A 576716-nucleotide genomic window follows, 5' to 3' on the forward strand; every position below is an offset into this window, starting at 1 on the left:
ATAGGAGGATCCCTGAAGGGGTCAGTCGTCTTTATAGGATCATTGCAGGGAGGATGCCAGAAGGAAGGCTATCCTCTCCTGCCTGGCTATGGTTGCTCACCTCCTATGCCCTCTTCTCCTCCTCTACTCCTACTCACTATACTTTTTACGTTTCCCTATTGTGTCACAGCACATGGCTAAGGGACTTTTTCTACTCTTCTCCAATCAATGTTCGTGGCTTAGCTTGGCTGTGGATAGCTCTGCCCCTCGACCCATCTGGTGCTTCTTTCTTCTGTTTGATCAGGTGGACCAATGGCAGTTAAAAGGTCCTCTTGCTGCATACTCAATGTCTTCTCAGGTCCTCAAACTATTGTACTGAAATAAGAGCAACAAGCTAAATCAAATAGTTGATTCCCTATTCTGTCCACAACTCTTATTAAATTGAAACCTGCATCACTACACTTGCCAAATGAGAAGTAGTTAGGACAGTGATTCTGACTTGAAGTTAAGTGTAGTGCCATACATCATTGACCTTGTACAACTTTCTATTCTAGCATAGTCCATTGTGTATTCCTGCACTTATCTGATACAAATCAATTTATTAAGTTCAAAATTCTACAAAAGTTATCATATATATGTGAGTTCTTCAGACCTTACTCTTTCTTCCTCAGGAAAGCTCATATTGCAGAAAAATGCTATACCTTTTAAAGCACATTAACCATCTTTCTGTTGGTTGCATTAACTGATATAAAATAAGTTTAGATATGATCATTCATCTGATAAAATGTCATATTGTCTGAATGAAAGACAGCCATGTGGTGCTCGGGGACATAGGACGATAATGGAAAAATAAGAGTAAGATTTATAGATAAGCAAAGATTGTGTTGAAGCTGTCCGGGAGGAATACTGCACATTTTGAGTAACAGTTATTTAATTAATCAACTGACAATTTTACATTGCAGTATTTTTGTCCTTAATGCAATTGTATTCTGAAATTATTCATCTCTTCTAGAGATGAGCGAGCGTACTCGGCCACTCCCCTTTTTCGCCCGAGCGCCGTGATTTTCGAGTACTTCCGTACTCGGGTGAAAAAATTCGGGGGGCGCCGTGGGTGAGTGGGGGGTTGCAGCGGGGAGTGGGGGGGAGAGGGAGAGAGAGGGCTCCCCTCTGTTTCCCGCTGCTACCCCCCGCTTCGCCACGCCTCCCCCTGCCCCCCGACGCCCCCCGAATCTTTTCACCCGAGTACGGAAGTACTCGAAAATCGCGGTGCTCAATCGAGTAAGTACTCGAAACGAGTAGGTTCGCTCATCTCTAATCTCTTCTTATTATTTGGTGTGTTAAATCCTTAACTCGCTTAATACCAGTGCTAAGCCGGACATTGGTCAAGGCAGAGTGACCAAAGCAATATAAAAATAAAACCTGTGTGTGTCAAGGTCTAGGAACTTCCCAACAATGTGACCTGGATTTAGTTCGGCTGCTTTCTGTAGTAACCTGAATTACTTTTTGTTTGGATGTAAAGTTTCTAGACTTTTGGGTAGTGTATGTGGTCCAACCCCGATGGTAGGAAGGATGACCGGAACAATAAGTACCCCATCCGTTCTCCACAGGACTCTCATCTCCTGTACGCGTTCAGTGTATTTAGAGATTTTCTCAGTGTATGGCACAACTGGATTTGGATTGCAGAATCTGCAGTATTCCGCGTCCATTGCAAGTATAGAGCATTTGCATGTCCGCTCGTAGTATGCTCTATTATAATGTGGGTTTCCACACAGACAACTTCCATTGAAGTCAATGGAAGCCGTCAGACCTGCGGCATTATGGCTTAGCGACGGAGCGGGCAAAAAAAAAAAATTGAAAAAAAATCTGTACTGCGCTTGTCCGACAGCGAGTCGCCGGGTCCATCCGCAATACAGATTTAAACATTTCCGCGCGGACGCCAGCCACAGTTGGAGCCGAATTCCGTTTTGGGCTCCCACATGTGGAACCTTAACCATCCGTATGAGACTAGTCTTAGTATTGTGAATATTGTGAGAGTTTTTGGATGGATATGTCTATGATGGATGTAGTCTGTCGGGGTGGATTGCTTTGTCTCTGTTGTAGTACAATTTGTGCGTGTTGTTTTCTAGGATTGTCTACGGAGTGTCTACAGAAAAGATGTTTACACTTAAGAGCTTCCAATCTAAAATAGAGAAGGGAGACATAAGGTGAACAGGTGGATTAGTTTTAACTGACACACATGGTGGGGAGCAGATTAACCCCTTAGTGACAAGCTTATTTTTTGCCTAGGGACAAAGTGTTTTTCATTATTGCAATTCAAGAGCCGTAACTTGTTGACATGTCACCTTGTTTTCTTTATGAACAAGTTGTATTTTTTTAATGGTACCACTCTGGGGTACACATAATGTGTTGTATAACTTTTTCTAAATTTTTTTGGGGGGGAGATGGAAAATTCCCCAAACAATTCCATCATTGTTTTTGGGTTTTCTTTTTACAGTGTTCACCATTTAGTAAAAATAACATGTTCATTTTCTTATCTGGTCAGCACGATTACTGCAATACTAAGATTATATAGTTTTTTAAAAAATTTTTAACTAGTTTTGCACAATAAAAATATGTTTTTAAAGAAAAAATGTTGAATCTGCATCACTGCATTTTAATATTCTAAAATCAATAACATTTTTATTTTTCCAGCAAAGGAGTAATGTCAAGTCTTGTTTTGGGGGGGGAATAGTTGTAGTTTTTATTGGTACCAGTTTGAGGTACATGTGACTTTTGAATTGTTTTTTGTTGCATTTTAGGCACGCAAAATAAAAATACCAATTCCGACATTACTTTTTAATTTTTTTTAATGGAATTCACCATGTGCAATAAATAACAAAATATTGTCATTGTTTGGCCCATTACAAATCTAGTGATGTCTATTATGTAATGCTTTTTTGGAAATGATGGGGATATTTTATCAATTTAAAAAGGCTGTTTTGGAGGAAAAATACATATTTTTTTCTTAATCTGGATTTTGCTTCTTTCAATTAAACTTTATTGAGCTTTTTTTATGCTATTTTTTAGTCACCCCGAATGAGACTTGAAGATTTGATTGTTTGATCGTTAGGATAGTACACTGCATTACTTATGTAGTGCATTTTACTAAACCTATGACAGCAGCCTATTAGACTCTATAAGAGGTGAGGCCTAATAGGTTGGCAGACATGGAGACCTTTGCCAGGATTCGAGCTGCCATGGAAGCCTATTGCTACTTCGCGATCGCACTGTGGGGTGCCAATGGGTGACAGAAGGAGTCCCTTTCCTCTGTCATCTGCTTACATGCTGCAGTATGCACATGCAAAAAATAGGACAGTGTTTTGCTATTTGCACAAAAATGCAGTTTTCGTGCAAATTGATTCAACTTTGGCAGTAGGAAATCATACTGTGACAGTAGGAAATCCTATTGTCAAAGCCATTAAATAAGCCCTAGATGCTGGAAAAAAACTACAATAAATAATACATCACCTAGAAGCAGTATCCGGCTCTGACGCGTCTTCTTCCGGGTCCTCGGCACTATTCTTCTTGATGAAGCAGCACAAGCCCCATTGAAAGCAATGGGATAGCCTTGCGCTTCTCTGCCACAGCTGTGGCAGGGGATTCCTTCAGCACTTTTACAGTGTTCATTGATGAGGGAACTCCCCGCAGGGATGAAGGAATCCCCTGCCACAGCAATCATAGCTGTGGCAGAAGAACACAATCTTCTCCTTATGTTTTCAATGGGGGCCGGCACTGCAACAAGATGAAACCTCTGCATGTGACAGGATACAGGGGTTTCACATCCTGTGATCCTGTCCCATTGCTTTCAATGGGGCTGCACTATATGTGCAAATTTTAGGATCATGTGACTGCACAACAAGTGCAAATAAAAACCGTGTCTGCCGCTTCAGTCACGCCCTTTTTATACATGCGTTTTGCATTTCATTTTCACAGACCTATATATCCATGAAAAAAAACGCTCATCTGACGTCTGAGTCCTTAAGGGGTTAACCTGACAGGATTTAAGGTTTCTCTGCTCCTGGTGGTTAGAACAGAAGCCAGGTTATAAGTCGTCAGCCAAAGCACCACCTTATTTTCACAGTTCTTTAATAAGGTCAGTAAAAATGTGAATTGGCCATCACTAAAGGGTTAACCTTTGCTTTGGGGCCCTGTAGCCTTGTGATTCATGGTGGTATAGGTATTGGGCTCTATGATTACTTAAGATGGCTATACACATTAACTAACTGTTGGCTAAACCCTTGTTTTGCAATTATTTCTCCAAACTTCATGAGCTCAGTTTGGGCAAGACTGCACGCTTTTCAATTGGAAGAATAAGCTGCTGTCAGGCCCCTCCCATAGAGACTTATATCCAATGGAAACAAAGGATGGGGCATACTGAAATCAAACATGCTCAATCCTTATTCTCTTGATATTTGTTCTCAGGTGACCCCCATACAGATTAGATATTTGACTACTGCTACTGAAAAACAGTTAAAGGAGATGTCCCGAGGCAGCAAGTGGGTCTATACACTTCTGTATGGCCATAATAATGCACTTTGTAATATACATTGTGCATTAATTATGAGCCATACAGAAGTTATAAAAAGTTTTTTACTTACCTGCTCCGTTGCTAGCGTCCTCGTCTCCATGGTGCCGACTAATTTTTGGCCTCCGATGGCCAAATTAGCCGCGCTTGCGCAGTCCGGGTCTTCAGCAGTCTTCTATGGAGCCGCTCGTGCCAGAGAGCGGCTCCGTGTAGCTCCGCCCCGTCACGTGCCGATTCCAGCCAATCAGGAGGCTGGAATCGGCAGTGGACCGCACAGAAGAGCTGCGGTCCACGAAGACAGAGGATCCCGGCGGCCATCTTCAGCAGGTGAGTATGAAGACGCCGGACCGCCGGGATTCAGGTAAGCGCTGTGCGGGTGGTTTTTTTAACCCCTGCATCGGGGTTGGCTCGCGCAGAACGGGGGGGGGGGTTGAAAAAAAAAAAAACCCGTTTCGGCGCGGGACATCTCCTTTAACTGTTTGAAGACCTTTACTTTAGACTTCTTTCAGATGCCAGACGTCAAAGGTGTCCTGGTGACAGGTTTCTACAAAGAAAAAAGTTCCCTGGAAACAAATTTTAACATGCCTCATAAAAACTGGAAATGTATCAGTAAACAATATTGATAGTTTTCTTGCCATTTTTCATTTTTGTCTTCAGTCCAGCTCTGAATGGAGACAGCTTCATAATCCTTTGTTGAAAACACAAATGATTTTGCAAAAGAAGTAATAGAGCCAAACTAAACATGTCTTAGCTGTTTTGAGCACCTTTCACTTATTGAAATCTCATTTCTTTGACAACATTACTGTACATTGATTTACTTAACACAATATTTTTCCAATATCTTGTCCAAGAAATGTTGGACTCAACAGCCTTCCAGATTAAATCTCCCTGGTGAGTCTATTTTCCCTGTATGTTTAATAGGAAAAAAAATGAAGCTTCTTTTTATAACAAAGATGTAAAATGTTAACTGGTAATCTGCAGGAAAGTAAAAAACAATAAATTATAATATATTTTGCTAATTGTTCAATTTTACCATGACTTAGAGGTAATGAGGTATCACGGCGGAGCTCTAGGCTAAGAGTGCTTTTACACGGGATGATTTACATAGTAACATAGTAACATAGTATGTAAGGCCGGATGAAGACAATGTCCATCTAGTTCAGCCTGTTTATCCTCCTATGTTGTTGATCCAGAGGAAAGCAAAAAACCCCAAGAGGCAGGAGCCAATTAGCCCTTTTGGGGGAAAATTCCTTCCTGACTCCCTAATGGCAATCAGACTAATCCCTGGATCAACCCCTAATAGTTCCTACCTGCCTATATACCCGGATTGACACTTAATCTAAGATTTATATCCTGTAATATCCTTCCTCTCCAGAAAGACATCAAGTCCCCTTTAAAACTCCGCTATGGATTTTGCCATCACCACATCCTCAGGCAGAGAGTTCCACAGTCTCATTGCTCTTACAGTAAAGAACCTTTTTCTGTGTTGGCAATGAAACCTGCTTTCTTCTAGATTTAGCGGATTTGTCGAGCAACATTTCTGTGCTTTTACAAAAAAATGAAAATCGCTGCCTGAATGAATAGAGTTAAAATTTGCTGAGGATCGTTCTGGCCTGTTTGCCTTCATTCACAGTAAGCAAGCAGTTGTGAACATTACAAGATATAAACATTAAATAACTAGAAGAGTTGATGACCCGGGTATCTTCCGACTGCCAGTCTTGGAGTCAGGTAGGAACTTTTCAAAAATGTTGATCCAGGGATTATTCTAACTGCCGTTATGGAGTCGGGAAGGAACTGTTTCCCCCCAAAATAGGGGTTAGTTGGTTTCTACCTCATTGGGTGTTTTTTTGCATTCCTCTGGATCAACAAGGGGGGGGGGGGGGGGAAGCTGAACTGGATGGACATTTGTCTTCTTTCAGCCTAACATACTATGTCACTATGTAACGATATGTTGTTCAGTTTTCTGCATGCAGAAAGTGAACAACGAACGAGAAGTGAATGATTTCTCATTCGTAGTTCAGTCGGTACATGCATTTACACTGAACGATAATTGTTCAGATTTTCGTTGGATCGCAGGAACCTGTGTAAAAGCACATTAAGACCTCATGCTGATGAGAGCGATATTCCCTCTAAGGCTTCTTTTACACGGAGTGATAAATTGTTCGCACGAGTGAACATTGACAGAATTCATGTCATTCATCATTCATCACTCGTTCATCATGCAGGCTGTTTATACAAACTTATAAATCGCAAATTGCTTATTTGGTCATATTCACATAAAATGATCAAATTCTTGTTTGCTGTTTACCTGTTGGCTGTGTTTACAATGAACGATTCTCATTCATATTCACATGATCCAACGATTTTTTTTTAACGATAAGGGCCCTTAGCCTTAGGGCGGTTAGGAAGCAATCTGTTAATAAATGTTTATTCAGATGGTCTGGACAAGTCATTTTGTTCTTACTACAAAACTACACTTTTTTGTGAAATTGTGGCAAAGCGGAAGCATTTTTATGTATTTCACAGTATTTATGTTAAAACGTAACTTTATTGCGCCATCTCAATAAATAATTAAGATATGGTACATGGGGATACTTAGGCAGCATGTGGAATCCAACTGTGTGAGCCTGGCCTGCGTGCCTCCATTAACTGTACTGCCGATGACCGTAGAGGCTTACAGGCAGTCATGCGCAGTACAGGTTTTTTTGTTTGTTTGTATTTCCTGTGCCGTTGCTTAGCAATGATGCGGGTATCGTCAGCCCAAAGTTAATTGCATATGGGCTGCGAGTTGCCTGCCTTCATTGACGTCAATGTAGGCTGTCTATGCAGATTTTGCGGTAAAATAGAGCATGCTGCAATTTCCACTTGCGGAATGCGGAACTCGTATCCACGAGTGTGAATGAAAAATCAAAAATGCACGCATTTCAATGCCCACGTTATACCGCTGATCATCCACGCGGATGGTGATCATTGAATTCGCAATACAAACCCATCTGTGTGAGCTCGGCCTTAAGGCCCCTTTTACGTGCAACGATTATTGCTCAAAATTCGCTTAAAAGCCATATTTGGAGCAATAATCGTTGGGTGTAAGCGTGCCCATCTTTCACTTTTCTGTTGGGTGTAAGCGTGCCCATCTTTCACTTTTCTGCCAAACGCTGATTTTTAGTTCCACATGAAATCCATTGTTCGTCAGAAGAGCTGATAAGACGAACCGCATGGTGTGTTCTGCCTGGGGAGCGCTGATAACATGGTCTCAGCTGTCAGCTCGCCAGGCAGAACAAAGAGAATTTATTAAGAGAACAGGGGGTGATCTGTTCTCTGATTACAGCTCCTGGCAGCTCACAGGCTACTAATAGGTACTAATAGGCATTAGTACCAAGTAGTAGTTTAAAAATGATCATGCAAAATGATCATTTAAAAGCCATGTTTTGAGTGATCATCTTTGTGTGCAAATGGGCCCTTACTGTTAGGCATGTTGACACATTTAATTCAATTTGCATTATTTATTTTTTGCTGTGATTATGCAAAAAATCACTGTAAAGGTGGATTTGCACAGAAGCATTCTGGAAAGTTCCTATTCTGCACATTCACCCAGCATGAGCCCAATTGAGCATTTATGGGATGTGGTGGAGAGGGGCATTTGCTCCTGACATCCTGCACCTACAAATACCCCAGGGCTGTGGGGAGGCTATCCAGAGGCTCATCATCTCCCCAGACGTCTTCAATCCACTAGTGGAATCAATGCCGTGTCAAGTTGCTGCACTTCACAAGGCTAGTGGGGACCTACACTATATTGGTTCCTGTCCCATGACTTTTGGCATGTCAGTGTGATTGTGGCTTAATAAAAGGTGCTCTGATAGTTATCCATTAGAGATGAGCGAACGTACTCGTCCGAGCTTGATATTCGTGCGAATATTAGGGTGTTCGGGATGCTCGTTACTCGTAACGAGTACCACGCGGTGTTCCGGTTACTTTCAGTTTCCTCTCTGAGACGTTAGCGCGCTTTTCTGGCCAATTGAAAGACAGGGAAGGCATAACAACTTCCCCCTGTGACGTTCAAGCCCTATACCACCCCCCTGCTGTGAGTGGCTGGAAAGATCAGATGTCACCCGAGTATAAAAATCGGCCCCTCCCGCGGCTCGCCACACATGCCTTGTGACTTAGCTGAGGGAAAGTGCTGCTGCTGGTGCTGCTGTAGGGAGAGCGTTAGGAGTCAGTGTAGGCTTCAAGAACCCCAATGGCCCTTCTTAGGGCCACATCTACTAGTGTGCAGTACTGTGTTAGCACAGTATTTTTTATTTTTTTTCCAAAATTGGATCTGCAGAGCATTGCGCCCTGCAATAGGGACAGAAGTGGTGGTTAGGCAGGGAGAGTGTTAGCAGTGAGTGTAGGCTTCAAGAACCCCAACGGTCCTTTCTAGGGCCACATCTATCCGTGTGCAGTACTGTCCAGGCTGCTGTTAGCAGTGTTGCATTTTTTTTTTTTTCTCAAAACCGGCTGTGCAGAGCATTGCACCCGGCATTAATACTACAGGGATAGAATTGTGTAGGCAGGGCCAGAAGACATACATTATTCATTGAATAGACGCAGTGTGGGTGTTCCTTGTAAAAAGCAGGGAAAAAATTCTATTTGGCCTGCCTGTGTCAGTCCTAAGGGCTCTGGGTACGTGTGTGCTGCGTGGAGAACGTAAAAAAATCAGACGCAACCAGCTACGGTTGAGTGCAGCCTTGCGCCAATTTCTTTCCTGCCTGGGAAATACCTGCTCTGCCACAGTTAGTAACTCTGCAACAGTAAAGTTCTGTGACACTTTTGCAGGGCCGCAACACAGTTATTAAACTTATTATTCAGTGAATAGACGCAGTGGGCCTATCCTTTTAAACAAAAGGGAAGAAAGTATATTTGCCCTGCCTGTGTCAGTCCTAAGGGCTCTGGGTACGTCTGTGCTGCGTGGAGAATGTAAAAAAATCAGACGCAACCAGCTACGGTTGAGTGCAGCCTTGCGCCAATTTCTTTCCTGCCTGGGAAATACCTGCTCTGCCACAGTTAGTAACTCTGCAACAGTAAAGTTCTGTGACACTTTTGCAGGGCCGCAACACAGTTATTAAACTTATTATTCAGTGAATAGACGCAGTGGGCCTATCCTTTTAAACAAAAGGGAAGAAAGTATATTTGCCCTGCCTGTGTCAGTCCTAAGGGCTCTGGGTACGTCTGTGCTGCGTGGAGAACGTAAAAAAATCAGACGCAACCAGCTACGGTTGAGTGCAGCCTTGCGCCAATTTCTTTCCTGCCTGGGAAATCAAATCACTGGTAATACAACATGCTGAGGGGTAGGGGTAGGCCTAGAGGATGTGGACGCGGCCGAGGACGCGGAGGGCCAAGTGAGGGTGTGGGCACAGGCCGAGCCAGTGCGGTGGCCAGGGGTAGAGGCAGGGCCAGACCGAATAATCCACCAACTGTTTCCCAAAGCGCCCCCACGCGCCATGCCACCCTGCACAGGTCAAGGTGCTCTACGGTGTGGCAGTTTTTCACAGAGACGCCTGACGACCGACGAACAGTGGTGTGCAACCTTTGTCGCGCCAAGATCAGCTGGGGAGGCACCACCAACAGCATGCGCAGGCATATGATGGCCAAGCACCCCACAAGGTGGGACGATGCCCGTTCACCGCCTCCGGTTTGCACCACTGCCTCTCCCCCTGTGCCCCAACCTGCCACTGAGATCCAACCCCCCTCTGAGGACACAGGCACTACCGTCTCCTGGCCTGCACCCACACCCTCACCTCCGCTGTCCTCGGCCCCATCCAGCAATGTCTCTCAGCGCAGCGTCCAGACGTCGCTAGTGCCACAGTTTGAGCGCAAGCGCAAGTACGACGCCACGCACCCGCACGCTCAAGCGTTAAACGTGCACATTGCAAAATTGATCAGCCTAGAGATGCTGCCGTATAGGCTTGTGGAAACGGAGGCTTTCAAAAGCATGATGGCGGCGGCTGCCCCGCGCTACTCGGTTCCCAGTCGCCACTACTTTTCCCGATGTGCCGTCCCAGCCCTGCACGACCACGTCTCCCGCAACATTGTACGCGCCCTCACCAACGCGGTTACTCCCAAGGTCCACTTAACAACGGACACGTGGAAAAGCACAGGCGGGCAGGGCCACTATATCTCCCTGACGGCACATTGGGTGAATTTAGTGGAGGCTGGGACAGAGTCAGAGCCTGGGACCGCTCACGTCCTACCCACCCTCAGAATTGCGGGCCACAGCTCGGTGGTGGTATCTGCGGCGGTGTATGCTTCCTCCACTAAAGCACCTTCCTCCTCCTCCTCCTCCAACGCAACCTCTGTCTCGCAATCAAGATGTGTCAGCAGCAGCACGTCGCCAGCAGTCGGTGTCACGCGGCGTGGCAGCACAGCGGTGGGCAAGCGTCAGCAGGCCGTGCTGAAACTACTCAGCTTAGGAGAGAAGAGGCACACGGCCCACGAACTGCTGCAGGGTCTGACAGAGCAGACCGACCACTGGCTTGCGCCGCTGAGCCTCCAACCGGGCATGGTCGTGTGTGACAACGGCCGTAAGCTGGTGGCGGCTCTGCAGCTCGGCAGCCTCACGCACGTGCCATGCCTGGCCCATGTCTTTAATTTGGTGGTTCAGCGCTTTCTGAAAAGCTACCCCCACTTGTCATACCTGCTCGGAAAGGTGCGCCAGCTCTGCCACATTTCCACAAATCCCACACGCACGCTGCCACCCTGCGGACACTGCAACATAGGTTTAATCTGCCAGTGCACCGACTGCTGTGCGACGTGCCCACACAGTGGAACTCTACGCTCCACATGTTGGCCAGACTCTATGAGCAGCGTAGAGCTATAGTGGAATACCAACTCCAACTTGCGCGGCGCAGTGGGAGTCAGCCTCCTCAATTATTTACAGAAGAGTGGCCCTGGTTGGCAGCCATCTGCCAGGTCCTTGGAAAATTTGAGGAGTCTACCCAGGTGGTGAGCGGCGATGCTGCAATCATTAACGTCACCATTCCTCTGCTATGCATCTTGAGAAGTTCCCTGCAAAGCATAAAGGCAGACGCTTTGCGCTCGGAAACAGAGCCGGGGGAAGACAGTATGTCGCTGGATAGTCAGAGCACCCGCCTGTCTATATCTCAGCGCGTTGAGGAGGAGGAGGAGGAGCATGAGGAGGATGAGGAGGAGGGGGAAGAGACAGCTTGGCCCACTGGTGAGGGTACACATGCTGCTGGGCTGTCATCCTTTCAGCGTGTATGGCCTGAGGAGGAGGAAGAGGAGGAGGAGGAGGATCCTGAAAGTGATCTTCCTAGTGAAGACAGCCATGTGTTGCGTACAGGTACCCTGGCACACATGGCTGACTTCATGTTAGGATGCCTTTCTCGTGACCCTCGCGTTACACGCATTCTGGCCACTACGGATTACTGGGTGTACACACTGCTCGATCCACGGTATAAGGAGAGCCTTTGCACTCTCATTCCCGAAGAGGAAAGGGGTTCGAGAATGATGCTATACCACAGGGCGCTGGTGGACAAACTGATGGTAAACTTCCCATCCCACAGCGCTAGTGGCAGAAGGCGCAGTTCCGAGGGCCAGGTAGCAGGGGAGGCGCAGAGATCAGGCAGCATGTACAGCGCAGGCAGGGGAACATTCTCCAAGGCCTTTGCCAGCTTTATGGCTCCCCAGCAAGACTGTGTCACCGCTCCCCAGTCAAGGCTGAGTCGGCGGGAGCACTGTAAAAGGATGGTGAGGGAGTACGTAGCCGATCGCACGACCGTCCTCCGTGACGCCTCTGCCCCCTACAACTACTGGGTGTCGAAGCTGGACACGTGGCCTGAACTCGCGCTGTATGCCCTGGAGGTGCTTGCTTGTCCTGCGGCTAGCGTCTTGTCAGAGAGTGTGTTTAGTGTGGCTGGGGGAATCATCACGGATAAGCGTACCCACCTGTCAACCGACAGTGCCGACAGGCTTACACTCATCAAGATGAACAAAGCCTGGATTTCCCCAGACTTCTCCTCTCCACCAGCGGACAGCAGCGATACGTAAGCAATACGTAGGCTGCACCCGCGGATGGAAGCTACGTTCTCTCTCACCATCCAAAATGGGGACATTTCTGCTTCATCAATCTGTGTCTAATCTTCCTCCTCCTCCTCCTGCTCCTCCTCCTGAAACCTCACGTAATCACGCTGAACGGGCAATTTTTCTTAGGGCCACAAGGCTCACTCATATAATTTTTCTAAACAATTTTAATATGTTTCAATGCTCTTAAAAGCGTTGATACTTTAACTTGAACAAATTTTTCGTTAAACTGGGCTGCCTCCAAGCCTAGTTACCACTTAAGCCACATTAACCAAAGCGATTAATGGGTTTCACCTGCCCTCTTGGTTGGCCATGGCCAATTTTTGGGATGTACATTAGTACTGTTGATACAGCAATTTTTGTGGGCCCTCGCCTACAGTGTAATCAAATGAATTTTTAGCCCACCTGCATTACAACTGACGTTACATCCGCTGTGTTGGGCAATGCAATGGGATATTTTTGTGTATCGCCGGTGAGTTCCAGGGAGCCACCCATGCTGTAGGTGCACACGGAGTTTAACCTACATCTGTCCACTTGTAAAGAACCCCAGTCTGACTGGGGCATGCAGTGTGGGCCGAAGCCCACCTGCATTAAGCACGACATTACTACCTCAGCTGTGTTGGGCAATGCAATGGGATATTTTTATGTACCGCCGGTGGGTTCCAGGGAGCCACCCATGCTGTAGGTGCACACGGAGTTTAACCTACATCTGTCCACTTGTAAAGAACCCCAGTCTGACTGGGGCATGCAGTGTGGGCCGAAGCCCACCTGTATTAAGCACAACATTACTACCTCAGCTGTGTTGGGCAATGCAATGGGATATTTCTATGTACCGCCGGTGGCTTCCTGGCACCCACCCCTGCTGTGGGTCCACAGGGAATTATAAATGCATCTGTTTCCACTTGTAAAGAACCCCAGTCAGACTGGGGCATGCAGTGTGGGCCGAAGCCCACCTGCATTAAGCACGACATTACTACCTCAGCTGTGTTGGGCAATGCAATGGGATATTTTTATGTACCGCCGGTGGGTTCCAGGGAGCCACCCATGCTGTAGGTGCACACGGAGTTTAACCTACATCTGTCCACTTGTAAAGAACCCCAGTCTGACTGGGGCATGCAGTGTGGGCCGAAGCCCACCTGTATTAAGCACAACATTACTACCTCAGCTGTGTTGGGCAATGCAATGGGATATTTCTATGTACCGCCGGTGGCTTCCTGGCACCCACCCATGCTGTGGGTCCACAGGGAATTATAAATGCATCTGTTTCCACTTGTAAAGAACCCCAGTCTGACTGGGGCATGCAGTGTGGGCCGAAGCCCACCTGCATTAAACATGACATTACTACCTCAGCTGTGATGGGCACTGCAATGGGATATTTTTATGTACCGCCGGTGGGTTCCAGGGAGCCACCCATGCTGTCGGTCCACAGGGACTTCACAATAGGGAGTTGTACCTGCCTTTGTCTATGAATTAAAAACCGCGGTCTGACTGGGGCATGCAGACACCTTGACAGAATGAATAGTGTGTGGCACATAGGTTCCCCATTGCTATGCCCACGTGTGCAGCTCCTGATGGCGGTGGCACAGGATTATATTTCTCATTGCTTCTGTACAGCATTGTGGGCTATCGCCCCGCCCCTTTTAAAGAGGGTCGCTGCCTAGCCGTGCCAACCCTCTGCAGTGTGTGCCTGCGGTTCCTCCTCATGGCAGACGCACTTCTAAATAGACATGAGTGTGGCGTGGCATGAGGGCAGCTGAAGGCTGCGCAGGGACACTTTGGTGTGCGCTGTGGGGGGGAGGGGGGGGCGGTTGGGCAGCATGTAAGCCAGGAGAAGTGGCAGTGGAGTGTCATGCAGGCAGTGATTGTGCTTTGTTGGAGGTAGTGTGGTGCTTAGCTAAGGTATGCCATGCTAATGAGGGCTTTTCAGAAGTAAAAGTTTTTGGGAGGGGGGGGGGGCCACTCTTGCCGCTATTGTGGCTTAATAGTGGGACCTGTGAACTTGAGATGCAGCCCAACATGTAGCCCCTCGCCTGCCCTATCCGTTGCTGTGTCGTTCCCATCACTTTCTTGAATTGCCCAGATTTTCACACATGAAAACCTTAGCGAGCATCGGCGAAATACAAAAATGCTCGGGTCGCCCATTGACTTCAATGGGGTTCGTTACTCGAAACGAACCCTCGAGCATCGCGATAATTTCGTCCCGAGTAACGAGCACCCGAGCATTTTGGTGCTCGCTCATCTCTATTATCCATTAATCAATGCAGAAATCCAGGTAGGCCTAATTCCAAAGGGTTTACTTACTTTTTCTTGTGCCTGTAGATACTGTATGAACATAGTTATTGGCTGAACATATTGTTTAGAAATTGTCTCTTCTCAATGCATTACATTTATAAAACAGGCATATTTTCGCAGCAAAACTTAAAAGTTCTGTGTTTTAAATAAATACTGCATTCGATTCGGGGTAATTTTGCATGTGAAGTGAAATTTTCACAGAATGTTCTGCCAAGATGCAGTCTGAACATCTCTCCATATTAATCACTTTCACCTGTGATACATCCCGCTTATCTCTTCTGAATCAGACAATCTGTCCGCCTTCATAAGCTGTTTTGTAATGCATGCACTCACTTCAATTACCTGCTGTATATGGTCCCAGCTGAGGGCTCGCCTCCTCCAAAGCTCCGCATTAAATCTGCCACAAAGCTCAGCTATTTTTCCTGTTCTCCAGAATTAGACATATAAGTATCCATTATTTTAATTTTACTCTTTCCAAAATTTTTTTTACTTTTAATAATTTTTAAAAACTTTATATTCACTGGAGAACGAATACAGAAACAGAGATCATACACATATATTTGATATAGTTTCATATATTCATTTATGCTACACAAGAAATTGTGGTTGAAAGAATTCTAAGTTAAGGCCGAGTTACATAGGTCAATGAATGACTATTGATCGACCAATGTGTGAGCATCTTTTAAGCGGGCATGAAAATGATCCTTTGCCAGCAGCACATCCCTAAAGATGACTGTGGAACCACCCTGCAAAAACAGTCTGCCAGGAAAACATCCCAATGTGTAAAGGAAAAGTCATGACTCGGTGCTTGCACCAAGGGACCTTACTTTTACCTATGGGTAGATTATTGGCCTGTGTAGTTGTGACATTATTAAAAAAATTATAAATTACAAAAAATGATTCTGTGATAATAATAATAATCAATGTGCTCAAATGACCAAAATGTGTGTACCACGTCGGTTTGATTATGGAGTTAAAAAGGAATTCCACCCTAGAACATCTACGTTATATAAAGCTGTGCGTTTCTTCTTGCGGCATGAAAAACAGCAAAAAAAGGAATGTTAACAATGTGTGAATAAACACCATCCATAAACACTTGTAAAAAAACATAGACAATTTTAAAAAATGCTGGCAAGTTTTTGAACGTGCGTTTGGTAAAAAATACACCACAAACGGTGTGTGAAGGAATTCCTTGTGTAAGATGCTTTTCTATACTGTTAAAAAAAGAGGTACTCCAAAGTATACCAGCCAAATATTTGCCAAAAAGGCACACTGTTGGCATATATTTGACTATTTAAGTCTATGGGTATGTCCCAGCTCCTTGAAAACAACATAATTCACTCACTCTGTTGTAGAGGAAGCTTTAAATAATGGTAGACCGGAATCTTTTCTTGCTCACCAAGAAGAGTTCATGTAGTATCTCATATTTGTATTATATAAAGAAGTGTACCCCCCAATATAAATTCTGAAAAAGTTTTTTTTTTCTGTTTTTTTTTTTTTCGGGGGGGGGGGGAGTTTTGCATATGATATAAGACACTTATAGATAAAAGAGATCTGTACATTGCGGACTAGAGATGAGCGAGCACCCAAATGCTCGGGTCCGCGTTATTCGAGTTGAGCTTTTCGTAAAATTCGAGAGCTCTGCTCGAGTAACGAACCCCATTGACTACAATAGGAGACTCAAGCATATTTGTATGTGGGACGCCGGGTGCTGAGCTTTTTTTTTTCTTGGCTTGTGTTTTCTCCCTCTCCCTCTCTCTCTCCCTTTCTCTCTCTCTCTCTCTCTTTCTCCCTCTCAACCTCTCCCTCTCCCTCTCCTTCTCCCTCTCCCTCTCCCTCTCTCTCCTCAACTCTATTGCAGACCCATACTTTGTATTCCACTACTTTATCTGCAGGAGCTGTCAGATGCTCTGTTCATGAAAGTTTAAAAAGCAATTAAAAAACTAAGCAAAATTGTCTGATTAAGTATATTACAAAATATCTTAAAGGGAACTTGTCACCACATTTTGTTTGAGCCTCAAAAACTATGTTATGGGGAACAGTTAGCGCACTCGCACTGCGTGACTCTTTTCAGCCAGCTGTGTGAGCGCATTAACTTCACGGAAACACAGAGCAAGTACGGAGTGCCAGTGAGTATCACACACAGGTCCCCAGGATTCCTGTACCTTCATATTTGAGCCCCATAACATAATCTATGGCGCTCAAACCAGATGACAGGTTCCCTTTAAAATCATATGTACAACTCAAAACCACGCGCCAACCTCCCCTCCAGAAAAAGTTTAGCTACTCTTTAAGTATACTAGAAGTAACATCAAATATTCATGACCAGCATCCTGTATAAATGTGCGCAGCCTTACTCTTTTGTTTGGTCCCAGAACTCCTTGGTGACTTCTAAAATGCTTTGAATTCACACTAGTGAGTACATTTTCCATATAGAAATGTATGATTGCAAAACTGCACGTTAAAGAATTACAAATTCCGAAAACTGATTCTTCAAGGATCCATCAAAGGTATTTGAGAATATGAGAGACCAAAAGCGCTGATCTCGGCATAGTATGCTGGACTAATAAAAATAATATGATGATGATATATGACTCTCATCTGATTTACTTGTGAGATCTTGGGCACAACTCCAATGCTTCGACTGTAATGCCAGCAGTTTCCAGGTTTACCAGCAGCAAAACGTGAAGGAGGCGAGAAGGTTTTGGTCCAAAAACCTCAAATTCACTAACATAATGTAGAATCTGGCTGGAAATAGCATCACTTGGAGGCGCTGAGCATAAAGCGTTCTGTAGAAAAGAATCAAGATTCCAAACAGCACTTAACCCTTTCCAATCCAATTTGTATCCTGGTTTTCCTAGGGGGCTTACTCTTTTTCTGCTGTTAAACAACGGCGCTATCTGCTGGCTAAAGCCAGTACTGCATGAAGTGACAAGTTGGATAGGCTCCAACAGCAGAGAGGCTGGCAATATACAGTAAGAGAACCCAGACAGACGTTTTCTAACCATGGAGCTGTACAGCCTTAAATCATAATGTCTTCAGACGTCAGACAGTGGATTGGAGAGGGTTAATACCAAACTCTGCATCTCAATGATCATGAGTACAACACATGAGGGGTCTTCATCAACTACCTGCACAAGACCCCATGCGGACTGAAATGTGTTTGTACTGTATTTGTTTAGGCACAATAATACGTTTGGTATAATGATCATCATATTGAAGACTGATTGGCTTTTACGAAAGGTTTTATGCGCAATGCCTCCAAGTCATGTTCTTTCCAGCCAGATTATAAAGTCAGACAGTTGCAGTAATGCCTATTAGGTATCTTCTCATAATCATATGAGATTTCAAAACCACTTTAAGGGCTTCTTCAGATGACCGATTTTGTACATGTGCATGTATTTGCAAAAAATAGTACCAATGGATGTCAATGGGTTTCTTCTCATTAACGTGTTTTAAAAAATAGGACCTACTCTAATTTTCTGTGTATTGCAAAGCAAAGGCCAACATGAAAGTCTACGGGAGGTGCACAAATACAAGTGCAAATGCTCATTAGGCTAAATAGCCTTTTAAATCAAAGTGGGGGTGTTTTGCACGTGAATAGACCCAGCGTACTTAAAAAGTACAGTATTATGCGCCAATATGTGTGCAAATCTACCTCATTCACAGCACAAGTGCTTTATACTGAAGCATGCCAATTGCAAATATGGTTGTCTGAATAAGCCCTAAATCCTGAAAAATAAAAAAATAAGTTCATATTTTTATGTCAAGTACTTTTTGTTCGAGTAGGGACTCCTTGTCACGGCCAGAAAAGCCTCATACATAGCGCAAATACGGTGATCACATGGTATGTCTAGATATATTAACTATTTAGAGAGATATTTAGGATATATATTTATGCTTGACAAAGGCGTTTATTACGCAGAAACGCGTTTCATGTTTTTTTTCTGTATTTTTACCGTTTGCTTGTTTGTAAAAGAGGTGTATTACCTCGATAGTTTTATGCATTAAATCTCTATATCTGGACTGAGCAGGATAAGAGTTATTCTTCGGAGATTGAGGTCACTCCACCTGAAGCGCAGACAAAAGGTTTTTATTCTTTGTGTACAAGAAAAATATGAAGAACTATATCACATGGCAGTAAAGTCAGAAAGCAAGAACTCCATCATTAGCATGACAATAGCCTTTCCGTCTGCCACTTTGCCCTATTCACACCGTAATGGCAGCATTCTCCCAGGTCACTAAGGGATTCCTTCCATGTATTCTTACTTTTTATGTATTTCCGGCCCACATATTATTTTTTGACATTGATTTACTTTATGAAATGACTTTAATGACTGAGGAGTATTAATGTGGAATGTTAAAAAGAACATATTATTTTCGATTCATAACTGTTGTGGAGGTAGAAGTAGGTTTACTTTTATTTTATGACTTATTTTGTGACTTACAAGTGGAATAGAATGCCAGTGAATTGTGAATCTGACACATAAATGACAAGCTTCATACATCTACCATCTCAGTGTCTGTTACGGATATAGAACTAGGTAATTTCTTGTCTAACGTGTAATTTCAGAGTTCTCTGTGTGGGATAAATTATTGTAGCAAAGGGATGATGTCCTGGAAGCTAAGACTGCTTATTTCTAGGCAAGAGATGTTCTACAATTAGAAAGAATTCTCCACCTGCTGGGTGTGGCACCTTCAGTTTTAACATCTTTAGGGCTCTTTCACACGAGCGTATATCAGCCACCGGTCGATATACGCTGCCATCAGAGGGCTTAGTCACACGGGCGTTTTTTTCGCACGATTTTCTTGTGCGCATAACTGATGCGCTCAAAAAATGTGTGATTGAAGCCAGCGTCACGGCGGGAAAAAACGTTGCGTTTATCTGCTCAAAGGGCTCAGTCACAGGGGCGTTTGTACTCTCAAAAAGAGCACTACCCGCTATCCTCTGCCACAGCTGTGGCAGAGGAGAACGATGTTCTCCCATTGAATTCAATGGAGGCGGCAATACAGCCGGCTCCATTGAAAATAATGGGCTGCCGGCAAGCGCTGTATTAATTTTCGGGGAAGGGCTTCAAATATAAGCCCTTCCATGAAAACCATCTTAAAAAATTGTAAAAAATAAAAAAAAAATCAATACTCACCTCTCTGCAGCAGCCGGGACTCAGCCGCGTCTAGCCAACTCTTCTCCTGAACTGCTTTCAGTAGTATTCAGCAGACGGGGATTTAAAATCCCCGCCTGCTGAATGGGATGCCTCTGATTGGCTGAGCACTGTGACCAATCAGAGGCAGCTCTCAGCTATTGAATGATAGCTGAGAGCTGCCTCTGATTGGTCACAGCGCTCAGCCAATCTGAAGCAGCACTCACTCACCCATTCATGAATTCAGGCGGCATGGGCCACAGCGCATGTACACCGAGGCCACCATGCCGTTGCCCCTTCCCTTCACCTCGCCGGATCCCCTACTTTCTCCTCCTCTCTGGCTGTTTGCAATTGGAGGGGGTGGGGGCAGAGCTAAGCTCCCACCCCCTCCCTGCTCTTTGTCAGCAGCCTGCAATGGGAGGGGGCGGGACGGGCAGCGCTTAGCGCTGCCCCGTCCTGCCCTGTTCCATTGCAATCAGCTGGAGGGGAGGAGGGAAGAGGGAGGGAGTTTAGCAGTCACGCCGCTAAACTCCCTCCCATCTGCCTTCTCCGGCCGCTTTCATTAGCTCCCATAGGAGCCCATGTAGCGGCCGACATATTCCGGCCCAAAAGATAGTTCCAGGACTATCTTATGGGCCTGTCGTAAAAACACACGGTGCTATATTGGCTGGCCAGGCGCTTTTACATCGCGGGAACTTGGCCATGTGGTCTGATGCATTGAAATCAAATGCATCAGATCATAGCGCATATGGGCCGACCGTGAATACAGCCTGTCGATATACTTTCGTGTGAAAGAGCCCTTAGGCCGTGGTCAGATGATCGTTTGTTTGCGCATGAATAGGCACGTTGAAAAAATGGCTCTATTTGATCCAATGCTTTCCAATGAAAGCGGTCACGTGTCCGTTTTTTTAGAAGCGCTTAAAATCGCACTTGAAAATTGCACCCATTTGCACAATTTTTTCTACATGCGATGTGCGATTTTTTTTTTTCTGCTCATATACATGCGGGAAAAATCCACTCGTCTGACCAAGCCCTTAGAAGCTCCTTCACACAGTCGTATTCGCATGCATAAAATTTACTTACGTAATACACACTGAATAGAACCCATTGCGCACCAAAGGTCACCATAGACTTCTAAGGGGAGTCTACAAATGCACACTAAATTCATAGTAAGCAGACCATTGCTGAATACTGTTTGGCCATTTACAGAGCCCAATCATCATTCAGATTCCCGCGATCCAGTGAAAACCTGAACGATGATCGGCCCGTGTTAAAGTGCCCTTAATCGACTCTGTAAAATCGGTTAACAATTAATTTTGGCCAGTGGTGCTGCTGTTCATCAGTCAGACAATTATTCTGTGGCACATAAAAATTGACTATCTATTGTACGTGTCATACTCATTCTGTTTTATTCGCAAAAAGCGCAACTTGTAGAACTGCTGCTGATCGATTTTTATGCACCAAAGATCAATTTTCTGATTGATTCTATTTCTTCACAGAGGAGGCAGCATCCTTTTTGAAATGTGTGTATATTTATGGCAAAGCCATATAGTAAAAAGTATTGATTCTAGACAACTAATGAATTATAATTCCTTGTTATCATATCCTTTGTTTTCACATATGTTGCAGCGTTATACATTATTTGCTATTAGTGTTAATCTGTATCTAGTATTGGTTACATTAAAACTAATGCACAGTGAAGAGGATTTCCTGATCCGGGCTAGTTTGGAATATTGATAGGATATGTCATAAATATCAGATTGGTTGTGTTCTGACTATTTAAACCAACACCAGTCCCTAGAATGGAGATGCTCAGTCCTTTGCCGGTAAGGTGGGCTGCACATGTGCAGTCACGCACTATTATAAGGAAGGGTATGGTTTCTCCTTAAGGAGAGCACCTAATAAGGAGACTTTATAAAGCCATCCTTGTTCCTCTGGGAAATTTATGCAAATGGCATTATGAAACAATGCCTCTACAGCGCCACCTATTGCAAGGCAGCATTCCTGCAAGCAAATGTCATACTTTTTAATAAACCTTGCAACATTGACTGTCATTATAAGCCTTATAAGTCTCCTCACTAGGTGCTCTCCTTAAATAGAAACCATACCCTTCCTAGCCCATGTCAAAGGCCTCTCACCCAGCCAAACCAACAAACCTACTGCACACTAATTAGGGACAAAACAGCTGTATATGTATAGTTTATCTTCTCCTTCTGGAAAGGATTCTGGTTTTGGCTTATATTCCCAGTCATTGGTATAAGGCTTGTCAAAAAGTCTGATATTGACTTGCAGATATGCTGCCTTCCAATAGTTGGTGATGTTGAAACGTTGTTCCATCTTCTCATTTGTCTCCATTATAAAATAACAGATAAGAAGACATTTCGACGGTATGCTTCACATTCATTTAATGGAGTATGGCCGCACATGAGCAAGCACCCTTGTGCTCACTGTTTGCAATTTCTTCTTCCATAGATATAGATTGATATGAAGATATCCTGCCATACATATAGATTGATATGAAGATATCATTGTACAATGATCTAGAGAAAATATTTTCTATATAAATGCCAAAAACTCCATCATCTGCTCCATCATATGTTGTCAACTTTAATATTGGCCACTAAAGAGATATATTTTAAGAATTCTTGCAACCACATGATTGCCAACACAACTGTCAGATGACAGAGCTGCTGCATAGAACTAAACTCAGCAAAGCCCTTATTGTTACAAGAGGGTTATAGCAGCCTCAATTTCAAGAGAAAGTTGTTATGCAAAAAAATGAAAAAATGCCCCCAAAGGCCCTTTATTACACACATTGCATAGAGTAATATGCTAAAAAAAACTAATATTAATTAGGTAACATTGCTTCAAAGTGTACATTTTTGGAATGTCAGTCTGTACAAAAAATTCTCTAATACCGCTCATGGTATATTGTAAGTCTATTTATCTACTCATCCACTATAATATTAAACCCACTGACATGTAAGGTGAATAACATTGATTATGTTGTCACAATGGCACATGTGAAAGGATGGGATATATATGAGGTGGTAAGTCAACAGTCAATTATTGAAGTTCATGTATTAAAGAGGAAAAATGGGCAAGTGTAAGAATCTGAGTGACTTTGACATTTCCAAAATGGTAGATCTTGCGGGGGTTCCTGGTATGCACTGGTTACTACTTATCAAAAGTGGTCTAAGGAAGGACAGCTAGCTAACTGGCAACATGGTAACATTGTAACGTAGACCGCCTGTCATTTTCCACTTTTCTGCCCAAGTCCCCAGATTATCCAGATTCATTTACAACTCATTTATACTCTCTGTAAGTAATATCGTTAATAAATATATATTTTTTAAAAAGGCCTAATACTGCCCCCTTTGGTACCTCACTAGTAATGGTAACCCAATCAGAGTATGTACTATTAATGACCACTCTCTGCTTTCTATAACTGAGCCAGTTACTTACCAACTTACATTCTCACCAAGCATTTTCATTTTATATACCAACCAACTATATGGCACAGTATCAAACAAAGCTGAATTGAAGTTGCTTGTGCTTGTCAGATGATCAGACGATCCTCCGTACTGGTGGTTTGTCGAGGGAATCCTGAGTGCCTAGTGTGCCTGCTCTCATGCACCTACTGATCCCAATATCTCCTAACAGTCTGGCCTGAATGACCCAGGTGATGAGCAATTTGTCAGTATGACCATCCAACATTCCAATAATGCGCTCCCTCTTAAACTCTTAACTGGTCAAAATCTCTCTGATTGTGTTGTAGAGGCGTCTAGTGGCCAACAAGCTCTACACAAGCGGAAAAAGAGGTCCACTACACACAAGTAGCCTCCAAGAGCCTTTTCATAGGCCAAAGATGGAACCCCTTTAAGGGTCTTAGGTGGCAAGACCATTCATCTAATCATGACACAACTCTAAGGCAGGGGTCAAATGAGACCAAAATCCTGCACAAATCTCGCAGAATGACCGCACGGAAATACCGTGAAATGCAGCTTCAAAACCCGTGGCCTTTTTGCAAATCTTGTCCACTTTGCTGGCTATCCCAGGATAAAAAGCCGTGGGTGGAATGTCCGTGCAGAAAGTCTGCGTGGACATTCTGTGGCAATTACGCCCTGTGTGAACCCAGCCTAATCATCTGCCTAAGATGTAACTGCCTGCCACGTTGTGCAGAAAAACAACTCCTTCTAGGTTCTTGATTCTTTTTGACAAAGAGTGTACATAAGATCCATCCTGTAATTGAACCCTCTAGGAAATCTGGTTTCTAAAGTCATTATCCAAAATGCTTCCCTACTTAGAAGCACTTGTCTCCAGTTTGCTCCCAGTGTAGGTTTTTTTAACCCTTTCCGCTGTAATAGCTTCCTGTGAGTTTATCCTTCCAGCATGTCTATATATAAAGTGTTCTTAGGAGCACCGGAGAGAATTCTCAGAAAAGGATTGTAAATATTAGAAATGTTCCCCTACTCATTCCCTAAGTGTACACGTAGTACAGCCCATATACTGTAATCAGCATATCATACAATTAATCACCTATATAATGGGAGTAGAACTACATTTCATAAATGAGCATAGGGGCATTGACAATGTGTGGACCAAGAAAGGCATATATCTGATTTGCGCATATATGGCATATACCACATCTTATGCTACCTCATATATGTTAAGCTGTAGTCTTGCACCAAGTACTGCTGTTACCCTGAGAAACATAAAGACTAAGGAAAACAATGTTTCCAACAGTTCAAATTTTCTGGCAGAATGCAAAATTTTGTACTTAGAGTTATGGTAAATATTTACTTTTAATTATGTGTACTATTTTAGGAAAGTCCTTACTATATTGAGTAATAACGTTTGCTCTATTAGTATGTTCGTTAATGTTTTGTTGTGTCTGGTTAAACCTTCCCTAGTTCATGTGTTGGCGATCCTTAGTCTAGTGTACTCATGGCATAGTAAATGTTCTATTATATTTAGGCATTTCCGAGCCTGATGAGGATCAGTACAACCACTCCTGGTGTGTATCAATTCTCCCACTATTTTTAGTCACATGTCTCGGGTGGCAACTATCATCATGTAAGATTGTTTTCCACTAATGGGCTTCTGATATAAACTGCATGCAAAAGTGTTATTTGTTGCCTTACCTTCAGAGAGAATACCTAGGAAGGGAATCTCTTGTTTACTGAAAGATAAACTATCATCATTGTCATTTATATTTTTTATAAAGTCCTCAATATAGACCAGGGATCCCAACAAATCAGCAAGGCATCTAATTATCTCTCATAACAAAAATGATGGGAGGCAAATTGATTGCTAGTGGTATAGAAGAACTTCTCCTACAACTAGGAGATATAGATATTAATGAGCAATGGTGAAAAACATGTGCCTGTAAGTTATAAATAGCAGTAGCCATTAAAATAAAGAAATTAGGTGTTTACACAAAGTGTATGACAATCAGTAGTCACTATATTTGTCTCAGTAATTAATACAATTATTGCTCAGTTAAGCAGGATAGATTTATAAAGCGTTATCACATCACATGTGACCCACCAAAAATGTTTCTGCCATTGTATACCAGACCTAATTTTTATCACTTCTTAGCTATTCTAAGCTAGTGGTTGGAAGTAATTTTCTACACAGATACCTAAATGTTCAGTAAGGAACCCAATGCCCAATATTATGGATCTTAATGGGAACAGAAAGACGCCCTTATAGGTTTTGCATAAAATGTGAAAAACACCAACATTGTGGAAGAAAGGCATGCCCGCCATATCCACATATTATACATTGATCTAGTGCTTCCCAGCAATATTTACAAACAGGAGATTCTTTGTTACATTTTGATCAAATTGTATAAGGCCACTAGCTACTTTGTGGCAACTGGGTCCCAAAACTAATGGATGCAACACTACATGGAGGCCCCTGCTGCCATAAAACAGTGGCCACTAAAGGAAGGACCTAGTTGCCCAACAACACCACTGCTGTCAGACTAAGCTTCCAATGCTCTTGGCCATCCCACCCCACAGACAGGACACAATGGCAGCTGCTATGGAGCACAGCACCATGTGAATAGGCCTCTACAGCTTACCTGTCCATATGCTTGCTGAGAAATAAGTAGGCGATCACCCTTATGCAGTCTCCTGCTAATTAAAACAGCTGGGCCGAATGGGTTGGAGTACTGTAAGAAAGGCAAAACATAAAGGAGGAGACAGACTCTGCAAATAACAAGAGACTGTGCAAAAGAACTGCATTAGGGAAGAGTTGTGCTATGATGCTAGGCTCTGAAATGCGTGTTTTCCTGGGATGCAGTGATGCAGCGTTCAAAGTTCTGCAGGGAAACCTACATTCCCATTGTAAAGTAATTCAAGGCGTAAATATACTATCCTGATAGCACGGTACACCGTAATAGCAAATTGCATTAACCCTTTCCAATCCCATTTGTATTCTGGTTTTCCTAGGGGGCTTACTCTTTTTCTGCAGTTATACAACAGCGCTATATGTTGGCTAGAGCCAGTACTGCATGAGGTGACACGTTGGATAGGCTCTGACAGCAGAGAGCCTGGCAATATACAGTAAGAGAACCCCGACAGATGTCTTCCAACATTGGAGTTGTACAGCCTTAAATCATAATGTCTTCAGAGGTCAGAAAGTGGATTGGAAAGGGTTAAGAGCCAAAAGTGCTAAAAAAAAAAAAAATATATATATATATATATATATATATATATATATATATAGTTTAAAAGAAACCAAAAAACGGTCACATGCCATTCATCGCTCACATGACTGGTTAGCTAATAACTGACTTAAATGACTGCTTCCAGGACTACCCTTTGCATGAAGTGAATGCTTCCAGGATTACTTTTTTGCGCAGCCGGTGGTGCTGATATTTTTAGTCACCACATCATGTTTTCTTCCCCATGCCTTGGATGACGGTATCTATTATTTTTGCTGAATATTTAATGTGGTACAGGAATTGTTCCCGATATTTTACCATCCTGCTCCATTTCTTCTTTTCATACATTATGTTTCAGCTCAGGCCAGCGTCTGATAAATTTTAGAAGACTGTGTAGTTTCCGGCAGTCCGCTCAGACAGTCTTCTCTGTCCTTCATGTGAGGAGACTGACTTATTTATCCTGAACAGCTTGAACTGTAGAATTACATAATGTAGATCTCTAGTTTCAGGTCATCTTCACTGAAAACTGCAAATCATTTAAGTAATAGCCTGCTCATTATCACCAGAACACGTATGTTAGTTAGACAGTACGACCAAGATGAGGTGCATTCTTGCCAACAGTGCAGAATACTTTTATACCCTCAAGGTTTATTGAATATAGAATAGAATATGAATATTGTTAATCCCATATTAAAGTAAATAATCTGGTTCCATTAGCCAGTGATATTTGTACGGTGTTAAATACTTTGGATCAAAAAAGACAAAATATTATAAAAGTATCAATAATACTATTTTCCTATTTGACACAAAAGTATCTAAATAGAACCTATCAGCTTTCTGGACCATCTTTTCTTCTCTTTGTTGAGACGTTTCTCTATTATTCCTCCTAGAATAAATTATCAACTGGATATTACCATTCCACTTGTCAACGGAGTGTATCCCTACACAGTCTGATACTGCCAGCAATCATTCGACAATGACAGAGTATGGAGGGTCAAACATCATAAACGTCCATCAGGAAGAAAAAAGTCTGGTAGTGTGAAGGGTCATTTATATGGGATGATTATTGTGAAAAATTAGATCAAATGAACAAAAATGTGTGATAATCGTTACATCACAATGCAAAACCATTGTTTACTATTCGTTTACTTTTTATTTGTCGCTCGCTTTCGACCAGCATAAAAATCATTGTTGGTACGCTCACTTCTAGCTACATGTAAATGCTCCTCATTCAGCGCTTCACATAGAATATGAAGCGCTGTGCAAGAAGTGAGCGATACTTCAGTGGTGATCTGACTGTCTCTGCATGAGCGCTAACAACTAGCGGTGATGTCACCTGCTCATGCAGTCGTTTAGCTGACAGTCATCCCGTGTAAATTAAGCTTTAGGCAGTAGAACAAAGTGTGATTGTTCTCAGTGATGGCCCATTTACACAGGCCGATTATCATTCAGAGTTGTTCAAGTACTTGTGCTCCCGTGAGTATATGAACGCTAGCCGTCCCGCGTAAATGCATACAGAGACTGAACGACTGGGCGAGAGTTGTTCAGTCATTCAGTTTAGGCATGCAGAAAACTGAATGACTAGCCATTTAGTGTAAATAGCAGTCATTCAGTTCTGAACTGCCTGTTTAGAGTGAATGGAGGCAGGCGGGGAGGGGCAACGCTCCCCAGTCGCCTCGCCTCCATGCTGGTGGCGCTTTCAGCAATGCCAGCGATGTTAGCACTTGTGTAACATCATTTGCCCAACAGCTTTTAATGTGTAAATGGGCCTTAAGAGAAACAAAATAATCTTGTAGATATGGTATCTTTTAATGGCTGAGGGCGGTTTCAGATGGCCAAATGTGCAACTACGCTCATGGGTATGGAGTGTAGTTGCGCATGAATGTTTTTTTTTTTCTTCCCTCGCCGGCCATTCAAACTCCACACCATGGCGGAAGAGTTTGAAAAAAAAATGGGGGTAGATAGGTCCTGATTAGAGATGAGCGAGCATACTCGTCCGAGCTTGATGCTCGTTCGAGTATTAGGGTGCTCGAGATGCTCGTTACTCGAGACGAGTACCATGCGGTACTCGTCTCGATTAAACTAGCACTGACCATTGAATTCAATGGAGCCGGCAATACAGCCGGCTCCATTGAAAGCAATGGGCTGCCGACGAGCGCGGGATGAATTTTCGGGAAGGGCTTAAAAATATAAGCTCTTCCCTGAAATTCATCCAGAAATGTGTAAAAAGTAAAAAAAAAAATATACTCACCTTGTCCCGGCAGACGGAGTTCAGCCGCGGCCGGCCGGCAGTTCTCCTGAACTGCTGTGAGTAGTATTCAGCAGCCGGGGATTTAAAATCCCCGCCTGCTGAATAAGCTGCCTCTGATTGGTCACAGCCTCACCAATCAGAGGCAGCTCTCACTCACCCATTCATGAATTCATGAATGGGTGCCTGAATGCTGCCTCTGATTGGCTCAGCGCAGGGACCAATCAGGGGCAGCTCTCTGTCATTATATTTTTAAGCCCTTCCCGAAAATTCATCCCGCGCTCGCCGGCAGCCCATTGCTTTCAATGGAGCCGGCTGTATTGCCGTCTCCATTGAATTCAATAGGCTAACATCGTTCTTCTCTGCCACAGCTGTTACAGCTGTGACAGAGGAGAACGATCTTTATGCTGACAGTGCAGGGGGGGGGGCTCACTCTTGCCACTATTGTGGCTTAATAGTGAGACCTCGGAGCCCGAAATGCAGCCCTGCATGTTGCTCCTCGCCTGCCCTATCCATTTCTGGGTTTTTTACATGACTTTGGTGATTTGCTAAGATTTTGACAAATGAAAACCTTAGCGGAGCACCAGTCATATACAAAAATGCTCGAGTCGCCCATTGACTTCAATGGGGTTCGTTACTCGAAACGAACTCTCGAGCATCACTGAAAGTTCGACTCGAGTAACGAGCACTCGAGCATTTTGGTGCTCGCTCATCTCTAGTCCTGATATGAGAGTTTTATGGTCCCTAAATTGATGTCATTTAAGAAGTCTGTTGTCCTCTCTATCTGTGCCGCAGATCTCTCAAATCATGGAGTGGGCTATCTGAGGGATCTGGTGCACAACTAAAGGGGGCACTGTGCATCTCTACTAAATGTCACTTCGCAAAGAATGACTGTTGGGTGCGTACATGCCTGACTGTCATCCCACAGACTATCGCTGCTGTGCTTTTACACGGGAGCCATAGTTGATCTGTGAATGGATCTCTTCTGGCCGCCTCCATTCATAGTTAACAGGCAGTTGTTCAAAGACTGAACAACTTGTTTACACAGCTTGATAGTCACTTAGTTTTTAGGTGAGCTACCACTACTTGGATTCTTGCGCGTTAATACTACTAATGCAGGATCTATCTTCCCGCAGAGCATAGAGTTTGAACAGTCCGAAAAAAAAACCAAACCCTGGTTCATGTGCTAATATCACTCTGTAGCGGCAAGCGTATTAGCGCATGCGCTCATGTGTTTTTGCCCTTAGAGACCATAAAACTTTAACATCTTCTTTTGTGGCTAATGATGTATTTACTCATCGGCTCATCCTGTTCTTGTTTTATATGCAAGCTAATCATACCATGTCTATGGTATTGTGCTAATAGAGGAATGGCTCAATGTAGAGGTATAAGAAAAGATGCTCCAGAATTGTGATCTCTTCGGTAATACAATTATCTACTAAAATAGACAAGTCAGGGGAGCTGTCAGGATGTCCTGAAAATCATACAATGTAAAATTAGCATATCGCTAAAGCCATCAGGTAACAGTATACACAGCACATACAATATATCAGCCGGTGAAGTGGATTTCTAGAAATATTACAAACAGTATGTCGCATGTGTCAAATATTTGGTACTTTATGGAAAGGAGTCACAGTGACACTTATTTTATCTTGATTTTTCAATTGAAGGATAGCACTCCATTTTTTATGCAAAGAAATTTGATTTTATTTCTTTTCAGCCTCAGGATGCCCCATAATTCATACTTGTTTGGGCTATGACAGTAATGTAGTGAACTGAGTAGCCTCTCTGCATTGTGGGTATTTTATCTTGGTTATGTCTTTTATAGTGATAGAAATTCTCCATTTAACTCCTCAGCGCACAATCGCTGTACTTCAGATTGTAAAGTCTAAAATTAATATTAAAGTGAGCAATGCCTTAACCCCTTAAGGACCAAGCACAGCTTCAATCCTGGTCATTAATAAAAATGCAGCAAAGGATTAAAGCTCCTGGTCCTAGCAGGAGCAGATCAGGTTCTCTGCTGGTAGTCACAGCCAAGGACCCGAAGAAGGCAGCAGTAGTTTTTAACTGCTTCTGCCTTCTCTTTTGCAGGCTACATAGTGCTCAAGGAGTGCTATGTAGTGATCATGTGACCGCAGGGTGCCCCCTGCCACAGCAGAGCTGCATGGTCGTAGCAGACCCCAATCAGCTCTGTAAGCAATTACTGTCACTACAGCGGGAAGTTTTCCCCTGTAACTGGGGCTCATATGGTGATAGTGGAAAAGTGTGAAATAAAAAAAAAAACAATGTAAATACTCATAAAAATACGTAAAAATATTACAGAATAACATTAAAAATATATATAAAGAAAATGACCCATCGCCAACACCAACCAAAACTGTTGCCATATGCACTCTATAATGCGAGATTATACAAATTATAAATAAAAAAGTCTGAAATAAAATGAGGAACCCATTTCTGTACTTATTTTAGCATAAATTTACTAATTTTAAAAATAAAGAACTATCAATTTAAAAAAATATATTTTTTAACGTTTTACCTCTAATTAAACTAAATAAATGAGAAAAAAAGTCAGTGAAAAAGATATAAAAAATAATACTTTAAATGACAGAAAAAAGGTTATAGTAGCTAAAAACAAACATGGGCCAGTAGAACTATCACATGGATAAAATCCCTAAAAAGTGTCTGGTGCTTAAGGACCAAAGCACCCTGGTGCTTAAGGGGTAATCAAGTTACAAATGATGCTTTCCATTGTGAACCTTTTGTTTCTAGGTCCATACTTCTGTGCTGAGTCATTTCTGTATTGTGTTCTAATATTTATGTCTAATAAAGAGGATGAAATTTAGTACTTTTTAAAATTATGTAATCCGGTATCCAGTCCATATTTTCCTTAATTCATTTTGAAAAAAAAAATAGATAAATATGCTTAAAAACCTGAATTCATTGATTTGGACAACAAACCCATGGGAAATGACTGGTTAATCATATTTTATTAACATGAGCTGTACTGTAAGTGACATTTTAACTATAAATCAATAGTATTACTTATACACAGTTAAGGGAAGAATTGCACATGATTACACTCTTGTCTCTGGAGGCCTTGAAGTTAAATTGAATAAAGTCTGGCTGATGGAAAGCACAAAATGCAAAAACGGTTACGCCAAAACTTGCCGTAAATCATTCATCTTGACATTCTGCTCAGCACAGTAATAATCATGACTAAACAAAGCACAATTTTGACAGTAGTATATGGCAAATATTTTAGAGAACACAACTTTCTTCTCTCTGCATATGTGAAGTTAAAAATTCGTGATGTCAGCATGACTATATATATATATATATATATATATCTATATATATATATATATATATATATATATATATATATTTATATTTATAAATATATATTATTATTATGTTTCCATCACAGCTCATCACTCAACTGCCACTGGGTCCCCTCTCTGTGCTCCCCTCTCTTTATTGGCCTACGCTCATTCGTTTTTTTCTTCCTTTCTCTGGATCAACATTGGAAGGTAATAGACTGAACTGGATGGACGTATGTCCATTTTTGGGCTAATAAGGTAGAGGGAATAATACCTCCACAGTCCCACTTATTGGAAGGCAGCATTCCTTCAAGCCAACATTAGACTCTTTATACAAGCCTTGTAACAATGGCTGGGAATTAAAAGCAAAGCCAGACTCTATGCACGGACAGCTTTTTCAGGGTATTTGCCCTTCATCAGTGTCCAGTAGGAGTCTGGCTTACATACTATGCTACTAATAGTCATTGCTTGCCCTGACCTTTCTGGTCCTCATTTTTGCATATGTGCTTCCAGCCTTGACCTTTACTTATTAAGCTACTACGCTCCTGTACAGCCACCATACGACTGAAAGTATTTGTGTGAACAATGTTTTGAGGACCCCCCTGTTACACAGACCATATTTCACTTGAAAGGGTCAAGTGTGAAAACTGGGGTCGTCCAGGTGGTGCCTCCAGAAGAAGATCAAAGCCAAACTGCTGTGTGGCAAGGAGGATCACCATACGCCTGCTTGACAAGTATCACCCGATAATGACAGTCACTACCTGGCTTCCTGCAGCTTGTCACTTTTAAATTGATTGCACTCACAAGCAGTAGTGTTAGCCTAGGTGCTTGGTTCAATCTTTGACAGCAGCATCGTTCATCTGTTCAGTTTAGTCGGCTATCGTCACTGTCTTTGCAGAGCTGTCAGCCAACACATGTTGGTTACAGCTCTGTTTGTAGAGGGCAGCTGCTGTGATCTTCTCTGTGGTGCATTGTGCCACCTGCACAACACCTCCAGGTGAGTCATGAAAGTACTGCACTCTGTGCGATTTATTATGGTATTCCTACATATAGAGGTTGTTTGACTTTTTTTTTCCACAGTCTGATATTATTTTGTCTGCAGTGACAGCAAGGACTAACGGGGCCCATTATTAAAACTCCCTTGCCTACTGTGTGTGCTTGGCATTCAAATAGTTCTTGAGAATGATCCTATGTCTGTGAGTTTTATATTCAGTACAGTTTATTTTCCTGTTTTGTCTTGTAAGTATCATTATTAAAGATAGGAATTAATTGTTTGACACGAGATAATAATCCATCACAGCTACGTGTGCTATGTGACTAGGACAGCATGAAATCTATATTCGGCTCTGAGAAAGGTTAGATCATTGTGATGTGATGTGAGGAGCTTCAGCCCCTGATAAATCTTGTCTATGACCTATTTTAACCTTGATCTTTATATATGTAGTTATACAGTAGCTAAGATTCAAAAAGGAATCAGGTCAACCAAGTTCAATGTTTTCCAGGTCAACTAGACAAAAGCTCACAATGGGAGTAGTATTGAATTTATATCTAGGCTGGAGATGGAAATGGCAGTCCTTGCAGGAACAAGAACCAACCTGTCTAATTATGACAGAATTTAATGTGTTAATTAGAGATGAGCGAACGCGTTCGTCCGAGCTTGATATTCGTGCGAATATTAGGGTGTTCGGGATGTTCGTTATTCGTAACGAACACCATGCGGTGTTCTGGTTACTTTCACTTCCTTCCCTGAGACGTTAGCGCGCTTTTCTGGCCAATTGAAAGACAGGGAAGGCATTACAACTTCCCCCTGCAACGTTTAAGCCCTATACCACCCCCCTGCTGTGAGTGGCTGGCGAGATCAGGTGTTCGCCTAATATAAAAGTCGGCCCCTCCCGCGGCTCGCCTCAGATGCGGTGTGAGTTAGATGAGGGACAGTGCTGTTTATACCGGAGCTGCTGTAGGGAAAGAATTGGTAGTTAGTGTAGGCTTCAAGACCCCCCAAAGGTCCTTATTAGGGCCACTGATAGCTGTGTGTTGGCTGCTGTTAGCAGTGGCATTTTTTTTTCTCAAAATCGGCTCTGCAGAGCGTTGCACCTGGCATTAGGGACAGAAGTGCTGCATAGGCAGGGAGAGTGTTAGGAGTGAGTGTAGCCTTCAAGAACCTCAACGGTCCTTTCTAGGGCCATATTTATCCGTGTGCAGTACTGTCCAGGCTGCTGTTGGCTGTGCTGCATTTTTTTTGGGCTTCTCAAAATCGCCTCTGCAGAGCATTCCACCCTCCATTGATACTGCAGGGAAAGAATTGTATAGGCAGGGCCACAACACAGTTATTATTCATAGAATATACGCAGTGCTGCCTTTTGGTGGGAAAAAACTGAAAACAAATCTATTTGTCCAGCCTGTGTCCGTCCTTACGGGCGGTGGAGACGTGTGAGCTGCGTGAAGAACAGTGCTAAATCATACGCACCCAGCTACGCTTTACTGCTGGCTTCGCCATTTGCTTTCCTTAATTGGGAAAAAAAATTCCTGCTCTGCCAGAGTTATAATAACTCTGCTACCCTCACGTTCTGTGACACATAAGCAGGGACACAGCACAGTTATTAAACTTCTCATGTTCATTGAATATACGCAGTGCTGCCTTTTGGTGGGAAAAAAACTGAAAACAAATCTATTTGTCCAGCCTCTGTCCGTCCTTACGGGCGGTGGAGACGTGTGAGCTGCGTGAAGAACAGTGCTAAATCATACGCACCCAGCTACGCTTTACTGCTGGCTTCGCCATTTGCTTTCCTTAATTGGGAAAAAAAATACCTGCTCTGCCAGAGTTATAATAACTCTGCTACCCTCACGTTCAGTGACACATTAGCAGGGACACAGCACAGTTATTAAACTTCTCATGTTCATTGAATATACGCAGTGCTGCCTTTTGGTGGGAAAAAACTGAAAACAAATCTATTTGTCCAGCCTCTGTCCGTCCTTACGGGCGGTGGAGACGTGTGAGCTGCGTGAAGAACAGTGCTAAATCATACGCACCCAGCTACGCTTTACTGCTGGCTTCGCCATTTGCTTTCCTTAATTGGGAAAAAAAATTCCTGCTCTGCCAGAGTTATAATAACTCTGCTACCCTCACGTTCTGTGACACATAAGCAGGGACACAGCACAGTTATTAAACTTCTTATGTTCATTGAATATACGCAGTGCTGCCTTTTGGTGGGAAAAAACTGAAAACAAATCTATTTGTCCAGCCTCTGTCCGTCCTTACGGGCGGTGGAGACGTGTGAGCTGCGTGAAGAACAGTGCTAAATCATACGCACCCAGCTACGCTTTACTGCTGGCTTCGCCATTTGCTTTCCTTAATTGGGAAAAAAAATACCTGCTCTGCCAGAGTTATAATAACTCTGCTACCCTCACGTTCTGTGACACATAAGCAGGGACACAGCACAGTTATTAAACTTCTCATGTTCATTGAATATACGCAGTGCTGCCTTTTGGTGGGAAAAAACTGAAAACAAATCTATTTGTCCAGCCTCTGTCCGTCCTTACGGGCGGTGGAGACGTGTGAGCTGCGTGAAGAACAGTGCTAAATCATACGCACCCAGCTACGCTTTACTGCTGGCTTCGCCATTTGCTTTCCTTAATTGGGAAAAAAAATACCTGCTCTGCCAGAGTTATAATAACTCTGCTACCCTCACGTTCTGTGACACATAAGCAGGGACACAGCACAGTTATTAAACTTCTCATGTTCATTGAATATACGCAGTGCTGCCTTTTGGTGGGAAAAAACTGAAAACAAATCTATTTGTCCAGCCTCTGTCCGTCCTAACGCCTGTGGACACGTGTGAGCTGCGTGAAAAACATTGCTAAATCATACGCACCCAGCTACGCTTTACTGCTGGCTTCGCCATTTGCTTTCCTTAATTGGGAAAAAAAATTCCTGCTCTGCCAGAGTTATAATAACTCTGCTACCCTCACGTTCTGTGACACATAAGCAGGGACACAGCACAGTTATTAAACTTCTCATGTTCATTGAATATACGCAGTGCTGCCTTTTGGTGGGAAAAAACTGAAAACAAATCTATTTGTCCAGCCTCTGTCCGTCCTTACGGGCGGTGGAGACGTGTGAGCTGCGTGAAGAACAGTGCTAAATCATACGCACCCAGCTACGCTTTACTGCTGGCTTCGCCATTTGCTTTCCTTAATTGGGAAAAAAAATACCTGCTCTGCCAGAGTTATAATAACTCTGCTACCCTCACGTTCTGTGACACATAAGCAGGGACACAGCACAGTTATTAAACTTAGATTATTCATTCACTAGAGGCAGTGGGGCCTTTCGTTTTCCAAAAAGGGCAAAAATTATATTTGGCCTGCAGTCTTGCGCCAATTTATTTCCTGCCTGTGAAATCAAATCACTGGTAATACAGCATGCTGAGGGGTAGGGGTAGGCCTAGAGGACGTGGACGCGGCCGAGGACGCGGAGGGCCAAGTCAGGGTGTGGGCACAGGCCGAGCTCCTGATCCCGGTGTGTCGCAGCCGACTGCTGCGCGATTAGGAGAGAGGCACGTTTCTGGCGTCCCCACATTCATCGCCCAATTAATGGGTCCACGCGGGAGACGGTTATTAGAAAATGAGCAGTGTGAGCAGGTCCTGTCCTGGATGGCAGAAAGTGCTTCGAGCAACCTATCGTCAACACGCAGTTCTGCGCCGTCCACTGCTGCAAATCCGAATCCTCTGTCTGCTGCTCCTCCTTCCTCCCAGCCTCCTCACTCCACTACAATGACACCTGCTCAGGAGCGGGAACACTCCCAGGAACTGTTCTCGGGCCCCTGCTCAGATTGGGCAGCAGCGGTTCCTCTCCCACCAGAGGAGTTTATAGTCACTGATGCCCAACCATTCGAAAGTTCCCGGGGTCCGGGGGATGAGGCTGGGGACTTCCGCCAACTGTCTCAACAACTTTCTGTGGGTGAGGAGGACGATGACGATCATACACAGTTGTCTTGCAGTGAGGTAGTAGTAAGGGCAGTAAGTCCGAGGGAGCAGCGCACAGAGGATTCGGACGAAGAGCAGCAGGACGATGAGGTGACTGACCCCACCTGGTGTGCAACGCTTACTCAGGAGGACAGGTCTTCAGAGGGGGAGTCAAGGGCATCAGCAGGGCAGGTTGCAAGAGGCAGTGCGGTGGCCAGGGGTAGAGGCAGGGGTAGAGGCAGGGCCAGACCGAATAATCCACCAAGTGTTTCCCAAAGCGCCCCCTCGCGCCATGCCACCCTGCAGAGGCCGAGGTGCTCTAAGGTCTGGCAGTTTTTCACAGAGACGCCTGACGACCGACGAACAGTGGTGTGCAACCTTTGTTGCGCAAAGCTCAGCCGGGGAGCCAACACCAACAGCCTCACCACCACCAGCATGCGCAGACATATGATGGCCAAGCACCCCACAAGGTGGGACGAAGGCCGTTCAGCGCCTCCGGTTTGCACCCCTGCCTCTCCCCCTGTGCCCCAACCTGCCACTGAGATGCAACCCCCCTCTCAGGACACAGGCACTACCGCCTCATGGCCTGCACCCACACCCTCATCTCCGCTGTCCTCGGCCCCATCCAGCAGTGTAGTTCAGCGCACCGTCCAGCCGTCGCTTGCGCAAGTGTTCGAGCGCAAGCGCAAGTACGCCGCCACGCACCCGCACGCTCAAACGTTAACCGTCCGCATCGCAAAATTCATCAGCCTTGAGATGCTGCCGTATAGGGTTGTGGAAACGGAGTCCTTCAAAAGTATCATGGAGGCGGCGGCCCCGCGCTACTCAGTTCCCAGTCGCCACTACTTTTCCCGATGTGCCGTCCCAGCCCTGCACGACCACGTCTCCCGCAACATTGTACGCGCCCTCACCAACGCGGTTACTGCCACGGTCCACTTAACTACGGACACGTGGACAAGCACAGGCGGGCAGGGCCACTACATCTCCCTGACGGCACATTGGGTGAATTTAGTGGAGGCTGGGACAGAGTCAGAGCCTGGGACCGCTCACGTCCTACCCACCCCCAGAATTGCGGGCCCCAGCTCGGTGCTGGTATCTGCGGAGGTGTATGCTTCCTCCACTAAAGCACCCTCCTCCTCCTCCTCCTCCTCCTCTGTCTCGCAATCAAGATGTGTTAGCAGCAGCATGTCGCCAGCAGTCGGTGTCGCGCGGTGTGGCAGCACAGCGGTGGGCAAGCGTCAGCAGGCCGTGCTGAAACTACTCAGCTTAGGCGATAAGAGGCACACGGCCCACGAACTGCTGCAGGGTCTGACACAGCAGACCGACCGCTGGCTTGCGCCGCTGAGCCTCCAACCGGGCATGGTCGTGTGTGACAACGGCCGTAACCTGGTGGCGGCTCTGCAGCTCGGCAGCCTCACGCACGTGCCATGCCTGGCCCACGTCTTTAATTTGGTGGTTCAGCGCTTTCTGAAAAGCTACCCACGCTTGTCAGACCTGCTCGTAAAGGCGCGCCGGCTCTGCGCACATTTCCGCAAGTCCCACACGGACGCTGCCACCCTGCGCACCCTGCAACATCACTTTAAGCTGCCAGTGCACCGACTGCTGTGCGACGTGCCCACACGGTGGAACTCTACGCTCCACATGTTGGCCAGGCTCTATGAACAACGGAGAGCTATAGTCGAATACCAACTCCAACATGGGCGGCGCAGTGGGAGTCAGCCTCCTCAATTCCTTTCAGAAGAGTGGGCCTGGTTGGCAGACATCTGCCATGTCCTTGGTAATTTTGAGGAGTCTACCCAGGTGGTGAGCGGCGATGCTACAATCATTAGCGTCACCATTCCTCTGCTATGCATCTTGAGAAATTCCCTGCAAACCATAAAGGCAGCTGCTTTGCGCTCGGAAACGGGGGCGGGGGAAGACAGTATGCCGCTGGATAGTCAGGGCACCCTCCTGTCTATTTCTCAGCGCGTACAGGAGGAGGAGGAGGAGCATGAGGAGGATGAGGAGGAGGGGGAAGAGACAGCTTGGGCCGCTGCTGACGGTACACCGGCTGATTGCCTGTCATCCTTTCAGCGTGTATGGCCTGAGGAGGAGGAGGAGGAGGAGGAGGAGGAGGATCCTGAAAGTGATCTTCCTAGTGAGGACAGCCATGTGTTGCGTACTGGTACCCTGGCACACATGGCTGACTTCATGTTAGGATGCCTTTCTCGTGACCCTCGCGTTGCACGCATTCTGGCCACGACGGATTACTGGGTGTACACACTGCTCGATCCACGGTATAAGGAGAACCTGCCCACTCTGATTCCCGAAGAGGAAAGGGGTTCGAGAGTGTTGCTATACCACAGGACCCTTGCGGACAAGCTGATGGTAAAATTCCCAGCCGACAGCGCTAGTGGCAGAAGGCGCAGTACCGAGGGCAAGGTAGCAGGGGAGGTGCGGAGATCGAGCAGCATGTACATCCCAGGCAGTGCAACAGTCTTTAAGGGCCTGGCCAGCTTTATGGCTCCCCACCAAGACTGTGTCACCGCTCCCCAGTCACGGCTGAGTCGGCGGGAGCACTGTAAAAGGATGGTGAGGGAGTACGTAGCGGATCGCACGACCATCCTTGGTGACGCCTCTGCCCCCTACAACTACTGGGTGTCGAAGCTGGACACGTGGCCTGAACTCGCGCTGTATGCCCTGGAGGTGCTTGCTTGTCCTGCGGCTAGCGTCTTGTCGGAGAGGGTGTTTAGTGCGGCTGGGGGAATCATCACAGATAAGCGTAGCCGCTTGTCAACCGACAGTGCCGACAGGCTAACACTCATCAAGATGAACAAAGGCTGGATTTCCCCAGACTTCTGTTCTCCACCAGCGGACAGCAGCGATACGTAAGCAATACGTAGGCTGCACCCGCGGATGGAAGCTACGTTCTCTCTCACCATCCAAAACGGGGACATTTCTGCTTCATCAATCTGTGTCTAATATTCCTCCTCCTCCTCCTCCTGCTCCTCCTCCTGAAACCTCACGTAATCACGCTGAACGGGCAATTTTTCTTAGGGCCACAAGGCTCAGTCAAATAATTTTTCAGAACAATTTTTAAAAGTTTCAATGCGCTTAAAAGCATTGGAACTTTAACTTGAACCAATTTTTCGTTACACTGGGCTGCCTCCAGGCCTAGTTACCACTTAAGCCACATTAACCAAAGCGATTAATGTGTTTCACCTGCCCTCTTGGCTGGCCATGGCCAATTTTTGGGATGTACATTAGTACTGTTGATACAGCAATTTTTGTGGGCCCTCGCCTACAGTGTAATCAAATTAATTTTTAGCCCACCTGCATTACAGCTGACGTAACCTCAGCTGTGTTGGGCAATGCAATGGGATATTTCTATGTACCGCCGGTGGCTTCCTGGCACCCACCCAGGCAGTGGGTCCACAGGGAGTTTAACCTACATGTGTCCACTTGTAAAGAACCCCAGTCTGACTGGGGCATGCAGTGTGGGCCGAAGCCCACCTGCATTAAGCACGACATTACTACCTCAGCTGTGTTGGGCAATGCAATGGGATATTTTTGTGTACCGCCGGTGGGTTCCAGGGAGCCACCCATGCTGTAGGTGCACACGGAGTTTTTAATACATCTGTACACTTCTAAAGAACCCCAGTCTGACTGGGGCATGCAGTGTGGGCCGAAGCCCACCTGTATTACGCACAACATTACTACCTCAGCTGTGTTGGGCAATGCAATGGGATATTTCTATGTACCGCCGGTGGCTTCCTGGCACCCACCCAGGCAGTGGGTCCACAGGGAATTATAAATGCATCTGTTTCCACTTATAAAGAAACCCAGTCTGACTGGGGCATGCAGTGTGGGCCGAAACCCACCTGCATTAACCCTTTCCAGTCCACTGTGTGACCTGTGAAGACATTAGGGTTTAAGGCTGTACAGCTCCGTTGTTGGTAGACGTCCGTCGGGGTTCTCTTACTGTATATTGCCAGCCTCTCTGCTGTCGGAGCCTATCCTACGTGTCAGCTCATGCAGTACTGGCTTTAGCCAGCATATAGCGCCGTTGTATAACGGCAGAAAAAGAGTAAGCCCCCTAGGAAAACCATATACAAATTGGATTGGAAAGGGTTAAGCACAACATTACTACCTCAGCTGTGTTGGGCAATGCAATGGGATATTTCTATGTACCGCCGGTGGCTTCCTGGCACCCACCCATGCTGTAGGTGCACACGGAGTTTTTACTACATCTGTACACTTATAAAGAACCCCAGTCAGACTGGGGCATGCAGTGTGGGCCGAAGCCCACCTGCATTAAGCACGACATTACTACCTCAGCTGTGTTGGGCAATGCAATGGGATATTTCTGTGTACCACCGGTGGGTTCCAGGGAGCCACCCATGCTGTGGGTCGACAGGGACTTCACAATAGGGAGTTGTACCTGCCTGTGTCTATGAATTAAAAAGCCCGGTCTGACTGGGGCATGCAGACACCTTGACAGAATGAATAGTGTGTGGCACATAGGTTCCCCATTGCTATGCCCACGTGTGCAGCTCCTGATGGCGGTGGCACAGGATTATATTTCTCATTGCTTCTGTACAGCATTGTGGGCTATCGCCCCGCCCCTATTAAAGAGGGTCGCTACCTAGCCGTGCCAACCCTGTGCAGTGTGTGCCTGCGGTCCCTCGTCGTGGCAGACGCACTTCTAAATAGACATGAGGGTGGTGTGGCATGAGGGCAGCTGAAGGCTGCGCAGGGACAGTTTGGTGTGCACTGTGGGGGGAGGGGGTGCGGTTGGGCAGCATGTAACCCAGGAGAAGTGGCAGTGGAGTGTCATGCAGGCAGTGATTGTGCTTTGTTGGAGGTAGTGTGGTGCTTAGCAAAGGTATGCCATGCTAATGAGGGCTTTTCAGAAGTAAAAGTTTTTGGGAGGGGGGGGCCCCACTCTTGCCGCTATTGTGGCTTAATAGTGGGACCTGTGAACTTGAGATGCAGCCCAACATGTAGCCCCTCGCCTGCCCTATCCGTCACTGTGTCATTCCCATCACTTTCCTGAATTGCCCAGATTTTCACACATGAAAACCTTAGCGAGCATCGGCGAAATACAAAAATGTTCTGGTCGCCCATTGACTTCAATGGGGTTCGTTGTTCGAAACGAACCCTCGAGCATCACGGGAAGTTCGTTACGAATAACGAACACCCGAACATTTTGGTGTTCGCTCATCTCTAGTGTTAATATGTTTAGTTATACCACATAGCAATTATGACCTTGAAGTATTTATTGCTGCAAAACTGATGACTCAACTTCCAGAAAATAATGATAATAGAAGAATTGACTCATTGTATGTGAAACAAGTTCTTAACCCGTTCCCAATGTGTTCTGTATAAGCCTGTCCAATTTAGTAAAATTAAGAAGGTACATATTTTTTTGTCTGCGCTCCAAGGAGAAATCAATCTGAAAATGAATAGCAATAAATTAGCAATATATTGGAAGTGGACTCCCCTAGTTTGGGGAACCCGTCTAAAAGAAAGTTCTCTACACTGACGGCCCAAGCTCACCTTCAAAGATAATCACAAGCAGTGGTCCCCACCAGATGTTAGAAGAGCAGACAGAGCAGAGATGCCCAGGGCCACAGAACCTCGGTCATAGGAAGTGCAAAAAATAAACAATTAGAAAAAAATCCTTTTTATAAATTGTTTTGGAACTAACCATATAGGTGCTTGAAAAAGAAGGCTAGCAGCTTTCGAAACGCGTTGTCTGGCTATATATTCCTTTTGTTTTATAGTTGTCTTGTCTATAATTAGATATTCATATATTTTTATTTTAATAATATTGTGGAAACAATCTATGGAAGCCATCCATCTTCTCATCCCCGTTGTGGCTTTCTATCTGGGAACCTGGATACTGGGGAGACTTGGTGGCATCCAAGTCTTCCCTGTGAAGTTCCATCTCTAAAGGCCCATTTACACCAGCCGATGATCGCTAAACGCTAATCGGCAATTGTTTTTCGGACGCTGTTAGCTGATTGTTAAATTCAAGCTAACCTAAAATCGTCATTCACTCTTATCAGCAGTTCTCCATGGGGAGTGCTGATAGCATTGCTTCCCCATGGAGAACAAAGGATCTGAGCACAGATAATAGCCTCCGGCTATTAACTGCGCTCAGTGAAGGCTTCATTTACACACGTAATTGGTACTTATGTAGCTGAGTAGCTACTTAAAGGGGTTGTCCCGCGCCGAAACGGGTTTTTTTTTTTTTCAACCCCCCCCCCCGTTCGGCGCGAGACAACCCCGATGCAGGGACTGAAAAAAAGAACAGCACAGCGCTTACCTGAATCCCCGCGCTCCGGTGACTTCAATACTTACCGGTTGAAGATGGCCGCCGGGATCCTCTACCTCCGTGGACCGCAGCTCTTCTGTGCGGTCCATTGCCGATTCCAGCCTCCTGATTGGCTGGAATCGGCACGTGACGGGGCGGAGCTACACGGAGCTACACGGAGCCCCATAGAGAACAGGAGAAGACCTGGACTGCGCAAGCGCGTCTAATTTGGCCATTAGGCCATTTTAGACGGCGAAAATTAGACGGCAACCATGGAGACGAGGACGCCAGCAGCGGAGCAGGTAAGTGAAAAACTTTTTATAACTTCTGTATGGCTCATAATTAATGCACAATGTACATTACAAAGTGCATTATTATGGCCATACAGAAGTGTATAGACCCACTTGCTGCCGCGGGACAACCCCTTTAATACTTTATGCAAAATAATTGCTCAAAGCTGTCACTTAAACTATCATTTGAGCGATCTTTGAGCGATCATCTGATGGTGTAAATGGGCCTTAATTACTAATCTATCAAGTATATCCAGCAGTGCAGGAGTTTTTTCTACTTGTTTATTTTTTACAATTTAGTAAAATATCACATTATTATTCCTGAATGGCAAATGTTGTCAGAAAAAAACAAACAATATACATTGCCGGAAAGTGCTTTTTGTCTGCCGCCACTTCAAAGAAAATTGAATAAAAAGCGATGAAAAAGCGGTATGTACATCAAAATAGTATCAATAAAACTACAGGTCACTTTGCAAAAACCAAGTCCTCAAACAACCCCATTGATGGAAGAATAAAGTAGCTTTGGGGGTCAAAAGATAATGACAGAAAGCTTTTTTTTTTTTTTTTTTTTTTTTAAAACAGCTAATTCATTTTTTTAAGTAGTACTACATTAAAAAACGATATCAATTTTGTATCAGTGTAATCATACTGCCCCACAGAATAAAGATCAGATGTCCTTTGTATTGCAGATCATAATACGTTATATGGAACGTTAAATGGTACCATAGAAAAATATGGACAATAGTCAAACAAAACCATTGAAAAATACAACTCAGCCCACAAAAAAACAAGACCTCATGTATTTATATCATCAGAAAAATAGAAAAAGGTTTTTTCCTAAAGTGGAGAGGAAAAAAGGAAAACACAATAGCAAAAAAGGGCTGCATTGGGATAGAGTTAATGTGCCATGTTTATGTTAGTGGGAAAAAGGGTGCATAAAAAACTTAAGAATTTTAAGGGCTCATGTCCACGGGCAAAATAAGAATTAAAATCCGCAGCGGATTTTAACTCTTCTCCCGCGCGCGGATCCGCACCCCATAGGGATGCATTGACCACCCGCGGGTAGATAAATACCCGCGGATCGTCAATAAAAGTGATTTTTTTAAAAATGGAGCATGAAAAAATCTGGACCATGCTCCATTTTCATGCGGGTCTCCCGCGGAGACGGCTCCCGCGGGCTTCTATTGAAGCCTATGGAAGCCGTCCGGATCCGCGGGACACAAAAATCAGATTTTACTCACACGCTCCGGTTCTTCTCTTCGCCGCAGCGCCATCTTCTCTCAGTCGCGGCCGGATCATTTTGCTTCGGCCCGGTGCATGCGCGGGGCACGTCACCGACGTCATCATGCACATCCGCCGAGCCGAAGAAAGAAGATCCGGCCGCGACGAGAGAAGATGACGCCGCAGCGAAGGAAGTATCCGGAGCGTGTGAGAGGTAAGTTTATTCTAATTTATTCTGATTTTCAGCGCTCATGTCCGCGGGGCAGGAGGGACCCGCTGCAGATTCTACATGGAGAATCCGTAGCGGGCCTGATTTTCCCCGTGGACATGAGGCCTAACTCCTAAATCTTTTTGGGACCTGCCCTATCTTATATGGGTTTCAGGCATTGTGTGGCTGTTGGAACAGTAAGCACACTATATACTGGAGTCACAACTTTGAAATTTAGGAAATCAAACAAATACTGAGTATATTAGAAGGTGAGGGAATATGTACTTTTCAGTTAAGAAGTCCCGTTTACAGATAAGTCCTTTCGTAATTTTCAGCATTTTTTTTATGGACTCACCATACAAATCCAATATCATACAATGCTAACAAAACCCACAACAGACTACAATTCATGTCACAACCAGTGGGTGACCACACATAGACTCATATAGCACAGACATCTTCTGACAAAGTAGCACCATGTTTTTATCAAAGCTACTCGTCTTGCATAACATATCTTGTGATATCCTGTAGGAAAAGTAACAAAGTACACATCTGTAAGTGTATTAAAAGTCCTTTTATTTGCTATTATATGTACTCTGATCTCAACAGAACCCGTCCAGATTAGCATTAACACCACCACAGTCTTAAATGAGTATTCACATGATAGACATTTATGGCATATCAATAGATTAAGACTACGAGAAGAGCTTGACACAATGATCTATCTGAAACGTTCATCACAAGATAATCCCATTTGGTGATTACTTTGGAGACTCTTATGGCCCTTTTACACGGGCTGACAGTAAACGACTGCACAAGCGCTTACATCACCGCTAAGGTTGTCAGCGTTTGTGCAGAGTGTTAACACTGATAGATTTCACCACTGGATTGCGGACTTCTCATTGGCTTCTCAGTCAGCACTTCACCTTCTATATGAAGCGCTGAGCTGGGAGCGTTCAGTCAGAATGGCAAGCCGACGATCCAGCGATGGTTTTTAAGTTGACTGACAAGTTAGCCTAAAAACATGTGAACAAAAAGTGAGCAATTTTTGTGGATTTACACTGCACAATGAACACTCAAATTCGTTTGTTTGAATGAATTTTGAGCGATAATCCTCCCATGTAAATGGTCCCTTACTTGCTACTGGAGTGTTTTTCTTATGGGTTGACCTAGTCCTCTGTGTCCAGTGATGACAAAGTTTTAGATGAAAGGGAGAGTATGGGTACATATTCTGTACAGATGGGTTGGGGTTTTAGAAAAATTTACCGTTGATAGAACAAAGCAATTCCAATCTAACACTGATTGGAACCTTCTGAGAACAAGAACATGTTCATTTACCATTTCCTAGCTGAATGTTGATCATGCATGCTTTGTTATACATGCAGCAATCACATATTCATGGTATAGTCTATCGCAGAGGTGTAACGTGAAGCTCCTGGGCCCCAATGCAAATCCTGTAACAGGGCCCCCAACTATAATGCTTTATTCATAGTACTGGGCTCACTATATGGAGAAGAGAGGCCTTATGGGTCCCCTAAGGCTCCTGGGCCCAGGTGCAACTGCATCCCCTGCATCCACTATAGTTATGCCAGTGGTCTATCGATAAGAGAACACCTGTATGGTAGCCCACTATCATGACCAATTAGACGAGCTTGTTCATGATTTCAAAGTTTTGACAGTCCTACTAATTTTCAGCTATTGTGATGAAAATACTAAAATAAAAAAATCTGAAGTAGAATATCTCTATGTGCTCGATTATTTCACGGCACTTCACAGACTCATATTATCTTCCAATTAAGTTTGTTATCTATTGATTTTGGTTGTGGTCGAAATGTTAACAGCAACATCAGTAGATTTTTTTTTGTTAGTGTTAATTGAGTGCACAACAGCTAATAGCTAAACACGATAGCCTTAGAATAAATGTGCCAAGGTAAAAGAATTTAGTACTAGAATTACGCAATATAAAAATCTGGACATTGGACGTTGCTACTTAGGCTGATATGCTCAACGAGTCTTAAGTATTTCTGGAATACATGAATAAACAATCAGAACTGTTTAAGGTTTTAATGATTACCAAGAAACCTTCTTACATCGGTCTGGGTTTTTTCAGCCGTTTAACAACATGATTTTATAAAGTTCATGTAAACAACAGAGTAAGAGGCAATTCTTCCCCCAAATGTGACCACTTGGAAACTGCTCTCCTGTATTCATTAAGATCAATGTCTTGCCAATGTTTGACCTTTGTTTCTTAAAGAGCCAACTAGATATAAAGAATAATGTCCTACCTTCCAACCTGGTTTGTTATTAATGCGTCATGGACTTTGTACAGTTTGCATTTGATCCTGGTGGATCTCGTACCTCGTTCCTTTTGAGGAGGTTCAAAGAAGGGCAACTAAATTAAGAAAGAGGATGGGAGGACTAGAATGCCCAGAGAGGCTATCATAATTGGGATTATTTACCCTGGAAAAAAGACGGTTAAGGGCTGACTAAATAACTATCTATAAATACATGAGGGGACAATACAAGGATCTCTCCCATGATCTGTTTATACCCAGGACTGCGACGGTAACAAGAGGGCATCCTCTACGTCTAGAGGAACAAAGGTTTCATCACCAACATAGAAGGGGGTTCTTTACTGTAAGAACAGTGAAGCTGTGCAACTCTCACGGACTTCTGCCATTGAATTCAATGAATGGCTGAGCGCTGTCTGTGATTGGCTGAGCTGTGAGCAATCACAGACAGCATTCAGCTGTCATTCAATGCTGGTTGAGCGCTGCCTCTGATTGATCACAGTGCTCAGCGAATTAGAGGCAGCACTTTCTGGAGGCGGGGATTTTTCAATACCCGGTCTCAAGACGACAGAAGATGACTGCCAGGGCTTGAGAGAAGAGCTGGGCAGCTCGTTCAGGTGAGTAAAGCTTATATTTCAAGCCCTTCTCCGAAAATCATCACTGGAGTGGTTGCCTGCAACCCCTTGTCTTCAATGGGGTGGTAGCAGCGCCAGCCCAATTGAAAGCAACGGAATAGCATCATGGATCTCTGCCACAGCTGAGGGGAGCGCGATGTACTCCCTATGTTTTCAATGGTGCTGGCGCTGCTGCCGCCGTCCCCATTGAAAGCAATGGGTGATAGCGCAGATTTTTCTTAGCGCTGTGAGGCTTCAATGAAAACATTGCAAGTGAGTATGAAACCAATGAAAATCATTGGTTTCATAATCATACGTTTTCACTTGCCCTCGCATCGCAAAAAAGAAATATCGCTAGTAGGAGCGCTGAGGACGTGGTGATGGCATAATCGATAGAGGAGTTTAAGAGGGGACTAGATGCGTTTCTAGAGCTCTATGATGTTACAGCGTATAGACATTAAATAACCTGCGGGGTTGCTGATCCGGGTCTTGGAGTCAGGTAGGAACTATCAAAATGCTGATTCAGGGATTATTCTGACTGCCATTATGGAGTTGGGAAGGAATTTTTCCCCCCAAATGGGCAAAATTGCCTTCTGCCTTATTGGGGTTTTTTGCCATCCTCTGGATCAACAAGGGGGTTTGGAAACAGGCTAAAGTGGATGGACATTGTCTTCCTTCAGCCCAACATACTATGTTACTATGACATTTAGTGAGCAAATAGGCAGAACAATAGAGCATGTTCTATTTTTTTTTTTTTTTTGCGCAACTAAAATGTGAGTGGAAAATAAGGAAATGTGAATGAACCCATTGAAATCCGTGGATTCTATTATCTGCAAATTGCGCATAGAAATATGCCTGTGTGAAGCCAGCTTTATAGTACAGATTGGCTAGGAAATAAAGTGGGAATAAATAGCTCTAGCAGCAGAGCTGTTCAGCTGGCTACAATGGAGATTAGAAATAGGTTTCAACTAAACTGGTCACTAAATATTGTAATAGTGATTAGATAAATGGTGATTTACTGGTGTAATTTCCTTTTAACAAATGTAGTCTTTGCACCCAAGTACTTCAGCACCAGCTCTATATATCTTCCTATACTCCTCTAAGCTAAGGCTGTAATTAATCCCTCCTATCTTAATAACTGCTAGAACACCCTCAAACAATTAAATAACCATTACAAATTTTGCCCAGATCAACTGAATGCTCTGCTCTTTTACTAAATGACTAATATTTTTCTGAAAATACTCCTAATTTCTATTTTGCATGTCCAATTAGAAGGGAAATACGTTTATGAAATCATCGTTTATGGTTAATTATGCCACATTTAATATTCTTCTGGAAACAGCAAAATATGTTGTAGAAATAATTCAGAGATCGGAATTCTCCAAAAGATTGTTAGACGAAGAAAAAGCATTGATATGCTGAAGTCATGATATCATAAATACTACTGTGTACAGATGGGAATATATAGGGCAAGGTAAACCTAATTTATGGCCCATACAAGGAAACCACTGTTTATGTAGTCATCTACAAATTGATAGATTTGCAGACCAGGGATGTTATTATAATCCATAATGTATCTGTATTTTAAATGAATGGAACGCTAATTAGTGTTTGCATGTTTTATCCATATGGTTAAGAAATAAATATCAGTGTAATTAAAGAAACGTCCGGCACAAACCTAACTTTCCATAGAACTGAATGTGATCTGTGATTATCACCAAAAAAAAAATCCAACAACCTTACATACACTTGCTTAAAGGGGTTGTCCCACTATAACACCCCCCCCCCAAAAAAAAACAAACAAAAAAAAAACAGCTGGCCATGATCTAAAATAACAAAAACAGCAATACTCTCTTTTTTCCAGCTATGAGACTCAACGGCTCAAGTGGCTCTCGCGGTCTGTGTTTACAGCAGAAGTCAGGTGACTGCTGCAGCAAGTCGGAGACCGCAGTATCACTGTCTTGAACTCCTTGTATTATGGCGCCTAGGATGTGAGCTCTGATGTCAAGAGTAAGGATGGTGATGCTGCCACCTCTGATTGGCTGCATCGGTCACCTGACTTCCATTGTAAACACAGATGGGAAGAGTAGTGGGAGCAGTTGTGCTGCTTACCGGGGTAAGAAGAGAGGTGAGTATTACTGATTTTGTTATTTTAGTTCATGGCCAGCTGTTTAAAAGAAAATTACAATGGGACAATCCAGAGGCGTAACTTGAAGCTCCTGGGCTCCAATGCAAAACCTGTAATGGAGCCCCCAACTATAATGCTTTATTCATAGTACTACTGGGCTCTCTATATGTAGAAGAGAGGCCTTATGGGCCCTCTAAGGCTCCTGTGCCCGGGTGCAGCTGCATTCCCTGCATACCCTATAGTTACGCCCTTTGGAAAACCCCTTTAATGTAAATAAGTGACAACATAAAAAAATCTGTGTTACAAAACCTTTCCTAAACTACGGTAAACACTATCCAGGTACCAGTGCCAAAACCAATGGAGGAGAGCAAAGTTAGCTTGAGCACCTAGGCAGCCTGAGGCACCATAGGCAGAAGAAAAGGAATGCTGTAAATGGATAGTCGGCATGTCATAGTGTATCAAATTAATTGCATAATTATATTTACTTTTTTGAATACACAGCTATTATTCAATATGATGCTGTTATTACAACCATGCCTCGTCCAAACATAGCCTGCAAGATTCTAGGGACGTTCAAATGATAGATAGATAGATAGATAGATAGAGAGATAGATAGATAGATATGGATAGATAGATAGATAGATAGATAGATAGATAGATAGATAGATAGATAGATAGATAGATATGAGAGAGATAGATAGATATGGATAGATAGATAGATATGGATAGATAGATAGATAGATATGGATAGATAGATAGATAGATAGATAGATAGATAGATAGATAGATAGATAGATAGATAGATAGATAGATAGATATGAGGTAATAATAATCTTTATTTGGGGGAATACAGAGAGACAAAAGTACAAAAATTACAGAACCACGGTTACATAGTAATCAGTTGATGAAAACAGTAGGGCTGAGGGTCCTGCTCCAACGAGCTTACATACTACAAGTAATGGGGTGATACAGAAGGTAAAATGGCTGGAGATGTGCATTGTATGGCGAGGTGGAGACTGAGGGATGCTATACAAAGACAATGGTCAGACATTTAGCCGTGTGACGGCAGAATCGTTATGACTGCAGGAGTGGTTTAAGACAGCTAGCAGGGATTGCAGTCAGTAGGTCAGGGAGCATGTTATCAGGTGGCATACAGAGGAGTTTGTTTAGGGAATGCGGTATGCCTTCCTGAAGAGGTGCGTTTTTACAGCACGCCTAAAGTTTTTCGAGTCCTGGATTGCCCGGGTAGCCTTTGGTAGTGCGTTCCAGAGGAATGGTGCTGCTCTGGAGAAGTCTTAGAGGCGGGAGTGAGAAGTTCGAATTAGAGGGGTGCGCAGTCTAGTTTCCTTAGCAGATCGGAGAGCTTAGGCTGGGTGATGGATTGAGATGAGGGAGGCAATATAGGGCGGTGCAGTGCCGTGGAGGGCTTTGTGGATGAGAGTGTTGAGTTTAAATTGAATTCTGTATTTAACGGGCAGCCAGTGCAGTGACCGGCACAGGGCAGAGGCGTCTGAGTAGCAGCTGGACAGGAATATGAGCCTGGCTGCCATATTCAGGATAGTTTGGAGAGGGTAGAGTCTGGTGCAGGGGAGGCCGATTAGCAACGAGTTGCAATAATTGAGCCGGGAGTGGATGAGGGCAACAACAAGCGTTTTTACCGTGTCCACAGTGAGAAAAGAGTGGATTCTTGCAATGTTCTTGAGGTGCAGCTGACATGTTCGGGCCAGAGATTGGATGTAGGGGTAAATGAGAGATCGGAGTCGAATTTGACCCCAAGGCAGCGGGCATGCTGTCTGGGAGTTATGGTAGCGCCACACACTGAGATGGAGATGTCAGAATGAGGGTGGTAAGTAGATAGATAGATTGCCTTTAGTATTACTGTATTGTGTATTATTCTGTATGATTGCAACATTCAGAATGATCACACCTTATTTTATTATACAGCTATTGCTCAGCTCTTTATATACGCTTGCTCATGTACGTTATTACTGCTGACCTATATTGTTGTAAGCCTTGTCAACCCTTCAAAAACCTTTTATGCCATTAAAATTAAGCCAAAACATCTATGTAGCGAATCTTAGTTGTGCTTTTTCTCCCTTTTTAAATACTGTCACTACATCAGTCATATGCCAATTCTTTGGCGCTGCGCCTGAGGGCATGCAGTCCTTGAATACTAAGCTGATGCTGAAGGTATAAGATTACATAATTTCATTTTGTCAGGCAAACAGCGGGTAGGAAAATATGTGTGACAAAATGCATGTAACAAGAGACGTACAAATTACCGGACCAATATTGCACTTGTAAACGCGCATTTTTTTAAAATGTGATTCTGTTGAGTTTTGCGAGAAAAATGCATCACATCACTGCACTTGCAATTTTTACATGTGCGAAAAAAGCGCGTAAAACTCACGTTGCTCCAAACGTTAAAAAAAATAAATCGCATTTCATTGCACGAAACTTGCATTGTGATTTATTGATGTAGAACACGTCTTGTGTCTCGAAGGGGTACTATACTTAATTTGTAAGTGTCTCGAAAAACATTGATCACGAAAAATGTAAGAACATTAAAACTAATAATGATAGATATATGAACAATATTGCATTCAATGGAGCATTAAACATTAACCCTTTCCAATCCACTGTCTGACGTCTTCAGACATTCTGATAGAAGGCTGTACAGCTCCGATGCCGGAAGATGTCCGGCGGGGTATTCTTACTATATAATACTGGCCGCTTTGCTGTCAGGGGCCTCTCCAGCATGTCCCATACTGCAATACTGGCTCTGACCAGCAGATGGCGCCATTGTATAATGTCCGAAAAAGAAAACGCCCTAGGAAACCCTAAATCCAAAATTGAATTGCAAAGGGTTAAAGCGTGTTTTACATACTGATTGACCTTGCGCTGTCGTCATATAATGTGTAGGAACATACTTTGTCATTTAAATTCTAAATATTGCAAAACAAAATTTACATTAGTCGATAAGTGCTTGTAGTTTAAGATATGATGGTACTTGATGATGCAACTATCTTCGGTGTAATGAACATTTGATGTTTGAAATTAAACTCTTCAAACTGTATTGTACAAAATGATTTCTTATTCGCTATGTTGCCACACTGACGTATTCTACACCTGAAAGCTAGCCGCCATATCCCAACACAGCCCGCTCAGACATTTTTGTTTTTCTCCCATAGGAAATATTGGGAGATTCTTGAGCAGAATCACCCAAAAATAGGTAATGCTGCAACTTTTCTATCTTGCATACAAATTAATGGAATCTAGGAGAAAACGAATAGTTCTCCCAAAGAAAGGGATAACGTGGAACTAACTCATCTGATGTAGTGAGGTCTTGTGGATAACCGAGGTCCCACTGAGGGCCTTTTGCTGGACACCGGTAAGGGTGCTACGTGGCTGCGAAACACATCAACAGCCTCTTTGACGTTTATCATCAAGAGTTTTTTTACATCTGTGGCTTCTTGGTTGTGGATCTTTGGCCACAGTCCTCAACCTCCATTCTGAAGGCTAGGGTCAGACCCCACAACGAGGTACTAGCTAGCCTAGTGATATTTATGTTGGGGGTCTATCCAGCTTTATTAGGCCCTACCATCCATCGGGGCCTTGTTATCCCCTTTTCACATCTTTGAGGTTTGTTCACCTTTGTACTATGGTTTCTTTTTTACCATAGAACCTAGGTGTATATGTGTTTGTCCCTTTACACCCCATGGTTTTAATTATTTATCAATAAAACTGTTTTAGGTTATTCTTCTGTAGGGATTTTCTGTGAATTATAGTTTTTATATATTGCTTATTAAATCTTCTTTAATTATCTTCACCATGGCAGTGGGTGGTTTTCCTTTTTTATAGTTTAGAAAAATGGAATTAATATATGCTCATTGTAAAAAAATAAATTAAGCAACTAGAATGAGTTGTAGAAAGTGGATGAAACATTATATGTGTGATTGTAAAGATTCATTCAAGAACAGTAATTACAATACCAGAGCAAAAGTGTAATTTATTGTGGAAAGCTGAACACTTGAAAAAAGGCTCTAGTACCCTGTTGTACCGCCTCTAGCTTGGATACAAGAAGTGATACGGGCAGGCATGAAGGCTCTAGTACCCTGTTGTACCACCTCTGGCTTGGATACAAGATGTGATACAAGCATGCATGGAGGCTCTAGTACTATGTTGTACCACCTCTAGCTTGGATACAAGATGTGATACAGGCAGGCATGTAGGCTCTAGTACCCTGTTGTACCACCTCTAGCTTGGATACAAGATGTGATACGGGTGGACATGGATGGTGAGTGTCAAAAGCAATTCACATAAGACCAGATGTCTTTCAGCCAAGTACCTGGAAATGGCTAAGACAGACACAGGGGCCTGTAACAATGCGCCCCCTCTTAAACTCTGTTAAATGGGTGAAATCCTTTGGATTGCATCGTAGAGGCGTCTAGTGGTCAACGAGCTCTACACATGCGGAAAAAGAGGTCCACTACAAACAAGTAGCCCCTGAGAGCCTTTCTATAGGCCAAGGGTACAACCACATGCCATAACTCTAACCATTTGAATATATGCATAGTTTAGGAAAAAAGAAGACAGTCTATAGAATACACTTTGTAAAAAAAAAATAAGCACCTAGGAGGAGCTATCGTTTTTCTGCAAAACATCTATCTTTTCATGATTATTTCATTGGTAATTTTATTAAAGATATACACCAATATATACATCACAATATAGCAATATCCATTTCTTCTGTTCAGTTCTGTGGGGATTGGACTATGGGCTAGTTTAGTCTATTAGTCACTTTAGGCTATTTGGTCTCTTCCGGTTCTCGGAATGCAGACTGGTGGAACACACATGTGACTGCGGGCACTTCTGATCACGTGAACACTTCCAGGCTCATAGTGCGTGATGCCAAGCCATGCCTAACATTGCCTACCACTGCCACCATTGTAGGTAATTATACTAAATTATTCTTATTATAAATATAGCACTCTTTTTATATGTTTAAACTGCTTAATAAAGGGGAACTTTGATGTGGTTCCCCTTGAAATCCATTGCCGAGTAGATCTATTGTACATGTGTTGCTTCTGGCAATTAAATCTTGGATGAGACATCTATACTACCTGCGTCTGCACCAGATTTTGGCTCTACAAGCTCTCTTGGATACAGGGGGTTGTGGTGACTTTGCTTGTCCTCACATACCACCCTGGTGAAGTATATAAATGTACTTATTTTGTATCTTTGATACTTTTCACTCCCTTCTCAGCCCTAAACCACAGTGACGGATCTCAGTGCCGAAGAGCTGGCTGCTTACTTCAAAAAGAAAATTGATGACATCCGTCAGGAAATAACTTCCCAATCCCAGACTAGCCCTGACCCTAGTCTTGTCAGCACTGCATCTAGCTCCTGCTCACTGACTGTACTCAGACCAGTGACAGAGGAAGAAGTCTCCAAATTGCTCTTCTCTGCTCGCCCCACCACCTGCGCTAGCGACCCCCTCCCCTCACACCTCCTCCGTTCCCTCTCCCCAGTGGTCATCTCCCATCTCACCACTATATTCAACCTCTCTCTGACCTCTGGCATCTTTCCCTCTTCCTTCAAACACGCCATCATATCCCCACTGCTAAAGAAGCCGACTCTGGACGCGACTGATGCTGCCAACTACCGACCCATCTCAAACCTCCCCTTCATCTCCAAACTACTAGAACGGCTGGTTTACTCCCGCCTTGTAAGCTACCTATCAGAGCACTCTCTCCTAGACCCCCTACAGTCTGGCTTTCGACCTCAACACTCGACAGAAACTGCCCTTACAAGGGTATCCAATGACCTACTGACAGCCAAATCGAGGGGCGATTACTCCCTACTGATCCTCCTCGACCTCTCCACAGCATTTGACACTGTTGACCACAAACTCCTCCTCAGTATGCTACGCTCCATTGGCCTAAAGGACACTGCCCTCTCCTGGTTCTCTTCCTACCTATCTGACCGCTCTTTCAGTGTCTCCTTTGCTGGCTCTACCTCCCCTCCTCTTCCCCTTGCTGTTGGGGTCCCCCAGGGCTCTGTCCTCAGCCCCCTTCTTTTCTCTCTCTACACAGCCCCTATTGGACAAACCATCAGGAGATTTGGCCTCCAATACCACCTGTATGCTGATGACACCCAGCTATACACCTCTTCCCGTGACATCTCTGCACCTTTACTCCAAAACATCACTAACTGTCTGTCCACTGTCTCTAACACCATGTCCTCTCTCTACCTAAAACTAAACCTCTCTAAAACTGACCTGCTGGTATTTCCACCCTCCACTAACCGACCTCCTCCTGACATCTCCATCTCAGTGTGTGGCGCCAACATAACTCCTAGACAACATGCCCGCTGCCTTGGAGTCATATTTGATTCTGATCTCTCTTTTACCCCCTACATCCAATCTCTGGCCCGAACTTGTCAGCTGCATCTCAAGAACATCGCAAGAATCCGCTCTTTTCTCACTGTGGACATGCTAAAAACGCTTACTGTTGCCCTCATCCACTCCCGGCTTGATTATTGCAACTCGTTGCTGATCGGCCTCCCCTGCACCAGACTCTACCCTCTCCAATCCATCCTGAATGCGGCAGCCAGGCTCATCTTCCTGTCCAGCCGCTACTCAGACGCCTCTGCCCTGTGCCGGTCACTGCACTGGCTGCCCGTTAAATACAGAATTCAATTTAAATTTGCCACCTTCATCCACAAAGCCCTCCACAGTGCAGCGCCCCCCTACATCGCCTCCCTCATCTCAATCCATCGACCAGCCCGGGCTCTCCGCTCTGCTAACAAAACCAGACTGAGCGCCCCTTTAATTCGAACTTCTCATTTCCGCCTCCAAGACTTCTCCAGAGCAGCAGCGGTCCTCTGGAACGCACTACCAAAGGCTACCCGAGCAATCCAGGACTCGCAGAACTTCAGGCGAGCTCTAAAAACGCACCTCTTCAGGGAGGCATACTGAATTCCCTAAACAAACCCCTTTGTACTCCGCCTGATAACATGCTCCCTGACCTACTGACTGCAATCCCTGCTAGCCATCATAAACCGCTCCTGCAGTCATACTGTTTCTGCCGTCACACGGCTAAATGTCTGACCATTGTCTATGTGTATATCACCCCTCACTCTCCACCTCGCCATACCGTGCACATCTCCAGCCCCTTTACCCTCTGTATCACCCCATTACTTGTAGTATGTAAGCTCGTTGGAGCAGGACCCGCACCCCTATTGTTTCCATCAATTGATTACTATGTAACTGTGGTTCTGTAATGTTTGTACTTTTGTCTTTCTGTATCCCCTGTCTATGTAAGCGCTGCGGAATATGTTGGCGCTATACAAATAAAGTTTATTATTATTATTATTGACTGGAGGATCACTCCATGAGTGCTATATATCTTTTTTGTTTTGGACCCATTTTGCACCCATGTAAATACATCCTTAGGAAATCAATTTTTTATAACTTACTAGGTAATTATTAAAAGTGTCATCTCTTCAGGTTCCTAATCTCTTGGCTAGATTAGAGAGAAATTACAAGGAGGATCCATCTGGAGGACCCGTCCTGTCTTTCATCATACAGGAAAACCAATGATTTGAACAGGTTCTTTACAATGTTTCCTCTCCCTTCTGGTCATTCTGCAGGAAAATTGAATAGTTACTGACAAATTTCCTTAAAAATTACAGCTGGTAGCTTGGAGGGGAACACTTTGAGATCAACTTCTTGTCAAGAGACCATTCTAACAAGTATGAATTGTTTGCAGTGAAGAACACCTTTAAAATCTATAGAGGCCCTTGGGAAAATGTGTGGAGCCTCTGTGACATTTTATTGGAAGAAGAGGAATAAGAGTTTTCAACTAACAGAATGTTTCCCCTCTAATATTATCATTCAATACCTTAAAGGGGTGGTCTCGCGAAACCAAGTGGGGTTATACACTTCTGTATGGCCATATTAATGCACTTTGTAATATACATCGTGCATTAAATATGAGCCATACAGAAGTTATTCCACTTACCTGCTCCGTTGCTAGCGTCCTCGTCTCCATGGTTCCGTCTAAATTCGCTGGCAGCTTGCTTTTTTAGACGCGCTTGCGCAGTCCGGTCTTCTCTATTCAGCACGAGCCGCTTCAGTGTGCTCCCCGCTACAGCTCTTCTGCGCATGCGCAGACGAGCTGTCACTGCTCGGGAGCGCGCTGCAGCGGCCATTCTGCACCTTCCTCTGTTAGAGGAAGGTGCAGAAACTGGAGCTGCCCAGCGGAGAAGCCCAGCCCAGCCCAGCAGCCCCGAGAAGCGTCCCAGGTAAGTGATGGGTCGGGGGGGAACTAGCGCTGCGCCGGGGGAACTAGCGCTGCGCCGGGGGGGGGGCTGTCGCTGCGATGGGGGAACTAGCGCTAGGCCGGGGGGGCTGTCGCTGCGATGGGGGGGCTGTCGCTAGGCCGGGGGGGGCTGCCGCTGTGATGGGGGAACTAGCGCTAGGCCGGGGGGGGCTGCCGCTAGGCCGGGGGGGGCTGCCGCTAGGCCGGGGGGGGCTGTCGCTAGGCCGGGGGGGGGCTGCCGCTAGGCCGGGGGAACTAGCGCTGGGCTCCGGAACCTAGCGCTGGGCTCCGGGGCCTTCACCTGGGCTGAGGGTCTAGCGCTGGGGAGCCGGGGGCTAGCGCCTTACCTGCTGCCTGGCGGTGGGCGTCTGGTCGGCGGCTGCGGGGCGTCTGGTCGGCGGCTGCGATGCGTCCGGTTGCCATGGAGACACAGCTGGCGGCGTCTCGGGAGCGCGCACGTCGGGCTGCAGCGAGCGACGGGGAAAGAGCCGGCGGCCATCTTGAGAAAACTTTATAAGTTGCTGAAACGCTGGAACGGTAAGTACAAACCAGCTAGAAATGTCATTTACAGGGGGGCTTAGTAATGTGTACTTAATGGGGGGGACTGGGCAAAAAAAAAATTTAACTGCTTCCTCGAGACATCTCCTTTAATAATACATTGGGTACAGTGCCTACATAATAGTGCCATACAGTGAAGAAAACTGTGCTATATCCTGCCGAAATGTCTAGAAAAAGTAACACAGCCATCGTGTCTAGAAAAAGTGAGTACAGGGAGCTAGTGGCCTTCAAGTGTAGAAGTACAACGGCAATGGCCACTTTTTGCCCGTGCTATAATCCAGACCCATTATTAGTATTTGTTTTGAAAAAACATACCATTAAAGGTATTTAAAACTAATTGATGTATGTTGGTTTCAGATGATACCTGGCAAGAATTTGGCAGACCATATCTCTCAGGTTTGAGAGAAAGACCATGCGTCCCTTCCAATTCCCTCCCAAAAATCTCATCATGCCCTGTAATAGAGGATATTTTAAATAAGGGAGATGGAACAATACCTCTGCAGTGCCGCCTACTGGAAGGCAGCATTCCTGCAAGTCAATGTTAGACTCTTTATATTTTCACACTGGTGCCAATTTCTTAGTAAGCCAATTGAGCCATCAGTATATTTTTGAAGTATAGCAGGAAATCAGAGTACTCAATGGAAACCCATGCAAACATGGAGAGAACATACTAACGCTATGCTGATGCTACCCTTGGGGACAGTTAAACACATGATCTCAGTACTGCAAGGCAGCATTGTTAATCATTGAGTCACTTTTCAGCTAGCAATTATTTTCTTGTTCATAATGAATGAGAGCAATGAAAGTTAGTCATAAAACTTGAACTTCATGAACCTTGATTTAACTTCTTTAGTGAAACTAGATCACCCGTCATCCATTTTCCAAAATTCCAGCTTAAAAGTAATATTTACATCACATACAATATACAGGGAGTCCACTCTATAAAGATCAGGGCTCAAAAAGTTTATCTTTTGGCCCTTTAGAGGGGAGGATACAGAGGCAAGGGAAGGATGGTTTAAGTAGCTCAATAAAACAGTGCTGCATAGAAGATCATCTGGCCAGGGGAACCTAGGAGGGGCAATCGTCCCCAACCTACATCTGCCTGGTGCCTCACACCCCTACAAACTGTCAATCAGTGCCTTGTGCAAATGCAGAGGTCACACATAGCTAAAGTCGACCATAATTTACATATATGAAAGTGCAAATGTCTATGAACATTATCAGAACTGTAAATATAGTAGTGACCATGGGACAGACACATTTTTCTGGACTTCCTGTTGCTAATAACATTGAGGATCTTTACAGGTAGATACTAAATTCAAAATGGCTGCTTATAGGCACCAACAGTTGATATTTAGAAACATGAGTGTTATTTAAGGTTACAACAGTCAGGGCAAAGTATAAGCCTCGGTGTAATGGGTTACTTTTGTTAGGACAGTTAATGAGCAGTTTATGCTATCAATATAAAATTTTAATTATACATATACTCTTCTGTCTTTTGGGGTTTATTTAGATTTAGACCTAGACCACCTTTTAAGGATTGTGGTATGATGACCAATAGTCCTAGGTCATGCCAAGAAAATGCCCCCCACTGCCCAAGACACTGCCACCACTAGCCTATCGAACCCCAATGGCACAGGGAGACTCCTGCAGCCATTCAGTTAATGGTAAGTAATTTACTGTGTTGCAGATATTATTATCACATCTAAACTGCTTGATATTTCTGTCCTTTATGGTGTCCTAGTACACTGTCATCCATGGTGCTGTTGTTTATGTGTGCTACAGAGAGTTAGGGTGGCTTCACACGAACGTGTTTTTATGCGTACATAGGTGCGTACATAAGTGCGCAAGAATGTATGTGCAAAAACACACGTGAATGCAGGTCCGTACATTGTTTTCAATGGAGCCGTGGTTGCTGCCGGCGGCTCTATTGAAAACAATGGTCTGCCGGCAGCCCTGCATTGTTTTTCAGGGAAGGGCTTTACATATAAGCCCTTCCCTGAAAAACACCTCAGCTAATCACAATCAGCTCTTTCAGCAGGCAGGGATTTTAAATCCACACCTACTGATAGATCAGCACTACAGAGCAGGGGACAGCAGGAGAAGATGCAGCTGAGCGCCGGCAGCTGAAGGGAGGTGAGTATGCGGCAGATTTGTTCTTTATCCCGGCGGGGGACACGGCAGCGGCAGAAAGGTAAGTTTATTTTTTATTTTTAGTTTTTTTACACTAAAATGTTTCTTTTTCAGGGAAGAGAAATATGTAGGAATCCGGACACGTGAGTTGAATTTTCTTTGCTTTATTTTCGTTTAAGCTTGCATGATCAGGTACAATCATAGAAGAAAATTCAACTCACGTGTCCGGATTCCTACATATTTCTCTGCTATTGAACAAGCCACAGGACCCGATGGCTGAATGGGCCGGGGGTTGATTTTCTATGCGTGCACAGACTACAAGCACCGCAAGCTCTTCAGAAGGTGAGATACTTTTTACTTTTTCAGGGAAGGGCTTACATGTAAAGCTCTTCCCTGAAAAACAATGCAGGGGTGGTGTCAAACTATTGTTTTCAATGGAGCGCCAGCAGCAACCGAGGCTTTATTGAAGACAATGCGTGCATTGCCTATTGTGCACGCATGTCCTATCTTTGCAAACACACGCCTGTAAAGCACGGACATTTGCACACACCATAGGTAATGCATCGGGGCTAATAGACGCGTGTTTTTATGCGTGCGTATGCATGCGCAAAATACATGCTCGTCTGAAGCCACCCTTAGGGATGAGAATCTGCAGTCTGTGGGAGCCATCATAGCAACTAGTTTCTACCCATCTGCTCAGGGGCAATTAAAATGAGACATACAGCCTGCACAGTAGAAAACTGGGGAAAAATGTAGGATGCACATCATATTATGGCTATAAATAGTGTTGTTTCCTTATGTACACACAAAGCTGCTTATTTTGAAAAGCCATGTGAAAGTGAGGGTTTGCACACTTTTAAAATGATTCTGCTGAGACTGATTATAGAAAATCATCCATGCTTCATCCTGCTGTGTGCAGCTCTCTACATAGTAATCAATATACAAAGCTCCCACCTTGGGAGCAGTGCAGCAGAATGAAGCATAATTTAGACTAGTACTCCTATTTTTGTATTTCATAATCTTAGCAAGCCATATAATATTGCAACAATTTTTTCTCAGTTCTCACATAATACTGTATATACAAATAGGGTTGCCACCTTTTTATCAAAAAATACCAGCCAAGATTTAAAAGAGACATGTCGTAACAAGACGTGTAGTTTGTATGAATAAACTAAAAATTGGTTGCTACCATTCTTATATTGTGGCAGTATTCTCTAAGGTTCCATGTATTAAGGCGTCAGCCACAAAAGCTACCTGTATTCTATCACCAGCTATGACGCCATAATGAAAATGTCCTCATATGGCTCATATGGGGGCACTAGCCACTGACACCAATATATATATATATATATATATATATATATATTTGTGGTAACCAAATAATGGTCGGATATCAGTTCTACAAAATGATAGTTGCCTCCAGTGTTTATGGGTGATATCTTTATTGTTTGGGGTTTTCTATTTTCGTTTTTCATCGCTATCCTGACCCAGGCCACCATGACAGCTTCTTCCAACCGCTACCCATCTCTTTACACTTTTCCTGTCCTGCCAATATTCCTCTCTCAGTACTCCTACATAGTACTAGTGCCCCCCGTAGCCCCACAAAGTAATAGTGTTCACTCTATTGCTCCATTTAATAATAGTACCCCATCTGTGACCCCCACCTCTTAATATTCCCTTTCTGTGAACCCATACATTTTAACAGTGCCTCTGCTGATCCCTATACTCCACACCCCCTGCTTCCAATAGTCCAGCTACTAGTAGAACAATCTGTAGCATGCTTCATAAAGATCATAACCTGATTGCTTCCCCATCTCTTTCTCTTAGAGCTTAGTGTCCTAGAGTGTGGGAGACAGGGGAGCAGTCAGTTTATGTTCTATATAGAGTGTTTGACATCTGGATACAGACACACTATTGTGTGAGCAATAAATATTATTCTACTAGAGGTTTGGAAGAGAGCAGCTTAATGACCTGTTACTGATAATTAATATTAATGCAACTTCCAGCCAAACAGCAGGTTTACCCCTTTCCCTACCAAGGATGTATCTTCTACATGATTGCAGAGAAACACTTTACTAGCCATGTGCAAAATGTCTAAAAACTTCTGACAGTGAAAGGATTAAAGGCCGGACAACATCCCTATATGTAACCTTAATGGCCGTTCAATGTATACGAGTATATAAAGACACCTGCGCTTTCACGATTGGAGCTATATGGAAAATTGACATTTGACCCTGGAGTGCAACATAAAACCAAGTGAGCAATTTTTCTGTGGATCAATTTCCATGGGAATCCATATTAGGGCTTAGTCAGATGAGTGTTTTTGTGCACGCGTGTTAGGAGCGTTAGCGAATCGCATCTATTAGAACCAATGCTTTCCAATGACAGCTGTTACATGTCCATTTTTTTTACAAGCGAATAAAATTCGCACCTGTAAAAGATAGGACATGTGAGTGCAAATGGACCCAGTCACACGATTTTTTCTACAAGTGATGTGTGATTTTTTTCTCGCGGCAATAATACATGAAAAAAAATCGCTCATCCGATCGAGCCCTACGAATGCGAAATACTAAACGACTTTAAAAATGGCATGGTCATCAGTGCTAGACTAATTGGAGAAGTTTTTCATAAACAGCCAACTCTGGGGGTTGTCCTTGGGCAATGGTGTTTACTGAGAATGGTGTGATCAAAGAATAACATAGCGAAAGGGGATCCTGTAGACATAAACAACTCATTGAGGAATAAGGTCAGAGGAGGCTGTCAAGAATCATTCTAATCAACATGCAATGTATAGTCAAGCAAATGCCAGCCATATACAATGCTGCTGCTTTATCTAATGCGTCCAAACGCATAATTTGTCATTTTCTAGCATGGGAGTGAAACTGAAAGGCAAGACTCCAGAGGAAAAAAGAGATCAAAAATTGGATCACTGGAAAAACATTACCTAGTTAGATTAATCCAAATTCCTGTTGCCTCCTGTTAATGAGTCAGAAGTTGGCACAAGCATCATAAAACGATGACTGCTCCATCTAATTTGCGGTAACTGCAAGAAGCTATCCTGCCTGCGTGGGTCAATATTCTTGCAGAATGATTTCAACACTCAGTGGAATCTATGCCACAATGAATGACTGCTCTCCTGAAGGCCAAAGAAGGTCCAATGCACTACTAGAAGGATGTTCTAAGGCCTTGTTCACACAACTGTTGTTTTACACACACGTATGTGTGTACAAAACAGTGAATCTATTAGAGCCATTGGTTCCTAACGGTTTGTTCACATGTCCGTCTTTTTGAAGGCATGCAAATTCGCGCACCTGCACAAGATAGGACATCCATGCTCCGGGAAGGTCCGTGCTGCGCGTACATATTACCTGCAGGGAGTCCCCTCATCACTGAACACTATGACAGCACTGTCACAGTGTTCTGTGACAAGGAGACTCCCCGTGGGGAGTAAAGAATCCCCTGCCACAGCTGTGACAGCTGTGACAGCTGTGGCAGGGGATTGCAATGTTCTCCCACTGCTTTCAATGGGGCTGCCGGCGGCCCTATTGAAAGCAATGGGATGCCAGCAACCCCTGCAATGATTTTCGGGGAACAGCTTTAAATATAAGCCCTTCCCTGAAAATCATCCCTAACGTGTAAAAAAAAACCCCAAAAATATACTCACCTCTCTGGCACTATCAGGGCTCAGTGTGTCTAGCTGCTTGGTCTCTAACACTGCCGTGAATCTCTTTCTGCAGCCGTGGATTTAAAATCCCCGCCTCCTGAAAGGGCTGCGTCTGATTGGCTGAGCCTCAGCCAATCACAGGCAGCGCTTAGCCATTCATTGAATTCAATGAATAGCTGAGCGCTGCCTGTGATTGGCGGAGCACTGTGATCAATCACAGGCAGCGCTCAGCTGTTATTCAATGAATGGATGAGCACTGCCTGTGATTGGCTGAGCGCTCAGCCAATGAGACACAGCCCTTTCAGGAGGGAGGGATTTTAAATTCTCACCTGCGGAAAGAGCTTTAGAGCAGTGCAGTGCCTGTACCAAGCTGCTAGATATGCCAATCCCCCACAGCGCTGGAGAGGCGAGTATATGTTTTCTTTTATTTTTTACATAAGCTAGGGATGATTTTTAGGGAGGGCTTATATTTCAAGCCTTTCTCCGAAAATCACTGCAGTTGGTGCCTACAACCCATTGCTTTCAATGGAGTCGCCGGCAGCAGCGGCAACCCCATTGAGAGCAATGGGCACAGAGCTTCGTTCACGCATTTTTTTGAAAACACGTGCAGCACTGTTTTTTGCGCAATACATGTGTGCAAAACAATGCTCTAGTGAACAAGGCCTAATACAATGGCCATGAAGAGTTTTAGGCAGGTGTTAAAAAATGCTACAAAGTACGAATGCTTTCAAAAATAGAAGTGTTCATAATTTGCTGGTCAATTAATAAAATGAAAAGTAAATGATCAAAGGAGAAATGTAAATCAAATTAATATTTGCAGTAACCACCTTTTTTTCTTCAAAACAGCATTAATTCTTCTAGGTACACTTGCGCAGGATGTTTTTTTTAAAACATCTTGAAGAACTAATCACAGATCTTCTCTGGATGTAGCTTAATTAAATCCTTCCATCTCTTCATGTAATTCCAGACAGACTCTTTGATCTAGAGACCAGAGCTCTTTGGGGCCATATCATCATTTCCAGGACTCTTTGTCCATCTTTATACTGAGGATAGTTCTTAATGACAATGGCTGGATGTTTGGGGTTGTCGCTCTGCTGCTGATTAAATTTGGAGCCAATCAGATGTCTTCTATATTTGAAAACGTTCTTACCTTGCAAGGGTTTTTCCATGCCTGCCTGAACCTTTTTACACCTTTCTCACTATATATATCTACTAGTAATTATTAGGAAATTATAGCACCAGTGTTTCTGGTGGCACATCACACACACATTAGCTTGATTACCACACGAGACAAACACAGCTTGGCTCCTTCCACAGCAGTGACATAACCACAGGTCCTCCAGCCCACCGGATCTCTAGGGTGGAGGTAGGTCAGTGTGTTCTGTCAGGAATGCTGAGTTGTGTCTGACATAATAGCCGTTTAGTTGTATTCTCATTTTGTTATTTTTGTCCTCCCCTTTTTAAGAGCCCTAACTGTGTTTGTTCTTCTGCCGGTCAGACTCTGTGTTTTATATATGTTGTAGGACCTTCAATGATGTCACCAAGGGGCAGAGTGATGACATCGCCAAGGGTGGAGCATAAGAATCACACACACACACACACATACATACATACTCACAGACAAGTGGTCGTTAGCCACCATAACTCATGAACTCCTGGAGCAATTTCAAACAAATTTGGTACATATATAACTCATCCCATGGGGACAAATTTGGTGGGAATAAGACAGCCTCACTACCCCTGGGGGTAGGGGGAGGGGAATGCCAGAATTGCACGATATATACACACACTCATATATTTAAATTCTTTTCGTGTCTAGAAAAAAAATACACGCCTGGTATATATTCAGTTTATAACTAAATACTGATATGCTAACCTCAGATGAATATAACGCAGGTCAATACTCAACAAAACAATAAAAACCCTATAGGACTTGCACCTATCTTGAACTGTGCCCCCCACTGCCCATAGCTCAGCTCATTGCAGTGGTCATGGATGGTCATAAATCACAGAGATAGCAGGGCGCGGCTGGACAACACTAATTCCATAACTCCCATCGAAGAGAATGGTTGTTAGAGAAACATCTTAGCACAGTGAGCTCTTTTGTTTCCACAGCTCCTGAGTTGCAAAAACAGTATAGCTCACTGTGCTACGTTGTTTCCATTACTCCCATTCACTTTCATGGGAGTCACGGAAACAGTGTAGCCCAGCCATGCTTGGCTACTTCTGCCATCTCGAAGATAGTGATGTTCCCAAATATGACTGCAATGGGAACGCCCGTTTTGCATAATTTCTCTTTATTTACATAAAAATTATTTATTTGGATATCTCATTACTAATAGATATTTCAAGTATTACTGAGAACAGCTACAGTCTCCTTATCTGAATGTGAAGCATGAAGTTATGCTTTTAAGTGTTCTTATGTTCAAACATTTTTGTATAGTTATTGCAGCCCTGTCTTAATGGCCTAAACTGTATAAAGTATGTTTATATCCTGCAGAAAAACAATAAATTTACCTAAATGTTTTATTTAAGTTACAGTGCAAACTAAAAGACTAATGTGCTTCTTTTCCTCCCAGAAACCATTAGATAGTATGTGCCAACAAACGTTTCTAAAAATGTAGAACAAATTATTCAGTCTGTTAGCACTTTGTGCCTTCATCTTTACTCACAGCATTCCCCAAGGACGTTGCTACAAAATGACGGATGATCATTCTCTGCACTGGGAACACAAGATTAAACATTATCCTTGAAATGGAGCACCATTTTATAAATGTGCCTTTACTTCTCCACCACACTAAGAAATAAGTGTTTCTTTTTTTCTATGAAAAAACAGATTCTCATGTTAATGCATTACAAAGTTACAAATGGTTTATTTAACGTGATGGAGGTAGGCAATACTATACTGAATGTAGAATAGATAGAAAATAAAAGAAAAGTTAAACAATAAACAAAGTGAATTTATTGTGGAGAGAACTAGTTACAATAGATCATTCATAATCCAAGACGGAATTCATGCTAATCTAGTAGGCTACCCCAACTGGTCTTTAGCCAACCGTATAGTGTTGTGAGCATGCTCCCCAACCTCTGTGTTCTAACACCTTTCTGTCATAGCCAGCATTAACTTTTTTAGCAGTTTGTTCTACAGTAGCTTTCTGTAGGTTTTGACCAGATGGGCTAGCTTTGACTCATACGCATATATATCAATGAGGTTTGAGCACCAGGACTTTGTCACTTAGTTACTGGTTGTCCTTTCCTGACCCACTTTGGTAAACTTAACCTATATCAGGAATATGGCACAAGACCTGCTATTGTATAACATTTCTGGCATTCAATGCTATATTATTGGTGTAACAATGGAAAGCTAAATCAAATTTACCATGTACAGTTGATATGTGATGCTAGCCAATCTAATGAGGCTTCACCTTGAAAACAGTAAAGTATAATAAGTTAAAGGGGTTGTCCCGCGGCAGCAAGTGGGTCTATACACTTCTGTATGGCCATATTAATGCACTTTGTAATGTACATTGTGCATTAATTATGAGCCATACAGAAGTTATCAAAAGTTTTATACTTACCTGCTCCGTTGCTGGCGTCCTCGTCTCCATGGTGCCGACTAATTTTCGGCCTCCGATGGCCAAATTAGCCGCGCTTGCGCAGTCCGGGTCTTCTCCTGTCTTCAATGGGGCCGCTCGTGCAGAATGCCGGCTCCGTGTAGCTCCGCCCCGTCACGTGCCGATTCCAGCCAATCAGGAGGCTGGAATCGGCAATGGACCGCACAGAAGAGCTGCGGTCCACGGAGGAAGAGGATCCCGGCGGCCATCTTCACCGGTAAGTATAGAAGTCACCGGAGCGCGGGGATTAAGGTAAGCGCTGAGCGGTTTTTTTTTACGTCCCTGCATCGGGGTTGTCTCGCGCCGAACGGGGGGGGGGGGGGGGGTTGAAAAAAAAAAAAACCCGTTTCGGCGCGGGACAACCCCTTTAACTCCAATATGAAATTTTTTAACTTCAAGTTCCGTCTAATATAATCCATTTTTTTTTCTTTCCATGTCTTATTGTTGTAAATGTGTAGCTGAAAATACTGTACAACATTTATAGTACATATTGGCGACACAACTTGATCCTTCTGTAGGTGTTCAGCATATTTTGATAAGAAACAAACAGAATGTTGTCATAAGGGACTAACCAAGTTATTCATTCGTACATGTTCTAAATGACCATCAGGACATGCAGTACTATTTATAATTTGTTCCTGGAATATTAATTTCCTGGAATCCAAGAAGAGATGAAGCTACGAAGCTCTCACCGACTCAGATAAAACAAGCACAGTTTGTGGTGCACATACCTTAAATCATCTCCCAAGCATGTTTGTAATACAAACCAAGAATATTTAATTAACCAGTTTTTTTACTCTACTATGTTAAAGGGGCATTCTCCCCACAACAAGTTATACCGTATTCATAGAACTGTTGGAACTCTGACTGTTGGAACATTACTCCACCATTCCATTCACTTCAATGGGACCTCCGGAGAGGGAAAATCTTGTAAAACTACTGGAGATGGCCATGACCTTGAAAACTTTGTTACAGCTATGGATATAAATAATATTGGTATGAAGTTCACATACAATTTGCAGCAGAAGGCAATCAACATCTATTTTAACAGACTCCCATGGTCATATTCAAACTGAGATCTTCTGCAAGTCAATAGCAGCTAACAACCTCTTATACAGGTACAGCTGTTATCCTCCATTAAATAAAAGGGGAATTCCGGTAGGCTAATACTTTCAAGCAAAAAGGAATTACTCAGTTGAGATTGGCTTTAAAAAGGCGTGTGACAATTATATCATAGGTTAAAACCAAGAAGTTACCCATCCAAATATCTGAAGAGAACATATGTAAGAGCAAAGTCAAGGCTTTGTAAAAAATATGGATACCAGAGCAACCTAATAAGATAAATTGGCATGTTTGATGACTGATATTCTAGTCAAGTAATTCAAATTTTGAGGACGTACTTGTTGATTCTCCCCGCTGACCAAAACATTGAGCAAGTGAGAACAAGCCGACCAAATATTACATATAGAAGAAGTCAGAACTGAAAAGACCTCTTGGTCTATAGCCATTTTACAAACTACCAGAATATGCAGTGAAAGTGGTTAATACCTACAATCACAAGAAGTTACATGTGCAGTACCTGTTCCTTTTGTCCTTTTATCACTAAGTTATGTTTTTTTCAAAATCCGCTTGACAACAAAAGTTATAAAATTAGGCAGTTTGTCAACTGTCAAAGCTCTAGAGTCATTTATGTTGCAATGTAGAAGCCCACAAATTTACATCCAGAAAACTATTCAATGGCTCAGGAGGTGAATTTCTAAGCACCGGAAGTCCATAAGGACCAGGGCAGATACCCCAGTGGCAAGGCACATTCATGCAATCTACTAAGGAACATCAATTCCCTTACATTCTAGGATTTATGCCCAATTAAAAGATAATCTCCATCAAAAGCTCTTACAGGTAGAAGTAAATTGGATATTTCATTTAAGCAGCATAAGTCCCATTGTTCTTAATTAAGGTTTCTCAATTGCTGCGTTCATTTGCAAAAAAAAAGTTATGGTAACCTACTTCACATTTGATGACTTAATATAATATATCAACACAAACTACAGATCTTTTAAGTAAAACTATTGAGTAATCAGATGATTTCCTTGGAGATGTTTACTTACAAATAACATAATTAGAGATGAGCGAGCATGCTCGTTTAAGGCTAGTACTCGAGCGAGCTTCTGTCTTCTGGAGTAACTGATTACTCGTCCGAGCAAATGCCTCTATAGTCTCACCCACATCATAAACAATCAATTACACATCCCTAAAATGACATACTGGTGCTGTATACCCCTTCTAATATGAGATTTCATTTTTAGGATTCTAACTATGTGCCAACCTCTTACAATGAGGAAAATCCACTGTTCCTATATTGAAATGACTTTCAATCATCCCCTATATTCCCCTGAAATTTTACAATTACAACCTGAATTCCAAAACTGATGGGATGCTGTGTAAAATGTAAGGAAATGAAAAGAAGAACAAAATGCAATGAATTTGAAATCTCATATAACCATATTTTATTAATGGAACGTAGAACACATATCAGAAGGTGAAAGTGAGAAATTTTTCCATTTAATTTTAAAAAATTAACTCATTTAGAAATTGATGGCAGCCGCACATCTCACAAAATTTGGGGCAGGGCTGGAAAAGTAAGTGGTAGTAATGAAAAACAGCTGGAGGGTCAATTTTCTACAAAGTCACATGACTGTATAAAAAGAGCATGCTAGAGAGTCTCTCAGAAGCAGCGATGGTGAAAGGTTCCCCAATCTGTGAAAATTGTCCCTCCAGTTGTGTTTCATTGGTACCACTTACTTTTCCAGCCTTTTTTTTACCCCTGTCCCAACTTTTTTGTGAGGCGTTGCTGCTATCAATTTCTAAATTAGTTATTTTTTTTTTTTATTAAATGGAAAAATGTCTCACTTTCCCCTTCTGATGTGTGTTCTATGTTCTATTATGAATAAAATATGGTTACATGAGATTTCCAAATCATTGCATTCTTTCTTAATTACATTTTTTTAAAGCTTTACCTGAAAAAAGGGAAAAACAAAATCTCTTACAGCTGCATAGACTGAAAAATACTTACAGTATGACCACTGTAAAGACATGGGGTGAAAAATGAATGTGTTCCAAGATTAGCTGAATGTTAAGAGGTTAACAAGAAGTGCAGTGGAGCTACACAAGAATACAATTTAAGCATATTTCTTAAAGTAACACTGTTAGAAGCTATGCTTCTGGCATTAAACCAATAATAAGCCGTACTATAAACAACCTATTTATAAAATTATTGGCTTTTTTTTTACCACAGAAGGAAACCCCAAGAATGTGGCTGCTGTAAGGACTTTTTTACTTGAACCTCACCACATGGAAAATACAGTCAAAATGTAACCAAATGATGGTATTGTGTGACTAAGATCTGTTCCAATGGCAAGGAAAATGGAAAAAGTACACGCACACAACATAGTTTTGTATGTCTATAAAATATTAAGAATGTCAAACCCTTTATGGTAAGTGCATGTTTTCAAACTGGTATCTGATTGTCCATGTTTATTTTATCGTGAGAAAGAACTGTTATGTCACGACACATCACAGGACTGGAAGTGTTCAGGTAGGCTATAAGATAAGTTACATTATATCATTATATATTTGTATATTATTTTCGGCTTACAGATGTATATTAGGATGGCCCAAACACTCAACTTTCAACTATAAAACAAGACACCCTCTATTTTTTTTCCTTTTAACAAACCTTTATTTGGGGCACAGCTGCAAGTTCTTATGTCTACGACTTTTCACTAATGATGGAGAAAGACAACTGTTGTTTCAAGTCATGGAAGCAAATCGCAAGGCTGTTCCAACACAGATTACCAAGAAGTCTGCTGTCCAGTCCTTAAGCATTGAGGGTGGCTTCAAGCGATCGTGTTTTTGTGCGTGCATACGCGTGCACAAAAACACACTTCTATTAGAACCAATGCATTCCCTATGGCGTGTTCACATGTCTGTGCTTTACAGGCATGTGTCTGCAAAGATAGGATATGCGTGCACCACAGGAAATGCACGCATTGTCTTCAATGGAGCCGCACCTGCTGCCAGCGACTCCATTGAAGATAATGGTCTGCCAGCAGCCCTGAATTGTTTTTCAGGGAAGAGCTGTAAATATAAGTTTTTCCCTGAAAAACAAGAATTTTAGTGTAAAAAGAAATACTTACCTGTCCGATGCTGCCGTGTCCCCACAGAGATTTAGAACACATCTGCCACATGCGGCAGATGTGTTCTTCATCCCTGCTTGGAAAAAGAGTTCCCTGCTGCACCTGCCACATCTGTGACGGATACAGCAAAGGAATTCTTTATCCCTGCGGGGAATAAAGAATTCCCTACCACAGCTGTCACAGATTAAAAACATGGAAAAGTGGTGTTGAAAATTAAAAAAAAATCATACTCACCTTCCTTCAGCTGCCGGGGCTCAGCCGCGTCCTCTCTCTGCTGTTCCTGCTCTGTAATGCAGCTCTTTTAGCAGGCAGAGATTTTAAATCCCTGCCTGCTGAAAGAGCTGCTTCTGATTGCCTGATGTGCTCAACCAATCAGAAGCAGCTGCCGGCATCCTGTAATTGTTTTTCAGGGAAGGGCTTTAAATATAAGCATCTCAGCCAATCACAGGCAGCTCTCGCTAAATGACTGACAGGCGAGAGCTGCTTTTGATTGGCTGAGGCACTTATATTTAAAGCCCTTGCCTGAAAAACAATTACAGGATGCCGGCAGCTGGATTCCCTACTGCAGCTGTCATCTGTGACAGCTGTGGTAGGGAATTCTTTATTCCCCTGCAGGGATAAAGAATTCATTTGCTGCATCTGTCACAGATGTGGCAGGTGCAGCAGGGAATTCTTTTTCCTCTCTGGGATAAAAGAAACACCTGCCGCATGTGGCAGATGTGTTCTTCATACCCGCAGGGACACGGCAGCGGCGGACAGGTAAGTATTTTTTTTTACACTAAAATTCTTGTTTTTCAGGGAAGGGCTTATATGTAAAGCCTTTCCCTGAAAAACAATTCAGGGGTGACGGCAGACCATTGCCTTTAATGGAGCCGCCGGCAGCATCTGCGGGCTCCATTGAAGGCAATATACAGATGTTCATACACGCGAGTTTTTGCACATACAGGGGTGAGCACCTATGTATGCACAAAAACATGCTCGTGTGAAGCCACTCTGACTGAAAAGTATTTGTGCTGTAATTATGACTATTTTCATATATTTGGAGGTATTTTTGTAGGAACAGCACAAATGTGTAGTTTGTGAGGACAAATACCATTGTCAATAAGTAAGTATAGTGTATTTTTGCCAAAGCAAATTGTTAATATTAATGCTGTATCTTGTGCAATCGTAAATCTTGCGTATAAGCGCCATTTCTCATAATATGCATCAATTTTGAGCACTATCCTGCAGTTAGAATTTAAAGCTACAACTTTACCCTAACATTACTATTAGCTGATGTAACAAGTTGGGATGGTGTCTTGCTGTATAGCTGTTACTTTATTTTTCTCTATATCTCTATGGGCCACCCTAATGTATATGCTTTACAGCTCTTCTGCATGAAACAATTATAATCGTTGGATTGTGCGAAACTGGATAATACGTTTTCAGTGTCATCAAGGCCAAGAATTGAACGATGATTAGTTTGCTTATTGTTCATCTTATGTAGGCATAAAAACCTAACAATAACACTCTGCCACACAATTTTTGCAACAGGTAAGCAGATAGGCGGGTGGTAGTAACTTCGGTGTGCTGAATTCAAATATGATATATATTTTTTTCTGCCACGTAAGGTTTTCCAATTATGGAGAATAATGTAATCCAATTGCCATTGTACTTTGTTTTTTGGAAATATGCCTATGCAATTAATCAAGTTGGCTCGCCATTAACCTTGCTAAATAAAAAGAATAACAAAAGTGATTGAGCAACTATTTAACAATTACTGTTACACACCATGTGTGGACTGAACACTATAAAGGTAGGTTTATGTAACATATAGGGTATGTATCCATGTGGCGGAAACGCTGCAAATCATCCACCAGTAAGTTGTAATTAATGAAATGTATTTTTACTGGTCATTGGTTAGACTGGCACTATTTTAAAAAATTTACTAACCATATGGCTAAGCATCAAAGCCCAGAACAACCCAGACAATTTCTGCTATTCTGCGGACAGTTCACAACAAAAACACAGCGAAGGAAAATAACATCCTTGGCAAAGTGGTCCTATCACAAGTATTTCAGAATAAAACTTTGTGACAAAGATAAGAAGTAACACCGCACATCATCTGTGTGCCATGTAACACTCATGTCACACAGTGGCTGACAGGCAAGAGTAGAATGCCATTCACCATTCTGATGGTATGGTGAGAACAAAGAGACCTCCATGCTGACTGTTATTTCTGCATGACAAATACCAAAGATTTCTCCAGTAAACAGAAAGATAAAATCTGGCCTCATGACACCAGATTACCTATTCCTGATACAATGCAAGGGTTGCTGTTGGCCTCTGGCTGAGCAGCATCCCTGGGACTACTACAGTGGTCACTATTACTACTCGGGCCTGTATAGGGGACATTGTTACTACTGGGACCACTTACTACCGTGGCCACTATAGAGGACACTGTTACTACTGCGGCCACTATGGGGGTCACTATTAAAGGGGTTGTCCCGCGGCAGCAAGTGGGTCTATACACTTCTGTATGGCCATATTAATGCACTTTGTAATGTACATTGTGCATTAATTATGAGCCATACAGAAGTTATAAGAACTTTTTCACTTACCTGCTCCGTTGCTAGCGTCCTCGTTTCCATGGAGCCGACTAATTTTCGGTGTCTAATGGCCAAATTAGCCGCGCTTGCGCAGTCCGGGTCTTCTTCTTTTCTCAATGGGGCCGCTCGTGCAGGATGCCGGCTCCGTGTAGCTCCGCCCCGTCACGTGCCGATTCCAGCCAATCAGGAGGCTGGAATCGGCAATGGACCGCACAGAAGCCCTGCGGTCCACCGAGGGAGAAGATCCCGGCGGCCATCTTCAACCGGTAAGTAAGAAGTCACCGGAGCGCGGGGATTCAGGTAAGCGCTGTGCGTTTTTTTTTTAAAGTCCCTGCATCGGGGTTGTCTCGCGCCGAACGGGGGGGGGGGGGAAGTTGAAAAAAAAAAAAAACGTTTCGGCGCGGGACAACCCCTTTAAGTAAGCGCATTTCAGTCGTACAAATACGATATGTATTTCCGTTAAAAAAACAAACACTTATCCCTGTGTTTTTTGCCTGCTCTGGTGCGTTTTTAAATGCACAAACACACTGCACATTTGTGCATGCAAAAAAGAACGTAGACAGGCTCATTGAAATGATGTGCAAATTAGCAGGTTTCCTGCGTACTCACTGTGTAGTTGTGCTCACCCATTCACTTCAATGGCTTATTGCAGTGTGTAATATGCCCTAACAAGGTCATACTGCATATTCTTTCATGCATTTTAAAATCAATGGTTTCTATTCACTGCATATTATGCACACAAGACATCTCAGTCATTAAAGACTGTTACAAAAGGAAGTTCAATCTGAATATGATGGACGTCTTCTACTGGCTCTTGCAGAGGGCACTGGCAAGGTCTGTGCTGCGCGTATTGAATTCCTTCGGGGAGTCCACTTATCACTGAACACTGTGACAGCACTGTCACAGTGTTCAGTGATGATGGGACTCCCTGTGGGGATGAAAACATCCCCTGCCACAGTTGTCACAGCTGTGGCAGAGGATCGTGATGTTCTCCCATTGCTTTCAATGGGGTCAGCTTTGCAGCTGCCCCCATTGAAAGCAATTGGATGCCGGCAGCCCACACAGTGATATTCGGGGAAGGGCTTGAAATATAAGTCCTTCCCTGAAAATCATTCCAAGGTGTAGAAAAAAAACCATTGGTCACAGCACTCAGCCAATCAGAGGCAGCACTCAACTGTCATTAAATTCAATCACAGGCAGCGCTCAGCTGTCAATCAATGAATGGCTGAGCAGTGCTTATGTTTGGCTGAACTCTCAGCCAATCAGATCTGAACTTTCAAAAGGCAGGGATTTTGAAATCCCCCGCCAGAAAAATGTGCTTTAGATCACTGCCAGCATGCAAGAGAGAAGACGCGCCGGAGCCCTGAAAGCGCTGCTAGGTGAGTAATGCTTTTTTTTTCTATACCTAGGGATGATTTTTAGGGAAGGGCTTATATTTCAAGCTCTTCCCTGAATATCACTGCAGGGGTTGCCTGCATCCCATTGCTTTCAATGGGGCCAGCGTCAGCAGCGCTGGCCCCATTGAAAGCAATGGGCACAGAGCTACGGTCATGCACATTTTGATGCGCACAAAAGAAAGCGCTTGTCTGACTGAGTCCTTATGTAGCAACACACTGTCATATATCTTGAAGAAAAAAAGAAGAAAAATCAGGAGGGTGGATACTACTCTTGTTTTTATTACATGTTTTTATTGTTTTATTCCTTTTTTTAATATAAGTGATCCTGCCCGATTTGACAACTCATGCCAACATAAATATAATTTGCATCATTCTTCATGCAGTTTCTTGAATAGTATTTATAGTTGCAATGAAAATGATTCAACCACTATTGCCAATTAGGTTACTTGCCAAATTTACAAACTTTCAGCTGTTTGCAAAAAAACAATTTAAATAGCTCAACACAACTAATATAACATGTTTTCTCCAAATTTAACACAAAATGCCACTTTTAATGCCTACTGCTGTCTCAGAATTCAACCCTTGTATGACAAGCATCTTTAGTAGAGATGAGCGAACACCAAAATGCTCGGGTGTTCGTTATTCGAAACGAACTTCCCGCGATGTTCGAGGGTTCGTTTCGAATAACGAACCCCATTGAAGTCAATGGGCGACCGGAGCATTTTTGTATTTCGCCGATGCTCGCTAAGGTTTTCATGTGTGAAAATCTGGGCAATTCAAGAAAGTGATGGGAACGACACAGCAACGGATAGGACAGGCGAGGGGCTACATGTTGGGCTGCATCTCAAGTTCACAGGTCCCACTATTAAGCCACAATACCGGCAAGAGTGGGCCCCCCCCTCCCAAAAACTTTTACTTCTGAAAAGCCCTCATTAGCAATGGATACCTTAGCTAAGCACCACACTACCTCCAACAAAGCACAATCCCTGCCTGCATGACACTCCGCTGCCACTTCTCCTGGGTTACATGCTGCCCAACCCCCCCGCACGACCCAGTGTCCACAGCGCACACCAAGTTGTCCCTGCGCAGCCTTCAGCTGTCCTCATGCCACGCCACACTCATGTCTATTTATAAGTGCGTCTGCCATGAGGAGGCACCGCAGGCACACACTGCAGAGGGTTGGCACGGCTAGGCAGCGACCCTCTTTAAAAGGGGCCGGGCGATAGCCCACAATGCTGTACAGAAGCAATGAGAAATATAATCCTGTGCCACCGCCATCAGGAGCTGCACACGTGGGCATAGCAATGGGGAACCTATGTGCCACACACTATTCATTCTGTCAAGGTGTCTGCATGCCCCAGTCAGACCGGGCTTTTTAATTCATAGACACAGGCAGGTACAACCCCCTATTGTGAAGTCCCTGTGGACCGACAGCATGGGTGGCTCCCTGGAACCCACCGGCGGTACATAAAAATATCCCATTGCATTGCCCAACACAGCTGAGGTAGTAATGTCGTGCTTAATGCAGGTGGGCTTCGGCCCACACTGCATGCCCCAGTCAGACTGGGGTTCTTTACAAGTGGAAACAGATGCATTTACAAGTCCCTGTGGACCCACAGCATGGGTGGGTGTCAGGAAGCCACCGGCGGTGCATAAAAATATCCCATTGCATTGCCCAACACAGCTGAGGTAGTAATGTCGTGCTTAATGCAGGTGGGCTTCGGCCCACACTGCATGCCCCAGTCAGACTGGGGTTCTTTACAAGTGGACACATGTAGGTTACACTCCGTGTGCACCTACAGCATGGGTGGCTCCCTGGAACCCACCGGCGGTACATAAAAATATCCCATTGCATTGCCCAACACAGCTGAGGTAGTAATGTCGTGCGTAATACAGGCGGGCTTCGGCCCACACTGCATGCCCCAGTCAGACTGGGGTTCTTTACAAGTGGAAACAGATGCATTTATAATTCCCTGTGGACCCACTGCCTGGGTGGGTGCCAGGAAGCCACCGGCGGTACATAAATATATCCCATTGCATTGCCCAACACAGCTGAGGTAACGTCAGCTGTAATGCAGGTGGGCTAAAAATTAATTTGATTACACTGTAGGCGAGGGCCCACAAAAATTGCTGTATCAACAGTACTAATGTACATCCAAAAAATTGGCCATGGCCAGCCAAGAGGGCAGGTGAAACCCATTAATCGCTTTGGTTAATGTGGCTTAAGTGGTAACTAGGCCTGGAGGCAGCCCAGTGTAACGAAAAATTGGTTCAAGTTAAAGTTCCAACGCTTTTAAGCGCATTGAAACTTTTAAAAATTGTTCAGAAAAATTATTTGAGTGAGCCTTGTGGCCCTAAGAAAAATTGCCCGTTCAGCGTGATTACGTGAGGTTTCAGGAGGAGGAGCAGGAGGAGGAGGAGGAGGAATATTAGACACAGATTGATGAAGCAGAAATGTCCCCGTTTTGGATGGTGAAAGAGAACGTAGCTTCCATCCGCGGGTGCAGCCTACGAATTGCTTACGTATCCTTGCTGTCCGCTGGTGGAGAAGAGAAGTCTGGGGAAATCCAGGCTTTGTTCATCTTGATGAGTGTTAGCCTGTCGGCACTGTCGGTTGACAAGCGGGTACGCTTATCTGTGATGATTCCCCCAGCCGCACTAAACACCCTCTCCGACAAGACGCTAGCCGCAGGACAAGCAAGCACCTCCAGGGCATACAGCGCTAGTTCAGGCCACGTGTCCAGCTTCGACACCCAGTAGTTGTAGGTGGCAGAGGCGTCACGGAGGACGGTCGTGCGATCGGCTACGTACTCCCTCACCATCCTTTTACAGTGCTCCCGCCGACTCAGCCTTGACTGGGGAGCGGTGACACAGTCTTGGTGGGGAGCCATAAAGCTGGCCAGGCCCTTAAAGACTGTTGCACTGCCTGGGATGTACATGCTGCTCGATCTCCGCACCTCCCCTGCTACCTTGCCCTCGGTACTGCGCCTTCTGCCACTAGCGCTGTCGGCTGGGAATTTTACCATCAGCTTGTCCGCAAGGGTCCTGTGGTATAGCAACACTCTCGAACCCCTTTCCTCTTCGGGAATGAGAGTGGGCAGGTTCTCCTTATATCGTGGGTCAAGCAGTGTGTACACCCAGTAATCCGTTGTGGCCAGAATGCGTGCAACGCGAGGGTCACGAGAAAGGCATCCTAACATGAAGTCAGCCATGTGTGCCAGGGTACCTGTACGCAACACATGGCTGTCTTCACTAGGAAGATCACTTGCAGGATCCTCCTCCTCCTCCTCCTCCTCCTCAGGCCAGACACGCTGAAAGGATGACAGGCAATCAGCCGGTGTATCGTCAGCAGCGGGCCAAGCTGTCTCTTCCCCCTCCTCCTCATCCTCCTCATGCTCCTCCTCCTCCTCCTGTACGCGCTGAGAAATAGACAGGAGGGTGCCCTGACTATCCAGCGGCATACTGTCTTCCACCGCCCCCGTTTCCGAGCGCAAAGCAGCTGCCTTAATGCTTTGCAGGGAATTTCTCAAGATGCATAGCAGAGGAATGGTGACGCTAATGATTGCAGCATCGCCGCTCACCACCTGGGTAGACTCCTCAAAATTACCAAGGACATGGCAGATGTCTGCCAACCAGGCCCACTCTTCTGAAAAGAATTGAGGAGGCTGACTCCCACTGCGCCGCCCATGTTGGAGTTGGTATTCGACTATAGCTCTACGCTGTTCATAGAGCCTGGCCAACATGTGGAGCGTAGAGTTCCACTGTGTGGGCACGTCGCACAGCAGTCGGTGCACTGGCAGCTTAAAGCGATGTTGCAGGGTGCGCAGGGTGGCAGCGTCCGTGTGGGACTTGCGGAAATGTGCGCAGAGCCGGCGCGCCTTTACGAGCAGGTCTGACAAGCGTGGGTAGCTTTTTAGAAAGCGCTGAACCACCAAATTAAAGACGTGGGCCAGGCATGGCACGTGCGTGAGGCTGCCGAGCTGCAGAGCCGCCACCAGGTTACGGCCGTTGTCACACACGACCATGCCCGGTTGGAGGCTCAGCGGCGCAAGCCAGCGGTCGGTCTGCTGTGTCAGACCCTGCAGCAGTTCGTGGGCCGTGTGCCTCTTATCTCCTAAGCTGAGTAGTTTCAGCACGGCCTGCTGACGCTTGCCCACCGCTGTGCTGCCACACCGCGCGACACCGACTGCTGGCGACATGCTGCTGCTAACACATCTTGATTGCGAGACAGAGGTTGCGGAGGAGGAGGAGGAGGAGGGTGCTTTAGTGGAGGAAGCATACACCTCCGCAGATACCACCACCGAGCTGTGGCCCGCAATTCTGGGGGTGGGTAGGACGTGAGCGGTCCCAGGCTCTGACTCTGTCCCAGCCTCCACTAAATTCACCCAATGTGCCGTCAGGGAGATGTAGTGGCCCTGCCCGCCTGTGCTTGTCCACGTGTCCGTAGTTAAGTGGACCTTGCCACTAACCGCATTGGTGAGGGCGCGTACAATGTTGCGGGAGACGTGGTCGTGCAGGGCTGGGACGGCACATCGGGAAAAGTAGTGGCGACTGGGAACTGAGTAGCGTGGGGCCGCCGCCGCCATCATAGCTTTGAAGGACTCCGTTTCCACAACTCTATACGGCAGCATCTCAAGGCTGATGAATTTTGCTATGCGGACGGTTAACGTTTGAGCGTGCGGGTGCGTGGCGGCGTACTTGCGCTTGCGCTCCAACAGTTGCGCAAGCGACGGCTGGACGGTGCGCTGAACTACACTGGTGGATGGGGCCGAGGACAGCGGAGGTGAGGGTGTGGGTGCAGGCCAGGAGACGGTAGTGCTTGTGTCCTGAGAGGGGGGTTGGATCTCAGTGGCAGGTTGGGGCACAGGGGGAGAGGCAGGGGTGCAAACCGGAGGCGGTGAACGGCCTTCGTCCCACCTTGTGGGGTGCTTGGCCATCATATGTCTGCGCATGCTGGTGGTGGTGAGGCTGTTGGTGTTGGCTCCCCGGCTGAGCTTTGCGCGACAAAGGTTGCACACCACTGTTCGTCGGTCGTCAGGCGTCTCTGTGAAAAACTGCCAGACCTTAGAGCACCTCGGCCTCTGCAGGGTGGCATGGCGCGAGGGGGCGCTTTGGGAAACAGTTGGTGGATTATTCGGTCTGGCCCTGCCTCTACCCCTGGCCACCGCACTGCCTCTTGCAACCTGCCCTGCTGCTGCCCGTGCCTCCCCCTCTGAAGACCTGTCCTGTGTAGGCGTTGCACACCAGGTGGGGTCAGTCACCTCATCGTCCTGCTGCTCTTCCTCCGAATCCTCTGTGCGCTGCTCCCTCGGACTTACTGCCCTTACTACTACCTCACTGCAAGACAACTGTGTCTCATCGTCATCGTCCCCCTCACACACAGAAAGTTGTTGAGACAGTTGGCGGAAGTCCCCAGCCTCTTCCCCCGGACCCCGGGAACTTTCGAATGGTTGGGCATCAGTGACGATAAACTCCTCTGGTGGGAGAGGAACCACTGCTGCCCAATCTGAGCAGGGGCCCGAGAACAGTTCCTGGGAGTGTTCCCGCTCCTGAGCATGTGTCATTGTAGTGGAGTGAGGAGGCTGGGAGGAAGGAGGAGCAGCAGACAGAGGATTCGGATTTGCAGCAGTGGACGGCGCAGAACTGTGGGTGGACGATAGGTTGCTCGAAGCACTTTCTGCCATCCACGACAGGACCTGCTCACACTGCTCATTTTCTAATAACCGTCTCCCGCGTGGACCCATGAATTGTGCGATGACTGTCGGGACGCCAGAAACGTGCCTGTCTACTAATCGCGCAGCAGACGGCTGCGATACACCTAGAACAGGAGTTCGGCCTGTGCCCACACCCTGACTTGGCCCTCCGCGTCCTCGGCCGCGTCCACGTCCTCTAGGCCTACCCCTACCCCTCAGCATGCTGTATTACCAGTGATTTGATTTCACAGGCAGGAAATAAATTGGCGCAAGACTGCAGGCCAAATATAATTTTTTCCCTTTTTTGAAAACGAAACGCCCCACTGCCTCTAGTGAATGAATAATCTAAGTTTAATAACTGTGCTGTGGCCCTGCTAATGTGTCACAGAACTTGAGGGTAGCAGAGTTATTAACTCTGGCAGAGCAGGTATTTTTTTCCCAATTAAGGAAAGTAAACGGCGAAGCCAGCAGTAAACCGTAGCTGGGTGCGTCTGATTTTTTAACGTTGTACACGCAGCTCACACGTGTCCACAGCCCTTAGGATGGACAGAGGCAGGACAAATAGATTTCTTTTCCCTTTTTTTACACCAAAAGGACCCACTGCGTATATTCAATGAACATGAGAAGTTTAATAACTGTGCTGTGGCCCTGCTAATGTGTCACAGAACTTGAGGGTAGCAGAGTTATTAACTCTGGCAGAGCAGGTATTTTTTTCCCAATTAAGGAAAGCAAATGGCGAAGCCAGCAGTAAACCGTAGCTGGGTGCGTCTGATTTTTTAACGTTGTACACGCAGCTCACACGTGTCCACAGCCCTTAGGACGGACAGAGGCAGGACAAATAGATTTCTTTTCCCTTTTTTTACACCAAAAGGACCCACTGCGTATATTCAATGAACATGAGAAGTTTAATAACTGTGCTGTGGCCCTGCTAATGTGTCACAGAACTTGAGGGTAGCAGAGTTATTAACTCTGGCAGAGCAGGTATTTTTTTCCCAATTAAGGAAAGCAAATGGCGAAGCCAGCAGTAAACCGTAGCTGGGTGCGTCTGATTTTTTAACGTTGTACACGCAGCTCACATGTGTCCACAGCCCTTTGGACGGACAGAGGCAGGACAAATAGATTTCTTTTCCCTTTTTTTACACCAAAAGGACCCACTGCGTATATTCAATGAATAAAAACTGTGTTGTGGCCCTGCCTACACAATTCTTTCCCTGTAGTATCAATGGAGGGTGCAATGCTCTGCAGAGGTGATTTTGAGAAAAAAAAAAATATGCAGCACAGCTAACAGCAGCCAGCACAGTACTGCACACGGTTAAATATGGCCCTAGAAAGGACCGTTGAGGTTCTTGAAGGCTACACTCACTCCTAACACTCTCCCTGCCTATCCAACACTTCTGTCCCTAATGCTGGGTGCAACGCTCTGCAGAGGCGATTTTGAGGAAAAAAAAAAAAAAGTCACTGCTAACAGCAGCCAACACACAGGTATTACTGGCCCTAATAAGGACCTTTGGGGTTCTTGAAGCCTACACTAACTGCTATTTCTATCCCTACAGCAGCTCCAGTACTAGCAGCACTGTCCCTCATCTAACTCACAAGGCATCTGAGGCGAGCCGCGGGAGGGGCCGACTTTTATATTCGGGTGACATCTGATCTTCCCAGCCACTCACAGCAGGGGGGTGGTATAGGGCTTGAACGTCGCAGGGGGAAGTTGTAATGCCTTCCCTGTCTTTCAATTGGCCAGAAAAGCGCGCTAACGTCTCAGGGAAGGAAGTGAAAGTAACCCGAATACCGCATGGTGTTCGTTACGAATAACGAACATCCCGAACACCCTAATATTCGCACGAATATCAAGCTCGGACGAATACGTTCGCTCATCTCTAATCTTTAGTAATTAGTAGGGCACCCTTTTACTGTTATGATCTGCTACAAATGTAATGCACAGCCAGACACCAGCCTCTGACAGGGTTCCCGAGAAATCTTAGCCAATTCCTCATGGGAAATCATCTCCAGTTCACTAGTATTCTTGGGTTTGTGTGCTGCAACTGCATTGAAATCAAAGATTTTCTATGGGATTCAAGTTAAGCAACTGTGATGGCTACTCCAGGATTTCTTGTGAAACTGAACCTTGGCAGACTTTGAGGTCTGATTGGGATGAATTAAAAAGAAAATCTTATTTGTATAGCGACAACTTATTCCGCAGCGCCTTCAGGTGATTTATTTATTACCCCCCATCAGCTGGGTTCTCAATTTACCGACCTTGGAAGGATGGAAGATTGAGTCAACCTTGACCTGGCTATCTGAACCATGTGGGGATTGAGCTCATAACCTTCAGGTCATGAGTGAGAGCTTAGGATTGTATTTCTGTGAAACACAAGGCTTTGTCTGTTGGAAGATCCAATGTTGCCCAAGCTTCAGCTTCCTCACAGAAGGCATGACGTTTTCTTCTAGGATTTCCCCATATTTGATTAAATCTACCTTCACTTCACAAACTGCAGATTTCCAGTGCTAAAGGAAACAAAGCAGCCCCAGAGCATTGTGGAGCCTATGGCATGCTTCACTGTAGGCAGGATGTTCTGTTCATTTTTCCTCATACAGACATACTGCTGATCCATAGGCTCAAAAAATTCAAATTTTGCTTCATCACTCCACAGAAAATAATCTGCATCTTTAGTAGCTTATTCATATGGTTTTGAGTATATTGAGAGCAATTTTTCTTGTGCTTTTGGGTCAATAGAAGTGTATGGCTTGGAGTTCGGACATGAAGACCTTTAGAGTTCCGTGTGCACCTTACTGTGCAAATGGAAACCTCAGTGTCTGCTACCACCAAATCTTTCTGCAGGTCTTTCAATAGTTTTGACCACCTGCTTCCTCATGAATCTGGACGCAGATGGTACTTTCATACTTCTGCCACATTCAAGTAGTGTAGCCAGTATTTCTTTAGCTTTGAACTCACAAACTGTACTTCCAACTGTATCTGTAGGAACATTTGGTGTCTTTATTATCTTTTTGCAACCTTTTAGTTGTTTGGGCAAGGCAATATTCTCTTCTCTTAACTTTTTAGATCACTCTCTTGACTTAGCCGTATCTCTAACATGTAATCAAAGTCAGTAAAGCTCCAGCCAGCCATGGTATATGATGTGTTTTATCTCAAGCACACCTCAAGCTCAGACACAAAAAAGTTGCAATGTGGACAAAACCTATCATTTATTTTTTGGATAATGTTAAAAATGGAGCCTGACTGAACTAATTTAGATTGATGCCAAGTTATATATTTTGGATGTATATAAATAAAAAATCCATTTATGGCTCTGTTTTTTTTTTTATTTGTTGCTTTTTTTAACTCCTCGGGGACATGAAATGTACATTGAAGTTGCCAAGGTATTAGCACAAACCATTGTATATTTGCAGCACTCGCGATATGCAGAATTCAGCAGTTAAGCCCATAGTGTGATCAGGGGGAGTTGGATGTAACTGACAGCCTGAATCCAGTTTCAGCTTCTGGGATTAGAGCTGGTTCCAGTCCCAGTGATTTACCCCTATAGGTGTTGCTGTCATTGCAGCAAATGCAAAATAATTCTTCCTTCTATGAAAATGCTTTTATTGTGCAAAAGTAGTAGAATAAATTTGTTATCACTGTAGTTGTACTGACGTGTAGAGTAAGTTTAACATGTAAATTAGGCCGCCTGCACATGGGTGGGTTGGACCCGGTGCCTAGCCAGCGCCTCCAGCATACCTCTCCTGCGTCTTCTCCTCTGCTGCTGATGTGCCAGCTGACACACCAGCGCACATGTGCGGTACAGAAGACGCCACACTGTCGCTATGGCGATGATATGGCTGCCGTGACCATTCTGCAATGATGATTGCAGAATGGCCGTGGGACGGACGGCTTCCATTGACTTCAATGGAAGCCGACCGTGTATAGCCCGCACAAAATTGCAGCATGCTGCGATTTCTCTCCCGCAAACAGAAAATCACACTCAATTTCCACTCATGGGCAGGAAATCGGGTACTGCCATAGCATGCTATGCGCAGTATTTGCTGTAGAATCCGGAGGCGGAATCCCGCTTCGGATTTCGCAATGCAAATCCGCCCGGGCGCAGGAGGCCTAATACAGCATGGTGAACAGCATGTAGGAAATTTACAATCAACTCAGAGATGCTTATTTTGGTACACCTCAGGTCCAAAAACATGCAATAAAATGTGATCAAGAAGGCCTCGGTACCCAAAAATTGTACAAATGAAAGAATATTCTCATCCCACAAAAACAAGCCATCACACAGCTCTGAGGACAGAAAAATAAAAAGGTTATGGCTCCCAGGATATAGCGAAGGAAAATATAGTAAAAAAAGTGTTTTGTGTTTTATTTGTGCAAAGTTAGTAAAACTTGCAAAAAGTACATAAATTGGATATTACTGTAATTGTATTGACCCATGGAATAAAATTAACATTTCATTTACACTAAATAGTAAATGATGTAAAAAAAAATGTAAAAAATGACAATTGCTGTTTTTGATTACTACACATCCGAAAAACAACATAAAAGGAAATCAAAGAGTCAAGTGCAACCCCAAATGGAACGAATGAACAAGCCAAATCATGCTGCAAAAAACAACCCTCTACACAGCTCAAGAGATGAAAAAAGAAAAAGTAATGTCTCTATGAATATAGCAATGCAAGGATAAAAATTCTATGAAAAATGCTTTTATTATGCAAAAGTAGTGAGAAATTTAAAAAAAAAACCCATAAATTTGATATTTGCACAATCAGGTCTTAGTCAGACGGGCGTTTTTTCGCGCGATTTGCGCATGCGTCCGGCGATTTTATAAAACCATTGCTTTGCAATGGTATCGGACACATGAGCGCTTTTTATGCGCTCGTCCGATAAATTATAGAACAGAAATCGCAGATCGCACCTATCTGCGATCTGCAATTCGTGTTCTCTTCTCTATATGCGCTCAATGGGGCCGGAGGCAGCAGCGCCGACCCCATTGAGAGCATATACTAGACAAATCATTCTTCTCTGCCATAGCTGTAACAGCTGTGGCAGAGAAGAACGATGTTTGCCCATTGAATTCAATGGAGCCAGCAATACAGCAGGTTCCACTGAAAGCAATGGGCTGCCGGCGAGCGCTGGATGAATTGTCGGGAAGGGCTTAAATATATAAGCCCTTCCCTGCAATTCATCCAGAAATGTGTAAAAATAAAAAAAAAATATATACCCACCTTGTCCCGGCAGACGGAGTTTTTTTTAATTTTTACATATTTCAGGATGAATTGCAGGGAAGGGCTTATATATTTAAGCCCTTCCCGACAATTCATTGTGAGATCGCCTGCAGTGCATTGCTTTCAATGGAGCCGGCTGTATTGCCGGCTCCATTGAATTCAATGCGCTGGACAGCTCCGGCCCGTTTCTATTGAAACGCGGCTAGGAGCAGTTTTTTCGGGCGATTTTTCGGCCCCGGTCACGCGATTAGCGGATGCGCATCCGTCATGCGATCCGCAAATCGCGCGAAAAAACGCCCGTGTGACTAAGGCCTTATACTGACCCACATAAAAATAGCATATCACTTATACTGCATGAACACAAAATAAAAACAATGGCAGTTGGCATGGAAGGTTTTTTAACAACTTGGCTCCTAAAAACATTATAAAAAGCAATAAAAATTTCTTTGCACCTCAAAATAGTACTAATGAAAATGTCAGCTGATCATATAAAAAACAAGCCCCCAAACAGGGTTGTAGATGGAAATTTTAAAAAGTTATGGTTGGCTGAATATGAGATGAAAAATTATTTTATTAAGGAATCATAGTAAAACATAAACCTAAATAAACTTGGGATCACCATAATCATACTAATCCACAGAATAAAGTTAACATGTCATTTATACAGTGCATCCAATGCCATGAAACTAGTACAATGACGGAATTACTCTTTTTCCATTCCCTCATCCCACCCCCACCCCCACCCCCCAAAAAAAAAATTCAAGCTCTGATGTACTCCGTACAGTCTACATGCATCTCCACATTATAAATTGACATACCAAACAGTATTACTTCTTTTAACCCTAGGAAAAATAACCTACAAGGTACAGTGTCCAAACTTTGGGTCACTTTTGGGGAGTTCTTCTGTATTAGTACCTGTAAATTCAACATGGTATCTCAAAATTATTCCAGCATATCTGCAGTTCTTCTCTTTTGAATGCTGCTTGCGTCCAACGAGCAGTCTATGTTCACATGGGAAATTTCCGTACGCAGGAGAAATAAAGTAGCAAATTAGCTTTTTTTCTTATATACCCTTGTGAAAATAAAAAAATATGGGGCTAAACCTACGTGTTTTTGGAAGAGTTGTAATTTTTCATTTTCATGTCACAATTTTAACAACTACCGCCAAACATCTTTGAAGTGAAAAAGGTTATTACACTTCTTGATGAATTTTTGAAGGGTCTAGTTTCCAAAATAGGAGTCACTTTTTGGGTGGTTCACTGTTTGGGGTATTTCAGGGTCTTGCAAATGTGATGTGGCCTCCAAACATTTTTCTAGTAAAGTCTCCATTCCAAAAGCCAAATAATGCTTCTTCCCTTCTGAGCCCTGCCATGTGCCCAAACTACAGTTTACAACCACATTTGGGGCATTTATAAACTCAGAAGAAATAGAGTAGCAAATGGTGAGGTGCTTTTTGCCCCTCATAAAAAAAAAATTGGGTTCAAACATGCATGAATTGTAATTATTCATTTTCAAAGCTCAATTCTAAAACTCTAACAGGGCTAAAATAAAATCCTTTATGTATTCTCTAAGTTACACAAATGAGGACCTATAAGGGGTGTTTCTTAGGTCTTGGAATTACAAAATCTCTGAAAACCTGAAATGGTGCTGTACTTAGGGCTCCCACAGCACTTTGTTAGCTACTTCATGTGGTGTATACCGGTATGTATGTTTGTGTATACTGTTAATTGTAGTAACTTGTGTGTATTGGCCTCATCTGGGTCAATCAAAGTTCAGTGTCTGGTGTCTTCTCTGTCTAACCTGGGTATGACTGAGCACAATTCACCCTAACCCACTCTGTGTCTTGTCAATCATCCCTCAACTCCTACCGGGATTGCATTCATTTAAATTAAGACGTTGGATCAGATTTTTGATAGCACAAAAACCACAGTTTTCCATAACTGTCTTTGTTCACGTTGACATTCTTGTTTCCGTTACATTTCAACACCGTATCCATCAACATCTCATTTCCGTCTATTTTACTTCACCACATGAAGCGTATCCATCAAAAATGAACAGAAAAACTTCACTGTTGACAGAGCGCGTTACTTTCCATTTAAAGGGTCTGTTTCATCGCAGATGAGTTTTTTCGAAGCATTGTATCATTTCTCCAGTTTATTTGTGAACACCATATACATGGATTCCGATGATAGATTAGTCAATGAGATGATTTTAATAACTATAAATACTAAAAGGAAATGAGCAATAATTCAGACTCCCAAAATGTAAATTACTTTATGTTACAAATGAACAATATCCTTCAATATTACTTTCGCCATAGGTATCTACCTACTGCTTGTGGCATAAAATGGAAACAAGATTACAGTGTTTAATCTTCTTCCTAGTTGGCTGTGACTAAATAATCTCCTGGATGGGTGACTGACTTGTACAAGTAATTAGTCTAGAAGATGGAGCATGCATTTTAATGCCTTCAGCATTGATGAACACTCACAAACCAACATGCTAGACAAGGCTACAATGACTAAAATGGCACTGAAATAACTACTGTATAATTAGGATGTGCAAACAGTTAGTTGATTAGGGGGAAGACATTTATTTCACAGCCCCGATAACAGTCAAGTGAAAAGAACAATTTAGGATATTTCTCAGTTTATACCTTCCTGTCTATTTTAAGGCAACACGCTGCAGATTTTGCCAGCCACTCATTTAGCCAAAATTGCTTGGTAAAATCCATGTTTTGTATTGCAATGCATGAAATCTATTATTAAAATCTGTGACAAGTTTGCAGCAGAATTAACATACTGTTGAGGTGCTAATGCCCTGAATTTCTTCCACTACATGTAGATGGGGTTTCTAAAATATTGCCATATAAATGGCTTTGGATTTTCAGTGCCGAATCCGCATTAAAAATCTGTTGTATGTTGTATAACTTTAATTATTTTAAAATGATTTTCAGGGATGTTGAGTTTTTACACTTCTGCTGGATTGTTATGACCAGAAAGCACTGTGGGAGTTATTAGATCATATAGGATCATAGAAGGTGTTCACCTCCTACTTCTCTAACCACTCTTTCAGCATCTGCTTTGCTGGCTCTATCCCCTCTCCCCTTCCTTTCACTGTTGGGGTTCCCCAGGGTTCGGTCCTCGGTCCCCTCCTCTTCTCTATCTATGCAATTGGACAAACCATCTGCAAATTCGGCCTCCATTATCATCTCTATGCTGACGACACCCAGTTATACACCTCTTCCTGTGACATCTTTGCACCCTTCTTCCAAAATATCACTGACTGTCTGTTTGCTGTCTCTAACACTATGTGCTCCCTTTTTCTCAAACTTAACCTCTCAAAAACTGACCTCATCGTCTTTCCACCCTCAACCAGCTGACCTCCACCCAACATCTCCATAACCCCCCAGACAACATGCCCACTGCCTTGGGGTCACACTGGACTCTGACCTCTTTCTTACCCACCACATCAAATCTCTGTCCCAAACATGCCACCTGCACCTCAGAAATATTGCTAAAATCTGAAAGTTCCTAGCCACTGACACGCTAAAGACACTCGTTGTCGCCCTCATCCACTCCTGACTTGACTATTGCAGCTCGCTATTCATTGGCCTTCCCCGCACTAGACTCTCCCCTCTCCAATCTATACTAAATGCGGCAGCTAGACTCATTTTTCTATCCAGCCGTTTTTCAGACACCTCTGCACTATGCCCGTCATTGCATTAGCTGCCCATCCACTGTAGAATTAAATTTAAACTCCTCACCCACAATGGCACTCCTCCATGGCATTGCTTCTTACCTGTTCGTACCCCACCCAGCCCGCACACTCCGATCAGCTAACACACTCAGACTAAAAACCCCTCTAATACGAACCTCACATGCTTGCCTCCAGGACTTCACCAAAGCAGCACCCATCCTCTGGAACACACTACTCCAAGGCATACGGACAATCCAGATGCACGAAATTTCAGACGCACCCTAAAAACGCACCTCTTCAGGGAGGCATACCAAATGTCTTGACCTAGTCCCTCTGCCCTTTCCCACAGCTCCCCACACCTTCTACCCTGCATATGACCTCTATCCCAGTACCTCTTTACTGCCTCACCCTGTTTTCTTCCTAATAACTGATTTCCACATGTAATTCCCATACCTTGTGTTCCCCAGTGCTTTATCTCCCCCCTCACCTCCTCCGTACCTCCTGTATCGTGCCCACTTCTTCCTTTTAAAATAATTGTATACCACATGTAATCTGTTGTATTTGGCTTCCTTCATGAACAAGAATGTAGAGCCACTCTTCTGGGTCGATCTAGTCCATGCATTATATGGTCATCTTTTCTTTTGAATGGCTGCCATTGAATGCTACATTTCCCCTGTAGAGGCTGATATATAGAGATCCAGTAATAGAACTTGCAAATGAAAATGGAGTCCAAGAGATCTCCAAGTTGTTACTACACTTGCTGGATGATAAACAGATAAACTTGACTTCACTGATAGCAGTCTTCTAGTACTTAGATAACCCCCGGACTTACAGTACAGCCAAACAGTGTAACAACTGGACTGTCAGAAGAATAAGAGGTATGAAGCATGTATCAACACAATAGAAAACACAAATACCATTAAATGACAGGGCCAGAAAGTGATCGCAACCAGATAGCAATCCAGCAAAAGAATTCATACTAGTCATAAGACAACTCTCCAAGTACCCATGACAGGAGAAAGAGAATGCACCCCACAACCCATTGCACTAAACTTCAGCATGATATCTGGCAAATGCACAGTCAGTCATTTAAATGTCCCATGTAAACACACCTTCATAGCTCTCTACCTAACTGAACTCAAATTTCACTAAAACCCCTAAAACTGGTGTATAACTCTCTCTAAGAGCTATAAAAATTCGGTATAACACTGAGAATGTTATACGGGGCTTTTATGGCTCTTAGATAGAGATGAGTGAGTATACTCGCTAAGGCACATTACTCGAGCGAGTAGTGCCTTAGCCAAGTATCTCCTCGCTCGTCTCTAAAGATTCGGGGGCCGGCGGGGGGCGGGGAGCGGTGGGGGAGAGTGGGGAGGAACGGAGGGGAGATCTCTCTCTCCCTCTCTCCCCCCCGCCGCCCCTGCTCCCCGCCACAACTCACCGCTCTCCTGCGCCGGCCCCCGAATCTTTAGAGACAAGCCGCGAGATACTCGGCTAAGGCACTACTCACTCGAGTAATGTGCCTTAGCGAGTATACTCGCTCATCTCTACTCTGAGACAGTGTTATACACCAGTTTTCAGGATTAGTGTTAAGTGACCCAAACTACTAAAACCCTATTGCAGGTAGAATTTGGCTAAAAGCTTGGTTCAGGTCCGTGCTGTACGAAATTTGTTGCAAAGTTTGACCGAAAATAGGATTCTACTAGTTCGTTAGTTCAGTACATTTTTTTGCAGAGTTACACTTTAAAATATTAAGATTTAAATTACATTTAAAACTATAAATTATACTTCAACACTTTGAAACCATCAATGGAATTTATGTCCTTGTGGTTGCATCAGTTGTGCAAGATGCTTTTCCAACATTTACTGCTAATAGGAAATGTATTTATGTCTTAGTGCTGTTACTGGGGTTGTTCATTTTTTGACAAGTCTCATAGACCTTATAGTCAATGGACTGGACAGCCTCAGAGTTGACACGACAGGGTATAGTTGCCAACATTAAAAAAAAAAAAAAAAGTTTTTCTTTCAAATAGAATCAGTGCTTCTAAGCCAATGATATGCATCAAGTTCTTGAAAGTTAGCACAGCACTACATTTGAAATGGCTACTAATTGTGAATATTAACTGAGGACAATAAAATATACTTGAAAGACCATGGAGGATAAAGTGAGAAAAATAAAAAGGGTCGATTCTGAAATGTAAATGACAAGGGAAGTGTGTGAAGTCAGTGAAGGACATTCTGCAGGCAGTGCACATAGTTGTTTGGGTGCCTGCTGTGAAGACCACACAACCGAACTAGTGAACGAGCAAATTATGTCACCGCCAGCTTGTTCACTCTCATGCATCTGTTTAGACAGGCAGATACATCGTTGGCTTGTTCAAATGAGAATCGTTCAGAATCATTCAGTCTTTCACATTCGCTGTATAAGTGAATGAGAAGGACTGAACGTTTGCTGTTTAAACTGAACGAGGCGATGATGGTTTTAATGCCTGCATACAATGAATGATGAATAGAGATGAGCGAGCACCAAAATGCTCGGGTGCTCGTTATTCGGGACGAACTTTTCGCGATGCTCGAGGGTTCGTTTCGAGTAACGAACCCCATTGAAGTCAATGGGCGACCCGAGCATTTTTGTATTTCGCCGATGCTCGCTAAGGTTTCCTTGTGTGAAAATCTGGGCAATTCAAGAAAGTGATGGGAACGACACAGCAACGGATAGGGCAGGCGAGGGGCTACATGTTGGGCTGCATCTCAAGTTCACAGGTCCCACTATTAAGCCACAATAGCGGCAAGAGTGGGCCCCCCCCCCCTCCCAAAAACTTTTACTTCTGAAAAGCCCTCATTAGCATGGCATACCTTAGCTAAGCACCACACTACCTCCAACAAAGCACAATCACTGCCTGCATGACACTCCACTGCCACTTCTCCTGGGTTACATGCTGCCCAACCCCCCCCCCCCCCCCCCACAGCGCACACCAAAGTGTCCCTGCGCAGCCTTCAGCTGCCCTCATGCCACACCACCCTCATGTCTATTTAGAAGTGCGTCTGCCATGACGAGGAACCGCAGGCACACACTGCAGAGGGTTGGCACGGCTAGGCAGCGACCCTCTTTAAAAGGGGCGGGGCGATAGCCCACAATGCTGTACAGAAGCAATGAGAAATAGAATCCTGTGCCACCGCCATCAGGAGCTGCACACGTGGGCATAGCAATGGGGAACCTATGTGCCACACACTATTCATTCTGTCAAGGTGTCTGCATGCCCCAGTCAGACCGCGGTTTTTAATTCATAGACACAGGCAGGTACAACTCCCTATTGTGAAGTCCCTGTGGACCCACAGCATGGGTGGCTCCCTGGAACCCACCGGCAGTACATAAAAATATCCCATTGCATTGCCCAACACAGCTGAGGTAGTAATGTCGTGCTTAATGCAGGTGGGCTTCGGCCCACACTGCATGCCCCAGTCAGACTGGGGTTCTTTACAAGTGGAAACAGATGCATTTATAATTCCCTGTGGACCCACAGCATGGGTGGGTGCCAGGAAGCCACCGGCGGTACATAGAAATATCCCATTGCATTGCCCAACACAGCTGAGGTAGTAATGTCGTGTTTAATACAGGTGGGCTTCGGCCCACACTGCATGCCCCAGTCAGACTGGGGTTCTTTACAAGTGGACAGATGTAGGTTAAACTCCGTGTGCACCTACAGCATGGGTGGCTCCCTGGAACCCACCGGCGGTACATAAAAATATCCCATTGCATTGCCCAACACAGCGGATGTAACGTCAGCTGTAATGCAGGTGGGCTAAAAATTCATTTGATTACACTGTAGGCGAGGGCCCACAAAAATTGCTGTATCAACAGTACTAATGTACATCCAAAAAATTGGCCATGCCCAACCAAGATGGCAGGTGAAACCCATTAATCGCTTTGGTTAATGTGGCTTAAGTGGTAACTAGGCCTGGAGGCAGCCCAGTTTAGCGAAAAATTGGTTCAAGTTAAAGTTTCAACGCTTTTAAGAGCATTGAAACATATAAAAATTGTTTCGAAAAATTATGAGTGAGCCTTGTGGCCCTAAGAAAAATTGCCCATTCAGCGTGATTACGTGAGGTTTCAGGAGGAGGAGCAGGAGGAGGAGGAGGAATATTAGACACAGATTGATGAAGCAGAAATGTCCCCGTTTTGGATGGTGAGAGAGAACGTAGCTTCCATCCGCGGGTGCAGCCTACGTATTGCTTACGTATCGCTGCTGTCCGCTGGTGGAGAAGAGAAGTCTGGGGAAATCCAGGCTTTGTTCATCTTGATGAGTGTAAGCCTGTCGGCACTGTCGTTTGACAGGTGGGTACGCTTATCCGTGATGATTCCCCCAGCCACACTAAACACACTCTCTGACAAGACGCTAGCCGCAGGACAAGCAAGCACCTCCAGGGCATACAGTGCGAGTTCAGGCCACGTGTCCAGCTTTGACACCCAGTAGTTGTAGGGGGCAGAGGCGTCACGGAGGACGGTCGTGCGATCGGCTACGTACTCCCTCACCATCCTTTTACAGTGCTCCCGCCGACTCAGCCTTGACTGGGGAGCGGTGACACAGTCTTGCTGGGGAGCCATAAAGCTGGCAAAGGCCTTGGAGAATGTTCCCCTGCCTGCACTGTACATGCTGCCTGATCTCTGCGCCTCCCCTGCTACCTGGCCCTCGGAACTGCGCCTTCTGCCACTAGCGCTGTCGGATGGGAAGTTTACCATCAGTTTGTCCACCAGCGCCCTGCGGTATAGCAACACTCTCGAACCCCTTTCCTCTTCGGGAATGAGAGTGGGAAGGTTCTCCTTATAGCGTGGGTCGAGCAGTGTGTACACCCAGTAACCCGTAGTGGCCAGAATACGTGTAACGCGAGGGTCACGAGAAAGGCATCCTAACATGAAGTCAGCCATGTGTGCCAGGGTACCTGTACGCAACACATGGCTGTCTTCACTAGGAAGATCACTTTCAGGATCCTCCTCCTCCTCCTCCTCTTCCTCCTCCTCAGGCCATACACGCTGAAAGGATGACAGCCCAGCAGCATGTGTACCCTCACCAGTGGGCCAAGCTGTCTCTTCCCCCTCCTCCTCATCCTCCTCATGCTCCTCCTCCTCCTCCTCAACGCGCTGAGATATAGACAGGCGGGTGCTCTGACTATCCAGCGACATACTGTCTTCCCCCGGCTCTGTTTCCGAGCACAAAGCGTCTGCCTTTATGCTTTGCAGGGAACTTCTCAAGATGCATAGCAGAGGAATGGTGACGCTAATGATTGCAGCATCGCCGCTCACCACCTGGGTAGACTCCTCAAATTTTCCAAGGACCTGGCAGATGGCTGCCAACCAGGGCCACTCTTCTGTAAATAATTGAGGAGGCTGACTCCCACTGCGCCGCGCAAGTTGGAGTTGGTATTCCACTATAGCTCTACGCTGCTCATAGAGTCTGGCCAACATGTGGAGCGTAGAGTTCCACTGTGTGGGCACGTCGCACAGCAGTCGGTGCACTGGCAGATTAAACCTATGTTGCAGTGTCCGCAGGGTGGCAGCGTGCGTGTGGGATTTGCGGAAATGTGCGTAGAGCTGGCGCACCTTTCCGAGCAGGTATGACAAGTGGGGGTAGCTTTTCAGAAAGCGCTGAACCACCAAATTAAAGACATGGGCCAGGCATGGCACGTGCGTGAGGCTGCCGAGCTGCAGAGCCGCCACCAGCTTACGGCCGTTGTCACACACGACCATGCCCGGTTGGAGGCTCAGCGGCGCAAGCCAGTGGTCGGTCTGCTCTGTCAGACCCTGCAGCAGTTCGTGGGCCGTGTGCCTCTTCTCTCCTAAGCTGAGTAGTTTCAGCACGGCCTGCTGACGCTTGCCCACCGCTGTGCTGCCACGCCGCGTGACACCGACTGCTGGCGACGTGCTGCTGACACATCTTGATTGCGAGACAGAGGTTGCGTTGGAGGAGGAGGAGGAGGAAGGTGCTTTAGTGGAGGAAGCATACACCGCCGCAGATACCACCACCGAGCTGTGGCCCGCAATTCTGGGGGTGGGTAGGACGTGAGCGGTCCCAGGCTCTGACTCTGTCCCAGCCTCCACTAAATTCACCCAATGTGCCGTCAGGGAGATATAGTGGCCCTGCCCGCCTGTGCTTGTCCACGTGTCCGTTGTTAAGTGGACCTTGGCAGTAACCGCGTTGGTGAGGGCGCGTACAATGTTGCGGGAGACGTGGTCGTGCAGGGCTGGGACGGCACATCGGGAAAAGTAGTGGCGACTGGGAACCGAGTAGCGCGGGGCAGCCGCCGCCATCATGCTTTTGAAAGCCTCCGTTTCCACAAGCCTATACGGCAGCATCTCTAGGCTGATCAATTTTGCAATGTGCACGTTTAACGCTTGAGCGTGCGGGTGCGTGGCATCATAGTTGCGCTTGCGCTCAAACTGTGGCACTAGCAACGTCTGGACGCTGCGCTGAGAGACATTGCTGGATGGGGCCGAGGACAGCGGAGGTGAGGGTGTGGGTGCAGGCCAGGAGACGGTAGTGCCTGTGTCCTCAGAGGGGGGTTGGATCTCAGTGGCAGGTTGGGGCACAGGGGGAGAGGCAGTGGTGCAAACCGGAGGCGGTGAACGGGCATCGTCCCACCTTGTGGGGTGCTTGGCCATCATATGCCTGCGCATGCTGCTGGTGGTGCCTCCCCAGCTGATCTTGGCGCGACAAAGGTTGCACACCACTGTTCGTCGGTCGTCAGGCGTCTCTGTGAAAAACTGCCACACCGTAGAGCACCTTGAGCTGTGCAGGGTGGCATGGCGCGAGGGGACGCTTTGGGAAACAGTTGGTGGATTATTCGGTCTGGCCCTGCCTCTACCCCTGGCCACCGCACTGGCTCGGCCTGTGCCCACACCCTCACTTGGCCCTCCGCATCCTCGGTCGCGTCCACATCCTCTAGGCCTACCCCTACCCCTCAGCATGCTGTATTACCAGTGATTTGATTTCCCAGGCAGGAAAGAAATTGGCGCAAGGCTGCACTCAACCGTAGCTGGTTGCGTCTGATTTTTGTACGTTGTCCACGCAGCACACACGTACACGGAGACCTTAGGACTGACACAGGCAGGCCAAATATAATTTATTTTCCTTTTTTGCAAAGGGAAGCACCCACTGCGTATATTCAATGAACAAGAAGTTTAATATCTGTGGTGTGGCCCTCAAAAAGTGTCACACAACTATAGTGTAGCAGAGTTATTAACTCTAGCAGAGCAGGTATTTGCCAGTCAGGAAAGACAATGGCGCAAGGCTGCAGTAAACCGTAGCTGGTTGCGTCTGATTTTTGTACGTTGTCCACGCAGCACACACGTACACGGAGACCTTAGGACTGACACAGGCAGGCCAAATATAATTTCTTTTCCTTTTTTGCAAAGGGAAGCACCCACTGCGTATATTCAATGAACAAGAAGTTTAATATCTGTGGTGTGGCCCTCAAAAAGTGTCACACAACTATAGTGTAGCAGAGTTATTAACTCTAGCAGAGCAGGTATTTGCCAGTCAGGAAAGACAATGGCGCAAGGCTGCACTCAACCGTAGCTGGTTGCATCTTATTTTTGTACGTTGTCCACGCAGCACACACGTACACGGAGACCTTAGGACTGACACAGGCAGGCCAAATATAATTTCTTTTCCTTTTTTGCAAAGGGAAGCACGCACTGCGTATATTCAATGAACAAGAAGTTTAATATCTGTGGTGTGGCCCTCAAAAAGTGTCACACAACTATAGTGTAGCAGAGTTATTAACTCTAGCAGAGCAGCTATTTGCCAGTCAGGAAAGACAATGGCGCAAGCCTGCAGTAAACCGTAGCTGGTTGCGTCTGATTTTTGTACGTTGTCCACGCAGCACACACGTACACGGAGACCTTAGGACTGACACAGGCTGGCCAAATATAATTTTTTGTCCTTTTTAGCAAAGGGAAGCACCCACTGGGTATATTCAATGAACAATAACTGTGTTGTGGCCCTGCCTACACAATTCTGTCCCTGTAGTATCAATGGAGGGTGCAATGCTCTGCACAGACGATTTTTAGAAAAAAAAAATATGCAACACTGCTAACAGCAGCCAGCACAGTACTGCACACGCTTAAATTTGGCCCTAGAAAGGACCGTTGAGGTTCTTGAAGGCTACACTCACTCCTAACACTCTCCCTGCCTATACACCACTTCTGTCCCTAATAGCGGGTGCAATGCTCTGCACTGCCGATTTTGAGAAAAAAAAAAAAACACTGCTAGCAGCAGCCTGCACACAGGTAGATGTGGCCCTGAGAAGGACCTTTGGGGTTCTTGAAGCCTACACTGACTCCTAACGCTCTCCCTACAGCAGCACCAGCACGATAGTACTTTCCCTCAGCTAACTCACAAGGCATATGTGGCGAGCCGCGGGAGGGGCCGACTTTTATACTCGGGTGACATCAGATCTCCCCAGCCACTCACAGCAGGGGGGTGGTATAGGGCTTGAACGTCACAGGGGGAAGTTGTAATGCCTTCCCTGTCTTTCAATTGGCCAGAAAAGCGCGCTAACGTCTCAGAGAGGAAACTGAAAGTAACCAGAACACCGCGTGGTGCTCGTTAAGAGTAACGAGCATCCCGAACACCCTAATATTCGCACGAATATCAAGCTCGGACGAGTACGTTCGCTCATCTCTAATGATGAATGAAAAGTGAACAATTTGGCAGTTGGCTTGTGTTTAAACAAAATGAATGTCATTCACTTTTGCTTGTTTGAATGATTATTTGAACGATAATCATTCCATCTAAAAGCATCTTTAGGCTGCATTCACATGAACATATATCGGCTCGGTTTTTACGCCGAGCCGATATACGTCGTCCTCATCTGCAGGGGCCTGACAGAGCCAGGAGCAGGAACTGAGCTCCCGCCCCCTCTCTGCCTCATCTCCACCCCTCTGCACTATTTGCAATGGGGAGAGGCGGGACGGGGCAGGGCTAATTCTCAGAACTTAGCCCCGCCCCATCCCGCCTCCTGCAAATAGTGCAGAGGGGCGGAGAGGATGCAGAGGGCGGGCGGGAGCTCAGTTCCTGCTCCTGGCTCTTCCATCCTCCCCCCCCCCCCCCCCCTGCAGAGAGAGACAACGTATATCGGCTCAGCGTGAAAACCGAGCAGATATACGTTCGCGTGAATGCATCCTTTGGAGTGCAATCACTAGGCAATGATGATGCTACAAGCTAGAAAGAGCAAACCCATCATCAATGATTGTACTAACAGAAACTGCCCTGATACTTAGAATGATTTCTCAAACTACTGTTCCTTTGTCGGTGATTTGCAACACTGTTTAGTGTAAATGCACATTTACATCTCTACTCCAGTTCTTCAATCATTTCATGTCTAGTTCAAGCCTTTTAGCCTTAATAAATATTTATAACATCATGACCCAGCCCGCACTCTCCGCTCCACTAATGAAATAAGATTAAGCGCCCCTTTAACCTGAACCTCTCATTTCCGTCTTCAAGACTTCCAGTCCTCTAGTAGGCGCTAACCCATACTATCCGGGCAATCCCCGACACACAAAACTTCAGGTGTGCTCTAAAAACGCACCTCTTCAGGGAGGCATACCACATCTCCTAAACCAAATCCCTCTGTACTCCGCCTGATAACATGCTCTCTGTCCTACCGACTGCAATCCCTGCCAGCCACAATCAACCGCCCCCTGCAGTCATATCGACTGGGCCACTATATGGCTCAATTTTGACCACTGTCTGTGTATAGCATCCCTCACTCTCCACCTCACCATACCTTGCATATCTCCAGCCCCTTTACCTTCTGTATCACCCCATTACTTGTAGTATTTAAGCTCGTTGGAGCAGGACCCTCACCCCCATAGTCTCCATCAATTGATTACTACATGTAACCGTGGTTTTTGTTTGTTACCCCTGTCTTGTAAGCACTGCGGAATATGTTGGCGCTATATAAATGAAAATTATTATTATTTCTTATTCTCAGGTATTCATCTGGAGGGATCTTCTGCAAACTTATCATTTGTTCTCTTTACTAGTGTTGCTTGTCATGATTGGCCGGGCTGTAAAATCACCCTGATGTTTGCCAAATCAGATCAGGTAGGTCCAACCCGATTTTTGATGAAAATGGCAGGAAAATCAAATTTCTGAAAATGCCTGTTACAGAGATCTGAGTACAGACAACCAGTAGGCGGGATGACTTGATGTCACCAAATGTGTCCTCCATCCTGCATACAGGCAACAGTTTCTTTGAATGCCCCTTCACATGACCTGGTCGTATATAACATACGGTTGTATATGACATTTACATCTAAGCACAGGACAGAGAAGATGCATTATGTTCATATGCCTATTCAAAATGTAGTCTGCACTTAGGGAGAGATACCGTGCACAGGATACAGTGCATTGCTGATGGTGTGAAAGCTTGTATACTAGCATAAAAGTTAAATGGAGTGGAATAAGAGGGACCCGAGTAAGAAGCTGCATGATGTTTGTATGCCAATATAAAACATAGTCTGTTCTTATCGGGAGAGTTATTCTACAGAGGATATTTTGCTGCTGGTGTGAAAGCATGTACACCAGCAGAAAAGTTAAACAGGGTTGAATTAGAGGGATGAGAGAAAGAGGCTGCATCATGTTTATATGCCCATACAAAACATGATCTGTACATTGGGAGATATTCTGCAAAGCATATATTCCTACTGGAATTTACTTTGCGCTTGAATTTCTCACTTTTTTCAAGTTTGCTGTTTCATGTTGCCATTTGCAAGATTTATCCAAAGGCTGGTATCTGACAGCCAGATACAATTGTATACAGTCTCAGGAATCCTCTATGATCTAAACAGTCTGGACTTCAACGGTTTATAAATTAGAAATACTTTGCTGCTGATGTATTTAGCTAACAAAAGATTGCTAAAGGCACCCCGTACATATTAAATTTAAGTAGTCTGATCTTCTTATAATGGTGGGGACACATGACTCTCTAATATCTATAGGAGAACTTCATTTTCTCCCAATGGATTGAGGATATAAGCTGCTGTCAGAGCTGTATGGCTGTGGCTTACCTCCCTAGCCTGACATTCATATATATGGGGGAGCCAGTTATTAGCTGTAAGATGAACAGTCATTCGTCCGACAATTGTTGAAGGTGTTTGAGTACCTCCAGGTTGAATACAATTACGAGGAAAAGGTGATCTTTATGAGTTTCTTCCACTGTCAACAAACATGTTCTCATTTACTATCAACCAATAGACCTTAAAAATGGTGAAAATTGAAACTCAAAATAAAATGCATAACTTTTCCTTATACAATGATTAAGCTATATATACATTATACTGATACATATTGTAACTGTTCCTAATGAGGACTTGCATGACCACATTCTCTGGGTTTTATATGAGAGGGTACCCAAAGGAACAGGAAGTTTCTTCTGGTGGGTGGGCATGACTAGTACAGACTTCTGTTGCTAGGCAAATGTCTGGGGAACCCTTTTGAGGCAGTATGCCAGCCACTGTTGTTGGGGAAGGATGGGTTCAACTCCAGTGATGTTTTTTTCAACAACTTGTTCAGTTTTCGCCTATGCTATGATGGCTGATTCATACAAACAATGTGCAGTTGAGAAATTATGTTTCCTTTTCCACTGCTTAAAGCACTCATAAAAAAAGGGTGAATATGGAGGGTGAGGAAGGGCTGTCATGCCGTTTTTCATTAAAATTGCTTAACACTTAGCGCTGTGTGGGCGTTGTCATAATGGAAGAAGCAGACACTGGTTTGCCCACACAGCGATAAATGGTAAGCAATTTTTGATTAAAAACAGCATGACACCCTTGCCTCGCCCTCCATAATCACCTGATCTCGCTCCCTGTCACTTTTTTCAAGAGTGCTTTTAGCAGTGGAAAAGGAAACAAAATTTCACAGCTGAACATTTTTCCTATGAATTAATGATCACAAAATAGGTGAAAAACTCTAGAACTTGTTGAAAAAAAATACCGGAGTTGAATGCAATTTCCCCCGGCTGGCATACCGCCTCAGAAGGGTTCCACAGACATTGATATAGCAGCAGAAGCCTATAGTAGTAACACCCCGCCCATGAGAAGAGGTTTCTCTTGGATACCACCTCGTATATAGGTTATCCCAGCTATACTTTTGCTTGATGATGACTGCTGTTATTGAAAACAATGTGTTTTCTTGGTTCATATTTTTTCCCGTATCTTGTTCGAACTGACTCTTAGCTAAGTTGCTTTTTACTTAAAGGGGTTCTCTGGCTTTGAATTATTGATGACCTTTTTTTAGGATAGGTCATCAATAGTTCATTGGCAGGTACAGTGTCTGCAAGACCAACTATTGCTATTGCAAAGTGTATTGAGCTGTATACTTTGATAGTAACCCATGCATTTACTATTAGTAACTAGAGATGAGCGAGTATACTCGCTAAGGATAATTACTCAATTGAGCATTGTCCTTAGCGAGTATCTCCCCGCTCGGAAGAAAAGGTTCGGCTGCCGGCGCGGGTGACAGGTGAGTTGCGGCCATGAGCAGGGGGAAGCGGGGGGGGGGGGAGAGAGGGAGAGAGAGATCTCCCCTCCACCCCGCTCTCCCCCGCCGCTCCCCGCCCGCCACCGGCAGCCGAATCTTTGCTCCCGAGTGGGCAGATACTCGCTAAGGGCAAGGTTCGATCAAGCAATTCCCCTTATTGAGTATGCTCGCTCATCTCTATTAGTAACCCATATATTGTGACAGTAACTGATCGGTTGGGGTCCCGAGCTGTAGACCTACGCCAATCAACTATTGATGCACTCTGTTAAGGTCAGGTCATCAATATTTCAAAGTTGGACAATCTTTAAAGTGAGGGGCATTTCTACTCCTGGAATCAATACAGAGGTTTATGGTCACTGTCCGCTGAAATGAATGGGTGATATGCTAAACATATCCATAGGGCCCCATTCATGCAGCATATGTCAAAAAGTTGTCTTTTCGGAATATATCAGACTGGTATACATTGGCATACTTTTTTTTTGTTATGTAGAAAATCATAGTAGACTATGCTGTTCTATATAGAGGCATACAGTAAAAAGGTATACTGTGTGATGTCCACTTTTAACAATGCAACTCCGTTGATGCGATGTGCTGCTGCATGCCTATAGAATGCAAATGTTTCAGCCTTCCATCGGAGGTATACACCAGGAGATCCTTCTGTTTTATACCTCTGACATAGGAATAGACAGACACAGCTCAAGTAAAAATGTAAACAGATAATAATAATGATTCTTAAGTCTAAAGCCCCTTTAACACAGAATGATTATATTTTTCAAAAATTCGTTAAAATAAGCGATAATCGTTCAGTGTAAATAAAGCCAACAATCAAATAACGAATTATAAATTATTCATTTTTCATTCATCGTTCATTTTATGCAGGCATAAAAATCATTGTTGGTGTGTTCACTAATCATTTAGTTTAAAAACCAATAGTTCAGTCGTTAGTATAAAAGTATGGAAAAAACTTTCCCCGTGGTCCAAGGGTTAAAGATTGAAGATATAGACCCCAAGGTCTGTAGGTTTAATCAAACTACAATTTATTAGTGCTACGTGTTTCAATCTTTAACCCTTGGAGCGCGGGGAAAGTTTTTTCCATACTTCTATACTGGTTTCTACTAAGCCCTGGTCACCCAGTGAGCTTGACCTCCCGGGCGCCTCTCCTCAGATGGCTGGATGTAAAAGGGAAAAAGAGGATGATGAACTTTCTTGGACAATAGGTGCTGGTTAGAGATGAGCGAGCACCAAAATGCTCGGGTGCTCGTTACTTGGGACGAACTTTTCGCGATGCTCGAGGGTTCGTTTTGAGTAACGAACCCCATGGAAATCAATGGGTGACCCGAGCATTTTTGTATATTGCCGATGCTCGCTAAGGTTTTCATTTGTGAAAATCTGGGCAATTCAAGAAAGTGATGGGAACGACACAGAAACGGATAGGGCAGGCGAGGGGCTACATGTTGGGCTGCATCGCAAGTTCCCAGGTCCCACTATTAAGCCACAATAGCGGCAAGAGTGGGCCCCCCCCCTCCCAACAACTTTTACTTCTGAAAAGCCCACATTAGCAATGCATACCTTAGCTAAGCACCACACTACCTCCAACAAAGCACAATCACTGCCTGCATGACACTCCGCTGCCACTTCTCCTGGGTTACATGCTGCCTAACCCCCCCCCCCCCACGACCCAGTGTCCACAGCGCACACCAAACTGTCCCTGCCCAGCCTTCAGCTGCCCTCATGCCACACCCCCCTCATGTCTATTTATAAGTGCGTCTGCCAGAGGAAAAGCAGGCACACACTGCAGAGGGTTGGCATGGCTAGGCAGCGACCCCCTTTAAAAGGGGCGGGGCGATAGTCCACAATGCTGTACAGAAGCAATGAGAAATCCAATCCTGTGCCACCTCCATCTGGAGCTGCACACGTGGGCATAGCAATGGGGAACCTATGTGCCACACATTATTCATTCTGTCAAGGTGTCTGCATGCCCCAGTCAGACCGCGTTTTTTTATAAATAGTCACAGGCAGGTACAACTGCGCAATGGGAATTACGTGTGCACCCACAGCATGGGTGGCTCCCTGGAACCCACAGGCTGTACATAAATGTATCCCATTGCAGTGCCCTGGACAGCAGAGCTAACGTCAGATTCAATGCAGGTGGGCTTCGGCCCACACTGCATGCCCCAACCTGACCGGGGTTTTTAATTCATAGACACAGGCAGGTACAACTCCCTATTGTGAAGTCCCTGTGTACCGACAGCATGGGTGGGTGCCAGGAAGCCACCGGCGGTACATAAATATATCCCATTGCATTGCCTATCACAGCTGAGGTAATGTCATGTTTAATGCAGGTGGGCTTCGGCCCACACTGCATGCCCCAGTCAGACTGGGGTTCTTTAGAAGTGGACACATGCAGTTTCAACTCCCTGTGGACCCACAGCATGGGTGGGTGCCAGGAAGCCTCCGGCGGTACATAAATATATCCCATTGCATTGCCCATCACAGCTGAGGTAATGTCATGTTTAATGCAGGTGGGCTTCGGCCCACGCTGCATGCCCCAGTCAGACTGGGGTTCTTTAGAAGTGGACACATGCAGTTACAACTCCCTGTGGACCGACAGCATGGGTGGGTGCCAGGAAGCCACCGGCGGTACATAAATATATCCCATTGCAGTGCCCAACACAGCTGATGTAACGTCAGCTGTAATGCAGGTGGGCTAAAAATTAATTTGATTACACTGTAGGCGAGGGCCCCCAAAAATTGGTGTACCAACAGTACTAATGTACCTGAGAAAAATTGCCCATGCCCAACCAAGAGGGCAGGTGAAACCCATTAATCGCTTTGGTTAAAGGGGTGGTCTCGCGAAACCAAGTGGGGTTATACACTTCCGTATGGCCATATTAATGCACTTTGTAATGTACATTGTGCATTAAATATGAGCCATACAGAAGTTATTCCACTTACCTGCTCCGTTGCTAGCGTCCTCGTCTCCATGGTTCCGTCTAAATTCGCTGGCAGCTTGCTTTTTTAGACGCGCTTGCGCAGTCCGGTCTTCTCCATTCAGCACGAGCCGCTTCAGTGTGCTCCCCGCTACAGCTCTTCTGCGCATGCGCAGACGAGCTGTCACTGCTCGGGAGCGCGCTGAAGCGGCCATTCTGCACCATCCTCTGTTAGAGGAAGGTGCAGAAACTGAAGCTGCCCAGCGGAGAAGCCCAGCCCAGCCCAGCCCAGCCCAGAGAAGCCTCCCAGGTAAGTGATGGATCGGGGGGTCGGGGGGGGGGGGCTGCCGCTGCGCCGGGCGGGCTGTCGCTGCGCCGGGGGGGCTGTCGCTAGGCCGGGGGGGGCTGCCGCTGTGATGGGGGGGCTGTCGCCAGGCCGGGGGGGGCTGCCGCTGCGCCGGGGGGGCTGTCGCTAGGCCGGGGGGGCAGTCGCTAGGCCGGGGGGGGCTGCCGCTGTGATGGGGGGGCTGTCGCTAGGCCGGGGGGGCTGCCGCTAGGCCGGGGGGGCTGTCGCTAGGCCGGGGGGGGCTGCCGCTGTGATGGGGGGGCTGTCGCTAGGCCGGGGGGGGCTGCCGCTAGGCCGGGGGGGCTGTCGCTAGGCCGGGGGGGGCTGCCGCTGTGATGGGGGGCTGTCGCTAGGCCGGGGGGGGCTGCCGCTAGGCCGGGGGGGGCTGTCGCTAGGCCGGGGGGGGCTGCCGCTGTGATGGGGGGGCTGTCGCTAGGCCGGGGGGGGCTGCCGCTGTGATGGGGGGGCTGTCGCTAGGCCGGGGGGGGCTGCCGCTAGGCCGGGGGGGCTGTCGCTAGGCCGGGGGGGGGCTGCCGCTGTGATGGGGGGGCTGTCGCTAGGCCGGGGGGGGCTGCCGCTAGGCCGGGGGGGCTGTCGCTAGGCCGGGGGGGGCTGCCGCTGTGATGGGGGGGCTGTCGCTAGGCCGGGGGGGGCTGCCGCTAGGCCGGGGGGGGCTGCCGCTGTGATGGGGGGGCTGTCGCTAGGCCGGGGGGGGCTGTCGCTAGGCCGGGGGGGGCTGCCGCTAGGCCGGGGGAACTAGCGCTGGGCTCCGGAACCTAGCGCTGGGCTCCGGGGCCTTCACCTGGGCTGAGGGTCTAGCGCTGGGGAGCCGGGGGCTAGCGCCGGTTACCTGCTGTCTGGTCGGCGGCTGCGGGGCGTCTGGTCGGCGGCTGCGATGCGTCCGGTTGCCATGGAGACACAGCTGGCGGCGTCTCGGGAGCGCGCACGTCGGGCTGCAGCGAGCGACGGGGAAAGAGCCGGCGGCCATCTTGAGGAAACTTTTATAAGTTGCTGAAACGCTGGAACGGTAAGTACGAACCAGCTAGAAATGTCATTTACAGGGGGGCTTTGTAATGTACGTTTAATGGGGGGGACTGGGCAAAAAAAAAAATTAACTGCTTCCTCGAGACATCTCCTTTAATGTGGCTTAATTGCTAACTAGGCCTGGAGGCAGCCCAGTTAAAATAAAAATTGGTTGAGGTGAAAGTTTCAACGCTTTAATGAGCATTGAAACGTATAAAAATTGTTTAGAAAAATTATATGACTGAGCCTTGTGGGCCTAAGAAAAATTGCCCGTTCGGCGTGATTATGTGAGGTTTCAGGAGGAGGAGCAGGAGGAGGAGGAGGAATATTATACACAGATTGATGAAGCAAAAAGGTCCCCGTTTTTGATGGTGATAGAGAACGATGCTTCCATCCGCGGGTACAGCCTACGTATTGCTTAGGTATCGCTGCTGTCCGCTGGTGAAGAAGAGAAGTCTGGGGAAATCCAGGCTTTGTTCATCTTGATGAGTGTAAGCCTGTCGGCACTGTCGGTTGACAGGCGGGTACGCTTATCTGTGATTATTCCCCCAGCCGCACTAAACACACTCTCTGACAAGACGCTAGCCGCAGGACAAGCAAGCACCTCCAGGGCATACAGCGCGAGTTCAGGCCACGTGTCCAGCTTCGACACCCAGTAGTTGTAGGGGGCAGAGGCGTCACCGAGGACGGTCGTGCGATCGGCTACGTACTCCCTCACCATCCTTTTACAGTGCTCCCGCCAACTCAGCCTTGACTGGGGAGCGGTGACACAGTCTTGCTGGGGAGCCAGAAAGCTGGCAAAGGCCTTGGAGAATGGTCCCCTGCCTGCGCTGTACATGCTGCCTGATCTCTGCGCCTCCCCTGCTACCTGGCCCTCGGAAATGCGCCTTCGGCCACTAGCGCTGTCGGATGGGGAGTTTACCATCAGTTTGTCCACCAGCGCCCTGTGGTATAGCATCATTCTCGAACCCCTTTCCTCTTCGGGAATGAGAGTGGAAAGGTTCTCCTTATACCGTGGGTCGAGCAGTGTGTACACCCAGTAATCCGTAGTGGCCAGAATGCGTGTAACGCGAGGGTCATGAGAAAGGCATCCTAACATGAAGTCAGCCATGTGTGCCAGGGTACCTGTACGCAACACATGGCTGTCCTCACTAGGAAGATCACTTTCAGGATCCTCCTCCTCCTCCTCTGGCCATACACGCTGAAAGGATGACAGGCAAGCAGCATGTGTACCCTCAGCAGTCGGCCAAGCTGTCTCTTCCCCCTCCTCCTCATGCTCCTCCCCCTCTTCCTCCTCCTCAACGCGCTGAGATATAGACATGAGGGTGCTCTGACTATCCAGCGACATACTGTCTTCCCCCGCCTCCGTTTCCGAGTGCAAAGCGTCTGCCTTTATGCTTTGCAGGGAACTTCTCAAGAGGCATAGCAGAGGAATGGTGACGCTAATGATTGCAGCATCCCCGCTCAGCATCTGGGTAGACTCCTCAAAGTTTCCAAGGACCTGGCAGATGGCTGCCAACCAGGCCCACTCTTCTGTAAATAATTGAGGAGGCTGACTCCCACTACGCCGCCCATGTTGGAGTTGGTATTCCGCAGTAGCTCTACGCTGCTCATAGAGCCTGGCCAACATGTGGAGCATAGATTTCCACTGTGTGGGCACGTCGCATAGCAATCGGTGCACTGGCAGCTGAAACCGATGTTGCAGGGTCCACAGGGTGGCAGCGTCCGTCTTGGAGTTGCGGAAATGTGCGCTGACCCGGCGCACCTTTCCGAGCAGGTATGACAAGTGTGGGTAGCTTTTCAGAAAGCGCTGAACCACCAAATTAAAGACATGGGCCAGGCATGGCACGTGCGTGAGGCTGCCGAGCTGCAGAGCCGCCACCAGGTTACGGCTGTTGTCACACACGACCATGCCCGGTTGGAGGCTCAGCGGCGCAAGCCAGCGGTCGGTCTGCTCTGTCAGACCCTGCAGCAGTTTGTGGGCCGTCTGCCTCTTCTCTCCTAAGCTGAGTAGTTTCAGCACGGCCTGCTGACGCTTGCCCACCGCTGTGCTGCCATGCCGCACGACACCGACTGCTGGCGACGTGCTGCTGCTGACACATCTTGATTGCGAGACAGAGGTTGCATAGGAGGAGGAGGAGGGTGGTTTAGTGGAGGAAGCATACACCGCCGCAGATACCACCACCGAGCTGTGGCCCGCAATTCGGGGGGTGGGTAAGACGTGAGCGGTCCCAGGCTCTGACTCTGTCCCAGCCTCCACTAAATTCACCCAATGTGCCGTCAGGGAGATATAGTGGCCCTGCCCGCCTGTGCTTGTCCACGTGTCCATTGTTAAGTGGACCTTGGCAGTAACCGCGTTGGTGAGGGCACGTACAATGTTGCGGGAGACGTGGTCGTGCAGGGCTGGGACGGCACATCGGGAAAAGTAGTGGCGACTGGGAACCGAGTAGCGCGGGGCCGCGGCCACCATCATGCTTTTGAAAGCCTAAGTTTCCACAAGCCTATACGGCAGCATCTCCAGGCTGATCAATTTGGCAATGTGCACGTTTAACGCTTGAGCGTGCGGGTGCGTGGCGGCATACTTGCGCTCGCGCTCAAACAGTGGTGCTAGCGACGTCTGGACGCTGCGCTGAGAGACATTGCTGGATGGGGCCGAGGACAACGGAGGTGAGGGTGTGGGTGCAGGCCAGGAGACGGTAGTGCCTGTGTCCTCAGAGGGAGGTTGGATCTCAGTGGCAGGTTGGGGCACAGGGGGAGAGGCAGTGGTACAAACCGGAGGCGGTGAACGGCCTTCGTCCCACCGTGTGGGGTGCTTGGCCATCATATGCCTGCGCATGCTGGTGGTGGTGCCTCCCCAGCTGATCTTGGCGCGACAAAGGTTGCACACCACTGTTCGTCGGTCGTCAGGCGTCTCTGTGAAAAACTGCCACACCGTAGAGCACCTTGACCTCTGCAGGGTGGCATGGCGCGAGGGGGCGCTTTGGGAAACAGTTGGTGGATTATTCGGTCTGGCCATGCCTCTACCCCTGGCCACCGCACTGGCTCGGCCTGTGCCCACACCCTGACTTGGGCCTCCGCGTCCTCGCCCGCGTCCACGTCCTCTAGGCCTACCCCTCAGCATGGTGTATTATCAGTAGTGCAGAAGGCCCTGGAGTATGTCAAAGAACTGCAGAGTGTTGCACTGTGAACTGCAATACAGCGGTGATTTCACAGCCCGGACAGAGCCAGGAAAGAATTTTGCGCAAGCCTGCTGTAACACTTAGCTGGCTGCGTATGAATTTGGAGAACTACTACACCCAGCAGAGACCCAGAACACTGAGGACAGTCACAGGCAGCCCAAATAGATTTTTTTCCCCAAATTTTTTTGCAAAGGCCCACTGCCTATATTCAATCAATATGTCTTCTGTCCCTGCCTAAGCGCTTCTGGCCCTGGAGTATGTCAAAGAACTGCAGAGTGTTTTACTGTGAACTGCAATACAGCGGTGATTTCACAGCCCAGACAGAGCCAGGAAAGAATTTTGCGCAAGCCTGCTGTAACACTTAGCTGGCTGCATATGAATTTGGAGAACTACTACACCCAGCAGAGACCCAGAACACTGAGGACAGTCACAGGCAGCCCAAATAGAGTTTTTTCCCCAAATGTTTTTGCAAAAACCCACTGCCTATATTCAATCAATATGTCTTCTGTCCCTGCCTAAGCGCTTCTGGCCCTGGAGTATTACTGCAGGGCGCAATGCTCTGCACGGCCGATATACCAAAAAAAAAAAAATGTGCAACACTGCAAAAAGCAGCCTCCACAGTACTGCACACGTTTAGATGTGGCCCTAAGAAGGACCGTTGGGGTTCTTGAAGCCTAAAATACTCCTGACACTCTCCCTATAGCAGCTCCACCAAGATAGCACTTTCCCTCCTCTATGTCAGAACGCATCTGTGGCGAGACGCGGGAGGGGCCGATTTTTATACTCGGGTGACACCTGATCTCGCCAGCCACTCACTGCAGGGGGGTGGTATAGGGCTTGAATGTTGCAGGGGGAAGTTGTAATGCCTTCCCTGTCTTTCTATTGGCCAGAAAAGCGCGGTAACGTCTCAGAGATTAAAGTGAAAGTAACCCGAACATCGCGTGGTACTCGTTACGAGTAACAAGCATCTCGAACACGCTAACACTCGAATGAGTATCAAGCTCGGACGAGTACGTTCACTCATCTCTAGTGCTGGTGGATCCCCTATCCAGGGTGATCCGCCAAGCACCAGGTGAGTGTGTATATTCTACACCATCTGATTATTATTCTTGGATGAGGCGCTCATTTACTGTCGATTGATTAATAGTTCAGTCGTTGTCATTCACTATACAGTGAATGTGAATGACTGAACGATTTTTTGCTTGAATGAGCCAATAATACATTTGCCTGTATAAACAGGCTGCCCGAGCGAACGAGCAAACTCTGACATACAAGAAAAGTCATACAAGAAAATGCAACATCACTCAACAAAGCAATGCATAATAATAAACATCATGCAGCTCCAACATATTGTGCAGCACTTTAAATACATATTATAGATTTGCTGAAAAGATTTGGCAGCTTTGCCATATGCAATGTTGGCATAGGTTAGGTGACACATATGTCCAAGGAGCTTGTTCACACAAGGTGAATGCTTGGGGCGTTAAGTATGTAAGCCATCCAAAAATGTCTAGTGTTGGGTAATAGCTAGTTCTTGCTATAGAGTTTCCTCATAGTGAATCATGCTTTGCTTTTGAAGAAAAATAATAAAAATGTGGTTTCAATTTAGAAAAGCTGTTTCACATTTTCTTACAATCCGAGCCTGCCTTGGGTATGTTTGAAATAATATAAAATATAGGATATTATATTTTAAGGCTTGAACCTGTCCTCAATCGCCTACAAAGTTATATATCAAAAATATATATGGCTGTGAGGTAAAATGTTACATATCATATAGGTCAAACTGTTTAAGAAACAAAATAAGCAAGTAAGCAACAATCATAATTTCCATAAAAATGTGTCCGCTCCATCCCTCTCAGTCCTAACATTCTTATGCTAGCTGCTTTGCACAATGTCATTTGTTGCTGTATGTCTAATGGCTTATGTCAACATAAGCCATTGAAAAGCCATTGAAAGGGCAAGAAATGTTCTGTGCTACAGTTTATTTAATGCATAAAGTGTCAAGTCAAACTTTGCTACTTTGTACAGTGATTATACTATAAAAGTTTGACTTGACACTTAATCTGTTAAATAAACTGTGGCACAGAACATTTTATTGCCCTTTCAATGGCTTACGTTGTGTTAAAATGAGATAGCTTGTTGAAGCAAGCTATCAGCAATGGGTTATGTTTGGCTACATCTATAAGGGGGATTTCATTCACCATGGGCAATTCAATTTGCTGCCCTAACCCTGGTAAAAGCAGAGTGATTTCATAAAGCACCCTTCGGGGATGCTCAATAAGAAGGAAATGAGCTTTTCTACAGTACTCTTAGTCTGGGGAAGGATTGGCATTGCCAAGCCTGTAGAAGACAACACCTTTATGATGGTAGACAGTGAGGTGCTAGGCAGTAGGCTTAGAGCCAGTTAGCAAGGGATGCTAATAATATATCTAGTTTGAGCTCAGATAAGTAGGATTTATTTTTGCATTTTGGGTTATGACTAGTCTATAAAGAAAATAAAGATGATTGAACTAAATCCACTATGTGTATTGAAAACTTTCTGTGTGCCAACCATGTAACCCAGAGGATGGTGATCCTATCAGCCAACCTGCCCCAAAGTGTCATGATACAGTATAAAGCAGAGACTATGTAGTACAGGGTTATTTAAAAAGGAGCAGATTTGGGGATTTAATTACAAAGTACAAAAGACAGTTACACAATCCACACATCACTAAAAAGAGGAAGGTTCAAAGTTTTTTATGACACAGCAGTAATGGTCTATTTAGACGGGACGAGTGTCAGGCAAACAATGCCTGACACTCATCCCCGCATGTTCTTGCTCCTGTGCTGTCACACAGGAGCAAGTACTGCTGGCTTACTCACAGAGTCGCCAGCAGGGGATTTCTCTCCTCACACTCCCCCGCCCCTCTTCATTGACTAAACATAGCGGTCGTTTAGTATTGAACAGCTGCTATTTACACTGAACGATGAGCGATCAGCTCATCGTCCATCGTCTATGCTGCATAAACGATGGACGATGAGCTGATCGTTCAGTGTATATCTGATCGTTCATGTTAAGTCAATGGAGAGGGGCGGGGGAACACAAGGAGAGAAATATGCTGCAGCCACCCCACTGTCAGCTAAAGCTAAAGACCGCACGGAAATACCGAAAGATTTCCGCAGGAAAAAATGCAAGGCCAGTGGTTGGAGCGGCTTTGCCGCCATGCATTCTGCTGCGGCCATCTCTCTCCATAGAGAGCAGAGAGGGTGCCATGGAAATGGGGAAGGAATTGACATGCCGCGTCTTTGAACTCCATGCGGCATGTCAATTTCAGCACGGCTTGCCCACAATGGATTGGCGTCAGTGTGTGAAAGGGATTTTTGCAAATCTTGTCCACTTTGCTGGCTAATCCTGGGATAAAAAGTCACAGGCGGAGTTTCCATGCAGAAAATCTGCACGGAAATTCCGCAGCAATTACGCCCCGTGAAAACACAGCCTTAAAGGAATCTGTAGTCACTTTACCAGTCTATTGCCACATGCACAACAATATGTCAACATCATATATACGAATAAGTCAAGGACACTTAATTTATGTCCTCTTTGAACAATATTTTCCAGATTAAATACACTATTAATCTCCATAAAAAGTTTAGAAACTTTATCTAATAGGGATCTTGAGTTATAACCCGCATGCTGCATTCACAAGTTTTTTGCTTACTATACAAAACAGTCTCCAAGCTTCTAAACAGAAGGCATATTCCCATCTCATAAACTGGTGGCATATAACTAGGGTATGCCATTCGTTATTTGACCCATGGAACCCCCACTGATTCTTCCACTGACCGTCTCTGTCTAAGGGTTTTGTCTTAAATGCCAAATGTGCCATTTAGATGGAACAATAAATGGAACCATTCGCTTTAATTGGGAAATGGAGCCCCTTTTGGTTTAAAGGGGTTGTGTCGCGCCGAAACTGGTTTTTTTTTTTCAACAGCCCCCCCGTTCGGCACGAGACAACCCCGATGCAGGGGTTAAACAAGAACACCGGACAGCGCTTACCTGAATCCCCGCGCTCCGGTGACTTCTTACTTACCTGCTGAAGATGGCCGCCGGGATCTTCTCCCTCGGTGGACCGCAGGGCTTCTGTGCGGTCCATTGCCGATTCCAGCCTCCTAATTGGCTGGAATCGGCACGTGACGGGGCGGAGCTACAAGGAGTCGCTCTCCGGCACGAGCGGCCCCATTCAGAAAAGAAGAAGACCCGGACTGCGCAAGCGCGTCTAATCTGGCGATTAGACGCTGAAAATTAGACGGCTCCATGGAAACGAGGACGCTAGCAACGGAACAGGTAAGTGAAAAATTTCTGATAACTTCTGTATGGCTCATAATTAATGCACAATGTACATTACAAAGTGCATTAATATGGCCATACAGAAGTGTATAGACCCACTTTGTTTCGCGGGACAACCTCTTTAAGTTTACCAAACTTTTTGTATTTTTAGGAGTATAGTAAATAGAAAATTGTAGTTGACTATGCTGGTTTCTATCCTCCTAAAAAGGTGGAAAGGGATGGTAACCTTAAAAGAAAGATCATAGAAGTCTCTGTTTCACAGTTAGAGCCTATGATTCTGTTCAGGGTTCAATAGTATACTACTTTCAGCATTTCAAATGGAACGCTGAGACGGAGATCGGGCTCGGAGGCAAAAGCGAAATGTGAACTGAGCCTTATTGGTATGCATCTATTGTTTCTAAATGAAATATTCCTAGAGCATGTTTTGTGATATGTTTATCTACATGGTCCATGACAAACCTTTATGTTGTCTTATATGCAAGATTTGTGACTTTTTGCTCCTTAAAATCATAATCTAATTTCCCTTTACAATAGAATATATAGGGCAGAAACTGTGCAGTGAGAGGGGGAGGGTGTTGCTTAAAAGCTTTCATCTTGCATAAACAAGTAAAATATATGTGTGGGAGATAGCGGAGGATGAAGCAATTGTACATGGATAATGATTATGATAAATTCACTTGGAAACACTTCATTCAGAAAGCCTTTCCTTAATCTAAACTATAGAAAATATATTTGCAATCCTGCCCTGTGGGAACATATATGTATTAAATACAGCAGCTGACCTCTTCTTTCAACATTTCATATGAAGCAAATAATTAGCAAGCATCTAATAGAAGCCATAGAAAACATAAAAGACTGACTGCAGAAAAAGACCACACTGTCCATCTCAGTCCATCTAGTCTTCCGGAATATTATGTATTTTAATATGTTGCTTATGCCAGGCATGCTTATATTCACTTACTGCTTATTTTACAATCACATCTGCTGGAGATTGAAACATGGAAATGCCAACTCCTATTTTTGCTAAAAATGAATATGCATGGTTGACCAGGTCTGGCCTTAAGGGATCATACCCACGAGTGTTGCGGGGTACACCCGTGGATTTATGCCACGGGAGTACCATGATACTAAACAAAGAAGTGCCTGCGAGTGATCGCGGATTTCTGGGGTCTCCATTAATGCTATACTAATTGAGACCTCCCATGGCGCAAATAGAACATGCCGTGATTTATTTCTTGCTGAGAAAATCCACGGTAGAATTCCGCATATATGCATTGGCAGGCAAAAAGCTATTAGGTTCAATAGAACCTAATAGCCAAGGAATTCACGCGTGGATTTCGGCTGCGGGAAACGCGGTAGAAATCGTTTGTGGGCATTCACCCTAAGGGTATACGACCTGTGCGGTTGCACAGGATACATCTCCAGTCATTATTGAAGGAGATATGGCCCTGATAACCTCGGCACCTGACTTCAAACTTTCTCACCATCATCATCAAATGGTAAATGAATAGAATACAGCTTGGCTCCCTACTTTATTTGGACTCCATATGATTGTATCATTATCACACCACCCTCCTTGGGGTGTTGATTAATGAAGAAATAACAAGATAGTTGGAAGATTGGGACCCCTTCTTCCTATGACAACAACACATAATTATCCCGGAGGCCCTGTAGTATCTGTTTCAGCATACAGACAACAGGGATGGTCATACTGATTAGTGCGTCATCACAAATTACCATTTTGGGTGCTTCCTCAAAGGAGGCTAGAATGGCACAAACATCTTTGATCGGCAGCCATTCCACATGACCTCCAGAAAGCACCTTCGAATAACATACATCATATGGTACTTTGTGATCACTCTTTGATGCTTGCTTAACCTCTGCAATATATGTAATGTGATTTTGAAAAACATCTGAGGCCCCTGACGCACGCTATGTGTATTTGCAGTTTCCCTGTTTGGGATTCTTTTTGGTTTATATTCCCCAAAAACCAACAACAACTATCTGGTCCACAATCTCTGGGCAGCACGATATATGAGAACAGAAGGCCACAAAGTATAGCTTGTATCTTTGTCAACTGTCCCGGGGTTTTGCAATGTAATTAAATTCCTCTCAGCCCATTGCTATCTGTGTAAGGCCTTTCAATAATATGTAGTGGACAGAGTCACAACTTTGAATGACGTCTGAGGCCGCTGACATGCACTATGTGTATTTGTCGTTTCCTTATTTGGGATTTTTTTTATTTGTATTCACCAAAAAACACTGACAACTGAAGGCCCATTTACACGCAACGATTATCGCTCAAAGTTCATTCAAACGGCTGAAAGTGAGCGATATCGTTATGTGTGAAAAAGAAACTATCGCTCACTTGTTATCGGTTGTTTAAGCTGACTATTCTATCAGCTTAAACAACCTCATTAGCACTCGTTGTTTCAAAAGCAACAGTACGTAGAGCCGTAGTCAACCACTTTTGAGTTTCGGCTCTACAGTATGTTCAAGTTCCAAGTTCCCGATCTGATCTAAAATCAAATCTAATCTAATCTTTTTGGGTCCACAAAGCATAATGTGCTTACAGAAAAAAATATTCTATCTCATTTGGCAAATACCTAAGAGAAAAAAACTGTCCTTGTTGCTCATAGCAACTAATCATAGTATTGTTTTTAATTTTTCTAGAGCTGCCTACGGTACTGTAGGCAACAAGGATTGTTTTTTATTAGATAGGTTTAATAAATGAAGCCTAATTTTTTCAAGTTTCAGTCTTCTTAGATAAAAAGAAAATTGAAAATTCATGATAGCATCTACTGAACCAGATGCAGTTTTCACACATAAAGATGTTGCATCATGTATTGGTCATAATGACTTTTAAAGGGTCACTGGTGAAAACACACTTTTGCCTCCTCACCAGATTGCCTGTTACACTCTAGAGGTCTCCTCTGTATATTGCAGTCACACCCATGCAGTGCAGCTTTCTGTCTGATGCTTATCAGGCACCATATCGATGCTGAGATTTCTGTTTTTACTTTCACTATTCTGAACCATCAATCCAATGATACATCTACACAGCATGACATGAGCAGCTAGAGACTATACCATCTCTACTGCAGGGAAAATACTGCCGTTAAATTCTGTGTTCACCTAAATCAGCTACAAACCATAAGTATACAGAGGATGGGCTGTGATCTCTAGTCTAACTCTGTGACATCAGGAACAGTGATATGAGTGTCTGTGTCCCTTTTGAAGAGCATGTGTGGTACATGCCATGTAGTATTATTATAAAGGACTTATGCTGATTGAGAAACTGACTAGTTTGAGAGCACATAACCCCAAGTAAATCTGAGATGGTCAGAATTGAGATCACATGACCACCTGAGGAAAAAGAGTCTGGAAGCTTCAGGTTGGAATGAATAACTGACCAAGGTAACACTAACTAACTTATATCCTGGAGGACTAGTTACATAATGAATGAAAAAATCACCAGAGTGACACTTTAAGGGCTCCTGTACACTTGTGATCTTCTTGCGCATTTTTTTCACGCAATTGTCAATGGGACTTTCTAATGTTAAAAACGCATCACACAAAAATTCCAAAGCACAAACTTGTGATGCGTTTTAACATTAGAAAGTCCCACTGACAATCCACTTAAAAGAACGCAAGTGGGTGTGAGCCCTTAGGGCTCCTGTAAGTAAAGGGCCATTTAGACACAATGATTATTGCTCAAAATTCGTTATAATGATGAAAAGTGAGCGATGGTTTTACTTTTAAAGACGGACGTTTTAACCTGACAAAAATCATTGGTAAATGGACGTAGCGGCCGGGCGTTTCAGTCGTTAGATTATGGTTGTGTAGTGTTTGCATTAAACGATAAGTGAGCGATAGTTTGTTTGAAAGCTGCGTGCATGATGGATTTTAAGCGGACTGAAAGACAACGATGAATGAATAGGTAACGGTAAGTGCACGATGGGCGCGTTTACACACAACGATTATCACTCAAAAGACGGCTCTTGAGTGACTCTTGAGCGATAATCATTGTGTCTAAATGGGCCTTGAGCTAGTAATCTAAGCCCAGGGGAAAACTGATCGATTATGTAGTTGGGGAGCCACAGTGTGGAGGAACAGTGTACTCCTGGGCTTCTCCAAAGAAGAACTGGACATATGCTGGTTCTGCTATCGGGGTAAGAAGGGCAACCCTTTCCAAGCTAGTCAGCCTCACAGAATTATCCCCAAAATATGTGTCTTCCATGGTAAAGATCTGCGGCAGATTTTGCAGAAGGAATCTACTGAAAATAGGATCTGGGTCCATTTGATGGGTCTGTTGCCTGGTGTTTGGCTGGTATGCTTGGACACTCATAACCCTACAACATGGAACCAATCCCAAAGCAAAGTATTATTTAGCTGTGGTGCACTTCAGGACTGAAACCACTAATGCATCAAACCCAGAATTTGATACTAAATAGAGAAAAACTATGAAGGAAATACTTATATTATTGCACTCGCCTTTTTTGGATTCAGTGCTGGTTTGATTTTTACTAGTATGTGTGAACGTAAAACTAGAAGAGGATGTCCAGACATAAAATGAATGAATAGTATTGCAGAAACCATAAACACACAATTGATAGTACTCAAACCGTAGCCAGAAGTACATACCAGCCCATAATAAATGTATTAGAAAGGGAGTTTTAGTAAAACGAATCATAGCCTGCTTTGAATTTTCATTCCATCGCAAACATTTTGTTTCAATACTTAATCCCACACAAGTGCCATAGCAGCAAAGTTAGATTCTTAGAGGCGAGTTCTAAAAGTACTTATACACAATAGACAAAATTTGGCTGAACTATCCAATTTCAGTGTGATCAGCCAATGATCAAATGTATATGGGGCAATAACTCTACCCTGATGACATGATCAGGGGGAAAAAAAAGATCACACATGTTGGATTTCAACATGCTCAATCCTCTGTTACCATAGAAGCAAAGCCTTTTGTTTCCACGGGACTCCTCCGGCAGCAGCTTATTGCCTTTCATCATAGTGAATGTATATGGTGGAGAAGTGAGAAATAACTCTTGGCAAAATGAGCTTTCAGCCAACAGTTATTTATTGTGTATGGCAGCTTAAAGGGGTTATCCAAACTAATGAAGTTTTCCCCTATGTACAGAATAGGAAAAAACTGGCTGAATTGTGGAGGTCCATCTGCTGGAGCAGAAACAACTGGAATGGCAATGAACATGCCCAACTGCCACTTCATTCATGAAAGGACTTTTGGAACCTTTTAGAATCATGAGGGTTTCATTGGTCGAAAGCATATTGATCAGCTAGTTATTTCTTATTCCATGGCTAGGGGATAACTTCATTTGTTGGGATAACCCCTTTAAGTCACACAGGAATTAATTTCTGCATGTGCAATATGTATTAATATAGTTGTATTTATATGGAAGAGCTCTAGCTATAATACCAGAATGTTTTATTTTTTCTAAAAAAAAATCTTTATTTTGGTTAATATTTATTTGCATTCGATTAACTAGACAGCTGACAAAATGAAGATATTTCTATCCTGTCCCATATTCCCTTAGGCTGTGTAAATCGTTTTTCTGATTTGTAAATAACACTTTTTTTTAACACTAATGTCATAAAACCTGCCTAGAAAACCAAGAAAATAAAGAGAGAAACAGACATTAATGCTTGTTATAAAATGCCAGGCTTATTTGATTTCCTTTTACAATTTGCACAAATGCTTAACCTTTTCTACCTGTCAGCTCAGACATGTGCTTGCTCATCGACCTCCTATATTATCCACAGCAAAGTAATCTGGCTTCAGGGCCTGTCATTGACCTTTCTAGTAATAAGTCAAACAGTATTTAGACAAAGGACAAAAAGGGAGGATGGGCTTCAAAGAAGTGTTGAAGAGGTTACAAGGGTGAATAGGTAATGAAAGACTGAGCAAGCTCTCACAGCATAGCAATTAGTATAGCAGATAACTGACAGGGGGCATTGAAAACAATAGGTGATGAGATAAAGTAATCACATTGTAGCAAAAATGTTGACACAATAGCACCAGAAGTATCATAATAATCCACATTTTTATTCAAAATGTAGTTAATGATACAAATCGACACAAAAATAGAAAAGAAAAAAAAATTGCATACGGGTTTAAGCATCGGAATAACAAATATATTATAAAGCAAACAACATAGACTATAAACTATATACTACAAAATCATGAAAACATTTCATGTCCAATATAATGTAATAATAAACACAATGCTACTGAGATGAGAAAAGTGAAGAAGTAATATTCTAGTTATTATTAGTACATTACAGTACAAGTGTGATTGTTCTCAGTAAGAGAAACTAAGTAATCTTATAGATATGATACCTTTTAATGGCTAACAAAAATACATGATGTTATAGCGAGCTTTCAAACCTCTAAATATTAGAGTGTAAGTCTAATTATTAGGTAAAAATATGATGAATCACTGTGTACTATTAAAGGGGTTTTCTGAGTGACAACTATTTGTGTCCTGTATTCAGGATAGTCATCATTAGTAATCGGCAGGGTGATGAGAAGGAGCTGCTGATGGCTTGGAACTCTAAATATGCTATCTGTAGCTCAGTTGGTTGGCTTGGAGGCGCAGTTCTGTCCCACTAAAGTGAATCAGAGAGCTGCCCTACCAAAATGGACTATTTTGAGAGTTCGGGTCATGGCTCCTTCTCATTAGCTGATTGTTGGGGTCTGGATCCGTTAACTTAAGTCAATCTGCTATTGGTGGCCTATCTTGAGGATATGTCACCAATAGTTTTTGCCTGGAAAACCCCTTTAACTTTGAGATTTTCACATATACTTTTTTAAAGAAATCCTTTGCGCAAAACTGATCTATTATGTTATGCCTAAAGGCCCATTTAGACATAACGCTATCACTCAAAATTCGCTCAAAAGCCACCTTTTGAGCGATAATCGTTGTGTGTAATTGTGGCCATCTTTCAGTTTTCTGCCCAAAGATGGATTTCAGTTCGGCTTGAAATCTGTCATTCAGCAGAACAGCTGATATGATGGACCGCGTCAGCGGGTGGTCCTCTGAATGAATTCAGCTCACAGGCTACTAATTGGTACTAATAGGTATTAGTACCAATTAGTAGATTATGCAAAATGATCGCTCAAGAGCCATCTTTTGAGCGATCATCTTTATGTTTAAATGCATCTTTAGGTAGCACCTGTCTATTTATTTTGTGCTGTTTATATAGTGCAACCAATTCCATGGTAATGTACACAGATTGCCAACCTTCACATCGGTACCTATTCAATTCCTAATGAGGCTGACAAGCTAATCTACCTAAGTATTCACAGAATCTATCTATCTATCTATCTATCTATCTATCTATCTATCTATCTATCTATCTATCTATCTATCTATCTATCTATCTATCTATTCCATACACACACTACAGCCAATTCCATTTGAAGCCAATTACCCTGTCAGAACATTTCTTTTGTGGAAACCCATACAAACATTGGGGAAGAGGACATGCAAACTCCTTTCAGATGTTGACCTTGGTGGGATTTGAGCCCAACATTCCAGTGCTGCTCACAGTGATTTTGTTGTTGAAGCTTTTGGAAATTCTTTTCTCATGTTTTTTCCCCTCTCCAGCAATAATTCACTACATTTTTCATATTGTCATGTGATGTTGACAAATGTATTGCATCTCTAAATATGTCTCCAGTTGTTCCAACACTTTTTATACCACCCACCCATTAGAGTGCAATTCCTAAAAAATGTTGTGGCATTTTAAAATGTCTCAATTGATAAATCTGTCTAAAAACCTCACTCTGCTGAAACTTCATCCCCTTTTGTAGATACTTTTGAAAGTGTCTAGTGAGGCTTCGCATCTGTTCTTTTTGGAGCAAATTAATAGTAACTTTTTCTAAACTGATTTTCAGCATAAAGAAAGTGCAACTTAGGTCAGAATTCTGGTGCAACACCAATAGTAAACGTGCACCAACATCTGGAACGTGTTCCTATAATATATTTTATACAAAGTATTGGGCCCCACACCAATCCTATGCTGTCAGGCAGTGGGGATATGCAAATCAGATGTGTGAGCATTAGGTATGAAGGAGAGTATCACATAGGCATATCCCAGTACAGAAACCATCAGAAAGCCATGAAGTGTATAGTTGCCAGATGGGATATAGTAGTGGGATGTCACCTGAGCAACTAATCAGTACGGGACATTGCAGTGCTTTTGGATCTTCCAATGTCCACTGTTGGCAATGTTAAGGAAAAATGTAAACCATCTGGTGTGTGTGCAATGTAGCCACATTTGGGGAGACTTCATACACTAAAAGAACGTGGACAACGAAGCCTTGTATGAGCTGTGAAGACATCACATATATTGTCTGCCAAAAAAGTCACTTAAGAGGTCTCATAAGCCATTGGAACATCCATTAGCATCAGAACGATCCATAAGGAACTGCATGTGAAGGGTTACCATGGACAAGAGGCTGCATACAAGCCCAACATCACAGCAGTCAATGCAGTGAATGGCGTCTGTGGCATCTTGGATGTGGCGGTGGCCTGGAGTGCGTTTTTAGGCGCCTGCATTTTCCCAACAGTAAAGTGTTTCTGCTGGGAAGGTCTAGGACCATTGGTAATAGTGAATTCCACCCTCAATGCTAATGGGTACAGAGATATTCTAGACAATGGGGTATTATCTACCTTCTGGCAATACTTTGGTACAGCTCTGTGTTTCTACCAGCATGACCAAAAACCATGTCATACACCACACAGTATTGAAGCTTGGTTTCAGAAGCAGAACATCTGCAAATTTCAGCTCAATCCCATCGAGCATGTTTGGGTGAACTAGAATGCCGTATTTGTGCATGCAAAACAGGCCCATCATCCCTTGCAACACTATCTGAAGCTCTCCTTGAGGAATAGTGACATATCCCTCTACATATATGCCTGACAGGTCTTCTCAGTGATAATCGTTCATGTGTTTTTACACAGGAACGAGCCATGCTGATTGAATGGAAGCGGAGCGGGCCGGGGAGTGTTCTAGTCTACCTGCCCCCATTCATGGGAACCAGTGTTCATAAATGAATGATGGGCTATTTAAACAGGCCGATCCATCATTCAGTTTCCTGCATGGATAAATTATTGTTTGTTGTTCAGTTGGGACATTCATTTACACTGAACGATAATCATTCAGATTCCTGATGGATGTAGGAATCTAATGCCTTATCAGCCCATGTAAAAGGGCGCTAAGGTTCCTTTTACATGGAGTGATTTATCATTCGCACGAACGAATGACCGAACGGTGACAGAGTTTGCTTGTGCAACCTGTTTAAGCAGGCAAATCATTCAATCGTTCTGTACTAGTGAATGATTGAATGATTGCTGTTTACACAAAATGATGCGTAAATTAGCAAATACTGATTTTTATGGCTGCATAAAATGGACAATGAATGAGAAGTGAACAAATTCTTGTTCGTCATTCAATCGTTGTCAGTTTCTGGGGAATTTTGAGTGATCATCTGTGTGTGTAAATGCACCTTTACTCCTATGAGGTCAGTAGTCGCAACCTATTTGGGATATTTAGATAGTCAGACCATGGTTGCCAAGTCTTAAGGAATCCCTCTATAGAATCATCTATGATCCAACTATTTTTTAAACAATAATCATTCCGTCTAAAAAGGCCCTAAATCTTTAGCTTGATTCTTAACACAATGTAATATCATGGTGTGCTGTGCAATCAGGTTGGTTTATTTACACTTTGAATTACTTTCAAGGCATTAGACCCCATTTACATTGACAGATGATCGCTCAAAAGTTGCTCAAACGAGAGTTTGATTGACAGTTTTGAGCGATCACCTTTGTATAGTCTATAGTAGCTAAGTAGGTACTTAAGAGCTATAGAGGCAGAGCAGTACACCGCCGCTATCACTCGGCAAACAATACAGCTGTTCTGCATAAGCAAACAGCTGTATTGTTCTCCACGATTACAGCTCACATCCTGCTGTGAACTACCAGCTGGACACAGGCTGTAAGAATTTTACCAGCGCTGCCGACTGTGATAACACCCTGCACTGCTGATAAGAGTTCATTGCTCAATTCAAGAAAACTAGAATTGAACGATGAATGACTCTTGCAAGAAAACTGCACGATGTCCGTGCATTTAGACCCAACGATTTTCACTCAATAGACGGCTTTGAGCGAATTTTGAGCGAGAATCGTTGTGTCTAAATGGGCCCTTATGTTGTGTTAAGATAAGAGAACAATAGTTTTTTAATGGGTTAAGATAAGATAACTTTCTGCATTGTGCTATTATAATCAATGCAAAATTTGCCCCATCTGTACATGGCAATTATATAAGCTACAGTTTCCCAATGTCAATTGATAGCAAACTCCAGGAATTGTTATGGCAATGGGATGAATATTCATTTATTTCCCACTGGTAATGTAGCACCAACATACTCTGTAGCGCTATACAGAAATATTTACTGATCACTTAGTGCATTTACACAGGACCATTATCATTAGAAACATGCAGAAAAAGTTAAAGATTCATGCTCTTGTCGATGGAATGACTAGGACATACATCTCACATGTTGACATGGGAATCACTCTGCGGTTACATAACACTTCTCTTATGCTCTTTACTGCACACTTGATACATGGAAGTCTCCAGTGTAAGAAAAATAGCCAGTCTAGACTGACAGAGATCAATAACCTCTACTTCAGTGGAAGTCTAATCTGCAGAAGAATGAGCAAGCAAGTCGATGCATACATAAGAGGGCCGTAGACATGTGAGATCTGCCAGCCCAAACCCCATCCTTTTTGTACTCTACACATCTGGATAAATGTTCCTGCTAATGTTTTTGAATGATGGAATGGCATTTCTGCAAGTACTTTTCCCAGGGAATGGCCATGTGATGAACTAGATAGGGTCAACTTTAAAAATCATCACGAGTGAAGTAACCTCAGGAGTCTAAAAGCTGCCATGCACAGGAAATTGTTGACAGGACCTATCGATATTAATAAGCATAAGTATAATTTTAAGCTCCGAGGTCTCACTGCAAAATCCGTGACATGGCCATTGTGATGTGTGACATAGAGGCCTTTGAGCTCCCTCATTCATCAGGTCCAAGGTGCAACAGCTACATCTGCATCCTACATAACTATACCCCAGCTATACTCCCCAGGATGCCCTCTGAGCAGCTATTCATCATGTGGTTTGTTCATGCATTGAGCTAATTTTTACAGGAAGCAGACAGCTCTATTTCCACTGCAGTGGCCAGGCTTAGTATTACAGGAAAAGTTCCCAATGAATTGGGAGAGTTCTACAAAACCAAGCCTCGCCACTGCATTGAGAACAAAGCTGTCGGCTTCCTGTAGAAATCAGTTCAGCACATGAGCACACAGGCCAGGTGAACAGGTGATCTGTGGGGGTTCTAGGTGGCCAACCCAGTAAATCATCTATTGATGACCTATCTAGAAGATCAATAGGTTACAACTGGACAACCACTTTAAAGTGTAGGTTGCCTCCAGTACACTCAGCTCAAAATTGTTGTTTTTTTTGGCCCCAGACTCTTCCAGCCCTTATTTTATATTGTATGCATAGCTGCTATTCATGTAGTGACAGCATAAATATATTTTATTTCTCTATTAGAGATGAGAGAGTATACTCACTAAGGCACATTACTCAAGCGAGTAGTGCCTTAGCCGAGTATCTCCCCGCTCGTCTCTAAAGATTCGGGGGCCAACGGGGGGCGGGGAGTGGTGGGGGAGAGCAGGGGGGAACGGAGGGGAGATCTCTCTCTCCCTCTCTGCCCCCCGCTCCCCGCCGCAACTCACCGGTCACCCGTGCCGGCCCCCGAATCTTTAGAGACGAGCAGGGAGATACTCGGCTAAGGCACTACTCGCTCAAGTAATGTGCCTTAGCGAGTATCCTCGCTCATCTCTATTCTCTATCCAATAGCAAAACCCAAGGAATAACCTTCATATGGGATGAAGAATATATTCTAAAACCTGAATCTATTACAATGGGAAATAGAAATCCATCTGCCTTAAACTGTAAAATTAAAATCACAAGCCACCGGCTTCTATTCCTGTTTTGATGCGCTTCTATTAGATGTTGCGTGGTAGTAGAGGAATGTGTCACAGTAATGCAGAGAGCTGTAATGATGTCAACTTGTTATTTACTTTCCAAATCTGAATGACTGAGCAAGGCGAAAGGAGAATCAATCAACCACAATGTGACCTTACAGGCGGAAAAAACAGCACTCCCACCAGCAAGCGATGGGGGAAGGGAAGCACATGTAATCAGGGCAATGTTGCATCATGTACTTATGCTTGCTTTTTAAGGCTTTTCTTCTCTCTTTTTTTTTTTAATTTGTATTCTCCTTTCACGGTAATGTGTAAGGATCAAAGAAAAACGTGCTAACCCGTTAAGAACCAGATCGTATACAAAATCTACTGAAAAATAAGACTTTTTGGGGGCCATTGAATAACAATTTTTAGTGTAATCCGTTCTGCTGAATCACAATTATGGAGATGCTGTAAGTCAACAATTTTCCTATTTGTGTATCTGCAAAAAGACATGGATCATTAATGTCACATGGGTCACCGTGTGCTGTGCCATCCGAGCCATCACGGTGCCTTTTCATGTTGTGTATAGATAGACATGATTGTTGGAATATTTGATTTCTAGCTTCTCATTCTAGCTGATGTTTGTAATGTTTAGACTGGAAATGTTTATGATGTTTTTTGCAATATAGATAATATTGTCATATTTAATAACCACAACAGTCTACTGTATGTAGCGATATATACGTTCAACTGTGTCGAAAACATAACTATATTTTGCAATTTAGAGTCAGTCATTTGTATCAATGTCTTTTAATAGATACATTAAAAGATACGCAGTAAGACGCAATTCTAGAACTACTCGGTAGGCATATTCCCTTCCCCCCATCGAACCCAATTGAGATCTCAATGCTTCGGAACTCTACGTCTTCCCGGTTTATTAATGATCGGCGAAGTTAGAATTGATTGTATGTGGACTTTGTAAATAGACCTTTGTTTTTTTTCCCTCTGCAACTGTATGTTTGGTGTAAACACGAGGTGTGCACATGGAATATACTTTAATAATGCCCATGTGTATGTGTAGGGAAGGAAATCTGTGGGAAAATCCTTGTTATTTTATGACTAGTTCAGGTCAATTGGTGTTTTTTTTCTCTAGGAGGTCACTGGCTCGGTGTCTCAGTTTCTGTGTGTGGATCTTTTTTTCCCCTGCCAGTCTCTCTCCCTCTCTCCTCTCTCTCTTCCCCCCCTCTTCTAGCTGCTGCTGCTGTGTCTGTGGGAGCTTCACTCACACACAAACACAGACTAACTAACTCTGCTAATGAACTAGTTAGCCGTGTATTCTCATAGCCACAGCAGGAAAATAAATAAAAAAATAACCCAGTGACCATATAACTAGACACGGCAGTTCTAATAAAGGCAAAACTTTCCACTGTCTTTGGAGACTTTTGGAGGATTTTTTTTTTTTCAAAATTATTTTCTTAAAGAGAGAATTTTTGGGTTTTAAACTCTGGTGGATTTAAAAGACCAACGTTGATTGATATCTTGGTTTGTGACCCCAGGATCTACACAAGAAGAGTTATCATGCAGAGTTTATAAGAAGAAAGGAAAGTCAATGGACTAGGAGTGTTGTTCCAGTAAGAAGTTGATCCAGCCTGCTTTTCGGAACTACCGAGCTGTCTCTTTTTTAGACCGCATCTAGAGTTAGGTAAGTGAAATTATCCATTCATTTGTGTCAAGTTTATACCCTCTTCCCCTCCCCCAACTTCTATAACCGAAGCTCAAGGTCTTCCTATACGTAAAGTGCCAGCTTGTTATTGTGTTATAACAATATATATATATATATATATATATATATATATATATATATAGCACCAACATATTCCGCAGCGCTTTCTGAAGACTTTAGTCTCTACGCATGCCCTTATCCATGAATATTGCCTGTATTTGTAGAAGACAGAAAAGAACTCATAAGACATAGTAATGACTTGGTTCTGTGATGTGATCATTCTCTTGTGCTTCTTCATTTATAATTTGGTATCCAAAGTCGCAATGGGGGATGGGTTATGCCGATTATGGTAGGGCACTAGCTCATGCATTTATTTTTGTAAGGAGGGTAAAAAACTGTAAAAATGCCAGGTATTCACATTGCAGATGGTGTGTGTATGTGTGGAGTTTCCTCAAGCCCTGGAGTGGGGGGAGGGGAATCCCATTCATGGGCTGTGTGCTAGACAGCGTTTGATCCCTTACGTCAAATGTCAGAATGTTCTACAATAGTCTTTTTTTTTCTAGTTCTGTTGCCTATAGAGTTGTTATGGTTCTGTGCACCGGAAGCACCACCCTCGAATCAGCTCATGTAACCAATTCATAATGCAAATTGGCAGACTGCAATGCATGTTGTTGTCTTGTTATTTGTGTTGTAGTGTGAAGAGTGGAAAAGCCAACTTGTTGCATTTTTGTTGCTCTAAAGTTTGATTTTAGATTTTTTTGCATTGGTGTTTGTTTTTGTCTCCGGATTGTTGGTCTTGCCCATAATAAAGAACAAACTTACAGTCTTTTTACGTCTCATTTTCTGCACTGCTTTTGCCTACATATACATATGAATGTATGCCAAATGGGATACTCTGTTGGCATATGTTTGGTTCCTTATGGATACATTCATCACAGATGCCTGGTTCGTTGCCACCAGATGTGAACATAGCCTAATAGAAACATAGATTCGATTAAAATAACTGTGAAACACATTGGGGGCGTCATATAATATTTTTCTTTATTGTGAATCGGAAAACAGATATATGCCAAATTTAGAAATAGTCCTGATAAATGTCATACTTTTCTTAAAGGAGATGTCCCGAGGCAGCAAGTGGGGTTATACACTTCTGTATGGCCATAATAATGCACTTTGTAATATACATTGTGCATTAATTATGAGCCATACAGAAGTTATAAAAAGTTTTTTACTTACCTGCTCCGTTGCTGGCGTCCTCGTCTCCATGGTGCCGACTAATTTTTGGCCTCCGATGGCCAAATTAGCCGCGCTTGCGCAGTCCGGGTCTTCTGCTGTTCTCTATGGGGCTCCGTGTAGCTCCGTGTAGCTCCGCCCCGTCACGTGCCGATTCCAGCCAATCAGGAGGCTGGAATCGGCAGTGGACCGCACAGAAGAGCTGCGGTCCACGAAGATAGAGGATCCCGGCGGCCATCTTCAGCGGTAAGTATTGAAGTCACCGGACCGCCGGGATTCAGGTAAGCGCTGTGCGGGTGGTTTTTTTAACCCCTGCATCGGGGTTGTCTCGCGCCGAACGGGGGGGGGGTTTAAAAAAAAAAAAACCCGTTTCGGCGCGGGACATCTCCTTTAATGGGGGTGTAAATAAGGGGGGGGGGGGGTTCACCTGTAAATTATTAGGCTTATTCAACAAGAAGGGGGAATGAGGTTGAGGGTTCCGCTTCCTTCACACAAGTGTATGCGCATATGCGTGCGCCTCAGCACAACTTTTTGGCGCATGGAACTAGGCTTTTTTTGTCTGTGTATCGGTGTGTTTTTCTGTACTCTTTGCGCCTAATGAGTCGAATGAGTTCCAGATGTGTTCTTCTTCCAGCGGAATTACGCAGCATATAACGCATCTCATTCTGCATCGCATCGCATTTGCGCGCCCGACGTTGTCTTATATGGGGACCTTTGGTATGCAAATGTGCAGGAAAAGAGAGCATGCTGCCTTTTTTTTTGTACAGCCGAAATATGATGGAAAAATGCGCACATTCGAAAGAACCCATTAAAATCAATGGGTTCCATTCTCTATGCATTGCGCACATAAGCTTTGCGCATACACATATGTTCATGTGAATCTAGCCTATGGGTGGAGAAATCGTTGGTCAAACATTGGTGATATTTATGGCAGAGAGATCAATATAACATGCAAATGATAATGAAGTAGAGTACATACAGGGCGTCAAACAAATCAGGCCTGCCCCTTAGTTGCACCACTGTGCTTCAACAAATAATTTTGGACAATGATATATTATTGTACTAAGTGTTGACACCTCACGTCTTCAGTAGCTAGGCCCCGTTGGTGCATTTCCCCTTTTATGCCATATATTTATCAACAATGGAATGCCATTTTTCGATTGATGGATGGATAGCAAATATATAAGACCAAAAACTGTTCAATGAGGTATCAGATACAAGATATTCCTTGAGCTTGGTGCAACAATTCTCATAATATGCCTCAGTGATGCAGAATTCCAACTGTGGTCAACCCATATTCAAAACTTGACCCACACTTTATTCTGACTATTGTGTTGCTGACTTTTTATTCCAGTTAAAGAGTAACTGTAGTTCTAAGAAACTTTTAATATGTCATAGTGACATATCAAAAGTTTTGATCAGTGGGGGTGCAGGTGCTAAGACCTCCACTGATCACTAAAATAAAGAAGTGTCTACCCAAACGCTGTTTCTCTTCAGCTATCAGCGTACTTTATCGGTGCTTCTTGGCAGCTAAAGATGGATGCAAAGATTTCTATAGAATTCTATGCATCCATCTTCAGCAGCCGAGAGGAGTTGAAACAAAACGATGACAGTCGAAAGGACAGAGCACTTGGGTGATTGCTTCTGCCACTTCATTGCAGTGATCAGTGCTGGTCTTGGTACCTAGACCCCCTGATCAAAACTTTTGACGTGTTGTTCTGAGATTTAAAAAAAATGTTGATGATGCAGTTACTCTTTTTAAATATTGCTTGATTTCCCTCAACAGATGGAAATTAACCATAAAGAATATGTAAATTCCTTCTGAAGAACTCTATTGATGCAACATTAACAGTTAAAGGCCCATTTATACGCAAAGATAATCTTTTAAACGACTGAAAAATTGAAAGATTTTGCAATCTATTTGCATAAAGTGCTAATGGCTATTAACACTTTTTCATCTTTATTTGCATGTAAAAAGGCATCCAGGAGCTGTTTGCAGAGCCCAGCTTGTAATTAATCACATGCCGAGCAGTGCACACAGCAGCATTTTTTTCTTAGTGGTGCTGGCAGATTACAATGTTAACTGCAGGCTCCTGTGGGGATAACAGTGTGCAGTCTTTTGAGAGATACTTTATCTCTTACTATCTGAACGATGGATTTTAAGTTCAATTTAAAATCCTCGTTCAAGCAAAAACTGTACGATGCCTGCGATTACATGTAACGATTATAATCGTTCCTTTTCTGTTGTTTAACTGAATTTTGAGCAATAATCGTTAGGTGTCAATGGCCTTAATGCATTAATGGGATTCTCTCACCATAAATATTTATCACCTATGCACAGGATAGGTGTTAAATGACTGCTCACACCCATACTGACTAGAACAGGGTTCTTAATTTCCTGTTCCTTCTCACCTGCCAGACCACAGTAAGGAGGAGTTTATACGGAGTAATGGTCAATCATGTATACTGCCACACCATACTAACCTATTGTGAGCTATGAAAATTGCCAAGCACAGATGAGAATCCCAGAGCTGAGACCTCCAACTATCATAGCTTTATGGTACATCCTCCAGTTATGTCTAAGATGGGGGAAATTTCTTTCATTATGGTTACATTTATGCAAATAATATGATTGGTTTCACTTACTGTAAGCTTGCATGGTTGTACATAGTTTTAGTATTTAGTTAAAGGGATTATCCAGTTCATGCCCTATCTTCAAGACAGATCACCAATAGTAGATCGGCAGGTGTTCAATATCTGGAACCCTGTCAATCAGCTGTTCGTCAGGCTGGTGCTCTCGTGCACTGTGCTGATTGCTGCATTCAGTTTAATGGGAACTTGACCTGCTATACCAAGCCAGGCCATTGCAGTGAGCCCCACTCATCTACCATTGGTGATCTGTCTTGATAGGCCATCAGTAGTTTACAACTGGATAACCCCTTCAGCTAAATACCAAAACTATGTACAATCATGTAAGCTTACAGTAGGCGATACCAATCATATGGCTGGCAGGGGTCCGTCTGGCGGATTCCTGGCAATCAACTGTAGATGACCTATCCTGAGGAAGGGCCATCAATAGTTTACAACTGGACAACCCCTTTAAATATTTTCCAGTTGCTATTGATCAAACATTATGATTGTAGTATTTAATCAATACTAATAGGGGAAATACATTGACAGAAATGATATTCATAACAATCGGCACAATTATATTGTGTTGTTGACGTTAACCAACAGCTCAGGTATCACCATTTGTGGATGATGTGAACCTGGCAGAAAAGGTTCCAGAATCCATGGTGTAAGCTGTTCCTAATCCTATTAATTCTCTGTTTGGATGTACTTGTAGGTTCTGTATGGCCAACCAGAGACAACACAAACAAAGCAACAGTTTATTCTGGTGACTATTAGTAAATACATAACAATGTCACTTCAGTCTTGTTTAGGAAAGGTTAGCAGTTCAAAGGACTTTACTTCAATCCCCACCTTAGCAATGTGATGATTGGAGTGATCTTACCTTACATCGCGTGGCTAGAGCTAAAGATGCCTTTAAAAGCTCCAGTAGTTGCCCAAATAATTGCTCATGTACACATGACCCCAGACAAGGCACTGAGAGAAAACTTCCTAGTCCTACTCAGCGTCTTGTACAGTCTAAACAGGAGTCGCTCAATCTTTGAAGAATTTAGAAAGAAGGAAAGTCATTTCAAGGTTTTGGTCCAAGTTCTGCATACTTTGCTTTAAATTCTAGGAATATATTTTATTATGTTGACACTTTAATACTCAAAGAAGCACTCCAGGAACTTTTTTGATATACAGCACTCATTAATCAGCAATATTCTAGCAGTGTAATTTTTTTGCATCCCAGCTCAGTTGCATCCGTACATTTTGAACCCTTTCATTATGGGCAGCTGTGCTATAAGATTCCAGTTTGACCAGCAGTCCAGAACTTGCCCTCCTATGTAGACAGGTGGTCTGTCTCGGTGTATGGCTAACTTCCTATAAGCAGTGCTGTCTTAACAGCATTATGGGCTCCTGGGCAAAGCAATGTACTGGGATAAGTGGATGAGCGCGTTAGTAAGTGTCGACCTAGACCAGAGAACCATAAGTCCAAGTCTCTAGGGTCCATTTCCCTTTGGCACTGTCAACGTCTCTTTTTTAATAGTGCCAGGCTACTTTACACTAAAAAGTAACGAGACAATGTACTACACTTCACAAGATGATCCACACATCCATTTGGTGGGAAATATATGATACAAGGTGCATTGAAAGGTTAACATACATAGATTAGTATGGGGAGAAATGCTTGTGGGGCCCCCGGGCAAGTGCCTATCAGGCCCATGCGTTAAGATGGCACTGCCTGTAAGCTACACGATTACATCAGCATCTATTAAATGCCTCCTGGCAGTTCTAAGACCCCTCCCCACCAAGCATAGAATGCCGCTAAAGGCAGGGGCGTAACTATAGGGGGTGCAGGGGATGCGGTTGCACCCGGGCCCAGGAGCCTTAGGGGGCCCATAAGGCCTCTCTTCTCCATATTGGGAGCCCAGTACTATGGAAAAAGCATTATAGTTAGGGGCCCTGTTACAGGTTTTGCACCGGGGACCAGAAGCTTCAACTTACGCCTCTGGCTAAACGTATAATTCTACCCTATTCATGATCCTTATACACTTAACGTTTATCGTACAAAAAATCGTTGAAACAAGCGAAAGTGAATGATGATCGTTCAGTCTAAATGCAGCCAATAACTGAACGGCGAATGAAAATTCTTCACTTTTCATTTGTCGTTCATTTTATGTAGGACTAAAAATCATTGTTCGCTCATTCAATTATCATTCAGATTAACTACCAGTCATATAGTCCTTCTCATTCACTAATACGGTAAATGAGAATGACAGAATGATTTCTTGTTTGAATAAGCCAACAATGTATCTGGCTGTCTAAACAGGCTGCAAGAGTGAACTGTGATGTCATTCGCTCATTCACACGAAAAATCGGTTTGTCTAAACGGACCCTTAGAATCCAGGAGTGCACTGATATAGTGGGTCCATACAATGATTAGCTGCACTTATAAAGGTCCCCTATTTGTGTGTGATGTAAGCAGAATATCCAGTGCATTTCCATGTGATAGAGCTTTACACTGCTCTCCTCTGCCTCCTGCTTGTAACAGCTGACAGGGAGAAGCCTATCAGGAGCAGGAGACAGAGAGAGGAAAGCAGTGTGACGCTGCATGGTATAGGGATACACTGAGGATCTGCAATGTGAGTAATTAGGGAATAAAAGTTATTTGTCATCTATCACTTGCTGCCCTCAGAACTGAGCTAGTGCAGTGTGATAAGACTCCATCCCCTCTGTTTCTGCAGAGCCAGAGGTATAATGGGAAATATAGGCTGCCTTAGGTCAATAATAACTAAGGGTAAGTAGGAGCCAAAATGCAGAAGATCCATACATGGCACATTAAATAAAATAGATATACATAATGCATACACAAGAACCTCTACATTATTCTTTAATAATAGCCTACCTGTTTGCTGTACTGTTTAGGCCAAAAAATGCTGGAGTGCTTCCTTCATATAAATAGTTTTAAATGATGAAGTAAACCACTTCTAGCTGCTTGTGTCTATGGGAAATAGGCAGCCATCGACATTTCTAAATTCTACAGTACCTCTATTATGGGGATTTATTTTGCTAAATTAGGACTAATTTCCTCTGCTCTGATCCTAATAGGACTGAGGGGAACATTTTTCTAAAGGTCCTTTTACCCAGGCCAGTGCTCAGGCACAAATGTTTGTCCCAATATTTGGCTGCCAAGTCATCGGGCAGTCTGAAGATAGTGACAATTAGCAGACAAACTAGCAAACACTTATCTGATGACTGATTTGTTCTTTTATACAGCATGGAAATTGTCATTTATCAGCAGCACATCTCCTCTGGGTAAACAGGGGGCTGTGCTGCCAAGGAATGCACTTTGTAAATGACCCTAACGATTGTTTGCCCCCATACCACCAATCTTCTGTCGAGGTGAAGAGCAGAACCAGCGCTGACAAGACATGCCATTATGTTAATCGCAGCTCATTCATCATGGCAGAGGATTGGCAAATCACATGAGCATGAGCACAATACGCTACGCAGTTCCGTGGGAAAAAGAACGCACTTGGAACTCATTGGGCTAAATAGGCTTTTAAAACACGGCAGTGGGGCGCCCATGTAAACTGGCCCTGTAACCACGAAAAGTACAATCATATATGCAAAAACGAGTGCAGAAGCGCATCATTCAAAGTGCAAAAGTGTTGCACCACAAGATGCCTTTGGACTAAATAATAATAATAATCTTTATTTGTATAGCGCCAACATATTCCGCAGCGCTTACAAAGACAGGGGAATACAGAAAGACAAAAGTACAAACATTACAGAACCACGGTTACATAGTAATCAGTTGATGGAAACAATAGGGGTGAGGGTCCTGCTCCAGCGAGTCTACATACTATAAGTAATGGGGTGATACAGAAGGTAAAGGGGCTGGAGATGTGCATGGTATGGCGAGGTGGACCGTGAGGATTGCTACACACACAGACAATGGTTAGACGTTTAGCCGTGTGACGTTAAAATCCTTATGACTGCAGGGGCAGTTGATGGTGGCTAGCATGGATTTCAGTCAATAAGTCAGGGAGCATGTTATCAGGCAGAGTACAGAGAGGTTTGTTTAGGGAATGCGGTATGCCTCCCTGAACAGGTGCGTTTTTAGAGCATGCCTGAAGTTCTGCGAGTCCTGGATTGCCCGGGTATCCTTTGGTAGTGTGTTCCAGGGGACCGATACTGCTCTGGAGAAGTCTTGGAGGCGGGAATGAGAAGTTCGAGTTAGAGGGGTGCGCAGTCTAGTTTCATTAGCAGAGCGAAGAGCCCGGGCTGGGTGATGGATTGAGATGAGAGAGGCGATATAGGGTGGCGCTACGCTGTGGAGAGCTATGTGGATGAAGGTAATGAGTTTAAATTGAATTCTGTATTTAACGGCAGCCAGTGCAGTGACTGGTGCAGGGAAGGCCAATCAGCAACGAGTTGTAATAATCGAGCCAAGAGTGGATGAGGGTGTTTTTAGCGTGTCTACAGTGAGAAAAGAGCGGATTCTTGCGATGTTCTTGAGGTGCAGCTGACATGTTTGTGCAAGAGATTGAATGTAGGGTGTAAAGGGGAGATCAGAGTCGAATATGACCCCAAGGCAGCGGGCATGTTGTCTAGGAGTTATGGTGGCGCCACACACTGAGATAGAGATGTCAGGATGAGGTCGGTTAGTGGAGGGTGGAAATACCAGTAAGTTAGTTTTAGAGAGGTTTAGTTTTAGGTAGAGAGAGGACATAGTGTTAGAGACAGCGGACAGACAGTCGGTGATGTTTTGGAGGAAAGGTGCAGAGATGTCACGGGAAGAGGTGTATAGCTGGGTGTCATCAGCTTACAGGTGGTATTGGAGGCCAAATGTCCTGATGGTTTGTCCAATAGGGGCTGCGTAGATAGAGAAAAGAAGGGGGCCGAGGACCGAGCCCTGGGGGACCCCAACAGCAAAGGGAAGAGGAGGAGAGTTAGAGCCAGCAAAGGAGATGCTGAAAGAGCGGTAGGAGAGAACTAGGAGAGAGCAGTGTCCTTTAGGCCGATGTAACGAAGCATACTGAGGAGGAGTTTGTGGTCAACAGTGTCAAATGCTGCGGAGAGGTCGAGGAGGATCAGTAGGGAGTAATCGCCCCTCGATTTGGCTGTCGGTAGGTCGTTGGATACCTTTGTAAGGGCAGTTTCTGTCGAGTGTTGGGGTCGGAAGCCAGACTGTAGGGGGTTGATGATTATTCAAAAAATTGTTCAAATGAGCGAAAGTGAACAATATCATTCAGTCTAAACGTGAGCCAATGGCAAAGGACAATTGTTCACTTTTCGATCGTCGTTAATTTTATGCAGGCATAAAAACCATTGTTGGCTCATTCACTTATCATTCAGTTTAAACAGCGCTCGTTCAGTCTTTCACATTCACCAATGTGAAAGACCGAACAATACTGAATGATGCTCCTTTGCACCAGTCAATGGTGTGTCTGCCTGTCTAAACAGACAAAACGAGAGCGAACGAGCTAGCGACGACGTCACGAGAATTGGCTCGTCTAAAAAGAGCCTTGCTTGCATATTCTATACACAAATATCCTAATAATCTTCGCACTGTTATGTCTCCTAATTCTGCAGACAGGGATTTCACAATTCCACAACCTGAGCGGCATTTTTATAACAATGTACTTTTTGCAATGATTCTTCTTGTTTTACATTTGACCATGAGCAATGACGTTTCCAGAAATATTTTGGGTGCTGGGTAGCTGCCCAGTTTGCTCCCAGATAAAACTAAAGTATGTGTTATTAAATTAAATGCACCGAGAAGGAACCTCATTAATCATAGAGATCATCCTGGGAACGGCATAAATGACTATGGCTATATAAAAACTCAGTACTGAAAACCACTCTCCAGAACCTCATTCAAAAGCCTTAATGCTTTCGCCCTAAAGTGCTCCTATAATGATCCTAACATGCTAAACTATGTAGAATTTATACTGATTTCGTAGAAAACCCACAAGAGGCCAATGATCACTGGTTTAAAGGGGCAGTGACAGTCCCCGGTTCTTATTTCCCAAACAGGTGGGCCGCAGACCGGTGTTTCCCACCACGTACGTTGAGGAATGTTCCTTCATTAAGAATATTATTAGCGAATATCTTCCAATTTTATGTCAAGACATTACTCTCAAAGAGATGCGAGGTGAGCGATGCAGATTCTGTAGAACGAAATCTCAGACATTGGCAACTATTTTATCCCTAAGCTTGATTGCACAAAAAGGCAAGCCAACCATAATTGGTCAAGCTATGAGGGCCCTCTAAGGGCGTGACGTATATGCACTGTGCAAAGAGCGCGGTCGCCTGCTATCATGCCCGTATCGGCACCTTCACTATACTTTTTGGTGCTGCCAGTACCGCACACATCGGCGTGGACCGGCAGCACCATGTTTGAGTGGGCGGGCTAGCCTACTTAGTTCCATGTGTCACTGATTTTTTTAATGAGCAATCATGCAGTTTAGTGTCGGATTTCATGGAGAAGGAGGCCTTTGTTGCACAACTGTGCTCCAAAATAGGGCATGTTCTAGTTTTTTGCTCACACGAAATGCGTGCAGAAAAAAAACAGTATAAAGAAACCCATTTAAATTTTAATGGGTTCTGTATGCTGCGTATTCTGCGCACTAGAACCTCATGTTGCTTCATAGCCATGTGAAGTAGCAGTGCCTGCACCTCTGTGTATAGTATTTGCTCCGACATGGGCACACAAAACACTCTTTCACTGCGCAAATATGTTGCGCATGAGCGAGTATTTTTGCGCTTATGCTTGCCTGAGACCGCCCTTACCCAGGCTGATAAATTGTGCAGAATCCTGCATCCAGTGGGTACTATTATGGTTCAGTGTAAATACATGCACCAGCTGAACAAGAAATGGGAATTCATTTGCTTCTTGTTCATCGTTCAGTTTCTACATGCAGGAGACTGAACAATGGATGGGCCCTTGTAAACAGGCAGTCGCTCACTTATGAACCACTGCCTGTTTATTGTGAATGGAGCGGACCTTAGGGAATCAACACCTCTTTACATACAACATCCAATGGAGAATACTAGTTTTGGTCTGTTCATTTCATAGAAAATCAGGGCAAAAAACACGGGCGTATGCACAACTACACTCGCCGCAACCAAAGTTTTTTTTTTTAGGACTATTCAAACTTCATGCTATAGTGTGTGGGAAGTATAATCTATAATGTGAGAAATATAGGGAAAGTCCTATCTTTTATCGCATGTAGTTGTAATGCGCGAGAATCCCGATAGTGAAAACAAAATCTGACCACATAACGGGACAAAATCACACCCATCTGTTTAAGCTCTCAGGCAGAGAAAAAACTGTATTTCTCCAGAACGGAGGCTTTTGGAGGTCAAGTAGAAGTTTTACTCACCTCTGTGGAAGCCCTATTACAGCTTTGTGCTAAGTGGAGCTGTACTACCCTGTGAGACCTGTAAATACATTAAACACATACTTTAAAAAGAAGTTGTCTAGTGTTATGTACAATATGAGGGATCTATAGAAACTACTATAAACTCCAGAATGTATAGTTTTCACACATATTTGGTAGGAGTCATCCGAGCAGAAGGAAAAAAATTGAAAATTGGTCAAGTGCTTAACAAAAATATAAAAAACAATATTAATTCATCTCTTCATCTGATCCCCTGTTCCACTGGTGCCCAGCCCTCTGCTGCAGCAAGCAAGTTATGACATCACCAACACCAGGGATACAGATCTAGCAGCGCTAGTCTGTTAATGAGTTGCAGTTTGCCATGGCTACGCTAATTGTTTAACACCGCTGCCAATTACTATGAATGGCAATGGTCGTGCTATGCAATCATCCGCTACATCTCAGGGCTCTTTCACACAGGCGCTATGATCTTCGGCTGCCCGCATCACAGCCAAAAATTGCATGAACGAGTGGTAGCTGCGACAAAGTTGTGGCTGTATCTCTTGTTTTCACTTCCATTCAGATGGCTGTGACCCGGAATACCATCGGCCATGGGGAGAGAGTTCAGCTCTGCTAAACTCCCTCCCCCTCTCCGCCTGCCAGCAAAGGGAGGGGGCGAGACAGGGTGGGAGCTTAGCAGAGCTAATTGTGCTAAACTCCCTCCCACTCCATCTCCAGCCTATGGGAGCTGCTGGCAAGGGAAGGGAGAGGGACTTTAGCAACAGGAGCTGCTGCTAAACTCCCTCCCCATTCCCTTTTCTGACGGCTTCCAAAGGAATCTATGGGAACGGCCTGCCTATTCCGCCAAAAGATAGTAGAAGTCCTATCTTCTCTGGCCACGCGTAAAAGCGGCCAGACGGAATGTGCACCATATGTGCTGCCTTTTCAAGCTGGCCGATTTTACGCACCGGAACATTGCCCATCTGAACAAATGCATTGAAACCCAATGCTTTAGATAGTCGCAATTTTCGTCCGGCGTTTTATTGCGGCAAAATCGCCACAATAAAGCGCTCGTGTTAAACTAGCCTTAATTTGATTCTACAGCCAATGACCGTCCCACTTTGGCTGGATTGCTGGTAGTTTGCAGATTCCAGTATATTCTCTTGATCTAACAATACAATTTTGATTTGCATATGAATGAGTTCCACAAACGCTCTTTTGTTTCTTCATAATGCATAGAAAAGTTAATACAAATGTTCCCGAAATATATTTTATTTATTAGATCACTTATAATGGAATTCTCGACTCCCCCCCCCCACCCCCCACCCCAATGCACATTGAAGCTCCACATTGTTGACTGGTGTTTGTGAGAGCGGCTTTGTGTTTTTCTTGCAGAACCAGTATAATGCTTAGCTTTGTGTGCTAGAATGGGTTTCATGTCTGTGGTTACTGCCTGTTTTCAATAAATATTGTTATACCGCCTACTGCAGCCACAATCTGTATTTTGGGTCCTTTAGCATTGGCTTCCTGTGTGCTTCTGTTTTTCCGTATTATTTACTAGCAGACAATATTGTATATTCTTTCTAGCAAAATGTAGATTTTAAATAGAACATGTACTTCCTGTCATTATTTTTAGAACATTTTTGCATTCCCTCAGGTCAGTGTAATTCTAAGCACATCCTCCACTACCCGGTAGAAGCAGATGAAGTCCTCTATGCGGGGGCTGCTTTCTGTCCGCGGGTACTCGATTTAAATATTAGAAGCAAAAACTAAAAACAGTTTCCACTGAATGCGACAAAGTTGTGTTTTTGTATTACTGGTCCCGAGGCTTTCTAAGTGTAGAAATGATATGTTGTAATAATAGACGTTTTTTGTTTTTTTCTATTTTTTTCTTACTACAAATGACTAAATTCCATTTTTATATTTTTACAATTTGCTGGCTACAGCTACAAGAGCTTCTCTCTAAGGGCGCTGAGCTGCATAGGGCAATGATTTTGGACTGCGCATGGCAGCGTACTTTATGCGCAGTCTGACTTGTTTCTTTTTTTTTTATTTCCCGCTCTGTCACTTAGTGACGTTGCATATAAACGCTGCACACACACAATTGCAAATGTAGAGCATTTCTATGCATGCCCATGGAGAGCAATAGGGCACTGTCCTGTATAATATGCCGTAGAACAGAACATACTTTGGTTTTATTTTATTAATGTACTATATGCAGTAAAAAACGTGAGTGGGTTAATGAAAACCAATGTACTTTTATTGACTCCATTCGCCACGTATCACGTGCGTGTACATCACATGTGTAATACGCAATGAAATAACACTTGTGTAAGGGTGGTTTCAGATGAGGGTAAACTCAACTACACCTGCCTGTATGGAGCGCAGTTGCACCTGAAAGAGGGGACTGTCCTGTTATGCGGCCGTGATTATCACAGGGGCATAAGGGGAAAAATACACGTCCGTCTGAATCCGCCCTGAGCCTGTCCTTAATGGTTTATATAACCTCAACCCCTCCTTCCCCTACATACGTATGTGATCTCTGCCTTCTCTTCTGCCAGCAGAGCGTAGGGGCTGTGATGAGTACAACGCTGCGAGACTCACAGCATTGTACTGATACGCCCATGTGAATGAGTCCCAAGAGAGAGTTAGGGCTCTTTCACAACGGCATATGCGTTTTTGCGAGTGCTTCAGTGCAACGGATTTGCGCAATGAAAGAAGCTTTTACTGTATGTCTTGCACTGTCAGGGCATCTTCATTTGCCTACAGCGGTTGTAAACATCCTCATTTAAATGTCTAACGAGTTTCAGATGTGTTCTTTTTTCACTGAATTGTGCAGCGTATGGCACATCTGTACACTCATTGCGCTTGTATTTGCACCCCTCCCATGGACTTCAATGGGGGCCTTTTAATGCGCACACAAAAACAGAAGTGTGTATGAGCTCATTGATATCAATAGTTTCTAGTCTGCATATTGCCCTTAGGCCGGATTCACATTGCGGGTATTGGACATGTTTTTTGCATGCGCAGTACGCAGAGAATAGAACTCATTGATGGATTTGTTCCCATTTCCCGATTTTGCACGCTTATTTCGCACGTGCACAAAGAATCAGAACCTGCTCTATCTTGTTTGCACACCAAAGGCCACCATAGAAGTCTGCAGGAGATGAACTAATTCAGGCACAATATGCAAGGGGGATGCATGAGACACAACTTCATGAAAAAACGAACATTTTTTGAAAGCAGGAGATAAAGATGAAAAATAAGAAAATGAAAATTTTTTGGACCCCGGAGGGCTAAACCCTACAGTGTTTCCCCGAAAATAAGACAGTGTCTTATATTAATTTTTGTTCAAAAAGGTTTAACTTTTTTACATGTATAGCTGCCTGGACACTATTTAAATTGACTTTTTTAATTAACTTAGCAGGGCTTAGATTTGGAGTAGGGCTTATATTTCAAACATCCACAAAAAGCCTAAAAAATCATTTTGCATCTTCAAAAATTCTGGAAAATCATGCTATGTCTTATTTTCAGGGTATGTCTTATTTTCAGGGAAACAGGGTATTAACATAGCCCAGGACTCCATAGTCACACAGGGTCAAGTCCCTGCATTACTGTAACTCACGGGTCACTTTATTACTTCCTTTTGAGAGGAAAAAAAATGCAACAGATTGGGATTTTTTTGCAATTCTAACCAGGTTACATGCCACTTCTTTATTCATAGCAAGACGTTAAATTCGCCCACACGTTGCAGCATTACTGGGATTTTACAACAAGTCACGTGGCCCCTTCACCAAGATTGAAGATTGATGTTCTATGTAATAATTATTTTAGAGGAAATGCACATAAACTCCTCCAAGGTTTTTATTGAGTAGAGTAGTTGTAACTAGTTAGTGGTGAACCGGTGTTGGCCATTCACGGTATTGTCTGAGTAACATGATATTTATACTAGGAGGAACATTAATGCTGACTGTAAAACAGTCCATCAAATTCATGTAAGAGACTCAGGTTGTTATTATATAACTCTGAAATAGGTCAGCCTAATTGCCTTTGGTTATTGTGCAATGTTTCCTGCCATTTCATTTGAAGTACAGTACTTTGATATTTATTACCAGTCTATGCACATCACATGCTCTATATAGGGCACAAAGAAAGATTTTCTTCTACAATCTACTAATAGAAGAGCTATTTTGGTTCATTTTACGTTAGGAAAATCTAACAAAATGATGTAGCATTCAGAACTCAAGTGCTTGCGTTTTTTTTTTTCAAATGTACCCAAAGTTTAGTGATCTTATAGTAAAATACTTTCATTTTGGATTGCCCAATTATAATTAAACCACATATTATATACTTGATTGCCCTTGTCCGGTGAGCTGAAAGCCATTAGCATATCAGCTCATGTGTCTAAATGTGATACATTATACGCTATGAGAGCTGCAAGCTTTCTGGTTCAACTAAAGCAGCGTAAGTCATAATTCGATGAGCTAATGGAAATAACAAACATTTTCGGAACTTTTTTAAGCAGTTCTTGCAATGTCATCTTTCATATAAATGGTCTTGACACAAAGGATGACTTTAAAACGAACAACTCGTTATTGGTGCTTTAAAATGTTTTGCAGCAATGACCTAATGTACATTTCCATCAAGGAGTACCTTGTAAACAAGCACAAAGCAAACTACATAGGAAAAGGTAAAAGCAGGTCATGTACGGTCCATTATATAGATCATGTATGAGGAGCTATGGTTTTCAAAAGTCAAACAAAAATTGTAAAATTACTAACAAGGTTTTACCTGGTATTAAAAAATACCTATTATGCCATGTATCCTTATGTTCACAAATGGAAGAGGTCAAAATGTTACTGTGTGAAGTATTTGTTTAGGTGACATCTCTCTAAATGCGGGATCCCACAGCAGAATCCGACCCTGTGCCTGGCCGGTGACCCCACGTACCTGTCCGGACTCTTCATATTCTGCACTGTGGATGTGCCAGCCGTATGCAGCGATTATGCAAATTACGCGACCTTTCAGCAATGATGATTGTGGAAGGGCCGCAGGTTGGACCGCTTCCATTGACTTCAATGGAAGCTGTCCACACGGAACCCATCTAGAAATAGAGCATGTTGCGATTTTTACCTTGAAAGCGGAAAAACGCTACTAATTCCGTGGGCACGAAAAAACTATTTGCTGTGAAACCCGGAGGCGGATGACCGCTCCAGATTCAGCAATGCAAATCAGCCATGTGCATTGGGCCTTAGTTTGTAAGGCAATATCCATGTAAGCATTATGGATTCAGTTTGTAGTGGAAACCACAAACTGCAGCGGATTCAACACCAACATTGGCCCAGGACTTATAATGGGGTCCAACAGGTTCTGTTATGTTGTCTGTTATCATATGTGAGCAAGGGTCCTAACAAACCATCTGATGCAGATGTGAGACACCTCACCATCAACAATCATCTGTATGTCGTAATTAATCAATACAAGATTAGCAGTAGTGATGAGCAAACTTTTGAAAAGTTCCGTTCGTCCAGTTCACAGAACTTTTGCAAAAAGTTTGGTTCGGTCCGAAACTGCAGTTCAAACCGAATGGGATGTCCTTCAAAACTGGTGTTCCTCTTTTAAAAGACCACTGTCTTCATTCAACCCAAATCATTCTGTCTGTGCTCGTGGAATATCCTTCCTTTAGAAATGATCACTAGATTTGCATGAATTCATTTACTATACTCCTCCTGAAATTATCTTTGTGAGTCCTAACTACATATTAGCTGACATGCTCTATATTATTTCATGATTTATTTCCTATAAATTCTATGTTCAGACATATTTTGGGGCCAAAAATATGTACTTTTAGAACCCATCAATCTGAGGTCATAAAAGTATATAAAATTATCTGGCATACACTGTTTCCAAAAATGAGAGTTCCCAAATCCATGTCTTCGAGGAGGAGAGGTATGCTAACTCCCTCTTCAGAAATGAATGAGCGTTTCGAGAGAAGCCCGGTGTGCCTACTCCCAAAGGAATAATTACATCCTTTAAAAAGTGAGCCACTTTAATGAATTGTTGGGTAGCATCCATATTTTATAAATATAATGTAATAATAACAAAGTAACTCCCCCACATGAAGGAAGTGAAGTAAGTTCACACTTCACTGTCTGTTCCAAGACCACATTTCCCCAGTCTGTACCTTCTGTGCTTACTTGTCATTGCAGCTTCGACCAACACAGTTGACCTTGGCATTGAGTGGTTTTTGGGACCATGCAGCTAAATTATTCCCACATGTCCAGAGCACTTTTTTCCTTCAATAAACTGTTTCTTAAGTTACTATTTAACTTAAATGTTATAATTAGTACTGACACTTGAGTTTTTGTGCATCGCCCATTTAATTGTATTATTCAGTATACATTCATAAGGATGAGAGCCTCAATGAACATATTGGCTATAAGTTAGATTAATGTAGGAGACGGATGCCATAGACAAGTCTTTATCTGCTGACAGATACAAGAGGCCACTAGGATATATTTCTCTTCGGCCTTCCCGCTCCATTATTGGATTACAGAAATTATATTAGGACTTGCTATATATGCAAATGTGTAATACAATATGCATAATCAAAACATTACCTATACTTTAACTATTACTAACCAATTAGTAGGTCTTTTACATATGACGATGTGTGTTTTGGAGTTTATGGTATATTATGAAAGTATAGGATTACCAAAGGGACGATATAGTGTTTAAATTTCATATGGCTTTCAGCAGATCAGGTGACAGTTTTTCACGGTAATCCATTGCCTTCTATTGCGCCAGTCAATTTAGTCAATGAACTGTTGTTTTCCATATCTGAAACAAAGTCTTTTGTGAAAAAGTTGACAGGCAATGAATCGTTACCTTTCTGCTGTGCATGGAAACAGAAAACTGCAGAGTGGCGTGAGAAAATTGACAGCATGTGCCAAAAATAAAACCGGCACATGCTATAACTGGGTACTGAATATTTACAATTTTTTGTCTTGCTTTTAGTTTTCTAGATCCTTGTAGTTGCTCGGAAATTCTATTTAGTGTGAAGCATGATCAGCGGTTTCCAAATACATAGCTGTAACAGTTTTTTTTTATCAGTAGGAGCAATAAATGTAATCGAGAGAATAGCCATGGTGAAGTTCTCTTAAAGGGGGTCTGACATTTAAAAAAAAAAACTTTACTCACCTTGCCTGGCCAGGACCGATCGCTAGGCATATCCCCTCCAGCCGGCATCTTCTTCTGTAGCTTGTAGAAGCAGAGCAGGAGCGGTCAAAATGACTGCTTCCGGCTCTGCTCTGTCCGTCAGTCACTTCCGAGGTGAACGGACGGGCCGCCCACAGCAAGCACGTCACAAGCAGTGCTTGCTGTGGGCGGCCCGTCCGTCCTGGCTGAACTCCGAGATTCTGCGCGTGCGCAGTGGAGACGCGGGCCGTCCTGACTCCTGTCAGAGGGCACCTCTCCACTGCGCATGCGCGCGATCCCGGAGCAGCGCGGCTCGTGGAGGAAGAAGAGGAAGAGCAGCGTCTGCTGGGAGATGACCCCCCCCCCCCCCTTCCCGATGTCAACAACAACAGGAGACAAGGTAAGTATGAGGTTTTTATGTTTTAGCAGCCATTAAACCCTGGGTTCCCTGTGTCCATTAGGCAGACCAGGGAACAATGGCTGCTAAAGCATAAAAACATTATTCATGTCAGAACCCCTTTAAGCCTTCTTCTTTCAGTTGAACTTACTGTTCAGGCACCATTGAAAGCATCTGGACTCTTTGAATATAGAGAGGAGAGCACTGTCATGATGAGTTACGGCCTTTTTACATGCAACGATTATCACTCAAAATTCATTGAAACATCCGAAAGTGAGCAATAATCATTAAGGCTAAACGCGGATAGTCGTACACTATTTATTCACTTGTCATTTACTGCTCGCTTTTGGCCCATATAAAAATAGATTAAAAGGCGTTCCTTTTGAATGGAATTACTGCAGTGTTTTGAGTGACTTGCAGACTTGAGGGGAAAGCATTGCATACACAATGAGACTCATGGCAGGAGAAGACAATAGAATCCTGCCAGCCAGATAATCCCTCGCATAAACACACGCCCACCTGAGCAAACAACTGCTAGTGATTTTACTTTAGCTAATGAGGGAAAAATAGATGATTTCAAGCTGTCATCTGTGCGTGTAATTATATGCAAACATGTTGTGAATTTGTTGAGTCGTTCGGACGTTTTAGCAATAATCTTTGCGTGTAAAAGAGCCTTAAAATGCGCCACATCTACAAATGCAGAATTCATGCACTCTGATGGGTGACTGAGTAGTACTATGCTTACGGCACTCTGAGTCTAAGTAGAGTTCATTTAAAAATGCCTATGTCTACTCTGCCCATTACCTTAATCGCTTCCACTCTAAAAGGGGGCACTTTTCGTGTCTGTAATTGTCTAATATATTAGCAAAGCTTCAACAATAATAAACTTCTGTTCTTGCCTATTTCAACAAATTAGAAATAATTTCAAAGCAAAATGATGTATGGGCTGATACCCAGCTAAATATGACAACTTTCTTTCAGCCTAATACTATTCCACTGTCGTAGTAGGCTATAGTTGGATGGCCTTTGACTTGTGTTACATTTCAACAGGTCCTATGAGACACTCACAAGTATGTTCTGCAAGTACATTTATTCATCAGTAGACAGAAATGTCAACATAGACTTCATTCTAAAATAACTAACCATAGTCTGCAGTGGTCATGACAAGTAACCCAGTTTACTTCTAGGATATTTTCTGCTATGTATTCTGGTTTTGACAGCACCATGGAGAGTCAGTGATAAATGATCTCCCAAAGTCCCCGAACCCATGTAATTTAAATATGAAGTGTACACATTATGAAACACTTAACCATTTGAAGAAACTTTATACTTTTATTGTCATCACTCTTTCAATATACTTGTGGCTAGTCTGACTGGTTTCATGAGAAGGTAATTAACTTACCTTAGGTTTAATTCACATGACAGCCTTGTGCACAGAGATCATATGGCAATGCAAAGCTCCCTAGTGTGGAGTGGCATGGCCTCATTGTGCAGACACACAAGCTATGTCAGGTGTTGAAGGTATATTCTCTCCTTGAAGCAATATGTTGCCAAGGTAAGGGGGAGGGGTGAATACTTACTAAATATGGCACACAAATAAGTTGGATTTTTACTAAATCGAACAGAAAAAAAACTTTGTACAGACTTAAAAGGCTGCACTGAAAAAAGTTTTCCAATATTGGGTAAATAAGTCTTTCGGTGTTATTTCCCATATTAGGGCTCTTTCACACGAGTGCATAAACTGCGTGTTTTTATGCCTGGGCGTATATACGCGCCCATGAGTGGCACTGATTTTCAATGCATTTGTTCACACGGGCGAATATATGGTGCGTAAATACGCTGGCAGCATGAAAAATAGAACATTTAACGCAGCCGGCGCATATACGCTCAGCCAAAAGATACTTCTGGAACAATCTTTTGGCCAATATACGCCAGCTGGTCTTATAGACACCTATGGGATTAGCGAAAGAGAAGGCAGGGGGAGGCATTTTTGCAGCGTCCAACGCTGGGAAAAGCTTACAGGTGCCTCTATGTAGGCATTGGAAGGCTTCCCGAGGATTTTGGCAGAGCGAGGGATTTCCAGGGTGTGGCGTATTTTTTACGCTAAAAATATCGCTCACAATCCTGTGAATGGACTAGAAAACGCTGGCCGTGATCGTGGAAAATTGCCCTTTCAGGTGCTTATACAGAGCGAGCATTAAAACATAGAAACGCTGTTGCCTTTTATGCGCTTGTGTGAAAGAGCCGGCTGATATACGCTGTGATCTGATGCTTTGGATTCCAATGCTTCGGATCACATGGCCATATTCCTGCCAATATAGTGCCGGGCATTTTTACGTCGGGCCCAAAAGATAGTCCTAGAACTATCTTTTGGGCCAGAATATGTCGGCTGCTGCGAGCCCATGGCAGCGGCCGGAGGTGGGAGGTAATTTAGCAGTATTGCTGCTAAACTCCCTCCCTCTTCCCTCCTCCCCCCGTGGAGGCTCACCTCTGCTCTCCTCCCCGCTGGCTCTTTACAATGGGAGGAGGGAGGACAGGGTCGGAGCTAAGTGCCGGCCCATCCCACCTACTCCCTTGCTGACTGCGGACAAGGGGTGGGATATGGGCGTAGCTAAGCTCCCGCCCCTTGCCCATAGCCATCAATGGGAGGAGGCGGGACAAATTGTGCTTAGCTCCACCCCCACCCGGCCCCCTCCCATTGCAAAGAACGAGCGGGAAGGAGAGCAGAGGTATGCCTGCGATGGGAAGGGAGAGGAAAGGGGCGACAGCATGGTGACCTTGACGTATATGCGCCGGGACCCATACCGTCTGAATGGGCGCACAAATGTTTGATTTGTGCTCCCATTCACCAGTTTTATCTCTGCTAAAGTAGCATATATCAGCCGGCCGTGAAAACAGAAACTGTTAGAGGCATAGAGTTAAGGCCCATTTAGACACAACGATTATCCTCAAAATTAGCTCGAAAGCCATCTTTTGAGCAATCCACTATGTAATAAATTTTAACTTTTTTTCTGACCTTTGGCATTAATTGTGTTTTCCTGTTTCCCTATGTCTAGAAAGAATGGAAAGTAGCCATTATACCTTACAAACTTTTCTTTTGTGCTCCGGAGAATGAGTTTCACATTTTGCATATCGGGTGGATTTGTATTGCGTAATCCAGAGTGGGCAACCGCCTCCAGATTCTGCAGCAAATATTGCCCATAGCATGCAACGCAGAAGTGCTTCAATACAAAGACAATATTTAGAAATGTGTGGTTTTTCTAGATTTACGATTGTACTGCATACCACTTTCCCGAATTAGTCCCCATATGTGGTCTCCCATCATGCTCTCATTGTACTGTCCTTGATATCGACGTTCAAGGCCATAATATCTTGGCTGAGGCGTTCGCCATGCTCCTCTGAGTATTCTCCCGTGTTCTGTTTAAAGTGATTCAAGTGACCATCAAGGATATGGCGTTTTAGAGACAGCCTGCAACCCATCGACATGACGGAGCCCACAGCAGAATCCGACACTGCGCCCAGCTGGCGTCCGCGCATACCAATATTTTCTTCTTCTTTTCTTCACAGCTGATGGTCCGCACGTCTCGCCGTCGGACATGCAGAGTACAGGTTTTTTCTTCAAACTCCTGCTTATCCTGCGGAATCCACAGCATGTCCGCAATGCCAATTGCAGATGGGCCGCACATTGGACGGCTTCCATTGACTTTAATAGAAGCCATGCGTGTGGAATCCACAGGAAAATGGAGCATGCTGCGATTTTTCATCCACCAATGGTAAACCGCGATTGATTTTTGCTCATGAGCATGAAGAATCGCTTTTGCATTGCATGCTATGGGCAATATTTGCTGCGGAATCTGGAGGCGGTCGCCCACTCTAGATTCTGCAATACAAATCTGCCCGTGTGCATTCACTGTAACAAACAAAAACCAAATAAATATATACACACAAGACAAATAAGGTAGGTTTCAGTAAGGATTTAAATTCCAGTCTCCCATTCTGTATAGTACTCATCTTTACCTTCCAGATCCTTTTTCCTGTTAATACCATTGCTGTGGAATAAGATGCATATTCTTCATGCACGCCGTCCAGAGATGTGACCCTTATTGGTCATTTTCCCACTGTTATACAGTTTGTCCATGCATAAAACATAAGCTCTTATCTATGAACAGGTAACATTCTACCGGTTTGATAGGGCTGCCCAACACATGACAGCCATCAGTAACAGCTAGAGGGGGAAGGCAGTGGTGCTGGGCTGTGCTAGCGAGCATGCAGTACCCTCTTCTGCAGTTACAGTTGTGCCTGCCCATAACGCTAGATGATTTGCTCCTGACTGCCTGACCAGCTCATAAATATTCATGCGGCTGGCACAGGAGCTCCTGACCATGGTCATTACATAAGGCTGTCTGCACATGAACGGATCTGCATTTGCATCTGTGGTTGGCATCAGCACCGCTGATCCACAGCAAATGCAGTTCGTTAGATGCTATGTAAAAGTGCTGCACACTCGCGGAATCGAATTACGATTTCCATGAGCAGAGGAAATTCGCAATATGCTCTATTTTCATGCAGATTCCACATGGACAGCTCCCATTGAAGTCATTGGAAGCCGTCCAACCCATGGCCCTTCCACAATCAACATTGCGGTAAAGTTGCGCCTAGCAACAGCGCAGGAAAAATAAAATGTGAAAAAAAATCTGTACTGCGCATGTCTGTTGGAGAGCCGTCCGGACCATCCACAGCACAGAAAATACAGGTATGCGGGGACGCTGGCCGGGGACAGGGTCAGATTCCACTGCGGGCTCCCGCATGCGTTCGTGTACAGGCAGCCTAAGAGGTAGTCTCAGAATCAGGACAGCAGGGCTCATGTCATCATCCCTGACTGAAGCACAAGCACTAATTTTAGGCTGGTTTCACACAAGTGATAAAATTGTGCGATTTCTGCTCAATGCGAGAGTGAGTGAAAACGCAGAATTTGGAAACCGTTACTTTTCAATGGTTTCCTTCACATTTGCAATGTTTTCGCTCATGCCATGTTGCATTAAAAAAAATCACGGCATGTCCTGTCTTTCTGTGTTTTGCTCTTTTTTATTAACCATGTTTCCTTATCGAACCTCCTTTTTATCACATCGCAACACATGAACTTGCCATTTTCATGCAATGCATTTTAATATTAGAAAGTCCTATTGTCTTTCTCGCGAGAAAATCGTAAGCGGCAGCGATGTTTTTGCGAGAAAAAGAAGCGCTTCTGCTCAAAAACAATGATCCAATTTTGCTGCGATTTTCTCGCGGCGATATCGCGATCACCTGCTTGAAGTTTGTAAAGTCCCAGAATAACCCATAAAACCCTGAAGCGCCATAAATGTTGTCTTCATAATAATATTAGTTATCACACTCTGGAGAAAATAGCTACATAAATAAACTGCATCGGATAGAATGCCCTGAGGATAAATTCACAGTATAGTTAGAAAAAGTTGTGCTAAAACTTTACTTTAGCCTACTTTCACCAAATATGTACATTAATAAAACATGACAGTTTAAATTTCCATGCAATGCTGGATCCAGCGTGACACAGTTTACTATTATTGTTCGATGGCATTTGGTCTTCTATATTACTCATACATGTTATGGATTAATACTGGTGCAGTGAGGCATATCGGCAGAGCTGGAAGCAGATATGAACTGCAACATTATCTCCAACCGCTGTTAGAAACGCATCCAGCCGTGTTGATTGACTTTGCATTTTTTAGAGTTAAGTTTGCAGTATCCTTAAAGCTATACAGAGATTTACTGTTTCTTGTGGTAGAACTCTGGCTTAAAATGTGGCATAAAGTTGGCATACATGGGATACCCTGGCCGATCAGCTGAGTGGGCGCATGCTGTCAGTGCCGCAAAAACACAGAGATCGGAGCGGTAGCAGCAGAAGTCTCTGCGCCAACCTCTATATAGTGACCGGCACTTGTAACTGCAGGCATGGCTCTCATTGAAATCCATGGGAGCAGTGCCTGCAGTTACAAGCGCCAACCACTACATGGGAGGTGGGCACGGAGACCTCTGCTCCAAATACACAGAGGTAAGATCGGAAGCCTCCGCACCAACCTACGTATAGTGGTTGGCACTTGTAAGTGCAGGCACAGCTCCCATTGATTTCAATAAGAGCTGTGCCTGCACTTACAAGCGCTGGCCAGTACATGGGAGGTCGGCACATAGACTTCGGCTCTGATCTGTGTGTATTTTGAGCGGAAGCCTCCGTGCCGACCTCCATGTAGTGACCGGCACTTGTAATTACAGGTATGGCTCTCATTGAAATCGATGGCAGCAGTGCCTGCAGTTACAAGCGCCAACCACTACATGGGAGGCGGGCACGGAGACCTCTGCTCCAAATACACAGAGGTAGGATCGGAAGCCTCCGCACCAACCTCCATATAGTAGCCGGCACTTGTAACTGCAGGCACAGTTCCCATTGATTTCAATGAGAGCTGTGCCCGCAGTTACAAGCACTGGCCACTACACAGAGGTTGGCACAAAGACTTTCACTGCTTCCACTCTGATCTCTGTGTATTTGCGGTGCTGACAGCATCTGCCCGCTCAGCTGATCGGTCGGGGTCCTAAGTGAGGGACCCCAGCCGATCAACTATTGATGACCTATCCTGAGGATAGGGCATCATTAGTATTTCCATGGAAAACCCCTTTAAGATATTGCATTATGGGCAATTCCTTGATGTGTTGCTTAATGACAGAACTGCTTCTGGTTGAAACAGAAGAAATCCAAATATCCATAAATACTTCCAACTCCTTGCAGTTTCTCTTTGATTTTCTCAATGAACTAGAAAATTCCAGGTAGAGGAGCAATTTGCCTAATATCAATATGGAGACATTGCTCAGTGATCAGCTCTTTAGCCTTCCAGCTAGAGCCAGCATGTTTCAGGCCTGGCTGACGCTACATCTCCCTTTCCGCCTATTTTTCTATTCATTCCTAAGTAAATCTGCATTGTGAGAAAATCAACTTTTGCCATTTCATTTTATCTCCGGGCCTCAGTTGAATCTGATGTGACATGTCATTTTGTTTTGGTCTATTCTGTGGGTTATCAGTTCACACACACAACTGGATTGCCATTCTCCATGCTATTTCGTATTCTTTTCAACTCAGAAACTATATAGCTCCTCTTTGTATTGTGTAAATGTAGCTTGTCATGTTGAAGAGTTAAACCGATGGATGGGTCTACACGTTTTGGAGTTCAGTGTACTGCAATACGCACATGACAGGAACCGGCACTATATTTTACAATACGGCAATGTCAGCTTTTTCCATAATCTGGAACTGCAGCGGCATTGAATATTTTAGAAGAAGAAACTTACAGTAAAGGAAAGGTTATTTAAATAAATTAAAATATATTATTTTAGTAACATAACAAATGTGAGATAAGTATCTGCTGCGAGCGTGAAAACGTTTATAGATATGGATGATCATAAATTAGTCATGAATTCTTCGTTAACTAAATCATTAGTCATATGTTACTTGCCAATGTTGCATGTAATCAAATCAGAGGCTCTCGTATGTAATGGTGCTGCTGAAAAAACGTTGATTGCAACAATGGGTATTTTACAATATGTGGTAAATGTCTGAAGGTACCTAAAGAGACCCTATTAATAGGTAGCTAATATTTACAAAAGTATTTAAATGAAGTTTGGTTTATTAAATGTATCCCATTATAGGGGTAGTCCAGTTGTATACTATTTATGGCCTATCCTCATTACAAGTCATCAATAGTAGATGATCCATTGCCCAGGATCCCTAGCACGTACTGTTTCCCCTGATAATAAGACCTACCCCAATAATAAGCCCTACCCTGGTTTTCCAAGGAAGGCTTGAAAAATAAGCCCTCCCACAGAAATAAGCCCTAGCTAACCTACATGAAAAAAAGAACATCAATACTCACCTAGTCTGCAGCGTGCTGGTGCTGTGGAAAGCTGCAATGTCCTCCATGCTGACCTATCAGTTTATTTCTGGTGACGGGGCTTTGAATACCCCGCCTCCAACAAAGTGAGCGCTGTGATAGAATCAAGCGCCAGCCAATCACAGACGGCGCTCGATCATTCACAGCCATTCAGTGAATGACATCACTGAATGGCTGTCATTGGCTCATCAAGCGCTGGCTGTAATTGGCTGGCGCTCGATCCAACCACAGCGCTTGCTTTGCTGGAGGTGTGGTATTCAAAGCCCCATTTACCAGAAAGAAACTGATATGTAAGTCAGAGGTTACTGCAGCTTGCTGCAGGGCCACTAGAGCCCATCACGAGGCACCGAGTCGCCACGGACCAGGTGAGTATAAGCCCCCGAAAATAAGAGACTGTGGCTCTTTTGGGGCAAAAATTAATATAAGACAGTTCCCTGTTTTGGGGAAAGCACGGTAGCTGTTTTATGAGCTGATGTGCTCATACATTGAGCTGATTTACGTTGGAAGCAGACATCTTTGTTCCCACTGTAGTGCCTGGCTTGTTATTCATTTCACTGGGAACTTTACCTGCAATCCCAAGCCTGGCCACTGCAGTAAGAATGGAACTCTGTGTTTCCTGCAGAAATCAATTTAGTGCAAGAGTCCACCAACCTGGCAAACAGCTAATTGGCAGGGATCCTGAGCGACATGCCCCCTTTAATGTACTATTGATGACCTGTCTTGAAGATAGGCCATTAATAGTTTACAACTGGACAGCCCCTTTAAACTTTTATTTCTAGGGGTATAGTTATATGCGGCTGTAATGATAAATATATGGAGGTTTTGGCATGATTTTGTGATTGCCATCAAAACCACAATCATAGTCAAACTCTGGTAAAAACAGCATGTATTTGGTGGGACTCGATTGTCAGTGGGGGTCCTGAAGAAATGTTTCCCCTCTATGGCAAATTAGCCCATAGTGCATGGTTTTTGCTTTCCTCTAGATCAGCTGGAGCTTGTAGGTATACTATGTTGATGGACTTCTGTGTTTTTTCAACCCACTTACTCTATAAGATGTCTGCTAGTATCCGCGCATTCAGTGCTAGTTTTCTGACAAAAAGTATAGAATCTGCTTTGGGGGCTCCATACACAGATGTGAACATAGACTTAGATTGGTCCCATCTCTCAGTAGAGTAAGAGAACATAGGTACTTTCTCTACAGGCACTGCAACATAAAACGAAAACTAAGAAATGCGTAAACGAGTCATTGAGATCATGCAAATCTATTTTTTTCCTAGGATAAGAAATTTGTGGTTGACCAAGTGTTGAGTGCTTCTGAACATAAGAAGAAAGTATATGACTGTATGAGCCTGCACATTAATAAATCCTTAATGTATGCAAGTAAGGTAAAATATCCTTACGACTATAAGTTTTGCTTATTGGATCTTTCATGCAGACCTAAGAATCACCGTTCATCCTCTGCCACTCCTTTAGAGTAAATGGGCATCACGACGATTTTCTGAATAGAAGGCAGAGGCAGAAGGCTTGATTAGAGGTGTAGTTATGTTCCAGGGAAAAAACAAAATGACCCAATTGTTGTTCAGTGTGAATGCATGCCAAGTGAACGATATACGATTGCTCCATCATCGCTGTTTGCATGCTCATTCCAATTTGTCTTGCCATGTAAAAGTACCCTTAGTAACAGGGTTGGATTGACCACAGTACTAGTGGACCTTCTGATGGGCCCAAGCTCTGACAAAATAATGGGAGGTCAAACGTTCAATTCAAAACAGTCCATTTGAAGTCAAACACTTATCACCAGGGTCTATTTCTTACGGGTTGATTCAGAAATAATAGTCTTAATTAATATCTCTTGAGAGTGTGATGAAAACAACAATGTTTACAATGCAATGAAAAGTGAATGTAGTGCATGTACTGTATAGATGAAGGTGGGTCCTGAAAATCTTTTCTTCATGTAGGCCTAAATAACGGCAGCATGATATCCTAATTAGAGATGAGCGATCATACTCGCTAAGGACAATTACTCGATCGAGCATTGTCCTTAGCGAGTACGTGCCCGCTCGGAAGAAAAGATTCGGCTGCCGGCGCGGGTGAGAGGTGAGTTGCGGCAGTGAGCAGAGGGCAGCAGGGGGAAGAGAGGGAGAGAGAAATCTCCCCTCCGTTCCTCCCCGCTTTCCCCGCAGCTCTCCGCCCACCTTTTCTTCCGAGCGGGCAGGTACTCGCTAAGGACAATGCTCGATTGAGTAATTGCCCTTAGCGAGTATGCTCGCTCATCTCTAATCCTAATATTTTGACACCATACGTTGTTTAGTTTCAATGAAATATTGTATTCCAATGACACAATGGCATGCTACAATCAGCACAGACGTGCAGGAAATGGTATGGGGATTGATTGGTTGGTTGATCATAGTCAATACCTACTAAACTATTTAAAAATAATGGATTGTCTATTGTATATATCATACTAAGTCTAGTTATTGATATGTTTCTGCAAAACCATGCTAGTCTTAAGGCCTGTTACGTCTGCCGGGCACACCCGGGCACCAGGAGGCAAGTTGGCGTTCACACAAACACCACAAGCACACACAAAATGCACACTGAATGCAAGGTAGGGCTGCAAACTGGTCTCATGGGCAGACATAATATATCCCGACTCTAAAGGAGACAACCACCACATGAAACCTGCCTGTAAAGGTCCATTTAGACACAACGATTATCGCTCAAAATTCGCTCAAAAGCCATCTTCTGAGTGATAATCGTTGTGTCTAAATGCGGTGCCATCATGTACTGTTCGTGCACTATTTGCTCATCGGTGACTGTTATCAGCCTGGCGTGCTGATTTTTTAAGCGAGCGGCGCTGATAGTATTCTTTCAGCTGGTATCCCTCTGGCAGTTCTAAGCGGGACACCAGCTGAAAACTCCGATAATGCATATACTAAACAGCTGCTTTGTCCTCTGAGCTATCGCGGTGGTATCCCACTCTGCTTGCATTAACTCTTAAGTAGCTAATTAGCTACTTAGAGTTATGCAAAGATGATCGCTCAAAACTGTCACTCAAACTGTCATTTGAGTGATTTTTGAGTGATTATCTTTCAGTGTAAATGGGCCTGAATAGGGCCTTTAGGAATCACTGCTCATTTGCTATACAAACTGTGATTGCCTCATTGGCATATAGTTAGTAGAAAAACCTGAATAAAAAAAAGAAAGAAACATGGAGGCTTTTTAAGGAAAGTGCATTGGGTGATCTTTACTTCAATGTCTATGGTGTCAATAGGCTGTTACCATCTTCGCAGTCACTATAAAAAGTTTCTGCCTTTATAAATATTAGATTTCTTCTGGTCTTGGCATCCACTAAGAAGTACATTACTTATGTCTTCTTGAGGGCTAATAGCTCAACATACACTCTGCGGAATTCCACCGTGCAATTCTGCAGTGTGAAATTACCTGCGGCATGTTCTATCTGCTGCACGCGTACGCGCGGATGGCTTCCATTGTAGTCAATGGAAGCCGCCCGTCATGCTATACTTCCACTGTAGCACAGCGGAAGCATAGCGTGAATAGCCTCCCACCCACCGCTGGCCGCATCATTTGACACCGCTAGCGCGTCATGCGCTGTACTGCGCATGTGCGCTGGCAGTGTCATGCGGGAGCTACGCAGCGGATCTGGAGTTGAGTATGGGGTCTTTGGAGGGGCGCCGTGATGGTCTCCGCTGCGGAGCTCGTCATGGCTGTGGGCATTAGGCCTAAATGTATTAATAGCAAAAAAGAAGTTTCTAGAACTGTTGAATTTTGTGAAATTGGGTGATCAAACTAGGAAAGATATGGAACATAGTAATATTTAATGTATTGTACCTGCATCTTATTTCCAGAAAACACAGGTATGACAGTTTGTTGATGAACTGTCCATTGACCTATCACGTTATATAGTAAATAGCTATTATAAAAACCTTTCAGAAGAACCATTGAGTTTTGTTTAGTATGAAAACACAATTAACAGGTATTCATGCAATAAGTCAGCTAATACAGTAATGATTAAGCCATATGCTAGCTTCAAGTTGTGATATGAGTTGGCTACTGCTACGAATGCTCTAGAGCAATGCTTCTCAATCCATAAGGCAAGACTCGCTGAAGAGGCATCATGCACAGTAGTTGTTGGTAAAGCTCAGCTGGGGACATTAGTTTCACCATGATCACAGGACACAATAATTTGTATGGTTGCACCAGTATGTGGCTTTGCAACATATCTAAGTACCTTTTTTAACGTTCTATCAGTTTTGCTAGACAAAGAAAAGTTAGATTGAGATGCATTTTTAATATTGCCATTTGATCACTAGAGAGCCACCATGTGATCTTGTTGATGAGCCTGTAGAAAAAGATCAAGAAGGCCATCAAGAGATGCAATCATGGAGCATCTCAATGAAATTAGCTGTATAACTCCATATCCGCATGTGTTTATGAGGGTAATAAAATTGAAATAGAAGTATGGGCTCACCTCTCCTGCAGTATCTCGGTAGTTTTAGAAAGATACAATGGGAGCTGGATCCTCAAAGTGCTGTCGGCTAGCGGCTGTAGTTAAATTCCAAAGAAAAAAAGGTGGAGGACAGCTTCAACCATAAAAAAACATTTTCTTCTTTATTAATTATTCCATTAAAAAACATTGTATGCAAAAACGCTGAACACGTTTCGGCCAACTGGCGTTTGTCAGCGAGTTGCAGTTGTTGAGTCGGGAGTGAATGAGGGTGACAACGAGTCTTTAGCGTGCCCATGGTGAGGAACGGACGGATTTTAACAATATTTCTGAGGTGCAAGTGGCATGTTTGAGATTGAATGTGTGGGGTAAAGGAGAGGTCAGAGTCCAGTGTGACCCCAAGGCAGCAGGCATACTGTCTGGGGGTTATGATGGTGCCAGACACTGAAATGGAGATGTAGAGGGGAGGTCAGTTGGAAGGCAAAAGACGAGAAGGGCAGTTTTAGGAGGTTATGTTTGAGAAAAAGGTGATATTTTGGAGGAATGGTTCATAGGTCTCACCGGAAGGTGTGTATAGTTGGGTGTCATCAGCGTAGAGATGGTATTGGAGGCTGAACTTGAGGATGGTTTGTCCAATTGGGGCTGTGTAGCTAGAGAAGAGTAGGGGACCAAGGACCGAACCCTGGGGTCCCCCGACAGTGAGAGGAAGGGAAGAGGATTTAGAGCCAGCGAAGGAGATGCTGAAGGAGCGGTCAGAAAGGTAAGAGGAGAGCCAGGAGAGAGCAGTGTTCTTTAGGCCGACAGAGCAGAGCATAGTGAGAAGAAGGTCATGGTCGATGGTATGAAATGCAGCATAGAGGTCAAGAAGGATTAGTAGGAAGTAGCCGCCTCTCGACTTTGCAATCATCAGGTCATTTGATACTTTTGTGAGGGCCGTTTTGGTCGAGTGTAGAGAGCGGAAACCAGACTCGAGGAGGTCGAGGAGAGAGTTGTCAGAGAGAAAGCATGTAAGGCGGGAATAGAATAGGCATTCTAGTAATTTGGAGATGAAGGGGAGGTTTGAGATGGGTCGGTAGTTGGCAGCATCGGACGGGTCAAGGGTTGGTTTTTTAAGCAGAGGGGATATGATGGACCGTTTAAATGAGGACGGGAAGCTGCCAGAGGTTAGGGAGAGGTTGCAGATGGTGCTGAGGTGAGCAGTGAGAGCTGGGGAAAAGGACTGAAAGAGGTGAGAGGGGGGAGGGTCGTTAGCGCAGGTGGTGGGACGAGCAGCGGAAAGGAGCCTGGAGACGTCTTCCTCTGTCGTTGGTTCTAACACAGAAAGTGAGTGGGTGCTGGATGCAGTGCGGTGGAGACTGAGATTGGGGCTAGCTGTGCAGTTTTTGGAGATTTCCTTTCGAATGTTGATCATTTTTTCTTTGAAATAGGTGACTAGTTCTCCAACACTGAGGGGGGCCTGTTCTTTGGGGCTGAGTAGGGAGTGGAAGGTGTTGAAGAGTCGTTTGGGGTTGTGGAATAGTGATGAGAATATATGTCACCATTACACACTGAATGGGAAACCACTGAACAATAACAAGGGGGCATCCTCTGCGTCTAGAGGAAAGAAGGTTTCTATACCGACAGAGAAGGGGTTTTTTTACTGTAAAAGCAGTGAGACTATGGAACTCTGCCTGATGAGGTGGTGATGCTGAATTTAATAAAAGGCTTTAAGAGGGGCCTGGACGCCTTTCTAATCTGTTAAAATATTACATGATACAAATCACTGATTACTCCACTGGGGTTGGTGAACCTTATGGAGTAATCAGTGATTACTCCATAGGGATCACTGATTACTATTATTACTACTATTATTATTATTACTACTTTAAAGGGATCAATGAGAATGATTATTCTGATTGCCAGATTGGAGTCGAGAAGGTATTTTTTCTCCTAAAATGAGGAAAATTGGCTTCTAGCTCATTGGGGTTTTTTTTTGCCTTCCTTTGGATCAACATTGGGGCTGAACTGGATGGACATTTGTCTTTTTTCAGCCTGACACATTATCTTACAATATTAAGGCCTGCTCTTTTTATAGACATAATTTTTGTGCCCTGAATATAGCACTGCAATGGTCAGTATAAACATATGCTATGATCCAGTATAGCTGCCTCGGGGCTCATTCCCAGGAGTGCTGTTGGAGCGCAGTATAGGCACGCACAGAAAGTGCTTCTATAGGAACCAATGGTTTCCTACAGAAGTGTTCACATGAAGAATGTTAGACGCTCTAAATTCGCGTACCTAGCAAAGATAGGACATGCGACTGTAAGGTCGCATCTAAGCTCCGTGGTGCACGCAAAGATAGGACCTTTGTACTTCATGAAAGACACAAAGACTTAGGCTGCTCTCACACAGGGGTCTGTTTTCAAACACGTTCGACATTGTTTTTTAAAGCTCCTCATCATCGCAATGGGTGATGAGGTGCTTTAAAAATTGTTGAAATGCACTAAAATAGAGCATACAGTATTCCAAAATTGTGGCATTAGAAACGCCATGCTCGAACACTCATCTGAGAAGCCCCATTGAAATCAATGGTGGCATTTTACAGCATTTAACGTGTGGCGTTTGAATGCTGTAAAAAAAAACAGTCTGTTTGAGAGTGGCCTTAGGGTACTTTTACATGGGTCAATAGTAGCCCGAATAACTGCTCAAATGAGCAATTATGGATGATTGTCAGTCTGTGTAAACACGGTACCCAGCAGCATACTGAGCGAGAAGTTGCTCATTAGATGCTAGTCATTCCGTTTCAGCTCACTTAAATGGAATGCCTAGTAACAGACTTCTCGATCAATATGAACAGGCAGTGGTTCATCTATGAGCCACTGCCTGTTTGAAGTGAATGGAGGCAGCTGGCGGTACAGATCTCTGCAACACTCGGTATCCATTCTGTGAACGACTATCGCTTCTGTGTGAAAGCACAGCAGCTATAGTCACCCCATCTAAAACCACCCTTATTGTCTTCTACATGACGGAATTGTTGCCAAGCAGATTGGATTATCAGAGATGTCAAGATATAGTCGATGACAGAATGAAAAACCTGGACTAGGTTCAATATTTATCACTGAGAGCCGCATTCAGGGAATTCATACAAACTTTATTTAAAACCAGCATGGCATGTTTTGAGGCTATAAAACCCCTTTTTTCGGATAACGAGTATATACCTCCCATCTATTTGGATTAAACTATCGTACTGTATTATAGATTTTTTTTATTCCTTCTTCAGTAAATTGATAGTTTTCCTTTTTTGTTCATATGTTTGTTTTTTAACATTGTTTTTCTTTTAATTGATGTGCACGTATAATTGGTTTCCAACTGAAAACGTGAGAGAGGGAGTGTTGTTTGTTATTTAAACTCATTGTATCAGTTTGGAATTTATGGCCATGATTAAGGGCTTACTCCTGAAACACATTGACCAACTTTCTCCTTAAGCCGGGTCTTTGATGTACTCTGCATGTTTTTATATTGCTGCTGCATGCGTCTGTGATTTTATGGACAAATCAATAGAAAAACGGAAGTTTAACCTATGCCTGACCCAGGACTTGATCTCGTTGCTGTGCTTGCCCCCCCCCCCCCCCGATGAATCCAGGTAATAGTCAGCAGATAGCGTAGGCCCTGATTCAGCTTATCTCTGATTGGTCGTGATTAACTTCTTCCTTCAAAAATGTTGACCTGACAATTTCACTAAGGACATGGTGGGAACACCTTTCAAAAGTCCTTTTCCATTAAACTCTTGGTTTAATAAGGCAAAATAACAAGTTTCATTCAAGGGAACCCTAAGAAAAAACTAATACACCCTGTTATGCCTAGTGCAGGGCTTGAGGGGTGGTCCATGACACAAGGGTTCTGTCTTCGCTGTTCTTCGAACCCCAGTATCATGCACTCCCCCTCATTAGGCATAGCATACTGAATACATTTTGCTTGGAGTGTAACTTTAAACCGAGTGCTTCCCTTTTTCCTTACAACCATTTGGGAAAAACTGAGTTTATATATAAGAGTTGAAAAGATTATACTTTCCCCTTAACTACTTTTATCTTGTCCTCTCACTGTCCTCACTGAATAATTCAGAAACTTAGCAGGTATCTTTTCAGTACTGCAGTGACATAAGTGTTATACTGAGAAAAAAAATGCAAAGAACATCTACCTGCTTCTGAGATGTCTTATCTTGATAATTTCCTTGATTCAGCTTCATGAAATTCTAGAAAAGAACAAGAGGCAGCTAAGTAATGTTGCTTACAATATAAAACCATAGTAGTACATTGGGAGAAGGAAATGTATAGGAGGGCAAAGTAGTGTTCTAAAAAACTATTCTATATTTTATTCATGTTAATTAGTTATATGCTAATCAGCCCTAACCTTAAAACCACCTGCCTAATATTGTGTTTGGTTCACCTCATGCTACCAAAACAGTATTGATGTGTCCAGGTATGGATTCCACAAGACCTTTGAAGCTACCCAGTGGTATCCGGCACCAAGAGGTGAGGGTAGCACCAGATGCTAAGTTGCAAGGTGCAGCCCCAATGGACTGAACTTGCTTGCTCAGCACATCCCAATTGATCATCTTAGGCAGAGTGGAGAAGGTCATTTCCAGATAGCACTGGTGGCAGCTTATCTCTAGGAGGAACAAAAAGATTGGGCTTTGAAGTTCAATGTGCCTGATCCTACTTTTCCCCATCATCTGTCAAAGGAGAAACAGGAGACTTCCCATACACATGCAATAGTTGTCTAATTTCTCCAAAATTGGCAGGTTGAAACACCTTTCCTCTAATGTGTATGTTGACCATTGCATGTGCAGGGGTTGTCTCTTTCACATTTTAACCTCCCAGCAACCCAAGCAAACAGCAGACTTTTTGAGGAGCAGTGTTGTCTGGCCAGACATTTCTCCTAAGCAGCCTCTATATGGAAAATGTGGTATTACATGGCAGCCATTCAGATAGCAAGTCAATTCATGAATGGTGATTTTCCCCTCTTTGAGGCCATATGCCCTAATTGAACATTTACACGATGGTTATCTTAATGAGGCAGGCAACTCTTTTTACTGATCATAGATAGATAGGAAGAGCGTCCATTCATATAAAGCTACTGTTCAGCTATATACAGTTATTCTAAACAAGATTCAGATAATGCTCTATTGTTGGGGGGAATGAAATCTACACTTCTGCTTGCTCTGAGATTTTTACAACTGTGTATAAGCCAACCCTTGTGTAGAATTCTGAAAACATGTTATTTTGGGTTTTAAATGACTGTGATATAATCATTGACGGGATTTTAGCTGGTAGTTTTGGAATACTGTAATCCCATAAATGTGTTCCAACATTCTTCCTAGAAAATGTCTTTTTTCCAACATGTTGAAAATGAGCAGAACATCCTACTAATCTAAGACACACTTTGCATCACAGTAATGATGGTCATCGAATAATGGACACCAAGGAAAAAAACATGGGTGGCTTCCATTATCCATGTCAAGAAATATGTATGCTGCCTTTATATCTTGTTAAGATCAATAGAGATAAGGTGCACACATACATATTTATAAAATGTTAATGATCTGGGAAAAGAAATGCTTCCCTATACATACTGGATGTTATGTCCAACTTTCCTTCCACTCTCAAAACACAAACCCATCATACCTGCACACAAAACTAGATAGAATTGCTATAATAAGTATGAGATATTAGTTCAAAGATTGGCCAAGTCCCTTTAGCCCTGCAAGCAAACTTCAAGGGCCCCAGTTGTCTCATGGGTCCCTACTCTAACGAGACAACTACCCTCAGGAAACCTGCTTGCAAACAGGGCTTTCATCCCAATAAGGACGGGCTTGCACTGGAACCTAAAGATCTAACTCACTCAGAGATGGTAAACAATCCACAGCAGGACAGGACACAGTTCACACCAACATACCAGGAATTGCATGCAACCTAGAACAGGATTGCTCACACCACATGTCCAGCTACCTGCACAGACACAGAACACGTTGCTGTTCACACACCCAAACCAGACTCCACTCAGAACTCTCATGCATACAAACATCAAACCATAACTAGCCCAAGTGTTCTCACACCAAGGTGAAAGAGAGTAATCCACCGTGCTGACATACAGGGAACCATGTCAGGAATGACGCATCTGACCATACAAGACATCAGACGTCTGGAGGATGCACCTGTAACAGGGGAAGGAAGAGGAGGTCCGCATTAGATGGAGACAGGGACTACAGGTGTCCAGATCGCCCTCAGGGAAGGAGAGAGAAACACTACAGACCAGCATGCATAACACCCAGTTCTGAGTGGGTACCAGCTTCCTTATGCAGAGGGACTGGTATATATGCAGCAGACCGGTAGAGATTGGCTGGCTGGAGAATTCCACACCTAGCCAGCTCAATTATTCCACACCTGTGAAGGTGTGCTCCTGGAAACCCACAGAACAACAGGTCCCAGGATGCACACCCTGACACTAGTTGCATGTACAACTCTTGATATGGTTAGAGAGAAAATTATCATGCCCTAGCAGGGACAGCAGAGAAAAATAATTGCAGGCAATGTACTCCCACCCTTGCAACAAAAAATAGTCATCACTAATTTGATGTTTAGTAAATACCATTTACAATCCAAATGATATTCGTTCTAATAAATATATTATAACTCAGTACCTTCAAAATTGCATAGACTCTAGATCTCTCCTCTAGCAGCTTTACTAAGTTCAGCCTCACTTACAAGTGGTTGCAATGGATCTTTACCATCTTCTGTCTCTGTGTCTTGAACATCATTGGTCAGTTTTTCTTCTCTAGGAGCTGTGGAATCCTACTCCAAGGACATTCCAGTGTCTAGATCTGCTCAAATTCCCCATTGCTCTGCTGGGCTCACCCTCTAACAGCAACCTCTTTTGTCTCTTTGGCATTCCTCCACTGCTACTCCTCTTGGTCTGTAGCAACTCTCACACAATATCTCGGCTTTTTTCAAAAGTCTCATCACTGTCATATACACTGTGGTGCATCACTACACCCTTCATATGGTGCTTGGGACAGCTAGAAAGTTTGGGCCGATTTGTAGCATTTTCGGTATGGGGCTTAACACAGTGATGTCACTAGCGGCAGGGCTTTATAGAGGCATCTGGGCCGCTAGTAAGAGTGGAGTGGGAAGTGTTTTACCCTCTTACATTACCATGGAGACATATACAGTACTGTGTAAAACTTTTAGGTAGATGTGGATAAAATGCTGCAGAGCAAGAATTTTTTTCTAAAATCGAAAGCATCTGATTGACTCCATATTTATTTTACCCCGGCACAACAACTTCAAACATACAGCCAATGTCATTAAGAAACTTGTAATGCCCACTAAAAATGCTGTACTGAACCTCCCTTTAATTCAATGAGACTTCTCAGGTGAGCGTTTTAGCGAAGTGTTTGTAACACGCACTCAAATGAATGCTGAATGTTCTAGTTTTGTGCATTCAGCACCATTTTGACGCACCATATCACCCACTGCAATGATGGAGTGCGTTAAAAATGCTGTCAAGCTCTATCAAAAATGCTGTTCTAAAACGCTGCATTTAAAAAAGTGTTTTTTAAATAAGTCTGTGTCCATATGGTAGAATCTGACACAGAATCTTCTGTGTGGATCCCGCCTCTAAAACTTTTCTACGGATGTGCACTTAAATTTAACCCTGCAAATTTTTGCACGCCTTGTTGGCTGGTAAGGCTGGGTGAGAGGTCTATTTAATCACAAATAGTCATGAACATATTTGACACTTTTATTGGAGCTTAACCCTTTCCAATCCAATTTGTATCCTGGTTTTCCTAGGGGGCTTACTCTTTTTCTGCCGTTATACAACAGCGCTATCTGCTGGCTAAAGCCAGTACTGCATGAGGTGACACATTAGATAGGCTCCGACAGCAGAGAGGCTGGCAATATACAGTAAGAGAACCCAGACGGACGTCTTCCAAGATCGGAGCTGTACAGCCTTAAATCATAATGTCTTTAGACGTCAGACAGTGGATTGGAAAGGGTTAAAGTTTTAAAAAAATCTTGCAATATATAATTTTTTAACTATGTCTTAATTCGCTTTATGGAGAGTTGTTTGTTTTTCCAAGAGTCCAACTAAACAAAAATTGGAATTTGTATTTATATTTGTTGTATTATTTGCACTTTTTCCACTATGCTGTATGAAATGCCAGCATTACATAACATCATAAAGCTAAGAAAATACAAAAATAAGATGCTGCTTATATTATATTTCATAGGAGTCAGAGCCCAGAAAAGGAGCATGCCAACTCATACTACTAGACACTAAAAACTATTATTTTAATTTAAATGTTGCTGGCTGAAAACTATAAATATGTTGGTAAAAACCAGACACTCATAGTTATTATCCCATGATAACCTTACATAACGAGGGCTTCATTTACTTACAGTGTAACTCAAAGGCTAGTCATTTCTTATTCCTTTCATCCCTATTTTGTAAATTTTGAATTTAAAGAATGACTTCAGTTAACAAGGTGCACTTACTGGAGATGTACTTACCAGAGTATGGGTATCATTTACTGTCTGCGTTCTGGAATTGTTTGCCAGGAACGCTGCACCGGCATCTTGTTCACAGAATACAGACTGTACTCTTTGACACCTTTATTCCGCAGACAGTGCTTTCAGCTATGCAGCAAGGGATTTGAGCACATTGACTGTATATACACATTCTCAGATACTTTTTATGAGGTCGTATATATATATATATATATATATATATATATATATATATATATATATATATCCCAAATATTCAAACAAAATCCAGACCAAGGATGTTACAACAGATCACAAAATTGTGTAGTCAATGAGGCTAAAATCAGACTAGAACACTTAAAGTATAACCACACTTTTATTTTTTGTCTAAAATGGACAGAATAGGCCATTCTAAGCATTTTTGCAATGGGTTCAATCAGCTAGAAGAAGAGGTTGCTGGAGAAATCTACCTTCAGCTAACTGCAAAGCTGAACACGGGACTCCTGTCTGTGCTGTGCCTGCATTGTCATATCTAGTGCAAGCACAGCAGTTATCCATATAACTAATATTTGCTAATTAAAGCTGCTTCATCTTTAATTGGTTTTCATTAGAGATGAGCGAGCATACTCGTCCGAGCTTGATACTCGTTCGAGTATTAGGGTGTTCGAGATGCTCGTTACTCGTAACGAGTACCACGCGGTGTTCGGGTTACTTTCATTTTCTTCCCTGAGAAATTTGCGCGCTTTTCTGGCCAATAGAAAGACAGGGAAGGCATTACAACTTCCCCCTGCAACGTTCCAGCCCTATACCACCCCCCTGCAGTGAGTGGCTGGCGAGATTAGGTGTCACCCGAGTATTAAAATCTGCCCCTCCCGCGGCTCGCCACAGATGCATTCTGACATTAGTTCAGGGAAAGTGGTATCTTGGTGGAGCTGCTATAGGGAGAGTGTTAGGAGTATTTTAGGTTCCAAGAACCCCAACGGTCCTTCTTAAGGCCATAGAAATCGCAGATCGCACCTATGTGCGATCTGCGATTTCTGTTCTCTTCTCTATATGCGATCAATGGGGCCGGCGGCAGCAGCGCCGACCCCATTGAGAACATATAGAAGACAAATCATTCTTCTCTGCCAGGCAGAGAAGAATGATGTTTGCCCATTGAATTCAATGGAGCCAGCAATACAGCAGGTTCCACTGAAAGCAATGGGCTGCCGGCGTGCGCGGGGATGAATTGTCGGGAAGGGCTTAAATATATAAGCCCTTCCCTGCAATTCATCTAGAAATGTGTTACAATAAAAATATATACCGGCGTATAAGGCGACGGGGCGTATAAGACGACCCCCCAACTGTCACCTTATACGCCGGCAATACAGTGGAGCAAAGAATAAAAATCATTACTCACTTCTCCTGGCGTTCTGCGGCGCTCCTGCAGGCTGTCGCTCCCTCCTGGTTCCCGGCAGAGCATTGCTTTCTCTACGAAGGGCTTTAAATCCCCGCCTCCAGAAACACACGTGCCTTCAGCCAATCACAGCCAATGACAATGATGTCATTGAATGGCTGTGATTGGCTGTGTTTCTGGAGGCGGGGATTTCAAGCCCTGCGTCCAGAAAGCAATGCTCTGCCGTGGACCAGGAGGGAGCGACAGCCTGCAGCAGCACCGCAGAACGTCAGAAGAAGTGAGTAATGATTTTTATTCTTTGCTCCACTGTATTGCCGGCGTATAAGGTGACAGTTGGGGGGTCGTCTTATACGCCCCGTCGCCTTATATGCCGGTATATATTTTTATTGTAACACATTTCTGGATGAATTGCAGGGAAGGGCTTATATATTTAAGCCCTTCCCGACAATTCATCCCGCGATCGCCGGCAGCCCATTGCTTTCAGTGGAACCTGCTGTATTGCTGGCTCCATTGAATTCAATATGCAAACATCGTTCTTCTCTGCCCCAGCTGTTACAGCTATGGCAGAGGAGAACGATCTTTACGCTGATAGTGCGGGGGGGGGGGGGGGCACTCTTGCCGCTATTGTGGCTTAATAGTGGGACCTGTGAACTTGAGATGCAGCCCAACATGTAGCCCCTCGCCTGCCCTATCCGTTGCTGTGTCGTTCCCATCACTTTGTTGAATTGCCCAGATTTTCACAAACGAAAACCTTAGTGAGCATCGGCGATATACAAAAATGCTCGGGTCGCCCATTGACTTCAATGGGGTTCATTACTCGAAACGAACCCTCGAGCATTGCGAAAATTTCGTCCCGAGTAACGAGCACCTGAGCATTTTGGTGCTCGCTCATCTCTAGTTTTCATGCATACTTCATCGACAGCTGTTATATAACTTTTCCTGTGCCCCACCAATCTGAAAACCAGTGCTTTTTAATACTCTTCTGTCTTCTCTCGTCTGTTTCCTAGTGCCCCACTTCATAGTGTGCCCAATCCCTGCCAGACCCCATGCACAGTCAGTGTCTTAGTTCATGGCGTCCGGCAAACAGCTGTATTGTAAAGCGGAATCTGCGTGCTGTGTGCGTGAGGCTTCAATCAACTATATTTTTGAGTTAAGAAATAGAAATTAAGGGAAGAATTGTTGGAATATTTTTGTTACTATTTTTCATAAATTTTCTGTGTTTACTGTTTCTTTAAACAAACAACCTTTTTTTTAAGCAAATTATTATATGTGCAATTATTATATGTGCTAGTAACACTATTTTCCATTATAATCATGAAATACCAGTACATGCAAACATGGGCAAGGAAACACAATAATGCAAGAAAATGTAAACACTTCTTCATTTAGTTCTAATCACGCCACTGAGTAATAAGCATTTCTTCTATTTAGTAACTCTTATAGTGCTATTCAGTGATTCTCATAGTAAAAAAACGGATTGTGATTCTGTTCAAAGAATGAGTTTGAGGGTGAAGGATGGGAGCTCTAGTTCATACTTACAAGTGGAATGATAGTAAAAACATAATGTAATAAAAATGTGTATTGAACTTCGGAATGGAAATTATGCCAGTAGAACAGCCATGACCTAACACATGTTCAAGGAGAAACACTCATAGAGGAAAATAAACCCTAGCTAAAGTAAATATGGCTGTGGTCTTGTTAGATCCAGTTTCCATCAATATGTATTACAGTATTTGGTACTTCTGCCCCTAATATGATGTAGTCTAGCTTTTTGATTATCTTATTTAGATATATATGAATGTTTTATGGATAGTGAATAGAGAATACAGCAATTCGATTAACTTTTTCATGACAGTCATCATTTTCAGAACTCAGAAGTGCAGCCTATATAATTCAAGGCAGAATCATTTAAATTGGTACTTTAGGTGCCATGATTGGTCCTGAAAATCAACTTAGACTTGCTAAAAGGTGCTGTTCCTTGGTCATTCCATATTTCGCTAGTCTAGGCTTATTGTTACATTATTTTATTTCTTGGTTAATGCATCAGTCATGTATAATTGAAACAAGGTAGCTTAGTGGCTGGTATTGTAGCTTAGCTCTGGAGTTCTAGGTTTGAACCTATGTACAGGCAACAACTTAAAGGAATTTGCTTGTTCTCCTTTCACTTCTATTGGTTTTTTCCCTCAGACTTTGGTTTCCTTCTACATCTAGAACATCCTTATCAAATTAGCACTAAATTCTTAAGATTAGGAAATTATCTTAAAGAAAATTTCCCGGCTAGAAATGTGGATTGATGTTAGTTAGTGTGTACAGATGAGCGAGCATACTAGCTAAGGACAAGCGAGCATTGTCCTTAGCGGGTACCTGCCTGCTCGGAAGAAATGATTCTGGAGCCGGCGGGGGACGGGGAGTGGCGGGGGAGAGGAGCAGGGGGGAACGGAGGGGAGATCTCTCTCTCCCTCTCCCCCCCCCCCCCCCCGCTCCCCACTGCTCACTCCCGCAACTCACCGCTCACCCGCGCCGTCACCCGAATCTTTTCTTCTGAGCCGGAAGGTACTCGCTAGGGGGAATGCTCGCTCGAGTAATTGTCCTTAGCGAGTATGCTCGCTCATCTTTATTCATTATATATGCAACTACATAGCCTTATTAGAATGCCACTAATATTCTATAATGCTGCGTAACCATTTGATTATTGCTGACAGGTTCAACTTTCAGACAAACTAAAATGGCCAAGTTAGATCATTCTCTGCTAAATGTTGGCACCTACAAAGAGATATTTGTGAAAAAGTTAACAACCATGTTGGATTTTTCTATTTTATGGGAAGTTTTTGCCAATACTTGTTAAGTCATGAGCAAAATAACAAATTTGCACACAATGAATAGAAGCTCATCCAAGATTATAGATAGTATTGCAGATTGTCCTCTAGAAAAAGCAATATCCCCCCAATGAGGGATTTCTGAGTTATTAGAAAGGATAACTTCTTTAGGATCCTCATATCTTAGCCAGAGTAAGTAGTATCTCTTCCTCTGGAAGGTCTGCCCTGTACTATGCAAACAAAAAATGTATTTAAATGTGTAATACTCAATTTCCCCTATGGGGGCACTGCAAATTGAACACCTGAGTCCAGTCTCTAGCTGGAGTCATAAAGAGTTTATTTTAATATCAGGTGAGAAAACTTTCAAAAAAGGAATAAACAGCCATTCTAAAAGAAGTTAAGAAACAGATGGAGCTACCCCAAGAAAGACATTTGTGAATACAATGGTATAACCTTATGGGGTTGTGATGATAGGTCAAGTCTGAGTGCAAGGTACTGGTAGCCCCAGGAATGCTTTGAAAGCAAAGGCGTAACTTGAAGCTCCTGGGCCCCAATGCAAAACCTGGAATGGGGCCCCCAACTATAATGCTTTATTCATAGTACTGGGTTCCCTATATGGAGAAGAGAGGCCTTATGGGCCCCCTAAGGCTCCTGGTCTCGGGTGCAACCGCATCCCCTGCATCCTCTATAGTTACGCCCCTGTTTGAAAGTGAACTGGTGTATCAGTAGAACCAAAGGTAAAGACAGAAAAACTGATTAGAAGTTGCATCCCTTTTGCAATTGATAGGCACATGAGACCAGGATAATAACCCAACTTCTTTTTATTTAACATAGAAACCAGTACATTGACACATTTTGCAGACATGTTCCCTTCCTCAAAACTTCTAGATAGAACACAACTAGAGATGAGCGAGCACCCAAATGCTCGGGTCCACGTTATTTGAGTCGAGCTTTTCGTAAAATTCGAGAGCTCTACTCGAGAATCGAAGCCCATTGACTACAATAGGAGACTCGAGCATCTTTGTATGTGGGACGCCGGGTGCCGACCTTTTTTTTTTTTTTCTTGGTTCGTGTGTTCTCTCTCTCTCTCTCTCTCTCTCTCCTGCCTGCCTGACAAAAAATTTGCCAATGACGCACGGGGAGGGCCAAAAACTGGGACAGGGTCGAACACGATTTGATGCTCGTTCGAGTAACGAGCACCATCGAGTACGCTAATACTCGAACGAGCATCAAGCTCGGCAGAGTATGTTCGCTCAACTCTAAACACAACTCAATGGGAATGAAAAGCACAGTTGCGTCCATAAGGAAAGCGGAGCTGTGAGGTACACGGTTTTTCTGTTTTTACCTTTGGTTATACAGCCATTCTGACAAGGATTTGCAAAGTAAGTACACAAGCCTCATCGGGTCTAAGAGATCTATTTAATAATGTATGCAGTTATATTGTAAAATTTGGTGACAGATAGTCTTTAACACTCAGTTAATGGCACCAGTCTTGCATTAGCAATGAAAGAGGGAACAAACAAATTTAAATCGTCTCTAAAAAATGATATCATAGTCATGTTCTCCCTAGGCTTATTGGTAAACACTGACCTTTATTTAATGCCTTTTACATTTGGTCTATTGAGTAGCAGATGTTGAATTAGTGATAGAAGGAATATTCTTGCTTTTTATGCTGAAAGACTTTCCATATTTCCTGTAAGGCATTTGCTTTCCTTTGGGTTTCAGTAAGGAGCCTGTCATGCAGAAAATGAGAGTACAGAATATAGTGGTTTAGACTCCTCTGCAATATTATCAAAGGAGATACTTGTGTACATTGTCTATTCCATACTTGACTGAGCTCAGGAAACACTTGGGCTTTAACTGGAAATCTTGGATTTGAGCACAAGCTTTTACCATCATTTTAATTGTTTGCTGTATTGGGTTTCATTGCGTAATATGTGGGAAATACTATTACATGGATATTTTATATGCAACTAATTAAAGTTTAGCAGGACAGGAACTAAAAATTCATGCAACCCACAAATTCATCACTGTAATGAAGTCTTAGGCATGTGTGAACCTGATGTGATATTATGTCCTCATTCAATCATTTACTACTCATCTAACTATTGTAAAAAGTACGTCTGTGACTTATTACTACAGTCACTTCATCAATGTTTAAATCATTCTCAATAAATAGTTGCATGCATGCATGAGCCCTATGACATATGCTATTGATATAGAATAATGCCTGTAGTGGAAAATCATTAGCCCTTAATTCCCCATCTACAAGAACATCAGAAATTTTATTTGCCCTTTTTTTTAAAGTATATCTGATTCTGAGAGAGTTCGGCAACAATCAATGTGTCACAGCACGCCGCCATTCCTCCCGTTCACCTGTCACTGGACACCGTCGTGCTCCACGGGTTACGCACCATGTTGTGTCCCCTGCTGCCTCTCTCCTCTCTGCCCAAACGACTCATACGCGCTCTCATGACTTTCTTAACAGGCCAGTGTGTGCTCCCTAAACCTGCCCCACTCCAATTCTGACCTTGCACCTCCTATATTAGGTTATCCACACCCTAGGGTGGATGCTTAATGCCCCTTTTACACAGGTCAAGAATCTCACAATTCTCATTTGCCCAGGCGAACAAGCTAGTGACATCATCACCAGCTCGTCTGCAATCGGGCAGCCTGTTTATGCTTGCTGATACTGAAGGACGAATGAGAAGCGTGCGATTCTTATTCGTTCAGTCATTGGCTGACTTTTAAATGATTTGTTGAACGACAATCATTTCTTTTTAACACGGCTTAAAAGGGTTTTGTCATTTAAAAAAAAACAAAAAAAATAAACAAACAATATTTACCTATTCCTCCCCTGTCTTCTTACCGTATCTTCTCCTCTCTGATCTTCTCCTGTCCCCTGGGTCACCTCACCTCCAGCTGGCCAGATCCTCTTCTTCTTGTTATGATGCATCCATTCTCTGCATTCTTCTTCCGGCAGGCCAGTGTAGGTTATGTCACTAGTGTTGTAACTTTCACTGCCTAGCAAGGAATGCTGGTTTCTTGCCGAGACTGCGTATGTTGACTGTTTCACCATGAGAGTTCATATACTATTGCAGAGAGACAGTACACATGCGCAGTCTCGGCAATGGCTCAGCACTCCCAACTAGGCTACGTCACTAGTGACATAGTGTACATTGCCCTGCAGGAAGAAGACTGCAGAGAATGGATACTTTGTCACCGGACAAAGAAGAATCATCTGGCCTGCAGTGAGGTGACCTGTGAGACTGCAGGAGACAGGAAAAGATGTGGTAAGAAGACTGACAGGGGAGGAATATGTAAGTAAAGAATTTTTGTTTTCTAATGACAGAACTCCTTTAAGCAATTGTTTCATTAATTGTGACAAACACCCTATTAATTGTCTGCTCTGGTTCTGACTCCAGCTTAATTCCTGACAATTCCTGTCCTCCCTGACCTTGGCTCTGTTTACTGCACTTTGTCCTTGTTTACTGCCTGCCCTGACCTTCTGCCTGAACCTGGTTATTGCTACTAAGCTGCGAACCCCTTACCTCTGCTATGTTTTTGCACACGCTCCTGTTCACACTATCAGAAACTGTGCCTCGACCCTGTGCAGCTTCAAAAGCTACACTACTGGGACTATTGGGACTATCTGTGCAAACAATGGCTTGGGGACCATACAGAATCCTGTTTGGAGGGGTTAAGGGTGAAAACCGGAGTTCTGCAGGGGCTGCCTCCTCAGTCAGCGCAAAAGCCAAACTGATGTGCGACTAGTGGGATCTATATCTGCCTGCCCGGCAATATGACCCTCACTGTAGCCTTCATAGAAGTCCAGTGTTCCTAAACTCCTACATTTCCTTCCCATTAGAGATGAGCGAACCTACTCGGCCACGCCCCTTTTTTGCCCAAGCGCTGCGATTTTCGAGTACTTCCGTACTCGGGTGAAAAGATTCGGGGGGCGACGTGGGTGAGTGGGGGGTTGCAGCGGGGAGTGGGGGGGGAGAGGGAGAGAGAGAGGGCTCCCCCCTGTTCCCCGCTGCTACTCCCCCGCCCCGCCACGCCTCCCCCCGCCCCCGGCGCCCCCCGAATCTTTTCACCCGAGTACGGAAGTACTCGAAAATCGCGGTGCTCGATCGAGTAATTACTCGAAACGAGTATATTCGCTCATCTCTACTTCCCATATATCACCAATAGGCACATCTGAGAAACTCTGTGAAAAAACAGAAACTAAGAAGCACGAAAGCAGAGGACAACTTAAGAACATTTTTAATTTGAGCTGAAAATTGCCTATTATCGAAATTTGTAGCATTGTTTTATATCATGTTAACAATATTCTAGGTGTTTATACGTTACTCTAGGATTAAATTCGCTACTTATTTTACGACTTTACTTAGGACAGTAATACTTTTCCCCAAAGTGTCTAGCTCAGCACAATTGTTCCAACAAAGGCAGTCATTAAGTTTTATTTTAATCATTAACTTCATAAAAGAGTTCACCCATCACAGTAGGATCATTTTTTTTTCTTTCAAAAACAAAGTGCATTTTCTAGTTCACAGTTCTTTTTATTGCAATTAGTTGTAATTGACTACGAACACTTTAATGGGTTTTGTTTATGTACCTTGACTTTACAGCAGTATCCCCAGGAGGCCTCTTTAATGGCAAAGATGTTACTATTAATTAGATGTTAAAGTTAAATGAAACTTTTGGCGCTATACGGTTCTTCATGAGATAAACATTCTGATTAGTTAGATATTTTTTACGTAATAATATCAATATTCTAAATACAGAAATTTTATATGCAAAAATAATGACCATTATATTCCAGGCTTAAAGAGATTTTATACTTTTTATAAACATTGCTAAACTAATAAGAGTTCATGTAGTACTTATCCTCATCATAGGCTTTATTCTATCATTTAAGCTGGCCATGCACATTAAAGTAATGTTGGCTTAACTCACTAATTGCACTGGGATCAGCTGACCGTCTAATGTATATAAGGGCTGGCCACCCCCACCCCTCCCAACAACAGATGTTGGGTGAGAAAAGGATTGGGCAGTTGGATTTGAACATGCCCGATCCTTTTGTTTTTGGGGAGATAAGTTGCTGCCAGAGATGTCTGATGGTGGCTTTTTTTCCTTTTCCCCCATTTAGAACATATATAGACTTGGCTAACATTAGAATTAAAGGACCACTTTGGTGATTTTAAAAAAATCTCATTTATTATATAGCTATTAGAGATGAGCGAACGTACTCGTAATGAGTACTTACGCACCCGAGTACCGCCATTTTCGAGTACTTCAGTACTCGGGCGTAAAGATTCGGGGGGTGCCGGGGGGCGGGGAGAGGCGCGGCGGTGCGGGGGGTAGCAGCAGGGAACAGGGGGGAGCCCTCTCTCTCTCCCTCTCCCCCCCACTCCCCACTGCTACCCCCCGTGCCGCCACGGCGCCCCCCGAATCTTTACGCGCGAGTACTGCTGTACTCGAAAATGGCGGTGCTCGGGTGCGTAAGTACTCGTAACGAGTACGTTCGCTCATCACTAATAGCTATCCCTCCAGTATATATAAGTGAGCCAATGTTAACTTGATCAGTTTTTTCTTTCTACAAGCCTCTTTTTCAACATATGATCAAGCAATCTCAGTTCTGACCAGCTCAGATCTACTTGGGGTTTATGGATTCATTTTCTAGTCAGATTCTCAGTTTGTGTGATGCTGCTACATGGATCTCCCACAAACCCTGCTTAGAAGGGGGTACAGGCACTTCAGTCACAGTTACTGATGATGATCACACAGCTCCTACATAGTAAAACAAGACATGCGGCAGCATGTATAGGTGCAAGAAAAATCTTCACATCTTTATTCCTCCATAGTAAACAGGTGCAACATTTTGATTTGTGTCCAGGTCTTTGTCAAGCATAAATCATTTGATCACACAGCTCTTGTCAAATAGATATGATAGAGGAGAGCACAGCTCCTCTATTACTATCTCTATGGGTCTAGACATAAGAGGAACCAGTACCTACTGAAAATCAGACGGGGCTAAAAGGACTTGTTTTCTATTAAAACACAATACCGAATCCCGCTAAGGGAGCCACTAAAGTGTACTTGACTTACTGGTCCTCAAGTCATTGACTTTATGTGTTTATGAGTGGGTATTAAGTTTGTCGTTGTCTACCGGCCCTGTTGATGCACCCCTCAGTCTCCCCCAATTAAGGGAGTCTTCTAGGGTCCGTTTGTGCCTGTATGTGTGTGTGTTTTAATTGAATTTAATAAAGCAACAATTTTAGTAATAGTCTGTGAAGGTGTAGAGTTTTGTAGCTTCATTCATCTCTGTAACATGTCTTCTGAAAGTTGTTTGCATCTATGCATGGCTCTTACTAACCAGTTTTTTTAAAGAATAGATTTGTTAGTGACTAGGCTTTGTGTGCTTTTATTTAATGGGTAAGACACATGTTAAGCCCATACTTCCAATACGATCTATTTAATCAAAACATCATCTGCCAAATAACTTTTGTAGAAGTAATTAACATAAAGGTTCTCTTATTTTTTTTCTCGACACTGTGGATGTTTACTTAATGTGCTTAATAAAAGACATGAATGGTACAACTGTTTGTGTATTATTAGTTTAGTTAAATTGATTTTGTCTCTAATTCTGACTTAAATAACAATCAGACTTTATTTTGTTAGTAAACAGTGCAAAAATCCAAATCATTCTGAAGGGTTAACTTGCTTTTATTGCAAATGTAAAGCATAATCTGTATGATCAGAAATTGGTGTCCCAACTGTAAAGCATCAGCCCTATGATCAGCACTTGGTGTCCCAACTCTATTAGATTATATGATGACATTAGATCACATGGATGTTCTGTTAACCATGATCTTTACTAGCTTTATGTTTCAGAAAGTAGGCTGTAGTTTTCAGAAATATTGTGATTAAGCACCGTTGCCCTCTGAAAATGGTCAGATTTTCCTGTGCCATGCAATTTTCAGAGTCCCGTGCATGCACTCTTCAATACAAGTCTATGGGAGAGCCCATAGATGGGACTTTGAAAGACTCAGATTTTCCAATGCCGCCAGTTTTCACTGGGTGAACACGCTGGATCGCGAGAGTAGGTGAGTATAAATAATACATCCCCCAACAGCAGCATAACTTAGTCTATGATGCTGTGAGCACGTGATAAGTTCTCTTTAAACCCTGTTGAACTGTCATTCTAGAATATAGCAAAATACTGTAGTAACAAAAAGCATAGTCCTTCCAGTTCAGCCTTTAATCCTGCAATGTTGATAAAGAGAAAAAAAAAAACATGAGGTAGAAGCCAATTTTTCCCATTTTACGGAAGAAATTCCTTCCTGACCGAAATCTGGCAATCTGGTGAATTGAGTTGCAAAAATCACTGACCAAAAGATTTTGAGCAAGTAACCATCATGAACCCCAGGAGTCCATTAAGGGCTCAGCTCATGGTAACTCACACGTTTTATGTTTTGATAACTGTAAATTGTAATTTCATCTGACCATATTTTTTCTCGAAAATGGACAACCAAAAATATTGGAATATTTGTTACTACTAAATTATTAGAAAAACTTGCAGCTATCTAAATGTAATTTTAAGTGGTTAAACGTTAAACAAATGGCTTGCATTTTCTTGAGAGGGTATAGAGCTCTTAAGAACCTCTTGGTTACTGTGGCTCTAATGACAGGACACTTAACTTGATGGATTGCACAGTCTTTAGTTTTGTTCATAGCAATAGTTGTAGAAAATCTATGAACGGTTCAGTTCAGCTGGTTCCCTAGTGATTTCCTCTTGCAACGGAGAGACATACGTAGTCATTATCATGTTGGATCTCATCAGATGGAATATTGGTCGCCATAAAAGCTAGAAAATAATTTATTTTATTATTTGGTGTTGAAATGTTGTTAATGGAATGAGGGTTACACGTCAATGGGCAATTTCCGTTGATGACTGTGTAAATACTATTTGTATAATCAGCAGATTCTCACTGTAGAATTCACCAATTATGTAGACTTGTAAAGTCCATTTCTCTAATAGTGTTTCTAATCTCACTTGCTGATGAGTATAGCCCCATGCTTCTGGCAGCACTGATAGCTCCCAAAGTTGTTTTTTAAACCCCATACAACATTACTTACCTTCACTTTCCAAGAAACTTTTTCATTTCCTGCCTGCCTGTATTCCTTCCTTTCAGAGAATTTAATTGTATAGACCTCCAGCTGTATATGTCACTCATTACTAGATTGACATGCAGTACCTACTTGCCTTTATTAAGATGTCCTGTGCACATCTGAGTGTTTAATATAATATAATTCTAATCATGGCAGAATTAGTAATATACAGCAAAAAGAAAGTGTGGTACCATGCATGTTGTATCATATGTCAGGATTCGTAATACAGATCCCCAACTATAAATTCTTAGAAATTTTTGGAATTGCTTTATGCAATTGTAGAACCACCAACATCCTTCGGTACGTCTAATATTACTATTATTCATGGATAGAACATAGATTAGTAATAGTCGTTACACATGACAATTGTGTTGCCTATTTGCAAGACTTTAAATGATGGCAAAGAGATACATTGGTGTTTTGAAATGAAATGCAAATGTGTAGAGTAATAGTTTTAAATTGACAGTGACTATTTCCTTTGTAAGGAGGCTTTTGACTTAAAGATCTTTTACACAACCTGGTGATCAGGCAAGAAAATTCATATAAACATTATTTTGCCCAATCACCGGGCTGTGTAAATGAAGCAGCAGATGATCAGCTGACAAATGAGCAAACAAGTAGAAAACAAAGGATGATGCCCAATACCACTTTCCTATGACATCATCTGACATGGAGATAGTTGGCACTAGAGATGAGCGAACATACTTGCTAAGGCAAATTACTTGAGCGAGTATTGCCATTTTCGAGTACATGCCCGCTTGTGCCAAAAGATTCGGGGCGGCGGCGGGGAGGAATGGGGGGAGATCTCTCTCTCCCCCCACTCCCCCATGCTCACTTCCGCAACTCACCGCTCACCCCCGCCGGCCCCCGAATCTTTTGGCACGAGCGGGTATGTACTCGGAAATGGCAATACTCGCTCAAGTAATTTGCCATAGCGAGTACGCTCGCTCATTTCTAGGTGGCACACAACCGCATAGACACAAGATGGCTGGCTAGTCCCACTGAATTCGGCAGGTTCTGCTGACTTTGCTTTTATATGTATGATCACTGTGAGTCCAGCTGATAGATAACAATTTGCCAAATGGCAACAAAATTCTCACTTGACTTATCAATAATGTTTAATAAATGAGGTTACTGCCCTAAACTCTCTTTCGCTCTGATAAAGACGGAAGAAAAAATAATGAGTATAGACAGTGGGGCTATTGCAGTATATCATTATTTTCACTATCCCTCATTGGAATTAATCATGAAGTATTAATGATTAGACATGTGTTTTTCAGTTGACATTGTCAGAAAAAACCATTCAGTAGGGCAATAAGCAAAGGGTGTATTTGGCAAATTGTTAATAGATTAGCACTTGTATACCCTCAACATTCAGTAGATTGGTCATCATCTTCATAGGTTGTTGAGTCACAGAAATACACAGATGCCGTATCTCTCTTTGAGCAAAACCAATGATGTTACACAGAAACAGAGAAGTGCCTAATTGACTACCATTAACCATCAGAATAAATCATAGAATGGTAGAGTTAGAAGTGGCCTCCGGGGTCATTGGGTTCAACCCCCTGCTCAATACAGGATTCACTAAATCATCCCAGACAGATGGCTGTCCGGCCTCTGTTTGAAGACTCCCATTGAAGGAGAACTCACCACCTCCCATGGTAACCTGTTCCACTCATGGATCACCCCAACTGTCAGAATGTTTTTCCTAAAATCTAAACCTTGTCTCCTCCCTTTAAGGAGAATAAAAAATATAGAATGCTAAATATTATAAAATGAGGAGCATGGTCACATAATCCTAACACTCAAAGTATTTTCTAAGTGGAATTGCTATCCTTTAAATTTGGACATTTGGATAATGCCTTAATAAAGTTGAGTTCTTTTCTATGCCCATGTAGCTCCACACCAGTAGGTATATCCACTCAGGAAGCTAGTGGTTATAAGAAGTTTCAGGTTTCCCCTATTTCATACTAATAAAAGCGAATAGAGCTTTGATAAAGCCTAGTAGAGTATGGGGAGCAAGTTATAGTTTTGCAAGGCTTAATTAAAGGGTGGCTCAGTGCTTAGCACTGTTATGTTACATTTGGAGGGTCCTGTGTTCAAATCCCACTAGGAGTAATATCTGTATGGAGTTTATATGTTCTTCCTGTGTTTTCGTGGGTTTCCTATGGGTACTTCGGTTTCCTCCCACACTCCAAAGACATACAAAGACGTGAAATATATTGTGAGCCCCAATGTGGAGAGAACCCAATGTAACGTGCTACATAATACACATGCGCTATATAAATAAATAAAGATAAATATGGCATGATTCATTAGTAGCATAAACGGTATGCCTCCTTTCATCGCTTGGCACTATTGATAGTTGATCAGGAAACTTTAATACGGAATTCATGTATATAAAAGAGATGGTAACCATGCAGATAAGTGATTTAATATTCTAAATACTAGTTGAAATTCTGTTTCCCAAGGACACTGTTGCTTTTTCAATCATGCTAGTTTTTCATACATGAACTTCATTATGCTTGTAGTCACGTTTTTCTTTTTACTGTATAATGCCACCGGCAGATATTATGGATTCTTGTCTAGTAGCCAGGGCTGTAATTAATATGAAGCTCCAGGTCTTTGTCAATGAAAACATAGTAATTTAGCAATCATGTACAGAGTGTACTCAGACTTAGTTATCACTCTGCTTCATAAATCATGATTCATGAGCACCCAATGAATCAGAAATATCCTCAAAGTGAATTTAGGGTAAATAAAATAGTTATTTCCTTTATCCTTGCATTCTTCTATAATATGAAGCACATGGAGATCACAATAGAATGTGGAATCTAATATGTCACTATTCTGGGCACAAATATAACTGTTGACAGATGAGGTAGGGGCTTACAGCAACTTTCTGGATAAAATTTCCTTTGGACATTTTTTTAACAAAAAACACAAACTAGAAGCCTTCCAACATATTCCTATTTAGTTTTTTACATTTTTTTGGATATCGACTTTAGTTATTAGAGTTTTCCAGGACATTCTTATTGATGACCCTTCCAAGGATAATAAAAAAAACACACATTTCAACACTCTTATACATTTAATATCTGAACAAAATTACATAACTGTAATTTATACTAACCACATAAACATGTAAGGTCCTTAGTAGAGATGAGCGAACGTGTTCGGCCCCGCCCCTTTTCGCCCGAACACCGAACTTTGCGAGGACTTCCGTGCTCGGGCGAAAAAAGTTCGGGGGTCGCCGTGGCAGCGCGGGGGGTTGCGGCAGGGAGTGGGGGGGAGAGGGAGAGAGAGAGGGCTCCCCCCTGTTCCCCGCTGCTGCCGCCCGCGCCGCCGCGCCTCTCCCCGCCCCCCGGCGCCCGCCGAATCTTTACGCACGAACACTGAAGTCCTCGGAAAAGCCGGTGTTCGGGTGCGTAAGTCCTCGTTAAGAACACGTTCGCTCATCTCTAGTCCTTAGAGCATAGTTTGATTAAAACATGTGGGCCCATCCGCCAAGTCCAGATGACCATTGCTTTCAGATGATTATCTAACTCTACCAGACACTTCTCTTTGAGTTCTCCAAATCAATTCAAGGAAAGTAGGATACCAATCTATATAATGTAACTAGCTGATATACCCGGCTTCGCCCGAGTTAATTTGGTACTGGTGTTTATCTGGTGTTCACACGGAAAATCTTATGATGTCGTGGTTACTTTAGAGATACTGAGGAAAAACATATGTTCACCATTTTGCATAGTTCTCTGCGTTACCCAGGAAACACCACGTGGAGGCAACCATGCGACGTTTCCTTTATATAAAATGACATCAGGAAGTGAGAGAATTAGATTACGTACATAAAATTTGGGCGCTAATTCTTTTGCGCTTAGAATTGAATAATCGAGTTGGGACCCATTAGCTTTTCCTATTTATGACATAATCAATGCTTGTGCCAAATTTCATGTTTCTATGACATTGGGAAGTGAGAGATTTAGATTATGTACGTAAAATTTGGACGCTAATTCTGTTGCGCATAGAATTGAATAATCAAGTTGGGACCCATTAGCTTTTCCTATTTATGACATAATCAATGCTCGTGCCAAATTTCCCGTTTCTATGACACCGGAAAGTGAAAAAATTACATTACGCACGTAAAATTTCGACGCCAATTCTTTTGCACTAGAATTGAATAATCGAGTTGGGACCCATTAGCTTTTCCTATTTATAACATAATCAATGCTCGTGCCAAATTTCACGTTTCTATGACACCGGAAAGTGAGAAAATTAGATTCAGTACGTAAAATTTGGATGCTAATTCTTTTGCGCATAGAATTGAATAATGGCGTTGGGACCCATTAGCTTTTCCTATTTATGACATAATCAATGCGCGTGCTAAATTTTAAGTTTCTATGACATTGAGAAGTGAGAGATTTAGATTACGTACGTTAAATTTCGACGCCAATTCTCTTGTGCTAGAATTGAATAATCGAGTTGGGACCCAATTACTTTTCCTATTTTGGAGATAATCTATGCTTGTGCCAAAATTCATGTTTCTATGACATCGGGAAGTTGGAGAACTTTTGGCGAGTCAGTCAGTGAGTCAGTCAAGCAGTCAGTGAGTCAGTCAGTCAGTCAGTGAGTCAGTCAGTCAGTGAGTCAGTCAGTCAGACAGTGAGGGCTTTCGTCTTTATATATATAGATTAATAGACTTGAGACAGATGGATAGATGGAGTGCACAACAAAAGTGGTCATAGCCACTTCTCTATTAGGCCTTAGTCACACGGGCGTTTTTTCGCGCGATTTGCGCATCGCATGACGGATGCGCATGCGCAAATCGCGTGACCGGCACCGAAAAATCGGTCGAAAAAACGCCCGAAAATCTGCTCCTAGCCGCGTTTCATTGGAAACGGGCCGGAGCTGTCCAGCGCATTGCATTCAATGGAGCCGGCAATACAGCCGTCTCCATTGAAAGCAATGCGCTGCGGGCGAGCGCAGGATGAATTGTCGGGAAGGGCTTAAATATATAAGCCCTTCCCTGCAATTCATCCTAAAATGTGTTAAAATAAAAAAAAATTGTATACTCACCTTTCCGCTGCAGCCGGAGTTCTGCTGCGGCCGCTGTCAGTTCTCCTGAACTGCTTCTCCGCACTATTCAGCCGGCGGGGCTTTAAAATCCCCGCCTGCTGAATGAGTTGCCTCTGATTGGTCACAGCCTGACCAATCAGAGGCAGGTTTCACTCACACACCCATTCATGAATTCATGAATGGGTGAGTTACTGCTGCCTCTCATTGGCTCAGCGGGACCAATCAGGGGCAGCTCCCGCTGAGCCAATGAGAGGCAGCAGTCACTCACCCATTCATGAATTCATGAATGGGTGTGTGAGTGAAACCTGCCTCTGATTGGTCAGGCTGTGACCAATCAGAGGCAGATCATTCAGCAGGCGGGGATTTTAAAGCCCCGCCAGCTGAATAGTGCCGAGAAGCAGTTCAGGAGAACTGACAGCGGCCGCGGCAGAACTCCGGCTGCAGCGGAAAGGTGAGTATACAATTTTTTTTTATTTTAACACATTTTAGGATGAATTGCAGGGAAGGGCTTATATATTTAAGCCCTTACCGACAATTCATCCAGCACTCGCCGGCAGCCCATTGCTTTCAATGGAGACGGTTGTATTGCCGGCTCCATTGAATTCAATGGGCAAACATCGTTCTTCTCTGCCACAGCTGTTACAGCTGTGGCAGAGAAGAATGATTTGTCTTCTATATGTTCTCAATGGGGTCGGCGCTGCTGCCGCCGGCCCCATTGAGCGCATATAGAGAAGAGAACAGGAATCGCAGATCGCACATAGGTGTGATCTGCGATTTCTGTTCTATAATTTATCGGACGAGCGCATAAAAAGCGCTCATGTGTCCGATACCATTGCAAAGCAATGGTTTTATAAAATCGCCGGACGCATGCACATGCGCAAATCGCGGCTAAAAACGCCCGTCTGACTAAGGCCTAAATGTAAAAACAATCACAGAAAACGGCCATTACCTACTGGGTAAGGAGTGCATACAAATGCATCCTCCTCTCACCATGCAGGTAGCTGACTAACAAATGAGGTAGCAAATTACACCTGTGCAGGACACCGATAATAACAGCCACTCACATTGCCTCTTGATAGAGTGGGGGGGGGGCTGCCTTGTGTATACTCCCACACAGAGTGGATACAAAGTGCCAGACCATTCTGATGCATGTAGTTCACCATGCAGATCAGCAACCTATTAATGACGCCATAATAATTCAGCGGGTTGCCCTGCATATCCATCAGTGAACCACATTGGTACTGCCACCCTGGGCTCCCCCTGGAGTCTTAATGCCAAACTGCATGTGAATGATAGATAATAAATGCAAGGCATTGGTTGGATGTTGGCCACGATACATGAGCCCACTAACCACTTCACGGTTCCTTGCGTTGTAGTGGGTCCCTACACTAATATAAATGCATCACAGAAGGAGAAATATAGAAAATTAAAAACAATCACAAAAACCGGCCATTACTTACTGAGTGAGGAGTGCATATAGATGTATCCTCTCACTTTGCAGGTAGCTGAAATGAGGGAAGCTACCAAATGAGGGAGCTAAATGTAAATAAATGTAAATGCATTATATTTGAAGCCCTTCCCCCAAAATTAATACAGCGCTTACTGGCAGCCCATTGCTTTCAAAGGAGCCGGCTGTATAGCCGGCTCCATTGAATTCAATGAGCGAACATCGTTCTCCTCTGTCACAGCTGTGGCACAGCTGTGGCAGAGGTAAGCGAGCAGCGCTCATGTGACCGAGCCCTTCGGGTTGATGAACACTGCTAGCAGCGTTTTTTTCAGCCATTACGCTGGCTTCGGTCACGCTATTTTTGGTGTGCATCAGTTTTGCGCACAAAAAATTGTGCGAAAAAATGCCCGTGTGACTAAGCCCTTAGGGTGAAGCGATAATTTACTGAATGCAGTTACAACACTGGACTCATGCACAGTGATATCTTAATAGGGAAATAATAAAATTAGTGATGTCGTATCATAGGAATAATGTGCATAAAAAACGTAGCATTACAAAATAGGCGTAAAATACATAATGGATGTTGCAGTACAAAGTAATACAAAAATGGGTGCTGCATAAGAAGGATAATGCACATAGCAGGGGCTCAACAAGTAACCATTGGACCTATAGCAAAACTTGCAAGAAAACAAAAGTAACTAGCAAACAAAACGGAGTATAACAGGATACTAACAGTGACTAAAAGTATGCCAAAATTGCATATATGAATTTTGAATTTCATTACTGCTACATTTACTATGTATATAAATTTGAGATTCTTAGCACACATTTAGCCCAACTTCTTTAGATGGGACCCTACAATAACAAACTCACATTTCTTTGGGCCTAGGCCTCCAAAATCAGGGTTTATGTAGGATCGTAGCTTCTAATTACGATCACAGTCGCGGCAGGGGATCACGGTGTTCTCTTATTGTTGAAAACAATGGGCGACATCGCAAAAACAAAGAATATGATGCAATTTTTTTTTCACGCAGCATTGCAGGAGTTATAACATTGCAAATGTTTGAAAACCATTGAAAATCATTAGATTTATAATCATGAGTTTTCACTCACTCTCCCATCACAAGAAAATCGCACAATCTTCTCGCCGGTGTGAATGAGCCCTTAGGCAAATGGGAAGCAGTGCACATTCAAGATGGAACCAGTCGTGCCTCCATATGTATAATGCAAAAAAATCAGACATACAAACAAGGATGCCGAGAAACATGTCAACATGAATTTATTCATTTACAACTCAAGAGTATTAGTGTTACATTTATTATTATATACATTTGAAGTTTTAAGTGGACATTTTGTTCAAAATGTGAGTACCCATCTGCCAGCAAGAAGTTGGCCTCTTTAGACTCACTAGCAAAACTTGGAATCAGGCCACATTCAATTTTCTATGCCCCCTTCGATCATCAATACTCATTACAAACTGCGCCTTTCCTCAGTGTGGATGGACCCATAGTAACTGCCATACTTACTACTAGAGATGAGCGAACACACTCGGTAAGGCGATATACTCGATAGAGCACAGCCTTTTTTGAGTACAAAGAAGATTCGGGGGGGGGGGGGCGTAGGGGTGAGCGGGGGGTTGCAGAGGGGATCAGGAGGGAGAGAGAGAGGGATCTCGCTCACTCTCGTCCCCGCTTCCCCTTTGTTGCCCCGCGCCGCCCCCACCCCCGCGGCCCCCCCGAATCTTCAGGGATGAGCCAGCAGGTACTCAAAAAAGGCTGTGCTCTCTCGAGTATATCGCCTTACCGAGTATGCTCGCCCATCTCTACTTACTACCTTGGTGAAAATGTTTTAACTGTCTGCACACTAAATATTTTAATTAATAAAGAACCTTCTCAAAACTGTTTCAAGTCTCATAGAATACCAACTTTCCCAAGAAGCTTAACCCTTACTAATAAAGGTCTGTTGAGCCTCATTAAGGCCCTGTACATCTGAGGGTGTGGTTAGCTGTTTACAAAAAAGTTGTATTCTTCACTAGTAAGAAGCCTGAATCTAAATTTCTTGGATCTGCTACAAAAACCTTTTAATTTCAACTGCATGACTGGCTTCCAAAAACTTCCTTCAAAATTTAAATACGGCGATACTGCCTGGAAAATTCATATGTAGATTTGATGCCTTCTTGGCAGGCAAGGAATGTTACTCTTGGCTAGCCAATGAATAGATTTAGTGGTGCACTTCAGGATTCACCAGGTAGTATGTTATTTGAAAGCCATTAATATGCATTTGAGGGTTCATAAAAACGTATAAACTAGAACAACACATTTTTCTAATTATTATATGTAAAAAACAAATTCTCTCTAGGCATGGCATGCACCATTGTATGAAGGACTTGGTATTTACAAGTAATGCTGTTGTCCCAATTTAGAAAACTAAAACTTGAATTATCCTTTAAAAACATATAAGTAAAAATATTTGCTTTGTTTTAGTGTCCTTCCAATCTTTCCCGTCCCCATCTGTTGCAGGAAGTGGAGCACGGGTGATGTCACACGGGCTAGGGTGACATGCACCCTATCATTAAAAGAAAAAACTATGTTCATCAGGGAGAAAACAAGAGAGTAAAAGATCTAAGACTATTTTACTCTGTTATTCAGTCCTTCTGGGCATAACAAAGTATGTTCTTCATAATTGCACAGTGGCTGTGGTTAGCATTTCAAGGAATCACTTGTACCAAAAATATATTTGCTCCGTAAACATCACAACATATATAAATATGCCTTCAATATATATATATAATGTGTTAGTGGTTTCCCATATCATGTCAAGAAAAGAGGAAATCTAAATCATATTTCACTAAAAAATGAATATTTTTAAGCTGTAGTGCATTTATATTATTCGAGAAGGACTATCTAGAGTAAAACAGCACCTTTTAGGATTAAATGGAAACTAGACACTGCAGTGTAGACTGACCTATATAAATGTAGGTCAGTACTGAAACTGTGAAATTAGCGGTCATGTAACTGTAAGAAAACCAAAAGATCCTTTTACTTCAAAATAGGTTTGAAGCTGCAAAGCGATAGGCAATGTGCTTGTATTACATATGGTTTTTTATGTTGTCAGCTTGTCTGCCATGCAGTATGAAATATAAAGTTTCTAGTTAAACCTTTTTATATAAATGTACGGTGATCACTTCACATGGCAGTACTTTTTCTGTTTTTATTTATTCATCCCCATATTGAAAAAAATTTATATATATTTTTTTACGTTTTCCGGCGACATAGCGCATGCGACAACTTGTATTTTTCAATAATCGCATTTAATGCATAACATAATGTATTAGAAAACTTTTACAAATTACTAAGTAAAAAAAAAAACAACACAATTTTGTTATTTTTAGAGGGGGGGGGGGTGGAGCATTCACATTGCAGGGAAAATGAGATGTGAGTCAATATGATTATGGCAATACCAAATGTTTATATTTTCTAATGTTACACTATTGAAAAAAAGAAACCTTTTGGAAAAGCAATGGCTTTCTGTTGCCATCTACTGATCCCCATGATCTTTTTTTTTCCATCAATGGAAAGTGTGAGTGATTGTTGGGAGTGCCAGCAGGAGGGCTTGTGTTTTGCAGGATGGGTTGTAGTTTCTATCGGTACTACTTTGAGGTTCATACGACTTTCTGATCACTTTTTATTCCATTTTTTTCTGAGACAGGCTGCCCAAAAAGGTGCAATATTGGCTTTGCATTTTTGTTTCTGGTAGAGTTCACATGTGGTATAAATAATTGTAAATGATTTTCCAAAAAAATGACTTTTATGGAAGTTGTGATACTAATTTTTTATGCCACGACTGTGAAAAGGAAGGGTTTATTTAAATTTATTTTAAAGTTTCATAATATTTTAAAGAAATGTATTTATCTTATTTTTTACTTTTTTTTAGTCCCCCACGGGGGACTTGAGCTACCAGTCATCTGATCCAGCGTTTGATACAGGTAGGGCTTAATAAGAAGACATTCATGACAGACTTGGGAACCTTCACATGGCTCTAGGCTGCCATGGATGGTAACTCAGTGGCATGATCTTGTTGTGGGGGACATTTGAGAGACAGAGAAAACTCCTCCCTTGGTCATTGAAGCGCCGCTGTCAGTACTGACAGTAACCTTTAAAAGGTTAAATGGCCAGGATCGGAGTTATTTATGATACTGGCTGTTGTGGCTAAACCGTCCCCATGTACTAACACACAACATCCACCGTACGTGTATGGTTGATGTTGGGAATGGGTTAAAAAACTAATTAAGGTCTCATGAATGCAGAGCTGTGTGCAATAGGATGTGTAGGCGCACAGAAAAATTTCATGTGCCACCACATATTGGCTCATCAAGTGTGTATGTTGGAAATATTCTCCTCTTCATAATGCGATATGCCAATTTTTTTATGCCCTTAGTAATATACAGAGGTGCAGTATGGCCCAAATAGCTTCTAATTTGCCTTGTTATGGCTCCATAGAACACACCTTATGAACCTACCTATGATGAGTGATGCATTGGTTCCTAGGGATAAACTGTATAGCAGTAAGAGTTCATGCACACCTCTGTACTATGTACCCATATCATCTAAATCCATATTATGGGGACTTCACACCACCATATCCCCACAGTGCAATCTATTTGAGCATGAATGAAGGTGGATGAGGTGGATTTGTGCATGTGTCTGTGCATAGTACATAGTACCGTACTTTTTGCAGAAAGCTAGAGCAGGTCTTACTTTTTTTGAGTGCACCATGAAATCAATAGGTTCTATTCTCTGTGTTTTGCATGCGCAGATTTTGCGCAAACACAGACATGTGAAGCCGCCCCTAATGGCGACTTTATAAACTTCCGTGGGTAAATACTGTAGTAATAAAAAATGGTGTTAAAGGGTGGATATTCACCTTAATGAGTTTTTTTATAGTGAGATACTTCCCTATTCCCATCCCAGGTCTAACAGTATGTCGTCGTTCAGTCACTGCAGGCCTTCACAATAAACAACCGTAGTTTAGATTCCTGTGATCCAGTGAGAATGTCAATGATCATTGGGCCATGTAAAAGGGCCCTTACGCAGCTACCTGTGAGGGGGCAATTAAATTACAATGTGCAAAACAGGGACATTTTGCAAAGCTGTATACTCTTTGGACTTCTGTTCTTGCATATCGTGCCGCCCAGAGATTGCAGCCAGGTAGTTGCCTGTATTTCTTTGTGAATATAAGGCCCATTGCACATGGCTGGATTTGCATTGCGGAATTAGGATCGGGGATCAGATTCTGCAGCAAATACCTGCTATAAGCATGCAATGTAAAAGTGGGTTTTCATGCCCACACGTGGAAATCAATCGTGATTTTCCGCTCGTATTTTTCGGCCAGTGTGCATTCGGCCTAAAACATAAAGAAACCCAAACAGGGAAACAGCAAAAGACATAGTGCGTGTCAGCGTCCGCAGACATTGTTCAAAGTCTCAAGTCCAGCCACCACAAATTATTTGCAGGCCTTATACTGTGTTTAGACGTAACGATTATTGTTCAAAAACTCGTTTAAGTGAGTGAAAATGAACGATAGTTGTTCCGGTTAGATGCGGGCCGAAAATCGAATTACAAACGAGAATCGTGCTTTTTTTCCTTAGTCGTTCAATTTCAGCTAGACTAAGAATCATTGTTAGCTTGTGTACTTATTGTTGCGTTTAAACACCACCCACTCAGTGTTTCACATAGGAATGTGAAACACTGAAACAAGAATTGAACTGTTCTCAAAGATGATCTGTCAGAATCTAACAAGTAAAACAAATAAAAAAGAACTATGGACGTGTCGGTAGTGGTGGAGGTGGTAAAGGACATCCCAAGTTGGCACTTCAAGCAGTCCCTACTGAAGCAACAGCTTCGTGTTCTACAGGAGGTGAGGCAAGCCCACTGCCAATCCTTAGAAGTTGTTCTGCCCATGTTACATCCGCAGCACGCAGAATAGCTCGTAGAGTGATGACACAGCATGTCTCAATTACCACCTCCACAGGCAATGTGTACTCAGGGGGATGTGGGAACGGAGGTGCCAGCTCTTGGTGCTCACTGTAACAAAAAGTCTACTCAAAAGGAGAAGTATGAGAAGAGAAAGAGTAGAGGGAAGACAATGAGGTGGTTAACTCAACATGGACAGGCAGGGAGAGTCATTATAGTAGCTCGCAAGGGAGAAGGAAGAGGCGGACATTGAGGAGCAGCACCTTGATAAGGGAGCGAGTCGGTTGCTGCAGAAAAACAGAAATGGCAATGCCACTACCCTCAGCCCATGTGCAACCTAGGCATGCTTTAAAACAACAGGTGATAAAAGAAGAGTGGTCATCTGTAAGATTTGTGATAAGTGCTTAAAGTTCGTCAAGAACTTAAGCAACCTCAAGACAATGTATATAAACAGCAACATGAACTCCCACCACCCGCTGCCTATTTCCCATTGTTTAGTTTCTTCATATGTGATTTTGTCTTATCTGTGTTTGTACCTTGGATATCCGTCCTTTATGGACATAATATTACATTCAGCTCAAACATTACATTCATCAGGTATCTTGGGTCCCTTATGGGAAAACCCCTTTCACCTATTTTAGTATCCTTATACCTCATACCAGGTAATATTAGCCATAGTAAAACAATTACTAGTTTTTATCTTTTGGAACTGTTGTGTTAAACCGGTTATAAATTATGTAAAGTTGGAAGATTCCAAATGTGCTGCATTATACAGCATAATGATAAATGGTGTTCTGTGACCTTGCAATGACTGCAGAGTGAAAATGTGTCTGGCAGTTGAATTGCAAAATGGCTTCCGCTATTTTCTTTTACTGCCAACAGTTTACACTTTAAATAAATGACACTGAGTAAAGTTAAAATATGCTTAACTGCAGTGAAGCATTACAAATATTAATGTATGAAATATATTCTGCCTGTACTGTTGGGAGGTTTTCTCAAACATACTGGTAGTAATTGAGATGGATATTAGGAATCACTTAGATGCGGCTGCCACTTACAGTTTGCCTCTTACTGAAATGGTCTTTAGGAATTTCTGTAGAAAGGTGAGAATTTGTATTTTGATTAATAGTATTTTTGGTAACCATTCCAAATCATTAATTATTTAGCAAACATAGATAAAAGCGGGCTATCAACTTTGATGAATCCCTTTATGTTGAAAGATTTCTCTCAAAATGAATTGAGTCCTTCGGAGAATGTTACCAAAGGGATATTCCCAAGATTGACTTTTATAGTATCCATAGGATAGATGATCAAAGTCTGATTGGTGGAAATCTTACCACTGAGACCCCCACCGCTCCCAAGAACAGGGTCCCATGTTCCCCTCTTTTCGTCAATGCAGTGAGGCGATTGAATGGAGCGATGGTTGCGCATGTGTAGTACAGCTCTTTTCATCTTCAATGGGACTACCAGAGATACCTGAGTTCTTGTATTTGGCTATTTCTGTCAGCCCCATTGAAATGAATGGAGTGCCATTGTACATGCTTGGTCATCGCTCCATTCAATCTCCACAAAATATGCAGGAGGTGCAGTGAGCCTGCAGTGAGGAGGTGAGAGGCATACGAGACCCCTGTTCTTGGGATCAGTTAGAATCTCATTGGTAAGACCATCACCAATCAGACTTTCCTATGGATAGGTGATAAACATCAATCTTAAGAGGAGGAGAAGAGGGTGGAGCAACTTCTGCTAGGGATACAAATTCATTTTTTTTTCCTTTTTGGAAACTAAGGTGCTTCCCATCCATGTTTGCTGCCATACAAGTAGTGTAACTTGCAGAAAATTAAAATTGTTGGAGTCAAGGTACAACTCTTTTTACCAAGAAGATCATTGAAACAAGGGAGTTAACCCAATTCTTATTAATTAGTAAATACAGCCAGTATGAATCATTTCAGGGACACAGCCCCATCTTTAGAAATGGCTGGATAAAGTGCGTCTTCCTCTCTTTCTCTTTGCCTTTTCCTTCAGCTTGTGGATACACTTGTCCCTCTTATAACTGTTCTCATCCATGACCATTTCTAAAGAAGGTTCTGCATCCCTGAAACGGGCTACTTTTACTAATTAATAAAGAAAAAACGGGTTAATTTCCTTGTTTTACTAATATTCTTCATTAAAAGAGTTGCGCCTAGAGTCCACAGATTTAATTTTCTAAAAGTCAATTTAAAGAATATCCCTTAACCCCTTCAGTGGCAGGTTTAGGTAGTCTTCAGCACATTTCAACACTGATTTTTTAGGAGATTTTCCGGGCGTGCCACTAAAGGGGTTAAACTCTGACTAGTAAATGTAGGTCCTTAAAGGGATTTTGGCATTATAAAAAATATAAAATGTAATACTTACCTATTCCTTCCCAGGCAGTCTTCTTATCACATCTTCTTCTCACCCATCTTCTCCTGGCTCCTCTAGTCCCCAGGGTCATATCACCTCCATCCAGCCAGATCCTCTACTTCCTGTGATGGAGCATATGCTGACCTGCGGAAAGCAAAATGACGAGAACGTACGCTATATCACAGGAGATAGAAGAATTGGCCAGCTGGAGGTGACGTGACCTGGGGAACTGGAAGAGCCAGGAGAAGATTGGTGAGGTGTAGATCTTGTAAGAAGACTGCCTGGGGAGGAATAGGTAAATATCTAATTTTTTGTTACTAATGACAGAACCCCTTTAATAAGGGATTGCTCTTTGTTAACTCAGAATGCCTTAATGGGATATTTGAAATATGTGTTCTATATTGGAGCATTTTAAAGTACACTGAATTAAATTCAAAGGGTTGCTATTGTAATTTGTGTCCACTGATTGAACTTGAGTTTCGGTCTTGGTCTCTCTAAATGATTAATGATAAATAATAATTTAGTACATGCTGAACACTACTCAACCTGTAATCACTGATTCATTTTGGCAATATGCTCTTGTGCAGAATTCTCCACAAATTCCTCAAACAGATTAACGTAAAGGAAAAGTGAGACTTTGGTTTGCAACTAGTGATGCCTCTTGGTCTCATCATCTGCATGGTCACCCTTGGGTGCATTTACACATCATTGATTGGCTGCTGATTTTGTCTCAGAATTTGGTCCTGCAGCAAATCAGCGACATGTGAATTCATTCGTAATGGAGTAAACTTTAAATTAATTTGCCAAATTCTATATGGTGTCTTGAAAATGTATTCGCAATGTTATAGCCTTGAATTTATTTTTTTAATTCATTTTACGAATATCCTGACTGCCTCTGCTGCTTCTACTAAATTCAAGTAGTTCTAAATTCAAAGCACTATACTCCCTTAGTTATCAATGCTGCTTTTGACAGCTGTCAGCGGTGAAAGACAGGTGCTGACCGATAGACGACAGAATATTATTGGCTGCCCTCTCATTTGCTCAAAAATACTTATAACTCGAATTCAGCAACTGGGTTTGAATTCCAGCCTGTGTTATGATCCTGTATTATAGGTTCATTCATTGGTCTGCTAATTGTGGTTGGAAATAGACAACAACATAGTTGACAGACACTCCCATAACAGCTCAGCATAGCTCCTGTAATGCAGAGAAAGTTGTATTTTTCTATGCGCTTCCTAGCCTAGTGAATGAACAAAAGAGAACTGAAAAATAAATCAAATCAATATTTGGTGTGACCATCCATTGCCTTTAAAACAGCATCAGTATCAGTTTTTGAAGAAACTCAACAGGGAGGTTGTTCCAAACATCTTGGAGAACGAACTTTGTGAATGTAGCCTGCTTAAATCCTTCAGTCTATTCAGACAAACTGGATGATGTTGAGATAAGGTCTATGTGGGGGCATATCCTCACTTCCAGGACTCCTTGTTCCTCTTTATGCTGAAGATAGTTCTTCATGACATTGACTGTGTTATTGGGGTCATTGTCCTGCTGCAGAAGCATGATGGATAAGTAGTATCTACCTGTATTTCTCAGTACTAAATAGACCATTAATCCCGACTAAATCCCCAACCCCATTTGTTGTCCAAAATGACTATTTTCAGCATTACTAGGTCAATGTGTCTATGCTGCGTGCCATTACTGGTAAAGTCCCGTGACTCCTAGGGTCACGTTACATTGTGGCGTTTTCTTGGCAGACTGTTCTTGCGGGGTGAGTTGCCATTGCCTTCCCAGTCATCTTTTACCTCTCCAGCAAGCTGTGTACTCATTTTACTGACCTTGGAAGGATGGAAGGTTGAGTCAACCTTGAGATGGCTACCTGAACCAAGTGGGGTTAAACCCGCAACCTTCAGGTCGTGAGCGAGAGCTTAGAACTGCATTTCTGCTGCCAAATGAAACTCATGAGTGCCATAATTAAAGAATGACAAAATGTGATATAATTTGAATACAGCACATAACCTGGGTAACTTAAGTTGGCTAAAGGACTCTTGCATTCTATGTGTATGCACCTTAATGGCCATGTCTCCCCATAAGGAGCCTCCAATAGACACAGTAATTGCCCACAAAATTAAAAGGGTGATGTGTTCAATCCATGTTATAATGATTATTCTTGCATAACCATACCCATATCTTCATTTACTTTCTACACTGAAACAATATAAGAGTTTTAATGTACTTGTAATGTCACCTTGACACATCAGTGCTAACAAGTTATTATAGTGAAGTTTCCTCGAAGTCACATGCACAGCATTACTCCTTTGTTTAAACGTCTTTGATATCTCAAGTGAATAGCAGCCTTTATAATGCAATATACTTGTTAATTATCTAGCATGCTGGACATTATGTTCTACCAGCTACAGTTTCTTTTTATTATGCAATGTGATATCCACTGGCAGGTTCATATAAAATTATACTTAATATGCTGATTTCATTAATTAGTCACACACCGGAAAAATAACACTTTGCTAAGGCAGCATTATTAGTTTATGAGAAAATGACCTTTTGTTCTGTAGACATGAACACTCTGCTCGATTTCATTGGCAATCTGCTGCATTTTAGAATATTGTTTATTGCACTCACTATTTATCTGCCCAAACGGGAGCTTTAAAACAACAAATTAAGCTTCTCCTTGAAGGTCAAATCTAGAGCGCCGGCAAAATGGCATTTTTAAAATTTAAAACATAATCTCATTTTGTTATAGAATTTAATTACCCTTTCTGAAGTCATATCTCATTTTATATATTTTTCCTTTTTCCCTTATGCATCATGGTTTTGTTGGTATTATGATGTTCTATAGTGTGGCAGTGACAGCTTGGCTGTATGGGGATTTTCACTATCCGGTAGATTGTTTGCTACATCTGCTCAAGGCTCTAAGTTTAGTGATATCTCTATTGTTACGTTCATGCTGGGCGCAAATACCACGCCCATCACAGATGCCTCTGGTACATCCGACCTGGAGGCTATTATTGTCCTCCAATGCAAAGTCAACTCATATTTTCACAATAAATGTGGGGGACACAAAACAGGTTAAAGAGCGGTAACAGAAAAATGGGAAGGGCATGCTAACCCCAATCAAACTGGCCTGATGGTCCTTGCCTAAAAGTGGGGCAATCGCCATGATAGGGGTGGCCCCACATCAGGAACCTGGGGATTTAGTCCATGCCTAGGTGCTAGATGGAGAACAAATGCAAAGCGGATGGAACAGGAACAAACAGGAGAAATAGAAGAAAATTAAAAAGCCCCAAATAAAAACAGAAAAAGTCACTGGTACTTTAGTGACAGGAGACTGCTGACAAACCATACACCTCAGGCAGGTCAATAACCAGCACCCATGGAGAGGAGGAGCCTGAATAAATACACTTCCACAATGGCTGATTGGTTGGCTAGGAAAACCACCTCCGTATTGACCAATCAGCCCACATACAGCAGGGAGATGTGTTAATGTCAGCGCCCGCCACCAAATAACAAGGCGTATGTGACGATACCGCTGTCACATGGGCTGGGTATGACACCGTGATGTCACCCGCAACCCATCACTGGGTTGCAACAACTATTGTCAATGATGCTGGCTCTACTATGCGGATGGTACAAAAGAGGACAACTATAGTTGGAACACTAGCTGGAAATAGTGACTACAGCGAGTTGTTAGTGTAAGACGACTATTCATAAGCTATTACACAGAGCGATTGTTTTTTATTACGCTGAAGCACACACCTACCTACAAAGTTTATTGGCCAGCTGTTTAAAGACCAACAATTGCCTGTTTACACTAGAGGATAGTTAATCAACCAGTGATTATTTTTAGGCGAGTTGAAATTAAAGGACTAGAAACTAGTAAATGAATTCTCGCTCATCTCCATATTGGTGCCCGTGTTTACACGCTTGAACTATCAAAACTGACCAATGTTTATTGTTCAGAGTAAATGCATGTTGGGTCAATCATATAAGATTACTACTTCACAGCTCATCACATGTTCGTTCCAATTTACCTTACAGTGTACATGGACATTTACTCCATGAGTGCCATTGTTTTTTCACCGACATCTAACATGGAGTCTATATGATTCCTATGGGTATACCTTCCATAGGTGGAGTACCAATGAAAGATTAGACTTACATCATTCTCTACCGGATCCGGGTTCGCTTGCTTAGCTGTTTTAATGTGTTAAACCCGTTTAACCTGTCTGGGGTTATAGATGTCATAAAGAAAATAAGTAATTTTTGAGCCACACAGCTACATTTTAGTTGGGAAGTTAAAGAGCTTACATAGGATTAATAAAACATGCATGCTTTTTGCCAGAAGCAGCACTATACTCCTTTCCATGGAATGTGTCTGGTGTTGTGGTACAGCTCCAGTGAAGTGAATGAGCTGCAATATCACATACTGCCTGCATATAGGTGTGGCACTATTTTTGGAAGGTAGTGGCCAATTTTTTTTGTTTAATCCTGTGTAGAGATGAGCGAGCATACTCGGTAAAGCGATATACTTGAGAGAGCATCGCCTTTTTCGAGTACCTGCTGGCTCGTCCCTGAAGATTCGGGGGGGCGGTGTGGGTCAGCGAGGGTCAGCGCGGAAGAGAGTGAGAGAGATCCCTCTCTCCCTCCCGATCCCCTCCACAACCGCCGCTCACCCCCGCGGCCCCCCTGAATCTTCAGGGACGAGCCATCAGCTACTCGAAAAATGCGACCCTCTCTCGAGTATATCGCCTTACCTAGTATGCTCGCTCATCTCTAATCCTGTGCAATCACTTTAAATTACTTGATTATTGTCAACCCATATACTTTTTATATGCATGTGTATGATAATGCCATCTCTATGCCAAAGCCACAAGGAGCTTTGGTAGCACTCCAGGTATCGTTTATAAAATTATATAAGAATCAGTAAATATAAAGTATAGTAAGAATTGCGCACAGCCTTGGCACATTATGCAACTATTCAGAGAAATTGGACAGCGTACAGTTTTTCTTGTATGTGTGTCATAATGAATGTATTTAGTCTTGGGCTTTTTTCCATCCCATGAAGAAAATAAACATTGTGGCCGGATACATTGTAATTTTCTTTAGACCATTTTATATACAGGAATTACTGATAAAAGCTTAACACTGGATGTCCTTGGTAAGATAAAATAGCTAAACATTCATTTGTCGTAATTTAATAATATTAGATGTAAAGACAAACAGGGACATTTACTAATGGCTGAAAGCCAGAATTCTGGTATTGAAAAGTCGCAAATTTTTGGACAAGTCTTCCTTGCACAAAAATATTGTGATTTTTCTGATTTCTGTAAAGCGGATGGGGCTTGTCAGGAGAAGGCATGCAAGCACCGAATCAACACATTTATTTATAATTTACGCCAGAAATTGGTGTAAATTATGCCAGAAATTTACTCCAGGTTGGATCTGGCATTCATTTCCATTTAGGTGCACAGAGGGTTCCGATATGTGCCTAATACATAAAGAGGCATGTATGTTCATGTATTAGGTGCATTGTGAGCTACAGGAAATGATACATTGGAAATGCCAGGCTTAATATATTTTCCCCATGGCTTGATTGGGGCAGATATTTGAGCAGTATTTTCTTCCTGGATGCAACTGATCTATAGATGCAATCAGCAAACAGCTTAGGTAATGAAAAGGGACAATTTCAACTGCAGTAAAACGATTCTCCATCAGGTGAAATTTAAGAATGAATGAATGCAGTTCACAACCCTAAAATCTCCCCTAACGCCTTTCCTATGCCCCTTCCTTTTGCCAGACATTACTGCCGATAACATATCAAGGCTATGGCATGAGGACAACTTATTTTGATTCAATGACCTTATAGCCTCCCGCTTAGTTGGCTTCCCAAGTTTTTCTGCACTTTCAGAAAATATGCTCTTCCCTTATCTGCCAATCTACAGATCCACCACTTAGACCACTCAATTTATGGTTCTGCACGTTTTCCCTCTTTAACTTTCTTAGAACATCTTTGTCTCTCTGGTCCCCACTCAAAAGGTCTCATATCATATACTCAAAAGAACACCATCTACCTGCCTCCCACACATACATACCTATATGGCCAAGTGAGAGAGATGACTAACATAGTATTATAGCCTGAAAAAAAGACTTGTGCCCAACCAGTTCCACCTATTTTACTGCAATGTTGATCCAGAGAAAGGTAAAAAAAACAATGAGGTAGTTAAGACTTAGTTAATAGTTGTTTATGAATGTACTTATTTTCTGTGAAAGATGTAACTTTTTCCAACTTTGTAACCACTGCATTTTATCTTTCTTTGGTTTCCTCAAATTTTTTATTTTTTCTATTCCCATGTTTTATACTAAAAACAAATACAGTAAAAAAAATTGTTTTAGCCCTCCTGCAGACAACCAGGTCAGATCCCACTGCAAGAATTCTCGCAGCGGGATGCGAGCCATGCCCCTGCAGTGACCCTGTGCTCATCTCCTCCTGGTGTCTCGCTCTGCTTTGCCCCGGCTATCGCACAGCTGCACATGTGCAGAACAGAGCCGGCGCATCACCAGTGACGTTTCTGTGCCTGGCCTCTGCGAGGCTTGCACAGAAATAAGACATGCCGTGATTTGTTTAACGCGTGAGTTTTCACGCAGTCAAATCGCGGCTGTCTGCATAGGATGGCATTACCTAATGCAATCCTATGGCAGCAGGCACGGGCAGAAATTCTGCGGGATATCTTGCCACGGAATTTCCATTCGTGTGCATTTGGCCCATGCCAACCGATGACACTCCGTTATTATCTGGAAAGAAGTTGCCTACGTTTGTAATTTCCACCTGTTCTTGAAAAGCACATTTCCAGAATGATTGTTCGTACCAGTGTCAATGAATATGCAAGGCCCAGTTTTAATAATGAGATAGCTATAATGGACTGAAATGCATATAGATAGATTTGCAAATGATCATTCACTACATGATCATTTGTACAACGGTGGTTTAACCATCAATCTACTTCTATTTCATGTGTATGGTCACTTTTAGGGCCCTTTTACACCAGCTGATAAATCGTTTAGTGTAAATGCATGCCCCAAGTGAATGATGAACAAGAATTTGTTCACCTCTCTTTTGTCATTCAGTTTCTGCATACAGAAAACTGAGTGCCAGATCGGCCTGTGTAAACAGGCAGTTGTTCACTTATGAATGACTGCCTGTTTATTGTGAATGGAATCCTCGGTCCGCTCTGCCCCCATTCGAAGGCAATGCTCATTCCAAGGCAAAAGCAACGGAGTGATTATCACTGGGACGACCTGATGTGCCATGTTAAAGGACCCTTGGAGTTCGATGAAATGCCTGTGGAGTTGTTACTTTTTAGTGTCTGTGCCTGGACCGGGGGAATACTCCTGGTGATTAAACTGCCAAAGATTGAGGTTGACCTGTACACAGATGTGGCACTGGTTTTGGAAGAAAGTAGCCATGGTTTTCTTATCCTCTATAACCCTATAACTGGGTTCATTATTTGTCAGAAGTTGCCCTCTGATCATTCTTGGCTTTTCACTTTTTCTATTGATTGTGATGCTGACATTTAGCCCATTTGAATAACACAAATCTGATGGCAAAAGTTGGAAGAAGAAAGTTGGAATGTAATGCATCTCTGCCAGGTAGCGGTTTCAGAATAAGGCTGGGTTCACACAGGGCAGATTTGTCATGGAAATTGCGTGAGGAATTTCACTGCGGCAAATCCGCATGTGGTCGCTAATCCCGGGATCAGCCAGCCAAGTGGACAAGATTTCTCAGAAATCTCGTCCACACGGGATGGCAAATCCGCTGCGGCTAAGCCGGCAGAAGCCGCTGCTGCGGTGCGGATTTGCCGACCGCAACATGTCTATTATTTTTTCCCGCTGCGGCTAAGCCGGCAGAAGCCGCTGCTGCGGTGCGGATTTGCCGACCGCAACATGTCTATTATTTTTTCCCGCTGCGGCCGCGCTCTCCTCTAATGGAGCGCCAGCCGCCGGTTCTCCCAGCGGAAATGTTGCAGCTTTTCATTGCGGCCAACCCACAAAATTTTCGTCGGGAATCCGCCCTGTGTGGCCGTGGCCTTAGGAATAGATGCTTGTTGGAAATAGAGTTCAATGCTTATCCCAGACATCTCTCAGGTTCCCTGGCTGTGAATTCCCCTGCCTCTAAGTCAAGGTCAGCACTTCATGTTTTTTAATAGCTGTAATAAGATGAATGGTTAGAAGCCTTATTATCTTATTGTAAAGCACTGTATATTACAGTGTGGCATGTGACATTAGTAATGTGCATGCCATGTTGAAAATTCTATTTAGTCATTGCATTTAACTTTTCTTAGATTTCTTTATATATCGAGCAGTCATGTAGGTATTAGTGGAGTACTCTATGATTTAATTGCAATTTAGGTAAATGCATATGGCGCTTATAATGAGGCATTATATTGCAGAATAGTGCCAACTTACTCCACAGCACTTTCAGGTAATTTATTTATTAACCCCCACCAAGCTGGGTACACATTTTACCGATCTTGGAAGGATGGAAGGCCAAGTCAACCTTGAGCCAGCTACCTGAACCACGTAGAGATTGAACTCACAACCTTCAGGTCATGAGCAAGAGTTTAGCACTGCGTTTCTGCTGCCTTAACACTCTGTGCCACGGGAGGCTATTAAAGATGAGCGAGCATTGCCTTTAGCGAGTATCTCCCCCGCTCGAGACTGCAGGTTCGGGTGCCGGCAGCGGGCACGGAGCTGCGGGGTAGAGTGGGGCGGAACGGAGGAGAGATCTCTCGCTCCTCCCTCGCTCCCTCCTGCTGACAGCCGCTACTCGAACCTGCAGTCTCGAGCGGGGAGATACTCGCTAAAGGCAATGCTCGCTCGAGCAATTGCCTTTACCGAGTATACTCGCTCATCTCTAGAGGCTATCTAATGTATAATATGGGGTAAATCCCAACAGAAAGTGCTGAGCAGGGTTACATCGAATGTAAAACCACGCTTTATAGGAAGTTAAAAATTGGAAAACGTTAAAAACACAACTGCAATTTGAATTAGTTTTCAGGGCTTCATCTGATTGTAATGATTGCTGATTTACTGTCAGTCTTCTAAATATTGAAATCTGCAAAATGTCTTATTTGAAAAATATTTGGTGGCAAGTTTCTCCTTGGATTGGGTGCAATGCCTGGCTGTGTATCAAGATGTACCTGCGCCGTTGGTTGGATAACCTCTGCAGATGAAAGTTGCTGGTGTGTTTACTGCACATTTCTGTCATTCCTGTTTCCTGTCTAAGCGCTGGAGGAAGAAGCGTGTTTCCTAAATTAGATCTGTATGGTCTCAAGGAAAGCTCCTTGTACTGTCACTGTGGAGGAGGTAACAGGATGGAGTAGCTTTCGAGATTGCATGCAATGTGATTTTGTATCCATGGTTATAAATATTCTCCTCCAATAAGCTGTAAAATATTTCTACTGCAATGTTTAATTAAAGGGGAAGTAAAGCTGATCTATTATATATGATAGTAATAGTTATAAAATTACAGAACATTTCCCCCTGTTTATTTGTATGCTTTCCTTTAGCTTTTCAATTTTCTGCTAAGCAGATTAAGTAGTAATAATAGATTCTTGTGGTGTATATAACTAGTCTTAAGGTGGCCGTAAACATTAGACCAGGATCAGCCAAACCCTCCAATTTCTTTGGAACTGGCTAACATTTAATATGTATTGCATGTGTTACGGTATACTACCCTTGATACGCCAACCTGGGTGCCCTGGATCTCACCCACAACCCCTGTCCCTGCCTGCTTGCCTCCACTCCTTGCTAACCCCGTGCGGGCAACTGGGCAGCGTTCCATACTCTGACAATAGCAAAGTATAGCAGACAAGATGACTGGGGCAGGAGACCAACAGAGGTAGACTAGCTAGCACACTGAGGGAAACCAATAACTGGCAGTGATTGCAAGTCTCTGCCCGACCTTTAAACAAAAGCCTCTGTCCAGGGGTGGAGAGAGGGAGACAGACAACTCCCAACAGAACATAATAAAAGGGAGCTCGTGCACGGAAGCTGCACTCACAGGTGCACGCGCGCACGTTGCTGCCCACCACCAGCACCACGCGGCCCACGCCGGCCGAGCACCCGCGCCGCCAGCAGCCGGACAACAAGCCGGGGGTCGCGCCCCGACTGCAGGACCCCGCACACCGCCGCCCCGGGAGGACCAGCAACTGCCGCATGGTAACAGCATGTTTGTTTGATGGGAAACTAGAATTTGGCATAATGAATTTTAACATGCCCATTCCTTTTATAGTTTGAGGAAATAAGCCGCTGACAGAGGGGTCAGACAGCAGCTTACACCTCTCTACCTATTGAGAGCACATGCAAGCAACCAAACCTGAACAAGTATGGGGAGATTGGAAGGAAAAACTGTTGGCCGAATGTGTATAAACATTATAGGAGTTAATGTTTCTCACCTTATAAGACCGGCCTCATGTGAGCGGATTTCAATTTCGGAATCTGCGATCATCACCCGTGCGGACAATCTGTGATATTCTGCACAAATTGAAAAAATAGAATATTCGCAGTTCCGGATTTAAAATTACAGCATGTTCTATTTTTGTGCGGAATCTGCACCGACGCCTTCCATTGAAGACGTCCAACCTGCAGCCCATCCGTAATTGACATTGCGAATAGGCCACAGGTACCCACATCATCGCCTAGCATGGGTGCGGAAAAACAAATATTTAAAAAAATATATAGAAAAGCAAAGGTATGCAGGGTTGCCGGCTGGGGTCAGAGACGGATTCCGCTGCGGCCTCCCACATGCAGAATCCGTATTGCCCATGTGACACTGGCCTTAGGGAGAAAGAATACTATTTAGATACCAAACATTCTGAATAGAATTTATCTCTTATAGGAAAATTAGAGAATTGTGAACGCTGTTTGGTAAATTTTACAGAACCGATTTTGCAATATTTGTTTCAACTGTCTCAGTAAAGAATTGATGCTATTACTAATGGAGTGTCATATTCCGCAACCATTACACATACATAAACATTTGTAACTTAGCCACACAACCTTGTATACCTGTAGTGAAAAACTCCAAGTATTTTGGCTATTTCAATAATACTTTGGTTTCCATAAAAAGTTAGAAGTGTCTATTCCTGTTACCGTAACCCTATATTATGAAATAAAAGACTTTTTGCACAGGTGCACATTTTTACTAAATAGTTTTTCTGTATTTCAGTGATATTTTGGCAGAAGAATAGTTGGAGCATTGTGAGATGTCTAAACTCATATACTTCTGACTCCCCCCACACCCTTCCATAGCTTGATTGTATTCCATTTCCTTTCTTAATCTTCAAACACATTGCAAAACGTGACCTCATGTGCCCTGCTGCTCATGCTGGGCTGTGTCCATTTGCAAAAGACAAACACTCTATAGTTCTCCGATTTGTATTTCCAACCTTTGCATAATTCTGTGTCTAGATGTCCTGCAACTACTGTATGTAATCATCTCACCATGGATCAGTGCCCAGGAGGACAGAGAGAAATCAAATAGATGTTTAAAAGGGTAAATTAGTTGTACTGCACATGTCACTTAGTGGTCAGATGTATTATTAGGACCAGTAAAACCACTTTAATGATGGTGTACATTTAGTCTGTAGAATATTCCTAAAAAATATTTGACATAAACAAAAAGTATTATGAGCCCCACGATCTCAGGATTGGAGCTCTTAGCAGTGAATTGTTTTTGACATTTTTTTTTTTTATCCGGGTCAAAGAAAAAATATGATTGGTCTCCAACATTAATGTATTATCTAGTCTATAATCTTAAACAGGTGTTAAAATATTTCTTCCCAGACCTTATGCCCCAAACTCTACACCTTTCTTATAAAGCCAAATCTACACCTTCACATCACATCTTTCCTATTTCCCCAAATCACACCATACTAGGATTTAACGAATCCAAAGGCAATCATTTCCCAAAGCAGTTTGAGCCTCCAAATAATACACTGAAGATTTATATTACTTTTAACCTTTAGATATAATGAAAACAATGGGTTGGAACCGTGTTAGCCAGTAGAGCAAAATCTGATTGTTCCCAGCAAGAACACCAAGTAATCTTGTAGATATGATACCTTTTAATGGCTAACAAAAATGCATGACTTTAATGCGAGCTTCCGAACCAACGCAGGGTGCTTAAAAGCCTGCAGAAGAACCCTGCGTTGGTTCGGAAGCTCGCTATTATTACATCATGTATATTTGTTAGCCATTAAAAGGTATCGTATCTACAAGATTACTTGGTCTCTCTTGCTGGGAACAATCGCATTTTAACCTTTACAAATGGCTTAATTTAAACTAGCTGTCAATTGGCCGAGTCAGGCACGGAGAATAAGTAGTTAACACATCCTACCTTAAAAGCTGCCCATGAGATACTTGTATGACCTTTACATCATTTAACCACCTTGTAAGCTCAGAGCACAACACTGAGCCTTAACACCAAAAATAATTCTAATTAACCTTTACTGCTCCATACATTCACTCCTCCAGGATAGTGTTGTTGCCAGTCCTTAAAAGCACAGACCCCACGAAAGTAACTTATGTGACATCTGTTACCCCTTCCCAAACCATAAGACGCTCTTAAAAGGGGCCAAGGGTTCTGCCTATTTCCCTCCATTAACAAATGTTTAGCAATTTATTTGACCTATAGTTGCAGAGTGGCAATAGCTACATTTTCTGCATAAATGTATAAGCCATACAAACCTCCTAAGGCCCATTTAGATGGTATGAATGTCGGGCAAACGATGGCCGACACTCGTCTCTGCAGGTGCCCACTCACGTGCTTTTGCACAGAAGCGGGTATCGTTGCTTCACAGTGGGGCAGCTGCAGGTGATCTCTCTCCTCACACTCCCCTGCCCCTCTCCATTTACTTAAAGGGGTTGTCCCGAGGCAGCAAGTGGGTCTATACACTTCTGCATGGCCATAATAATGCACTTTGTAATGTACATTGTGCATTAATTATGAGCCATACAGAAGTTATAAAAAGTTTTATACTTACCTGTTCCGTTGCTGGCGTCCTCGTCTCCATGGTGCCGACTAATTTTCGCCCTCCGATGGCCAAATTAGCCGCGCTTGCGCAGTCCGGGTCTTCTCCTCTTCTCTATGGGGCTCCGTGTAGCTCCGTGTAGCTCCGCCCCGTCACGTGCCGATTCCAGCCAATCAGGAGGCTGGAATCGGCAATGGACCGCACAGAAGCCCTGCGGTCCATGAAGACAGAGGATCCCGGCGGCCATCTTCAGCAGGTGAGTATGAAGACGCCGGACCGCCGGGATTCAGGTAAGCGCTGTGCGGGTGGTTTTTTTAACCCCTGCATCGGGGTTGTCTCGCGCCGAACGGGGGGGGGGGTTTAAAAAAAAAAAAAACCCGTTTCGGCGCGGGACAACCCCTTTAACATAGCGGCCGTTCAGTACTGAACGGCTGCTGTTTTCATTGAACGATCATCGTTCAGAATGTTATGCAGCTTAAAATTCTGAATGATAATGCACCAGTGTAATAGCATGAGAGCGAGAATGTGCAGGGACAAGTGTTGGGCATCGTTTGCCTGACATTCGTCCCGTCTAAATGGGCCTTTATTCTTTATTCTCCAGCCATGCCTTGTTGGCTCTGAGATGACCACCATACCGTCCATCCACACTTGCTTTAAAAACCACTAGAGCATCAATAAATGAGTACCACATATGTGAAGTTACCCTGCTCGCTTAATTCAACCCTCCCCATCTAAAACATCGGCTTTTGAAAAAAAAGACTGTCCCCTTGATCCTCTAAAGAGAAGCCTACCCACCATATCCTTGCTATTCACAATCTATTTAGTGCCCACTTCCGTGCATGTTTTGCCTCTTTCTTCCTTTCTTGATGCTGGTACAAGCTTCACCTGCTCCTCCTTATTGAGGCTGAGCTACATTGAGGGTACTGGCATCTTTTTAGAACAATCTTAAAAAACATTTTTAAAAAAGAAACACAAATAAGTTGTACAGAAGTTGTTATTATTTTTGCGCGTTAATTGTTTAACTCGCTCAATACCGATAGCAAGTGCTCAGTTGGACAACGGTCAAGGAAGAGCGACCAAAGCAATGTAAAAATTAAAGCTGTGCATTGTTTGATGTGTATCCAGGTTTAGAAACTTCCCTTTCGAGTTTTGTAATAATGTAGTATGGGCGGATGATAAATTCATTAATCTCGTATGTCCATTTCATCCACTGGTGCGGTTTTCCGGCCTTGGTGGTCACTGACTGTATTATCAGAGAAACACTTCGGCTGTGTGTGAAAGGTATTGCAGTAGCCAAACTTGAGCCAGAGCTGATTTCTCCACCAGTGGCCAAGGGAGACTGTGGTGGATTTTTTGAACATGAGACTCTGCCTAAGGCCGCTTTCACAAGGCCGGGAAATTTGCCTGAGATTTGTGCAATGCAACGCGCACAAATCTTGCATGAATATAAACCCCATTGTTTTGAATGGGGTCATATACATGAGCAATTTTTATCTGTATCGCATTACAGTGCGAGAAAAAAATTGCGGCATGTCCTATCTTTGGGCGTTCTCTTGGAATGCATCGCCCATTGTTTTTAATGGGACTGGAAAACACATTGCACGGCATGTGATGTACACGCTGGTGCGATGAGAGTGATATTGGGCTTAGGTTCACAGACCAACATCGCGCACGGCCATGTAACTCATTAACATGGATCTTGTTAACCCAGGCGACGCCCGAGCCGATATTACTTTGTGAACGTGTTAATACCATAACTAATTATTTTCTAAACCTTCAACTAGGTATATAGATTCACAATAGCTAAACTAAAAACAGTTTGTGCTCACCACCTCTTATCCGCTGCCCTGCTTCTGTAGACCGGCTGGGTATTCACTCTCTGTGATGTTTCATGTAGTCCACCATGAGATTCAGCAGAATAATCCAAAAAAAGTTATCACCAGTGGTAATATGTCAAACTTTCAGCCTTTATTAAAGAGTGTCACAGCTTCTCTTGTCACAAAAAGGGACGCGTTTCGATCGCAAGACCTTGGTCACCCATATGGATTCAGCCGTCCCTATCATGGGGAACAGATGCTGTTTAGCAGCCGCCCATTTTGGGTCAGGTTCTGCTAGTGTGTCACACTTGGCTTCGTTTGTCACCATAGACCTTATCGACATGGGTGGCCCTACCAGGAGTTTATTTAGTGCCCTATGAATCATTATAATTACTGAGCTCTTTCACCTCGACAAGGTGGTGACTTGTAAGAGAGTTATATTATTTATTTTTTATTTTTTGTGCAGAACCTTTCTGTCTTTCATTTTATGGACCTGACGTAGTTCCATATTGGATGATTTGAGGTATAAATCACTGAATTATTAGATCACAAACAACTAAACTTTCCAGTTGGAATAAACGAGGCATCAGGTTTCTGGAAGGATTTCTTGTAGCAGGTTGTTGTTTGTGTTATTTCTGTGGGATACCTGTATCCTCGTAATGCGATACCTTATTATTATCACTATTATGCCTTACTACGCATAATGGGCCATCTGTTCAGGTTCTATTTGCACGCCTGACCAAACTCACCTTGACAAACCAGCAAATGTAGTAAAGCAATCATTAGCAGAGATTATTTTCTTAGAAATTTTCAGGCACCTTATCCTTATTCAGCTTGTTTTCTTGTTTTCATTGACTGACGTCCAACTTGAATGTGTCTAGTACAACACTGAAGGGGCTCTATAAAGTATAATGTCTCCTTCATTCTACTGAATGTTCGGGTTTCGAGAGTTGGCCTTCCTTTGGTTGCACATTGATGGCCTATCCTATCGATTAGCCATTTAAGGAGAATTCTGTAAACCCCTGCCCATTGATATAGTAATTAATTAGATTTGCTTTGATTTTAATTAATCACTGGTTTACAAGTGTGCTGCAATTAAGGTCACATTTGTTATTACTTGAAATGTACCTAAACTTTCAGGTACCTTTCCAGGGCAATGTGTGTATATATTAGGAATAACACTATTTCGATCCATTAGGCCGGTCTCACACGACCGGATTTGAATTGTGGATTCCGCAATTGGTGTTCGTGTGGACTTTCCATGATATAACATGGCAGTGAAAGACATGTATTTTCAATTTTTCCTTCACACTCACGGATATGAATTGCGTATTACACGAGTGGAAGAAAAATCGCAGCATGCTCTATATTACCACAGAATCCATGGGGATGGCCTCCATTTATGTCAATGGAGGCGTCTAAGCTGCAGCCCATACTCCTACACAGCCCTGCTGCTCACCCGCTCCCAGCATCTTCTCTCTGCACTATGTACCGTCTGCCCCCCCAGCCGGTGCATGCGCAGAGTGGAGCCGGTCCGTCACTAGTGACATTTCTGTGCGGGCCTCTGCGAGCCCCGCACAGAAATAGGACATACCGCGATTTATTTTCCGTGCGTGTTTTCACGCGGACAAATTGCGGCCGTCTACATAGGATTTCATTATCTAATGCAATCCTATGGCAGTGGACATGGGCGGAAATTCTGCTTGAAATCCCGCCTGTGTGCAGGGGGCCTTAATTAGCATTTTCTCGTTCATTCACATGACCGGGCACAACGTTTTTAGCGAAAAAATACGTTGCACCCCGGAAAACCCTCGCTTGGCATAAATTCTCAGAATGACTTCAAAAGCCTAAATAAAGGCACCTGTGAGCTTTTCGCAGCATTGGATGCCGCTAAACTGTCTCCGCTTTTTTTCCAGTTTCAATAGGAGTCTATGGGACCCACCGGCATATAGAACCAGAACTATCTTTTTACCCAGCGTACATTTCGGTCGCGTATGTTCCATTTTTTACAGTGCAACGTCTTTACGCGCCGTAAATTCGCTCAGGTGAACAAATGCCCCAGATGGTAGTGTATATCATCCGGCCGTGAAAACGCGGCCGATATACGCTCATGTGAATAAAGCCTAAAGCTGTTAGATCCCATGTCTGACAGCGGAGTGGAGCTGAACTAGAGTCTGTCTCCATGTACAACCCATCCACATTTTGAAAAGCCAACATGCAAATGTTTGACAATGAGGGAATCATTTCTCATTTACTCAGTATTAGAAAGTATCATTATCTCGTTCCGCTATCTTTGGGACAATATAATTATCTGCTTTCAGCGATGTTTACGTTGTTTAAAACAGTCAAAGGAAAAGTTGAAAGACTTCATCATATGGTGCGCCGATTGGAGGGGTGTTGGCAGCAGGTGGGAAGAAGGCTTATGCATTTACTCATATTTGTGCTGGCTTTTGTCTCAAATTATACTACATATACATCATGTAATTAATGCCACAAAAGAAGCATAAACCATGAAAGTGGAGAAGCTGCTATAATGAGGCTGTTTACCTGTTCCTCACGTCAATCCTTGCGGCTGCACATACTAGCTAATGAAAAGCATTCATAGGATCAGTGATTATTTCATGGCAATTGCCTTTTTAAAAATTAATAACATTTATATTACGAAGAAAATGAAGTAATGTAACATAAAATCATAAATTGCCAATCTGAAAGTTGAGTTTGAATGTTGGCAGACTGCTGCTTGGTATAAAGTGGCATTCATGGCATTAGAAAGCCAGACAAAATATGTACATGTACTCCAGCCATGGCTGACATAAGAAAGAGAAACATCTCACATTATATTATGCCATGTTATTTGGGAAAAATTGGCGCATTTTTGAGACGTTATTAAATCTCACACAGACTTTATTAAATCTCTGTCAACTGTGTTGAATACAGGCACCCAAAATATCAGTGAATTGCGCCATTTCTTAGCCAACCTCATATACCGCAAACACATAGTTTCAGTTATTTTTGAAAAAGCTAGACATGTATCATACAAATACTGCAGATATTTGGACCAAAAATGTTGTGTATACTCAGAGTAGCTCTGGCATATTGGCTTCTGTCTACAGCTCACCGGCTCCAGTTGGTTCAGACTCCTCGGCACGCAGAGTATAGTAACGAGCAAGGCCTTATGTCCACGGGGAAAATCAGGCCCGCTACGGATTCTCCATGGAGAATCCGTAGCGGGTCCCTCCTACCCCACGGACATGAGGCATTAAAAAGAGAATAAACTCACCTGCTGCGGACCGTGTAGGTCTTCCCCTCTTCGCGGCTGGATCTTCTTTCTTCGGCCCGGCGGATGTGCTCGGCATGCCGGCTGTGTGCCGCACGCATGCGCCGGGCACATCCGCCGGGCGGAAGAAAGAAGATCCTGCCGCGAAGGAAGGAAGATCTGCATCGCCCGGAGCAGGTGAGTTTAATTCAGGCGCGGGTCTCCTGCGGATCCGGACGGCTTCCATAGGCTTCAATAGAAGCCTGCGGGAACCGTCCCCGCGGGAGACCCGCACCTGAATGGAACATGTCCATTTTTTTTCATGCACCAGAAATTTTTTAATTCACTTTTATTGACCATCCGCGGGTATTTATCTACCTGCGGGTGGTCAATGCATCCCTATGGGGCGCGGATCCGCATGTGGGTGATCCGCTGCGGATTTTAATTCTTCTTTTCCCCGTGGACATGAGGCCTAAGGCAAATTAAGATTTTAAATCCGCAGCGTTTTTCCTGCACGCGGATCCGCACCTCATAGGGATGCATTAGACACCCGCAGGTAGTTAAATACCTGTGGATGTAATTTTTCCCTGCAGGCGCGGGTCCCGCGTGTAGGAAAAAATCCGGACATGCTCCATTTAGGTGCGGGTCTCCCACAGGCTTTTATTGAAGCCTATGGAAGCCGTCTGGAAATGCAGGAGACCCGCGCCTGACTTAAACTCACCTGCTCCGGGCGATGCAGGTCTTTCTTCCTTCCTTCGCGGCTGGAAACTTCTTTCTTCGGCCCGGCGGATGTGCCCGACGCATGCGCGCGGCACGCAGCCGGCGTGCCGAGTACATCCGCCGGTCCGAAAAGAGAAGGTCCGGCCACGAAGTAGGGAAGACCTGCATGGCCTGCAGCAGGAGAGTTTATTCTTATTTTCAGCCCTCATGTCCGCGAGGCAGGAGGGACCCGCTGCTGATTCTCCATGGAGAATCCATAGTGGGCCTAATTTTCCCCATGGACATGAGGCCTAAAAAAGGAGAGTTGCTGCAGCTCTCAAGGGAAAAACTTATGCAAACTTAGTTATTTACAAATCCAGGTAACATAAAACAAGACAGATGCCAACACAGTTCTGATAAGTCACACGCGTACATGTGTGCGCACTTTCCATAGACCTCTATAGGCTTCTTTGGTGCACAAATGCGCACAATATAGAGCAAGTCCTATTTTTTTGCTCCTGTGAGAAAAGAGAGCGAAACCATTGAATCCATATTTTGTGCGCAGGATTTTTCCGAGTGCAAAACGTGCTAAAATGTGCTTGTCTGAAGGAGCCCTAAGACTAGCTTCACACAGGCTAGTGCGATATCGGGCTGTGAAACACGTCCCAATATCGTGCTTGCCAACATGCAATATCCTCATGTGGAGCAGAGTGTTAAGGCAGCAGAGATGCAGTCCTAAGCTCTCACTCATGACCTGAAGGTTGTGAGTTCACTCGCCGCATGGTTAAGGTAGCCGGTTCAAGGTTGACTCAGCCTTCCATCCTTCTGAGGTCAGTAAAATGGGTAACCAGCTGGGTTGGGCATAATAAATAAATTACCTGAACACTGTGCAATAAGTTGGTGCTATACAAATAACAAGATTTACAGGTTTTTTTTTTATCCCAGCGGATGCGAGGCTTTTTTGTGTTCGGGGAAGTAGTGATCCTCTGGAGCGGCTGCCAGCCACGGCGCAGGATCATAGTGTTTCCGGCTGTTCTCAATGGGAAAGCTCACATCACACTGGTGTGCACCTAGCACATGGGGCAATGCTGACGGCGGCCCCATTGAAAACAATCATGAGGGAACGTCCAAAGATAGGACATGCTAGTTATGCCTCGCAATGCACAGATCTCGCTCTATTTTCTTGCCCATGTGAAGGTGGCCTTAGTGCGGCTCCACATGGATGTGTGTTAACACGTTTCTGTATATGCAAAATTTCTATGCGCAATATGTAGAGAATAGAATCCATTGATTTCAATTTGCTCATTTTCATTTCATAGCAGTTTATTGGGGGTTTGAAAATGCGCACGCAATACACAAAGAGATGAGCAATAGATGGTGCAGTGCAGTGGGAAAAAGAAGACATCATTAGGCTAAATAGCCATTTTAATTTGTGTGCAAAAAAACATGTTGTGTGCAAAAAGGACAGTAAAATACGCCGATATGTGCACAAAAAAGCCTCGTTCACAGCAGAAATATGCTGCGCTAAGGCATGCGCAAAATCAGCGACGCCCATATGAAGCCGCCCTAAGAAATGTTTTCTTTTACTCGTTATTCAATGTTTTAGTGCTTCTGGAAATGAACAAAATACTAACTGCATTAGCTGAAGCCGGGAATATATAAAGGCAGGTTACATGAGGTCATCAGCGAGGAGTGGAAGCGTATCGTGCGATGCATTCTGTTCCAATTATCTTCTTCCTATCTAAGTTTACATATGTTAGAAACTGCAGTGAATTACAAGGCGCATTTATCACAGAGTTATGCAACCTTCTATATCTCACATCCTCTGTTGCACAAGCTAGCAAGATCAATAATCTAGCTGGTGATAACAGATGTACGAGGCCGCCAGAACTGCACGCAGGGCACTTATTCATAAAAAGTCTATTAAACTGCAATTATTAGAAGTTACATAAAAGTGTGTATTTCCTAATTAAATGTAGCAAAGCAAATAAGAAAAATATGCATCTTCCAATTACTGTAGATGGATTGTCCCTGACTACAGGAATATAAAGTACTTGGGGCTTTGTTACACTCACTACCATAGACAACCACTGCAACTGCTGTAGTACGGGCGCAGAGGCTAAGGGCAGGAGGGGGGGGGGGGATAAAGCAAGTTTCTGCTATTTAGCTCTACCCTGTTGTTTCAACTGTTCACACTGTTATGATATTACTATGACATCACTATGATATTACTATATTATTACTGATATTACTATGGCATTACTATGATGTTACTATGACATTACTATGACATCACTATGATATTACTATATAATTACTGATATTACTATGACATTACTATGATATTACTATGACATCACTATGATATTACTATATAATTACTGATATTACTATGACATTACTATGATGTTACTATGACATTACTATGACATCACTATGATATTACTATATAATTACTGATATTACTATGACATTACTATGATGTTACTATATTACTATATAATTATTGATATTACTATGACATTACTATGATGTTACTATGACATCACTATGATATTACTATATAATTACTGATATTACTATGACATTACTATGATATTACTATGACATCACTATGATATTACTATATAATTACTGATATTACTATGATGTTACTATATTACTATATAATTATTGATATTACTATGACATCACTATGATATTACTATATAATTACTGATATTACTATGATATTACTATGATATTACTATGACATTACTATGATATTACTATGATACTACTATATTATTACTGGTATTACTATGATACTACTATGACATTACTATGATATTACTATGACATTACTATGATATTACTATGACATTACTATGATGTTACTATGACATTACTATGACATTACTATGATATTACTATGATGTTGCTATGACATTACTATGATATTACTATATAATTACTGATATTACTATGACATTACTATGATATTACTATGACATCACTATGATATTACTATATAATTACTGATATTACTATGACATTACTATGATATTACTATGACATAACTATGATATTACTATGATATTACTATATAATTACTGATATTACTATGATATTACTATAATACTACTATGACATCACTATGCTATTACTATGATATTACTATATTACTATATAATTACTGATATTACTATGATATTACTATGACATCACTATGACATCACTATGATATTACTATGATATTACTATGATGTTACTATGATATTACTATATAATTACTGATATTACTATGATATTACTGTGATACTACTATGACATCACTATGATATTACTATGATATTACTATATAATTACTGATATTACTATGATATTACTATAATACTACTATGACATCACTATGATATTACTATGATATTACTATATAATTACTGATATTACTATGATATTACTATGACATCACTATGACATCACTATGATATTACTATGATATTACTATGATGTTACTATGATATTACTATATAATTACTGATATTACTATGATATTACTGTGATACTACTATGACATCACTATGATATTACTATGATATTACTATGATGTTACTATGACATTACTATGATATTACTATGACATCACTATGATATTACTATATAATTACTGATATTACTATGATATTACTATGATACTACTATGACATTACTATGATATTACTATGACATAACTATGTACCCTTTTAATAGTTGTTTATGTAAACATGACCATACTGCTGTTTGCAATGCTGCTATTTCGTTTCTTGAGGGTGGGGGCCCACATTAAATATTGCTATTGAGTAGATGAATTTTAGTTGCACGCCTGCATTTTGCAATATAATTTGTGTAAAAAAAAAAAGATGACAATGGGCTGAAGATTTTTTCTTGTTTTAATATGACATGATCAGAGGTTTTATGTATGTGTAAGGGCGAGCACCCACTGGCGTTTTTTTACCTGCGTTTTGCGTTTTTCCTGCACAGGCATAGAGATAACATGTGTTCCTGTCCACTGGCGTTTTTTTTGCGTTGCGTTTGCGTTTTTAACATAGGAACTATCAGTTGCATATGTGTCCTTATTTTTCTCCTAATGCACCCATGAAAGTCAATGGAAATTAATGGAAAAGCCGCGAAAATGCCTCGAAAACGCCGCGAAAAACGCGCGGAAAAATCGCGGGAAACGCGGAAAACGCAAACGCCAGTGGGTGCTCGCCCTTAATCGGTTGCTCGAAAGGACTAATCTGGTACCAACTTTGATTGAGCAAAAGCAGCTTCTATAGTAATGCTCCCCATAGCAAGGCTGTGTACACAAACCAGAGGCGGACAATGCAGACCCTGAAGTAAGATTTAGCATTGAGAAATGATGCTGACAGGAGGGGGCATAAAACTGAGAGTTTGACAGTAGAATGAAAAGTGTGGCAGAAGCCGCATGTAGTGCCTGAGGGATTTGCTGCAAGCCCACATACAACTGCAGTGACAATAGCCGGGGGCGCTGCAGGCAGAGACTGAGTAGCCACCATGAGGCAAGCTGGTGGGCTAGAGAGAGAAACTGTGAAAAACTAGAGAGCCTGTACGATGCTGTGCAACAGACTTGAGCACAGCTGTTGTAAGAGAAGTCAGTGGGCTGGTGGGCAGATTCTATGAGACTTTGGGAGTCACTGATTAAACATGGACTGTGATTGCACCATCCCACAGTTGGAGTGTACAGCGGTCAGAGAGAGACTGGCTGCCTGGTGGTCTACCGAAGGGCCTACTCCTCTGAGGTTAGCAGTGTGTAAACTAATTGCATAGTGGGACAGTATCAAGTCTAGTTAGTTATTCCTCCTCCTGCTCATCAAGTGAATTTCAAAGTGTTGCCCCATGTTTTGCAAAGCAATTAGTTGTACCAGGGGTGTACCTAAAGGCTAAGGGGCCCGGGTGCAAAAGTTCAGCTGGGCCCCTCCTCCTCCATCTGTACCCGTACCTATACCTAAACCGTGCTAATTTGCAAACATGATCTAGCCCCTTGGCGTAAGCCTTCTCATCAGGACTCCTTTCTTTGACTACGTAAAAACCTGTTAGTAATGTCTTAGGCTGCTTTCACACGGCCGCAAAAATTGCGCAATATATGTGCGTTGCAAGACGTACAAATCGCACATGAATATGAACCACATTCTTTTGAATATGATCATACAGATGAGCAATGTTTTAGTTTTTTCTCTGCATCACACGAGAATATGATGATGTGATGCGAGCTGGTTTTAACACAATAACCCCTCACATCTGTGTGCACAGCATACGTTAGTGAGTGTGATAGGGGGCATAGTTTCACGGCCCAATATCAGACTCACTCGTGTGAAATTAGCCTAAGGCCGGCTGTACACCACTCACAGCCACACCTATCAGTGGGAGGGCCACGCGCCGTGGGAGTCTGCAGCCTGTAATTGGCTGCCGACTCCATGTGTAACAGCCCTCCCCTCTGCTCTTGCCGACCTGTGACGCTGCCTCCCGTCTCTCTCCTCTCCTTCCTCCCCTCTCCCTTCTCAGCCATCATACGGCCGACAGCGCCGGTCCACTGGGCCCCCTCAGCCGTTGCGACCCCTGCTTCCCCTCACCGTACGCCAGTGAGTTGTACCATTGTAAGTTATATTAAGTGATCCCTTAAAGAGACCTCCAGGAAAGCCCTCCTTTCCAAAAGAGACTGAAGGCCCTTTTACACACAACGATTATCGCTGAAAATTTGCTCAAAAGCCATCTTTTGAATGATAATCGTTGTGTGTAAATGTGCCCATCTTTCACTTTTCTGCCGAACAATGATTTTATCTTTGGCATAAAATCCATTGTTCGGCAGAAGAGCTGATAGCAGGGACTTCATACTGTGTTCCCCGTGGGGAGCGCTAATAACATTGTCTCAACTTTCAGCCCCGTGGCAGAACAAAGCGAACGTATTCAGAGAACAGACCACCGCTTTTCTCTGAATATAGCTCCCAGTGGCTCACATGCATTAATAAGCTACTAATTGGCATTAGTACCAATTAGTAGGGAATGAAAAATGATTGCTCAAAAGCCATCTTTTGAGCGATCATCTTTGTATGTAAATGGGCCTTTAGGGTTCCTTTACACAGGCGTATTTGCGCGCAATATGCAGAGACTACAACTCATTTATGTCGTTGGGCTCATACACATTCCCTGATTTTGCTTGCACACTTTGTGCGGCCACAAAAAATGGAATATGCTCTATTTTCCTGCGCAAACTAAAATTCCACTTAGAAGTCTATGGGAAGCGTGCAATGTGCACTCAGATGCCCAATTCAATGAAAAAAATAACACATCTAGAGCTCATTAGGCTACCTAGCCATTTAAATCAGGGCGTGTTTGTCTGACAGGCTATAGCAGAGAGTTGCTGCTCAGTGACCCATTCTGGCATAAGGTAAGGTCCCAAAGCCCTGTTAAGAACCACTCAGAAAAGTTGTGCCACTGTTGTGAAAAGCTAGTTTCAATGAGAGCTGTGCCTGCAGTTACTAGCGCCGGCCACTACACAGAGGTCGGCGCGGAGGCCACTGCGCCGACCTCTGTGTTATTGCAGCGCTGACAGCATGCGCCCCATTAGCTGATCGGTCGGGGTCCCAAGTGAAAGACCCCAGCCGATCAACTATTGATGACCTATGAACTATTTCACTGGAAACCCCTTTAATAATAAGGAGAATTTGTAGAATACAGTAAATGCTTCACTATTCAGGTTACTCACAGAAACGAGAACTGTAAATTCTATCTATTTCTGTAGGTATAGAAAATGACCATTATGTAAGGCACACAAAAGGCCGATTACATAAAATGAGGCAGTAAAAAAAAAGAATTGCTTTGGACTACTTTTCAATAGTTATCACTTAAACGCATCTGTGGAACATATTTCTACGACTAATACACAAACCCTCTTAATAGAAATATAATGCCAACATTAAAATGTTGACCAGGATTAGAAAAGCAAGGGCTTATTCCTTCTAGAAACATCACCACACCTGTCCATATGCTGTCAGGTATTACAAATCGGCTCCGTTAAAGTGAGGGGGCTAGGCTGTGATACCCCACGCATCCCATGAGCAAGTGTGTCACTAACTTTGAAGAAAGCCTCAAACAACCACTTTTAGTTATGTCAACACCAAAACTGTAGCACAAATAATGTGAATCCATTAAGAACTGTATTGGCACAAAACTGTTGGCACTGTTTATAAAGATGGTCTAAATTAGTAGTTGAAAAAGTAATATCTGGCTTTTTAGTTCCACCTGGCTTAATTGTCATAAGCAAAATTGATAAATAAAGAGGAAGGAAAGGTCTCATAGCAAGTATTGGTTTTACCACATCCATCCCGTTCTGTCCAGAAACAGGGGACAGAACCAGGCTCAAATTTGTGTAAAGCTCAAGGGGTTTATGGGGTTGCTAGACATCCAAGAAAAGACAACTGTGGGATGAAGGAAAGGAGGTGAGGTCTAAGAGATTTTCTGATCTACCCTGACTGGACCTGCCAATAAATTGGAGCAACAGCCCCGAAAAGAGTGAACCTGCATCTGCAATCTAAAATAACTCTCTAGATATATCTAGGTGTCAAATGGAAGAGAATATATGAAGACAGAGGGGGACAGATTAGACAAATAAAACAAGGTCTGATAACAAGCACTACAAAAGCTAGAACCAGAGGGAGAAGCAGACAATCAAAGTCTGAAACCCAAAGTCCTATCAAGGAAGGCGCAGAAAAGAACACTCAGAAGCACAAAACCAAAATATACCTGACTACTGAGCAGGACCATTATACTAATATATTACCGGCATCCTCTGCAAAGAGGAGCTAGAATAAGTACTCTAAACAAGCTTCTGATAGGCTGACTGAGACAATAGACAATTCCCAAACCTACCATCAAGGCTATGGGTTATGCTTCTCCTTTTTATTATTTTTTTAAAGAGGGAATCTCTAATGGGGGAATACTCCTTTTTCTAACTAGGGAATCTTGAATGGGGGAAACTCTTTTTTGCTGCTCGCTATACTTGGATGGGGATTGACACACCATTATGGGTCATCAGGGTCTTTGATTGCAATGCGAATAGGGGTATTAATCCGCTTGTTAGTTTAAAAGCGAACCTAGGGCTTTTTGCAGGGTATGAAGCATGTCTGCTTCCGTTTGGCACCTTAAAGTATGAGCAAACCTTTCATCAGGACAGGCCAAAAATACCACATAAGAAGCTACTAGCATTTAGTTAGTTGCATCGGGAGAAGGGATCATACATACCTTTGAATCCGGGTGAAGGGAAAAGCAATACCATATCCCTAGGTTAGAGAAGTAAAGGAGGTGGGTGAATTGGAGGATATACCTCAATTACCAACACTATCAGACGACAATTTAATGTCGGCACCTTGGTCTTGTTGCACTGATCACATGGCCGCTCAAGTGCATAGCTCCTTTAAACTTCCTGAAGATCCACGATATCCATGGTGAAATGCGTAAAGTTGTCACATCTGAGCTTGTTATCCCTTGGAGTCATAAAATCTGTGATTCCTTGTGATTGAGTTGCCAAATTGGAGCTCATGACTCCTTGAAATTGTAAAATTTACGATTGCTGGTGTTAGGGCCAGTAACTAAGTACCGTATTTAAGTAGGTTGCTGACGCTTTATCTTAAACATCTATCTACTATACCCTCGCGCCCACCTTCTGTATCTGTATGGGCACGACATGCACGCTAACAATTGAGACAAAATCCAAAAACACTGCAATGCACTATTTTTAGCACCAAGATAATCAGTCTTGGAATTTTTAAGGGCTGCCAGGAATGGACCCCATGAGAGACCAGTAGTCCTCCTTTTCATTTTTTGTGCTTTCGTTGAGATTTGTCCTCATCTAGTTCGTGTGGGCGCCGACACTGTCTTGTTGGCTTCTCCATGCCCCTAGAGTGTGCCCTGTGTATATGCGTTTTTATAAGTATACAAATAAAATTTAGGTTTTAATAAAGTCTTCTCTGTGAAAGGGCTTACATTTACAATTATTGGCTTTGTTCTGCACTCTGTGATACACGACTGAGACAATAGACAGCTCACCCAGCCACCAGCTATCTACAACAAAAGGAAAAAGTTTCCCTTGGTATCAAGTGCCGAATGCTAAGTATTAAATAAAGACAGAAGAAAGTTTATCTCTATGCATCCAAGCTCCTATCATTTAAATGCACTTGTGTTCCTGGAAGCAGTGGAACTGTCTCCAAAACAGAGCACTGTAATGTGTCCTTTCATTTGACCTGCAGAGTCCGAGGTCTTGAAACAGCAGAGGGTCATCAAAACTTTAAAGGTCTAACTAGAAGTCAGCATTCCTGTCATTGCAGAATGCAGAATACTTGCAGAAATGTAAGGCCGCCTGCACACGGGCGGAAATCCCGCGGCGGGATTTCCCGCGGGATTTCCGCCACTGAAAGTTTGCATAGGAGTGCATTACAATACGCACTCCTATGCAGACGGCCGCTGTTTGGCCGCGCGAAATCTCGCGCGGCAAACAAACCGCGACATGTCCTATTTTTGTGCGGGGCTCGCACTCACCCGGTCGCCGGCTCCGGTCTGCGCATGCGCCGGCTGCGCCGCAGCCGGCACATGAAAGAGCCGGGGCCGCCAGGCGCAGGTGAGTACGCGCTCGTCCCTGCAGGCTCTTGGGTCGGGTCCCGCGGCGAGAATTCTCGCTGCCGGATCCGACCCGCTCGTCTGCAGGCGGCCTTAGTAGAGAGTTGCGGTTTTCAAAGTTATTGCGGGCATGTGGCTGGCTCTGTTAAGGAGACATGGCGCCCAACATGCACTATTTATAAGAATACTATATAGCACTATCTATGAGCAATGTGCATGTGCACTATTTATTTAGACAATTTATGGCAATGGCATTATATAGTCACTGTATGGCACTGTTCAGGCACTACATTGCACCTTGGCAGTTCATTTAGTAAATGTATACACTATTTATCTAAGCCATGCTCTCTGTCAATGTGTTCATTGATTATCTAGATATGATATGACTTATTTATCTGCAGACTGTATATCACCTGTTCACATCTTTATTTGAACAAGTAAACCTTTGGAAGTGTCATGCATTTATGGTCATATGGGTGTGGTCAAAGACTAAAAAAAAACACTATAGGACAGCTTTCATAAACTTTTATGTCATGTTTCTGGCATATAAAGTCACCAACATTGATGAATGCCGTCTTCTATGTTAAAATGTGTAACTTATACCTTTAATTGCTACTTTTGAAAAGTTGTGAAAAAGGGGGTTGGCATTAACAACAGTAGGTGTGGCCTCACACAGAATGTCAGAGTTAGCATAATCAACACCATAAAGTCTTGTAAATTAAAGCCGGTATTTATGCCAGCTCTTGGCTGCCATAGATTTCGTATAGCGGTGCATGGACAGAAGACCCATCAAATGTATTACAAGACTAAACAGAGGACAGGAAGGGGCTATTGCCTACTAATACATTTGGAACCATTCACTCCAATGCAGTGTTTATTTAGACCAAACTTGTCAAACTAATTAAGTCTCAAGCAATGCATCTTAAGTTGGTCTACAGATACTATTTGAGAAGAGAAGGTGGAACTTTTTGTCAATCAATTGTTCTAGATATAAAGTTTCCCCTTCGACTACAAAACAGAATTACGACACAGCCATATTTTGCCTCCATTCAACATTCGGAATTCGGAATATTTTGCCTCCATTCGATGTACGGAATTCGACATGACCATGGGTCTCCTGACTCCAACTCTGAGCATAATATGCTCCTATGATGTTCAGGTCAGGAAAGCCGCGGTCAGGCCAGGACACACTTCCAAATTCTGTATGTTAAATGGAGGCAAAATATGGCTGTGTGGTTATCCCCTAATGTATGTACTATAAGGCAATGGTTCCCAACCTGTAGCCCTCAAGGTATTTGTAAGCTACAACTCAACAGCTAAAGAGTCACAGGTTGGACATCACTACTATATGACATTAGACACACCCGACTCGTATTAGGAATGATCTCTTAGTTCTGTGACTTTGTGCTTTTATATGACCATGGGACTCTTAGTGGCCTTCAATATCCATACACTTTGTAGTGCAATGCCCATGCATTTAGAGGTCTGCCTTCACTAAAGATAACTTGGATTTTTACCTTTCTTTGTAGGTACCACCTGTTTGAAAACTGGCTCTGGTAAAGGATACAAACAATAGAAGAAAACGTGGATTGGCAACCTGTATCCTCAGTGTAAGTGGACTGATATATATTTTTACAGATACTCAGGAATGCTTTACCGAATTGTATGTTTCATCTGTTAGCATCAGAAAATCATGTTAGAGATCACTAGAATTGATTTTAATTTTATTGTTGCTTAGATGAAGATGGTGCTTGCTTCCAGAAAGTTCTACTGTCTGTAGATAAGATACTTCTAGCTATTGATGTAACTACAGTGTAAAAAATTTTGGGACTATGATCTCATAACTTTATTATTAAATGGGTTGTCCCGCGCCAAAACGGGTTTTTTTTTTTTTAACCCCCCCCCCCCCCCCCCGTTCGGCGCGAGACAACCCCGATGCAGGGGTTAAAAAAACAAACCGCTCAGCACTTACCTGCATCCCGGCGGTCCGGCGTCTTCATACTTACCTGCTGAAGATGGCCGCCGGGGTCTGCTCCCTCCGTGGACCGCAGCTCTTCTGTGCGGTCCATTGCCGATTCCAGCCTCCTGATTGGCTGGAATCGGCACGTGACGGGGCGGAGCTACACGGAGTCGGCATTCTGCACGAGCGGCTCCATTGAAGAGAGCAGAAGACCCGGACTGCGCAAGCGCGGCTAATTTGGCCATCGGAGGGCGAAAATTAGTCGGCTCCATGGGAACGAGGACGCTAGCAACGGAGCAGGTAAGTAAAAAACTTTTTATAACTTCTGTATGGCTCATAATTAATGCACAATGTACATTACAAAGTGCATTAATATGGCCATACAGAAGTGTATAGACCCACTTGCTGCCGCGGGACAACCCCTTTAAGTTAGGGGGAAGACTTTCTCTTTTTGGAACTAATATCGTTTTTACAAAAAATGGAAATACGTATAAAAATTGCATGAAAACTGCCCATTGTGAGAAGGACCCTCAAAAGGGTGTAGAAGAAAAAGTCATGAAACTTGGTCAAAGTCACCCGGTCCCACATCCTAGATTACATGCATTGTATGCAGAGCAAAGTAACCAACCTGAGTTTTTAATTTTTCTGAACAACTTATCAAAAAATCACAGCCAACTTTTTTAACGAACCCATCGGAAAACCATACTGAATTATAAAGATTATAAGTAAGGCCATATTTATATGGGCAAGCAAGATATCAGTCCGAGGAAATCTGACCAATGTTATGCTCAAAAACTTGTGATCTTGCCCACGAGTACGATGTGTTTTGCGAGAAGACACGTTGCATGCGCGTGAAAGTCGCAAGTTATTTTAATAGGAAAATGTAAAAATCACATCACCCTCGCATGTGCGATTATTTAACTCACCTATAGGAAATAACTGCAGATTCGCAGAAAAATAGGGCGTGCTGCAAGTTTTCAGTCTTGCAGCATTGCTACAAGAGAAAAATCGCACATGTAAACAGACCCATTTAAAATAATAGGTTTTTTCTCTTGGTAAGTTTTGTACATTGTAAGTCGCGCAAAACTCGCATGAAAATAGAATGTATTACGGGCCATGTAATAATGGCCTGGCTAATACCTGTTTGCAGGTCACATAGTGATATGAACTCATAAGCAGTATTTACTGTGAGCTGTAAAATGTTGCTAATTACAGTCATAATGACCTCCTCAAGTTCTACCAGCCTCAAAAAATTCGCGGACATATCTATTATCTTTCAGACACTGGGGAAATGTCCTCTGCTTTTACAGACTGCGTAGGGCATAGGGCAGTATTTCCCAACTCCAGTCCTCAGGGACCCCAACATGTCATGTTTTCAGGATCTCCTATAGTAAGAACAGCTGTGGCAATGTCTGAGGCACCGACAATAATTACATCACCTGTGCAATACTGAGGAAAACGTGAAAACATGTCCTGTTGGCGGTCCCTGAGGACTGGAGTTGGGAAACACTAGCATAGGGTATAGCAGAGCTATAGTTTGAAGCTCTTAGCCCCAATGCAAAATCTGTAACAGGGCACCATCCACCATGTACCATTTATAATAGTAGTGTCTTGTTTGGCACAGGGGTCTTTGGGTTATATTAGCTCCAGGGCCCAGTAGTGACTACTAGTTCTGCAATCTGTACAGTTACACACCTGGGGTAAAGTCTCCAGTATAAGAAAAGTTATCATGTATAATGATTTATGTAACCATGTGATGTCACAAATTAGATTTTGGAAAAAACTTTCTGACAGTGAGGGTGATCAATGAGTGGAGCATGTTACCACGGGAGGTGGTGAGTTCTCCTTCAATGGAAGTGTTCTAACAAAGGCAGGACAAATATCTGTCTGGGATGATTTAGTGATCCTGCATTGAGTAGGGGGTTGGACCCGATCACCCTGGAGGTCCCTTCCAACTCTACCATTCTATGATGGCTCTTTTTTATGTGTTCAACTGGTAAGGCTATTTTATACTGGCCGATAATTGGCCGAAGGAAAATTCATATGAAAATTCATTTCCAATCATTTCGCTATGTAAACTTCCAAGAGATCAGACAAGACAACTGAGGAAACAGGCATTTGTAGGCTGATTGCATCTTTTATGCGTACATTAAAATCATTTGTCAGTAGCACATCTACCCGTGTAAATGGGGTGTTTGCTGCTAACGATAATGAAGCTGTACAAGAACAACTGATCATTTGCTCACATGTAGTCATGATGATTGTTTCATGAAAATGGAAATAGCAAGTGCCGGCCAACAAGCTAATATCGTCAATCTGCGCTCAATAATCCGCCTGCACAAAAGGATCCTTAGGGCCATTGTATTTCAGGGATAGCACATGGACCCTTTATAGCCAATTAAGCTATTCACATAGGTGTTTTATCACAAAAACCAATAGTCCATGTGAAAAAAATTGCAGCATGTCCTATTCTGGTCCAAAATAAGACATGCAATGCCTACTGCCTGCAGGTATCGGACAGCACATGGATGGGGTGTCTGCGTGCTGTCCAATGCGAGCTGCGGCACACTCACCCACGTCCGTGTGAAAAGGACCATAGACACAACTTTGTATGCAAAAAGTGCACTTTTCTAAAAACTGATTATAAGTAGTTGCGCAGAAAAGGGACTGATGAGAATTCAGTAAAACTGTCAGCCTTGTTTACTCTTCGATCTCGGCAGACAAAACCGACTGCCTGCCTGGGACTGAGCAGTGTTTCTTCTTTATGCTTTGTGTACAGGGTATAATACTCTGTATACAAAGCACATCAGATGCAGTAAAGGACCTGCTGACAGCTACCCTTTAAACAGACTGGAGTCTGACAATCAGAATCTGTGTTTGTTGTATAAAGAAGAGCATATGTAGAAGTATTATCTGCTTCTTTGTCTATAGACTGTAATACTGTGTTGTTCAGCTTAAATCGTATTTTCTGCATAAAATTAAAAGATTTAGGCTCTTAAATGTGAAGTCCAGTCAAAAAATTAGCTCCGGTGAGATATATATAATATCTATATTTATAAAGGCGAAAGCCCTTACTGACCGAATGAATTGACTCACCACTAATTCTCTAACTACCTGATGCCGTACAAACTTGAAATTTGGCATGACAATTCTTTAAGTCCTAAATAGGAAAAGTAAAGGGGTCACAACTCGATTATTATTTAATGCTAAGTGCAAAAGTCACTGACCCCCTATGTAATGTACTTAATCTAATTCTCTAACTTCCCGGTGTCATACAAACTTGAAATTTGGCACGACCATTCTTTAGATCCCAAATAGAAAGAGGAAAGGGGTCACAACTTAATTATACACTTCTAACTGTGAAAGTAAGTGGCCCCTTATGTAATGTAGCTAATAACACACATCTTTACAGCACAAACTTGAAATTTGGCTCGACCATTCTTTAGGTCCTAAATAGTTAAAGTAAAGGGGGTTGCAACTTGATTATTTAATGCTAAGTAGGAAAAACTGTGCAAAAATCCATGATACATGAGATAACTCTTTTCTCAGAAACCCTAAAGCCTAAGGAAATCATTTGTATACTGAAGAGAATCTATCTCTCCTCTATGTGTATATACTGAGGAGAATCTACCTCACCTCTGTGTGTATCTACTGAGGAGAATGTACCTCCCCTCTATGTGTATATACTGAGGAGAATGTACCTCCCCTTTATGTGTATATATTGAGGAGAATCTACCTCACCTCTATGTGTATAGACTGAGGAGAATCTAACTGACCTCTATGTGCATATACTGAAGAGAATCTACTTCACCTCTATGTGTATATACTGAATTATCTACCTCACCTCTATGTGTATGTCCTGAGAAGAAGCTAACTGACCTCTATGTGCATATACTGAAACACTGTAAAGTACATAAGGAAGTGGCCATGGGCTGCAGGGATAGAGCATACCTTTAAGGCTAAGAAGGGGCTGCAACCTCCATTCTGGAGGTAACTTTGAAAAAAAGGGCCATTACCTTTAAGGCTACTGAGTGAGGAGAGTGGGAGGGGTGGCACATTCTGCAGAGGGACATCAGTACATGCAGTCTGAGGAGAATCTAACGCTCCTCTATGAGTATACATATTTTATCCCTCGATTTATCTGAAGAAATTACAACTTTATAAAATTTTCTATGCGAACAACACATAAGTATCTGTACCAAATTAACTTGGGCGAAGCTGGGTATATCAGCTAGTAATATTTATATGTATTGTCGTTTTTTTAATTTCAGCCTTGATATAGGAAACTTCAGCAGCAATAGTAATAGTGGTTGCTATGGCCTTTCTGGCAATAATGCAGGTTAGATTATGGATTTTTGCAATTGAATCCAGTATTGTGCATATGACATTTCTACATTAGAATTCAAATGGGGCCATGTTGTTTGGAAACTCTAAAAATGACTCAGAAATCCTTGGAAAGTAGAAAGTCAAACAATCTGGATGTGCATTTCATTCCTTAATCCCATTTATAACCATTAGCATTTTGAATTTGACCTTCCGTTCTTTCATTAGTTTATTTCATAGCACAAGCCAGGAAAATCAGGATACTCAATATTGGAAAGGAATCTGGCATTCACAATATGTATTAAGTCCCATGTAAATAAAATGAGACTTATCATTGCTTTGCTGGTTATTGAAATTCCATTCTTGGATTTTCTAAATGATTTAATACTGTCCTACTAAGTATAATAAAGAAAGGAATTATATGTGTACTGAGGGGCAATTGCTCTTTGTGAATGTGCTAGTTGCATAATTGAGTTCAGAACAGTTGTAGCTACAACTAAAGAAAGCCCTGCTCCCTAGGGTACCAGCAGAAGAACACATCAGTGTTGGTAGTCTGAAGTAGTCTGTAGTCAGTAGTATAAAGATGCTATGAAAAGCTTTCTTGATATGGACCATACAAAAATACAGTCTTTGTAAAAAAAAATCAAGCCCCTAGAAGGGGTAGCCATTTTTCTACATGCATGCAGTTACATCTCAGGCAGATATGCAAATGATTCGAGTTGTAGTGTGATTAGATGAATGATCTTGCCACCTGAGGCCCTAAAAGAGGTTCAACCCTTGGCCTATAAAAAGGCTCTCAGAGGCTACTTGTATGCAGTGACGTCTTTTCCGCTTGTCTAGAGCTTATTGACCACTAGACGTCTCTACGATGCAATCAAAGAGATTTCACCAAGTTACCAGAGCTTAAGAGGAGGCGTATTATTGGATTGCAAGAAGCTGAATAGTCATATCAATGAATTACCTGCCACCTGGGCTGTTCTGACTAGGCTATTAGGAGGTGTTGGGAACAGTGGATGCATTAAAACAGGCACACAAAGTGACTGGGCTCAGGACGCCCTTGAAAGACCATCAGTAGAGAGGATCATTTGATCATCCGACAAGTACGAGCAGCTCCAACTGTTTCATTGTCCACCATCCAGAGACAAGTGGCACTATTGTTATAGGCTTCTGTGTTTGTTGGAACCATCTCCAGGCACTTGACTGAAGGCTATTTGGTCTCTAAGTGCCCATAACATGTATTGCCTTTGACACCCACCATCACCTCCATTTGCAGTGGTTTTGTGAATGGTGAAACTGGACTGCTATGGAATAGAACTGGGTTGTCTTCAGCAATAATTCCAGGTCAAGTTTGGGCGCGGACAATGGCCGTGTTCATGTCTGGAGACCTAGGGGTGAGCACCTCAATGCTGCCTTTCCTGTAGAACGGCACACTGCCCGACTGCTGGTGTTATGGTGCTGTGTGGGGCCATCATATACAACAGTTGGTCACCTCTAGTAGTGATAGGGACAATGACAGCTCATGATATTGTCCAGCAGGGTAATGCTCGGCCACACACAGCAAGGGTGTCACAGGAATGGCTCTACAACATTGCTACAGTTCTGTGGCCTGCCCTGTTGTCAGATTTATCATCAGTAGAACATGTATGGGACAATCTGGCATGCCAACTTTGACAGCCTATCAGTTTGCATGATCTAGAGGCTCAATTACAGAAAATGTGCACCGATATACTGCATGATACCATATGGAACTTGTATGCCTCCATGCCTGCACATATCACATCTTGTATACAAGCTAGAGGAGGCCCAACAGGGTACTAGAGTCTCCATGCCTACCTGTATCACATCTTGTATCCAAGCTAGAGGTGGTACAACAGGGTACTAGAGCCTCCATGCCTGCCCGTATCACATCTTGTATCCAAGCCAGAGGTAGTACAATGGGGTACTAGAGCCTCCATGCCCGCCCATATCACATCTTACATCTAGCTAGAGGAAGCTCACCTGGGTTCTAGAGACTCCCTTCAAGAGCCTCTCTGATATTGTAATCACTTACTTATATTAATGTTACAATTACACATAAAAAGTTTAATTCCATTCTGACAACTCCTTCTAGGTGCTTGATTTTTTTAATGAGTGTACATATAATTTATACCATATATAAAGCATATGTGGGGTAATATCATTACACACAATCTGAAGTCATGACTGGTTACATGGTGGCCCAGGTAAAATTTTAGCATCACGGACTAAAAACGTCAACCTATGTCTCTGAATATTTTAGTATATAATTTCTATTGAATAGAGTATAAATATAATTCAATGGATCATTATGTTGCATGTGCTAATGGTGTTACCCAGGATTAGAAAACAACACCACATCAGTCAATGGGTTGCTAGTATTGCAGCTCATGCCTGTATGGTTTATCCTCAAATACAGGAATTGCCCCAGATTTAGCCCCATGTTGGAATTCGTGATAAAAATTAACAGAAACAATTGACATGCTATGAATTTCAAATCCAGTCCATTCCACCTGTCAATTTCATTCACAAATCTGGATGGAAAATCTAGCATATCCACCATGTGTGAGCATCCCCTTTCTATTTATTTTTTCACTCAGTAAGGCCGCCTGCAGACGGGCGGAAATTCCGCGGCGGGATTCCCTGCAGAATTTCCGCCCCTGGACGCCTGCATAGGATTGCATTACAATACGCAATCCTATGCAGACGGCCGCGGCTTTTCTGCGCGAAATCACGCGCAGCAAACAAACCGCGGCATGTTCTAATTCTATGCGGGGCTCGCCGGCTCCGCTCTGGGCACATGAAAGGAGCCGGAGCTGCGGTAGCGGGTGAGTCCACGGTGCTCTCTGCAGGCGCTCGGGTCGGGTCCCGCTGCGAGAATTCTCGCAGCCGGATCTGACCCGGCCATCTGCAGGCAGCCTAAGGCTGTTTTTATACATTTTGGTCAATATTTTTCATTAGTATTTCTAAGCCAAAATTAAGAATGTGCCCAAAAAGAGTTACAAATCTTTCCATTTTATTTTTTTTCTATTTATGTTCCACTGCTTATTTTGTTTTCCAAATCTTGACTAAAAATTCACAAGTGTGTACGAGGCCTAAACTATAAAGCTGAGAATGTAACCTCTTCATTGCCCGCCAGTTTGCCTTGTTATGGCAGTCATTAAAAAGCCATATTCCAATACATATGCATTTTCACAGCACAACAGAATGAAGCCAGCACAAGCATCCTTTAGTAGGAGGAATGGGTGCTTGCTGTCCAAAGACAGCCAGGTTACTGCTCTAACAGCTGTGATCGGAGAAACCTCAATCCTGGCCATTAAACCCTTTAGATGTCATATAGTCAATGCTGACTGTTTGATATAAGTTGAGAAGGTTTCCTTTGTCACCTTCATTCCCTGCTAAGCAATTGCAGTGTGCTAGTGGGTTTCCATGGCAGGTAACGGTCTAGTAACAGCCATTGGTTCAGCCATGTACTGAAGCCTAGTAAGCCCTAATAAAGGCAGGGTCAATTAGGCTGTCTGCTAAATAAGTTTTATATTGTGTAAGCGGTTGTACATATGAGTTCCCTGCATGCAACAGAAAATTATTGGAAGACAAATTAGTTAAAGTTTTTCAAAAAATCCCAATTAAAAAAAACAAAAAACATTTTCCCTTTAAAACATGTTTTATGAAAAAAATTTAAAAGTATACATAATAGGTATTACCACATTCATAATGACCAAAACTATACAATTACGATGTTACTTGTTACACATGGTAAATGATTTTTTTTAAAAAGCAAAACACAAGCCCTAATCAGCTCTATCAATGGAAAAGTAAAAATGTTATGGCTCCTAGAATACAACATGGCAAAAAACAAATTTGGAAACTTTAAGCCTTTTTTATGATTATAGGAAAATGTTAGCACTGAATAAATACAAATGTTATCCTTTCAGTCCCCTTTTCATGTAAAAGTCAGTTTTTACTTCGATGAGAAAAAAGGAAAGCAATATAAAGTAGTACATCCACACTGGTCTGATCAGAACACACTGATTAAAGGAAAACTGACTTAAAATGCACAAAGCAAAATCTTTGCTTTGTGACATTCCTCCTACGCAATACCAATAAAACCATCAGTGTTTCTGAGCCAAATACTAAAAATGAGTTAAAATGCCCAATGTTTAATTAATTTTATAGTTAAAAAAAAACTCCAAGTCCCACTCCTTCCTAAGGTGCATTTGCCAAAGTATAAATGTTGCAGTTACCTGATAACGTGGCTTAGTGGTCAATATTTTATAATCATTCTACCCTTTTATAACAGAAATTAGCTGTCTGTGCACTGATTTTCTGGTAAATAGACTTGTGTTACACACAATAGCTAATCAGGGGTGTTAGAGCTGTAGGGGGAGTGACAAAGCAGCAGTGTGAACCAATGATGAGGCAGGGGGTGTGTCTCAGACTCCCTCAGACTTCTCTAGACACTGTAGAAAAACTGTAGTCAGAGATTTTAGCTCATCCCTAATGGACCTAAGGTAAAAAGCAGCCAAGAAATAAAACATCCGATCATCCTCTGAGGGTAATAAGGTACATATCACTTTGATGGAGAGTTGTTTTAATTCTTGCTTAATGAAAACATAAGCAAGTTTCCAATAAGATTTGAATTTCAGTGGTTCCTTACTTTCCATAAACATTAGCTTTGTACATATTTTCAAGCTTTGTTTGCAGGTAATGGCCCTTTTACATGGGCCGACAGTCTTTCAAACGACTGCACAAGTGCTGGCATCACTGCTAAGGTTGTCAGTGCTCCTGCAGAGCGTTTACACAGAAAGACGTGCTGCAGGATCGCGAGCTTCTTATCTGCTTCTCGCTCATTGCTTCACCTTCTATGTGAAGCACTGAGCGGGGAGCCTTTACACAGAATAAAAAGCCAGCGAGCCAACAAGGTTTTTTAAGCTGATTTAAAAGTCAGCTTAACAAACCGCGAACAACATGTGAGCGATTTTTGTGCATTTACACTGAATGATTAGCACTCAAATTTGACTGATAATCATTACAGGTAAATAGGCATTAAGACTGATCCCATTCACAGACTAAGGGTGCATTCACACGAACGTATATCGGCTCGGTTTTCACGCCGAGCCGATATACGTTGTCCTCGTGTGCAGAGGGGGGAGTATGGAAGAGCCAGGGCCAGGAACTGTGCTCCCGCCCCCTCTCTGCCTCCTCTCCGCCCCTCCGCACTATTTGCAATGGGGAGAGGCGGGACAAGGGCGGGGCTAATTCCCGGACCTTAACCCCGCCCCCGTCCTGCCTCCTCTCATTGCAAATAGTGCAGAGGGGCGGAGAGGAGGCAGAGAGGGGGCGGGAGCTCAGTTCCTGCTCCTGGCTCTTCCATCCTCCCCCCTCTGCACACAAAGACAACGTATATCGGCTCGGCGTGAAAACCGAGCCGATATACGTTCGTGTGAATGCACCCTAAGGGAGGTATGCAAATAATTATCATTTATTGTTCAGTCGTTGGCTCGAACGATGATCATTCACTTACGCTCGTTTGAACTATTCTGCAATAAGCTGGTCTACGGCAGAAACATGTATTCACGTTGGGTCTTATCATCCGATTTCAGAACATTCATATATCTGCCATGTGTTGCATTATCATATGTCAGCACTTGGCTAAGCACAGCAAGGTAGCAATCAGAGTTCGTAGCTGAATCTGCTAGAATCTGGAAAATAAATCATTTAGTTTTTTTCCTCTTTTACCAAAAAATAGAACAGATTTCAAAAGACAGGAGGAAAAGTTTCGATTCATTGCTCTGACGGAATCTGTTACTGTTCTTGGTCTTTAAAAAGTGAAAACCACATAGTCAAATTAAAGGCTTCAATGAAGGCAGAAGTAATGAAGATCTGCCAGTCATCAGTGTGTTTGTGTTCTTACATCGAATAGGTGCGAGGAAGAACATTGAGGACAAAATGATAGAAACCATTCAACGTGTTTGCTTCATTGTTTCCAATAGCAGCTTGAAACATTGTTACAGGTTCATCCAGTAAATTGTTACTAGATCCTATGCGGATCTAGTAGCAATTCTACAAATCTAGTAGCTGTTCAATCAAATACATTGAATTACACAATTCTGCTCATATTAGTGGTTCAGGGTTCAGTAATCCGCTCATGGAAAATAAAATGCAGCATGTTCTATTTTATCACGGAATCCGCGACCATATAGCCCATTGTGCTCCATGGTCACGAATTTACCTGCAGCTAATATGCAATTTCACTGTGTATGGGCTGCGGGTAACCGCATCATTGCTAAGCGACGGCACGGCACGGGAAATCCAAGCAAAAAAAAAATGTACTGCACATGACAGCCTGCGTGAATACACAGTCATACGCATTACATTACGTGGCCATGCACAGGGTCACTGGCCGGGCTCACGGCTGGAATCCACTGTGCACCTCCTACAGACGGAATTCGACTTGCTCATGTAAGCTAGCTTCAGGGTCGTTTCATATCTGCATCTAGGGTTCTGCTTTCTTGCTCCATTTGGGAAGCAGGAAGAGGAAAGCCTCATGGCCGAATGGCTCCATCGTAGGACCAGCACCAAACGGTCCCCATTCACTAGAATGGGTTATGTTAGCTTTCCCCACAGCTGCCACGCTTTTAGCCAGAAGAAAAAGTGCTCCATGCAGTGATTTCTTTTCTGGTATCTCATGCCAGATCTGTGACGGAACCTCCAACCAGATGTGAAGCCAGGCTGTGACCATCATTAACATTGCCCCTATAGCTTCAACAAAAATGGCAGTACTTCCCCATCCTCTGCTGTAGGGATTCAGTGCTGTTGCCTTGGCATTCTCCTGGTGTTTGTTGTGGAAGATTATTTCACCGGAAATCACCTAACTGCAGAAAATCCTGGCATCAGTGCTCACATCCTGGACATCGTGATGTCAGGCGTTCAATACAGTAATGCACCCTCTGATTGGCTGCAGCGGTCAGGGGACTTCCAGTGACATCATCTTCTACAACAAATACTGGGAGACCAACTGGGCTACAGTGCAGGATCGTCACAGCAGAGGATGGGTAAGTACTGCTCTTTTTGGTATTTAACGTAGTTTGAGTTATTGGGGCAATATTGTCCAATAACCAGACAACCCCATTAATGACATATTCTGTACTCCATGTATCTATGTATAACATCACTGTCAATGTCTGAATTCTCTATATTAAGTGTGATTAAACGGTTTTATCTCATAAGAAGAAACCCAGCCATGTCGTTCCCCATCCCTAGCACATATAGCCATCATAGCAGGCGTCCCCACTACTCTATAAAAGTGGCTCTTACTGTGGAGGACTTGGCGCGCCCTCACATTACATCTATAGTCAATTCTCACATTACATCTACAGGCAATTGTTCTAATAGCCAGCATATACTGCTACAATTTCGCTGCAGTGGCCTAAACGTATGCCATTACATGGCTTCAATTATATACATTTTGGCAGAATGTAACCTTTTCATTTTACTGTATTTTTGTTTTATTTTTACATTGTTATACTTTTTCATTGTACTCAACTGGAATTGATTTCAGAATAAAATGACAGCACGATCCAGCTGCCTTTTTCTGTTCTTCATTTCTCATATAATAAGCTAGGTCAGTAGCCTATTTCCTTGCAGTTCTGCTGACAAAGATATCAACAGAGATTTAATCTTGGCTAGAAATGTGATATATAATAAACTCGTCTGCAATGAATCCCCAGCTTCAGTTACCAAAACTGCTGTGCAAAATGTGCAAAGCAAACAGGTGGACTTAAGTGCTATCCCATAATGCATATATTCACGATATGAATGGAAAGTATACATTAATTTGAAATATGTAACAAAATAAATGAAGCCACTGACATCTGTTGTGCTCTCCTACAGAAAACAGAGAGAAACGTTCATCTGCTCTTGGGATATTAAAGGTATTGGATGCACAATGAGGTCGGTTTCAGAGGGCGATAATGTAGTCTTATTTAGTGTCCAGATTACAGCCCCAAGACCGGGAACCCAAAGTCCGCTGAGACCACCATAGAACCCAAGTTCAGTTCAGTGAAACCACAGGAAGGAGAGGGATTGTAATTAGAGATGAGCGAGCGTACTCGCTAAGGTAAACTACTCAAGCGAGTAGTGCCTTATGCGAGTACCTGCCCGCTTGTCTCTAAAGATTCGGGTGCTGGCGGGGGAGAGTGGTGAGTTGCGGAAGTGAGCAGGGGGGAGCAGCGGGGAGAGAGTGAGAGAGAGATCTCCCCCCCCGTTCCTCCCTGCTCTCCTCCGCCGCTCCCTGCCCCCTGCCGGCACCCAAATCTTTAGAGACGAGCAGGCAGGTACTTGCATAAGGCACTACTCGCTCGAGTAGTTTGCCTTAGCGAGTATGCTCACTCATCTCTAATTGTAACATATGGACTCTATGTAGTTCACTCAATAAAGTCTACTTGAAGCATACTGAATTACAAGAGTGCTGTGCCACTCTGTTTCTTCTAGATTGATGTCTTGATGAGACATATCAATAAAGCAGAAAAGAAAATGGGGAAAAAATTGGCAGAGCAACATGTGAGGGACGATACCTGAGAATACAGCACAAGTGCGTTGGGTTTCGGGACAAAAGGTGCGGAGATAAGTGCCGCCGGCCTAGTGGTCAACTGAAGATCATGCTAGTGTCTGTATACATGAAAGAAAGTAGTAAAAAGGCTAGAGCTCTGGTATGACCTATTGACGTGAAGATCTGACGACTGAAGATACCAGTGATGTGGAAGAATAGAATAGTTTATTGAAAACCAGCAAGGAATGCGTTTTGAGGCATAAACCTCTTCATCAGATAGCTGGACATTGTATTTGGTAATTCATCAGTTCATCATAGTCCAATTTTGCAGAGTAATAGCAACCATTGGTGCTTACCAGGGTTATATGTGGTTGTCAGGTTTAAAGATAGACATGTGGGCTGCCTCGAAATGCATTACTTGCTAGTTTTTAATAAAGTGTTCTATTATTCTGTATTCTGTGACTTCAGTCAACAGATCTTCACCATCAATAGGTCATGGAATTGGTCTTTCACATTAGTGTGATATAGTTAACCCATTCGGAACCTTTCCGCAACGCACACAGTGGTGTAGTAGGGTTACCTCATCTGCTATGATATCTAGTCTTGTCCAGTTGGGCGACAGATGGGTCGACCTCTGGTATCTCCTATCTTACTTCCTTCTCTCATTCATGTCACAATGTGAAGCTCTGGGTGGAAAAAAAGCACAACAGCTATTTCCCAAAAGTGGAAGCACCCATCCCAGCCAGAAAGTCTTAGGTATTCCCTGTCAATAACGGGTGTCCTTCAGCCTACTTTTATGCTCAGGTTCCATGCAGTGATTTTGATGACCCACTCAAGAATCTATACAGTGTGTGCATACATAGTGAGTTTGATTTTAATTCATAACTACATAGTTGAAACCATTATTATCCAAAATTTATAGTGGATTAGTGTATTTTTAAACTGCATTGGCTATAGACCCTCAATATTGAGTCAAAAGTTAACCCAATGATCAATAAAGGTCCATCATGCTACAAATAGTATATTTCATATCAGACAGATACGGGGTGTTTAATACTCTTGTAATGTGTAACTATATGATTTTGTTTAATATTCCGCTGGTTCACAATTTTAATGCATATTAACTCCAGAAACCAGTATATCAGTCTGCAGCCCTAATGCAAAGACCATCCCTACAGCATATTGAACATGAGTACCACAAGTAGCACATTTCCATTTCTATTTCCGACGGCTCTATCTACTCAGACTACACATGTATCTGTAAGCTATTGCCGAGTTAGATAGAATTTATTTCGTATTTTTGAGGCCCAAGCCTTTATTGTGCATATTCATGAGTTTGTCAGAGGATTGCTGTTTGATTGAAAGAATAATCATTTTATCTTAGTAGTGGGATTGAAACAGAAAATACTAAATTAGAAAGAAAATGACATTTGGTTCTCCTGGTGAGGATAAACGTAAATCCTCTGTCTAACATTCTGTATATCCTTGTTTTTTCTTTTTGCTAAAGCTGTCAAATAAAACCAATAGAATGAGATATAATTTAAAATGGTTTATCCTTTATAACTTTTATGTGTTTTCCAAAAGGAAATATAATTGAACTTTACACTTCATAGAATATACTTTTTGTATTTTTCATTGTATATTTATTTAAAGGGAACTTGTTAGCATCTATAAACACCGTAAACTAAATTAGCATGGTGTTTATAGTCCGTAGAGCTCTGTGTCATAATCACCTGGTCAGCTTGACTCTTTCTGCACCTCCTATAGAGATTAATAGGACATACTTGTGCAGAAAGAGTCAAGCTGCTGGCTTGTGCCAACTTTGCCAGGGAACACCATAGGAACAGGGAATCGGATGAGTATGAGACAATGCTCCATACATCACCTAAACTATAAGCACTATAACTGAGTTTATGGTGGTCATAGTTGTTGACAGGTTCCCTTTAAATGCTGGTATAGTATTTTTGGACAAGGCCATACCCTGCCGCGTGTTATTGTACTTCTTGTTCAATTTAGTTTCATTAAAATAATATTAATCATTAGTTTTATTACACCAATCTATTCCGCAACACTTTACGTTTAAGAGGGTACATGTACAAGCAAAATCTGAAATTACAAATCCAAGTAACAGACTAGGTAGTAAGAGGAATAAGAGCCCCGTGCTTACAATCTGCAAGAAAATACAGGTGGTAGAAGAGATAAAACTGGGATTTTGAATAGTCCAACCACCATGTATACAAAGCATGGTGAGCATCATTTTGCTTTAAATAAGCATGTTCAATGCTTATTGACTAGAGATGAGTGAGCACCCAAATGCTCGGGTTCGCGTTATTCGAGTCGAGCTTTTCGTAAAATTGGAGAGCTCTACTCGAGTAACAAACCCCATTGACTACAATGGGAGACTCAAGCATTTTTGTTTGTGGGACGACAGGTGCCGATATCTCTCTCTCTCCTCTGCCTGCCATACAAAAAATTTGGCATTGACGAGCGCTGCATCGCGGCGGGGAGGGGCCAAAACAGGCATGTCACAGCGGGGAGGAGCCAAAAACTGTGGCGTGGTCGAACACGGCTTGATGCTCGTTGGAGTAACGAGCACCATCGAGTACACTAATACTCGAACGAGCATCAAGCTCGGCAGAGTGCGTTTGCTCAACTCTATTATTGACTTTTACATATGTTTTTAAAGTGTTCAAGGCTTCCTTTACTCATACAGAGCTCCAAATCCTCTGCATAAACATGGAATGAAATGATAAAATTATGGCTGCCTGCTACCATCACTAGGGAGAGTTTATTTATACATTACGCTCAATAATCTACGATGCACCAAACTGCAAAGCTTCATCCACTGGAAGCTCCAGGCAGCTAGAAATTTATCATTCAACTCATGTCTTTGCAAGGGATTTAGAGCTCTGTATTTGGAAACTAATCAACACAGAATTCTGCACATTAACATGACACGGTGTTAAAAGTATAGAGGTGCTGCGTGTAGAAAAGGCATAAACAGCATACGACTTGGGTCACAGGGTATACTCCATTCAGCCAGGAAGTAACTGGTGCTGCGCGGATGTGTTAATGTCTTCCGCATCACGAGTATGTTTGGAACACAGCTGACCTTTATGTGCTTGAAATAACTTCTCTAATTTAAGAGCCGACCCTAGAAAATAGCCACTCTAGGCACATGCCCTCTGGTGCCTAGTGGTAAATATGGCCCTATCCACCAGTGTCCCTTTGCAGCACCAACACTGGTTGCCATATTTTGCCCTCCCCATCATACTCCAATTTTCTATAATTACAATATAGTGGGGGCTAAGGAGGAGAGCTGGAGGTGATAACCCTAAGCCAGCTATACTCATTTAGTGCTGGTGTGTGGTCTTCTGGCTCCTTCCTCTTCTTGCTGACTTAAACGCGAAGACGACAATGTTAGCTATTATATGAGATGGGAGAAGCTCACTCCAGACACAGTAGTGTCTGGATTAGAGATGAGCGAGCACCCAAATGCTCGGGTCCGCGTTATTCGAGTTGAGCTTTTCGTAAAATTCGAGAGCTCAACTCGAGTAACGAACCCCATTGACTACAATGGGAGACTCGAGCATTTTTGTATGTGGAAACCAGGGTCCTGAGTTTTTTGTTTGTTTTTTTCTCTCTCTCTTTCTCTTCCCCTTACCCTTCCCCTTTCTGCCAGATCAAAAATTTTCAAATGACGCGCGCTGCGTCACAGGCAAAGGCACGTCACAGTGGGGAAGAGCCAAAAGCTGGGGCGGGGTCGAACACGGTGTAATGCTCGTTCGAGTAACGAGCACCATTGAGTACGCTAATACTTGAACGAGCATCAAGCTCGCCAGAGTATGCTCGCTCAACTCTAGTCTGGATGATTTCAGAAACTTTGGGACCTATGGCCATCCAGTCCAGACTGCAGGCATCCAAACAGCTGGCGTCACAGTCTGCCAGTTGAGTACCCCTGTACTACATAATACCTATTCAAGTTTTTACAATGAATTCAAATTCTGTTCCAGTTTCCTACATGGAGAAACAAGTTAAAGGGGTTGTCTCGCGAAAGCAAGTGGGGTTAAGCACTTCTGTATGGCCATATTAATGCACTTTGTAATATACATCGTGCATTAAATATGAGCCATACAGAAGTTATTCACTTACCTTCCCTGTGCTGGCGTCCCTGTCTCCATGGCTCCGTCTAACTTCAGCGTCTAATCGCCTGATTAGACGCGCTTGCGCAGAAGGGTCTTCTGCCTTCGGGTCTGACCGGCAGCAGCGGCGTTCTGGCTCCGCCCCCTTCTACGCGTCATTGTGTAGCTCCGCCCCGTGTGCCGATTCCAGCCCAATCAGATGGCTGGAATTGGCACACGTGATGGGGCGGGGCTACGTGATGACGCGTAGAAGGGGCGGAGCCAAAACACTGCTGCTGCCGGACAGACCCGAAGGCAAAAGACCCTTCTACGCAAGCGCGTCTAATCAGGCGATTAGACGCTGAAGTTAGACGGAGCCATGGAGACGGGGACGCCAGCGCAGGGAAGGTAAGTGAATAACTTCTGTATGGCTCATATTTAATGCACGATGTATATTACAAAGTGCATTAATATGGCCATACAGAAGTGCTGAACCCCACTTGCTTTCGCGAGACAACCCCTTTAAGACATTTTTCTATTAACCTTTTAATGCCCATCAAAATAAAGCTGGCCATATTTATTAGATGAATGTATAGCTGTTGGGCTGACAATATTATACGGATGAGGAAGTCTGAATGAGTTGGCAGGTTCATCTGAGTGGGAGAACAGTTATTTATGTGTATGGACAGAATAAGGGTAAAATAACACTGTAAGGGCTCCTTCACACTGGTGATCGCGATATCGCCTCCAGAAAATCGCTTCAAAATCGCATAAGTGCTCATGGGATATTTGAGCATTAGCAATGGAGTTTCTAGTGTTAAAAAAAACATTGCATTGCTTGAAAATCACAAGTTTATGCATTGCGATGCAATAAAGCGAAGGCTCCATAGGGAAACATGGGTGATAAAAAAATAGTAAAGCGCAGAAAGATAGAAATTTTGCAACACCGCATGAGAGCAAATATTGCAGAAGTGAATGAAACCATGGATTTCATAATTCTGCGTTCTCACACACTCTCGCATCATGGAAAAATTGCACAATTTTATCACAAGTGTGGAGGCAGCCTAATGCTACATTCCCACGGGTGAGTGCGATATTGGGCCAATAAGAAGTGTTTTTGATTCAAAAGCAGCGTGCATGTCTTCTGTGATATTGTGATCCTTAGGTTTGTGTTGCAGACACATCAAAGAATCGCAAGTGGTTCCAGTTGATTTCAATGGCACTCACATGCAATGTCGTTTACAGTCCCATTGAAAATAATTGGCGAGGCTTTCCATGGGAATGCCCAAAGATAAAACATACTGCCATTTTTAATGGGAATGAATCCATTCATAAGAATGGATTTCAAATACTTGCAAATTTTGGCCACACCCCATCGTGCAAAACTCGTGTGAGAATATCGTTCTTGTGAACATGTCCTCAATTAAATAATTGAAGCGAGAAATGATGATATAGTCAAAAACTATAAGACTGTGCTTTTTTGCCATAATTAAGGGTGACCTGTAAAAAAAATGAAATGGGAGCTGTGGTTATATGAACAATTTTTGGAAAAATGTAAGAGATCAGTTCATACAGTAAATCCTATGACCATCTTCTTTCCCAGTAGAATGCTGTATGACACGTGGTTATGATGAAAGAAGAGTCTTATTTGTTAGTAAACAGCACATAAACACATAAAATATGACCGGCAAATGTGCAAGTACATAACAGCCTGTGTCAGTCACCCCATGGGAAAAATGAGCTGAGTACAAACAGCATAGGCAAGCAACATCACAAGAGGGTTTTTTTTCTTATTCTTCTTGCCTTAGGGATATGTTGTAGAGTCTTATTAATAGAATTGCTACACTGCATTACTCTTGGTGGAAAAGACAAGAGGCAGAAGATAAGTCAGTTATTCTATTAACTCATTCACTATGGGAAGGGACCAAGAAATGAAAGAAAATACTAAACTTGATTTTAAATTGGATTGCTTGCTCGAATACATTAGTGACTCTATTTACACTCATTGGCAAAAAAAATTATGCACCAAGAAGGAGTTGTCAGAATCGAATGAAACTTTATATGCGTGAATGTAATGATGTTACAGTATATGTAAGTGATTACAATATTAGACCTGGCAGAGGCAATCCTGGGAAACCCTTGCTATGTGTGTACAAGCACTATCCTGCGGAAAAATGCCTGTTGGAAGCCCTGCCATGACAGGCAACATATGTGGCTGCAGGATTTTTGGCACATATCAATGAGCTGTTAGTGTCCCTTGTGACCGACTGTCTAATGCAATGGCTCCATAGACCATCACACCAGCAGTTGGAGCAATGTGTCACTCCACAGCAAAGACGAGATTGGAGTGCTCACCACGAAGCCTCCATCCTTGAATACAACCATTGTGGCTCTCAAAAAGAGCCTGGAAATTGTCACTTAAGGTGATATGATTCCAGTCCAAATTTTCCTGCTCACGACACCACTGTAAATGAAAGCGATGGTGTTGGGGTGTTAATGGCAGGACAAGTAATGGGTACAGAGACACCAAATTTTCTTCTCCTAAGTGCCTGGAAATGGTCCAAACAGAGACAGAGGTCTGTAATGAAGGTGGCCAACTGTGTCTTGATGGTGCACAATCAAAAACTGTTTGATCATCCAATACTCTTTACTGGTGGTCCATCTGGGCTCTCTTGAGCCTGTTCATTATGAGCGTGTGTCCTCATGTAACCACTGCTCCGACACTTCCTAACAGCTTGACCAGAACAGTCTAGATAGCGAGCAACGCATCAAAATTACCATCCTGCTTCTCTCATTCCAATGATGCGCCTCCTCTTAAAGTCTATTAACTGGGCAACATTTCTTCTAATGCAGCATAGATATATGTCTAGCAGTCAACGATCTCTTAACAAGATGTACATTACACAAAAGTAGCCTTTTTATAGGGCTACAGGGAAAGCACTTTCACCACTTCTAATGGCAAGCTCCAGTGTCTAATTAGACCACAACTATAATCATTTACATATCTGTCTGAGACACAACTGCAGGTCAAATTTTGCAGAAATCCGACATCTCTATTTTGGTGCACCAGTTATTTTTGTCAATGAGTATGCATATGCAGTTCCAAATTGGAAGATCTTTCGCACTATAGCCATCAATAGGTTTCTAATAATTTCTATTAAGACTATAATATGAACAAAACCACAACAAGATTACCAAATATGTGAAGTTGCAATTAAAAATCATTCAAAATCAAATTTTCTAATTATTTTCCAGCAAATTCAGTTTATTGCACAACATTCATCTTAATTGTTTTATGTTTATTGTAAACTACTACCAAGTTTAAATGATAGATCATATTGTTCAATTTTTCAAGTCTTTTTTTTAAGTCTGTCTTTTTTCAGCCTTACATACTATGAAACTATCAACTAACATATTTAGCTTTGCATCACATCAGTGTTCTAAACAACTAAAAGGTAAAGGTAAATACTTAATCAGTCCACTGGTAAGGAATGTGACAGTTTTATAATCTTTACATTGGTGCTAGAATGTGGCAGGCCTGTGTGTTATCTCTCCTTCAGACCTGCACATAAGGAAGATGAAACAATACCTCTGCAGCACCACCTATTGGATGGCAGCATTCCTTCAAATCAATGTATGAATTTTTGCAAAGTCTTTAAAACAATGATTGGGAAAAGTACCCCTTCTGGATGCCCTCTCCTGAGGCAGAGATGATGCCAATCGCTTACAGATAGAACCTTTTTCCTTAAAACTGGAGTGCTACTTACAAAGCCAATTAGTTCCTATTTGGATAACAAAGCCTGATATCTGGGACCATGTTTCCTGATGAATGTTTTTTTCTATCTATCTTTGTATGTACTGTATTTAGTAAGAACAAGACTACGTAATTCAAAATCTAATGTTCTCACTCATGTATCTAAACTCCCAAAAAGTTTCAATTCATTATTTGTGGTTTATTTATGTACTGTTCTTCTGGAGATCACCTTTACAAAATTGGGTGAAAATCCCTTTAAGGTACAATACTACAAAGCTGTGAAAAAATAGCTTAAAAAAGTTATTAAAAGTACGTAAAGTTTTGCAAAGTATTTATCAATCTTGGTTATACACGTAATTGTCAGAAAACAATTTTTACAGTTCTGATTGCTGTAATGATATAGTGGTGGGGTGTAAAAAAAATTGACATAAGGGAATGAATTCTACCCTTGTTTGCTAATCTAAGAAAGTTTTTGAAAAAAAACCTCTCTGTGATGAACTTGGAATAAGTGGGTTGCATAGTATGAATCTGTTATCTTTATGATGTAATGAATTTGACATAAGTATCATCTACCATCTAAGATGATCCGCCATCGAAAATGAGAAAGACCAGAACATTGACATGAATACGAATATGGCACTTCTCCGTCAATTCCATATTAACCTAATTCATTCAGAAATGTGTACATAGAGAAATGCATTACTATAAATGGACTGGGTATATCAAATTCACAGTGTTTTGCATTTCGGTATTAATGAGTTCTTTAGTGTCTGCATTAATCATTCTGAAATTTCAACAACAATTTCACGCAAGGCAGAGCATGTTATTTGCAGCGAGAATATATCTGTTTCACTGACCCAATAAAAGCAGATGTACACACTCTGTTTGCATAAAATCCTCGGCATTAAATTGAGATAATGTCTGAAGCCATCAAAAGATATTTTAGGGGAAAATTTCTGATTCCGTTGTTGTTCACAGAGGCTGAATTCTCAAGCATTAAAGTCTGTAGATGCAACGCTCGCCTAGTCCTGTAACTGTGAAAGTGATCTTCACACATGAAAATTACATTGTTTCATAACTGTGGGCAGATTCTATATGAGTGTGGTAGGGAACATTTATGTGCTATGACAACTAGTAAACCATATTAACTTATATCAGATATCCTGTTACTGTGTGCTATCTGTAACAGGTAGTGGAACCAGGGTGGTGTTATTACATCAGCCCGATACACTTGGCTATGCCCTAAGTTCTGCTATAACACCTTTTATGGTGTATGAATTGGTGGACAGGGAGGTATGTCCACTGGTTGCCCAATCAGCCATGATGTCAGTATATTTAATCCGGTCACACCCATTCCTGGTTGTGGGTCATTCTGTGGTCAATCTGTTTGTGTTAAGATGTGTGTTGTGCCATTCTCTGCCTGGATCCAGTTTGGTGTGTATGAGTCTAGCTCTATGTTGTGTCAAACGGGTGTAGTCTTTGTTGTTGTTTAAGTCTAGACTCTATGTTCTGTTGGCGTTTGCCTGGATCCAGATTGGATTACATGTTCTTTTTGGTGTTGTTTGTGCCCCTCTGTTCATAGGCGTATGGATGCCAGAATCCCCTCCGTCCGTAGGTGTGTGGATGCCTGAATCCCCACCATCCATAGGTATGTGGATACCTCAATCTACTCCATTCAGGTGTAGGTGTGTGGACACCTGAATCCCAGATGTTCGTAGGTGTGCGTATGCCTGGTTGGAATGAATCCCTTTCCATTTGTGGGTGTACAGACACCTCATCTGAATGAATTCTTTATGTCTGTAGGTGTGCAAACGCTTGAATCAATGTCTTGTTTGGTGTGTGGGGTGCATATGTGACATTGGTGTGTTAATTGTCCATTTTCCATGTAGGGACAAACTAGGCCCTTAGGTGTGAGCTACAGGGTCATTCTTGTCAGGATGATCACCCTGCTTGTAGGCAGGGTCCTCTCCCTAAAAGTTGCTAGGGATAACTTTCCCTGTTGTATGAATACACAGCAAATAACATAGATACCCACTAACCAATCTAGACAGAAGAAGGATCATGAGTAAAAAGCAAGCTATATTTACTGCACTTGTCTACATTAAGCCCTGGATATATAGGGGATCCAACAAATTTTTCTATAGACTCCAACATAGCTAACTGTGGTCATTTCTTGTTCCTAGATAAAGTGGGAAAAGCAGCTCTCAACATTCAGAAGTACATATAAAGTTTTATTTTAACATAAAAAATGAAATAACGGAAACTACTTAGATGTGTTCTTAACTTAAACAGTTGTGTAAACAGTAAACACGATGCTAGCATTTGCTTCAAAATTGACCAGACCAATAGGAGAGATTTGAGATGCAAGTCTCAGTGCCGGCACCGGTATTCTATCCAGGTGGTTTCTGAATTGTCTTGTGGAGTTGAATAGGAAAAGGGGAAAAAAGGCAAGTTCTAATAGCACTGGTTTTGGACCCTCAAAGGGACAGGAAACATCTGGAGAGATACATACATCTCTCTATATGTTGTTATCACATAGAATGTGTTTAGATCCCTATTAGTACTGTAATCTAGAAGATGATGATAGTTTAACCCAATCCACTTATAGTTTTCAATCCACTGTCTGACTTCTTCCTACATTCTGATTGAAGCTTGTACAGCTCCAATGACGTCCAACGGGGTATTCTTACCGTCTATTGCCAGCCACTCCGCTGTTGGAGCCTCTCTGGCACACACACACTGACTTTATCCAGCAGAGGGCACTGTTGTATAACAGCAAAAAGAGAAAGCCTTTTAGGAAACCCTGAATCCAAAATTGGATTGGAAAGGGTAAAGTTTATAATAGTTTACAAGGCAACAGCGGTGGTTGTTAGCAAGCTGGTACCTCCACTGACCCCTAAAGAGCGTGGGCTACTTGACTCAAAAAGGCACCCAAAGTCTTCTTTACCAGATGGACATATCCAAATGTTGGATTTTCTCAAATATTGCGACTTTGCTAACAACATTAATTTAAAAAGCAACTCTTTATTAAGAGCTAATATTTCATCAAATTGCATCTTTATTGTCATGCAAATACGCATGAAAAATAACACAACTCAATGTCTTGGCAATTCGACCAAATAATTATTAATTTATAAGCCATCGAGCTAATGAATATTCATAGCCTGTTATTATATTGAGTATTATTATAGACTGTATTTTTTACTATTTAGAAGGAAAGTTTACGGCTCTCATTTTCTTTGTAAGAACCTCGTCTTCTGCGCAGTTTTTGTATTATTGCTATGAATAAATAACTTCAGACAAAACAGATGTGAACGAGCACAAATACACCGTGTTGCTTGTCTATCTAAAGGATTTAATATGTAAGCTTCTTTTGCACTAATGCATATTTTTCATTAGAATTCATATCACATTTAGTTACAAAGATCAAATCTTTCTATTTTATGTGAAGTGTGATACTGGAATAAAATTTACTTTACCTGACGTGTCAAGTTTTGAGAACCTGCAGAAACATTCATAATGCATGAATAATATTAGCATCATTATTAAATGGCTGCACTTTTGTAACATAATAATATAGTTTGTTAGGCTGAAAAAAGACATATGTCCATCCAGTTCAGCCTATTAACCCCGCAATGTTGATCCAGAGGAAGACAGAAAAAAACCCCAATGTGGTAAAAGCCAAAAAAAAACTTCCTTTCTAACATCATGGCTGGCAATCAGAATAATCCATGGATCAACAACCCTTCTGAAATAAATACTGACTATAACATGTAATATTGTAGCCCTCAAGAAAAGCATCGAGGCCCTTCTTAAACTCTCTTATCGAGTTTATCATCATCACATCCTCATCAGAGAGTTTCATAGTCTCACTGCTTTTACAGTAAAGAACTCTCATCTAAGTCAACGTGGCAACCTTCTTTCATCTAGACATAGTGGATGCCCACTTTTTACAGTCACAGTCCTTGATGTAAATATATCAGGGGTCAACACACAGATATCTCCTATGATCTATCTATATATAGTTATTAGGTCGGCCCTCAGCCATCCGTTTTTCTAAAGTGAACAACCCCAATTTTGATAACCTCTCTGGGTATTATAGTCTACCCATCCATTTATGACTTTAGTTGCCCTCTTTGAACTCATTGAAGCTCTGATATCGGTCCAATATAGAATGTACCTCATAAAAGCGGACTACGGTAGTTTCACAGGGGCAACTTCTCATAATTATATTTTGTAGAGAGGCCTTTATTGGAGCAGACATTTCCCTGGGCATGTCATGCTGCAGCAGTGCTAATCCTATATTGGCATTACCCTGCCAGCTTTGCAAACTTGTTGGGGTGTGCCAGTTCAGGACTAGCCTCCCTGGATCTCTTCCTTCTACCGCTCCTTCTAACTGTCATCCAGCTAGTTGCCTGATCATCCTGCTCTCCCAAACTACCCTTCACCCCCACATCTACCCCAGCACGTGCCTGCTCAGTGAGCAGCAAACTCCTTTCTATGTTATCAGTGGATCTTAGTGTTGCAAGCTGCTCATTTAGATACAGGATCTGGGTTTCCAAATGTGCAACATGCTCCCGTCTCGTCCAGCAGTATGCCCCCTCGAAAGGCTGTTTAAGGACTGCATACATGCTACAAGATGCACACTGGATGGTATTGTCAGTCATGGAGCACAATCTAAATGGGGATCGTACAGATAGATTAGATAAAAATATATATGCAAAAATTAAAATCGACAAGCAGTAATTAACACAAGTGACTCTTCTAACATCCCTGAATCCAAAGTCACTCATTTCAAGTCACACACTTAAAGGAGATGTCTCGAGGAAGCAGTGAATTTTTTTTTTTGCCCAGTCCCCCCCATTAAGTACACATTACTAAGCCCCCCTGTAAATGACTTTTCTAGCTGGTTCGTACTTACCGGTCCAGCGTTTCAGCAACTTATAAAAGTTTCCCCAAGATGGCCGCCGGCTCTTTTCCCTTCGCTTGCTGCAGCCCGACGTGCGCGCTCCCGAGACGCTGCCAGCTGTGTCTCCATGGTAACCAGACGCCCCGCAGCCGCCGACCGGACCCACCGCAGCCGCCGACCAGTCACCCACCGCCAGGCAGCAGGTAACCGGCGCAGCCCCCCCCCCGCCCCCCATCACAGCGGCAGCCCCCCCGGCGCAGCGACAGCCCCCCCCCCGGCCCAGCGCTAGTTCCCCCGGCCTAGCGACAGCCCCCCCCCGGCCCAGCGCTAGTTCCCCCGGCCTAGCGACAGCCCCCCCCCGGCCCAGCACTAGTTCCCCCGGCCTAGCGACAGCCCCCCCCCCGGCCCAGCACTAGTTCCCCCGGCGCAGCGACAGCCCCCCCCGGCCCAGCGCTAGTTCCCCCGGCGCAGCGACAGCCCCCCCCATCGCAGCGACAGCCCCCCCCATCGCAGCGGCAGCCCGGCGCAGCGGCAGCCCCTCCCGGCCCAGCGCTAGTTCCCCCGGCGCAGCGACAGCCCCCCCATCGCAGCGACAGCCCCCCCCCATCGCAGCGGCAGCCCGGCGCAGCGGCAGCCCCCCCCCCGGCCCATCACTTACCAGGACAGCTGGACGGCGGGACAGCTGGGCGGCTTCTCCGGACAGCTCGGCAGCTCTGCACCTTCCTCTAACAGAGGAAGGTACAGAATGGCCGCTCCAGCGCGCTCCCGAGCAGTGACAGCTCGTCTGCGCATGCGCAGAAGAGCTGTAGCGGGGAGCACACTGAAGCGGCTCGTGCTGAATGGAGAAGACCGGACTGCGCAAGCGCGTCTAAAAAAGCAAGCTGCCGGCGAATTTAGACGGAACCATGGAGACGAGGACGCTAGCAACGGAGCAGGTAAGTGGAATAACTTCTGTATGGCTCATATTTAATGCACGATGTATATTACAAAGTGCATTAATATGGCCATACGGAAGTGTATAACCCCACTTTGTTTCGCGAGACCACCCCTTTAAGGAACCGCGCACTTAGAATACAACATACACACTCACTTAATGTTTGTTTTATATTGCTCTTATCTGTAATACTCCTGCTACTCCTGTGTTTGTAAACTTATAAGTCTTAAAGGCCTTTACTGTTTACATCTTGTTTGCCTATCGACTCATTGGTCTTGTATTGACCAAACTACAGTAAATTTACGGCTTTACTGGTATCAGAATACATGAAGCATAATGGATAAGCAAATTGCTAAACTATTGCTTTGCCTGATATCCCAACTATCTAGTCATATCTCAATCATTTTAACCCCACTTGTGAACTGTATTAATAACTGCTACTAACGTTCAACTATGTTAATCCAATGGGTAATACTTAGATGTGCTCAGAGATTGTGGATACCCAGGCTCATATTTAAAGGAGTTTTTATTGCCCATTAGTGGCCACATTACAGGATACATAATAATTTAATAATTATTTTTTTATTAAAAATTGTGTGGATTATATTTATTCTGATAAACGGGTAATGGGTTTGAGAGGTGTCAGAAGTAATGAAAGGTACAGCAATTTTAAAGAAAAAAATGTTATAAAGCTATTATATATCCTTTAACATGACTACTTACAGTCAAGAAAACAAAAGTCTGGACAACGCAATTCCTTCAAAGGGAATTAGGTAAAGTGACTTAGGTCAAGATATAATCACTAGTAGACAAACTATAATCCCTTAGGTATCTTCATAAATGTGATCTGCAGGTGGTATTGAACCAACAGAATCTTTCAGTGAGCCATTGAGGGATGTGTGTGATGTTTGATGATGAACATATTCCACTTGGCTGACTGGCTTGGAGGAATCCCATGGTTAGCTCTACAACTCACTTTTTGTAAAGTATCATGAAGCTGCTTGTATAATCTACCTTGGCCAATTGTTTATCAGAGGAGGTTTATGATACTAAGCATATCGCAAAGTTTTAGAGCCCTGTGTGTTTCAGAGTGCTAAGGCAACAGAAAAGCAGTCCTAAGCTCTTGCTAACAGCCTGAAGGTTGCAAGTTCAATCCTTACCTGGTTCAAGTAACCAGCTCAAGGTCAACTCAGCCTTCCATCCTTCTGAGTCGGTAAAATGAGTAGCCAGTTGGTGGGGGTAATACATAATACATAAATTACTTACAAGCTCTCTGAAATACGTTGGCGTTATACAAATAACATTTCTTTTTATCCCATCGACCTACAATGAACAGTATTTCTTCTATTGTCCTCCTCAGACACATTATAGGTTGGCATAGTGTGTATTTGTAAATAAGACCCTTAAGACCATTTTCACTTCCAAACTGGTAAACCCAGGGGCATAACTAAAGGCTCAGAGGCCCTGATGCAAAAGGTGAGCTGGGGCCCCCTCTCTATCTGTATCTGTACCCATACCCATACCTAAACCATGCTGCATGGAGAAATAACTTGAAGCTCCTGGGCCCCAATGCAAAATCTCTAACAGGGCCCCCAACTATAATGCTTTATTCATAGTACTGGGCTCCTTATATGCAGAAGAGAGGCCTTGTGGGCCCCCTAAGGCTTCTGGGCCCGGGTGCAACCGCATCCCCTGCATCCTCTATAGTTACGCCCCTGGGTAAAACTTTAGGCAAGATTCTAAATTTTGATCATTGTGCACCTGGTGTATGTCATTTAAGGTTTTGACATGTAATGAGATTTTTAGGCTTTATTAGATTTATGATTCAACAAATAATATATAGATGAGTAACTACATGCTTGCCTGTCAGCTTGCAAGAAAAGACACAACTGGCTTACCTACTACACCCTTTAAATCAACATTAATCAATTCTTGCATATAACAGGAGTCAGGTTCAGGTTTCTTTATGGTAAAACAAAATAACTGCAGGGTAAAGACTTGTGATACAGTATCAAATGTGAGCCAGCTGTTACCTGGAAAGAAGTACAATTGTAGACAGCTGTAAAGGAGGATCGATAGAGATACCTCTTATGGTAGGTCCCCTGTGGAGAAAATATTACTCATCACTGATTATTACTACTGATGTTGCCAAGCCTGCTGCTATAATATGTTAGTAAAATATGGATTTCATGAAATGAACTTATCTGGCTGCAAGGCATTAGTTGATATGCTTGCGAATTCAATAATTCAATAAAGCATATGGGTAAAGGTAATTTTACACGGGGTTACTATCAGCCAAATTCTTGCTGGAAACAGCAAATTCAGGCGATAATCAACCCATGTACATGTGGCTGGCCAACAGGGTGCTGAGTGAGAAAAAGCTTGAGTGTCGGAGTCACAGAACTAAAAACCAAGTGACTATTGTGCCATTCGAATAGGAGCAATGTTTGAGCGACTCCTGGTTACAATGAATGAAGGCGGGCGTCCGGAACAATCCCTGGTCTCTCTGCCTCCATTCACTTTAATCACTATCACTCTTGTGCAAAGCACAGGAGCGATAGTCGGATAGTAGCCCGTGGGATGGCTGTCAGTTGCTTATGTGCCCAATAGTCGTCCCTTGTAAAGGCACCACATGGTATGATATATTGCTCATGGCTTAGAGGTGATGTCTAAATTTAATTAGAGGCTCAATTGTTTTTTTTTATATTTCGACTACTCATCTTACAGTCATATTAGGTAATACTTTGCAAGTTGACACCTCCATTTTTTCTGAGAATACATTGGTCTTTTCCATTTAAACAGTTAAAAAAAGATTTTAGAACACGTAAAAACTTTTCTGCATCATCATGAAAATTCACCACACACTATAGTAGCGTAGTTTATAAAACTGTAATTAAGATGACGAGAAGTAAAAAATAAATCATAATCATTCTGTTTACAGGAAACAAAGGCAATTTAGAAACATTTCCCTCCTTTCCACCCTATTCAGGGGATCTATACTGTTTGTCTCATGATGGGTTCAGTTTTGAAATCCCAAAAATTTCAATTCTTTATCTATTTGAGTAGCATAGAGAAAACTTTTGCTCTGGAAGCAATTGATGATCCTATTCAGGCAGTAACAATGTTCGTAATGAATCATTATATAAGCTGAATGCATTTATATGCAGGGTTGGACAAAAATATGGAAACACTGTACGAAATGCATGGGGTTTTAATCATTAGCACTGAGCTGCCCTTTTGACCCCTGCTTGGCTGAGAGCTTTCCTGCCAAATTTGTGTTAACTCCACCTCTTACCCTGCTCTGAGTGGTTTTGGGAGCCAGCTGGTAACAGCAGCTGAGTGGCTCAAACCCCTGACTAATGGAAACTTGTTGCTCAGGCAGATGTTCACTTCTGCCTGGCAGCATCTGTGTCATATTACCTCTACTTAAAATTGGTCTCTACATATCTTATAGAAATAAGGTTTATAATCCCATGTAATTTAAGGCATGCATTTCATACGGTGTTTCCATATTTTTGTCCACCCACTGTATATCTACATCTACAAAACACAAACTGGTTAAGAGATCAAGGTGATCTGTTCTCAGTTGCGGATTTATTGGACCCCACCTTATGCAAGGTGGTCACTGGCTTCACCCACCTACAGAACACGCTTGTAAAATAGATATAGGCATTATGAACATACGGTATTCAGTATATTATCCTGAATGGATGATCAGTGGATGAGAGTATATATGACCATTATTCTGTCACTCTAGGAAGGTAAGATTAGCATTCATCTCCAATGGTGCTCTTAAATGCATTCAATTCAGATATTGAGTAAAATCATGAATTGCTTCCTTTAAAAATAATTTTAGGTGTGCTGTTTTGCAAAAATAATCCTCCCACTGTGTTCAGTTTCTGTGTGTCCTCATTTTTGTCTTCAATTAGAGTTTCTATCTACTTCCCACATGTACACAGTAAATACAAACCCACTCACCTGGCATTACTCAGCTAGAAACCCATTGTATGATACATAACAAGCACTGCAAGCAAGAGTTCTACTTTTTCAAAACCAGGTTGTGTAAGCAATGGCAGATTTCATTTTTTGCATTTACTATTTATTTTTTAGTTAAATATTTTGCTAAAACTAACAACCGGGAGTAGCTAAGAATCTAATCAGCCCGAAATCCCAGACAAAGCACTGAATAGGCTAAAAAAAATGTCAGACAGACTGTAGGAGACCAGATTGGTTCCATTTTAGTCAGTGGGGTCCATCATATGCAGGTCCAGCACTTCTGTTATTTTATTTTTTTTTTTGCTCCCATGCCAAAAAGAATTAGCGCATGTGTAAACAAAGCTCTACTGTGAGGTAGATGATTAGACCCCATCAGTCAGGCCTTAAGACCCTTTAACATGCAACAATTATCGTTCAAAAAATTATTTAAATGAGCAAAATTGAATGATAATCGTTCAATTTAAATGGAAGCCAACGACTGGACGATGATCGAGAATCATTCGCTTCTTGCTCGTTGTTCATTGTACGCATGCATAAAAATCCTTGTTGACTTGTTTGCTTCTCGTCCCATTTAAACACTTCTCGTTCAGTCTTTCAGATTCGCTAATGTCAAAGACTGAATGATACTGAACGAGTCAACGATGAAACTGCCTGTCTAACCAGGCTAGATATGAGCGAACAAGCCAGCGGTGACATCACCCGCTCATGCAAACAAGAATTGGCTCGTCTAAAAGGAGCCATGGATGCTTAGACCCCATGAGTCATGTTTACCTTATCTTTTCAGAAAGCCACTCCAGCATCCTCATAACATTGGAAATGTCATCCTGCGCAAACAATTAAATGTTCTTACTTCCATTTCAATAAGATCTATAGAAAATAGAGCGGGACACAATACCACTAGAATATGGTAACAATAGGATAAAGTGTCAAACCGGTATTATTGGCCACACAAATATCATAAAGCATCAGTATTTAATTGTAAACACATTAAAAAAAATATTTTAAAAAGATGAGTCACCATAGCAAAAGCACTGAGCCGAGGATGAAGAATCCCAAGATAAATGCATCAATATATTACTCACAGTAAATCATACATGAGGTATCAGATTAAAGTACAAGGGCAAACTAATAAAGCAGCCTATATGAAAAATAGGATAAATACTTGGGCAACAGGGCTGCTCTATTTATATACTATATTGCTGGACAGCTGGTTAAGAAATGACCCCCTTCCCAATTCGGAGTTGCACTTGGCATATTTTCTAAAACTCTCTAATCTGTGGCCAGTGTTAAAACCCATTTACACACAACGATTATCACTCAAAAAGCATTCAAACAAGCAATAGTGAGCGATAATTGTTCTGTGTAAAGGCGAAGCCATAGTGCACTATTTCTTCACTTGTCCTTTATCGCTGAGTTTCATCCTGCATAATAATAGTCGTTAGTTTGTTCACTTGTCCTTATGTTTAAATGCCATTTGCTCAGTTGTTCAGTCTTTCAAATGACTTGAGGGGAGGGGTGATTGTTTACCCAACTAAACACAATGACTCATGTGGCAGTAGACAAAGGCTTTTTCTTTGCACTAATTAAAAAACTCCCAGGCAGAGATTCTTTGCATATACCCACTCCCACCTGAGCAAACAACATATACCCACTCCCACCTGAGCAAACAACATGGCTAAAAAGGGAAATGGTGAGGATTTCAAATGATTATCTTTATGTGTAAATGCTCTGCATTTTAAAGCAAAAAAGTCTTTAAGTTGTTCGGTTATTCAAATGACAATCGTTGCATGTAAATGGGGCATTAGATTCCCCTTCTATTCTACCTGGTAATGCTTCATATACTGTACATAAACTGGTTTCACAGATCTAGAGAAAGCTAAGTTGATTAGCAAATTCCCCGACACTATGGCTGATACTCCTTTTATGGCGTAACCCCAGACTTCCAGAGCTATGCATGTGTGGGAACAATATGATATTCAAACTCTTTTTAGCCCTATATATGAGCCTCTTTTGAACAACTTCAGGCTAAATACGAATTAGCCCGCACTCATTTCTACAGATTCCTACAAGTCAGACGCACTACAAACACAATTCCCATTTTTCGAGCCTTGTATATCACACTGCACCTTAATTGGTATCTTGTGATGTCAAGGCCCTCATGGTCTCACATTCACACTATATTCTCACTTGATGTCATCAAGAATCTCTCAGACAATACCTCTAGCCTTATTAAAATAGGGGGTATTAATACCAGCATTAACAAATTACACATTTCAGGAGTGATTAGCATCTCCCTTGTTTGTCTCTCCAACATCAAATAACAAAATGATGCAACTATACATTGTACACCAAAGCTATCTCACTCCAGCAGGGTTACAGAAAATGGGTAGGGTACCATCTTAAAATCGCATTAGATGTTCTAGTGCTTACTCTGACTTCTGGCACATGATTTGGGAATGCTCAGTTATTAGAGACTCCCGGGGAGGTCATGGGTGTCCTCTCTGAGATCTTGGGAGTTTCAGATCCTACATGTCCTGAAAGTTGTCTATTCGGATACTGGATAAAGAAAACTGGCAGCACCATCGCAGAGTATTCTTGAGAGAAACTTTATTCTTAGCCAGAAAAATCATAGCATTGCAGTGGATGGATTGCAAAAACTCATCACTATGTGGCAGAACCTGGTTAATTCAGTTGTGCCATTCAACTACCTAGTCTATAAGGGACGCAAATGCACCGGAAAATTCAATAGGGTGTGGGGCCTTTGGTACAACTTCCCTCTTACGCTATATCCACCATGTTTGAATTCTTTGTCTATATTAATACTCTAGAGGAACCCACACTGATGTGTATACTCTTGGGACGAGATCCTTGGGCCTTCTGGAACTACTATATTAGGTACAACTACTGTGTTTTTGATCTTTAACATTAAGAAGGCTCTACCCCAGTCCTGAGCCTTTTTGTCTTATTTTCTCCTGCACCAATTTGTCATATGTTGTGTACAAAAATAGTGTAGGTGTTTAGGCTGATGGTGAGTCAAACGGCTTAAATAGAAATAACAAAGGAGAAAAGTTGGCTCCTTTCCATAAAATTACAAATGGTATGTACCATGTGACACCATGTCTACGCTGAGACGAGTTTCGAAAGACACTTCTTTCTTGATCACAGATATTGTTTATATATACCTTCTGTATATTGATTAACCTTCAAAAAAGAGTTACAAATATATATAAATGCATGTGTAACAATACAATAAGGGAGAAATACTTAACTCCATTGTCAGGGGTGCCTCACACCATAGTATCAACCCCCAGATGAAGACATATACATTGAAATGTACATCTAGGCTGATGCCATGGTATGAGGCACCTTTTACAATTGAGTTAAGTATTTTTCCCTTATTATATTGTCACACATGCATTTATACTATTGTTCATATATGCTGCATTTGCACTTTAATTAGTATGCTATGGATGACCTTCTGTGGGTAATATATTCATGTATTTGTCTTGGGATTCTTCACCTGTGGCTCAGTGTTTTTTCTATGGTGACTCATCTTTTGTTTTTTAATGTTTTTAGAGTAATTTTTTTTTATATATCATTTTTTCTCATTTGTTGTTACTGCTTTATTCCATTTAGCTGCTCTATCTTACATATATGCATTTAATACAATAGTAAAGAATAGTGGCAGAAGGAAGGGAGTTTGATTGTAGGACCAGACTACACAAGGCTTATTGTAGTCTGTAACCCTAGATACTTATAGGTCTGCATATAAGCTGTAGACACAAAACAATAGGATTTTTAAAGAAAAAATTAAGTTACTTGTTACTTTTCGATGCATTGGAGCAAAAACAATTTGGTAGGTATTCTTTAAGGGTCTTCACACTTTATTAAGAGGATTTTTTCTTTAAAATTACATTGCATGCCGACTTCATAAAGGAAAGAGATCTCCACAGGTTTCAGTCTTTGACTTCTGAATTCTAACCCACTCCCACATACTCCATTGATTTAATTGAGTTAGGCTCATCTGAAGCTCTCCATTGATTTTCTGTCAAGAATTTCATTTTACATTTACACCTTCTATGTGATCCATTTATTTGACAGAATATTTCACTAAACTGCAAGAACGGCTTTCAGTGTATCTTCTGTATTCCGAATAGCATGAGACAATACCTTTGTGATAAAAAAGGTTTTTGCTTTCAGCCTCTGACTGTTTTTGTCTGGAGCTAAAAAGAATTAAAACACTTTACTAGAACAATGTAAAGAATGGAAATAAAAGTTTGGTTTAATAACATTAAGGGTGTTTTTCAGGCAGCGCCGATTATCAGTGCCGAACAACACCGGGGTCAGAGCGGAAACCGCTGCTCATACCCCTGTGTAGTGACCGGTGCTTGGAATTGCAGGTGCAGCTCTCATTGAAATCAACGGGAGCTGAACTTGTGATTGCAGGCTGGGGTTCCATTGATTTCAAAGAGAGTGGCATCTACAATTACAAGTAGCGTCTCCGACTCGTCTAAAAAAAAGTACCAAGACATAAAAACTATATAAATTTGCTATTGGCATAATCATACTGACCCACAGAATTAATTTAACATATTATTATATATGTCGCATAGTGAACGCAATTTTTAAAAAAAGCCCTCATAGAGCTCCATCGATGGAAAAATAAAAATGTTATGGCTCTTGGAATGCGGCGACACAAAACGTTTCAAGTGTACAAAAATAGAAAACATAAAAGAATGTATAAACCTGGTATCGCCTGAATCGTGCTGACCCAGAGAATGTTATCACAGTACTTATTCTGCAAGCTGAACGTGGTAAGAATGAAATCCAAAAAACAATGGTGGAATTTCTTTGTTTTTCCCAATTCCACCCTCCCCCCAAAAATAATTAAAGTTATACAATAAATTACATGTACCCCAAAGTGATGCTATTAAAAAATACAGCTTGTCCTGCAAAAACCAAGCCCTCATACAGTTATGTGGATCGAAAAACTAAAAGGTTATGGCTCTAGGAAGATGAAAAAGACTGAAAGATAAGTTGGTCCTTAAGGCCTAAAGTGATCTTGCTATTACAGGGTTAATATCCAGAATTTCATAGCTGTTCTGGTAACACTGCTCACTTTCAGCATCATTTTCTTACACTGAGCGCTGACATTGTTTGTACTTGGCATACTTGGCAACATTTCAACACAATTTCCAAGGATACTTTGTTACAGAACCCGTATATCTAAGCCTATAATGTACCAAAGGCCTTCGTAGAGTTAAACAGCACTACACTCCCTGCCCACCCCCAATTCCTAAAAAAAAATCATTAAATAATTAATGTTGCATATGTGCTGCATAAATTGCATAATTAGAATATGATGCAGAAATTTGTGGTGGGGATTGAACCCAAATGACTTATAAAAACAATATTAGTAGTGTTAATTAATGGACAGATGACATGAATAAAAAAAATCCAGGGAATGTTTTTTCTAAAACCTGTTACAGGGTAAGCCTTGTTGATCATACCAACCAATCACAGCACAACTTTCATTTTACCTCAGCAGTATAGGAAATAAAAGCTGCGCTGTGATTGGTTGCTTTCATAAAAGTGTCTTCTGGGGTACAACCTCAAGTTATCATGTTGGAAAGGACCCATTTAACTACTTTGTCACGGTTCAATGGAAACTGTACGCTGTTTTCTTTCTTGGTTCCTCACTTCCCATTTAGGGGTTAATTTAGGGTACAAGAAATTTGTATGGGGTCATCTAGAACAGCGTTCCCCAACTCCAGTCTTCAGGGACCCCTAACAGGTCATGTTTTGAGGATTTCTTCAGTGTTGCACAGGTGATGTAATTATTGTCGGTGCCTCAGAGGTGTTCTTACTATGGGATATCCTGAAAACATGACCTGTTGGTGGTCCCTGAGGACTGGAGTTGGGGACAACTGGTCTAGAAAACCAGTGTCTACATAGACTTCTGGCTTATTTATATAAGGACAGTATAATGCTCAAGATCTCCTCTGATGATACTGCAGAGCATTTTAACACTTGCTATCAGATTCCCAATCTCTCCCTTTCCCCACACCCCAGCAGAACACCCTATGATCAGCTTATAGATTTTGGACTCTTCTAATGAAAGTAAATTATTTAAAGGGGTTTGTCATTAAAACTAAACCTCATCCTCCAGCTTGGCCCTGTCTAAAATAACAAACAAGGGCATACTCCCCTCTCCTGGGTCCCTGAGACACAGCTAACAGCTGTCACTGGCATCAGTGGTAACTTTCAGGTAGTTGACCATGAAAACATATGACCACTGCGGTCAATCAGAGGCTGCAGCATCATGCCCCCAAACTCCTGCCATCATGGCGGCCAGGATATGAGCGGCAACTGTGATTCTGCTGCTTCTGATTGACCACAGTGGTTATGTGCTTCCGTCTAGGTCTTCTACCCAGAAGTGACTGCCGATGTCAGCGCTAGCCGTTAGCTGTGTTCTGGGGCCACAGGAGAGGTCAGCATGCCCTCATTTGTTATTTTAGACAGAGCCCTGATGGGAGACGGACTTTGTTGTAATCACAACACCCCTTTAAGTCGGATTATTATAACATACTTTATAGACCAAAATGGAAATTAAATATTTCCATACAGATAAGCAAGGTCAATTTCCATTGATAACTTTAAAGGGGTTATCCAAGTTGTATAAAACTACATTCCCCATGCTATAACATAACTAAAAAGCATATACTCACCTCTTCCTGCTGTGTCCTAGCATGTGTACAGGACCTCACAGGCACTGCAGCCAATGACAGAGCTTAGAACTCCATCACTTAGCTTTGTCATTGGTTGCAATGCCTGTTATGTCCCGTAAACTGGGTGGGGCTTCAGCTTCTAAACAAAGGAGCAAAGATCCGGGAGGGACACAACAGGGAGAAGTAAGTTTACTTAGTTATGTTATAGTATGGGGAACAGGGTTTTACTAAAAAATACATATTGTTTAACCCCTTTAAAATCAGAACTATCCATTTTAATTGGGGACTGTTATCAGGTCTTATAGGGCTATGCATAAAGCATAGAACTATAGAATATGTTCAGTATATATACAAGAATATTCGCGATCACCATGTCTGGTGGTTCGCTATACTAAAGTTGTGGGTTCAAATTCAATCTGGACTGATTTTGCATGAAGATTGCACATTTTTCCACGTTAATCTTGGTTTCCTACCACAAACAAATACATGCAAATAGGTTTCATCGGCTTTCTAGGAAATTGACACTTTTATGCATGGATGTATCTGAGATAGGGAAATAGATGATGAGGTAACGAGTGAATCCAGAACTGAATGATAGGTAACTTTTTGAAAGTGCTATTAAGTTTTAAGTCTACAGCTGACACATCTGTATTTAACTAGCGTAGACTTGTCTGAGCTTTTGGTTCAGTAATGTTATATCTCAGGATTTTCACATCCTGACTAAATTACTATTTTGTGTCCTCCAGCCCTGCTATTTTGAATGTTGTTTATAGAGCCTCTTGTTTCTCTGCAATAAAGGGCTAGGTCACTGGATTTGCTACAAAATAAATGAAATTGGAATTTGTCAAGGATAAAGGCCAACATGTCATGTTTTTCCATTTGCAAAGCACAGCAGTGTAACTCAAAGCTTTGGCTTTTTGTAGTCCTATTGATAGTTCTCCCTGTCAGGGAGATTCATTCAATAGGATTTCTGTCTTATTTGTATCAAGATCAACTAAAAGCCTTATTTACATTACAGCGATCACAGAGCAAAGTTATTGTTGCGCTTCTTAAGACTTCTGTTTGCACCTAATGAGCAGGACTACAAACATCCATACATGCAGGAGATTATGGAAATGTTTATGGAAAAATGATCAAATGTGTCCTGTATTTGTATTTATCAGCATTGATCATTGTGCTGATTACATAGACATCCGAGAGGTTCTATTCAGACCCTTTGTTGGCAGTTCTGTCACTTTTTAAGGCAAAAATAGTGCTATATTGCATGCACTGCTATTCATATTGTCTTAGGCCAAATGTCCACGGGCGGATTAGATTTTGCATGCGTGAGCCCACAGCGGAATCTGACCCTGCCCACGGCCAAGGACACTGCGGGTCTTCTACTTACCCATCTGGGTCTTCATTTCCTTCACTGCGGGTGTGTGCCGAAGTGGCAGCCGCCGCACCGCCGCACATGCGCAGTGAAGTTTCTTTTTTAAACTCCTGCTTTCCCGCAGAAACCGCAGCCCACCCGCAATTCAATCAGACGGCTTCCATTGACTTCAATGAAAGCCGTTCGTGCTGTGATTTTTTTTCCAGACGAAAGGGTCCACAAATCAAATCCGCATGCCTTATTTCATGTGCGGACGCCCATGTATCCCTATGGGCAGCTTGATTTCTAGATCTTCTGCGTGGGGGTTCCGCGCAGATTCCGCAAGTCAGATCTGCCCATGGACATTGAGCTTAAATCAGTGTTTCTCAACTCCAGTCCTCAGGGACCGCCAACAGGTCATGTTTGCAGGATTTCTTCAGTATTACACAGGTGATGTAATTATTGTCAGTGCCTCAGACTTTGTCACAGGTGTTCTTATTATAGGAGATCCTGAAAACATGACCTGTTGGGGGTCCCTAAGGACTGGAGTTGGGGAACATTGGTCTAAATAATGAAGACCTTAATGAGACCCTGACAGACCACATGGTGTACAATAGACACCAATTGGATTCATCATATGATGGATTTTGTACAATGATGTGTCTTCTATTAAGAGCTTAAAAAGATGAGCGTGTTTTACCACGATTCTGCAAGCAAGAAAAATCCCGTCCGCGAAGTGCAGAGAAGTGAATAGAACCCATTGATTTCAATAGGTTTCTTCTCACTTTTGTTTTTTTTGGACCTGCTGTTTTCACAGGTGCAAAAAAAGAGGACTTGCTCTTTCTTGGGGGTATTTGCGCACCAAAAACCCCCATAGAGGTCTATGGAAGGTGTGCAAACACACACATCTGCACGCGTGGGTATGCACTAAACGCTGCGCATACCCGAGATCACTGGTACCATGTTAAATCATGGCAGGGAGATTCCCCCGTCCATATGAAAGAGCAGTATCTGTGCAAATACATTCAGTATTTGCGCAGGCACACACGCAAAGTACACTCATTAGCTGCACAAAAAAACTGCGCAGGAGAGAGCATATTGCCATATGCAATCGTCTGTTTAAGCCCTAAGAATGGAAACTACACAAATGTGAACACATAGTGCATATCCATGAAAATCTGGGGATCTTAAACATAAAGGGTCTGTGTAAATGGTTCTCACATAGCACAGTTTATAACACTATTCTGATAGGCGCAAATGATGGAGAAGAACAGGAAGTTGCTTAAGAAGAGATCTGATTGGTCCCAGTTTGAGTAATGAAAGCCTATTGTTTTCAGAGATCTAGACAGAACCTCGAGATGGAACCCAGGGATGTACACCAAAACGTGGTGCCGACTCCCCTTAATTAAGCATTTCAGCTACGTTAACTTTTTAAGTTGTATTGCAGTCAAGGGAGTTCTGCTATTCGAGGATCTACAAGGTCAAACCTGCATCTATAATGATCTTAGAAGATATCCCCAGAGCTATGTTGTAGTTCCATGGTCAGGAGCACCAATGTGCAAGAAAAACAAACTAAGGAACCCCGAGCCCTTTATTCTGAAGATTAGTCGGTGTTAGAGATGAGTGAGTATACTCGCTAAGGGCAATTGCTCGATCGAGCATTGCCCTTAGCAAGTACCTGCCCGCTTGGGAGCAAAGATTCGGCTGCTGGCGGCGGGCAGGGAGCTGCGGGGGAGAGCGGAGAGGAACGGAGGGGAGATCTCTCTCTCCCTCTCTCCTTCCCGATCCCCCCTGCTCATGGCCACAACTCACCTCTCACCCGCGCCGGCAGCCGAACCTTTTCTCCTAAGCGGGGAGATACTCGCTAAGGACAATGCTCGATCGAGTAATTGTCCTTAGGGAGTATGCTCACTCATCTCTAGTCGGTGTCCAAGAGGTCAGCCCACACTGATCATAATATTATGACGTATCCTAGTGGCGCACCATAACATTATAAGATGAGCATACCGCTTTAAGCCTGCTTACCCTACTAGTGTGCGAGGAAGAATAAAAGTGGCAGGGTATTTTGCGGATGATTTACTTGTGCGGCCCCTGCAGATACATCATCTTATTTTAAACCTATGTAGATTTTTTATTCCGAAGAGCCATCATTTTTAAATGTTAAATGTCAAAGGAAAGTTGTTTCCTCATTTTCTCCTGCACGGTCATATCCTGACAGGCCTGGAAAAACGAGGCAGCCATTTTCTCTTAAGCTGCTGTACTCAGGAAACTAGATTGAAGTGTTTGATAAGCCTCTCTATTCTTCCGTGCCTGAAGCTATCAGAAGGGGAAAAACAACCAATCAACCATAAACAGATAGAAACCGCTGCCATTATATGTCCTGCATTATGAGTCATCACCTGGAGATAGTGAGAGCTGCACAGGAACACAACTGCATTCGTATCGCAGACATAAAGTAGGGCATTTACAAGAAGACACCAAAGGTTACAGTATATCTCTGCTTATAAATAGATGAGTATATCACACCAAAATATTATGGCCTTTCTATAATAAACTAGTCATGGAAAATTGCGGGCAAACAAAGACCACGCAGTTCATATAATTTGCGCTTCTATTATTTCCTTTTTCTATTAAAAAAAAAATAAAATAAATCTTGGTATTTGTATAGCGCCAACTTATTCTGCAGCGCTTTCAGGTAATTATTACTTAATTACCCCCCACCAAGCTGGGTTCTCATTTTACCGACCTCAGAAGGATAGAAGGCTGAGTCAACCTTGAGCCGGCTACCTGACGCATGTGGGGATTGAACTTGCAACCTTCAGGTCGTAGGCGAGAGCTTACACTCTGCGCCACACGAGGCTCTATTAGGATAATATACTTCCTAATCCCAGGCGGCTCAAATTAATTTATTGATGATTTTCCAAAAGTTTTTTTTCCAAGCATTTACTATTCTTTCAGAAAAATAATATTTCTGGTGTTGCTTCTGATTTTCACCCGACTAATCTCGGATTGTGCCTCCTTATTCCAGCGTTTAGTTTCCTAATAAAAGCACGTCCCTCCTGAAATGTATTTATACCTTTAACCTATTTAAAAGTTTCCATCATGTCCGCCCCCCCCCCCCCTCTTCTTTACTGTAGGCTATAATCTAATTAGTAATCCAGATTAACATATTAGAAATTATTAAAGAGCAAACAGGCGCAGAAAAAAAAAAACTTTTTATCCAATTAAGACTAGGACTACAGATTTAGTGCTGCAAATTGTGGTAAAATGGCAAAATTACCTTATCCCTATGGAAAATAACGTGTCATGTCTGTGTGAGACAGGTGATGAAACTAGGGCAAGCAGGATACCTGAGCAGTCTGAATAGGTGAGTATAAGGGAGAATAATAGTAGCTAGATGCAGAACTGGACATTAAACGGGGTATCGATCTGAATGGAACACCCTGAACCTGCCCAACAGGATCTGCCATGAAGTGGAACGCTCACCCCAAAAAGGGCGACCCCACTGATTGCTTGTGGCAATGTCTGAAGTAAAAGAGGAACTGTGGAACTATAGGAGGACTGGGGACTATAGGAGGACTGGACGTAGAACACTGACAACTAACAAGTAAGCTAGGAATGCAAACTGACAAGAGACAGGTATGTGGGGAGTACAAGACTGACAAAAGATAGGTATGCTGAGAGTCCTGACAGGGCCTTAATACTAGAAATATAACCGGAGCCCCCGACAAGGAGGAGCTGGTTTATATGTCATAAGCAGGAAACAGACTGCCTTACTGGGCTGTCAATCATTCCTTCAGCTATACATCTCTAATCAGGCTATTGATTAGCTGGCTGGACTGTCAATCACTAAGAAATCCTTCAGCTAAACGGCAGCTTGGAGATGTTTAATAGAGATGAGCGAGCACGCTCGGATAAGCCAGTTACTCGAGCGAACCTCGCTCTTCTCGAGTAACTGCATTCTTGTCCTAGTGTGCTCGGGACGGGGGGGGGGGGGCGGCGGGGAACAGCGAGGGAGAGAGTGAGAGAGAAGTTTCTCTCTACCCCTCGCCGCCCCCCGTTCACCCTCACTGCCCCCCTCCAAGCAAGCTCGGACAAGAATGCAGTTACTCGAGAAGAGCGAGGCTCGCTCGAGTAACTGGCTTATCCGAGCGTGTTTGCTTATCTCTAATGTTTAACCCTTGATGAGCAGGAACCCTTGAACTCCACTGCCGCACATGCACAGTGGAGTTTTTTTTTTAAACTCCTGCTTCTCTGCAGAATCCATGGTCCGTCCGCAATTCAATTGCAGATGGCCCGAGGATCGGACGGCTTCCAATGGAAGCCGTCCATGCAGGATCCACACTGAAATGGAGCATGCTGCGTTTTTTTTTTCCTGGACCAAAAGGTCCTCAAATCAAATCTGCATGCTTAATTTTATTTGCTGACGCCCTATGGGCAGCTTGATTTGCAGATCTTCCATGCAGGTCACCTGCGTGGATTCCGCAAATCACATCCACCCGTGGACATTGGGCCAAACTTGGATCATTACAAAGAAAGTATGACAATGTTTTTCTAATGGATTCCATAGGAATATGTGCGGTGAAACTTCTGCATATGTCCGCATTAAATTGAAAGCACACAGAGGTAGAATATGAAGCCATAGATTTGTATAGGTATCACATAATGGATTTGTACAAAACGAGTCCATAATACAGCTATATCCATAGCCTTAGGCCTCTGACACGCTAGCATATTTTGGTCCACGTGTTGTCCATGTTAATTCACGTACTGCGCACACACCCATTGTAATCCATGTGGCTATATACACTAACATCTTTTTACATGAACCGATGACCTATGTGAAGAAACTCATTGCATGTTATATTTTTGTCCACATTACTGATGAGAATTAAGACATGCAAATGCAAGCTAATGTGTGGACAGTCTATCTATCAGATAGCACACAGACAGGTGTCCATGTGTTGTCCAATGAGAGTTGCATCCAATGATAGTTGCGTCCAAGCTCCTTGGGCGCAGCTTGGACACATGGCAAATGTGTTGGAGGCCTAAGGCTGTCTACTGAGTATATATCTCAACCCTAAGTTATCTTCACATGTATTTTCACCAGAACATTGGGGTTACTAGCATCATGCATTAGATGAGGTTAGCTCCTGTTTATTGATCAGACTGCTGGGTTGGGTCTTCTACACGCTTGGTATTTTCTAACTCGACCCTTTGGTGTTATACTATAGCACTATACTGTACTGTATGAACACAGGTGATATACATTATGAGATACAACTTCCTTTGATCTACCTTTGAGTGAATATTATATGAATAATATATCACATCAACCTAACTAACCATGAAAATGGGATTAATTTTCCTTTTAGAAAGCCTGCATAGATTTATTGACACCTGACTTATACCTTGAACCTTTTGATAAATGAGTTCCAGTATTAAAACCAGTATAGCTGCATATGCTCTCAGTACTTATATAGTATAGAACGAGGCTGCCATTCTTCCATAGGAACAAGCATGGCTTTATTCCAGAATCTCTTCAAGGTTATACGTTGACGGGATTTAGATTAATGGAACCCAGCTGATGGCTAGAATATGAATACTTATTAACTAATGAACATGGAAAAGTTTTACTGCTTCGGTCATTGTTGAATCAGGTTGTATAATATACTTTAACACCCCCCCCCCCCCCACCTACTATCATAGACAGGGCCTATTTGTGTACATACTTTCTAAACCCTGTCTAGACCGTATGTACATTCCACAGTCTCTGTTTTTCTTTAGTAAAAGGCCTATGGCTCATCTGAAATTCTAGGCATGTAAAACAATTTAACAACGCTGCCGTGATTTTCTGATCCAATTCAACTTATATTACATCATGTGCAGGTGGCATGAATTAAAGTCCAATAAAAAGGGGGAAAGAGGCAAACATTTGTTTTTATAAAGTGTAACATGGTGATTGGTCTGTAGCCAATTTTAGATTAAGAATGCAAAAGATGCTCGAACAATCTGCCAGAACATGCAAACTATTTCAATCTGAATAGTTCATTCTCTTGGGGAAAGAATAGAGGGCAGATTTAATGTATACTGACAATGTAATTACCTATTGCATAGGTTACTGCAGGACATGCTCTACACTAGATTGATATCTGCTAATGCCGCATATCTATCAATGATAATATTCATTTCCTTTTTATACCATCTTCAGTAAATGGTCCAAACATATGGGGGCATCTTTACTTACACCAGCATTTTATATGCCAGTGTCTATAAAGCACTGTGAAGGGCACCAAATGTATATAGAAGCACAAGCCTATTGTACTCAGTAAGAGCTATGCCTGCAGTACCAAACCGGGCTGCTGCACTACAGGCAAAGCTGGCTCCCTCCAGCTGATAGACGGGGATCCAGAACAGTAGACCCCTACCGATCAACTATTGGTGACTAGAGATGAGCTTGATGCTCGTTCGAGTATTAGGGTGCTCGAGATGCTCGTTACTCGAGACGAGCACCACGCGGTACTCATCTCGATTAAACGAGCACTGACCATTGAATTCAATGGAGACGGCAATACAGCCGGCGATCTCAGGATGAATTTTCAGGAAGGGCTTAAAAATATAAGCCCTTACCTGAAAATGATCCTAAAATGTGTAAAAAAAAAAAATGTCAGCATAAAGATCGTTCTCCTCTGCCACAACTGTAACAGCTGTGGCAGAGAAGAACGATGTTAGCCCATTGAATTCAATGGAGCGGCAATACAGCCGGCTCCATTGAAAGCAATGGGCTGCCGTCGAGCGCGGGATGAATTTTCGGGAAGGGCTTAAAAATATAAGCCCTTACCTGAAAATCATTTACACATTTTAGAATGATTTTCAGGTAAGGGCTTATATTTGCCGGCTCCATTGAATTCAATGGGCTAACATCGTTCTTCTCTGCCACAGCTGTTACAGCTGTGGCAGAGGAGAACGATCTTTATGCTGACAGTGCGGGGGGGGGGGCACTCTTGCCGCTATTGTGGCTTAATAGTGGGACCTGGGAACTTGAGATGCAGCCCAACATGTAGCCCCTCGCCTGCCCTATCCGTTTCTGTGTCGTTCCTATCACTTTCGTGAATTTCCCAGATTTTCACAAATGAAAACCTTAGCGAGCATCGGCGATATACAAAAATGCTCGAGTCGCCCATTGACTTTAATGGGATTCGTTACTCGAAACGAACCCTCGAGCATCGCGGGAAGTTCGACTCGAGTAACGAGCACTCGAGCATTTTGGTGCTCGCTCATCTCTATTGGTGACCTGTCCTGAGAATAGCTCATTAATAGTAAAGTCTCACACACATACAAATTTTAGTTTATCAATCAAAGTACTGTACACTACTGTGAAACCTATTATTTACTGTTGTTTACTGAAACCTAATTATTTACGGTTTTGCTCATCCCTCCCTGATATTTATCTAAGTGCTATTAATCACAGTGTCTGTGCCCTCTCATCATCTCTCTGGTGTTTATCTAGTGCAAATTAAGTTCATGTGTATATGTTTTAATATAAGTACGACTGTTGATTTGTTACATTAAGCCTGAAGAAGAACCCTAAGTAGGTTTGAAAGCTCGCAATAACATCATGTATTTTTGTCAGCCATTAAAAGGTATCATATCTACAAGATTACTTGGTTTCTCTTATTAAGAACAATCACACTGAAACCTATTTAGTAATGCCATGTTCATGATTAGGGCTAATACAAGCTAAAAATAAATGTAAATCAAGAAATCATACTTGAACTTGTTTTTGTCCTTGGGAAATCTAGATTAATAGATAGATGTATAGAAAAGTGGATGAAAGTTTGAGTAGATAGACAATGGGAAGGAAGGAAGAATTGAATGATTTGCCTGCTTTCTAATTTCTTGCATATTTTCAACACCTGAATGTTTTGGATCATCAGATCACTTTTACAATTAGAGAATGATAACCAATGTTGGTAGCAGAACTGAACAGTGTAAGATGATTTCAGTAGATGTTGGGCAGTAAATCACTCGCCAATAGCTCCAGCAGCCACATCTGTGTGAGACTCTGCTTCTGTCTCCCTCCACCTCCCTCCCCTCTCCTCTTCATAGACTTCTGTTTGAAAAATAACCATTACCCTCCTTTATTTCCCAACCTATTGCAATTCATCCTGTTATGTCTGATATTAGAGATTACTTCAGCTGAAAACAGAGAGTAGACAACAAATTGGAAGGAAGAAAGACACTTAATAGCCAGCATTTTAGAGGGATTTTAAGGCATAAAAATGTAATTTTAAGTCAATAAATTGGCTTGCACTTTACATAGTTATCACATAAGCACAAGTTGTTGGAAAAGTTAGTGACAATTTAAATACATCCTGTTGTCAACGTGAAGTAGGCTAGAAGGACTCAAAAAGCAACCCATGATACAAAGTTATAAAGAGGTGTAAATGCACATTTGAACCAGTCTGGAAAGAGTAAAAAAAACTCCTATGTAACCAAATTAAAACAATTCTGCAAAGAACAGTGGGCCTAAATTATTCAACAGCTATGTAAAAAAACACCTAGAACGTTATTGCAAATGTTTGATTGCAATTGTTATTGCCAAGGGGGGCACAACCAGTTAAGCCAGATTCCCATCTTTCAGTTGTGCCCAGCCAGTGTACTAATGCTGGAGCCAGACACAGCTGAAGCAGTTTGGTGCACTTTTTGCACCAGACTTATCTCCATAGCCCGACAGGAAAATGCTGCATGCAATGTTTCTTCTATTTGGTAGAGTTAGGCGTGCTGCATCAAAGCTGATCTGCCAGATGGCATAAACTGTCCCAAATGGGTTCATTCTTGTCCCACTATGGAATCAATCCTGGCATGTGTTTTCCTTCTAACGTAGGCCAGCACAACACGTGGTTCGGCAGAGAATTCCTTGCAGCCTGCAGACTGTGGTCATGTCACAGTCCGCAGTACAGTTATGTCATGCTAGTGGCGCTGCTACTGCTACCCTAAACTTTGCCAGCTGCTAGTGGTAAAGTTTAGGACAGCAGTAGCGGTGCTACTAGTGTGACATGACTGTGCAGGCGAAGGACCTTCAGTGAATGAGTCATGTGACTATCATGTTCAGAGAAGGCCCTTGGTGCACAGAATTATAGTAAGTTTATCCATAATCATAGTAAGTTTATAATACTAGCTATACTATAAGGCTACTTATACTTACTATATAGATACTATAGTAAATATACTATAAAGTTTATATTCTCTTTAGTATAGTATCTATATAGTAAGTATAAGTAGCTTACTACAGCTTCTTACTACACTACAGCATACAGTGAAGGCCCCGGGAGCGGCAGTGCACAGAATATTTATATATAATAATCATAGAATGGTACAGTTGGAAGGAACCTCCAGGGTCATTGGGTCCAACCCCCTGCTCAAAGCAAGATCTAAATCATCCCAGACAGATATTTGTCCAGCCTTTGTTTGAAGACTATCATTGAAGAACTCACCACCTCCTGTGGCAACCTGTTCCACTCATTGTTCACCCTCACTGTCTAATATCTAATTTCGGTCTCCTCCCTTTCAGTTTCATCCCACTGCTTCTAGTCTTTCCTTGTACAAATGAGAATAGGGCTAATCCCTCTGCACTGTGACAGCCCCTCAGATATTTGTAGACAGCCATTAAGTCTCCTCCCAACCTTCTGTTTTGCAAGCTAAACATTCCCAGATCCTTCAACCGTTCCTCATAGGACATGATTTGCAGACCGCTCACCATCTTGGTAACTCTTCTGTGAACTTGCTCCAGTTTGCTTATGTCTTTTTTAAACTGGGTAGATAGATAAGTGATAGATATAGATCGATAGATCGATAGATAGATAGATAGATAGATAGATAGATAGATAGATAGATAGATAGATAGATAGATAGATAGATAGATATGAGATAGATAGATAAGATAGATGGATAGATAGATAGATAGATAGATAGATAGATAGATAGATAGATAGATAGATAGATAGATAGATAGATAGATAAGATAGATAGATAGATAGATAGATAGATAGATAGACAGATAGGTAGATAGGAGAGATAGGTAGATAAGATAGATAGATGATAGATAAAAAAAGATATGAGATAGATAGATAGATAAGATAGATATGAGATAGATAAATAGCAGAGATAGCAGAGATAGACAGATAAGATAGATAGATGATAGATAGATAAAAAAAGATATGAGATAGATAGATAGATATGAGATAGATAGATAGATAGCAGAGATAGATAGATAGATAGATAGATAGATAGCAGAGATAGATAGATAGATAGATAGATAGATAGATAGATAGATAGATAGATAGATAGATAGATAGATAGATAGATAGATAGATAGATAGAGAGATGTAGATAATGAGCACATAACTTTGAAACCTATTCAGCAATAAACCGCAATACCACATTTACAATCATGGCTAATACAATTTTTGTAATTCATGTAATGACTTTCTAGAAATGCTTTTATTCTGAGCAGCAGGATTATCATAAAAATGCTCTTATTATGTAAAAGCTTTTGTGTATTTCTAAAAATCCTGACTCGTTTATAAAGTTTGTAAATAACTGCAGCCGTAAATAAATTATTTTATATGGATTAAATTATAAATAATGTAAACAATGATACTTCGGAGCACTCAGAGGTTTGTAATGTATTCTTAATTGTGTAAATGACATTGTAAATATCGACTATGACCAACAATTGTGCCAACTGCACCGTCAGTTTTTCACTTTTGGTCTTTTAATTAGAATCTTGTACATTTTATAATGCATACACTTATATGGCGCCAGAGACTGGCTGGCAAATTTTAGCTTGGGGGTGGGAACACACAGCTTTGGCCCATGAGTAGTCACCCATCCTCATCCTGTTTACCTCCCTCTGCTTTAATATAAACTTAGCACCAGAACTGAGCACATAATATAAATACAGGGCCAGAATCATATTGTGTATATAAATGCAGCACCAGAATGGAGCTCAGTATACAATTACAGAACCAGAAACGAGCCCATAACATAAGTACGTCACCAGAACCAATCTCAGCACATAACTGTAGCTCAAGAAAAAAGCATAATAGTGCATCCTGAAAAGAAATTATCCCACACCTTGCCCCTAAATAAAAGCATGCCCCATGCTGTACTGAAAGTATGCCCAATGCCTTGCCCTGAATAAAAGTATGCCCCACAGTGTGCCTTACAATAAAAGTATGCTCCAAGACAGTAGGAGCCCTATGGCAGAACTTCAAGGAATAGCAACATATAGAGGGTAAGATGCGAAGCAACACAGAGTAATATTGTTTTGACTTTGGCAATTGGCAGATCATAAGTGACTTTGGCTATGGTTTCAGTAGAGTGGTGTGGCTGGTAGCCAGATGGTAGTTGGTTGAAAAGTAAGTCAGACGAGAAGAAGGAGTACAATTCGTGTTGGGCAGATTGTTGAAGGAGTTTGATACAAACATGAGTAGTGAATTGGAGTGATAACTGAACAAAGGAGATGGGTCGAGAGATGACTTCTAAAGTATGATTGCGCCCATTGCATGAGTGGAGAAGATGCTGGTGGTTAGTAATAGGTTGAAGACATGAGTCAGGGATGGGATAAACACAGTAGTAAGGTTGAGTATGAGATAGGATGGGATTGGGTCAAGCTCACAGGTAATGAGTTGTAGTTTGGAGAGTAGGGTGCAAAGCTTTTTATCAGTATTAGGGTGCATTCACACAAGTGAGTTTCTTGTGTGAGTTTTGTGCATTGTGAGATGCACAAAACTTGTATTGCAATAGTCCCCATTGTTTACTTGTGCGATTTTTTTTCTTGCAGCATGTTCTATTTTTCTGCGATTTGTAATTTTTCCTACATTGGAGAGACTGTGCCAAGTTCACCAGCTGAGGTCTTTGAACGAGCTCTCCACTTGGACTGAAAGGCAAATGACCCTCTGAAGGAGAGTCCCTCTATGATGTGCATATGTCCTAACAGGGCATATGGGCAGAGATTGTCTGGATGACATAACTCCTTTCAGTAAACCCCCTTACACATTCACTTAGGGAAATCTTCATTTTAAATGAGTACTTCTTCATTACATTAGAGGTAGTGTCTTAATTTTCTGTAAAGTTAGTTTTTCTAATGAAGTGGTAAAGCAAACAAGGCTTAGGAGAATGAAGTCCACATGTAAGCAGAGAACCTGATGTAATGAGAAGCGCTTTCTTTTCATGCTGAATAGAACTGTGATGTTTTTCCCCAGTAACACAGATATCATGCTGCGTAACTGCTAAGACTATTAGTTTCAGCAGCCTAAGACTGAGTCATATAATTTGTACTTTCTTAAAGGGGCTGTGCAAAGTTTGAGATGTATCCCTTGTCCCCAGGATAAGGGATAAGTACCTGATTGCTAAGAGTCTGACCTCCAGGACCCCCACTAACACCGAGAATGGGTGTTCCATCTCTCCCTATATGGGTGGAGCGCGTATGCGCACTGTCACTGCACTGGTCTCTATGGGACCAGTGGAGGTAACCAAGTGCTGCACACAACTACTTTATTAGAGACACCTACTCTTTCAAGATTGGAGCTTTCCTGTATAAAAATTAGACACATGACTCCGAAGAGCAGCATAAAATCAAGTGAGTACATTTTCCATGGATCAGTTTCAGTGTGCATCCACAATAGAATGAAAAAAATGAGTGATCTGAGCAACTGTAAATGAGATCTGGTCATCGGTAGAGTAGCCAGAGCCAATATTTCTAAAACTGGCAACCTTGTGGGGTTTTCTTGTGTGAAAGTATTGGGAGAATCGTGTGATTGAGGAAAATCATCCAGCGAAAGGGGGTCCTGTGGACATAAATGACTCATTGACAAAAAGGTTCAGAGAAGGATGCCAAGAATTGTTGTGATGAACCGGCAGTGTACAGTCAAGCAAGTAGTAGCCAAATACAACGCTGGTGCACCAACACACAACTCATCGTTCCTTAGCACAGATGGGCTATAACAGGACATCATAGAGGCAGGTTACCAGCCATGGAATTTCTAGTATAAACCAGAATCATTGGTAAATGTCTCTGTTACTGTGAATGGGCACCACATAATGCATTCCTGCTGCAGTGGTCATTGCAGGTAAAAAAAGGTGGTCACGTATAGTTTTCACCAGTGGTCACAGGTGATCAAAAGAGGTTTTCAGCTGTCACAGTAATCAGGGATTATATTTTGAATTTTACTCCAACTCTCCAAAAGCTCATTAGTTTTTACTCAAACTTTCTAAAAAAAAAAAACCATAACTCCACCTAGATTCGACAAGATTCCCTATAAGAAATGATTCTACTAGTAGTAGGCATTGTTGCGGTGTGCCGGTTATACACTGTCATGACACAGAAGCGGGCCCAGTTTGATGTCATGACGTGACCGTGGTATTGGCACATGTGCCCTGCACTCGGTGCTTGGCGCCAATGTATGAACACCTCCCTAGTCAGCCAATCAGTCTCTGGCCACCTGCACACAGCAGAGCCGGATTCCACATGTGGGAACCTGCAGTGCAACCCGGCTCCAGCAGCAGCTGCGTCCGCACGTACCTGTCATTTTTCCTCTTAATTTGTACTGCGGATGGTCCACAATGGAAGCCGTCTGTGTGGACACCGCACAAAAAAGGAGCATGTTGTGATTTTTTCTCCGCGAGTGTGTAGGAAGAATCACTTTTCCATAGCATGATATGGACAGTATTTGCTGCGGAACCCGGAGACAGACGCGCCTTCCGGATTCCACAATGCAAATCGTCCCATGTGCAGGTGGCCTTTATTATAGTATATAAATTCCAGACCCTCCTCTCAGAAGGCATCAGTAATTACCTTTATGGTGAAGTTCTGGTTTGGTCTACATCCGTGAGGTGCCTCTTTTGCCTCAGATAAGTCCATGGCATTTGTTAATTATTATCTGGTCTGGTTCATCTGTGACCTAACACTTTTATTATTATTGATATTTACATTTGTCAATATTTATCCCTTTACCATCTAGGGACGGTCTAGACAGCCCCAGGTTCCAGATGTGGGGCTGCCCTTGTCAGGGCGATTGCTCTGCTTTCAGGCAGGGTTGTTCCCATCTTAGCATGTTAGGGTGAGATTTTCCTTTTTCCCCTTTTGTTTTACATTATATCTTGTTTTGCTCTCCCAGTTATCTATGCGTCCTGTTGGATAACTATTACGTCTGATCTGGACAAGGTGTTTTGGCATGCGGTTGACACAACAGGCATGCAATAGATTACAAATACATTAATACATAGTGTCCAATATCCTATGGTCTTTCTCCTGCTTGTTATTTCTGTTTTCAGCTTACATATTTGGGACATATTATATCCTGAAATATACAGTACTCCGCCAGCTTATTCATCCAACATTCTGATCTAATTTAGGAAAGTATATGTCAGTTTTCAAAATTAACGGGTAGCGAATCTTTCATTAGCAACCAATTACTTTGGTTGCAGACAGCCCTGGTTACCGGCTAAACAAGTTTGGTCATTATATTTCATGTGAAGAAGAGAATTCCCTTTGAGACTTTGTCACTAATTGCTTCTTTTCGTCTCTTCTTGCACAAACTTGTTGTTAAAAATAAGATAAAGCTTGTTATACACCAGATTATAAATAGATCCGCTATGGCAGATGCAAACGTCTTATACAGGGAAAATAATGGTTGCATGTACCGTTTTAGCAACTAAGTGCTGTTTCTTTGACCTGGTGGGAAGACTAGCTGTAAACAACCTCCACATTTAGCGCCGTCCAAGTCGAAGCTTTACGCTATTGCCTATAAATACAAATTTTCTACCGTTTGTGGTGACATAAAATTAGAGACGTATAAAAATCTCCTGGCCATCTGCTAGATAGCTTCATCGCTTGTACTCGATTACTATTTATACCTAGATGAATGTTTATGAGGGTTATCCGCAGCCTAAGCAGCGCTGTCATATTTAGTGTATGATGCAATGCAAGCTCGGGCCTTTATGCTATCAAGGATGTGAGACGCTTGCTGAGTTGCTGGATTGAGAACATCATGCAATGAATATCATCAAGGAATATGTGCACTGAGGCAATGCTCAAGCTTGAACTTTGCAGCTGAGACAGAATCAGTGTTGAATATCATTACTGACAACTATTATAAGATGTTATGGGGTGTTTTGTGGGATTGCAAAGAAAGCAGCATGATGCGGGACCAGGAACATTTAAATGTGAAGAATGAGCCTGTGAAATGTGAGATTCAGTGGTCTACGGAAACGCCACATAATCTTTGGTGTAACTTTCTGGCAATGCATCGGCAATGTTATAGTGGTACTAAGCTGGGGGAGATATCGTGGCATCTCTTGGAAGTATATACTATGCCTATATATGTAGGCATGCCAATTTCCTAGCAAAGTGGCTTTTTTGCACTGTGGATATTAGGAACAACCTCCCTGCTTAGTTCCTTCAAAAACTGTGTGCAAGTGTATCTAAAAGAATTGATGCTGCTTTGAAGGGAAAGAGGAGTCACACCAAATCTTGATTGGATTTAGGTTTCTCTTTGTTCGTTCACTTTGCATGTTTGTCAATTGACAAAAAACTATTAACAATTCTATTTCTGAAAGCATTCTTACTCTACAGCATGTTTTCCACACCTGCCTAAAATTTTTGTACAGTACTTTACATTGCTTGTACATTACTCTTTAAGTAATGTCAGCAAGGCACATGACTACACACAACTATGCTTCACTTGACTGCAGCAAACCCATTAACATTGAGCCTTCTCATTCATAGCCCCGACCTCAAACACTCCTTAGGAGCCGTGTCCTTTCACACAGAAAGCCAGACGTCATATCCACGGAGGTGTCTCCCTACGAAACAGCTACAGTACAAGGACTCTCATGTCCTTTTCTAATACCCCATCAAAGGTGCAATGCTGCTGTTGATATCAGGTGCCTCGTTGCCCTATTACACTCTATAGGCTGCGTCACAACAACCTGTGGCACAGATCACACACTTTCATGTCTGGCACCTGTGCTGCCAAGAACATTCTCACTCATTAGGGTGGTGGGCAGTGCTTAGCAGTGGTCACAGTGGTGACATGCTAGCCATGTCACGCGGATGTCAGGTATGGGAGCAGAGCTTTCTTTACATGCTGATTCCAGCACCCATTAACTACCTCCTGCCCTGGCTGTGTGACTGTAAAGTGGTGGATCTCTTACACAGCGGTTTAATTCTGGAACCCACCGTGCTTGTCTTTCCCTCTCGGTGGCATCTCGGACTGGTGAGGTCGGGCCTTAGCGGCAGCCTATCTCTCCTCAGCAGTGGGGCACACTTAGTTATAACTGCACACAAAGTATAGCTGTGGCAGCAAATAAAAATGCAAGTAATTAGTCCAACGTAGCTTTATTCCTCCATGCAACGTTTCGATCTGGATGTCAGATCTTTGTCAAGCTGTCATCTGACATCCAGATCGAAACGTTGCATGGAGAAATAAAGCTACGTTGGACTAATTACTTGCATTTTTATTTGCTGCCACAGCTATACTTTGTCTGCAGTATCTAGAGTCATATGGTCCGGACTCATACTGTGGCTGGAAATCCAGTTCCTGTCCCACCATACTGGTGTTTGTGAAGTTGTGCCGTTGCTACATTTCTATTTCATAGTTGTAACTGCATGATGGAAGATGAGGGTGGGACAATGAATGTCGATGACTGGGAGACCAAGGAAAGGAGGCTACACACGACTGCCACGACATGTGTACTCACATAATTGATGGATGATTGTGGCAGTTTATTTGTTGCCTGCAGATGATTACAATTATAACTGTGTACATAGAAAAAGAAATTACTAGCTTTTTATTTATAGTTTAGATTCCATTCGGATCAGTAGGGAAATATGTGAAATGTTCATTCTTTGAATTCATGGCGTAGACCAGAGCTAAATGCTAAAAGTGGGGATTTGAAGTTGTAAAAAAAATTCACATTATGCAAATGCAATTAAGTATTTATTGTTCACAGAGCAGAAGAAAATAAGACTCTCAGTACGACTATGCTGTATTATATACCAGACCGTGGGATTTTTCTAAGACATTCAACTAAATAATAGCATTAACATCAGTCAGTTAAATATCCAATAGTCAGGAAATAAATTTAGCTACAGATTAAACCTTCATGGAAGTGTAAGTATAGTGGATCTCAGCGGTTCTCAGCCTTAATATTTGGTTGCCTAGCAACAAGCGCTGGTTTTTCAAATGTGCATAGCAATGGAACACACTTCAGCCTCACAAAGTACTGTAGTACAAAAAAAAATCCCAAGAATGTAGGTTATGCCACCAGAATACTTAAATCACTTTAATGTTCCAAAATGTTCTCAGTGTGTTGGCATCGATGGGGTCCTGGAACCCTGACAAGATTCTTTTGACCGGGGGATAAGAAAAAATGTGTGAAATGTAAAGAGAAAATTATACTGTATACCATTAGTTTAAAAATAAAGCAAGTTGGATTGGATAAGTTACATGTCCTCTATAGTATGTTTTAAAGGGGGTTTCCAGGACTCCAATATTGATGACCGATCCCTAAGATAGGTCATCAATATCAAATTGGTGGGGGTTCGCTTAGGATACTGTGTTGATCAGATGTTTGAGGAGGCCATGATGCTCGGGTAATGTTACTAAAATGCTCTGAGCAGCTGACATCAAGGCATCATCGATTGATCCTCCTTATGATTACTCAGCTGCCGATTGATGGGGAACCCAGCTTTAGATGACCTTAGCTAGCATCAAAACTCAAGGGTATGAGCTTACTGTTTTATTTTTTAAGGTTTTGTGGCTAAGCTAAAAGGTAGCCGCAGTTTCCAGCTTAGAAGAGGTTGTTCAGTTGACAAGACTGAAAGCTGTGTTACAAGTGTGATAAGATTGAAACTAGGAAGGATAGCTGGTGCTAGAGGCATCATCAGATGAATACCCTTGCTACAAGCATCTTCTCGGTATTATTGTATCTTGTCACCACTAGGAAGCTAGGGGTTTGACAGGGCTTGGATGGAGGAATGCCCCTGTCACACACCTAGCTCCTGATTGGTAACTTTTCAAAGGTCCTTGAAGGTCCTAGCTGCAGTGTAAGTACTGTTTTTTGCCTGTCCAGGAGGGTTAGGGGAAGGGGTTAGTTTTGTTATTAGGTGTAAATGCAAAAGCCTTTACACCTAATAATCTAAGGCTAATAGTAAAACAAACCCCTAACTCCTAACCCTCCTGTCTAGCGCTGCATTGACGCTCCGTTCACTTCTGCACCACTGGCTGAGCCGCAGACACCGACACTCACCAGCACTGACATGGACCGCTGTCTCTCTCTGCAGGATTTCCTCCCCACTGCATCAGGCAGCCCATAAGCGGTCAGCAGCACTGAGAATTGTGCACCGTCTGTGCGCTGCCTTTTCCAGCAGTGTATGAGGTGCCACAGTGGCACTCAGCAGCGTTCACATGGACTGCCGGGTCTGTCCGCAGCCTTCACACTCCCCTCCTCCACCCAACTGTGTCAGATGGGCCAGTGCCGCTGTCCTGTGCTCCCATCTGCCCACCACCCCATCGCTGGCCTGCCTTCTCCACCGACAGCAGCCCAGGAAGTCTCACACTACTGCCGCTGGCGACCCTCACAGCGCAGTTGGTAAAGGGGATCACAGGTGCCACACTACTGGGCCTGGGGACACTAACAGCAGGGACATTGTAAGGGGAGATAGCCACCCACAGTGGCAGCAGCGGTGCTGGCAGGGCGCTGCCGGCAACAGTCACAGCAGCAGTGCAGATGGCATCGGAGCATCACAACAGGACACCGCTGTAGTGAGTGCCAGGACCTGTGAGCTTGAGGAATGGGGCAGCCAATCATGAACAGGGGGCGTCACCAGTGTCAAGCCTCCACAATTTTGTCTCCACCACTACTTCCTGGTGATGACAAGATACAATAATACCCATCTTCTCTGTAGACGAGTGGGTCAAATAGAGACTGTGACCAACTGCAGGTTTGCAACAGTTGGGAAGCCAAATTCGTGGAACTGTGATCAGGGCTGCAAGCAAAGTGCGGAGAGAACAAGACCACCAACTGGACACCAAGTGATTGCATGTAGCGATAGGTAAATGATTGTTTAGAAAACGTTACCCTGAGTACCACTATATTGTACAACCTGTGTAACAAGCATTGTGTGTGTCTCTCTCTCTGGAGAGGAACAACATTTGTTTGTGACGAATATTGTTTGCACCAAGTGACTGTTCCCACGTGGCCATGTATTACTGGCATTAGGAGTTTGTTCCTAAGGGGCTGAAACAGGCCTTGGACTCCTTCCCAGTGTTGGCCGGTTTACATTATTTTTATTGAGTTGCTTCAGTACAAGTTCAAAGAAAGTTAATCCCCTGTCTCTTGTGCTTTATTCTCTCCATGACTATCCCTGAGGGTGCCTTCTCTGCCCTCATGGACCTTACAGATACATAAATTCGAAGAAAGTAAGAGGCACTTAAATGTGTGTATATAAAGTAAGAAAATGTGTGAGCATGGAACATCTACAGTCATGTATTAACCAGCAATAACTATATGGTTATCAAAATATGCCAGTGGTATAGTGCCCTAATTTCAGGGTAATTATATCTCTGAAATCTGCTGTTTTGAGAATATCTCTCAGTAAATATGCTAAAATGAACTTATATCACTGCAAACTACAATGTTGTACACATCCTGGGTAAATAGGGCATTTGTCAAGCCAGACTCATAGCAAAAGACCAGTGGGCCTGGGTGCAAGGGCTGGCCTCCTCTATTCCCCACTCTTATAATGGTCAGATAGCAGCTCTACAGTAATAGTGATTACAGTGCAGTTACCTCCAGTGACTACAGGTGCTGTTGTCTCTGGTTGGTATAGCCCATTTTCAGTTATCTCCTTCCTAACTGACATGACACCTTCCAGCCCCCACTCTTCTCTGCACACTCTCCCCATTCTGTTGCTACCACTTCCTTTCAGTGCTCCCTCTGTGACTCCCATACAGTTATAGTGTCTCCTTTTGTGACCCTACACTGTTCTAGTGCTTCCCTCTGTGCCCGCCATGCAGTTAAATGTGCCCTTCCATTCCTGCTCCACAGTTATAGTATGGTCCTCCATGTCCCCCATAATTATACTGCACACATCCTTCCCCCATAGTTATAGTGCACTTCTCCATGCTCCGCATAGTTATAGTGTGCATTTACTTGACCTCCCATAGTTATAGTGCACCTCTCCATGTCACCCATTCTTATTTTGGGCTTCTCTGTGCCTTCCATAGTTATATTGGATCTCTATATTCATCTCATAGTTATATTGCACCTTTGGGCCCGCGATTGCAACTCCAATGACCGCTATAGCTGTACTACTGTGCCAAGCCTAAGCGGTGTATAGAATATATATAAAATTATATGAGTCATGTAAAGGATATACCTTAATTTTTGGGGAAGTAAACCAATATAACCCCTTATGTCTCAGGGTGTACATTTACATTTTGGGTGTGCACTGTTTGTATGGAGCAGTATCGGAAGCCTATCCTGCTCCATACATGGTAGGTGCTGGCTGTATGTGCTGCTACAGCCGTAATTAGCATCAGCACTGATTCCGGATGTTAATCCTTTAAATGCCCTAATCAGTGCTCACAGGTCCCAAATGCCTACTTCCCCCATGATGGGACTGTGAGGTGCTTTTCATTTGCCATGGCAGTTTAAGGGTCTTCCAAAGGGCCCCAGGGCTGCCATGACTGATTGCCTATCAAGGTGTGCCTGTGACACATCTTGATAGACTGCCTGTCAGAAAGTAGTATATTGCAATACAATGAAATTGATCATCCACTAAGGTATTGCATTAAATGTTACTTCCAAAAACAAGTAGCTCACCTGAATGTAACAGGGCATTCCTTCCATTAGTCCGCTGAAAGCATGTGTGGAGCCTTGGCTAGCTGCGAGTCCAAGCAGCAAAGAATATACTTCAAAAAAGGAATAAGTTGCCAGCGTCTTCACACAACTTCTTTCTTTATTGAAAATTCATACTTAGAACACAAGACACATGGATAAAAATGCCTTGTCCGCAGCGACGCGTTTTTGCAGCAGCTTCTGCCTTTGTCAAACCTGACTACAACAAGAAAATACAATGGTTTTAAAAGAATAAAAACAGCTGAAAGTATTTTCTTCTTGATGTTGACCAGCCGTGTCACTCCCTTCCAATTCCCCATGGATGCCACACTTCTTTTACCTAAGCATCTATTTGAAATAATCTACAACTTGCCATGTTCTTCAATACATATATGATCTGTTTATACCCAGGACTATGATGGTAACAAGAGGGCATCCTCTACATCTAGAGGGAGAAGGTTTCATCACCAACAGAGAAGGGGGTTCTTTACTGTAAGAGCAGTGAGACTGTGGAACTCTCTGCCTGAGGACCTGGTGATGGCAAAATTGCTAGAGCAGTTTAAGAGGGGACTGAATGTCTTTCTAGAGCGCTATGATATTACAGGATATAGACATTAAATAACCAACTGGGTTTGGAGTCAGATAGGTATTTTCAAATATTGATCCATGGATTATTCTGATTGCCATAAGGTCGGGAAGGAATTTTTTCCCAAAAAATGGGCTAAATTGGCTTCGGCTTCATTTGGATTTTTTTCCTTCCTCTGGATCAACAAGGAAGAGGGAGGTGGGGAAACAGGCTGAACTAGATGGACATTGTCTTCTTTCAGCCTAACATACTATGTTACGATGTTACCCACATAGGGTATTAAACTTCTCCATGCTTTCAGATTTGTACAGTTGAAAACACCACATAAGAATTTGAAAAAAAAACTGTTCTCTTAATGGCAATTTTTGTTTGCTGTGGTTTTCAGGATAATAAAAGTGAAATAAAAAATAACTCCCTGTGTGATTATGTTGTAATAGGACACATAAGGCCTTAGTCAGACGGGCGTTTTAAGCCGCGATTTGCGCATGCGCTTGCGTCCGGCGATTTTATAAAACCATTGCTTTGCAATGGTATGGGACACATGAGCACTTTTTATGCGCTTGTCCGATAAATTTTAGAACAGAAATCGCAGATCGCACCTATCTGCGATCTGCGATTCCTGTTCTCTTCTGTATATGCGCTCAATGGGGCTGGCGGCAGCAGCGCCGACCCCATTGAGAACATATAGAAGACAAATCATTCTTCTCTGCCACAGCTGTAACAGCTGTGACAGAGAAGAACGATGTTTGCCCATTGAATTCAATGGAGCCGGCAATACAGCCGCTCCATTGAAAGCAATGGGCTGCCGGCGTGCGCGGGGTGAATTGTCGGGAAGGGCTTAAATATATAAGCCCTTCCCTGCAATTCATCCTAAAATGTGTTAAAATAAAAAAAAATTGTATACTCACCTTTCCGCTGCAGCCGGAGTCCAGCCGCGGCCGCTGTCAGTTCTCCTGAACTGCTTCTCGGCACTATTCAGCCGGCGGGGCTTTAAAATCCCCGCCTGCTGAATGAGCTGCCTCTGATTGGTCACAGCCCTGACCAATCAGAGGCAGGTTTCACTCACACACCCATTCATGAATTCATGAATGGGTGAGTGACTGCTGCCTCTCAGCGCTGAGCCAATCAGGGGCAGGTCTGACTCACATCCATTCATGAATTCATGAATGGGTGTGAGTGAGACATGCCTCTGATTGGCTCAGCGCTGAGCCAATCAGGGGGCAGGTCTGACTCACACCCCCTTCACACCCACTGCAGGACGGCCGCGCGGAGCTCCGGCTGCCGGGAGAAGGTAAGTATATATATATTTTTTATTTTTACACATTTTAGGATGAATTGCAGGGAAGGGCTTATATATTTAAGCCCTTCCCGACAATTCATCCCGGGCTCGCCCGCAGCGCATTGCTTTAAATGGAGCCGGCTCTATTGCCGTCACCATTGAATGCAATGCGCTGGACAGCTCCGGCCCGTTTCTAATGAAACGCGGCTAGGAGCAGATTTTCGGGCGATTTGCGGGCGACTTGCGCGCTCCGGTCACGCGATTTGCGGATGCGCATCCGTCATGCGATCCGCAAATCGCGTGAAAAAACGCCCGTGTGACTAAGGCCTAAGACTTATCAATATATAGAATTGATTAAGAAAACCTCTTTAATTATTCTATAAAATTCCTTGTACATGTTGTGTGATGGTATTTATGCCTAAATAAGTCTATTTTAAGACTTAGTGGTCTCGGAGTGCAGCGTACAGACAAAATCACTGCAACCTGATCAACTTAAAGGGGTTGTCCCGCAGCAGCAAGTGGGGTTAAGCACTTCTGTATGGCCATATTAATGCACTTTGTGATATACATCGTGCATTAAATATGAGCCATACAGAAGTTATACACTTACCCACTCCGTTGCTGGCGTCCCCGTCTCCATGGCGCCGACTAAAGCTGCTTCTTAGTCGCACGAACAGTCGCGCTTGCGCACCGCAGGATTCTTCTTCTGTCTCCCTCCGGGCTCACGAGCTGTGTGCTGGCTCCTCCCTCTTCTCTGCGTCATCATTGCTCCGCCTCCATCACGTGTTGCTGATCAGCCAATGAGGTGGCTGTATCGGCAGTGGAACACAAGACAGGAGAAGAAAATCCATGGTGCACCATGGGAGAAGATCCACGGTGCACCATGGGAGAAAACCGCGGTGCATCCTTGGGAAAGGACCGGCGGCCATCTTTAAAAGAAAAAGAGAAGAAGCTGCAGAACGGTGATGCAGGTAAGCGATTTTTTTTTTTAAATAACAAAGGGATTGTTTTTAACGCTGCACAAGGTGGGGGTATGTTTAAAAAAAAATTGCATTTCGCCGCGGGACAACCCCTTTAATCATAAAATAACCAACTCTTTAAGATTTCCATTAGCAGAGCCATCTCATTCTAAAGTGCTATATCTCATAACAACGTACATGGCTTATCTACCTGCCTTAATTATATATACTGGCACAAACAGGTTGTTCTGATATTAAGTATCTTGGAGGACAAATTATGCTTGTTGTTTTCTTTCTTTTTTTTTTTTACAATGTCTCTTAGGCCCATTTTACTTCTGCGGCAGAACTTCCGGACGGAAGTTCCGTCACAGATTCCACTCAAAATACTGGAAGAAAAAGCATTGCATGCAGCCCTTTTTCTTCCATCCAAAAGCCAGAAAGCTGGGTGGAAAGTAGACGGACCCCACTATAGTCTGGTTCTGTTCAGTTCCGTCCAGAGGTGGAGCCATTCGATCACAAGGATTCCCCTTTCCTGCTCTCCGAACAAATTATATCCATAAATAAAAAATAAAACCTTGCTATTTGTATAGTGCCAACTTATTACGCAGCGCTAGAGATGAGCGAGCACCCAAATGCTCGAGTCCGCGTTATTCGAGTCAAGCTTTTCGTAAAATTCGAGAGCTCTACTCGAGTAACGAACCCCATTGACTACAATGGGAGACTCAAGCATTTTTGTATGTGGGACGCCAGGTGCCAAGCTTTTCTTTTTCCTAGGTTCGTTTCTCTCTCTCTCTCTCGTCACGACCAAAAACTGGGGCAGGGTCGAACACAGCTTGATGCTCGTTCAAGTAATGAGCACCATCGAGTACGCTAATACTCAAGCGAGCATCAAGCTCAGCAGAGTATGTTGACTCAACTCTACGCAGCGCTTTTAGGTATTTATTTTTAATTTTATTAATTACCCCCCAGCAAGCTGGGTGCTCATTTTACCAAACTCAGAAGGATGGAAGGCTGAGTCAACCTTGAGCTGGCTACCTGAACCATTCAGGGATTGAACTTTCAACCTTCAGGTCGTGAGCGAGAGCTTGCACTCTGCGCCACACGAGGCTCATAAATATCCATCATAACTAAGGCATGCTACAATTAAACATAAATACAAATCTGAAAAATGGAATCACTATGTTGTTTCCAATGTTAATATATATGGCCACCAACGTATCATAGTGTTCACTTATTTAGTAATTTCACCAATTTTATAAAATCAATAAAATATTTGTTAAAGATTTCTGTTAGCGGTCTACAAAACCGCATTCAATGACTCTGCCATAGTTTATTTGTGGTTTTCTTTACTATACTTTTTCTGTCTTTTTTTCCTTTTTCAGGTTACTTTGCAGTATAATAACTTGTTTTATTTAGGCATGTCGTATTTTGTAGGTATACATGCGACTGGTATTTATTGCCTTAACATTTTACAGATCTCTCTGGAATATAAATGTGATTCCAGGTTTGTTTGTTTTTTTATAGCTATAGCTATTTAATAGCAGAATGTCATGAAATTGATAAAAGTGGTTCACTGGTTATTAAGATTTTATATATTCCATGAATGTGTAGGTTGTTTGTCCTAAATGTGGCATCTGCCTAATAACCTTTATGATAAAATAATGTTTCTAGATTTTTTTACATATTTAAACAGGATTTTTTTCTCTTTTCTTCTTATTGTTTTACAATTTAAGATATTTAGATCCCAGAACAAAGACTTAGTTTTCTTTAATATATTAGTGTATCAACTAATATGGTGCACTTTACAATGAGAATGGCATCACAGGAGTTGAGGTTTAATACAAAAAATGGCAAAAGTCAGAAATTCCTTCAATCTCCAAAAGAGCTGATATTGGCTTGCCGATGCCTATTGTCCATGGGTTTGTCACCCTGAACTAGGTCACCTCTACACAAGGACCTTCACAGTAGCAAATAGGAGGAGAGGAAAGCAGCACAAGGGCTATATTGTGCAGTTGCAATTAAAATGATTCAACCCCCATACCAAATTAGATTGATTTATTACATTTTCACACTCTCATCGGTTTGCAAAAAAAACAGTCAAACAAAAACAATTTAAATAACTCAACACAACTAATATAACAAGTGTTTATCCAAATTCAACATAAATACCACCCATAATGACTACTGCAGTCTCAGAATTATTCCACCTCTTCATGACAAGTATTTTTAGGACTTAGTAGGGCATCCTTCAGCTTCTAACAGTGTTCCTGAGAAATCTTAGTTTATTCTTCATGGCTTCCAGTTCAATAATAGTCTTGGGTTTGCGCACTTCACCTTCCTTCAATAAAGCCCACCAAACATTTTCTTTGGGGTTCAAGTCAGGTGACTGTGACATCCACTCCAGTATCTTCCAGGATGTCTTCTGAAACAAAACTTTGTTGGACTTTGAAGTATGCTTGGAATCACTGTATTGGTAGAAAGTCCATTGACCCCCAAGCTTCAGGTCCTCACAGAGGGCATAATGTATTTCTTCTAGAGTGTTACGATACTTAATTAAATCTATCTTGTCCTCTACATACTCCAAGTATCCAGTGCCAAAAGAAGCAAAGCAGTCCCAGGACATTACGGAGCCACCACCATGCTTCACTCTAGGCCAATAAACCTAATTTGCAATGGGGGAAGAATAATTTTCATTGCAACTGTAGATCCATTTTGTACTGAAAGAGATGAGTTGGAGGATCCGGAAGCAGGAACCTTTTTACACCAACAGTATGGTTAGATAAGGTAGTACCAAAAAGGGTGCCCTTGCACCCATTCTCCTCTCTTGCTGCAGCTTAGTACAGCAATCCTTATTTCATATCTTTATTGCTTGTATGAGGAACATTTCACATCACAATATACTACCATTGCCATGGACATAACTGCCAGAGTAGCAGGTATGGCAGTTGCTATGGGTCCCATCTCTACCCAGCGGTAAGATATAGTCAATAGATACTAAGTGTTGTGAACTCATTGAACTTATTACAGTATTCCTAACTATGTATATGTTGTGGCATTTTCATGTGTATTATTTCTCTGCTGCAGCATCACTTTCCGCATTAAAGGGGTTGTCCCGCGAAAGCAAGTGGGTCTATACACTTCTGTATGGCCATATTAATGCACTTTGTAATGTACATTGTGCATTAATTATGAGCCATACAGAAGTTATCAGAAGTTTTTCACTTACCTGCTCCATTGCTAGCGTCCTCGTTTCCATGGAGCCGCCTAATTTTCAGCGTCTAATGGCCAAATTAGACGCGCTTGCGCAGTCCGGGTCTTCTTCTTTTCTCAATAGGGCCGCTCGTGCTGGATGCCGGCTCTGTGTATCTCCGCCCCGTCACGTGCCGATTCCAGCCAATCAGGAGGCTGGAATCGGCAATGGACCGCACAGAAGAGCTGCGGTCCACCGAGGGAGAAGATCCCGGCGGCCATCTTCAACCGGTAAGTAAGAAGTCACCGGAGCGCGGGGATTCAGGTAAGCGCTGTGCGGATTTTTTTTTAGGTCCCTGCATCAGGTTTGTCTCGCGCCGAACGGGGGGGCTGTTGAAAAAAAAAAAAAAACGTTTCGGCGCGAGACAACCCCTTTAAGCATTATCCCTACGCATTAAGAAAAGACACAGAGTGGTGATAAAAATATCTCCATGAGCTTTTCATGTTTTGTAGGTGGGCCAATTCTAGGTTTTGCAAGGTTCCTTGTTACATATGTTACTGGTTTAGGGATTGACATAGAGGAAAGGGGGCTTACAGCAAAGTGAAGTTGAAATCTCCCTCCATCCGCCATCATAAAACGTGATCACAACACAATATTACCAAATTAAATTGCTTAGCATTAGATACTGTACGTATAGGAGAGTGAAAAGTGGATGTGCCTTATAGATGGTCACCATCTGCAATCATGGTCCCGTATGGAGAAAAGGGCAAACTGATCCTCCCCGGTGCTTCTAGCCTTGTTAGATCCGTAGCAATAGTAGGATCGTATCTGGCCTTAAACTATACACCATTTTGATAAACTGGAAATCTTTAATTTCCGCACAGAAGGGTATCATAGTGAGAAGCAAAATCACAAGTTCTACTTTATATAAAAATGAAGGACCTCGCAGTAGACCTAAGCAAATATCTCTCGTACGTCTAACATATATCAATATATCTTCACTTAGGGCCCGTGTTTAGCCACTTTATGTTTATATGACTGGCGCTGGAGAATATTCAGACAAAACATCCTGAATCATTTATTCGATGAAAAGTAGAACCTCGGTATACACGTCTCATCTCTGTTTTTTCAGTTTTTCCCCAGTATTAAATCCTCATGCTTAAAATCAAAAGGTCTTTTATAAGCCTACGTAGAGTTACTTCAAATATTACATATTTCATGTCCTCAGTAGCTCTTTTACGGTAAATGTATTAAATAAATACAGAGCACCTGTCTAAAAAATTGTTCTTTTTCTTGGATGACCTGTGCTTGAAGCTGGTTACTACTTGGCAACAAACGTCTTCCCTTGGTAATAACAGTTGCATATAAGAATTCCTAGTTGGATAGGTCAATAGCTGTAGAATGTATTTCTTATTGTCTCAGTTATGGAGTTTTTTTAATGACTTAACAAGAACAAAAGTAGAAAGGTTCTCTGTGCACTCGTTACATAAAGCTACACTCCCATATTTTGTAATCCTATTATACACTCATTGACCAAGTATAAATAAATAATGCACCAAGGAGGACTGGTTGGAATTGGAGGAAACGTTATATGTGTGAATGTAATCATGATTAGAGTTCAGCGAACGTACTCTTCCAAGCTTAATGCTCGTTCGAGTATTAGCATACTCGATGGTGCACGCTACTCAAGCGAGCATTATGCCGTGTTCGACCCCGCCCCAGTTTTGGCCCCTCCCCGCTGCTGACGTGTCATATTTGACCCCTTCCTGCTGCGACGCTGTGCACATCAACGGTAGTTTGTGGCTGGCTTGGCGGAGGGGAGAGAGAGAGAGAACAGGAGAAAAAAAAAAGCTCGGCAACCGGCGGGTCCCATACAAAAATGCTCGAGTCTCTCATTGAAGTCAATGGGGTTCGTTACTCAAATAGAGCTGTTGAATTTTACGAAAAGCTTGACTCGAATAACGAGGACCCGAGCATTTTGGTGCTCGCTCATCTCTAATGATGATATATGTAAGTGATTTAAATATTAGAGCAAAAGGACAAGCTCTAGTGCCCTGTTGGCCTCCTCTAGCCTAAATACATGATAAGTTACAGTTAGGCATGGAGAATAATCACATATGAAATAAGGGAGAATTTCACTTACTTAGGAATGGGGGTCTAGGGGTAGAGTAGACCCCCCCAATGGGATCCCCAAAGATGGATGAACAACCAGTGGAGCAGGTGATTCCAATATAAATTATTTAATAGTACCAAAATACCATAAGGTAGGGCAAGCAAATAAAACTTATAGAACCGTATGCAATGTTTTTTGGGTCCACCCCCTTTGGATTCTCCTACCTTATGGTATTTTTATACTAAATATGGTATTATATCATAATTCATGGCATTTTATCGTAAATAATTTATATTGGAATCTTCAATACACTGGTTGTTAGAGTTTCCATATGTGGAAAATAGACATGTGAACCTGGAATGCAACATAAAATCCATCAAGTTTTCTGTGGATTAGTTTCACTGTGGAGAAATCAAATCTTCTAATCTAAGCGACTTGGATCACAGCATAGTCATTGATGCTAGATTAGCCATGGCCATTATTTAAAAAACTGCCAACCTTGTGGGGTTTTCTTGCGCAATGGTGTTGAGAGTATACTGAGAATGGTGTGATGGAGAAAAAACATCAGGTGAAAGGGGATCCTGTGAGTGTAAACAACTTATGGATGAAATGGGTCAGAGAAGGGTGTCAAGAAGCTTTCCAACGAACAGACGGTGCACAGTCAATCAAATTGCATCCGAATACAACACTGGTGCTCCGGGTAACACGTTGTTCCTTAGCACGGAGGGCTGTAACAGCAGACAAGCAATTTGAGTGTATTTTCTGTCTAAGAAAGACAGAAAGGCAAGACTCCAGTGGGCAAAAGAGCAGAGGTAGAGTGAACAGTGGAAACACATCGCCTGTGCAGACGAATCCATATTTCTGCTGCACCGTGTTGTTGGCATGGTCAGAAATTGACTCAAGTAACATGAAAAAATGAATTCTTCATGTCAGGTATCAGCAGTCCAGCTTGGTGGAGGTGGAATAAAGGGATGGGGAATGTTTTCTTGGCACATACTGGGTCCAATATTCCTGCAGGACTATTTTAACACCTAGTGGAATCTATGCCATGAAGAACTGCTGCGTTTCTGAAGACCAAAGCAGGTTCAATGCACTGCTAGATAAGTGTTTCTAATAATGTGACCATAGTGCTATATACAGATGTGCTATGTGTAATGTTTCCAACTGTAAAGTGATACAAAGACTGATATAGTTTAACCCCTTAAGGACATGGCCTATTTTGGCGTTAAGGACCAAACGATTTTTGGTATTTTTTCTCCATTTTTCAAAAGCCATAACTTTTTTATTTTTCTGTCGACGCAGCCATATAAGGGCTTGTTTTTTGCGTAGCGAACTGTAGTTTTTATTGGTACCATTGTTGGGTACATAGACTTTATTGTAAAACTTTTATTATTTTTTTTTATGATCCAAGGGAGAGAAAACGCATCAATTCTGCCATCAATTCAGCGTTAATTATGCAGCATAAATGACACACTAAATTTTTTTCTGCGAGATGGTACGGTTACAACGATACCAAAATTCTTTATTTATTTTAGGTTTTTCCACTTTTCCACAATAAAAACTCTTTTTTTTGGAAATTATTATTTTTTTCTAAACTCACTGCTAAAACTTTTTTATTTTTCCATGGACGGAGCTCTGTGAGGGTTTATTTTTTTGCGAGACGAGCTGTAGTTTTTATTGGTACCATTTTGGGGTATACACGTTTTTCTTTATCACTTTTATTGCGTTTTTGGGAGGCAAAATGCTAAAAATTAGGATTTTGCTTCAGTTTTTTAGCCTTTTTTTTTTTACGCTTTTTGCCGTGCAGGATAAAATGCATGTTTAATTTATTGTACATGTCGTTACGGACACGTCGATACTAAATATGTGGGATTTTAATTTTTTTTTTTATGCTAATATGAGAAAAAGCATAAAAAAGAGTTATTTAACATTTTTTTTAACATTTTTATTTTTTGTACTTTATTTTTCTCTTCCTTTTACACAATGTGTCCCTCTGAACGACTTACACAGCAGGACTGCAGATCGCTACGATAAGGCATGGCAGGACTTCTCTCCTGCCATGCCTTATCGCTTACTATAGCGATCACAAGACGCAATACAGGACGCAATACAGGACGCCGGTATCTGTCATCCTGTTGCCATAGCAACCAGCCGGGCTCTCGCTATGTTATTGCGTGAGCCGGCTGGAGTCACAGAGGGAGCGCGCTCTCTCTGTGAACCCTTTCCCTGCCGCGAAAGGGTGGGGGGGCGCATCTCCGATGTCCCCCGCTGTCCGACTCCCGCTGCCGGACAGCGCGAGATCTGCTATGATCTCGCGCTATCCCTATGACATAAGGGTACGTCATTTTGCGGGAAGTACCCCGCTCCCGTGACGTACCCTTACATCATGGGGTGGAAATGGGTTAAAGGGGTTATACCAGGATTGAAGTGGAAGCACTGCTATGACCCCTGAATAGTGGCAGGTGTTCCTAATTGTAGGCACAGCTCTCATTAAAATCAATGGGACCCCAGCCTGCAATTACAGCCGCAGCTCCAACTCCATCTGCGGGCGCAGCCTGGACAACCCCTTTAAGGTCTTGCGCACTAATTAAGTTACATTTAGGCTAGGCAGCCATGGATTTATTTGCATTTTGTCCACAAAAGAACACTGCACCTCAATATCTGTTGCACCCCTCCATGGTTTGCCCAATGGGCAGGCAATGGAAAAATGGCTGTTATGAGTAGTAAATTATAACTTTGTTTGGTTCAGTTGGTTTAAATGCAAATGTTTACTACAGAGCTCCACTTATTATTTAGACCATTAAGTATTATTTCTATTGTGTATTCTCTTCAATTTTGCACTCAATTAAACAGCTGGGTAGGATTAATTGAGATTAGTGCTTTATATGAGACTTTACCAGTTAATCTTTTTGAAACTTTAATTAGCTTGAAAAAAGAAAAATGAGAATAACAACGGTTTTGTCATTCTTCATTTGTTTTATTCTTTGTTGTTTTTCCCCCTAAAACAATGTCTACATAGACTCTACAACAGCTATAAAATAAGCTAAACCTACCTTGGACTAAATTAATATAATTGACAACAAAGTCAATTATTTTTTCTGGATCAGCTGGTTTAATTATAAAATTCTCTGAAAAACCTAAATCATGGCACCAATTCCAAATCCAATTCCTACAGCAGTTATACAGTGAGAGACAAACATGAGACCCTTCAGATAAGGGTCAGCCATGCCCATGGACAGATTATCACTGCGGAATTCACGGCCAGACGCCCCTCATGAATTCCGCAGCGATGACCATCCATAGACATGCTGTGTTAAAAGATTCTCCCCTGCCTACCAGCGGAAATCAACTGCGATTTTCCGCTCAGGGGCAGGATCACAGCATGTTTTATTTTGTGCGGACAATCGTATCGACGGCTTCCATCGCAGTCAATGGAAATCGTGCATCCCGCGATATTCCGCGCAGTGGGCACTGTAGAGTATTGCGAGAATCCACATCATAGACCAGCACTGGCGCATCATGCCCTGCACTGCGCACTCACAGCGGATCCGGCTAGGTGAGTATAGGGTCTCTGGGGGTTGCCGGGTCTGATTACGCTGTGAGATTTCGCAGTCAGAATCCGATCCGGCCGTGGACATGAGGCCTAAAGTTCTGTTTCCCTTCCCCCGGCCTTGTTCTGTACTGTCTGCTCACACATAATTGACAGATGATGCTAGAAAAAGTTAAAAGCATCGGTAGTTGATTTGTTCATCATTGAAGATAGACAAATACACAAGTACACCCTGCGATTTACAGCTTCCTAGCTCCATTTTTTCTGGGTAAGGCCTTAGTCAGACGGGCGTCTTTTCGCGTGATTTGCGGATCGCATGACGGATGCGCATCCGCAAATCGCGTGACCGGTGCCCGAAAATCTGCTCCTAGCCGCGTTTCATTAGAAACGGGCCAGAGCTGTCCAGCGCATTGCATTCAATGGAGCCGGCAATACAGCTGGCTCCATTGAAAGCAATGCGCTGCGGGCGAGCCAATCAGAGGCAGGTCTCACTCACACCCCCTTCACACCCACTGCAGGCCGGCCACGCGGAACTCCGGCTGCCGGGAGCAGGTGAGTATATATATATTTTTTATTTTAACACTTTTCTGGATGAATTGCAGGGAAGGGCTTATATATTTAAGCCCTTCCCGACAATTCATCCCACGCACGCCGGCAGCCCATTGCTTTCAATGGAGCCAGCTGTATTGCCGGCTCCATTGAATTCAATGGGCAAACATCGTTCTTCTCTGCCACAGCTGTTACAGCTGTGGCAGAGAAGAATGATTTGTCTTCTATATGTTCTCAATGGGGTCGGCGCTGCTGTCGCCGGCCCCATTGAGCGCATATAGAGAAGAGAACAGAAATCGCAGATAGGTGGGATCTGCGATTTCTGTTCTATAATTTATCGGATGAGCGCATAAAAAGCGCTCATGTGTCCGATACCATTGCAAAGCAATGGTTTTAAAAAATCGCCGGACGCATGCGCATGCGCAAATCGCGCGTTAAAACGCCCGTCTGACTAAGGCCTGAGGCTCAATACTCATCAGCACCTCCTCATATTTATGTCCCTGGACATAGCTATGGCAACTAGGATGAATATACCTATTCTTTATCATGTAAACTCCATTCACAGAACCAGAGTACAAAATTGAACCAATTAATAGGTTTTCTATGAAATTGGCCATAGTATTTTGGGTTGGAACTACAGTATATGGATAGTTCCATTAATTACAGAGAGTAATGTGAGTGATTCTAATCTCTGTACAGCATTGCAGATTATGTTTGTCCCCTATATGCAATGGTAAAAAGAAACATATTACAACAAGCTTTTTATTATTAAGCTTTTTATTCTATTACTAAGCACCCCATGTCTTTCCAAACACTATAAAAGCTCTTAAAGACACCTTCTGGTTTCGGGAACCAGATAGATCAGAGAGATATCAGCAGAGAAGAACAGCAGCAGGTGATATAATCAACCCTCCAGTCTTGGTATAGAAATTGTCCCAAAACTGGAGTGTCCCTTTAAGCCTGGATCACACACAGGTCAAAGAGGGGACACTGAGAATAGCCATTCACTCTGAAAGAATGGAGAAATTAGGATGGAGGTAATCATAACTGATTCCAGGAAGTTCTTGAACTATTTGTATTCTACAAGCATACACGGAAGACAGTAGGAGCGCCAGACAGCTTGAGGCTAATTTCACACAAGTGCATTAACTCTTTAAGGACGCAAATTTTTTTTCTTTTTCATTTTCATTTTTCCTCCCCACTTTCATAGTTGTGCAAGGGTTTGTCTTTTGCAGGACGTCTTGTTTCTACTGGCACCATTTTGGAGTACAAGTGACTTTTTAATTGCTTTCTATTACATTTTCTTTGAGATGGGGTGACCAAAAATCGCAATTTTTTTCTGACGATATTCACCATGCAGAATAAAGAATAAATTACTTTTATAAACTGGACTTTTTCAGACCCAGCGACACCAAATATATATATATTTTTTAATTATAAATATGTAAAGGGCAGAGTTAAACTTTTTTTTTACCATTTATTTCAAAATGTAATTTTTTTTAATAATATAAATTTATTTTTACATTTTTTTAGTCCTCATAAGGGATTTGAGCCTGCGATCATTTAATCGCTCCTGGAGTATAATGTTATAACATAGTATTACATTATACCATGTTCTGACAGGCAGTCTGTCAAGCCACACCACAGGTGGTTTAATCTCTTGTGGACCAATCCAATTTTCGACCTTAAGACCTTAAGTTTTGCATTTGACTAATTTTTTTCATTTTCATAGTAAAATATTTGTATGAGGCAATCTGCAATGGCAGCCCTGGGAGCATGCAGTAGGCCACCGGGTGCCATTCAACCTAATGCACTCTGCAATTGTATCACGAGGGGGCCATTTGGGAACCCCAAAGCTACAATAGTGGCATTTAAAGGCTGCTGTCAGAATTGATGGCAGCATTTAATAGGGTAACAGCCACGCTCCATACAATCTCCGAACCTCCATGATGTAACTGTACACCTTACGCATTAAGGGTTCAAGGGTGAATTTATGCATCTATGATACAAACAAGAGACCGGCCCAACTATGGGTTTCTTGATCTAAACTCCGAGCACTATGGAAATCTATCCACTCGTGAAAATGGCCTTAATGTTTAATACTCCTAAGCAGAGGCATAACTTGAAGCTCCTGGGCCCTGATGCAAAATCTGTAATGGAGCCCCCAACTATAATGCTTTAGTCATAGTACTGGGCTTCCTGTATGGAAAAGAGAAGCCTTATGGACCCTCTAAGGCTCCTGGGCCCGGGTGCAACCGCATTCCCTGCATCCCCTATAGTTACGCCCCTGCTCCTAAGTAAAAAGCTAATGACATTTAGTTTGTATAATTTTCCATAGCAGACAACCGGTAAAGATTACAGGGTTTACTATAATTTCACAAAGCCGTTGGAGCCGTAGATCAATACTGAATTTGCTTATCATGTCACTTTTCATCAATCCAAAATTTGAGTGAAAAAACAAAGAATTAACCTTTTTCCATTCCTCCCCTTGTTATTTACCATGGTCACCTTTGCCCAACCACTAAGGCTATTTGTATTAAGTAAAACAGACTGAATCTAGAAACTGAAATTCATTTTATTGTGAAGCAAAGGTGACATTTTGATCTGAGTGGTTTATTTATGGCGGTAGGCAGAGGAATGAGCTAAAATCACACACTTTATTAAAGTGAACACACGGTGATAAATCCCTCTATTGCTTCTTTCGAAAGTTCTACAGTTTTACTTTTTTCTCTTGGGTTATCCTTGAGCAAGGATTTTATTTAGTGGGATAACATAAATCGTTCTGCTAAAAATTGTCTCGTCTTATTAGGGGTAAAGCTTTCAGTTGGTTGTGATTTTGGACCTGCTCAGTGTAGATGATTAGAAGAGATAACAGCCTGTGTCTTCTGCGCGGACATTAGGAGGCCAGAACTCCACGCTTCACGAGACATTTGATTAAACTGCATTCCTAAAAATGTGCATTACTTTATTACTGACTCTCTTGGCATTGTCTATGTATAATCATTGTATAGTCATTTATTCTCAAGTATTAAATTGGTTTTTCGACCTATATGAAATTTTGCTGGCTGGCTTTAAATTGCTAAAAATGACCAACAGTAATGTAATCTATCCAACTTTTTTGTTCTGTGTCATCACTGAGCCACTGGTTCCATGATTCGCCACTACAGCTTCCTTACATTAGTAATCATAATGATGCATTGTACGTGGACATGTGACTCACCACTTCTGCCAATGATTCATATAGAAGGGGTACAGAGTTCAAAGAATGAGTTCATTACTGTTTGTTATTGTTATCTATTTGGTTGGGCCGACTCTCAAACACTTTATGGATCGTCCCTCTCTCCATGTGCTTCTGTTTTGTATGGCTTCTTTCAGTTCGATCATTTGCATGTTGGTGTCGGCTTTGATAGCATCAATCCAGCGCGTTCTTTGGCGGCCAGGTCTTCTTTTGCCCCCAACCACTCCAAACATCATTGATGTTTCTAATGGATTAGCTTGTATTATCTGGCCGAAGTATGAGAGTCTCTATTTCATAATTTTGCTCTCAAATGAAAACTTTGGTTTAATGCGGTCTAGGATTGTTTTATTTGTGATCTAGTGGTCCAAGGAATTGGTAGGACTTTCCCCAGCACCTCTCATTTAATGCATTATATTAAAAATGTTAATATGTTTCACTTGCAGTACCATGCCTAACCACAGGGTTTGCTGCTACAGGAACATCTGGTCACAGGCAGCATTTATTAATGCCAAAAAGTACAGAGAACCTTTGGCACAATACTTTGAAGAGCTGGTGGAAAATATAATGGCAGTAATTAAATTTAATCAGCAGGAGGTTAACTTCTGCTTACCTACTCTTCTCTTCTACACAGTTTCCAAATTATATCATATTTCATTCTCTATAAAAGTGGAAATTAAAGGTTACATCTTTACATCTACACTAACCTAGTAAGACAGTGCAGTCTGTTAGATGGATTCTATTTAGTCTTGACATTTCTCCCTTGTTTCCATAAGGGTGCCTGTAGACATTAGATAGAAGTAGGTTGATGGTTGAACAACTGTTGAACAAACAATTGTCTGGTTTTGAAGACTCAACCACACACATTTTAGTCCATACTGCTCATTAAAGTTGTTCAAGCTGCCATACATGTTCAGTGACACCAAGGAACGTTCTTTTAGAGGAGGATTGTCTGCTGATGAAAGAAAATTCATTAAAGGGAAAACTTCTTTAACCCCTTAATGACGCGGCCCTTTTTTTTTCCATTTTTGTTTTTTCCTCCCCCATTAAAAAAATCACAACTCCTTTATTTATCCATCAATGTCACTGTATGAGGGCTTGTTTTTTGCAGGATAAGTTGTATTTTTCAATGGTGCTATTTAAAGTACCATATAATGTACTGAAAAACTTTAAAAAAATTCTACGTGGAGTAAAATGAAAAAAAAACGACATTCCGCCATCTTTCAGTCCATCTTGTTTCTACGGCGCACAAACTGCAACAAAAACGACATGATAACTTTATTCTATGGATCAGTACGATTACTACGATACCAAACTTGTATAGTTTTTTTTTTTTTTTACTATACTACTCTTTCTTTTTTCAAAGACATTTAATTTTTTTCAATTATTTTCTGCGGTCATTTTGTGCGTGCAATAACTTTTTTATTTTTCCGTCTAAGGGGTCATTCACATGACTGCGTGCGTAAAACACTGCATGGGTCATGCAGCGTTTTGACCGGTCTTTGTACGCTGGCAGTGACCACCTATGGCAGCGAGTGCACTGCGCATGACCACGTATCTCATGCACACTGCCATGCGCAGTGTGACTTTTGTCTTTTTTTATTTTTATGAAACAGAGCAGGTTTGTGCGTGTACCATCACCCATATGCAATGTATTGTGTATGAACAGCGTTGCATGCGCTGCCCATAGAAATAAATAGGGCTCACGCTGAGTGATACACTGAGAAATAGAGCATACTGCAATCTTTTTCATGTACGAATTTACACGCAGTGTTTACATGCTAATGTAAATGGATCAGTGAAAGCCCATGTACTTTCATTGACTCCATGTCATACAGCGGTGCATCATATGCGTAAAATGTGTCAAAATCACGGTGTGGTAATTAGCTATAAGTCAAATGAACTGACACTGGGGGGTTTGTAAGAAGGCACAAACTTAAGGCCCATTAAGACGGGACGAATGTCGGGCAAACGATGCCCAACACTCGTCCCTGCATACACTCGCCCCCGTGCTGTTGCACGGGAGCTAGTATCGCTGGCTCACTCACAAAGCAGCCAGCAGGGAGGCTGCAGCATAAGAGATGGACGATGAACTGAAGGATGAACGTTCAGTGTAAATAGTAGCCGTTCAGTATTGAACAGCCGCTATGTTAAGTCAATGGAGAGGGGTGGGGGAGCGCAAGGAGTGAAATCTCCTCCAGCCGCCCTGCTGCGAGCCAGCGGTACTAGCTTCCATGCAGCAGCACGAGAGCGAGTATGTGCAGGGACGAGTGTTGGGCATGGTTTGCGAAACATTTGTCTTGTCTAAGTGGGCCTTCATACCCTACACAAACCGTACATGCAAAACCTCACTTCCTACTAGACTGCATGAAGGTGCCTTCACATAGGCAAGAGCTAGTTGCACCCGACATTCTCAAGCGTGACTCATATTGCATACCACATGGACACTCCATTTGCGTGCTGTGCGCTGTGTGGGAGGAGACCGCACAAATGCTTCTTCTATTCTTATTCAAGACTCACACGAAAATAGAACACGCTGCGTTTAATTTTTCCATCTCGCAGCATCGCCATGAAAGTAAAATCGTCCATGTAAATACACCCATTACAAATAATGGGTTGTATTTTCAGGCGAGCTTTGTGCGTCTCGCAGCACGCAAAACTCAAACGATTTTCTCACCCATGTGAATACACCATGAAAGGGAATGTGTTAGCATTTACCGTAGTTGTAAGTACTAGTAGACTGCAATCCTTAGAGATACTGAGACTCCGGTGAAGGATTTGCTAGACTCCCAAGAGCAGAAAACTGCATGACAAGCCCCTGACTGTCGACAAATTAGCTGTTGGGCAGAAAAGGAGAATGTACTTTTCCTTCGTGGAAACACTTTGCCTTTTGAGTCTGCCCTTACAAACTTAATGGCAGATCTGCATAATTAAGAGTACTTATGTAACAAGTATACTGATTATTTCATGGATTGCACAACTAATACATTCCACTCTTCAGATCTGTGGGTACAGCTGTGGAAGCATAGCTGTATTCATTTACTGCTTTAGTGTAGGTTTTCTTTCCTCGCCTTCCCCACCAATGCAAATGTCTTCAATGAATACAGTATAAATAGGGAGCTGACATTTTGACTGCAGAAATATAAATGGAATAGGACCCACGTTAGCAATGATTCAGTCATCTGTCAGCCTGATAAATGGATTAGTGTAAGCGGTGTTCCAGTGGGGAAATGTAGCCTATGGGGCTTCCAGCTAATTATATTTAAGTTGTTTAGTAGTGCTGGGAAGCTGCATCCAGGCAACTGCTGAAAGCTTTGATGCAGTGTTCACCATTACAGTGTGTGTTCAGAAACTCATTACCCTTTCATGTTTTCCTCTGACTCAAATCCTGGAAGCTGACATGAAATAGAGGGCAAGAATCAATACCTGAAAAGGCATTTTATTTGTGCCTTTGGAACATTTCCTGATTCAGCAGCAGATGTGAACCCTGTAATGTCTCTGACAATAACAGCTTTGGTAGCTAGAGAACTAGTGTTCAGATGTATTGTACCTGATGTACTTTATACCATTTATTCCTTCTCTCTTCAGTGGCAATAAAAATCGAACATTGGAGTAAACTGAGCTTTCTAATTTCCAACTAGCCAATTAATGGGAAATATACTTAAAATGGCTATCACCTCTGCACCTATAATTAACCCCTAGGTGAAACCCCTTCTGTTCCCCCTTCTTCCTTCTGTACGCCATGCTTCCCCATGTTCTTCAAGTAGCCTTCCATTCTCCATGTTTCCTTCTGATCTATGTGCTTGATTCTGTATGCAGTGCTTGGTTCTGTTCTCAATGCTTTCTTCTGTATGCCATACTTCATTCTGTTCTCTGGGCTTCCTTGCATTTTCTATGCTACCTTCTCTTCTCCGTGCTTCCTTCTGTTCTCCTTTCTTCCATCTGTTCTCCATTCTTCCTTCTGTTCTCCTTCCTTCCTTTTGTTCAACTTCCTTCCTTCTGTTCTCCATTCTTCCTTCTGTTCTCCATGTTTCCTTCTGTTCTCCATGCTTCCTTCTGTTCTACTTGCATCATTCTGTTCTCTGTGCTTCCTTCTGTATCCCATGCTTTCTTCTGTTCTCTGTGTTTCCTTCTGTATGCCATGCTTCCTTCTGGTCTATGTGCTTCCTTCTGCATGCCATGCTTCCTTCTGTTCTACTTGCATCCGTCTGTTCTTCATGTGTCCTTCTGTTCTCCGTGCTTCCTTCTTTATGCCATGCTTTCTTCTGGTCTATGTGCTTCCTTCTGTATGCCATGCTTTCTTCTGGTCTATGTGCTTCCTTCTGTATGCCATGCTTCATTCTGTTCTCTGGGCTTCCTTCCATTTTCTATGCTACCTTCTCTTCTCCATGCTTCTTTCAGTTCTGCTTTCTTCCTTCTGTTCTCTGTGCTTCGTTCTGTACACCATGTTTTCTTTTACTCTATATGCTTCCTTCTGTTCTCTGTTCTTCCGTATGTTCACCATGCTAAATACCCTAAGCGGGGATGATTTAAAAAGGATGAAGAGTAAAGTACATGGTTAATAGGAAGAGTGAAATCGAAGTCATCAAACTTATGTTTACTTTAAAAGACATAACTCAAGCTGTACAACTGTCCAGCCAGTAAATAGGTATTAATTATTCCTCTCTTAACGTATATGGGTGTGATTAGGTGATTCCCCAGTTGGGACTCCACCCTATAAGCCCGAGTAGAGTGGCTCACCCTCCGGAGGACCCTTGTTTTCATAGGTCATTATGTAATACTCCATTTCCCCTAAAGTGTCATTACAAAAGAAGTGCAGTCTTCCTGGTGACTTCCCCAGTAATCAGAGCTGAATACATGAGATATACAGCAAGGATTTCCACGATTAGAGGTTGTCCAAACCAGATCACCTCTCAGTTTTTGCCTGATCACATTAAAAAAAAGCAGCATTAAAAAAAACACTAGTTGGTAAAAGCCCTAAGGCCTCATGTCCGTGGGGAAAATCAGGCCCACTACGGACTCTCCATGGAGAATCCGCAGCGGGTCCCTCCTGCCCCGCGGACATGAGCGCTGAAAAGAAGAATAAACTCACCTCTCACACGCTCTGGATCTTCCCTTCTTCGCAGCTTCATCTTCTCTCCGTCGCAGCCGGATCTTCTTTCTTCGGCCCGGCGGATGTGCACGGCACGTCGGTTGCGTGCCGCACACATGCGCCGGCCCGAAGAAAAAAGATCTGGCCGCGACAGAAAGAAGATGAATCCGCGAAGAAGGGAAGATCCGGAGCAGGTGAGTATATTCTGATTTTGGTCTCCCGCGGATCCGGACGACTTCCATAGGCCTCAATAGAAGGCTGCGGGAGCCGTCCCCGCGGGAGACCTGCACGAAAATGGAGCATGGTCCGGATTTTTTCATGCTCCATTTTTTTTTTAATCACTTTTATTGACCATCTGCGGGTATTTATCTACCAGCGGGTGGTCAATGCATCCCTATGGGGTGCGGATCCGCATGCGGGTGATCCGCTGCGGATTCTAAATCCTATTTTGCCCGTGGACATGAGGCCTAAAGGTAAAGAATAAGACTAGTTGCTACAACTAACATGACTTTTTCATGTTTTATTACTAGTAAATAACCCAAGAATCCCTACAAATAAGAAACAAGGACAATCTAAGAATAGACTGAGAACATAGTGTGATGTTGCAGAGATGTTATCAGGCTCATTAAAGCTTTTTGATCAGAATCACCTCACGCGCTGGCAAAATAGTCATTTACACAGTAAAGAGAAATTTAGCTATTATTGCTATTGATTGTTTTTTTCCTTGACTTTTCTTGTCTTATTTATTATCTTTTCTATTATAGACTGTAACTTAGTATCCTTTTAGAAGACCCGATTATCATTTGAACGAGCAGATGACATCATCACTAGCTCGTTCGCTGGTGCAGCCTGTTTAGACAGGCAGATACATCGTTGGCTCGTTCAAACTAGAAATCGTTCACAATCATTCATTCTTTTACATTCGCTGCATAAGTGATTAGAAGGACTGAACGAGCGCTGTTAAAACCAAATGATAAGTGAATGAGCCAATGATGAAATTTATGCCTGCATCAAATGAACGGCGAACAAAGATTGGAGTGATTATCATTTGGTCGTTGGCTAGCGTCTAGACCAAACAATTATCATTCACGTTCACTTTTTTGAACAATAATCGTTCCATCTAAAAGCACCTTTTTGTGCAGAGTCAAAAAATAATTGCCATGGCAAACACATGATCATTCCACCCCGATCCGATTTTCAGTCGCAGAGCCTTGGTTTCATTTCTTTTACGGGCCGAAATATTTTTTTATACATGCCAAACAATTGTTAAATGAAATAATTTTCCTATAGTAGCAGTAGAAGCATTTTCATTTCCACAAGCAGGTCTTCTCTTCCAACTATATAGACCACAGATGTAACAATAGAGGATGCATGGGATGCAGTTGCACCCGGGCCCAGGAGCCTTAGGGGAGCGATAAATCCTCTCTTCTCCATATAGGGAGCCCAGTACTATGAATAAAGCGTTATAGTTGGGGGCCCTGTTACAGGTTTTGCATTGGGGCCCAGGAGCTTCAAGTTACTCCTCTGCGTTAAGGGGTTAAGAGAAGTTGGTGGGCCCCAAGATAAACTTTTGCACCCGGGCCCATGAGCCTTTAGCTACGCCCCTGATATAGACAGTATACCCAATGATAGTAATGGGGCTGGCATTTGGCAGACAAGAAGACACAGATTGACAGAAAGTAACATACTTTTCCAATTTAACATAATTAGGCCGTATTTAAACAGCCAATAGCGAGCTGAGCCCAAGAGACTCAAGCGCGACTCGCATCACACAGAACCTGGACATAGTGTCTATGCTCTGTGCAATGTGCAGAACACCACCCATTTGCATGTACTATTGTCGTGCACAACTCACAAGGATGTAGAACACGCTGCAATTTTTCTGTTTTTCAGCCCTGTTGCGAGAGAAAAATCACCCATGTAAATATACCCATTGCAAACAATGAGCTCTATTTTCATGTGAGTTTTGTGCATCTAGTAATTCACAAAACCCGTGCGAGAATATTGGCCGTGTAAATGCAGCCCTAGACAAGAATATTTATTTTACATTTTATCTTTGGCTATAAGTAGGAGATAATCTTGAATACTACATGAAATCTTGAAGAATACTACATGAAACTAAATGGCCTATGTGACAGTTATGCATAGAAATTCATTGTTCTCCATACTAAAATGCTGCCGTATAGGTAGGAATTTGTAGGGGTGCAACTTTTCAGTATGAATCAGTGTGCAAACCGGAGTCGGACAATATGCACGCATATGAGAACATTACCCCCTCTCCCAATTGGACAAATGCTACTTAAAGGGGTTTTGTCATTAAAAAAAAATATCTAAACTTACCTATTCCTTCCCTGTCTGTCTCCTTATCACATCTTCTCCTGGTTGAGCTTCTTCAGTGCCCCAGGTTAGCTCACTGCAGGCTGGGCCCAGCTTGTTATGAGGGCTGGTTATCACAAATTTCTTCCGGCTGGGTCAGTGAAGGTCACATCCCTGTGCTGTAGCTTCACTGCCTAGGAAGGAATTGTAATCTATTTCAGAGACAGCTCGCATGAGCAATCTCTGAAGAAGATAGGCAGTCCTCCTGCTGGCCTGTGAGCTGTGACATAACATACATTGGAAGACTGCCAACCAAATGTACGTAACCTCACAGGAAAGAGAAGAATCAGGCAGCTGGAGGTGAAGTGACCCCCTGGACTGCAAGTGACAGGAGAAGATAGGTTAGGTGAAGATCTGGTATGTAGACTGATGGGGGAGGAATAGATAAGTATAGGATTTTTCTTTTTTAGTGATAGAACCCCTTTAAAGGAATTTTCTGGCAACTACAAGTGAAAGTTATATGCTTCATAAGGCGATCATATGTAATTTTGCAATATAATGTTATAACTTGTTTTACGTAGTTGCAGATATTACTTTACATGTGGTATCCCCCCTGCTTAGTCCTGTAGGCTCCACTGTTTTACTGGTCAGGCATGCTCGATGCCTTTAAATTCTGTACTGATTGCATAGTTTGTACAGATGTGAATGGGCACTTATTAGTAACTGGCAATGGGGCATTGTGGGAGATGTAGTTTTTGCAATCCCTGCTACTCATTTTAAATGACAATATGGAAAACTGAAGCTAACTGGAGAGCAGCGGTGGCGCTGGTCGGCAAAAAAAGTACTGAAGTTCAGTTTGATGATTTAGATAGACATTTGAAATAATGACAATAAGTGGAAACATTAAGGAAATTTTGAACATTTTGCACAGTTTCCAGAACACCCCTTTAAAGGGAACCTGTCACATTCTATAAGTATTGGATACTCAGTTATAGTGTTTATAAGACAAGGGCTGAGAAATCCAGGGATGTGTTTTGTATATATACCCAGCTGTTTTGTCACCCCGGGAAGTAGGCACTTAGTCCGTCAGCCTGACTCTCTTCATTCAGTCCATGTACACGCACTTCACAATTCTTTATAGGACTGCGCATGAACTGACTGATGAAAAGAGTCACGCTGACAGACCAGGTGGCGAATTTCTGGAGTGACAGCACGGCAATGGGGACCCTGGTAAGTATAAAAGTACACCCTTGGACTACTCCACCTTTATCCCTTATAGGACATGGCAGATTCATTGTAATAGTGCAGCATTGCAGCCAGTTCAGTGACTTTCCAAAGCATTAGATGGTGCTTTTTCCCCCATTTTATTGCTTATGTTCCATTAATTCTTAGTCCACACATTGACTGTAAAGTATATATGGCTGTCAAGGACTGCAAAAAATAAACCAAACTCTTAAAAGCTTAATTTGTCCCTGAGCCAATTGACTCTAATTGAGAACCTGCATAGTTAGATGGAGAGAAAGTAGGTCTATGGGATATACATGGTCAAAATATTTGTTTGCAAACTTTTCTGTTTAATATGGCAACTTTAACTAAGATTTATGAGAAAAATTAATCATGGCCCATAACACATGTCCAGCGATACTTCATTTTTAGGTCTGACAATATCGTTGAAAGAAAAGCACTAAAAATAACTAATGGCCCACATGAGTATTACTGCATGCATGATTTGTGTAGAAGTGAATAGCCCTGTCTTCATCCTCCTGAGTGTTGTATATAATAATCTAATTTCTATACCGACTAAAGAACAGTTTCACTTTGAACATCATCCATCCCACGTGATGTGTTATACCTGGTTGCAGGGAATAAAAACGGCTGCATTTCAAGGGGAAAGTGTCAAGCCTTTTAACATAGCTTTTATATGTAAGCTTGGCTTCACACATCCAGATATCGCTTTGATGAAGACTATCCCCTGCCTTGTAGTCCTGCAGGGCACTGCTGATGTCTGTGTTAGGCTGGCAAGTCAACCTCTCTTTAAAAGCCATTCAAATAATTCACTGCAGGGAACAAAAAAATAAACATTTAAGTAGGTCAAAAGCCTTGGAAACTGACGTTGTCCATGTCGGGATTGTTCCTACTGAATACTGCAGTTTGAAGTTGATATTTTTTATCTTTGTAAAGAATTTAAAGCCAATTTCTGGTTATATAATGGCTTCAAAGAATGATGCACATCGGTCCATGAGAACTTATGCCAAGGTTCACATGTCTTTCACTTACACACATATTGATTTGCCAAAGGCAGGTAAAACCCTCTAGTGAGCTTATAAGTAATCATTGTCTATATGACTGCTATCATAGCAAAAACTTTTAGTATTTCTTAGCGCTTGTAAAAAATGTTACATTGTTTGGAGTACCGGCAAAAAATGTTTTACTATTGTTACTATATATTCAATTTTCCATGTGGTCAATCACAGCATAAAACTCAACCAAGATGTACCTGATGGGATCACAGTAGGTCAGGAAAGACAGTTTTTTTTAAAAAATCAGATCATTTTTATCGGTTATATTTTTGAATGGCCCATTGGACCGTAAGCACGGATACTGACTGGGCGGGAGCATAAAAGGCATGTTGTAGCTGAAGGAACTGGAAAAACTGGCTATGGGGAACATCGTAAAGCTCTCTAAGTTGGTCAAAACTATAAAAAAAGACCCCCAGAATGTACCTGTTCCAAAAAGATTACCCATCTCTTCTCCCATGGTGAAAATCCCCACAACCTAAAAACTCTGGCGATTTAGAATTGCTCCTTCCTAGATTAATTAGTTTTTTCTTCATTTTTTATCCTTTACTTTGAGGCCTTAGTCAGACGGGCGTTTTTTCGCATGCGCATTCGATTTGCGCATATATAGAACCAATGGTTCGCTATGGTATCGGTCACATGTCCGCTTTTTATGCGCATATGCGAAAAATTATAGGACACAACGATTCGCAGATCGCGCCTATCTGCGTTCTGCGTTTTATGTGCGCACCAAAATCATTTTTTTCGCCGGTCAGACGAAGTTTCATGCGCATTTTGATGCGCATGGTGATTTTTCTCCGGTCAGACGGGCGTTTTGCTGCGACGATTAACGCGGCTAGGTGCAGATTTTTCCCGTGATTTTTCGCCTCCGGTCACGCGATTTGCGCATGCGACATGCGATGCGCAAATCGCGCGAAAAAACGCCCGTCTGACTAAGGCCTCATACTGTAATAGGGGGACTACATTTATCATCTTAGAAACTCATCTACTATTAAACCCCATCCTTCAACTGTTGCAAATGAGATGCCAAAAGTTATATCCAAACATTTGGAATTGTCAATCCTCCGGACCATTTATCCCTTTTATGGCTCTCTAGTTTAATTTTAGCAAATTTCTTATTTCATAATAAACTCCTAAATATCATATGGAGTTTAAAAAAATATATTCAAACTGGAGAGTTTTGAAATATATAAAGGAGTTATGGCATCAAAATCACTTTAATAAGATTTTCCCTGGCAATTATCGACAATTGGAATTGCCTTAAAGGGGTTGTCCCGCGGCAGCAAGTGGGTCTATACACTTCTGTATGGCCATATTAATGCACTTTGTAATGTACATTGTGCATTAATTATGAGCCATACAGAAGTTATAAAAAGTTTTTCACTTACCTGCTCCGCTGCTGGCGTCCTCGTCTCCATGGTTGCCGTCTAATTTTCGCCGTCTAAAATGGTCGAATGGCCAAATTAGACGCGCTTGCGCAGTCCGGGTCTTCTGCTTTTCTGAATGGGGCTCCGTGTAGCTCCGTGTAGCTCCGCCCCGTCACGTGCCGATTCCAGCCAATCAGGAGGCTGGAATCGGCAATGGACCGCACAGAAGAGCTGCGGTCCACGGAGGAAGAAGATCCCGGCGGCCATCTTCAACCGGTAAGTATAGAAGTCACCGGAGCACGGGGATTCAGGTAAGCGCTGAGCGTTTTTTTTTTTAAGTCCCTGCATCGGGGTTGTCTCGCGCCGAACGGGGGGGGGGGGGGGGGGGGTTGAAAAAAAAAACCCGTTTTGGCGCGGGACAACCCCTTTAAGGATAGGCCATTAAACAGGTTCTAATTGTTCCAAAGGGTCCACCATGATGTAAAATAACAAAACAGCTGATACTCACCATTCCCCGCTTGTCCCCACTTCCGGTCTCCCTGCTGTGGTAGCCAATGGCAATGTGGCAAATTTGGACAACCCCTGATTCTTAAAAGTTGTCTTAAATTTTCCATTTTTTTTAATTTTCCTCTGATAATATTCATGTAATTAGTTTCAGTTTGTAAAGCTCTTTAAAACAGTTGGTATGATTTTTGAATTGTATCTTGGAAGTATAAAGCTTTGGCTATTTGTGTTTTATGTAGATGATCATGATCTCTACCATAGTCAGCTCTAGGACATACCTTTGTTAAAGATATTTTCTGTAAAATGTTTCGGAATAAAAAGCTATTACATACAGTAGATAAAAGAAAATTCTAAAATGTCAAACTATTATGTACAGATTCTTGCTCTGGTCCTTGAGGGTCACAACATTTTCATTTTGCATAAAAAATATTAAAGGGGTTGTACAAAAATCAGAAGTTATCAAGTATCGATCTTGAGAATGGGGTTCCTGTTTTCCCTGTCCTCCTCACTGCAGGCTTACTGCTCCCCTCCCCCACCCCCCAGCCCCCGCAGTGAAGGGGAGACTGAATGGAGTGCTGGTAAAATGCAACCACGCTGGCACTCTATTATTTTTTACGTCGACTGCCGGAGATAGCTGAGCAGCAAGACCTCAGCCCCACTGAAATGAGTGGAGCGTTGACTGCACATGCTTGGTCAACACTCCATTTACTGTGATATCACTGCAGGTGGAGATTTGACCATGCAGTGACAGGCAAAGGGGGACATGGGTCCTCTGTTCTTGAGACCCCCACAAACAGCAAGTTATCCCCTATTCTGTGGATAAGTTGTAACTCATGTAACATAGTAACATAGTAGTAACATAGTATGTTAGGCTGAATGAAGACAATGTCAATCTAGTTCAGCCTGTTTGATCCAGAGAAAGGCAAAAAAAAACACAAGAGGCATAAGCCAGTTAGCCCATTTAGGGGAAAAAGTTTGTTCCCGACTCCATAATGGCAGTTAGAATAATCCCTGGATCAACCATTGATAGCTCCTACCAGAATTTAAGACCCGCTGATCACCTAATGTCTATATCCTGTAATATCATAGCACTCTAGAACGGCATCTAGTCCCCTCTTAAACTCCTCTATGGATTTTGCCATTACCATGTAAATTTAGGGTTCTAATTTAAAGTAATTTCTATATAGTTTTATTTTAAAGTAGGTTTCCCCACTTTATATACTTCCATTATTATTCCAATGTTATGCTACACTTGACTAATTTTCAAAAATTCTGTCTAAAGATCAGATTATAGAAACAATTGTCATGATAAAGCTGGTTCTCCTCCAGCTCCTGCACATCCTGTCCAATCTCACCACTTGAATCACTACTACTACATTTCAGACTATTGAGGGCATTTTCAATTATCTTATTTTGTGGGGTAAACCAGCCAAGTTGAGTTAAAAATGTCTATGTTGTAATATGAAAAAGAGAGGCTTTTGGTTCCAAATAGGAAATTATACTTTGTGGCTTCTCAGCTTAAATATCTAAAGGAATGGGAGAATTCCAAAGTAAATAAAACATTGCAGCTTTTGAACAGGGAACAGCATACATTAAATATCTTCTAGATACTGGTATCAGGCCAGTTTAAAAGCCTTTTATATACAGTAATAAATTGAAGATTTGCACCCTTCTATAATGTATATGGGATTTTTTTAAAGAAAGTAATTGATATAGAAGGTTCACTTAGCTTTACTTCTCTCTGGGAAAATGTGTTTTTACATGAAATTAACTGTCTGAATTCTAACGTTTTTTTGGATGAAAAAAAGGTCTAACTTGCATATTTCATATTATAAAAGAGAATAATCTCCCTACGTTTATCACCATATCTTTGGTGTACCATATGCATTTTCAACGGCTCAAATTCTTTATTATATTCAATTACAGTTTGCATTTATGAATGCAAAGAAAATACAAGAAAAAGCTTCATATACACTCTGATTAGCTGATGGATTTTGTTGTTGTGCTCCCACTAAAGAAGGTGTGTGAAACATCTTACCGGCGCTAGATAGGAGCCATGAATGTAGTAGCCATGCTCAACTGGAGAGTAGTGAGGAGGAAGCTGGAGGTCGTCAGCAGGTAGTCACAGTTGCGATACAATGGATGAGGCAGAAGCGTAGTCAGATGGAAGCAAGAAGTCGTTATAGAATAGTCACAGTTGCAGTATAGTAGGTGAAGCCGAAACTGTAGTCAGATAGAAGCAAGGAGTCATTATTGGGTAGTTACAGTTGCAGTACCATAGGTGAAGCAGAAAGTGTAGTCAGATGGAAGCCAGGAGTCGTTATCGGGTAGTCTTACAGAAATAATGGAGGAGCAGGTAACAGGGAGCTTGACCAAACAGTGCTGTGAAGCAGAATAATCACCCAAGTAGGGAGTGGCAGGGCTAATTGGGGATGAAACAAGACACGGGGTGGACTAGACAGGGAAGACACGGAACCAGGAACAAGGAACAAGAGACAAGGACAAGAAGCATGAGGCTAAGAATCAGAGGGAGCATAGCCCTTCCGTGTATGAAGGGCTGCCACTTGGGGTGCAGAAGGTTGCAGGTTTGAATCCTGACAGTGTGTATTTCTAAGATTTATAAAGACCTTTTTAGAGGGTCATCCAAAGATGTTGTATTTATTTCACAAGGTAATTAGAGGTTGTCTTATATCTAAACTTTATTCACGTAAGAGAGTCTGAGATGCAGTATGAGATGTAGGTGCACAGTCGTGAATTAAGTTGTGTTGGATACCAGCAGAATATGAGTGGTGGGCAATTGGGTGTGGTGCGTATGTTTTGTTTTTAAATGCTTTGCCACTACAGTGACTTGAGTTGAAATATCTTTTTTTCCTGGAAAACCTCTTTAAGACAAAGGATTGTCCTTGGTTAAGTTATTAGGGGTTTGCATATACAGCAATTCACTTTTTTATGTTCTGTGAATATATGAATAGTGCTCCTCTGGAAAGGTCTTGCTTCTGTGTAAGTCTACAGGCTAATTATCACATGCACACTTTCGCAGCATATGATGTGGGTGTGACTGCAAGAAGTTACTCTATCTCACTTAATCTTGTGCTCACCTTCCCCTCAGGTTAAAAATTGAGTATAAATCACACCCTAATACAGTCCATTCATCCAAAAATTCTTGCTGCCACCACTCCTGGAATGCAGGAGCCAGAAGTTCCCCAAATATACTCACACACTGCTTTCAGCAGTCAAAGAATTAACACCACTGAAAGTCTAAAGGTTCAGAGCAACAAGGGCCTAACTTATTAAAGTTTTAGGCTTTAATGCAAAAAATGCAGTGCCTCGGAAAAAAAGATAAAAAGAAGACAAAATAAAATGACATACAAATAAATTCATATTGTCCAATGGAGATATGTCTTTTCATAATTTGTACAGACTAAACCTCAATCTAGTCACTTGTATTTCCACTAGAGATGAGCGAGCATACTCGCCCGAGCTTGATGCACGGTCGAGTATTAGGGTGCTCGAGATGCTCGTTACTCGAGCCGAGCACCACGCGGTGCTTGTCTCGATTAAAAGAGCACTGACCATTGAATTCAATGTCATTGTGCGATCGCCGGCAGCCCATTGCTTTCAATGGAGCCGGCTGTATTGCCGGCTCCATTGAATTCAATGGGCTAACATCGTTCTGCCGGGACAAGGTGAGTATATATTTTTTTTTACTTTTTACACATTTTAGGATGATTTTCAGGTAAAGGCTTATATTTTTAAGCCCTTCTCAAAAATTCATCCCGCGCTCGCCGGCAGCCCATTGCTTTCAATGGACTAACATCGTTCTTCTCTGCCACAGCTGTTACAGCTGTGGCAGAGGAGAACGATCTTAATGCTGACATAATTTTTTTTTTAATTTTTACACATTTGAGGATGATTTTCAGGTAAGGGCTTATATTTTTAAGCCCTTCCCGAAAATTCATCCCGTGCTCGCCGGCAGCCCATTGCTTTCAATGGAGCCGGCTGTATTGCCGGCTCCATTGCATTCAATGGGCTAACATCGTTCTTCTCTGCCACAGCTGTTACAGCTGTGGCATAGGAGAACGATCGTTATGCTGACAGTGGGGGGGGTCTCACTCTTGCCACTATTGTGCCTTAATAGTGAGACCTCGGAGCCCGAAATGCAGCCCTGCATGTTGCTCCTCGCCTGCCCTATCCATTTCTGTGTTTTTTACATGACTTTGGTGATTTGCTAAGATTTTCACAAATGAAAACCTTAGCGGAGCACCAGTCATATACAAAAATGCTCGAGTCGCCCATTGACTTCAATGGGGTTCGTTACTCGAAACGAACTCTCGAGCATCACTGAAAGTTCGACTCGAGTAACGAGCACTCGAGCATTTTGGTGCTCGCTCATCTCTAATTTCCACATTTTATTAGCTAGCAATGCAGAAATCCAGGCAAATTCAAAAAATATATCTACTTTTTCTTGAAAATATAGATGGCTCTGGGAGAACAGCACACGTTAGATGGTAAATTTACATATGAATACAAATGTGACCAGCTTCTATTCATACATAAAATACATATATCCATAAATCAATTAGACATAGAAGGACTAACGGTAGGGAAAATGGAAAGGGGCTGCGTGAAAAAGGCAGCTTTTTTCAGGTTTGGTCTATCTGATAGGTGGAGTCTAGGAAGTTAAATATTCTGTGACTGCAGGGTCCAGTGATGTGAATCCAGTAATGTTCACAAGTAAACATTGCATAACATAACATAAAAGAAGTAATAGATTCTATTTCCATTTAAAATATCCTAATATAGTAACATAGTATTTTAGTCTGAAAGAAGACAATATCCATCCAGTTCAGCCTGTTTCCAACCCCCCCCCCCCCTTTATTGATCCAGAGGAAGGCAAAAAAAAACAATGAAGCCAATTTAGCTCATCTTGGAGGAAAAAAATCATTCCCAATTACATAACATTTGAAAGTTCCTACCTGACTCCAAGACCCGGATCAACAACCCTGCTAGTTATTTAATGTCTATATCCTGTAATGTCATAGCGCTCTAAAAAGGCATCTAGTCCACTTTAAAAAACCTCCATTGATTTTGCCATCACCACATTCTCAGGCAGAGAGTTCCACAGTCTCACTGCTCTTACAGTAAAGAACCCCCTTCTGTGTTGGTGATGAAACCTGCTTTCTCTAGACGTAGAGAATGCTCTCTTATTACTGTCGCAGTCCTGGGTATAAACAGATCCTGGGAGAGATCCTTGTATTGTCCCCTCATGTATTTATACATAGTTATTAGAGATGAGCGAGCACCAAAATGCTCGGGTGCTCGTTACTCGAGTCGAACTTTCAGTGATGCTCGAGAGTTCGTTTCGAGTAACGAACCCCATTGAAGTCAATGGGCGACTCGAGCATTTTTGTATATCGCCGATGCTCGCTAAGGTTTTCATTTGTGAAAACCTGGGAAATTCAAGAAAGTGATGGGAACGACACAGAAACAGATAGGGCAGGCGAGGGGCTACATGTTGGGCTGCATCTCAAGTTCCCAGGTCCCACTATTAAGCCACAATAGTGGCAAGAGTGAGCCCCCACACACACACACACACTGTCAGCATAAAGATCGTTCTCCTCTGCCACAGCTGTAACAGCTGTGGCAGAGAAGAATGCTGTTAGCCCATTGAATTCAATGGAGCCGGCAATACAGCTGGCTCCATTGAAAGCAATGGGCTGCCGGCGATCGCGGGATGAATTGTCGGGAAGGGGTTAAATATATAAGCCCTTCCGTGCAATTCATCCAGAAATGTGTAAAAATAAAAAATATATATATACTAACCTGGTCCCGGCAGACAGAGTTCAGCGCGGCCAGCGGCAGTCCTCCTGAACTGCTCTGAACAGCTGTGAGTAGTATTCAGCAGCCGGGGATTTAAAATCCCTGCCTGCTGAATGAGCTGCCTCTAATTGGTCACAGCCTGACCAATCAGAGGCAGATTCCACTCACACACCCATTCATGAATTTATGAATGGGTGAGTGACTGCTGCCTCTCATCTTATTGGTGCTGCTGAGCCAATCAGAGGCAGCAGTCACACACCCATTCATAAATTCATGAATGGGTGTGTGAGTGGAATCTGCCTCTGATTGGTCAGGCTGTGACCAATTAGAGGCAGCTCATTCAGCAGGCCGGGATTTTAAATCCCCGGCTGCTGAATACTACTCACAGCTGTTCAGAGCAGTTCAGGAGGACTGCCGCTGGCCGCGCTGAACTCCGTCTGCCGGGACCAGGTGAGTATATATATATTTTTTATTTTTACACATTTCTGGATGAATTGCAGGGAAGGGCTTACATATTTAACCCCTTCCCGACAATTCATCCCGCGATCGCCGGCAGCCCATTGCTTTTAATGGAGCTGGCTGTATTGCCGGCTCCATTGAATTCAATGGGCTAGCATTGTTCTGCCGGGACAAGGTGAGTATATATATATATATTTTTTTTTTACACATTTCTGGATGAATTGCAGGGAAGGGCTTATATATTTAAGCCCTTCCCGACAATTCATCCCGCGCTCGCCGGCAGGCCATTGCTTTCAGTGGAGTCGGCTGTATTGCCGGCTCCATTGAATTCAATGGTCAGTGCTTGTTCAATCGAGACGAGTACCGCGTGGTGCTCGTCTCGAGTAACGAGCATCTCGAGCACCCTAATACTCAAACGAGCATCAAGCTCGGACGAGTATGCTCGCTCATCTCTAATAGTTATTTGATCGCCCCTTAGACGTCTTTTTTCCAGAGTGAATAGTCCCAATTTGGATAGCCTCTCTGAGTATTCCTGTCTCTTCATTCCATGTATTAATTTAGTTGCCCTTCTTTTAACCCCCTCAAGCACTGTGACATCTTTCCTGAGCACCGGTGACCAGAACTGTACACAGTATTCCATGTGAGGCCTGACAAGTGCCTTATATAGTGAATGAATAATGTTCTCATCCCTCACCCCTATACCTCTTTTAATGCACCCCAAGACTTTATTTGCCTTTGCAGCAGCTAACCAATATATTTCTTTAACCAAAAGTCTGTACCGTATACTGTAATAGTAGGCTTCATATTACATAATTGCAATGTTTCAAGTATTAGTTCTTAACAAAAAAAAATCCATATAACATGCAGTAGCTAAAATACAATATATTACTATGGGGAAATGATAAATTAGAGCCATAATTGTAAGCCACTCTCTTTACAAAGCAGTTCTTGATTTGTCCTAATATTGTGTGTTTTCAAATAATAGCAAAGCATGTGAGTTAAATTACAGAGCCCAACAGATTTCTTCCAATGCTCGGAACCCCTGCTGCTGCCAGGAAATATGCTTTATGATGCAGGATCTGTACTCTAGACATCAAATGTTGTTTTGCTGCAGTAAATGATACTTTCCTATCAGATAAATTCTCACAGGAGAGAGTTCTGCAAACATTACTTGTATTCAAAGCAACCCTAAATCATTTGAAATAAGCTTGGTTCAAATGACTTATTTTCTCATTAGCATTAATTTCCCTAATGATTTTGGTACATGATCACCCTGTAAACAAAATAATCATTTTTATGAGCCTAACTGATGATGAGAATGAACCTATCTAATCAAGAAGATCTAGTAAAACGATGATTTCAAAGCCTATCTGCTGCTTAATATATTTAATCATAAGTCTATAAAACGCGTTTCTCTAAAATAGAATAACACTGACTGTAAAGCAGGTAGGAATCTTATAATAATTCGAAGACAAATGCAAAATCTAAGCTCGATCTGCCTTTATCTCTCTAATCATGGCAGACTGAATATGTTATATTTATCGTGCCATCTGTTAGTGACATCTTGTAATGTTATGGATATAAATAGGGATTTTTCTTGTTAGGAGAAGTTTTAGGATTTTAAAGTGAACATAATTATGAAAAGGTTTTAAAATAACCAATTACATTGAACATGGGGTGTGTGTTTAGGGGCAACCCAGGCCATGAAGTTACAGGCCATAGTATATATATACCAATACCAAACTACAGGGGAATAACTGTATGTGATGCCATCTAAGTCCTTGGACCTTAGGGAGTGCAAAAGGTCTTAGCTACATATGGAGCATTGAGCAGGTGGTTGGACCCAATGACCCTGGAGGATCCTTCCAACTCTACAATTGTAGTAGAAAGCTCGTTCCAGAACAGCGATTGCAATCTATATATATATATATATATATATATATATATATATATATATATATATATAAATATCAAGGCCCAGGAAATTATCTAGAAGAATTAGGAATTATAATGTAAAGGTGCTAGCTATACCGAGTACATGAAAAACTCAGGGCAAAGCCACATGGAGGTCCTTTTACGTGTTGCCCCACTTGCCTACTTTTGTGGAGACTGGTGGAGTTTTTCAAAATCCTTCACAGGCTTTTCTTTTATTCTTAGCACATCCAATTAATATGTTTCTGGCTAAACAACTTTCCAGTGAAGTTTGTTGTACAGGATGGGACATGGGAATTTTGCCCGTCACGACACTCTTATGAAAGCTGTCTAAAAGAACATCTTTGTTACTCATAGCAACCAATCACAGCATAGTTTTCATTTTACCCCAGCAGTATAAGAAATGAAAGCTGCTCTGTGATCACTTGCTGTGGGCAGCAAAGACAGATTTTCTTTTAGACAGCTTTCATTAGGAATCATCCACACAGGCGTATAGTGTTACGGTCTGTGAAACACACAGCATTTTCGCGGACTGAAACTCTGCATATTCTTTGTGTATTGCGGTATTTCTTTGTGCACACACATTCGTTGCTCTTTTCATGCATGCAAAAAATTACAAAAAGGTCCCAATGATTTCTGTATTAAATACAGATCAAAATAGGACATACTGCAATTTTTTCACATGGGTGAAAAAATGTATGTCTGAATACCCCAATGCTAATTAATGGGGTTTAAGCTCTCCCTATTATGTGTGTAACAAATATGCAAGTAATTTTGGCCTCTCTCACCAGCCTCAATTCATTATTAACGCTAACTTTTTTAACACTTGTCCTACAGTTTCTGCAGACCGCATTATATTCTCTTTTAGACATGCCCCCTCTTTCCATTTGATAAGCATATTTTTCTTCCTTTTCAGTATGTATGTAAGTTCTGTGTTCATCCATCCGGATCTCTTTAAATGCTTCCCATTCTTCCTTCTTTTAGGGATTGTTAACAATTGTGCTTTGAGAATCTCATTTTGCAAAATTTGCCAACCTTCTTGGGCATTTCTGTCCTTAAGAACATCCAGCCATTGGATTCTTCTTACCCTCTTTCTGAGTTCATTAAAATCTGCTTCTTGGAAATTCAACCCTGGAGTTTTAGTCCTCTCAAGTCCTTTCTCCTCTTGTTATCAAAAATTCAAGGCTAGCATTGTCCCAGCCACCCTTACTTTCACAACTATTTTATCCCTGTTGGGGAGAATTAGGTCTAAAATATTAGATCCCCTTGTTTTCTCTTCTACCTTTTGGAAGATAAAGTTGTGAGCAAGGGACAACAACAAATGTCTGGATAGTTAAAATCTTCTATGATCACTATGTTGTACTTTCATGAAAATTTGGCCATCTGATGTAGAAAGAATTCATCAATATCTTCTGCTTGTCCAGGCGGCCTACAGTAAATGCCTACAATGGTGTCCTTTCTGTTGTTCTCTCCTTGTATTCTTACTAGAGATGAGCGAGCACCAAAATGCTCAGGTGCTCGTTACTCGGGATGAACTTTTCGCGATGCTCGAGGGTTCGTTTCGAGTAACGAACCCCATTGAAGTCAATGGGCGACTCGAGCATTTTTGTATATCGCCGATGCTCGCTAAGGTTTTCATTTGTGAAAATCTGGGCAATTCAAGAAAGTGATGGGAACGACACAGAAACGGATAGGGCAGGCGAGGGGCTACATGTTGGGCTGCATCTCAAGTTCACAGGTCCCACTATTAAGCCACAATAGCGGCAAGAGTGCCCCCCCCCCACTGTCAGCATAAAGATCGTTCTCCTCTGCCATAGCTGTAACAGCTGTGGCAGAGAAGAACGATGTTAGCCCATTGAATTCAATGGAGCCGGCAATACAGCAGGTTCCACTGAAAGCAATGGGCTGCCGGCGATCGCAGGATGAATTGTCGGGAAGGGCTTAAATATATAAGCCCTTCCCTGCAATTCATCCAGAAATGTGTAAAAATAAAAATATATACCGTATATACCGGCGTATAAGGCGACGGGGCGTATAAGACGACCCCCCAACTGTCACCTTATACGCCGGGAATACAGCGGAGCAAAGAATAAAAATCATTACTCACTTCTCCTGGCGTTCTGCGGCGCTGCTGCAGGCTGTCGCTCCCTCCTGGTCCCCGGCAGAGCATTGCTTTCTGGACACAGGGCCGTCGCCTTATACGCCGGTATATACGGTATATATTTTTATTGTAACACATTTCTGGATGAATTGCAGGGAAGGGCTTATATATTTAAGCCCTTCCCGACAATTCATCCCGCGATCGCCGGCAGCCCATTGCTTTCAGTGGAACCTGCTGTATTGCCGGCTCCATTGAATTCAATGGGCAAACATCGTTCTTCTCTGCCACAGCTGTTACAGCTGTGGCAGAGAAGAATGATTTGTCTTCTATATGTTCTCAATGGGGTCAGCGCTGCTGCCGCCGGCCCCATTAAGTGCATATAGAGAAGAGAACAGGAATCGCAGATCGCACATAGGTGCGATCTGCGATTTCTATGGCCTAAGAAGGACCGTTGGGGTTCTTGAAGCCTAAAATAACTCCTAACGCTCTCCCTATAGCAGCAGCACCAGCAGCAGCACTTTCCCTGATTTATGTCAGAACGCATCTGTGGCGAGCCGCGGGAGGGGCTGATTTATATACTCGGGTGACACCTAATCTCGCCAGCCACTCACTGCAGGGGGGTGGTATAGGGCTTGAACGTTGCAGGGGGAAGTTGTAATGCCTTCCCTGTCTTTCTATTGGCCAGAAAAGCGCGCAAATTTCTCAGGGAAGAAAATGAAAGTAACTCGAACATCGCGTGGTAATCGTCTCGAGTAACGAGCATCTCGAACACCCTAATACTCGAACGAGTATCAAGCTCGGACGAGTATGCTCGCTCATCTCTAATTCTTACCCAAACTGTTTCTACAGAACTACCATTCTGTGAAGCTTGAATCGCAATACCTCCTCCCTTTTTATTAGGTCCGGTTCTTATAAATAAATTGTATCCTTCAAGCCTTGTATTCCAATCGTGTGTATCATCCCACCATTTCCGTGATGCCTATGACATCATATTTCTCTTCCTGTGTTAGTAGCTCTAATTCTCCTTGTTTGTTTCCCATGCTCCATGTGTTTGTGTAGAAACATTTTAGTTTGTGATCGGTGTCTCTTGCTCCTCTACTTTCCATCTGAATTTTATTCTTTCTTTCAACTTCTAATAGCAAGGTTCTTGCATTTTGTCAGCCATAAAGGAAAGCAGATAGATAGATGCAAAACAACCTTGATCCCTAAAGGTGCAGTGATAGCGAAGTTATCCCTACATAAATGAGAAACAATCTAGAAATTAAATAGCAATGCCCCACCAGAAAACATAATCCTCCAAACTGGTTGATTCATAAATTTATATAAGGAGAGAATACTAACATAGGGCCTTTTATCACATGTATTGTTAAAGAATTTCTATATTATGTGACATTGCACTAGGACTCCAAGTTAGTCCCACAAAGCTGATCCGTAATGCAGTCCTAGATTTGAAATGGGAAGCAGAATAACATATCCACCTTGGACAACCTTATTTAAAATTGTGAGTCTTCTTAATAAGTCAATAATGGGAGTACCACTAATGATGTTTATATCACCTACAATAGATGTCAGCCAAGCGAACATGCTGGCAATCGGTAGAGGGGAATAAGCCGTCGATAGAGTCAGATCCCCATACTAATAAGATAGTTATCAAGTTCCACTGAAATTAGATGGTTCAGCCAACTTTGAACTATTGTTTATGGACACCTTGGAACTGTACTAAAGGTGGTTCTTGGCTTTCAATAATATTATTGGATGTCTTGTGGGACAATTTCTCCTGCCCCACGGTGGCTTTCCTGTCCCTAATAGAGTACAAATAAAGGGATTTTCTGAAATTATATAGATAAAGTTTAGAAATGTAACTGTTGATGTTATTTGAGCTGCAGAGAGAGAAAATGTACCCTAAAATATTAATTTGACTCCCCAAGCTCACATACTGTAGCTCCACTATATTCTTTTGCCATTATTTACTTGGTGTATATAAGGTGGCTGATGAGACCACAGCAAGAATATTATACAAGTTAATATAAGATGGAAGTGATTTAGATTCTGAGCTGTCTTCTGCTCAATCCAAGCTTATCTATTAAGTAAATGTATTATATTTCACTGCAAAAATTGCCAATAATGAATACTTTGACTTCCCATGGATGGTAAAAACAAATTTCCACAAGTTTTCTAACAATGTATTTTCTATTCTAATATTTCATTCTACTCACTATTACAGCTTAATAACATTAGCGAATCAATTGATTTTTAAGTAATTTATTAGCTGTATGCAAGGCAGCAATGCTATATGACAGATGCCAGACATTAAGCCACCGAAGCATTGGAATGGTTTTAAAAATAAATTTCACTTCTAAAACACAATCTGACTTCATTTTCTTAAATTGTTCTTTAAATTATACAGTTTTGCCGCGGACTCAGAAGTGATTATATTCTAATCAAAATGAATGCAAGATTGACTTCCACTAGACATGCAGATAAACAGAATTGCCTTTTACACAAATTGTTATCATGAGATGTTAATATTGCAGGGTTATGAGTTTTCAGTGCTGTGACATTTCAGTAATCAAGAATTGATGTCTCACGTCATCATAGGCAAGTGTGATAAATAGACAGGTGGCTGATTCTTTCTCCGCTTATTCGTTGGATTGATAATCGTGGTTTACAAATTGCTGATATAAAGATAGTTATTTGGCTTCCCCTGTGTTTATTGCTACTCTGGATTTTAGAACTATGGGGTAGATTTACATTAAGTAGCATTTTATATGCCGGTCTAAGTAAATACTCCACTGGCCTGAAGTGCACCAAGTATATGAAAAAGTTTAGGCCTCTTAATACATTTAGGGCATCTCTGTCTTGTCTATATGCCTAATGTAAAATCTACAGCAGTCACGAGCTGGCATAGATTTTGTCTATAATTATGCCAGCTTCTGGTGTAAATTATAGTAAATGTGAGAGGCTGGATCAGTCAGGCCCCTATCATTAAAGGGGTTTTCTGGGCACAAAATGGAAATTATGAAAATACTGAAATCTAGGAGGTACAGCTAATTAATGGAAACCTATAGCTGTTATCTGACCCTCTTCTTCGTCCTACATCCTCTGATCTGCCGCTGTGTTTACATGCATCACTTCCCTAGTAAACACAGCAACAGACTTTTACTTACAAGGTTCAGCATGCATTGAGCATGTTTACTGGTCAGCTCTGTAGCTCCGCCCACAACTCAATGGTCCTGCAACTTACTAGCACCAGCCTCTCTTACAGAGAGGGCCAGCCTGCTGAAGCAGACAGACAGGACATTCCAGCACTCAATACTGCACATAAGCAATACAGCGCACCGCTTCCACTCCTGTCCTCCCATCATGCACTGCTCACAGGATGTTGGAGGTTATGGACAGGGGAGGAAGTAGAAAATGTGGACAAGATGTCATAGGAAGTGGAGATATTTTTTGAGTAGAGGGTCGAGTAAAATAGATAGAAAATGAAGGAAGTAGCTAGACCAGTAGAGTGAACCTATTAGAAAATGACTTAGGCCTTAGTCAGACGGGCGTTTTTTCGCGTGATTTGCGCATGCGCATGCGTCCGGCGATTTTTAAAAACCATTGCTTTGCAATGGTATTGGACACATGAGCGCTTTTTATGCACTCGTCCAATAAATTATAGAACAGAAATCGTAGATCGCACCTATCTGCGATCTGCGATTCCTGTTCTCTTCTCTATATGCGCTCAATGGGGCCGGCGGCAGCAGCGCCGACCCCATTGAGAACATATAGAAGACAAATCATTCTTCTCTGCCACAGCTGTAACAGCTGTGGCAGAGAAGAACAATGTTTGCCCATTGAATTCAATGGAGCCGGCAATACAGCCGGCTCCATTGAAAGCAATGGGCTGCCGGCGAGCGCAGGATGAATTCTCGGGAAGGGCTTAAATATATAAGCCCTTCCCTGCAATTCATCCAGAAAAGTGTAAAAATAAAAAAAATATATATACTCACCTTGTCCCGGCAGATGGAGTTCAGCGCGGCCGGCCTGCAGTGGGTGTGAAGGGGGTGTGAGTCAGACTTGCCCCTGATTGGCTCAGTCAGTATATATATTTTTTTTATTTTTACACTTTTCTGGATGAATTGCAGGGAAGGGCTTATATATTTAAGCCCTTCCCGACAATTCATACCGCACTCGCCCGCAGCGCATTGCTTTCAATGGAGCCGGCTGCATTGCATTGAATTCAATGCGCTGGACAGCTCCGGCCCGTTTCTAATGAAACGTGGCTAGGAGCAGATTTTTCGGGCGATTTTTTGGCCCCGGTCACGCGATTTGCGGATGCACATCCGTCATACGATCCGCAAATCGCGCGAAAAAACGCCTGTGTGACTAAGGCCTTACTGTCATGATGTACATTAAATTGTAAAATGTTAGTCTGTGCCCGGGATACCTCCTTAAGTCCCACCCTTTTTTAAAAAAGTGGTGGAACTGGCAAAAAAACTGGGACAATGCCTTTAAAGTTCAGGTACTTTTCTAGACACATTTCTAAAAATGTCATACATAAAGGCTTCATAAATATGACAATTAACCCAAACACATGTGTTTACACCTGAAAACTAGTATAAGTACACTGGTAAATTTTCCCTATTTTTTTTTTACTATAGGTTGCCTGTAGAGCATCTCCTTACTAATTAATTATGCAGCAGCATTACAGGGGCTATTTTATGATCTACACTGACTACTATTATATATAAGGGGTTGACCCACTTCTAGCAGTTTTGCTGCATGAAGCACACAGCTCCATACATTGAGCAGTGGTCCGGGGTGGTATTGCTGGCTTGAGTCCCATTCACTTCAATTGGACTCAAGTCAGCTAGAAGTGAGACAATCCCTTTTTATGAGACTTAAAAGTTTTATAAGGTGCATTGTGCTAAAGATAGACAAATGAAGACTCTTTCTTACATAATTCTTAGCCATAGACTCACACAAATGAGGGCAACATATGATTTATTACAGTCCAGTAGTCATGTGGGAAATGTTCCTGTATGCTAGTAATAAAAATCTGCCGTGGATGTACAGTAACTGACCCTTCTGATACAATACAGAATAGCAGTGTTTAAAATTAGACCTGTTCAATAATGTAACAGTGAATTATGGAACTCATAAATTATATATACATTATTATCATGGATGATTGTTCCTGGAAGTATTGCATGAATCAAATTAAACCAAATCATTTTTCCATTTCCACCCTGATTCTAGCATGTGCCTACATTTTAATTCCCTTATCACAAATATAATGCATGAGACGGTGCAGGAAATATACCTGAAATGCATGAATCATTTATTATATCAATCCAGTTTACTTTCCATGAAATGTTCTGAAATGCATTAAAAGAAAATCAATCACTCTATCTATCTTCAATGCAAATCTACCAAAGATGTCTAACTTCTCTTAACCTCTTAAGGACCAAGCACTGTAAATTTAGGGCACTTGGTCCTGGGCTTTAATCCTGGCCGATGGTAAAAAAAAGGCGAGGGACTAAAGCTCTTGTAATGCAGCAGGAGCCGGTCAGGCTCTCAGCTGTCAGTGATAGCTGAAGCCCTGGAGGGGAAGGCAGAAGCATTTTTTAACTGCTTCTGCCATCAAAATTTCAAGGTACATAGCATTCATTGAGTGCTATGTAGTGAATAGAGAAAGTGGAAGTATCACTTCCATTATTTGACCCAGCGATTACGTGACTGGTGGGTACCCTGTGCCACAGCAGAGCTGCAGGGTCCTAACAGACCCAGATCAGCTCTGCCAGTGACTACCTAAAAAATGTTAAGATCAAAACACCCTGGTTCTTAAGGTGTTAAAGGGCTTGTCTGCTTTGCATAATCCCTTTTAGTTAGAAGAGTCCGCAGAATACTACTTAGTACTGTGGTATTGAATTGAAATAGTGTTATGAGAGGCAAAAACTATTTCTGAATTTTTCAGAAATAGCACCACCATTGCATGGTTCCTCTGCTCTTTATTCATTCTGCTAGATATGTATGATTAAATTGATAACTGGGTGCTACTAATTGGAGGTGTCTCCATACAAAGTCTGATACTGTCCAATCACTGCTGAGAATGCTTATAATATTGAGCATACAGGATGTTCTATCAAATATGATATCCTGTTCTTTAAATCATTAGATAGTATATTGCCTACATTCTAAGAAATCATTCCAAACACAGTTAACAGCCATGAAGACAGCACTTGTGCGTAAGCATTGTTAAGGCATATGGATGTCATAGAAACTGTCTCCTCTTCCACATACCCCTTCATCACTGAGAACAAAGATCCAATAAGTCAACGGAGCTCCCACTTCACTGGGCCATGTAGTACATGGATGCCCATTCATCAGCTGATCTCCAAGGGGGCTTTATATAGAGAAGTACATCTATCTATTATTCTCCTACATCTTAACATCCATGTCCAGCGGTCAGCTATAGTGAGATATGTTTTATTTGGATTAGAAAATACTGATACATCATTCATTGATTTAATACTAAACAAAAAAATCAATGCTTGTACTTAGCAATAGAACGGTAGGCTCCTCCATCTTTTTTTTTAATAAGGATGATTTATTATTACTATCTTTTTTCCAGAGCTAGAGGTTCAAAGAGCTGCTCATTCCTTCTACTTTAAGTGTGGCAAAAAGTTATTTGTTCTACTGAAGAATGACATCTGAAGCCATCAGACCAATGTCGTATTTCATCAGTCTGTCAGCTCTCAGTTGATTTTTAGACAGATTTTCACATAATGGGGCAGATTTACTAAACTGTCTAATAGTAAGATACTGCAAACTGAGACTAGACTGTCTTTAAATTCATCACAGTGACTCTGCTGAATGGTAAATCTGGTATATCTTTATGCCACCTATTAGTTACTCCATCTTACTTTATGCCACCTATTAGTTGGCTTAGTTTCCAACAGAATTTGGTGCAATTTCTGGTACAAATTTTGAATTCTCCTTTCAAGAAGCCATGGCCCTTTGTCAAATGAGTCATGAAAAGCATCTAAAACACATGGTAGATGTACTCCAAACCATGTATAATAGTTTTTTTTGTCCACATTTTCACTAGGTAGCTGTTAAAACTTCCATTGCAAAGCTGATCCATTGTTTTATTTTTTCCAGTCTATCTATGCGCTATATTCCATTATTTAGACAGTAGATCTGGTCTACTTATCAATTTTTCTTTCTTTTCAATTATGTAAAGGACAATAAAAGACAGGACCCAATTATGGGGAACAAGATCAGAATTATGGGGATGTCTGTATGATATATCTATCACCTTTAGATATAGTTACCTCTCTGAGTTCTACATATTTTTAAGTGTATTACTTAATTTAAAAAATATTTTAGGTAAAGTTGATAATATTTTTTCTTTCTAGCATTTGCCTGTCTCACTACTTGATATTGCATTGGGTTGGACTGAATCATGACTCCTACCAACAAAGTACAGTCCATTAGAAATATGCATTGGAACTAACAATCATGATAGTGAAATAGAAGTAGACTTGCCAAATGTAGGCAAGTGATTGACCGGTAGAAAAACTACTGAGTAGACTTAATTCAGTGCCAATAACACATTTCAATTCCTGATCACTAAATTAAGTAAAAAACTACATAGCCTGGTCTTTTCTCTAATTCCTAGGAACTACGGTAAGAGAATAAGGTCAAATTGATACTAATGTACCAAGTCAGAGCTGTGTGTTCTTCCATCTAAAGAAGCATTGGAGAAGAATTATCAGTTGTCTGTCTCAAAGTGTACCAGAAAACTGTCTGAGGCCTTAGTCACACGGGCGTAAATACGCGCGTATATACGCGCGTATATACTCGCGTATATACGCGCATAAAAAAAAGCGTGACCATGTCCATTGCCACCAATATGTTCTATCTTTTGTAGGTGCGTTTTTACGCGCGTATATACGCACGTAAATACGCCCGTGGGTTTTTATGTGCGCATATACGCGCGTATTTACGCCCGTGTGACTAAGGCCTTACTTGGTTTACAGGATATTTATCATCTGTTTTTATACACTTTCTACGATTCATCCAACAAAGTGGTGAGGCTTTGTGAAAAGGAGGTGTGGCCTAAATGCACCAAAAATTGTGCCATATTGCACAAAAATGTTGGCATGATTTTTTACATAAACAAAGCCAACTAATAGATGCTAAGTCCTATATTTTCTCGCCTGTACTATTAATGGGCGAGAATCCCGCTAATGAAAACGAAACCATTGAAATTAATGGCTATGTTTTGTCCTGCATTATTGGACCAATGCATACCCGTGTGTTTAAGCCCTTAGAGAGTATTAGTAAATCTGCCACAATGTTATTTTATTATTATTTCTATTCCCCATCTGTAATTGTGGTTCACGTATGTATTTAAAGGAACTTTCTGGGACTTTAATAAAACTATTTAAGGGCAGGAAATGGCATAAAATAAGAAACTATCCAGTATTCACCGTGCTGCCGGAGCTTTCAGGACTAAGGACTGGAGCGGTTGCACTGGAGAGGCAGAACATTTATTGGTTGAGCACTAAATAGCTTATATTATGCCTTTTGCTGCCCTAAATCACGCTTTAAAAAGTCATGTAATCCACCTTAAATATATGAAACACTTATACAGAAGGTGGAAAAGCAATAAAAAAATAACACTATGGGGAAGATTTATCATACATGACTTCTGGTCTAAGTACTGATCTATTATGAAACAAATTCATCAAAAAGTTGCACACTGCATGTTAAATTAGGGGCAAATACTTTCTGTGCGGTGTGAAGGTGGGTGCTGCAAATACCCCTTCTCTGCACTGGAATAGCTGTGCAACTTTTTAATGCCACTTTTTCAAAACGTTGCACGTTATAGATCGGGTTTAAACCATTGCAGAACCTATATCATGATTACAAATTTAGACTCAAAGTGAAATGATCTGACCAGGCGTAAATAATAAAAAATAGTCTCACAGTTTTCATAAATCTGCCACATATCACTTGGGCCAGCCTCACACGGGCATACTTGCATTGTGTAATCCGTAGCGGGCATCCACCTCCGGATTCCACAGCAAATACCACCCATAACATGCTACTGAAAAATGTTTTTACCTGCACATAAATGAAAATCAATTGCGATTTTCCGCTCACAGAGGAAACATTGCAGCATGTTCTATTTTTGCACGAATTCCTTGAAGTCAAAGAAAGCCGCCCAACCTGTGGCCCTTCCGCAATTGACATTGCGGAAAGGTTGTGGATTTCGCGTCATGTCTAAGCAATGACGCGGAAAAAGCAGGAGTTAGAAAAAAAAATCTGTACTGCGCATGTCCGACAGCTCACTGTGTGGACCATCCGTAGTACAGAGAGAAAAAGAAAAGACAGGTACACGCGGATGCCTGACGAACACAGGGGCAGATTCCGCTGCGGGCTCCCGCATGCAGAATCTGCCCCGGGCGTGTGCAGCCGGCATTAGACTAAAAAAAGTACATGAGCCTACATAAATCTACTCCTATATGTCCTAACATACAGATCTGCCTCTGGACAGGGGGTTGTTTTTTGTGCCCCTATTAACATTACCGGTTCATATTTCCCTTTGTTGACTTATCATCCCCAACTTTTATATGTATCCAATACTTATGATGATGATTGTCACCATTTTCTCTAGTCTTCTAGAACAAACAACCTTATTCTAAAGGGTTAAGAAGGTATCCACAGTTAATGCATTTGATTTACTTACCAAGTGGATACGACTGAAAGGCTCCAGGAAGTCATTACTTAACATCTAATAACATTTTAATGGTTTGTAAGAATAGTAACCTTCTGGGAAGTGTTTTGATTAGCTATGATAATGATATTGGTAAGGACTGCAGTCCAGTACTGTTCACATGTGCAGCTTTTATCTTCTACTCATACTAGGAAGTTGAGATAACTCTTTGGTCAAGGCCGCCTGTCCACGGCCGTGACGGAATATTGCTAGCGATATTCCTGCCCTGGGGAGGAGGGGGGAGCACTGTAAGGTCTCCGCGATGAACCTATCTAATAGATAGGCTCACTATGGAAAATCGCAGCAAATCATGACATGCCGCGATTTTTATCACGCGGACAGAGAATTGCTATGATTTTCCACTCGTGGACGTCGGGCTGCACTTTCCTATGTAAAGCGTGTCATGCGAGCTCCGCAAAATACTCGCATCTGCAAAAAAAAAGGACATACGTGCCTAGAATACGCGCCTGCAAGGTCCGTGCTGCGTGTTGAAGATAGAACCAAAATCTGTGTAGGTGCGAGCTGCGCATAATTACATTGTGTGAACACACTATTTTGCGCACATGTAAATAAAAGCACGGAGCTTCGGTCACGCACAATTTGCACATGCGTGTAGTGCAATATTTTGCACACATAGAAGCGCAAAATAACATGCTCATCTGACCAAGGCCTTAGTATTACCATCTTTTAGGTGTAAGAGAGCCACAATGTAAGTACTCATTGGGTAACTAAACTTTTAAAAACTTCTGACATGTCATAGTGCTGGCGGTCCGGGTGCTGAGATCGCTAAAACAAACAAGCGTAAGTGCACATCTGAGTGCTGTTCCTATTCGGATGTTTTTGTTATTGCTCGGAGAAGGTAACATCTATGGAGTTTGTATACCACTCGCAATGACAGAGGAATGGGCACAGCACTCAGCTGAATACTTCTGCCCATTGGCTTTAGTGATCCGTCGGAATCTCAGCACATGACCCCTACCAATCCAAACTTGTAACATGTCACTTTGACATGTCAGAATTCTTTAAAAAGTTGACTCATACTTTAAAGGACATTCCAGCCAGTAACATTTATCACATATCTACAGATAGCAGAAAAATGCTGCATAATTGAGGGTTCGAAGAAAGACTCAACTATGAGACCACAGATAGGAGGAGTGGCAGTAAAGTATCAGCTGTTCGTGTCAGTGCCATAGACTTTAAATGTAGTGGCAGGACACATGTTAATGGTTGATCCATTTAAACTCCTCTACTTTCACTCTTGTGGTCAGAAGTAATGGAGCCCCATGCCAGAATACCCCCTTAAAAGACAACTGTTAGGCCGGGCTCACACAACCGGATCAGATTCTGCATGTGTGCAGTGCGTAATTGCATTGCGTATGCATGCAAATGGTCATGTGCAGTACAGCTTTTTGGTTTGTTTGTATTTTTGTCATTGAGTATGGGCTGCAGGTGTATCCGCGACCATAGAGCACAATTCCTTGAACATGCTGTGTTTTATTTTCCACAAGCGGATTACGCAATTCCGACCCGTTAATGTGAGCGGAATTGAGTAATCCCATGTATTTGATTAAACTATGTATCACGGAATTCCCAATTTGAAATCTAGTCGGGTGAGACTGGCCTTACCCATTAAAATCTATAAACGTCAATAGACAGTGATGGTCCTACAGAGTTGTGCTTGATGTGGTTGACAAGCCATGTAAGTCACAGTCGGGGAATTCTAATCCTAATTATGCCTTAACCCCTTTAGTGGCACGCCCGGAAAATCTCCGGGGCTTGCTGCACTGTAATGTGCTGAAGACTACTTAAACCTGACAGGGGTTAATAGAGCATCTTAGGCTTTATTCATGCTATCCAATAGACCTAAAGCCCTTAACATTGTATGCCGTATTTTTGTCAGTGAAAACGGGCAAGAATAAGACATGCATATATGGGGGGTCTATATGAAACACCACATTTGTGAACAGTCTAATTGCCTATTATGCGTCTGTGTTGTCCAAGTCTAGTCTGTTACAGACTCAGGCAGCACATGGAGCACAAATACGGTCATGTGGAGAAGCCCTTAGAGGGAATTCTATAATGCTGTCAACCCCTTTAAGCAATTGGTGTATCTTCTTGAGAAAGTAGAGACAGTGAGTCATATTTACATGTTTCTAATAATAAAGTAAAACGAGCTTATTTCTCACTTTACCTCCTCAGAGAAGGAGGTGGAACCCTTTCTTTTTTAACAATCAAACAATGTAAAGGAAAGATTTCTGACTATACTGCAGTTCTTTTTTGGAAGAGCCAACCTTTGAAATAGAATAACAAGGAGAGATGTGCCAAATAAATATCTAGATGTACAAAAGTTCAAATGGCACATGTTTGAGTGCACTCATAGAAAGAAAATATCTCGTTTCAGGCTTTGATATATTTATAGAATGAACGGTTGTCAAAAAGTCATACGAGAGGGACATGCCAAAATTTCTCAATAGAAAAAAGAGAGCTATTATATCACAAGAATTTTGTCTCTTGATCAGATTTTCTATGAACAGAGGCGGCTTTCTTCTTTACTTCTAAAACTTCTTGAGAAAAAAAGACAACAAATGAACACCAATGAGCTCATTTATATTGCAGGTAGACCAACAAAGTGACAACATACATTATTCTGATTTGCAATATGAAAAGTACATACATTGGTAAAATCACTTAATTTTATACTTACTCCAAACTAAAATGCAGCTCCATTCTCATTACTGTGCATGTAAGGGGCTGTATAGGAACCATTGCAGTTGGTTGTGTCTCATTCACTACAATTGAACAAGACAAAATGTGAGACTACAACACAGAATGATGAACAAGGGAGAAGAAAATGCCATTGAGCATTTTGTGTCATGCATCATTATGAACAGAAGTAGAAAAATGTTCCACTGGCATCATTTTTTTCCACTTTTCCCTTACAGCCACAATGGGTATATACTTGCTAGTTACAGATTCTATACAAGACACAGAACTTGGCAGTTAAAGTCTTTCAAAAAGGGCACCTAGTGATTGCAAATAATAATAAGCAGTCTCTCACTAAGGGCACGCAGCTTGATGGTTGTAGTCTTTATGCAAGGCATGTGCAAAGCAACCCCAATTATAGCCTTGGACTCTACTTTCAACAAAACCTCTATGTTCATCTTCTGCACCTGTGAGCCAGGGCCAATAGTCACATTCATAACAGGCAGTTATCTGTTTAATTTCCCCAATATCTGTAAATAAACATTTAGTGATTCACAAGTTACATATTCTCTGCTGTTATCTTCTCTTTCCTTCTCTGTCCAGCCCAGACTACCATGATGACTTCTCCTGGACATGTTTTGTCTCTGAATAGTTTGCTGCTCCGATGTTTTTGACTCCTAGCTTTTGCAGCGCATTCCCATCAACAGACTGTGCTGTCTGAAAATAAGAAAAAAAACTGCACACAGTGCCTGAGTACGGTCCCACACAGATCACTCACTGAAAATTCACATATAGTGCCACCTGAAAATATTAGTACTACCATAAGGTCCCTCCTGAAAACCTTATTGCCACATACAGTGCCCCTTAAAATTCTTATTGACACATATTACCCCTAACATTTTTACCGCACCTACTGTCCATTTTTATACGGATGCCAGCCATCTCCACCAACCCTCACAGTAAATAATTCTCACCAGCCCTTGTTCCCGCTCTGTGTCCCAGCAATGTAGGTCAGGCCAGCCTCTTCTAGCCAGGCTCCTGTAGAATGTGCAAGTGGCAAGGAGCAAAGAAGAATTTGTTAAACCTATTTGCGTCGTTATCATACTCAATTGTATTCGCATCCTTGGGACATGACATATGTGAATGCGAGGAAGGGGGACCAAATCGGCATCCTGCCAATGTTCATTCAACAACTTGTTTGGGAGAACCAAGGAGAATGGCCTGAATCAACCCCTGGTCATGTGTAACTTCCCTTTGAGGTCACGCAGCAGGTAAATGGAACATTTGCTGTTGGAGTACTTGCAGATTGAAGACAATTGATGGAAGTTTCGAGGATAATGTACTCTATATTTTCACATCGTCCTTTTAACAAAAGAGATTGTCGAAAGCTAATAACCTTTTTTATAATGTTACTGCTTAATGTGAATAAGCTATGGTTAATATATGATCACACTCGTTTATAGTTTGTGCAGAAACCAGTTGCCGCTATGCAGGTGAGTGGTCTGCTTTAAAGACATGCTGAAATACAGGTCTATTGAGATATCGGTGGATACATTTTTCTAAGAGTTGTTTTGTCCTATTCATCAGCGGTGCACATATCTGGTTGCTGTGACAGCTGTAATATACTTCTCCATGGAGACTGTAGACATTGGCTTGCTGTTAATCTAGTGATGTTTTTGTCTACTATAGCCTATTTGAAGAACCTCATTCACTGCTGGGCTTCATAATGAGCGGAGCCCCAATTTAATATCATGAATACTGTTTCTTTTTTTTTTACCTGTTATTAAATGATTAAAAGCTTTGCATTGTATTGTAAAATGTTCCATCAGAAATTAATTCATTTACATGTTAATTCCATTCCCTCTGGGGAAATGAATGAATTGAAGTATTTAAATATAACAATGTGCTCACTCTTAAATGATAAAGCAGACAGCTGCAAGAACAGGAGAAGTGGAGGAGATAGAATATTCCCCACTGTGTTATTTAGGAGTAATATTCGGTAACTGTTTGTCACAATTACATAGGAATGCTACTCGGAGATTCAGAAATTTTAATATAATAGTCATATTTCATTTCAGACATTCAATAATACAAAAGGCCTGATGATTTGGGGCTATTTCGCTAATAATGCAGACCTTTCTTGATATAATGATCTCTACTACCACACACATTTGTCATACATGGTGACATGTCTGATTATATGTAAGCACTAAAGATGAGCGAACGTGCTCGTTTAGAGCAATTACTATAACGAGTATCACTATTTTTGAGTAACTGCCTAATCGGGTGAAATGATTCGGGGGGTGCCTGGGGTAAGCGGGGGGTTGCGGGGGGAAGAGAGAGAGCTCCACCCCGCCGCCCCCCGAATCTTTTCACCTGAGTAGGCAGTTACTCGAAAAAAGCGATACTCGTTCGAGTAATTGCACTAAACAAGCACGTTCGCTCATCTCTAGTAAGAACATTAAAAGTGTTGTCCAATTGTAAACTATTAATGGCGTATTCTTTTGATAAATTAGCTGGGGTCTGTTGCCAGGGACACCCGCTGTTCAGCTACTCGGTCTTGCTGATTTCTGCAGGAAGCCAACAGCTCCGTTCCAACTGCAGTGGCCAGACTTGGTATTGCATTCAAAGTTTGCATTGAATTGAATGGCCTGTAATACCAAAATTGAGCACTGCATTCGAACGTATCAGCTCAGTGTACAAGTGCATTTCCACAATGAACACCTGATTGCTGGAGGTCCCGAATGACAGACATACATACATAGTAACATAGTATGTTAGGCCAAAAGAAGCCAATGTCAATCCAGTTCAGTCTGTTTCCATCCCACCCCTGCGAGCATATCCTCACAGTCTGAACCATCATTGACCTCTAAGGCACATTACTTCCCCTTTGTGGCATTCCTGATAAAGACGTAGGGTTTCAGTGAAGTTATCAGAATAGAACGATCAAGCACTATGTCAGCATGTTAGTTAATGTGAGCTGTCCAAGACAGTAATATATAACTCCATTTGTAGGAAGGAGACCTGGGAGATTTATGATACTAGTGCAAGGGAAAAGTGGAGAAGTTGCTGATAACAATTTAGTTCTCATGTTTCAGAAACCATTTGAAAAGTGAAAATGGACAACTCTTCTACTTTTCCTTTGCACCAGTTATGATATATCTCCCCAAATATGTTTTAACGTTAACACTTAATACCACTAAGTAGAAAATAAAAACAAAATCCTTTAGAAGGAATTGTAAGTTTTTTTTTAATATTTGGCCAAAATCAAGCTCAAGATTTGTGCAACAATGTTCCAATAACTAAAAATGTTTTGACATTCTGATCCTCATAATTCCCTGATTTATTATATGAACCTATATAGGTAGCTCTGGGATATATTGTATATATGTCTATATACATAAAAAGGAGAAAAATTTAATCTGTTTTGAATTACAGTATTTACTTCTTTTTCCTTATTGTTTTTCCAGAGCGGGAATCTCACTTCCTGTAGACCTCATCATTCTGAGGTGGGGCTAAGATGAGCATAACCAGTGACGAGGTGAATTTCCTGGTGTATCGATATCTTCAAGAGTCAGGTAATAATGATTGTCTCTTTATTATCCAACTTCACATACTGTAAAAGGAGGATTTCCGAAAGCCATCATGAAAACATGTTGGGCTTATTGACTAATACAGCCTAAAGGTTAGATAGTCTTAAAATGTGCCGAATTTATTATAGTGGCTCTGCTGTCTAGTCTAAGGTTAATTGGCTTAGTTTAGGCCAAAAATGAAGCCAATATTATGGCTCAATTTGGGGCAATATTGCACAATTTTTGGTGCAATTTAGGCTACAGACTTTTTTTTTTAAGGCAATTTGGAAAAATGGTCACAAGTGTCTAAAAACATATAGTACATGTGGTGCAAATCATGGGACAGTATTCTGGTGTAATTTGCACCAGAAAACTGTGGTATTTTGAATAGCAAATAAGCTTCATTATCACTGAATTTAGATTGTCAAATGGTTCTATCATTCTGGGGTTCATTCACATTCAATTCAGTGGAACGACAAGAGGTTCAGATATTTCGTTTATAGTGCTGACACTAATAAGGGAGATGGAACTCCACAGTGCCACCTATTGGAAGGCAGCAATCCCCAAAGTCAATGTTAGACTCTTTATATAAGCCTTGCAACAATGACCAGGAATTGAAAGAAAAGTCAGAGCCCATGCACAGACAGCTGTTTCAGGGTTTTTGCCCTTTATAAGTGTACAGTAGGATTCTGACTTTACTAGAGAGAAGCCTATGATGTGGGTCAGAAACACTATCTTTTCTCCTTAGGGAGAGCGCCTAAACGGTCAGAGAGGAGACTTAAAAGGCAATTTAAGCTCCTCTCTGGGTAATATGTAAATGAGGGACACTAAAAGATGGTTTTGTTATCGTCTTTATTTCAAGAGTCTTTGTACACATATATGTAAAGAGAGATTTTTGTGAATAAATTCGGGGTTAGAATTCAATTGGCTTTTATGCAAGTCAACATTTCATGGCAATTTTTTAGGCTTTGCATTTAAATGTGTATTCTAAGAACGCTTGAAGTTATTAAGGAATAGAGCTTAATCAGCTTACAATGAAAACTTTCTAACAATCCCTTTAAATGGGTTGTCTGGTTTAGATAATCCATTTTTGTAAAGCTAGCAATAAACTTTATTTATCTGCAGAAAATCAGTAGATCCAGTTAAATTGAGATCCGTCAGCAATCTGATATTTGTTGTGGTCATACGCATAAAAGTGGCTTTACATGGGATGACTATCACCTGAATAATCAGTCAAAAGAGTGAATGCAAACAATATTTGTTCCATATAAACATGGCCACCAACAGGCTGGGAAGTGATGATTGCTCAGTGGTCACTTGGCAAGTGATAATTATTACTGCTCTCTTCTCTCTCTCATCTCCAAAATGGAGCAACTACTGAACAACAATCGTTCTGTGTAAAAGCTCACAAACAACAGTCGTTGAATACTAACACCTCACTTTAGTTACTATTCCTGATGACTGTTTGGATGATACTTGTCCAATGTAAAGCCACCCTAAAGGTTCAATTACATGGGACAACTGTTGGGGCATAAGTGCGTAACAGCCGTCCCACGTGGCGTCACCCAAACATCACTCCTGTGATATACACAAGAGCAATAGTTGTTCAAGTGGATGGAAGCAGAATGGGCCGGCATCATTCTGGCCCACTCACCTCTATTCACAGTAAACTGGAATTGCTCAGCGATGGAGTAGCGCCCGACAGTCGCTAATCCCATCCTGTCCATAATTTTTTTAACCTTAGAAAACCCCTTTAAGCACTTGCCCAATGAATACTGCTAAAGGCTGGGGGTCCAAGTAGTAGAATCTTTTTTGTCTTTGACCAAAAGAATCAAAGGATCCTTTTGGTCAAAGACAATGGACACTTTTCTTGCAGTTAACTAGCAGACCATGCATAGTATAGTAGCATCTGCTGTTAAGGCCCTTTACACTGCAAGATAATTTGGAAGGAACATGCAACCATCAGTGAACTAGTGATTATATATTGTTTGCTTGGCATGCATTTACACTAAACAATAATTCGGTAGCTTCAAATGTTCAATCCCAAACAATTATAGACAGGATGGGATAAAATAAAACAAAAATGAGTAGTAATAATCTGTTAAATGATTAGCCCAGCCAGCCTTCTCCCTGCTGTCCTGTATAGTGTATGGGGGTCATTTTTGCTTGACCACTGTAGCCAATCACTGGCTTCAGCAATCACATGCTGTTCATGGCAGTATCACCATTGAAGCCAGTGATTGGCTAAAACAGTCATGTGACTGATGAATGGGAGGGGCATTTAATGATTGAGCAGTGCTTATCTTTTTACTTTAGCCCATTCTTCTTTGTCTTTTCTTTTTTTTAAATTTTTTCTTAATCTCAGAAAGCTATTTCAATTACACCAAAAGGGAAAAGAAGCATAATAGAGGGTCCATTAAAATCAATGTGCAATCAATGTAATGCCTGGACATTATCAGGTACCAGTTAGAGAGAGGGAAACCTTCTCTGCAGCTACTCTGTGCCTTGGGCAATAGATACCGTATATACTCGAGTATTAGCCGACCCGAGTATAAGCCGAAACAATAAGTTTCCCCACAAAAAACTGGAAAAACCTATTGACTCAAGTATAAGCCGAGCTATACTCGAGTATATACTAGGTAAAAAAAAAACTCCATACCTACCTCCTAGCTGGCGTCTGTGTCTGTGCGACAAGCTGCTTCAATTCTCCCTGCTGTAATCCCCCGCTCTCCTCTCTGCTTGGCTCTGTCAGTGCTGTGTAAGTAAGTGCTGTGATTCGATTGAGCGCCAGCCAATCACAGCTGGTGCTCGATCCAATCACAGTGCTTACTTACGCAGCACTGAGGGCACGGGATTTGAAAGCCGAGCAGGGAGAATTCTAAAGCAGCTGGATTGGCTGTGAATGATTGATCACCGGCTGTGATTGGCCAGCGCTCGATCCAATCACAGCTCCTACTTATACAGCGCTGACGGCGGGGGATGACAGAGCTGAGCAAAGAGGGCGGCGGGGGATGACAGTGGAGAGAATTCAAGCACCCTGCCACACTGCCGGCGAAGACACAGACGCCGGCTGGGAGGGGAGTATGGAGATTTTTTTTTTTTTAAGCCTTCCCTGACTCGAGTATAAGCCGAGGGGGGCTTTTTCAGCACCAAAAAATGTGCTGAAAAACTAGGCTTATACTCGAATATATAGAGTAAGTATCCTGAGCAGGGGACCCCTCTATGAGTTTAAATCCTCTAATATGTCCTATGTAAGTCGGTTTTCTAAATCAGACAACCCATTTAATGCAAAAAATCTTGGTGCCAGCAGATTCTGTATGTGTATCATCTTCCTTATGCAAAATATCCCTTTAATATCTTTGCTATTTTTCTGATCACACGCTAAGAAGAACAGGATTGTGAACAATGAAGCATTCCTGGAACATTACAAATAGGCCTCAGCTGTGTAAGAGCAGGGCGGCTGAGAAATGAGAAGAATTCAAATATTGTTGTTCCACTGATACTTGGTTTGAACTCCGCTTTGAGAGTGAAAAATATGTTGTTATTGTGCAGAATATATTCAGTTTGCAGCACACCAATGAGATCCGCAGCTGAGGTCAATAGAATATTTCCTTGGCCTTTCGCAATATTTCGAAGACACACAAACTCGCTGAGCATGGGCATATTTTGACTATAAATGTTGAGAACAATAAGGCTTATTATTTCATTTGATGTGTAGTGTTCATGAATCAGAGTCATGTTTTATGTAAACCTCTGCTTCCAAGGACACAGAAACTAGCAGTCATATACGTAAGCTTGAATAATAGAACTGCTTGAGATTTGGACTTCCCAGAGAATGTTTACAGATGCCAATGTGTAACTTGGTGCTTTATGTGATCTCTGGAGATGCAATGCAAAGAGATAATGCTTTTCTACATTGCCTTTCACATGCTAACTTCACTGGCTTCTGTGTTAAAACAACGTGTTGCCGTTTTGGGCAGTGATAGCGGGTATTGCATGACTTTCTATGTATTTTTTGCATTAGAGAATATACTTCATTAGTGATGACGGAAGTTTACCAAAGTTTGGTTTGGCCAGTTCATCCAATTTTGTCGCAATGTTTGCTTTGGTCCAAATTAGTTTGAATTGAACTGGAACTTCACCAATACCCTCTAAAGCTGGTATATAATGCTGCCTAAGGCCTCATGTCCACGGGAAAAATCAGGCCCGCCGCGGATTCTTCATGGAGAATCCGTAGCGGGTCCCTCCTGCCCCGCGGACATGAGGCCAAAAAATAAGAATAAACTCACCTCTCCGGACGCTACGGTTCTTCTTTCCTTCCCGACCGGATGCGCCGGGCACATCCGCCGGGCCGAAGAAAGAAGATCCAGTCAGGAAGGAAGGGAGACCTGCAGCGTCCAGGACAGGTCAGTTTTAATTATGTTACGGGTGTTCCGTGGATCCAGACGGCTTCCATAGGCTTCAATAGAAGTGTGCGGGAGCCGTCCCCGCGGGAGACCCGCACTAAAATGGAGCATGTCCAGATTTTTTCCCGCACGCGGATCCGCGCCTGAAGGGAAAAATGAAATCTGCAAGTATTTAACTACCTGCCAGTGTCCAATGCACCCCTAAGGGGCGCGGATCCGCGTGCGGGGAAAAAATGCTGCAGACTTAAAATATTAATTTACCCGTGGACATGAGGCCTAAGACTAAGTAAAGCCCTGTATAACATTTTTAGATCACCAAGCAGTGCATCAAAGTACTCTTGAGCTGTTTTTAAGTCAGACTACTTGGACATCTGAAAATCAGATGAAAATAGGACCCAAATTTACAACATGGAATATTCTTGACCGATTTTTGGACAAGAATAGCTTGTGTCCATATACATGTTCAGCACATCGGACAGCACACAGTAGGATGTCCGAGTGCTGTCTGGTGAGAGTTGCGATGTGAGTTGCGCAACTTTTAAATCACCAATGTGCAAGAAGCCTTGATTTCAAAGTTACGGCAATGTATGGCTGTGGGTAAACGAATGGTGCCCAGTGGTAAGTAATAGTTTCTTTAAAAATACACTACACTAGCAAATTTCTTATGCTTTAAAAAAGTTTAAAAAAAAAAAAGGTTAAGGCCTCCTGCACACGGGTGGATTTGCATTGCGGAATCCGGAGCAGGCATCCGCCTCCACATTCCGCAGCAAATACCGCGCATAGCATGCTCTGCAAAAGTCATTCTTCATGCGCACGAGCAGAAACCAATTGTGGTTTCCATCCATGGATGAAAAATCGCAGCATGCTCCATTACTGTGCGGACTCCGCACAGACGGCTTCCGTTGAAGTCAATGGAAGCCACCTGAACCGCAGCCTATCCGGAATGCCCAATTCCGGATTGGCTGCGGGTACCCGCGTCATCATCCAAAGACGGCAGGGGAAATTCTGTACTGCGTATGTGCTACAGTGCGATGGCCGGACCATCTGCAGTACAGAAAAACAAAGAAAGATAGGTACGCAGGGTCACCGGCCGCGGTCAGGGCTGGATTCTGCTGTCGGAATCTTGACCTGCTGCGTGCAATTCGCCTAAACCTTTTTGGTGGCAAATGCCTTCCATTGTGTACACATAAACAATGTTTACCCTTTCCAATCCAATTTGTATCCTGGTTTTCCTAGGGGGCTTACTCTATGTTTGCTGTTAAACAACGGCGCTATATGCTGGCTAAAGCCAGTACTGCATGAGGTGACACATTGGATAGGCTCCGACAGCAGAGAGGCTGGCAATATACAGTAAGAGAACCTGCCGGACGTCTTCCAACATCGGAGCTGTACAGCCTTAAATCAGAATGTCTTCAGATGTCAGACAGTGGATTGGAAAGGGTTAATGGTAGAAGCAATGGCTTTTTCCAAGCTCTTATAAAATTATCCCATTTTGGAGAGTAGCAACAGTATTAGCATCCTGAAAAGTGAAGAAGAAATGGCTTTTTTACAAATGAAAAGCCGGAAACAATAAAAAATTTTAAACATTTAACACCCCACCCCCCTTTTTCTTTCAGAATTGCATTTTTTAAGTCACCTTATCTTTAAGAAAAAATGACTAAAAAGTGCTCAAAAAGTCATATGTACCCCAGAACAGTATCAATAAAAACTATGGGTCACCTTGCAAAAGACGATCTTTCACATAATCACACAACACAGTCAGAGGAAAGCTAAAAAAAAGTTATGCTGGTCAAAAAATGGCGACAGAAAGCAATTCTTGCTTTACAAGGTATTTTTAAGTAGAACTATATAAAACAATTACCGGTATATTAATTTGGTACTACCATAATCCCACTGACCCACAAAATAAAGATAACATGTCATATTTACTGTACAGTGAAGGCTTTAAAAAAAAAAAATCATTACTGGATTTAGCCGAAATGGGTGGCCCGAGGTTCGGGTTTCCTCTGTATTGAACTTTTAGCAAATTTCGACCAGGAACAAGGTTTGATGCTTCAGTTTGCTCATCAGGACTTGTCATAAAGTTGCTGCAATATACCCAAGGTATTTCATACATTACTTTTTCCAGTGTACCCCAGAATTTATGTAATCTTACATCTTCAGCTTGAATGAGTTCAGTAATGATATCCTCATGTAGAATTTCAAGTTCGCTATTTGACTCTACGGAGGTTTAAAAATAACCTTCTCTACTGCATGGCATGCTATTTTCAGTGAGGCATGAATACTTTGGAACTGTATGTAGAATCATGTCGTTAAGTATCAATATCAATTGGAGATACTTACTCTCCTGCTTGCCAACATGTCCGTAAAGTACAACCAATGAATGGCAACCTAGCGAGATAGGAACTAGATATATAAAAGCTGTATCTCTTACAGTTAGTTTTACTGAACGACCCGATTATCTCTTACCCGAATGAAGAACAGGTGGCCAGTACGTTTACCCCTCCCTTCGATGATGGGTCGAAGGCCCATTTATTTCCATACAGCACAACATTTTAAACATTTCTACAATAAATTAATTTTTCTTTCATATTATTATAGTAAAATTCCTTGCTCCATTTGTCCCAATTATGAGTGGAAAAGATCTTGGCTACCATATACCTGTTTAATGTCTCTTTATTGTATCGGCGCACTTTAACAGGAGGTAAATTGCTTGGTATGATAGATTAGCGGCTTTGTAGATAACAATTTCTGTCCAGCTCTTCTCTTCCCTTATGAATGACAGTTTCAAAATCCAGATGTCAGGATGTGGAAGATAAATTCCTTGAACTAGCATCTGGCTTATTTGGCATTGATAGGCTGGCATCCCTAGAATTACTATATGATGATCACATAATGGTCCTGCAGATGGGTAGTGTAGCTGTTGTGTAAATGCTACTCTATCCCAGCTGGCTTTAAGTGCTTGAAAATGCATAACTCAATATTGATAATTTTTAATGACCCAAATTTGAGGCAGAATATTATATTTGTTACTGTATAATAGTCAGGACTTTCGTTTGCTTTGCATATTTTTCTATTTTATTATTGATAGGGCATTTCTAAGCATTCTCTCCCGCCTGACTTGACATTGGGTGTAGAGAGATGCAATGTAAGTTAAATCAGTTCTAATTAATGCAACCCATGCAAGATACTCCCTGGGCATCGGATGGTTGCCTCAGCAACTGTTCTACCCAGTGTGCAATGAGTCTCTCTGCGCCTGATGTCAGATCGGGCAATTGAATTTGCCTTAACAAGATGGCAAGACAAGTCCTTCAAACATGATCGATTAGAACACACTCAATAGGGACAGCTTATATTTAAATGAGTTCTCTGGTTTTATGTGAAGTTTATGAGTTTGTACAATGGCAAGTTGCGTAATTTTTTTCATGTCAATTATATTAATTGTCTTTCAAATTCTTACCATTGCTTGTTCTGTAATACAGTGTACTGTACAAATCTTAAGGGAGTATTCCAAAGATAGACTTTTATCACTTATCCATGAGATAGATGATAAAAGTCTGATGAGTGGGGTTTACATTACTAAAATCATCCCTGATTCTAAGAACAGAGGTTGCATGTTCCCCTTGCCTCTACACTGTAAGGAGGAGCTGAAATGGATCAGTGGTCAAGCATGTGTGGTGCCACTTCATTCATTTCAATGGGCCTGTTGGAAATAGCCAAGTGTTTGTGCTCAGCTATCTTTGGCAGTCCATTGAAAATGAATGGAACGTCATTACACATGCTTGGCTGCCACTCCATTCAATCTCTTCCTCACTATGGAGGGTGCAGTGAGCTCTCAGTGAGAAAGAAGAGGGGACATCGGACTTAGTGGTTCCAAGTTTACCCACTAATGTGTGATTTTTTGGTGGTGTAAGCCTGTGTCATCCCATAAACATACTGCTGCAGTCAATGACAGCTAAATGATCATCACCAAGCTCATTGGCTGCAGCAGCCTGTTTATGGGACAACACAGGCTGACTTTAGCCTGTAAAACATTGCCTGTCAATTAGCCTGTCAATGATGCCTGGAGCCACTGGCAAAGAGCAAGCAGAGAGCTGTGAGAGGTGAGCATGAACTCTTTATGATGTTTTTTACATGGAGGATCTGTTGTATCTCGGACAACCCCTTTAAACGTGAATCCAAAAGGACCATATGAATTAAAACTAATCAACTGGCCTTGTTGCTCATTGAAACTACTAACAATGCAGTTATCATTTCACAATAGGAGTGTAAAATGAAAAGTGAACTCTGATTGGTTGTTATGGCCAACAAGGAAGGTTTTCTGTTGGACAGTTTTAATGAATGTGAACCATTTAGGCAGATTTTAGTTTTCTGCCATAAATACAATGAATAATGTGCCAAAAAAACGTGTCGAGCTTCAGAGTTAAGGTACCTTTACATAGGACGGCTGTCAGTCGCATAAGCGCCAAACAGCCATCCCGTGGACTACTACGCGATTATTGTTCCCTGTACTTCTACAGGAGAGATAGTCATTCCAGTGAATGGAGATAGAGTTGGCTGGAATTGTTGTTGCCCACCCACCTCCATTCACCGTAAACAAGAGTTGCCCAAATATTGAGCCGCTTCTGTTTACACGGACCGATAGTTGTTTAGTTTTTTGTTTTGCTAAAAACCAAGCAACTCCAACAAGTGAGCAATTTCTCGCTCAATGCCCTATTGGTGGACGCTTGTACATGGGTCAATTATCGCCTGAATTCACAGTTTCCAGCAAGAATTTGGGCGATAATTGCCCCATGTAAAGTTGCCTTTAGGCACATGTGACCCATTTATCGAGTATGCTTGAAGAAAATCTGCCATGTACTTTATGTCGCCCTCACTGAGGGCAGCATACAGTAGTGACAGAAACATCCATTCAAATAGTCTGAAGTTTTGTAGTTTGGAGCACTTACATAACTAAGCAGTAGCTTTCAGCATGAGACAGGTCCTCCTTCTGTAGCACCAAACTTGAGATAAGTTTGGCGTATTCATGAAGTCCTACTCATCTCACCCACCCGCAGTGATTTATTTTTCTTTGTATGTAATGTAACAGCAAGAAAAGTGTCAATCACAGTGGTGGGTCAGGGCCCCGGCATTAATAAAGCTCTACCATTTTGTTGCATTAGATGTATCTTTGTTCCTTTGACTTCGTTCTGCTGTCTGTATACTAAATCCCCAGGGACACATTGTAGCATTGGAACTATTCAGACTGGCTACCAATTACTAAATTAGTGCATAGATAATGTTTTTGCTATTTTGCTGCTTTCTTACAATCCATTTATTGTTACATAAGAAGCAGAATGACCCTCTTAATCATTCTGAAGCATTGATGAACTAGCCATGTAGTCAGCACTGTTACATAAACCGATGGAGCTGCCTTATTACTTTTACAGATTGTCTAAATGATATTTAACGACTTTAACTGTACAAGTCTAATTTCCTCATCAGAAAGTAATTAGGCGGTCAGAGACATATACTGTTCCACAGAAAGCACCAATGCGTCTTATAGAGTTACATTTGGGCTTTAAAATAGATATATTTTATAGTCAGAAAGTGCAGTATTCGAGTAATATGGAAATTCGGCTCTCACTGAAATGCCAAGATCAACCGCTTTTTCACACTTCACAGTAAAGCAAAGACATTAGAGTTAGATTTCATATTATGTCATCAACAGTAAGGACCTGCGATGGTGCCATGGCGAGATATGGGAATAGTGACATTCGAGAAGAGAAGGAGAACAGCTAATGAAGTTCTACTGCTAAGGAGGGAGAATGTCACTTGTGATAATGGGAAGACTGCTTAGATGAACTTTTGTATTTCTTTGTGACATAAGATAATTATCTCATTAAGCAATGAAAATTCCATTTACAAGAGAAATTGAAAGAGAAACTTTTTTTCATGAAGCATCTGAAAGCTCAATCTTGTGTTCTCAGTGTGATGATAATCCATTCTGATATTACTGTTTATTCTCTGGACTTCCGTGATCTTTGGTAAAGGAACCCACAGATGACATTTCACAACAACAATCTCAATTTAAATGAAGTCAAAAACTGCTTTAATACGTGATATGCCATCAAATGTACCATCATGATAGTTAAGAAGCACATTCACTTCTTACTTGCTTATGGAAACACTCGGGGACCTTTTAAGCTTTTTATTTAGTTTTTCTTTAGATTAGAATTACAACACATATAATGGAAACCACATGATAAAAGAGATCAGGAGCACCTAATTATGCTATATCAGCATTTTATGGGCTCTTTATATCATCACCTGAGTAAAGTGGAGCACTGTGTGGCACAATATAGGCACTAATCTATAGCACTGGTGTAACTATAGGGGATGCCATTACACCCTGGCCCAGGAGCCTTAGGGGGCTCATAAAGTCTCTCCTCTCCATATAGAGAGCCCAGTACTATGAAGAAAGCACTATAGATAGGGGCCCTGTAATCGATTTTGCATTGGGGCCCAGAAGCTTCAAGGTACACCTCTGCTCTATGGTGTTAATGAGGAACTGTAGGCACTACTTGCAATGTCATTCTATAGTCAATTTATATTCAAACTGTATGTACTACTAATTATCATATTGTATGCCTACTGAGAGAGAGAGAAAGAAAGAGAGTAGATTTAAAAAGTCTTCACACCCCTGATAAAATGCCATGGTGACTTTAGGTACTGCGAGTCAAGAGAGGTGATATCTCTCCTTAAGGAGAACACACAAAAGGTTTGTGGAGACACCTAGGAGGTGAGAGGGTTGGGGAATGGCATTATCTCTCCCCAAGGAGAGCACCCAGAAAGGGTGTAAAAAGACACCTGAAAAGTAAGTGAGGAGACCTATAAGGCCATGCATGCTCCTCTGGGTAATTTATGTGAATAGGGAAGATAGAGCAATACCTTTGCAGCGCCACCTATTAGATGGCAGCATTCCTTTAAATCAATGTCTGACCCTTTATACAGGTCTTTCTAACAATGATTTGGAATAGGAAACCAAGCCAGAAAACCATACACAGACAGCTGTTTCGGGGTGTTTGATCCTCATCAGCGTGCAGTAGGTTTCCAGCTTAGCTGGTGAGAGGCCTGTTATGTGGGTCAAGCGGGGTGTCGTCTCTTCTTAAGGAGAGCACCCAAAAAGTGTGTGGAGACACCTAGGGGGTGAGTGGGTCGGGGGATGGTCGACTGCATGGCACAGTGGTATACATGGGAGTGAGTGGGCCCCATAGCAATGGTAAAATGGACCCCTTATTATGCTGCTGGATTTTGGCACTCAACTCTGGTGTTTCTTTTCCACTCCATTGCCTTTAGACATTTCCCAACTCCCTTGCTTTTGAGCAATTTTGTTCTTCTAGTAAAGAAGGTCCTACACTGGTTGCAGCCACCCAGTAGAAAAGGTGGACCAAAGATTGCTGGACCAACTCTTTCCATGTACCCCACAGCAGCCACATCCTTTATCATCTGTCTTTGGCATGGCATGTTGAGGCTGTTGTACGCACTGTTTTTCTGGGAGCTATATGGTACTATTTACATTGTACTATACATATGTGTATATGTATGTATATATGGAGAAGGATAGCAAAGCCTGATGGGTTTTTTGCTTTGATTTGCTCCAGAATCAAGACTTTGTAAACCCTCTTTCAAGGGAACCGTTCACTAGCTTTCTTTGAAAGAAAGACATGTAGGCTGTGCCATACAGATGTGTAGTTAAAGGGGTTGTACCACAACTGACTTTTATTTCCTATCAATAGATAAGTGATAAAAGTCTAATTAGTAGGGGTGTCATTGCTGAGATCCCCACTGATCCAGAAAATGGGGGTCCCATGTCCCCCTCTTCTCATCACTGCAGGCTCACTGCACCTACCCGCAGTGACATGGAGACACGAATGGAGCAGTGGTCATGCATGTGTGGCACCGCATGTAGTAGTCCTATTGAAAATAAATGGAGTGGCACAGTGATCGCTGCTCCATTCAATCTTCTAACAGTGGGGGAAGCAGTGATCCCACAGTGAGGAGGAGAAGGGGACATGGGACCCTGTTGATGGGATTGATAGGGGTCACAGCAGTGAGACCCCTACCGATCAGACTTTTTATCCTATGGATAGATGATTAAAGTCAATTGTGGTACAACCCTTTTAAACACACAATACAACAATACAGCTATTTCCAGAGCTCTCTGCCTGGATTTCAGCAGCAATCAATTACATCAGTTAGTTAGAGTGCTACAATTTATTGAGATCCACCTTCAAAATATGTTATATCATCATAGCCTGAGAAATGTCAAAAAATGATTTATGCCAACAGTTAAATAGCACTAAATAGAGTAATATTAAGTATGCCAATGGCTTATTGTATGAGCTGCAGGTTGGCCATTCATAATGGAGACATCGGCTGCTGATGTGTTCAAATCTAATTCATATCAGCTGTGATCATATGATATTAGTGTGCAAATCTACGTATTTTACTGTACTTTTTGAGCAAGACATGTTGATTTGTGTGCGGCAAACAATGACACCCGATTGAAATGGCTAATTACTCTTAATGAGTTCCAATTATGTTCTTTTTCCTGCGCAATTACGCAGTGTTTCACACATGTCCTTGTGCATTCGCGAACCACCATTGACGTTTATGAGGATCTTTGGTGCACAAATACGCATAACAATATAACATGTTTTATTTTTTAGCGCAACCAAAATGCACAAGAAAAATATGAAAATATGAACAAACTTATTGAAATCAATGGGTTCTATTCTCTGCGTATTGCAAATAGGCGTAGAAATACATCCATGTGAAGCCGGCCTAAATGATGTGCCGTGTGCGCTTCAATGTGTATCGTGGCCATAAGAACACAATGATTTTGGATGAATTTTCATCTCCACATTTCAAAAGCCATTATTTTTTTATTTTTCTGTCGATATGGCCGTATTAGGACTTGTTTTTTTTTTTTTTGCATGGGGAGCTGTGGTTTTTACTGGTACCATTTTTGGGTACATATAATGTATTTTACAACTTTTATAAACTTTTTTGCATTGCAGGGAGAGAAAACATATAATTTCTACCATTGTTAGTTTGTTTTTAAATCCTTAAATTATACAGTATAAAAGACACGATACATTTTTTTCTGTAGTTCAGTATGATTATGCCAGTACTAAAATTATATTTTGTAAATTTTTCCGCTTTAGCAAAATAAAAACCCTATTTTGTATATTTTTTTTGAATTGTTGCTTTCAAAGTCTCGTAACTTTTTCACTTTTACATCGACAAAGTTCTGTTGGGGCTTGTTTTTTGTGTGATGAACTGTAGTTTTAATTGATACCATATTGGTGTACACGTCTTTTTGATCACTTTTATTAGGAGGTGAAATTAACAAATTCAGCATTTTAACTCCATTTTTTATTTTGATCTTTTTTACAGTTTTTGTCATGAGGGATAAATAGTGTGTTCAATTTAGGCCCCCTGTCCACGGCCGTTGTGGAATATCGCCAGCAATATTCCGCCACAGGGTAGAAGGGAGGGCTGCTGTCAGTTCTCTGCGGTGAGCCTATCTGACAGATAGGATCACTGTGGAGAATTGCGGCAAATCGTGGCATGCCCCGATTTAGATCCCGCTAACGGAGAGTCTCTATGATTCTATGGAAAGCGTTCACTGCGTTACCCGCGGCCGAATTTTCACAGTGGGTAACGCAATGAACAATCACCCGTGGACAGGCAGCCTTACTGTACAAGGTCAGTAAGGATACCATGAAATCAAAAATGTTTGCATTATTTTTCCCGCACGGTGAACGTCGTCTGAAAAAAAAGAAAAAAAGAACGCCAGAAATGCACTTTTTCAGTCATCCTGTCTCCCAGAAAAAACGCAATAAAATGCGATTAAAAAGTCGTATATATTCCAAATTAGTACTATCGGAAACTACAAGACATCCTGCAAAAAATGAGCCCTTGCTCAACTACGTCGACGGAAAAATAAAAAAGTTATTGTGCGCACAAAATGACGGCAGAAAATAATTTTAAAAAATGTAATGTCTTTGAAAAAAAAAAGTGTAGTATAGTAAAAAAAAAACTATACAAGTTTGGTATCGTAGCAATCGTACTGACCTGTAGAATAAACTTATCATGTCGCTTTTAGTTTTAGTTTGTGCGCCAAAAAACAAGACGCACTGAAAGATTGCGGAATGTTGTTTTTTTTTTCATTTTACTCCACTTATAATTTTTTTTAACGTTTTTCAGTACACTATATGGTACATTAAATAGCCCCATTAAAAACTACAACTCGTTCCGCAAAAAACAAGCCCTCATATAGTGACATCGATGGATAAATAAAGGAGTTATGATTTTTTTAAAGGGGGGAGGAAAAAACGAAAATGGGGAAAAAAAGGGCCGCGTGATGAAGGGGTTAATGATAGTTTAAAACAAATTTTCAAGTAAATACATATAATTTGCATTTGTATGCTCACTCTTTGCACAATGAAGAGGAGTTGCATTGGTTTTGGTGGTTTATATTAACAAACAGAACTAAAGTCTAAAACCTCCTGTTGCCAGCTGTGCCCTAATACGGCTGCCATCAAGGCTTTAATGTTAGATTAGTGGTGTAAGGACAATGTGCTGATACATAGGCTCTGACAGTTATCTGCATCCTGTTCATCTGCCCACACACAAATCCTGGCATATTACTTGCAATTTAAAATGTGCTAAATGTTATAGCAGCAGTGTGCTGTGTCTTTACTGGGCTTGTTTATCTGCAAGCTATGGCAGAGAATAAAACATGCCCCATACATGAGGTTTGCACATTTGTGATTATTTCAGTGTTTTAAACTCCTTTTTATTATGATTGGAATGTTTGCAATGTCAATTTTCATTTTTTATTCTGTGACACTGCCTGTTCACTAGATAATATGATTATTTTGCAACAATTGTGCCAAATAATCCTAAATAATCATTTATAATAATTAATAAATAATTAAATAAATTATCACAAATAATTAAATAAATAATCATAAACAATCATAAAATAATCCTAAATAATCATTTCCTTCCAACCTATACTCACTCTTAATTCTCTACAGAAATTACAAATTGTGCATCCGGGTTGGTACTGCAGCGCAGCTCCCATTGAATTCTACAAAAGCTATGCTTGCAATACCAACCCATGCCACTGCAATATGGTCGGCACTATCTGCTTCCTGCGCTGACTACAGTGACAGTGACCCAGGACTCTACTTTCCAGCTTCTCTCTGCCGCGCCCAGCTTGATTCGCAGGCCTCTTCCTAATAATGAAGAGACCAGTCACTTAAACTGAGCCACTCCAGCACTTAATAAAACTATAGCCCCGCTTTATGAAGACAGGCTTTTCCTATTTCTGTGAACTGTGCTGGACTCTGGAATATGCCTCTTCATTAACTGCTCCAGCAAATCTATACCAGTTATGAGCTGAAGTAGATTCGTATCACTTTATGGCATAAATTATGGTAAATATGTCAATCCATGAGAGACCACGCCCTCTCTAGCTAGGTCTCACCCACTTTTTGGAACAATGAAGCATAAAAACTTAGGGTCACAATTTTTTGTGGAAAAAAGGGTTCACCAAAACTTGTGACATTTTACTGCCCCCAAACTAGCATAATACATGTCTTCTCTGATGAGGGTCTCTATTTCATGCCGCCTGTTGTGAGGACAGTTTGGACCTGCTACTCATAGGTTTTCTTTAAGACAAAACTTTAATTTCTAGATTTTATTTTACTAGATTTTACTAGAAAATGGTATAAATAATAATGATAAGTACAACAATAATCTAGTATGCTGTTATTGTTGGAAATGACAATCATCATTAGCAAGACAGCTTGTGTTTTTAGAATACTGAGAGGACACAACTTCACTACAACATAGTCTGCGTTGCTGGGCAATGTTGGAGAATACAAAACACTTTGGCTGCCATGTGATTATTAGTCAAGTATTTTTTATTGTAAAAGAAGAGTTTCTAATAATAACATTGTATTAGGAAACTGATGATTATGCAGCCGAAGATGTTTAAACAGAATGCGAGCTGAGATCACAAAAATTTGATGTGATGAGTCAAAAACATACTTCCTGTCTCTTCAGTGTCTCATACTCAGGGGCATAACTATAGGGGATGCAGGGGATGCATTTGCATCCGGGCCCAGGAGCCTTAGGAGGCCCACAAGGCCTTTTCTCCATATAGGGAGCCCAGTACTGGGAATAAAGCATTATAGTTGGGGGCCCTGTTACAGATTTTGTATTAGGACCCAGAAGCTTCAAGTTAGGGCTCTGCTCATACTGTATACTGCAGTTCTATGTGGTCATACTGGCTGCTATGTATAAGTCAATGCATCTGGAGAAGTTTCCTCCTTAGCCTCAAGCACACTGTGACACCGATTTCATGGAGATTGTACAATGGCACATGAAATCCCTACAATTGCTTATGGTGCCATATTGTGTCGTAGAAGCAATGCTTCTGTGATATGCATGCAATGAAACATGCTACTTTTTTCCCTCATATTCAATTGGAAGCATATATGAGAAGAAAAAAAGGGAGATAAAAGGTAAGGGGGAACCTGGAATTTTACAGGCATTGAAGGAAAATCAGAAAAATACCTACAGAGGTGTAAGTTCTTAGGTCCCAATACAAATTCAGTAGAGCCCTCACTTACCATGTGCCACTTATAATTCTAGAGACAACGTATGGGACAGCGCAGTTTTTTGGGCTTCCTCAAGTATCAGTGCCACCTCTGCATTCCCTGTGGCAATTCCTTTGAGTGCCTACCCATGCTTGACAGCGTAAAGGGACCTAAACATAGACTGTATTACAAAAATGTTTCAGAATATGATTGTTTGAAAACAAAAAGACAAGCATACATAACTGCATGTCTTATCAGGTCCTTCCAGTGGCCTAGCTATCACAGTGACAGGCGTCACAGTCATAGTTTAGGCCCCCACACCACATCTACTAGTGGAGTCATTAACATGGTACATCCAAGACACATGAGCCAGTAGTCCAGTGCCCCAGATCTCTAAATGAGCCCCACTTTTAATTGCAACTGCGTCTTTAGGATGCAGGTACAGTTGGAGCCTATGGCATTGGAAGGACACATGGCAAGGTGGACAGACTTGTAAGCCACACTTGTGTTAGGTCTGTGGCCTACAGGACGTCAGGACCATTCATGAGATCATTACATCTCAGCACAGCAGGCAGCACAATAATGTCACCACATTTTGCTTCTATAAAACCAAAGGCTTAAGCTATTCCACTTGTCATGGGATCAAAGGTAGGTGAGTATAAATTGTATTATTTTCTCAGGGCACAAAAGTAGACAATTTTATTGGATGAGGGCAGAAAGGGGATAGTGCTTTGTGGGTGGAGCATTATTACTTTGTAGGTTGCACAAAAAGAGGGCAGGTTTACTATGTGATGGGCATAAAGGGATTGATTATTGCTGTGTTGGTGCCACACAGATAGATATTAGAGATGAGCGAGCATACTCGTCCGAGCTTGATGCTCGTTCGAGTATTAGGGTACTCGTCTCGATTAAACGAGCACTGACCATTGAATTCAATGGAGCCGGCAATACAGCCGGCTCCATTGAAAGCAATGGGCTGCCGGCGATCTCAGGATCTCAGGATGAATTTTCGGGAAGGGCTTAAAAATATAAGCCCTTACCTGAAAATCATCCTAAAATGTGTAAAAATAAAAAAATAAAAAAATGTCAGCATAAAGATCGTTCTCCTCTGCCATAGCTGTAACAGCTGTGGCAGAGAAGAACGATGTTAGCCCATTGAATTCAATGGAGCCGGCAATACAGCCGGCTCCATTGAAAGCAATGGGCTGCCGGCGAGCGCGGGATGAATTTTCGGAAAGGGCTTAAAAATATAAGCCCTTACCTGAAAATCATCCAGAAATGTGTAAAAATAAAAATGCAGGCATTCTCTTCAATGGAGCCGCTGCTGCTGCCGGTGATTCCATTGAAGACAATGGTCTGCTGGCACACCTGAATTCTTTTTCAGGGAAGGGCTTTACATATAAGCCATTCCCTGGAAATGAATTAAAAGTGATTTAAAAAAGAAAAAAAATAGATACTCACCTCCCTTCAGCTGCCGGGGCACAGCCGCGTCTTCTCCTGCTGTCCCCTGCACTGTGGTGCTGAACTGCTGATCTATCACCAGCAGGGGAGCACCTCAGCAAATTACATTCAGCTCTTTCAGCAGGCGGGGATTTTAAATCCCCGGCTGGTGATAGATCAGCAGTTCAGCAACACAGTGCAGGTGACAGCAGGAGAAGACGCGGCTGTGCCCCGGCAGCTGAAGGGAGGTGAGTACCTATTTTTTTAATTTTTTTTTTACTATTTTAAAAGGCTTTTCAGGGAAGGGCTTATGAAGCCCTTCCCTGCAAAGCCACTAACAGCTGCCGGGGCTCAGCGGTGACTTCTGTCGCTGTCCCCGGCTCTGTAGCACTGCTGAGCTATCAGCAACTGGGGATTTTAAATCCCCGGCTGCTGATAGCTCAGAACTACAGAGCCTGGGACAGCGCTAGAAGTCGCGGCTGAACCCCGGCAACTGAAGGGAGGTGAGAATTGTTTGTTTTTTTGGGGGTTTTTTTGCACTAATTTAAATGGCTTTTCAGGGAAGGGCTTATGAAGCCCTTCCCTGAAAAGCCATTGACAGGATGCCAGCAGCAGGATTCTCTACCGCAGCTGTCATGTGTGACAGCTGCGGTTGAGAACTGAAGAATTCCTTTTGCTGCATCTGCCACAGATGTGGCAGATGTAGCAGCAGGGAATTCTTTTAAATAGCGAGGGTGAAGGATACATCTGCCGCATGCGGCAGATGTGTTCTTCAGGCCCGCGGGGGTCACAGCAGCGGCGGAGATGTACGTTTTTTTTATTCTTTGTTTTGCACTAAAATGTTTCTTTTTCAGGGAAGGGCATATATTTTTAAGCCCTTCCCAAAAATTCATCCCACGCTCGCCGGCAGCCCATTGCTTTCAATGGAGCTGGCTGTATTGCCGGCTCCATTGAATTCAATGGGCTAACATCGTTCTGCTCTGCCACAGCTGTTACAGCTGTGGCAGAGGAGAACGATCGTTATGCTGACAGTGCGGGGGGGGGGGGGTCTCACTCTTGCCACTATTGTGGCTTAATAATGAGACCTCGGAGCCCGAAATGCAGCCCTGCATGTTGCTCCTCGCCTGCCCTATCCATTTCTGTGTTTTTTACATGACTTTGGTGATTTGCTAAGATTTTCACAAATGAAAACCTTAGCGGAGCACCAGTCATATACAAAAATGCTCGAGTCGCCCATTGACTTCAATGGGGTTCGTTACTCGAAATGAACTCTCGAGCATCACTGAAAGTTCGACTCGAGTAACGAGCACTCGAGCATTTTGGTGCTCGCTCATCTCTAATAGATATCATTACTATGTGGGGTCTAAAGGCAGCACTATTACTGCTCGCCTTAAAAAGGTGGCACTATTGTTTTGTGTGGCACCAAGAGGGTACTTTTATTGTGTTGTTCACTATAAAAATTTGGGGTGCAATATGGGCACTATCTCTTGAGCACTGTTATTTTGGGGGGCACTACTGTTTTCAGGAGCTCTGTCTAGGTGGCACTATTTGTTGGGGGGTAGCTATAGTTATGACACCATTACTTATAAAGTACAGTATTATGGGGCATTGTGCAGCACAGCAGGCACAGTAACTGGGGCAAATGGGACAGCAGCAGGTATAGACTTAGGGGTAGCTGAAAGATTTTGAGTTTGTGTAGGATGGGAAATGGTAGTAAGGATTCTCGTAAAGCAAGGAGTCATATATGTCTGAACAGCAAACAGTGCAGACAAGTAATGATTTAAAAAATCTTCATGGCAGTCTGGCCCAGATGGAAAAAATGGGAAGATTGAATGACTCCAATTGAAAAAGATGATACCAGTGAGTCAATGGATTTAACTGTACTGTGTTCACTTATGCAGTCTACACAATACCTATGGACAACTGGTATCTACCGCTGTATGGCAGTAAGGCAGCAGCAGCTATACAGTTTATGGAGCAATTATTTGTATGTACAGTATATACATTATTTACCATATTTTTCGCTCTATAAGACGTACCCCTCTTTCCCCAAAATGGGGGGGGGGAGTCAGTGCGTGTTATAGAGCAAACGTACCAAAATTCAAGGCTGCCGTGCGAACTAAACCGTGGTTGCGGAAACAAACCCGTGATCGTGCGAACAAACGCACAATTATTTACTAATTCTCTCACCTTTGCATTGCCCCCCCCCCCCCACTTACGTACCACTGACTGGTGGAGAGCATCAGCGGGAACTGCTGCTGCTCCCCTGCCTCCAACAATCGGATTCTTCCCTTCCTCGGCCCATACACGAGTTCCGCTGTCACGGAGCTCCGGTATTTTAGAGCTCTGCTGCTCCTTCTGCTCCGTCACCTGGTACTATCCCCTGCCCTGTCCCTGGTGAGTTCAAAATATTTTCCCCCAATTTTCCGCTTCTAAAACGTGGGTGCGGCTTATCGTCCGGTGAGTCCTATAAAGCGAAAAATTTGGTATATTTATAGTATACGTCTAAATTGCTTATGTCTAATACACTGATGTGCACAAGCCTTTACTCGTGATACATATACAGTTGAATAGAGAAAAACATTTCGATTTTGTCGTAGATGAAAAGGAGGGGGGCAAGCTGAATTTTTTCGCCAGGGTCCATGAGCCTTTAGCTATGCCTCTGGGTCTTATCATTCTGAGAAATATGCATAAGAAATCAAATTACTCCTAGCGACAATGCACTGTAAATTATCACATATCTTAATTTGTATGTTATCCTCACAAATTGCCCAGCAGGGTTTTTTTCCAATGTAGTTGTAGATTATACACCGCACAAAAAATATGCAAATCAAAACATAAGACCACATTTTTTTTTTGTTGCAAAATGGTTTCATAAAAAAATCAGACATATAATTACTTGCAATAGCAAGGAGGGCTCAGAGAAATGTTATAAGCAGATTAGTCTTTCTCTGGAGACCTGGAGTCAGTATTAATTTTAAATATCATGTTGAAACTGGGACTTCTAATAGTGACTCACACAATAAGGCTCATTGAAAATCCACAGTCGAAAGCATTGTACTGATCTCTGTTTTGTGTAAATGCAAATGTCCTTAACAAGGAGCAAAACAATAATGGATGCATCCCCTCCGAAATGTTCTCTGCCTGAGACCTACCCTATGACCAAAAGCTGCATCTTAACCCCACCATGTACTTTCCCATTGACTTCATTTATCTACATACAGGGTGATCATAATTAAGGGTGTTCAGAGATCTCCAGCAAAAATAACAGAATGAAAGTTGGTGTGTCTATTCAGTGGCGTATAGAGTTTAGATTTCACAAAGAAAAAAAACAGTACCAAATGTTGCCACCAGGGAAATATATGGAGCTGTACACAAATAGAATGGCAAATACAATGCAGCTGATGAAAGGATTCTGTCAATAAATTATTCAGATCGGTACGATACGACTGCAGTGCTATGACTCTCACATTGCCTGAATGTGCCTCGCTGGAAAAACTTTATTATCAGCGAGGTGGTAACTAGTGATGAGCGATTAGTGGAATAATCAGTTTGTTGTCAGAACAGGCCAATTTCACCAAATCATCATGAATCAGGATGGCTAATTCTGACTCCAGTTGAAGTCAATGGAAGAAAAAATTCTGGTTCACTAATTTGCCCTCCAGAAGGCCCAATGCAGCCAACGCCCCTAATATTGCATGGGAATACAGCTACACATCTGAGGGACACTGTAATCCTCCCTTAAAAGTGGGAAAAATAGTGTACAGTGGTGTAGGGATCACTCGTAGCATAAGGGTGTCGCTGAAAACAAAAGAAGGCACACATAGGGTCTCCTAGATCAAAAATCATGTCAAGGGAGACAGCAGGCATGTGTTTGTTTTAAACACAATGTAATGCATTTTCAAAGGACAAATTCAACTAGATAAACTGAACACCCAAGCACAGGCCTGCTCCAAGAAACAGATGTAGAGATACCAAAAAAAAAAGATGTCATAAATTCTACACGACACAAATGCAAAGGCTTTCTCCAAGGAAAAATGTAGAACTACAGCTGCTTCTTGTGCTTTAGAATTTTTTTGTTTGGAGGAAATGAGGAGGAGGAAGCAGGAGAAGGAAAGCAGCAGCAGTTCCACCACCACCAGCAACAGCACCTTGAGAGCAGAGTGTGCTCCTTGTGGAAACATAAGAGGTATAGCTCTGTATTTCCACGTTAACATTTTTTAAATTGGGAAGAGGAAAGTAGGAGAAGGAAACATGACGGAGTGTGCTCCTCACGGAAACATGAGAGCTGTAGCTGTAGCTCCCTATCTCCATATTGACATATCTTTCATTTTGGGGGAAGTAGAAGGAGGAAATATGGTAGAAGCAGTTCCACCTTCACCACCAGCAACAGCACCTTGAGGACACAGTGTGGTCAGTCATATGTAATTAAAAATTAGCAGCATGCTAACTATAATCAGTGGAATCAATGATAGGGGAGCAGACGTTAGGTGAAATCTACGCTTTGTTCATTTTTATAAATGTCAGGCAATCCCCATTATCTGTGGAGAGGCAGATGCTTCTGTCAGTTATCACACCCCCAGCAGTGCTGAACACCCTTTCTGATAGCACACTGGCAGTAGGGCAGGCAAGCATTATATGCAAGCTCTGGCTACTCATCCAGCTTAGACACCCAGAGGTCAAAGGGGCCAACGCCATGTCTTAGTACATCGACATGGGAGTTGAGATACTCTTGGATCATCATGGATAATTGCTGCCTGTGACTGTGAGTCTTACCCTGTGCTGTTGTTACGTGCTGCAACAGGCTGAAAAAACTATGCCACACATCTGTTAGTTTTCCTCTGCAAACACTGGTGGTGCTACTGTGGCAGTTTTCAGCACATCTGCCATGAGCTGTAGAGCTGTGATCCATTGCGGATACATCACCAGGGCCATAGAGAAATACCCTACTCAAGCTGATTACAGTCTGTGCTGATTCTGCTGCATTTTAAGGTTTGTCTCTGGTGCTGCAATGAGATTTGTAATTTAGGCCTTGCAGTGAGGATCAAGGATGGTGGCCACTCAGTAAAAATCTGATGTTTTGATATGGGCTATGCGACGGTCCTTCTGCAAGTACTGCTGCATAAAAGCACTCCTATGCCTCAGGGTACCTAAGGGTGATGGCCCACATTCTACGAGGTCAGGCCTAAGCGTGTCCTCCAGCTAGTCCCACCATCCATGTAGAATAGCTAGGGTTGGTGATAGATAGAAGGAACATTGCATAGCCCGATCCCCGACCTATTTTATCCCCCTCTCTTCCACCTCCTCCTACTCTTCCCCCTCTATACTTCTCCCATGAGTGGAGAGATGCATTAGCGAAGACACCCCCTTTCTTGCTCAAAGCCACCATACTTGCAATGTTGAGTTATGTCAGACTGGTCAGACAGTTGAAAGATTGGTATCCCTTCCTCCTCCTCCTGTGACAACAACATTTCATTGTCGCTGAAGCCCTTCAGCTTCTGTTCTTGCAGGCAGACAACAGGGATGATCATACTGATTAGTGTGTCATCACAATTGATCATTTTGATTGTTTCCTCAATGCAGGCTAAAATGGCACAAACGTCTTTAATCTGCAGCCACTCTACAGGCGTCAAGTGACCGACCACCATAGAACACCTCCTAATGGCATACACCATCTGGTACTTTATGATCGCTCTCTGCTGCTGATTTAGAGCCATTTTACATGGGACGACCTGTCAGGCACAGATGCCAGACAGGTCATCCCAGAGATGATCATTCCTGTGATGAGGGAGAAACATCTACCTTCTGCTGTGGAGCTGATAGCCTAACTGAGCTGTCTATTTTCTCAACCAGGATATTGGTGGCTTGTTTTGAGTATTTATTCTAGCTCCTCTTTGCAGAAGATGCCAGTAACACATTTGTATACTGGTCCTGTTCTGTGGTTAGGAGTGTTTGCCTTTGCTCTTCTGAGTGTTTTGTTCAGTGCCTTCCTCTTTTGCACTTTGGACTTCAGACTATGACTGTCTGATTCTCTCTCTAATACTGATTTTTACCACTCTTGAACTCCTACCTTGGCTTATTCATTTGTCTGCTCTGTCCCACTCTGTCCTTATATATTCCCTCTCCTCCATATTATACCTAGGGACAAATAGGGAAACAATTTAGGTTCCAGACGTGGGGTTGCCCTTTTCAGGGTGGGTGCTTTGTTGTATTAGCAGGTCCAGTCAGGACAGGCCATGGAAAGATCCTGGACCTCACCTCTGTTTCTACTAGAAACCCCCAAACTCCCTGTCTTGTACATGTCATTGAGTCTGTCCCTGACCCCTGTTTCAGAATCTGTTGGTTTTCTCAGAAGGACTAGATAGCACATGACAGTGTTAGCTTGATTATTTTAACATCCTATAAGCACGTTAGTCACATTCCTCTCATTGAAGGATGCATATCATAAAGGAAGGGGGGTCCAAATAAGAATAAGGCATCTGTTCTAATTGTAAAATTAATTGCTTAAGTGGAAGTCAAGCTTTCCTTATTAAAACTTGAAAAACTTCCTCCCACATATACACATATTTTACTCCATCCACAAGTGTTTTCAGTGTTATAATCCAGAGCTGCATTTGCAACTCTGTCATTTACTATTGGAAACAACTAACAAGCTTGTCAAAAGACATACCGCTAACATATTAGCCAAGCTCCTACAATGCAGATTTCACATAGGATCAAAAGCATGTCCCTATGACACATAGTAAATCACATCTGCATCATCCACATCAATGTCTACAGGCTGACTTTTTAAACTATTGAACTTTCATTTGGATGGTTCTGTGCATCCATAAAATGTCATTATGGGAAGGCTCCACAGTTGTTATGGGGTCATTAGAATAAAGCAGCTGCAGCCTATTACCAGTTCTCCTTTAAACGAGCCTCGATAAAGTGACGCCTCGCTACTGGTCACATGAGCATCTATAAATATTGTTAATTCTGATTTGCTAATCATGACTTTGTTCATAGTCTTATCTCTCCAAGAAATTTCAATCAATTTACATTTTGCAGATAATTATGTTCTTATTTCCTGCACAGACACAGTCATTTGAAAGACATAATCACTGCCATCATGCATAATGCTAATAAAAGTACCCGTAATGAATAAACGAAGTGTGTTTTCAGAGACGAAAATGTCACGTAAATTGTATGAATTTTATTAGCTACTGAAATTCGTTAATGAGACTGTAAAATATATTATGGTGTATCGAACCATGGAGAAGAATAAGTGCCTGGTAATAAATCTGTTTCTCCAGCGAGATGTTGTTATTTTCTAATGCAGGGGTGTTGTGTTGATGAATATCATGGCTGCCTCTTCTTGTTTGCAGGTTTCTCTCACTCAGCATTTACATTCGGTATTGAAAGCCACATCAGCCAGTCCAATATCAATGGGACACTAGTGCCACCTGCAGCTCTTATCTCCATCCTGCAGAAAGGTTTACAGTATGTGGAAGCTGAGATCAGCATCAATGAAGTAAGTGTCTTAATGTAAAGCATCCGAATAACACCGCAGTAAGACGTTATAATTACAACCCTAATTCCAAAAAAGTTGGGATATGTGTAAAATGTAAATAAATGTAATGATTTGGGAATCTCATATCATTTTTGCCTTCGTCTGGATCAACAAAGGGAGTTGAAACAGGCTGACCTAGATGGACATTGTGTCCTTTCGGACTAACATACTATGTTACTATGTATAGTTTATTCACAATAGATCACATATAAAAAGTTGAAAGTGAGATATTTTTCCATTTTATTTACAAAGATTAACTAATTTAGAAATTAATAGCAGCAACACATCTCACAAAAGTTGGGTTGGGCCAAGTCTACCATTGTGTAGCATCTTCTTTTTACAACAGTTTGTAAACATCTGGGAACTGAGAAGACAATTGCTGGAGTTTTGGGAGAGGAATGTTATCTGACGTAGGGTTAGAGCTGCCCACCATGGGTCGTCTTTGCTGATTTTTCAATTCATAATGCGCCAAATGTTTTCTGCTGGTAAAAGGTCTGGACTGCAGGTGGCCGGTTCAGCACCCGGACTCTTCTTCTGTGAAGCCATACTGCTGGGATGGATGCAGTATGTGGTTTAGCATTGTCCTGCTGAAATATACAAGGCCTTCCCTGAGAGAGGCATTGTCTGGATGGGAGCATATGTTGTTCTAAAACCTCTATATGCTGCTTAGCATTGATAGTACCTTTCAGGATGTGTAAGCTGCCCATGCCATAGGCACTAATGCAACCCTATACCATCAGAGAGGTAGGCTTTTGAACTGTGTGCTGATAACAAGCTGGATAGTCTCTCTCATCTTAAGTCCACAGGACACGGCATTCGTGGTTTCCGAAAATAATTTTTACATTTTGGTTCATCTGACGACAGAACAGTTTTCCATTTTGCCTCAGTCCATTTTAAATGAGCTTTGGCCCATAGAAGATGCTGGCATTTCTGAATTGTGTTGATATATGGCTTCTATGCATGATACAACATTAACTTATATTTGTGGATTGCACAATGAACTGTGTTCATAGACAGTGATTTCTGGAAGTATTCCTGAGCCCATGCAGTGATCTGCATTACAGAATCATGCCTGTTTTTAATGTAGTGATGTCTGAGGGACCGTAGATTTCAAACATCCAATATTGACCATCAGCCTTCTCCCTTGTGCACATGAATTTCTCCAGATTTTCTGAATCTGTTGATGATATTATATACTGTAGATGATGGGAAATTTAACGTCTTCGTAATTTTACGTTGAGGAACATTTTTCTGAAATACTTGTTTTATACCCAATCATGTGACATTGACCGACCAGCTGTTTTTCAGTAGTACCACTTCCTTTTCCAGCCTTTTGTGAACCCTGTCCCAACTTTTTCGAGATGTGTTGCTGCCATCTATTTCTAAATGAGTTAATTTTTCACAAGAAATGGAAAAATGTCTACTTTTAACTTTTGATGTGTTTTACGTTCTATTGTGAATAAAATATGGTTATATGAGATTTACAAATCATTGTATCCTCTTTTCCTTTACATTTATTTACATTTTACACAGCATCCCATTTTTTTGCAATTGGGGTTGTACATTAACTGCTGGAAGTGGCCCTAGAATTTTGTTTGAAACATAATATGGAACTGACTCATAAGGGAAACCGTAATCTGTAGCAAAAATCTCTTCCAACTCCAAATAATGGCAAGAACATGAGAACGTTAATTAAAAACATTAAGCTCCAATCTGTTAGAGCACTACTTAAAATGATTTCCTTACTTACAGCCTACATAGATAGACAGACAATGATAGATAGAGTTATGAGATGCAGGGATACACAATCTGTGCCTCTCTTACCTTCTGCCTTCTCATATGTATAGATTATTGGTAACGGCGTAAATGCCAGCTGGCTATTAGATCACTGTTATCACAGATCTAAGGTCTGCACAGAAAAACTTCATGATTAAAGTCTGTCTGTTCAGTGATGTTCCTTTGCCACATGTTCCTTACACAACACATCTGGTTTCGATAGCAAATTGCAAATATATATATATATACATATTAGTTCAGTTAGATAAATATCAAATAGCAATAAGTTACAGAGTAGTGTCAGGGAGAATTGAGTGTTAAGATGCCCATAAACCTTCAAAAGCTGTTGACCAAACAAGCTCTAGTAATCCTGACTACCCCATGCACATAAACACTTATCCGGCAACAGCTATTTCTTTTGACCTCCTATTGCACATAAATGCTCATTCAGTCAACCGCTTGTGTGTTTTCCATGGGAAGAGGTGAGGAAGCTGTTGACAAACCCAACCAATGACTTATCTCCAGGGAGATCCATTGGATCGAGCATCACACTTAAACATGTCCTTTTTTCCCCTGACATCATCTATCTAGGGAGAGTTTTGAGGCCACCCCCATACACATTTGATAATTGTCCAGTCCCTCCCAAATTGGTGAGCCTGAACAACTATTCTATCTGTTTCCTAATGTTTTATGGAGACCTTAAGTAGAGGTAAGGACAGATGCAGATTTAAGTGAAAGAAACAGTTACACAGTGAATTTGATTGTAGATATATGTAAAGATCAGGGTTTGGGTGCAAATGCAACCTCAGCACCCACTATATCTCCTGCTTTGGTATGTAATCTGTGGGTAGGTAGCATTGCATACTGAAAAGCTAAACTAGGAACCTATACAATTTCCCAGAAAGCCTATTTTGTGTCTCATTTGAAAGGGCTGTCCCCCTTTCAAACCCTTTTCCCAGTAAGGGCACCTTTACCATGTGCTATATTTACAGATGCTTTTATAAATAGTTGTTATTGTGCCAATCAGATATAATATGCCATTAAAGGGGTTGTCCCGCGCCGAAACGGGTTTTTTTTTGTTTTTTAACCCCAACCCCCCCCCCCCCCCCCCGTTCGGCGCGAGACAACCCCGATGCAGGGGTTAAAAAAACAAACAGGAGAGTGCTTACCTGAATCCCGGCGGTCCGGCGTCTTCATACTCACCTGCTGAAGATGGCCGCCGGGGTCTGCTCCCTCCGTGGACCGCAGCTCTTCTGTGCGGTCCATTGCCGATTCCAGCCTCCTGATTGGCTGGAATCGGCACGTGACGGGGCGGAGCTACACGGAGCCGGCATTCTGCACGAGCGGCCCCATTGAAGACAGCAGAAGACCCGGACTGCACAAGCGCGGCTAATTTGGCCATCGGAGGCCGAAAATTAGTCGGCACCATGGAGACGAGGACGCTAGCAACGGAGCAGGTAAGTATAAAACTTTTGATAACTTCTGTATGGCTCATAATTAATGCACAATGTACATTACAAAGTGCATTAATATGGCCATACAGAAGTGTATAGACCCACTTGCTGCCGCGGGACAACCCCTTTAAAGTACAACAGAAGGGGTCCCTGCTGTTACAACTATTCCTTGCAACAATGGAATCCCATGCCCTAGTTTTGGTGGAGACAGACAACAGGACTCTGTTTTTCTAAAGTTAGCTGTAGGCATCAGGAACTGGATCCCCATTGATCAAGCATTTCTGCAACCTCAATTTATTTCAGTGGAGAGTGCTAACATGTATACAGCCAAATCCCTCCCAAAACAGAGAAAGGTTTTGTGCAGCTAGACTTCCCCAAATCATATTTGCATAACATGTTGGTTGACAAAGTCATGGAATTCCACTTTGAGTGAGTTAGAATTTGCAGAAATCAGAAAAGTTTGATAAGACTGAGTTTGAGATATAAAGGGGACACGAACAAAAGAGCAGAATAAAGTTTAATTGGAGGAAATATTCACTATAGAAAGTGAGAATGGAAAGGAACAGAGAAAAATCAGTTATTGAGACCAGGATAGAACAGGGTTTAGGGAATGGAGTGTCCTCCGCCATCTTGGGGGCTTAGGAAGCCTCCACCACTGACCCTCCATTTCCAGCCTAGTTCTTCTTTCAGTACAATGTGTTGTACCCATATATATATATATATATATATATAACATTTTGATTAGCACAATAAGAATACTTTTGTCCCGTTCTTCTCTGAAAAAATGGGGGTGCTCTGATGGCTTTTTAGCTATTGTATTTAGCAGAGTAGGGATGGAATGGCTGCCATATGTACACATGACTCTCGCTGCTGTATACATATAAAGGTATAACTAATTCAGCCATCTCCATCATTTTTAGTGGAGAGACCCACCTCTTCTGTATATGGCTGCTATAAGGTATCACATATGACTTACGTCCCCAGAATGGGGACTGCATCAACCTTATTCCAGCTCTGGATTGCTGATTTAAATGCATTGAGTGTGAATATTGTCAATTAGGAAATATTAAAAGCAATTTAGGGTTAAGAAAGCTCTGTAGTTCCCTATTATTCTTACAAGAGTGGGTGCAATTCCATTTGAAGGCCAGCTAAAATGGAATTCATAAAGACAAACGAAGTAAGACCACCTAGACTTTTCCGGCTAACTAGGAGTCAGGACTAAAAGGAAACGTGTCCAGTAAGAGGCTGCATGTACCAAGTGTGGAGCCAAAAGGAAAATTTAACTTGCAGGTACTCTGAAGTTTTAGCTGCCATACAGTGTAAGTGCCGGCATCGGTGGTCAGGCAGAACCCTGAGGCACTGAGCATGGCGGCCCACCAGGAATCTGCCCGGTCTGCCAGTGACCATTCCCAGTTCTGCTAAATAGCTGAGAGGGTTAATGCAGGGGATTTGTGGCTAGCTATTTTCCTACCTCATGTACTTTAGCGGGTCACTCATTACAGTAAGTACAATTGCATCCTCTAGTGCTATTATAGCATCTGTGAAATGCAATAAAGAAAAGGGTCCTGTCTTCCTCATACATTTCCTTTACTGTAGACTTCAAATGGAATTGTTATTACTTGAGATTTGCAGTTAAAAGCTTGATAATGTTTCTTGAACCCATTCACTGCCCTGCAGCATGGAGTCCTTCTACATTAAAGCGATTGGATCTAATTCATCGCTGTAAATCATTTTAGCATACTTTAGCATCAATATCACAATCCGATATTTAATAACCATTCATTCTGGATCTCTTGTCTGTAGAGCTATGATGGCCTGTAACTGTAGATCTGCATTATTCTCTGAGCATTACTGCAGATGCCATTTATATTGTATGAGTCACAGAACGGATTGCTTACTCAGTCAACTTTGAACATTATGAAATATAATAGCAATGTCAATATGTCTGAAATTGCAGCACGGCTCCCCCAAGGATCACATATTCTTTGCAGAATTGAAATGGAAATTGAAAACCCATTCACGATGCACAGTACGATATATGGAGATCATTTAATTTAATTTACACCCACTACATATTTATAAAGGGAAGCAATCAATTTCCATGTATAGTGTAATGGGAAAAAAAACTACAAATAACCTTTTGTCATAGATCAGGATATGATGCATGTATCCCAGAGTGACAGAAGACACTAAGACCATTTATTTTGACAAGTGACCCTACCGCACTTGCCCCCAGGGCAGATTTTCAATTACTAAATGTACAATTAGGGATAAGTAATCTTTTCCATACTTCTGATTTTGTTAAAAATCTCCAATATTGTCCGTAATGTGTAGCAAACGTCTCTGTAGTGTTGCAGACCTGAGAGGAATAGGCAAGATCAATTATGTTGCCGCTATTGCTTTGACTTGACAGGGGAAGTAGAAGGGGAGTGATCCTATTAGACGGTAGAATGGAAAATTCCCAACACTCACTAATATGTTTTTCAATGTTCCCTTATTTTCGTATAGATTTGCACACAAACACAAACCGTAGGCCTCTTTCATACAAGTTATATGGTATTTGCATATAAGCATTATACAGATGTGTAGATTTTGATGTATTTTTCAACTCGAAGTTTAGGCTCCATTCACACTGGCACCATTTTTCCGTTTTGTCAAGTTTTCATTACTTTATGGAAAGAATTATTCTATAATATATCTGGTAGAAGAACCAGAAACCTGAGATTCCAATATAAGTCAATGAGATCTATTACCATCGATTATACATCATGCCAGTGTGAACAGAGTCTTCGATATATACGACTTTAATTATATTAGTTAGCAGTGTAAGCGTACCTTTCAGTTCCATCTAGATAAAATGTACAATTTTTAATTTGCTGCTATGTAAGGTGTAAGGCTGCCTGTCCATGGGTGATGATCTATGGGTAATAAATCGCCCATGGATCATGTGCTGTAAAGCTTTCCATAGGGTTGCTATAGAAAGCACAGCACCAGCGTCCATGAGCAGTGATTCTCCACTTGTGGGATTTAAATCTCGGCATGCTGTGATTGCCGCAATTCTCCGCAGTGAGCCTATCTATTAGATAGGCTCATCTCGGAGACCTGTCAACTCTCCCCCCACCTCCCCCGTGGCGGAATATTGCTAGCGATATTCCGCCTTGGCTATGGACAGGGGCCTTTATGGTAAATACACAACAGAAATACTCTGGATTTTCTGTGTGGATTAGCGTACTGAAAACTCTGGCGTGGACTACCATGCCAATTTTGTGGATGAGATTTGAACAAACCTTATGTTGACCTGAGGTAATCCCTGGAGTATAAATTTCTTTTACGGATTTCCACTGTGGATTTTAACACTTTCAATGTAAAGGGGTGAACAAATGTAAGAGTTAGAAAAAGGTGCATGTAGCGCTCAAAAACCAATGGGATCATCAATGAAGATTAAAAAGAACACTCACCCCATGTATATAGGGGAAAAAATAGCCCTACCACACCAAACAACCAAATAAGGCTCAAAAACGAAAAACAGCACCACTTCCCCATCAAATGGATATATTTCATGGGAGAGTACTCACCGTCCATCCAGGAACCAATGGGGGCCCAGGTATAATAAGCCTAAAAGCCGACACAAAAAGTAGAGAGTAGCACATGGGGTAATGTACCAGTGATCAAATGCACATGCATGAACATCCCAAAGGAAAACTTACTTCATGGGGGAACATGATTATTGCCCCCCACATATCCAGAATATATTCAATAATAACACTGATGTCGTCAGGAATTTCCACTAGATCATGGAAGTAGCTCCACCATGTTTATTCATAGCTCTATGCAGACATTTAGGAGATCTGACAACCAGGAATATACAATAAAGGTGCCAGGCAACGCATTTCAGTCTAAATAACTCCTTCCTCAAGGAATATATGTAAGACAAGTATAATCACAGTGCCTATAAAATGCAATACTTCAAAAGCCGAAGAAGACCCACCTGTGTGTAACTTCACCAGGCATTAAAATATACTAAGACAAATCTTCTTATTTCAAGCTATAAAAGTATCAAACAAAAAACAATTAAAGATAACCAGTAAAATGAGTATATAAAAAGAAGAACCATTTGCTTATGCAAAAGAGCCGGGACAAAAGCATGTCTATGATATAATAGAATAACAATATTGTGTGTGTATAATAGGTACTGAATTGAATATGTAGAGGGGTGAAATACCTTATAATATCTGCATGTTACATGGATTAGTGGTAAAGTCTAATGGCAGATTTGCAGTAGATATTTCTGTCCTATGTGAGGGTGGCATTACCATGTCTGTGGGCAGGGTCGCTTTAACCACAGGGCAAACAGTGCAACTGCACCGGACCCCCTGGCAGTTGTACTACCTCAGGATGCAGATACAGTTGAAAACTATTGTGGCGCTCCAATAAATACTAAAAATATAAATAAATACCTTTGGAGCTCTTGGCTGCATCAGTCACTCTGTCTCCACTCATTTCTGGGTCCAGCAGTCATGTGCCCATCTAGGCGAGTGGCTTCTTCGGCCAAGTCTAACTAACACTGAGACCAGTGATTGATCACAGTGGTCACATGCTTAGATGGACATCTGATCGCTGGACATGCAAATGAGCGGAGACTGAGGGGAAGACAGAGGGATGACTGCAGCCTGCTGGATTGGGTGAGTATATCTTTTTATAACTTCAAGGATGGAGGGAGTAGGGCAATGGCATGGAGAGGGAAGGGATATGACGGGTGTGGGGGCCATTTTGAATACCCTTGCACTGGGCCCACTACGGTATTAACATGACTCTGCCTGTCGGTGTCAGGAACATTTAATTAAACGTGATTTTTCCACACTACAAAATGATTGCATGTTGTTAGGTATGCCAGCACTTAGTCTTGGTAGGGGTTTGATATCTGGGACCCTCACCAATCTTGAGACTGAAGGGACGCAGTACTTATTTACCATTATACACCCGTCTGAGTTTTTCTTGAACAGCCCCACTCCCTGACTCTAGCTGTTGAGTGAATTGCAGCTATACTGCAGTAAAGGGGGACGCAGCAAAAAAATACAATGCCCCCTTATTCTCAGGATCAGTGGGGGTTCCAGTAGGGCCTCCACAGATCATGAAGTGATGGCATATGTTAACATTATGCCATCACCTTTTGAGAAAAGAAAACCCCTTTAACAAGGGGCGCTCACATCAAACTCTATTAAATCCTTTCAGTTACAAACTTGAAAAGTATGGATCCAGAACACTTGTGGCCATAGTAAACTAGTCAATATGATTGGAAAAAGTTCTATGTACAGTACTGAAGAAGGCAAAAAAAACATAATAAGTAGTCGCCAATGACCTTCATATTAGGTTTAATCATTGAATTTGATTGTTTCTCATTGCTGCAGATGTGTTTTAGTTAAAGCAGTAAGGTTCCATTTAAACTAGCCGATTCACACTTAAATGAGTGAGTGACGTCACCGCTGGCTTGTTCTCTCTCGTTCAGCCTGTTTAGACAGGCAGACACAACTTTGGCTCATCAAAAGAGCATCGTTCAGTATTGTTCAGTTTTTCACATTCACTGTATACATGACTGAGAGAAACGTTGGTTAAACTGAACGACAAGTGAACAAGCCAACAATGGTTTTTATGCCGGCAAAAAACCACAAGTGAAAAGTGAACAATTCTCATTTGGTCGTTGGCTCGAGTTTAGAACGAACAATCATTGTTCACTTTTATTTAAATGACTTTTTGAACAATAGTCATTCTGTCGCAAAGCACCTTAAGGGCTACTTGAAATTTGTGTATTTGCTTGAGTATCTGCATACGCAATACGCAGCAAATAGAACCCATTGATTTTAATGGATTTGTTCTCATTTCCCGATTTTTTGCATGCATTTCTTGTGCATGCAAAAAAATAGAAACTGCTCTCTCATTCTGCGTATTTGTGCACCATTTTGCGTATTTGTGCAAATATGCGCACAATGCGCAACACAATGTATGTAACACTGCGCAATTCAGTGAAGAAAAGAACACATCTGGAATTCCTTAGGCTAAATGGCCATTTAAATCAGGGTATATTCCCTTGCCTTGTGCAAATAAACATCCCCTGCCTTGTGCCAAAGTACAGTGAAATGCGCCAATACGCGTGCAAGAAGACTCCCGTGTGAATCCACCCTATTACATAGGTAATTGCAAGCTTCTGTATCTACAGAACATTCACGGTGCACGATCTTGCACATTCTGTAGATGTCTTACATAGGAGGCTGCAATAGAGACCCTAAAGCGTGTAAACCTACGGACATTCGTATTCGTCACCGCTGCTGTTATCCAGCTTTGCACTCTAAAGGTTAAACGATGAGATCTTCTAAAGCGCGTATTTTGTTTTCCTAAATTAGTAATGTAATTAAATTCATAGAGAAAGATATAATCACGTTTTAAGGGCGGAAAATGTATGTTTGTGAAAGCATAGTGTTTTCTTATCAAGCGGAGCACTGTAATTTTCTTATCAGCTACCTTTTGTCCACAATTATCAGCTGTTTTTTTGATAATAGCCGTTTTATAATTACTTTCCAAAGTGAAGAAAGAAAAATAGGGGGAAATGACATTAGTGAAGAGAAGTCTGAGAAAGGTTTAATTATGTAATTCAATTTCTCTGCACTTCTCTACCAGGAAGGCCTATAATAAAACAGAAAGGAAATCATATATATTAGTGGAATAACTAATAGTAGGACGCGGAGGAGCAGAGGCTGAGCCGGCCTATAATCTATCACTATGTCTGTTGTTATTATTATTAGCCCGTGTGTATTACAGCGTATATTGAAATCTCTCCGTGGTTTTTAATAAGTTTCTACACAATACTTGCATAAAATATTACAAGGGATTTAGAGAGGCCTTTATATAAAGAATACAATATACGGTAAAACTGGATTAGTTCAGCATGTGCTTAAATCTTGCTGGTGTGTGGTCTGCCACTTTAATCTTGTATTGTGCATTAATCTGAAATTTCCAATTTTTAATACATTTTTATAGTTACAAACAAAAACTAAGCATTCACATGTTCACACTCAAGAATAGGGTATAATAATCAGCCTTAGCTGTATAGAACTACTAGAGATGAGCGAATATACTCTTTTCGAGTAATTACTCAATCGAGCACTGTGATTTTCGAGTACTTCCGTACTCGGGTGAAAAGATTCGGGGGGCGCCGGGGGGCGGGGGGAGGCGTGGCGGAGCGGGGGGTAGCAGCGGAGAACAGGGGGGAGCCCCCTCTCTCTCCCTCTCCCCCCCACTCCCCGCTGCAACCCCCCACTCACCCACGGCGCCCCCCGAATCTTTTCGCCCGAGTACAGAAGTACTCGAAAATCGAGGCGCTCGGGCGAAAAAGGGGCGTGGCCGAGTACACTCGCTCATCTCCAATAACTACACATACTCTTAAAAAACTGATACAACCCAGCAATCCCTTGCTGGTATTCATCCTTGGAAAGATTCACCAAAAGTAGGGTTCAAAAGTTACAAAACCATCCATAGAGAATTTCGACTTCACCAATGCACATTCAGACAGATTGTGTACAAATGGAGAAAATTCAAGACCATTATTACCTTCTCCGGTACTGGTTGAGCAACAAGATCACTCCAAGAGCAAGGTGTCTTATAGTCTGCAAGGTCACAAATGAAACTAAGGTAACCTCTAAGCAGCTAAAAGCCTTTCTCACATTAGCTAATGTTAATTTTCATCAGTCCACCATCAGGAGGACACTGAACAACAATGGTGTGAATGGCAGGATTTTAAGGAGAATGCCAAAAAGAACATTACTGCCCACCCTTAGTTTGCTAAAGATTACCTGTCAATGTCAATGTCAGACCTTTTAACAAGGCTTGAAATAATGACTGGGAATTAAGAGCCACAGTCAACCATGAACAGACAACTGTGTACAGCAGGTTTATGGCTTGTCTAGTAAGAGACCTGTAGACATGGGTTGGGAGAGGTATTGTTTCTCCTTAGGGAGAGCACCTAGAAAGTGTGAGGAGACTTATAAAGCCATCCATGCTCCTCTGGGAAATATGCAAATAGGAAGATGAAACAATACTTCTACAGAACCACATATTGAAAGGCAGCATTCCTGCAAGTCAATGTCAGACCTTTTAAGAAGCCTTGTAACAATGATTGAGAATTATGAGCTAAAGCCAACCATGCACAGACAGCTGTTTTGAGGTGATTCTCCCCCCACCCCACTCCCATCAGTGTGCAGCAGGTTTCTGGCTTGACTAGCGAGAAGCCTAGAGACTTGGGTGGGGAAGAGTTCACATACTTTTGTCTCTAAGACAAGTCATATTGGATCTTTTTTCCCAATAAATAAACAATCAAGTCTAATATTTTGACTTATTTGTTTGATCTAGTTCTGTTTTTCTATTTTAGGACTTATGCGCAAATCTGATATAATTTAAGATCGATTATAAGCAGAGACATGGAAAATTCTGAAGGGTTCAGAAACTTTCAAGAAAAACAGTATAAGCTTTGCATCATCTATAGACATCATAAAAAAAAGTTATATAGTAGAAAATATATACAATGCATGCAGCTAATATGTAAAAAGTGGCAAGCTCCTAAAGTGAACGTTTATTGATCTTTCATGTCACATCCAAAAAACTGATACACAAGGAAAAATACTCAGGATGACGAAAAATGAGCATGGTATAGAGATCACATGACCCAGAATCTAGCAGGAAGACTCCTCTGCAAGGGTTTTGGATTGCAGTCTAACTGTATGTATATGTCCTTTTTTTTGTAGGATGGCACAGTCTTTGACGGTCGGCCGATAGAGTCATTGTCTCTAATTGATGCTGTGATGCCTGATGTCGTACAAACCAGACAACAAGCCTTCAGAGAGAAACTGGCTCAGCAGCAAGCTGCATCCACAACATGTGCACCAAGTGCAGCACCTGTCACCACTGCATCCGCAGCTCCTGCACAACAGAATACACCAAAGAATGGAGCAGCCACTGTGAATGGTGAAGAAAATGGGGCACATGCAATAAGTAAGTAAAAGGAAGTCTAAAGACAATAAGGTTATATTGAAGACTAAACCCTAGACTCTGTTCTACCCTACATGTACATAGTTGGCTGACTAATCTTAAAGCATACTTGAGTTTTCAACAAGTTTTTTTTTGTTGTTGTTCTGCTGTTGCTAATCTACTTTCAGGCAAGTCGTGTAGCAAGCCTAGCATTCTGCCAGCAGTTCACTGTCCTGATTTCATTGCACTTACATCCCATACTGCATTGCACTGTCTCGTTCAATCAGCAGAGAGACAGTATCCTAATGCCCGCCCCTCTGCTTTTAAAGGACGGTCAGGCATTTAGAGATATTCTAGCCAGATGGTTAGTAAACCCACTATGATGTGTGCACAGAAACATACACAGACACTGTAACAGCAGGAGAGGCAGAGACTGTGGAGATCACTATGATAGTGTCTGCAGATCTATCCAATAAACATTTTGTCTCAGTTTCTTAAATTTATTTTACGATTTTTGCCGTGCAGGATAAATAGTGTGTTCAACTTATTGTACAGTTTATTATGGATACTATGATACCAAAAAAGTGTTTTTTTTTTAAATTACTTCTTTTTTATACAAAAGTGAGCATAAACCGTTTTTTTTTTTGTTTTTTTTTTTGGTGTTTTTCTTTACACATTTTTTTTCTTTGCATTTTTTATGTCTCTGTAGGGAACTTGAGCTATAAAGGCTATGATCGCTATGATAATGCATTGCAATACTTCTGACCTGAAATGCATTATTGCTCACAATAGGGAACGCAGGCCATGGCTGGCCTGAATACCAGTGTCTGGTGTCCAGTTGCCATGGCAATCCCACTGTCAGCCCAAATTGGAGGTCTGGTGACCTCTGCAGTAAACCAAAGGCTGCAGCATCACCATTCAGAACCCCTTGCACCATAGCAGCCAGGATATGAGCGCTGATACCAGAATGGGTGGTAATGATGTTGCAGCTTCTGACTGTCTGCAGCAGTCACCTGACTTGTGGTCTCTTCTGACAATGGGATCTTCTCTTCTATTTTCTGGGGGTAGAAGAGAGGTGAGTACTGCTTCTTTTGTCATTTTATCGCAGGCCCAGCCATTTTATTTTATTTTTTTATACTTGGACAACTCCTTTAATGGGGCCTTCACACTACCGTCAAAATCATTTGAGATTTGTGTGTTGCCATGCTATGCAGGAATCTTTTTGTGATATTGGCCATTGTTTTCAATGGGGTCGACGGCAGTATTGCCACTTTTAATCTTGGCCCCATTGAAAACAATGTGAGAACTCTGCGATGGTGAAAAGTGAGTGATTTTCTTGCAGAATTACTATTTTTTCCCTTAAATGAACTAGAGCCGTCACCCCTCTTGCCTTCACAGACGTACCTTTGTAGAAAATTATGTATCCTCATTGTACATTTTTTGCAGCCCATAACATTTTAACCACTAAATGATATCTTTGTCTGTATCAGGACAGAGAATATTTTGGGGAAAATAAGTGAATAAGTTTATCATATCCGTTAGAGACAACGTAGAGGATGAACTAAAGCCCATCATTCATATTAGGAAAAAGTCATGCAAACAATTCAATTTCATTAGAACTGGCTATCATATGTGTATATGGAGTCACACAACTCTTCCCTGACAGTTTTGGGAGAAAGAAGGATTGGGCACATTAACCCCTTAACGACCAGCCCATAGTGTTTTTACGTCCTCCTGAAGTGGGCTTTATTCTCTGAGGACTTAAAAACATGTGTCCTGCAGAGAATAAAGCCCCTCGGGCTCTGGACACGTGACAGCTCCATGCTGTCGGTGCCCGCAGGTAGCCGACAGCATGGAGCTGTCATCCCGGGCTGCGGGGACCCCCCCCCCCGCGCGCGGCAATGCGATCGGCGCTATCCAATGGATAGCGCCGATCGCAAAGAAGTGAACAAAAGGGCAAAAAAAGTTACATATTCAGCTGCCCTGATGGATCGGATCCATCAGGGCAGCTGAAATTACTCACCCAGGTCCGCCGCACTGCTCCCTGCTCTCCTAGTCCTCCGGACCCTGAAGCCGTCCTTCTGCGCATGCGCCCCAGGCGGCATTATGTCATGCGCAGAAGGACCAGCGGCACGGGAAATGTAAAATCTCCTGGCTCCCGGCAGAAGGTACCGCGATCGCCGTTATCCAATGGATAACGGCGATCACGGAAAAGTGAATAAAAGTGTTAAAAAAAGAAAAGTTTCACCTCCCCTCATGGATCGGATCCTTGAGGGGAGGTGAAAATACTCACCCCGCTTCCTCCATGTTCTCCGGCCAGTCTCGGGACCCCCCGCTGGCTTCTGCACATGCGCCGATGTGATGTGCATGCGCAGCAGGACGGCGAGCCCGGCAAATTCAAAATCTCCCTGCACCCGGCTGTCACAGATAGCCGAGTGCAGGGAGATATGACTGGGGACCGCTGTATGCGGTTTCCAGTCATATGATCAGCGTTATCCATCGGATAACGGTGATAATATAAAGTTTAAAAGTTTTTTTTAAAAAGTTTTAAAAAGTTTAAAAAGTTAAAGTTTCATCTCCCCTTACGGATCGTATCCGTAAGGGGGGATGAAATTACGTACCCAAGGTCCCCGGATTTGTTCCCTGATGGGATGCTGATCCGCGGACCTTACCCCAGCTTCGGCGCATGCGCCCGTCAGCATGATGGCGGACGCATGCGCAAAAGTGAAATATTGCACAAGAAATGTAAAATCTCCCTGCTCCTGGCTACCAAAGGTAGCCAAGAGCCTGGAAATGTCACGGGCAGCCGCGGTATGCAGTTACTGGTCATGTGATCGCCGTTATCCAATGCATAATGGCGATCACGTAAAAGTTCTTTAAAAGGTGGCAGTTTCATCTCCCCTCACCGATGCGATCAGTGGGGGGAGATGAAACATCTTCTTGGAGGCTTTCGCATTTGAATCCAGATGCGATTATCCTTCATGGACCCTTCCGGCTGCTGCGCATGCGCCCGCCGGCAAAATGCCGCACACATTCGCAGGAGCCGGGGAGCCCAGGAAATTTTAAATCACCTTGCTCCCAGCGACCAACGGTCGCTCAGTGCTTGGAGCAGTGACCGGTGGCCTCGCTGAGCGGTCCCCGGTAACGTGATAAAGTAGCGATATAACATTAGGCCGGTCACACATGACCGGAGAGGAATTATGTGTTCTGTATTCGCTTGATCAGCGGTAATCCACGGATCAATCGCATGCATTGGATTACACAATTCCCCCCAATTAGTGGGTCGGAATTACGGAATCCACTCGCCGAAACAGAACATGGCATGCTATATTTTACAGCGGATATCCGCGACCTAGAGCCCATTGTGCTCTATGACCGTGGATATACTCGCAGCCCATGTGCAAATACATTGTGTACGGGCTGCGGGAACCCGGGTCATCTCTAAGCAACGGCGCAGGAAATGCAAACAAAAAAAAAGTACTGCGCATGACCGCTTGTGTGAATAGGCAGTTATGCGCAGTACATTACACGGCCGTACGCAGGGTCACAGCCGTGCTCACAGCTGGAATCCCCTGCGGGCCTCCGTAAGCGGATTCTGCATACAGCCGTGAGAGTCTGGCATTATTTAGATCGCTACCTGTAATCCGTAATTTACAAGAAACCCCGAGAACGCTCGCCTTCATGCAGTTCCAGGAGCAGCTTGTTGAGCGCCTTCCGTGTGAGACCGCTGCACCGCAGCAAGATTACAAAGCCTCACAGAGCGCCACTTTTTATACCCCATACCTGCCGCTGAGGTTACGAAATACCCCCCTAAAAGCATGAGAGGAGGCGGGATACACGGTTTTCTTGCCCTATGTGCCCAACCCAACCAGCCTCCGTAATTACCCCTGTTTTCGGACATAAAACGCAGTTTATATTATTACCTTTATCTAATATTTAGGGAATGCCAAAAAATGAGAATGGCAGGGGGGGGGATTATTTTTAGGAAGTCAATTTTTTCCCGTATAAGTGGGCAATGGGGCCTGGAATTTATTCAGTTGTACCCTGAAATCCAGCGGGCATTCCCTCCATTATGGGACTAGCCATGTGTCCTGTAAGTAGAATAGGGCCACAATGGGTATGTTTCTGAACACAGGACAAACAGGGGTATCCATTTTGGGGTGAAAGTCTTCATTTCTATGTACACTGTACAAAAAAAACAGTTTTTAAATTGACAACATTGCCAAAAAAATGAAAATCGTAATTTTTTCCTTCTGCTTGGCTTAGATTCATTCAAAAACTGTGAAGTCAAAAAAGTCATTGTATCACTAGATAAATTCATTAAGGGGTCTACTTTTTAAAATGGGGTCACTTGTGGGCGTTCTCCATCGTTTTGGTCACTCAATGGCTCTACAAGTGGAAAAGGGGGACTAAATCTCCTTCACGCAAAATTTCTGTTCTGAAAGCCACCAGTTGCTCCTTTCATTTTGGTCCACATTGTGCATCCAGACATAAGATTAGGGAGACAATGGGTATGTTTCTGAGCACAGGACAAACAGGGGTGCCCATTTTGGGGTGCAAGACTTCATTCATATATGTGCGGTACAAAAAAAACTGCTTTTGAAATGACAGAATTACCAAAAAAATGAAAATCGTAATTTTTTTCCTTCTGCTTGGCTTAGATTCCTTCAAAAACTGTGAAGTCAAAAAAGTCATTGTACCCCTAGATAAATTCGTTTAAGGGTCTTCTTTTCAAAATGGGGTCACTTGTGGGGGTTCTCCATCGTTTTGGTCACTCAGTGGCTCTACAAGTGTGCAATAGGGCCTAAATCTCCTTCAAGCAAAATTTCTGTTCCGAAAGCCACCGGTTGCTCCTTTCATTTTGGGCCCCATTGTGCATCCAGACATAAGATTAGGGCCACAATGGGTAAGTTTCTGAGCACAGGACAAACAGGGGTATCCATTTTGGGGTGCAAGTCTTCATTCATATATGTGCTGTACAAAAACACTGCTTTTAAAATGACAGAATTACCAAAAAAATGAAAATCATAATTTTTTTCCTTTGGCTTGGCTTAGATTCATTCAAAAACTGTGAAGTCAAAAAAGTCATTGTACCCCTCGATAAATTCGTTAAGGGGTCTACTTTTCAAAATGGGGTCACTTGTGGGCGTTCGCCATCGTTTTGGTCACTCAGTGGCTCTACAAGTTTGCAATAGGGCCTAAATCTCCTTCAAGCAAAATTTCTGTTCCGAAAGCCACCGGTTGCTCCTTTCATTTTGGGCCCCATTGTGCATCCACACGTAAGATTAGGGCCACAATGGGTGCGTTTCTGAGCACGGGACAAACAGGGGTATCCATTCTGGGGTGCAAATCCTCATTTTCATGTGTACTATAGAAAAAAGTCCTGTCTTTAAAATGTCTTTTAATATTTGCAAAAATATGAAATTTTAGTTTTTCTCTTCTAAATTGCATTGACTCCTAAAAAAAACTGTGGGGTTAAAATACTCATGACACCCATCAGTGAATACGTTAAGGGGTGGAGTTTTTAAAATGGGGTCACTTGTGGGGGTATCTATCATTTTGACTCCTATGAGCCTTTCCAATCTTGGCTTGGTGTAAGAAAACAAAGTGTTCCTCAAAATGCTGAAAAGTAATGTTAAATTGTACGTCTCCTAAATGGTTGAAAAAAAAACGAAAGTTTTTCCAATGTGCACCCAAAATAAAGTAAACAGATGGAAATATATATCTTAGCAAAAATTTCTATATTATGTTTGCACATATTTGAGATATTGGAGTTGGAAATGTGAAAAAATGACGATTTTTTCAAAATGTTCCCAATTTTGGCACTTTTAATAAATAAACACAAATTCTATCGGTCTTTTTTTCCGCCTGAATGAAGTACAACATGTGGCGAAAAAACAATGTCAGAATCGCTTGGATATGCGAAACCTTTCTGGTGTTTTTCCATGCTAAAGTGACACGTGTCAGATTTGCAAACTTTGGCCTGGTCCTTAAGGCGCAAACAGGCTTGGTCACTAAGGGGTTAAATTTCAGTATGCCCGATCCATTTGATCCTTCTTGAGATACGTTGCCACCAGAGGTGTCTACCAGCAGTTTTCTCCACTCTGCCTATTGATAATACAAGAATGCCTGGCAAAGCTGAGCAGTTCAGATAAATATCTGTCAGTCGAACTATAGTCCTGGACTATATCATATGATCTATGTGGTTGCCATTGTCTGGGGAAGACTGAAGAAGAGAAATTGCATTCTTCAATTACGACACTGAATAAACCATTTAATGGGGTCAATTGCACATGCTACTTTAAGGTTAGCTGAAGGTATGCATACCACAATGGATCTTACTTGGTGATCAAATTCCCTGTAATGTGCGCATTATACACATTGAATTATGGTTGTCCTGATATTAATTAGAAAATTAACCGGCAACAGATTTGGGTGTACTCAGCTTGTTTTTATGTGCTGCACATGCCCTAATTTAGGTGTCTACTTTCTCGACAAATTCCCTTGTATGTTCATAGTATCCAAGAAGAAAAATGCACTGATTAGTGTGCCCTTAGCAATTAAACACACTTTTGGTGCCCTGTTATGATGATGTAGAAACTTAATTAGCAAATAAACCAGCAACAGATTAGATTAATTGCTTTTGGCGCGCAGAATCAGTTTTTTGTTACTTTTCCAAAAACGATGTTTGTACATTTTCTTCTAAGACTTTTTTCCCATTGCAGCTCCTCTTTTACGGCAGACCAAAATGGGCACATATTTCGGATTGATCATTAGAATCTTAAGTACTTTGTGCCTTTGTAGAATTGGTTTATAAATGTAATTACATTTTCCAGCTGCCATTATCCTAGAAGTTTTCATAAAGCATGTTAAATATAAAATGCTGCCTATCAAAGGAAATTATTGGAATTTTCACATTTCAATTTTCTTTTAGTACTTCAATTGAATTAATAGTAGATACAGAGCAGACTTACAAATGACTCTTCCAGACCAGCTGCTGACAGGATCATTAAATAACTATTCAATGATATTGAAATTATAACAAGATTTTCATGTATTTTGCAGATAACCATGCAGAACCAATGGAAATTGATGGTGATGTGGAAATTCCACCAAACAAAGCAACAGTCCTTCGTGGACATGAATCAGAGGTATTCATCTGTGCCTGGAATCCAGTCACTGATCTACTAGCATCTGGGTAAGTAATCCAAGGTAGCAGTTTCATTTTATAGTATACATTTTAGCTGAAGAGGAAAGCATTGCTGAAATGATTTTGTGAATATTGTAAACTAATCTGTAAATCCCAATGCCAAGCAGCAGCTGTAAAAGCAAATAGAACCTTAGGTTTATGCACATATAGATAAAACTATGATTCAAATAAAGCTACATTGCTTAAATCTTTTAGGAGGGCAATTGTTGAGTTTGAGTATAATTCTGGGCACTGTTGAAAAAAAATAAGTGTGTTTGAAAATGATAATAAAAAAGTAATAGAAGCAGCGATGCATCCACCATGAGGCAAGTGGAGCCTCTAGCCTCAGGCGGCATCCTGTAGCTTAAGGCCGGCTGCACATGGACAGATTTGCATCGCAGAATGTGGATCGGGCGTCCACCTCTGGATTATACAGGAAATACCGTCCATAGTATGCTATGTAGAAATGCTTCTTGCTCTACACGAGCGGAAATCAATTGCGATTTTCCACTTGAGGAGGAAAAATCGCAGCAAGCTCTATTTCTGTGCGGATTCTGCATGGACAGCTTCCATTGAAGTCAATGGAAGCTGTCCGACCCAGGGCCTTTCCGCAATGACATTGCATAAAGGTCGTGAATTCCCCGTCCTCACCTAGTAAAGACGCGGCAAAAACAGAAATTTGAAAAAAATCCCGTACTGCGCATGTCCGACGGCTCGCCCTACGGACCATCCACAGTACATAGAAGAAGAAGGTAAGGTACGCGCAGACATCGGCTGGGCACAGGGTTGGATTCCGCTGTGGGCTCCTGCATGTGGAATGCGACCCGGCCGTTTGCAGCTGGCCTTACAGAGAAGGCGGCATTACAGTGAAGAGCTACTGACTGAAGGACATGACTAATCCGCAGCTACTGTGAAAGAGAGCTCCTACCTTTAAAAAAACAAATGTGCTTCCTTAAAAACAGCTATTTTTCAGATTTTCATTTTCAAATTTTTGGTACTCATCATTTTTAGCATTCATAAGGGGTTGTTTTTTGTGAGACGAGTTGTATTTTTTAATGGTAGTGTGTAATTTACCTTATAATGTATGGAAAAACATTTAACATTTTTTAGGCTGGGTAAAATAGAAGAAAAACACAACTGCGCCATTTTCCAGGGGTTTTTGCTTTTACACCATTCATAATGCAGTAAAGATGACATAAACTTTATTCTATAGGTCAATACAATTATAGCGATGCTACGTTTATATATATTTTTTATATTTATACTACTATTAAAAATAATATTGCTTTCTGTCGCCATATTCTGAGCCCCCAAACTCTTTTATATTTCTATTGATGGCACTGTGTGAGGACTTGCTTTATATATGGCAAACTGAAGTTTTTATTGCTACCATTTTTATCATTCTTAATCAATTTTTTTTATTATAATATTTTAATAGATTAGACTTTTATGGACTCATTGATGTCACGTACCGTATGTTATTTTTATTGCTTGTTTTTTTTTTTGGTTGGAAAAATAGGAAGAGGGGATTTGTTATTTTGTATTTTTTAAATTTATTTAGCTTAAAGGGGTTGTCCCGCGATAGCAAGTGGGGTTAAGCACTTCTGTATGGCCATATTAATGCACTTTGTATTATACATCGTGCATTAAATATTGGCCATACAGAAGTTATACACTTACCCCCTCCGGTGCTGGCGTCCCCGTCTCCATGGCGCCGACCAAAGCTGCCTTCTCCCCGGATTAGACGCGCTTGCGCTGAAGGGGCCGCTCCGGCGTGCAGAAGACCTGTGCGGGGTGAGCACGCCGGAGCGGTCCCTTCAGCGCAAGCGCGTGACAACCCCTTTAATTTTACATTTATTTTTTAGTCCCCATGGGAGATTTGAACTTGCAATTGCTTGATCACTTCTACTTCTGTACTGCAGTATATTGTAGTTTTAGACTATTAAGTGCTTACACCTCTATGATGTGCATGTGCCATTGCTAACAATCAGTTCACATTGATACTGTGCCTTCTTAATGCAAGGGGATGCTACATGAGAAGAGTTGCTCAACTTGTCTATTGACAGATGCGCCCATGGATGCAGGGGGGCACCTTTTTATAGTTCAGCTCAGGCAGTAGGGAGGCTAGCTTCGGCCCAGGATGCTAGATCTCATGTACAAAGAAAACTTGGAATACTTAGGTTTCTGTTAGTTATTAGGATAGGATAGGATAGGAATACGGTAGGGTAGCAGAACAGGATAACTTTGAAGTAATCCTATTTTAAAGATTTCTCAGCATTTAAAGTGTATATCCACATCTGAACACCATTTTATAGCTTTTAAATAGAGGTAATCTACATAAGAAGTTGACTAAGTTGACATTGCATTACTGATCTTGCACTGATCCAGAATTACAGTCTGTATTATACATTAGTTGAGAATTGCATTTACATTTGGAAATGCTCTACAAGCTGTCTACAAATGTAGGAGAGTTTAGCCTGTCCTTGATAACTTGTCACAGAATGGTATCTTACCTTAAAGGAATATTCTGGAACTTTACAAACTTCTAATCTTTTGCCACAGTCAGCCTTAGTCAAGCATTGAACAATGACGTTTGTGTACCTTAATACAGTTCTTGTGCTTCAATCAGGGAGTGTCACATGACTTCTGCTGTCCTGATTTTGAAACTTCCTCTGATGTAATGACCATGGTCAGAGGCTCCTAGCTTCCTGTCCTGACCATCCTGTCTCAGCTACATGAATATTTATGAGCTGGGCTTGCGAATAGGAACAGATAATCTAGAGTTATGAGTAGGCACATTCCGTCGTTCCTTCATATGCCATTTTAGGTACTTATGATGGAACTCTTGAGACAGAAACCTACCTGATGCCCACTGATGTGGCCATCTTTCTTTGTCCATTACAGGAGGGTTGCTTTAACTTCCACAGAAATGAATGAAGGGAACTATACTACCACTTAGTATACTCCACACTTGGTTGTGGCAGCTGGCAGCCTCTTCGCCAGACTGAACAGGGTTGGGGGCATCTATTTTGAGCATAGATGCAGGTCCTAGAGGTGAGACATGCACCTATCAGACATTTATGGTATTTCCTATGGATAAACCAAAACTATCTATAATGGGAATAACCAGTTTAATTACCATATAGTATCTTAACATATGTCTTAACTGAAGCTTAACTCGACAAACTGCCCAGCTTCTTCCATCAGAATGAGCAAATGGTTGGTCACATCAAATCTTATGCTTCTCTGACATACTACTTGTGCTCGCAATTGGGAGCATTCAAATACAAAATATTAAGCACACTGTATAATAGTCCTGACAGTGTGAATTGAGCTTTTGTAATTGATTCATTTGCATACATTACCACATCCATAATTTTAGCTGGAGCTATTTACAGGACTGCTTGTCATTCTTCTACATTCTGTGCATTACTGAGCAGAATAATAAGCCGGAAATAACTGAATGATTTATTACTAATTAAGGACTTTCATCATATTTTCTTTTCCACTCAGCAGCAACTTGATGGTGTCCTCATGTGACTATTGTGTAAAAACCAGTAATAGACAGATTGGGGTTATCAGCTCTTTTTACTTGCAATAAAGTATTTGCCCTTTGTCAAACAGTCGAGACATGGTCATTGAAGGGGTTTTCCAAGACTAAGATATTGATAGCCTATCCTCATGATAGGTCATCAGTATTAGATCATTGGGGGACCGCCACTCATGGTTGCTGCCGATCAGTTGTCGCTTATTGTTCAGTTTCAGCTGGCATAAAACTCAATGCCGGTTCGTTCACTTCTCGGGCAGTCTATAGACTGATTATTCAGTGTTTCACTTAGGAATGTGAAACACTGAAAGACAAGTGAGTGAAAACTGCTTGATTCTCAACAAGAATCATGCAGTCTAAATAGGCAACCCGAGAGCAGACAAGCAGGTGATGACGTTACCAGTTCGTTCACTTGGGCAAACAAGAATTGTCTGGTGTAAAAGGGGTATTAGTCTTAGAAAACTCCTTTTAACCTCATAATCTCACATATTTGTAATATATTTCTGTCTGGATTACTCTGTGTAATGTAGATAAAATATCTTGACAAATGGAAACCATCAAGTTTCTTTAGACAGATTTGCTTGACAAGCTGAACACAGAGTATACTGCCAAAAAGGACAACTGTATATCTATTTTGAGAAATCCAAATTTGTTTGTTCAATTGACATCCACTTGTCAAATCTGTCTTCTCTTCTTGTGGAGGAAGTAAACATTTTTAATATTTCTATAGTACTAATGGATCCAAATGTATACTGTACTAACATGCACTTAGGTTCCATTATGGATGCCCACTGACTGCTATATAAAATCTATATTCCTTAGAATGAGCCTTGGGATTCATGACAAAATTCTGTCCCTAAACTGTAGAGTAAAGATAGTATATTACATGCACTCGATTTTCTCCTCCATCTCTCAGTTGCGTTGATTCTAGTCCCGTTTTTGGGCAACCAAGATGGCCACCACAATTTTTCTAACTAGCCTACACACTGCTCTGTGATTGGCCAGCACTGGTCACGTGAACAGCGCTGGCCAATCACAGAACAGGTATAGTGCACTGGTAATCTAAGACTACCAATGCACTACAGATAATTAGGTAGTCTAAAGATGTTAGCAACCATGTTGGCTGCCCAAAAGCAGGACTAGAACCGAAGCCAGTTCCCAAATCCAAGGAGAGAATTTTGTCCCCAAACCAGTGGGTCACACTAACATATGTATACATACTATACATACGTATACATTCTGCAGTGCGTGTTTTTGTTTATGAAAAGAAAGAGGGTATCCAGGTGTAAATTTACCAGAATACATGGATACTGCTTAGTACAATTGTTTTTTGTTTTGCTATATGCTGTCAGCTATATGTAAAAATGTGGCACGAAATGAGTCTTTTTCTTCATAAGCCCATATTTAGTATTTTGCATGCATAATGGTGTAGAGTTGTAAATTGATTATGGCTAGAGATGAGCGAACGTACTCGGTAAGGCCGATTTCGCAATCGAGCATCGCGATTTTTGAGTACTTCACTACTCGGGTGAAAAGATTCGGGGGTCGCCGGGGGGCGGGGAGTGGCGTGGTGGAGCGGGGGGTAGCAGCACGGAACAGGGGGGAGCTCTCTCTCCCTCTCCCCCCCACTCCCCTCTGCAACCATCGCTCACCCACGGCGCCCCCTGAATCTTTTCACCCGAGTAGTGAAGTACTCGAAAATCGTGGTGCTCGATTGCAAAATCGGCCTTACCGAGTACGTTCGCTCATCTCTAATTATGGCTCTAACTGGCTCACTAACCCCTTGCTGCTTTGCAGTGAAATAGTATGTCAGAGTTATTAGATCATAATGATGGTGGAGGCTTACCTGTAACACATCCTCTATTCAAGTTGAAGACTGATAAGGAGTATTAGCACTTAGCTGACATTATGACATATTTATTCTAAGGTTTATGGGGCTCCTGGGAGTTGGACCCAAGAAAGTGATTGCATATTCTATTAATTATACCTTTACAAATAATGGTAGAAAAACTCCTCTAACCTCTGCACATAGAATTGTTAAAAGTAGGCAAATACCTATTTATATTGCAATTCCTGAAGGAGGATTGTTCAAGTGTGACACAATTGTCTAAAAACAAATTCAAAACTATTAAAATAATAAAAGTAGCTAAATTTAAAGGGAACTAACTACCTTCACCAAGATAGAACCCTCTTGGCTCAGTAAGATCGGCCTCTATAAAATGATAACTTTCACAAAGATCCTGTATTGTTTTCGTACAATGACGCTCCCGTGTCCCGCATGCTTAATTAAAAATTTACAAAAACAGAGGATCACTTTTTTTTGGAATGATAAAAAACCCAGAGTAATGGCCTTAATTCTTTAGGCCTTAAGAAGCAAGAGGGGACTGGGCATCCCCAACTTGCTAGCCTACCATTCCGCTGTATTAATCAAACCAATGCTATCAGCTGGCCCACTATTAAACAACAATTTATAGGAGGAAGACCATTGCAGAATGTGTTGTTGGCAAAAAATTCCAAAATTTCCAACAATAGTGACAACAGTAGAGTCATTAAGACAGATACTACAAGTCTCCAAGGATCATAGTCCTAAAAGACCAATAGAGCTCTTAGAATTTCTTATCCCAAACATGTCAGTTAGTTCATGGAAAGACAGAGGAGTGTTATTAATCTCAGACATAACAAATTCCAAAATATAAACACTTGGGGAACTAGAACGGGAATACAATCTGGCCAAAGAGGGCTTTCTTAAGTACCTACAAATTAAAAGTTTAGTAGCAAAATATGGAAGCCTATCCTTGCCGCTTCCCATATTCTTATACACTCTACTACTTAATTCAACACACTTCAATTGTAGTTTAAAATATCTCCACTGTACAATCCTTGGGGAAAGAGAAGACGAGGAAGGTAGATATAAAAAAAAGTCATATCCTCAACTGTGAAAGAGACTTAAGAAAGAAATTCACTATGGCCCAATGGTCAAAGCCATTTATTTGGGCCCATAAAAGCTCAGCCTGCACGAGCCTAGTAGACAATCTCCACAAGGTAGCCATATGTTGGTATTACTTCCTGAGCAGACTTGCCAGGATCGTTCCAGGCTCGCCGGATCAGTGTTGAAGAGATTGTGGGAAGCCAGGGTCCTTTTATCACATATTTTGGAGCTGTCAACGAATAATGACCTTTTGGAAAGAAATATTCGCATTAATATATAAAGTCACAGGAATCCAAACCCTCAGATGGCATTACTATTGTTGGAAGTGGAAAAGATTCCTAGCAGATACAGATGCATAGTGATCCATCTTTTACTAATAGCCAAATTGGCCATAGCAAGGAATTGGAAGACCACAGAGCCATCATTCCTTCAAAATATTATAGGCGTGATGTCTGAATATGGAACATATGAAAAAATACTAGCTATTACTAACAACAAAATACTCAATTATGAATCTCCTTGGTCACCATGTATAAACCACAACAATAGGATGACACAATAATAGGCAATCCCACAGATTAGGGAAATAGTCACCCCTTAAGAGAATAAGGAAAAATAGTATTTAACTACCTTAACATGAAGAAGCAGTAATGTCATAACTCCCACCTCCCATTCCACCCCTCCATCCTGCTAACAGCCTGTTCACCCGATTATAACATACAAGATGACTTAATGACTTATATGTATAAGTTAATTGAAATTGTGTATTACACTCAAGTTGGTTGAGTAAAAGTGATGTAACGTTATGATTTCAATAAAAAAAAATATTGGAATAAAAAATAAAATAAAACAAAAAATAATAAAAGTAGCATTACTTACCCATCCTCTCCCCATGCAATCTAGCGCTGTAGCCACACTGTGTTCCTGATCTTTGTTTTAGAATGGCTACTACCTGTCCTCTGAAGCTAATCCGAAGCCACAGCAGTCAGGTGCCGTTTCCCTAGCAGTAGGATTCAGAGGCTGGTAGCCATGATTCCAGGAGAATGGCACCTGACTGCTGTGGCCTCTGATTAGCTACAGTGGTCAGGTGGTAGTGTTCTAAAACACAGACGAGGAGGACTGCTGGGCTGAAGCATCGGATCACCAAGAAAGAGAACTGGTAAGTATTGCTATATCACACCTGGACAACCCCTTTAACGTAAATCAAGTTGATGGGAAATGAAAAACAAGATGGTGGTAATTTTCCTTTAATTTCCACAATTGTTTCAAAATACATATATATTTTCAATTAAAGATCAGGAGACTCAACAGCAAGAATATGGAATTTGAATGAAAACAGTAGTAGCAACTCCACGCAGCTAGTATTACGGCACTGTATACGAGAAGGCGGACAAGATGTTCCAAGCAACAAAGATGTCACCTCACTGGACTGGAATGTAAGTTATTTTCACACTTTGTAAACCGATGGTCCTCTTTTTCATCACTGTAGGATCTTCAAAATGATTTATCAATATAATGTAAAAAAAGGTTAAAAATTGTATAATGAAAAGTTATTCATTCCTAATAGCTTTCTAATGCACTTTGTGTTTAGTTTTTCGCTATTTTCTAGATCTCCGCTGTGGAACATTCTTATTTATGCCCAGAGGCTGAACAGTTGTCCTGAACATAAACAACTGACAGAGGTACAGGGCTTGTTACAGTACATCAGGCATCACAATTCACTCTTGTAAAGCTTCACACATCTATATCTGTTGGACGGTTTGGACATTTTTAGCATCTGTATGTAAATAAGAGTGTTCCAATTCACTGTAATCAAGCAGAGATCTAGACAATTTCCATACTTTTTACATACACAAATAAAACATGAGCTATATAATAAATACGCCATATTTTACCATTATATCTACATATTTACATGTGGTAGAAGTGCCACCCAACACTTTATACTTTTGGGTGTCTTCATGCATTTTATATCAAATTGCATCATTTTGTAAAAGTGCAAAACAAATATTACATGTGTGGGTAAGGGTACTTTTACATGGGCCAATAGTCACCCGAGTGATCACTCAAAAAAGTGACCGTCATTCCCTTGCAAACACGGAACCCAACCAGCCAAGGGATTGAGAATCGCATATTTGTTGAAGTCACTTGGTTTTTAGCTAACCTAAAGACTAAGCAACTGTCGGCCCATGTAAACAGTCAGTCATTCACCTTTGAACAACGGTCTGTTTACTTTGAATAGAGGCGGGCGGCCGTAAGATATCTCCAACTCGCTCTGTTTCCATTCAATGAGCAATTATCACTCCTGTGTAAGAATACGGGAGCAGTAATCGTTGGGACGGCTCTTGGGTGCTTGAGCACCAGACAGTCATCCCATGTAGAAGTGCTGTACCTTAAAACTCTGACTACAGCAGAGCTTTAGATATACAACACCTAAATATAAAAGTGTTGCAGAATTCATACAGTACATGCTACTCATGACTGTGCACACATCTTCACATTATTATCAAAACCAAAGAGATCAAAAAGCTCTATGAGGCAGATGAAGCTTAAAAAAGTGGTGTTTTAAAAAAAAGGGTGGTAACTAGAGATGAGCAAGCATACTCGCTAAGGGCAATTACTCGATTGAGCATTGCTCTTAGCAAGTACCTGCCCGCTCGGAAGAAAAGATTCGACTGCTGGCGGCGGGCAGGGAGCTGTGGGGGAGAGCGGGGAGGAACGGAGGGGAGATCTCTCCCTCTCTCCGCTCCGCGACCCCCTGCTCACAGCCGCAACGCACCTCTCACCCGCACCGGCAGCCGAACCTTTTCTCCGAGCGGGAAGGTACTCGCTAAAGACAATACTTGCTCGAGTAATTGTCCTTAGCGAGTATGCTTGCTCATCTCTAGTGGTAACTCATGTAACAACTCAATGTCTCAGCAGAAAAAGACAACCCCACCGCCCAAATGTGACAATCAGAGAATAATATTCTTTCTGACTGAAAGGATGGGTGATATCTAAGGATGAGCGAGTATACTCGCTAAGGCACTACTCGTTCGAGTAATGTGCCTTAGACGAGTATCTCCCTGCTCGTCCATAAAGATTCGGGGACCGCCGCGGCTGACAGGTGAGTCGTGGCGGGGAGCAGGGGAGAACGGGCAGGAGAGAGGGAGAGAGAGATCTCCCCTCCGTTCTTCCCCGCTCTCCCCCGCAGCTCCCCGCCCTGCGGCGGTCCCCGAATCTTTAAGGACGAGCAGGGAGATACTCGTCTAAGGCACATTACTCGAACGAGTAGTGCCTTAGCGAGTATACTCGCTCATCCTTAGTGATAACATCCCTGGGTTTCCCCCTTGGGGTCTCTGGAAAGATGTACATGGAGACAGTCTACAGTAATTGGGTGTGACCTTTCTTCCATATGTCACTTGCAGAATCTTCCCGTGCCTTACAAGCAAACTAAACCAGGAAGTAAAACTTTTCATTCTGCTCCCCAACTTTATCCTCAAACATTGCACCCAGAGCTTGGAAAGTTAAGATTCTGGGTCTTTTCATTCTGCTCCCCAACTTCAAGAAAGTGCTTATCCTCGAATACAGAACCTAGAGCTTGGAAAGTTAAGATTCTGAGTCTTAATATGATCTAAGGACTAGCCCTTATATTGTAGTTGTAGCAAGCTTTTAAAGGGGTTGTCTCGCGGCAGCAAGTGGGGTTATACACTTCTGTATGGCCATATTAATGCACTTTGTAATATACATCGTGCATTAAATATGAGCCATACAGAAGTTATTCACTTACCTGCTCCGTTGCTAGCGTCCCCGTCGCCATGGTTCCGTCTAATTTCGGTGTCTTCTTGCCTTTTTAGACGCGTTGCGCAGATCCGTCTTCTCCCTTCTTCTCCCTTCGGCTCCGCTCGGCAGCATCGGCATTTTGGCTCCGCCCCCTTGTACGCATCATCGCGTAGCTCCGCCCCATGATGTGTGCCGGTTCCAGCCTCCTGATTGGCTGGAATCGGCACGTGACGGGGGCGGAGCTACGCGATGATGCGTACAAGGGGGCGGAGCCAAAATGCCGATGCTGCCGAGCGGAGCCGAAGGGAGAAGAAGGGAGAAGACGGATCTGCGCAAGCGCGTCTAAAAAGGCAAGAAGACACCGAAATTAGACGGAACCATGGCGACGGGGACGCTAGCAACGGAGCAGGTAAGTGAATAACTTCTGTATGGCTCATATTTAATGCACGATGTATATTACAAAGTGCATTAATATGGCCATACAGAAGTGTATAGACCCACTTGATTTCGCGAGACCACCCCTTTAAAGTCATTGTCATTGGCAATGAAAAGATTAAAATGCCAAGTATATTGGACCAATTACCATCAGTTTTGTTAAAATATTGCCACATTTAGTGCAGACCTCTAAATCCGAGGTCTCAGGTTCTATTAGTACTGTAACAACTCCATACAAAATATGAAAAGTCAGCTCACCCGTTCTCTAATGATCCAGGACACGTACAGCTGGAAATACTTCAGAAGTGCATGGATACGCCGCGGACTGCTAGGTCAGGAACGACTCCAAATGTATAGCGTAAAAATCCAGCACCTTCCTTAATGTATTTAATCCAAGAAAACAGTCTTCTGGCATACATAACATGGCCATGACTAAGAGCGGTAATGCTAGAAACACGTAAGCGCCATGTCTTGCGTTTTTTTTAAGGAAGCTGCTGGATTTTTACTCTATACATTTGGAGCTATTAGTACTATAATAACTTGTTTTTTTCCATTTTTGCTTTATAACAGGCGGAAGGCACGCTCTTAGCAACAGGTTCTTATGATGGCTTTGCAAGAATCTGGACACAGGATGGTAAATACATTTCTATATACGTATTTTGACCTTCTTATGATAAGCAGTTGGTGCTACTCTACCATTAGTCCTGGAATATCTGAGGATATAATACTTTAAATAAGTGTAAATACAACAATTATTTTTAATTATGGGCTGGATTTGGCTATAAACAATATTTTCTGTGGGTCAAACCCCTTTAAGTCTGTAACCATATAGAGGGAAAGGTCTGCAGAGCAGCTGTATACTCAAAATGGTAGGATATTTTAATCAAATCTATATTGTAAAGTTACCGTATATACTCAATTATAAGCCGAGTTTTTCAGCATATTTTTTTGAGCTGAAAAAGCCCCCCTCGGCTTATACTCGAGTGAGGTAAAAAAAAAAAGCCGCAATACTCACCTTCGAGCTGGCGCCTGTATCCCCAGCGCGATGGTCTCCCCGGTGGTGCAGCAAGCTGCTTGAGACTTCTTTCTGCTCGGCTTTGAATTCCCCCGCCGACAGCACTGTGTAACTAAGTGCTGTGATTGGATCGAGCACCAGCCAATCACAGCCTGCATTCAATTATTCACAGCCATTCAGTGAATGACATCACTGAATGGCTGTCATTGGTTTATCAAGCGCCAGCTGTGATTGGGTGGTGCTCGATCCAATCACAGCACTTACTTACACAGCGCTGATGGCGGGGGAATTCAAAGCTGAGCAGGGAGATGACAGCATGGAGAATTCTCGAGCAGCTTGCCACAGACACTGGCTGGGAGGTGAGTATTGCAGGAGGTTTTTTTTTACCTAGTATATACTATTCATGTATAGCTCGGCTTATACTCGAGTCAATAAGTTTTACCAGTTTTTTTGTGGTAACACTTATTGACTCTGCTTATACTCGGGTAGGCTAATACTCGAATACATACGGTATTTGTTATTTTGAGCACACTTAAGCAATAAACAATACTTGTAAAGATAGACATAGTCAGTAAAGAGGAAATGCTCCATCTCCCTTAGTAACATTTAATTATTCTACAAATGCAGCTATGTTATAATATTAATATTCTAAAGATCATTTATTTGCTCCACTATTGGAGTTAGTATATAGAAAAGTATCGCTCCTTAGAAATTGGTTTCAAGCTTAATTAAACAGCCTCTACTTTAGCTATAAATATCCTATGTAGATTGCACATTCTACATATATTACATTGTGGCGTTTTATGACAATGTGCTAACACTCCACCGACTCATTTCAACAAGTTCTGCTGTTTCTAAAGAGTCCTGCTGTGTTTGTTATTGAGATGAAGAATGGGAACAGTGGAATGAGGTTTCTAGCAATATGTACAGTGAACATATACGTGCTTCACCAACTATGAATTAGAATAATTCTCATACAGGTTATTATTCCATGTTCATTCATGTTTAATCACAGAAAAACATAATGACAGAAAATTCAATGGTTAAAAATTTGGATAAAAAATCCACTGCTGTAATTGGTAAGATTTGGGTTTATTTTAAAGTTGCCATTTACATTATTTAATAACATTAGACTTACAAATATGTTTTGGTTTGCTAAGGCCTCCTGCACACAGGCGGAAGTTCTGCTGCGGAGTTCCTGCAGAATTTCCACCCAGGGCCGCTGCCATAGGATTGCATTAGATAATGAAATCCTATGCAGACCGCCGCGATTTGACCGCGTGAAGACTCCCGCAGTAAACAAATCGCAGCATGTCCCAGTTCTGGGCGAGCCTCGCAGAGGCGTGCACAGAAACGTCACTGGCGACGTGCCAGCTCTGCACTGCGCATGTGCCGGCTGGGCAGCAGCCGGAAAACATAGCAGAGAGAGGAGATGCCAGAGCAGGTGAGACGCGGTGGTCACTAAAGGGGCACTGCTTGCATCCTGCTACGAGAATTCTCACAGCAGGATCCGACACAGCCCTCTGCAGGAGGCCTAATAGGTAGATTTCAAAAAATGTTTCTGTTATCACAAATTTGAAAATGATAACAACATAAAGGTGTGTGTTCTCTCTACAGGCAACCTTGCAAGCACTTTAGGTCAACATAAAGGTCCCATTTTTGCCCTGAAGTGGAATAAGAAGGGGAATTACATACTGAGTGCAGGAGTTGATAAGGTATGTGTTGCATCGGTAGATAGATATGAGATAGATAGATAGATAGATAGATAGATAGATAGATAGATAGATAGATAGATAGATAGATAGATAGATAGATAGATATGAGGTAGATAGATAGATAGATAGATAGATAGATAGATAGATAGATAGATAGATAGATAGATAGATAGATAGATAGATAGATATGAGATAGATAGACATGAGATATGAGATAGATAGATAGATAGATAGATAGATAGATAGATAGATAGATAGATAGATATGAGATAGATAAACATGAGATATGAAATAGATAGATAGATAGATATATAGATAGATAGATAGATAGATAGATAGATAGATAGATAGATAGATAGATAGATAGATATGAGATAGATAGATAGATAGATAGATAGATAGATAGATAGATATGAGATAGATAGACATGAGATATGAGATAGATAGATAGATAGATAGATAGATAGATAGATAGATAGATAGATAGATAGATAGATAGATAGATAGATATGAGATAGATAGATAGATATGATAGATAGATAGATATGAGATAGATAGATAGATAGATATGATAGATAGATATGAGATAGATAGATAGATAGATAGATAGATAGATAGATAGATAGATATGAGATAGATAGATAGATAGATAGATATGAGATAGATAGACATGAGATATGAAATAGATAGATAGATAGATAGATAGATAGATATGATAGATAGATATGATAGATAGATAGATAGAAAAAATAGATGATAGATAGATAGATAGATAGATAGATAGATAGATAGATATGAGATAGATAGATAGATAGATAGATAGATAGATATGAGATAGATAGATAGATAGATAGATAGATATGAGATAGATAGATAGATAATATTAATACTGTAAAGTGCAAACAGTCACTACATAAGAAAAAGTATAGCAAGAACTTTGGGACAGATGGAAAAGCGTGTGACTGCAGGATCAAACCACAAAGAGTTTGTTTTTGTCTGTTGCCACAGAAATACATAAGTCTAGGAAACAGTAGTAGACGGATGGAATGGGATGTGAGTGCAGGATCAGGCTGCACAGAGTTTGTAGTATGTTGCTCTTGAAAAACAAAGGTTGCATAATGGCTGCAGACAAAAATGAGAGGAACATTTAAATCAAGGCTGTCATAGATGCCAGACGACCATAGGGTTCATTTATTCCTGACTCCCTTGATCCTGCACTTGTTGCAAGATGGAGCCAAAATCACACCCATATATGTCTTGCACACCCCAGAGCACCTTAGTTTTACTGTAAGGGGGGCTGCACATGGGGGGATTTGCATTGCAAAATCCAGAGCGGGATTCCACCTCCAAATTCTGCAGCAAATTAAGCTCATAGCATGCTATGACAATACGCAATTTCCTACCCACGAGCGGAAATCGATTACAATTTTCCACTCGCGGGGGAGAAATAGCATGCTGCGATTTTGTGCAGGCTACACATGGCTGGCTTCCATTGAAGTCAATGTAAGCCATCCGTTCCACGGCCATTCTGCAATCATCATTGCAGAATGGTTGTGGGAGGGGCGTCATCGCAATAGCCACGGTGCGGCGTCCTCTGCACCACGCATATCCGTGAGCGCATCGGCCAGCACATCAGCAGCAGAGGAAAAGACGGCAGAGAGGAACGCTGGGGTCATTGGCCGGGCTTCGGGTCAAACTCCGCTGCAAGAATCCCGCATGCTGAATCTGACCCGCCATGTGCAGGCGGCCTAAGGCTAGTAAGCCACTAAGTTTCTGCTCACTGACTGGATATGGACCCATCTAGCTTTCCAGCAACCCAAATTGTCACACTTATCAGGGGTCTATGGGTTGTCTGTAGAGCTACAAGGATGGACTAATAAAGATTTAAGATTTTATTCCAAAAAGATAGCAATGCTCATAAAAAAAATATATAAAAATGGTAATATACAAAGGGAAAGAAATATACAATATACATACAAAATGTATGAAGCTGATTTATGATAGGACACGCTGGGGGTGGATTGTTCCTTGTATTAATGTACTAGAGCCTTAAAAGCTCCCCAAGCCATATTTGCACATCGGACATTGTGTTTTTTCATGTGCCTCAGCATTTTTTTTACTATACTTTTTGCTTGTTTGTTTGAATAAAGCATTGCAGGTGTTTAACTAGATGCAGGGGTTGGCACAGCCACCGACACAGTAGTGGAACCAGCTGAGGTAGTGGTAACAGTAATGGTTAGAATGTTGGCCAAAACCCTGGCTACAATGGGAACCTACTGCTATTCAAAGCACTCAAGGATTCCACTCTACTCACCGGTAACCACACATGTAGGATGTTGGCCCCAAGTGTTTGGTGGGGAACCAGCCCAAGGGGGGCTCATTCCGCCCTGTACCCTCGCTTAGCCTGTTCCTGAGACAGCACTTGATGGTTGAGGCCCCTTTAGAATAGATTTTAGCATTAGGGCCAAGATGTACCTTCCTACTTATGCATGGTCCATAGTAAAGCTTTCCCGATATGATGGATGTGCCAGAGTTCTGCTAGCAGCCATCTAGCTGTTTTTCATATAATCATATATGAAGAAATATTCCAGCCAGTCAGTTATTGTAGCGTGATAACTCCATGCACTCATAGTTACTATGGTGCAACGGCAGAAATAGTTAAACATCGAAGGGATTAAGACAACTGATCCACTGAAATGCCTGCAGAATGAGTAACTTGTAAAGAAATGTTCCTCGCCAGTTTCACCAAAAGCTCATAAATTTTCCAGATGAAAAAGTAATTATCAGGATCCCATTTTTTACACAGAAAATATTTAAGGACATTCTTTCCTCTGACTATTAATATTGGTTCTGTCCTTTTGCTTTGTAGACAACAATAATCTGGGATGCTCACACGGGAGAGGCAAAGCAGCAGTTTCCATTTCATTCAGGTATGGTAGCCATATGTGCGGGCATTTGGAATGCTTTTCATTCCTTATATCATATACTAAGAGGGCTGTGTCAGCAGTCTCCATTCATGTACATTGTAATCAGGTCATAATGTACTTTTAATTCACCCCATACAATATTTAGGCCTCTTTCACATGGGCGACAGCGATATCGCCGCTACAAAATTGTGTCGATATCGCGGCTTTCTCCCCGTGATTTCGTAGTGTCAGCAATGCATTTTTTTGTGAAAAATCGCGCTTCGCATCGTTGCTGTCCGCAGTAAAAGGCCAATCAATGCAGCACTAGATGAGCCAATCACAGCCATCGCATTGGTTCATCCAGCGCTGAATTGATTTGCTTAACAGCGCTGGATGAACCAATCAGTGCCATTGCTTCCTGGAGGATTAATGAATCCAGCAACCAGGAAGTGATCTTCTGTGGGTAAACGAGGACTGCAGGACGTGCGGCGGAGCTCCAGAGAGCAGCGGGAGGACCCGGACCGAGCCTTTTAGGTAAGTATTCCCTTTTTTTTAGAGTGCAGCAAGGCTTAGTTTCACAATAGGGCTTATTTTAGAATGTTAAAGCCGCATTGCATTGCATGAAAACCACAATTTCGTGCATTGCGATGCAGCAAAAACGAAGGCTGTATAGGGAAACATGGGCTATGAAAAAGCACAAATCGCGGCAATATAGAGCATGCCGTGAATTTTTTTCCTCGGCGCTAATGTGAACGAAACCGTTGGAAAGCATGGGCTTCACATACAAGCATTTTTTCACACTATCGCATTGCGGCAAAATCGCATAATTTTGTAATCTGTGTGAAAGCGGCCTATATTACATGTTTTCATAAGCATAAGAGCTATGTCCTCGCTTCCAGTTATGGTTGGATGAAGTGAAACGTACACTCTATATACTTACAATATAGGTATCTTCTATAAATACAGTTCTCTAAAATAGAACAAAAATTCACAAACAAAACCTACTAAAACATTTCCCACCCTAAACCAAAAATGTATTTGCTTGAAGTTGTTCAGTATATGAAATCAACCATACAATTAAGGTTTCCTCTGCTCAAGGCCACTGTTTTAATGGATCCCTTTAGCAGGATCACAAGTTATCCACTATCCAAAGGATAGGGGACGACTTGCTGATCTATGCAGGTCTGACTGCTGAGACCCCCGCTTATGTCAAAAATAGGAATCCCATGCCCCCTCTGCCTATAACTGCGGGGTCACTTCCTACCCCACAGTGACATTAGAATGAATTGAGCACTAGTTGAGCATGTGCAGTCAGCACTACATTCGTTTTAATATGGATCATAAAATACGGTAATGTGGAATTCACCATAAACTGGGTTGTCCTGTCTGAGAATCTGTCTGGAGAGTCATGCCACCCGAACCACAAGCAGTATAAAATACCGGCAGGTCCCCTCATCACCAACATGTCTTACTCTGTCTATGGCGATGGCTCCCCTTTGGTTTCTTTCTACGCTGTTTTGCCTTGACTGACACGTCTCTCTGTATATGCAAACACAGAAAGACCTCTCAATCAGGTGATCTTGGTGGGGTAAATTGATAGGGAGCCCAGCAGATGGCCTTTCTTCCTGTTTGCGCCTCATTTTTATACTATGGTGCAACACCCCAGAGGTTGGCTTGTCATGGCGGCACTTACCAGGCTCTGATCCCAGAGGGTTGACATATAGCCAAGGCCAGAGCAGGATTGCAGGCCACCAAAGACACCCTTAGGATAGGGAATGCCAATAAACAGTTGGATGGGGATAGTAGTAGTTATCACTCGGTATGCAGAGAAAATAACACAGAGACTTGTGTATAGTACCTCAGGTCCCCAAGAACGGTAAGGGCCCAGTATAACTTTACTTGAAAAATAAACTTTTACAACAGGTATTCAAAGCAATGCAGGTACAATTCTCTCTTAAGTGCAAGTAGACTAGAGCTCAGGGAGGATACACAGGTTGAAAACCGGGCCTACAGTCCACGTTATCTGTACGGCACCGCTCCTGGACTGGGAGCACTCCAGAGGAGGAAGGGGGTAGGGGTCACTCAGCAGACACTCTGGCAGATGATCATTTAAATAAAGGCTTAAACAATAAACACCCCACATGTCAGGCGCGTGGGTGTGACTCAGTCATGTACCTCTGTGCGGTGATCCTGAGTCTGGATGGCCGCACAGGAAAAGCCTGTAAAGTGACTTGGTACCTGGTGGGTTCCTCTATACAAAACTATTGGGAATGCCTCACTCTCTCTAGGATCTTGGGACTCAATCCATTTACAGCCACACTCCAATCGCTACAGGATATTGCTCCTCTTCCTCCATCTTAACCTACATGGAAGCTGAAGGTGCTTCCATGCGGCTCTGTGTTAGCACTCTCTCAGCAGACAAGATGGAACTCTTTTCTCGCTCTCAAGCGCTCCTATTTATACCTTTACTCATACCACATGACATGACAGACTGGTACATCTACATGCAGGCAAAGATTATTTAATGTTAACCTCTCAAGCTCCACAGCTGTGCAACACACACACTGGATATGACAGGACAAGCTTTGCACAGTGCATCTACATAGGACAAACATATGTGACATTTATGGAGGGGACCAAGATGGTTTTCTGGGCTACTACAATGGAAGTGCACAAAAGTCTCAAAATTTGGTGTGAGCCATATTTACACAAACATTGTACAGATTTTTGGCTTCTACCCAGCCCATGCCAGGAAAAAATAGGTGTGGCTTATCAGGAGGACATGTGGCTGCCTAAGAAAGACAGAAACTAACATAAATTATGCCAAAAGTGTACACCTGCTTAGTGTAGGCAAAGGAACAGCCCAAGATGTGCTTAATGTACGAGACATTAGGTGCAATGAATGGCAGAGGGGAGTACATTAAGTCTTACATTTGAAATGCCGGTCTTCATAAATTCCCCCCTATATTTTGTCTGAAACACTGTAGTATTTCAGAGGAAGCTATAGCTGTTGCCTAAAATGGAGACTCAGTATTTCATGCAGCCCGTGGTTTGCATCAATTTCCTAACAGGTTCCTATTAATGAGAGCAATTCAGATACCACAGCAGTGCAATATCTAGAAACCAAATTTCCTGCAGCTTTTTTACAGCTATCAGCAGACATAGGCTGCCATTACTGGTAACTTGTATTCTGATTTGCACGGCCACACTTGCGAATTAGCTTTTTCTACCCACCTATGTTACCGTAAAGGTAGCAATTGTGACCAAGTAGCTTTAAATAAGTACTTTTGAAAATTGGAATTGAATTTTTCAAAGATACAAACATGAGTTCACTCACTTGATTTATTGGCATTTCCTATCTGAAACAGTACAGGAAGTGATTTTTGTGTGGGGACATACTTGGCTCCAAAAAACTCTTTAACATTTATGTGCCAAGCTGTGGGAAGACCATATTAATGCCTTCAGATTCAGAATGAAGAGGCACTTAGCCAGCTATTACATAAACCATAACAGAACTCACGTCTTATAAATGACAGGAGAATAATAAGCTTTTCCATTAGAAAATGGCACTTTAATCCATGAAGATCTCCGAATTACCCAATGTTCCTATAGATAAGATCATGACATTGACATTTGCTATTGTGCTTTCTCCATAGCTCCTGCTCTGGACGTGGACTGGCAGAACAATACCACCTTTGCTTCTTGTAGCACAGACATGTGTATTCATGTTTGCAGACTTGGTTGTGACCGCCCAGTCAAAACCTTCCAAGGACATACAGTAAGCATTCCATCATCCATATAATGTCATCTTAAGGAGAATACGGAATGATAGCAATTGAAATACATCTGAAGAACATACCCCAGAGCTATAGGATAAAAAGCTAATGGACTAAACAAATTGCATTTAAGTGAAGGCTCTCCTAGAAAACCAATCTCATATGTCATTATGTATTATGAATTCAATGACTTCAAGGAAGACATTGGGATTCTAAACATATAAAAGAACAATTGTTAAAGGTGCATTTGAAGGACAGGCAACTTCTAAAGTATTTCCAATAACAGAAAGATGGGATGATACAGCAGTGAAATATAAGGAGATTGAACTTCTGTTCTTCATAGCTACCCTGTTTCCCTGAAAATAAGTCCTACCCTCATTTTTTGGGATTTTCATGGAGGCTTGAAATATAAGCCCTACCCCAAAAATAAGCCATAGATGCATTACATAAAAAAAGGAATAAATTACCTATCAGGCTCGGTCCAGGTTGCTCCCGCTGTTCTCTAGAGCTCTGACGCACTTCTTGCAGGCCTCGGCCACCCAGAGAAGATAACTTACTCTTTACGGGATTCATAAATCCCATCCCCAGGAAGTGATGGCTCTGATTGGTTCTCGAGTGCTGCTCAGCCAATTAATACAGCGCTCAGTGAACCAATGTAATTAGTTCATTGAGCGCTGCATTGATTGGCTGAGCAGTGGGATTTATGAATTGGCCAATCAATGCAGTGGCTCAACCAATTCATAAATCCCGCCTCCACAATGCGATGGCTGTGAATGGTTCTTCGACTGCTGCTCAGCCAATCAATGCAGTGATCGATGAACCAATCATAGCCATCGCATTGGTTCATCGAGCGCTGCATTGATTGGCTGAGCAGCGGTCGAAGAACCAATCACAGCCATCGCTTCAAAGAGGAGGGATTTATGAGTCCCGTAACCAGGAAGTTATGTTCTGTGGGCAGCCGAGGACTCCAAGAAGCACATCAGAGCTTTGGAGAGCAGCGGGAGGGACTTGGACCGAGCCTGCTAGGTAAATATATTAAGACAACCCTTGAAAAGACCTAGTGCTTCTTTTTGGGCAAAAATGAATATAAGACAGGGTCTTATTTTCGGGGAAAACACAGTAATAGGAAAAATGCAAATGGCTTAAAGTCACATTGGCAAAAGTAACCCTTTTTTATAACAAGCCCTTGTTACACAATACCGTATGTCTCTGTGTGTTAATGGTTTGAAAGCCACTTAAAGTGGTTATACCCCCGAAAAATCATTGCTTACTAGAGATGAGCGAACGTACTCGTCCGAGCTTGATGCTCGGGCGAATATTAGGGTGTTCGGGATGTTCGTTATTCGTAACGAACACCACACGATGTTCGGATGTTCGGGTTACTTTAACTTTCTTCCCCGAGAAATCTTTTCTATATGCGCTCAATGGGGCCGGCGGCAGCAGCGCCAACCCCATTGAGAACATATAGAAGACAAATCCTTCTTCTCTGCCACAGCTGTAACAGCTGTGACAGAGAAGAACGATGTTTGCCCATTGAATTCAATGGAACCGGCAATACAGCCGACTCCACTGAATGCAATGGGCTGCCGGCGATTGCGGGATGAATTGTCGGAAAGGGGTTAAATATATAAGCCCTTTCCTGCAATTCATCCAGAAATGTGTAAAAATAAAAAAAATATATATACTCACCTGGTGCCACAGACGGAGTTCAGCGCGGCAGGCTGCAGTTCTCCTGAACTGCTCTGAACAGCTGTGAGTAGTATTCAGCAGCCGGGGATTTAAAATCCCCGCCTGCTGAATAAGATGCCTCTGAATGGTCACAGCCTGACCAATCAGAGGCCAGCCCTCACTCACACCCATTCATGAATTCATGAATGGGTGAGTGAGGGCTGCCTCTGATTGGCTCAGGGGCAGGAGAGAGGAATTCAGCTGTGGCAGAGGAGAACTTGCTGTGTCGTTCCCATCATTTTCTTGAATTGCCAAGATTTTCACACATGAAAACCTTAGCGAGCATCGGCGAAATACAAAAATGTTCCGGTCGCCCATTGACTTCAATGGGGTTCGTTATTCGAAACGAACACCCGAACATCGCGGGAAGTTCGTTTCGAATAACGCGAACCCGAACATTTTGGTGTTCGCTCATCTTTATTGCTTACCTATAAACAAGATGTGTGATAAATGATTGATCCTGGGGGCTCTGACCCCTAGGACCTGGCACAACTGTGGAAATGGGGCACTTTAAGTCCATTGGGTGAATGAAGCAGGGATATGCATGTGTGATCTCCACTCACTGTCAATGGGAATAGCCAAGTGCAGCCCTCAGCTATCTCCGTTAGCCCTTTAGAAGTCACACATGTGCACCACTGCTCCGTTCACCAAGCCATCTCTAGGTGTGCCATTCTCATTGTCATGTGGGGGGTAGATGGGTGATAAATGTTTTTTGTTGGATAAGACTTCTGAAGGAAAATATTAGATAACTCATTGCATAAATAGTAATTCCTAATGCTTCAATAATAAAATGTCTATATTTTCATCTCATTGCTCTTCTGAACTATTAGTAGATTGCGCTATGCATTCTATTGGTTAGGCTATGTTCACATTACGTTTCTGATGTACATTTAGTATATACACCTGGAAGACTCCAGTTGTACCTATTAAACATATCCATAGGGTTCCATTAGCCCTATGGAAGCTTACAAAGTATCAGTTGGCTTCTGCTTGACCAGTATAGCTAAAGAGTGGATGGAATAACATAGTAATAGTAAACAATTCTATTCTATGTAATGGTTTCCAGTAAAAACGTTTATGTAAAAGTAAGTGTGAACAAGTGCTAAAAAGTATACCTTTGTTTTTTTTTTTATTGGAATGCTATGGTTGGCGGATGCCCCTGTATGCGAACATGTGCCAATATATATGTTCATTTGAGGTCATAAACGTGATGCCAACAAAAGAAACTTGCAGCTTCTGAACTTCAGAGCAAAATTTATAATGGGATCCCATCTACCATTTCCCATTTATAGTATTGTTGCTTTCTTACCTGACATGGTGGTGATCAGGCCACTTCAGGACGTAGGTCAACGTTTCTTCTGCACCCTGCTCTTGCTACAGGTTCTTCTATTCTAGTGGACTGTAGACAAAGGCTTACATAAGCCAACCTGTGTACATTGACACCATGATAGGGAAGCCAGATCAATTCCAAACAGTCCTAAAGGATAATATTGGACCACCTCCAGACCAGCGTTTCCAATATCAGGATCATATGAGAGAGAGGGCCTGTCATGTCCTCGGGTCAGCAGGACAAGCTGTGTAGCTTTACAGCCACCTTTCTGCTGATTGCAACAACATATTTCTTCTTTTTCTCCTCCCCTCTATTCCTCTATACCAGCAGTCATAACACATGACTCCCAGCACTAGTATTCAGTCAAGTGGGAAGGTTTGATTGACAGTGAGATGTGGACTAAATACTGGCACCAGAAATCATATCTCACAAGAGCCAATGCAGGGGAACAAAGGGGAGAAGAAAAAATGTAAGAAATAGCTGGAATCAGGGGGAACATAGCTGTAAAGCGATGCAGACGTCCCCGCTGACCTGAGGACATAAAAAGTGCTCTTTAAATGGGAATTCCCATCTCAGCTTCTCATTTGTCAGGACAGGAAATGCTCTGTTCCACCCACCTGTCAGGAAGAGGTGAGGCTTTAGCGCAACATTGTTTCCATAGCTCTCAGTGCAGGACAGCTCGCTACACTGATTCCGTAACTCATAGCTCCCATTCACTTGCATGAGAGCTAAAGAAACACTGTAGCTAAGCATTTTCTGTAGGGTCTGACTCAGGGGCCTAACTATAGAGGATGCAGGGGATGCAGTTACACCCGGGCCCAGGAGCCTTAGGGGGGCCATAAGGCCTCTCTTCTCCATATAGGGAGCCCAGTCCTATGAATAAAGCACTATAGTTGGGGGCCCAGTTACAGGTTTTTTATTGGGGCCCAGAAGCTTCAAGTTGCGCCTCTGGTCTGACTGTATGGCCGACAGCCATGGCAGCGGTTTCCCATCCTGGCTATGAAAAGCCAAGATGGGAATACTGCTTTATGTGAATCCTTACTTGTTAGATTAAATGTCAAAGGTAGATATACCTTTCAGAAGATGTGAAACTTCTCTTCAAAAGGCAGATTTTTACTAGGTCATATCATATTACTGCTCGGTACTTCTTCTGCATGAGATACCTTTACCCTAAGTTACACTTTATAGTAGGTTGTTATGTAATACATTATGACAGTGATGTACTCTGCACAGTAAGATCGTTATCTGTATCCCCTTCTCATAAAATGAAGCACATTACTCATCTGCATTCTCAGCTTACTGAATGAGTGTAATCTTTTAGATTCTTTTGAGTCATTTAGGGCCTTTCAGTCCAACGTCGCCCTCTACACCCTCATACAAGATAAAAAAATTACTTATTTATATAGTGATTTGGCGATTTGACTTACTACATCCAGTATAGAAGCTGAATGTCATTGATCTTCACTGATTAGACATGTGTAAAAAATGCAGGATTGTTAAATGTAACTAAAAGCCCTTTTAGATGGAACGATTCGTTCAAAAAACCATTAAAACTAGTGAAAATGAAGAATAGTTCAGTGTAAACGCAGCCAACGATCGAACGACAAATGATAAATTGTTCGCTTTTCACTCATTGTTCATTTTCTGCTGCCAAAAAAACATCATTAAAAAAACACATAATTTGGTGCTGATTTTACCACGTTTTGTGATTTAGAATTTGGCGCTGAATTTACCCCCTGATGTTCGCTCATACGCGGAGATACGAATTGCGTATTTGTGAGTGGAAGAAAAGTTGCAGCATGCTTCATTCTGCCGCAGACTTTGTGCGGACAACCTCTATTAAAGTCAATGGAGGCTGTCCGACCCACAGCCCATACGCAATTAACACTGCGTTTGGGCCGTGGGTACCTGCGTCATCGCTTATTAATGGCGTGGGACTTACAAATATGGAAAAAAAAGCTGTAGTGCACATGACTGAAAGCGAGCCACCATGGTGATCCAGAATACAGCAAAATAAGGTATGCAGGGCCGGCGGCCGGAATCCACTGTGGGCGTCCCACATGCCCGGCCTGCCCATGTGAGCTCGGCCTTAGGCCGCTCTCACACATGAACATGGCAAAGCGCTGTGATTTCAAACACAGGGCTTTGCAGCGACTTTACTTTCACTTCCCGACGCAGCTTCCTGCACTGCGGCTGAAAGCACGTTTTTGCGCACTCCATCATTGTGATGGGTGATGAGCTGCGCTAAATAGGCAAGCAAAAGAACAGACTCCACATGAAAATTGCGGCGGTGGAAAGCACCGCCCAGCGCCGCGATCTAGCGCATGTCTGTGAGGCCCCATTGATTTCAGAGGGAGCATTAAACCATGATTAACAAGTCGTTCAAAACGCCACGTAAATCGCGGTAAAAAGTGCCTGTGTGAGAGAGGCCTTAGGGTAGTTCCACACGGGCGATCACGATTTTTCATGAAAAAATCGTGGCAAAATCGCATCTTTTTTTCCCGCGATTTTTAAGCGTCAGTGCTACTTTTACTCACAAAATCATTGGTGCTACTCGCAAATTTCTTGTGCGTTTTGATTGCACGATTTTTAATAGGACTTTCTAATGTTAAAATCGCATCGCAAGTTTGTTGAGATGCGATAAAAAGGAGGCTCCGTAGGAAACACGGGAGATTTAAAAAAATCACGCATCGCAGAAAGATAGAGCAAGCAGCTGAAAATCATTAGTTTCATAATCTGCCTTTTTACTGACTGTCGCATCTGGCGAAAATCATACAATTTCCTGGCCCGTGTGAAACCGTCCTTATGGTCCTTTTACACGGGTGACCGTTATATAAACGACTGCACAAGGCAGACATCACCGCTTAGGTCCTTGGCGCTCATACTGAGTGTGTACATGCAGAAAATGAATGACGAGCGAAAAGCGAACAATTAATTGTTCGTCGTTTGTTCGGTTTTGCTCCTTTGAACGATTTTTTGAACGCTAATTATTTCGTGTAAAAGGGCCTTAACACTTTTTGAAGTTTCCTCCCCGCTTGCTGTGTGGCTTGTACTCATAGAATGTTCCTTTAGACCCCAGTGATGCTTTTTCAAGCCCGTCAGGCATACGCTGGCGATCTCCAAGTACTCTGGCCGTGTAAAGTCACTGTTCCAGATGTGGCCTGTTTAGTTATTAGTATTAGTTTAGTTGTGTTTACTGTTCTCATCCTTCATTATACGGAGCCGACACACTCCCCAGCGCTCCATCCCCCGTATCACTAAATAAAACCCAATCTTCTTCAAGGAAGGCGTTAATTCTCTTGGCTGAAAGATATTTAGTCATTTCCTAAAGTTAACACCTCCAGCTTTTACATTAACCTTGGAGATTTACTGACACGGTGCGGCCCAGAAAGAAGACCCAGGCCTGTGTATTATCCTTATATGATCACACTAAGGAAGAGGCTTCATATGGGTGTACAGTGTGCTGTAGAGTGATACGTGACTGCCCTCCATTGGATGCTAAGTGACATTGCACCGTCTGATAAAGTCACCTTGTCTTGTCTTTCAGAATGAAGTTAATGCAATTAAATGGGACCCATCAGGGATGCTGCTGGCCTCGTGCTCAGACGACATGACGTTGAAGGTAAATGTAACGATCTGACTTTCCTCTGCTGCTCATTATGTTATTACTGATAGTATTATTGACGCTATGATAGATCCAGATGTTTTATTCTTTCTTCTGAGTCTTCAATCCAATATTCTTTACATTGTATTAATTAATTCTCCTGAAGGTTACATGCTGACAGCCCAGATATAAAGTACACATTTACCTTGTCATCTGACTAATGTCAATTTTCATTTTTTGGTCATCTCATATATGATCAGTGGCCATTTCGTAATGGTCAGCCTACTGTACATTGGACATTATCTGGTGATAAAGGGACTGTATAATGAGCCTAATAGAGTGGTCATTATCTGTTGGGTGCCAATTTATACATTGGCCATTATCTAATGGTCCACCAGATGCACAGATACCCATATATGATGATCATATTGTTTATAGTACCTAATAAGGGATGTATATAACACTGGTACTCAGTAATCTTTGTGTAATAGTATATACACTGATGTGCCAAAAGTCATGGGGCAGCAACTAATATCATATAGGACCCCCTCTAGCCCGCTAAAGTGCAGCAACTCTACATACCATCAATTCCACAAGTGGACAAAAGACATCTGGAGGGATGATGAGCCATGCCGTCTGGATAGCCACCTACAGCTCCATGGCATTTGTAGGTGCAGCATCTCAGGTCTGAATGGATCTCTCTACCACTTCCCATAAATGCTCAATTGGGCTCATGTTGGGTGAATGTGCAGGCAACACCATTCATAGGAACTCCCCAGAATGCTCCTTGTATGAACTCTGGACAACTTGTGCCTGATGGCATAGTCCATTATCCTGTTGGAACATCCAATTATTGTAGGGTGTGTGAAGTCTATGAAGAGCTGCAAATGGTCATAATGCAGTGAAATCATAGTCAATGATGTGTGTAGACAGACCATTTCGCATGCCAACATACCCCGCACCAGTATGGAAAGACCAGTATGCCACACACGAACCCAATCATCAGCCTAAAACAATTAGTACTGTACTCATTGAACCACGCCACGTGTTACCAGTCCTCTACGGTCAGCCAGCAACCTCATTACCCACGTGAGGCGCTGCGACTGGTGTCATTGAATTAACAGAGGCATTCTGCTGGGTCTTCTGCTGCTGCTAAAACCGCCTCTCTGACCTGGGGGATATGCATGTGGGGTCTACTGCTTTGAATGCAGATGTGATTTCTGCTGGAGTCGCTTCATACGAACAATTCTAGCCAGATGCCTCCAGTAGCGACCATTAAGCACCCGTCGGCAACCACTGCACTGTCCACTGTGGGTGGTAATGAAAGCAATGACACACGTGACACTGTGGATAGAAGAATCTTAAATGCCTGCACAAGTTCAGAAATGGAACGTCCCATCTGGTTGACACCCACTATCATGCCTCTTTCCAAATCCAATAATTCATGTTGCCTTGTCATGAGCACACTGGCCAATCTTCAACCTCACACAGAGATATTACCTCACCCCTTATACAGGTGTGGGCACTCCCAAGCTGTCACCTGAGGGAACACATCATAATCAATTTACATACTGCTATCCCTTTATCTCATGACTTTTGGCACATCAGTGCATGACACCTATTCTCTAATGGCTATTTACTGCACTGCATTAAAGGAGAGAAAGTCAGATTTTTTAAAGAAGTATAAGGACTTGCTAACTTATTTCTTATGTTCAAATATTTTTTTATAGTCGTTGTTGTTCTCGAGGGCCTTTGGGGGTCGTTGAAAATTTTCTACCACTGACCCACTGGCAGCATGAGTGGCCAGTGATCACAATGGGTCAGTGGTAGAAACAACAGCACAATCCGATAATTGTCAACCTTTTCATCATCATCCCATAGAGCTATAGAACTACCCCATCGCTACTGTCAGCCTACTGGAGAATCCATGACTTGCCCAGTGCTGTAGTACCTCATGGCTGACATAGACATTGGCCAATGCACCCGTGCCCTTTACCATACCATGTCTTTGGTGGGTACTCACATAGTCCTCATGCTGTACTTGTAATAGGTGCAGCCCAGTGTACGGTTGTAGCATTGTGGATACTTCGCTTGCACTCATTTTGTATACGGGGTTGCAAGTCAAAAGTTTATATTTGTCCCTGGAGCTCCATTAATATATTAGAACCTTGGAGCGAACAATATGTTTGTTACATGTCCTAAATAAGCCAATATTACTGTGCATGCAATAAATATATTATGGCATTCCACAAGATCCGCCTGGACTCTACTGTGTTTATAAACAGAGGATGTGGTTTACAAGACTGACTCTTTCCATGTGATTTCCCTTTGTGGCTTCTACTATATTATGCCATTCATTCAGACGTTTGCGACTTCATAGAATCAACAAATCGTTAAGGGTTTCCATTTAATTATAGTGCTACATAAGGGGCAGACTGAAGCTTAATGTTACTAATCCATAGTAAATCCTTGCAGGGAGCCCCTAAGAATCCACCTTGTATTTGAAGAATATATTCATCTGATACAATTACTTTTAAATGATATTTTTATTTTCCCCGTGATTTTGACCCATGGCCATTGCCCCATCTTCCTTGTGATACCCTACTACTGCATTGTGATGGGATGGAGGATGAGTGGTTACATTTTCCTGCCAATCATTCCATTTAGTGCGTCTTTTCCTGCAGAGCCGAGCATGGATCCACTGGAAGTGCTAGCATGGTTTACCGTCTCCAAAGCTCTGTTTTTCTCCATGTTTAGAGAGTCCAACTAGACCCTGTGTTGTCTGATTTAAACCCTGCAGTTTGATCTGCCTCCTCTTCTACTGTCTATAAGGCTAGTTTAAGGGTGCCTGTCCACGGGGGTTATTTCGCCGGGAGTAAACCACCAGCGAATCACGCCCTCTGAAGCTTTCCATAGCACTGCTATGGAAAGCGCTGGCACACTGTCCACGAGCAGAGAATCATTGCAATTCTCCACTCGTGGCGGGCAATTTGCAGCATGCTGCGAATTGCCCCAATTCTCCACGGACAGCCTATCTATCAGATAGGGCTGACCGTCGGAGATTCAGCGGTGTCTCCTGTCCCTGGGTGGCGGCTCCAACGGCGGAGATCCACCGCAGGATACCGCAACGCCCGTGGACAGGAGGCCTAACACGGGCATTAGCAATTTTGCTGCAAGAAAACCGCGTCTTTATTCCCACGATCTTTGGGTGTCAGCAATGCTTTTTTTTAGAATAATCTCTCATCACATTGCTGCCACCCGCAATAAAATCACGAGATAAAAACGCACAATTTTTTATCACAAAGATCAAAAGGTTCTTCTACTGTTAAAATCGCAAGTTTGTTGTGTTGCTATGCGATAAAAGGAAGGCTCCATAGGGAAACATGGGAGATAAAAAATCACACATCACAGAAAGTTAGAGCATGCCACAATTTTTTGCTCTCTCAACATCCCATCAGTGAAAACATCACAGATGGGAAGGAAACCATTGAAAATCATTGGTTTCAAAATTTGCTTTTTTACTGAACCAAAAATCATGCGAAATTTTCACAATTTTTTCACCCCTGTGAAACCACCCTAAGGGAGGTTTTACACAGGCCAACTGTCGGCCGAAAAATCACTCAAACAAGTGATTTTGACCAATAGTTGTCCCATGTAAAAGCGGAACCCAATGGGGTACTGAGCAAGAAATCGCTCAGTAGTCACTTTGTTTCAGCTCAATGAAATGAGGCAACTAGTATGCGAGTTCTCGCTCAGTAGAAACAGGCAGTCATTTATCTTTCACTGGAGTCAATGGAGATGGGCGAAAGAGATCTCCAGCATGTTCGGCCTCCATACACTGGACCACTGTCGCTCCTGTGTGAAAGCATAGAAGCGTTAGTCGTCCCATGTAAAGCCATGCTTAGTTAACAACAAGGGTGTGTAGGGCATGAAATATTACATGACTGAAGGATCAGACTACATACAGGGTATATTTGTAGTCTGTAACCATGGAGACATACGTCTGCATAGAAACTGTAAAAACAATATTTTTTTTAATGAAGACTTATTCAAAGTTCCTTAATTTTTAAGCTGCATTAAAAAAAAAGTTAAAGTATACAAAATATGTCGACATTAATTTTAGACACTTTAGTATTAACGCTGTTTATGAATTTGTCGTAGATCTGGAGTATGAAGCAAGATGTGTGCGTACATGATCTGCAGGCTCACAATAAAGAAATTTACACAATCAAATGGAGTCCAACCGGTCCTGGCACCAGCAACCCAAACGCAAACATAATGTTAGCAAGGTAAAACACATGGACTTGTGATGTGCGAGCATGTGCCAAGTGATGGGAATGAATGCAGAAGCCCAGCACTATGAATAAAGCATTATAGTTGGGGGCCCAGTTACAGGTTTTGCATTGGGGCCCAGGAGCTTCAGGTTATGTCTCTGTGCAGCATGGTTTAGGTATGGGTACGGGTACAGATACAGATAGAGGGGGGGGGGGGGCCCAGCTCACATTTTGCATCAGGGCCCCTGAGCCTTCAGTTATGCCCCTGTTCATACCATATATTCTATGTATTCTTACATAGCTTGTCATTATAGATAGTTGAAATTACTGTACAACTTTAGACAGGTCACATTAATCAGTAACCAGGCATGATTTAGATATTTTCATTTCACAAATCTTTTTTGTCATTTGGTTCCAGTGCGTCATTCGATTCAACAGTCCGACTTTGGGATGTCGAGAGAGGCGTTTGCATCCACACGTTAACCAAACATCAAGAACCTGTCTATAGTGTAGCCTTTAGTCCTGATGGAAAGTATCTGGCCAGTGGCTCATTTGACAAATGTGTACATATATGGAATACTCAGGTATGTCCAGTCTTAGTGTCATTTTATACACCCAACACCTGGTACATCTGTTTTCAATAGTCTATATCAAAGAATTAGTTCACCATATTCTCTAACTCTTATACATAATTGCTGGAAAGAAACAAAACGAAAAAGGTGTAATTTGAAGCTAAATCTGTATGGGTGCCAACCTAGCATGTGCCATCGAGTCACATTATTATGACCACCAACTAATATCCAGAGTAACCACCATATGCTGCACACAACAGCTAGACGGGCTGGGAGTAACTCTATAAGGTTCTGGTAGGTTGTTTCTGGTATCTGGAGCCATATGGACTGCATTGTACCCCACAGTTACCAGGGGGTACATGGGGGAGGATCCATAGAGCTAACACAACGATCGATGTGGTCCCACAGATGCTCAATTGGGTTCAAGTCTGGGAAATAAGGAGGCCAGGGAAGATTTGGTTGTGTTTTTCCAACCACTATTAGACATTGCTACCTGTGTGACATGTTGCATTTTCTTGCTGGAAGATCTCATCTGCCCCAGGGAAGACTAACAGCATGTATGGGTGTATGTGAACTGCAAGGCTAGGTTCTTACCAAATTGGTTCAAAGTGCCTTCACCATGGATGGGCGGCCCACAGAATGACACTAAAAATTCCCCAGACTTTACCGCTACTGCCACCGGCTTGTGCTCTTCCAAAATGGTTGCAGGGTGTTTATTCTCTGATGTTTCTCACCTGACATGCCAACGTCCATCCATTTGATGAAGCAGAAAATATGAATCATTGGAGAGGGCAACCCTTTGCCAATCAACAGTGGTCCAATTCTGATACTGCTGTGCAAATTGAAGCGTTTCTTTCCGATGCACCTTTGTTAGCATAGGTGCAGTGACCATCCATCTGCTTCGGAGGCCATAGGCAGTAGGGTTCTCTGAACTGTTGTTTTACACCCACACCTGGTTCATTTTTATGTTGAGCTGCTCCACTGTATTGTATCAGTCGCCCTCACGCAACTTTATAGCTGACGTTCACCTCTCACATCACTGACACATGGTGCACGGCAGTTTCCACGTTGGTTGTTCCCCATGATGTGATTTATCTTCTCATTATATATTTCCACCACAGCAGCACATGAACAGTTCACAAACTGTGCTGTTTTAGAAATACTGCCACCCTTGGCCCGAAAGCCAATAAACAGCACTTTGTGCTATTCTGATAAATAGGTTGTAATGGGTATATTGCACACCTTATATACCCACCAAGCCAGCCCATGACACGTCACTTATTTCATGGCTATGCACTGACGCCATCGAAAGTAGGAGGTGGTCATATTAATATGACTCAACAGTGTGTAACCCGAGTCTCTTATATATGGAAGAGGGGGTCATTGGGTCCCTTCAGGCACCAAGGCGCAGGTGCTCCTGTCACTTTTGCACCCCATCTAGCTACACCCCTTAAAGGTTAAAAGCCATACGTAGTATTAGCATTACAAATGCTGAGGAAGCGTATTCGTAACATTTTACATAATTATTATAGCAAATTTTTCAGGAATTTGCAAAATTTCAAATTCCTCATTTACTGCAGTTTTTATTGCGCCTTTAGACCTGCAGATACAATGGATGTAAGGCAGCTTCTATCATAATCATTACAGAACTGCCTATGGTGGGGTTCCGATAACCTCAGTTGAACTATATTCATCACCATTAATACTTAGAACAGTGTACATATGGTGTCGGATCTCATTGAAGCCTAATTGTCTGTGCCAGTAAATACAGCTTTTGTTCATTTGTGATTGACAGAATGGCTCTCTAGTGCACAGCTACCGGGGGACAGGAGGAATATTTGAAGTTTGCTGGAACGCCAGAGGTGACAAAGTAGGCGCAAGTGCATCTGATGGATCAGTGAGTATTTAATACTAAATGACTAGTAATTTTTAAGAAATTATATAGTACTAGTGTTTCTGGTGGCGCAATGTGCCCCACAGCTCTGCTACATGCACGTCACACACACACAGCACTGCTACATGTACATCACACTCAACACTGCTACATGTACATCACATACAGCTCTGCTACATACATTTGTCATACAACAGGGATGAAAAGCAGCACAGCAGAGTCCTGCACACACTGATCACCCCCTGGTCATGTGACCCCAGGACCCCTCGCTGTCAGGACAGTGTCCGGGATATGGGGGTCCCTGAGATATCCCGCAACCCCTGTCCCTGCCTACTTGCCCCCCTGGGCTACCCCCCAGGGCGACAACTGGGCGACGGTCCCTACCCTCACTAGGGAAGCGGGACACGGGAGACAAACAGACACTGAGACAAGCAACGGTAGAATGGTCAGACAATCCGGGTAGGCAACAAGAGGGTACGCAGTACGGAGGGGTCAGGCAAAAACGTAGTCAAGTCCAAAAGCAGGTGTCAGAAAAGCCGAGGTCACAAGAGCAGTCAGGATAAACGCGGGTGCAGCTGGAGAACCAAACTAACACTGGCAAGGCCTGAGAGGAAAACACACCTATTTAAATGCTGTCAGCGCTCCCGCCCCAGAAGCTGATTGGGGCGGGGAGCCTGACAGCAGCAGGGCTAATCAGGGCGGTGCTGGGGGCACGCCCCCAGTCTCACTGCACAGACAGTTACCAGGGAAGCCAGCCTGGTAGTCAAGCGACTAGAAGCACCAGCTGCCTCCCTAGCAACCCGGCGGCGACCAGTCTTACAGCGGCCCGGGGAGATCACAAGAACCGGGGTACCTCTGCGCCGTGCTCCTGTACCCCGGGTGGCCGGACCGGTGGTGCGGGCCCGGCGGCCCCGAGAGTTGCCGGTTCTGACAGTACCCCCCCTTCTACGGGGGGACACCGGACCCCCATGGCCAGGTGCGGGCTTAAGCGGGAAAGCCCTGTGGAATGCCTGGACTAGGCGTGGCGCATGCACGTCCCTGGCAGGGACCCACGTCCTATCCTCAGGGCCAAATCCTCTCCAGTGGACCAGGTACTGCAGCCCACCTCTAACCCGTCGGGCATCCACAAGCCTTTCTACTTCATACTCCAGTTCCCCCTGTACCAGAGAGGGAGGAGGCGGGTTCTGGGTGGGGAGAACTGGAGTCACATACTTCTTAAGCAAGTTCTTGTGAAAAACCTTGTGGACCTTCCAGGGGTCAGGAAGTGCCAACTTATATGACACCGGGTTGATAACCTGAGAAACCGTAAATGGGCCAATGAACCGAGGAGCAAGTTTCAGGGAGGGAACCTTAAGTCTCAGATTCTTAGATGATAATAAAACCTGCTCCCCGACCACAAAAGGTGCAGAGATAGTACGTCTTTTATTTGCGTATTTACGCAGTTTCTCTTGGGAACCCTGAAGGTTCTTACGAACCTGGGCCCAAACTGTGCACAGTTCTTCGGCGGATATGTCGGCGGCCGGATTGTTCGAGACCAAAGGAGTAGAAAGCGAGAACCGGGGATGGAACCCATAGTTACAAAAAAAAGGTGACAGTTGGGTCGACGAGTTACCATGGTTGTTAATAGCAAATTCGGCGAGAGGTAAGTAGTTGGCCCACTGATGCTGGTTATCAGAGACAAACAGTCGCAGATACTGGATAAGTTCTTGGTTCATCCGTTCCGTTTGTCCGTTACTCTCGGGATGGAAAGCGGAGGAAAAGGACAAATTAACGTTTAGATTTTTACAGAAGGCTCGCCAGAAGCGAGCGACGAACTGAACCCCTCTATCAGACACAATATCCTCGGGGATCCCATGTAACCGAACAATCTCCTTGATGAACATCTCAGACAAAAGTTTGGCGTTAGGCAACTTGCCAAGTGGAACAAAATGAGACATTTTGGAGAAACGGTCAACTATTACCCAAATGACCGTATTCCCCAGCGAGGATGGCAGATCAGTAATAAAATCCATGGACAAATGGGACCATGGCCTGGACGGAATGGGCAAGGGCAGAAGAGGCCCCTCAGGACGTCTCCTGAGGTTCTTCCCCCTTGCGCAAACCGGGCACGCGGACACAAATACCCGTACATCCTTGGCCATGTGCGGCCACCAATAGAGTCTGGCCGCTAACTCCAGAGTACCCCTGATACCGGGGTGTCCAGCTAGGACTGAAGCATGTGTCTCCTCTAACACTTTCAATCTCAGTGACAACGGGACAAATAATTTGCCTTCCGGAAGGGCTTCAGGAGCAGATTGTTGAGCGGCGTGAATGAGAGGTGAAAGGTCGGAGGAGACAGCAGCGAGGACCACCCCAGGGGAGAGAATGCTCTCAGGCTCCGGCTCGGAAGGTTCCGGAGAACCAAAACTCCTAGACAGGGCATCAGCCTTGACATTCTTAGAACCGGGTCTATAGGTAACAACAAAATTGAACCGAGAGAAAAACAAGGCCCAGCGGGCTTGCCGAGCATTTAACCTCTTAGCGGAATCTAGATAAGTGAGGTTTTTATGGTCAGTGAGTACCGTAATCTGGTGATGGGCTCCTTCCAAAAAATGCCTCCACTCTTCGAAAGCCCACTTAATCGCCAGCAATTCCCGGTTGCCTATATCATAGTTCCGTTCGGTGGACGAAAACTTCCTAGAAAAATAGGCACACGGTCTAAGGTTGGTGAGAGTGGAGGGACCTTGGGACAGTACCGCTCCCACACCAAACTCAGAGGCATCTACCTCCACCACAAAAGGACTGGACAGATCCGGTTGTACTAGGACAGGTGCAGACGAGAACGCCGCCTTTAGGGTATTGAAGGCCCTCAGAGCCTCAGAAGACCAGGTCCTCACATCTGCCCCCTTTCTGGTGAGGTCCGTTAGAGGTTTAGCCACCACGGAGAAGTCTTTAATGAATTTGCGATAGTAGTTGGCGAAGCCGAGGAAGCGTTGAAGGGCTTTCAACGACCCTGGCTGGGCCCACTCCGTGATGGCCTTCACCTTTTCAGGATCCATCTGGAAGTCGCATGGCGTGATGATATACCCCAAAAATGATATCTTTTGTACCCCGAAAACACATTTCTCGAGTTTAGCAAACAGCTTGTTATGTCTGAGTCGAGCTAGCACAGTCTGAACGTGAGTATGGTGACTCGGCAAGTCGGAGGAAAAAATCAAAATGTCGTCTAGATATACAACCACGAACACCCCCATGATATCCTGAAACACTGAGTTCATGTACCCCTGAAAAATGGCGGGGGCGTTACACAATCCAAAAGGCATAACTAGGTATTCAAAATGCCCGAGGGGCGTATTGAAGGCGGTTTTCCACTCATCCCCCTCCCGAATGCGGATGAGGTTGTATGCTCCCCTGAGATCAAGTTTAGAAAACCATCGGGCACCAGCGACCTGGTTGAGGAGGTCAGGAATGAGTGGAAGAGCATACTGGTTTCGGACTGTGATTTTATTTAGCTCTCTATAGTCAATACAGGGCCGGAGACCCCCATCCTTCTTCTCAACGAAGAAAAACCCGGCACCCACCGGGGATTCTGAGGGCCGGATGTGCCCCTTGGCCAGGCTGTCCTGGATGTAGTCCCTCATGGATTCTCTCTCTGGAACCGTAACGTTATAAATGCGGCCCTTAGGAAGTTTGGCCCCAGGAATCAAGTCTATTTTACAGTCCCATTCCCTATGAGGGGGCAGAGCTTCAGATAATTGTTTGGAGAACACGTCAGAAAACTCGGAGAGGTATTCTGGTAGGGGGCTCCCCTCGCAGGTGGAGATTCCCACCTTCACCGCACAAAGGTGGTTGGCACAGCGGGGACCCCACTTTACCAGTTCCAACGTGTCCCAATTTACTACCGGGTTGTGCTCCCGGAGCCAGGGGAGGCCTAGGACGACGTCCACAGACAAATCTCTCATCACTAGAAAGGTGCAGGTTTCCACGTGTAAGGCTCCTATAGTAAACCTTACTTCAGGGGTCACCAGATTAACCACCCCTGCTTGCAAAGGAGTGGAGTCCACTCCTGAAACCAGAATCGGAGTTTCTAAACGTAACAAAACCCCGGACAGTTGAGCAACGAAATTAAAGTTAACGAAATTAGCCGCAGCCCCCGAATCAACAAAGGCTTGCCCAGTACGGTGGAAAGCATGAAATTCTAGGGTGCAAGGCACTAACATTTTGGACAACACAGGGAGTACCTTGGCTCCTAGACAGTCCCCCCGATAACTGCCTAGGAGCGGGAGTTCTTCCTGCCGTGGCTTCTTAGCGCAGGTAGCAATGCGGTGACCCGGCTCCCCACAGTAGAAGCAGAGGTTCTTCTTCAGGCGGTGTTCCCGTCGTTGCTCGGGGTTCACGGCTCCCAGCTCCATGGCCTCGGTGGTGGGAGGGTAAAAGGTCGGGTCAGTCGAAGAAGTAGACGTGGGGAGTGGGGTGGTCCGAGCGGCGTGTCTGGCCCTCAAACGTCGGTCGGCTCGAATAGCCAGCGACATGGCTTGCTCCAGGGTTTTAGGCTCTGGGTGGGCCACAAGTAGGTCCTTGAGACCCTCAGACAGACCGGTCAAAAATAAGTCTTTTAGGGCGGCATCGTTCCACCGGGATTCCGTACAATGTTGACGGAATTGGGAACAGTAGTCCTCCGCCATCTTACAACCCTGGCGCAGGGCCAGAAGTTTGGAGACTGCGTAGCCCGCCCGGTCGGGTTCGTCATAAATTTGACCCAGGGCGAAAAAAAAGGCGTCAAGGGATAGTTGGGCTGGAGAGCCAGCTGGTAGCGAGAAAGCCCAATTCTGGGGCTCTCCCCTCAGGCGGGTAATTACGATTCCCACTTTCTGGTATTCAGTACCAGAGGAGTGGGGGCGGAGATCAAAGTAGAGCTTGCAGCTCTCTCTAAATGCAAAAAACTGATCTCTCTCTCCGGAGAAGCAATCCGGAAGCGTGGCTCGAGGTTCTGACATCGTTCCTGGAGCGGACGAGGGCTGCATGGGGCCTGCAGCTGCCACTTGTTCCCGTGGCTGCAAGCGGGCTGTTAGGTCCTGGGCAAGGGTCGTAAGGACCTGGACCTGGTTCGCTACAGCCGCCACGGCCTCCATCGAGGGGCTCAAAGTTGCCGGGCGGATGCAAGGGTCTGACCTTAGTTCGGCCAGTGTTACTGTCAGGACAGTGTCCGGGATATGGGGGTCCCTGAGATATCCCGCAACCCCTGTCCCTGCCTACTTGCCCCCCTGGGCTACCCCCCAGGGCGACAACTGGGCGACGGTCCCTACCCTCACTAGGGAAGCGGGACACGGGAGACAAACAGACACTGAGACAAGCAACGGTAGAATGGTCAGACAATCCGGGTAGGCAACAAGAGGGTACGCAGTACGGAGGGGTCAGGCAAAAACGTAGTCAAGTCCAAAAGCAGGTGTCAGAAAAGCCGAGGTCACAAGAGCAGTCAGGATAAACGCGGGTGCAGCTGGAGAACCAAACTAACACTGGCAAGGCCTGAGAGGAAAACACACCTATTTAAATGCTGTCAGCGCTCCCGCCCCAGAAGCTGATTGGGGCGGGGAGCCTGACAGCAGCAGGGCTAATCAGGGCGGTGCTGGGGGCACGCCCCCAGTCTCACTGCACAGACAGTTACCAGGGAAGCCAGCCTGGTAGTCAAGCGACTAGAAGCACCAGCTGCCTCCCTAGCAACCCGGCGGCGACCAGTCTTACAGCGGCCCGGGGAGATCACAAGAACCGGGGTACCTCTGCGCCGTGCTCCTGTACCCCGGGTGGCCGGACCGGTGGTGCGGGCCCGGCGGCCCCGAGAGTTGCCGGTTCTGACACTCGCAGGTGACTTATAACATGACAGTGACATCATGACAGGCCCAGTAAACACACGGCTGCTGTAGGTGTTCATTAGTATTCCATCCTCACAAACCCCCTGTGGCCTCAGTTGCTATAGAATACTAACGAACACCTAGTCGGACAGCAGCGTGTGTTTATAGGACCTTTGATGACGTCATTGTCATGTGAACATGGGGTGGAACATGAAACTTACTCGCTGTTGCTCTGCCACTAATCATCCAGAGTGAGGGAGTTACATGCTCTGCCCCTAATCACATGAAGGTGATGTCATCACAGGTCCTTCATCTGGAGGTCATTCCAAGTGAGTGAGTTATGCATTCCCTGAAAACTACCGCGGCCTCAGTTGCTATGGAATAGGACCTGTGATGTCACTGTCCTGTGATAAGGGGCAGAGCGTGTAACTCACTGACTCAGGATGAAGGACCTTTGATGACGTTACCATCACGTGATCAGGGGCAGAGCATATAACTCACTCACGGACAAACGGACAAGTGGTTGTTAGTAGTTTGATAGATTTATTAAAAGGGCTTTTATTCAACAGAAACTGAATAATCTCATTGAGGCACTGTAACATTAGGGAGAGAGAGAAGCCACTTGTCCAAGGCTCATTATCTACAAAGAAAAGGAGACACACAAACTTTGAACACTTATTTAATAAGGAGACGGGAGTGATATGGTAATGCACAGCATAGAAACTAGATACTGATGTCACCAAATAGTAATGTTGTTCACAATACCCACAGAGAAAAAGGATGTGCCAAAGATTTGTCCCTCGTCCTTCATGGGCCCCATAGCAGCCAACTTGACTAGCTCTATGGTATCTATGTCCTTGGGCTTTAGACATTTTATCCAGAATATATTTATACAATATTGTGAATATTTAAGACTATTTTATACCATACGATCTTTGGTGTTATGCATCATTATATACTTTGTTTATATGATGAAATATCCTAGGACACCTCACACCAGGTTTAGGCCTTTTTCACATCTATGCTTCCTTATTCCATTGTTTGGCTCTATCATAGGAGCCAAACAGTGGAATAATGGAAGCATTGTATCTAACACGTGCTGAACCAGAGCAGTAACAGTGCACCCCATAGACTATAATGAAGTCTACTGGCCGTCTGGTCTGCCATGGCATTTTCCGGGATTAAATAGCCCTGTATGCTGCCTATGTTGTTATTAGAGATGAGCGAGTATACTCGCTAAGGCTAACTACTCAAGCAAGTAGTGCCTTAGCCGAGTATCCTCCCGCTTGTCTGTAAAGATTCGGCTGCCAGCGCTAGTGACAGGTGGGTTGCGGTGGTGATCAGAGGGGAGCGGGGGGGGGGGGGAGAGGGAGAGAGAGATCTCCCCTCCGTTCCTCCTCGCTCTCCCCCGCCGCTCCCCGCCCCCCGCCGGCCCCCGAATCTTTAGAGACGAGCGGGAGGATACACGGCTAAAGCACTACTCGCTTGAGTAATGTGCCTTAGCAAGTATACTCGCTCATCTCTAATTTTTATCAATCTGCCTACTTACATAAGAATATCCAATAGCTGGAGCCCTGAAAAATAGCACTGCTACATTATATTTCATTTGTGAAAAGATTTTGACCACATGCGTGTGCTCTTTCATTCTAGGTGTGTGTTTTGGATCTGAGGAAGTGAAGCCGATAATCCAATAACAAAGTTTAAATGGACCAGCATTGAATGTGCACTGTCTGAAATTACAGATTCCGGTTTTGTACAAACCTGACAAAGTCAGATCGTACATCATAACTGAACCTCCCTAAACGCCGAACACTTAAGGATGTCCACAGTTTTCATGGAACCATTTGACTTGACATCCTTCAGGAGATGTCGGTTTTTCAGTCGGTCTTACTGTATTTCAGCCTCAGAAATAGCAGGCCAATTTTTTGGATTGACAGATACGTTTGGTTTGAGCTGTTTGCTATGGCAAAAACTGTGCCAAAAAGTGTAAACACAGTGACAGTCAAGATAGAATGAAAAGGAAAAGGCTGCAATGAACCAAAAGGGAAAACCAATTTATATTAATTTGTTTTACTTCAAACCTAATTGGGGCACTACCGTTTTCCCAAAGGACCTACAAAGACCAGTTTTTAATAAACAATCCACATGACTTTGTATGACACTTTCTATTTTCTAGACTACTTTTTGTTGCTTTCGTTACCTGTTCAGTGGTTTTCTACCATCTCAGAGTAGTGGATTAGGGGACGATCCAAGGGTTATGTAAGGAACTAATATTGCTATCAGTTCAGCTTTTTCCTTTGTCCAAAATCAATGTGACCTGCTGGCTAGTACCACACTTGAAGAGATGCTTAATCTTGCTCTTTGCAGAAATCTTCTTTCTGGTTACTACCTTCTTATAAGCTCTTAATAAGTTCAGTAATGGAGTGTCCAGCTTTTTCATAGCGAAGGCGTCTCCTGCACTGAGGAGTTTTCCCCTCCACAGCTTAGCTTTTAAGGGCACTTTTCATGACACGGTGTCACATGCTTTTTATAAGAATGCAACGCCGGGAAAGCTTTTTACAAAAAGAAAGATGAACTTTTAAAGAGAAAGAACCCACTGTATTTTTTGAAGAGAAAACAAATATTTTTTATGTTAAAAATCTTAATTCTAAAAATGAGAAAAATGCAAATGTTGGGATTGTCTAAGTCATGCAAAAAAAAGTTAAAAAAAATCAAGGTATATTAAAGACTTGGTACCCTTTTTGATTTGAGTTTGGTCTTTAATTCCACTTCTGTGTGTGTGTGCTAAAACAATGTCCTTGTGTACACAATAATATGGTCTTTATTACAATTTCCTTGTAACGTCGGTTTGCACTCGATCTAAGCAGGAAGCCAAAACACTGAGCATATTAGGGTGCCAAAGAGGAACAAATACGATTTTCTTTTCCGTTGACATCAGGACTTCCTTATTTATGTTATTATATATTCAGTGACATATTTTCAAAAATTGCTGCTAACAATTCTGGATTGCAAACATCAAGGAAGTTTTAGTATAAACGAAGGACCAAAGAATATGAACAGTAAGATAGTGTTTAGATACTTAGAAATAGAGATGAGCAAGCATACTCGCAAAGGCAAACTACTCAAGTGAGTAGTGCCTTATGCAATTACCTGCCAGCTCGTCTCTAAAGATTTGGGTGTCGGCGGGGGAGAGCGGTGAGTTGCGGGAGTGAGCAGGGAGGAGCCGGGGGGAGAGAGTGAGAGAGAGATCTCCCCCCCCCCCTTTCCTCCCCGCTCTCCCTCTCAGCTCTCCGCCCCCCGCCGGCACCCAAATCTTTAGAGACAAGCGGGTAGGTACTCGCATAAGGCGCTACTCACTCGAGTAGTTTGCCTTAGCGAGTACGCTCACTCATCTCTAATAAGAAAGAATACATGCACACATGAACATATATTTAGGGACTTTGTAGATCTATTGCGTTGTTTGTCTTTTACCGATGCAATGTATTCTTATGAACTAAAAATATCACATGACAGCAAAAAGTCTGTGTCCAGCCCCAGTCTTAGGCTCTGTTCAGACTGGTATCATGGCTATCTTTTATAACAAAGCCATAGGAGCAATTTCAGATCAGTTTTCAAAAAGATACCAGCAATTCCTGAAGGAGCCCATTAACTTATAACAGTGGCATAGAATCATAGAATGATAGTTGGAAGGGACCTCCAGGGTCATCGGGTTCCAACCCCCTGCTCAATGTAGAATTTACTAAATCATCCCACACAGATGTCTGTCAAGGTTCTGTTTGAACACTTCCATTGAGGCCTTAGTCACACGGGCGTTTTTTGCCGCGATTTGCAGATCGCATGACGGATGCGCATCCGCAAATCGCGTGACCGGGACCGAAGAATCGCCGTAAAAAACTGCTTCTAGCCGCGTTTCAATAGAAACGGGCCGGAGCTGTCCAACGCATTGAATTCAATGGAGCCGGCAATACAGCCGGCTCCATTGAAAGCAATGCGCTGCGGGCGATCTCACGATGAATTGTCGGGAAGGGCTTAAATATATAAGCCCTTCCCTGCAATTCATCCAGAAATGTGTAAAAATAAAAAAAATATACACTCACCTTGTCCCGGCAGACGGAGTTCAGCGCAGCCGGCTGGCAGTGGGTGTGAGTGGGTGTGAGTGAGAGCTGCCCCTGATTGGTCCCTGTGCTGAGCCAATCAGAGGCAGCACTCACTCACACCCATTCATGAATTCATATTTAAGCTCTTCCCGACAATTCATCCCGCGATCGCCGGCAGCCCATTGCTTTCAATGGAGCCTACTGTATTGCTGGCTCCATTGAATTCAATGGGCAAACATCGTTCTTCTCTGCCACAGCTGTTACAGCTGTGGCAGAGAAGAATGATTTGTCTAGTATATGTTCTCAATGGGGCCGGCGCTGCTGTTGCCGGCCCCATTGAGCGCATATAGAGAAGAGAACAGGAATTGCAGATCGCAGTTAGGTGCGATCTGCGATTTCTGTTCTGTAATTTATCGGACGAGCGCATAAAAAGCGCTCATGTGTCTGATACAATTGCAAAGCAATGGTTTTATAAAATCGCCGGACACATGCGCATGCGCAAATCGCGCGAGAAAACGCTCGTCTGACTAAGGCCTGAAGGAGAACTCACCACCTCCTGTGGCAACCTGTTCCACTCATTGATCACACTAATTATCTAATATCTAATTTGTGTCTCCTCCATTTCGGTTTCATCCCATTGTTTCTAGTCTTTCCTTGTACTAATGAGAATAGGGCTGATCCTTCTGCACTGTGACAGCCCTTCAGATATTTGTAGACAGCTATTAAGTCTCCTCACAGCCTTCTTTTTTTGTAAGCTTAATAGAGATGAGCGATCACCAAAATGCTCGGGTGCTCGTTACTCGAGACGAACTTTTCGCGATGCTCGAGGGTTCGTTTCGAGTAACGAACCCCATTGAAGTCAATGGGCGACCCGAGCATTTTTGTATATCGCCGATGCTCGCTAAGGTTTTCATTTGTGAAAATCTGGGCAATTCAAGAAAGGGATGGGAACGACACAGAAACGGATAGGGCAGGCGAGGGGCTACATGTTGGGCAGCATCTCAAGTTCCCAGGTCCCACTATTAAGCCACAATAGTGGCAAGAGTGCCCCCCCTCCCAACAAATTTTACTTCTGAAAAACCCTTGTTAGCATGGCATACCTTAGCTAAGCACCACACTACCTCCAACAAAGCACAAGCACTGCCTGCGGGACACACCCCTGCCTCTTCTCTTGGGTTACATGCTGCCCAACACCCCCCCCCCCCCCGCTCGCGCGCACGACCCAGTGTCCACAGCACACACCAAAGTGTCCCTGCACAGCCTTCAGCTGCACTCATGCAACACGCTGGCCTCATAGCCACACCACCCTCATGTCTATTTATAAGTGCGTCTGCCATGAGGAGGAACCGCAGGCACACACTGCAGAGGGTTGGCACGGCCAGGCAGCGACTCTCTTTAAAAGGGGCAGGGCGATAGCCCACAATGCTGTACAGAAGCAATGAGAAATCCAATCCTTTGCCACCTCCATCAGGAGCTGCACACGTGGGCATAGCAATGGGGAACCCATGTGCCACACACTATTCATTCTGTCAAGGTGTCTGCATGCCCCAGTGAGACCGGGGTTTTTTATAAATAGTCACAGGCAGGTACAACTCCGCAATGGGAATTCCGTGTGCACCCACAGCATGGGTGGCTCCCTGGAACCCACCGGCGGTACATAAATATATCCCATTGCATTGCCCATCACAGCTGAGGTAACGTCCGATTAAATACAGGTGGTCTTCGGCCCACACTGCATGCCGCAGTCTGACCAGGGTTTTTAATACATAGACACTAGCAGGTACAAATCCCTAATGTGAAGTCCCTGTGGACCTACAGCATGGGTGGCTCCCTGGAACCCATCGGCGGTACATAAACGTATCCCATTGCAGTGCCCTGCTCAGCAAAGCTAACGTCACATACAATACAGGTGTGCTTCGGCCCACAGTGCATGCCCCAGTCAGAGTGGTAATATGTACCTTAAAGGGGTTGTCTCGAGGAAGCAGTGAATTTTTTTTTTGCCCAGTCCCCCTAATTAAGCATACATTACTAAGCCCCCCTGTAAATGACTTTTCTAGCTGGTTTGTACTTACAGTTCCAGCGTTTCAGCAACTTATAAAAATTTTCCCAAGATGGACGCCGGCTTTTTTCCCGTCGCTTGCTGTAGCCCGACGTGCGCGCTCCCGAGACGCTACCAGCTGTGTCTTCCTGACAACCAGACGCCCCGCAGCCACCGACCGGACCCCTGGATTGAACGCGGCCAACCACGGCACACAGTCACCCACCGCCAGGCAGCAGGTAACCGGCGCTAGACCCCTGACAACAGACGAAGGCCCCCCCCCGGCCCAGCGGCAGCCCCCCCCCGGCCCAGCGGCAGACCCCCCGGCCCAGCGGCAGACCCCCCCGGCAAAGTGGCAGCCCCCCTCCGGCCCAGGGGCAGCCGCCCCCGGCCCAGCTGCAGCCCCCCGGCAAAGCGGCAGCCCCCCCGGCCCAGCGGCAGCCCCTCCCGGCCCAGCGGCAGACCCCCCCGGCCAAGCGGCAGCCCCCCCTCGGCAAAGCGGCAGCCCCCCCGGCCCATCACTTACCTGGGCGGCAGGACGGCGGGACAGCTGGGCGGCTTCTCTGGGCGGCTTCTCGGGACGGCTGGGCGGCTCAAGTTTCTGCACCTTCCTCTAAGAGAGGATGGTACAGAATGGCCGCTCCAGCGCGCTCCCGAGAAGTGACAGCTCGTCTGTGCATGCGCAGAAGAGCTGTAGCGGCTAGCAGGCTGAAGCGGCTCGTGCTGAGAGCAGAAGACCGGACTGCGCAAGCGCGTCTAAAAAAGCAAGCTGCCAGCGAATTTAGCCGGATCATGGAGACGAGGACGCTAGCAACGGAGCAGGTAAGTGAATAACTTCTGTATGGCTCATATTTAATGCACGATGTATATTACAAAGTGCATTAATATGGCCATACAGAAGTGTATAACCCCACTTGATTTCGCGAGACAACCCCTTTAACAGTAACCACGTTGGTGGGAATGTGGTGGCGACTGAGGACCTAGTAGCGCGGTTTTATTTAGTTGGTTTTCGGAATGTGGCCAGTATTAAGTGGGCCGAGGCGGGGGAATGGTGGGGGGGGGCTCTCTTGTTGTGTCGGTAAAGGTGAAATTCTTGGACCGCCACCAGACGGACCAATGCAAAGGTATTTGCCAAGAATGTTTTCATAGTTGGAGGAGGAGGGGGATGTTTTTGAGGCACTACGGGTCCTCTCCACGTGTCTGTGGTTATATGCACCTTAACAGTAACCGCGTTGGTGGGAAATGGCCTCGCCACCATCATGTCTTTGGGAAGCCTCCGTTTCCACACCCCAGTGACATAGCATTAGCAGCGGTATAGGTAGAGCCCAGAATTAGTAACATTTCAGCGGTAGCATTAGGGACAGGCCCCAGTAACATATCACTAGCAGCATTATAGGGGGAGCACAGTATTAGTTCCATTTCAGTAGTAGTAGCAGGCCAGACAGGCCCCAGTAACAATTCCGAAGCAGCAGTATAGGGGGAGCACAGTATTAGTTCCATTTCAGTAGTAGTAGCAGTCAAGACAGGCCACAGTAACATTCCCGTTGCAGCAGTTTTGGGAGATAACAGTCTCTTTCACATTTCAGTAGTTGCAGTATAGACAAGGCCCCAGTTACATTTATGTTTATGTAGCAAAAGTGTAGGCCAACCCCACACAACTTGCTGTACCATGAGTGCAGGCGCAGCCCATAAAAATTACTAGGATTACACTGTAGGCGAGGGCCCAAAGAAATTGGTGTACCAACAGTACTAATGTACCTCAGAAAAATTGCCCATGCCCAACCAAGAGGGCTGGTGAAACCCATTAATCGCTTTGGTTAATGTGGCTTAATTTGTAACTAGGCCTGGAGGCAGCCCAGTTAAAATAAAAATTGGTTCAGGTGCAAGTTTCAACGCTTTAATGAGAATTGAAACGTATAAACATTGTTTACTAAAGTAATATGACTGAGCCTTGTGGGCCTAAGACAAACTGCCCGTTCGGCGTGATTACGTGAGGTTTCAGTAGGAGGAGCAGGAGGAGGAGGATGAATATAATACACAGATTGATGAAGCTAAAAGGTCCCCGTTTTTGATGGTGATAGAGAATGATGCTTCCATCCGCAGGTGCAGCCTACGTAATGTTTAGGTACCGCTGCTGTCCGCTGGTGGAGAAGAGAAGTCTGGGAAATCCAGGCTTTGTTCATCTTTATGAGTGTAAGCCTGTCGGCACTGTCAGTTGACAGGCGGGTACGCTTATCCATGATGATTCCCCCAGCTGCACTAAACACCCTCTCTGACAAGACGCTAGCCGCAGGACAAGCAAGCACCTCCAGGGCATACAGCGCGAGTTCAGGCCACGTGTTCAGCTTTGACACCCAGTAGTTGTAGGGGGCAGAGGCGTCACGGAGGACGGTCGTGCGATCGGCTATGTACTCCCTCACCATCCTTTTACAGTGCTCCCGCCGACTCAGCCTTGACTGGGGAGCGGTGACACAGTCTTGCTGGGGAGCCATAAAGCTGGCAAAGGCCTTGGAGAGTGTTCCCCTGCCTGTGCTGTACATGCTGCCTGATCTCCGCGCCTCCCCTGCTACCTGGCCCTCGGAACTGCGCCTTCTGCCACTAGCGCTGTCGGATGGGAATTTTACCATCAGTTTGTCCGCCAGGGTCCTGTGGTATAGCATCATTCTCAAAGTCCTTTCCTCTTTGGGTATGAGAGTGGAAAGGTTCTCCTTATACCGTGGGTCAAGCAGTGTGTACACCCAGTAATCCGTAGTGGCCAGAATGTGTGTAACGCGAGGGTCACGAGAAAGGCATCCTAACATGAAGTCCGCCATGTGTGCCAGGGTACCTGTACGCAACACATGGCTGTCCTCACTAGGAAGATCACTTTCAGGATCCTCCTCCTCCTCAGGCCATACACGCTGAAAGGATGACAGGCAAGCAGCATGGGTACCCTCAGCAGTGGGCCAAGCTGTCTCTTCGCCCTCCTCCTCATGCTCCTCCCCCTCCTCCTCCTCCTCCTCCTCAACATGCTGAGATATAGACATGAGGGTGCTCTGACTATCCAGCGACATACTGTCTTCCCCCGCCTCCGTTTCCGAGCGCAAAGCATCTGCCTTTACTGCTTTGCAGGGAACTTCTCAAGAGGCATAGCAGAGGAATGGTGATGCTAATGATTGCAGCATCGCTGCTCACCATCTGGGTAGACTCCTCAAAGTTTCCAGGGTCCTGGCAGATGTCTGCCAACCAGGCCCACTCTTCTGTAAAGAATTGAGGAGGCTGACTCCCACTACGCCGCCCATGTTGGAGTTGGTATTCCACTATAGCTCTACGCTGCTCATAGAGCCTGTCCAACATGTGGAGCGTAGAGTTCCACCATGTGGGCACGTCGCACAGCAGTCGGTGCACTGGCAGATTAAACCGATGTTGCAGGGTCCGCAGGGTGGCAGCGTCCGTCTTGGACTTGCGGAAATGTGCGCTGAGCCGGCGCACCTTTTCGAGCAGGTCTGACAAGCGTGGGTAGCTTTTCAGAAAGCGCTGAACTACCAAATTAAAGACGTGGGCCAGGCATGGCACGTGCATGAGGCTGCCGAGCTGCAGAGCCGCCATCAGGTTACGTCCGTTGTCACACACGACCATGCCCGGTTGGAGGCTGAGCGGCGAAAGCCAGCGGTCGGTCTGCTCTGTCAGACCCTGCAGCAGTTCGTGGGCTGTGTGCCTCTTCTCTCCTAAGCTGAGTAGTTTCAGCACGGCCTGCTGGCGCTTGCCCACCGCTGTGCTGCCACCCCGCGCGACACCGACTGGTGGCGACGTGCTGCTGCTGACACATCTTGATTGTGAGACAGAGGTTGCGTAGGAGGAGGAGGGTGGTTTAGTGGAGGAAGCATACACCGCCGCAGATACCAGCACCGAGCTGGGGCGCGCAATTCTGGGGGTGGGTAGGACGTGAGCGGTCCCAGGCTCTGACTCGGTCCCAGCCTCCACTAAATTCACCCAATGTGCCGTCCGGGAGATATAGTGGCCGTGCCCGCCTGTGCTTGTCCACGTGTCTGTTGTTAAGTGGACCTTGGCAGTAACCGTGTTGGTGAGAGCGCGTACAATGTTGCGGGAGACGTGGTCGTGCAGGGCTGGGACGGCACATCGGGAAAAGTAGTGGTGACTGGGAACCGAGTAGCGCGGGGCCGCCGCTGCCATCATGTTTTTGAAAGCCTCCGTTTCCACAAGCCTATACGGCAGCATCTCCAGGCTGATAAATTTGGCTATGTGCACGTTTAACGCTTGAGCGTGCGGGTGCGTGGCGGCGTACTTGCGCTTGCACTCAAACAGTTGCGCTAGCGACGGCTGGACGCTGCGCTGAGAGACATTGCTGGATGGGGCCGAGGACAGCGGAGGTGAGGGTGTGGGTGCAGGCCAGGAGATGGTAGTGCCTGTGTCCTGAGAGGGGGGTTGGATCTCAGTGGCAGGTTGGGGCACAGCGGGAGAGGCAGTGGTGTAAACTGGAGGCGGTGAACGGCCTTCGTCCCACCTTGTGGGGGCTTGGCCATCATATGTCTGCGCATGCTGGTGGTGGTGAGGCTGGTGGTGGTGGCTCCCCGGCTGATCTTGGCGCGACAAACCTTGCACACCACAGTTCGTCGGTTGTCTGCACTCTCAGTGAAAAACTGCCAGACCTTTGAGCACCTTGGCCTCTGCAGGGTGGCATGGCGCGAGGGGGCGCTTTGGGAAACAGTTGGTGGATTATTCGGTCTGGCCCTGCCTCTACCCCTGGCCACCACACTGCCTCTTCCAACCTGCCCTGCTGCTGCACTTGCCTCCCCCTCTGAAGACCTGTCCTCAGTAGGCTTAGCAAACCCGGTGGGGTCAGTCACCTCATCGTCCAGCTACTCTTCCTCCAAATTCTCTGTGCGCTCCTCCCTCGGACTTACTGAAATTACTACTACCTGAGTGATAGACAACTGTGTCTCATCGTCCTCCTCACCCACTGAAAGCTCTTGAGACAGTTGCTGGAAGTCCCCAGCCTCATCCCCCGGACCCCGGGAACTTTCCAAAGGTTGGGCATCGGTCACGACAAACTCCTCCGGTGGGAGAGGAACCATTGCTGCCCATTCTGGGCAGGGGCCCGAGAACAGTTCCTGGGAGTCTGCCTGCTCCTCAGAATGTGTCATTGTAATGGAGTGAGGAGGCTGGGAGGAAGGAGGAGCAGCAGCCAGAGGATTCAGAGTTGCAGCAGTGGACGGCGCAGAATTCTGGGTGGTCGATAGATTGCTGGATGCACTTTCTGCCATCCATGACAGGACCTGCTCACACTGCTCATTTTCTAATAAAGGTCTACCGTGTGGACCCATTAATTGTGAGATGAATGTGGGGACCCCTGAAACTTGCCTCTCTCCTAATCCCACAGCAGTCGGCTGCGATACACCTGGATCAGGAGCTCGGCCTGTGCCCACACCCTGACTTGGGCCTCCGTGTCCTCGGCCGCGTCAACGTCCTCTAGGCCTACCCCTACCCCTCAGCATGCTGTATTACCAGTAGTGCAGAAACAGAACGCTGTAATTAAATGTGCCGCTTATTGGCCTGTGGTTGGAGGCTGACTTCGCTTACGGAGCGCACAGCAGAGCCAGGAAACAATTTTGCGCACGCCTGTAGTGAGACGTAGGTGCGTAGGACTGAGCTAGTGGAATTCACAGCGCGGAAGCAGTCAAGTCGCCAAAGGGCAGTGGTACGCCTTAAGTATTTGGCTTCCCTTTTTTTAAATGGTGAGCTGAAACAGCAGGCAGATACTGTATGCAGCGTATATTATGTTTACTGTTTCCCTCTGGCGCTATGATGGTGGTGATGTAACGGAGACAGCAGAGCCAGGAAACTATTTTGCGCACACCTGTAGTGAGACCTAGGTGCGTAGGACTGAGCTAGTGGAATTCACAGCGCAGAAGCAGTCAAGTCGCCAAAGGGCAGTGGTACGCCTTAAGTATTTGGCTTCCCTTTTTTTAAATAGTGAGCTGAAACAGCAGACGGATACTGTATGCAGCGTATATTATGTTTACTGTTTCCCTCTGGCGCTATGACGGCGGTGATGTAACGGAGACAGCAGAGCCAGCAAACAATTTTGCACAAGCCTGCTGTAACACTTAGCTGCGTATTAATTAGGACTACTACCCCCAGCAGACACACAGTACACTGAAGACGGTCACAGGCAGCCCAAATATAGTATTTTTCCCCAATTTTTTTGAAAAAGCCCACTGCCTATATAGACAGTATATCTCTTTCACCTTTCCCACTGTCCCTGCCTCACCAGTACTGCCCCTATACTGAGTAAAATGACTGCAGACTGAGGAAGCAATGGTCTGCACGCCCAATATACAAAAAAAAATAATTGTGCAACACTGCTAAAAGCAGCCTCAACAGTACTGCACACGGTCAGATGTGGCCCTAAGAAGGACCGTTGGGGTTCTTCAAGCCTAAAATAACTCCTAACGCTCTCCCTATAGCAGCTCCAGCATCAGCAGCACTTTCCCTGATCTCTGTCAGAATGCATGTGTGGCGAGCCGCGGGCGGGGCAGATTTTAATACTCAGGTGACACCTGATCTCCCCAGCCACTCACTGCAGGGGGGTGGTATAGGGCTGGAACGTCACAGGAGGAAGTTGTAATGCCTTCCATTTCTTTCTATTGGCCAGAAAAGCGCTAATGTCTCAGAGATGAAAGTGAAAGTAACTCGAACATCGCGTGGTACTCGTCTCGAGTAACGAGCATCTCGAACACCCTAATACTCGAATGAGTATCAAGCTCAGACGAGTACGCTCGCTCATCTCTAAAGCTTAACATTCCCAGAACCTTTAATCGTTCCTCATAGAACATGATCTGAAGACCGCTCACCATCTTGGTAACTCTCATATATAGAGCATCTGGTCATCATAGATTGAGGTCTACTGCTTGGGAATCCTCCTACGTTCGTCACAGCAGAAAGAAACTAAGATTACAGTCCTATGTATATATATGCAATAAAAGCATATAATAAGTGTGACCTTAGTTGCTTTCTGCTGTGACTGACTTAGGAGGATTCCCAAGCAGTAGACCTCAATCTATGATGACCAAATGCTCTAACGGGGCATACGGACAGGGGCTATCTTCTTGAGAAAACTATTAAAATGTAATTTAATTGGGGGTCCTACAATATAGAAAGTTTTGTATTTGCAAAGCTTTACTTGAGCTTTGTATGAATATTATATACAACACCATTTGGTCACAGCTGCAAGGTCATTTTCAAAAGTCACAGCATCCTAACTGGAATAAAAAGGTAGCTAAGAGAGTATCAGTGGCAGTTGCAATTTTCTTCACAGGAGTATCTGTGGCTGACTTTTATGGAGATAACTCCAGCTACCATGTATGAAGACATCATGGTTTACACCTATTAGAGCATCTTAGGTAGCCCATTTTCATGCAAAAAGTGAGGGTTCCATAGGTAAGGGGCATATGAATGATTTGCAGCTGTATCTGTGGAGTTCTTTTGATTTCTGAATCTTCGAAGTTAGGCAATCTCTGTGATCGAAACTGAGAGGGATTCATAGGGGAGAGAGAAAATGGACCTACCGATTTATTTTTGGCTGGTAGAGTTCAAGTTCTTGTTTCCAGCTTATTCACCACCATGGTGACTTACATAAGAAAGTGAAGTCTGCCTGACCGTTCTACATCACAATAAAAGGAAAGACTGAGCACTTCAAAGAACATTTGTAGACGAGATGGATGTCTTCACCTTAAAGGCGGAGTAAAAAAAAACTTAAACTAAAAAGTAGGTTTTCAAAAGAAAAGCTGTACATGGAATAGAGGATGCACTCCATGATCCGAGGACAGTGTGCAGTACAGTGATAAAACTGTAGGTGGAAGCATATGACTGACATATGGGACCCACACGGTAAAAATGTGCCCAAATGAATGTTTGTGTTATACATTTACTGGGATGTAAATTGATATAAAATTTATATCAAATTTATAGAGAAATGCCGACCATCCTGAAGACTGAATTCACGACAATACGGGCACGTGTTTTACATCAGAAGACCAATAAAAATGAGGATTGACGTTTGGCAGGATTGTCTGTGATATTTTTGCTTTAATTCTTGGCATTTTCTCTAACTTTGATTTGTTTAAAAAAGAGCTATGTGAAGAATTGTCGTGCACAGATTTTTTTTTTTAAGTCTGCTTTAACTCACATGGAAAATGAAAGTGGAAAAATTATGTTCTGCCTGAAAAGAACAGCCACTGAGTTCAATACCCAAAATGTAATATTCTATATCTTCTGTAGCAGCACAGCAAGGAAATTGAACAGCTTATGGCAGGTACCCCACAGATTACAGCTCAACAACAGGACAGCCCGTAATTAGCTTATTGGTTGAGACCATACTTACAAAAAGGGATTGTAAAAGTAGACAACCCCCTTAACCATTCTTGATAACTGTATTTCCTACTACTTTTTATTTCTATTTATTTTTTTCAAGTCCTACCATGATAAAGCATAAAACCAAAAGGCACTAACAAAATACTCAGATAATCAAAAAATTATGGAGGACATTCATAACTTCATAAATCGTCATTTTCTTTTCTGGAATATCAGTTTTGAGATTAATATTGATTTTGAGGACAAGTTTTTCACCTTGATTGCACACAGGAATGTTAATTAACGTACCGTATAATATGGGAGTGTGGCCTGGCTCTAGAGCTGAATGGATGTTTGGCTAGTGAGCTGCTCTTCCATTAGGGATAAATTACATTCCATGGCTGCTTAAAATACCCTAATTTGACCCCTCAGTGCTCACCTGATTCTCCCTGTGCCCCGGGGAGTTGTTTGAGGAGATACCTGGATAGTTGGACAGTAACAACAGAACTTTACTTCCTGCAGCCTGGAGTGTGGCTAGATCCCATATCCTCTGCCTCCCTTGTGCAGAATGCTGGTGCAGCTGCAACTACCGAAGTACTGTGCCGAGACCTTATGCTGGGACACAGATGACTGCACGCCTTATGTGTATCTCCAGCTCCTTCCGCACTCCGTGTGCTTCTTCCTGCCTGAATCACCTGCAGGGAAGTCGTTGGATACTGTCTCGGCTGGCCAGGAGGTGTATGAAATAGTCCTCCCGGTGATGTTACCCTGCATTCATTTCAAATTCGTCTTTTTGAATGTTTGAGGCCTAAATTCTAAATTTAGGAGAGCCTTGGTATTCAATTTTCAGTCCTCCTAGCGGTGTTATCCTGCATCCTGCAGCCTGTCATCCGCTGTACTGCTCGGCACTGGTCAACGCTGCAGGCTGCTCTGCTGGGATTTATCCTGGAGCGTCTCTTCCATACTGGACTCTATTCTTTAGACACCTGACAACGTCTGGACCATTTCCACAACTGTTGTTACCTATAGGAGCAACTTGCATCTGGGACCTGCCTTTCTTCTCTCCTCTGGACTGCTGTGCAAGTAGAGGGAGGGGGCTTTGTGGGAGGTTAGGATGGACACCATCTTGGCCCAGTGATAGTGGTCTCCCATTTTCCTATGCTGTGATTACAACTATATATTTTACTAGTGGGATTACTAGACCCAGTAAGACTTTGTATATTGCTTCGGCAACCCACAATTTGATAACTATTGTCTTGTTCTCTGCTACCATCTAGTGGTAGTTTAATCCAAATTACGATAGTTATGCGTTAATTACCAAACTGGTTTTGTAAACTCCCCTGTGAAATCATATAAGCTCTGGCCTATTGCTATTTACCCCTTCTGCTCTCCCACCCTCCTGATGGCTCCAACTAAACAGGTCAAACTCACCAATAAACTGCAGCAGTCTGCACTGCCTAATACAATGCAATGGACTCTCAGCCTAATGTCTCTAGTAGACTGCAGAGCTCCCCTCCTGGTGCTGCACCATTTTACGTCTCCTATGATCAGCCCAACTATCAGGGATGTTATTAAGGCAAAAGTAGAATGTCTTGTGTGGCGCAGAAATGCAGTCCCAAGCTTTTGCTCACAATCTAAAGGTTGTGAGTTCAATCCCCGCATGGTTCAGGTAGACAGTTCAAGGTCGATTCAGTCTTCCATCCTTCCAAGGTTGGTAAAATGAATACCCAGATTAGTGGTGGTAGGGATACTTTCAGTTAAGTGAAAGTGCTGTGGAATAAGTTGGTGCTGTTCAATTAACAAGATTTAATGTCACTCCACTCTTTAAAAAAAAAAACTGATACCCTACAGTCAGACTTTGCACCTGGGTCAAATCCTGGATTCCAACTCTGCCACACTGCCAAAAAATATAGATGACTTAGAAAATCATCTCAAGGTAATCTCAGGTTCATAGGGTTGCAGGAGGGGGTAGAGAGCACCTGCAACTTCTTGGAACCACATCTTAAGGAGACATATGGCTGAGACTCTTTTTCACCTCTCTTATGTGTCAAACAAGCTCATCATACTCCAGCCACAGCTCTGTCACCAGGAGGCCCTCCACGCATCATTATTGTAAGCTACTAAACAATAGAGACAGGGACACAATCCTGAAACTCAATCATAGGAAGGATTTGTTGAAGGTTGGAGGAAAGAAAGTGCACAGATTTCTGGATTTCTCTTTGGAAGTACAGCAGAGACTACTAAAATTTGCGGAGGTGAAAATAATGTTGCAATCCAAGCAGTTTACTTATACCATGCTCTATCCTACTAAATTCAAAGTGATCAGGGACAATCACTCATATTTTTTCTACAGGTCTGGGGATGTGATAACCTGGCTGGAGCAGAATTAAATTCTGTCCATGATATGCTGAATGTCTTTGACTTGGCTAATCCAACATAGATTCCTTTATAGTTGTTGGTAGTTTTTTTCGGTAACTCCCTGGGTGTGATTCAACCTGTAGTGAGTTTTATTGGGGACGTTATGTCTGCCCGCTCTATTATTCTGTTTCTATGGTTTTCCCTGGTGGACTCCCTGGGTGTTCTTTGGCCTGGTGGTCCGCCTCAGGAAAGACCCATTTAAAGGGTAAATATTAGTAATGCTGCCGGATGTATATGTTTTATGGTGTGACTGCCCGTGTTTATATGATACCATTTATGGCCCCTCACAGGAAAGTTCTATGTCTATGTTTGTCATTCCTTTCCTGTTTTTAAGCAGATCCATATTGACTCTGGAGGCTGATACCTGATCCTATAGGGCATCTTCCATGGTCGGCTCCTCACGATAATCAACATTTAAAGGGGTTGTCCCGCGCCGAAACGGGGTTTTTTTTTTTTCAACCCCCCCCCCGGTCGGCGCGAGACAACCCCGATGCAGGGAGGTAAAGAAAGCTTACCGGAGCGCTTACCTTAATCCCCGCGCTCCGGTGACTTCAATACTTACCGCTGAAGATGGCCGCCGGGATCCTCTGTCTCCGTGGACCGCAGGGCTTCTGTGCGGTCCATTGCCGATTCCAGCCTCCTGATTGGCTGGAATCGGCACGTGACGGGACGGAGCTACACGGAGGCGGCATTCTACACGAGCGGCTCCATAGAAGACTGCAGAAGACCCGGACTGCGCAAGCGCGGCTAATTTGGCCATCGGAGGGCGAAAATTAGTCGGCACCATGGAGACGAGGACGCCAGCAACGGAGCAGGTAAGTATAAAACTTTTTATAACTTCTGTATGGCTCATAATTAATGCACAATGTATATTACAAAGTGCATTATTATGGCCATACAGAAGTGCTTAACCCCACTTGCTGCCGCGGGACAACCCCTTTAAGGCCTTCAAACAACTGCACAAGAGCTGACGTCACCGCTAAGGTCGTCAGCACTCGTGCAGAGTGTTTACGCAGAAAGACTTGCACTAGATCGTAGGCTTTTCATCTGCTACTCGCTCAACGCTTCACCTCCTATGTGAAGTGCTGAGTGGGGAGTGATTACACAGGGCAAGATGCCAATGAGCCAATGAGGTTTTTTAAGCTTACTGAAAATTCAAATTAACAAACCATGAATGGCAAGTGAGAGATTTTTTTCACATTCACACTGAACAGTTATTGCTCAAATTCGTTCATTTGAGCGAATTTTGAGTGACAAATGTTACATGTAAATGGGTCTTTACTAGAGATGAGCGAACGTGTTCTTCCGAGCTTGATATTCGTGCGAATATTAGGGTGTTCGGGATGTTCGTTATTCGTAACGAACACCATGCGGTGTTCTGGTTACTTTCACTTCCTTCCCTGAGACGTTAGCGCGCTTTTCTGGCCAATTGAAAGACAGGGAAGGCATTACAACTTCCCCCTGTGACATTCAAGCCCTATACCACCCCCCTGCTGTGAGTGGCTGGGAAGATCAGGTGTCACCCGAACATAAAAGTCGGCCCCTCCCGCGGTTCGCCTCAGATGCCGTGTGAGTTAGATGAGGGACAGTGCTGTTTGTACCGGAGCTGCTGTAGGGAAAGAATTGGTAGTTACTGTAGGCTTCAAGACCCCCCAAAGGTCCTTATTAGGGCCACTGATAGCTGTGTGTTGGCTGCTGTTAGCAGTGGCAATTTTTTTTTTTCTCAAAATCGGCTCTGCAGAGCGTTGCACCTGGCATTAGGGACAGAAGTGCTGCATAGGCAGGGAGAGTGTTAGGAGTGAGTGTAGCCTTCAAGAACCTCAACGGTCCTTTCTAGGGCCATATTTAACCGTGTGCAGTACTGTCCAGGCTGCTGTTAGCTGTGCTGCTTTTTTTTTTTGCTTCTCAAAATCGCCTCTGCAGAGCATTGCACCCTCCATTGATACTGCAGGGAAAGAATTGTATAGGCAGGGCCACAACACAGTTATTATTCATTGAATATACGCAGTGCTGCCTTTTGCTTGTAAAACAAGTGAAAATAATTCTATTTGTCCTGCCTCTGTCCGTCCTAAGGGCGGTGGACACGTGTCGGCTGCGTGTGCAACCTGTAAAAATCAGACGCACCCAGCTACGTTTTACTCCTGGCTTCGCCATTTGCTTTCCTTAATTGGGAAAAAAAATACCTGCTCTGCCACAGTTAATAACTCTGCTACCCTCACGTTCTGTGACACATTAGCAGGAAAACAGCACAGTTATTAAACTTCTCATGTTCATAGAATATACGCAGTGCTGCCTTTTGGTGCAAAAAAACGGAAAATAATTCTATTTGTCCTGCCTCTGTCCGTCCTAAGGGCGGTGGACACGTGTCGGCTGCGTGTGCAACCTGTAAAAATCAGACACACCCAGCTACGTTTTACTCCTGGCTTCGCCATTTGCTTTCCTTAATTGGGAAAAAAATACCTGCTCTGCCACAGTTAATAACTCTGCTACCCTCACGTTCTGTGACACATTAGCAGGAAAACAGCACAGTTATTAAACTTCTCATGTTCATAGAATATACGCAGTGCTGCCTTTTGGTGCAAAAAAACGGAAAATAATTCTATTTGTCCTGCCTCTGTCCGTCCTAAGGGCGGTGGACACGTGTCGGCTGTGTGTGCAACCTGTAAAAATCAGACGCACCCAGCTACGTTTTACTCCTGGCTTCGCCATTTGCTTTCCTTAATTGGGAAAAAAAATACCTGCTCTGCCACAGTTAATAACTCTGCTACCCTCACGTTCTGTGACACATTAGCAGGAAAACAGCACAGTTATTAAACTTCTCATGTTCATAGAATATACGCAGTGCTGCCTTTTGGTGCAAAAAAACGGAAAATAATTCTATTTGTCCTGCCTCTGTCCGTCCTAAGGGCGGTGGACACGTGTCGGCTGCGTGTGCAACCTGTAAAAATCAGATGCACCCAGCTACGTTTTACTCCTGGCTTCGCCATTTGCTTTCCTTAATTGGGAAAAAAAATACCTGCTCTGCCACAGTTAATAACTCTGCTACCCTCACGTTCTGTGACACATTAGCAGGAAAACAGCACAGTTATTAAACTTCTCATGTTCATAGAATATACGCAGTGCTGCCTTTTGGTGCAAAAAAACGGAAAATAATTCTATTTGTCCTGCCTCTGTCCGTCCTAAGGGCGGTGGACACGTGTCGGCTGCGTGTGCAACCTGTAAAAATCAGATGCACCCAGCTACGTTTTACTCCTGGCTTCGCCATTTGCTTTCCTTAATTGGGAAAAAAAATACCTGCTCTGCCACAGTTAATAACTCTGCTACCCTCACGTTCTGTGACACATTAGCAGGAAAACAGCACAGTTATTAAACTTCTCATGTTCATAGAATATACGCAGTGCTGCCTTTTGGTGCAAAAAAACGGAAAATAATTCTATTTGTCCTGCCTCTGTCCGTCCTAAGGGCGGTGGACACGTGTCGGCTGCGTGTGCAACCTGTAAAAATCAGACGCACCCAGCTACGTTTTACTCCTGGCTTCGCCATTTGCTTTCCTTAATTGGGAAAAAAAATACCTGCTCTGCCACAGTTAATAACTCTGCTACCCTCACGTTCTGTGACACATTAGCAGGAAAACAGCACAGTTATTAAACTTAGATTATACATTCACTAGAGGCAGTGGGGCCTTTCGTTTTCAAAAAAGGGAAAAAATTATATTTGGCCTGCAGTCTTGCGCCAATTTATTAGCTGCCTGTGAAATCAAATCACTGGTAATACAGCATGCTGAGGGGTAGGGGTAGGCCTAGAGGACGTGGACGCGGCCGAGGACGCGGAGGGCCAAGTCAGGGTGTGGGCACAGGCCGAGCTCCTGATCCAGGTGTGTCGCAGCCGACTGCTGCGCGATTAGGAGAGAGGCACGTTTCTGGTGTCCCCACATTCATCGCCCAATTAATGGGTCCACGCGGGAGACGGTTATTAGAAAATGAGCAGTGTGAGCAGGTCCTGTCCTGGATGGCAGAAAGTGCTTCGAGCAACCTATCGTCTACCCGCAGTTCTGCGCCGTCCACTGCTGCAAATCCGAATCCTCTGTCTGCTGCTCCTCCTTCCTCCCAGCCTCCTCACTCCACTACAATGACACCTGCTCAGGAGCGGGAACACTCCCAGGAACTGTTCTCGGGCCCCTGCTTAGATTGGGCAGCAGCGGTTCCTCTCCCACCAGAGGAGTTTATCGTCACTGATGCCCAACCATTCGAAAGTTCCCGGGGTCCGGGGGAAGAGGCTGGGGACTTCCGCCAACTGTCTCAACAACTTTCTGTGGGTGAGGAGGACGATGACGATCAGACACAGTTGTCTTGCAGTGAGGTAGTAGTAAGGGCAGTAAGTCCGAGGGAGCAGCGCACAGAGGATTCGGAGGAAGAGCAGCAGGACGATGAGGTGACTGACCCCACCTGGTGTGCAACGCTTACTCAGGAGGACAGGTCTTCAGAGGGGGAGTCAAGGGCATCAGCAGGGCAGGTTGCAAGAGGCAGTGCGGTGGCCAGGGGTAGAGGCAGGGCCAGACCGAATAATCCACCAAGTGTTTCCCAAAGCGCCCCCTCGCGCCATGCCACCCTGCAGAGTCCGAGGTGCTCTAAGGTCTGGCAGTTTTTCACAGAGACGCCTGACGACCGACGAACAGTGGTGTGCAACCTTTGTCGCGCAAAGCTCAGCCGGGGAGCCAACACCAACAGCCTCACCACCACCACCATGCGCAGACATATGATGGCCAAGCACCCCGCAAGGTGGGACGAAGGCCGTTCAGCGCCTCCGGTTTGCACCGCTGCCTCTCCCCCTGTGCCCCAACCTGCCACTGAGATGCAACCCCCCTCTCAGGACACAGGCACTACCGTCTCCTGGCCTGCACCCACACCCTCACCTCCGCTGTCCTCGGCCCCATCCAGCAGTGTAGTTCAGCGCACCGTCCAGCCGTCGCTTGCGCAACTGTTGGAGCGCAAGCGCAAGTACGCCGCCACGCACCCGCACGCTCAAACGTTAACCGTCCGCATAGCAAAATTCATCAGCCTTGAGATGCTGCCGTATAGGGTTGTGGAAACGGAGTCCTTCAAAAGTATCATGGAGGCGGCGGCCCCGCGCTACTCAGTTCCCAGTCGCCACTACTTTTCCCGATGTGCCGTCCCAGCCCTGCACGACCACGTCTCCCGCAACATTGTACGCGCCCTCACCAACGCGGTTACTGCCACGGTCCACTTAACTATGGACACGTGGACAAGCACAGGCGGGCAGGGCCACTACATCTCCCTGACGGCACATTGGGTGAATTTAGTGGAGGCTGGGACAGAGTCAGAGCCTGGGACCGCTCATGTCCTACCCACCCCAAGAATTGCGGGCCCCAGCTCGGTGGTGGTATCTGCGGAGGTCTATGCTTCCTCCACTAAAGCACCCTCCTCCTCCTCCTCCTCCTCCTCTGTCTCGCAATCAAGATGTGTTAGCAGCAGCATGTCGCCAGCAGTCGGTGTCGCGCGGTGTGGCAGCACAGCGGTGGGCAAGCGTCAGCAGGCCGTGCTGAAACTACTCAGCTTAGGCGATAAGAGGCACACGGCCCACGAACTGCTGCAGGGTCTGACACAGCAGACCGACCGCTGGCTTGCGCTGCTGAGCCTCCAACCGGGCATGGTCGTGTGTGACAACGGCCGTAACCTGGTGGCGGCTCTGCAGCTCGGCAGCCTCACGCACGTGCCATGCCTGGCCCACGTCTTTAATTTGGTGGTTCAGCGCTTTCTGAAAAGCTACCCACGCTTGTCAGACCTGCTCGTAAAGGCGCGCCGGCTCTGCGCACATTTTCGCAAGTCCCACACGGACGCTGCCACCCTGCGCACCCTGCAACATCACTTTAAGCTGCCAGTGCACCGACTGCTGTGCGACGTGCCCACACGGTGGAACTCTACGCTCCACATGTTGGCCAGGCTCTATGAACAACGTAGAGCTATAGTCGAATACCAACTCCAACATGGGCGGCGCAGTGGGAGTCAGCCTCCTCAATTCCTTTCAGAAGAGTGGGCCTGGTTGGCAGACATCTGCCATGTCCTTGGTAATTTTGAGGAGTCTACCCAGGTGGTGAGCGGCGATGCTACAATCATTAGCGTCACCATTCCTCTGCTATGCATCTTGAGAAATTCCCTGCAAACCATAAAGGCAGCTGCTTTGCGCTCGGAAACGGGGGCGGAGGAAGACAGTATGCCGCTGGATAGTCAGGGCACCCTCCTGTCTATTTCTCAGCGCGTACAGGAGGAGGATGAGGAGCATGAGGAGGATGAGGAGGAGGGGGAAGAGACAGCTTGGGCCGCTGCTGACGGTACACCGGCTGATTGCCTGTCATCCTTTCAGCGTGTATGGCCTGAGGAGGAGGAGGAGGAGGAGGAGGAGGAGGAGGAGGATCCTGAAAGTGATCTTCCTAGTGAAGACAGCCATGTGTTGCGTACAGGTACCCTGGCACACATGGCTGACTTCATGTTAGGATGCCTTTCTCGTGACCCTCGCGTTGCACGCATTCGGGCCACGACGGATTACTGGGTGTACACACTGCTCGATCCACGGTATAAGGATAACCTGCCCACTCTGATTCCCGAAGAGGAAAGGGGTTCGAGAGTGTTGCTATACCACAGGACCCTTGAGGACAAGCTGATGGTAAAATTCCCAGCCGACAGCGCTAGTGGCAGAAGGCGCAGTACCGAGGGCAAGGTAGCAGGGGATGTGCGTAGATCGAGCAGCATGTACATCCCAGGCAGTGCAACAGTCTTTAAGGGCCTGGCCAGCTTTATGGCTCCCCACCAAGACTGTGTCACCGCTCCCCAGTCACGGCTGAGTCGGCGGGAGCACTGTAAAAGGATGGTGAGGGAGTACGTAGCGGATCGCACGACCATCCTTGGTGACGCCTCTGCCCCCTACAACTACTGGGTGTCGAAGCTGGACGCGTGGCCTGAACTAGCGCTGTATGCCCTGGAGGTGCTTGCTTGTCCTGCGGCTAGCGTCTTGTTGGAGAGGGTGTTTAGTGCGGCTGGGGGAATCATCACAGATAAGCGTAGCCGCTTGTCAACCGACAGTGCCGACAGGCTAACACTCATCAAGATGAACAAAGGCTGGATTTCGCCAGACTTCTGTTCTCCACCAGCGGACAGCAGCGATACGTAAGCAATACGTAGGCTGCACCCGCGGATGGAAGCTACGTTCTCTCTCACCATCCAAAACGGGGACATTTCTGCTTCATCAATCTGTGTCTAATATTCCTCCTCCTCCTCCTGCTCCTCCTCCTGAAACCTCACGTAATCACGCTGAACGGGCAATTTTTCTTAGGGCCACAAGGCTCACTCAAATAATTTTTCTGAACAATTTTTATAAGTTTCAATGCGCTTAAAAGCGTTGGAACTTTAACTTGAACCAATTTTTCGTTACACTGGGCTGCCTCCAGGCCTAGTTACCACTTAAGCCACATTAACCAAAGCGATTAATGGGTTTCACCTGCCCTCTTGGCTGGCCATGGCCAATTTTTGGGATGTACATTAGTACTGTTGATACAGCAATTTTTGTGGGCCCTCGCCTACAGTGTAATCAAATTAATTTTTAGCCCACCTGCATTCCAGCTGACGTTACCTCAGCTGTGTTGGGCAATGCAATGGGATATTTTTATGTACCGCCGGTGGGTTCCAGGGAGCCACCCATGCTGTAGGTGCACACGGAGTTTTTAATACATCTGTACACTTCTAAAGAACCCCAGTCTGACTGGGGCATGCAGTGTGGGCCGAAGCCCACCTGTATTACGCACGACATTACTACCTCAGCTGTGTTGGGCAATGCAATGGGATATTTCTATGTACCGCCGGTGGCTTCCTGGCACCCACCTAGGCAGTGGGTCCACAGGGAGTTTAACCTACATGTGTCCACTTGTAAAGAACCCCAGTCTGACTGGGGCATGCAGTGTGGGCCGAAGCCCACCTGCATTAAGCACGACATTACTACCTCAGCTGTGTTGGGCAATGCAATGGGATATTTTTATGTACCGCCGGTGGGTTCCAGGGAGCCACCCATGCTGTAGGTGCACACGGAGTTTTTAATACATCTGTACACTTCTAAAGAACCCCAGTCCTACTGGGGCATGCAGTGTGGGCCGAAGCCCACCTGTATTACGCACGACATTACTACCTCAGCTGTGTTGGGCAATGCAATGGGATATTTCTATGTACCGCCGGTGGCTTCCTGGCACCCACCCAGGCAGTGGGTCCACAGGGAGTTTAACCTACATGTGTCCACTTGTAAAGAACCCCAGTCTGACTGGGGCATGCAGTGTGGGCCGAAGCCCACCTGCATTAAGCACGACATTACTACCTCAGCTGTGTTGGGCAATGCAATGGGATATTTTTATGTACCGCCGGTGGGTTCCAGGGAGCCACCCATGCTGTAGGTGCACACGGAGTGTAACCTACATGTGTCCACTTGTAAAGAACCCCGGTCAGACTGGGGCATGCAGTGTGGGCCGAAGCCCACCTGTATTACGCACGACATTACTACCTCAGCTGTGTTGGGCAATGCAATGGGATATTTTTATGTACCGCCGGTGGGTTCCAGGGAGCCACCCATGCTGTAGGTGCACACGGAGTTTTTAATACATCTGTACACTTCTAAAGAACCCCAGTCTGACTGGGGCATGCAGTGTGGGCCGAAGCCCACCTGTATTACGCACGACATTACTACCTCAGCTGTGTTGGGCAATGCAATGGGATATTTCTATGTACCGCCGGTGGCTTCCTGGCACCCACCCAGGCAGTGGGTCCACAGGGAGTTTAACCTACATGTGTCCACTTGTAAAGAACCCCAGTCTGACTGTGGCATGCAGTGTGGGCCGAAGCCCACCTGCATTAAGCACGACATTACTACCTCAGCTGTGTTGGGCAATGCAATGGGATATTTTTATGTACCGCCGGTGGGTTCCAGGGAGCCACCCATGCTGTAGGTGCACACGGAGTGTAACCTACATGTGTCCACTTGTAAAGAACCCCGGTCAGACTGGGGCATGCAGTGTGGGCCGAAGCCCACCTGTATTACGCACGACATTACTACCTCAGCTGTGTTGGGCAATGCAATGGGATATTTCTATGTACCGCCGGTGGCTTCCTGGCACCCACCCATGCTGTGGGTCGACAGGGACTTCACAATAGGGAGTTGTACCTGCCTGTGTCTATGAATTAAAAAGCCCGGTCTAACTGGGGCATGCAGACACCTTGACAGAATGAATAGTGTGTGGCACATAGGTTCCCCATTGCTATGCCTACGTGTGCAGCTCCTGATGGCGGTGGCACAGGATTCTATTTCTCATTGCTTCTGTACAGCATTGTGGGCTATCGCCCCGCCCCTTTTAAAGAGGGCCGCTGCCTAGCCATGCCAACCCTCTGCAGTGTGTGCCTGCGGTTCCTCCTCATGGCAGACGCACTTCTAAATAGACATGAGTGTGGCGTGGCATGAGGGCAGCTGAAGGCTGCGCAGGGACACTTTGGTGTGCGCTGTGGGGGGGAGGGGGGGCGGTTGGTCAGCATGTAACCCAGGAGAAGTGGCAGCGGAGTGTCATCCAGGCAGTGATTGTGCTTTGTTGTAGCTAGTGTGGTGCTTAGCAAAGGTATGCCATGCTAATGAGGGCTTTTCAGAAGTAAAAGTTGTTGGGAGGGGGGGGGGCCCACTCTTGCCGGTATTGTGGCTTAATAGTGGGACCTGTGAACTTGAGATGCAGCCCAACATGTAGCCCCTCGCCTGCCCTATCCGTTTCTGTGTCATTCCCATCACTTTCTTGAATTGCCCAGATTTTCACACATGAAAACCTTAGCGAGGATCGGCGAAATACAAAAATGCTCTGGTCGCCCATTGACTTCAATGGGGTTCGTTGTTCGAAACGAACCCTCGAACATCGCGGGAAGTTCGTTCCGAATAACGAACACCCGAACATTTTGGTGTTCGCTCATCTCTAGTCTTTACTTATAGCCCCATGTTGATATTCAAATCCTTCATGATGTGATAACTTGGGTGATTCTTCTTGAACCAATTCCAATGATATTCATGGGAGATTTCAACTTCATTCTAGATTGCTTTACTTCAGCAATTTCAACTGCAACTCAGCTGTCTACATGGACCACCTCCAATTTACTGCAGGAGATGTGGTGTTTCTGGCCCCCACATGACACCGCTTATTCATATCATTCCCTTATACCTGATGCCTTCTCCTGTATTGATTTATGTTTTGGTTCCCACGATTGTCTCTCTATGATCGTGAAGTATCCTATCCGCCTAGAGGCATATCGAATCACTCATTGCTCAAGCTGTTCCTCATTCTTGGTGTGCATGGGTATCTCCCCTTGTGGAGGCTCAGTCCTTTTTGGTTGATGTAACGGGAGATGCATAACTATGTTGAACAGGTGCAGCGGCCGAACCGGAGGCTAACCATTGTGGGGGAGACCACAGGTAAGCAAGATGAATGTCATGGGTGGCTCTGTGATCTCTCCTGACAATGGCAGCAAAAGCCCTAGCTTGGTCGCGTGCAGTCGAACAGGTACAATAACTATAGCAATCTGTTTTAATGGGGTTGTCACGTGACGCCAGTACCTTTGTGGGTTGAAAAACAGTTGATGGTGATGAAATAATTGAGACGAGTCCACGTAGCTTTGCTGTAAACCGAAGGTACACAGTTTACTTAGCACTTTGTAGAAACACATATAACTATAGTTTAGTTCACAGTGGTGCAGTCTTGCTTTGCATTGGAATAAATGTTGCTCTGAACACACGAATTACACAGCAGCCAATCCGGAGCAAGTGGCCATTGAGCAGAATAACTTAAGCCCATGAAGAAGGGGGGAGACAAGGTCTCTCCTCCGCCTGATATCTTCTATGTCTTCGTAGAAGCACATAGCCTGGTATTCCAGGATTTAAGATTATGTGGCTATCCTGTAAGATCCTCCGGGCCACTACACTTATGTACTCGAGGGTCAATGAGGGATCCACACCTGAGTCAACTGTGTGGGAGGCCTTTAAGGCTTTCAGCAGATAGTCCTTGACTTTTACAATAGCTGAGTATAGGAAATCTTTGTAGGCTACCTTGATTGTCCTAATTCCTAAACTCGGGAAAGATAGATTGTAGTTCCTATTGCCCCATTTTCCTCCTTAATAAATGGTAAAAATATTTGCAATACGTATACAGTCTTCAAAGAGTTTATACATGTTCATCAATCTGGCTTCATGCCTGGCAAGAGTACAGATATGAATCTTAGAAGACTCTTCACCCATCTTATGTATGAATATTCTAATTGTGTGAAATGGACACTTGTATTCACTGACCAGACTAAAGCCTTTCAATATGTAGAATGGAAGTATTTGTGAACAATGATGATCTGGTTTGTGTTTGGGTCAGTTTTTATTAAATGGGTGCTAATTTTGTATAACTGTAGCGAGCATAAAAACTAATATCCATATTTCTCCTTAGGTAGGGGCACGCGACAAGGTTGCTCCCTGTCTCCTGCCTTATTCAACCTAGTTATTGAGCTTTTTGCGATTAAGGTGTGTGGGTCTTCAGCAGCAACAGGGTTTTAGCTATGTAATTACGAAGAGTGCATAGCATTATATACTGATGACACTCTTCTCTTCCTCCCAAACCCAGAGTCTTCTCTTTATTCTGCACTTTACATTTTTGATACAATAAGTCTTTATTCTGCGTTAAGGGTAACTGGGACAAGACCATCTCCTGGTGGTAGACTCGATAGCGGTCCACCTCCCCTTACCTACCCTATTGAGCTAGATAGACCAGATGATCTATTTTGGTAAACAGGTATCTACTTTTTATGACACCAATTTAGCATTCCTCCTGGGTTGGGCCAGGGAGACGGCAACACAATGGGCCTCTCTCCCTCTAGCTTTAACCTATTTAAAATTAAATTGCTGCCTAAAATTTTGTCTTCCATACTCTCCTGTTTTGGTACCTAAGTGATTTTTCAATACTTGCCTTAAGCTTGTGCTTTGTATTTTATGATCAGGCTCCCCTCCTAAAATTAAATTAGAGACCTTGAGTCTTCTGGTGAACTGAAGAGGACTGGTTTTACCTCACTTTTATTATTATTATAATTATTTGGCCAGTGTGTTGGTATATGCTGGCTGGTGGTCACTGGATGAATTGTCCTGCAGCAGTGATAGAGGTGCCTGTCTAGCTACTCTAGGTTAGATTGTGGAAATGCACCTACTTACTATAATCCTATTTTCTTAACTTTCTTCATAAGTTGCGCTGTGAAGGTTTTTTCTGTTTCTCCCTTGTTATTTCCGGACCACCCGGTTAGGAGTCTTTCCCTATGCTTTGGATTATAAAAATAGTCATGAAACTGATTTTCACAAATCGTGAACTTTATTTTTATAAATTCCAAATACAGTACTCTAATGTCTTGTACATTACAATCTCTTTTTTAAGCATTATATTGTATTGACAGGATATGACTCTGATGCTGTACACTATTTATGTTCTTTTATCTGTTTTGACTAAAGCCCCATTTACATGCAACGATTATCGCTCAAAATTCATTCAAACGATGGCATATGAGCGATAACCATTGTGTGTAAATGCTTCCATCATTCACTCTTCAGAAGAACGATGATTTTAAGGTGAGCCTTAAAATCCATCATCAGCAGGAGAGTAGATAACACAGCGTGCAGTCTGTGTTCTGCATGGGAGCCGTTGATTACACTGTGATTCAGCTGACAGCCCATGGTAACCCATGGGAGAACAAAGGAGCTGATTGCAGAGCTCATACCACCTGCTGTGCTCTGTAAGCAGCTCCAGGAGGCTCATTTACATGCAAATGAAGCTAATAAATTGCTAATGGACATTATTGTCTATTAACACTTCATGCAAAATGATCCCTAGAACTGTCAATCTTTCAATTGTTTGAAAGATTGTCTTTGCTTGTAAATGAGCCTTAAACGTTCCTTTAAAGGGGTTGTCCCGCGCCGAAACGGGTTTTTTTTTTTTTCAACCCCCCCCCCGTTCGGCGCGAGACAACCCCGATGCAGGGACGTACAGACAGCTTACCGGAGCGCTTACCTTGATCCCCGCGCTCCGGTGACTTCTATACTTACCTGTGAAGATGGCCGCCGGGAACCTCTTGCTTCGTGGACCGCAGCTCTTCTGTGCGGTCCACTGCCGATTCCAGCCTCCTGATTGGCTGGAATCGGCACGTGACGGGGCGGAGCTACACGGAGCCGCTCTCTGTCACGAGCGGCTCCATAGAAGAACACAGAAGACCCGGACTGCGCAAGCGCGGCTAATTTGGCCATCGGAGGCCAAAAATTAGTCGGCTCCATGGAGACGAGGACGCTAACAACGGAGCAGGTAAGTAAAAAACTTTTTATAACTTCTGTATGGCTCATAATTAATGCACAATGTATATTACAAAGTGCATTATTATGGCCATACAGAAGTGTATAGACCCACTTGCTGCCTCGGGACAACCCCTTTAAATAAATGTACTGTATAATATAGGATAAATAAACACTACAATACACACTAGGTGGCCATTGTCTTGTCCACTGAGGGATTTGGTCAGATGACCTTTTTTGAGAATAGGAATGGTATTACATTTTTAAGCCTTGTATATTGAGTGATTGACTAATGATAATAGCTTTCCACAGCTCACAAAACTTTTCTAAGGGCATGAGTCAGTTCCAGAGTGAATCGGGACATCAGATGTTGACTTTGGCAGTGTTCATGTGTGTGCCTCCCTATTTTGCAGCCATTTCATGGCAAAGCAATTACCATTGGAAGTGTGGAAGGCGACTGCAGTATCTTGATGAAACAAACAACAAGCAAGCATAGAATATACAAACTTAACACAGATATTGCCTAGGTTAGATTCACTTAGAGGACCCCAGTGATGCATCGTAGTATTGCTAACCTCCAAGTTGTAATACCACACATACATGATATATAGAAGTATGGAATATACACCAGTTGGCTACAGCATTAAAACCAATTTGCTAATATTGTTCAGGTACTCTTATTTCTCGAAAACAGCTCTGACCCATCAGGACATGGACTCCATGAGACCTCCTATGGTATCTGCCACTAAGTGTGCTTTTACACGGGCTGATAAATTGATCAGTGTAAATGCATGCATTGGCTGTACAACAAATGAGAATTTGTAAGCTTCTTATTCATCCTTCAGTTTCTGCATGCCAGAACCATCCTCAGATCGCTCAACCTCCATTCACTAGCGAAGATCGTTCCGGTGTAAAAGCACAGGAATAATTACCACTGGGACAACCTATCAGGGATCTGGGCCCGACAAGTCGTCCTGTGTAAAAGGACTCCAAGACATTAGCAGCACATCCCTTGCTCTACAACAATGTTTAGGTAGGTAAGTCCACACAAGCTCATCTGTGAGCAATGAGTCCCAGGAGACAGACCATGTGCACAGAAACGGTCTCGATTGTATAGACCTCAGAGTATCCAAAACGTAACAAAAAACTCCGCATCCAAAAGTGTGTGAATAAAAAAGGCAAGCTTTGAGCAATCATGACCCTTTCACCAGTTTATTGGTTGTCCTTTCTTGGACCACTTTTAGTAGGTACAAACAACTGAATATTGAAAATACTCAAGAAGACCTTCCCATTAGGAGGTATTCTGGCCCTATCATCTTGCCATCACAATTTGGCCGTTGCCAAAGTCTGTCAAATTTTGATATTCACCCATTTTTTTCTGTTTCCGACACACCGATATCAAGAACTGGCTGTTCATTTGTTGCCTAGTATATCCCACCCCTTCACAGATACTATTATAACGAGATAATCAATGTTATGCACTTCACCTATATCAGCACATGACCCATACAAATAATCATTGTTGACAGTGGTCATATGACATACTGGCATAACCAATGTAGACAGTTATTGGCTGCAGCACCACATCATTGATGCTGCAATGTACGAGAATAGACAGTGACTGCAAACCACGGGACCATCAACAGTGGCTTGTAGGGGATCTAATGGTATTTAGTACATATTCAATAGCCTGATTAAACAGGGTGAAATTTAGTATTTTCATAAGTGGTAATGGTGGGGGGGAGGGTTGGAGGGGGGTGGCAAGTGAACTTTTGCACGAGGACCCATGAGCCTTCAGCTAAAAAAGTGATCAGCCCAAGATGTCTGTGTGTTAAGTTTTGCACAGAGAAGTCAGACTAGAAGAAATCTGCATGGCAGTCTGGACCAGATGGAGGACAAAAGTGAAAGTGAGCAACTCCAATCAAAGAGGAAGTAGAATTGTCTGTACAATACCGTACGACAGGAAATATTTACTGGTCAGATTCATTTGGCAGACAGTTCTACACATTTATAAGCCTTGATATTGGACTATTTAGGTACACCCACACAGGGACAAGTTTTCCCAACACGAAGCATTTCCTCACAAAATCGCTGAAAGAAATGTATGCGTTACATGTGGATTTTGTCACAGATTTTGCTGTGGATTTCACTTTATGAATTACAAATTGAAAAACACTGAAACTACAACATTAGCACAACATCTGAACTCAGCCTTTGTGTCTTATCTGCTCTAAATATCTTTTAATCAAAATCTTTTATTGATAATGAAAATGTGTCCAATTTGATGATTTATCAATACTTTAATAGTTATGTCTCACGGTATCCTTTTAAGGGGGTTTAAATTCCAGTGCAATTCTTGAGAGTCCTGTGATTTGATGGTAATATGACTCTCGATCTGCATCCTTTAGTTGAGCATAACAGTCATTTTATCAATTTTTCGATGTCACCCTTTTCGACTGATTCATCGTTAGCTTCTATGTCATGATAATTTGGCACTTCATTGGATATGTGGATTTCAATTGTGCTAGCTTCAGAACCTAGCAAAAAAAAAGAAAATTCAGGACACCCAGAATTTGGTATATTCACCTTATTTTATGCTATTTGCTTTTCTCTTTCAGTTTGCCAAGTACATGGTAGAGCCAAGAAGCAGCTTATTGTCTACACCGGTTTAAAGAAGTTAAAGTTTAAAATTAAAGTGACACTCTGGTTTAGGGACAAAATTCCGTCCTGGGAGCAGAACGTGGAAAAGGTATATTACCTGTTCTCCTTTCAGACAGCCAAGATGGCTACCACTATCTTTAGCTTACTTAATCACTTATAGTACATTGGTAGTGTTAGAACTACCAATGCCCTATACCTGCTCTGTGATTGGCCAGTGATCAGCACTGGCCAATCATAGGGTAGTGCATAGTGAAGTTTAAAAAATAACACTTTGGCAACCCGAAAACGGAACCTAAAAACAGCAAAATGGAGAGATTGGCAAGCAGATCAAGTACAGGCAATCTACCTCCTCCCCCCCCTTAGAATTTTGTCCTGAAATTGGATGGATGCTTTAAGGTTTGCATTTTATCCTAAATTTTCTTCCTGGGGGGGGGGGGGGGGTTCTTTCCTATTCAGTTTTATATAGCATCTAGTATCCAATGATCCAGAATATCTGGGAATCTGGTATTTACTAGATGTCATCGAATGTACATTAAAATATATATATTTTTAAAGATATAACTGCATATTTGTCCATAAAATAAATGGTGACCTTTACAGCCAAAGACAAATCAAATTTATGCAAAGCTTATTAAGAAAGTAGGGCCCATCTCACATTGAAGGACCTGGCACATCCATGCATTACAAAACCAGACTATTAGCTTCAATGGAAACTGCATAATGTTTATACCATGGAGCAGACATCCACAATCTGAGGATTTTAGAAGAAATTAAAGGGAACTAGAAGCAAACTAAACTAAGTTAGGGTGCTTATAGTACAGAGAACATTGAGCCCCGGGGTATACTTCTCATACCTCACCAGTTCCTTGTTTCCTCGCTATCACCCCTGGAAGTCGGAGCTTGGTCTGCAAGCGTGAGTCTCTTCTTTAGTCACTATGCACACACATACTGTTCTCTATGGAAGTGCACGCGCATTGACTAAAGAAAAAAGTCCCGCTCACAGACCGAGTTCCAGCCTCTAGGGGTGACAGTGTGGCTGTGGGGAGGCGGGTAAGTATAAGAAGTGCACCGCAGGACTCGACATTCTCTTCCCTCTAAGTACCATAATTTATTTTATGGGGCTTGCAAGATTTCACTTGACTTGCAAGTAAATCCTCCTTATAAAAGAGGAACAAAAAGCTACAACAGTCGGAGCAGCAGGTCCAATTGGGAAATATATAACAGATTTCAGCAAAATGTTTTTCAATATTTTTTTTATTATGGTGGCAAAATGTTTATATATGAAAAACAGTAAGGTATGTTCAAGAAAACATTTATTTTAAATGTTACAATTTAAAAAATATATATTTTCTTTTTTAATATCAATTTATGTTAGAACAATATTTTAAAGGCATGAATTCCTTCTCTACACAGTCTAATAGAAAAAAGTCCCCCTGCAGCACAGCATCATGTTTAATGGAAATTATATTTATATTGTTCACAATATACCATGAGCCATTTAAATGACATCTACATTATTAAAGGTGCTGTCCTACTTCTAGCTGTTTTGCTGCAGGAAGCAGACAACTCTTTACATTACTTAGTGGCTTAGATTGGTACTGCAGGCTGAGTCCTATTGAAGTGAATGGGACTCAGTCTGCAGTACCAACCCAGGCCACTGCACAATGTATAGAGCTGTCTGCTTCCTGCAGCAAAACAGCTAGAAGTGGGACTACCCCTTTAAAGACATGATATTAAGAAAAAAATTGCTTATAGTGTGTGAGCCATTTTTCTCCTACAGTAGCCCATCTGCTTTCCATTCAAGGTGCCCTGTGCAGGTATATAACCCTTCAAGGAAATCTGGCAGTGATGTGGAAATTATGAAATAAGAGGGTACTGACATAACTAAACTGTGCAAAACACATCAAAGCAGGGCCTGGATAAGACTTAGGAAGAGTAGGTAGCTTAGGGAGCAATTAAAGGAGAACAATATAATATAGAATTCTTTGTACCATCAATTAGTAGCTCTCTTGCAGGTGCTGAGGTACGATGAACGCTTCCATTTAGTACATAGGTGATTTGCCACTCCTCCTATGTAATTAGCACTAAAGGCCCATTTACATGTAAGATTATTGCTCAAAATTCGTTATTTCTGCAGACAGCCGGCAGATAAAATTGTAACCTGTTGGCAGCCGCAACCAGAACAATGCAGCTGTAATCACATTCTGGGCTCTGGAGGCCCTTTTACATACACATGAAGATGATAAAGTGCTAATGGCCATTAACACTTTATGCAAAACGATTGCTAAATCTTTCAATCTTTCAGTCATTTGAAAGATTATCTTTACGTGTAAACGGGACTTTTGTCTCTATAGATTGAAGTGGCAAATTCAAAAGAACTTCAGAAGTCAATCTACAGTATACTCTATAAGAGGGTAGATGCATGGAGCGGAACCAGCAACATATACAGAAGAAGTGCATATGTGGGGGATGGAGGGAAATGGGAAATATGTACTATAAGTAAAAACACTAGGGATTGCTGAGAAATGGGGGCATTAAACGACAGTCCATCCAACAGTAATGAAGTTCAACTTCAGGGCTTAACGGTGGGTGGTTCATTCTGATATCCCTGCCTTGGGTACAGAGAGAGCTTTTTACACCCTTAACATCAAAGGAACACCAAGCAGATTGCTACAGTTGTATATGTGGAACAGGATAAAATTATACAGATTCAATATTCTATGAATCTAAAACTCTAACGAGCCTGTGTTCACATCTGTGCTGGAAACTCCATTTGAACTGATTTTGACTGAACCCCATGGACTAACATGGACAGCACACAACCCCATTATAGACCTATGAGGACATGGACATTAGCATGTTTTTCACATGACAGTCTGTGAGAAAAAACTTATGGCATGTCCTATTCCTGATGAGAAACCAGACATACCATTGCATTCCAATGTCCTGCCTCTGCGTAAATCAGACAGCACATGAGTTGTGCCTGAGCCTCTTGGATAGTGTACCCCTAGCCTAGCACTGTAAAATGTGCTTAATGGCAGTGCTCCTGAATCCTCATGTGAAGTATCTCAGTCTTGTCTTCTTCCAATGACTCTTGGGTGAATCTTGCTTTGCCTATGTAACTGCAAAGTTAATTTACTGGTCACCAGCAAATTCCCTGTCCAGCCATTTGCTCATGGTGAACTACTATGGTCATACCCCTCTCACACTGCAAGGAGGCTGAAGCAACCTGTGCTGTGGATGCAGTGGTACAGTGGACTGGACTCACTAGAAAGTGCTTTTCGATGGTGCAGTCATACTTGGTGGAGAGCACAAATTTCTATATGAATAAATCTTTAACAAAAGTTGCAGTTTGGAGGAAAAATGGCAAGGGAATGTGCTGGTGACTGGGAAATCAACACTGGAGCAGAATAAAGAGGAAACATTTATTTATAGAATGGAAGAGTTGGAAGGGACATCCAGGGTCATCGGGTACAACCCCCTGATTAACGGTAAAGAAATCTAAATTTTTAGATGATATATCTTATTCATTAAAAAGGTGTTCTCTAGTAATTACTACCTGCCTCAGTGGTAAAAGGTCACGATGATAAGGAGCTCAGGCTCTCAGTAGAACTAACCTGTTGGGACCTCTAACCTCCATGACATTTCGTGCAAGAAATATTTTTTAAGTGAGGTAGAACATATTGAAATTGGCTCCATTTGGTTAGGATTAGAGATGAGCGAGTATACTCGCTAAGGGCAGTTGCTTGAGCGAGCATTGCCCTTAGCGAGTATCTCCCTGCTCGAGAGAAAAGGTTAGGGTGCTGGCGGGGGGGGGGGGAGCGGTGAGTTGCGGCAGTCAGCAGGGGGGAGCGGGGGGGAGAAAGGGAGACAGAGAGCTCCCCTCCATTCCTCCCCGCTATCCCCAGCCGCTCCCTGCCCGCCGCCGGCACCCGAACCTTTTCTCTCGAGCGGGCAGGTACTCGCTAAGGGCAATGCTCGCTCGAGCAATTGCCCTTAGCGAGTATGCTCGCTTATCTCTAGTTAGGATACTGAAGCATCTATGTATTTTACATGATCACATTTTCCTTTACTTTGTTCTCACAACACATTTAGTTATTCAAGCCTACTTACTTATTATTCTGGAAGACTCATGAAAAAAAATGGAGATATACAAGTCTTTTGAAATAGTAGGCTTTTGTCCGATGTTACTCTGGGCTAATTGATAGTTCAGTATTAGCAGCAGGGTAATATGCCATGACTGAACTACTGATGGCATCATGACTGCTCCCAGTAAGAACACCTTGACTCTTAATGGGGCGCAGTGACTGATGCTAGTATGGAGGAACTCTATGACTGTCGCTCCTTTGGGGGCCACCGTGGCTATTACTGGTTTAGAGGTACTGTGGATAGAACTGTTATGTTTTCAAGGGCATTGGGTTGAGGATTAAATTTAAGGAAATTAGACTGACTCCATTCATTAGTTCTCCAAAGTGTGCATTTAACTCGAACATATACTATAGTAGGCCCAAGAGAGAATGATAGGCAAGACTGAAAAACTAGCAGACATAGCATTTGTTAAGGTGCTGTTAGACATAACGATTATCATTCACAATATCATTGAACAATGATTGTTTGGTCTAAACGTGAACCAACAATTTAACGACTAATGAGAATCATTCATTTTTTGCTCTTCGTTCATTGTATGCAGGCATAACAACCATTGTTGGCTCATTCCTTTATTGCTCGGGTTAAACAGCAATCGTTCAGTCTCTGTGCTTACTTATACAGGGACTGAACGATTCAGAATGATTCTTGCTTGAACAAGCCAACAGGCTGCATGTAAACAGGCTGCATGGGTGTACACAAGTTAGCAGAGATATCACTCACTCGTTCACCCATTCAAAGGAGAATCGGCTCGTCTAAAAAGGAGAATTATACTTGCAAGAATCCAAATACCTTCCACATCTAATCTGAGCCAATAATGAAAATTAAACACTGGTTGAAAACCAAAATGAACCTGAGAAAAACAAAATACAGCAGTGTAAATACATATACTGTGTTCAATATTTGCACATTTGAAAACTACAGATAGGACACATTTTACCTTGATTGTGATATCATGAGAAGTTATCTTATCTCAACAGACTAAAAAGCTATTCTATAATGTTTTTTTTTGTGTTAAGAAAAGAGTAAAGGCCCATTTACACACAACAATTATCACTCAATAATTTCTTCAAACGATGTCCTTTGAGCAATAATCATTGCGTGTAAATGCTACCATCGTTAGCTCTTTGGCCGTACGATGATTTTTAGTTCAGCATAAAGAGAAAATGGGAGAAAATGGAGCTGTATGCAGATAACAGACCACCTGCTGTTATCTGCATACAGTGAAGGGAGTTTCATTTAAATGCAAATGAAGCTAATAAGCTACTAATAGGCATTAGTGCCCATTAGTAGCTATGCAAAATAATCGCTTAAAACTGTCACTCAAACTGTCTTTTGAGTAAATTTTGAGCGATCATCTTTGCGTGTAAATGGGGCTTAAATCAATGTGTAAATAAACCACCCGATAGCCAGGCACAATGTAATACCACGTCGCCTGAAGGATGCTTTTTTTAGATTTCTGCAAAGAGTTAAATTAAAGAAAGACTCATTTGTAGATCTTCAGATTTCACCTGAAATCTCTATTTTTACTAGTCTTCCTATGTGGCAGTTGTGCCTTTGATCCTCTGCAGTCTCCAGGTTCATGGTGCGACTGCAACACTTGCACCCCCCATTGCTGCGCCACTTTGCTTTACCATGCCTTGTCTCTTATTATACAAAGAACAGGGCTCCCTCTACAGCCAATTGCCATGCAACCAGGGACAAATCTTCTCTGAAACTGGTAAAAAGAAGGGAGAAATAGCTCTCATAGTGTAATTCTTTAAATATGAGACATAATAGTATCAAAGTAGGGAGTATATTAATGGAGAAATTGATGGGATTTTTATTTTCCTTCACAGTTTTGTGCATTGACATGTGTTTTTTTTAACATAGTAATAACATTATAATATATAATATAGTTAGCCAGTGTTCAAGAGAGTAAAAAATTCACCAGTAAAGTGAAGCATGAGAAGTTTAATGTACAGTGGTTCAATTCAAAATGGCTTCCTTCTTGTGTGTACAGGTTAGAAATACACTTTTTCACAGATATCTTTGCTCTTAAGTATTTTCTCTGTTACTCGGCTAATCAGTAGTTGGGATAATCGAATCGATTTGAATTACTGGTAGCTACCATCCTTGGTAAATTGGAGAATTTCTGGTTATCCTCTCAGCTATACTCCCATTACCTTCAGAAAGCATGCATAGTGCTTCATCAGTCTGTTGACTATTCCCCAGTTCAGCCTTTTTCAGGTCCTGGATGTAGCCAGGATAGTTGAGGAAGGACCCAATCACACCATTGCCTGCAGACTCTACAGCAGATGAACTGGACATATTTTCCCACGGGATTTCTTTCTGTTGAGACCTGAAGCTAATGCTGCACCCTGTCCATCCATAAAAAGCCAGAGTAAAGAGGAATCCCTGCATTGGATTCAGTATGCCCTAAAGAGAAAAAAAAAAGGTTCATCAAGATGATGCAGTATTGTGACATGCATGTGCGCGCCAAAATACTAGACATGAAATATAAACATAGCCACATATCAGTAAATATTTTACTATAAAGATACTAAAAATGTTTCTTGTGGTGGTCATTTTTCAAAATTGTAAATAACAGCCCTATTGGTTGTTATTTTCGTATTAACTTCTCAGAAACTGATCACCATTTGCCACTTTTGTCAGCTTGTTCTATCAAAAACAAAGTGACAAGTCACCAAGATGTTCATTTAAAGTAACAAATAATGATTTCATTTTTATTGTTATACTTGCAAAATTGGCCAACACAACAGAGCTAAAAATGCCATTTTTCCTGTAAGTAAAAGAGAATTACCAAACTTTGACTTTGAATTTTGGCTGTTAACTAGAGATGAGCGAGCGTACTCGGATAAGCACTACTCGCTCGAGTAATTGGCTTTATCCGAGTATCGCTGTGCTCGGGTCTAAAGATTCGGGTGCCGCTGCGGCTGACAGGTGAGTCGCAGCGGGGAGCAGGGGAGAGCGGGCGGGAGAGAGGGAGAGAAAGATCTTACCTCCGTTCCTCCCCGCTCTCCCCTGCAGCTCCCCGCTCCGTGCCGGCACCCGAATCTTTAGACCCGAGCACAGCGATACTCGGATAAAGCCAATTACTCGAGCCAGTAGTGCTTATCCGAGTACGCTCGCTCATCTCTACTGTTAACCTATCTACATGTATTCGACTCATATGATGTGAACTACATACTATAGGCTGTTGAAGACAACATGCTTCTGGTAAAGATTTCATAGGAAAGGCCATGTCCCTCTTCTACACTCTTTGTAAAAAAAAAAAAAATCCATCCCCTAGAAGAAGTTGTCATTCTGCTGCAAAACTCGGCATGCAGTTACATCTCAGGCAAATATGCAAATAATTAGAGTTGTGGTTAGAGATGAGCTTGATGCTCGTTCGAGTATTAGGGTGCTCGAGATCCTCGTTACTTGAGACGAGCACCACGCGGTACTCGTCTCGATTAAACGAGCACTGACCATTGAATTCAATGGAGCCGGCAATACAGCCAGCTCCATTAAAAGCAATGGGCTGCCGGCTAGCGCGGGATGAATTTTCGGGAAGGGCTTAAAAATATAAGCCCTTACCTGAAAATCATCCTAAAATGTGTAAAAAGTAAAAAAAAAAAATATACTCACCTTGTCCCGGCAGAACGATGTTAGCCCATTGAATTCAATGGAGCCGGCAATACAGCCGGCTCCATTGAAAGCAATGGACTGCCGTTGATCGCACAATGAATTTTCGGGAAGGGCTTAAATATATAAGCCCTTCCCTGCAATTCATCCAGAAATGTGTAAAAATAAAAAAAATATATATACTCACCTGGTCCCGGCAGACGGAGTTCAGCTGCGGTCAGCTGGCAGTTCTCCTGAACTGCTCTCTGTAGTATTCAGCAGCCGGGGATTTAAAATCCCTGCCTGCTGAATGAGCTGCCTGTAATTGGTCACAGCCTGACCAATTAGAGGCAGATCTCACTCACACCCATTCATGAATTCATGAATGGGTGAGTGAATGCTGCCTCTGATTGGCTCAGCGCAGCTCTCAGCTGAATGACAGCAGTTCAGCACCACAGTGCAGGGGACAGCAGGAGAAGACGCGGCTGTGCCCCGGCAGCTGACGGGAGGTGAGTATCTATTTTTTTGGTTTTTTAAATCACTTTTAATTCATTTCCAGGGAATGGCTTATATGTAAAGCCCTTCCCTGAAAAAGAATTCAGGTGTGCCAGCGGACCATTGTCTTCAATGGAGTCGCCGGCAGCAGCAGCGGCTCCATTGAAGAGAATGCCTGCATTTTTATTCTTTTTTACACTAAAATCTCTCTTTTTCAGGTAAGGGCTTATATTTTTAAGCCCTTCCCGAAAATTCATCCCGCGCTCGCCGGCAGCCCATTGCTTTCAATGGAGCCGGCTGCATTGCCGGCTCCATTGAATTCAATGGGCTAACATCGTTCTTCTCTGCCACAGCTGTTACAGCTGTGGCAGAGGAGAACGATCTTAATGCTGATATAATTTTTTTTTTATTTTTACACATTTTAGGATGATTTTCAGGTAAGGGCTTATATTTTTAAGCCCTTCCCGAAAATTCATCCCGCGCTCGCTGGCAGCCCATTGCTTTCAATGGAGCCGGCTGCATTGCCGGCTCCATTGAATTCAATGGGCTAACATCATTCTTCTCTGCCACAGCTGTTATAGCTCTGGCAATGAAGAACGATCGTTATGCTGACAGTGGGGGGGGTCTCACTCTTGCCACTATTGTGCCTTAATAGTGAGAACTCGGAGCCCGAAATGCAGCCCTGCATGTTGCTCCTCGCCTGCCCTATCCATTTCTGTGTTTTTTACATGACTTTGGTGATTTGCTAAGATTTTCACAAATGAAAACCTTAGCGGAGCACCAGTCATATACAAAAATGCTCGAGTCGCCCATTGACTTTAATGGGGTTCGTTACTCGAAACGAACTCTCGAGCATCACTAAAAGTTTGACTCGAGTAACGAGCAGCTGAGCATTTTGGTGCTCGCTCATCTCTAGTTGTGGTGTGATTAGATGAACGGTCTTGCCACCTGAGGCCCTAAAAGTGGTTCCTCCCTTGGTCTATAAAAAGGCTCTGACACTACTTGTTTGTAGTGGACTTCTTTTTCCACTTGTGTAGAGCTTGTTGACCACTAGACACCTCTATCAAAGAGATTTCGCCCAGTTAACAGAGTTTGAAAGGGGGTGCATTATTGGAATGTGAAAAGCTGGATGGTCATATGAAACAAATTGCCCACTACCTGGGCAGTTCTGACCAAACTATCATGAGGTGTTCGGACCAGCGGATGTTCGGCTGCACACAGCAAGGTTATCCCAGGAATGCCTCCACAACATTGCCTATCCAGTTGCCAGATTTATTTCCAATAGAACATGTATTGGATTAACTGGGCTGCCAATTTCAACAGCCTATGCATGATGTGGAGGCTCAGTTACACTGATATGATGCACAATACTATACAGAACCTGTATGCCTCCATGCCTGCCTGTATCACATCTTGTACTCAAAGTAGAGGTGGCTCAACAGGATACTGGAGCCTCCATGCCCACCCGTACCACATCTTATATACAGGCTAGAGGTGGCCCAACAGGGTACTACAGCCTGCATGCCTGGCCGCATCACATCTTACATCCAAGCTACAGGAGGCATAAGAGGGTCATAGAGCATAGATTTTGTATCCAAGCTAGAGATGCTACAACAGTGTACTAGAGCCTCCATGCCTGCCTATATCACATCTTGTATTCAAGCGAGATGTGGCTCAACAGGGCACAAGAGCCTCGGTGCTTACCCATATCTCATCTTGTATCCAAGCTAGAGGCAGACCAACAGGATACTAGAGCCTCCATGCCCGCCTGTATCACATCTTGAATCCAAGCTAGAGGAGGTACAACAGGGTACTAGAGCCTTCATGCCCGCCCGTATCACATCTTGTATCCAAGCTAGTGCATAACACTGCTGCATGTAAATGATTAGAACATATTAGGCTTCTTTCAAACTACATTCAACTGTGTAGCACCGGTTCGGTCTCAGCTTTTTGCGTGGGGATGGGAAGCACAAAGACTTGTCCATCTCATATATTCACCCCTATGGTGCTGTCCCATTTCCATCATGTTTCCTGTTCCCATGCAGTTTTCTGCATGGAGGGCAGAAAGCTGAGATAGAACCAGCGCTGGACAGTCAAACATAGGGGGACATTTTCAAAAGCGTTTTGTAGCAGCATTCTGCTGTAAAAAAGTTGCTCATTTTTGCACAAATCCCACTAGCGCAAAAATGTGCAACTTTTTAGCTTTTTTGCGCTGGCCTTCACACTACAGATGAGCGAACGTACTCGTCGGAGCTTGATACTCGTTCGAGTATTAGCGTGTTCGAGATGCTCGTTACTAGAGGCGAGCACCACGCGATGTTCGAGTTACTTTCACTTTCATCTCTGAGACGTTGGCGCGCTTTTCTGGCCAATAGAAAGACAGGGAAGGCATTACAACTTCCCCCTGCGACATTCAAGCCCTATACCACCCCCCCTGCAGTGAGTGGCTGGCGAGATCAGGTGTCACCCGAGTATATAAATCAGCCCCTCCCGCGGCTCACCACAGATGCATTCTGACATAGTTCAGGGAAAGTGTTGTCTTGCTGGAGTTGCTATAGGGAGAGTGTTACGAGTTATTTTAGGCTTCAAGAACCCCAACGGTCCTTCTTAGGGCCACATCTGACCGTGTGCAGTACTGTTGAGGCTGCTTTTTGCAGTGTTGCACTTTTTTTTTTTTTTTTTGTATATCGGCCGTGCAGAGCATTGCGTCCTCAGTCTGCAGTAATTTTACATAGTATAAGGCCAGTAGTGCTGAGGCAGGGACAGTGAAAAAGGTGAAAGACATATACTGTCTATATAGGCAGTGGGCTTTTCCCAAAAAATTTGGGAAAAAACATTCTATTTGGGCTGCCTTTGACCGTCCTGAGTGTACTGCGTCTCTGCTGCGGGTAGTAGTCCTAATTAATATGCAGCCAGCTAAGTGTTACAGCAGGCTTGCGCAAAATTCTTTCCTGGCTCTGCGTTGCCCGTTACATCACCGCTGTCATCCTGTCCAGAGGGAAACAGTCTGCAGTAATTTTACATAGTATAGGGTCAATAGTGCTGAGGCAGGGACAGTGAAAAAGGTGAAAGACGTATACTGTCTATATAGGCAGTGGGCTTTTCCAAAAAAATTTGGGAAAAAACATTCTATTTGGGCTGCCTGTGACCGTCCTCAGTGTACTGCGTCTCTGCTGGGGGTAGTAGTCCTAATTAATACGCAGCCAGCTAAGTGTTACAGCAGGCTTGCGCAAAATTCTTTCCTGGCTCTGCATTGGCCGTTACATCACCGCTGTCATCCTGTCCAGAGGGAAACAGTCTGCAGTAATTTTACATAGTCCAGGGCCAGTAGTGGTGAGGCAGGGACAGTGAAAGAGATATACTGTCTATATAGACAGTGGGCTTTTCCAAAAAATTTTGGGAAAAAACATTCTATTTGGGCTGCCTGTGACCGTCCTGAGTGTACTGCGTCTCTGCTGGGGGTAGTAGTCCTAATTAATACGCAGCCAGCTAAATGTTACAGCAGGCTTGCGCAAAATTCTTTCTTGGCTCTGCGTTGCCCGTTACATCACCGCTGTCATCCTGTCCAGAGGGAAACAGTCTGCAGTAATTTTACATAGTATAGGGCCAGTAGTGCTGAGGCAGGGACAGTGAAAAAGGTGAAAGACATATACTGTCTATATAGGCAGTGGGCTTTTCCAAAAAAATTTGGGAAAAAACATTCTATTTGGGCTGCCTGTGACCGTCCTGAGTGTACTGCGTCTCTGCTGGGGGTAGTAGTCCTAATTAATACGCAGCCAGGTAAGTGTTACAGCAGGCTTGCGCAAAATTCTTTCCTGGCTCTGCGTTGCCCGTTACATCACCGCTGTCATCCTGTCCAGAGGGAAACAGTCTGCAGTAATTTTACATAGTCCAGGGCCAGTAGTTGTGAGGCAGGGACAGTGAAAGAGATATACTGTCTATATAGGCAGTGGGCTTTTCCAAAAAAATTTGGGAAAAAACTTTCTATTTGGGCTGCCTGTGACCGTCCTCAGTGTACTGCGTCTGAGCTGGGGGTAGTAGTCCTAATTAAAACGCAGCCAGCTAAGTGTTACAGCAGGCTTGCGCAAAATTCTTTCCTGGCTCTGCTGTGCGTTCCGTAAGCGAAGTCAGCCTCCAACCACAAGCCAATAAGCGGCACATATAATTACAGCGTTCTGTTTCTGCACTACTGGTAATACACCGTGCTGAGGGGTAGGGGTAGGCCTAGAGGACGTGGACGTGGACGCGGGCGAGGACGCGGAGGCCCAAGTCAGGGTGTGGGCACAGACCGAGCTCCTGATCCAGGTGTATCGCAGCCAACTGCTGCGGGATTAGGAGAGAGGCACGTTTCTGGCGTCCCCACATTCATCTCACAATTAATGGATCCACGCGGTAGACCTTTATTAGAAAATGAGCAGTGTGAGCAGGTCCTGTCGTGGATGGCAGAAAGTGCATCCAGCAATCTATCGACCACCCAGAGTTCTGCGCCGTCCACTGCTGCAACTCTGAATCCTCTGGCTTCTGCTCCTCCTTCCTCCCAGCCTCCTCACTCCATGACAATGACACATTCTGAGGAGCAGGCAGACTCCCAGGAACTGTTCTCGGGCCCCTGCCCAGAATGGGCAGCAATGGTTCAGAATCCTCTCCCACCGGAGGAGTTTGTCGTGACCGATGCCCAACCTTTGGAAAGTTCCTGGGGTCCGGGGGATGAGGTTGGGGACTTCCAGCAACTGTCTCAAGAGCTTTCAGTGGGTAAGGAGGACGATGACGATGAGACACAGTTGTCTATCACTCAGGTAGTAGTAATTGGAGTAAGTCCGAGGGAGGAGCGCACAGAGGATTCGGAGGAAGAGCAGCAGGACGATGAGGTGACTGACCCCACCTGGTTTGCTACGCCTACTGAGGACAGGTCTTCAGAAGGGGAGGCAAGTGCAGCAGCAGGGCAGGTTGGAAGAGGCAGTGCGGTGGCCAGGGGTAGAGGCAGGGCCAAACCGAATAATCCACCAACTGTATCCCAAAGCGCCCCCTCGCGCCATGCCACCCTGCAGAGGCCGAGGTGCTCAAAGGTCTGGAAGTTTTTCACTGAGAGTGCAGACGACCGACGAACAGTGGTGTGCAACCTTTGTCGCGCCAAGATCAGCCGGGGAGCCACCACCACCAGCCTCACCACCACCAGCATGCGCAGACATATGATGGCCAAGCACCCCACAAGGTGGGACGAAGGCCGTTCACCGCCTCCGGTTTGCACCGCTGCCTCTCCCCCTGTGCCCCAACCTGCCACTGAGATCCAACCCCCCTCTCAGGACACAGGCACTACCGTCTCCTGGCCTGCACCCACACCCTCACCTCCGCTGTGCTCGGCCCCATCCACCAATGTCTCTCAGCGCACCGTCCAGCCGTCGCTAGCGCAAGTGTTGGAGCGCAAGCACAAGTACGCCGCCATGCACCCACACGCTCAAGCGTTAAACGTGCACATAGCCAAATTTTTCAGCCGGGAGATGCTGCCGTATAGGGTTGTGGAAACGGAGGCCTTCAAAGGTATGATGGCGGCGGCGGCCCCGCGCTACTCAGTTCCCAGTCGCCACTACTTTTCCCGATGTGCCGTCCCAGCACTGCACGACCACGTCTCCCGCAACATTGTACGCGCCCTCACCAACGCGGTTACTGCTAAGGTCCACTTAACAACGGACATGTGGACAAGCACAGGCGGGCAGGGCCACTATATCTCCCTGATGGCACATTGGGTGAATTTAGTGGAGGCTGGGACAGAGTCAGAGCCTGGGACGGCTCACGTCCTACCCATCCCCAGAATTGCGGGCCCCAGCTCGGTGGTGGTATCTGCGGCGGTGTATGCTTCCTCCACTAAACCACCCTCCTCCTCCTCCTCCTCCGCAACCTCTGTCTCGCAATCAAGATGTGTCAGCAGCAGCATGTCGCCAGCAGTCGGTGTCGCGCGGCACGGCAGCACAGCGGTGGGCAAGCGCCAGCAGGCCGTGCTGAAACTACTCAGCTTAGGAGAGAAGAGGCACACGGCCCACGAACTGCTGCAGGGTCTGACAGAGCAGACCGACCGCTGGCTTGCGCCACTGAGCCTCCAACCGGGCATGGTCGTGTGTGACATCGGCCGTAACCTGGTGGCGGCTCTGCAGCTCGGCAGCCTCACGCACATGCCATGCCTGGCTCACGTCTTTAATTTGGTGGTTCAGCACTTTCTGAAAAGCTACCCACACTTGTCAGACCTGCTCGGAAAGGTGCGCCGGCTCTGCGCACATTTCCGCAAGTCCCACACGGACACTGCCACCCTGCGCACCCTGCAACATCGGTTTCACCTGCCAGTGCACCGACTGCGGTGCGACGTGCCCACACGGTGGAACTCTACGCTCCACATGTTGGCCAGGCTCTATGAGCAGCGTAGAGCTATAGTGGAATACCAACTCCAACATGGGCGGCGCAGTGGGAGTCAGCCTCCTCAATTCTTTACAGAAGAGTGGGCCTGGTTGGCAGACATCTGCCAGGTCCTTGGAAACTTTGAGGAGTCTACCCAGATGGTGAGCGGCGATGCTGCAATCATTAGCGTCACCATTCCTCTGCTATGCCTCTTGAGAAGTTCCCTGCAAAGCATAAAGGCAGACGCTTTGCACTCGGAAACGGAGGCGGGGGAAGACAGTATGTCGCTGGATAGTCAGACCACCCTCCTGTCTATATCTCAGCGCGTTGAGGAGGAGGAGGAGGAGCATGAGGAGGATGAGGAGGAGGGGGAAGAGACAGCTTGGCCCACTGCTGAGGGTACCCATGCTGCTTGCCTGTCATCCTTTCAGCGTGTATGGCCTGAGGAGGAGGAGGATGAGGAGGAGGAGGAGGAGGAGGAGGAGGATCCTGAAAGTGATCTTCCTAGTGAGGACAGCCATGTGTTGCGTACAGGTACCCTGGCACACATGGCTGACTTCATGTTAGGATGCCTTTCTCGTGACCCTCGCGTTACACGGATTCTGGCCACTACAGATTACTGGGTGTACACACTGCTCGACCCACGGTATAAGGAGAACCTTTCCACTCTCATACCCGAAGAGGAAAGGGGTTCGAGAGTGATGCTATACCACAGGACCCTGGCGGACAAACTGATGGTAAAATTCCCATCCGATAGCGCTAGTGGCAGAAGGCGCAGTTCCGAGGGCCAGGTAGCAGGGGAGGCGCGAAGATCAGGCAGCATGTACAGCACAGGCAGGGGAACACTCTCTAAGACCTTTGACAGCTTTATGGCTCCCCAGCAAGACTGTGTCACCGCTCCCCAGTCAAGGCTGAGTCTGCGGGAGCACTGTAAAAGGATGGTGAGGGAGTACGTAGCCGATCGCACGACCGTCCTCCGTGACGCCTCTGCCCCCTACAACTACTGGGTGTCAAAGCGGAACACGTGGCCTGAACTCGCGCTGTATGCCCTGGAGGTGCTTGCTTGTCCTGCGGCTAGCGTCTTGTCAGAGAGGGTGTTTAGTGCAGCTGGGGGAATCATCATGGATAAGCGTACCCGCCTGTCAACCGACAGTGCCGACAGGCTTACACTCTTCAAGATGAACAAAGCCTGGATTTCCCCAGACTTCTCTTCTCCACCAGCGGACAGCAGCGATACCTAAACAATACGTAGGCTGCACCCGCGGATGGAAGCATCGTTCTCTATCACCATCAAAAATGGGGACCTTTTAGCTTCATCAATCTGTGTATTCTATTCATCTTCCTCCTCCTGCTCCTCCTTCTGAAACCTCACGTAATCACGCCGAACGGGCAATTTTTCTTAGGCCCACAAAGCTCAGTCACATAATTTTTGTAAACAATTTTTATACGTTTCAATGCTCATTAAAGCGTTGAAACTTGCACCTGAACCAATTTTTATTTTAACTGGGCTGCCTCCAGGCCTAGTTACAAATTAAGCCACATTAACCAAAGCGATTAATGGGTTTCACCTGCCCTCTTGGTTGGGCATGGGCAATTTTTCTGAGGTACATTAGTACTGTTCGTACACCAATTTTTTTGGGCCCTCGCCTACAGTGTGATCCAATTAATTTTTTGCCCACCTGCATTAAAGCTGACGTTACATCAGCTGTGCTGGGCACTGCAATGGGATATATTTATGTACTGCGGTGGCTTCCTGGGACCCACCCATGCTGTCGGTCCACATGGACTTCCCATTAGGGAGATGTACGTGCCTGTGTATACTTATAAAAAACTCGAGCCTGACTGGGGCATGCAGTTTTGGCTGAAGCCCACCTGTATTTAATCAGACGTTAGCTCTGCTGTCCAGGGCACTGCAATGGGATATATTTTTGTACCACCAGCGGGTTCCAGGGAGCCACCCATGCTGTCGGTCCACACGGACCTCACATTAGGGAGTTGTACCTGCCTGTGTCTATGTATTAAAAACCCCGGTCTGACTGGGGCATGCAGTGTGGGCCGAAGCCCACCTGTATTTTATCTGACGTTACCTCAGCTGTGCAGAGCAATGCAATGGGATATATTTATGTTCCGCCGGTGGCTTCCTGGCACCCACCCATGCTGTCGGTCCACACGGAGTTGTAACTGCATGTGTCCAATTATAAAGAACCCCAGTCTGACTGGGGCGTACAGTGTGGGCCAAAGCCCACCTGTATTTTATCTGACGTTACCTCAGCTGTGCAGGGCAATGCAATGGGATATATTTATGTACCGCCGGGGGCTTCCTGGCACCCACCAATGCTGTCGGTCCACACGGAGTTGTAACTGCATGTGTCCACTTCTAAAGAACCCCAGTCTGACTGGGGCATGCAGTGTGGGCCGAAGCCCACATGTATTTTATCTGACGTTACCTCAGCTGTGCAGGGCAATGCAATGGGATATATTTATGTACCGCCGGTGGGTTCCAGGGAACCACCCATGCTGTGGGTCCACAGGGAGTTGTAACTGCATGTGTCTACTTCTAAAGAACCCTAGTCTGACTGGGGCATGCAGTGTGTGCCGAAGCCCACCTGCATTTAACATGACATTACCTCAGCTGTGATGGGCAATGCAATGGCATATATTTATATACCGCCGGTGGCTTCCTGGCACCCACCCATGCTGTCGGTCCACACTGAGTTGTAACTGCATGTGTCCACTTCTAAAGAACCCCAGTCTGACTGGGGCGTGCAGTGTGGGCCGAAGCCCACCTGTATTTTATCTGACGTTACCTCAGCTGTGCAGGGCAATGCAATGGGACATATTTATGTACCGCCGGGGGCTACCTGGCACCCACCCATGCTGTCGGTCCACACGGAGTTGTAACTGCATGTGTCCACTTCTAAAGAACCCCAGTCTGACTGGGGCATGCAGTGTGGGCCGAAGCCCACCTGTATTTTATCTGACGTTACCTCAGCTGTGCAGGGCAATGCAATGGGATATATTTATGTACCGCCGGTGGCTTCCTGGCACCCACCCATGCTGTCGGTCCACACGGAGTTGTAACTGCATGTGTCCACTTCTAAAGAACCCCAGTCTGACTGGGGCATGCAGTGTGGGCCGAAGCCCACCTGCATTTAACATGACATTACCTCAGCTGTGCTGGGCACTGCAATGGGATATATTTATGTACCGCAGGTGGGTTTCAGGGAGCCACCCATCCTGTGGGTCCACAGGGAGTTGTAACTGCATGTGTCTACTTCTAAAGAACCCCAGTCTGACTGGGGCATGCAGTGTGGGCCGAAGCCCACCTGCATTTAACATGACATTACATCAGCTGTGCTGGGCACTGCAATGGGATATATTTATGTACCGCCGGTGGGTTCCAGGGAGCCACCCATGTTGTGGGTGCACACGGAATTCCCATTGCGGAGTTGTACCTGCCTGAGACTATTTATAAAAATCCGTGGTCTCACTGGGGCATTCAGACACCTTGACAGAATGAATAGCATGTGGCACATAGGTTCCCCATTGCTATGCCCACGTGTGCAGCTCCTGATGGAGGTGGCACAGGATTGGATTTCTCATTGCTTCTGTACAGCATTGTGGGCTATCGCCCCGCCCCTTTTAAAGAGGGTCGCTGCCTAGCCGTGCCAACCCTCTGCAGTGTGTGCCTGCGGTTCCTCCTCATGGCAGACGCACTTATAAATAGACATGAGGGTGGTGTGGCATGAGGGCAGTTGAAGGCTGCGCAGGGACACTTTGGTGTGTGCTGTGGACACTGGGCCGTGCGGTGGGGGGGGGGGGGTTGGGCAGCATGTAACCCAGGAGAAGTGGCAGCGGAGTGTCATGCAGGCAGTGATTGTGCTTTGTTGGAGGTAGTGTGGTGCTTAGCTAAGGTATGCATTGCTAATGAGGGCTTTTCAGAAGTAAAAATTGTTGGGAGGGGGGGGGCCCACTCTTGCCGCTATTGTGGCTTAATAGTGGGACCTGGGAACTTGAGATGCAGCCCAACATGTAGCCCCTCGCCTGCCCTATCCGTTGCTGTGTCGTTCCCATCACTTTCTTGAATTGCCCAGATTTTCACAAATGAAAACCTTAGCGAGCATCGGCGATATACAAAAATGCTCGGTCACCCATTGACTTCAATGGGGTTCGTTATTCGAAACGAACCCTCGAGCATCGTGAAATTTTCGTCCCGAGTAACGAGCACCCGAGCATTTTGGTGCTCGCTCATCTCTACTTGACACTTTCCTGAAAAGAAGTCTGTTCTTGTAGGGAAGGGGATGAGACCAAAGCAGACTGAGAGATTTATGCATATTTTAAACCAGAAACCGGGGTAAATTATGCCAGAAATGTACGCCAGGTCAGACTTGTACATTTCTGAGAAGGTGCACTGAGGTTCCAGGACGCACCTAATACATGGCAAGGCACACGCCTCTTTATATATTAGATGCACCATGCTCCAGGGTAAATTATACTAAGCCTGGTGTCAGAAATGGCAGGTTTAGTAAATTTTCCCTATAGTGTTTTTGAAAAAAATAAAATAATATTTCTAGTGTAAATTACTGCATATTGTTATGCCATACAGTTGCTTATATCACCCATTCATTTTAGTGGAGTTGTCGGAAACACCTGAGCACTTTTCATCCCTGGCAGTCGCATTGAAAATGAGTGAAGCGTCAGCGCTCTTGTAGGACCAGGGCTCCATTCAGTCTCCTCCTCACTGTGGCCAGTGCAGTAAGCCTGAAGTGAGGAGTAGAGGAGACATAGAGTCCCTGTTCTTGGGATCACTGGGGGTCTCGGTGGTGAGAGCCCCACTGCTCAGCATGTAAGCGCTGCGGAATAAGTTGGCGCTATACAAATAAAGATTATTATTATTATTATTATTATGCCCTATCCTGTGGATAGGAGATAACTTGTGAGTCTGGCACATCCCCTTTAAGTATTTTCACTTTTCCATCATTTAGCTCCTTGAACAATAACTAAGTAAAGAACACTTACATCTTCAAAAAACAGCAAATATTTCACTAGAATGGAATGGAAGTTGATTGACTTTATGGCCGACTTACCATGATGAACCATGTGATAAGTGCTGCATTCCTGACATTTTTCAGCTGATCTCCATTTATGTCTGGCTGCATTTCCAGATAGAATAAAAGGCTTTCATTGATAATATTGGACACCCAACTGATACAAAGATAAAAAAGATATTAGTGTCAGCTGTGGTGGAACAGACACATTAGTTATTCTCTCTTCTGACACAGAAGTTTTTAAAGAGAGACTAAATTGTTTTTAGAATACTAGGGAATACAGAAATTACATTTTTTTCTGGGACTTTAAGTATATTGCACAATGTTATGTGTGTTTCCAATTTACTGGGGAAAAAAAACTACATCTAGAGATGAGCGAGCATACTCGCTAAGGGCAATTGCTCGAGCGAGCATTGCCCTTAGCAAGTACCTTCCCGCTCGAGACAAAAGGTTCGGGTGCCGGAGCGGGGGAGCGGTGAGTAGCAGCAGTCAGCAGGGGTGAGCGGGGGGGGAGAGAGGGAGAGAGAGATCTCCCCTCCGTTCCTCCCCGCTCTCCCCCGCAGCTTCCTGCCCACCGCTGGCACCCGAACCTTTTGTCTCGAGCAAGCAGGTACTCACTAAGGGCAATGCTCGCTCGAGCAATTGCCCTTAGCGAGTATACTCACTCATCACTACCTACATCACCAAATAATCAAACTCAACAATAGCAGCCATATAAGCATCTGTTCCTACAGGCTTTCTGAGCCTCCGCCGGGGATTCCATCTGGTTTTCCGTTTTCCAGAACAATGCAGCATGCTAATGACCAAACATGTTGCAGCCATCCTGAGGCTCCCGCCTTGCTTCCAGGCCAAACCAGGGTTTAGCAGCATTCCTGCCTCTCCTGGAGCTGAGAGGTGTGGTGGTGGCAAGATTAATGTCAGTCAGCACCTGGTGTTAAGTAGCTCTGCTGCTACTTAAGCAGTGCTAACTGTTTCTCCAGTGCTGGTCAATGATTCTCTGCAGTTCCATGTTGGATAGCGGCGGAGCAACATCGTGTGCTGGAAGCTCTGCTGGACAAGCTAAGTCCTTTGCTGTTTTTGGTTTGGTTTTGTTCTCCTTTTGTTTTGCACTAGGGCTCCCAGTTAGGGACTGGTCAGTGGCCCAGGTTCGAGTGTGGGCTCGCACTTTTCAGCGCGGTTAGTCTGCTGAGTAGGCAGGGTCCCCTCCCAGGTTAGGGGACGATAGGGAGAGCATTCCCCTTTAGTTTTTGTTTTCCTTTTTGCACAGTTGTGCCTTTGATTTATGTTATTGTGGTTGCACATTTATTGAACGCCACAAAACAGAACCGATTATAAGTTGTGTTGGTCACTTTCTGGATCCCTGATATGATGGATCCATCACAGCATCATGGCTTCCGTTAGAAATAGGGCAATCATACAGTGATCAAAACACATTGGGGCCTATTTATTAATGGCTGGACATCAGAACTCTGGCGTAAGCACCAAAATTGCAACTTTTCTGCCCTGCACGACGTGACTCGCACAGCATTTTCTATTTTCCTGTGAATTTATGTACGAAATAGTATATATTGAACTGTTGGACGTCAGAATTCTGGCATCCGATCCATGCCATTTTAAATAGCCTCCATTGTTTTACAGCCCCCAGTCAATAAACTAGGGAACATAGTTGTGCAGCTGCTTTCCATGGGCTCAGACACTAGGTGTGGGATTAACGGTGCAAGCTCTTTGAATCCAGGCGACCAGGACCAGGACCCTCCAGTAGTGAGAGGTCACACGCCTTGTGCCACAAGCCCCTTATGCTGCCCCTGAGATGCCTTGTCAAAGAACCATACATCCAATGTAACATTTTGATAAATTGCCACTATTTGTAGTTTCATAAATTCTTTTCTTATAACACTTTTAACCCATCTCCCCCCAAAAAGTTTTCTTCTCCTTCTTCATTATCTCACAAAAAACAAACATTTACCATATCACGAACACCAGCATAATCTTGAAAAAGCGTATCTGAATTTCGGTTCCTAGACGTCTTTCATTCTCTGTATATATTCCCTGTCTTCCTTTTAACAATGTGGCAACTAGGAAAACATAAAGAATATGTTAAAACGAGATGTGAACTTTACAGTGACCCTGAACTGGATACTTGATGGGGAGAATAGCAGAAGAATGTTGCCTCCTGTGAAAAAAGAAATTCCTAACCAAGCAAAGAAAGGTCATCATCACCATCTTACCAACAATTCTGGTTATTCAGCATTTAAACCAAATAGCATTTCACAGTATTTAAAAAGCACACGTAAAGCAGATTCGGGGGGGGGGGGGGGGGAGAAAACTTTTTTTTTAGCATATGAATGAATATAGCCTCTGCTATCCATGGACATCAGAGCTCTGTATGTGGCACATCACAACTTCAAAGTGATGATGGCTGTCATGCAGTATGAGGGGGTCCACGCAGAAGACCTATTATGTGATCAGATATATGGGATAAGACTTGTGTCTAGCTGTATCATATCAATAGTAATACCATGTAGCCCCCAAACAAAACTGTATGTGGTGTAGCCCCTATTGATCAATGTCTTATCCCCTATCAAATTGCTGTGAGTGCAATTGCTCTAGATATTTCATAGCTCAATCAATCCTACAAGTTGAGTGCAGCGTTTTCTAAAAACCAACTTATAATGTGAGTATTTGCAGACTTAACAGACACGCTTTATCCTATTGAATAGTACGATGCTCTTATAACATTTGACCAATGACTGAAAATACAATGGATTCCACCCTTGTCAAAATTTTCCACCCATGTCATATAGTTGAAAAAGTTCCACAATGAACATGAGTGAAGTATTACGCCATGCGTTCTTACCTGCTGAGACAGTTCTTCTAAACAGGATGGGATTAGCTATCATTACAAGCAGAAGAGGTGCATAGGTTGTAACATAATGAGGAACTGCGTGTTCTAGACCTTCTTCACAACTGGAAAACAAGGCAAAACCATTATTTATGTAGGTACATGCATACAGTATAGTAATCTTCCAAATCCACTATCGTATATATATGGAACTTTGAAAACTAACATAAGAGAACATGGAAATCCACCAATCAGACAAGTGCCAACCTGTAAAGCTTTCATCACATCACATTTTAACTACTGTATATGTGCAGGATATATACGGTAAATCACGATACCCGAGAGTTCTGTTGCCTGGATATGCCTAAAAAGTGTCCCTTTGGCATACATTTGGCCAGTTTATGTCTGCCTACTCTTTTTTTCAACTGTACTGAAAAGTTTACAATACAACTGGATGCTGAAAAAAACATGTACTGCATGAAATAAACAACTGGAGTCAGTAATAGATGTATGTACCTATATAGATATTCAGTGTCATACCCCTGAGGCATATATTTGTTGCCACTATTCAGATTTCTACAGGGAATACCGCTGAATATGATCTGAACAGAGCCTGGCTGTCAGCAGATTTGTCCAACTCTTGGACTGTCCCTTTAAGAAATCTTTTTTGTTGATTTTCAAAAGAATAGTTTTTTGAAGAAGCCCCAGTTTTTGTAGTCGTTTTTCATGCAGTTTTTTTGAGTTGAAGTTAGAAGTGAATTCTAGAGAGACGGTAAATATTAAGGAACAACTTCTACTTGTTCTTCCTTGTGATGTGGGGGGTAATCAGAAACAATGTATTTTACTGAAAAAGAAGTAGATGCATTGAACAAATTTCCAGCAAATGTGGTTGGTTAATTAACAATAAATGAACGTGAGTTGCCTGAGGTAAGTATATATTTATCCAAAGAGAGGAATAAAAAGGATATAATATAAGGCCAGACTAGGTGGACCATGTAGTCTTTTTCTGCCATGTGTTTTTTACCATCTATGTTTCTGCTGGATCCGCTTCTGGCTTTGGCTCAAAAAGTAGCATCAAAAGCTGACAGAAAAACTACAACTTTTCTCTCCAAAAAACATTGTATGTGAAACTCTAATAAAGTTATCATAAAGTTCTGCTCTGCTCCCACATCTTGGCTCCATGCCCCCTAGTGATGTCAGAAGAGAGAAAGCGTGGAGCGACTCTTGATAAGGATGTGGTTCAAAAGTTGAAAGTAGTTTTTGAGATATTTAATAGGGTGCTGCCAGTCTAAACACTGTCACCGTCGGTAACGAGGCATCAAAATGCTAACTGTAGTAAGGAAAAAATAGTGGACCATAGGTGCAACCCTTATAGTAAAAAACATAGTCAGATGAGGGGTAAGACCCCATTCTTCTTTATTGATTAACAGCCAGCTTGTAACATCTTTTAGGAACGTAGCCACTTTCTCTGAGTAGGCTGAATAAAGTAACTGGTAAGCATAAAGTAATGCCATGCAGATGGTGGTAAATCCTAGGAAATTGTTCAATTAGCCAATGGATTGGCCCAGTCCCGATCAGGTCATCATCTGATTACGTAGATCTCAAGACTTGGTTATTGCATTGGCCAGTTGAACAATTTCCCAGGATTCACCATCTATCTGCATGGCATTACTATACACTTACTGGTACAATGTCCACGCTATTCTGAAGAAGGGGCTGCGTCCCCAAAATGCGTTATGCGCTGGCCATTAATTTATTTAAATAAAGAAGAATCAGGTTAATCCCCTCATCTGAATGTGCTTCACACTATTAGGGCACAGTCAGACAAGCATGGTTTACATGCTGTTAAGCAACGTGTAAACCACGCTGCTGTCATACTGAAAAAGATCACGTGACTGGGCTGCTTCTAGCTCCACGAAGAAGCCCGTCACACATCTGTGGTGTGGACTGCGTGCTTCCACGGCTCCCATAGTAGCCCATGAAAAGCACCCTGCATCGCTGCATACCATGTCGCTGACAGGCGAGTTGGCACTCACTGTTCATTCTTGTTTAGAAGCGCAGATTCTGCGCTTCTACAAAGGGTCCATGTGAGCACTTCCATAGCAACCTATTGGTTCCTATAGCAGCATGGTTTACACACTGCTGTAGCAGCGTGTAAACCACGCTCGTCTGACTGAGCCCTAAGGGTTGCGCCTATGGTCCACTATTTTTTCCTTTCTGCGATTAGCTTTAGTAACGTGGCATACATAATGATGTATCATCAGGTTATGGCCTCACCCAGTTGTTGCCATGAGAAGTTACATCGCAATGGACACACATTTCAGACGCCGAGGGAAGCGCTTAGTTGTGTGTGCCTACCAACTGATCTGTATATGGTGAAGTAAGGAGAATACAGTCAGTATCATGGCGGCCTTTAAAAAATTACATTGTAGTATTAACATCAAATAGCGAGCATAAAGACTTTCCCATGTAAAGTTAAGCAAAGTAGATAAACACTGTGAGATGGCTGGTTTTCCATTTTTAGTTGGAATGTTGCTCTAACGGTGCCTATCAATCAGAACATAGTACCGTCTTCTCATCTCCATGCCTACTCCTAAATACCACTGAAATTTAGTTGCACAATGACTTCAGTTGTATTCACAGTTTAACCTTGAGGCATCTCATGTATTTATGAATGCCCTGTCTTTAGTTTTTAAGGGTAAGGTTAAGGGCCAAATAGACCTTGAACATAAGTTGGTTTGTAAGAAAAACTTTCTAATAACGAAGTAGGTTAAAGTGGTGGGAAGTAAAAATCAGCCTAATTAGCTCAAGCAGATGGAATGCTGAAGTATTGGAATATGCATTTTGTATGAAGTCAGTCCCTCTGCCAAGATGGGGGGGGGGGGGGGGGTTCTCACATACTGATCCATCAATATCATAGCACAGTCCGTAACATCAAAGGATATACTATGGCGATCTAAGTTCATTCAGTATTCATCACAGCAGTCTGAAAGCAATCCAAAGTCTCATGGAAGCAAGTCTGTTTGGGATCTTTATGACGGGGATATCGATTATGGTGACACTGCAATTTAACGGGGCTGAACAATATCAAAATACAGTACTAAACACGTGTGAAGGTAGGAGAAAAAAATTGTTCCATGCTCAATTGTATGCTTTATATAGGAGCGAATTGCTTCTACAGGACAACTCAATCTGTGAAATGAGACCCAACTTGGAACTAAGTGGCCCGCAATACAGTGTGGAATATGATTACAGGCTTAAATGAACACATAGCAGATTCAGAGACCAATGCAATGGTCACATGTAAACCTCATTATAAGTGATTGCTCATGGATGAATAACAGTTGTTACCATTCATATCTATAATTGCCCATTCTGATCCTTGTCCTTGTACATATGTGTGAATGTTTAGAATACTATATTGCTGCTACTGGCTAAAAGTATACTTGGATGCGTATTTAAATATCATGTTCATAGTCAGGTTTAATTCCTATATCTGGTTTGGAATTGTCATATAGACCACCGAAAGCCCTGAGGTCTAATATTTAAGGAATTATAGAGTGATAGTTAACCATAGTGCTCCAAGTTGTTGTAAAAGGGTTAACTCCATTGATATACATAATTTCAAATGGTTAAACTTGCATATGTTTAAAGGGGTGCCAAGTTATCTCTTATAGGGGCCACATTTTTCCTGAATTGGGTTGAACTACAATACCATCCATAGTCTCTGGACATGAATGGCAGTGTGTCTGTAAAAAAGTGTCCCCTTCCTTTCATTCTCAAAGAACATTTTGTACTTAGTTTTAAAGGACAGTACACAGAATGGCCTGTAGGGAACAGTAGACAGGCATTCTTGTACCTGAAATGAGAGAGATAGAATACATATGGGTGTGGTGGGAAGTAAGATAGAAGGATCAGTTCCTGCCACAGTCAGGGTGAAGCTGGCTGCCAGCCAGAGAGAGAGGCTGCAGTAGCAGTATCAGGAACTTGGAGCCTTAGGTCCGACGTGGACCAGTTTGGGTCCGTTACAAGATCTGAAGTCCTGTAGACACCGCGGGTGGGGGAATAGTGACGACCCTGTGGCTTGTGAACCCTGAGGAACTATATGTACCATAAGTGTTTGCTGTGATGTGAAATAAAGATGGTGGAAGCACAAGTTAAAAAGATCTGATGCCCCTGAGCCTCTTTGTATATGGTGCCAACCATCCTGAATGGAAAGGATGGCGATCCTGTGAGCGAGTAAACCCTAAGTTGCCACACTAGATTCCAAAAATTGAAGCTCTGTATCCCAATTATCTGTTTTAGTGATGGCAAAGATTTCATGCAGAACACTTACTGCATTTTTATGTAATTGCAAATAGTAGATATGGCCAAACCTCACAAACTGGGGATTATCACTAAATGCTGAGAAGATCAAAGCAGAGTTTGAGATTGTCAAGAAAATGCTTAATTTTAATCCAGATGAACAGTTTAGTAAAACTCCTGTGGTATCTAAACGTTTCAAAATGTACAACTTCCCACACATCGCATATTTTATGGTAACATTTCGGTATCACAACCTATGGTGTTGAGCATCACATGACTTTCTAGAGATTAGGGTCAGTTGATAACGAGGTACAGTCCCGAACAATACATGCAGCATGATGATACTCACTTAGATACTGACGGGTAGTAGAGCATTGCAACACCTTCTATGCAAAGTAGAATCGCCAAGCCCCATGTCATCATGTGGTAAAGAACAATGGTGCTGCAAAGAGAATAAGATCCTGTTGTAGTCTGCTATAGCACAAAACCAGCTCTCTAAATATTTTATTAGCATTGAATTATGATCCAGGTAGAAGACAGTAGTCACATTAACAGTACCGTATATCAAGTGTCAGAGGTCTGCAGTTCCAATAAACATCCTAAACATTATCTACCTGTAGCCAGGAGCAGACTGACTACTCAGCTATTTGGTTACTGCCTGCATGCCCACAGTCCCTGCCTAAGGGTTATCTCACACGAGCATGTCGGTATTATGTATTGTGAGCCTGGCCTAAAATGCAATGCGAGTTAGTGCATACCTGGCCATCAGAAGAGAATTTAATGATGACAGATGTCCTGTACTTGGAATAGAAAATCTCTAACATTGATGAGGGGGTATTACCCCACTTTGGAGTTCTTGAACGGGTTTTCTGACTTATATATTGATAACTTATTCTTAGGTCAGATCATTGATATCGGATAGGTGGAGGTCTGGCTCCCAACACATCTGACCATATGCTGCATGAAGGACTCAAGTGCTGCAGTCTCTTCATTGTACACCAGGCATGGCGCCATACATGTTGTAGCAGACAATATGTTCATGTGACCAATAATCGTGGCATTACAGACTGAAGAAGATGTGGCAAATACTTAATCAGCAGCGGTGACCTATCACAAGAACAGGTTATCAATATTTAAGTCTACGAAAACCTCTTTATTGACAGCATGTTCTATGTAAATTATATAAGTCTTTTGGCTTGATTGGTCAAGATGAACCACAAAACAACATTGGGCATCTGAAAATAGAAGAAATGTAGAAGCTTGCTGTAGCTCTTTCAGGGCATTAGGACTGGTAATGTATGGCTACTGGTATTTTGTATGCACTATGATTGGCAGGGGGCGACATTTTATGGATATTGACACTGTATATGCTCTACAGTTGGGTAGTAGTTTGTATAACCTACGAAAATGCAGAGTGGGCCAGGGAAAAGTAACGCTGTTTCCAACAATGCTGTGGCAGGAAGAACAAGCAATTGGATTGCTTTTTCCAAAGCTTTATTGATTTATCCACATGTTGTAATAGATATTGGAAGGGGTCCCCATTCACTTTGGTGGACCTCCAGGCATGTCACAACATGTTGGCTGATACTGCCTGCAGCTCTTCAATGGTGATGCTGTGGTTAGTGTTTCTGATGTTTTCCTTGAGTTTATCTAGGGCATGTGGATTATTGGCATACACTTCCTGCTTTAAATTTCCCCACAGATGAAGAGCGCACGTGGACAAGTCTGTGGAACACGGTGGCCATAACCCCTTGCTTAGAATTTGCTTTTCCATAAATAGCTCATGAACCGTGCCAGTGAGTTGTGGGAGGTATGCCATGTTGCCCAATCTTGTTGATAAAAGCAGTACTTTCTTCTGGTGTCAGTTTGTTGTAAAACTGTTCAAACATGTCCAGATAAACTGGGGTATTCACAGTTGATTCAAAGAAAATTGGGCCCACTGTTGGTGTTCCTGATACTGCCCGCCAAACACCAATTTTCTGGCTGTGCAGTGGTGTTTCATGAGTCAGGTAGGAATTTTTACTAGACCAGTACCTCGTATTCTGTTAATTCATGTGACCAAATAAATTAAACTATGCTGCATCGTCAAGTACAACAATGGGTCCAGAAGTCCTCTAGCAATCATAGTCAGCAACCACGTACAGTAATTTGCATGTTTCGCTTTGACATACTCTTTCAGATCCTTCATGTGATTCGCTGTGGTTTCAGGTTCAGAGATTTCAACACGTGACAACATATAGTTTGTGATACACTAACTTGCTGGGACAGGCTCCAAAATTGATTTTCGAAGGCTAATTGCAACCTGTTGCTGAATATCACAGACGACTTCGGACATCCATACTGACGGAGGCCTTGGTTCCTTCAAGTTTGTGACAGACCCAATTTGGTGCCATTTCTAAACCAGACTCTGAATACAACATTTAGCAGTTGGGTTCATACCTGTGTACTTATCGACAAAGGCATCTTGCGTTTTCATAATTAATCTGTTTTGTGCATAGCCTTCTACAATAACTATTGCAAGAAGAATACCACCTTTTTTAGGCAAAACGGGAAAAAAAAGGGGGTTGGTACAGTGTTAGCCAGTAGAGCAAAACGTGATTCTTCTTCGTAAGAGAAACCAAGTAATCTTGTAGATATGATACCTTTTGATGGCTACCAAAAATCATGATGTTATAGCGAGCTTTCGGACCTCACAGGGTCCTTCCTCAGGCAATTTCTGACACAACTAGCAGGGTAAAATAAAGCCTGAACGCTGAACATGGAGTGAGATGTCTTAGTCAGACAGGGTGCAAGGGATTACGGCCGACTCTGAAAAGTGTGGTGCCAGGACCAGAGGCGGGCTACTTTTTGTGGCCCACCCTGTAAAAACAGATATAAATAAGGTATCAGATTTAAGGGAGATGATAAAGAGCCCATCACTTTTATTGGCTAAAGGCTGGATCCACTCCCTTTCCACCCAAGTAGTCAAACGTTTTATAGGTTACACTCTTATAAGCTGCAGTTTTAGAAAATTACACATTTAGTCCTAATGCTCAAGCATTGTGTAATATTCTAGTTTCTCACACATGTAGGACATTAGGGCACTTGTACTGGTTTCATGCTCCAGTTTCCATAGTTCTAGATGCTCATTATGTTAATTTCTGCTTCGTGCCTCTTTTAATTATACTTTAGCTTAGATCGTGTTCCTATCAGACTTTTTTTTTACATCAGTCACTCACAACCACTCTTGCGAAATACAGATGAGTATTGTTCCGCCTATGGCTATCCATAGAAAGTAAGAACGACGTCTTTGTACCATGTGGATAATGTGTGAAAGAAAGCATGACTTCCTAAATTAGATTATTTTTATAATGTAACCTTGTATCAAATTGCAGTTCACTGAGGAAAGGAAGAACTTTCATGGTTTAATTATTTCTATCACATAGTTCATTCAGACTTCTCATCACTATGTTATGCAGTATAAGGGCTCCTTCACACGGATGTGTGATGATAGCGTATTACGCATGCTGGTTTTGCGTGTAATATGTTGTACCAATCTGCTATAGGCTCCCATGTTGCCGCTCACACATACTGCGCGAAATACACATGCAAGAAGGATCGCAGCATGTTCTATCTCGGAGCTTATTATGCATGAATACATGTTAAGATAGTGCATGGCAACTGGCAGCGCGCAGCAAGGATGCAATGTCATTACGTCCTTGCTGTGCGCCGCCTTGTGTGCTGCATGCAGTAAATTGTGCCCGTATGAAGCTGCCCTAAAAATGTTAACCTGTTTAAAATTTTTGAATGCAATGTAGTATGGCGATCTGTACACATATGCACATACTCACACACATTTATAGCCAAAAATTGGCACATATTGTTTGTTAGTAGATCTTCAGTAGACAATGGCAGGCATATGAATATTTGGTAATGCTCAAAGATACAGGGAGTGGACAAAAATATGGATACACCGTACAAAATGCATGCCTTAAGTTACATGGGATTATAAATCATATTTCAATAAAACATGTAGAGACCCACTGTAAGTGGAGGTAATATGACACAGAAGTGAACATCTGCCCGAGCAACAAGGTTCCATTGGTCAGCGGTTTGAGCCAATCAGCTGCTGTTACCAGTTGGTTGCCAAAACAACCCAGAGCAGGGCAAGAGGTGAAGTAAACACAAATTTGGCAGGAAAGCTCCCAGCTAAGGAGGAGTCAAAAGGTCTGCTCAGTGCTAATGATTAAAATCCCATGCATTTATTATGGTGTTTCCATATTTTGTTCCACCCCTTTTCCATGGGGATGCAACATTATATGTAAGTAGCCATATTTCTGGTATTACAAATCTAGAAGCAGCTGCAAAGGGATAAAATGTATCAAATAGCAGTTCACTGAGGAAAGAAAGAACTTTCATGGTTTACTTATTTCTTTCACATGGTTCATTCAGACTGTATAATATAGCAGGAACCTCTGTCCATGGCTCAAGGAGCAGTCGTTCCATGCACAGGTGGAAGAAAAGAAATGATATTCAGATGAGTTTGACACAAGTGTACTAGAGAAAGGGGATGATGATGGAATGACTGTTATCAGGTTGCCACTTCTCTCCTATTAGTGCCAATCCGACTTTAAACCAGTGAGTCATGCGAGGCATATTACCTAGCAGAGGTACATTGCCTAAAACATTGTCTAACAATTACAGACTTTGAAATGAGGATGCAAACCTCTACTAACAATCCTGTTGCAGAGAACACAACAGTAGCAGAGAGATTCGGCATTAATCAAACCACAGATGATAGGGATGTAAATAAATGGGTGAATGTTCTTTGCTCATTTTGTAAATGATTGATAAAAATAACTATCCACAATGGATTTAGGGCTCTTGCACACAGCGGATATTTGCTGCGGAATCCGCGGTGGGGGTCCACACCGCGGATCCGCAGCAAATAGAGGCCATAGCATGCTATGGGAAATCAATTTTTTCTGCACACTTGAGGAAACCAACTGCAGTTTCCGCAAGCGGAGAAAAAAAAATCGCAACATGCTTTATTTTTGCGCGGAGTCCACATGGACGGCTTCCACTGAAGTCAATGGAAGCTATCCAATCCACAGCTCTTCCGCAATGACATGCTTGCCATGCAGACCATCCGCAGTACAGATGAAAACTGAAAGTACAAGGTACGCGCGGACGCCGCTGTTCTCAGGTCAGATTCCGCTGCGGGATTCCACATACGGAATCCAGCTCTGCCGTGGGCAGGAGCCCTTAATGAGACTTTCTTGTCACCAATCGCCAAACAGACAAATTGCAACAAAGTGATCTATATTCACTACAATTTTTAAATAACATATATTTCAATATTTACTCCTTCCAACAAAGTGAATGGAGGTGGTGGTTTCACATCTGCGTTGGAACCACCGGTCGGAGGTACAGCCACAGATCCAGCACAAAATAGATTATTGAAGCTCTTCATCCCTATCCTAGTGTGAAGAGAAGAGATTCATAAATACCTTAGTCCAGCTGATCTTCTGATCACTAGGTAGGCATCCACTGCATAGCAGAACAGCCACCAGAAGCTTGCACTGTAGAACAGTTGTATCCACATCTACAAGAAAACCACAACCACTTCTTACATAATTAAATTTAAATCGCCCCTGGTGAGATCATTATCGTGAGTTTTTTTCCCTTATAGACATCGGTTGCCAAACTGGAATTGGACACCCCAATGTCATCAAGTTAATTTCAAAACAAAAAAGTTCTGAAGTGGGGACGGCCAAAAGGGGACAGTGCGGTTATGGGAGAAAAGCTGAATATATTGCAATGTTTTAATTTTTACATTATACAGAATTTCAAGCATATTGTAAGGACCTAGGATATTCCTTTAAAGCATACCTAACTTTTCAGATGACTTTTCAGATTAAGCTGCCGTTTGTATACATGAGAAATAACATTATTCCTGGGAATGATAAGACTTGTCTCCTGTATTTTTTTCCAGTTTCCCTCTCTGGAGGGTGTACATGTGATTCTCAGGTCTCTCAAAACTGGTGGGAGGAACCTAGCTGCAGTGCTGTGCTCTATATACTGGTGCACAGAGAACTACAGATCCTGTTCTCTATTTGTCTGTAATACACACGTAGAGCAGTGGAGATGTAAATACATAGCACCAAATAACTTATCATTAGCTCAAGCAGGCAAGTCTGCATGTGAGTATCTGTCCCTCCGCACACCCTCTTCTTTGCTCTCACAGACTTCAGAGGGCATAATGACATTCCACTCCTCTATTTCTTGTTCTGCAATTGTGCAGTTTCCAGTAGCAGACTTGATAGCAGGCAGTGGACAGAAATTAAGTAAGAAGGGAGACCCTTAATGGCTTTACAGTAATTTTTCAGCACAAAAATGTATTTTTAGGTAAAAAGTCAGTTTTGCTGATTTTCACCCTGCTTATCATATAAATACAGGTTGCTTAAAAAGTTAGTGACCACTTAAACTATTACATAAAAAATGGTGTAATCATAATATTTAATGGTATATTATTGCATGACTTGACGAAACCACACATATTTAACTATAGCTTACCACAGTATTTTTATGCTGTATTTGCCTACATTGCTTTCATATTATGTGATATCACTACTATGTACACATGATTTTGTAGCGTCAGTGATGCTTTTTTCTTGGGAAAAATGTAGCATCGTGTCGCTGCTGCCCGCAATAAAATTGTGCGATTTTGTAGATAGTATGTTAATAAGACCTTCTAATGTTAAAAAAAAATTGCATTGCACGAAAATCGCAAGTTCATGCAATGCGATGGGATAAACAAGGAGGCTCCATAGGGAAACATAGGCTACAAAAAATTGCAAATCGGAGCTGTATAGAGCATGCCGTGATTTTGCAGTCTCGAAATGTAGCAGCCTACAAAACATCGCTCATGTGAAAGAACCCATAGGAAAGCATTGACTCCACATATATGCGATTTGTAGCACTGTCGCATCGCTACAAAATCACGCAAGAGAATCGCCTATGTGGAAGCGGCCTTAAGCCGCATCCACACAGATGACACGATAGCGACACAAGAAAGACGCAGTGATATCGCATCAGTGGTCCGTGCGATTGTGCAGCGGTTTCTCGTGGCAATAACACGATTTTCTGGCTCTACAAAGTCGTGCGACTTTATAGCACCAACTGCTAGGATTCTCGTGGGTGTGGTGGGCTTGAAATATAATCCCTACCCCAAAAAGAAGCCCTAGCTGCAGTAAAAAACAAAAATAATAATAATCTTTATTCATATAGCACCAAACACATTCCGCAGCATTTACAAAAACAGGGGGATACAGAAAGACAAAAGTACAAAAATACAAAAACCACGGTTACATGTAGTAATCAGTTGATAGAAACAATAGGGGTGAGGGTCCTGCTCCAATGACCTTACATACTACAAGTTATGGGGGGATACAGAAAGTAAAGGGCTGGAGATGTACACAGTATGGTGAGGTGGAGAGTGTGGGATGCTGTACACAGACAATGGTCAGACTTTAGCCGTGTGATGGCAGAATCGGTATGACAGCAGGGGCGGTTGATGGCAGCTAGCAGGGGTTGCAGTCAGCAGGACAGGGAGCATGTTATCAGGCGGAGTACAGAGGGGTTTGGTTTAGGGTATATGGTATGCCTGAAGTTGTGTGAGTTATGGATTGCCCGGATAGCCTTTGGTAGTGCGTTCCAGAGGACCGGTGCTGCTCTGGAGAAGTCTTGGAGGCGGAAATGAGAGGTTCAAATGAAAGTCGCACTCAGTCTGAGTTCGTTAGCAGAGCGCAGGTCTGAGCTGGGTAGTGGATTGAGATGAGAGAGGCAATGTAGGGCGGCGCTGCGTTATGGAGAACTTTATGGATGAAGATAGTGAGTTTAAATTTAATTCTGTATTTAACGGGCAGCCAGTGCAGTGACTGGCACAGGGCAGAGGCGTCTGAGTAGCTGCTGGACAGGAAGATGAGCCTGGCTGCCATATTCAGGATGGATTGGAGGGGGTAGAGTCTGGTGCAGGGGAGGCCGATCAGCAATGAGTTGCAATAATCGAGCCGAGAGTGGATGAGCGCAACTGAGCGTTTTCAGCGTGTCTACGGTGAGAAAGGGGTGGATTCTTGCAATGTTCTTGAGGTGTAGCTGACATGTTCGGGCCACAGATTAGATTTAGGGGGTGAAGGAGAGATCAAAGTCGAATATGACCCCAAGGCAGCAGGTGTGCTGTCTGGGAGTTATGGTGGCGCCACACACTGAGATGGAGATGACAGGATGAGATTGGTTAGCAGAGGGCGGAAACACCAGGAGGTCAGTTTTTGAGAGGTTCACTTTTAGGTAGAGAGAGGACATAGTGTTAGAGACAGCAGACAGACAGTCGGTGGCGTTCTGGTGGACCGGCGCTGTGATGTCACGCGAGGAGGTGTATAATTGGGTGACGTCAGCGTAGAGGTGGTATTGGAGGCCAAAACTCCTGATGGTTTGTCCTATAGGGGCTGTGTAGATGGAGAAAAGGAGGGGGAGGAGGACCAAGCCCAGGGGAGAAGGACTTAGCCCTAAGAAGCGCTGTCATCTCCAGCGCAGGTCTTTTCTTCACGTCTGGCACTCGTCTTCAGTCTTCTGCCAGCCCTTCCTGGATTAGAGGATCAAAATCCCTGCCTCCAGTAAGGGCTGGCTGTGATTGGTTCCCGAGCGCATGCGGCTCAGCCAGTCAGAGCTAGCTCTTGATGAACCAATCACAGCCATTAATTCATTCATTGAGTAGCTGTGATTGTTTCATTGAGCACTGGCTCTGAGTGGCAGGGATTTTGATCCTCCAATCCAGGAAGGGGTGGCAGAAGACAGAAGACAAGTGCCAGATATGAAGAGAAGACCCGCACTGGAGCCGAACAGCGCTTCTTAGGTGATGTATTATTATTTTTTTGTTTTTTCACTGCAGCTAGGGCTTTTACAATAGGATTTCCTACTATAAAAGTTGCATTGCACCGCATGAAAACCGTGTTTTTGTGCGATCCAATGCAACACATAGGAAGGCTCCATGGGGAAACATGGGCTACAAAAAGATTTTAAAAATCGCAAATCACAGCTGTATAGAGCATGCCACGATTTTGTAGTCTCAGAATGTCACAGGCTACAAAATATCGCTCATGTGGAAGAACCAATAGGAAAGCATGGGCTCTACATGCATGCGATTTTTAGAACTGTCGCATTGCTAGAAAATCGCCCGTGTGGAAGCAGTCTTAAAGTGATATTGTGAATAAATAAAACTCCTCACTATTAGATACATATGCTAAATGCAAGAGCTCGTTCATACAGGTGTAAGCGCATTTCGGTCGTGTAAATAATTTACACAACCAGAAATTGCTTACACTGACGCATTTAACCCGCTCCAGCGTGTTTTTGAGTGCGCAAATATGCACACAAAAAGAATGCAGATGCACCCATTGATGTGCTGCACAGATATGCAGTTATTACGCACATTTCCTGCATATTTCCACTGGCCCATTTACTTCAATGGCCTATTGTGGTGCATAATACAAAGCAAAATAAGACATGCTGTGTATTTTTTCGCATGGTTCTACATCGCCCCAAAAATATGCTCATTTGTAGGAAACCATTTAAATCAATGGGTTTAATTCACTGCGCGCGTAATACACAGCGCAAATATGCCCATGTGAACGAGCCCTTATAGACTTACTAATACGCTTTCACTTAGGTAATAGAATGATTCTGTGAGATTTTTATCTCTCCCCCAGGCAGGAGTCTGAGTGCTCTTCTCTCTGGGTCATGTTAGAACCCACAAGACTGCAGATTCCCAGTATAAGAAAGTAGATGTACTAATGATGTGACTAAGAGAGGGAAGGACTCAGTGAGCTGAGACCTAGCATCCCAGAGGAGACAGGGAACAATCCACTCACAATACAGAGCCTGGGGTTCGGGAGGGGTACCGTCACTCCTTAAGGAGAGCACCTAGAAGGTGAGTGAAGAGACTTATACGGCCATCCATGCTCCTCTGGGTAATATGCAAGTAAGGCCGCCTGCACACGGGCGGAAATCCCGCGGCGGGATTTACCGTGGGATTTCCGCCACTGAAAGCCTGCATAGGAGTGCATTACAATACGCACTCCTATGCAGACGGCCGCGGTATGGCAGCGCAAAATCTCGCGCGGCAAACAAACCGCGGCACGCCCTATTTCTGTGCGGGGCTTGCTGAGCCCCACACAGAAACGTCACTCACCCGGCCGCCGGCTCCAGTCTGCGCATGCGCCGGCTGCCCGGCAGCCAGCACATGAAAGAGCCGGGGCCGCTGGGTGCGGGTGAATACACGCTCGTCCCTGCAGGCGGCCCATGAGAGATGTAACTATACCTCTGCAGTGCCACCTATTGGATGGCAGCATTCCTGCAAATCAATGTCCAACCTTTTATAAAGGTCTTAACAAGGATTGGGTATTGAAAACCAATCCAGAATTCATACACAGACAGCTGTTTTGGGGGATGACATGCTGTGAAAATGAGAAGCTACAGGACTTCCCGTCAGGAGTGAGCAAAAAAAAAACATCACAGAAGCACTCTGCTGCAAAACCAGATGTAAATTAGTCCTTTACTTTAATATATACATCCAATCTACTCAGGCTTCCCCTTTAACCCCTTCCCTCTACAGGCGTAACTGTAAGCCCAGGCTCCTTGGTACTTAACGCAACAGGACGTACACTTTCGCTCTGTGGATAGAGCGAGATCAGAAGAGATTTCGTGCTATCCGGCAGCAGGAGCTGGCTGTCACTGATAGCCGGCCCTCCCCTGCAACAGCGGGGGTGCATAGGGACAGCGAACTCTCACATGCCGCGATCTATGTAGACTGCGGCATGTAAAGGGTTCATAGAGGTAGTGCGCTACCCCTGTGATGTCATCAGACTCTCGCTATGTAAACACGGAGAGCCTATTGGGTTACCATGGCAACAGGATGTCAGATACAGGCATCTGACATTGTCAGTGCCTATGATTGCTATAATAAGCAATAAGGCATTGCAGGACTTTTGTCCTGCAATGCTTTATCATAGTAATCATAGGTGCTATGGTACAAGTCCCCCCCCAAAGACACAAATAGTGTAAAAAAAAGATAAAAATAATGTAAAAAAAGAAAAATGTAAAAAAATACCCCTGCTTTTACTCATATTAGCATGTTTTTTTTTTTTATTAAAACCCGACATATTTGGTAACGTTGTATCCGTAACGACTCGCACAACAAACTGAACACACTTTTTTCCTGCATGGCAAACAGCGTAAAAAAAAACAACTAAAAAACTGAGACGAAACGCTTATTTTTTTCATTTTGCCTCCAAAAGAACGCAATAAAAGAAATCAAAAAAGCCGCATGTACCCTAAAATGTTCCAATAAAAACTACAGCTCGTCTCGCAAAGAACAAGCCCCCACAGACCTGTGTCCATGGAAAAATGAAAAAGTTATAGGACTTTTAGAAAAAAATTATAATTTCCAAATAAAGGGTTTTCATTGCAGAAAAGTGAAGTAAAGTAAGAACTTTAGTATCGTTGTAATCGTATAAACGCGCAGAAAAGATGTATTGTGTCATTTACGCTGCATGTTTAACGCTGTAAAAAAAAAATCGCAGAATTGATGCGTTTTCTCTCCCACCTCGTGTTCAATTGCTTCTTATAAGCTCCATGAAAGATGATTGGAAGACAGTTTACACCAATAAAATCAAAAGTTATCTGCGCAAAAAAGAAGCCCTTACACGGCCGCGTCAACGGAAAAATTAAAAAGTTATGGCTTTTAGAAAATGGAGATGAAAATCCGCCAGAAATCGTTGAGTCCTTATGCCTAAAATAGGCCTTAAAGGGGTTGTCTCGTGAAAGCAAGTGGGGTTCAGCACTTCTGTATGGCCATATTAATGCACTTTGTAATATACATCGTGCATTAAATATGAGCCATACAGAAGTTATTCACTTACCTTTCCTGCGCTGGCGGCCCCGTCTCCATGGCTCCGTCTAACTTCAGCGTCTAATCGCCCGATTAGACGCGCTTGCGCAGAAGGGTCTTCTGCCTTCGGCTCGGTTCGGCAGCAGCGGCGTTCTGGCTCTGCCCCCTTCTACGCGTCATCGCGTAGCTCCGCCCCATCACGTGTGCCGATTCCAGCCAATCAGGAGGCTGGAATCGGCACACATGATGGGGCGGAGCTACGTGATGACGCGTAGAAGGGGGCGGAGCCAGAACGCCACTGCGGCCGGGCAGACCCGAAGGCAGAAAGCCCTTCTGCGCAAGCGCGTCTAATCGGGCGATTAGACGCTGAAGTTAGACGGAGCCATGGAGACGGGGACGCAAGCAACGGAGTGGGTAAGTGAATAACTTCTGTATGGCTCATATTTAATGCACGATGTATATTACTAAGTGCATTAATATGGCCATACAGAAGTGCTGAACCCCACTTGCTTTCGCGAGACAACCCCTTTAAGGGGTTAAAACTGCATACCTATTTTCCAACATTATGCTTTTCATTCCATTCATATTTTGTATGATCATATTTCAGCAGTTATAGTTAAGAACTGCCATCAGAGTTGTAACTTGAAGCTCCCGGGCCCAATGTAATACCTGTAACGGGGCCCCCAACTATAATGCTTTACTCATAGTACTGGGCTCCTTATATGGAGAAGAGAGGCCTCATGGGATCCCCTAAGGCTCCTGGGCCCAGGTGCAAACGCATCCCCTGCAACCCCTATAGTTACGCCCCTGATGCTATTAAGTCACCATGTCCTATATGACAACATCACCAACCTGGGCTAAAATAAGTTTGTTACTTACTGCACTCCCAACACAAAAAGCAGTTGGCCAAACATCTGTGGTGTTCTTCAACGATATATTGCTTATAAGAGACGGTGAAGACATCCATACTGTTGATCGGAGGATTACACCTAGAGTGTAGAAAAATATACATAATATTATTTTTTCGTGTGTTTTAACAGATTACCTTGATTTCGTCTCGCTTTGTGGCCTTGAGAATCTGGATTCCAATGCTTTCATTTACATGGGCGATTTTTGGGCGTGTGAAAAAAATCTCAACGTCAAATCACTGACCATTTTCGATTTTTCACACTGCGACAAAAGATAGGTCATGACTAGAGATGAGCAAACCTACTCGGCCACACCCCTTTTTCACCAGAGCGCCGCGATTTTCGAGTACTTCCGTATTCGGGTGAAAAGATTCGGGGGGCGCCGTGGGTGAGTGGGGGGTTGCAGCGGGGAGTGGGGGGGAGAGAGAGAAAGGGCTCCCCCCTGTTCCCCGCTGCTACCCCCGCTCCGCCACGCCTCCCCCTGCCCCCCAGCGCCCCCCGAATCTTTTCACCCGAGTACAGAAGTACTCGAAAATCGCGGTGCTTGATCGAGTAACTACTCGAAACGAGTATACTCGCTCATCTCTAGTCATGACCTATCTTACCGAAAATCGCCTGAGATTCCCATAGACTCCTACGGGAGCTGAAAAAAGGGAGGGGGAGGGAGTTTACATGCGTCTGTCACTCAGAAATGAAAATAGCTGGCTCTATTTAAGCACTAGTAATTTATTAGGAAATTATAGTATCAGTGTTTCTGGTGGCGCAATGCGCCACACAGCTGTGCTACATGGTACATCCATTATGATCCCCTCACATCACACACACAGCTCTACTACATAATAATAATATAATAATAATCTTTATTTGTATAGCGCCAACTTATTCTGATCCCCACACATTACACACATAACACATTACAGACACAGCTGTGCTACATGGTACATCCATTATGATCCCCACACATCACACACAGCTCTACTACATCCATCATAATTCCCACACAAGACAAACACAGCTTGGCCCTTGCCACAACAGTGACATCATCACAGGTCCTTCAGCCAGCCTGCCGTGGTGATGTTAGGTCGGTGTCTTCTGTCAGGACTGCTGAGTTGTGTCTGAGATAATAACGGCTTAGTTGTATTCTCATTTTGTTATTTTTATCCTCCCCTTTTCAAGAACCCTAACTGTGTTGTTCTTCTGTCGATCAGGCTCTGTGTTTTATATATGTTATAGAACCTTTAATTCTAACACCAGGGGGCTGGGCGATGATGTCACAAGGGGCGGAGCATCAGAAGCGCTCACATGCATACTCACTGACAAGTGCTCATTAGTAGTTTAATTAGAAGTCATTCCGAGGATTTCTGCCAAGTGACGGAATTCCCGGCTGCAGCGTATTTTTAATGCGATTCGCCCATGTGAGTGGATGAGAAAACACATCTTAATTGTTGCAAATTTCGGCTGTGATGCGGCCAGCGCAAAATCGCAATGCTCGAATGAATGAGGCCTAAGAAGGCAGACATATTTTTTCTAAAATTGGACAACCCTTAAAGGGAAGCATCAAGAAATATTATGAAAATTGGGGTTATTCTGTTATGAGGAAGGGTGCATTCACACAAATGTATTCATACAACATATTACGTGCGCAATACGCAGTGAATATAACTCATTTTCCTCAATTGGTTCATTTACAGCTACGTATTTTTAAAAGATGAAATTAAATCAATTTGCGTGCATTAATATGCAGGAAAGCTGCATATTCGCTATGGTTTTTTATGCATATAGAAAAATTGCAGATAGGCAGAAACATGTAAGGTATCAGCGTATTGCAGCATGTGAATACGCTGCGTATTCACGAGCTGAAATACACAAGTGGCTGTGTGAATGCACCCTATAAGATAGCTTATTGGCAATCAATATCACTATGAACAGATATATTAGTGGACAGCACAGAGATCTGTTTTAACCTCTTAGGAACCAAGCCTGTTTGCGCCTTAGTGACCAGACTAAATTTTGGAAATCTGACACGTGTCACTTTAACATAGAATAACTCCGTAAAGGTTTTTCATATCCAAGTGATTCAGACATTGCATTTTCACCACATATTGTACTTCATTTAGGTGGTACAAATATTGTATATTTATTAACAGCGCCATAATTGGGAACATTTTGAAAAAAATTATTATTTTTTCACATTTTCAACTGCAATATCTCTAGTATGTGCAAACATACTGTACAAATTTTTGATGAGGTAACATATTTGCATCTGTGTATTCACTGAGGGGTGTCATAAGTAGTTTGACCCCATAGTTTCTTTTTCGGGAGTTAATGCAATTTAGAGGAGTAAAAATAAAATTTCATATTTTTGAAAATATGTCATTTTAAAAACAGTTTTTTTTTCTATAGTGCGCAATAAAATGAGTATTTGCACCTCAAAATGAATACCCCCGTTTGTCCCGTGTTCAGAAACATACCCATTGTGGCCCTAATCTTATGTCTGTATGTACAACGGGACCCAAACCGAAAGGAGCAGCCTGTGGCTTTCAGAACAGAATTTTTTCTTAAGGTATTTTAGCCCCCATTGCCCACTTGTAGAGCACTTGAGAGGTCAAAATGATGGAGAACCCCCACAAATAACCAAATTTTGAAAACTAGACCCCTTAACGAATTCATCTAGGGGTGTACTGTGTATTTTGACCCCACAGTTTTTGAATTAATCTAAGCAAAGCAGAAGGGAAGATATGATCTGTAAGGGGAGATGAAACTTAAACATTTTTTCTTCTTTTTCCACAATAGCAGCTCCTGGGGATGGCTCCATGCTCTCAGCTTCTCATACTTAAATTTCTCGGGCTTCTGTTTATGCGTGACTTAATGACGTCTGGCGCACATGCGCAGACACCGGCGTCAGGTCCTGGAGCACAAGAATCCGCGGGACATCATGGAGGATGGCGGTCAGTATCCTCACCTGCCTTAGGGATCCAATCCGAAAGGGGAGCTGAAACTTTTTTACTTCTCATCGACTTTAATGCAAGGCAGTGTTTTGTTATGGGGATTGATCTTTATGCAGTGTAGTAATACTTTAAATATAGTACTGCCACACATGCATGCACCATGTAAAATCCAGTTTTGCACAAAAAAAAATATCTACAACCATTTTCACATGAATATTTGGGCAGCAATTTCTCAGCAGTTGAACATACAAGACAAAGTTTTGTAAGCTACCAACTCTAATGTCCAGGGCTCCAGACTAAAAACATTACCTAGATGCATTGGCACCCTAAACCGAAAAATTGAGGAGCCAAATCAAATTCGAAGGGATTGCAAATAGAGATGAGCGAACGTACTCGTCCGAGCTTGATACTCGTTTGAGTATTAGGGTGTTCGAGATGCTCGTTACTAGAGGCGAGCACCACGCGATGTTTGAGTTACTTTCACTTTCCTCTCTGAGACGTTAGTGCGCTTTTCTGGCCAATAGAAAGACAGGGAAGGCATTACAACTTCCCCCTGTGACGTTCAAGCCCTATACCACCCCCCTGCAGTGAGTGGCTGGCGAGATCAGGTGTCACCCGAGTATATAAATCGGCCCCTCCCGCGGCTCGCCACAGATGCATTCTGACAGAGATCAGGGAAAGTGCTGCTGATGCCAGAGCTGCTATAGGGAGAGCATTAGGAGTTATTTTAGGCTTCAAGAACCCCAACGGTCCTTCTTAGGGCCACATCTGACCGTGTGCAGTACTGTTGAGGCTGCTTTTAGCAGTGTTGCACAATTTTTTTTTTTTTGTATATCGGCCGTACAGAGCATTGCGTCCTCAGTCTGCAGTCATTGTACAGAGTATAGGGCCAATACTGGTGAGGCAGGGAAAGAGATATCCAGGCTATATAGGCAGTGGGCTTTTTCAAAAAAATTGGGGAAAAATACTATTTTTGGGCTGCCTGTGACCGTCTTCAGTTTACTGCATGTCTGCTGGGGGTAGTAGTCCTAATTAATACGCAGCTAAGCATTACAGCAGGCTTGCGCAAAATTGTTTCCTGGGTCTGCTGTCTCTGTTACATCACCGCCGTCATCCCGCCAAAGGGAAACAGTATACATAATATTATACGCTGCCTACAGTATCTGTCTGCTGGGGGTAGTAGTCCTAATTAATATGCAGCTAAGCGTTTCAGCAGGCTGGCGCAAAATTGTTTCCTGGGTCTGCTGTCTCTGTTACATCACCGCCGTCATCCCGCCAGAGAGAAACAGTATACATAATATTATACGCTGCCTACAGTATCTGTCTGCTGGGGGTAGTAGTCCTAATTAATACGCAGCTAAGCGTTACAGCAGGCTTGCGCAAAATTGTTTCCTGGGTCTGCTGTCTCTGTTACATCACCGCCGTCATCCCGCCAGAGGGAAACAGTATACATAATATTATACGCTGCCTACAGTATCTGTCTGCTGGGGGTAGTAGTCCTAATTAATATGCAGCTAAGCGTTTCAGCAGGCTTGCGCAAAATTGTTTCCTGGGTCTGCTGTCTCTGTTACATCACCGCCGTCATCCCGCCAAAGGGAAACAGTATACATAATATTATACGCTGCCTAAAGTATCTGTCTGCTGGGGGTAGTAGTCCTAATTAATATGCAGCTAAGCGTTACAGCAGGCTTGCGCAAAATTGTTTCCTGGGTCTGCTGTCTCTGTTACATCACCGCCGTCATCCCGCCAGAGGGAAACAGTATACATAATTATATACGCTGCCTAAAGTATCTGTCTGCTGGGGGTAGTAGTCCTATTTAATACGCAGCTAAGCGTTTCAGCAGGCTTGCGCAAAATTGTTTCCTGGGTCTGCTGTCTCTGTTACATCACCGCCGTCATCCCGCCAGAGGGAAACAGTATACATAATATTATACGCTGCCTACAGTATCTGTCTGCTGGGGGTAGTAGTCCTAATTAATACGCAGCTAAGCGTTACAGCAGGCTTGCGCAAAATTGTTTCCTGGGTCTGCTGTCTCTGTTACATGATCGCTGTCATCCCGCCAGAGGGAAACAGTATACATAATATTATACGCTGCCTACAGTATCTATCTGCTGGGGGTAGTAGTCCTAATTAATACGCAGCTAAGCGTTACAGCAGGCTTGCGCAAAATTGTTTCCTGGGTCTGCTGTCTCTGTTACATCACTGCCGTCATCCCGCCAGAGGGAAACAGTATACATAATATTATACGCTGCCTACAGTATCTGTCTGCTGGAAGTAGTAGTCCTAATTAATACGCAGCTAAGCGTTACAGCAGGCTTGCGCAAAATTGTTTCCTGGGTCTGCTGTCTCTGTTACATCACCGCCGTCAGACAACCAGAGGGAAACAGTATACATAATATTATACGCTGCCTACAGTATCTGTCTGCTGGGGGTAGTAGTCCTAATTAATATGCAGCTAAGCGTTACAGCAGGCTTGCGCAAAATTGTTTCCTGGGTCTGCTGTCTCTGTTACATCACCGCCGTCATCCCGGCAGAGGGAAACAGTATACATAATATTATACGCTGCCTACAGTATCTGTCTGCTGGGGGTAGTAGTCCTAATTAATACGCAGCTAAGCGTTACAGCAGGCTTGCGCAAAATTGTTTCCTCGGTCTGCTGTCTCTGTTACATCACCGCCGTCATCCCGCCAAAGGGAAACAGTATACATAATATTATACGCTGCCTACAGTATCTGTCTGCTGGGGGTAGTAGTCCTAATTAATACGCAGCTAAGCGTTACAGCAGGCTTGCGCAAAATTGTTTCCTGGGTCTGCTGTCTCTGTTACATCACTGCCGTCATCCCGCCAGAGGGAAACAGTATACATAATATTATACGCTGCCTACAGTATCTGTCTGCTGGGGGTAGTAGTCCTAATTAATACGCAGCTAAGCGTTACAGCAGGCTTGCGCAAAATTGTTTCCTGGGTCTGCTGTCTCTGTTACATCACCGCCGTCAGACCACCAGAGGGAAAGGGTATACATAATATTATACGCTGCCTACAGTATCTGTCTGCTGGGGGTAGTAGTCCTAATTAATATGCAGCTAAGCGTTACAGCAGGCTTGCGCAAAATTGTTTCCTGGGTCTGCTGTCTCTGTTACATCACCGCCGTCATCCCGGCAGAGGGAAACAGTATACATAATATTATACGCTGCCTACTGTATCTGTCTGCTGTATCAGCTCAACATTTAAAAAAAATAGAAGCAAAATACTTAAGGCCTACTACTGGTCTTTGGCCACTTGACTGCTTCTGCGCTGTGAATTCCACTAGCTCAGACATACGAACCTACGTCTCACTACAGGCGTGCACAAAATTGTTTCCTGGCTCTGCTGTGCGTTCCGTTAGGGAAGTCAGCCTCCAACCACAGGCCAATAAGCGGCACATTTAATTACAGCGTTCTGTTTCTGCACTACTGGTAATACAGCATGCTGAGGGGTAGGGGTAGGCCTAGAGGACGTGGACGCGGGCGAGGACGCGGAGGCCCAAGTCAGGGTGTGGGCACAGGCCGAGCTCCTGATCCAGGTGTATCGCAGCCGACTGCTGCGGGATTAGGAGAGAGGCACGTTTCTGGCGTCCCCACATTCATCTCACAATTAATGGGTCCACGCGGTAGACCTTTATTAGAAAATGAGCAGTGTGAGCAGGTCCTGTCGTGGATGGCAGAAAGTGCATCCAGCAATCAATCGACCACCCAGAATTCTGCGCCGTCTACTGCTGCAACTGTGAATCCTCTGGCTGCTGCTCTCCTTCCTCCCAGCCTCCTCACTCCATTACAATGACACATTCTGAGGAGCAGGCAGACTCCCAGGAACTGTTCCCGGGCCCCTGCCCAGAATGGCCAGCAATGGTTCATCTCCCACCGGAGGAGTTTGTCGTGACCGATGCCCAACCTTTGGAAAGTTCCCGGGGTCCGGGTGATGAGGCTGGGGACTTCCGGCAACTGTCTCAAGAGCTTTCAGTGGGTGAGGAGGACGATGACGATGAGACACAGTTGTCTATCACTCAGGTAGTAGTAATTGGAGTAAGTCCGAGGGAGGAGCGCACAGAGGATTCGGAGGAAGAGCAGCAGGACGATGAGGTGACTGACCCCACCTGGTTTGTTCCGCCTACTGAGGACAAGTCTTCAGAGGGGAAGGCAAGTGCAGCAGCAGGGCAGGTTGGAAGAGCCAGTGCGGTGGCCAGGGGTAGAGGCAGGGCCAGACCAAATAATCCACCAACTGTTTCCCAAAGCGCCCCCTCGCGCCATGCCACCCTGCAGAGGCCGAGGTGCTCAACGGTCTGGCAGTTTTTCACTGAGAGTGCAGACGACCGACGAACAGTGGTGTGCAACCTTTGTTGCGCCAAGATCAGCCGGGGAGCCCCCATCACCAGCATGCGCAGACATATGATGGCCAAGCACCCCACAAGGTGGGACGAAGGCCGTTCACCGCCTTCGGTTTGCACCGCTGCCTCTCCCCCTGTGCCCCAACCTGCCACTGAGATCCAAGCCCCCTCTGAGGACACAGGCACTACCGTCTCCTGACCTGCACCCACACCCTCAACTCCGCTGACCTCGGCCCCATCCACCAATGTCTCTCAGCGCACCGTCCAGCTGTCGCTAGCGCAAGTGTTGGAGCGCAAGCGCAAGTACGCCACCACGCACCCGCACGGTCAAGCGTTAAACGTGCACATAGCCAAATTTATCAGCCTGGAGATGCTGCCGTATGGGGTTGTGGAAACCGAGGCTTTCGAAGGTATGATGGCGGCCGCGGCCCCGCGCTACTCCGTTCCCAGTCGCCACTACTTTTCCCGATGTGCCATCACAGCCCTGCACGACCACGTCTCCCGCAACACTGTACGCGCCCTCACCAACGCGGTTACTGCCAAGGTCCACTTAACAACGGACACGTGGACAAGCACAGGCGGGCAGGGCCACTATATCTCCCTGACGGCACATTGGGTGAATTTAGTGGAGGCTGGGACAGAGTCAGAGCCTGGGACCGCTCACGTCCTACCCACCCCCAGAATTGTGGGCCCCAGCTCGGTGGTGGTATCTGCGGCGGTGTATGCTTCCTCCACTAAACCACCCTCCTCCTCCTACGCAACCTCTGTCTCGCAATCAAGATGTGTCAGCAGCAGCACGTCGCCAGCAGTCGGTGTCGCGCGCCACGGCAGCACAGCGGTGGGCAAGCGTCAGCAGGCCGTGCTGAAACTACTCAGCTTAGGAGAGAAGACGCACATGGCCCATGAATTGCTGCAGGGTCTGACAGAGCAGACCGACCGCTGGCTTGCGACGCTGAGCCTCCAACCGGGCATGGTCATGTGTGACAACGGCCGTAACCTGGTGGCGGCTCGGCAGCTCGGCAGCCTCACGCACGTGCCATGCCTGGCCCACGTCTTTAATTTGGTGGTTCAGCGCTTTCTGAAAAGCTACCCACGCTTGTAAGACCTGCTCGGAGAGGTACGCCGACTCTGCGCACATTTCCGCAAGTCCCACACGGACGCTGCCACCCTGCGCACCCTGCAACATCGGTTTAATCTGCCAGTGCACCGACTGCTGTGCGACGTGCCCACACGGTGGAACTCTGCGCTCCACATGTTGGCCAGGCTCTCTGAGCAGCGTAGAGCTATAGTGAAATACCAACTCCAACATGGGCAGCACAGTGGGAGTCAGCCTCCTCAATTCTTTACAGAAGAGTGGGCCTGGTTGGCAGACATCTGCCAGGTCCTTGGAAACTTTGAGGAGTCTACCCAGATGGTGAGCGGCGATGCTGCAATCATTAGCGTCACCATTCCTCTGCTATGCCTCTTGAGAAGTTCCCTGCAAAGCATAAAGGCAGACGCTTTGTGCTCGGAAACAGAGGCGGGGGAAGACAGTATGTCGCTGGATAGTCAGAGCACCCTCCTGTCTATATCTCAGCGCGTTGAGGAGGGGGAGGAGCATGAGGAGGAGGGGAAAGAGACAGCTTGGCCCACTGCTGAGGGTACCCATGCTGCTTGCCTGTCATCCTTTCAGCGTGTATGGCCGGAGGAGGAGGAGGATCCTGAAAGTGATCTTGCTAGTGAGGACAGCCATGTGTTGCATACAGGTACCCTGGCACACATGGCTGACTTCATGTTAGGATGCCTTTCTCGTGACCCTCGCGTTACACGCATTCTGGCCACTACGGATTACTGGGTGTACACACTGCTCGACCCACGGTATAAGGAGAACCTTTCCACTCTCATACCCGAAGAGGATAGGGGTTCGAGAGTGATGCTATACCACAGGACCCTGGCGGACAAGCTGATGGTAAAATTCCCATCCGACAGCGCTAGTGGCAGAAGGCGCAGTTCCGAGGGCCAGGTAGCAGGGGAGGCGCGGAGATCAGGCAGCATGTACAGCACAGGCAGGGGAACACTCTCTAAGGCCTTTGACAGCTTTCTGGCTCCCCAGCAAGACTGTGTCACCGCTCCCCAGTCAAGGCTGAGTCGACAGGAGCACTGTAAAAGGATGGTGAGGGAGTACGTAGCCGATCGCACGACCGTCCTCCGTGACGCCTCTGCCCCCTACAACTACTGGGTGTCGAAGCTGGACACGTGGCCTGAACTCGCGCTCTATGCCCTGGAGGTGCTTGCTTGTCCTGCGGCTAGCGTCTTGTCAGAGAGGGTGTTTAGTGCGGCTGGGGGAATCATCACGGATAAGCGTACCCACCTGTCAACCGACAGTGCCGACAGGCTTACACTCATAAAGATGAACAAAGCTTGGATTTCCCCAGACTTTTCTTCTCCACCAGCGGACAGCAGCGATACCTAAACAATACGTAGGCTGCACCAGCGGACAGCAGCGGTACCTAAACAATACGTAGGCTGCACCCGCGGATGGAAGCATCGTTCTCTATCACCATCAAAAACGGGGACCTTTTAGCTTCATCAATCTGTGTATTATATTCATCCTCCTCCTCCTGCTCCTCCTCCTGAAACCTCACGTAATCACGCCGAACAGGCAATTTTTCTTAGGCCCACAAGGCTCAGTCATATAATTTTTGTAAACAATTTTTATATGTTTCAATGCTCATTAAAGCGTTGAAACTTTCGCCTGAACCAATTTTTATTTTAACTGGGCTGCCTCCAGGCCTAGTTACAAATTAAGCCACATTAACCAAAGCGATTAATGGGTTTCACCTGCCCTCTTGGTTGGGCATGGGCAATTTTTCTGAGGTACATTAGTACTGTTGGTACACCAATTTTTTGGGGCCCTCGCCTACAGTGTAATCCAATTAATTTTTTGCCCACCTGCATTAAAGCTGACGTTACATCAGCTGTGCTGGGCACTGCAATGGGATATATTTATGTACCGCCGGTGGGTTCCAGGGAGCCACCCATGCTGTGGGTCCACAGGGAGTTGTAACTGCATGTGTCTACTTCTAAAGAACCCCAGTCTGACTGGGGCATGCATTGTGGGCCGAAGCCCACCTGCATTAAACCTGACTTTACCTCAGCTGTGATGGGCAATGCAATGGGATATATTTATGTACCGCCGGTGGGTTCCAGGGAGCCACCCATGCTGTCGGTCCACACGGAGTTGTAACTGCATGTGTCCACTTCTAAAGAACCCCAGTCTGACTGGGGCATGCAGTGTGGGCCGAAGCCCACCTGCATTAAACATGACATTACCTCAGCTGTGCTGGGCACTGCAATGGGATATATTTATGTACCGCCGGTGGCTTCCTGGCACCCACCCATGCTGTCAGTCCACACGGAGTTGTAACTGCATGTGTCCACTTCTAAAGAACCCCAGTCTGACTGGGGCATGCAGTGTGGGCCGAAGCCCACCTGCATTAAACATGACATTACCTCAGCTGGGATGGGCAATGCAATGGGATATATTTATGTACCGCCGGTGGCTTCCTGGCACCCACCCATGCTGTCGGTCCACACGGAGTTGTAACTGCATGTGTCCACTTCTAAAGAACCCCAGTCTGACTGGGGCATGCAGTGTGGGCCGAAGCCCACCTGCATTAAACATGACTACCTCAGCTGTGCTGGGCACTGCGATGGGATATATTTATGTACTGTCAGTGGGTTCCAGGGAGCCACCCATGCTGTCGGTCCACACGGAGTTGTAACTGCATGTGTCCACTTCTAAAGAACCCCAGTCTGACTGGGGCATGCAGTGTGGGCCGAAGCCCACCTGCATTAAACATGACATTACCTCAGCTGTGATGGGCAATGCAATGGGATATATTTATGTACCGCCGGTGGCTTCCTGGCTCCCACCCATGCTGTCGGTCCACACGGAGTTGTAACTGCATGTGTCCACTTCTAAAGAACCCCAGTCTGACTGGGGCATGCAGTGTGGGCCGAAGCCCACCTGCATTAAACATGACATTACCTCAGCTGTGATGGGCAATACAATGGGATATATTTATGTACCGCCGGTGGCTTCCTGGCTCCCACCCATGCTGTCGGTCCAGAGGGACTTCACAATAGGGAGTTGTACCTGCCTGTGTCTATGAATTAAAAACCCCGGTCAGGTTGGGGCATGCAGTGTGGGCCGAAGCCCACCTGCATTTAATCTGACGTTAGCTCTGCTGTCCAGGGCACTGCAATGGGATATATTTATGTACAGCCGGTGGGTTCCAGGGAGCCACCCATGCTGTGGCTGCACACGGAATTCCCATTGCGGAGTTGTACCTGCCTGTGACTATTTATAAAAAACTGCGGTCTGACTGGGGCATGCAGACACCTTGACATAATGAATAGTGTGTGGCACATAGGTTCCCCATTGCTATGCCCACGTGTGCAGCTCCTGATGGAGGTGGCACAGGATTGGATTTCTCATTGCTTCTGTACAGCAATGTGGGCTATCGCCCCGCCCCTTTTAAAGAGGGTCGCTGCCTAGCCGTGCCAACCCTCTGCAGTGTGTGCCTGCGGTTCCTCCTCATGGCAGACGCACTTATAAATAGACATGAGGGTGGTGTGGCATGAGGGCAGCTGAAGGCTGCGCAGGGACACTTTGGTGTGCGCTGTGGACACTGGGTCGTGCGGGGGGGGGGGGGGTTGGGCAGCATGTAACCCAGGAGAAGTGGCAGCGGAGTGTCATGCAGGCAGTGATTGTGCTTTGTTGGAGGTAGTGTGGTGCTTAGCTAAGGTATGCATTGCTAATGAGGGCTTTTCAGATGTAAAAATTGTTGGGAGGGGGGGGCCCACTCTTACCGCTATTGTGGCTTAATAGTGGGACCTGTGAACTTGAGATGCAGCCCAACATGTAGCCCCTCGCCTGCCCTATCCGTTGCTGTGTCGTTCCCATCACTTTCTTGAATTGCCCAGATATTTACAAATGAAAACCTTAGCGAGCATTGGCGATATACAAAAATGCTCGGGTCGCTCATTGACTTCAATGGGGTTCGTTACTCGAAACGAACCCTCGAGCATCGCGAAAATTTCGTCCCGAGTAACGAGCACCCGAGCATTTTGGTGCTCGCTCATCTCTAATTGCAAACGATTGAAGGCCTATCCTCAGAGTGGGTCATTAAGCGTAGATTCAGAGGCATCCATTGCCTAGGACTCCCCCCACTGATCCACTGTTTGTCAGGCTGGTGTACTGACAGGAAGCAGACAGCTCCGTTCCCTCTGCAGTGACTTGGCTGTGTATTGCAGGCCATTCAATTCAATGTGGCCTTGGCCTATAATATGAAGTCAAAAATGGAGCTGTTCGCTTCTAGCAGAAATCAACTCAATGCCTAAGTGCCTCATCCCAGAAAATAGCTGATTGGTGGAGTATGATGGTGATGGAACCCCATCAATCCACTATTGATGACCTATCCTGAGGACAGACCACTAATCGTCTGAACAACCCCTTTAAAGGGAACCTATCACCACCAATGCTGAGAAGTTCAGGCATGTGCTTTATAGACTTACCTGGCTCCCCATTCCTTCGATGTCTCAAGCCATCCTTGCCCCCTTCCCTTCAGTGTCAGCCCTGGAAGTTGTTGGGTAGTCTGTACATCAGACTCATCTCTGCAGTCCGTGTGCATGTACATCCATAGAGAACAATGTGTGTGCACACTGACTACAGAGATGAGTCCAATGCATGGACCACCCACCAACTTCCAGGACTGACATTGAAGGGAAAGGGGCAAGGATGGTTTGAGTCCACCAGCATGCGAGCTGCCATACAGATCAGATTCTTGTTCTGGCTCATAGAAGGGGGTCCCAAATGGGGCGCTCTATTCCATGATGTCCATATACCCTTTTGGAACATATAGACAAGATTTCTTCACCACACAATCCCATTAAATTTTTATTTGTGATCATTCATAAAGCTGTTTTACATTTAGAGATGAACCACATTAAAGCCAATTGCACATAGTGGGATTTGATATGATTACATTCTGTATATGTGCCTCTGATTTTACATATGTGCAGGGGGTTTTGTTCCACAAATTCTCCCAAAAATGTATTAGGCTGCAATGCATGATATATTAATGATGAGCTATTTTCTGCTAGAGGCACCACATGGAACCACATAAATGACCTATAAGGCCCATTTTGCATATTGTACTGCAATCTGTGCATCACTGTGTGGGTCTGTGCATATAGTATTGCCGTTTGCATAGGCCCTGTCATTATATCATTAACCCATCTGTGAACCATTAAGTACTCATCATAATTTTGCAGTTGCCAATGAACATTAAATGGAAAAGTCACAACAACTCTATACATCAATTCTTCTGGAAAGAAAACAGTCTGATTAACCTTGAGGGCCCCTATGGCACTTGTTTGATATTTTTTAAGCTTATCTTAATGTGTAAAGGGACCCTTATGCAACTCATTTAGATAATCGTATTGCTGGTCATGCTGTTTCTGTGAGTCCTTGGAGCTCTGCACTTAATTTATCTGATGTCTAAGAAAGATATTTAGCAACAAGAAGTTATTTGCTCAATGACAGTTACAATGTACATATTTCTTTGAATCAGTCGGGATACAGTACGGTAAATCAGATTAAAATATTCTTAAGGTTAGGCTTTCTTTTTTCCTAGGGTAATTACATGTACAATGAATAATAATTTAGAACCAACTGCCTTGATTTGAAGTTAAGCTCCAGAACTACCTACCATGAATGTGATCATTGTATTATACAGAATTGTGAACATTTGAATATATTAGCCCTACATGAAATATCATAGGTGAAAAAAAATCAATGCTGGTAAAAAAGTTAAAATAAACCTCTTACCTAAGCATCCAAGAAGGTCACAGACAACAACTAGAAGAAGGATCCTTGATGAAGATGGTCTGGGCAACGTGGATCTGCCCGGTTTTCTGTGACCTTGCTTTGTCTTTGGTAGCAATTGTATAATAGTTAGAATTGAACTAACCAGCCCACTGCCAATGCAGAGGGAGCCAAACACGGTTGGCTGATAATCTAATACTAGTTGGGTGGCAGGATCCCTGTTGGGGCAGCAGAAGGTCTCCAGCCGGGGGGAAGCCATGGCTGGACTCCTCAAGATGTACACACAAGCCAGGGAAAGAAAAATGCGGATGAAATTCACTCTGACTTCTAGGCTTCATTCTTCAGTGCTGTTCATCACGAGTTTACTCTGATCATGTGCTTTACAATCCCTGCAGCTATGTCTCTGCTCTGCTTCATTCAATGAAAATCTTGGTGTTCTTTGCCAACATGGTCTTTAGTAGTCAGAATTGTACTGCCCTGTATACCTCAATGACAAAACTACAGATGTATCAAAGTTTAACATGACTTTTAATGTGTTAAGATAACTTCCTGCGCCACAATTTATTTACTCTTTTACTTGCTTTACAATGGAGTTTGTTGTGTTAAGAAAAGAGAACCATGGTTTTCAATGGCTTAAAATACGACAACTTGTGGCAGAAAGTTCACAGTCAAGTTCAACTTTGCTGCTTCTGTAGGCCGCAATGTAGTGTAGCCTTGTGTACGATTCACCTAAAGAAAACAATATTTATGAAGGATGTTTATGACTGATGTGCCATAGCGTAGAATCAGGTATTTTATGTACTCTATTGTGGTAATTAAAATCAAGCCTGTCCACTTTACGTTTTGGACTTGTGGGCACAGATATTTCAAGACTTTATGACTTGATCTGCAAAAAAAGATAACACAAGCTGTTACAGAAGTGCAATTGCTATTGTTCTCAGTAGGAGAAACAAAGTAATCTTGTAGGTATGATACCTTTTAATGGCTAACAAAAATACATGATGTTATAGCGAGCTTTCGAACCTATTTAGGGTTCTTCCTCAGGCTTAATGGAATAGATCCGAAGAAGTATATATAATATATATATTACTAGAAGAACACCGTGACCTCTATACGTGTTTTGTTGACCTAGAACAAGCCTTTGATCGAGCACCAAGGCCTTCACTATGGATAGTTCTGCAGAAGGTTGGATGTCCTGAAAAGTTTGTTAACATGGTACGTCAATTCCATGATGGTATGATGGCCAATGTACAACATGAAAAGAAGCTATCAGTTCCCAGTCTGATATTTAGTTCCCAAACTAAAAGCAAGGTCGAACAACGGTCTGTACTTGAATTACGGCATGCCGATGACGGTTGCCTTATGATTCACAGCATGGAAAACCTGCAGCTATACTTGTGCCATTGAGATGACTCCTGTCGTTAATTTGGCCTTGTGATAAATGCATCAAAAACCAAGGTCCTGAAACAACCTGCAAGAGCTGCATGAATTGGAGATAATGCACTTTTCTTTGGCGACAAAGTGATAGAAGAAGTATCGACATTCCAATATCTTGGAAGCTCGATACATAGCGACAATCGTCTCGAGTCGGAAAACTCTTCACGTATTGTCAAGGTAGCTGTTGCCTTTGGCAAACTCAACCAAAGAGTTTGGAAATTGAATGACCTCAAGTTACAAACTAAGCTCCTGGTTTATAAAGGAATTATATTACCCTTACTGCGCTATGCATCTCAAGCATCTCAAAAGAAGGAGAGGTCAGGGGAGGAGGATCCTTAGTGCACACACTGCCGTCAGTGTGTGCATCCCGCACCAGCGCCTCTGAGTGATTACCGGTCGGGGAGCCGCGGCACTCCTGCTGGTAATCATCTTCATGGTCACCAGACGTCCTGAAAGCAGGACAAAAGTGAGACAGAGATTCTGAAAGTGGGACGAAAGGCTGTTCCGCCTTTTATTTGAGACACTGGGCAAAGTGGGACACAGGGTTCCAAAGCGGGACAGTCCCGCCTAAATCCAGACGTCTGGTCACCTTACTAATACATATATGTCAGGAGCCCCTCTCTATTTACTCTAAGGCCTCTTTTTCACACACAGCTTTATGTGGCAGTGTTTCATACAGTTTTTTGAGCTAAAGTCAGATGTGGATTCAAAACGTTATGGGAAATATACAGGAGGGTCTTTTACTTCTCCTTCCTGCTGAATCCACATCCATCTTTGGCTCCAAAAGCTGAATGAAAACCTGCCACAAAAGACTGCGCATGAAAACACGCTAAGGACTCCTTCACATGACCGTATGTGTTTCTACGTTCTGCCGTATGCACCGCATAATCGCATAAATGAAGATTAACTGCAACCGAGTCATGATCTTTAGAAGGCTATGGAGCGCACTGCGTATCACGACGAAAGATAGGACAAGACCTATCTTTTCACATGGCGTATAAAACCAGTGACCAAAAAAGGTTGTGTATGTGCTATTTTTCCCAACGCAATTATTTTATGCGACAAAAAAATCGTTCATCTGAATTAACTCTTTGGAATCCAATGCTTTGCATGGTCTCGTTTTTTAACAAATATTTTTAAATACGGTTGTCTGAATGCGACCTCCGGGTGGATTCACACTGGCGTATTTGCATACACGAAATTTGCATACGCAATATGCAAAGAATAGAACCCATCTCTTTTTTTCCATGCACATTTCACAGGTGCGAAAAAACGCACCATACACTACATTTATGTGCATTTGTGCACCAAAGGTCCCCATACAAGGGTGGCTTCACACGGTATATGTGCAATTGCACATGACTTAGCTCAATCGTATTTGCGTGTATTTTAGCGTGCACATTTTTGCTGCACAAAAAAAGAAAATGCTCTCTCTATGTATCTGTGCACCAAAGGTCCCCATAGAAGTCAATGAAGGGTGCGCAAATGTGCGCACAATACGCCAGGAGATGTGGGAAATACTGCGTAAATCTGCAGGAAAAAGACTCATTAGACTAATTAGCCATTTCAGTTGGTGGGCATTTGTGTCCCAAGTGCAAGAATACATGCGCTGCGGGCAGAAAAAGTTCAGTAACATCTACCGATATGCGCACAAAAAAGCATTGTTTATAGTGCCAAAAAGTTGCGCTAAGGCATGCACAATTGCGCATACATCAGTATGAAGGCGGCCTTAATGTTTTTGGTAGTTTTCATAACCTCTAAGGTCCCCTTCACATTTGCGTATGATTTTTTGCTCACAACTCAGCGCAATATATTTGCGCTATGTACGAGGCTTTTTTGTATATTTTACTGTATTTTTTGCTAACGCGGGGCATGTTCATTTATACGTGGCAGACGAATGCTCCCTTATTTAAAATGCTATTTACCCTAATGAGTTCCAGATGTGTACTTTTTTTCACTGAATTGTGCAGTGTATTGCACACCTTGTTGCGCATTGCGTGCACATTTGCGCACCTCCCATAGACTTCTATGGGGAACTATGCTATACAAATACACAGAAAGATAGAGCAGGTCCAATTTTTTTTCTATTGTCTGCATATTGCAAATATGCCACTCTGAAACCACTCTAAAAAATACTTTCTAAGACTTTGTTCACATGTAGTTTTTTTAACACGTTTGGGTTTGTACCAGGATAGCCTGACACATGTACTAATGTATCCATAAGGCCCCACGCATGCAGCATAAGGCAGGAGAGTGTTTTTTTGGCATACCCAAGGCCATCATGCATTGGCATATCAAATACTCTGTTGTGCATTTTTTTTGACAATAGGAGTCAATGGGCGACTTACGGCACAGCATGCCAATACATTCAAAAAATGTTAGATTTCATAGGGAAACTTGAGATTCTGTGTTTTTCCTAAGTAACCATTAGAGGGAGTCCAGTTACAAGGAAGGACCAATGGCTGACATTAATATGTTTGCTCCGGCAGCTCTTTACATGGTCTTTGTGAACACTTTACTGATGTTTACTTGACAACCCCAATTTGAATATTGTGCTGATCTGCAGTCAGACTGCATGCTAGGACTACATGGGAACTTACCCCAAGGGTTGGTCTACACAAGATGTAAATGCTGCAGAATTGCAACAAAATCTACGGATTTCCCTTCCTATGTGCACCTATCCTAAGGGCAGCTTCACACATAACATATCTGCTGCAGGATGCTTGCAGTCGAAAACCGCAGCAAATACATTATAGTCAATAATATAGTCTGCTTTTGGATAGAAGAAAAAAGGCTGCATGCAGCGCTTTTTCTTTTGGTATTTTGAGCCAGATCTGCGACAGAACCTCCGAACGGAGGTGCCAATGCAGATGTGAAACCGTCCGTACACCAGCATGGTCGATTTCACTATATAAGGGCTTATTCAGACCAACGTATATCGGTCGGCTTTTTCACGCCCATCTTGATTACCACACAATACACACACAGCACATTACACACGCAGCTTTGCTACATTGTACATCTAATTATAATCCATCTTGACTAGAGATGAGCGAGCACCCAAATGCTCGGGTCCGCGTTATTCAAGTCGAGCTTTTCGTAAAATTTGCGAGCTCTACCCGAGTAACGAACCCCATTGACTACAATGGGAAACTCGAGCATTTTTGTATGTGGGACACCGGGTGCTGAGCTTTTCTTTTTTTTTTTCTTGGTTCGTGTGTTTTCTTTTTCTCTCTCTCTTTCTCCCTCCCCCCCCCCCCCCAGAAAGGGGCGGGGTCGAACACGGCGTGATGCTCGTTCGAGTAACGAGCACCATCAAGTACGCTAATACTCGAAATAGCATCAAGCTCAGCAGAGTACGTTCGCTCAACTCTAATCTTGACCCTACACATCACACACACAGAACATGACACACACAGCTCTGTTACATCCTGATTCACACACACAGCTCTGCTATTTTACACATCACCAGACTTCTGGATACAGTGATCACCCCATATCATGTGATTCCTGACTCCACACACACAGGTGATCACATGACGGTGACGTCATCATGGGTCCTGGTAGTATCCGCTGTCAGTTTATCCAGTATACAGTACTTTCTACAAAATTGCACAATGGCTCCTCCCACAGCAGTGACATCACCACAGGTCCTTCAGCCCACAGGATCTCTGTGGTGGTGGTAGGTCAGTGTCTTCTGTCAGGACCGCTAAGTTGTGTCTGAGATAACGGCTTAGTTGTATTCTTGTTTTGTTATTTTTGTCCTCTCCTTTTCAAGAGCCCTAACTGTGTTGTTTTTCTGTTGGTCAGGCTCTGTGTTTTAAATATATTGTAGGACCTGCAATGAAGCCACCAGGATCGGAGCATTAGGAGCACTCACATACTAACTGACAAGTGGTCGTTAGTAGTTTAATAGCCATGCTGTTATAACCTGGGTATCTCCTGTATATGATTGCACACTTTACACACAATTAAAAAAATGCATCAAAAACCTGCTTGTATTGTTTAAATCTGCATGTGTTTTTTAATAGTGTATGTAGTTTTTAAAAGCACATGTGATTTTTGAATACCTCATGCAGTTTTTAATGTGAGTTTTAATTGTGGTTCAACAATACGACAAATAACATGAACAGCCTAAGGGGCTACAAACTATTTTTCACATAGTCCGGGAAATGAGTCATGTTTGGAAAGCTTGTGCCAAGGGGCTAGATCATGTATGTAAATTGCTTTTGCAGCTGTATGCTACACGTTCAAGGTATGGGTACAGATAAAAGTGGGGGGGCCCCGAGCTGAATTTTTTTTTCACCTGGGTCCATGAGCCTTAGTTACACCCCCTCTGTCAAAGGTGTGTGGCAGTAGCTTAGGACATATTTACCCCAAACTAATAAAACTGCTAATAAGTCTTTTGCTTTGTGTTCTTTTTTTGTTTCTATGGTAACGAATGTTACATCACATGAAAGCCTTATGTGTCTAAAATATATTTTCCAAATTTTGTGTTTGTAGCTTATGGCAACAGTGATCTAGGCACGCGGGAAAACAAAATGGTGGAGTCTAAGGTGATATTCACAGCAAATAAGAGCAGAGGAGTGATAACATTCTTGTTTCTGCAAGGAAAGTCCGCGAAGGATGTTCATGGTGATATGTGGCAGATATTGGGGAATCAATGTCCTTCATATTCTACAGTTAAGAACTGGGTTGCCAAATTTAAAACGGGCCACTTCAGCACCAATGATGAGGAACGTCCTGGACGACCGGAGATCGTCGATGCTGTGCACAACCTCATACTGGAGAATCGGCCAATTTCAGCTAAAGGAATAGCAGACATCATGGGGATTTCTTGTGAATGTGTTTGTGTCATTATCCATGAACATTTGAACATGAGGAAGCTATCTGCAAAGTGGGTTCCCAAATGTTTGACTACAGATCAGAAAAGCATGCGAGTGAAAACTTCCCGGTCCATTTGTCAGCGTTTCCTGACTGATAAGAACTTCCTGGATCGACTGGTCACTATGGATGAGACCTGGATTTATTTGTATGACCCTGAAACCAAGGAGCAGTCAAAAGAATGGAGGCATAGTGGTTCTTATCGCCCAAAGAAGTTCAGGGTGCAAAAATCAGCCACTAAGGTGATGGCGTCTGTGTTATGGGATAAGGAGGGGTTGCTGCTAGTGGACTACCTTCAAAATGGTTCCACCATCAATGCAAGGTATTACATTGAACTTTTGGACCAACTGAAGGCAGCTCTGAAGGCCAAAAGGCGCGGCAAGCTGTCCAAAGGAATCTTGTTCCTGAAAGACAACACCTCCGCTCACACTGCACAAGCGACCACAGAAAAACTGGTGGAGCTAGGCTTCCAGCTGGTTGACCACCCACCTTATTCACCAGATCTAGCTCCCTCTGACTATCATCTGTTTCCAAACCTGGAGAAACACCTCAAGGGTACCAAATTTCACACCATTTCTGATGCCATGGCTGCTATGCATGACTGGTTTGAGGCAGAACCGATATTCTTCTTTTTGCAAGGCTTACAGAACTTGGAATACCGATGTAAGAAGTGTGTTGACATCAGTGGAGAGTATGTGGAATAAATGTAAAGTTTCATCATCCTATCTCGTTTCTCTCGTTTGAATAAGCGACCGATGTCAGAGTTCACTTTTGTGCACACTGCTTATACAGCAGCTACATCGTTGGCTTGTTCAAATGAGAAATTGTTCAGTCATTCACAGTTGCTGTATAAGTAAATGAGAATAAGTAAACGAGCAATATTTAAACTGAACGATTAGTGAATGAGCCAACAATGATTTTTATGCTGTATAAAATGAACAAAAAGCTAATGATTTATCGTTCGTTATTCAATTGTTGACTGTATTTACACTGAATGATTATTGTTGATTTTCGCTAATTTGAACAATATTTAGAATGATAATGGTTCTGGTTTATAAGGGCCTCTAGTTCCCCATTGAGAAGACAAGTAGGCTTAGCCAAACTGGGAAATTGATGTTAGGTTGTGTTTCTGGGATCTGTAGTTCTTTGAGATTCCATGAGCACACCTTCTCAGCTGTGGGTTAATAGAGATGGCTGGGTGTGGTATTCCCCACCAGCCAATCCCTCTGGTCTGCTGCACATAAATACCAGCTTCTCTTTTGAGAGAATTCTGGTCGTTTTATCTTGTCTTTGCATCTGTTTATCCCACTCAAAGCTGGTGTTATGCATACTTGCCTGAAGTGCCTCTCTCACCTTCCCTGAGGACGGTCTGGACAACTGTTGTCCCTCCCTTCCTTGCATTCTGGGGTGCATGCATCGAGTAGTGTGTGGTGTGCTGACCCCACAGGTGCATACACACGCAGGTTTCTTACTATCCCTTTACAGGTGCAGCCTACAGACATCTGATGTCTTATGTGTGTGTCAGATGGGTGATGCCTGACACCACTGGTGTAACTATAGGGGATGTGGTTGCACCCAGGCCCAGGAGCTTTAGGGGGCCTATAAGGTCTCTCTTCTCCATAAAGGGAGCCCAGTACTATGAATAATAGTTTGGGGCCCTGTTACAGGTTTTGCATTGGGGCCCAGGAGTTTCAAGTTATGCCTGTGCGTTAAAGGGTTAAGAGAAGTTGGGGGCGCCCAAGATAAACATTTGCACCCCGGCCCATGAGCCTTTAGCTTCACCCCTGCCTGACACTATTACCTGTATGTCAGCATGGTGGCTGACTCTCTATCCTCTTGGTGTGAGGACACTTGGACTAGCTATGGTTTACTATCTGTATGCATGTGAGCTCTGGGTGGGCTTCCTGTTCTATGTGGTATGCATAACCCTGTGTGTAGGTGAAAACAGTGAAGTTTTTTGTGTGTTTGTGCTGGTGGCCAGACATGTGCTGTATGAACTGTCCTGTTCTGTGTGGTGTGCATTACCGTATGTGTAGGATTGAACAGCGACAAGTTCTGTATGTCTGTGCAGGTAGCCAGACATGTGCTCTATGCACAGTCCTGTTCTGTGTGGTATGCATGACCTTCTGTGTTGGTGTGAACAGTGACATGTTCTGTATGTCTGTGCAGGTGGCCAGACATGAGGTGTGAACCATCACGTTCTGCGTTCAGTGTGTTTGAACAGTGTCGTGTCCTGTGTTTAGCGTATCTCTCCAGGCTCCTAATCAGGGATAGCCAGGTCCAAGATGAAGACAGCGGGGCGATCACCCTGCTTTTAGGCAGGGATTCCCAACTTTCCCTGATTAGTAAGGGACAGGAGTTCTTCCATTTTTAGGTCACCTGTCCACGCCCGCGCCGGAATATAGCTAGTGATATTTCGCCACAGGGGAGGAGGGGGGAACACTGTAAGGTCTCCGCGATGAGCCTATCTAATTGATAGGCTCACCGCGGAGAATCGCGGCATGCTGTGATTTTAATCACGCGAGCGGAGAATTACTATAACTCTCCACTTGTGGACATTGAGCTATGCTTTCCATAGTTATTCTATGGAAAGCGTGTCATGCGAGCTCCGCTGGCAATTTATCTCCGCGGTTCTCGCTATGACATCTCACCCGTGGACCAGCAGCTGTACCTGGAGAGGTGTAATTGGTCCCTGCAAATGCTGTTAGAGTGTTGCAGTTTTCTTAGGATACCATGTTGCGTCCGTGCTGAGGCATGGCGCTTGAGTGCGCCGCATAGACATAACAGTTGAGAGGAATAACTGTCGGCTAAATAAGCATTATGACGTCAGCTGTCTTAAAGAGTAAGGCTGCCTGCAGACGGCCAGCTCGGATCCCGCTGCGAGAATTCTCGCAGCGGGACCAGACCTGAGCCCCTGCAGGGACCAGCGCGGCACTCACCTGTTCCCGCGGCTCTGGCTCTGTGATGTGCCGGCTTCCGCCCAGCCGGCGCATGCGTAGAGCGAAGCCTGCGGCCGGGGAGAGCATGCCCTCTACATAGGATTACATTTTCTAACGCAATCCTATGGCAGCTTCCACAGGCGGAAATTCTATGGGAAATCACGCCACAGAATTTCCGCCCGTGTGCAGGGGGCCTAAGACCTATCTAATGGACATAACAACAGCTCATCATAATGATGTTGTGAGACCTTTGTTATATAGTGCATGCATATTATAGTGTCACTGGTATCGGAGTTGAGTCTTGTCAAGGTTTCTGGAAGTGAGCCAAAGTAATGTATAATTCTAAGCAGTGGAAAAATAAGGATGGAGTATTCTAAACAGACACATTCAGGTCATGTGTGAATAGTTCACATAACTTGACTTTTTCACTTCTGGACCCGTGACATGTCTGTCTATGGGAGTGGTGACCAGAGGAGTCTAGGGCTGTTTAGCAAACATCTGAGCTGTCTTTCTCTTATCTAAAGCTCCTCAACACGAGCTCCTCAAGAACTTTATTGTACGTAGACTTTTGTTATGGCCCCTTTACACGCAAAAAATGCACGATTCTCATTTGCTCGAGTAAATGCGCTGGTGCCGTCCTCACCAGATCGTTTGCACTCATGCAGCCTGTTTAGACAGGCAGATCATCGTTGAGAATCGTTCTTATGTATACACAGGGAGGAATGTTTAAACGCGACGAGAAGTGAACGAGCCAATAATGATTATTTTGCCGGCTGAAACTTAACTATGAACAAAAAGCAAACAATTCCTATTCAGCATTCAGTCATTGGCTCGCATTTTAACTGAACGATTGTTCGCTTTCATTAGTTTTAACGATTTAAAAAAAAAAAAAATTATTACTCACAGTATTTTGGGGATAAAAGAAAATTCCACTATTAAAGGGGTTGCCCAACTTCTTGCTGTTCTGAGACAGCTCTGTACATTGCATAGTGGCCCAGGTTGGTACTGCAGGCTGAATCCTAGTGAATTTGTACAATGTACAAATCTGGCTGTAAACAGCTAGAAGTGGGACAACCCCTTAAAGTTTCAACATTTCAGATGTTATAACAAAATAAAATGCTAAATAACTTTGCAAATACTCATCATTATGACCCATGCAACAAGGCAAATCCATGGACATGGACTGTGAACCGCAGCTTATAGAGTCCCTTTGAGAGTGTATTGCAAGGCTGATAGGGGAAATATCTCCATAACACTGCATGGAATTATTTTTTTTTATGGATGTGCCGCCATGTAAAATTGATACATTATGGACCCACTGCAGTCTATGGGTGCTATGTTGCTGGTTAGATCTATGATAACGCCTTGAGCATGGCCCTTTGCTTATTTTGTACTGATTTTGAATTACATTCTGTTGTCTTTTGCATCAAGTCTAATTCTGCATGTTACTTGTTACCAGAGAGCGGTGTGTTTGTAGGAACTCAGATGGAGCATATGTGCCATCATACATACTGTCTTACATAAGGGCAGTATGTATGATGACACAGTATAGTGTCCTACATAAGGGCAGCATATTATAGGGACAGGACCGCTCTACTAGACAGCATAAGCATTTTTATATTGTTTGGCTAATAGAGCCTAATAAAGAATATAGTGGACCCATAATTATGATTCACACACCTCCCGTTGCCTCCCTCTGGCGCTCTCACCAGTGATTGACATGATGCCATGCATGCATGGAGCCCATTAACCAAGTGGCTAAGGACGGCCTCATAACTATACTACAGGCTCTATTAGCGAAATAGCACAACATTTTTTGTGCCTTCTGGCTAAGGGCGCATTCAAACGACCGTATATCAGCCGGGTATTCACGCCGGTCGATATACGGTGTCTCTCTCTGCAGGGGGGGGGAGGCTGGAAGAGCCGGGAGCAGTGCTCTGAGCTCCCGCCCCCTCTCTGCCTCCTCTCCACCCCCTCTCGGCCCCTCTGCACTATTTGCAATGAGAGGAGGCGGCCCTCCTCCTGCCTCTCCTCATTGAAAATAGTGCAGGGGGGTGGAGAGGAGGCAGAGAGGGGGCGGGAGATCAGGGCACTGCTCCCGGCTCTTCCAGCCTCCCCCCCCTGCAGAGAGAGACGACGTATATCGGCCGGCATGAATACCCGGCCGATATACGGTCGTCTGAATGCACCCTAATAGTAGAGCAGATCTGTTCTCATACTATGCTTCTTATACCCTGAAAATTTGATCCTGTGGTAATACTAAACTGCAATAACGAATAAAAGAGGTGACAAAGGACATCTTTGCCATGTTCAGCTGAGAAGAGGCGGCAGAGCTGACAGCATTTCTTAGGTGATATATATGAATGGCTGTGATTGGTTCATCGAGCGCTGGCTCTGATTGGCTGAGCCACGACGTTCAGCCAATCAGAGGCAGCACTTCCTGGAGGTGAAAATTTTCCAATCCCTGACCAGAAGAGATGCCTGAAAACAACTGCTAGGGACCGGAGAGAAGGCACGGCGTAGTCAGACAGCACTTCTTAGGTGATGTGTGTGGTTTTTTTTTTATGCAGCTAGGGCTTATTTTCAGGGCAGGGCTTCTATTACAAGCCCTTCCCCGCCCCAAAAATCCTTGTGTAACTTTGAAGCTCCACATGCGACTTTGTAGCCACACAAAATCATGTTATCACCGTGAGAAAATGCAGGGATATTGCACAGACAACCGATGCGATATCGCTGTAATTTTCTTGCGTCTATATTCTGTCGTCCTTGTGGAAGTCCCCTAAATGACCTAAAGCTGTCAAATAAGACTAAGGGCTTATTCACATAAGTGTTACACTTTCATGCTGGCCACATCACGACCGAAAATCGCGCGAATGGGAAAAAGCCGTGATCAAGTTTCAGCTAAAATTCACGTTTTCTGGTCCATTCACACAAGTGGCGTATATACGCAGCAGCACGGAAAATCCTTGGTTGACATAAATGCTCGGCAAGGGGATCTATGTAGCTTGTGGCATGTAAAAAACTCACAGAGGGAGCACGCTCCCTCTGTGACATCATCGAACCCCTGAGTTACCATGGCAATAGGACGCTAGATACAGGTGTCCTGCTCTGCCATTGCCTATGAGCTCTATTACAAGCGATAAGGCATTGCAGGACAGGACAGAAGTCATGCACTGTTTCATCGTACCGATCATAGGTGTTATGGTTCAAGTTCAAACATAAAATAAAAAGTAAAAAAAATACCTTTTTTTGTGTTTTTTTCCCTGTTAGTATTAAAAATGTAAAAAAACGAAAAAGTGATCAAATAAGCCATATGTACTCCCAAAACAGTGCACATTAAAACTACAGCTCATCACGCAAAAAACAAGCCCTCACAGAGCTCCGTCCATTGAAAAATTAAAAAAATTATAGGACTTTGAAAGCAGTGATTTAGAAAAAAATAATAATTTCCTATTCTTGTGCGCCTCGGGTTAGTTTCCAATGCACACAAGATTATCGGGATATTCTGGGACCTAATTAGGTAATCAGTTGAGAGGAATAGGCATGGCTTAACAACATCAACAGAGATGCTCCGGATTGTTGGGTGTGACAGACAGGCGCCTGGCGAATCCTGACCCCCTCCCTACCCCCTTTTTCCCTTTCTCTTCTTTGCTTTATTTATCTTTCCCTTTTCTTTCTCTGTATACCTAGACAGCATTTTATTTCCATTTCTATTGTTTAAATGTTAATAGGTTTTATGCCAACCAGTGGTGCCCTGAATAACTTGAATAGATACACAATTTCTGTAAGCGAGCTCCATTCCCAGAGACTTTAGAGGGATATGGTAACCAAGTTTGAATGGTCAGGCCAAGGTCTAGGTCAATGGGCCTTGAGAGGTACACCATCGGTATTCTCTAAGCTGTTTGTAATGTTACTGATTGCACTGCCCTCTTAGATGGACCTGTTCCCATGCTTTCTTTTTCTGGAAAACTTATAAAAAGTTTAAATAAAGAATTTATAAAAAAAATAATAAAAATTTCCAATAAAAGTGTTTTTATTGCGGAAAGGTGAAAAAAAACTGAAAAAAAAGAAGAATTTGGGTATTGTTGCAATCATACCGACCCGCAGAAAAAATAAATTGTGTCATTGAGGGTGCATTCAGACGACCGTATATCGGCCGTGTATTCATGCCAGCCGATAAACGGCGTCTCTCTCTGCAGGGGGAGGAGCCCGGAAGAGCCGGGAGCAGTGCTCTGAGCTCCCGCCTCCTCTCCACCACCTCTCCACCACTCTGCACTATTTGCAATGAGAAGAGGCGGGATGGGGGTGGGGCTAAGTTCTGGGAATAAGCTCCGCCCCGTCCCGCCTCTTCTCATTGAAAATAGTGCAGGGGGGTGGAGAGGAGGCAGAGAGGGACCGGGAGCTCAGAGCACTGCTCCCGGCTCTTCCAGCCTCCTCCCCCTGCAGAGAGAGATGCCGTATATCGGCTGGGCGTGAAAACCCAGCCGATATACGGTCATGTGAATGCGCCCTTATGCTGCATGATTATAGCTGTAAAAAAAAAAAACTATTGCAAAATTGATGCATTTTCACTCCCTGCTATAATCAAAAAGGTAATAAAAGTTTTACAACATAGTCTATATACCCAAAAAGGGCAACAATAAAAACTACAGTTCGCCACGCAAAAAACAATCCCCCATACGGCTGCGTTGATGGAAAAATAAAAAAATTATGGCTTTTGAAAAGTGAAGTTGAAAAGCAACCAAAAATCGTTGCGTTCTTATGCTCAAAGTAGGCTGTGTCCTTAACCCTTTCCTTCTCCAGGACGTACATTTACGACCTGGAACGTTGGGGTATGTATGAAGAGAGGTCACGGGGCTAGCTTCCTTCATACAGTGCGGGCGTCAGCTGTTTATTACAGCTGACACCCGCGGGCAATAGCTGCAATCGGCCGTACCGCCGATCGAGGCTATTAACCCTTTAAATACCGCTGTCAATTCTAACAGCAACATTTTAAATCCGATAACGATGTTAGGGGGTCCCATATGGCACTGCTGCGGTAAGATAGAGGGAGCCGTGAAGGTGTCATGGCAGCCGCGGGCCTTCTGAAAGGCCCCAGGGCTGCCTTGACAGACTGCCTATCAAGCCATCCCCGTTTTTTACATTAATTGTTTAAAAAAAAGTAAAACTTTAAATCACCCCCTATTTGCCATATCTATAATGAAAAAATTAAAATCATAAAATAAAAATACATATTTGATATTGCCGCATCCGTAAAAGCCTGATCTATCAAAGTTGCGCATTATTCACTTCCCATGGTGAATGTCGTACGAAAAAAATAAAGAACGCCAAAAATGCACTTTTTCAGTTACCCTGTCTCCCAGAAAAAACGTAATAAAAAGCGATCGAAAAGTCGTATGTATTCTGAATTGCTACTAATGGAAACTACAGGATATCCCGCAAAAAATAAGCCCTCGCTCAACCACGTCGACGAAAAGATAAAAAAGCTATTGCGCACAGAAGATGGCGGCAGAAAATAATTGGAAAAAATTAATTGTCTTTGAAGAAAAAAAAAAAAAATAGTACTACAGTAAAAAAAAATACATACAAGTTTGGTATCGTAGTAATCGCACTGACCCATGGAATAAAGTTATTATGTTGTTTTTGTTGCAGTTTGTGTGCCGTAGAAACAAGACGCACTGAAAGATGGCGAAATGTCATTTTTTTAAATTTTACTCCACTTAGAATTTTTTTTAAGTTTTTCAGTACATTAAATAGCACCATTGAAAAATACAACTCGTCCCTAAAAAAAAAGCCCTCATACAGCGATGTCGATGGATAAATGAAGGAGTTACGATTTTTTTATGGGGGGAGGAAAAAAAATGGGGGGGAAAAGGGGGCCCCGTCATTAAGGGGTTAAGGAGGTTAAATAGCTGTAAGACCAAACATGGTGGCTATTGTCATCTTATAGTACCTCAAAACTAATAAGTTAGAGACCCCTACTCTAAGGGATGTGCAAACTTTTTGGGGGAGTTTGTAAGCCAGGGCTTTACATTATGTACCCATATGGTACATGTAAAATGATTGAAAGCGCGATATGTGAGCTGCACACGTCTACTGTGTATCTGTGTGTACTGAGTGACCACTTGCTTCACAGCTAACACTTCATTACTAGGGAGGAGGCAGATATTAATTATCTATGAAAAAGGTTAAAGTTGCTACGAATGGAATCTAAAAGACTTGCAGGAGAATATACAAAACTGCTTGGAATTCACCAGCTGGGAAATATCTCCTGTCTCCTGATCCAGGCAGTAAAGTTCATGGGAAGACAAAGAAAATAAATGACATTTTCTATTTCTGTGTCACTGAAATGTTGGTTTTAGCATTCATCTCTTCACATCTGAATTCCGTCCATTCCATCAAATTCGTTTTAAAACAGAGCATACAATGTCAATTCTCCGCATCTGCTGCATCTTTGGTAGGCTGAACTATGGAGATCAGAAATCACAAGAAGCCATCAATACAAAATGCAGGGTGACTATATAATAAATAGATGCCTTCACTGTTATATAGAACCCAAACTAATAAACAGGTGTGCATACAATAAGCATAGTAGCATAGATGAACGTTTTTGCGACTGCAGTTTTTCGTGATGTCAGTGTAACAGGATTGTGCTCGTTAAGTACTGGATACTGTATGAACACAGTTTTTTTTTTTGTTGATATAATGTTTAACCCCTTAGTGACCACTCATACATGTTTTCACATCCTGGATGTCTAGGCTTTATTCTGCAGGGCCATGAAAACACGTTGGCCCTATAGAATAAATCTGCAGGGTCAAGGAGTGTGAAAGCTGCCTGTTCCTGGGTTCCGGAGGTAGCTGACAGCTTGGAATTGTCACGGACGGCCACAGTGTGAGGTCCCCACTCGTGTGGTAGATATTACTACTTACCTAAGGCCTCTGCAATGGCCCCCAATGATTTCTTCCTGCACGGACCTTCCCCCGTCTTCTGTGCAAGCCCCCGCCGGCAAAATAGCGGCCGCATGCGTAGAGTCCATGGAGGGCCTGGGAAATTTAAAATCTTCATGCTCCTGGTTACCAAAGGTAGCCAAGAGCCTGGAGCAGTGATCGGAGGCCCCAGTGAGAGGTCCCTAGTCTTGTTATCAAATTGCATAAAAAGGTAGCAATCTACTTTATTCAGATCGCTACCTATAATTCCTATGTGATTTACAAGAAGCCCTGGGAATGCTCACTTTCCTGCAGTTCCAGGAGCAACTTGTTGAGCGTCTTCCATTTGAGACTGCCGCACTTCAGCAAGATTACGAGTCTGAGGAGGTGCGAAGACTCACAGAGTGCCACTTTTTACACCCGATCCCTGCCACTGAGGCCACGAAATACCACCATTGCTGCTGCAAGCGTTTTGAAGTTCTGGGCCAAGTCTCACTGCACGGAAGAGTTTCAGTGTCCTGTGAACCAGAGCCAGTTCGAGAGCATGTCCTCTGAGTATGGAAGCTCGTTATCGGACTCCAACACTATCGGTGACCATCAAACCAAAAGTTAGACTGAGTTAAGTGCTGAATGTGGTTAAAGGAACTGTTATGTTTGGTACTGTTCACCATGTTGTTGCGTCTGGTTTCAACATCTCAATACTACCTGACTAATTGGAGCCCCCTACTTCTGCAAACTTTATACTACGACTACCTACCAGCCGAAGGTAAGCCTCCAGGTTGATGACATCCCTAACCCAAGAGTTCCTGAGATAGGCCTACTCCAGAGTCTCTACACCACATGAACGCCTGTGAAGCAAAAAATTCAGAACACGGGTTGTTCTGAAGAAAAAGTTCTGGGTGACACCGGTAGCAGAGAAATAAGTGGATCTTGTTCATGAAGAGACTAACACATAAACATTTGTAACTTAGTCATACAAACTTCCAAGACATGTACTAAAAACCATGTAAATATTTTGGCTAAACCAATATTACTTTGGTTTCTATAAAATGTTTCACTGGAACACCATGGACATTCTCCTTATGTTTCTTCTGGGTGCCCCGCTTTCAAAAGCAAACTAGCAAATCAATTCCGTGAATCTGAAATTAATGAGTCATCAATTAATCCAAATTAACCAATTTCCGTTAAACCATTCTGATTCTTCAATCCCTAAATTGGGAGATATAACAAAAGTTTAACGAGCCATAGAAAACTGGGTGATATAAAATGATCTAATGCATAATTTTAGTTTGGCAGGCTGATAACCCCACAACAACAGGAGCGGGATCTTAAACCGCTTGGAATAGTGAAAAATGGTAAAGCATGAATGGAAGATTTAGATGGGTTTCTAGGACTTCTAGGGGTTGCCCAAGTTGATTTTTAAAATAGTTTTGCGGCCCTTGTTCCCAAAACTATATAAAATCAATATACTCACCATGGCGTCAGACCACCTCTTCAACTCTCTGGTGCCACAGCGTTTAACCAGTAAGGTCACCGGGCCAGAAGACCCATAAACGTATTACATGGGCTACTAAGCCCCTGGCAGGTTTACTGAATGCAAAGCCATTGGTTGTAGTGATCAAATGGGTAAACAACCCACATAACCGCTGCCGCTGAAGTAAACAAAAGACCACAGAGGCAACAGTCGAGCAGCACTGTGACTTATATCTAGAGGTGCAGTTCACAGGATGGCCTTAAGGGGGGCATGGCATCAGGCAGTCTGTGTGCTAAATTAGCTGGGAGAGCTGTAAGCGTGTGGTTGGAGGAGATAAAACCAGGAGACACACTCCTGCAAAGGGGGAGAGAGGCTGCGGAGACAGCTACAGGAGCTGCAAGCTTGAGGTCCGGTGGGGACAGACTGTGTCTCTCGCGAGTTTGACAGGGGAGGATGCCCCTGAAGATGCCTTGGTTGGGGATAGCAGCAAAGACACTGCAGGTTGTCAACTCAGAAATTGTGTTATGTTCCAGTGAATATGCATTATGCTGATACTGTAAACCTTTTGCTTTGTGCAATAAAGCTGGCAGAAGCCAGAGCTTCAAGAAATCCAGTTGTCCATAGTTTCTCTGACAGTGGCACCAACAATCATAGAGGGAGAAGATGGCGATCCTCCGGGGCAAGGAGAGACTGTCTATTAGTTCAAGGGAGGTGGATCAAGTGTGTTACAGCAGCACTGCAGATGTATCACAAATGATCGGCTTATCTGCAGCATATAAAAAACAGCATCTCTCAGTAGTTGATGCTGGTCTTTGTACTGCTTGGATATCACTGTCTTGTGCCCACTCAGAGCTGGTGTTTGCATGTAGATCTGTTAGTGTCTCTCTGCTTCCCAACGACGGTTTGGACACCTGTAGTCCTTGTTTGTATCATTTGCAGACCCCCTCTTCCCTTTCCCTGTCAGGTACGGCTTCCAAACGTCTTATGTCTCGTTTGAGTGTCAGATGGGTGATGTCTGACTCAGTTTCCTATGTCAGCTTGGTGGCTGACTGTCTATCCCCCTGGTATGAGGACATTTTAGACTTGCTGTGAAGTTTCATCTATGTGCATGTGAGCTCTGGGTGGAGTCAGTGTTGTATGCACTACGTGTTGTAGTCAGGTGTGAACAGTGACTTGTGTTGTATGTCTGTGCAAGTGGCCAGACATGTGGTGTGAGCAGTCCTGTTCTTTGTACAGTGTGTGTGTCTACAGTGTCATGTCCATGTGTATGTTAGTGTCTTGCTAGAGTACGGACTGAAAGACACGAGGAGCCTTGCCGTGGCCTTGCAGCTTACGTTCGTTGGCCAATGCACAAACTAATTCCTTGCTTTTTATATTCAGCTTTTCCATCTGCTGTAGAGTGCGGGGTTTGTGTGGTGAGTTTGTGCATTTTGTCAGTTCCGCCTGGTGGTGAGTGTCCCCCTTTCAGGGAGAGCAGGGCCGAGGTTCCAGCGTGGGGCTGCCTTTATTGAGGCGATCGCTCAGCTTTGTTAGGTAGAGCCATGTCATCCTCCCAGCAGTTCAGGGCCAGTTGTCCTTAAACCCGTGTCTACAGGTCACGGTCGTGTGGGCCTGGTTCTTATTCGCCCACACGAACGTAACACAGACTATGTTTAGAGGTTTGGTCTGGTATCTGAATATATTTAAGGGCGCTGAATATATTTAATGAGTCTTTATATGTTTAGGAAATCTGAGGTCTGAAATTAATTTGGGGTTTGATATAAATATATGGGATCTGAGTAAGGGCACTATTAACTTGTGGAGGACACTTAATTTGTGTGGGCACTAAGTCAGCACTATGAACGTGTAAGGGAACTAAAGGCACACTATTAACTTGTGGTGGCTGTAAGGCTACACTAAACTTGTGGGGACAGAGAGGGTGCACTAATAACTTGTGGTGGTAGAGCGAGGGCATTATTAATATGTGGGGAACGAAGGGGACACTATTAGCATGTGAGGGCACTGAAGGGGCACTATAACTGTTTGGAATAAAGGGAGCACTATTTTTGGGACACTAAGGGGCCATAATCACTTTATGGGAGCACTATTACCTTGACAAGGACACAAAGGAGTCATTATTACCTAATGGGAAGCTCAAAGGAGGCATAATGTAATGTGAATGGAGATTTACCCAAAGTTTAAGATCTCATGCACAGACTGCATTTGAAACCCAGAATGTACAGATTTCCAGTACAACATTCACAGCCTGTTATGCACCCAGATCAAATTTTACATGGAAGCAAACAGGGTTTTTTCTCTCACAGATTGAAATGGATTACTGTATTCTGCTGGTATTTTACACAGTGGTAAATGTGATAACTCACGTAGATGCCATACTTCAACACATTAATTATTAAAGTGGATTCACACGTGATGTAAACATTCGCTAAGTAAATATCTGCCACAAAATCCACGTCTTACATGTAGATTTGTTGCAAAATTGCTGCGGATTTACAAAGAATTAAATCTGCAGCAATTCAGCAATAAATCTGCATCCAAATTTCCAACATGTGTGAATCTACCCTTAAGGTCCTTTTACACAGCTCGATTTGAGTCAGATAATAAGCACCAATCCTTAATATCGGCGCTCGTTTAAAGCGCCTTTACACAAGCTGATGCAGAATGTATGGGTATGAACGACTATTAATGCAATTGTTTGTCCCTCATACATTCCATTATTGTTGGCAGCACAATCCCTGTTTAGAAGGGGAGATGTGCTGCTGACAATGGTGATATTTAGGCCATATAAAAGATTCCCTCACCCAAGAAACAAGCATTTGCTTGTTTGTTAAAAAATCAGGGTAACATCTTGCAAAAGGCCCTTTAGGAACCGGTAAGAACGTCTTATGCAGCGGTCCATACACACAACTTAGGGGTTGGACTCGATGACCCTGGAGGTCCCTTCCAACTGTATCATTCTATGATAACTATGGTATAGCTCTATTTTGTAGGAAGCTGTAGTAGAAGTTCTTTGGGTCTTTACTATACCCCGTAGGTCTCTCATTTCATACAGATTTTTTTCTGTTGATGATGAAACCATATTCTGACTGGTACAATTGTATCGTACCCAGTGTCCCATCATGCTGCTTTTGTGATAATAGTGTAAGGGTCTATGTGGGCAGGTCAGATTCCCCAGCAAACTTGTAAGGGCTTCTTAGGGCAGGTAGTCCAGACGTAAAGGTGTTAATCCCCTCAATGAGTGCCATGATAGTGATTACCAGCCAGGGTGCCGTGGCTTCCGACTGGTAATCATTTAACGGCGCTGCTACAGGTGCATATACTGATGTCAGAGTGTGCACCCAGCATCCTCCTTTCCTAACCTCTCTTTGGTTCTCCAGGAAGAAAGAAGGGAGGAGGGGTGCAGGCGTACACACTTCTGCCGGCCGCAGCGGCGCTTAGACTACAAGAAAGAAGTAAGTATATGGGTTTTGGAGGGGGCGCTATTACTACTGGGGCTACTGTGGAGGTAACTATTACTACTGGGGCTGATATAGTAGACACTATTACTACTGAGGCTACTGTAGGCATGACTATTACTACTGAGGCCGATATAGGGGACACTTACTACTGGGGCCACTGTGGGGGTCACTATTACTATTGAGGCCAATATAGGGGACACTTACTACTGGGGCCACTGTGGGGGTCACTATTACTATTGAGGCCAATATGGGGGACACTATTACTACTGAAGCCACTGTGAGGGGGGTCACTATTACTACTGTGGCCGATATAAGAGACACTATTATTATTAAGGTTATGGTGGGGTCTCTATTACTACTGAGGCCAATATAGGGGACAGTATTACTACTGAAGCCACTGTGGGGGGCACTATTACTACTGGGGCCGATATAGGGTATACTATTATTACTGGAGCCACTCTGCACGTGGCAGTATACCTGAAACTGACTTACTGTATGTTTACACATGGTGAAAATGCTGCAGACTGGCAAATTAAGCAGAATTTCCGCATCCGAAAAACTGTCAAAATCCACATCATTGGTGTGGATTTTGACTGGAAATCAGCCATGTATCCGCAGCTGATTTCATACTATGCGGCGCTTCCCCTCCATAGGCTTTCCGCTGTCAGCACTACCTGGCTTCCGGTTCCCATCGGCCTGGTCAAGTGCGACACCGCTGGTCAGTTGAGACCACTACAGGCTGCTGGGAACCGAAAGCCGGGGAGTGCCGACAGCGGGAAACCTTTGGAAGAGGTGAGGGGGAGCACTGAATAGTATGAAATCAGCTGTGGATACGCAGCTGTTTTCCAGTCAAAATCCACACCAATGGTACTTCAGGGCTCTAGCTAGGAAAAAACAGAGAGCGTTCCTCCCTGTCTATTTTGAAACGTCCCTGTCCTTTTTAGAACGATGGGGGTAAAATCATACGGTGTGATAAGCCCCGCCCCCTGACATGTTGGCACTTTGCGATAAATAAGTAGGTTTTGGGTGGCAGTTTGGGCCCTCAGTCTCTTAAAGGTTCGCCATCGCTGCCTTATAGGGGGTAAGAGGTTGAGTTAGTGAAAGTGAATCCTTGCCAGGTGTGTGTTCGAAAGCCCAGAGGTGTTTACAGATGTCTTGTTGCTGCTAGAGGTAAATTGTAAGGCTGGGTTCACACGGGGCGGATTCCCGACAGAAATCTTTGGCCGCAGCGAAAAACCGCAAGATTTCCGCCGGGAGAACTGCTGCTTCAAAACCTGGCGCGGTTTTAAAGCGGCCCGGCCGCACGCTCTTCCACTGAGAGATCTCGTCCACATGGCTGGCTAATCCCAGGATAAGCGGCCGCATGCGGATTTTATGCGGCGAAATTCCGCACAGAATTTCTGCGGCAAATCCGCCCCGTGTGAACCCAGCCTAAATGTCATGCACCAAACGCTCGCTAATGTTTATGATACATGTAAGGGTGCAACAAGCAACAGATGTTCCATTTAGGGCTGCCTGCAGACGTCCGAGTCGGTTCCCGACCCGAGCCCCTGCAGGGACCAGCGCGGCACTCACCTGCTCCCACGGCTCCAGCTCTGTGATGTGCCGGCTGCCGCCCAGCCGGCGCATGTGCAGAGCGGAGCCAGCGGCCGGGGAGTGACATTTCAGTGTGGGGCTCTGCGAGCCCCGCACAGAAATAGAGCATGCTGCAGTTTGCTTTCCACGTGAGATTTTGCACAGACAAATCGCAGCCGTCTGCATAGGATTGCATTTTCTAACGCAATCCTATGGCAGCTTCCACGGGCAGAAATTCTGCGGGAAATCCCGTCGCGGAATTTCCGCCCATGTGTAGGGGGTCTAAGTGTGTTGTAGCGGGGATTGATCGGAGGAAAAATTAATAAATGGTTCCTGTCAAGGACAACAGGCGTCTTATGCAGAAAAGATGCAGCTCTTAAAGGGTGGTTCGGGTCTAGACTACCATTGGGTGACCAAGGTCTTACGCCCGAAACGCGTCCCTTGTTACATTAATGAAGCTGTGACACTATACTAATAAAGGCTGAAAATTTCTACATCGCTGGTGGAACATCTTTTTCCTGGGAATTAATCCTTATGGATATCATGAAGGACTACACGCACCGCCACGAGGAATAAAGATGCAGCCACACTACGGGAGTGGAGTAACGGACAAGAGACGGTGAGCGTGTTTGTTCTTTATTGCTTACCAGTGGTTGAGTCGATATCAGGCATATGAGCGAATGCTACTGGAATACTTAGCTCCAACAACCAGATTCAATGTGGTCAGCAAGTAGTAGGAGGCCTTGAGAACTAGTAGTCAAACCTTTTCTTCCGTGCCTGATAGAATACGCCAGATCCTTAAAAATGCATTAGGCTGCCTGTCCAAGGGCGATAGTTCAATGCCTTACCCGCAGCGATAATCCGGCCGCGGGTAACGCAATGAACGCTCTCCTTAGACTTACTATGGAAAGCGCAGCCCTGATGTCCACGAGCGGAGAATCATTGCGATTCTCTGCTCGCGGGATTCAAATCGCGGCATGCCATGATTTGCTGCGATTCTCCGCGGTAAGCCTATCTGTCAGATAAGCTCATCGCAAAGAACTGACAGCTTTTGCCTCCTTCTGCCCCGCGGCGGAATATCCAAGCGATATTCCGTCACGGCCGTGGACAGGGGGCCTTAGAGTACAAGAAACTGATGTATAATACTTACAAAGTGGTGTACTACTCCAATTCAGACACATCCTTATTACCCCTCAATATCATATACTTGCTGAAGATGTAATCTAGGCACATATATGCACACTTGGTGGCAATGCCCTTCACTTCACAGCGTATTTGGTATCGCCGCATCTGTAAAAGTCTGATCTAGTAACACATTATTTATCGCCGTGGGTGAGTACGCGCTGGTCCCTGCAGGTGCTCGGGTCGGGTCCCTCGGCGAGAATCCTCGCAGCCGGATCCGACCCGCCCGTCTGCAGGCAGCCTATCGAAAAGATAAAAAATTAATAAAAAGTAATAAAAACTAAAAAATTACACAAACGCCAAAGTGATATCAATAGAAACGACAGGACGTCCCACTAAAAACGAGCCCTCAAACAACTATATCAATGGCAGAATAAAAAAGTTATGGCTGTCAGATGATGGCGGCAGAAAATAATTTACTTTTTTCCAAAGATATATATATTTTTTAAGTAGTACAGCGGGAAAAAAAACCTATAAATTTGGTATGATAGTAATTGTCCTGACCCACAGAACAAAGTTATCATGTCTTTTTTACCGCAGTATGTACGGTGTAGAAACCCACTGCCAAAGATGGCGGAATTGTGTGTTTTGTTTTCATTTGCCCTCCATTTAGAAATTTTTTAAAGTTTTCCATGAAATTAATAAATGGTACTATTAAAAAATACAACTCGTACCACATAATAAAACAATGTAGCTATGTAAGGCCTCCTGTACACCGGCGAGAGCGATATCTGGATGTGATTCATGCCCCAATATCGCTCTCGCAATCCTTCGGAAAAGCCCTTGATGCGAGGCTGTCACAGCCATGGCAAGAGATGGAGATCTTCTGCTATTGATGTCAATGGGGACAGCAGCAGCACCGGCCCCATTGAAATCAATGGAACACGATCACTGAAGGAATCCCCTGCTTTTCGGAGGGGGAGGGGGGCATGGGGGGGTTTGAAATATAAACCCTACCCCAAAAATAATCCCTAACTGCAGAGAAAAAAATTGAAAAAATAATACATCACCTTTAGAAGCATTTAAATGCCCACATTGGAGTTTAGGGGTCCTGAAAGACTCCCTGTGATGAGATTGTGGGGTACTATTAAGTTGCCATGGCAGCCTGGGACTTTCAGAAATCCCCCAGGGCTACTATTGTAGATTGCCTATCAAGCCATGCCTGTGGGGTAGCTTAACCCCTTAACGACCAGCCCATAGTGTTTTTACGTCCTCCCGAAGTGGGCTCTATTCTCTGAGGACGTAAAAACATGCTTCCTGCAGAGAATAGTGCCCCTCGGGCTGTGGACGTGACAGCTCCATGCTGTCGGTGTCCGCAGGTAGCTGACAGCATGGAGCTGTCATCCCGGGCTGTTCGGAGCCCCCCCCGGCATTGCGATCGGCGCTATGCAATGGATAGCGCCGATCGCAAAAAAAGTAAATAAAAGTACATAAAAGTTAAAGATTCAGCTGCTCTGATGGATCGGATCCATCGGAGCAGCTGAAATTACTCACCCAGGTCCTGCACGCTGCTCCCCGCTCTCCTGCCGCTCCGGGGCCCGAAGCCGGTCTTCTGCGCATGCGCGCCAGGCGGCATTACGTCAGCCGCATGCGCAGAAGGCCCGGCGGCGCGGGAGATTTAAAATCTCCTGGCTCCCGGCTCCTGTAGGTAGCCGGGAGGCAGGAGATGTCAGCGGGGACTGCGGTGAGCGGTCCCCGGTACCGCGATCGCCGTTATCCAATGGTTAGCGGCGATCGCGAAAAAGTTAAAAAAAAGTTTTAAAAAAGTCAGTTTCACCTCCCCTCATGGATCGGATCCATGAGGGGAGGTGAAAATACTCACCCCCAGTCCTCAGCGGTGTCCCGATGTCCCGGGACCCGAATCCCCGTCTGCGCATGCGCGCCCGATGATTGACATCGGGCGCGTGCACAGACGGGCTCGAGCCCCGGGAAATTTAAAATCCCTCTGCTCCTGGCTGCCATGTGTAGCTAGGAGCAGAGAGATTATACCGGGGACATGATCATGTAAAGTGAGAAAAAAGTGAGAAAAAAGTGTAAAAAAGTAAAAAAAAAAAAAAGTAAAAAATAAGTTTTTAAAAGTTTAAAAAGCGTACGTTTCATCTCCCCTCATGGATCATATCCGTGAGGGAGGATGAAAGTACGTACCTAAGGCCCTCAGATTTATCCGCGGACCTTACCACAGCTTCTGCACACGCGCCCGTCGCCAAAATGGCGGGCGCATGCGCAAAAGCTGTGGATTGCCAGGATAATTTAAATTCTCCCTGCTCCTGGCTACAAAACGTAGCCAAGAGCATGGAGATTTAATGGGGGTCCGCGGTGAGCGGTTCCTGGTCACGTGTTCGCCATTATCCAATAATGGCGATCACGTAAAAGTAAAAAAAAAAATTTGAAGTTTCATCTCCCCTCACTGATGCGATCGGTGAGAGGAGATGAATCTTTTTACCGGAGGCCTGCGTATTTGAATCCTGACGCGATCTTCCTCCGTGGACCTTCCAGGATTCTGCACATGCGATTGCCGGCAAAAAGCCGGACACATGCGCAGGAGTCAGGGAGCCCAGGAAACTTAAAATCTCCTTGCTCCCAGCGACCAACGGTCACAGAGAGCCTGGAGCAGTGACCAGGGGCCTCGTTGAGCGGTCCCCGGTCACGTGATAAAAAGGTAGCGATCTACCATAGGCCGGTCTCACATGACCGGATAGGAATTACGGATTCTGCATGCTTCTGATCCGTGGTAATACGCAGATCAATCGCATTGGATTACACAATTCCGCTCACATTAGCGGGTCAGAATTGCGTAATCCACTCGCAGAAAAGAGAACGCAGCAGGTTCTATTTTACTGCGGAATCGGCAACATAGAGCCCATTGTGCTCCATGGTCGCGGATATACCCGCAGTCCATACGCAACTAAATTGTATACGGGCTGCGGGTACCCCCGTCATCGCTAAGCGATGGTGCGGGAAATACAAACAAAGGTGTACTGTGCATGACCGCCTGTGTGTGTAGGCAGTTATGCGCAGTACATTACGCAGCCGTACGCAGGGTCACAGCCGGGCTCACAGATGGGATCCGCTGTGGGCCTCCGCAAGCGGATTCCGCCTGCACCCGCGTGAGCCCGGCGTTATTCAGACCGCTACCTGTAATACGTATTTTACAAGAAGCCCCGGGAACGCTCGCTTTCCTGCAGTTCCAGGAGCACCTTGTTGAGCGCCTTCTGTGTGAGACCGCCGCACCTCATCAAGCTTACGGAGACTCACGGAACGCCACTTTTTACACCCCATACCCGCCACTGAGGTCATGAAATACCCCCAAAAAGCATGAGAGGGGGGGGGGGGATACCCGGTTTTATTGGCCCATGGGCCCATTCCAACCAGCCTCCGTAATTACCCCTGTCTTCGGAAATACTACACAGTTCACATTTTTACTTTTATCTAAGATTTGCGAACGCCAAAAAGGGCGCGGAGGGGGGGGGGGGAGAATTTTTAGGGAGTCAATCTTTATTCTGTACAAATAAGCAATGGGGCCTGGAATTTATTCAGTTGTGCCCTAAAATCCAACAGGTGTTCCGTCCTTTATAGGCCTTGCCATGCGTCCTGTAAGTAGATTAGGGCCACAATGGGTATGTTTCTGAACTCGGGACAAACGGGGGTATCCATTTTGGGGTGAACGTCTTCATTCCTATGTGCACTGTACAAAAAAACTGTTTTTAAATTGAAAAAATTGCCAAAAAAATTGAAAATCGTAACTTTTTCCTACTGCTTTGCTTAGATTCATTCAAATACTGTGGGGTCAAAATACGCAGTACACCCCTAGATGAATTCGTTAAGGGGTCTAGTTTTCAAAATGGGGTCATTTGAGGGGGTTCTTTATAGTTTTGGCCGCTCAATGGCTCAATAAGTGGGCAATGGGGCCTGAAATTTATTCAGTGGTACCCTGAAATCCAACGGGTATTCCTTTCATTGTAGGCCTAGCCATGGGTCCTGTAAGTCTATTAGGGCCACAATGGGTATGTTTCTGAACACGGGACAAACAGGGGTATCCATTTTGGGGTGAAAGCCTTCATTTATATGTGTGCTGTACAAAAAAAACTTTTTAAATTGACACAATAGCCCAAAAAATGAAAATCCTATTTTTTTCCTTTTGCTTTGCTTGAATTTATTCAAAAACTGTGGGGTCAAAATATGCAGTACATCCCTAGATAAATTCGTTAAGGGGTCTAGTTTTCAAAATGGGGTCATTTGTGGGGGTCCTATATGGTTTTGGGCGCTCAAGAACTCTACAAGTGGGCAATGGGGCCTAAAAGGACTTCAAGCAAAATCTATGTTCTGAAAGCCACCGATTACTCCTTTTATTTTGGGCCCCGTTGTGCATGCGGACATAAGATTAGGGCCACAATGGGTATATTTCTGAAAACAGCACAAACAGGGGTATCCATTTTGGGGTGTAAGTCTTCCTTCATATGTGTGCTGTACAAAAAAAGCTGTTTTTAAAATGACAAAATTGCCAAAAAAACAAAAATCCAAATTTTTTTCCTTTTGCTTTGCTTGAATTTATTCAAAAACTGTGGGGTCAAAATGCGCAGTACACCCCTAGATAAATTCGTTAAGGAGTCTAGTTTTCAAAATGGGGTCATTTGTGGGGGTTCTCTATGGTTTTGGGCGCTCAAGAACTCTACAAGTGGGCAATGGGGCCTAAAAGGACTTCAAGCAAAATTTGTGTTCCGAAAGCCACCGGTCGCTCCTTTCATTTTGGGCTCCGTTGTGTATCCAGACATAAGATTAGGGCCACAATGGGTATGTCTCTGAACACGGGACAAACAGGGGTATCCATTTTTGGGTGCAAGTCTTCCTTCATATGTGTGCTGTACAAAAAAAGCTGTTTTTAAAATGACAGAATTGCCGAAAAAACGAAAATCACAATTTTTTCCTTTTGCTTGGTTTGAATTCATTCAAAAACTGTGGGGTCAAAATATGCAGTACACCCCTAGATAAATTCCTTAAGGGGTCTAGTTTTCAAAATGGGGTCATTTGTGGGGGTTTTCTATGGTTTTGGGCGCTCAAGAACTCTACATGTGTGCTATGGGGCCTAAAAGGACTTCAAGCAAAATTTCTGTTTTGAAAGACACTGACTACTCCTTTCATTTTGGGCCCCGTTGTGGACTCAGATATAACAATAGGGCCACAATGGGTATATTTCTGAACACGGGAGAAATAGGGGTATCCATTTTGGGGTGTAAATCCTGATTTTCATGTAAACTATAGGAAAAAAATATGTCTTTAAAATGACAGATTTGCAAAAATATGAAATTTTACTTTTTCTCCTCTAAATTGAATTAATTCCTGAAAAAAAACTGTGGGGTCAAAATACTCATGACACCCCTCAGTGAATACATTAAGGGGTGTAGTTTTTAAAATGAGGTCATTTGGGGGGGTATCTATTATTCTGACACTCATGAGCCTTTCCAATCTCGGCTTGGTATAGGAAAACAAAGTGTTCCTCAAAATGCTAAAAAGTAATGTTAAATTTGTACGTCTCCTAAATAGTTAAAAAAAAACGAAAGTTTTTCCAATGTGCGCCCAAAATAAAGTAAACGGGTGGAAATATAAATCTTAGCAAAAATTTCTATATTATGTTTGCACATATTTAAGATATTGCAGTTGGAAATGTGAAAAAATGACGATTTTTTCAAAATTTTCCCAATTTTGGCGCTTTTAATAAATAAACACAATTTCTATCGGTCTATTTTTTCCGCCTAAATGAAGCACAACATGTGGCGAAAAAACAATGTCAGAATCGCTTGGATATGCAAAACCTTTCTGGTGTTTTTCCATGTTAAAGTGACACATGTCAGATTTGCAAAATTTGGCCTGGTCATTAAGGCGCAAACAGGCTTGGTCACTAAGGGGTTAATAGATTGCGATATGGTGTAATCCTATGGCATTACATCATACTGCAGGAGCGATTAAAGCATCGCAAGTTCTTGTCCTCTAAGGCTGGGTTCACACAGGACGAAATTGTCGCGGAATTTCTGTGTGGACTCTCTGCACGGAAATTGCGCATGCATTTTTAAACCCGAGACTAAGCAGCAAAGTGGACGAGATTTGCAAAAATCTTGTTCATACTCTGCCGACAGTCCGCTGGGGACAAGCCGCGCGGAAACTGACATGCCGCATGGAATTCAAATCCGCGATATGTCTATGTTGGCTGCGTTTCTGCTGCGGGCTCTCTTCCCTCTATGGGGAGAGATTTCTGCAGCGGAATACATGCGCAAAAGACGCTTCAAAATTGCACCAAATGTCTCATTACGCGAGATTTCCGTCCCGTGTGGCTGGGTTCTCACAGGGCGGATTCTCGTGGTTCAGCCGCAGCGAAAAACCGCGAGATTTCCGCCGGGAGAACCGCCGCTGCAAAACCCGCGGCGGCTTTGAAGCGGCCTGGCCGCTCGCTCGTCCACTGCGGCCGGCGCTCCCATAGAGGACAGCGCGGCCGCAGCAGAAAAAAAAAAAAAGGAATATGCTGCGGCCGGCAAATCTGCGCCGCAGCAGCGGCTTCTGACGGCTTAGCCGGGGCGGATTTGCCGTCCCGTGTGGACGAGATTTCTGAGAAATTTCTGGAATTTCCGCGGCTAATCCGCCCCGTGTGAACCCAGCCTAAGGCCGGCTTCCCATGGCCGTGACGGGCTCCGCCCCCCAGAGACCCCAATACTTACCTCCGGATCCGGCGTCTTCCGTCCCGCAAGACACTTCAGAGCGCATGCGCAATAGACCGCGTGACGCGCCGCCCGCGTCATATGACACGCCCACAACATCACATGACGCACCGGCTGCGTCATATGACGCGGCGGCAGTAAAGCGGTTTTACGCTATCTTCCGCTGTGCTACAGTGGAAGATAGCGTGACGGACGGCTTCCCTTGACTGCAATGGAAGCTGTCTGCGCGTACACCCGCGGCAAATAGAGCATGCCGCGGGTGAGGACGGGAGATTTCCAGTGCGGAATTCCGCACCATGAGCATTGAGCCATCAGGTTCAATAGAACCTAATAGCTGCGGGCAACGCGGTGGATTTTTGCCGTGTATTACGCGGCGGAAATCTGTCCGTGGGAAGGAGCCCTAAGGGGTTAAAGGAAATGTAAAAAATCAGATCAGAAAATTTTATTATAAAAAAAAATAAAAGGTAATTAAAGTTTAAATAAACGCTATTACCATATTTACGTGAAAAAAACCCAAATACATTTAGTATCCGTAAAAGTCTGATCTTTGAAAGTAAAAGCTACCTACACACGGACCAGCGCGATAAAGGACCAAGGAAAGCATCCTAATAACGCACTCGCCAGCGTATGGTTTTTACAGCTATGCGAGGCATTTTTCTGGCAAAAGCACCCCCCATCACTTCTGGGAAGTAGCGATCTCGCAACGCACAAATCTCACAGGAGTTTCTCGGCCGCGTGAAGCCAGCCTAACGCCTTACAGGTGAACGTCCTCAGAAAAAAATACACAATGTCAGAACTGCGCATTTTTAGACACGCCACCTCCAATCAAAAAATAAACAGTGATCAAAATAGTCGTATGTACTCCAACACAACCTGTTCCGCAAAAAAGGCGCCCTTGTACGACTATGTGGACATAAAAATAAAAAAGTTATGGCGGTAGAAAATAAATAATTATTTTTTTTTATCTTTTCACTCCACTTAAAACTTTTCAATAAAAAAGTTATGATTTTTTTGAAAGAGGGAAGAAAAAAACAATGAAAACCCCAGTGTAATCCCTGTGTGTGTCTGTCCCCAGTGTGCAGGTAGTGTGCAGGGGGGCAGGGAGTGACGGAGGGGGAGGGAGCGGCTCCTGGATTATGGACGAGGTGGCCAATCCCAGGCCGGTGACTCCACAACAGCCGGGAACAGGAAGCAGCCGCCCGCACCGGGCACTCAGGAGGCTGCCACCGGACATGTGTGACCCGCGCCCGGGCACCCGGGGGGGCTAGCAGCACAGCGCAGCATGGAGTCGGTGGAGAGCAGAGGGGGGCAGCTGGCGGAGGACCCGCGAGCGCCCCCTGGCATGGTAGAGAGGAAGCTGCTGGAGGGGCACCGGCTGGTGGACGTCTTCCTGAGCGGAGGAGCTCCTTGGGGATTTACCTTGAAGGGGGGGAAAGAACATGGAGAGCCTCTGATCATCACTAAGGTGAGGACCCTCTGGGGTGGAGGGGTGGGGGACCGCCGCGCCATTGTGGAGGGTAAGAATATCTGTCGCTGTACCGCAGTGTGAACAGCGCCTTACCGGGCGGACGCAGAATCAGAGCATGGATGTAATAATGACAGGCGCCCCCGCTGGTAACGAGCGGCAGGTGCGACACGGAATTCTTGTTTGTTTGTTGTTTTTGTTTTTTATTGGAGGATGTCGGCCGCACGGACCGCGGTCCAGGCGGTCCGACTTATGGTTACGTCCTCAGGACCAGTTTCGCACAAGCGTATTTGCGCGCAGACAACGGAACCCTTTGATGGCTCCGCTCACAGGTGTTTGTTTGGCGTGCGCGTTTCGGTCGCACAAGAAAGTACGCAGCGTGTTCTGTTTCTCCCGCGCATTTCCGAGGGAGTGTTGTGAGATCCAGAAGCTAATTAGCCATTCCGGCGGCTCGGAGCGCCGCTGCGGTTTTTTTTTTCTGTGCATGATTTGCATGCGCATAAAGTGCAGTAAAAAAATACACAACTCCCGCTGCGCAAATGGGCAAACAAATGCGCATGCTCACGTGAATCCGGTTTAGGGGTCATTCACAGCGGATTACAGCTGTGAGCCCGACCGTGACCTTGCGTACCGCTGCGAAACTGTACTGCGCAGGACCGCTAACCCACGCAGGCAGTCCTGCGCAGAACACCTGTTATTGTCTATATTCCCGCGGTGTCACTTAGCGATGCCACAGACACCCACCTGCGCACGGACTGCGGGTATATCTGTCACCATAGAGCGCAATGGTGCGGCTATCCGCGGTAAAATAGAACATTCTGTTTGTTCGTTCTGCTTTCCGCCTGCGGATTATGCAATTCTGACACTCTTATGTGATCGGAGCCGCGTAAGTCAAGGCGTTTGAGTGTTCCGCGAATCATGCGCTTGCGAAATGCACAACTCAGATCCGTCCGGCTGAGACCCGCCTTAGCGTACTTTTACATGGATGATTTATTGTTCGCACGAGCACCGTTCAAACCGAGCAATTAGCGAACGAGCAGCGATGATTTTCATGCCTGCGTGAAATGAGCGCTAGACTAATATTCATTCGCTTGTCGTCCGCGTTACATTGAGCGAGTGTCATTTACATACAAACGACCCAACGATTCTTGAGGCCGCGTTCACACGCGCTTTAGTTTTCCTGTCTGTTTTGGGCGAGGGGAATCCCCTGACTGTAAGGATCCGTTTTCTGCTGAACCGCATGGCGCAAAACGGACGCTTTTGACTATAAGCTTGGGTGTAATTTGCGCAGGGAGTGACCGATCGGCGATAAACCACTGATCAGATCTGTCATGCGGACCATAAATCTTCGCTGCGCCGTTCATGAATGAACTGCGATCTCTTTACTGTGAATGGAGGCGGGTGGTCAGAGCGATCCCCGGCCACTGCGCCTCCCGCCGCTGACTGATGACCCCCCTGAAGTGCCCGACAGTCATCCCCCTGTAAGAGGCGCTCTACCCAGGCAAATAGTCGCTTGGTCTTACTGCGGAGTCCACGGTTGGGGTCCGCATGGAGGATCCGCGGCAAATTACACTCTTTTAAAGACACGTAAAATCGTTTTTTCCTTTACACTCGCGCAAACTAGCCGTGTATTCCGCGAGCGGAGGAAAAATCGCAGCATGCTCTATTTTGCTGTGGGCTCCGCGCCAACGGGCACCGACATCATAGCCTAGCGATGTCACGGGCGAAACAAGTATCTGTACTGCACGTGACTGATGGCGAGCGCCCGCAGTCCTCTGCCGTATAGAAAGGGCAGGTACGCGGGGTCGTTGGCCGCGGTCACAGGCGGATTCCGCTGCGGCAGCCCACATACGGAATCCATCTCTGCCGTCTGCAGCCGGCTTTAGGCTGGACTCCTATACAGTAAGTGCGGTTTGTTCAGTTCTGGCTGCAGGGATTCCCCTTCCCTGCTCCCCCGACGCAGACTCTGTGCGGACCCGACGCTCCTCATATTGAAAAATCAATTATCGCCGCGGGGAACGCAGTGAACATTTGCCCGTGGACAGGAACCCTAAATTAAAAATGTAAAGTTTTCTTTCCAGACTTTTTCAGGAGTGACTTGCTGTCAGTTCTGGAGCCGTCCGCCTGGTGTGCCTGTCGGGACGTGTCCCGTGTTAATGCGTGTAGTAGAGGTGAGCCTATGATGACGCTGCGATGGCGGATCACCCTGCTAAGTGGTTTCCCTTCCACTCCTCACACGTGCCGCACGTCTCCCCGTATCGCTAGACTGGATGGTGCTCTACATGTTCAGCGTCTCCCCTGAAAGCCTCCTGAATTATTGAATGACTTCTTTCAGCGTCTGATCTTGGGTCTCCCCAGACGTAATTATCACTTTCCACCGTCTCCCATCTTTGGCGCGATCTTCCCAGGCTTATAGTTCATCTTTTTGATGCTATCTTTAAGCCTAGTGTCGTCTAACAAGTGTCGGCTATGAAAGGAAATAATTAGAGGGGTGGATGGAACTATTTATAATAACACGTTAGTCGGCCGTCAGCCCTACACCCTTCCTCTGCCGAGTGTCGCCCAACCGTCACGGGTGGCTGCAATTATTAGCTTTTTAGGAGGTTCGAAGGCTGAAATTAGGAGACATGGGTGTCAGAGGACATGCCTTCCATGGACTGCCCTAGGTGTCATAGTCCTATTAAATTAGTGCTGCTGCAGAAGATCGTCAGACAGGCCGGACCTCACGTCACCTTATATAGTAGACATGTGTTAGAGGGGCTTTGTCATTAAAACAAAACCCCATCCCCAAACTGCGCCCGGTCTAAAGCAACAAACAAGGGCATTGGCGGTGACTTTCAGGTAGATGGTCCAGGCGAAAGAATGTGATGCCCCAGCATCCCCAACGGTTCTCATGGCATCAGCATTGCTATTGTGGCCGCCAGGAGTTTGGAAATGAGAGGCCTCTGATTGGCCACAGTGGACATGTGCTTCCGCCCAGCCCATCTACCTGGAAGTTCCGCCAATGCTGGCTGTATCTTAGGGCCACAGAAGAAGGGAGTATACCCTTGTTTGTTTTTAATAGGGCCCAGTTGGGGGACGGGGTTTTGTTTTAATGGTTAAGCCCCTTTAACTGTTACTTGGCCAACAGTCTTTCTGCAGCCACCCAACTCCACCATGGGCATCCATCTAGTGCTAATTATCTTGGAGAAAGAGATAGGAGCCGAAGAGTTAAAATTTGTTTAATACCTGAATTTGGTCCTAATTTCTCCTACAGATGGTCTACTTCAGACATGCGAGTTTTGTAGGACATCTTTGGTTCTGAACATCAAGTTCAGTTTCTTCATTTTATCTAAAAGAAGGGTAGCCAACTGAGTGAAGGCGTATTAATATCTCCGACTTTATGGTCTAGGTGCAGGTCCTGGAAGTGGGACTCGCACCTATCTCCTGTTCTGGCTCTGGCCCGGCTGTACAAGGTGGTTGGCATTCCAGAAACAGTTGAGTGGGCTACGCCGTGATGTTTCTGTAACGCCCACAGAAGTCAAAGTAGAGTTACGTGACCTTTGTAGTGAGTAACGGGGGCGGTGTACTGTAGCAGCGTAGCTTGCTGCGCTATCCAGTGCCTGATACCTGGTCTTCGCTACTCGGAATATCCGCAAGAAGCTGATGGGCACACAACCGCTCAACCAGTGTACACCAACTTCTTCCCGGTTCAGAGCAGGTCATCAATAATAAAAAGGAGTAAAACCCCTTTGACATAACCCTGTGAAGTAACCCTGTCATAGATGCGTCTCCGGACGGGTACGAGAGTGATGTCATGTATTTACAAAGTTACTCAACTTTTTATGCAAATTAAATCTATATATAAGCTGGAACGGTATAAATACTTTCACAGCCATGTATGCTAAGAATCATATTCTCCTCATTAGTTTCATCCAGAGGAGTCAAACGTATTTTCACCGAGGGCCACATCAGCCTTATGGTTGCCCTAGTAGTAAGTTTCCCCTATATTGGTGGCTCTAGCAGTAAGGCTGGGTTCACACGGGGCGTATTTTCGTCGGAAATCTCGCGGTTTGGCTGCAGCAAAAACCGCAAGATTTCCGCCGGGAGAACCACCACGGTTTAAGCCGCGGCGGCTTTGAAGCGGTTCGGCCGCATGCTTTTCCGTTGCGGCCGGCTCTCCTATAGAGGAGAGCGCAGCCGTAACATAAATAAACAAAAAAACGAAAGTAAACAGACATGCTGCTGCTTTTGAAACTGCGGCGGCCGCAGCCGTGGTTTCAACCGGATTTACCGCAGCGGATTAGCCGTCCCGTGTGGACGAGATTTCTGAGAAATCTCATCCACATGGCTGGCTAACCCCGAGATTAGCGGCCGCGGGCGGTTTTGCCGCGGGCGGATCTGCTGCAGCAGAACCGCGGCAAATCCGCCTGTGTGAATCCAGCCTAATAGTGCCCCCCATGGTGGTGGGGCCAGCAGTAATATTGGCCCTAGTAGTAATAAGTGACCACCACAGTAGTCCAAGTAATAATAGCGAATCCCTTATTGGCCTCTGGCTGGCTAGCAGCCCTACAGGCATTCCACTTGCCCAGCCTGCAGCTATGGTCTGGCTGCTGAGTCTGTGGCCACTGATCTCTTCCTTTGGCGATGGCATACACAGATACCGGCGCAGAGGGTGGGGATAAGAGGTCACCAGTCAGACTCTGCACTGCCACCGCTGGACCGGAGCTGCAGGCGGGGTGACTGGAGTTGCCCGTTAGGTTGTTGCACTGCTGGCGGATTCAGTCCGCGGGCCTTGCATTTGACGTGGTTTAAATCGCATGAGGTTTTGCCATTTTTTTTTAGAATTTTTGGCAAGTTGTCGACAGTGAAAGCCACATCCATGAGTTGCGCCCAAAGCGATGGTTCTTGCGTATATTGCTAACCAAACTTCTGGGAGTTTGTGGTTTCCACGTATGAATACAGAAGGCTTGTTTATTCTGCAGTCACAAGAGGAGCCGATAAAGCCGCCCAGCTATCTCTCCCCGTCGCTGAACTATGCCAGGGTTTGTTTTTGGTTTGTCAGCCTTGAATTGTGAGAAGGTGAAGGTTCCTTTCACGCAGGTTGTTGTCAGCGCTGCCGTAACAGGGAACCCGTGGAAAACTACCAGCCGCTCAGCCTCATTGTTCTACTCTTGTTGCTGGGAGACTCTGGGATGAAATCCGGGCGCTCCCTGACGTGCATCCTAATTGTGCTGATGACATCACACTACTTCCACGGAACTTCTGGACACAACTCTTCGTCACTTCAATCAATATTCTAGATTGGCCGCTGGTATTCTGTGTAGTGAACTGCTAGGAGCCTCCAGGATACTACTAGTACAACACAAGGGCATACGGGCGAGAGGGGCTGGGGGCGAGTTACAGTTCACTCTGAAGGGCTTTTCTGGGACTTTGATGATGATCTTGTGAGACTATGAAGAAATGTGCCGATGTTCCCCATTATGGCCGCTCTTATGGAATGGCTTCCCCAGCCGCGGGTAGTTGGGAGCGGTACGTTGTGTATGTGTGGTGTAGACTTATTATTGAACGGTCTGTTCCTTGTGAGAATGAGCTACCAGGGAATGTAAACTGTAGGACGATGGGGAGATGGCGGATGGAAGGGTCCGGGGGGCCGCCATCATCTGGCTGGACTTTACCGGTCACCCCTCCGTTACATGAGCCCTTAGCGGAGCAGCTGTGTATATCTTCTGTTTGCCCTTTGCGGAGGGTTTTGTGAGTCGTCTGCAGATAACACACTTGTGTTTGAGCGCTTTCAGACACCGGATACTTTCCCTTCAACCAGATCCTCGAAGCCTGTCTTCATGCTTAAGAAATGTTTGTTCTCTTGAGAAACTTGAGATTTGCCACCAGAATGCTGAATGGCCTCGTTTCCTCATGAGTTTGGCGCGACTAGCGGGCACAGTTTATGGGATTTTGTCTTTTATCTGTTGGGTCACACTTATCAAAACTGTCTAATGTTGTGCTTAGACCTACCGATTGCCGTTCGAAGGGTCAAAAGTGAACAATAACCGTTCAGTTTAACGACTGAACAACGAACGAGAATCGGAAGTTTCGGAAATGGAATGAAAGCTGAGCTGTGATTGGTTGCTATTTGCAACGAAGACCGTTCTTGTTTTCTACAGTTTTGATAAATGAGGCCTGCTATCCTTTTCCCGAAGGTTAGAGGTATTTTTCTTTATGTATAAACAACATTTTTGAGTCTTTCTCCGTAAATCTCCTCGCACAGGGCAGGGCTATATACCAACTTCTGCATTGCAGACTGGGTAGTGCAGTGTCTAAGACTGGTTTCACACGAACGGATTTGAATTGCGGATTCCGCGATCGCCGTCCGCATGTATGATACACAGTAATATGTGGGCATTGAAATGCGTTGACTTTTGCCGGTTCTCTCACATTTGTGTGCAGGAATTGCGCATTCCCCGAATGGAGGAAAAATCGCAGCGTGCTCTATTTTACCGCGGATTCCGCTTGTATGGGCCCATTGATCTGTATGGATGCGTTTGATCTCGATTACGTATGGATGTGGATTCGTACGCACGTTGCTAGGAGACCAGATAGCAAATGGATAAAGAAAGCAGGAATTTGTGGTCAGACAATGCAGGACGGAGTCTGAGGAGCAGCACCCCATCCAGACTGTCTGCAACCTCCGCTTATTCACTTGGGCTCTTCTTCCGCTAAAATAAGGCTTTTTAAAGTGGTTTATACTACTTCCAAAAAAGAGTAGTATAAACCAGACGCACTTCGAGAGCATCCTGTCCTGAAGGTTTTCAGAACACCTCACCCCGACAGCGCAAGAGAATGTGGCCTGGGTGTTCCCAGGGGGTTGGGCTACTTTCTGATGTTATTCCCTTCTTGCGTTCGTTCTTCCATATGGACGATACACTGTCCTTAAATGTACATCCGCGTGGAAAACTGTATGCAATTCGCTGCTGCAATCATACGCAGGTCTTCTGCTCGCGGAATCTGACCTGTTTGTGTGAGCCTGGCCTAAGGTCTCACATAAACAGTGATTTACTGCTGACAAAAGCATGCCCATGGACAGGGGGCCAAACTGTCCAATCGTTGGCCGTGTTTACCCTGAACAGTTCCAATGATCCAGCCATTTATTATTTTTAGTTGTTTTGTTCCCCCCCCCCCCCCCCCTTTTGGAGCCATAGCCACAGATTCTGTCATTTTGGGCTAATACCCGCGGACGGATTTCTACTGCGTTCCCGCCGTAGAATTACGCAGCTATAAGGTTCTATTGAACCTAATAGCTTTTCTGCCTGTCAGCGCTCACATACGTTATTCTGCCGCGGATTTCCGTTGCAGGAAAAAAATAGTGGCAGGTTCTGTTTTTCTGCAGCGGAGGTCTCCATTAATATAGTATTAATAGAGACCGCAGAAAAACGTGCGTTTTTCCATGATCACAAGTGGGGACTTTTTGTTTACCACCGTGGTACTACCACGGCATAAATCCACGGGCGTATCCCACTCCGTCTGTGGGCATTAGCCCTATGCTGGAAAGAATAGCGCTTTTTTTCTGTTGCGATGCCGCACACGATCCTCATCTGCCAATTATTGTTACATGTGAAAGTACCTTCAGTATACGAGCGTGTTCAAGCAGCAGTTTCGTTGACTTCCTTACCCCCTCCTAGAGCTGTGTAGTGTAAGAGCCATTATAGTAAGGATATACTCTATCAGCATTTTGCGGAAGTGACTCTTCTGGATGTTTGCACTATGGGGAATGCTTTTAATGATTACAAGGATTATACTGTAATTTAGGGAAGTGTTGTGTGCGTGTGTTTTTTTTTTTTTTTTGTCTAATTGAGCTTTTAAGTTACATCATGTGATAATCTGAAATAATTCTCAGAAATGTCCTACCAGTGGGACACAACCGGACTCTTGTGAGCGCACACCTTTGGCATATCCTATTATTATTTTGCACCTTTTGGCACGCATGCACAGATTATACTGTTTTCTCCGGCATCTTCTAATACGGTATTGCATAAAAAATTATCAATTACGATTATCGCTAGCCAATAGAGGTGTTGGAGCAGGATGAAGATCGCTCCGGTCCATGTAAAAGCACAACCCCCCCCCACCCCCACCCAAAAAAAAATAAAAATACAATAAAAAATCCTTTAACGGTATAAGTAGATACAGAGAATATCTTTAATTTTTTGACATATGGACTGAAATTCAAGAAAGAAGCCCTGTTTGTTATATTTTTTAATATAAAGGAAGTATAGACCGTCTAGAGCAGTTTTATATATAGGTCAATAAAGGTTTAAAAATCTAAAAGGAGCATCTTGGGTAGAACTATAGGGGAAAGTTCAAAAATACCTACGTATTGATTACGTGGTGTTCAATCACTGAATGGGAGCCAGCAAACCTCCGTACATACCATAGAGACCAACGTCGAGAAAAGCGCACCAAGGTAAAAACTAATCAATGAAAGGTGTAAAGATTAACAAACCCTCGTTGCCTCCTGCCACTGTTGCACCTAAGCCTACCCTCCCTCACGGCTCCCGCCTGGCACCATGATTATTTACCTCCCTTGGTCCTGCCTCCATCCCGATTCTCTTATAATTACAAGGCGGCATGTGAAGTGCATGCTCTGTGCTGTTTCCACTTGTCTACCCACTCATCGTCATTCAGGCCAAAAGGACCCAAAGATCGCAGCCCGTGGACATCACAATGGAAGCGCCGATTCTCTGTAGGATCTGACCCACCTGATGGACACTCAGAAATGGTGGATGAGGGAAGTGAAGCAATGGCACACAGGGCAAGATGTATTGGAATAGAACTAAGGTGTAGATGTCCTGGACACCCATTTAGGCCTTCATGAGTGTTCGTTCCCAATTCACAATGCTGGCTCATCGGGTGGAATTTTTTAAAAACTTCTTTTGCCGTTTCGCTATTTTAGGCTGAAATCTCCAAACACACTTTCCAAACAGTAAAGATATTTCTGTAAATGGCATTGTCCTTTCTACAAACTTTTTGTATAAATCGATAGCACAAGCGAATACAAGAAACTTGGTAATATAGGTCCGTAGAGAAAAAGGTTGTTTTCTATTCTCTTGGGCAATTCCACACCCCTCATATTCTTAACTACTCATAAGGAAAAATGTTTGGTACTGTGTTGGGGCTTATTCACTCGGGCGTATGTCGGCTGTCTGATATACGCTGCTCCTCTGATGCATTGGCTTACAATGCATCAGTGCACAGGGGTGTATTTCTGCAGCGTAAAAGTGCTCAATCGGGCGCCCTCACGCTGGCGGTGGCAGCTGCATAGATCCCTATGAGTGCCTATGCTAGCTGCTGGGAAAGGGAGGTGGGAGGGAGTTTAACAGCATGACTGCTAAACTCCCTTACCCTTCTCTTCTCCTCTCCGCCCTTAGCCGCTGTTTGCAATGAGAGGGTGCGGTCAAGGGTTGGGAGCTTAGCTCCGCCCTCTCCCATTGCAAACGGAAGGGGGAATGTTTTCCCAGGCCGCACGGCATTGCGGCCTCAGTGTATGTGCGCCGGGCCCTTTACCGTTCAAGCGTTTTTACGGCGCCAGCGGGCACACGTAAAATACTTACGGCTCTACATGGGCCCTTAGCCTGTAGAGTAAAAATGTGATTGTTCCCAGCAAGAGAAACCAAGTAATCTTATAGATATGATACCTTTTATAGGCTAACAAAAATATATGATGTTGCAGCGAGCTTTTGGATCTTCTCAGAGTCCTTCAGAAAGCTCTCTATAACATCATGTATTTTTGTTAGCCATTAAAAGGTATCATATCTACAAGATTACTTGGTTACTCTTGCTGAGAACAATCTCACTTAACTATTCATTCACACTCCACTTCTAAAATCCGTTAATTGGGGGCATTAGGTGCATGCAGCTCATAGACGTCTATGAAGAGGAAACGGCCGCATTGTGTGAGAGAGAGGCAGAATCAATAATGGGAAGTCCTGGAGAAGAGTGTAGGTTGTGAGACAGGTTGTGGACAAATAGTCCTGTTATTAAGGGTATGTCAACATTGGTGGTTTGTGGAAAAGGGAACTAATAACACTACACAAGCTCTGGGATTTCCCTGTGGTTTCAGTAGCAGTTGTGTATTCTGATGGACACATGATTGCAGTTAGTGTCCTGTTTGGCACCTGCCCCCTCTATTGTCCGCCCCGAGGCCATTCATCAGCCCTATAGAAGAACTTGTATGTCAACATTTTACTGCCTTTCTCTTTGGAATCAGATTCTTCTTCTTCTTCCTCAGGGCCCACGATGGGTTGGAGTTGAGTTGGTGCAACTGTCTTGCAGCTCTATAGCTGCTCTTGTTAGTGGTGCCGGCTGTGCTGACTAATTCTGCTGTCATGTGGATCTCTTGAGTCCGCTTTAGGCCACTTTCACGCGGCCAAGAAACTCGTACAAGATTTGTGCTGAACCCCGTTCTTTTGAATGGAGTCGTAGACATGAGCGATGTCCTGTCCTATCGTCACGTTCCTCGAAATGCACGAGGAACGTGAAGATAGGACGCCAATTGGAGCCTTAATTCATCACATGCCATACGATGAGCATGCGAGTGCGATGTGAGGTTTCCCATTGGAATCAATGGGAAAACCCTTTGATCCTCAAGTCCGATGCGTTTTTGCCTGAAAATCGCATTACATCTGTGGGTAAATCGCATGTTCACAGGCGCAATATCACCCGGTGGTTTTAACAAAAAAACGCCTTGCACCCGCGGGGACATTACACTTTGGCGAGCGTGATATCTGGCCTCATATCACATTTGCCAGTGTGAAAGTAGTCTTGTACTTTCTTTATAGATTTTTTTTTCTTTAAAGATCTTTGTAGGTAAATTGTAAAATACCTGGCGAGTGAGAAATGGCGCTATGTAATTGCTACTTCCAGCCTGATCTACGGCGAGGAAATTGAGTTTTCCTGATACATTTCTCAAGGGAGAAAAATACAGCGATGGAGCAACGAATGGAAAAATGTTACTTGGTAGAGCCGTAGATTGAAGTGATAGAGGAAGGACAGGATGTACTCCGCTAGGAAAGATCAATGATTCCATTGTTTTCTTCTGTTTTAGATTATTGTGATTAAAAGGCGTCTTAGCTTAACTCCGTAAAGGACCACTAACTAACAATAAATGGGAAAGGCAAAATGTCCCTACTAGTCAGTCTGCAAGCTCAAGAAGCGTGCAACCATGAAGAATCGTGGGTCAAACTTCTATGTTTAGGTCGCCTACAGACGATCGGGTCGGATCCCGCTGCGAGAATTCTTGCAGCGGGATGCAGTCCCATGCCCCTGGAGAGACCTGCGGCTCACCCGCTCTCAGCGTCTTCTGTCCCTGCTATGTACCGGCTGCTGGTCAGCCAGCGCATGCACAGAGGGGATATGGCCCGTCACTACTGACATTTCTGTGCGGGCCTCTGCGAGATCCGCACAGAAATACAGCATGCCGCGATTTGTTTTCCGCGTGTGTTTTCACGCAGACAAATCGCGGCCGTCTGCGTAGGATTGCGTTTTGTAATGCAATCCTATGCAGGCGGGCACGGCCGGAAATTCTGCGGGAAATCCTGTCGCCGAATTTCCATCCGTGTGTCGGGGGCCTTACACGGAGCGGAAATGCTGCGGAAAATTCTATGGCAAAATCAAGAGCATTTCTGCAAAAGACACCATCAAAATCCATACCATCAACACAGATTTTGACTCTGCATCACCTGACCAGCGGTGCTGCGCTCACTGGAGGCCGTTGGGTGACGGTGAAGGGAGTGCAGAGACTTCGGAGGTGGGAGGGAGCGCGGTATCTTCTGAAATTAGCTGCAGAAGCACAGCCAATTTCGAGTCAAAATCTACACCAGTTCTGTGTCTTTTGTGGAAATTCTGTGGATTTTGCCATTGAAAGTCCACTGCATTTCCACTACATGTGAACATACCCTAAAAGTTTGGTTGAAGATCAACTTTGGAGACTGCTTAGATTGCTTTACCTACAATGAAAGGAGGTCCTGCTCTATTGATATCCAAGGCCGTGGTGAGCCCCCTCTTTTTCTGAAGCTTAGCTGGATGTCCATCCTTCATCTATCAGTACAGATGGACAATTATATATTATATTATAAATCCATCAGTTATGCCCCCAACAAAGACATCCTAGACAACTACCTACTGCTCACCCGAAAGACACCACAGAAAGTAAAAATGTGTGCTGTAGAGAGCTTCCATCCGGCCAGCACTAAGGCCGTCTAATCTGTAAATTTTTAATTTTTTTTAGATTTTAGGGGAAAATTTATTAAGGCGCATTCGCACGCGTGAGAAAGTCATGCGAGTTTTGTACACTGCGAGACGCAGAAAACTCACACGAGAATACCATCCGTTATTTGGAATGGGTGTATTTACTTGGGTAATTGCGGCAAGTTCTATTCTCATGTGAGTCTCACAGGAGAATAGAACATGCAGATGTGCTGTCTCTGGCACAGCACGCTGATGGGTGATCATAAGCAGGGCGATGCGCGTCTCACCTGAGAACGGGCCTGGCGTACATTTGTGGTATAGTTTACGCCAGTTTCTGCTCTTAGGTCAGTAGAGGTGTGCGTCTTGAAGTTCAGACATGAAGGCCTTCAGTGTTTTGGTGTGTACCTTATTGTGCAAATTGAAACCTCAGTGCCTGCTTCACCAAATCTTCCTATAGGCCTTTTGCAGTCACTCGGGCTCCTTCACACGAGCGTATTTGCGGGCGCAATACACAGAGAATAGAACCCATTGATTTCAATGGGTTCATTCCAATTTCTCTTGTTTTGTGCGCATGAAAAAGAACAGCATGCTCTGTGTTTTTTTTTTTTTGTTTTCTTTTTTTTTGGGGGGGGGGGGGGGGGGGTTGTGCGCATTTGCACACTAAAGGTCCACACAGAAGTCTATAGGAGGTGCGCAGATGGGCATGAAAAACGTGCGCTAATGCGCAGTATGCTGGACAATTTCATGAAAAAAAAAAAGAACACATTTGGACCTCGTTGGCTCAGGTAACTTTTGTAAATCACATCGGGAGTGTCCCACGGCCAATGTAAACTGGCCCTGCGATCAGAAAAGTACAGTAATATGCACCAATATGTTCATGTTGCGCATACACTTGTGTGAAGGGGCCCTAAGGGTTTTGGATCACCTACCTTCTCAAGAATCTGGTGGCAGCCATTGGTTGCTTCCTCTTTCTGCCACATCCAGGTAGTGTAGCCAGTATTCCTTAACTTTGAACTTTCGCACTATGCTTCCACTGTATCTCTAGGAACATTTCAGTACCTTTGCTAATATTTTTGAAGCCGTTTTCTTGTTTGTGCAAGGCAAGGATCTATTTTCTTAACCTTTTGGACTACTTTGTTGTCTTAGCCATATTTCTAACATGCAATCAAATGTCACAATCAAAGCCCTAGCTAGTGCGGGTATTTGATATTTTTTTTATCTCAAGCACACCTGATGCAACTAATGAAGCCCTTGATTAGTTACATCAGGTGTGCTTGAGAAAGAGCGCCTGATTTGCAAATATGTGCATGTTCTTATGAGGGATTCTATTCTGAAACTGCAGTTAGTCGTTGAAAGTGGTGGCATCGTTGTAGGCCTTGATACGTGTGTCCGTTCCTAATAACTATGTAGTCACATAAAGTTGTGTGCACTACTGGTGACTGTGCTGAGAGTTAGCCTATCTCTAATGATTTTCAGGGCAGGGATTATTAGGCGTTTAGATTCCATTACTGATGAGATTCTTTCTGTAGGAAGAGCAGTGCTGGGAGTGAAAGGGAGTGGAAGAAATATTTGTGTGGGAGTCTTCAAGGTGCGAGATCCTTTGGAAATACCCCCTATAACCTCATCAGACTCTTGGTCAGCAACTCTTGCAGTCCGGAATTCAGCTACTGTCAGGAACATATATTGCGGGAAACAACCTTTTGCTTTTGAAAATATACTTTTTTCACCTATTACACAAACATCTATTCATTTTTGACTTGGGAATTGGCCAGCGCTCGCTTGATGGAAGTTTAGATGTGCAGTATAAACTTTCCAGATGTGCTTTTTACATCTGGAAAGTTGGCTGTAGACATACGATTCATAGTGTCTTGTTCAACAATCTGTCAAAGTGTAGGTATTTCCTGTTTATTGGCACTGTTAAAGGGGTTGTCCAACTTAAAAAAAAAACAAACAAAAACAAAGTTTAACCAGCTGGCCATGCGCTAAGAAAACAAAATAAACCATACTCTCCTCTGTTCTCTACGGCGGCGATTCTGGACCTTGTTGACAGCAGATATCAGGTGACCGCTGCAGCCAATCGGAGGCCGCAGTGTCACCGTTCCAAACTCTTGGCATCGTGGTGCCCAGGTTGTGAGCGCTGATGCTAGGGGAGCAGGCAGTGATGCTGCGGCCTCTGGCTGCAATGGTCACCTTTTTTCCTCTGTCAGCAGAGACCAGGATCGTCATAGGAGAGAAGGGTGCCAAGTATAGATCATTTTGTTAGTTTAGTGCATGTCCAGCTGGCAATTTTTTTTAATGTGTCCTGATTAGAGTCCACACTGCCTTGCCTCCTGTTTAGACTGCGCCCCCATTCATAAGATGGTTGCAGAAGGAAAGGGCACGTGACCAAAAAGAATCGTCCTGGCTCTTTCATTAAAAGACACGTTGCGCTTGATTTCTGCTGGCTAGGATATGTACATAAGGAGACAGTGCAAGCACTAGGTTAGATGGGAGAATTTATTTTTTCCTATTTGGCACACCTCATAAGAAAAAAAAAAGCTATCTATATTGTACTGATATGTAGATATATAGTACTGATATGTAGTTTGCCTGTATTTTGCCTCTGCAAAAATCAGCAAGATAGCAGAATAAATATAGTACCAGAACCAAACTCACAACATAAATGCACAACAAAAGCACTTTAGAACATAAATACAATACCAGAACCAAGCTCATAACATAAATACAGCAGCAGAACTAAGTTACTGTGTTGCGAGCATGCTGATGGGCTGACAGCAGTGTCTCGGAGCATCAGATGAGAGGAGACAGAGCCCGGAGGAGGATGATTCATGTCGCTCCACAAGAGACTGCCACAAAGAGGAAGACGGTCATCTGGCCAGGTGGACCTGTGGGTGTGGGGAGCTAGGGCGATCACACGGGTCACACGTATCTAAGCCTGGCCATGTAATCCGATGACAAGTGTTCTGTATTTCAGTAGTGGAGGCACAATGACGTGTTTGCTCATAAGCCCCTCCATCCAGCCATCCTGTTGGGGGGTGCACCTTCCAGGCAGGAGGCTGGTCGAGGAAGGAGCGTGGCTTTTGCAATAATTGAAAAATGGACACCTTATCAATAAAGGATGTATTAGTAAGCTACATAAACCCATCATTAACACTCATTCCTAAAACTTTTCAGGTTTTAAACAAGCACTCCTCCCCCCACCGTGGGGTGTAATCTGCTTGATGTCACTGTTATGGTCGCACGTGTCACTTGTTAGTGGCACAACATAGTGTCTGATGCAATCAGTAACATATGTAGGGTACGTTCACACGGGGTCAAAATCCTCACCATAGGGGAATCCGGAGCTGATTTTAGTAGCTACATCGCTCCCCTCTCCTCAGAATGCGTGGCTCTATCGGTACTCCCCGCACAGGCCCGTCGGCGGCTTCTAGTGGGCGCCGACCGCAGGTCAGGGGATTCCCCTAGTGCATTATGACACAGGTTTTTAGGTGGAAATGCTGGGGATTTTGTCGCAGGATTTTCCGCAGTTTTTCCACCCTCTACGATAAAGCCATACAATATGTTTGACCTCGTGGGGAGCTTATATTATGGCCATGGACTATGCCAGAGATATTTGTCAAGGGCGGTGAGACATGTAGAACAATATGTCTGCGATCGCGTAACATTCTCATCCCTCTACTTAGCTTGGAGCGACACTCGGCCAAGCAGCGTTGTAGCCACTTGAGCCGTCAGTTGTTTACCGCTGTCTGAGCTTCAGGACTTGTTGGGTAACCTTGAATACACCTCTCAGTAATGTCTTCACTCTTGTGTTCAGCGACTCACTTTCTTAATCTGGGGATGACACAGACGAGAGTATGAGCTCAGCTCTGTATGACTACACGTATGATTCACTGGAGTGGTTTAAGCATGTCATTATATTTCGTAAGCGGAGATTTATGTATCCGATTAGAAATGACTCTTTTTCTAGATGTTGCTCCACTCCTGTCCACAGGCCATGTCTGGTATTGCAGCTCAGCCTTTTTTCATGTTGTAATCCCCAACTTTTATTATTCCAGTGCATATAAAATGAAATACAGAACAGTTTTGCAGATGGTCTTGGGGCTCATTGACATCGGCATCGGAACCTCCATTGCTGATTTCCACTAGAAAATAGGATAAAATGGCGCAGCAAGCAAAATGCCAGACTGCTAGGCGTAAATCGAACTGACCCCATTATAGTCAATGGGAGTCCATTTAGTTCCATTCGACAAGGGAGTGTTGTTTTCTTGCTCCCCGAACGTAGCAGAAAAGCGGAACTCCCTAACACTGATGTGAACGAGGCCTTAAAGGGGTTTTATGTTCAATACTCACACCTTTTATCCCGATCTTGGAGCTGTTGTCCATTTAGGGCCGCTCCAAGAATGTATAAGGTCTGCAAGATTGTGCTGCTATTGGCAGCTGCGGTTTCAGCAGCAAGTGCTATTGTAACGTGCCTATAAGCCCTTAACTACTATCTGTACACCTTTTCATGGCGGCTGTTAAGGGGCTTTAATCTGATGAAATTGCCTTTTTACAGTTCTGCATCAGAAGCCTGGCGCAGGGAAGCAGATGATTGGCTGTTGGAAAACCGTCTAGTACTTGCTCAAACAGCGGAGACCAGAGAAACCTCTGATCCCCGCTGTTTGATTGTTTATATGAAGTGGTCAATGCGACTGTGGCATGTAAAAGGCTAACAGAGGAAGGGGGCTCCCTTGGTCACCAATAGGACCCTGCGATGTGATTGTAGGGTTCCAATGGGTTGCTGTGGCACTCAGAGGCTTGAATCTGGCCTGAAGGTCTGCCAGCTACCCCTTCTACATGCACTAAAATAATAAACCGTGATATACTCACCTCCCCCTGCTGTTCCCCCTCCCCATGGCTCCGTCCTCTTTATTTGTTTGTTTACAGGCTGCGGTCCTGCCTGGTTAACAGGATATCACAGACGCTTCAGCCAATAACAGCTCAGCCATCGAGCCCTGAGTTCTGTTACTGGCAATGACAACTGTTGTGGAAGGGCTGCGGGTTGGACGGCTTCCATTGACTTAAATAGAATGCCATCCGTGTGAAATCCGCACAAGAATGGCGCATGCAACGCTTTTTTTTTTTTTTCCGCGAGCGGAGATCACAATCGCTGTCAACTCATGTAAGTAGACATGAGAATGCGCTATTCTTATTTATGAATGCGGAATACCACGGGTCGTCCGCGCGGGAGACTATCGCAGACTGCGCAATTCAAATGTGGTTGTGTGAGACCGGCCAAACTTGGACAACCCCTTTAAGTAATATTGAGTAAAGACAAAGTCTTCAATCCCTTGTAAGTGGTCCTTAATTTGGAATTCAGGTGATATCATACAAGGGCCACTTGTAATATAACGTTGTATTCTATATTGTTAGAGGCTTTAGCTTATTTTTTCCCTCGAAGATCCAGCTTGGTCACTTCCACACAAGCATCAATGATTTTAAAAGCAGAGTATATATATAAGGCCGGCTTCACATCTTCGTTGGAACTTCTGCCAGTAGTTCCGCCGGCACAAAATACTGGAAGAATAAGCACTGCATGGAGGACTTTTTTTTTTGCTAAAAGTCGGGCAGCTGAGCAGAAACCAAACTGACCCAATTATAGTCATGGGGTCCACCTGGAGCTGTTTGCCACAGGGATTCCCCTTTCCTGCTCCCCGAATGGGGAACCCTGAGCGCAGATGTGAAAGCAGCCTCACTCAGATACTTTAGGAGTCTTCTGTTTAAAGGGACATGGCTGTAATTATTGGGTTTGTCTCGTGGTTGGCTCCGGCTGGGTGGTTTCCATAGTTCTTCCTTAGCTGCATGGTAATATCTGTATGCTGTCCATGCCGTCTCGGTGGTGTCTGGCCTCTTACTAGCAGCTCCTCGGGTTGGGCGGCTGATTCCTACCACATTCCTATGACAAAGCGGATGAGCCGGGGTGTCACGCTGTGCAGATGGCTTGGTCACATTGTCTGCCGTCACAATTAGAAGGGCTGCTTCACAAATCTACTGGGGATTTTAGTAGCAGATGGCAATTAAAGAACATTTCTAGGACTTCACTCTTTTTGGACTTGACATTATATTAATATCAAAATATGGGAAACTACTTGCCAAAAATGTGTAAGCAAAAATTGTATAATATAGTATTGTGTATGTGACCTGTTTAGGCATAGTCCATGGATATTATTTAGGATATTCCAGTATTTAGCACACGTTATGTTCACACTAGCATATTTTTCGACTGATCCAGTTTTATTAAAAACTAGCTTACCCGTCGCGCGTTGCTGCGAAGACAGACAGACATACATTCATTCGTTTTTATATATCTAGATAACAACCAATCACAACGCAGCTTTCATGTTACCTCAGTGGTATAATATATAACAACCAATCACAGCGCAGCTTTCATGTTACCTTAGCAGTATAAAATATAACAACCAATCACAGCGCAGCTTTCATGTTACCTTAGCAGTAAGAGAAATAACCAATCACAGCGCAACTTTTATTCTGCCTCGGCAATATAAAAAATAGCAACCAATCACAGCGCAGCTTTCATATTGCCTCTGCGGTATTATATATAGCAACCAATCACAGCGCAGCTTTCATGTTACCTCAGTGGTATAATATATAACAACCAATCACAGCACAGCTTTCATGCAACCTCAGTAGTATAAGAAGTAGCCACCAATCACAGCACAGCTTTCATGTTACCTCAGCAGTATAAGAAATAACCAATCACAGCACAGCTTTCATTTTACCTCAGCATTCTCAATATCCAGCAATTGTCTTGCGAAACGTTCGGCGGATGCATCATTTTATAGTTGAACACGCATCCCGTTGCTCGTAATGCCTTTTGCTTTCGTGCTTGAGATGGAAATCAAACGATCTTTGTCTGGGGGGCTTAACTGTCGACGATGCTCGCACGCGCGCCACCTATCGTAGGATAGATGTACTATGCCAGAAACCGCCGCAGGAGTGTACTCAGCAACTTCCCAAAGTCTCATGGCGATTGGATGAATGGTGTAGTAATGCATAAAGGACAGATAGACAGACAGACAGACAGACATTCATTTATATATCAGGAAGTGAGAAAATTAGATTCCGTACGTAAAATTTGGACGCTAATTGTTTTGCGCTTAGAATCGAATAATCGAGTTGGGACCCATTAACTTTTCCTATTTATGACCTAATCAATGCCCGTGCCAAATTTCAAGTTTCTATGTGAGAAAATTAGATTCCGTACATAAAATTTGGACGCTAATTCTTTTGCGCTTAGAATTGAATAATCGAGTTGGAACTCATTAGCTTTTCCTATTTATGACATAATCAATGCTCGTGCCAAATTTCCTGTTTCTATGACATTGGGAAGCGAGAAAATTAGATTCCGTATGTAAAATGTGGACGCTAATTCTTTGGCACATAGAATTGAATAATCGAGTTGGGACCCATTAGCTTTTCCTATTTATGACATAATCAATGCTCCTGCCAAATTTCATGTTTCTACAACATCGGGAAGTGAGAGAATTAGTGGCAATGATGGAAATCGAACGATCTACGTGGGGGGGGTCGTAACTGTCGACGACGCACGCACGCGCGCCATTTATCGTAGCATAAATGTACTATGCCTATAATCTTCCCAGGAGTGTACTCAACAACTTCCCAAAGTTTCATGGCGATCGGATGAATGGTGTAGTAGCGCATAAAGGACAGACAGACAGACAGACAGACAAACACGCAGACAGACACACACGCATACATTCAATTTTATATATATAGATGGAAATTGGAAGTGAAGTGGATTCATCTGTAAGCTTTCCTCCTTTTATATCCATTTTCCAGCATTTTAAAATGTGGTGGCTTCTCAGTGGTTAGCATTGTTGCTTTGCCATGCTCGGGTCCTGGGTTCAAATCTCAACATCAACTTGGAAAAACTCCATACAGTCATTGTCTTTGGTCAGATTTGAACCTACAACTCCAGCACTGGCACCAATGCCAACTGAACCACGACGCTTGTTCTTTCATTGCCAGAGAAATAGAAGAGTAAGAAGTATAAACCTAAAGAGAGCAGTGAATGGGAACTTAGCCTGCAATACCAAACCTGACCACTGCAGTGAAAACGGAGCTGTCTACTTCCTACAGAAATCGACTCCATTGTATGAACACATCGGCACAATGTGCGTTTTTCATGCCGATGCCAGGCGTCTTTCGTTCAAAAATGCTCGCATCGCTTCTGTGAAGTTGCAATCCTTATGCAAAACACATTTCACGCTCATCAGAGTATCGCAAGAGCGAACGAGCTAGTGGTGATGTCGCTCACTCGTTCAAACAAGAATCGGCTCGTCTAAAAGGACCCCTAGTGTGTAGAGTGCCCTCTACAGAAGAGGAAAGGCTCTGCACTTGCCCTAATGTTACGTGACAGGTCTTACATTTCTGCGACGGACAGTGAGGGCAGCGGTTGGCACCAATACTATTAATAAAGGGCGACTAATCCCACCTGTTCGTGAAAACAATGGACGAGTGGCTTCTCTGTACTACTTCAGCGGGCCGCCAATGACTGACGATCTGCTCGTTAACAATGTGAAACATGTATTTCTGTAGGTGATTTAAACCAGTTTTACCAGTTGGTAAAAGGAAACTGTGTAGAATGAAATGAGCTGCAGGAGTTCCAAGGGAGCGTGCAGCGGTGCGCAGCGAAGGGCTAGTGGGCCATCTGCTTTACATACCTTCTTGATTAAATGTACAGTCTGGTTTAACTGCTCAGCTGCTATGGCGATAGTAATGAGTATAAGACGTTAAGCTTTGTGTCTTGTAGTCATCGGCTGCCATACGCCGTGGGTTCTGTATGTCACATAGGGGCTGTTGGTGGGTGAATCATGCCTAGACTGTATTGGCTCTGCTGACGTTATATAAAGTATTACACGCCGGATATATGACACACCTGATATAATCACGTTGTATATCTGTCATGTAGAAACCGCGGCGGTGCACTATGCCAATTTTCATTCCATGTTCCTTCTTACTGATGATCTGATTTACTATGTTGTTTATATCTTTGTTGCTTATACCACCCAGGACCCCCATTGATCAGCTGTTTGCTGGGTCAATAGAGTTCATTTCTGCAGGAAGCAGTCAGCTCCGTTTCCACTGCAGAGGCCAGGCTTGGTATTGCATGCCAAGTTCCCATTCACTTCTATGCTTTCTTTATGTTTATTCTTCTTGCTCTTTTATCTTGAAGGAATACCGGATAGAGAAAAGTAACAGTAAAATATTAAAAATACGCCAGCAATTTCTCTGTCTTCTTTATTCCTTTAATCCCATTTGATCTCCTAATGCAGTTAAGGCCAGACTCTCACAAGCGTACTTGAGTTGCGGTTTACGCGCGTATCGGTACACGGTACATCACAGCAATTCAAATCCATTTGGTTTTAGCGGTTATCCTCACACTGGCGATCATTGTGTATAATATGTGAGTTAAAAAAACAAAAACGCAGCATGTTCTATTTTACCGCGTATTACGCGTGCTACAGCACATCTTTCGATAAAGCAGGATCAATATACTCAGTCTGCGTCCACATTCCCAGTAATAGTATTCATAGAAGTCAAGTGTAACCATCCAGACCGAATGGTAGCGGACGGGAGTATATTCCTGAATAACTAAAATATCAACGGGCATGGACAAAAAGTTAGCAAGGTAAGATCCATTTTTCCTCCAGCTCTCATTATAATCAGTGACCCCAACTATTGATTATGTACCCTGAGGATTGGGCATTAATAGTTTTTGCCCAGAAAACTCTTTTTAGCAGTGTTTCATGGGCATCTGACACAATAAAGGCCTACTAGTAATTTCAGTAGACTGAACTATCTCGGGCTTTATCCATTTTTTTTCTAGAAATGGTACCAGCAAGGAACTACAGGATTTCCTTCCCACTAATGTTAATGCTGGTGTATACATTTAGGTTAAAGGCCTATTTATACACATAGGTAATCTTTCAAAAGATTGAAAGTTTAGCGATCATCTTGCATAAAGTACTAATAGGCACTAATTGCTATTAGTACTTGATCAGCTTAATTTGCATGCAAATGAGCTTCTGGGAGCTGTTGCAGTACTCAGCAGGAGGTCTGAGCTCTGTAATTAGATCTATTGTTCAGCCAAGGGCTCCCCATGGAGAATTCAGCACCATGGACAGCAGACACAGCATGCGGTCCTGCTTATCAACTGTTTTGCTGAAGGATGGTTTTCAGGTTTCTTATTTGACAAGCAATTCTGAGAAGACTTTTCTCTCTGATCTTTTTTGTCAGGGAGACCTTAAGAGCCCTATGAATACGAATATGGCTGACTACAGTGGATGTCCTCAAGTGAATTAAACTAAACTTGGATTTGTGGCTGTAGGCAACCAGGTTCTACTCTGTAGCAGTCCAGTTTCGCTATTCACCACACCACTGCAGGCATAGTGCAAAAAGGCAGAACACGTAATTGGTGTTCTGAGACCAAATGTCCTCAAGTGCCTGGAAATGGTTCCAACAAACACAGGGGTGTAACAATGGTGCCGCCTATCTGTACATGGCGGACAACAAAACAGTTGGAATAGCTTGTGCTTGTTGGTCCATCAGACAATCCTCCCTACTGGTGGCCTGTTGAGGGTGTCCTGAGCCCGGTTACCTTGTGTGCCCTCACACATCAACTGGTTCCAACAAACACAGGATTGTAATGATGGCGCCACCTGTCTCTGGATGGCGGACAATGAAACAGTTGGAACTGCTTGTGCGTCAATTAGACAATCCTCTCTACTGGTAGTCTGTCAAGGGCGTCCTGAGCCCGGTCACCTTGTGTACGTGCCCTCACATGTCCACTTGTTCCAACACCACCTAACAGTCTGGTCAGAGCGGCACAGGTGTCGAGTAATTTGCTGATCTGACCATCCAGCTTCTTACATCCCAATAATGCGCCCCCTCTTGGACTATGTTGGCTAGGCGAAATCTTTGATTGCATCATAGAGGCGTCTAGTGGCCAACAAGCTCTACACAAGCGGAAGAAGAGGTCACTACACACAAGGAGCCTCTGAGGGTCTTTTTATAGGCCAAGGGGAAACCACTTTTAGGGCCTCAGGTGGCAAGACCGTTCATCTAATCGCCCCACAACTCTAATCATTTACATATCAGCCTGAGATGGAACTGCATGCAGAGTTTTGCAGCAGGGGCTTGATTTTTTCTCTTGGGAAAAAGTGTACATTGGCCGCACATAAGGCTTTGGGCGTACAGGCAGTTTTTCTTGACGGCAATTATAAGCTGATTACATTTTAATATTTCTGTTTCCTGATAAAGTTGACTAACACACTCCTCAGATATTATTTGTAATTTTATTGGCATCCACAAAGCCCTAAGCATTGGCACTAACTGGTATCTGTTTATCATATTCCTGCTTTGCAGATCGTAGCATGCACGGTAATTGTATAAACATGGCTACACGCCAGTCATGTGGATTTAGGTTGTCCTTCCTAGCGTTAAACTCCTTCAGAAAATATATTCTGTTCACCTAAATGGGTTTATTGAATTTTGTGAAAATTATATGCTTCTAATTAAACCTTGGAACGACTTCTTGTGCAGTAGAAATGGAGCATATTCAGTAAAGGCACTTTTACATGCAATGATTATCGCTCAAAAGCCATCTTTTAAGTGATAATCGTGCACTTACCGTGCACATTTCGTCCATTGTTGACTTCAGGTCTGCATGAAATCCTCGTCCCTCAGGACAATAAGATATGACGGACCACAGGCTATGTTCTCCGCGGACAGCGCTGATGACTTTCTTTAAAAGCTGTTAACAGCTGCTGTTCCCCTGGAGAACAATAGCAATGTATTTAGAGAACAGACCACCCGCTGTTCTTAAAATACACGCAAATGAAGTACTAAAGGACTGATTAGTCCATTAGTTCCTATGCAAAATGATAGTGCAAAACTGTCAGTTTCTGATGAATTTTGAGCGATCTGTGTGTGTAAATGCACCTTAAGTCATCTTGTGGCCACTTTTATTGCCCACTTCTATTCTATAGTTATTACTTGACCTCTATAATTGATCATACTTCTAGTCCTTTTACATGTGCTAACTACTACTGTCCGACAATGAGCATGCCTGTCAGCGCTCGTTACCTCTCTGTGCCGAGGTAGACTTTTACATGGACAGATAACGCTGGCCAACAAAAAAATATATTTCGGAATGTTTCTTTAACTTCATGAGTCAAATCTCACTAATTTGGGGGTGAGAAAAATGAATATGTCTAAGGCTTCTTTCACACAAACACATATCGGCCGGCCGATATGCGCTGTGATGTGATGCATTGGATTCCAATGCATCAGATCACGTGGGCATATTAGCGAGACGTAAAAACGCCAGACCAGCCAATATAGCGCCGGGCGTTTTTTACGTTGAGCCCAAAACATAGCTCTGAAACTATGTTTTGGGCCGGAATACATCGGCCGCTGCATGGCAGCGGCCGTAGCTGGGAGGGAGTTTAGCAGCGTGGCTGCTAAACTACCTCCCTCTGTTCTCCTTCCCTTCCCCATGCAGGCTTACCACTCTTCCTCTGTGCAATGGGAGGCGGTGGGACGGGGGCGAAGCTAAGTGTGGATCCACCCCGCCTCCTCCTATTGATGACTCTGGACAATGAGCGGTGCTAAACTCCCGCTCCCTGTCCATAGCCATCAATGGGAGGAGGCGGGGTGGATCAGAACTTGGCTCCGCCCCCATCCCACCCCTTCCCATTGCACAGACCAAGAGGGGAGGAAGAGAGGTCAGACTGCGATAGGGAGGGGAAATGGGAGATGGCCTGGTGAGGTCGACACATTTGCGCCGGTCTCACCAGGCCACATAAACGGGCGCACAAACTATTTGATTTGTGTGCCCGTTCACCAGTTTTTTCGCCCCCCAGTGTAGCATATATCGGCCGGCCGGGAAAACGGACGGACGATATGCGCCCATGTGAAAGAAGCCTAAGGAGCAATTCCTAGCAGGTGGTTCGGTGTGAAGAGAATCATGTGGTGACTTCACGAGATCGTACTAACTACTACTAACCAACCATGAGCGTGTCAGTCAGCGCTCGTTAGCTCTCTGTACAGAGGTTGATTATCTGCGCTGTGGGGATTAACACAATCCTTCGTCCCCATACAGTGTCATTGGTCGGCTGCAGGTCTCCCTGTTTACACGGGAAGAGGAGTAGCCCAGCGGCCGACCTTTTTATGCTCTCCTATATAAGCGCTTGCTCATTCATTGGCTGATTGTTCACCCATTATACAGCCTGATTGTCAACAAGCATTTGGAGAAAAATTTGGGCCTGAGTTAATTGCCCATTTAAAAGGACCCTAACAAATTATTTCAACCATCGCCTGTCCTTATGGCTTTGCATTGTACAACGAACAGACTTTTCCCCCTATATTAGGAAACTGCAATTTAAAGGGAACACATCAAGTTTTTCCTGTACATGTAATAGTGTTGCTAATGGGATTGCCGTATTGTTATACATGTCCCCATACAGGTATTAAAATTGGGCAAAAAGAGTTAGATTTGCTCCCCGCAGCCAGTTCAGGCGTGCCCCCTAGTTTTGATGGACAGGCATATTCATCTGCTATCCTCTGATGAAATCCCGCACAGGCGCTGTGTTAAAGGATGCTTGCATTATGTGCTGAATGCGCATGCGCTTTCTCGAGCGTTGTTCACAGGGTCACCTGACATCAGATGCCGTCTGTCCGCTGAGCTGAATGTACCTTCGCGGCAGGGACATCAGACACTGACCAGCTGGTTAAGCGCACGCGCCTTCAGCTCAGCGGCCGGATGGCGTCTGATGTCAGCTGACCCTGTGAAGAATGGCCGAGAGAGCGCATTCAGCACGTGAAGTGAGCAAGTAGAGGTGAATGTTGGTATGCAGGCTCGGCCATCCCTGGACACGGCACCTGAGCGGGATTTCATCACAGGATGGAAAACTAATATTCCTGTCCTGCAAAACCGAATTATCAGTAAACTTGCCTTCTGAGTCCTACAGTAACTTCTGGTATAATGCCGTATGTAAGCGGGGGTTCCCCATAGCTGAAGGTTAATATATTGGTTCATTGGCGCAGAGTGTAATTAATGCGATACACACTAAATGTTCCTGGAAAGTCTCTTTAGTGACTCGTTAATTACTGTCCACCTGTCCTTTTGTAGATTTGGGGACAGCCTGATTACAGGGACTTATTATGTGTGTCTGTTAGAACTTCTTGTACAAGTTATGGCCCCCATGGGACCTCACAACTCACCATATCAAACAATCACCCTTGGGTGGTCCCCGTCATCCGAAGTGGAATTTTTTAATTTGAAGTGTAATCAATCCCTTGTGTTCAGCTCGGGGGAGGAAATACATGATAAGGTTATTAGAGCCCGTGTATGTTGGGCTGTGGGAAAGCACTTTCCCCAGCTTGGTGTAGTGGCAGGTGATATAGCAGGGCTGTGTGCAGTGGAGATACTTCCAAAAATATTTCTAGTGCTGGTTCTCGAACCTGTGGAGGACACATGCCCCTAGGGAGCTCCACCATCCCGTTCCTCCCAGCTGCAAGAAATGGACATTTAAGAAGATTTAAAACCTACCTTCAACTATGTGAAAGTTTGTGTCGGGGAGCCATTTACCTTGTACGGCGCTCCGATACTGTATCTACCTGCACTGCTACCTGCGAAAAATCCAGCGGGGCATAGTTAGTGCCATACGGAGATGGAGATTGTCCGCCCGACACATCGGACTCCAGTTACCTGCTGAATGAACATGTACAACTTGCTTAGTCTTTGCTTCCCAATAATATGGGGTCCAGCTATCCTCGCCAACAGTATATGGTCATTACATCCCGTTGACCCCCGCGTGTCCTGTGTAGCTTAGTCATGCATTACATACTACTAGGTAGGGGCCACCACTAAGTTTTTCGCCGAGTGGCCCCCTCTGTTATTTACACGGGAATGACTGTCAGGCGCAAGTGCCTAACAGGCACCCCAATGATTATCACACCTGCGCTTTGAATGGAGTTGGCGCACACTGGAAATCTCCTCCAGCCGCCTACCTGCATTCAGAGTAAACAGGCAGTCACTCATGGATGAACTGCCTGTTTATAGGTTGCCTTGTTTTTAGGCGATTTCTTGCTCGCTTGCCTGGCTGGTCCCGTATGTTTACATGGGGTGACAGTCACCCATAATCTTTCTTTTGAGTCACTATTCTGGTGAATATCGACCAATGTAAAAGTAGCTTATGGGGTCACTGCGGCCGGTACTGTATAGAGGGATTCTGCCCATACAAACTTCACTTCTTCTGCTGGCTTCACGCTGTATGTAATCCAACGCAAAGTGCCTCCATATGTAATCGGGCATTGTAGAGCTCCATAACAAGGCCATGTGCAAACCACTCTAAAGGGAACCTGTCATGGGGAACATACAATCAGATCTGCGGGCAGGAGGCACCGAGCACTATGATACATAGTTTTGTGGGAAAAGACTCATATCTTGTGTTTAATTATTTTTTTATTCATTTTAATTCCTGCTCTTTCTACCCTTAAAACTGGGTTCAAACAGGGCGTATTTGCCGGGGAAATTCCGTCCGCAATTTTGCCGCGGCAAATCCACTTGTGGCCACTAATCCCGAGATTAGCCAGGCATGTGGACTAGATTTCTCAGAAATCTCGTCCACACGGGACGGCGAATCCGTCGCAGCAAAGCTGGCAGAAGCGGGCGTAGCGGCGCTGATTCGCAGGCCGCAGCCTGTCCATTCTTTTTTTTTTCTCGTTGTGGCCGCGCTCTCTTCTATGGGAGCGCCGGCCGCAACAGAAAAGCGTGCGGCCAAGCCGCTCCAAAACCCGCCGCTAAGTGCCGCAGGTTTTGCAGCAGCGCTTATCCGGCGGAAATCTCGTGTTTTTTCGCTGCAGCCAAACGGCAAGATTTCCGCTGGGAATACGCCGTGTGGGACTCCAGCCTACGGGTCCAGTGGGCGGTCTTATCAGTAGCTGTCAGTCACTAAATAGAACTGCCCACTGGGCTCCTAACCCCGACATGAGCACGAATTGAAATAAGAATTACTGGTTATTTATGCGCTGCAGATTTTTTCATATATTCTTGGAACGTTCCTCCGATCTGAATGAGGTCCGCACCTCTGCGTGTTTTACTGTGTTTTTGGCACGTGCATATCATGCATATTCGCACTCGCAAAAGAATCACCCAGGCACGCTCCCATTGATTTACAAAGGCAAGTAAGTTAAATTTAGTTTAATATTTGCAATGTTCGTGCGCAATACACACAGAAACCATGCTGCGTTTATTTTAGCGCAGACTAAATGTGCTCGCAAAATACACTCATGTGAGCGAACCCATTGAAATCGATGGGTTCTATTCACTATGTATTGGAGGCAATACGCTGCACAAATGCTTCGTGCGAATAAGCCCTGTACAGGACACCCAACGTGATGAGCCTCGGGATAACAGCGGAGGAGATGTAGCAGAGCACTTAATTATCGTGTCGAGTGACATGGTTGCTAAGCGACAGGTAATTTATTAGGCTTGTTGCATGCACAACCTCTATTGAAATCTCATTAGGAAAGGGCTGGGGAGTGATGGCTGCTGAATAATAAACACATGATGCAATTGGATAGTTTACATGAGAATTTGTGTGGCGGTAAGGTGAATAAACGGTGTTCGCTGCTCGTACCGGACCATTCTTAAAGGGGTTGTCCCGCGGCAGCAAGTGGGGTTATACACTTCTGTATGGCCATATTAATGCACTTTGTAATGTACATCGTGCATTAAATATGAGCCATACAGAAGTTATTCACTTACCTGCTCCGTTGCTAGCGTCCTCGTCTCCATGGTGCCGTCTAATTTCAGCGTCTAATCGCCCGATTAGACGCGCTTGCGCAGTCCGGTCTTCTTCCTTCTGAATGGGGCCGCTCGTGCCGGAGAGCTGGTCCTCGTAGCTCCGCCCCGTCACGTGTGCCAATTCCAGCCAATCAGGAGGCTGGAATTGGCAATGGACCGCACAGAGCCCACGGTGCACCATGGGAGAAGACCCATGGTGCATCGTGGGTGAAGATCCCGGCGGCCATCTTGCTAAGGTAAGGAAGAAGTCGCTGCAGCGCGGGGATTCGGGTAAGTACTAAACTTTTTTTTTTTTTTTTTTAAACACATGCATTGGGTTTATCTCGCGCCGAACGGGGGGCCTATTGAAAAAAAAACAAAAAAAACCCGTTTCGGCGCGGGACAACCCCTTTAAGGCCGAGTGTAATAGGATCACATTTGGCATTTTTTGCCTGCATATCACGGACCATGTTCTTTGCGCTTGTTGCATGTGCAAAGATAGAATATGCCATGATTATTTTTTTTCCGCACAAGTTCTGCATGAAAAAAAAACCGCAGGTGTGTGTGACCCAATGGAAATCAATGGTGTCTCGTGCTGCGCCATGACAATACGCCCATGTGAGACCGGGATTGAGCCGCAGACCTACGTGCAGCGCTGCTACCATATGGACAGCGCTGTGCTGGTGTACGGTGAGGCCGCAGCTCTACAGACGCCTCAAGATGCTGATTGGAGGAGGTGCGGGAAGTCGGACTCCTCTGATATGAAGTGGATGGATGACCCAAGTTCTGGGAAACTCCATGTAATGTGTTGTATACAAGTCACTTGGGCCGGTCTCACACAAGCGGATAGTAATTGTGGATTCCGCCAGTGATTGACCTGCAGTAATACGCGGGCCAATCAAATGAATTACGTAATCCGCTCATGGAAAATAGAGCGCAACATATTCCATTTTACAGTGGATATCCGTGACGTAGGGCCCTTTGTTCTCTATGGTTGCGGATATACCCGACAGCCCATACACAATTACATTGGGGGTATCTACATCATCGTTAAGCGACAGTGTGCTGCACATCCCCGCCTGTGGCATGAGGCAAGCTTGGGCAGGCTTGGTGCCAGCCATAGTTTAGATAGCACCATACTCACTCCAGGACAGCTCAGTGAATAAATATTGTACCAGAACCAAGCTAATAAAGCTTAGTATATAAATACAGCACTAGAAGCAATCTCTGTACATAGAATCAATACCAGAACCCAGCTCATAAGATAAATACGCTAGCAGAACAAAGCAATTGGGTTTGGGGGGGGGGGGGTTGCCAGCTGGCTGACAGGAGCTCCTTGGAACATCAGAGAGGAGTAGACAGAGCCTGGATGAGGATTCATATATCTTCACAGAGGAAGATCATCATCTGTCCAGGCTGACCTGAGGTGGGCGTCTGCCCCAGCCTATATCCGCCTGGTACCCCCTAAGCTGGTGGCCACGTGTGACTACATGGCCAGACTGAACCTCTGCTTTAAAGGGGTTGTACCAAGATAACCTTCATTCCCTCTAGCCACAGAATAGGGGATAACTTATGGGTTGGTGGGGGACTGAGACCCCCACTGATTTTGAGAATGGGGGTCTCGAGTCCCCCTTTGCCTGTTGCTGCCGGGAATGCTTTTCCTGCCCCAGTGATGTCAGAATGAATGGAGTGTTGGCCAAACATGCAGGGTTGGCGCTCCAGTTTAATGGGCTGATGGAAATACCCCGAGCTTTCTGCTTGGGTACCCCAGCAGGTCTATTTTGGAAGTGAATGGAGAGTTGAGGCCAGGCTCACACGAACGGATTTGAATAGTGGATTCCGCAATCTGCAGTAAAATGTGGGCATTGAAAGGCATGCAGTTTCAATTTTTCGTTCATACTCGCGAATACGAATTGCATATTCTGTGAGTGGATGAACGATCGCAGCATGCCCGATATTGATGTCAATGGAAGTGTCCGACCCACAGCCAATATGCAATTAATTCAACCATACCTTGAATACAAATAAACAAACCCTATGCTGCACATGGCCACCTGCGAGCCTCCGCGGCCATCCACATTACAGTTAATGGAGGTACGCAGGGTCACCGGCCGGCCTCCCTGCCGGAATCCCAAGCGGGCCTTAGTGCGTTTGCGCCACAACTGCACCGAAGGATCAAAAACATGTATCCAGGATGCTGATTGCATTATGTCTAATTATGTGATGGGTGGAAGTGCATAAAAATAATTGCCTGTCGAATTACTATCTACAAACAAGTGGCCTGAACGTGTTATACATTCAGTGTATGGGAAGCGTTTATAGGGGGCCAAAGAAACCCCTTTACTGGCAGTGAGCGCACATTAACTTGTCTCTTTCCAGGGATTCGGTACGCAATTAAATAGCTCAGTATGGGGCTATTGATCCGGTAACCTGGTCCGTCTTGCGGGGTCTTTAGCTGCGGAGGAATGGCATTCTGGTGGGCTTTGCAGTTTGCTCGGTGGAGCAGAACGCGGCTAATAAGATATTTTAGTCACTGCAGACTCTTCTTCGCTAACATCTAGTGGCGTGTAAAGGAACGCCGCTCCCTCGCTGCCCTACACTTCATATACAGACAGCTTTTTGAGTTTGTTTTCTAGTTGCCAAGCCGTAGGAATCGTCACCGCCAATAATACAAATCAACCCAAAAAGTCGGGCTGGATTCGGGAGGCTTGTCTGCACATCCACAGTAGAAGCCTGCATGTTGCTGTGGATCTGTACCATCTGCTGTTTACCACTATGTGTGGATGATGATTACTGTCCCATCTATGTGTATTGTACAATGAATCGTCGTAGCGGTAACATTTATCTAGACCCCTGGGGTTTTGTGCAGACTACATTAGTATTATATACTGTACATAGTAGTACAAATATAAGAAACGCCCCAAAAAGATATTTTTAGAAATACATTATTTTAGCATAAAGTACGGGAGTGAGTTCTTCATTGTGTTTCAGACGTTTTGATATATATTTTGTATAGTTTTGGATTACAGGGTGCATATGGCGACTGTTTTGGTTGGTGTCGGTGGTGGGTCATTTTATTTTTATGTACTTTATTCTGTAACTTTATTTATTTTTTTTTTTACTTCTTTTGTCCCTATTTTTTTTTAAGTAGGAGCAGCCTCCATAGGAGCCCCAGTTACAGGGAAAACATACCCCTGCAGTGACAAGAGTCACTAACAGAGCTGATCGGGGTCTGTTGGGATCCTGCAGCTCTGCTGTGACAGGGGGCAGCCGGTGATCACCAGGGCTTATTAAGCCTGGAAAGGAGAAGGCAGCAGCGGTTAAAAATTGCTTCTCCCTTCTCCTCCGGGTTCTCATCTGTGTCTGACAGCCAAAGACCTGACCTGCTCCTGCTTGATTTCAGGGCAGAAGCTTTAATCCTGCACCGTACATTCGCTATCGGCCGGGATTAAAGCCCAGGACCAAGTGCCGTATATTTATCGCGCTTGGTCCATAAGCGGCGGGGGGGACAGAAGGGGGACCATATTTACACTGTTGACAACCAGTTGGGTGCAGTTCGCATCGCATATGGACACCCTGTCTATCTGCTGGGTGAGACGCTACGCATTGCAAGCCCTATTCTCCCAGTGAATCACACGAAGGTAGGACCCACTTCAGGAAAAGCACCCATTTAACTGAACCCATTGGAAACCATTGTCACAGGTTCCGCGTGCTACTCAAATGCACAGAACTCACACAATTTTCTCAACCATATAAATCTGGTCTAAATCCTAACAGGACATCTAGGAGAAAGAGTCCCACTTACCCTGCCCACTTGTGGCGATTGACAGCCTTCTCTGTACACAGTAATAGAGGAAAAGCTGTCAATCATCCTGTGGGTGGAGTATTCTCCTAGGAGTCCTGCTGTTTACTCAGTAATCTTGCCCCCAAATATAAATCTATATATCGGAGAGCTCCGC

The 576716-nt window shown here is 43.6% G+C and overlaps 3 protein-coding genes across 5 annotated transcripts in view; 2 read left to right on the plus strand and 1 right to left on the minus strand.

Moving 5' to 3' along the window:
• The first annotated feature begins 127974 nt into the window (after positions 1–127974).
• Positions 127975–427558, plus strand: TBL1X (transducin beta like 1 X-linked). Of its 2 annotated transcripts, XM_066599924.1 has the most exons (17): positions 127975–128300; positions 129387–129532; positions 226589–226669; positions 339906–340013; positions 365880–366025; positions 378087–378333; positions 385375–385507; positions 393269–393410; positions 396742–396805; positions 398804–398901; positions 401771–401831; positions 405464–405585; positions 412189–412263; positions 416407–416534; positions 416938–417103; positions 418887–418988; positions 426464–427558. In XM_066599924.1, the coding sequence occupies exons 4-17, from the start codon at positions 339956–339958 to the stop codon at positions 426488–426490; spliced, it is 1569 nt and encodes a 522-aa protein (XP_066456021.1). In that variant the 5' UTR covers positions 127975–128300; positions 129387–129532; positions 226589–226669; positions 339906–339955; the 3' UTR covers positions 426491–427558. The 2 variants fall into 2 exon arrangements, with proteins under 2 accessions (XP_066456021.1, XP_066456022.1); XM_066599925.1 differs by lacking the exon at positions 127975–128300 and having other exon boundaries at positions 129060–129532.
• Positions 427559–457387: 29829 nt separating this feature from the next.
• GPR143 (G protein-coupled receptor 143) lies at positions 457388–511962 on the minus strand. Its single transcript, XM_066599926.1, has 9 exons — positions 511618–511962; positions 497403–497512; positions 490087–490181; positions 484947–485039; positions 480308–480417; positions 479417–479525; positions 477490–477607; positions 464080–464332; positions 457388–457644 (listed from the first exon to the last, which is right to left on the minus strand). Exons 1-9 carry the CDS (start codon positions 511871–511873, stop codon positions 457529–457531), a joined length of 1260 nt encoding a protein of 419 aa, XP_066456023.1. The 5' UTR covers positions 511874–511962; the 3' UTR covers positions 457388–457528.
• Positions 511963–543367: 31405 nt separating this feature from the next.
• SHROOM2 (shroom family member 2) overlaps positions 543368–576716 on the plus strand; it is a 162847-nt gene continuing 129498 nt past the window's right edge. For both annotated transcript variants that reach the window (XM_066599927.1, XM_066599928.1), the window contains exon 1: positions 543368–543662. In XM_066599927.1, coding sequence (XP_066456024.1) covers positions 543480–543662 — 183 coding nt within the window. In that variant the 5' untranslated portion in view covers positions 543368–543479. The remainder of the gene's footprint in view (positions 543663–576716) is intronic.

The sequence above is a fragment of the Eleutherodactylus coqui genome, chromosome 4, assembly GCF_035609145.1.
Source record: "Eleutherodactylus coqui strain aEleCoq1 chromosome 4, aEleCoq1.hap1, whole genome shotgun sequence".
Lineage (NCBI taxonomy): Eukaryota > Metazoa > Chordata > Amphibia > Anura > Eleutherodactylidae > Eleutherodactylus > Eleutherodactylus coqui.

Bases quoted from the DNA above. Each gene is read 5' to 3' on its own strand.
- GPR143 (XM_066599926.1), bottom strand. From the start codon at position 511,873: ATGGCTTCCCCCCGGCTGGAGACCTTCTGCTGCCCCAACAGGGATCCT. The intron at 485,040-490,086 runs GTATTTATGAAT...TTCTCTTTGCAG, and splicing joins AGAAGATCAGCTGGACTAAG to CACCATTGTTCTTTACCACA. The intron at 464,333-477,489 runs GTAAGTCGGCCA...TTTTCTCTTTAG, and splicing joins TTATCACATGGTTCATCATG to GGCATACTGAATCCAATGCA.
- TBL1X (XM_066599924.1), top strand. From the start codon at position 339,956: ATGAGCATAACCAGTGACGAGGTGAATTTCCTGGTGTATCGATATCTT. The intron at 396,806-398,803 runs GTAAATACATTT...TTCTCTCTACAG, and splicing joins AAGAATCTGGACACAGGATG to GCAACCTTGCAAGCACTTTA. The intron at 412,264-416,406 runs GTAAATGTAACG...AATTTGTCGTAG, and splicing joins CAGACGACATGACGTTGAAG to ATCTGGAGTATGAAGCAAGA.